Source organism: Aspergillus affinis (assembly GCF_023601865.1).
Source record: "Aspergillus affinis strain CMG 70 chromosome Unknown NODE_10_length_487445_cov_86_957759, whole genome shotgun sequence".
In the NCBI taxonomy this organism is placed as follows: Eukaryota; Fungi; Ascomycota; class Eurotiomycetes; order Eurotiales; family Aspergillaceae; genus Aspergillus; species Aspergillus affinis.
Window position 1 is genome coordinate 1 of NW_026515791.1, and position 487,445 is coordinate 487,445.

The following is a 487,445-nucleotide window of genomic DNA, read 5'->3' on the forward strand; positions in this document are numbered from 1 at the left end:
AGCTAGATTGAAAGAATCAGACCTTCATCATTCGATATTCCTAAGTGTACATTACTAGCAATTACGCCTAGAGAGACAGCCCACATTCTTATACTCTTAGGATACCGTTATAATGTCACAATGGGAGCGAGGTTTAGGCAAAAGTAAAAAACATACCTCGCCATCATGCTCTTGGTGGCTACTATACTTGATTGGTGCGGTCCCACACACCGGTTATAGTCGTTCAAAGTAGCGGAGAAAGAGGAGCTAGAGTCTAGGTTCCAGAAAAAGCGCGAAGACACATCCATCGGGACTTACGGCGAATTGTCTGACAGTCGGTCCATCAATGCACAACAATTTCGTTCTTCAGGGTGAACGCTTCAGTGTTTACATAATAATAAAAAAAAAACGTAATGATTTCGAGTCGCGGGTAGGAGATAGGTTTACCGACTTGGGTCCACAGGGTCTCTGATTCGATCTCTATTTTCCACAGCCAGCCATATTTCTTATTGAAGTGATCTGATACTTTATCTCGAAGGTATCGTATGCGTCCTCAATACAAAAATGGTGGTCTGTCTGTTAAGGATCTAAATATTCAGTCTTTCTCCGATTGGGCCTGCTATTCTTAGAGAGTAGTACTTTCAGGAATTTAGCGAATAACTAGTCCGATTTCGTAAGTATTCTCTAACCTTCTCAGGGCTTCAAGTTCAAATACGGAAGACAGAGTATGTGTTACTTTTGTTTTACTCTTTTTTCAAGGGCGACATCAGTAGCTGAAATGATATATGTACATATACACCTGAAGAATGAGGGATTGAATACATCTAGTAGCAGAGAGCCATGGGGTCACAATGAAGACTGTAGTACTGGGAAGCAAAGGGCCGTAGATTGGTTTTCGCCCAAGCGCCGATCAGGATAGAAGACTTCCATGATTAAAACTATCGCGCGCCGTCGTTGTCGATGGCCTCATCCAGGAGCGGGTGGGTGCTATTCCAAGTAATTGAGACGTTGGCGGCCTCGAGATTTCTCCGGTAGGTCCCTTATTCTCCCGAGCCTGTTTTTTCCCTGAAAGGAAAAGATATTCAGCAGCGCAGATAAGAAGTCCCAGATGCATGGGATTCGACCTATGAAGGTAGGATTTTCAATGACCTCGTCCCACTGGATTGGAACTAGACCTCACCAGGACCCGCAGGTGACCCAGTCATTGCAAAAGCCTGTTCTTGGCGGGTATTCAGGTCCACTACCCGAGGTCGTCTTTAGGGCTTACGTATAATGGAATTGAACTCACGTATGCTTTTTTATATATGTATTTGTATGTATATACATGTATGCTGAAGGTAAAATAATTTGAGGTATTGGTCTTTTTTTTTTTTTTTTTTTTTTTGGCTCTGAGTCAGCTATTATCATGATTTAGCTAATATAGTAGTCCAGATATTAGAGCTTTCAGGGTGACAAGTTGGTATGGGACCCGGAGATGGCCGCTACAGATATTGCCCCGAAAGGCTTTGGTTCCAAGGACTCCACATCCCGCATTCCGGAGCGAAACTCCCAACTTGCCGGCGTTAGTCACAGCCACTTGTACGCTAAAACCAGAACCCATGCCGAGACCTTGCAGTCCGCGTATCAATGCTCCATATGATAATGCCTTTGACTGTACATGTCTGGATTATGGTCTTCGCCAAGGCGATCTCAACGTCGCCGGATTTGTGTTAACATTCGAACATTTCCGACTCTGAAATTGTGAACTGATCACATTCGCAATCATTGGGCGCGTGAAGAAGACCGTATTAAACCCTATGGCCGAAAACACATGTCGCGGTGATAAAGCCTGGACGGACCTGGCTTGCGTAATATGCTGGCAAGGGAGAACATATAAATAAGTTGGAATGATCTGGATATGTCATGGAGGCTCATTATTATCAATCCATTTTTCTTCAGCACATCTCCTCTCGAGTGACTTGTGTCACAAATTAATATTCATCTTGGTCCGAATTACACCTATCGTACTTTCCGGTTTGGCTATCTTCGGCTCAGCTTTTGCCCACCCTGGACCTGGGCACGACGTGAAGGCCGAAGCTGCTGAGCGAGCCGCATTTATGAAGCGCACCCCAGTCGAAAAGCGAAGTCTCGGACACTGCGCCGACACTCTCAAAACCCGTGGCCATGTCACTCGCAGTGTTGAACGTCGTAACAAGACTGTCCAACACCTTCGCCGCAGCCTCGGACTTTCTACGGCTATGTTGTTGTACATTAAGATGCATTACTCGCTAACATTAATTACTCTCGTTAGCCACATCGCCTAAAGGGCGCTCGTTCGTGTCTGCGCTGAATGAGTCCCATTACTCTGATTTTGAGGGAATAACGCAATACTACAACCCTGATTACTTTTTCAAAACCGAGCCCACCTGTGTCTTAGCTGAAGACACAACGGAGGGTCCTTACTGTAGGTTTGATGCATATTTTCCTTCTTAAAAATAGCGTGTGCTTACGAAAAGAAGATGTCTCTGGCGAATACGTGCGTCAAAATATCGCCGAGGACCAACAAGGTGTTCCCTTGTGGTTAGATATCCAGATCATCGAATCCAATACGTGCGAGCCTGAACCTCAAGTCTTTATGGATATCTGGCATTGCAACGCCACGGTGAGTGGTTTACAGCCCTTGAAACCCCAAGGAGAGTGAAGATTCTAAATCAATAGGGTGTTTACTCTGGCGTTGAAGCCAGCACCAATGGTAATGGTGGTGACGAGAATCTGGACACCACATTCCTGCGAGGAATCCAGAAGTCGGATGAGAATGGGGTTGTGACATTCCAATCTATCTTCTCTGGACACTACACCGGCCGCGCAACCCATATCCACGGTACCTGCGGCCCTTAGCGTTTTTGTATTTCCAACGGCCAGTAATCGTGTTGTATTATAAGCATCCCGTTCACTCAAAGAACGGGGACCACTCCGATATCTAAACAGAATCTAGATAGAAAAAAGAGCCTTTCCCATATCCCCAGAAGACTGTAATCTGTAAATAACAATAACTAAAGAATCTCAGAAAGGTTGAAGAACTACGTTTAATTGAATTCATTGGTATAGGTCATTGTCTACGAACTGGATAAAGACGACTACCCTGTTTCATTGAGTTTGCGTACAAGCTCGATATTTTGTTTGGGGTGTTCAGGGGTTATGACATTTGCTCCTGTATTTCCGTGCAACAGATTTGCTGTTGCATCAATCGAAAGAGATTGTGTGATATATATCATCCTTTCCGAGTTGCAAAGAAGTCTCACACCCGCATTTGTCAAATAGGGCTCCGCAAGAAGTAGGCTAGCTCCCATACTTGGTAGACGCTCAGCAGTAGAGAATCGTAGATGAGAATCTGTAGGGTAGGATATGAGGCGGGAGTGAAGGGAAACAATGGAGCTGTGGTTCGGCTTTCCTGAGACCCAATGACAGATCGGCATCAACAGTGTACCTTCTTTCTCTGGACTCTGGCTACAAACTAACTGAGTTTATGCCATAATCCTGACTAATATGTTGTAAATGGAGACTGGGCTTATACGATCAACGTTCTACTAAAATCTGTAAATCGCGATCAGTAGATTGCCAACAACAATCTGGATTGGAATTTCATACTATATCCATGCGAGAGGAAGGAAGATGAAACTAGGAATTATAGAACGCCTTAGCATTGCCCCAAGTGTTGAGGCTCGTTGTCCAGACATTGAAAGAATACGGGTCATTTCGAGAAGCTCTTATGCCGAATGGCATGCTTATACTCTACCATTTATACCTCAGGCGGGCGCATTTCACAATTCTACCGTGAACGCCATTCCAGAAGACGCACAACGCAAGCAAAATTTAAAATATATTTAAAGGGTCGTGTTAGACCGACACCCCCACGTGAATTTCCTTTTTTGGCTGTATTATAGGGCTCTTATCATAGGGTAAGCTGTATATTCGCCACTAAGTGCGTATGCTGAATATTGTATGTTGCTATCGCCGTCACCGTCATTATTACTGCAGCACATTGCTGTATACAGTAATAATAGCTTCATGAAATGGCTATCTTCAAGGCTATGGGAGCGACGATCCTTCCAACGAGCAGTGGAATGAACAATTCGAAAAAGAGAAATTGAATGAGCAACTTCATGATCGTATCCCTCTTTCCTCCTGACTACAAATTCAACAATTCGATTCATATGATGAAGTCATTGAAATCCTCAACGCTCATGGACGTAATTCTAGCTATGCAGTCAATAAAAAGCGTGTTAAAAAGGTCAAATCTGGCTCCCATATAAAGAATGTATGGATTAAATGTGACTGAGGAAATCGATATGATGTCGTCTTGAAGAAGGCCAGCGAAAACGCAACTAACTGACCATTTAAGATCATTACAAGGCTTCATGATAATGATCTTTGACGTGTTAAATTAAAGAATATGTCAACCGTATGTGACCGCTAGTCATATAGGAGACCTTCCTATTCCGGACATCGGTATTGGTAACTACCGATCCCCAAGGATTATGCAGATTTTTCTGTTATTTCCATAATTCAAAAGTTATGTCTCTTCTAGCTGCCTTTTTAGGCTAGATTGCATATTATTCTTTATGTATTTAAACTACCATTTTGCAGCTAGATTGAAAGAATCAGACCTTCATCATTCGATATTCCCACGGGTACATTACTAGCAATTACGCCTAGAGAGACGGTCAACAGAATACCGTTATAATCATAATCTATCCCCTGCTACGATTCATGTCACTATTCGCCGCCAGGAAGTAGCTGAGAATTCTGTACAGATTAAAGCTTAACTTTAAATTAGTCTTCCAACACGTCATATTATTGCTTCTCTGCAGCAAATTGGTACTACTAGCATTATCGACAGAGATATCCATAATCTCTACCACCGGGTACGACAGGAATTTTTAGAAAGTAAGACGCCAATTCAGTGCTTACTACTTGCTCTTCCAGCAAGCAGGGATTGAATTTTCAACTACCAGAAAGATAAAGATGATATTGTTGAAATTGTATTTATTATTCATAAAAGCTGCATTGAACTGCTACGTATGAATTATAGAGTCCTTTTTATGAATTCAAACTACAAAACGAATCGATACTAGATGCCTTTGCTGGATATAGTTGGGATGACAGCAACAAGGGATACTTTCTACGCAGCATTTGGCTTTATGCATAACAAGACTGAGGATACGTATCTGATACGCTATTGCATTATGACTGTAACTATTCTCTAGTAATCGTTACTGACATAAAAAAAGGCCTATAAAACGCGATTGAGAAGGAATTCAACTTCACAGGTCATAATCTCTGTATTTAGCATATCCAGAAAGTCTTCATGACTAAATGTCACCCAATTCTTCGAAAGGGAGTTATCCAGATTGAATATAAAGGTGTAAGTTGCCGTGCCCTAAATAATAAAGAGTTCGGCAACAAGGTAGAGAACAAATAGAAGTCTTTTTTTTTTGGCTTTTTTATGCAGATTGTTAACTCCATTTCAGAGGAAGAGATCATTGTCACAACTGCTAATCTCAAAGCAGAGTATAGTGGCGATATTTGGCAGCTAATTTATACTTATTTAGATGAGAACTAGCTTGAAGAGAATACGACAAACGATTCATTAAATTTTACACAAATGAATTCTGTCATTTTGGACAGGAAGTAACTTCACGGAATGAAAACGCTCACTGGGTACTAAAGAAGGACATTTTAGGCACTGCACAATCTATCGCTCTTACTATTACTGATCGCTATCGCAAGGTGTAGAGTTCTATTCAAGATGGTTATCAGAAACGCCCCTATTATCTACGGATACCTATCTTCTTGCAGATGTTGAATAAGGTCTCTTCAAAAGCACTGAATAGAGTATACACGATAATGATTCGCTATCTTCCAGTAGGGGGCCGGGTAAGCAACCAATTGAGGAATGCACAGGTGTGACGTTGAAGACTATGGGTCTACCGTGTATCCATATCATCAAGCGTTACTACGATAGGAAAAAGCCTATAAGGATTGCTGAGTTTGACTGCCAGTGGCGTCTTTATACGGATGAGCATCTCCCACCTATTGACCTAAGATCGCTAGTTCTTGAGCCGCGAGTTGTAGAGCGTCGTCGTGGGCGTTCGGCCAGATTAGGAAACCGAGCAACAGAAACAGAGGCAGAGATAAAAATAATACAGAATACAGCTACTTAGGATTTATCTATACTGCGAGAACTATTTGCGTTTGAATACGAATTATCTCAAGAACAACCAGTCAGACGCCGAAAACGGAATAATCAGGGAAGACAAGGACGTAGAAGACGCGGAAGATAGGGCCTTAGAGGTAGAGGAAACTCTACTGAAACGATTAAAGTTAGTAAAGACGATAGAAACAGCGATAACGAGAATGAGGTACCAACCAGTGAAGAGAACGGGGAAACCAGCGAGGAAGAAGAAGTTAAGCTACCACGATACAGTCAGCGAGCTGGCCGTAGCAAGATAGCGCAGTGGTTAGAGGACAAGAACTGACAGAATTTGAATTCTGAATAGAGGCCTGTGATTGGTTAATAAATGCAGCGTTTTTTGTACGATTAAAAGAATGATAAATGTCCTGTTCAAACAATTATACTAATTGTGATGAGATATAATTAGCTCGGAGGTCGGGAACAACGTTACCGGTAATCCGTCCGAGGCTCATATTTTGCAGAGGCCACGATCCTCTTCAACACTTAAGCACTCAAGTATCTCTGTACTCTAGGCTACGTTTTAGATAGAGTATTACTCCATTCATTTGCATTTTCCTTATGGCTTAGGCCTCGTACAGCTCGGACCGATCGAACTCCTCCATCCCCCTGAGTTTTCCCACTTCAAAGTGCCAAATTTCCATATCACATGGCCACGCTAAACCGAATAGGAAATGGGGGTGTCGGTCTAACACGACCCTATAGATACTTCCCTACTATAACATCTCACATCGGCATGTCCAACACCTCATCCCTCGACCAATACTTCTGTATCTTCTCAGCACCAAGTTCCCGTACCTCGGCATCCAGATGCACCCACAAGATTGAATGGAATTTAACTAAAATACTCTTCATCTCATTCCACTGGAAGCCCCTACTTCCCTGCAAGATTGCGTCACAGTAAGCTGATAGACTCTCAAGACCATTATGAATGGCCTCATGTTGGGCTACCAGATGGGAAGCGCTAGAACGAATAAATCGAACTTCTTCAATTGTATGGTGTATTGTGAGTCGCTCACAGAATCCAAGGCAGAGCTGTAAATACGATCGAAGAGACATGTTTGTCGGCCGGGAGAAGTTGATGGCAGCCATTTGCATCAAGCCCCTTTGCATTCGAAAGTTCTCGTGCTTTTTTCACCAAGGTATTAGCGGGGTGGTGACGTGTAGAGAAAACCCTCTGTGTTGTTCTTACCAAACCATCCATCCTGTCTGCCATGCGATTATATATACGGAATTCTGCCGGATTCATTGGTGATACGATGGGCGCCATGTCGATTCTGCGCAATGATGACGAAGCTGCTAATGATAGAGAAATATATTTCATGGGAACGTGATAGCTGATCTCCTACCGCCACGGACCGTATTTCAAATCATCGAAAATCCCCGGCTCGTGTATGTTGTATTCAGTAAGCTGGACAGGAGCTCGGCTTTCCGATAAGCCGAGATTATGCAATGCGAGTACCGGATATTAGGTTCCTTTAACGATTTAACACCGGAGTAAAGTCACTACAGTGTCTATATAACCCAATACCAATCGTGAGACAACTGATATATAAAATTATTTTTTGATATCGGTGGTCTATCTATTAGTATCAATTCAATCACTTGGTAGGCGCTCTATGGCAAAGTCAGGGGGCGTCATGAAGTTAGAAAGCAAAAGCCCCAGTCGAACATACACACCATCCACACTAAAAATCATTCGGCGACAGCAAAAGGAGCCTACGTGGCGAGTATCTAGTCACAAAGGATCTGACCCCGACGTGCTCGAGGATTTAAGTCGAAGAGAAGCTGAAATGTCGAGCAAGATACGCTGGTTACAAAGGCAAGTGATTGCTCGTCGCTCAGAGTAAGCTTTCCCGCTAGTTTATCTTAGGACTTGTTAATTAACTTCTGTTTCTTCAGGCACTCAAAGTACATGGAAATTCTGAATATGTTCCCACCCGTTGGGTTTTCTTCAGATGTATGTTGGACAATAATGGGAGAAATGTTCGGGAGAATATGTCGTTGGCTTGATGAAATGCCCCCCTGATTGACATAGGCCCCAAAAATAACATCTAGTATGTGGTGAATCTATCTGTGCGCTTAGAGGTGGCGCTACGAACTAGAATCTGGGGATGCAAGACGTATGCCCTTTTAGGATTTGTGTTTTCTAGAGATACTGTTATGGAAGCAATTTGAGTACACAGGCCAATGTCACGCAACAAAAAGCGTCGACGGATACGCAGAGTGGAATAGGATTTATTGTTTGGCTCGTAGTGATGGAGATTTTGAGTTGCCCCCAGGGCTCGGTGTGCTGAAAGGGCGAGATAGAGTAATAGAGTAACTCCAGAATGGCGTGAACCCAGCTTTTGTCACTACAATGCTCATTCCCATCGATTCTCCTGATAGAGCCCCAATTTTGAACACTGAATCACTTAGCTGGCCTTGGGGGAGCAGTTAACGGTTATGTATGTGGTTCTACAAAATGTAGTCTAATTATGAAGGTGGGCGTCGTACAGCGTTCTATATAACAATGAAAACAAACTTCTATAGCATTGAATGTGATTAAAGTTTGATATTGGTATCAAATTAGCTATGTCATTTGACTGATGTAACATAATTACTCAGAGCCAGAGGTGCTTCACAGCCAGTATATACATCTGGGAAGTCGCCAGCTACTTCGATAATCTCCGCATTCTGTCTTCCCGGAGATAATCAGCAACCCTTGTCCACTGGAGACCTGGGTATCTATCGTTATCCAGCGGCTCTAGTTTGGCCACCCCCGAAAACATGTTCGCCATGTATTGCATCCTCTGCCAGGACGGAAAGATGTCGTTTTCGCCGCCAAACGCCCGGAGAACTCGGATCATGACCTCCAAGAACCCCACGGACCCCATCCACGACGGCTGATACTGCTTTCCCTCCAATGCCTCCAGGGCGGCGGCAATGTCCTGAACACTGACGACATCACCCGCGATGCGGAGGAAACGTGGAGTGGGATTGGGATCCGCTGCCACGGCAGCCGTGTAGGCCGCGGTATCTTGGATAGTGGTTAGATCTAGCGACTGCGTCGCCTTGCCGACGTAGACGACCTTCCCCTTCTTGTGATTGATCATCGGCGAGTCACCGCCCAGCAGATCCATGAATCCGCCATTTAGGATGCTGGTCCAGACAATGCCCGAGCGCTCGAGTTGGGCATGGAACTCCCGTCGCAGATCCAGATTGCGGTTTGAACCCGGAGTTGTTTTAGTGAAGTCGAGAGAGAAGTCTGATGGGATGAACCGAGGGACTTTGGCGGCGACGGCGGCGTCAAGCAGATTGGTCTGCACATTGTAGATTACATCACGTAGGCCTTGGAGTGTGGAAACAACGCAGGTTGCCCCGTTAAGCTCGCGAGTGAGAGCAGCGACGTCGGAGAAATTGACAGGCACGATGGATACTTTTCGATCATGAAGCGACTGGGTGCGTGCGTGGTCTGTCCGCGGACGGACAAGGGCTTTCACTGGGACCCCTCGGCGTGTCAAATTCTTTGCAACCTGCTGACCAAGAATACCTGTGGCGCCTGCAATGGCGACGAAGGATGACGCCATTAACTGCTGTTGTGTTGATACTAGCTTCAGCAATGATGGTTATTGTTTTTGGAGTCGAGGTGCTGCATGAGAGAATCCAGACCGCATAGATAACAGACAATGTTTCCAGAGAGCCATGACTTAAATACCGTTGCATTATGGCATTACTATTGTAGCGACTAATAAGTGAAAAGACAGTTTCTCTAAAGTAGATTACTAATTGTTCGGCCTATCGGGGTTGAAGTAAGCCCGAATGGCTAATCAATCCTGTACACAAACCAAGAATTTAGAATGATCAGCATTCATAATTTACTATTCATCTTGCTTTGCAGGATGAATACTTTGATTATTGTTAATGCACGAAACGCAATGAACCATTCACGAAGCTGCTCGTCCCGACCACTCCGGACTACCCCACTCCGTATTCCGACCATTCTTAATTCCTGACATCAGATCTCATTACCCCTTCTTCACACACCCTTCGCAATTTCCCATAAATACCCACTTATAGTTAGCCTATATCAATCTGTCCGTCAAAATTTTTTCGTGGCCTCTTTTCGGCCGCTGCGGCTGTCAAACCCACTTTACCCATCGTAGTGTGCGGCAAGAGCCCCGAAGTAAGCTCGGCCGTCGCTACGGCATTGCAGCCAGACTATAAGGGTAAGTTCTGAGCGTGGCTAACTCATATTATTATTGCACTCTATTCAGCCTGTTAAAAACCAATTATTGCTACAGTGGCCCACTCCATCTAATCTCCAGCAGCCGGGGTTTGCGACCTTCCCCGCCTCCTCCAGCGTGGCACCGGTCCGACAGAGCAAGAAAACCCCCCGGTAGCTGTTCTAATTGGCGGTGGATATACCGATGAGGATATGAAAGCATTGCAGACTGCCTGTCACGATACGCCACCTGTCGTTTGGCTCAAGGTACGACCAGCGGATATGTCGGGTCCACTACCTCCATTTGCGGAATACGGAGCGAAGGTTGGGCAAAAAGCTAAGAATTTTCTGAATCAGTTGCGGTCAACGGGGGAACTGGGGAAGGGGCAGACGTGTTATTTGTAGTTAATTGATTAATAAATTCATTGAAATCCTTTACATCTATTGGAATGACTAGCTATGTAGGCAGGCCCTTTGACTTTGGTGTCGAATGCTCAAATTCGGGATCTAAATGCGTAGTTTGCAGCTGATCACGGTGTTATTGCAAAAGACATATGCATCAATTAAAGTCATCCCGATTGGTAGGATATTATCAGACAAGTAGCATGTAAAATCGCAATAGTTAACTATAATCACGTAGTTCCCTCGATGTGTCTACGGTTTTAAATGGGGTCTGGACGCCCATGCGACGCGTGTGTTACTGACTGTCTACATGATTCAACATATTAAAGTCCGTTTTTCAATTTATGCTGATATCATATTTCATCAGATGTGCCTGTTTAGAACTTCTCCTTGTTCTGTATCACAAACTCCTCCCATAGCGTGGGTTTTTGGTCCAGCAATTTTAGTGACGGTTCCAAAGGCTCGCCCGCAAAGTATTCCGGGTCTTCCAGCAACTGGATATTTTCCAGCATGTCCTGCGCCACGGGTTCAGGAAGGAAAGACTTGAATGTCTCCGGCGGGATCTGCACCGCCTGCGCCTTGTAGCCGGTGACCTTTTGGAACTCGTCCACGATTCTCTTCGGCGTGTAATAGTCGGTGGCGGCGAGGATACGTTGTCCGGCGGTCGACGGCCAATTAGCTAAAGCAGCTTTCACGAACTTGCCTATATTGTTTAAATGATTAGTATAGTTTTAAAGCCGATGACACAGAAAAGAAGGACATACCAGTATCCTGTGCCGCATCAAAGAGCGGAGCGCGGGCTTTCTCCAAGTTGACCGGCCACGCAAGCGTATAAGTGTCACCCTGCTTGTTGAAAAAATCAAAGAAGTTGGACATGAACAGCCCGGGCAGGACAAAGGTGGACGAGATGCCACTGGCGCGGATATAATCCTCAATCTCGGCCTTGCCATCGAAGTGCGTCACGTTCGGCAGACGGCCGTTGCTGATCTCGGTCACATTCCGCAACGAGGAAAAGATGAGGTGCTTCACCCCTGCTTGCTTATATGCCTCCGTTACTGCCTTGCCCTGAGATAGCTCTACCTCCTTCTTCATGGATTCCCAGAAGTTTGTCACCAGGAAGACAGTGTGGGCGCCAGACACAGCGGGGAGAGCTCCCTCGACAGTTGATATATCGGCCTAAAATGACTATGTGTTAGTTCTCCTTCGGTTAATGGTTGGTGCTGGATTTGTTACCGAAAAACATCGACTCCAGCGGCCGCCAGCTTCTGCGAGGACGACTTGCTGGGATCGTGGGTAATACCTCGGATTTTGAACTCTTTGGAGAGAACCGAATCGGCCAGGATGGCCTTGATGACCGAGTCACCCTGATTTCCGGTGGCTCCGAAGACGGTAAGAATTTTAGACATGTTTCAAATGTTTGTGAAGACACTGTTGCACGAGGATTGCGAGTGTAGAAGTGACGAGTTCAATGGTAGTCGAGTGCAGTCCCCTGAAACTTCTTATATCTTGATGCGACCGGCGCCGTTTGCAAACAATCTCAGTAGTGGTTGATTCTAATCGAGATGACAAACTCGGTCTTAATATGCGCAAGCGCGAGCGCGAGTTAGTGATCTCATGACGTGTATTCTGGGGGTGGGTCAGTCGCGTTGTCATCGAGGATCCCCGCGAAGGTTTCCGATGGAAGATGGCTGTTCAGGGATGTTGCTGATTAGTTAACTAGATCTCGGGAGATTTACTCAGAAGTTTACCTAGTATTTCAAAGCCTCGGAGTTTCGTTGCGCGAATGAGCGACAGGGAATAACTTAATCTGATTGCACAATTGATGCATCAATGGCGGCTCCACAGCGGTATGTGCCTATCACCACCGAGGAATGTGGCTCAAGCCCCACAGCTGGTTGCAGTACCTAGGACTAGAGTGTACAGTTCATCCTTCTGGATCGCCACACGAGTGTCTGGGACATCTCACGCGCGTCGGTGAAAGCTTTCTAAAACCCCGAGTTCTGACAAAGCCGCTCGACGCTCTACTCCTCTACCCGCTCTCTCGGCCCTAATCTCAAACCCGAGGCATAAAATATTCATCATCATCACCTACAAGCTTTCTCCTTAATTATAGCCCTTCATTCCTCGAAAATGAGACCATCCAGCACCTTGTCTTTGTCGGATTTATCGATAACAAACCATCAGAATCTCCTGCATCATGAAGCCAATCAAAGTATACGGAGGCTCATTTGGCCCCAACCCATTCAAAGTCTGTGTCGTCCTCGGAGAACTCAACATTCCATATGATCCGGAGCGCATCGACTTCAGCAAGCTCAAAACCCCCCAATACGAAGCCATCAACCCTAACGGCCGGCTTCCCGCCATCTTCGACCCAAACACCGGTATCACACTTTGGGAGTCTGGCGCCATAATCGAATACCTGATCGAGAACTATGATCAGGACCACCGACTCGGCTTCCGTGTAGACTCCGAAGAAGCGCATCACGCTCGTCAATGGCTGTACTTTCAGACAACTGGCCAGGGGCCATACTACGGCCAGGCGGCCTAGTTCACGTGATACCACCCGGAGAAGGTTGACTCCGCGGTGCAGCGCTATGTCGAAGAGATGCGTCGCGTATCCGGGGTGCTCAACAAGTGGTTGGAGCACCGGGAGTGGCTTGTGGGTGAGAAAATTTCCTACGCGGACCTAGCGTTTATACCGTGGCAGAATGCCGTGAAGAATATGTTGGGCGATTATGGGTTCGACGAGATGGAGTTTCCGAACGTAAGTGCGTGGCTTGCTCGAATGAATGAAAGACCTGTCGTGAAGGAGCTCGTCGATATTCAGGAGCGCATGATTCGGGAGAGGCAGATGAAGTAAAGACCGCATTGTATACAAGCACCTTCAGCTGGGAGTCGGGTTCTTTGGGAAGGTTATAATTTTATATTATTGTTCTGTTCGAAATATGTTAGAAGAAACAGTTACAAGCTAATGAGCACCACCTCTCTTATTTGTTGTTGAGGTATGCAAGCATCTTACCTTCTCAATCCCCCTCAGAATAACAAACTCCGGACACTGTCAAGCCCGAAAGCTTTGAATAGTTATCCAATATCATAAAATTGTATAACAATACAACGAGAAATGTTCAGTAGAACAGCTATGAAATTTGATTTTATCTCCGCCCTGAGACCCCTTTTTCTTTGCTTATACTATATGGAACGCCTCATATAAAACCACATAAGGGAATATGTGTACTATAAGGTACTGTAATAATAAACAGTGAATTCATGCCGGAAACTTTGTTAATACTCTCAGTCTCTATCCTAAAGCCACCCCAAGTCGGCAGGTTCCATGTTCAGGTCTCATGTTCAGCGAATTAGAAAGAGATTTCGTTTTGGGGAGGGGTCTTAAATTCTTTTGTTGAAAGGTTGCTCAAGCACCTCCACGGGACTTCCCATTATCTTAGCGGAGGCCTCCGGTAGATAGGACCTACAGGGGTCAGACGTACAAGGATCCTCCTCTAGATGAATACCACCCATGTTGCATTTCATCAACATCTTTAGTCAAAATTATCTGCTACCTAGCTTTATTGTGGATAACTTGTCTACGAGATATCCAATGATACCAAAATTAAATACCCAAAAATAAAGCCCAGAATATAGCTTTGTCGCCGAAGAGTCAAAACAAATCCGGTCATTGGCTCAAATTCTCGAAACGCTAACCGCCAAATATCCATGACCATGGGCCCACGCTTTCCCTCGGTATGTAGACACTAGGAGATCTCCGAGAAAAGCCTTCCCAACTAGCACTAGAAATGGCAAGTAACCTGCAGCTCGATATATCTATCACACCGATAAGTCAAACCTACCCTGCCATCACGGAAATCCAGAACCCGATCCTACCTACCCTTCCACAAATAGCCATACCCCGGGGAATGGATCATCCAATAACCAAACCGTTTTTCATAGACGTCAGCACTAAAAGCGGATACGCTAGCAATGCAGGTCAACTCAGATGCTATTGGTGACCGACATTGCGTTACGGAATAGTTACTAGGTTCTCCAAGATCCCGAGAGAAAGTGCGAGTGGGTCAATCTCGGACAGAGTTGGAACCCTGCACAGTACATGCGCTCCGTACTGCAATGGGGTTAGAAGAGAGGGGTATGCTGCACATTAACTGTTGAATTTAGATGTAGATATTGCGCAAGAACGCCATTCTATGGAGGCGGCTGCTATTACTGGTCAAGGAGGAATCCACTTTCACCCGAGCTATCACCGAAATCAATGGCGTATCTCCGTAGCATCAGTCGATAGGTTCGGGGGTTGGTTGTGAATGATGGCATGAAAGAAGAGAGCCATGGGTAAAGTGGGAACAAAAAAATATTTAGGGCAGTTGACGGAGCGGAAACGTTTCATTTCATTGCTTTAACTGAATATCATTTTATACTAATTCGGCTGTCGCTCTGAGCGATCATGTAATCCCTACGCTAACATTATAAAGCAACCAACAGTATTACGAATCACCAATAGAAAACGAGATCGCAGGGGAAGAAAGGGGATTTTTCAAAGAATATATATTGCAGTTTAATCTTGATCCTGTCATATAAGTATGCCATTATGGCCGTGTCATACCTTGTCATAATTTATCCTTGTGCCCGAGCCCCAATTCACCTCAGCTTCAGTAAAATTTTGTGATATTGCACCCCAACAGTAGGACGATCGTTCCCCCAAAATCAAATCAACTTTACACCCACCCAGCTCCTTCAAAATGTCACCTCGAACTCGCACCGCCATGCAAATTGTCGGTCCCGGTGACGCCGAACTTCGCTCCGAGGTCACCTACCCCCGACTCCGCGATGAATACATCATCGCCAAGACGAGGGCCTTTGCTCTGAATGCCACTGATAACAACCATATAGATGGCGTCGGAGGCCCCGGGACGATCGTCGGCTGTGACTGGTCCGGGGTCGTCTTGGAGGTCGGAAAGTCCGTCACGCGGTTCAAACCCGGGGATGAGGTGTACGGCGTTTGTCATGGAGGTAGGGCCAATTGACCCTTTCAGGAGTCTCACTGCAGGGATATCTACCTACCCCGAATACGGTTGATTGATGAACAATGTAGGTAATAGAGTCGAGCCCGAAGACGGCGCCTTCTCCGACATAGTCACCTGCAAGGAACACACTACCTTCCACAAGCCAACCCATCTAAGCTTCGAGGAGGCGGCATCCTTGGCTGTTGGGCTCGTGACTGTTGGCCAGGCTCTCTATAAGAACATGGACTTGACCTGGCCGTCGATCAGCTCGACTGCAAACCCGAGCTCAGATCCTACTGAGGCGCCTAGCCCGGGCCCTTCGATATTGATCTACGGCGCTAGTTCGGCGACAGGGACGATTGCGATCCAGATAGCCAAGTTGTACGTTCTACGAGGACATAGCACCTTCTTTCCCCATTTCCCTTTCCATCCCCACTTATGTTTCCCCTCAATCTACAAACATATTGAGTTAGCCCCATCATTAGGTCTGGCTACACTGTGCACGCCACCTGCTCACCCGCCAACAACGCCGTCGTCGCCTCCCGCGGAGCAGACTACATCTACGACTACAACAACCCGGAAATTCTATCGAGCATTATCGCCAAATCCGCCACCACTCCCATTCGTTACATCCTCGATTGCATAGGCGACGACTTCACCGGCACGTACTGCAGCAAGGTTCTCCGTGCGACCGGCGGCCACTACCATTCCGTCAGATGGCCCCTATCGGCCCCCTTCAAGGAGCTGCGGCCCGAGGAAAGCGCAAAAGCCACCTCTGCGTTGGGGTATGCGATGCTGGGTGAGCGGTTCGAGTTCCCCGAGGGACTGGTTTTCGAGGCAGATGCGGAGGAAGAGGCGTTTGGGAAGCGGTGGGGGAAGGTTGCTGAGGAGTTGGTGAGTAGGGGTCTTGTGAGACCGCATGAGGTGGATGTTAGGGGTGGTGGGCTACGGGGTGCTTTGGAGGGGTTGCAGGAGTTGAGAAGGGGATGTGTAAGAGGGAAGAAGCTTATTTATTCTATCTGAAGGGCTGTCGAGAGGTTGTGGGGATTTTTAGGATGGGGAATTTGGGATAGGTAGGACTTTTGGAGAGTGCCTGACAGTCTGAGGGCATTCGGGTGGAGTATATACTGTCACCGCGGGAATATGCACTAGAATAGCTCTTCGCTAAAGGGGGTTAATCCTTTTTAGTGCAGTGGTAAAATGCAACAAGAACTCAGGGCACACATATCCTTCTTTTTTGTGAAGGAATGGAATGAGGATATCACCAAAATAGCCTATGAATCTAAATCAAAAGAGACTAAGTAGCTGCAATTAGAGTATCGACAAATATGCTAGAAATGGTAACTAGTTACATAACGGCATGAGAAACCACGATAAGATGGCAAAATAAACTGCAACCATCAAAATCTGCATCCGTACAACCAATCAACACCCCCAAAGTCCCCGTGCCAGCAGTAGAAACGGGGGAGAAAGCGGCGATCCGGCCAATATGCCGCCACCTCCAGCCCTTATCACGACATCCCCAGCAAATGAACGCGGGCCGAGCGTGCTAATCTGGAGAATCTCATCCCACCCGTTCTTGCGCCATCGTGAACGATGCGTGAAAACTAGAATGCCCTGCAACCGGGTATCCCAAAATTCTGTTCCTGTTCATTTCCTCTTTTTGGTCGCTCTTCCATTTTATACTTCCCCATGCAATGTCGACCCGACTCAAAAATGGACTCACATTCCAAAGTCGCTTCACGGCGGACGAGGAGAATACGACCCGGGGATCGGGGGTTTCGAATGATGGTTCGGAGGAGCCGCTGAAGAGGAAACTGCAGTCGCGACACCTGCAAATGATCGCAATTGGGGGTGAGCCACCTGAAAAAAAAATATCCCTTCCGATCGGTCGCTAACCGACGCAGGGATTATCGGACCGGGATTGCTGGTCGGTTCCGGAAATGCGCTCAACAAAGGTGGCCCGGCAGGATGCTTGATCAGCTTTGCCTTGGTCGGCATCATTGTGTTTTTTGTCATGTAAGCGGCCCGACCTGGGCGATGATACTCTCGGCTGACCGAACAGGCAATCGTTGGGAGAAATGGCCACCGCCATTCCCGTGTCGGGTTCCTTCACCGAATATGCGCAACGCTTTGTAGATGACTCGCTTGCTTTCGCCTTGGGATGGGCGTATTGGTATTTATGGGTGACGGTATGTTAGGGATACGACGCCCATTCTCGAGCTATACTGACTTTGCAGATCCTTGCAAATGAGTATAATGCCATCTCTCTGGTAATCGGGTTTTGGACCGATGCAGTTCCGCAATGGGGCTGGATTCTCATCTTCTGGTTCTTGTTTCTCGGTCTGTCAAACCTGGGTGTTCTGGCATACGGCGAAATGGAATTTTGGTTGTCACTGTGAGTGCCACTTTATCCGCCGTCATCATCAATACTGACCCCGACAGAATCAAAGTTTTGGCGCTTATTGCTTTCTTCATCCTTGCCATTTGCATCAGCACGGGAGGTGTGGGCCCTGGACCTATTGGATTCAAATACTGGCGTGATCCTGGGGCATTCGCAGATTCCATCAACGGCGTTGCGAAGACCTTTGTCGTTGCAGGAACACTGTATGCGGGGACGGAAATGTGAGCTTTTGTCCCACAATCGATTGGATTTTTCTGACCAGAACAGGGTCGGAGTCACTGCCGGAGAGTCGTCAAACCCACAGAAGGCTGTTCCCACCGCTATTAAACAGGTCTTTTGGCGGATTCTGATTTTCTATATCGGTGCGTAGCCAAGATACCACCAGGCGACCAGATACTGAAACGATATAGGCACTATGTTCTTTATCGGAATCCTCCTCCCATACAGCGACGAGCGATTGTTAGGCTCGAGCTCAGACGCAGCCAGCTCACCCTTAACCATTGCGCTCAAAGATGCCGGCATTCTCCCCGCGGCTCACCTGATCAATGCCCTGATCGTTGTCAGTGTCATTTCTGCCGGAATCGGCTCCTTATATGCCGCGTCGCGAACTATGGTCTTCATGGCGCGCAATGGCAAAGCTCCGCGATTCATCGGTCGCACTAATGCTGCTGGTGTACCCTGGGTAGCATTAATCTTCACCAACATCTTCACCTGCATCGTGTTTCTCACTCTATCGTCGGGCGCCAGCAAGGTCTTCACGGCCTTGATTACCCTATCGGGTGGTAAGTTCTTCTTTTGGGTCTATATTTCTCGCATGACTAATCGCATCAAGTATCAACCTTCATCGTCTGGTCTGTCATATGCCTGGCGCATATCCGATTCCGCAAGGCGATGGCGGTGCAAGGAGATGATCCCGCTCGGCTGCCCTTCCGCGCGGCGTTCTATCCTTATGGCACGTACCTTGCGCTGGCGGGCAACATCTTTTTGGTTTTCTTTCAGGGATATACGGCATTTTTGAACCCTTTCAGCGCGGATGATTTTGTCGTCAATTATATCTTGCTTCCCGTATTCGTTCTATTCGCCGTGGTCTACAAGTTCTGGAACAAGACAAAGATAGTCAAGTTGGAGGAGATGGACATTTGGACTGGAAGAAGGGAGCTGGTGGACGAAGGAGAGTTTGGAAAGGCCAGAACGTGGAGGTCAAGGTTCAAGGATGTCGTTGTGGGATAAGCTGTTGATAGATTGATAGATATAGAATCTCGCTGCGATGAATTTGATGAAGAGCCGTCTGATGGATACATAGGACGATAGGGAAGATGCTACAGACATAAACAAACTAAGCCTATGGAGTCAAGTGCTGTAGATTGTGGCCTTAAAGGCATTAAGGCTCGACCATTGATTAAGGCAGAAAAAGCCAGAAGCACCTGACCCGTCAAGCCCTGAAGAGGACTCGATGCCTATAACATAGTTCAAAGAAATGCACTACTATCTTACGCCATCCATAACCTCTACTATCATTACGACTACTTCTACAATCTCTATCGTTTATATAGCGTCATGCAGAGGTCCTCACCTTGTATAAAGGGTTTGTCTTCCAGGTGCGTTGTTCGGGTCAAGCGTTTGGGTATACTTCCATGATGACATTTTCGCTGCAGTTCTTGTCCTAAACTTTCTCGGAGGAATTCTCGTTTCTATGCGATCGCGATCGACAAAACGATCGTCGATCTCAACGGTACCTACAGCGATCTGTCCTTTCCCTCGAAAACATTCCTCAATGCAAAAGAATATCGTCAGCCAGGGAGAGTAACGACTTCACTTGCGTTATTGATCCTCCATCACGTAGAAAGAATTTTGCCTCTTTCATATTCCCTTTGCGGCTTCGAACTCGAGAAGATTCTTGACAACGACAAGCGGAAATACACACCACCCTTCCATGTGCATCATGTCTTTCCTAGGCAATGCGACTAACAAACCCATCCAGTAACGTCGCCTTCAGAATTTTAAACACCATTCAAACCAATATCATATATTAACTTGACATACCGCGCGTTCCCGAGTGGAGGGAAAGCGCGAGAAAGACGGCAGAGACGGTATCATAGCAGTGCGATGGCGTTCTCACGAGGCATTCAGGCTGTCTGGCTGGCTAAATATATGCACAGGAGGCCTTCGATGCATTATCACCTCGAGAAATAAATGAAAGAGGCGGAGCAGATGGCGACAATCCGACAGTTTTCATTGACTACGGAGCAATGTATGAGCTGTACGGTGGAGGGTGAGGACCGGGCCGCGTGCGGATTCCGACGGGGGAGAGGCCGAGGGTGGGGTGGATTCAGATAATCAGATTGCGCATATCATTGGCGGTCGGAGAACACCTACGGGATGCCCTGAATGCCAGTTGAAAAAGCGACTGCGAAAACATGTTCAATTACACTCACTCGGTTGGTTCTGCGTCTCGGATGGATTTCGAATCTATCCACTTTCTCTATGTCCTCGCCTCCTTACTTATTCTACTAAACATGTAAGGCAGGTCGGCAAAGACAGACAATAAAGTAGCGCTATGTCTGTCTCCCCGCAATTCCAAACCATCGAGATGCATCCGACAAGCACCGTGCCTGGCAGCCCGGTCGCTGATTGGAGGAGGTTGTTCCTGGCGGCCTGATAATCCGTCAACCCGCCGCCGCCGTTATCGAATAAGGGGCCCGTTGCGTCCAACGCGATCTGCATTCATTCTGCATCTGCCATCTTGGTCGCCCCCTCTCCACCAGCGATCGGCATTTCTGCTGGGACCTGCATGTCTTCTGATGGTTGACTCTGTCCAATCTGCTTATCGCTGGTCTTCACGGGGAGTTCCGATGTAACCTCAGCTATGGTAATCTTGCATGCTGTGTGACCCGGCCGGGTTGGAAATAGAGCGATGCTGTGTGAGACGTGGGCTGAGGCTGAGATGGCTATATAAAGGCCGGGTTGATGCCAGCTTCTAGATGCTTTTTCATCAGCAATTCAAGGAAAACAACCGTTAGAGTCTACGATAGCACAGCCCAGGAAGTCGTCTAAATTAGCCAAGATGATGTTCACTAAGGTATGCACCTCCCTCCCTTCCCTTCTTCCTATCTGAATCTTCAACACATAATTCAAGCCAACAATTCACCACCAAAATCCTTTAAATCCATACTAAGAGACCCATTTAGGTCCTCACCCTCACCACCCTCCTCCTCACCGGCGCCCTCGCTGCCCCTCACCCCGTGCCTGAGGTTGAGGCCCGCGCCAGCTACACCTGCGGTAGCAACTCGTACTCCTCCAGCGCCGTCAACGCCGCCAAGAACGCCGGCTACGAGCTGTACTCTGACGGCGAGACCGTCGGCAGCAACAGCTACCCCCACAAGTACAACAACTACGAGGGCTTCGACTTCCCTGTCTCTGGCACGTACCAGGAATGGCCGATCCTGAGCTCCGGTAGCATCTACAGTGGTGGCTCGCCCGGTGCTGACCGTGTCGTGTTCAACACCCAGAACCAGCTGGCTGGTGTCATCACGCATACTGGTGCTAGCGGAAACAACTTTGTTGAGTGTACTTAAGTGGGTGAATGAATATATTGGTGATTGGGATGATAAGGGAATTAGGAATAGAGATCGAAAATTCAATGATGAAAATTCTCGTTTCTTGACTTCTAGATTGTGTCATTCGGGTTTCTTCAGAGTTTTATCGACTTGTAGAACTCCGGGGACACTGTCGTAGGAGATACTCATGCGTAGGGCGATCAATACAAGGTCGTGAGCATAGCAGAGATGCCGATCTAGCAGCGACCTGCTCATCGTCGAACTTATTTATATTATGAACCGAGAAGACCAAAACAAAACACATTTCTGGTCAATGAAACATCTCTCGGCCGAGTAAGCTAAACCAGATATCCCAGGTGCTTCCATAACTCTTAAAGAAACGATTTGTATTTCTACTTCGTGCTCCATTACACAAATTTTCTAAGCATCTCAATCCAATACCCAACAAATATAAATTAAAGGAGCAATATCGTTTTCGTTAGAGAAGCTACAAGGCCTATCGTTCAACGCTACTTTAGCCTGAAAGCTTAAGATACTCACTCTATATATATCCAGAATCAGCTAGAGTCAGGTTAGCCCAGCAAGCCCAACAACCTCAGGATAATCAGATTTATGTCTCTTACTTTTATAACCTGACATTAAACATATATAATACCCAGAAGTCAATATTTCTGAGATATTCGGTCCCCATACAGCTGCGTGACGTGTCGCAAATCAGCATCCTACTCCGTACAGCTTACCCAGTACGTGTCCCCAATAAATCAAAATACTAAACCCAGCGACAGCGTTCGTAAATCTGACATATTCCAGCTCATATTCCTAATCGAAATGATTGCTCAGCCAAATAAGATGTCACGATTCCACAAAAAAGTGAACTTTGTTATCTCCGAGCGGACGGAGTCCGTTAAATCCATGTCAGCATCATCCGCCCGCCCCGGAATTACACTTATATCCGACACATAGTATTCGACATCAGAATAAAAGCTCTACGATGGTCACTTCATTCTCGATTCCATATCCAAGTTCAATCTCACTTGCTTACCGTTCATTGTTAGCTACTTGAACACCTACGCCCTCACTAAACACTACACCCCCGAAAACCAAAGAACCAAACATGCGGCTTATCCTAACAGGCGCCACCGGGCTCGTCGGGTCCGCGACTCTCAACCACATTCTGTCTCTTCCCCCAGGACAAATATCTCGATTATATATCCTCAGTCGGAGTCCCGTGCCAATGGCCGAAGGCAAGCCCAACGTGACCGTGATCGAGCACAAGGACTTCAACGAATATGGCCCCGAATTATTAGAGAAGCTGAAGGGCGCGGATGGATGTATCTGGGCACAGGGCATTTCGCAAACGCAGGTGTCGAAAGAGTAAGCTATTCATTTTGTGTCATTGTCTTCGATAAATAGTTTGGGTGAGTGGACAGGGATGCTAACGAGCCGATGCAAAAAGGGAATACGTGAAAATCACCCACGACTATCCCCTTGCGGCTGCGAAGGCCTTTTCGGGATTATCAGAGAAGTTCAACTTCGTTTATGTTTCCGGGGAAGGGGTATGTTTTCCTACCCTCGAATGGGATTGTTTAGCTTGTACGTTTGTCACCATCAGCTGATCTGACTTAACCAGGCCACCCAAACCCCAGGCTTCCTGACGCCTTTTTTCGGCGTCATCAAGGGAAAATGTGAATCGGAGCTCATAGAGCTCTCGAAAAGCTACCGCAGTTTAAAGCCCTATAGCGTGCGACCGGCATTCGTGGACCCTACCTATGACCCGCAAGTCCTGAAGCATGTATTGCAACGACCGGACCAGCAGACGCTAGCGAAGACACTGCTGCGGAATGTCGGTGGGCCACCGTTTCGGGCTTTCTTGTCCAATAGTGTCTCTCCGACGAAGGAGCTTGGGGGATATCTGACGAGGTTGGCGAGCGGGGATGGGAAGCCGTTGTCTGGAGAGGGGATTAGTGGCGGTGGGTGGATTATTTCAAATGTTGCTTTTCGGAAGGTGATGGGACTTTGAGATGTGTAAGAGGGAAGGGATCAGGAGGTATTGTTTCTTGTGTAGGTAGAGCGAAAGGCGTTGGGGTGAATTGGCTTGGATATTGCGGGAGAGTGGGTTTAGGGATCTCATATAGAGGTTGAAGACGGTAATCAATAATAATCTCAAGTATCACGTCCTTTGTGCAGAAATATAGAACCAGCAAAGAAGATGAGGTCGGTGATATGTTCACGCTAATCAAAGAATGACAAAGCTAGATACCTAGACTGAGATAAATTTCCTGGTGGATTTCTGTGGACCATTTCGATTTGCAGTGAATGGGAGGACTTCAGGTATCTTGGGGGATAAAAGAAATTAGTGAATCTTATCAGAACCTTTCAGTCATCATGAAACACACTCCCAGCAGGATTGCTCACCTTTGCATCATGGGGTATGTGTTCCTCATACCACATAAAAGAGCGAGAAGTGAAGCGTGAAAGGCGGATAAAGGCTGTGTGAGCTATTAATCTCAGCGCTCAATTAGTAGGCATAGCAATGTGGATTTGAGATGGTTGTTGGTTCATCATAGTAGGTATCAAGTGCTAGTTTACTAGATGACAAGCAGCTTGCTCCTGCCTCTGTTGTTATGCCTTCCCTGAACAAGACGTTGCCACCTGTAATGTATACTGAGAACGGAATAGATGCTTATAGGCTACACAGTGCACAGTATGAACAATCAAAAGTGCAACCCTTGAAAGCAGAGCTATTAAAAAGTTGTGAAAATGTGGCTATTGCCGCTCCCGGAGAAATAAACGAGGTTGCACAGGGTCTTGGTCTGCGACAATAGGAAACCGGGGATTATTTTCGAGCCGCCCAGGGAAGTAACCGACAAAAAGATTCTTCGAGGGCAAGTGGTCACTGAAGGTCTAATTGAAACAAAGTGTATGTTAGCAAAAAGAGCTATTCGGGTGGCCACCCGAGCATTCGATCGAAGCGACATCTCTAGACCGGAGACTTTCTTTTTCACTGCAGTCGTCAAGGCATAAGCTCGTTCGATAAGCCATATATTCGGCTCTATAATTAGAAAAGAAGAAGACAAAATTAAAGGAAATGAGTTATTGTTTGACGACTGAAGTCTGTAGGCCTCAAAAACGAGCGATTTAATTCGAACAGTCCAGCCTCATATTGACAGTTTCACTATTTGGTTTGCATTGGCGATCTTTCAGAAAGTGATACTCTTTTCTATCGCCAAGACCATGATCGAAATCGTTCCCTGAAGCGAGGAGAAATAATTCAAGGGAAAAAAGAATGTGGTCGAAGCAGTACTGTGCTGGGATTGGTGAAACAACCTGGAAAGTTTGTTGCCATAACCCAAAATTGCGACCAGCATCGAAACCACACCAAAGCAAAACACCGACCTTGGCGATAAAATATCACACCTGGTAGTGAAGAACGCACGTGAAAGCGAATATACTCTGAACACCGGAGAAAGGAACAAGGGAGGCGGGATGGCGACGTATTCAAGTCGGATGAGGACTCAATCGTCAAAGCGCTCAGCTGCATGTGTTCATTTCCCTTTCGGAGCACCTCATGCAAGTCTTACATACAGTCCGGGGCCAAGGCCGACTAGCGGAAGGTAGCCTATGCGACCATATGCATTTGAGCTAATGATTGTGTAACTGTAACCGTGGCCATGCTGATGGCCAGGGAAGCGACGCCCGTGGCGCCGAGTGCGCACGAACTAAGAGGCAGGAAAGCATAATTGCTTATTACGGACGTTGATAGCGTCCATTGACCGAATAGAGAAAGGATATGGCTGGTTGCCACCCGGTCCAGACTGATTAATCTTGCGAGAGACTGGACACAGATCATAGCTGCGCGAAATGACGAGAGCTATTCTTTAGCCTGGATAGCTGTGCTCCGTACGGCGTACACACCGGGAAGCTAGTCCGGGATGCAGGTGCATCTAGTCGCCCGGTCAGGGGTATTATCGCCACTCTTTTGCCAGGAAGATTCGGGGCACTTCTACTGGATATTGTTGAATTGCAATGGGAGGTGTTGGAGACTTAGAGAACAAAGGGCGGGCTGCCTTGCAGACTACCCACCCGGGCTCTTCCGTGGGTCCATCTGCCCTAAAACCTAAGGACAGGCACCCCACATACTTCCTTCGATGTGCTTCCTACCAGCACTCCGGAATACAATGCCTCCGGGAAAACAATGCACAGGCTTGAAAGAGTAAACAGCGGAAATTTGCTCCCGCGAGAAAAGTAGCAAAGATCACCTCACCGCGCTAACCTGTCAGGTACAGATCGGCCCACGTCACCTTCTAACCTCATTCAGCAAGACGGCCACGCCACTGAGCTCGAGCCCTCGAGTTTGCGGAAATTACTCGTGCAGGATGCGCGGAGAATAGACGGCGTCTTTTGCCACGAGCGAGGGTGGTATGTGCCAGTAGGGTGCCAGCCGAGGCAGGAAGCACCAAGGGTGTTGGAACTTGAAAGGGATGTGGCCAACAGTAAACTACGGGCCAGGAGTAACTGCTGTACTGGTAGGATTCTCGGGACCATCCTTAGTGGGGATCGAGCAAGCAAATCCAAGAAAGAACCCCGGTCAATCCGGGGAATCTTGTGAGTAAAAGCTGGTAGTCATAGAACGCATCCTGTCGTAATCCATTGGCGTGAGTGAAATGCCAAGCTAAGCGACCCTTCGGAACCATTACCGGATCGGGCTATCATCCCTTCTTCCCGGAGAGTCGCGATCGCCTCTACTCTGACCAGTGCTGAGTTCATAAAAGGGTCCCAGCTGCGCAGGCCGGATGCGCGGGATCCATGATTGGTGTCCCGTAAAATGAGCCCAGACGCAGCTACTGCGGGGTACTCGGCGTAATTTCTGGTTTTTCCTCTTTTCTCTCTCGTGTCTCAGCCGGACCCTGGGCCGGACGCTAAACTAAGAGCCTTTTGGACCAGCGTCGCTTAGGGCCTCAGCAACTCCCCCAGAGAAGGGACAAATGAGGATCCGGGGGCGGGCCGGGGTAGGGCGACAATGTTGCAGCGCTAAAATGTTGGCTCGTTGACCATCGAATTCAATTTGATTGACCCAAACAGCGATCGTTTGATTGATGGAGGGTGTTTTTCTTACTTGATCGGTTTTTTTGGGTGATGAGGGTTTTTGGGGCTTCCTCTGGTCAGGTGCCTCCCCTCGCGCATTCCAGTCAGAGACATCCCACCCTCACCGGGCCTGATGGGCCCTGGGGGATTCGCCATTACTGCGACAAATTACCGCAAAAGTCTGGGTTACTACCCAATTGTCAGACAGGATGAGTCCAGATCAAGCATCACAGCGACGATCTTGCCCCCTCAACTCCGACGTAAATTAATTCCATCCCAGTCAACGCCAATGTTACCCCCCGGTCCAATCTAGTGGTCAGAATAGCTCATCCCATCCTTTCCCTTCCTTCCTACCAAAATTCCGCTAGTTAATCCCTTTCATGCTAATTATAGTCCCAGTATTAGATTCTCCTGATGGTGGAAAACAGAAAAGAAAAAAAAAAAGGCCTGGCCTCGGTCCTACGAAGCCGCGGACATGTGAGCTTTCATCTTCTCCAGACGTGTATATAAAGGAGCTTTTGCCCATCCCAACAACTCTTTTTCTTTTAGTCGTTGAGAAGAGCAGAACCGATCCATTCTTTTGATTGTTTTCTCGTCGGATCTACCGGGCACTCGTTTTACCCTCCATCCTCCTCCCTTTGTGTATACATACTTAATTTTATAATCATTTCCTTTTGACACCATCGTTTGTCATCATGAAGTTCTCTGCCTTGTTCACTCTGGGTCTGGCCACCACCGCCCTGGCCACTCCCACCATCGTCCAGCGTGATGCCACCGCCGTCAAGGGCGTCATCTCCGACATCAGCGACAAGGTCGACTCGCTGTCCTCCGCCATCGACGGCTACAGCGGTGGTGACCCCTCCAAGGTCGAGTCCGCCTCCGCGGACCTGATCTCCACCATCAAGAAGGGTGTCTCGACCGTCGAGGGCGGTGACAAGCTCACCTCCACTGATGCCCTGGCCCTGACCTCCCCCGTTCAGGACCTGACCGACAAGGTCGACTCCACCGTCGACAAGATCATCGACAAGAAGTCCAAGTTCGAGTCCGCTGGCGCCGCCACCAAGGTCAAGGAGTCGCTCAACGCCCAGTATGACGCCGCCGACGGCCTGGCCAAGGCCATCTCCGACAAGGTCCCCGAGGCCCTGTCCGACGTTGCCAAGGAGCTCTCCGCTGGCATCACCAAGGCCATCCAGAAGGGTGTTGACGCCTACAAGGACGCCAAGGACTCCTCGTCCACCAAGAGCGCCTCTGCCACTGAAACTGCCACTGCCACCAAGACCGGCCAGGACACTGCCACCCAGTCTGGCACCGAGCCTGCCACCAACTCTGGGGCTTCCACCTCCGCCCCCGTCATCCCTCACCCCACCGACTCCGGCGCTGCCAGCTCCTCTGCCACCCCTACTCCTAGCGGTGGCTCTGGCTCCGGCGGCTCCGGCTCTACCGGATCCCAGTCCGGTCAGCCCCCTCTGGCTACCGGTGCTGCCAGCAACAACCGCTTCAGCTACACCCTCGGTGGCGCTATTGCTGCTGCTGCCATTGCTGTTGCCGTCTAAGCGGATTGGTAACCCGGGGGTCAGGGAGGATTGAATGAAACGCTAGCCACGTCGTGGCTACGGATGACGATGAGCGCCATGAACCGAACAACTACGCTTGAAACGAATCAGGGAGGATCTTGAACTCTCATTGTAGGCTTGCTCTCGCTGTATATTCTATTCTACTTCCGACTCTTCCTTTTGAAGTTGTATCAGACTGTGGTCTGTATATACTATGCTTGTTTGTTTATATATTCTTAGTATTAATAAAGTGATGCAATGCCTTGATCTTTGATTTGACACGGAGTCTCTACTTCCAATTTGAATTTCTTCTTGTTGATACCAGTATCCTTAATCATTACTTTGCAGAAACTTTACATCTGTCTAAAATGCCAAGCGAATCTTCATTTGTCCGGTTCCAAGATGTCCAGAGGATTCCTTAAACCTCCGTCCAGTCAATCGAATCGAACAACATTACACCTAGGGCGGTATTTAAGCTAGTTACTACGCATCAGTAAAGCTATTGTTCGTACGGTAAATCCTCCCCACCCCCCTTTCCCTTTTGCTCGACATGTAATAGCCACAAAAAAAGTACCGTGACTGGTTTTCAAGAACTATGACACGTCCAGAATCGATTTATCCTAGAGAAACTGTTTAACCAAGTCAATATCTACACAAGAACCCCGCTTATGTACGCGCCTACTCTGAAAATAGATACCTTAATAGGTAAGACACATCGTTCAAAACCCGGGAGTGCTCGCCTAATGTTAAGGTGGAGGACTGCAAGATGTCCTTTTCACATGGAGCCATTGTCATATTCTGGTGACCATCGGTAGGGCTTGTTCCATATCCTAAACAACGAGGTACTTGTGTTATTGGCCATTAAATGAGCATTTTCAAAATAGATTAGTATCGCCATCTTGGACAAGTCTCGAGTCGTATGTACATTATGATCGGGATATCGGATATTGATCTATTTATTTCGCATCTCGTCTTGAAGAACAGCTGGTCACAAATCTCACGTTGCAATGTTTGGCCTTTCGAAATATATTGTTACAAACAAAAGAGCAGAATAAAAGCGAGACAAGAAGGGAATTATATCGTTTAGATTAGAGTTACGGAGGATTTGAGACTGTCTATTTCCTCAAGTTGATTCTGATTCCACATATTACCTATGACTTCGTACATTGGTGTTCTCATAGCTCCCAATCAGACATATTAAAAAGATTGTGCGACGGTCCTTCTTGAGCAAGATGCCAGGAAATATAGTTACGATCCTCCCAAACTGTTCTCTCGTCCGGGAAGCACCAGTCCTCCCAATCAACTAGGTAACTAGGCACACAGAGTCATAACTTGGTGTAAACAATAAAGAGAGAAATCTCACCATTTATCACCTTCTTTGTCCCAGATAAGGTTATTTATTGCCGCATCTAAATGAATTACCCCACACCGAAGTGTCTCTCTAGAATGACATGTCAACTTAATTTCCCTAAATTGGTCGTTGGGCACGTTGAGGGGAAGCAAGAACTTACAGCCACGCGGCTTTGAAGGCTTTCCTTAGAGAATCTCGGTCATGACGGGGTATGTAATCATACAAATCCGACGGATCACAGCCTAGTACTTTCTCCATTGATATACTCAATTTGTAGCCGCCTAGAACCCATTCATCAAAGGTCTGCTCGTCTTGCTTCCATGAAAGCAAAGCAGGGGTACTCGAGCATTGGGCCTTCGTCAAATGGGACAGGGCTTCAAGAACGTCGGTCATGTCATGAGTTCGGTTTTTCATATTTTGAAAATTCCTGCCTGGTTTGGGGATTTCAGAACTTGTACGAAATACCTTGAGAAGGTACCTGATATTGCGCTGATAAATGAACAAGGCGAGTTACGGGCAGTAGGGGAAGTGAAGACCCCATGGAGACACAATCTCAGGAATTTTATGACGGGAAATCAGAAAGTGTTCAGACGTGCTTTAGGTATGACATCTCCGTTTTATATTGATACTATTGTTTTCATATTACTGCTTCAACTGGTAGTGCTTCAGGATTGTCTTTACTACTGCTAACAGACTTTGGCGGTGGTGATTATAGGACAGATATCACAATACATGTATATCTGTAAGATGTATGCGAGACATGCCTGGCATACCCCAATCGGAGGAAGACACAAGATAACACCCCCTCTCCGCCTGGCCCGGAAGGCCCAGGCCAGATGCCTACGAAGGATCACAGGGGCGTTTAGAGCTATACCGACGTCTACCCTAGAGATAATCACCTATACTCCCCCGATCGAACACTATCTTACAGGAAAAATGGCCGGGTACCATGCGAGAGCCGCAAGATGGGAAACCAGCGAGCTCACAAAACAGATATGCAAGAGGGTAGGAGATAGTGCCTTCCGGCCGACAGTCTATAGACAGGAAGTTGTAGGATACAATAGGCCTATGCCACAGGGCTGGGATCGAGCGTTGGACAAGAGGGCAATGCCACCGGCAGCGAAGAAATGGACTGAGAAACGCAAGATATGGGAGGCAGTCCTAGAGAGATGGAAAGAAGGAAGGGAGGGACTCCGCAGGAGCCCGTCCGAGACAGTCCGAGACAGACCAACCAAGGACCTGCTCAAGCTTCAGGTCGGTCTGCACAAGGCCAAGAGCTCTGTACTAATACAGCCCCGGACAGGAAAGAAAGGACTAGCAGCCTTCTTATATTACGCAAAGGTGCCAGGACGTGCCCTAAGTGCAACAAGGGGAAAGAAGACCCCAGGCGCGTTATTGCATTCTGTATGGCGTACCACGAGGCCAGACACGACCTGGAGATACAAGGACGGATAGACGTTGAGCAGCTGTTCACTACCCCTAAGGGGGTACAACGGGTAACAAGGTGGTGGATACGGAAAGGAGCGGTTGACTAATTCCGGCTGGCGAATAGGTTGATCGAGGGTTAATGAGGCTGGTGCTAGCAAAAAGGTTATAGGGACATCTACGAAGAGCGAGAGAGGCATCATCGAGGCGGAGTGGGTTTTACCCAGTAGGGCAGGAGGTCCTACATGGTTTTCCCCCCTAGATAGCGAGAATAGACCGGATGGCCACTGGCCCAACGGAGTAACAATATTATTATTAGTATTATTATCTGTAAGATGAAATATACATTTCTTACCACATATTCTTGAAACAAGCCCCGAAACCTGGAAAGCCCAAAGAACTAGCCCTGTAGCACTCCAACATCGTCGAATTTCATCAAGCCAATAAAGCGGTATCCCTGCGCGAGTGCTTCCTTTTTATCGGCTTACGTATCCAGTCTGGAGATTACAAGTGTGAGAATAAAACATGTCCTACGAAAGCTAGCCAGGTAAACCAAGGGGTCCATATACTGATGATAACTACATCTCTCCCGATGACTCGTCGAGCTCACCTGAAAGACACCTATAACCTGAGCCTTCGACTCGTGCAAGCGACAGGTTGCGTGAAAACAAGACATCCAGACAAGTGACGACGCGGTCTCAATCACGTGCCAGGCATATTCAGGAACTGCAAGATCCGCGTATGCAAGAACAGCTACGACAGGCTCGTGACAGAGACCGTCCCAGGCAAGAAGCAGTGGGAATGCGGGAAATCACTGAGAGAACACAAAATCTCGGCCTGGGACGCGAGAGTGGCCGCGGTAAATCTCCTATCCGCGCCTATCTGGATGCTTCAGGTCACCCTTTTGTGAGTATAGGGGGTCTATCAACTCATGTGACTCTCTTGCAAGACCAGGGGGGTCAATACTATTAAAAGACTAGCTCTGGGAAGCGTCAGTATGTTGTGATGAAGTAACGTCTGGAAAAGAAGGGTGTGTCTTGTCTTTCTTTCTTATTGTTTCAATTTTGTCATTTGTTTTGCCTTGTTGTTTTGAACTTGATTATTGTATCCGAATTCCTTTCATGCTAGTTGCTGTGTGTGCTTTGAGTTTGTAATGAAAACGATGTAAATATCAAACGCGCCATATCAAGGCAATTCCTTCTAAGTTCCATTCAGAGAATATATTTACGACATGATCGACGAGTCAGATGTGCAGGCAAAGGACATGAAGACATATTCTACATGTTACAATATCCAGTTATACTTAGTAAGATAGAGCTTTCAAGGTTTGTTGAGGTGACAGACAAGAATATAGATAAAATTGACACAGCGAAACGGGAGTGAAGAGCGGCGCGGGATAAACATGCTTCGGATGCTATTCCCAACAAAATCCCTTACTTATACCGGTCCTCATTATTCCAATACTCTGTATCATGCTGAACCTCCGGCCCCTTGGCGCCCAATTCCCAACCAAGCATGATCTTCGTCCACCGCATCAGGTGGCTTGAGATCTTGAGATGTCCCACGTCGGTCGGATGGTCCGGAGGCGCGAGATCATTATGTTGCAAGATCCCTGTCGTGTCGAAGTAATGAACATAATCGTCACCTTTTCCATGGAAGTGTTCATATACGGCTTTAATTTCCGAGACGTAGGTCGGGTGTTGGATGTAGGTGTATGCATAGTCGTATTCGGACTGGAGGTCGGATTTGTATTCATTTTCTCCGGGGGTAGTGGGTGTCGTGGTAGTGAAGTTTCCCCATAGAGACTTTGATCATTTGAGATTGTGTTATTAGCACGAAATGATCCGCTGGATTAATCGACCAGGGTGATATATCGTGATGGGGATTAAAGTAAAACAAGAGACAACATACCATCAACACGACCTGCGCCTTCGGCCACGTCTTATGCACCGCCTCGATCAGATCGATATAACTTGTCGCGAAAGTCTCGCCGGGCAGATTATTCGGGTCTCGGTGGTCGTTCGTGCCTAGGTTGATGACCACTAGATCGGCAGGTCTGTGCGCGTTGAAATTCCATTTCTCCGGGTGTGTACCATAGCTGGCGGTTGCGCGGTCGCCAACGTCTGAGGCGTATATCCATTGATGGGTCTGAATATTGTGTTATTTTTAAAGCTGGATTGAGATTGTAAGGGATAAGATGGAAACCGTATACCATTCCACGAGCAGATCCACCATAGCATCGTTGGTCGACGAGACAAATCCCCGGGTATGCCTGAATTTGGATGTCTTTAGTGATGCAATTGTGCAAGTGGATATTTACAGTCATGGAGGGAGAAGTACGGTGATGGTGTATTCAACATCCCCTAAGCCAGCAGCAAAGTTATATCCCCAAGATGAAAGACCCTCGTAGGTGGCGTATTGACCTGATGCAAGTCTTATTCATTTTACCATGTTAGATTTGGTCCGTAGGAAGTCAACAAAAAGGAAGACAGACGAGAAGAACTCACGAGTCACCAATAATCTCTACCTTCTTAGAAAACTCCTTCATCTTCCTAATTCTTGCGCCAGAAGACACGGACACATTTTCTATCTGGACCGTAAAAAGAATGAGTCCAAGTTGTGGTGGATGGAGAAGGGGTAACTTATCCATAGCCCCAGTTTGTCACTGCCGATAACATTGTCAGTTCTCTAGCTGAAGGTGAGTATATTGCAAATGGATTGGAATCAAATACCTCGCAACTCAAACGCCTTGGTACTGTTCGCATGAATGTGATTGAACTTCGTACCTGGGCCGACAAACTGGTACGTTGCGTTGGCAGTGACGTTGGAGAAAGACCAGTCGAGGCCACCAATGCTAGACAGATTCGATAGACAAGTTAGACCCAACATTAGTTTGCTGGCCAAACTATCAGGAAAGGGGGTAGCAAGAAGCAAGCATACCGATAAGCAACCAGAACTCCCGGGGACGTCTGAGCTCCGAAGCTCAAGGCCAACTATTCCTGACCTCAGCATATGATTCCGTTTCCCTAACTTTGAGGAATACATTAGAGGATAGCATACCTTGTCGCCTGTGAACCCAAACTTCAGGCCAGGTATACTAGATGCTCATCCAATTAGATTGATCGAACGATTAATCCGGAAAGTTAGAGAGAAACCATACGACCACCCTATAAGCCAGCGATCAGCAACACATTGATTGATATCCAGTTCATATCATCGGAAATGCACATACAGGAAACATATTTGCTATCCCACCGTCCCTTATATGCGATCTCCGACGCCTCGGGACCATAGCTTTTCCAGCTCTCGTCCAGAGAAATGTTTAGTGCTTGGCCAGGATAGGGATCTAGTCTGGGCTGACCATTCTCGAGAATGATAGATGAAACTTGAAAGGCATGGATAAGGAGGAATAGTAGCGTCGAGAAAAGATGCATTGAGCCTGTACTGCTCATTGCATGCGAGAATAGTATTGTGATGTGAAGTGATGGAAGATGAAGAAGTGGGGTTGGACGGAGATCAGGAAACAAAGAAAGATTAAGAAGATGATCTCTCTGCCACAGAAGATTCAACGAACGATCAGCGGTGGGGGTCGAATTGGATCGAAAATGTACGTGTATAGAAGGGATCCTCGCACTATTGGCTATTAAAAGCAATAATGTTTGCTCGGGCGGGAGCTATCGTATCGGTTGGAATAGATGGCTAAGATCCGAAATGGGGTCACCCATCCAGTAGGTATTTAATTCCAGCCGAGGAATAAAACTCATGCAGGGGGATGATCGGCGATCGGCGAGGCATCACAATTCACAACGCAGGTAGGAGTACCTGCCGTGAAGGGGTTGGTCTGTGATGACGTCAGAACGTGAAATCAGATGAAGTTCCCATCTACGGAGTACTAGAACCATTAAACCCCCTGATATTCTATTTAAATGTACGGAATAGATATCGGTGATTTATTCACGATGACTGAAATAAGAATATTCCATCAGGGGATATATTAAAGAAATGTGGAATATATTTAATATTAATGAATCTGCAAGATGTGCGGAATATGTTTATCTTTCTTCACAGGACCTACAATGCCTCCTGTGCCTCATTCATAGCAATCGCCATGGGTGTGGCAGGTGAATAGCGAAGAAGTAATCCTTAAAGCCTCGCTGCTGTATATGCACACTGCCCAAGCCTCACATAATAACCGGCAGGTTCCGAACCAAATATCCCCGCCACTCAGGCAATGAACGCTGCCACTTAGTCCCCGAACTCTTCTGCAAGTCCTCAATCGCACTAGCATACCGCACCAAGGTCGATTCAGAGAACGCGGTGTTCAAGATCGCCAAGCCGTACGGCATACCCGACTCCTTACCCACGCCCGCCGGGACTGTGATGGCCGGATACCCAGCCTGGGCCGCAATCTGGATACTCTGCGCCACATCGGGCGGAACGAGCAGCCCGTCAAGGGTCTGGTTCTTGTACTTCAGGGCCGTATCGATACCTTCCTCGCGGGTCGTGCGTTGGCAGAATTCCAGAGCCTGGAAGTACGTCTCGTTCATGATCCCCTTGCTCTCGAGCGACGCGATCAGGCCATCTTGTCCGGATCCAAACGCAGGGTGGATGTTAGGGTAGCCGCCCTCGGAGCCGTAGTTGTCGAGGTTGTACTGCACCAGGTCCTCGACGGTCTTGATGTTGGTGTTGTTGACTTCGGCCAGGTAGTCGCGGAGGTTGTTGTAGAAGTCCGCCTTGATGTAGGTGTACTCGGACTCGTTAGCGAAACCGCGCGTGCCGCCGTAATCCCAGTTCCAGCCGTCAGGGGACACGATAGTCTTGTAGTGAGGGAGCTCGGTGCCGTTAATCACGGTCGCGCCGGCCTCCTTGATCAATTCGACCAGTTCCAGGAGCTGGCTGATCTGGTCCGCATCGCCGAGGCTCCAGAACGATTCCCATGGAAGACCGAAAACGGCACCCTTGAGCGCAGTCTTGTTGGTCAGGAATTGTGCGTACCCGCCGTTCGGGGTCTTGCCCTTCTGCGCGAGAGTGTAGTTATCGCGGTGATCGATGCCGTAAATCGCGTCTAAAGCGTAGACCGCATCGCGGACGGTCTTTCCGAATGTGCCTACCGTGTCTTGGTGTAGGGACTCGGGAATGACACCCGCACGCGACGTCAACCCGACGGTGGGCTTGATGCCGACAATGGAGTTTCTCTGCGCAGGGTTGATAACTACACTCGTTAGCCGCCACGTCGTAACCAATTTTTTTCAATCAAAACATACCACTGCCATCCGTCTCCGTGCCCAAAGCGAAGGGGATCAGGTTAGCGCCGACGGCAACTCCGGGCCCGGAGCTACTTCCACCGGGGTTGACGGTCAAATTGTAAGCGCTGCGACACTGGCCTCCACGGCCCGTAAAGCCCTCGGAGTAGTTGTTCGAGCGCATGTCGGCCCACTCGCTCAGAGCTCCCTTGCCTAGAAGGAGAGCACCGGCGGAGCGCAAATTGTGAACAACATAGGAGTCACGGGGAACGACGGAGCCCAGAAGCGCCCAGCTACCGGCCGTGGTCTCCAGACGGTCCTTGCTGGCGATGTTGTCCTTCACGATGAAGGGGATTCCATGAAGGGGTCCCCGAACTTTCCCGTTGGCGCGCTCGGCGTCGAGGGCTCTGGCGATCTGGAAAGCATCCGGATTGATTTGCAAGATGGCCCTATGTGCAACATGTTAACTCAACGGATTCAACCAACCGAGGGTTCCACTAGACATACCTCAGATACGAGTCTGTTTGATAGATACGCTCCAGATAGCATTGCAGAAGCTCCACACTGGTCAGGTTGCCACCTTCCAGCTGCGCTTGGATATCATCGATGCTGGCCTCTTCAAGCTTGAACCCGTTGCACCGACGCATCGGGAACAGGGAGGCCCCGTCGGCACCCAGACGAGGAAAGTCATAGGCATAGGGGTCACTCAAAATCTGACCAGCCACCAAAGAATCCGTCTGATTCTGCTGGGCAGGGGTGGCCAGAGCCAAACCACTCGCCACAGCTAGGAACAATAGCTTGGATGCCATCATGCCCGGGAATGAGGTTAAAAAGGGTGGGGTGTAAGACCTATCCCTTGAAACAGAAACGATCGACCGACCACAATCAGGGGACGGGATTGGAAGAAAGACAGCAGTGGAAAAGCTGCGAGATTCATATATTTACCCTCGTGTTTTCTGCATCGAGTCTTCGTTCAGAGGATCCACTCTGCAATAAGGAGCTAATAAATTAAGGTGCGACCATGTGGAACGGTCATACCATGTCGACGTTCGCTTCGCTTAACGTGATCTCCACGTGATACGTATGCAGCCGTCCGCCTTGAGGGAGTACAGAAGACATCATCCTCTGTCATCCTGCCTTGTTGTTCATGCAAGGACAACGAGTTAAGGCTACGGTAAAGCCCGCCATGTCATGATCTGGGTGGAGGGATCTCTTCCAGCGGACGACAGTTGGGCGAGACCCGAAATTCTCCGACTCTGAGATTGCACCTCATATATTATGGGGCCTAAGCTTTGTCTGGAGCCCTGGACCATGGTTGTCGACTTGTCTGTTTCCCATTTCCGGATACCCCGGCTCTCGCACGGGACAGCAGCAATCACCCCGTCCATTTGTCCACTATATGACAAGCCCATTGTGGGCAATTTCACGACTGTATCAGAACTCGAGGCCTGAATCTGATATTCCTTCGAAGGAATAATATGCCCACAGGGGCTAAACTTTGGATTCAGACGATGGATGTCTAGTGCCATTCTCTGTAAAAAGCCATTGTGCGTTTCTAGTCCAGGGATTGTAACATCGGCAGAGCCTCCTTGAACTCTGATAGGCTGGCATCGCTGTTTAACTTTGCCTACTTACTCCACAAGGGCGTCGATGCAAACGCCGACGGAAAGCCGATGGCATCTGGAAAATGTCTCCTGAAGCTTATTAGATATGGAAATGCCCCCTATGCCCATCCAGCCCACGCCAAGGCTCGTACAGCTTTCGAGAAAAGTTCGGTTCCTAGGGGATTTACGGAGTGGATTTTATCGGCTTCCTAGGGTTCACGGGTCTGGACTCAATTCACGAGGGTGGTTTATTTATTAACACATCAAACAGAACCCTTGTTCTGTTCTTTTTTTTTTTGGGTAGCGACATTTCCCCTGTCGTTCATGTCGGACAGATGACTAGTGCATATCGTTGAATCCTCCTCCCAATGCGCTTGATCACTGTCCATGGCAATCCCTAAGGACATCCTGCTCGCCGATGCCGCGGGCACAATCCCTGAGGATGTATCGCTCGAGCATCTGGCAGAGTCGCGCGATCGCCCGGCCAAGGTAGCCATCATCTTCATGGTCTGCCTGGCTGGGGTACTGATGCTCGTCCGTCTGTATGCACGGACATGGCTGGTGAAAAAGATCGGGATGGACGATATCTTGGCCGTGCTGACGATGGTATGGACCCTGCGATCAAATCAGATCAGATCATCCACACTCCCAGACACCCCTGTAAAACAATACTAACTATCCTTTCATAGATCATCTACATCGCCTTCGTCATCCTCTCCATCATCCTCATCGACCTCGGCAGCGGCCGCCATATGGACTACATCCAATACGTGCTGTCGATATCCACCGTCCGACAGACCGAAGTACTCGACTTTGTCGCCCACGTTCTCTACACCACGGCGCTATTCTTCTGCCGTCTCTCCGGTCTAGCATTCTATCATCGACTAGCAGGCCGCTCGGGCAAACTACATGTCGCCATTCAGATCGCCGTCGTGTTTCTCTTCGCCGCCTATCTACCCCAGCTCTTCCTGCTGATCTTCCACTGTCGTCCGGTCACCGGCTTATGGCCGTACCCTTGGCAACAGGAACCTGTTCAATATACATGTCTGTCCTGGGGTCTTGTGTATTCCGTTAACTCGGGCTTATCGTTGACCTGCGACGTCCTGATGTTTATCATTCCGGCCATCCTGATCAAGAATCTGCACGTATCGATGAAACGCAAAGCTCAACTCTCGCTGGTTATGTTTCCCGGTGTGCTGTAAGCAACCCCAACCCTAGCCAACCAACCCCTGCCTCCTAATGGGAAAACCAACCCTCCCTGGCTCTAACGTCCTCCAGCGTAATCGTCATCTCCACCATCCGAGTCTACCTCGTCGCGCGCGGCCAATGGGCCGAAGACGGCAGCTGGGCATACAACCCCATGATGGGGATCGAGAACGCCGAGATCGCAGGCACATTGATCGCGCTGTCCGTGCCGGCTCTGAAACCGGTATTCGGGAACCTGTTCAGCCATCTAACCGAGTATACGACGTCGAGTCGCAACAACCGCTCCGGGTCGGCGCATTTGAGAACGCAGTCGACGCGCATGCGGTCTACCGCTGTGAGGGATAGTAAGCGGTTCATGGGGTGGTCGAAGCATGGGAATGACGAGTATGAGATGATGGCGTCAGATAATGCGTCGAGGGGGAGTCAGGGCTTGGTCGGTGGTGCGGATCAGGGTGTGGGTGGCAGGACAAGGGAGAAGAGGATAAAGGTGACGGAGGAAGTGTCGATTATGAGGGGGGTGGAGGATGTATAAAATATACTCCAAAGGGAGCCTAGAGAGGGCAGCATGACCGCGCATCGTGCGTCGGAACTCTCCGAGGGAAAAAAGCCTTTTCAAAAGTTTTCTAGACAGACAAAAGAGTGATAAAAATTTAATCAGATATAGTAATAATCGATAGCATTTACAATTCTATATAGTATATCAAGAATGTAGGACATCGTTTATCACATTAACACAGGCAACAAAGCCGGTAGGAAAAAGTGTCAACATGTGGTTGATGCCCGCTTCGATTTGGGTATTTAGAGGCAAACAGCAATCGACACTCGCTCGCGCTTGCGAGGGACTTGTCGTGACTGGGGTTAAATACCCTGATGAACGAATCATCAAGAGAAAGAGAATCGCGAAAGCAAAAACGCTATCTACGTCCATTCCATCATCCTGTAATCATTGTCGTCGAAATGTAGCTATTATCACGACTGAAAAGACTCTGCCTGCATAAAAGCAGATCTAGTCAGATCGGATGGTGCTGGAAAGCGCTCGTGGATGAGAAGATGAAGAAGAGGAAAAGAGAAGTCAGGAGTCGAGCAGGTTTTTAAAGGCCGGAGGCGGGGACTAACCGCTTCTGGCTAACGCTTGTCAACCGGGAGAGGCTAAAGCCTTGGCGTTTTTATTGAGGAGGCTGGGAGACGACACCTAAGGCAGCCAGAGTCAAGGCTAGCCAAATTGGGCTCTGGCTGCTGTTGCCTTATGGATCAGGCTGCAGGAACTTTTGCTGAAGACTCCGAATTCTTTATTCCCTTCAGGTAACAAACCCACATTTCCAAGCTGTATTCAACGTTTACTCAAACACAGACCTAAGGCTATGAAAATATAAGTTCTTCCACTATTCTGTATGCAGACCAAGAGTTACATCCTGTAGACTGCTACCGTACGATCCCTGCGATTTTCCGTACAAAGGTCCAGGAGACGCGAACCACCCAGCAGAGACGGCACATCACAAGGTAGCAGCAATCCGCAAATAATGTAGGATAACCATTCTTGCATATTGTGCACTGTCCAATGCCAATTGGTGTTAGAGCTTAAACTTCTGGGTGTGGAGATTGATCTCATAGTGGAGTACCGTGATGTTCGGAGTTCCGAATATCTCTCTCAACTCCGTCTTCTCAACTCCGGCATTCAATAAAAGCGACGCCAACGAGGAACCTGCCTCATCTCTATACAACATACGCCCGAGAACTTCCAAGAATAACATTGAATTTCAAGTAAATACCCATTGATCAAAACCACCTCAAACAAAATGACAACCTACACAACCAACCACGCCACCTCAGTCCTCCAAACCCACGGCTGGCGCACCGCCTCCAACTCCGCCGCCTACCTTCTTCCCTACATTCACCCGGGCATGAAAGTGCTCGACATCGGCTGCGGCCCGGGCAGCATCACCATCGATTTCGCGCGCCTCGTCACCGACGAAGGTCACGTCACGGGGATCGAATACGTCGAGGACCCGCTCCCGACGGCCCGAGCCCTCGCGACATCCCAAGGCGTCAACAACATCACCTTCCAAACAGGCGACATCCACAACCTCTCCGACTTCCCCGATGACACCTTCGACGTGGTCCACGTGCACCAGGTCCTACAGCACGTCGCGGACCCGGTCCGCGCTCTGCGCGAGATGCGCCGCGTCGCGAAATCAAACACAGGCGTCGTCGCGGCCCGCGAGTCGGCTGCTTTCTCGTGGTATCCGGACAATGAGGCCATTGCCGCCTGGGACGCCCTGACGCGCCGGGTTGCGAAGGCGAAAGGCGGGAATCCGCATCCGGGCCGCTATATCCATGTGTGGGCGGAGGAGGCCGGGTTTGAGACAGCGCGGATCAAAAAGAGCGCGGGGGCATGGTGCTTCAGTAGTCCCGAGGAGAGGGCGTATTGGGGGGGCTCGATGGCGGAGAGGGTGCGGGATTCCGGGTTCGCGGAGATGGTGGTTACGGAGGGGTATGCGGATAGAGAGGAACTGGGGGCGGTGGAGAGAGGGTGGAGGAGGTTTGTGGATTGCGAGGAGGCCTGGTTTGGCTTACTCCATGGGGAGATATTGTGTTTTCAATAAAATCATAACCATAATTTTGACTTCATCAAGACGGCATATGCTAAACTAGACTAACTAAGATAAAGGTATATGTAAAATAGATACATATGAATCATTGGAGTGTTCGGCGTTTGTTGTGGTTTCACCTAGGCTCCAGATACATGTAAACGACAACTCCCTCTGGAAATGGTACCTCCTTGAGATCCTGCTCTGTCACGTTATCAGGTACCATTAATCTTATGGTTGAGAATGTCAATATTAGTAATCCGCGTTAAAATCTTACAACCAGCCTTGTGCACCAAGAAAAGCTGAAAGGAGGGGAGGGGTAGACTGACGAAGTCGTGTGAACTGGCGGGTAACTCCTCGTCGAGAGGAACAATGTCTGATTGATGGCCCCTTTTGCTGCAAATCCCTCTGTCGTCCTGAGCACGGAGAGAGAGGTCTCGTTAGCATAGGCTCGGGTCTGAATTTCCCCAGGAAACTGTGGTACCGAGAGTGGAGGCCTGTGTAAAGATGGAGGGGACTAATGACTATAGACAATGGGACCTACATCTTCTCAATCTGCGGACCGTATAACTTGAAGGCTTCGAGAGTGTCATATCGAATGATGACTGACTAGGTAGGGAAGAATGTATCGTTAGCGGCGGAAGAGGGATTGATTGATTGCCATGAATGATCCTCCAAAGTTCCAAACAATCCTTAGCGTTTTGGGAGATCAGGAGGATCCAGCCAAACTCACATATTTGGGCATTGTGGGTGGCGACGGTCAGACAAGATGATGAGACTTCTCGTTCTAAGGTCGGTGTGTGTCGAGTGCCAAACGACGATCACAACGATAGAGGGGGTGGGGACAGGATATGAAACGGCAGTGCTTCTACGAAGCAAAAGTGTCTAAATAGCCCCGAGATATCTCAAATCTCCCAAGAAAACGAAGAAACAAAACTTCGAAGTGGGGGTTCAACAGTTCAACGAAGGGACACAATTTTCGGAAATTACATCATAGAGCTAACCCAATCAGATTGTTTTAATCCATGATTTGCCGCCCTGGTTCTGTTTGCACTTTACCCAAAGGACCTCGCCCGGAGTGGGTTGGATTCCGTGTCCGTGTCCGTCCGGAGTGCTTACGGCAGCATGGCAACGAACTGGCACAAAGTACGATGTGATGTACAGGGGAATATAAATAGAGATAGGATGCAAGTTACATATGCTATGTGGCTGTGTTGTATGTAGTGTATGAAAAAGTATGTCTCCCGAAAAAAAAAATTAACAAAACATGCTAAAATGATTCAATCCCAAGCCGGTGTCGGTGCCTGTAACTCTTCCCCTGAAGTTCTAACCACGTCAATAGGCAGCTGAACAAATGTCGACCTCTACCAGTCATCCGCGGGAGGCGAGTGAGCATCCTCATAGGCGTCCTGATATCCTTCACGGTAGGCGTCGCGCTCAGCTTCCTCCTCTCTCTCCTTCTCCTCCTCCTCGTCGGAACTCGAGTCTTTCGCTGTGGACAGTTAGCACCAGACCATAAACCATACGGAATCGTTTGAAAGCCACGAAAATAAAAAGAACAATAGCAGGGAAAACCGGGAAACGTACTCAGTTCATGACCCAACAGCGCACCAGCACCCAGACCGAGAGCCGCGCCCGCCAATCCACCCATCATCATCTTCTTCTTCTCGGCCTTCTTGCGCTCAGCCTCGGCCGCAGCAGGGTCCATGCCGCCGTAGTAGCCCTGGTCCTGAGGCGGGGGGCTACCGTAGTACCCCTCCTGCGGAGGCGGGCTGCCGTAGTATCCAGCGGGAGGGCCAGGAGGGGGAAGGTCACGCGAGCCACCGGCGGAGTCCTCAAGCGGCACTTCCCACTGCGAGCGACCGGTGGCAGTCTCGACGAAGAAGCCGCGGCGGACGTTGGGCTCCCACTCCTGGACCCAGCCGTAGGGGAGAGGGGGAGGAGCCACGGGGGGAGGGCGGGCGGATGGCGGGGCGGGGCTGTAGGGAGGGCGGGAGTCGAAGGAGCGCTGCCCTTCGTAGGGGGGACGGTCACCGCCCTCGTACGGGGGTCGGTCGTAAGGAGGACGCTCGGAGGGGGGACGATCGTACGGGGGACGCTCGTAGGAAGGACGGTCACCCTCGTAGGGAGGGCGCTCGTACGGAGGTCGCTCGTAAGGCGGGCGCTCACCGTATTGAGGCTGGCCGTAGGGGGCGGGAGGCGGCTGTCCGTAGCCACCACCGCCGTAGGGGGGTTGTTGTCCGCCGTAGTAGGCCATGGTTGTGGAAGGGTAAAGAGGATAGATGGAGTCGGTAGAGTAGAATAGAGATGGGGAAGGAGGAGAGAGAAAGAGGATAACTGAAGGGAAGAGAGAGAACGATCAAGGGGAATGGACCCTTAAATATTATTGATCTATCATCAAACGGAGGGGGGGCAGCAGAAGAGAGGGGAAGGGGAAGGGGAGAGAAAAGAGGGTCGTCAGGTAGATGGGAAACTTGAAAACTTCCACTAGAAATGTTTACTTCGTACGGAGTAGGTACACAGGCAGATACAATCATAATACATACGCACCCAAAACAAATGAAAATAATCAATTTCCTACAGCAGAAAGAGAGAAGAAAAGAAAAGACCCCGCCAAACGAACCCCGTTGCGCCTAGAAAACGATTCGTCGGCCCTAGAAGGCCAGGCGCTACGGGCCTGTTCCCCACCGCGTTATTAGTTGGGATGGAGAACTGTCAATAGTCTGGTTGTTTGGCGGACACTGCAGATCCAGCATCTCCAGATGCAAGAAATTAGGCAGATACATTATATATTAACCCACGCCCCCTCCCTGAACGATCATTTGCCGCTCAAGCCAGTGGGAGAGACAAAACAGGGGTAAGGTTAGTAGCCAGCGCTTAGTTGAACCCGATAGCAGTCAGTTTGAAACCCAGGGAAATCCTCGACCGGCCAGCATACGCCCTGTCAATTCACCTGACGTTGGTCATACCCAACAGAAGACGCGCTCCCTGGCAGGCATAACTGTCAATATGACTTGTCTGGTCCCAAATGCACCCCACCTCGTTAGGGATACTACGGAGAGTCCAGTCATAATTCATCAGACTTATAGGGATTAGGGGCAAGATGAGTCGTTCACCCCCCATTCTAGACCGAGTCCAGTAAGAGCTGCTGCTATAATAAGGCAGCATGTTCCGTAAGGTATCCATTTGTCTGCTTGGCGCCACAGAGCGGCAGCGGCCGGAGACTGTCGGGCCAATCGGAACGCCGCGAGGGAGCCACCCGCACCGGGCTGCGCCACACCGGTGCTCAACGATCCGGTTTGATTGGTGGTCGATGATCCATCAAGCCTCGCCTTGCTGCCTACCAGCCACAGCCAAGCGATGATTCTCCCTACGGCGTCTCCGGACACCGCAACAGGGGCGCTGCCAGTGAATCTGAACTGTCTCCTGTGCTACATACTTATAATTCTAAATTCAACGAAGGCAGGAATAAAATTGCGCCAAAGTTGCTAGTTTGGTCGCTGTATGTATCAGTACGTGAATAGAATTCATTTCAATACCACTATGCATCACACGATGTCCGGGTTATTCCAGGACATCCCGTAGCCGGACTAGCCACGTGTGTCGCGGCGAGTGGCTGTGGCGGTGGCCGCGGAGCCCATCCCTTTCGAACCTCCGGGGCGAGCCACACCTCGATGATTCCGGAAGCTTCCTGAGTACCTGACGGTAAGGAAATGGTATCATAATAATTAATAGTATCTACGGGGGGTAATCGCGGGTGTGGATCCTGGCCACACCAGGACAGTGGGAGAAAATGACCTCCGCTATTCCAGAACTGGTCCCCGCATGAGGAAATTGAGGAAGACGATGGGGGATAAACATGCCTCGATCAGGCAGGGTGATGTGAGACTATCTAAATCTGTAACGTAGCGTCTAGGCAACACCGTAAAGAAAAAAAATACATTCATCAATCTCAAATATATGCTCGATTTCAATCGCAACTAGGACCCATTCGCAAGTGACTTGGCCGAGCGACAAGAAAACAACTCCCCATCTCATCGCCCCACATGGTTCCGTCATGTCTTGACTGTACGGAGTACATCAAAGAGCAATATTACAAGACAAATGAAACGAAAAAAAAAGGGGGTAGATGAAGATCAGGACACTTGGCCTTCAACCGAAATCAGTAATTATTTCCAGCCCGGCCAATGTCACTGGACTGGTCATTGCCAGGGTAGAAGAAGGCGCCCACTCTGTTGGGAAAAAAGATATTAATGAATTGACTGCGCCAGGGGAACCAATGGAGATGTAATCAGACTTACGCGATAATCACATAGGCGGCAATTAGCAAGGATCCCTCGAGATAATTGCTGCGACCGTCCAGGACCAGGAAATTGACGACAAAGGCCGTGACGAAAAGACAGATGGTCTCGAAGAGCGTGAAGTATAAGGACATCTCCTTGCCCATGCACCAGCCCAGAATGACGACGAGAGGCGTGACAAAGATGGCTATCAGTCGTTAGTTATGCATCCACAGAGGTTAGAGGTCCAATTGAAGTCTCACCAATTTGAATACTACTACCCACGGACACACCTATGGACAAATCCATTTTGTTCTTCGTGGCCACACTCACGGCAGTCACGTGTTCTGCCGCATTGCCGACGATGGGCAGGATGATCAGACCGATGAAGGCTTCGCTGACGCTGGAGCTTTTAACCATCATCGGGATGGCGTCGACTAGAAATTCGGCACACACCGCCACAAGGCCCGTGGATACCAGCAGCATGACGACAGCTGACGTGCGTGACATATCCGGCTGATGTTGGGGAGGCGTCGTTTCGGTGGTCACCGGATTGACGGCCGTGGGCATGCGTGCCGCACCTCGAGCAAACTGGACCGCATTGCCGACGGGAGGCTGACGGTTCATGCAGCTGGGGAGAGAGTTGGTGCGGCGCAGACCAGTCACAGGACCGGAAGGACCTGCCTGCGGGACACCGCTAGGGCCTGTCGAGCTCGAAAAGACCGTGTTTGAAAGCAACGAAGGGAAGGGTGGACGGAACGGAGATCGTCTTTTCGGAAGCTCGTTCGAATCCTCCACAGTGGCATTGACAGGGTTAGATTCAAAGCGGGCGACGGGCGATGACATGTACGACTTCAGCTGCGGCCGCTTAAGGACAGGGTTGCTGTCAACGACGACCTCTTGCTTTTCTGGTCCCTGGAGTAGTTTCTTCTTCTTTTCCTTGCCGTGACGCTTCTTGCTTTTTGGTTGTCGTTTAGAAGACTTGCAACCGACGTCTTGACCGAAATCTCTCGATTGTGGTGCATTAAATCGGTGGCCATAATTGTCTGCTTCATAGCGGTCGGGTGCGTTGTTCGATGGCTGGGATGTTTTCTCATCCGTATGGCTAGACGTCGAGCCGACAATTGAGCCGTTGCGGTCGCTTGTTCCGGTGCTTGGCATTTCAACCAGCGAGTTGTTGCGCAAGGATTGGGGCAGATTGGTGTCCTTGGAGCTGGTACTCGACTTACGACGTCGTCGATATTTCATGGCCCTCTTGATCCGTTTGGCAGTCGACCATGATGTAGTCGTGTCGACAGATTCGTCAGACGAGCTGCTCGAGGAGTCGGATGAGTTCATGAACTCGGCCAACACGCCCGGATGGGACTCCTCATCGATGATCTGCTGTGGGATGCTAGCATAGAGATAGGCATGGGACTTGAGCTGGAAAATAATGTACAGAATGTACACGAGGAGCAAGACCTAAGGGGGTGAGAGCATATTCGAAATTAGATATCAGATGCACTTACAACACTTGTTCCACGGCTGACTTTAAGAGTGTATTTATCGGCATTAATATTGTCAGACCAAGAAGCGTGGAACGCGGTCTGTAGATCGTTAGGAAGAGCGGGGAAGGTGGGGTGTTGAGACTGACTGGTAGGAGCAAACTCATGACACTCAAACTTAGAAGACAGGCACTCATTTGAGTGACGGTACTGTTGTAAATCTGAGAAATGTTAGCGCGAGGCAGTCACATTTATTGGTTTATCTTACCTGTTCCTGGAAGCGTAGGCCTCCCAGGAGGAACGCCATGCCCAGAATGAGCAGTAGGTTTGCCAGGATGGAGCCCAGCAGGGACGCCTGAACGATTCGGATCTCATTCTTAACAAGAGCGATGCTAAGTTGGACCAGATCTATTAGCCTAGTAGTTGAATGCCGTCTAAGGTAACTCACATGCTACAAAAGAGGTTAGCTCACGATCTCCACATCTTCACCCCCAGGGCAGAACTTACAAGATAATCAACTCTACCGCATTTCCGAACGTCACGTTGATCAGTGCACCCACGGTATCTCCCAAGCGACTAGCCACGCACTCGGTAGCGTGACTCAACAACCCAGCCAAAGGGATGATAGCAACCGCATTCATGGCAAAGATAACGGCAGGGTTCAAACCCGCGGCTTCGACCGCAATACCGACCGGCACAAACACCAGGAGGACATTGACCCAGCTGTGACACAAAGCCGTCTTGGTATGTTTGCAGAACCGGACGCTGCCATTCTTCATCCGGACCCAAAGTCCTGGTTTGGAGATTTCTCCATCGTGTTCACTATTCGACTCCGGACTTGCCGGGCCCTGAGCACCCGAGTTCACTTGTCCATCTTGCTGCGAGGCCGGACTAGCTTCTTCGTCGGGGGGTTTGGCGTCGGGTTCGCCAGTAGGGGTGGGAGTTGTTGTACTGCCATTAGACGCGTGAGCTTTCGCCCACGAACGAATCCGGTCTAAAGAGGAGAGAAAACGGAGAAATTCCGAGTTAGCCAAAGAAGAACCATCTTCAATGCAGCAGCCACATAGGTTTCATGTTTCACCTGGTTGGGAGAGTGGGTAGGAGACAGGCATGGGGGGAGGATAGACGTGGCGTGGGGGATGGATACACGCAATCCAAGATAGGAAAGGAGTCGGAAGACAACCCAAAAGGAAAACTTACGCATGTATTTCAGAACAAACGTCTGAGGATATTTATTGGGAGCGCAGAGGTAACGAAACTCTGAATGGTTTCTGAACAACGAGGAAAAGGGGTAGGTTGTACTCCGTAGTCTGTAAGGAACGCGAGATAGATAGGAAGATAAATAGCTTGGACAGGTCACAGGAGAATAGTAAATATAAAAAGAAACAAGTTCAAGCTTCGGAGATAGACGCTGGGCGCGGAGATGGGGGGCAAGAGCGAGCTGGCCGATTTATAAAGGCGCTTGGCAGGAAGGATCCTTGGTTGAGGATGATGTTTGCCAAGAATCCGGTCGATCATTGCGCATCTCCAAACGGAGGGATCCATGGTCGATTCTGGACCCTCTTGCGACGGGCCAGTTACGACTCGCTCAGTCTGCGCCACGTCTAGCGTTATCAATCGCCTTGCCCGTTTTCTAGACGTCTTCTGAGGTCATCTTTGTTCGTCGATTTCTACGGAGTATTTCTATTTCTGTGCCTTTTCCAACTGATTATTCCCTATCAGTCTACTGAATAAATCCGCTTCTCAACACATCCCTTTCTCCCGTACTAAACAGTGATCACCACAATCCCCTCTATGAAATGTACATTGTAGATCCTGATCAAACTTTCGGGGAACCATGCATACCCAATCGCCCCAGAGCACGCAAAACCGACGCTCTCATCGTCACTAATGTAAGGAGGCGTCCATTATTATGGCCGACCAGACAGCCACCCATTCGCCCAATATTTTCGCCTTTGACCTTTAAAAATAAGGCCCCAGGGTGGGCCAATGACGCCTCACTGCGGTGTCTCCATCTCGGAGCGGACATTCTCATTTCCCGAGTCCCCGTGCACAGCCATCCGCTTCGGCCCTACCAGCAGGCCTGCTAGGCTGTCCTTACACTCTTACACCGTACGATAGTCGCTAGGCACCAGTGGATGGCGGGTTACACCGGTGCATGCAGTCAGCCAGGTCCTTTGTGTCTGTCCGCCAGTGCCCCATCACCGAATTTTCCAGTCGGTCGACGGCAGGGATGGATCGTAATGCCTGTGTCTCCATTGCGCTAGTGCCTAATTCAGTGTCAGATAAAATTAGTGAGCCAGCTAAAATGACCTTAGTCAGACTATCGACTGGCTCTAACCTGGTTAGGAGGGGCTTTCCCGATTTGTGAACAGGCCTCTTTCCCTTACTCAATAATGAGGTCATTTACCTTCGGCGCCCTGCTTGTCCCGTGATCCCTTTCCTAGACTGGATCCGGCTAACTGTCTAGACCGTGCCTCGATGCTTAGTCGGATGACTGCGTTGTCAATTGGAAAATGATTGACATGATTAATTCATCGTGCAGGCCGAATGCCGTTAACCGAAGAGGGCCGGGTACAAGTAATTGAACTAGAGTATGACGAGAGTATCCTTTACTTGGGTTGGGGCCTTGTATGAGTTGTCATTCTCGCACTTTCTAGAGATAACTCCAGAGTAAAATCAAACATATTGCATTGACATTCACTGTGGCTTCCTTGTAAACAATCATGTGACGAAAAGCGGGAAAGACATCATCCGGTTGATCCTGAAGAAAACAAGCAGAACGCCTGTCCTCCGCACACCGAGTGATTAAGTTAGAAATGGACAAGGCTAGGCAGATGCTGAGGATAAATGATTTTTAATAATTATTCTGCACCATGAGAGATTTGGACTTGCCCCTTGCATGAACTAGCCTTACCGCTTCTCGGATCGCAGCCTAAGGAACCATACGGAGGATTTGCTCTGGGTGTATAAAAGTTGAATTTATCCATGTGATTACAAAACTGCTGGTAATTCTAGCGATTTTTCCTGGGAAGGAGATCGGTATGTCTAGACGATAGGAGTCGCTCTAATTATTGAATTATGATATCTGCTCACCGTACGCGCCTAAATATATTTTGAGCTGAGCGTGCAAATCCAGCGGCTCTCAACCGCCGACACGTCAAACCATACTGCCAATGTCAGTTCTGCTCATCATCGTTTGATCTGCCCGTAGTAGCCGATGCCACGCTTATCGAATAATGGCTGCTAGCCAATGCAGGCTGTAGGCAACATTTGTCAAGTGCGTCGATTGATCGCCTAGATCCGTATTACATGTCTGATTTTATGTGGTCTCAACGTCGTCTTTAACCTCCTCCCTATAATCTCCTATATACGCATAAAGGAGAAAAACAGAGTATTTGTCAAAGATACCGCAATAAGCGGGTTATTTTTGGTCGTGAACTCATCATTTGCGTAGTCGTCGGGATGAAGGAGAGTGGGCCGGAACACGTCGTAGCGACAAGAGTAAGGGTAGATTCCAAGGCATTTAATAGGTCATTCTGCCCCATTATGGACGGAGATCAATTCAGGTCGTTTATAGATCTCGCAGATGCTTCTTGAGGTGCATGAATCGACACAGGCGGAATGCAGAATGACAAAACCATAACTGAGAATCGGCTACCTGGATCTTGATTGCTGTCAGATCTGGGGGGTTGCATGGAACCAGTTAGTAGGAGGACTTTGAGAGTTTTCGGTTGATATAAGTTAGACTTTGGAACTGAGTTGACTCGCTCTCCACTGGCAGGTGCCGTGATTCACGGGAGTCTGGTATGCTGTCATTGGTGAATACTGGATAAACAGCACGTCCAGGCCTTGGCTTTGATAGTCACTGATGAGGGCCTTCCATAATCGCTCTGGATTTTATGATGTTCGGTTATAGGATTTAAAGGTTGTCTTCTAACATTGTGAGATATTTGCGCTGGCTGGCATGAGACAAACAGTCCAGCCGGTGCGCTTTGATGCTTGACGCGCACCGTGCTTGTTCATGCTGGCCGCCACAGTGGACACCCGGGGGCGTCTCTTTGCACGACCACGCTAGGTGGCCAAACTGTTTTCCGTGGATGCACTGCTTTTCTTTGGTTTCGCATTTCTCCATCCCCAATACATCGTCGGTCAATCAGAAGGACGTTTTCAAGCACCCATTCCGCCACTTCTGGTGAATTGAAACATATCCCTATCGAGGCGAGCCTCCCCAGTGCTTTGTGCTTCTTTTTCGGGTTGTCTTCTGCGCTGGCAGTATCGATGAAAGACTACTGGGTACTGACTGTGACACAGTCCTTTTGTTTCTCAATTTATCAAAAGTTCTCTCGGGGTTCGGATTCGTTTGCGTCGCTTGCCACAGCGGCGCAGGACCGCGTTGGTGGTACCTTCGATAAGTCGATCTGCTTTTGCAGTGCTTGGATTTACTCCAAAGTTCTATTCTGGATCGGAAGCTTATTTTGATTAGCTTTCATTTCTTTCCTTCAATTTGGAGCTGGGGGATGATATGTGAGAGGTTGGAAAATATTGAATAGTTCCCACCTGACGAATAAGAAATCATTGATACCCAAGTGAGGCTTTTTGGTGGCCCGGTAGGGGTTCGTAACTGAGCCAATTTGACTCTGTTGTAGAAAATCTTCGTTCGGTTTGTGACCTGTTAATAGGCAGTAAAAGAGCCATTAAAAGGAGTAAATGATGGACCGACTCAACCTGGCCAGTATCAATTGGAGAGTTCGACAAAATAGACTGTTGGTGGCAAGTAGTGTTGAGGTTAATAGAAAGTGATGAGAGTATCTCAATATTCTTTATGGATTTTTCAACTTTGGAGGCTTTGCTTAGCCATCGAATTTGCTCGGGTTTTCTTTTTACGGAGATAAACTGCGCCTAAATAACCGTTTAATGTATTTTCCTACGGAAGCATCGGTTGTATACATCGACGGGGTTTGGAACTCATGTAAATATTCAGTTTGCTGTCTCATTCGGGCAGCCGTCTTAACAGCCCTGATTCTATTCTATAGTTATTGTATTCTATTAGCTAAATATTTGTAGAACTTGCATTATGATAGCATGATCCCTCCCATAAGCCTTTCTTGACTCACTAGTACCGATGCTAATAGCTATCAGCAACAGCGAGCTTCGACTTCTGTCGAAGAGCTGGGGCATATTTCATGAACAAGATTGGAACTGGGAGTACTAGGCAGGAAATTCCCCCAAGAAGACTTATCGCTGGACCAATGCCCATCGTATGGGCCATCGGTGCTGCCGCAGCAGGTAGAGCGCAAGCCAGCACAGACCGAAGGATAGTGTTTGCAGAGACAGCGCTTGCTGCGTAGGGACCGTATGTGTCGACGAGAAAGTTCAAGCATTGTTGGAATACCAGAGTAAAGCCAGCACCGATGAAGCCTAGTAATGGTATTTCATTATCAGAGGCTATTCAAATCCGAGATGAAAAACTTAGAGGAAGGTGATTTAGGGAAGGAGGAGACAAGCCTTACCTGCTGCAACCACTGGCAACGGCTATGAATACTTCGGCGCTGCCGTCCAGGCAAACCAAAATAAGCCAGTTGTGAGAAGGGCACCACCAAAGAGAAGCGGCGGTAAACGAGCTTCTGCGACAGCCTTCCCGTGATTTGATTTGACGGCCCTTTTATAATAAGGCTGAAAAAGTAGATTTAAAGGAGCGGCAATAATAACACCTATTAAAATTCCTAGGAACGTCAAGGAAGACGACATTAGAGACCATTGTCGTTGCTCCCGGAAAACTATCGGGAATATCTCAAGAGTTACATAGATCAGGCTATAAGTGAAAGAGGCATAGAATGTCATACATGTCACTAGAGGCTCCGTCACAAGCATTCTGTTATTGTTGGTGAAAGTTTAGCAGCGATAGGCAAAGGGATAGAGAATAGGTAAATATTAGACTTACCTCAACGGGCGGCCAAAATATTTGGTTATCACATTCCTTGCATTGATCTCCTCCTTTTCATGCGGATGCCAATATCGCTGATCCCCAGTGCTCTTGCGCAGCTCCTCAGCCTTGTGCTTTAAAATAATCGGTGCGAAGGTCTCGGGGAGGCAGAAGAAAGATAAGAGGTAAAGAAAAAACATAATGATGGCCTCGATGTATGCCGTCCCTATGACCGTTAGATTAAGCTGACACTATAGCCTCTGGGAAGGAAAGCAGAACGTGTCGTGGGGAACATACAGCGCCAGCCCATACCTGGGCGAATGACTACTGCCGCCCCAATGATGGGGCCTAGGGTTGGACCCCCTGAAATGCAAATGGAGACGAATGCCATTGCGATTCCTCGGGCTTCTGGCGACCACATGTCGCCCAATGCAGCGGGAACATTGCTTATCGGTGCCGATGCGAATATTCCCCCCAGAAATCGAGTTAATAGAATACTAGCAGCGTTCTTACTAACCGCAGTACCAATGCTGAAGCAGCCCATCAGCACAAATGGAGGAAGCATTCCTAATCGGCAACCGTAAACCTCACTGATTGGTGCCCAAAGCAAGGGGCCGAATGCCCAGCCTAGTTATTCGATCAGTGACGGATTTCATTGCGCCGGATCTTGAGAATCTGAAATAGGGAGATGCTCGCAATTTGGTGGTGAGGAACAAGGCGCAGGAACTGTTAGTGGAAGCATACCTAGGACAAATAGGGCAACAGTGAGCGAGGTGGCCTCTGAACTTACCCCTACATATTCAGCAATTTCCGTATTGGCTGAGGATATAATTGACGAGCCTAAGGCACCGGCCAAAGCTAAGAGGCTCATCTGGGTGGTGAGCCATATTTTGTATGCAGGGTGGAAGTTCTGCGGGTTTGATTTTTCCCCTGACTCAAAAGCCACAAGTATTTTCGTTTCTTCACGTATTGAGGCGGCATGAAACGCAGAAGGAGTGTTTGGAGGTAGAGATTGAGGCAAACTGTGAATAGGTGGCGGTCGGTCCATCATGGAATTCAATTATCCCTAGATTCAAGTTCAGGTCGCGGGCTGAACAATATTTGGAGTAGAATCCGCGCAAAGGATGCGCACGCGAGACTTGTGTTAATTGAGGGGTTCCACCTAGCTTGTTAAGCTTCTGCCTAGACCGCTTATGACAGGGTTCTTAAAGGATCAGGAGGTTGCAGAGTGCACTTTCAAGGCCCCCATACGTAGAAATTTCGGTTCCGGAGAATATGTCTCTCCAGTTTTCCCGTCAAAATCGAGTACAGTGGGATACACCTAAATCAGTGCATGGCTATTCAGTCCGAATTAAAGTGGCTAAATACTATCTGGGGACCGATGTAGACAAAAGTTCGTTGAAGTGCTCGAAAGAGCGCAGTGATCCCTTGACTCACAGTTACATCGTTCCATTTACCAGGCAGGGATCCGTAGCAGGATATTAGATTACCACCCCTGAATCAACCGCAACATTGGCTAGTATCACAGCACAAACCCACGTCTTCTTCCTAGACCACGGCTCAGTGGCTGCCATACATATCAAGGGTTTTCCGGCTAGCTGGGGTGGACGAGGGTAGGGCTTTTCGAGTTACACACAAGAAACCCTTTTTTCAACCCAAGCTTCTCACGTTGAAATTTTATTAGATCCAAGTGCGTAGGGTTCACGAGAGGAAGCACCAAAGGTACCAAAGGATTCATTAGGTGACTCTTTGCGTTCGAAAACACCGGTATTTCAGCTTTGACGAACTCCATCTCTAACTATAGTCAGCATAGGAACAGCCAGAATTAGTGAGGATGATTACACTCACCAAGTTCGTCCGCAATCTCGCTATTCAGCCCGGAAAAGACGAGGTCACAATCTTTAATCTCCGCTGGTCTGCATACCCGGAGAACAAGGTCTTCATAGTCACCCGGTATAGGTGAGCTTTGTTTCCATTGTACGCAGTCCTTGTATTTATTTCCTGCAGAGCGTTCAGATGCACCTATTGCAAAGGAGAAATGAAAACTGCGAACATGACAAGGGGAAAAGCAGAGATATAACACAATAACCTGACGGTTGCAGCAGTATAAGAATTTATTGTAATCTCTGAACCTTAATCAAGATTAGCTATTGCAAGTACAATCATCTAATTTATCCCAGCTTATCATAGGTTATATAATAATGCTAGATCGCTCGAGAGATAATGATTACAAAGAGACACTTTTATATACTCTTCCAGCAAGACTGAAATTTTTAATAAAAATTGAAATATCCAAATCCATACTTAACATGATAAGGCTTTTATTTTCTCTTACAACCTGGCAGTTTCTGAAAGTAGTTTGGGATATATATTGACTTGATTGACGTTGTTCTTTGTAAACATACGGTACAGAAAAATTTGAGAAAGAGATAAGAAACATTACGGCTTATCAGAAAGCAATAAAAAGCGGAAAGCCGACAAATTGAAAGCAAGAAAGACAATATCGTCGCAGAGAATCTAATACTCTCCATTTGTCGAGGAACATGTAGGCTTTGGGTGCCTGAGGCAAGATGCCAAGCATTTCACCGTCTTGGTCCATAGGTACCCCTTGGAGAACCTCGATTCGTTTTACATCAATTTATCAATCCAGTATTGATCAGGGCATCTATTAATTTATTCCGTCGTGTTTGACCCCTGCGGCGCACCGGTCCCTGCAAAACGCCTACAGAACAGCCTTAGATGAGCTGAAAGCGAAGTCTATTCTGGAGATCAGTGCCGCGAAAAGTCTCAGCCGGCAGTTGGCTCGGCACGCGTCATGATCGCAGGTACGGGAACCCGATCCGGATGCAGCCGTCGTCGATGCCGAACCCTTCGATCGACGAGCCTGCATGAACTAACCTGCACGGTTTTCGTCCTGGCGATTAATTTTTACTTTGAATTCAATGCAATTCATTATCATCTTTATTTGCGACGCAGTATTCTCTGTCGCTTCCTCTTTCCATCCGTGTGATAGATAATGGCTCCCCCGGGGAGCTCGGGGCAATCAAAGCTATCGAAACTACGGAGGTAGGGAGGACTCACCATTGGCTATGTCCAAGCTACATGAAAATGACTAACAAGAGCAGCATTCTCAATCCACTAGCATGGAGAGCGCGACTGGAGTTAGACTCATGGTCTTTTCTCCTTATGCTGAAAGGCGCATTACCGCCAACGATAGTCATCGCCATGTGAGTTTCCTTGCTTGCTCTACAGACCCAACCTTCAAACTAGAATCCAAATCTTACGTGAACCATGTAGCCACCAGAGTGATGCCATCGCCGACATCACACTCACAATCGGCTACCTATCCGCCCTGATCTCCGTGCTCTCTCAGGCATTAATGCCGCGCGCAAAGTTCATGAAGATCATGTTCTTCGACCTCCTATCGACCTGCGTTTCAGCCTCGCTATGCTGTCTAGCAGTCTACTGCGCCGTCGAGGCAAGGAAGCACAACACGCCCGCCGACGCCAGCGAGAGCGTCCGGAACGGCTTCAGTAGCGACGCTTGCGCTGTATCCGCCATCTGGTTGATTTTTATGATCTGGTATGTACCAGCCCATCGTCCTTGTGTCTAGAAAGGAAATCCAAGTACCAAAGTTAACAGAGACTGTCCAGGGCCGCGAATACTCTCCGCGCCCTCCGCCCAATGGAACTCCAGGACCCGATGGTTGCGTTCTCCATCTTCTGCTCTGTCACCATCACCCGCGCCGGAACCTTCGTGACTCTATCCGAAGGTCTAACTTTCATCGCGCGCCTGCTGAAAGGCTTCATGATTGGATTCGCCATCGCCACCGGGGTGTCGCTGTTCATCGTGCCAATCACCAGTCGCGGTGACGTTTTTCATGACGTTAGGGGATACGCGTCGCAGATTGATGCGCTGTTGAAAGCCCAGATTGACTTTGTGGTTGGGAGTGAGGATGTATGGATTGGTGGGAGGGGGTTGTTGGGTCGCACACGCACGGCGCGGAGTATGCGGGAGGCGGAGGTGCCGGTGGAGTCGGGGTTGGAGGGGAAGCGGAATCGGCTGGCAGCGGGGATGGGGAGGTTGAATGCGCTGCATGGGAAGTTGCAGTCGGACCTGTTCTATTCGACGAATGAGTTTGCGTGGGGGAAGCTCTCGGCGGAGGATTTGAAGCAGGTGGGTGCGTTGATCCGGAGTCTGTTGCTGCCTCTGTCGGGAATGGCCATGTTGCCAGAGATCTTGGAGATGGTCATCAATGATGAAGGGACGAGGGATAGTTCAGGGGATATCCCTGATGAGGAGGAGGATGCTGAGAAGCAGGCGTTGCAACGTTCGGAGATACAGAGAGTTGTGCAGACGTTGCATGACAGGCTCGTGGAGGCGTCGAATCTAACGACAACAGGCTTGCAGTATGTTCTTCTCGCGTTTGAGTTGATCAAGCCAAAACATCTGGAAGGGCATCTCAACGCTCGACCAGATGAGGAGTCTCGAGCAGGCGTGTTGAGTCCGCTCCAGCCAGATTTTACCGGGCGATTTGAAAATCAGCTCCAGAAATACTATGCCTCGCGCAAACACCTGCCGCGCGCTCTCGCTTCGCTAGAGGCCTTTTCAGTCCCCGAAAAAGTGTCAGATTATACCTCCGATGACCCGCGCACACTCGCTGCAGACTCCGACGTGCGACAGGAGTTCTTCCTCATCCTCTACATGGGTCATTTACAAGAGACCCTGCTCCAAGCCACGCTCGACCTGGTCAAGTTCGCGGACAGCAAAATCGCCGACGGGACCATGAAGCGCAACCGGGTCATCTTCCCCAAACAGAACTCGATTCTAGCATGGATCTCGCTCAACCCCGAGAAAAAAGAATCCGACAGCACGCCGGGTAGACAGTCCTCACAAGCTGATCAGTCGACGGTACACGATCTCCCGTCTGGCCACTTACCCGACCCCGAGCATCTGCCTCCGGCCAACCTGTTCGAAAAAGGCAGCACCATCCTCCGCGTGATCTCCCGTGTCATTCGCTCGGAGCAGAGTCTGTTCGGGTTCCGAGTCGCAGCGGCTTCCTTCAGCGTGGGCATCCTGGCCTTTCTGCACCAGACTCAGGACTTCTTTATCCATCAGCGGTGTATCTGGGCGATGATTGTCATCGTGATCGGGATGAACCCGACGAGCGGACAGACCATGTTCGGTTTCATGGCTCGGATCGCAGCGACTGCCATCTCGTTAGTTCTGAGCTTGGTTATCTGGTACATCGTGGATCAAAAGACTGCAGGAGTCATCGTATTCCTGTACCTCGCCAATGTCTTCGAGGTATGACCCCCAGTACCTTTCCTTTCTCGGATCCCTGTCCCCATCCTTACTATCCTACCCTGACCACCACCCACCACCCATTACTAAGAAAGCAAAAACAGTACTACTTCTACATCAAAACCCCCCAATACTTCGGCGCGGCCGTCATCTCCATCGTAACCCTAAACGTGATCATTGGGTACGAGCTGCAAGTCCGAAAGCTCGGGCTCGAAGCAGCCACCTCCAACGGCCAACCCTACTACCCGATCTACCTCTTCGGTCCATACAAACTGGCCGCCGTGGCCGCTGGCTGCGCGATCTCTTTCTTCTGGGTGATTTTCCCGTACCCGATCACGGCTAAATCGACGCTTCGGAAAGCGCTGGGAAGGGGGCTTTTCGTCCTCGCGAGGTTTTATAGTTGTATGCATACTACTGTTGAGATGTGGTTGGTTAGTGGGGAGGTGGTTCACCATAACTATGAGCAAAGCCATAGCAGGGACAACAGCGATGCCAACACTGCCACCCCCCAGGTTGATAATACCATGGACTCAACACGCTCCGCCCTCGAAACCGCCCTCCACAACATCTTCAAAGAAGAAATGATCCTGCTGAACCAACTCCGCATGCACAGTCACTTTAGTACCTTTGAGCCTGCCATTGGCGGAAAATTCCCGAAACCGGTCTACGACAACATCATTGGCGAGATTCAACGCATGTTGACTAGTATGGCCTTGATGGCGCAGACGACGCGGACGTTGGATGCATTGGCTCCAAGGAGTACTACCACCATCCACCCAGAGAGTAACGATAATGAGATCAGCAACGACAACGACAATGATAACGAAAATAAAAATCAAAATTCATGGATATCCCGCCTCGCTACCATCGCCCTGCACTCCCCCGATTTCACCTCCCACGCCACCACATCCCTGCTCTGCCATCTCTCCGCATCTTTAACAAACGCACAACCCCTACCACCATATCTCTCAACAGGCGACTCGTTTCCGCTAGCGCGCGAGCTGCAGAAAATCGACGGCGAGATGTTGAGTATTCGACATGTTGAGGATCCGGCGTTCTCGGCATTTGTGACCCTTGAGGTCCTCCGATCTGTGGTAGGGTTTGGGTTGAGGGGGTTGGTTAAGGATGTGAAAGGGTTAGTCGGTGAGCTAAGTTTCAATTTCCATGGTCGACGGGACTCTTTGGAATGGGCTGAGTCGAGACGGTTGATATCGGATCGTGATTAGGGAGCTGGTTTGCTTATATATACTTAATGGCTGTATTGCTGAAGGGATTGGGTTAGACAGTGTAAGATAATAATTAGACATCTGCATATATTTACAAGAAATTTCTATAGGAACTCAGTGGGATACAATATGAATATATGCCTTGCTGTGAAACTCATTGCAATACCGGTTTTGACAATGGGGATATCCATCGCATCTCCTCTGGACAACTTAGATCCATGGAGATGATGCTGTTGGCATTATTGTTAAGGCACCGAGAAGCATTGGGTAGTTGGTGCTTCGAATGAATGCGATAGGTAAGAATCAAATTATCTGAACATTGATAAAGTGTGATCATTAGACGGAGCATCTACTAGATCGAATGGTACTAAAGAACGTGTACATCATTTCAATGTTGGTGCCTTACTGCCTTGTCACCTTTCGGCCTTGGTGCCTCGGTGGCTCTATGCCTGGGTGCCTGGGTGCCCGGTTTCTTTGTTGCATTGCTGCCTTGTTGCCCTACTGCCTGAACATCTGGTATCTAGTAGATCGTAAACGACCGTTATCTCTACTTCAGATTACAAGTGAGAACCATATCGTGTCCATAAATCAGTCAATTTGACTATCTGCCATGAATGCATTATTCACATTAACATTAATTTAATCTGTCGTTCTAGATAGGTCTGTGCCAGCACAGTCAGTCCTGCTGCACGTATTTTCTTTTCTGTTTTACAACGGTTTCGGCGGTGGGGACGAGGCAGAAGAAACAACTCCTTCCGCATCTCTCAAGGTCGTGTATCCCACCATCTCGAGAAGATAGCGCTCTCGCGACAGCAGAACCTTCCGCCCCGCGCCTTCCAGGAACACGCGACAAAGATCCCGCAGAGTTGACTGCTCGGCAGTCGACACGAGCAGCAGATGACACGGCGCCAGGGAGATCTCGTTATGTTCGGGCGACGAGCGGAAGATGTTCTCGTGCAGAGAGGCCGGGACGCATTTATCGTGCGCAAGCCAGGCACACAGAGAGTCAAAGAGGTCGTTGTTGACGATGAATTGGATGAGGGTGTCGAGGGAGGTGCAGTCTAGTTCGGGCGACGGGAGGGGTTCCAGGGCGTTGTAGAGCGCGATGGTACTAGCCAGGCTCTCGAAGAGGAGGGTGTGTTCCTCGTCGTCGCCCGTGTCACTACTCTCCTTGCTGGACGCGGGCTGCAGCAGAGTGTGATTCGCCGGCGAGGCCAACGGTCGGTCGTAGCCTAGCTGGACTCGCCAAAACCGATTGCACCCCACTTGGAGCACCATGCAGGGGATCAACACCACGTATCCCCACCACATGCGAGCCGTGACCATGGACGCGGCGCCGGCAATGAGACCCGTCGTGCCGGAGATGACAGCGTGCCACTGGAACCGGCGGAAGCGGAGTTTTAACCGATCGCGAAACGTCGCCACGGCAGGGGAGCTCGTCACGGCGTCGACGTGACGTTGGAATCGCCAGACTAGATACGCGGACCAGATGGCGTTGATGAGGCCAAAGGCCGCGGCGAATGCGTTTCCTACAAACCCGGACAATAGATTACTGGCATGGAAGACGCGTGGGTTAGCGCCCCAAATGGCCATGAGGGCGCCCGTCCCAACCAGCAGGGCCCCGATGCCGAGAAAGATATCCATGGCGATCCGGTCGATGAATTCGGTGCCGAGCTCGCGGAACCCGACGCCAAGGCGGATATCAATGAGATTAACAAGATCGGTGTCGGCCGTCGAGGCCGACGACGCGGTGAGGCAGTGATGGCGTAGGGATTTCAGGTACTGGCGCTCGGAACGTAGGACCCGCACGTTCTGCCAGCTGAGAAAGCCGTCACGGACGGCTACTGCGGCCATCATCAGGGCCAGGGGGCCTCCGATAGCCATCAAGATCATCGCATGTCGGGGCACCGGGATCTGGTTCCAGACGTTGGCGGCGAAGTCTCCCGCATTGGCAAACTCTAAGTAACCGGTGCTGGCCAGCAGGCTGTTGCGGTACCATGGGGGGTGGACCAGGTGCAATCCTTTTCGCCGGGAGCGTTTGTGGCGGACAAAACTGACGATGGGGAAGTGGTCGGTCTCTTCAGTCTCCTCATGATGGGCGGCTTTAGAGGCGGTAGAGGAAGGAGGAAGCTGCGAGGGGGACATGAGGGAGTGGGGGAGAGACGCGGCTCATCCCGAGGAAGGTGAAGCCCGGGGGGGGGAGGGAGGAGAAGAAGAAAGAAAAGGAAGAAGGGTAGGAGGAAGATAAGAAAAGAAGAAGAAAAAATGAGGATGACGACGATGGTGAAGAAGGGAGAAAGAAAGTCAAAGCGGCATCTACCGGTGGGGTGGGCTAAACGGGAGAGAGGTGAAAGGAAGGGAGGAAGAAAGAGGGCGAGCGAGAGAAATTTATGCGAGGACGAAGAATGTCGGTCTGCCTCGGGGTGGGAGAGACTATCTTGAGTGGCCCCGGGGAGAGAAGCTTAGTCTTGCCCTGTAGGGCTGAAGTGGATTCGCTGCAGGCAATCGTGATTTTTTCTGATGTATAGCGGTTTTCCTTTATGGTATGCCTCCGGGGGATATTTCGGATTTAATAGAAATAGTAGGAAAAATCATTGACCGGCAAGCTGTACTTCTGCCTAACCCTTCCAAACCAAGCATCGGTGGGCCCCTCCTGAGAACGGGGATGCCCTTGGTTTCTCCAATCGAGGATCGTGAAGGCTCGCCGTGAATCAGGATTCTGGTGGATCACGGAGTCTCGGAATTTCTTGCTTCAACGAGGGCTCGAATTGTGATCGGTCGCTTCCCTCCTTCATTTGCTGATGTGTCCCTTGGTTGACGAATGCCACTAGTCTCGTTTACTCGCGTCACCCAATTTCCCATCATCCATTCATAGACTCTTTTCATTGTCCACTTAGCATACACATGTTTTCAAAAATAAACTAGAGAAAAAAACAACAACAATTGTCTACGCTCCCTTCGCATCTTTCACGGGCTTACTCTCCGAGCTCAATGCCTTGATCAGCCGAACGCCTGCGTCCGCTGTCTCCTGCTGAGGCCACGACCAGAATTTCTCTGATTTTCCGTTGCCATTTTGTTCTCCGTGCAGGGCTTCCTCGGAGCCCGTCTTCACGTCGGTAGAGGTGGTGTAGACGCTGACCCGGTCCTGGAAGCGCACCTTGGTCTTGCTGCGCGGAGACGCGCATTCCGAGAAGGTATCCAGGTACGCCTTGCGGACTGCATACCGTTTGGCCGATTCTCGTCGTTTGACCCCCTCCGTCAATTTCTGCAAGCCCGTGTGCACTGCGTACCGCACCATCAGGTAGGCCCATTCTGCCACAAGAATAGACAGGAGTAGCGAAGTAGTATTCACCTCTTGCATTCCGTCGCGGTACAAGTATACAATGGCGGCCGTGGACAAACATCCGAGCCAGGTGAGAAGTTCTAACCCTTGCAGTGACGGTCCTATCGAGTCGGCACGGATAGGCGGCGGTCGCTGACACTCCAGACTCAGTTTGAAGAAGTCGCCGCGCAACTCCAGCCAGTTATTGGCTAAGAATCCTAGAGGCACCAAAGGCCACGATATGCCGAAGAGAGCTAGATACCCGTATTGAACGGCCATCTCCAAGATATCTTCATGCACGTCGTACTCGTCTGCTTCGGTCTCGTTCCGAACGCGCGTGAGAAAGCCGGCCTCGTCGGGCAAATCGGCCAACAATCGATCGGTCTGTTTCGAAAGGTTCCTGGCGTGGCCTGCCGTTCCTCGCTTTTCGCGCCAATCACGCCATTTCTGCAATAGCACGCGTTTCGCGTAGGGAAACACCACCTCCTCGCCAAAGTTGAGAGCCTGTGCGGTGATAGACAGCGAGATAACCTCCTGCTGCAATCGAGAGGTGTCAATGTGCACTTGCGACGGGTTCAGGGTGTTGGACACCCCTCGCACGCTGAACACGTCGAGATACGGCAGGATGCGCTCGCCAAACGGGACGTACACAAAAGCGGTCAGAATGGTGGGCAGGAACGCCGTGATGAAGTGCATGACAAAAGTCTTTGACGTCTGAGCTAGGTCGTACTGGTCCTGGGTGCGGTAGTTCTCGTACTTGGTCAACCGGAGGGCGACCCGGGTGAGCACGTTGGTGATTGAAGGCAGCGAAAGGGAGAAAAGCACGGTCGGCAGGAACTCCAGGTAGCTCTTGAAGGGGCCGTTGTACACCTCAGAAATGAAAACCTCCAAAGCAAACGAGGCCACGATCAGCGTTCCGAGTGCCAAGCTTGCGACCGTAGCAAAAGGAATCAACAGGAGCTGGCGAAGAAGCTGCTTGTGGGCCGAGAAAACACGCACTGTCTCTCCGCTGATGGGATTCTTGATCTCTTTGTCCCAAACGTATTGCACACGATTCACCTTCAGGGCACCCACACCTTTCACGTTCCATCGCAAGCTAAGCTCGGTCTCGCGAATCTTCCAATATTCAACAAAAACGATGCACCACAGACAGTTGACCACGGCGCCGGCGACGGAATAAGGACCCAGATAAAGCCATGAAAAGACGCCCCATGCGGCGGGGAAGAACAGGAAAGTCGAATAGCAATGGATGAAGGCGTAGTAAAAAGCAACCTAAAATCACAATTACCATTAGCCCTCCAGACAAGACGTAAAGAAAAATGCAAAAAGAATCCAGGAAGATAATACCCACCTTCTCGCCATACAAAGCTCTAATAGCGTCCAGGTCATCCGGTGTCAAAAGTATCGACCGGCTCCATTTCCGCAACAGCTCAGCGTTTGCGGCCGGGTCGTGGAGCGGGATAGCCGCGGTGACATGCTTCCAGGGACCATGCTGCGCCGTGATGCCAGCACCTCCCAGCGACTTCTGCCACGTCACTGCGTGGTATACCGACCGGAGTTCTTCGGCAGGGCTTTCGGATTCGGCGATCGTTTGGTCGTCGCCAACGGGCAGCTCGTGAGCAATTCCATATAGCCAGTCTTTCACACTATGCGAATTTGTCAGCAAGATGAAGGTGTGGTGTTAATTGCAAAGGAATCGTGGATGGCGGACCGAGATTGATGGACCATTTTTCCTAGGTGATCGCGGGGTACCCGAATGAACACCAGCAGCGAGGAGCCATGACCATGGCGGACCTGGGTCTGTAGATGGGCTTCTTCGAGATCATGGATGAGGGTACGGAATTCTTCGACGGCCTGGGTAAATTCTACCGACGTCAGTACGGATTAAACATGAACGGGGTACGAATGGTTCACGCGGGGCGGCAACCTACCGAGATTCTCAAAATCATAGCGAACCACCCAGTCCACCCCCAGATTATCGGACTCCGAGTGATCGGGAGGGCCGTAGGCGGAAAAGAACGCCATGCCAAAGGTGTATACGATTGAGGAGAGTTGAAATGGGTCAGAAAGGAGGAAGGAGAGAGAGAACGGGCATCATCTCAGCGGATGATTTTTTTTAAAGTGGTACAAGAAAGTGATGCTGAGGTGGAGAGAGGAAGAGAGCCAGGAAGAGAAGATTGGCGAGCAAGGGATGGGATTCCCCCACAAATGAGCGTCTGACAAAGCGCTGGCGATCGATTGCCCAGGGTTATTTTTATTTTAGTTTGGAACTGGAAGGAAACCAACAGCAGCGATGATGAAATAGGGATATTTTTTACCTTCTTTTTCTTTTTTTTTTACGGGGGGAGTAAGGTACAGTAAACACTAAACAGTCTACCGTGGAAAGCGCCGAGGATCCGTGCCAAGCTTCAGCCCTACAAGGCATGGCGGTAATACCATATCTCCTTCACTGTACGGAGTACTTGAGGTTGTTCTTACGGATCTGAATGCCTAGGTAGGAAGTCAATTGATTAACAGTAGAACGCTGATGCTGTCACTCCCAATCTCCCGCTGGTTCATCTTAAAATAACTGATCCCTCAAATCTATTCCACCCAAACCCCATAGTTTGGCCACACTATCTCTACTAACCCCGTACCCTCTTTCCAGCATCGGTAAGCGCCAGCTCCTGGTAAATGGCTGCCTAGAGCCACCGTCGAATATTCCAGGACCACCGTTCCAAGCGAAGCCAATTCCTTTCTACGCCAGAAATGAGTCCTCATATCCCCCGCATCGTGTGGCCTCACCGGGCTGTTGAAAGTAAGGGGGATGTCTGCGATGCAATGCACCTCCCTGTCGTGCATCTGTCTATTCTGATTTCCACTCCAGAGGCAAACGATGAACTGGCAGTACCTACAGAGTAGATGCTCTGTAATCCTGTTTAAATACCTGAGTAAAAATACCTAACCAGCCGTGCGGTGTATTTGCAAAGCAGAATGTTGCTGCCTGCGCGGCCGTCCTTGCTTTCGGCCACAAATCCGGGATAGTGTCGGTGGGGCAGCGGGTCCAGGGCCCCCTTCCTCCACTCCCGGTCCAATAACGGGCACATCCTTGCGGCTTTCCTTTCAATCGTTACCTGCTAAGGCTACAGGGCTGCTCCACCCGTAGGGATGGGAAATGGGATTGCATAATTTCGATGCCTGCTGCTTCCTCTTCAGTCCGAGGATTCCGTTAAATTTCTATCCCACACAGGATTTCGTGATCGAGATAACTCATATCCGAGGCTGTTCTCGGCTTCCTCGGAATTGGGCGTCTGCATCCATGTTTATTATTAACTCAATCCCACCCCTTCGATCGATCCAGTTGTAAACCGAGTAAGGCACTCCGTAGACCTCGCGGATACCAGTTAATTGATCATAACTACAGTACTTAATGTCGGACCGACGGTCTGCTTCTCGAAGTTCATGAGACGCCTCTAATCAAACTGCTCGTACTCCGTACAGATCTGGTCTATCTATCTACATTCTCGACATTTCCCTTCTATTCTGAAACGGCTCCGTATTCGGGGTGATATATAAACACCCGTCACTTGACCTCTATCTACGTCATAAGTGGCTATCCTACTCAGTACAGGTGGCAATCAACGACTACTAGTTTCGACGCACCTCCCTGTCCATCCCGCCAATCCTCCTATTCTTGTTACCTTTGACTTAAATGGAGAGGAAATCAATGCTGTCATCTACCCTTGAAACAATGGCCCGTCGATTCTTTCCCGGACAGAACGCCGCCTTCGGGCTGAGCTTGTTTCTATTTACGTTCATGTTTCTGCCTACCCTGGTCATGCTATTGGCTGTCGTCGTCGTTGTCATCATGTATTACCCGCGCCTGAGGAAGACGAACCATGCAGAGTAGAAAATCGACGATCCAATTTCGGTGGGTTTGATCCGTGGCGAGTGTGGTGCTCTCAACAACACTAATAAACAGGCGCTTACGGATAGTTTGTTCCTTGTACACTACCTACGCGACGCATTCTACGAGTGACACGATCGGGTCGAATTAGGGGGATACATTTGTTGACCAGGGAAGAATATTCGTTTTTCTTTTTGTCTCTCTCTCATATATCTTGTATTATATGTTTCTCCTTTTTTTGTTTTGCTGTTTGTCTTGGTCGATTTGATATCTGTCCGTCCAACCACCAACCCCTTTTCCAGTATCCCCTAACTATTCCGTGCTCACTTCTTCTCCTTTTATTTTTAAACAACCCGGTCCTCACGAACGCTCCTTAATGATCAATAGAAATTCAAATACAAGCCTCTCCCAAACCGCGAATAAAACGCCAAATACCACTTTGTACTCCCTGGATGATACAGTGTAACCCACTATATCCCTGTCACTTAGTTTCTACCCGAAGACTCAAGACCTAGGCCGCGTTTCTTTTGGATTTCCTAGTCGGTTCTCTCCCATGAACCCACTGGACGGACAAGCCCGGCCAAGACAGTCGGGACTCGGTCGCCCAAGAGCCGAGATCGAGGCTTGGTGTAACGGCGATCGACATACCCAAGGGCCAAGACTGATGATCGGACCAAGTATCTAAGAAGCTATTGGATGTGTCTTGGCCAGTGACATAGACGGTTACGCCGGTAGTAGGAACCTGGCCATAGTAGTAGAGGTAGTTACTGATTTAGACAGCTGCAGTGTGTTCTCTGTATCGATGCCTTATCGCCTTAGCGGGTAGCTATAGGTCAGTAACTGAGTGATCGTTCGGGTGCCCGTGTCCAGTGAAATCTTTTCGCCGTTGTCGCGCCTCACTTCCGGGCGTGGGCGTTGCTATTGACGGGCTGACAGCCGAGGAATGCGGAGTTGGTGAGTCGTGCAGGTGCATGTGCCGATGGTTTGAGGTGGTGCTTGGCTTTGTTTTATGGTTGGTAGTTGAGATATCCATGGTTACTAGATAGGGGATTTTGCCGATCGCTTTTCCCTTCGTTTTCCCGGGGGCTTTTGGGTTGCTTTCTGGTACCTAGGTGAGGCTTGCCTATCTAGCTAGACTTGGAAGCGTAGGTATACCTTCTTGGACAGAAACAGGTAGCCTCTGCGGGTCATTTTTATGGTCTGGTTCCGCGCGGGATATAGTAGAACGAAATTCATATATCGAGAAAATATTCCAGCAAGAGCAGATCTTACCGCTTCCCCAACTTGGATACTGCATCCAATGTCGAAAGCGCTTTGAATCAGTCGTTTTCCAATATAAATTGCCAGGTGCATATATAGACACCAGACCCGATAATGCTTGCCGCAAAGTGATCAAGTAGATAGTGAACACTATCATCTTCTAAATCCACATATTAGATAAATAGATAAAATCAAATCCCAACTCCAACCCATCCTCCCACACAAAAGAAACCAAACATACGCACATAAAAATATCATGACCTACTCCCCTCCGTCAAGGGAATCTCATCAGCCACAACAGTCACCTCCACCTTCTTCACAATCCCCCCAGAAGTATGCCGATCCAAGAACTCGCGATCCCCCGCAAAGATATGCGTCATATTCGTCAAGACATGCCGTTCCACACCTTCCTCGCCCACCACATCCCGCTGCTGCATGTAGGGCGTAATCCATTTCGATTTCCAATCTTGCGTGAATCGACTAGCGCTGGCGCTGAATAATGTGTTGTTAAGTGTGTTAGAGCCGTTCGCGATTCGGGTATGTCGTTTATATAGGTTGAGGACACGCGAGGTGAATTTTCGGACGAACCAGACGACGAGAGGGCGGAGGCAGGGTATCGAGGCGGTGATTAGCACCGCGCCGGCTTCGATGAACATCCATCGGAGGAGAGTGACGCGGTTGGTGCGTGGGTTTCGTGAGAGCATGATGGTTGGGTATTCGATTGTTTTGACGAGGGAGGCGGCCATTGCGCTGTGGGGATCGCTTAGGGGTGGTGGGTTCGAATTTGAGGAGAGGAATGGGAATGAGGATGAGGGTGCAAATGGGGATGGGAAAGAGGAGAAGAGCGTACACGATTCCTAAGCTGAGGAGGGAGATCAAGACGAGTTTCACGCGGACGGTCCAGTTGAAGCGCCAGAATGTGTATACGGGGAAGACGGCGAGGAGGAGATCGCAGGCGGAGTTGAATGCTGTTCTCTCGTCTGTGAGCTGGGTATGTCAAGAGGGCGAGGGAGGGAAAAGACCAGCCTTATCTCCTTGGAAATAACCACATTTGATTTGAATATCCAACGACTGACAATAGGACTGCTTTCCTGGACTGAATAGCTCTCCCAGGTGGATTGAACACTGGAAGAACAGTAGGAACACGCTTACGGCGCTGATGACGATTTGGAAAGGGATAAGAAGCCATAGCAATATCCTGTGCAACGCGCGAGCGGCGAGCAACTCAATCAAGTAGAGAATGAAGTCAATGCGCCCGGCTGTCGCAGCCAGTACGACGATGGCCTGGCGGATGGCGGAGTATTTGAGTGCTTTGGCTTCATGATCATGCCCTTGAGAGCCGATAGCCAGCCCGTACCCGAAGTCAACAGCTACATTGGATATCGCAGCGGCGATAATTAGCAATACCTAGGGATATTAGTCCGAGTAAACGAAGGGCCGGACAGCGACAGAAAAACAGAGGGACTAACCAAGCCAAATAACGTCACCAAATCGCTGAGCTGGAAATTGCCGAATTTATAATTGTTCACAGACCGAAGAACGACAGCCACGATCGATAGCCCAGTCAGAGCTGATCGACGGTTAGTGAATCTGGAGTAATAGAGGAAGCGATGGATTTCATTTTCCGAGGAAAGAATATCCACTGCCAAGACATAAAATGCGAGTGCCAAATTTTGTAGTCATTTCCTGTGAAGAAGTGGTCGCCAATATTATGAACTGTCTCATTAGCTCCTCGTCAGTGGCAAGGCTGAACAGGCGGCATTGTTCAAACTAGACGAAGATTTCGAAGCGCCCTGGTTACCTGTTGGTTAGCAGCTTGATGAGGATAAAGAAAAGGATGTCTTGGGTTGATATGTGGTAACTTTGATTCCAACCTGAGAGTGGGCTATTATAAAACTCTTGAAGCAAAGCCTGTAATAGGCAACGGCGGAGATATCCGGTTGCTTACAACCAGCATACATATTCTGACCGCAGATCTGCAAGAAATAACTCCAGTTAAAAGTTCGTTTCGTTTGTAGATCGAATTGCATATTTTATTTCTTTCCCACAACAGGCATAAGTCACGTTAACGAATTCAGCCATCATATAGACGGCCTTCAACGGTTCAGAATCGCTCAATTCGAGTGATACAGTGAGGAGACTCGAGAGCCAGATAGCTTTCTTGCAGGTCTTGAGCTAGACAAAGAAGAAGATAGTTGGAATTCTCCAAACAGGGAACAACTATCAGGGTCGGTTTTAAGCAATGATAGGCACAAGTGTTAAATCGAGAGATAGAACGGGGCGGACGGAGGGTAAAGCGCTGGTGGGGGTGGAGTAAACACGCAGAATGTGTGTAGCAGCTACTCGTTACTTCATTGGATATTGATGTTTTTTGATGCGTCTGTTGCTTTGAAAGTGATTTGGGCGTTCGACACGAGAATCTTTTTCGTTCGGCGACGCTTGCGTAGTAGCCCAGTGTGCCAATGAGAAGGTTTCATCAGGCCAATAGATTTTGATCTAATCATTGAAGGTTGAATTAACAATTTCAGGTATTTCATCACGGCCATAGTTAATCTCAAGAACAAGTGCCAGTGACTACCTTGACAGGGAATTACAAGTAGAAGAGTGGCCGTTCATGCGATGATCAGCAAGTAAATGTATCCACCGAGAGGCCAGAAAAAAACCCTCGACCCACCTGTCATACACAGTGTATTCAGCCCTATCACTTTCTCGCCAAATCCTATTCACCTGTAAGTGATGCAATGTAGAGTCTAGGCCTTACCGGGAAGTCTAGAATCGAGATAAATCTCTCATTCCTGAGTTACTCGGGTCGGACTGGTCCGTCGCGCTCACGAATCGTTGGCTAGATGTCACTCGGGAATCATCATAATCGTTCTTGTGCAACATCAAAGATTCAATTGAGAGACACAATGAGATAATCAAAGTAATAGATCCGGCCGAAACGCGGACTGGGACACGCACTCACTGTTTACTAAGGGATTGTAGCGAGGAATGCAACGTCCGAAGGCAGCCAAATCATACATTCCAGATCCCCACACCACGACGTCATAGACTTTCTTCCGGGCTCTAGACAGTCACTCAGGCGGATTTAATTGGGATATAATCATGGCATTGAATTGTATTGTTTAAATTGTGGAAGACATTGCGAGCTTATGACGTTGATTGAAAATTATCGGTATTCCTTTTCCCACAGACAATGATGGGTGAATGAATGTGCCTAAAGTCATGACCTATTTATATCTCTCAAACTTTTTCAGATGAACTGACTTTTCTTGCATCAAATCTCTTCAAAACGAACCCCCTCCCGGAGGAATATCAAGTATCTACCATTCTTTTCCATACCATCTCTCAAAGAATCCAACCATACATGCCTAATCCCCCCCTTCTTTTCCGGACTCATCCATGTCCGAACTTCGTCGCGCCAGCCAAATCAGCCAAAACTCCCTCATCAGCTACCGCAGCGTAGCATCCAGCCCCAGTCCAGAAAATGTCGGGTCACCAGCAAGACAAAACTCACCTCAGACACCGCCGCAGGACCCATCGCATCCGCGATCGTCGCCCGTTCATCGCGTGCGTTTCGGCTCTGATATGAGGTTCGAGTATGGTGATACAGAGGACACAGAAAGTACAGAGTATACAGAGGAGGGGGAACAAGAAGAAGATGAGGATGAAGGAGAGCCTGGCCCGGCGGTGGAAGAGGATGTTGAAACCAGTCCTGGACCCCGGCTGGAGGGCCTCGGTCATGGTCATATTCGCGCCCGTCATAGATCATCGTCTACCCAAGGCTCTGGGTCGGTGGATATTACAGAAGCGGGTGGACAGCCAGGGATTACAAACCAGCGCTCACTGAGCTGGCATACGGAATTGCCTCGACGTGAGGGGTCTGGAGAGACGGGGAATGGGCGGAGAGCGTCGCTCCTGGCAAGAGTTAATGGTATCAGACACGCGGTGGTGGATCGCACGAGACAGATCGCGGCGAAATTGGGTCGACCACCGGGGGATGATGAGGATGGGAGGGTGAAGTCGACGACGGCGTTGGTCGGGTCTGAGACACCGCGATCGGAGACGACTTCCCACGATCTGATGAATGGCAGGCAGGAAGATGAGAAAAATGAAGGCTATGGGCCGGATGATAGAAATGGAGGTGAAACAAACGATCGCAATAATGGCAATGGGCGTTCTCGAGGCCATCGTCGAAACCAGAGCTCAACCAGCTCCGAGGCACACAGGCTGGTGCGCGAGATGACGAACGAACAGGCCAATCGACATAGTGCACATAATCGTGGTCACCCTCAAATTCAACCTGAGAGCCATGATCTGTTGGCAGTTACCGGTGGAGGGGGCATTCTATCTCATCTACTGCGGCTGAATGCAGCTGCGAATGTCCCAGACAATGGTCACAATCTTTCCTCGACCGAACCAAATACCCCTGGATTGTTACCGAGTAGCAATCTTGGAACAGGGGCGATGACTCCACGGAAAGAAAAGCGGAAGTGGTATCACAAGCAGCACCAAAACGTGTCCACTCCGACTCTCATAGCCATGGGCAGCACTATCCCGTCCATGAATGTCAGCGGCGCCAGCACACCTGTATCCAGTGAGGTCTTGACGGCCGCATCCAAACGGCGCAGTAAGCACTCCAGCGGTGCAATGCGTCTGGAAGATGAGATCCAGGTGACTTTGCAGATTGCGCAGATCATCGCGCGCCAGCGATACATCATGCAGCTTTGCAAGGCCTTGATGCGGTTCGGGGCGCCCACCCACCGACTTGAAGAGTACATGCATATGACGGCGAAGGCACTTGACGTTGAGAGTCAGTATCTTTATGTCCCTGGATGCATGATTATGTCGTTCGACGACGCAGCAACTAGGACCGCCGAAGTGAAACTTGTCCGGGTCGTGCAAGGGGTCGACCTCGGACGACTGGCCGACACGCACAACGTGTATAAGAACGTGGTGCATGATGTGTATGGCATCGAGGAGGCCATCCACGAGCTGGAGGAGATTATGAACAAGAGCCCTCGGTTCAATAAATGGGTCATCGTCTTGGTATATGGACTCGCAACCGCCATGGTCGGTCCATTCGCATTCAACGCCCGCCCTATCGACATGCCCGTCATCTTCTTCAACGGCTGCCTGTTAGGAGTCATGCAGCACGTTATCGCCCCGCGCTCCGCCCTATACTCCAACGTCTTCGAAGTCTCAGCCTCTGTCCTGACCTCGTTCATCGCCCGTGCCTTCGGCAGCATTGTCACTTCATGGCCTAAAGGCACGCCCGACCGACTGTTCTGCTTCTCCGCCATCGCCCAGTCCTCCATCGCCCTGATTCTCCCTGGGTACACCGTTCTCTGCAGCAGTCTGGAACTGCAAAGCCATCAAATTGTGGCCGGATCTATCCGCATGGTCTACGCCATCATCTACTCCCTCTTCCTCGGTTTCGGCATCACCGTTGGCACAACCATATATGGACTCATCGACCCCTCCGCAACGTCAAACACGACCTGCCCAAGCGCTGGTGCCTTCCCAGACCCCTACCTCCAACGCTTTCCCTTCGTCGCCGCCTTTGCCCTCTGTCTGATGATCGTGAATCAGGGCAAATGGAAGCAATCCCCGGTCATGGTCGTTATCGCTCTAGCGGGTTACATCACCAATTACTTCGTCACGAGGCGTCTGGGCACGACCTCCCAAGTCGCCAATACCGTCGGCGCATTCACCATCGGCGTCATTGGTAACTTGTACAGTAGACTCTGGCATGGCCATGCGGCGGCAGCCATCCTACCGGGGATCTTCGTCCTCGTGCCGAGTGGACTGGCGGCGACGGGGTCGCTGGTCACGGGCGTCGAGACGGCGGATGAAACAAGATCGAATGCCACGTCGCATGGCAGTGCGAATCAACAGGGTCAAGGTACTGGCCCGACTCATGATATTTCGGTGCAAATATTGGGATATGGCATGGTACAGGTGGCCATTGGGATTACGGTGGGACTGTTTGTGGCAGCATTGGTGGTTTATCCGCTGGGAAAGAGGAGGTCAGGATTATTTAGTTTTTAGTTATGCATTAGATGCTGATATCATAGAGATTGTGATAGAAAAAATAGTGCTTAGTTTCATAGCGTTGATTCAGATACAACACAGCTGTTGCATTTTACTCCATAGGAGAGGTTTCGATCCTCCACAAGGATTCTCTCATAATTAGAGCCACTGACAAACTCAACAGAATATAAATGTTCAACTACCTACAAAACCGCAAGAAACAAGCACCCGTAGAACGGTAGTGTACACCTGGCCGAGGGAGGCCGCAACAGCACCACATTTCGACGAAAACGGATGCGGGCGTTGAGTTTAGACTTTCATTACAAGAGGAATGACAGCTTCTGCACTGTCGGACTTTCCCCCTATCCACTTTAATAAACGGTTCATGAGAAACCCTAATCGCATTATCTCATCTTGACCTCAACGGCGTGAGTTCGAGGTGCTGCCACATTATCATCACCAAACACGGAACCCGAGGTCCGGCCTATCACCATGGATCTTGGCTTCATTGTCCGTTCTGGTCTCACCAATTTCAAAATGGTCTGGGGTCTAGACAGTCGTGACGTCAAGAGGCCCTCACAAGGCGGGCTTATATAGTCAATCGGTGGGTGAATGCTGAGCTATCTATCTACTCAGCTAAACTGAGCCCCCCTCGCTGTGCTAAACTCCCTGCCTAGTAACACCTACCCGTCTCTTTCTCTAGCTATCGACAATGGTCTCCTTTCCGCGACGATTCCTCCGCCGTCAGCGGCACGAGGATCGCCAGACCACTCCGCTGGTGGTTTTAAACCGCCAGCTTCCCATGCTGCATCTGCAGGACACGGCGCGGAACAATTGCATCGCCACGCTGGGCGAGTTCGTTGGCACGTTCCTCTTCCTGTTCTTTGCGTTTGCGGGCACCCAGGTCGCCAATACGCCGAAGCCCGTGGAAGGCGCATACCCGAATACCTCGAATCTGCTGTATTCGTCGTTGTCGTTTGGGTTTTCGTTGATGGTGAACGTGTGGGCTTTCTATCGCGTCACGGGGGGATTGTTTAACCCAGCTGTATGCATTTGAGCCTCCTTCCCTGTCTGCTTGCCTGTCTGTTCAGTTGGTGAGACTGGCGGATGGATGAAGAATCCTGACGAGCATACAGGTCACTCTCGCGCTGTGCCTGGTCGGAGGCATGTCGCCTCTCCGAGGCGGACTGGTCTTCGTAGCGCAGCTCGTGGCCGGGATCGCGTCTGCGGGCGTTGTCAGCGCCCTATTTCCGGGCGATTTGAACGTCGGGACGCGGTTAGGCGGCGGGGCTTCGATCTCGCAGGGCCTGTTCATCGAGATGTTTCTGACCGCGCAGCTAGTGCTGGTCGTGATCATGCTGGCCGTGGTGAAGCACAAAGCGACCTTCTTGGCGCCCGTGTGTATTGGGCTGGTCTTCTTCGTGACGGAGATGATTGGTAGGTTTCTCCCGGCTGAAGAACCTACACCATACATAAATACTAACCCCATCTTCTCCATCCAGGCGACTACTACACCGGCGGCTCCCTGAACCCTGCCCGCTCGCTCGGCCCGGACGTCATCAACCGCAGCTTCCCAGGCTATCACTGGATCTATTGGATCGGGCCGCTGCTGGGCTCGCTACTGGCCTGTGGGTTCTATACCATGATCTCGAAGTTCTCATATCATACCGTCAACCCGGGTCAGGATTTCAACGAGTGGGAGGCAAAGCTGGGTCCTGGGTCGTGGGACAACGCTATCCACCGTTTGTCATTGTCGGATACTACCACGCTAGACCATCCGCAGTCGCCGCGTGCTGGAGGCCATCGAGCCAGTCATCTCAGTCACGCGGATAATGTGAGTCCGGATGGGGAACAGAGAGTACCTGCCATGCCGGGGTCGGAGGAGGTGTAATCAGTCTACTGTCGTGGTGATGGTTGGTACGGGGAAACTGGGTATAGCTGTGGAAGGATTGTTTCGTTGTATTTAATTATGTGTCTCTTTGTTTTCCTCGCAAGCGAGGACGAGAGAAAGGCGCTGCTTGTGTGCATGTACACAGTACGGAGTCTCAAGTACGGATATTGAAGACTCCGTGCTGGGACGTGTGGAGGACCTGAAATTTGCGAAGACGGCCAAGTGGAGGGATCGGCGTGGTGGTGGAGATGAGCTGGACCAATCAGTGAATCTGGATAGCTGGATTGGGATCGAAATCTGGCCATTTTCCCAGGGAATTGGATCGAAGTCTGGATCGTGTGGAGGAGAGGAGTCCGGAGGGATCGTTCGGAGTGGTTTGTGTCGGGATCGAACGACTGGTGGGATAGCCAGATGCTGATTCGGGTGGGTTGCATAGGCCAAGTTGTCTCATTGCCAATTGCTGTTACTCCTAGTGACGGGTAGAATAAATTCAATCAATCCCACTAGTTCTGCTGCATGTGCTGCATACTGCAGGCTAAGTCGAGGTCTGAACACCCCCGCCTGGATCCACCTATCTGCGGTGGGCATGACGGGAGTCCAGATTAATAGGTTAATATCGGGTGAGCAGATTATGTAGAAGGGAATGTTAGGCGACGCGCCACCGGAAGAGTGGAGATAACCTCTGCCACGGAAGTATATTTCCAGTGCCTGTTTTCCAGACTGACACTGACAGTGTCGGTGACAGATAGATGAAAGCCCAAAAGAAGGACTGATAGACAGGGGGACAGCGACAGGGAAGACGGGAAGAAGGTGTCTGGAATGCGCGGATGACCAGCAAAGAAGTGTTCAGGTGGATAACATCATCGACAGGGGCTCGAGCATTCCTCCGTTAAACTTTGCGCCGGCGAGGATCCACATCGTTAGACTCCCCCTTGGCGTTTCTCTTAAGAGGCGAACCCCACGCGTCTCTCCTGCTCTCCGTCACTGTCCATTGCTGGCTTGCTGGCTGGCTTGCGCTGTTTCTCTCGTTCTTCCTTTCCTGTCTCTCGCTCTCTCTCTGTGTCTCCCACCGTCGTTGTTACGGCTTTCTTCACCGTCTTTCTTTCAATTCCCCCTTTTCAGCAGCCAAAAAATGACAAAATCGAGAGAACCGGTCGCGGAGGAATCCGGGCTGGCCGATGCGGGCGATTCCCACCTTCTAGGTGAGTCTGGCATAACATACCAGAGATATGTCGAGCGTCGAGATTGACCCCCTCAGCCAAACTCGGCTACAAGCAGGAACTCCGCCGCCAGTATTCCACCGTGCAGATATTTGCCGTCGCCTTTAGTATTATGGGACTGGTTCCTTCGATCGCATCGACTATTGCTTTCTCATTACCTGCTGGTCCGGCCGGGATGGTCTGGGTATGTTGACCCTCATCTGGTTTCAGGTCATCGCTAACTGTACCGCGCTAGGGTTGGTTCACTGCGAGTATTCTTATCTTCTTCGTAGGATTGGCATTGGTATCTTCCTATCTACCTGGAATTGGCGATCGCGGACTAATGATGTCAGGCCGATATGGCTTCTGCTATGCCCACGGCCGGCGGTCTCTACTGGTGGACGCACTATTTCGCCGGCGCCAAGTACAAGAATGCGCTCAGCTTTCTGGTCGGGTATAGCAATACCCTGGGTTTGATTGGGGGAATGTGCTCGGTAGACTGTATGTTCTCTCATTTCGCCACCTGCTTGCCTGTCTACTCCATACCGGGAATGCCTCATCATCGTATATACTAATAAGCTACCACCATCCAGACACCCTCGCGCTCATGCTCCTCGCCTGCATCTCCATCGCGCGCGACGGCACCTGGTCCGCCTCCAACGGCACCGTCTACGGCGTCTACGTCGGCTTCATCCTCATCCACGCGCTCTGCGCCATCTTCACGGGCCCCATCATGCCGCGCATTCAGACCTTCTGCATCTACGTGAACATCGGCCTGATCATCGCCACCGTGATCGCCCTGCCCGTCGGCAAGGTCACGCGCGGCGAGGCCCTGAACCCGGGCACCTACGTCTACGGCCACGTGGATAACATGACGACGTGGCCGACGGGGTGGAGCTTCGTGCTGGCGTTCCTGGCGCCGATCTGGTCGATCGGGTTCTTTGACTCGTGCGTCCATATGAGCGAGGAGGCCCTGCATGCTGCCAAGGCCGTGCCGTTGGGGATTATCTGGTCCGCAGGCTGTGCGTGCGTGCTGGGGTTCTTGGTGTTGTCGATTATCGCGGCGGTTATGAATCAGGATGTGAATGCGACGATTAACTCGGTGTATGGGCAGCCTATGGCTCAGGTATGTACTTCCGGGCGGTTTTATATCGTATAACGTTTAGCAGGGAAAGGCTAATCGGGTAAATTGGAATCATAGATCTACTACGACGCGCTCGGCAAGAAAGGTGCCCTCGGCTTCATGGGCGTTCTCATCGTCATTCAATTCCTCATTGGTCTCAGCCTGGTACATTTCCCCATTTCCATCTTTCGATGCCTCGCAAGCCTTCTTCGCCCTTTAGGTCCAGGACCATACCTAAATGATTACCTCTAATAAAAAAAAATTAGATCGTCGCCGCCTCCCGCCAAGCCTGGGCATTCTCGCGAGACGGCGCGCTCCCCTTCTCGCAATACTTCCGGCACGTCAGCAAACGCGTCCGCTACCAACCCGTGCGCGCCATCTGCGGCCTCGTCTTCGTCAGTATCATCTTCGGCCTGCTATGTCTGATTAACTCGGTCGCCGCCAACGCACTGTTCTCGCTCTTCGTCGCCAGCAACTACGTCGCCTGGGGCACGCCCATCCTATGTCGTCTCATCTGGAGGGAACGTTTCGTGCCGGGCGAGTTCTATACCGGGTGGGCGAGTCGGGGTATTGCGGTTATCGCGGTCGTCTGGTTGATGTTTGGTCTCGTGTTGTCGATGTTTCCGAGTACGGGGCCGAATCCGAGCGGTATGTGTCCCTTTTCCCTTTCTTCCTATGTTCTTGGTTTTGTGTCTGGGTTGGGCGGAAAACGAATGAATGAACGAATGATTTGCTAATGAATGACTGGGTTTAGCATCGGATATGAACTACACGATCGTGATCAACGGATTTGTTTGGATCGCGTGCATGTCGTATTACTTCCTCTTTGCGAGGAAATGGTATACCGGGCCGAAGATGACGGTTGATGAGTCTTCATCGTCGACGTATTCGGAACATTCGGGGCCAGAGAAAGAGAGAGATTAATTAATATTGTCGCTGGGCTACTATTATTATATTACGGTATGTAGATTTATAGATATGCTATAATCATATGTTCTGCTGTCTTCAATGATGGCATGGTTATGACCTACGTGGAATAGTATAGATAATTATGGAATAGGAGTGTTGAAGACAAATATACAAATATAAATGAAGGAAGGTAATGATTGAAATAAACATAGCAAAGGTATAGGTATCAGGTATCGATATGCATACATACAAAAGGAAATTGATAAGAAAACAACCCAACTCCGGTAATAGGGCCGGAGGTCTGAGACGTGAGTCTGAAACATAATAAGATGATGGTCCTTTTATTGTTGAAATTATTCACTTAATCAACCGAACACCCAGGCTCCCGATCTCGAACCGAAACGATCCGGTCCAGAGATTACCACGAATGACTGGCTTAGAGAGCAGCCATCACACCGAGCACACCGGCCATACCGGCGATACCGACGCCCAAACCGACAGGCGTGGCCTGAGCAGCAGCGCCCTCGCTGTTCGTCGAGGTAGCGGAAGCCGAGGAGTCCGAGCTGCTGGCCGACGGGGAAGAGCTGCTGCTCTCGGTAGTGGAGGCCGTAGCTGACGCACCCGAGGAGGTAGCGGAGGAGCCGGTCTCAGCGGCGGTGCCCGTGTTGCTGGATTCCGAGCCGGACGCGGTGGCTGTGGCGTCGCTGTTGGTGTGCGTGCCGTGCAGGGTGCGCAGCTCGTCGAGGTCCGAGGAGGCGCGGTCGCGTGCCTCAGAGGCCCGGCTGCGGGCGTCCGAGGCGTGGTCCGTGGCCCAAGTGCGGGCGTCCGAGGCGATGTCGCCCGCCTCGGAGGTGATGCGCGACGCGGCGGCGCCGCCGGCAGTCGAGGCCGCGTTGTAGAGAGAGGTGGCTTCCTCGACGACGTCGGAGGCGATGCTCTCGCCGCCGTTCACGGCCGTCGTGGCGATGCCCTCGGCGGCGGAGACGATGTTGTCGATGCCGTCCGGGTTGGGGTTAGGAGCGGCGAGGATGGAGGTGGAGAGGAGAGCAGTGAGGACGAGAGAGTACTTCATTTTGATGGTGTTGGATGAAGATGTGGTGGGTATGATAGGTAGTACAGTATGGATTAGATAGAGGATGTGATGTGATGTATGTACCCCGGAGTCAGGATCGATAGATGAATAGATGAATATAAATGAATAGCTAGACCCAACATAAGGAGGACCCCTGACCCCTTTTATATTTCCCTGCCCATCACCTCCATCTGATTCTCCATCGATCGGCAAAGCAATTACTCCATCGCAGGGGCGTTTCACAGTCCCACGATTGGAGTTTCCACCGGGGGGGAGGACAAGGCTACTGTGGCAATGCCGACAAACCATGGGACGATCGCAGCACGAATCCACCATGTGCAGCGGATTTGCCCATTACTTTCCCCGACAGGCTAAAGCCCATCCACCTTTTTTTTGCCCTTCTCGGTTTCCATCCAGCCTGCGTCGAGATTTGTGGCTTTGTGCATAAAATGTTTCCACTGTACCACAGGAACCGCGAACACCCGAACTCTGATGTGAAGATTTCTTCCACCCCGAATCCCATAAGGTTGTGTGGGTTTCTATGTATAGAATTGACACCTTACTCATGTCCAGGCTACAGAATTGGTTTTGAAGATCCTACGGGCCTCCGCCACGGCACTTCAATTAATATTATCATGGAGGATTATTCCTGTGCAGGGAATCTGACCGCCCCTAGTCAACGCCACATACGCACACAGGTACCACGTAGACCCTGACAGCAAACGTCACCCCAATCCCGCCTTAAAACCCTGGTTGATCCCTGTTTCGTCGAAGCCTTTTGTAGCACCATGAATCTCACCGCGACTGAATAACATCATCAGTGCTGCAGGATCCGAGAAGCAGCAGAAACCGCAATAATCGGAAGACGGCACAAAGACCCACCACGTCGCGGCAGCCGAAATTACTGCCGTCGAAGGAGTCGGTGATTTTGTTGATCGAGTGATGACGTTGGTCGGGTCTTGGCTGTGGCGATGTCCCTTTTTTTCTTTTTTTATGCTTGGTTGTGTTCGGTTTTCTTTCGGATTTGGCTGTGTTTGCCTTTCCGTATGGCTGTGCACAGGTTTGTGCATACCTCCGTGGGTATTCTTAGGTATTAAAGATGGCGATGCATGAATCTAAGCTGTTAGCTAATAGCTAGTCATGTAGGGTTGCTGCCTGTTGGGGTAAATCTTGTTCATTCTGTTGAATCGGATCGAGTTAAATTAATTTATATGGATCAGATCTGGGATCCGGCCTGTTGCCTAGACACTACTGCGTAGATGCAGTGTCTCGTGTGATGCTAATCCTGTCCACGTCCACTGTCCGCTGTCCACGGCATACATCGAAAAATCACGAATACATACGGAGTAGAGTACATTTCAATCCCTCTGCAGGGATATAAAAATAACCACCAACCAATCCCTTGGCTACTGCAGATCAATACATGACAGCAATCGTAGTCCTCTTTCCCTGGGTTTGCTGATTACTGCTTTTTCTCAAATTGCCGGTACGCCTGGATGATCGCCTCCCATCCGCCCGGATGATTCTCTTCCTTGGGATCATCCTGTCCGTCCAGTACCATCACGTCGGTCTTGCGCGTGTTGATCGAATACCAGACCAGGTTCTCCGGATCCCCGGTCACCCGCATCATATTGGTCTGGCACGCGCCGTCGCACTGCTCGCCGTAGCTGCCGTCCCACTCGCCGTTAAAGAACGCCCACGCCGCCGAGTTGTAGAGCAGGATGTCGGATCCGCCGTCGACGTTCGTGGCCAGCGCGCTGCGGCACGCGCCGTCCCCTTCGTCGCACCAGGAGAAATCCGGGTCGCCGAATGCGGCGTCTGCGGTCCACGGCGCCGGTGCGAGCTTGACGGCCCCGTTGCCTTGCATGTAGGGACTCTCGGTCTGCAGCAACCCTGCGTAGACGTTCTGCGCCTGGTGGAAGTTGTAGTTATAGAGCCAGTGGTGCTCCGATCCGGTGCCCGTCAACCAGGTACCTTTAGTCGCTTCGACCAGGATGCCACGTCCCGTAGAGATGATGGTCGTGGGTCCCCCGTCGAGGTTATGGTCTGCGGTCCAGCCCCAGAAGTTCTCGATGTAGGCGGACGAGCTGTTGGTCAGGTGCAGGACCATGAACGCGGCCATGCAGTTCGAGGTGTCTTGGTCGGTGCAGTCGTTCGAGACAGAGCTCTCGGCCGTGCCGCCGACGGTGACGATCGTGTTCCAGAGCCCGACGTCCCCGGGCTGGCTACCGGCGGCGTTGATCTCGAGGATCTTGGCTCCGGGGAGAATCTCGGCGACCGAGAATCGCATGTGTTGGATCTCAATGACGCCCACGTCGTCGGGTTGGCCGAGCTGCACGACAGTCTTCGGGTTCTGGGCGTCTTGGAAGGCCTTGCCGGCACCGGCAATCACCGCCCACGCTTCGCCCATGATGCGCGATCCCGTGGGGATGACGAGCGTATCCTTGACGATGTACACTCCGTACGGGAAGTACGTGATCTTGCAGTTGGCGGCGTTGTCGGCCAGGATGGCGTTCAGAGACTCGGTATCATCCGTGGACCCGTCGCCCTTGACGGTGTGCCCGTCGACGGACTTGACGTTGACGATCTGGTCGGCTGCGTACTCCGCGTAGGTGGGCTGCTTCTTGGTGAAGAACTTGCCGTTGTCCAACAACACATCAGGGCGGGAGGTGCCGAAGCTGGTGCCAGTTTCGTACTGGCCGGGGGTGACGTTGCCCCAGACCCAGGTGTCGACTTGCTTGGTGGCCTTAAGCTGGACTTTACCGTTGCTGTCGACGGCAATGTCGTTGTCGTTATCGTGCGAGAGGTTCTGAATCAGAAGCTGGCTGTTGCGCTTCCCGCCGTCGTTGGACGAGTCGTAGAACTTCACCACCGTGCCCGAGTTGATCGATTCCGAGTCCAGCAACACCAGACTGCCCAGTCCGTTGCCCGTCATGTCGACGCCTGTGCCGCAAGTGTCGAAGGTCACGCCCTGTAACAACGCCGTATGGCCGCCCGCCGCCTCGAACGCAGTCGTGCACCCCTTGAACGAGATATTCTTGAAGTTGACCTGCTGGTTGGAGTTTTTGATGCCGGTAGCGCCACCGGTGATTTCCTATTCGATTTCCCTCCATTAGCACACTTTATCTCTTCAACGAGGTGAGAGCACATACCACATCCGTCACCGCAATCGTCGACCCAGCTTTAATATCAATACCCTTATGTCCGCTCGAACTCTCCGGCATCTCAATCTTGACATTCGTCAACCCAGCACCCTGCGCAACACCCCACTGCAGCGCCGTGATATCAACATCCCCATCCAGCGCTGTCAAATCCAACTTGACATTGCGCATGAGCGTCATGAAACTCGTCTCCGGGTTGCCATTCCCCTCATCATACCCCTTCACCAGGACATCCCCACTAAATCCCTCCGCGGCCTTCAAGACCGGCAAATCCAGCGGATCACCAGTAATCACGGTCCCGACGCGCAGCTCCAACGTACTCCCGAGCCGGTACGTACCCCCGGGGAGATACACTTCTGCCGGGTAGCGCGTGACGCCGTTACTTTTCCGGCTGCCATCGCTGCCGTCATCGTTGATCGCTTTCTGAAGACTGGCTGTTTGATCGCCGGATCCGTCGCTTTTGGCGTTATAGTCTGTCTGTACGTTGCGCCAGACGGGGTAGTTCGCGTTGTCGACGTTAGGAGCAGAGCCGCTGGCTTCGCCTTTGTGGTCTTGCAATGCGAGCCAGTAGGTCGAGGGGCTGCTTTTGGTGGGGCCGGAGCAAGTGCCGCTCGCTGCGTTTGAGGGTCTTTGGATGGTTAGCGATTGCCAGTGTTTATATTGCCTATGGATGGAGTTAGACGTACGAGGTCTTCGATGCCCCTGCCGCGGAAGATGAAGGAATGGCAGCAGCAGAGGCCGTGGCCAGAACGGCGGCTAGGACCGTTAAGGAGAGAAAGTCACGCATCCTCTGCGTATAAATTTAGTGAAAGAGCGACTAGTTGCAATATCTTAAAAGAGTGAATGAATTAAAGAAGTGACTGAATCAAAAAGTTCGCATGGCTGCAAACTAAATCTTCGCAAAGGCCTACCGGCGCTTATGTAGGACCGCACTTCCCAGCCCTATTAGCTATTCCAGCGAGTACTAATTAATTAAGACTTAGATCTTGCCTCGAGATACGAACAAAAACCAAGCGATGTGGGCCGCAGCCTCCGGGGCGAACAATGAGATTCGACAGGTACACATGGTGAAGAAGTGAAGAACCCCAGAGCGTGGGACAGGAGTTACCCATTGCGGTAAGACGATTTCCCGATTGGGGAAGTGGTGATAGAGAAAGTCGGACAGACAGAAAGACAGGCTGGAAGGATCGTCTTGCAGCAGTTTGATTGCGATGATCACAGGGCGTTTTGGGGGCGATGATCCCAGTGTCTTGGGGTATATGTAATACAGAGTTACACACATCTCGGCAGGCAGCCCTTCTGTAAACAGATAATACACATACCCGGTCCTTAGAATTGAATGTTCGTCTCTGCCTCAGGCACTAAGGCCGCATTACCCCTGAGTCGTGCCGGTCGATCCCCTCGGAATCTCTCCAAACTTCTTTCAGTAGTCTGGCTCAATCGCACTCCTTTGCCGGTTTAGGGAATATGTCAATTTCGGGAACTATCTTGATATATGGGATTGGTTCTAATTTATACCGTTTGCACGAGAGTTCATAACTCCATAACTTCATCGCGGTTCGATCTTGGTACTACTGACTTCATCCGCTTGCCATTTTTATTAGTGGGTGACGTGAGAGATATGGTGGTTTCACATCCCTACTAGAATGAAACCGGACTGTCAGGCCCTATTCCAAGCTTGAAGCATGTGCCGTTTCAAATGTTGAATTATTGCTGTCAACGTGTTTCTGTCCTCGTGGTACATCAGTCTACGCGATATATTCTCCACATGGAAGCTAGATAAGCGACATCCTGACTCCAGTTCTATGTCAAATGGCAACAATGTAGGAGAGGCAGGTCTTTTGGATTGGCTCTATCATCCCGCCACCATGGATTCTAACCACTGGTTGAACCTGATGCCTGTTGTCACTGTGTGTATTGTCTATAGCAATCAAGTTACGTGTGCAGTATAGGTGACCTATACGTGAGAAGCTGAGCATAGAGCTCGTCCTTTGGGTGAATGATATGCCTTCATTATCCAAGTACCCCATTCTTATCGCCCTCCTTGATTGAAACGTTCTATCCAATCTCATCCAGCAACATTCGCCTCCACGTACGCCGTTACCAAGAGACTACTCAACTTAGATGAGCGATGGTGTCCGTCCACCCAAGATTTTATAGATACACTCAACATACTCCCCAGCCGGTCCCAGTGCCTGCATCTTATTCGGCGTATACGCGATAGTCATCCGCCGGTCCAAATCCATCACGCCAATCGATCCGCCTGCCCCAGCCCACCAACACACTCGACCGTTCGACGGCAGGTACGGGGGCCATATATCGGGTGCCGTCAGTGCGAAACCCATGCCAAAGCGGAATGGAAATGCAAGGACTAGGTCGGTGCCCATCGCCTGCTCTTGAAAGATCAAATCGATCGTTTCGGGCTTCAACAGACGTATGCCATCTACTTCGCCGCCTGTTGATATCGCAGAGAGAATGCGCGCAACAGATCGAGCGTTGCCGTGTCCATTACAGGAACCTAACTCGGCGTTCCGCCATTCGGGAGTGTTTGCCATCTCGAATGGGAACATGGGGTTGTTGAGGCATTTGTAGGCGACCGACTTGGTGTCTAGATCGGAGGGCGTTGTGAGGGTGTATCCGATCATGTTTGCGATGCGCGGCCAGTCGGAGGGTTTTGCTCCAATTTGAAAGTCGGCTTCTAATGGCGCTGCGATGTCTTTGTCGACGAACTCTGTCAGCGTCAGTGACGTTACCTGACGGACGAGCTTGCCCAGCAGGAACCCCTGAGTCAGGGATTGATAACCCGACGCTGTGCCGGGCGTCCATGCCGGAGGCTGAGCCGCCAGTTTAGCCGCAGCACTCTCAAAATCATACAAGTCCGATAACTCCATATGCTCGTCCCACGCTGCTAGCCCTGACGTATGAGACATGAGATGGCGCACTTTGACATCTTGTTTGCCGTTCTGAGCGAACTCGGGCCAGTATTTCGAAACTTTCGCATGCGGTTCAAGCAGGCCTCGATCGATCAATATTAACATAGCGAGATTGACTATGTTTTTGGTGGTCGAGAAGACGTTGACGATTGTGTTTTCTTCCCATGCCTCCGATCGCGCTTCGTCGCGATATCCGCCCCAGATGTCGACCACGTTTTTGCCGTCAACGTTAACTGTGATTGAGGCTCCGACTTCGGTTTCGTTGGCGATTTTTTTCTCTAGGATATCACACAGACCTTTGAACTCCGGCTCCCAAGTTCCTTTCACCTGGTCGGGATGATTGTTGCTGTGGCTCATGATTGCAGATAGAGGCTCGGGAAGAATGACGTCAGAGTGTACAATGTATGTATGTCGATGGAAACCCTCCAATTCGAGATAGAAAGCTCTTGTAGTACAGTACTTCTTCGAATATTCTGACTGCTTTTGTATCCTACAACGCCTCCCATGCCCCGCGCGCCGAGACTTCTCGGCTCCAGCATGAGTCGACAAACTTTGGAGATCCCCGGACGGGCTTGACTCAATGGGCCAAAATACGAGGTACCCGAGCCGCAGACGCACGTTTTAGCTCATCGCACTCGTTTCTCTTCATTTCTCACCCAAAGAAATGTGGCTGGAACAGGTAAGCCCTAACGTCTTCGCTGACGCCGATGTGTCACCCATGCCCAGCCATCCAACCCGGAACTCCGGCATATGAGTGCAGGGCCAGAGGCCTGATAGCCACAATTATCCTTAGACATACACTAAGCCAGGACAAGCTCATTGGCATGGTCTCGGATGATTAGTCTTCGGGCGGGCCATATGGGATGGCCTGAGCTTATATCCGGCTGGTGGTTGACCGGCTCGTCGTGTATAAAAGGGTGGGTTTGACTGTGTTTCTGCTCTCATTTCTTTCTCCCAGAATAGTGCCGAAAACAATTCAAACTCGGTCAGCAAATAAAGGTCCAATTACACAATGGCACTCTCATCGTGCAACGTGCTGGCCAACCCATCTTTCGAATCCGGTGTCCTCTCACCCTGGGTGCCAAGTGCAGTCGATGTAGCGCAAATCAGCACCGGCACTCCCGTCTTCGACGGCGAGTATTATCTGTACGTCTTCCACCCTCTCTGTCCCTCTCCGTCTTGTTGAAAACATACAAAATGCTAACCTGTTCGGTGAAAAAAAGAAACCTCGAAACCGCCGTCGGAAACCGCGGCAACGAGATCTCCCAATGCATCAACGGCCTCACCATTGGCGCCAACTACACCTTCAGCATGCAAGTCAGATCCCCCAACTATGCCGCCAACTACTGCAGCGTCCTCGCCTACCGAGGCTCGAACTCCACGTCTGGATTGCTTGCTTCCGAGTTGTTGTTCACCCAAGACGAATGGGTTGAAGTGAAGGGAAGCTATCGGCCGAGGCACTCGAGAGACACGCTTCACGTTGGGGCGAGCTGTACTTTCTCGGGCTCGTCGTATACCGGAAATGTTCTTTTTGATGATATCTTCTTGGGAAGGGAGGAGGAGTGTCAGGTTGTACTGGATTAGTTGGGGGTAGACTAACTGGTTTGGTTTTCTTGTTGGTGTGCTTGCCGAGTCTGGATGTGTGTCAGTCGTGTTAATCATAGATACTTGCTCATGAACACTTTTTCTATCCGTATCGCCGCTGTATGCCGCTATCAGTAGTCAATTACCCGTCTTGACACCTGAGGCCTGCGGGATGGGAAAGTTGGTATCAGCTGACAGCATCATGTGCCGCCGGCCGAGTATGAACCCCCTCTTTTCCCGATCTTCCTCACCTTCCATTGCTGGCCCCTCTCTTTCATCCCCTCTTCGCCCGCCCCCCGTCTCGTCATCATTATCAATCAATCAATCATTGCATCAACTTTGGAGGCACGATACCGCGATGCATTGCGCAGGCGGGGCCCAATTTCATCGGCACTTTTGATGTTGGTCTTTTCCTCCATCCATCAACGACCGCATCAGCAGTCGTTGATGCACGTCATTTCGCAGGGCACTGGAGCCGAACAGTCTCCGACTGCTAGATGCACATTCCTTGTAGGCATAATTCCACCCGTAGGTCAGCTTCGTGCTTCAGATCACTGACTCTGTCGCTTCCCGTGTGAAATAGCAGCATACACGTCCGGAAGACCATGATACCATCGTTGATGGTTGTTGATAGCAAGCTGCAATAATGGTTCAACAATTGGTCTCCTGTTATTCAACTAGTGGCCAATTTTCTTTTTATCATTCACATCTTTGCTTTCGTTTCTTCGGTTTCATCGTAAAGATGAAGGACCTGTTGGGATGGTACTGCGCTTGCGTGGCTTAGTGATGGCGATAGCATTTTGCCTGAGCGAAACGAGCTTCGGTTTTGAGTAAAGTATATCATTGCGATGACCTGTGGTTTTTGTAGCTGAGAACAATTTTCGGCTCTCCCACGGAAAAACTATAGGACGATTTGAATAGCACATAGCTATGCGCGTACTATGCGACCGGCTACACACGGATCGGGAGTGGTGACCGTCGCAATCGGACCAGGATGACGCCAGACAGAAATTCAGCAGGGATGACCTGCACACGTCACCAAAGTAACTGCGTCTGCGCCGAGAGTCGACGTCAACGTTGCAGGCTTTCTTGCATTGCGGCACACCCCCGGTATGATATAACCATGCCTGTAGCTTATGCCGGTAGGATCGTGGTTGCATTTCCGAGTCGAGACTCTCCCAAAAGCCATCAATGATCAGGTTACCCTTCCCAGGGTGGTTAACCGGGAAGGCTGCGCGACGCCCCGGAAATGTTAAAATTAAGTTGAGCGTTGTCATGGTCTGGCGGCATCGTGGCCTTCAATTTCATGGTACCCCGGACAAAGAAACCCAATGAGCTGGGAAATTCATCTATCAGATCGAGAGGGGCGAACCAATCAGAGGCAACCAGCATATCAAAGACGTGGCAGTCCAACATAGCATGGGAGGTTGTTGATCCCTCATTCCTGGTGAACTGTTCATGCTGGCCATGCAGATGTGCATGCAGCTTACTCAGTCTATGCTGGGACTTATGCAGGGATGAGGTCATCGTCCCGGTCGGTGTCGGTCGGGCCGTGGCCACCAGGGAAGATTTTGCATTCCGGCCGTCCAATGTCCGCCAGCGCAATATAATTAGAATCAGCGTTCGTAACAACGACCATTCTCACCCAGACAAGGCTTCTGACTCACTCTCCGAATGGTAAGCGGTGATTGATAATCTTCCCCCCTGATTGGACGCACAGGATGGGTCGTCTTCTGACTTTTCCCTTTTCTTCGTAAAGAACGCCTGCTGCGGCTTTATTTCGGAGCACGGAGTAGTCTCCTCTCCTATTCCTTCCGAGCGGCGTTTGGTGTGGGCTGATCTTTTGGCTTCCATGGCCTGCCTTCTCCACGGAAGTCATCAACTGTCTATCTGTAGTCTGTGTGTGTGGTTGTACATACATACCTCTGCATCTGCATAGTGACCTGTTCATTTTTGGTGTCAACACCACCCTACCAACTGCGTATTCGAATTCGATTTGGTCCTTGATTTTGTAACCCGGCTCTGACTGGTCTTTATATCTCCCCAGCTGTAGGACAGAGTTTGGTGTGTAACTCCGTAATGGCCAGGTGAAGCCATCCCGCAATACCCGCTCATCGTGGCGGCGTCTGCTCCCAGGAAAACAAAAATCAGCTCCGCGGAGATGAAGCCACATCCGCATTCCCGTCCTGTTTGGGGCACAATATAAATACACGCGCCGTTTCTCGTCTTCTGTAGTTTTCTGTTTCTTGTTCAGACTGTAATATTCTCCACGCATTAATCTCACTCAAGAAATCAACTCCACCTGTCGCCATGCCTTTGACACCCGAACAGGTCCAGACCATCAAGGCCACTGTGCCGGTCCTCCAGGTCCACGGCAAGGCCATCACCACTATTTTCTACAAGAACATGCTCGACGCACATCCCGAGCTGAACTCCGTCTTCAACACCCCCAACCAAGTCAATGGCCACCAGCCGCGAGCCCTCGCCGGCGCGCTGTTCGCCTACGCCTCCTACATCGACGACCTGGGCGTGCTCTCGCCCGCCGTGGAACTGATCTGCCACAAGCACGCCTCCCTCTACATCAAGCCCGAGCAGTACGAGATCGTCGGCAAGTACCTCCTCGAGGCCATGGGCGAGGTGCTCGGCGACGCCCTCACGCCCGCCATCCACGAAGCCTGGGCCGCCGCCTACTGGCAACTCGCCAACCTCATGATCGGCCGCGAGGCCCAACTCTACCAGGAAGCCAACGGCTGGACCGACTTCCGCGAATTCCGCATCGCCAAGAAGATCCCCGAGTCCTCGGAGATCACCTCCTTCCACCTCGCCCCCGTCGACGGCAAGCCCCTCCCCTCCTTCCGCCCCGGCCAGTACATCTCCATCCAGGTGTTCGTGCCCGAGCTCAAGTACCCACAAGCGCGCCAGTACTCGCTCTCCGATAAGCCGGAGCCCGACCACTACCGCATCAGCGTGAAGCGGGAATCCGGGCTCAATCCCGCGCAGCCCGGCGCCGCCAAGCACCCGGGGTACGTGTCCAACATCCTGCACGACCAGATCAAGGAGGGCGACATCGTCAAGCTGTCCCACCCCTTCGGCGACTTCTACCTGCAAGATGCCGAGGCCACCAACCCGATCGTTCTCCTCGCCGCCGGTGTCGGCCTCACCCCTCTCACCTCCATCCTGAACACCCTGACCGCCACGTCCTCGCAGCGGAAGATCCACTTCGTGCACGGCGCGCGCACCTCCGCCGCCCGACCCTTCCGTCCACACATCCAGTCGCTGGCCGAGAAGTTCCCCAACTTCCACGCTACGTTCTTCACGAGCCATCCCTCCGCCGAGGAGACGCAGGGCACGGACTTCGACCACGCCGGGCGGATCGATCTGACCACGCTAGACGCAGAGAAGGATCTGTTCCTGGACGACCAGAAGACCGAGTACTATATCTGCGGCCCGGAGGGTTTCATGGGCGCCATGAAGGCCGGGTTGGTCGCGAAGGGCGTCAGCGATGATCGCATCAAGATGGAGTTGTTTGGTACGGGCGGCGTTCCTTCTGCATAGATGTCATTCCTATGAGTATCGCGTTGTATTGCATTGGCTTCGATTGTGCGATAGGGTGGTTGGGGTAATTGTTGTGGCATAGATCTCTGCTCTTATATATTACGAATTATGATTCCATTTGCCGTTCATTGTTTTTATGTGCTATTAATCTGCTAGGAACATAGTGTGATGACGTAGGTGGGAAGCTTCTGGTTGGAAGTGCCTGAATGAGTGAATATAGCCTAAATGCATCCCGCGCTGAAGAATCGATCCCGAATTAGTCTAGTCAGGCACATCTATTTTTGCGTGGAAGAGGAGACGGATTTAGGCGATAAAGCCATCCCTTCTATATTCCAAACTGTTTGACTTCATGTCGACATACCCTGTTGGTGGAGCTATTGAAGGATGAACGTTGTCTGTCTGTGGGGAATGGGGATCAATCCCGGGGAAGGGGGAGGTCGTGTGGGTTGGGGATCGCATTTTCCAGTTACGTGAGTCTGGTTGGTCGCGATTGTAATACGTGGGGTGGTGCTTGTGTGTTAAGTTTGATCTAACGAGGATATGTCTGGGAACTGGGGTAGAGGGTTCTGTTGAAGTGGATGACCGTGAAAGCGGAGATCGAGATGTGCTTATGAGTGGCTGGGGATGACGATTCAGTTTTAATCCCAGAGGTAAAATTGTCTCTTGGGTCTGAATATAGGGAGGTAAGATCTAAATTTCGGTCCAAGATTCACGATAGGGGTGAAATACTGTTTTCGCTACTGGGTTGTGGATCACTGAGGATAGGTAGAATCTGAAATGATATCTTGACTCTGTACAGCCGATGTTTATTATTCAATAGTTCTTGTCTACCCTAGCGGCGTATGTATATATCTTTTAAAATGTACACATCGAAGGAAATCATGAGTATGTACACACATGTGATTCCAAAAAAAAAAAAAACCCCCTCTACTTAATCCCGTAGGTAAATTTAAGCAGAGCAGCCGGAGCCAGCACCGTCCTCGTTGAAGGAGGTGTCCTTGTTGATCTTGAGGGCCTTGGCGGTCCAGGTCTTGCCGCCATCGGAGGTGGTCAGACCGTCCGAGCTGCCATCAACGAAGGACAGGGTCTCGCCGAAGTTGGGGTCCTTGCCGTCAAGTTCGATGGTAACGTCGCTCCAGGTGTAGGCGTCCATGAGACCGCAGGTGTTCAGATAGCACTCGTTGCTGGAGTAGATGTACTTGGGGGTGACGGACTTGTCATCGGACTGCTTCGAGACGGTCTTGCCGTCGATGACAACTTCCTGGTTGATCTTGTCGCCCTCGACGGAGACTGCGGGAGTGATTTCATTAGTTTGGGCCGAGATAAGATGGAGGGGAACAAAAACGGTGTGTACGTACTAGTGAAGTCGATCTTCGAGCCGTTGGGAACGGTGACATAGGGTTGCTGGACCTGGCCGGCTGTTTTTGTATGTTAGTTAATTTACCCTGCTGTAATATTTCTTTCCCAGGTCTAGAGATGCTCACACAAGTGGTAGGTGCTAGTAGCAACACACCACTCCTTATCGGTGGCAGGGCAGCCCCTATAAAGTATTAGCATGCGCCCACAAAGTTAAATGGAAAGATTTCAAACATACTGGGCCTCCTGGTCGGGCGACCAGTTCAGCAAAGGCTGGAACAGATCCGCGGACTGATCCGACATGCTGGCGGAGACACCGACCCAGATGGACAACCAAGGGGCCTCGTCCTTGGTCTGCTTGACGCCGCAGGGCACAGACGGGGTCTCAAGGGAGTAGGTGGCCTTGGTGATGGAGACATCGTCGCTGGTAGGGCCCAGGACGAACATGTTTCCGAAGTGCCAGTCGTCGTACATGCCGGCGGCGGCGGGGGCGGCCAGAGCCAAAGCCGTGGGGATGAGGTCGAAGGAACGCATATTGGCTGGAATGTGGTGATTATGCAGGCCGGCTGCGAGAGAAAGTAAATCGAAAGAATGGAACTTTAGTTGAAGGAAAAGAGTGACAGATCCGTGGTTCTTCTCTCAACCTTCTCGAGGTGAAGAGTCGGAGTATTTAAGTCTGGCAATTCTCCGGGTGGGTCAGCCCTAACCAGGAGGTTAAAACGAAAGTGGAACACTGGGAAGGGTTTCCCTAGTGGAGCATGCGAGACAAGCTCTGATATTCGGGATTTAGTCCGGGTACTGATTGAGCGGATTGGTCCGTTGGTGAGACGCTGGGGACAGGGCCCAGCGGTTCTATTAAGATTAATGTGCCGATGTTGAGTTAGGGGTGCTGATCCGTTTGAGCTTGATGGGGACGGGTATTTTCCTGGTTTAGTGTGGGTGCTGGTCCAGAGCATCCTACGGCTTTATACCGCATTAGTTAAAAATTACGAGCAGTGTCCGACATTGGCGTGGGCGATTGGGTGATAGAATTAGCATTAAGCATGGCATCTCCTCCGTATATGTCTGTCCGAAATTGACACGGAGTATAATCGATCGATTATGCTGTTCTTGACCGTTGACGGAAGGTGGGTAGCTACCAGAAGTGGGGAGTATTCGGGTCTTTCGAGTCTCGTGGATGAAAAGGGGTTGATTCAACATAACTTCTGATTTCTCAAATCCCCATATGGGATTTCGGAGCTCGCTCCTTTAACCCGGAAAAGAATGAATCGTCTCCAGTCCCATTCCTTCACTTGCTGATTGGTGGACAAAGTAAACAAGTCCCGTGACGGGTTTTATCGGGCCCCCAATTGACCATTTCGAAAATCCCCTCTAGACAAAGTTGTCGACCCAGGTGTAGTATGACATCGCCAGCCTCATGGTGGAAAATTTCGCCAACGACGATGTTCTCGAAATGAATCATGGACATTTCCCCGGTATATTTGGAAGAGGCAGCATCAGCTTGATTAAGGGGAGTCACTTTCTCGGAGTACACCCTTTTTCGCTCATAGAGGGAATTCTTTTGGCCTGTCGACGTTGGTTTGGGCTACTCGTGCTATCGGCTTCATCGCCCATGGTAATCACTGCGTCCAGTTCCGGTACAGCCTCATATCGAGGTGAAATTGAGTCGAGATGTTTCTTATTCGCCGTCCAGAATGCCATCCAATTAGATTGAATGGTTTCCTGCTCTGTCCGTCTTAAGATAAACTCCCAAGGCGCGGAGAACTTCATGCAGATATCCGGAAATCATTGAAAAATTCGGGTAACCATGCCAGTAATAGTGTTCTTGAATCCGGTCTTATGGTTTACGCCGGCGGCATTAGAGGTGATTCTTTCTTGACCAGCAGCGCTGTTCAGATTCTCTACTGCGGATGTAATCCAATCGTTGTTGGCTTCGATGAACTTGAACCAACGGTCGATATTTACGTAGTTCTTGCGAAGATCGTACATCACTTGGTTTCCACGCAGGACACCCCACATCGCAATGTCGGCTAACGTTACAGAGTATCCGACAATGTATGAACGGAGCGTGAGATGCGATTCAAGTTCATTGATGGGCTGCTCCAGACATTTGAAATCCGATACAGACAGGTGCTTAGATCGGTGGAGCCATTCATTGATCTGCACTCATGAGCAGGATATCTGAGTAAGGATGGGGAGTCACCTACATGTAGCTCATCTGATGGTGATAAATCCAGAATGTTTAACAAATAATACATGATTGCTCCGTTGACTATTAGCTTCCCTTTGCAGGTCGTTAGATGTACACTCTCGCCATCGCTTAGTGATTCAACGTCCTCATATTCAATACGAAGAGTCGGAATGTGACACCTGTGTGAGACATATATTGAACCGAGAACAACTGGGAGAATAGAAGCTAGATTTGCCCTTGAAGCGACGGTAAGGGTCGCCATATCTGACGAGACACTGTCAAAGTTGAAGTTTGAACTTGCGCAGGGTCAGCCGTCAGATATCCGTTGGAGCGGGGAAGACGTGGAATCCTCTGGTAAACTCCACGCTAACCTTAATTGAGAACCACTCTCATTGTTTGTCCAGCATAGCCTCCGCCCATGCGTCAGCAGTCTCTGGGCATGTTTTAACAAGGAGAGTGCTATTACACATCACTTTCCTTGCACTCAGTGCGGACGCAATTCCTCACAGATGATCAAATTAATGGAGAGAACGATAGCATTGGACACTAGTGTTCCGAGATCGTTCGAAACGGTCCTAATTCTCGAAAATCGACGACCACTATGGAGGAGTATACCAACATTTTCAGCAGAATTCTTGCACGGAAGGTCATTCCCGCAAGCTCTGACTCCGCTGACAGGGAACATATGCTCAGAAATGCAGCCGTCTTAATTCTCAAACTGACCAACAGTCCCTTAATCAATACACAACACACGGTAGGGGGATGGGGCTGTGTGCTGGTGCCAAGGAATCCTATCCATTCGCGTTCACGGAGTAGGCTCGATCAGACTTGCTTCCCGCCTAGTCTCCACTTGAAGTTGCCAACTAATTCAGAAAGGCTCTGAGTGGGAAGCGACCAGGAAGGAAAGAAGCAAAACTGCCTAGGTTCGTATCCCGGCTGGTGTGGCTTGCAAGTCTGTTGAACCTACTTAGACCGTTATCGAGACAATCGAAGGCATCATTTCCATACATTCTCCGGCCTACGGAGTACAATCTCAAATATCCGCTGGGATAACTAATGATCGACTCCGAATTCAGATCGTCATAGGAGAACATATGGTGCCCTGATAGACCGACTGGCGCCTCAGCGAGGCACAAGTTTTTGCCACCCGGTGCAATCTAAGTAGCTCGCCTACTTTGTAAATTGATCCCACAAGTTCTTTGTCCCTTGTGTGAATTGCGATGAGATATCGTAGCTCGTCCCAGATTCCCGTGAAAGAGAGAAAATGTTCGGCCCACTCAGTACCTGCGTGTGGATACCTGCTCTTTCAAGCTCACGTCCTAGAGGTTGAGATGGATTGGTGTTTTTTTCAGCAAATGCAACTTTAGACCCACCTTTCTGGCAGCGAAGAACCCTGTGATAACCTTTCGATTTACCACATAATGTACCTAGATACCAGCACGTTCTTTGATACTTGCAGCAGCTCTTGAGAATAACCCACAGTCGTACTCGCGGGTATACTTCAGCTGGGCTTGCTTCTTCTGCCAAGGGACAATTTTGCCTTGCTGCCTACGACAGTATGAAGCCACTTGGGTCCTTTATCATGTCCTGTGTATTGGGCCGTAGGCGACGATAAAATGGATAGAGCCTTACCAGTGGCTGGGTGTGAATCTAACAGTATCAGACCACTCACATTTTCGCGGGGTGGCTGGGCTTCTACGGCAAGACTCGGCTCAGCCTCGAAGCATAGTGAAGCGCGTAAAATACGATCTCTCCAATTATCTTCGACATTCAGTATTTTCTGTGGCGTAGCAGTCTTCTATATCTTTCCAGATGAGCCAGGTACTAAACTCGCCGCAGAAAAAGCAATTGTGTCGCATCTAATAAAAGGATGCGGAATCACAAAGCTCAGTATGCGTAACTTCCCGAGGAGCTTCATTGGTTTTACCACTCCATCACAATTTCTGTAATTGAAGGTTACTATTATGTCCCATCATTCTTTCTCAGAATGTTTTGTTCCCACTTATTTTGCCGGTCCATGTAACCAGAGTGTGATTCGAAACACGGATGGCAGTGTGTTGTATAATGCTACTACACCCTACATTGGACCTCCTGCCGCTAGTTTTTATAGTATTCAAAATGCAAATGGGACAGTTTATATAATGCTACCAAGTTGTGCATGTGGGTGGTTCCTTTTGACGCGGACCCTGATATCGTGAGTATACCGACATATCTACATGTGGCAATAGTCTAATTCATTGAGACAGGCTGATTTGGGAGTAAGTGGTTTAATCTTGTTTCTCTTCCAGTCAATAGGCCATTGCTACAAGCTACATAAGTATACTATGGAAGACAGACGGATAGAGATAGAGCCAGCGTCATTGGAATAGCATCACTGATGATGGACTAGGTTATTTTAGCCTTTTTAATATTCTCCTGGTTCAGCTTCGTCACCACCATATTCACGATCTTCTTCGTGCAGAGAAGCGCAGTGGAGGACCTTTTAAATGAATTCGACCATATTCTCATCAAATATGCTTCTATCCTCCGAAGGTTACTTCTTCGCTGGAAAAATAGCCAATATCCAAGCCCCGGTATCTCGAAAGAAGCATGCTGCCGGGGACTCATGCTGAGCACCAAGTCATGTCATAATATCACTTTGAAATAACATGTACATTGGCCTGGTTGGCCTACGCCGCTCATGACACCATTATTGTCGCCGCCCTCAACTACATCCGCGCCTATCCCGAGATGAGATGGTGGCGATCCCTCTGGATATCTGCTCTTTTTCCTATGCTTTTCGTATCACAACTGGTGACCTTTCATGACAAGTTTCTTCTCATATGGGGTAACAGCATCCAGTGTATCTGGAATGACATGGACTCTGGATACCCGCGCGTCAGTCTTTTCCTTTTAGTGGTTCTGACCCTCATGACATATGGCTATATCAACACGATGTATTCGCTTTACCCTGAATATTTGTCATGGGTTGACGATTTGGAAGCTACGTCGGTTGGGCGTTCAGGTCACCGGGAATACTCTATTTGATCGTGAGGAGCAGATACGAGGCAAGCCCTCGGCCATGGAAATGGCTGTGGTTTCCAATCAAGATCTTCACATTTGTATTGTTCGTTCTTTTCTTTTCGATTTATCAGAATGTGGGCTCGACGCTCTTCTCCACCATTCGACTTTACATTGTTCTCGTCTGGGGTACTATGTACCTCGTCCATCTTAGGGGCCAAGTCTCTCAGGAAGGGCTACAAGGGAGCGAGAACGATTTGGGCTTCGGTCAGATACTCCCCGCTGTTCTTCTCGCATTAATTTTCTTTGGTATTGGAGAGGTTTATCATCGTTAGTCACTTTGACCCCGGTCGACTACATTGTCCCAACTAACTCGGAACTAGGCGATTTCTTGAACTCGAAGACCGAGATCGATAGCTCAACTGAAGAGACGCAATTGACGAGGAGTGATACTTTGAGTAAGGCAAATGTCAAAGCGACAGACTCACTGACCTCCCTTGAAGAATCGTTACTTGGTTTAACTCTCTATAAACTCTTTCTTGTGATTTCGGCTGCGATGATGCTTGCCTGGTTCACGAAGCTTGCTGTTGTTGATGGTTATGTATTCTAGTCAACATCTTGTATTGTCGTATCCTGTATATTTTCATTATCGTCTCATTTTTATCTTCATATTTTGATATCATCATCAATCCTACGTCTAAGGGACATCCGACCAAATATATAGATTGAATGACCGGGACATTCTGTAAAAAATGCAGGCGGCTTGATGAGTCCCTTTCGTTGAGTGTTCTTTAAGAGAGTACAGTATGATTGTGTACACTAATGAAGCCGAACAAAATCAATCGTAGATAAGTTGTGCTGTCGCTGCTGCAAGCCTGAAAAGACATTAAAGTGCATAAATTTATGTCACTTTCATACACCCTTGGCGCACTAACCGCATTTGTACACCCCAAAAGGGAAACGTCCCAAAGGAGCGACCGAAAGGGGCTCTCCGAGTTCGCCCAAAACGAATCTCCGTCACTCGAAACTCGCAAAAAGTTATTGAGGTAATTCCTAAAGAAGACTCGATGCTCGATTACCCAAAAGTCTCATTTGAAATCAACAATGATCAATAACAATTTCCATCTGGCAAGGCGGATTCAACATGATTTGTCATCTACGAAAATGATGTAAGGAGCCATTCGGAGTCAGTTCCACACAGCCAAAGAACCATCTTGACAACAAGTATATATAGAGGTTGGTATCCGGTCTTTGGGATTTGAAAATCGTCAACAATTGATACAATCCCAGATATATTCAACCAAAAGTCCAAAAAAAAATTCCAACCTTCGTCCAGACCACAGAAGTCCGAAGTCCAAAACGCACCAACCAACCACAATGTCGAAAATCGGTGTCTTCCCCGCCGCCGGTGGCTTGGGTACCAGCATCATCAACCACCTGGCCAAAATTGTCCCCGCGTCACAATTGATTCTCATCGCTCGCAAACCTGAGAATCTCGATACGTTCAAGCAGAAAGGAGCCACGATTCGGCGTGCGGATTATGAGGACCCGACTTCTCTGGAGGGCGTGTTCGAGGGGGTGGACGTGCTGATGCTCATCTCGTACGCGTCGTTTGAGATCGATTTTCGGGTCAACGTATGTATCATCATGTTTCCGTGATCGGTTTTTCCGTTTTCACAGCCTGCAAGTGAATTCTGGGTCGGATCAGCAAGCTAACGATGTATGTCCAGGTCCAACGCCATGCCATTGACCTCGCCCTCCGCGACGGCGTCAAGCACATCTTCTACTCGTCGCTGGGCTTCGGCGGCGATCTAGAAGACGTGAGTGTCGCGCACGTGATGGGCGCCCACCTCGCGACGGAGAAGTACCTCGCGGACCTGCAGGCGCGCACGGCCGACACCTTCACGTACACCTCCATCCGCGAGGGGCTCTACTCCGAGTCGTTCCCCATCTACACCTCGTGGTTCGACCCCGCCGATCCCGTCAGCGAGATTACCATCCCGCATGAGGGGTCCGGGCCCGGTGTCGCGTGGGTGAAGCGCGACGAACTCGGCGAGGCCACCGCGAAGCTGATCGCCTCGTACGTGACCGACCCCGCGGGGTTCGCGCACCTGAACCGAAAACTCCTCCTGTCGGGTCCGCGGGAGCTGTCGCTCAACGAGACCGCCGAGGTGCTGGGCAAGGCGGTGGGACGGCCCGTGCGGATCCGTGAGATCTCGGTCGACGAGTACGTGAGGTTGCCGCAGCACGGGGACAAGCACACCTATCACGGCGTGGACCTGGCGAGGGAGTGGGCGACCGCGTGGGAGGCCATTCGACGAGGGGAGACGGCCGTCGTGTCCCCGCTGCTGGGGGAGATTCTGGGTCGCGAGCCTGAGGGCTTCGAGAAGACGGTGAGCGACTTGACGCGGTAGTTGGGGGCGGTTGGATACATACACACCTGGTGGTGAGGGGCAACTTTTGAGGGTATTCACGATGTTCATTCTATCTTTTAATAAATTAATTTTCCCACCATGCACCGTGCCCACGCGGTCACTGTACATCGACGTCATCCCGTCAGCCCTCTCTTCCTGAGCCCATCCATCGTGGAATCCTGAAGATCTACCGAGCCCCGTCTTCTTCCTGGAGGCCCCTCCTCAGCTCCTCGCTCCCAAGGCCGATTATCCGCCGTCCGGCCGCAACGCAGCGGGAATAATCATACCCGGGCTGAGTCAAGCCAAAATCAGGGACCGTATCCACGCAACCCAGTAGCTTCCCGTACCCTTAAGCGTACCGTAGTGCATCCGTCCGTAGCCTGCCTTAGGTGCCGACCACGCTTGGATCTGGGGAACAGTGGTGGTCAGAGCTTTATCGTGGACCTGAATCTCCTTCCCTCCCAGTCGATTTGCCCAATCGGGGATTTTTGAAAATATTTTCCCATGATCATCCCTCCTTCATCCTGTCCCTGGCAGATCCTAGCTCGGGCAGACCACTCGGCGAATCTCCCCCCGCCAACGTTCCATGCAGACTTTTCCCTCTCTCATTCTGCATACTCGATCGGGGGGGATTTTTCCCGCAGTCTGCAGAGAGAAGGTTACCCCGCGGATGGGCAGGTGCTGTACTGCACCCTAGAACAAAAAGAATCAACAAGGAAAATACCCCTCCCCGGTGAGGTGGCAACGCGGCTTGCCGTCAACATGAGACGATCATCGGGAGAATGAGGATGCAGGTCATTGTGGTGACTATCCGGAAGCTGAAAAGCCGTGGACTGGGACTGGGCTGGGCTCGGCGGGGCGTTCCGATGCGACTTGTTTTTTGGCCTGCCTGCACCAGGCCCAGCAAGTCCGCACCGTGCTTATGTACGCACTACGCAGAATATGCAGGTCAGCATTGGTTAGTTTCCTAGTGGCTGCGATCGGATTGACGGAAGGCGTTAGTAGCAAACACGGAGTCGGGTTGTCTGAATGGGAAAAGCTAAGAGGTGGCTAACTTGGCCGCCCAATATTATGACGATTATTATTATTTACTTTTAGTTTTTACACGTTAGGGCTGAGCGTGCCTGTGGCCCTTTTACACTCTGGTGTTCCTCATACAGTTGAGAATAGTCGGTTAACGCGTTCCATATACTAATCGGGAAAACCACCCTGTCCTTGCCATTCGAACAATCTCCGAAACCTGACTCGAAGGAATCATTTCGCCCGCTCAGCTGGACATTTCATCTCGTACCTAGACACAGCCTCCTTGTTTTGCCTGTTTCTCGGTCGGATGGCGAATCTCAAGTGCTTCTCTCGGGCGATATGTCAGGTGTGTCGCACATCGAGAACAAGTGAAGCGGGGGGATATATTCTGTATCCTGGCCTTACCGGATCACACCACTGGGTGGCATCGTAGTCAACTCTGGGAGTCCGGCATCCGGACCGGCTTGCAGGACCGTTGGGACGACGGAACCTTAACCCCTAGAGGTTACTTGTCCATGGTCAGTGCTTGCGTCCCGAGCTGGGGGACCACTTAGCATAGGTGGATTAATAGTCTGGTCTCTAGTAAAGTATCGTCGGCTCCGTCTCTCCGTAGGAGGTGGGAAATGGATGGAGAAAATACTCCGTACCACTATCTTGTTCTTTCTAGACGGATCGGGTGTGCTAAACCGTACCTAGCCGCACCACTACGTCGTAGTAGATCGGGATCCGGGCAGGTGGACCTGAACTGACGAAGATGATATTAGCGATGGTTACGAGGCTACGAGGTTGCAGGGTCATTGATGATGTCGAATGTACCAAGGCATAACCAATTTTTGGGGGAAAGTAAGAAAGAAAAAAAAAAAAAAAAAAAAAAAGGGACCGAATCGTAAACACGAGTTGAAACCTGCGCTTCCTTCCGAATTCACTAGATAGGTCACGAGTCATGATGGGAGGCGTCGTGCCTTTCCGATGCGACAGTACTCCGTAGCTAGTTGAGACCAAATGGTGTACGAAGCCGCGTCGTACTGGCCCCTTTCTCTTTTCTCCTTGCTTTCCTGACTGAACTGCTTGAGATATTCTCCGAGTTGACCCTATTCTAATCCCCACAGGGAGATGCCCGATCCACTGCTGGTCTGTGTGTAAATAATAGCTCATCTGTGTCAGACAGCCAGACAGCCATAGTAAAACTGTCCAGTAGGCGATTTTACAAACAGGGAATGTCAGCGCCAATGGATTGTTAATAGGTCCGATGTGATTGGAAGATGTTCGTAATCTGCATTGTACTTTGTTTGATGAAGGGATTCTGCAGCAGTGTTTTGGTTTCCCCCGCTGGCTGGAACATGGAAGACGTGAGAGACTAGAAAGGGGCAAGTCAGAGTTTTCATTCTGTGACATTCGTCGTCTAGTTCTGACGCGGAGAGTCCAGGGTTGCTCAGGGGAGGCCAGATGTGTGCACCAGCATCTACGGAGGGCGGACAGGGACATGGAATAGTATGCCCAAAACGGTAACACAAGGCATGTTCTATTATTTGCGTGGCCATGACGGCAGTGCAGTCTAGCAATACCCACCGGTTGTGTTTACCTACTACGAAGGAGAGAGCGAGTCAGGCAGACGTCACATGGGTATAGAGTATAGAGAACTGAGAAGGTTCTGCATTATTGTGTACTCCGTAGTAGGCAGGCTATGATGCATCACATCTACAGAGTCTCAGGAGAAGGGGATAAAATCACATCCGCGCGTACCAGGCAGGCAGTCCATGGAAAGAATCGGAGCCGAGTCTCGGCCGGAGAGGCTTGGCGGGGCATCGGTTCCGTAAACTTCCCTGCCAACGGTTGTGCATCGATCCATCCCATGGCAGGATCCACCGATCCCGTCCCTCCACGCTGGGAACTTGCTGAACCTGCTGAACTTTTTCCTACTGCTGACTGGCCCGCTGCTTTTCATGACGCCTCTCGTCGGAGCCGGCCGAGTCTGGATGTCTTCCATCCGGCTGGGGTGATCTCGGTTGTGCTTCACCGGACTGGCCTGTCGATGCCTGGAACTGGGAGAGATTGCCTTGCTCACTGCCGTGACTGCTGGCGAAAGTCGAAACAGTCCGGCTGATGATGCTACTTTCGATCATGGAGCATAATCGCGATGGAGACTCCCGACTGATTTCGGATCGTTTGTGACTAACTGACTATTGTTTTTTTTTATTCCGTTTTCTCCTAGTATTCTTTTTTTCATTATAGTTGTTTTTTTTTTTTTGTTTTTTTTTTTTTCCATTATCCTAGTTCCATTACATCACGCGCCTCGGCTGGGGTTCGGCCCTTGACAGCTGCACGGTCTTTATAAGACCCCTCGAGCGTGCTCGATTAAGAATCTTCAGATCCATGGTTCTATTTCGAGAGCTTACCATTCCATTTACTATCACTTCCATAAATATATCCCGCCAACCCCTTGCCACTTGCAATTGTTCTTGCCTGGATATATCAAAACATCATTCCATCCAACCGCACTTCGCCTCCCGCGTCTACCAATCTAATCCAATCTGCTACCCCCTCATCATTCTATGATCATGAGCAGCATGGCATACCCTAGGGCTGATCCCACACCATTCACCCTCGATGACGAAGATCGCATGTATCCAATGCAGCGCACCAACGAGTCCTTCCCCGCTCCCAAGGGTCCCGATCCTTTGTCCAGCAACTGGAACTATGACAGCGCTATCGATCTCTTCTCTCTCAACACCATGTTGCCTGAGCCGTTCCCCATGGAGATGCCCAGTGATATGATGGGCATGAACCCCAAGGATTTCCCTACCGACTTCTTCGCTCCTCCCCCCGATATCAGCGGCTTCACCATCTCCAACCACTCCGGTGAGGATTGTGCTTCGATGTCTTCGGTATGTTCCAGTGCCCCTCTTTCTGTTTCCCCACTCGATCTCCTGATCAAGCTTGGACCTCAGCTAACCTATATGACAACAGGATCTTGAAAGTGATGACCAGTCCTGGTCCCCCACTTACGTTGCTCCCGCCGACCTGCCCAAGTCTATCACCACCTCGTCGAGACCTACCACTCGTCGCAGGACCAACGCTCAGCAAAAGCCCCAGATCACGAATCCTCGCTGGTCCTCCAGCCCCGAAATCACCCCCCAAGAGTACTCGGCTCCTCTCGTCACCTCTCCGCAACCTGCTCCTGCCTCTCCCCCCGCTTCCAACCGCAAGATGACTCGCAGCCTCTCCGGAGACTCGCAATCAAGCACGGGTCCGGCTACCACGACGGGCCGCAACGCTGCCAAGCGAGCCGCCCACAACATCATTGAGAAGCGGTACCGCACAAACATGAACGCCAAGTTCGTATCCCTCGAGAAGGCCATGTGCGGTGGAGTCCAGAAGTCCACAAAGGGCGGATCCGCCTCGTTAAAGAAGTCCGAGATCCTGACCAATGCAATCGCCTACATGCATGAGTTACAGGAAGAGAATAAAGCCATGCAGAAGGAATTGGCTCTGTATAAACAAGGCCTCGTCCCCAATGGGATTTGGAGGCCTACCAAGTAAAAGAGAGATAGAGTGTTGCTTCTTGCTTTCTTGCATCTTTTCTTCTTGGAATACCGTTCCCTTTCATTCTCTGTCATGACCGTTATGCTCTGTATAATATTTTATTCTACTATTCTCTACTAATTGCGTGAGTTTCAAAGACTATCCTATCGAGTTGCTTTGTTGGTGTTGATGGTGAAGGGTGGGGCGAACTCGGTGCATGGGACTTTTGTTATTTCTTTCCATATTACTGTGGATCATTTGATATACCCGGATAAAAAGTTTGGTCTCAGGAATAATCTCGAACTCATTTTCACAATCATTTTATTCAACCAATAATCCCTATACACCAAAAAAATCCCTCTTAATACATATTCTATTGAATGGATACTGCATAGCGGAGCCACCCTCCGAAGGTCCTACCAAGCCTGGAGTACTCCGTAGGTACTAACTAACACACGGACACCAGTTTCCTTGTTTTTTTCCTTCTCGGATAGGTAATTGAATGTACTCCGTAGGCAGGTAATTGCCTCTAGCGTGGTAGGTAGAGTTAGTGACGGAGCAAGTAGATTTCGATGTGGGCAGGTGGACCACTTGCCTTCCTTGGCATAGTCTCGGCCGGCCGGCCTCCTCTGAGGCCCTATTATTAGGTTGACACTTCACACGTGAATTTTCGAGGGGGGAAGGGGCTGGCCTAGACCCGAAGGGATGCGAGAAAAATTGGACCGGTCACGTGAGAGGTACCGGATGGGTTGGAAGGCTCAGTTTTGTTTGTTGCGCTGTTTGCATCTATCATTTGACGGGTTGGCTCTGATGTGATATGTCCCATTCACGGAGGGATGTGCCTAACTGACTAGGGGATATGAGTATACGAAATTGCGAAGATGGAGTTGGCTGGAAGAAGTACGTACGTGCCTAGCCCCTGACATATCCTTTCCCCCTTCATGTGTCTATGATTGACTCTTGTATGGGCTACACAGGTACAGACTAAACAGACTATTGGAAAAATACCTTGCTAGAGCAGAGAACAAAGAAAATACCATGTCCGGAGCATTTCCTACCTATTCCAAACTCAATACCCGTATACCACCTTCATAGTCCGTCCGAGTCCGATCGCGCACGTGCCTATAATTTCCTACATTCCGCCGTTATTGTTATCGTAACGGCGATGGCTGTGTATACCTATATCAAAGAGACATATACATCGGTTCAGGGGCTATCGGTGTTTCTAAAACCGGGGAATTGGATCGAGTTGAAGACAAAGACAAAAAAAGAGGAGAAAGTTTGTCTTGGCTAGGTATACCAGGGTCTGTGCTTGATTATCACTCAAGGACATCTCTCCTATTCTAGCCATACGCCAGAACTCTAGATTGGAATTAGGGAAGTCTCTAGAGACAGATATTCGCTCCTCGAGAATCCCAGAACTGCGGCCTGCCATAGCTTTCTTCCACGTATGAAAAAAACAGGGACCATTAGGAGACATCACGCATGGTCTTTGAGGCGAAGATAATTTAACTTCTGACCCAAGTCGGTATTTGACGTCTCTAACAGAAGATGATACTCGCCTTATCTTGCAGGATTATGTAGCCTTACACAAAGTTTTCAGGGCCGAGGCTTATTATTCCATATGGGGCAGTAGAAGCGCCCATTCGTATGATGTTAGGGGAGGCGGCCTGTTTTCCCACGGACTCACGCAAAGAGATCCAGGAGACGATACGCCCAGGCTCCCGTAGGACATTGCATAGCGGCTTCACGAAATCCAATGTATGCACCTGACTATAGAGCTTTTAACAGAGCTCAGTTGATCTAGAGCTAATTCAGGTCATGCCGATGTAGGGATCCGGGGTTGAGTGTTTACAGCAACAAGGGACTTACGGTGCTGGACGTAGGTTTACACCTGCCTGGTAGCCCACTTGGAATCCATAATTCGTTTACCAGCCCGAGGGTCAATAGCAGGACCAACCAAGTTAGCAAGGTTAAGTTTCATCATCGAACCAGTCACCCAAAGATAGTCAATCTACGAACCGCGTGTCTACTTCCGCTAACCAGGTTTCTGATTATCCTAACGCGTTGAATGACAAGAATTGAGTGCAACACCGAAGGTTAGCGTAATCGGACACCGAACCGCCGGTCCCTCACCGCCGCTTCTTATCAAAACGCTCAATTTTCAACCATTTGATCAAAAACGTGGCAATTCAACAGTATGGAAGGCCTACCTCGAGATAGGAGGCTAGCGCTCGCTACTGAGGCCTTTCAAAAAGCAGTTCTCCTCTAAAAAGGCCTGCGCGGCCGCTTTTGACGTCAAAATAAGCACTCTAAAAGGTCGCTTGAAAGGAATCAAATCGCGCAACGAAACAGAGGCGAATTGCAGAAAGCTCTCTAATAATGACGAATTAGTATTGAAGCGAAAAATTCTCGATATGGACTCTCGTGGATATCCTCTTACTATTGAAAAAGTCCGCTATCTCGCAGAGATCCTCCTTGCCGCGAAATTGAAGCCTTTCGCTCCGAATAACGCCTTTATAAGCTATCGCTGGGTCAACCGATTCATCAACCGCCATGAAGCTGAATTGCAGTCAAAATGCACGAGGAGATACGATTACCAACGAGCGAAATGCGAGGGCCCCAATCTTATAAAACGCTGGTTCGATTTGGTGCAGAATACCATACATAAATATGAAATTCTTGAACCGGATACTTATAATATGGATGAGACGGGCTTTCAAATGGGGGTTGCCTCTACTGCAAAGGTTGTATGCGGCGCAGAATCACGAGAAAGCAATGCAAGATCAGTGCAACCAGGCAATCGAGAATGGGTCACGGCGATCATCACAATCAGCGCCGCAGGCGTTGTTTTACCTCCACAAATCATCTTCGCAGGTAAAATGCAGCAACAGAAGTGGTATGAAGATATTTCCGATGGCTATCAGGTCAGCGTGAGCGAGAATGGATGGACGAATGATAAAGTCGGGTTTGAATGGCTTCAATTTTTCGATAATTTCACTTCTTCAAAAACGGCCGGTCAATATCGCCTTTTACTGCTTGACGGCCACGGGTCCCATTCAACGCTTGAATTCGATCAACTTGCAAAGAGAAAAACATCATTCCTTTATACATGCCGCCTCATTTTTCTCACATATTGCAACCGCTTGATGTGGGCTGTTTTTCGCCGCTAAAAGGCTACTACGGCCGGCGAATTAGCGACGCTATACAGAACATATCGATAAAAGCGATTTTATTAATCACTTCAAGCGTATATACAGTAAGGCCTTCTCTGCGAGCAATATAACAAGCAGTTTCGCCTCTACGGGCCTCATCCCGTACGATCCAGATAAAGTGCTTTCAAAACTGAAGCCTTTGCGATCTTCAACGCCTCCTCCACCTTCAACTTCATCGCCCAACCAGTCCATGTATCTCGGTAAAACGCCCGTGAATTTATATCAACTAAATCATCAAAAAGCGAAGATTCAATCGTTGCAAGAATCGGGATTATCATCGCTTATTGCGGACCAAGCGCTTGAGAAGGTGTATAAAGGCGCGGAGATGGCCATGCAGAACGCCGCCCTGCTTCAACAAGAAATACGCCAGCTTCGCGCGGTAGAACAGTATAAAAAAGGCAAGCAAGCTCTCTATTTCTCGCACTGGTCCTGGTCCCCATGCTGGCTCGAACAACAACTTAGTAGAACAACGTGATAGTTAGATACTACGGAGTACACTCATCCAACTAACCATTGATACAAATCACCGCCTCCTCCGCATGACCCATTTTAGTTATAGCGATAACTGCTATTAACAACTACAATGACGGCCCCCCTGATGGCTGGTGTAAAAATTAGTCCTGTCATGTTTCGTTATCCCTGTTGAAGCAGAGACTCGACTAGCATTTGATCAAAGAAAAATAGGTCATTCCCAGTCATTCCTGCATAATACTAGTCTATTGATACATGTCTATTTGCTCCATCTATAAATCCTTTTTGTGCATTTCTACTCCGTACTTTGTTCGACTTGCTCCCCTACTACGGAGTAATTGGTAGACAAATAAGTCACATCTCAATGCCATTATTAGAAAGGACTCGGTAAACCTTAAATTGAGAAAGTCAGTTAAAATTCGACGATTCCTGCATCATATCGACCGGTCTTACTCGGTGTATATTATTTTAATTGTATTTTCTTTTCCCCTGGATTATTTACTTGGCTATTAGACTGCTCGTTCTTTCTCGGTTCATCGATTTTATATTATTTGATTTAATCACCTACGACCAGAATGTAGCGCAACAAATCCCTAAGCGAATATCATATAGTTACCACCAGAGTTTCCCTTTCGTTCCTTTTTACGCATCGTCAAGACACATGCCATTTCAAACGAGGGTGTTTGACAGCTCGAGAACTCGATATGCAACAATCCTCACTAAACCTACAAAAACCCCTACTTAGCCCACAATCATCTACCATAGGAGTCCTTGATGACCTTGACCATAATAAAGACATCGCTTGTTTTGCATCAATCTGATCGATTCCTGAGCCTCTCCTGAGCCGCGTGTTGCCCTTGTTAACTCTGTGTATATATATATCACAGGAAATGAAAGGCGGTCAGATGGGTAAAAATCAGAACAAGGGTTATTATTATTATTTATTCTCTCTACCAAAAAGCATTGGCAAAAAATGCAAAAAAGAAGGAACTTCCGTGGATCGAACACGGGGCCTACAGATAAACTGCTTATTGCAATCTGCCGCTCTTCCGCTGAGCTAAAGCTCCAATCGGATGTCTTCTGAACTTCTTTTTTTGTTTTACAATGACCTTTAGACCGGTAGGTACCTATACGGAGTAGTCATTTCGTAAATCCCAGGAACTCTCTGTTACACCACATGTAAGTGTACTGATGTAGTAGGGGTAGGGGTGTTGTAGAAGATTTAAAAATGAATAAAACAAACATGTGATATAATTACGCAGATAGCTTTCCTTGGTATTGTAGACAATTAGAAGAGAGAGAAAAAGCAATAACAGACCAATAGTTAGATGTAATGTAATTTGGGCCACTTCTTCGAGGCAGTAAATTGCCGTGTGGAAGAGCCGTGATGGTCAGGACTCGACTTTCCGTTTTCTCGATTTGCCTCATTTAACGGCGGCCTGGACCCTCCTGATGATGCACGCAGGTAGACAGGAGTACCCCGTACTCCGTACATGTTGGGTGGAGGATAGATCATAATATGAGTGGTTTACGGACTGGCGGAAGGATTAAGATATTGTACTTTTGCAGTGGGGACAGTGGAGAAAGAGCAGTCTCGATTGATGTGATGCGATGTGATCACTTCGGACATTTTCCTTGAGGTTGCGACCAGGACAAGGTGTTTTGTGCAGGAAGTGCGGGATTATCACTTATGGGTCTTACTAGGTCTGGACCGTTTCTGCCAGGGAATTGACCTGTGTGCTGGTTTTGTTTGATGTCAGAGTGTAGTACGTTGGTGGGGGTCTGTACAGAGGCTACAGGATTTTTTTTTTTCTTTGGTGACACTTTGATGGGCTTTTTCTTGACCTTGGTCTAGAAGTCTCAAAAGCATTTATGATATCCTTGATAGATTTTGGTGTTATCAGAAAGTGGTCGGAATACATTGACTCTGCTGGTATTGAACTACCCACTTCGCGAATCACACTTTTCCTTGAGGCATGTAACGTTTCAAGTGCCTTCGTAATAAATATCCGGTCGAAGGTTTGAATGGTATCAAGTTCTGAATAGTAGAATCTTTTGTCTAGATGTGTGCGGTAAGCCCCCATCCTGGCATTCCCGACTGTTGGAAGGATAATGGATATGGGACTATACCACATTAGTAGGGAAATATTATCGTGATACATCAGCGTTGTGAGGTTGTTTTAACGTTCTTTCTTCTCATTAGCAAGAATTAGATTCAAGTGTTGTGGCCCCCAATTCTCTTGCCATCCCTCGACAGCAGACTAACTATGTATCTCCGATCATTTGTACAACAAGGACGCCGTCTTTGCTTAATGAGAACATCGTGAAATGAACGAATACATTTTCAAACTTGACTCTATAGCCCCAATAGCTGAACACCTAAGCAAGATGGTTAATAATGCCGCAAACCTACTTCCTAGACATAAAATCCATGAAACCGATCCTGGGTACACGCAAAGACCCCAAACGAGCAAAGTTTGTGGAGTCTTGTCGTGACAAAATGGTCCTCTATTACGATATGCCGCATATATCGGTCGTCTCTGGCTTCGTCTAGTAAGAAACCCTAGGAAATGAGAACATATCGAACAATTGATTTGAATAAACTTGTCCCCCCCCCCCCCCCCAACATGATCCATAAATTGCAACTAACACACTCCTCGTGATTTTTGTGTTTATTGTCGTTGGGTATAAGGGGCCTGACCGGATGAGACTGTTAGCTTTCTGTCACTTTGCGTATGGGGTCTGTGAATATACCGATTAATGTAGGGAAGCTACAAATTAGATATCCTCTCCCTGTCCACTGAGCAGTGTTCTTAGCGAAATGATGTGCTTAATGTCTCCGATAAAACCTTGTCATAACCTGCAGAGCCAAGCTTGTGTGTATATCTACATAAAGAGGCCGTTCGACCTCACAGCCTTGCGGTGATTTTGTCCAAGGTATCCGCCAAGGCATACTCGCTCGGGGCCTTCTTGCTCCTGACTGCTTGCGCCTGCTCACGAGTGACATACCTAGCCTCCACGGCAGGATTATACCCAAGGCCACTGACCTTCGCGATTTCCATGTCGTCAACTACAGCATCTATATTCTTCTTGCCGTCCGCACGTCTATAAACCGTTACCACAATCGCTCCACCAAGACCAAGATTATGCTGCAAAGCGACATCTGTCTCCGGGACCAGACGGCCGTTTTTTGCCCATCCGCGAAGCTGCCACGTCAGTTCCGCACACTGCGCAACTCCCGTTGCGCCGAGGGGATGACCCTTGGAAATCAGTCCGCCCGACGGATTGACAATCGGGCCTTTGCCGCCGTATGTGATATCGCCGTTGCGAACGAGATGGTGGGCTTTTCCAGCTTCAGAGAAGCCCATGGCATCAAGCGAGATCAGCTCGTTGGCGGAGAAACAGTCGTGGAGCTCACAGACTTTGATGTCGCTGGGTGTGGCGCCTGCTTCGGTCAGTGCGGCCTTGGTGGCTCTGCGGGTCATTTCGTAGCCGACTAGATCTAAGGCACTGCCGGAGTATAGGGAGGGACTGTCGGTTTTGAGAGACTGCCCTGCGATCAGGATAGCATGGCTCTTTAGCTCGGGCCGTGCGTCGAGGAATTTTTGCGACACGATGATCGCGGCCGCGGCGCCGTCGGATGTAGGCGAGCATTGGAGCTTGGTGAGCGGGTAGTAGATCATAGGCGATTTCTGAATTTCTTCTAACGAGTAGACGTTGCGAAACTGGGCGTATGGGTTGCGCGAAGAGTGTTCGTGTGAGATGCGGGCGATCTCTGCGAAGTCTTCGGGTGAAGCGCCGTACCTGGCGTCAATGTTAGAAACAAGGAACCCATTACTCGACAAGAATCCTAGTGAGGAAGTAGAACGGACTACCTACTTCTCAATATACTCCCTCCCAGCATTCCCAAACATCTGGGGATTCCTCGGAGCATCGTTCTTTCCCCAGGTCGATTGCATCAAATCAACACTCAAGTCCAGCGGCGTCGGTCGGTCGGTGACATTGCTGACCAACGGGCCGGCATTCATCTGTTCAAACCCGACAACCATTACACAGTCATGGGCGCCGGATTTGACAAATGTGCGAGCAAGATGGAGACCGGTTGAGCCGGTCGCGCAGGCATTATTGGTATTGTAGATCGGGATGTCGGTCATACCGAACTGATAGAACACTCGCTGGCCGCTACACGTCGACCCGGATGTGTAGCAGGCAACTCCGGCCTCGACATCGTCGTATGTGATGTGGCTGTCAAGCATGGCTTTGATGCCCGCTTCGAAGGCCAGTTCGGTGTACATTCGTGTGGCACGTGGCTTGAGGAAGGCCGCCATGCCCACACCCAAGACGTAGGCGTTACCCTGGTTGTCTGAAGTCATGATTTTTGATGAGATAAGGAGTTACTATCGGCAGTCAGTGTTCGGTGATATGCGACCGGGCTGTTTTTGAAGCAGATTGAGGATTGTCAGGATAACCAAGGCTCCGAGGTTCGGTCGGTAAGAAGGCTTCACCGAGGTTGAACAAGATGTAAGGAGCTAGTACGGGGGATTTCCCCGCATTTTCCTGGTGGAGCTTACGGCTATTTCGAGTCAACTCTATCTGGGGATCTCTATGATGAACACCATGTTCATGTTGTCTGATATTCATTAAGACACAGGGTCTCCGTGATTATCAATTCACCTTACCTATTTATGAAATTCCAGAATGACAGCCTTGTCGACGGCGAAAATTAGCCAAGCTAAGATCGTTCTTCCTAATTTCTCGAACATTCAGCACTCTTCATGATGATGTATGCATTGCAATTTTGTGAAAATTGCGATCATACAAATCTGCCTTGTTGCCTACCTTCACATCAGCAATCCATGCAGTTGGCGCCTGTTTGCCTAAGTCGCCAAGAGTCAGCCCTCGCCCTTTTTGCCAAAGTAACCAGGGCGTCACAGTGCACCGCCACAAGCAAACTAAAATGACCTTCAACATCATAGAAGCCACACTGCCCCGCTGAAGACGAACCATCCACCACTCATCTCTATCTTCACGAACCCCAAGAAAAGGCGTGGCATGAGCCAGTGTGGCATGTGATGATGTGACGAGCTCAGCGCCAGCTCGCCAGCCTTGCGGATTCTAGAACCGCCCAACCAAAAGGTCTAGAACGACGACCGAGGCTGTAAGGCTCGGGGAATAGAACAATCTAGGCCAGATATACTGGCTCCCCTACCAACAAACTTGATATTCATCTCGTCTCACTGGCCGGGAGACACTGACGAGTTCTGCTGGAAGCTGTAGCTGCGGCAATCTCCCTTCTAGATCTCGCTGCCCGATGATGTCTTCATGCCTTTGCTTTTTCCTCGGTGTCTGTTATGGTCAGGCTTCGGCAATGAGGGAAAGGGAGATATATGCCTCGCTGGTGGGTTATAAATGGCTGCAGACTCCAGAGGGGAGGGTGTCGATCCGGTCATATCGTGCCTTCAATCGATCCGATACGATGCCGGAAACCAATAACTCCACTTCGTATGTGTTTTCGAGGTTGTTTGGTCGCTAATGACTAACATGATTGATGCAATTAGATCGACCCAAACGGTTCATTCCAACCACGCAAGCCCCCCGAAGCCTAGGAACGCCGAGAACATCCGTCGATATTACGAGTCGCCGGCAGGATCAGATCCATATCATTTCGAGATGAGCAAGGAAAGCCAAGAGACTCGACAGCGACACATCAGTGAGGAACTTCGCAAACTTGATGAGGTCTTCCGAGCGTCATAGAAGCTAGAACACGCTGTTTGATATGGATAAATGGGCACTGGTAACGGGGCGAGGTGATTCGCTGCACTGTGGAATAATGCGCTGGATAATATAGGTTGGGATTTGATAAATCTTAGACTGTTCGTTTGATTTGTTTCGTTGATGATACATGTATAAAGGCTCGTTTCAATAGATGGAGACTTCGCAGATATATCCTCAAATAGACAAAAATGGTATATGTTTCAAGTCAGTCTTTAAAAACGCTGTTGGTATAGAGATAGGGCCGGCGTGAGTCCATTTCCTCAATCATGGGCGCAATTGTATGCCGAGAATAGTTATTTCCAAACTCCTATTGCCGTTATCCGCTTCGCTTTTAAGGCCATCTCAAATTTCTTGATGGGGGCCAGAGGTATTATGCAAGCATTGATCTTACCTTGACGTGGCTGATTTCCATCTACACCAACTTTACAAGGTCGTCAGTCGGAACAGACTCGATGAGACAGACCCGACCACGCCAGATGCACAGAAAAGACCTAGTCCTTGGTCTCTCGGATAAATAGATATTGGGTTTGAGAATGATCCTCGTTCTTCATTCTCGGATGTCAATATTAGCTAGGCCAAAAGTAGCACGTTTTTTTCGGTGCTGAACCATGAAGACTCAGGCCCGTCAACGACATGAACCCCGACGACCAAAATAGTGACGTAGGTGGAGTTGGAAGTACAGAATGCAAGGGGGGCGTCGTGGGCACGAGTAAGCCCCGCAAAGAAACACTGCACCATCTAAGGCGAGTTATTATGTGCTCTCTCCCCTAGTACTTCAAATTTCAAACGGAGTACATAGAGGTGTCCTGAAAGACAATGCCCCTGGTTTTCCCATGAATTTGGCGTAAGAATATTGAGACCTTGTTTAGTATGGCTTGGAAACAAAGTTCTTTATGGTGGTTCTGTTGAAAGCGACCAGCAATAAACAACAGAGATATAGAAGGACGGTGCAATTCCGGTCTCTGTCACAACAATGAATGTAAAACTGAGAGATACCTCAGGGTCGCAGAGTTTGTTCTCATGCGTGTTCCAAGGAAGTAGAGATGCGGACTGCTGGATAAGCAAAAGATGGAGCTAAGACAGGGCCAAACCAAGAATAGAAGGTGCCAAAGTGATAGTTCTTCGTTTGTTCACTAGCTCCAGTTGAGCCCGGAATACGGCAGCCTACGGCCCCACCGACACAGGCAAAAGAATAATAACGGAGCACTGGCTTTCTGCAAAGAGGCTATCGAACGTTATCAAGGATAAGTCTAACAGTGACAAAACTCCCCGAAAGGATGCGGGCGGAGATTCATCCTCCGAATCCTTCGAGCGGGTTGTAATCAAAATTAATTAATTCATCATTTGACGCAATTTGAGTCCAAGGTTGCATTGGTGCCTCATTTCGAATCGATCGCTTCCTTTGCGGCACGTTCCTTGAATTTATTCCATGCAGACTGTTGAATGATCTGGCAGAAGCGATGGAGGTCATACAAGTAAGGGTGTATAACCCCCGCATCGATCGCAACCCCTGCGTCGTCGTACAGGGGACCTGGTCGAGTCATCATGTTACAGTTGTGCAAGGGCTGTATCGGACCTCTTCCATAAGGATACGGATCAATAATTCGATAGCGAATGGACTCAGATAGTCTTACATAGATGAGGGGTACGATGTCCATTACCTAACAGGAACCGGAATCCGGGACGATAGAAACGCCACAACCATCCAACCATTGGCAATTGAAAGGGAAATAGATTGATGATAAGACCTTGGCGCACGGAGAAGCGTCGGTTAAGTCAAGCTTGTATAGAACAAGCTTAGTCTTGGAAGGGCCTTTGGCTTATCGGTGGCCGGGCGGACTGCGCGACCATCCGGGGTTGAGCGAATGAGCGCGGGACAGATGGGGACTAGGGCCGTAGTCGTTATGGGGAGGAGTTGGGTGAGGACTGAGCAGGGTTACATTGGGTTGTGCTCACTGTCTTGTCCCTCCAGTCGGATGCTGGAAGAGCACAGCGAGAGACCAAAAGTAAATAAACAAGCGGATGGACCCCTGGCATCAAGGCAGCCAATCAGCACGTAACGTGTCCCCGGAATGCTGGGGATCGGCCTTGGCGTCCGAATGAAGGGAAAAATAAACAAATGGCATTCTGACAGACAGTCTATCTGCCAGGGTTTTTACTCTCTACAAGGAGACCAGAGTATGCACACATGTAGACTACCAGTGCAAATGACACCACAGGCCCAAATGCTGAGCCAACTGCCCTAGTCCGACTAAATATGCCCGGATTGGGCCATTATTGCCAGTGGAGTCTCTCCTGACGATCCACCATGATAAGCCCCCTCAAATTCAATGTGACGTCGAATGGGATTCCCTAGAATAGATCCCATCATGCTCGCCGCGATCGGCAGGAACCCGTCGGTCCTCCGGTCTGTGAATGGATCGAGTAAAAGTATGCACATCACTGTCTGGCAGTTTCCGCTAAGCTAATTAATGTACAGTGAGTGAGTGCAGCGTCCCCATCCACATCACGCGATGGCTGGGGATCGTTACTATTAAAAACCCAACCCCCCTCTTCTCCCTGCACCTTTTGGTCGCTTCTCTCGCCCATCCCTCTCTCATCGTCCCCTCTCCTCTCCCCTGGGCGGACCATTCTTCATCATGCGGTCCTTCATCCGTCGTGGAGCTCTGTCGCTTGCGGCTCTCACTTTGCTTTCTTCCTCCGTCGCTGCCGAAGTGTTCGAGAAGCTTTCTTCTGTTCCCAATGGTATGAGCCACTGCCGCTTGAAATGTATCTCCTCCATTTGTCGGAGAATGCTGACATATCCTAAGGCTGGGTTTACTCTGGCACCCCAAGCGGTGACCAGGCAATCCGCCTGAAGATCGCATTGCAACAGGGCGACGCCGAGGCCTTCGAGAAAGCCGTCCTTGACATGTCGACCCCCGACCATGCCGACTACGGAAAGCATTTCGAGACCCATGAGGATATGAAGCGTATGCTTCTGCCCCGAGGCGAATCCGTCAGCTCCGTCCAGGGCTGGTTGGAATCCGTCGGCATCACCGACTACAAGCAGGACGCCGATTGGATCGACTTCCAGACCACCGTGGAAAAGGCCAATGCCCTGCTGGAGACCAAGTTCCACTGGTACAACAACAAGGAGAAGAACGTTCGTCGTCTGCGAACCCTCCAGTACTCGATTCCCGACTCGGTCGCGGGCCACGTCAACGTCATTCAGCCGACGACCCGCTTCGGCCAGATCAAGCCCGACCGCGCGACGCTGCGCTCCAAGCCCAAGCACATCGATGAGAACTGGCTCTCCAAGGTGTCGCAGAACTCCTCTCACTGCGATTCCGTCATCACTCCCGAATGCTTGCAGGATCTATACAACATCGACTACGAGGCCGATGAGAATTCCGGCAGTAAGGTCGCTTTCGCTAGTTACCTAGAGGAATATGCGCGTTACGCCGATCTGGAAAAGTTCGAGGAGCGTCTCGCTCCCTGGGCCAGTGGCGAGAACTTCAGCGTCACCCTTTTCAATGGCGGCCTGAATGACCAGAACGCCGCTAGCGACAGTGGCGAGGCCAACTTGGACTTGCAGTACATCGTGGGTCTGGGTGCCCCGCTGCCAGTCACCGAGTACAGCACCGGTGGTCGTGGACCGCTCATCCCCGACCTGAGCTCTCCTGATCCCAGCGACAACAGCAACGAGCCGTACCTGGAGTTCTTGCAGGGCGTTCTGAAGCTAGACAAGGCCGAGCTGCCTCAGGTTATCTCCACCTCTTACGGCGAAGACGAGCAGGTGAGTTGCCCAGGTCCTTCCCGCATTCCTGCGTGACGCAGAACTAATCGTTTTAATCCAGACCATCCCCGAGAAGTATGCTCGCACCGTGTGCAACCTGTATGCGCAGCTCGGCAGCCGTGGCGTGTCCGTGCTGTTCTCGTCCGGCGACTCGGGAGTCGGCGCTTCCTGCCAGACCAACGACGGCAAGAACTCGACCCACTTCCCGCCTCAGTTCCCCGCCTCCTGCCCTTGGGTCACGGCCGTTGGTGCCACCACCAAGACCAACCCCGAGCGTGCCGTCTTCTTCTCGTCGGGCGGTTTCTCCGACTACTGGCCTCGCCCCGAGTGGCAGGCTGAGACCGTCGACAGCTACCTGGAGACCATCGGTGACAAGTTCAAGGGCCTGTACAACAAGAAGGGTCGTGCTTTCCCCGACGTCGCCTTCCAGGGCCAGAACTTTGCGATCTATGACAAGGGCGCTCTGGGCACTGTCAGCGGTACCTCCTGTTCCTCTCCCGCCTTCGGTGCTGTCATCGGTCTTCTGAATGATGCCCGTCTGCGCAACGACAAGCCCGTTCTCGGCTTCCTCAACCCCTGGCTGTACAGCAAGGCCAAGGACAGTCTCAACGATATTGTCAACGGTGGTAGCACCGGCTGTGACGGCCGCAACCGCTTCGGTGGTACCCCCAACGGCAGCCCAGTTGTGCCCTATGCCAGCTGGAATGCCACCGAGGGCTGGGATCCCGTCACCGGACTGGGAACCCCCGACTTCACCAAGCTGCTGCACGTCGCTCTGTCCCACTAATGAAGTTCAATTTTAGTTGAAAATTCATAATATTTGCGAATACATAGTTAACTAGATGAACAGCATGAATACATAACGAATGTTCAAATCCCCTTTCCTGTCCTACATCCCACCATGGCGCCGGTCAACTTATCAGTAGTAGGCAGGATCATAGATCCTCGCCTTGTAGAACTCCGCATCCCCCCATCCCCTCTTATCCTCTTCCACCTCCGGCTCCCCCTCCCTGCTGAACGACACATACTGTCCCATCTCGTTCCTCGCACCTCGCACCCACACATACTCACCAGACTCATCCTGCACCAACGACTTCAACTTCGTCGTATTCATCAACATCTCAAACTCCCCACTCGTCTTGTTAAAACTGTACGCCGCACTCGTATGCGTCAACAACAAGAGATCCTGATGGGCATAGCTCGCCGACAAATCATGGCCATTCCGCGCCCCCGTCCCAGGTAACTCAATCTTCCCCTTCTTCCCAGGTAGCCTCTTCAACCGCAGATCCTTCCCCTTTCCCTGCACCCGATACTTATACAGGTACTTCTTCCCAATGGCCCATAAAAACCCATCCTCCGGATCCTCACTCCCATTCGGATCCCATAACACCCCATGCGCAAAGTCCACCTCATACGTAGCCAGCTTCCTCACATTCACGTAGTCGCTCACATCCCCCGCATCACTAGGCCCATACAACTCGAGTTCATTACTCGCCGAACTCGCCACCACGATTCCCCCGACGTACGGAATCCGCTCGATCGCATGCGGATTACCCTCGGTGTACGCCGACCAAAGCACGTCCGGCACGCCTGTCCGTGGCCGGCCCTTCTGGATGTCCACGATGCCGACCATCCCGCGGGATGCAGCGACGAGTGCGACCCATCCGTGTTTTGCGGTTTTGCGGATCCGGACGTCGGACACGTCGTGCCAGCGGTTGCTGGTGAAGAGACCGTTGGCTCCGGATGGGTCGAATTCCCAGTGGATGTTGGATTGGGTCCAGCTGGGTGCCGAGCGTGGGAAGACTCGCACGGTTTGGGATTTTTGGTCGGCGATGGCAAGGTGGTAGGCGTTTGCTAGGGGGAGGAGAATGGATGTGAAGGGGATGATTAGGTGGGTAAGTATTGAGAGATGCATTTTGGTGGGACGGGAGTTGAGGCGCGCGTTATCCTCCTTTAGGACGATGGGTTGGTTAGAGAGGGATAGATAAAATGGTGTCAGGGGGTTTATATAGATTTAACATACCGTTCGCTGTTGATGAAGTAGTATAATTTGATCAAGTTGAGGGGGGTGTACATACAAATGCCAAGCTCGTACTATTTATTTCGCCCTCACACCTCCATTTCTGTCTTTTTCTGTGAACGAATCTGTGATTTCAGATCTGCATGGCACGCGAGATGCTTCCTATATGGGATGCTATTTTTGGGGCCGGTTCGTATACGGGCCGCTGACTAGCCACGATGGGTAGAGCCGATGACTGATCCATCTGGGGATTAGACTTTTGCTTCTGGGAGATTGGCTCGTGTCTGTCAGGTACGAGGTTCATTGTGGGGGCGGGGCCGATTGCTATTCATAGTTTCATACTTGGGTTGAAAACTTGAAATATAGGGAGGATCTTCAATTGATTTTAGCGGTGGGAATCAAGGACGATCTGTTGTGATTTGTGCATATGCTGTGAGAAGGGTGTGCGTTTTGGTCTTCGTTGTCCCAGATCCTAATATATTTTCTCTGGTCAGTGGCGTGGCGTAAATGTGTGCCCAGAAGATGATCCAGGAGTATAGTCCAACAGGACTAGAAATTATCCATAGTAAATAGACCCGAGAATGTCAAATAATTCCACTCAACAGTATCCGCTTCGTTTGATCAAGGTCTTATTCAGATGCCATAGAGCTTTTATCCTAGCCCAAATATAGAGTGGGAATTTAACAAGACAGCGAAAACCAATTATAATGGCCACTCAAGCGCTAGTTATCCACAGAGTGGGTATTCTATAGCAGCTACCATAGAATATCAGTTCTCATTGGTAGAACACACCTCTAACATATGCTATAACAACAAGGGTGTTCAAGCCTAGCCTTCCACTGTTCGTTAGACTGTCAAAACTCATGCGGAGTAATCGAGAGTACTAGTTTATCTCTTCCAAGACCCTTCTTTCTCAGACCATCATCTAACTCTAAACATCCATTTCTCATTCCATCACGTTTAAACTACCATCTCAATCCCCAGCATAATCCCACAAAATGACCACCATCGCCAACCCTCTCAAATTCCGCCTCATCTTCAACGCCCCTCCCTCCGCCGTCGCGGCCTGCAAAGCAGCCATCTTCGCTGCCGGCGCAGGCAAATACCCAGGTCCAGGTGACTATACCGAGTGCTGCTGGACAGCGATGGGGACTGGTCAGTTTCGCCCCGGGGACGCCGCAAACCCTCACCTTGGCAAAGTCGGGCAACTAGAAGAGACGCCCGAGGTGCGGGTGGAAACGATCTGTGTGGGTGAGGATATTGCTAGGAAGGCGGTTGATGCTTTGAAAAAGTAGGTTTTCCTTCTTGGTCTGACTGTTCTGGTGATTGTTGGGCTGGTTGATGGCTAATACTGTTTGTTATTTTCTCTAAAGGGCTCATCCGTATGAAGAGCCATCATATAGTGTGCTTAGGATGGAGGACTTCTAATTAAACTCTGGGTATGGTTGAGGAGAATGAGGACAGTGTATGTTTTGTGTGATATATTGACAATATGAGGGACTAAACCAACTTGGAAAGATTCCAACATATGGGCCATGTGTGTAGGTAGAGGGATGCGCTTTGACTGGGACCCTTTCTAGTCGACAAACAGTATTCGAATTGTTCCCAGGCTTATAATGTGCTTAGCTAGAAACTTTTCTTGACTGATGTAATAAGACTATCAAAGTCAAGTTTGCGTGACGATCAAGAGCTGTGCAACGCCGCTGGAAAAGCTCCTATTGGGCCATTTATGAAGGTTATGTGGGTGTCAATGCCTCTGGCAGATACGACAACTCCGTCTCTGGACTCGGTATTATTGATGTAATAGATGCTGACTTACTAGCAGGTGTTTACAGCGGTTAGGTACGAAGATATTTTCTCTTTATTACACATACTTTATCAGAGGCATTATTATCTGATCTTTTGATTAGCTCATGAAATTCTCGTTTTGCTTCGTAGCATCGTTGATTGAGACTTATGGCCATCCTTCATATTTGCCGAAGCATAGCAATGACGGTCATCGGATCTGGCATGGGAGATTACAATTCCCCAATGAAAATTTTTAGGTACTCCAGTATATATGCTTCTCAGGGCTCTCTTTTCTTCTTTTTATAACGTTTTCGCATCAATGTGTCCAAGTATCATCAGATACCTTGAAATACTTTCGTATCGCTCGACAATGTGACTCTTTATATATCCGTACGATAATGTTGAAAGTTTATAGCCGCTTTTAGCTTTCGAAATTACCTGTAACAACTAGACATATTCATGGAAAATCATGAGTAGGACATAGTATGCCGTAGACCAATTCAGTCAGCAAGTGTTTCTCTTGACGCTGCCCTATGATAGTGGCATAGTTGATAGTTTCTGCCTAAGGCAGAAATTATACTGCCAGGTACCGAGTCACCGCCCACCAGAGGGCGCTATCTGAGTCACTATTCATGCCTAACGGAGCGGACAAACATATCCCCGGCGTGCCTTTCCGCGGCGGGGTGGTTTTTCAATTGATCGCGGGGTGGCTTTTCCATGCGTCTTTTCTCCGATTGTGACTCACCACACGACCCATTGCGGAAGGCCGAGGGATCTCGTTTATCGCTCACGTCCTCTCTCTTCAATCGGCAAAATGTCCACCATGAACGCCGACGAGCGGTTTGCGCTCATCTCGGAAAACCTTCAAGAGGTCCTCAATCCGGATGTCATCAAGACGATCCTTGCGGAGGGTGGAAATCCTAGAGTCTACTGGGTGGGTATTCCATGATGGTGTCTTCCTTTGCAATTGGTGTGGGACTTTTCAGCTAATTATTTCTGGTTTTCGCGCACAGGGAACTAGCCCGACTGGCAAGCCTCACTGCGGATATTTCGGTACGATTGGATCTCATTGTTTACAAAGGCGATTAATGGTGGATTTTGGCTGATCGGGATGTATGACTATAGTGCCGGCGGTGAAAATTGCACAACTTCTGGCAGCAGGCTGCGAGGTTACCGTCCTGGTGGCCGACATCCACGGATTCTTGGACAACTTGGTTCGTTCACGGTTGAATGGAATTGCAGGCGCATTGGGGGCTGACGACTTGACAGAAAGCGCCCATTGAACTCGTCGAGTACCGGTCGAAATACTATGAATACACTATCACCGCTATGCTGCAGGCTGTCGGTGTGTCGACGGAGAAACTTCGCTTCGTCCTGGGCAGCTCCTACCAGAAAACCCCCGAGTATATCATGGATGTCTACAAGCTGTGTTCGATGGTTTCGGAGCATGATGCGAAGAAGGCCGGCGCTGAGGTGGTCAAGCAGTCGGACAACAGCCCCCTGTCGGGTCTCTTGTACCCGATTCTCCAGGTGCTCGACGAGGAGTACTTGAAGGTTGATGTGCAGTTCGGAGGTACTATTCTCTTCCTTCGATCTTGGATAAAGGTCTAGAATACTAACGGCAGACAGGACTCGACCAGCGCAAGCTGTTTGCGGTGATTCCTCTTGTGATTCCTCTTTAAGCACCATCGGACGCTGATGACCAAGATTAGGCTTCTACGGAATGGCAACCTAAGATGGGCTACAAGAAGGTAGGCAAACATTTACCCTTCGCGTTGATTTCCTCATTGCTAATATTATCTTTAGCGTGGCCATCTGATCAACCCTCTCGTGCCCGGCTTGACTGGTGGTAAAATGAGCTCCAGTGAAGAAGGTACGCTGCCAGCCTTTTATCGTCTATAAATGAGCCGAACCACTAAAATCCCCTCCAGATAGCAAGATCGACCTCCTCGAGTCGGTAGACAGCATCCGCAAGAAGATCCGCAAGGCCCAGGCCGCGCCTCAGCAGACCGAGAACAACGGAGTTCTGTCCTTCGCCCAGTACGTCCTCTTCCCGGCCCTGGCCCTGAAATCCGGAACCCCCGAATTCCGTGTCAGCCGTGAGCGCGATGGCCTGGAGCCCCTGGTCTACAACAACATCGACCAGATGGTGTCCGATTACAAGAACGACGTCGTAAGTGGTTTTCATTCAAACCTGAGAAAGCTCTGTTCTAACTGACTTTTCCAGGTGACCCCTCAATTGTTGAAACCTGCCGTGGCCGACGCTCTCGTTGAGCTTACGGCGCCGATCCGCGCCGCGTTCGACGCATCCCCGGAATGGCAGGACGTCATAACGAAAGCGTACCCGCCTCCTCCTCAGAAGGAGAAGAAGAAGAAGCAGAAGGACAAGGGATCGCGCTACCCCGGGGCTGGACAGGCTGCCGATCAGGCGAAGCCCGCCGAACAAGCGGAGACGGCAAACTAACTCACTGCTAAACATACATCCGACTGGAAGATAGATGCAGGTTGTCTACATTATGAATCTAAGAATTACAAGAGTTTGGACGGCATTTTCATACATCACTTGACGCCATGACTGGTTCTCGTTGACACGAGTAAAGTATTATACGTTCACGGCTGTAGAATGGACTCAACAGATAGCGTGACATTTGCTTTTATTGTGTCATTGCAAGCACTGATAGATACGGAATGATATGCACATATGTGAGGCATTCAATTCATTGTATCTTTGGGCCCGGGACGAATCCTTTGACCGGCATACCAACGACAATTTACCCACATTGTCGATTACTGTTGTCTGACAAACCATCTAGATATAATACCACGTCATGATTTGGTGCGATCTCCAAAAAGTGAATATAAACTCATACCCCATACCAGTGACTATTGTCCATCAGCCCACCAAGAAAGTCCAGCATCCAGATCACCAAGACTCTGCCACAGATCGATCCCTTCTAGAGTATCTATAGGCGGCAAGCCATCGTCGTCGAGCATCGTCATGGCCTCCGACCCAAGACCCTGTGCACTTTCATCTGACCCACTCAGCCCGATTGGCTCCGGGGGATCCGCCTTCTTACCCTCCAGTCCAAGTACATAGCGGGCAATCAGCTGGATTTCATGCACGTTTCTCCGCGTTCGGGGCCAAATCTCCGCTAGTGCTTTGAGGCATCCGATGATCATGCGGATTTGGTCCCTTGCGATGGCCAGCTCTTTTCCCTTGAAGAGGAAGTTGCACGCGGATAGGAGCGCAAGGGTGCCCTCGCTGATCATGCAGGTAAGAAATGGGGAGTGGTTGAAGGGCCGGATTGGCAGGGCCAAGAGGCGGATTTGTGATTCCACCGAGCGCAGTACTCGTGCTGTATGCACGTTGACAAGTTCGGGCGTCGGTGTCTCGGCAGGAAGGTCCCTTGCGCAGCTAGAGACGTGCTCTATGGGGTTGAAGCGAAGATCAGATAATGGTCGGTGCATTCCAACGATTGATCTAGGGAAGCCAGTCAGGTTTGTCGAGACTGAGAACAGGGAATGATTTGGTTCTTACACGTGAACTACCAGATGAGCTTGGAATATGAGCTCGTCGATCTCCCCGGTTTTCGTCAGGACCTGCTTATGTTCCTTTGGTAGCAGAAGCAGCCACCCGTCAACAATGGCATCTGCAGCTTGGATAATGTCCAAGGAAGCCGTCTTTCCGGAACATCTAGGCACGGCAGATATTGCGGCTGCCGCAGATCTAACCGCCCCGATTAGATACGCGAATGATGAAAACGGCGTGTCGCTGAAGTCGAACTCGCGTGAGTCAAATTCTTCAAGTGTCCGTGGTTGCGGAATTTGCTATAGAATGAATAGTGGTTACAGAAGCACATGTTAATGGTAGGGTGAAAAATTGATTAACGATTATGGGCCGGAAATAGCGACGGCGTAGGAAGAACTTACTCCTGATTCATACTCTCTTTCCTGGCAAGGTAGGTCAACATTGGCATCGACATTGATAACTTTGAAATCCATCGTTCCCAGCGTGCCGGCGTAGTAGCCATCCACAACGTAGAGCGACCACCAAGTCCGCCTCCACGACTCGATCAACACCGGGTCTCCGTATCCATGCTTCGTTGCAAACTCGCGACAGAACATTCTAATTTCCAGAGCGATCCTGACGGCATGGTCCATTTCCTGCTTCGACTCATTCTTATAGTCGTACCAAAACAGAGCAGTGGAGTATAGAAGTCGACACTGAACCATGACGGGATCTGTTGGGGGAGTTTCGGAGAAAGAAATCTCGACCAAGTCCTTTAGCGAAGTAGACCATTCTCTGGAGCGATAGAGTTGGCCAATGCAGCGCATCACGGCAAGTAGAGGTCTTAGATTGATCGGCTTCCCTGGCTCATGGTAGAATCTGGCTAGATGCTTCCGAGGTATAACTAAAGGGTGAAATCTGTGGAAGTTTTCATAGTATGCGTCGATGAGAGAGTCATCATCTACGTTGAATATTTCCGTGGTTGATAATACTGGAGCCGCCGAGCTCGATGGCGTGTCAGCAACGTCAACGCCACCAAGAAAGTCGAGGTGATGGGATTGTTGAGGGGCATTTAGGATTCCTGGGCTTTTTGGGAGGGAATTATCCCGATAATCCGCTGACGATGTTGCAGCAAGACGTCGGCGTCTTTCGGCGAGAGCCTCTCGCGTTTGACCACCTCGGCGCGACTGAGTGTAATCGCATTGCTGTTTAGCTTGGATGCACCGCCTACACCTTGGCTGTTCACCGTCACATTTGACATGACGAGAGCGACAGGGCAAACAGGCTAATGAAGAGCGGGTGGCTTTGCGTCTTTCGGATATCGTTTGATCAGCTGGAGCCATCGAGACGACTGTGAGGGTCTATCGGATGCAGGGCGAGGTAAGATGATGACAAAAGAGCGGATATTGTTACCCGTGGATTCCCTAAGCCCACGCATTCCACGCACTTGTGTCGTGCCCCACCTGACCGTAAAAGTGCCCCTCTGCGAGCTCCCACAAGGTCCCCATTGGTTGTGGCAATGAGAAACAGGCGTGGAAAAGCCACTCGGCGACTCATGAAATCCCGAGATGGCAAAGGGATCTAGAAACAGGAGCGAGTATAAAAATGAATCGAACATCCACGAGTCGAAATTCATGTTGACCATCTCCATTCAGTATCTCCATCTTCATTTTATAATCCACAATTTCAAGCTCCATTCAATCTTTTTCACCTCAACATGCAAAGCAGAATCGTTATCGCAGGGGCAGGCTTCGCCGGCGTGTGGAGTGCTCTCTCCGCCAAACGTCTCATTGGATTTCACGGCAAAGACGACGATATCGAAGTCATTGTCGTTGCTCCAGAGCCATCACTGGTTCTTCGTCCACGGCTCTATGAGGCCAATGCTTCCGGCATGACGCATCCTCTTGGTGCTCTTTTCAAAGATGCCGGTATCAACTTTATCCGGGGCATTGTCGAGACGATCCAAACTGAGGAGCAAACTGTCAATGTACGACATGTCTCTGGTCCAACGTCGACGATAAAGTACGATCGATTGATATTAGCTGTTGGAAGTACTGTTTCACGCCCCAGTAAAGTCGCTGGTGTGCAGGAACATACCTTCGACATTGATGCTCTCGATTCGGCAACCAAACTCGAATCCCATCTCCAGAGCTTAGCTTCTCTTGCCGCAGGTCCAGGCCGTGACACGATCGTGGTATGTGGAGGAGGATTTACTGGCATTGAGCTGGCGACCGAGCTACCTAAACGCTTCCCTGACGCTCATATTGTTCTTGTTGAAAATGGAACCGAAATTGCCTCGGGATTTGCACCCAGCTCTCGAGCTATCATCAAAAAGGCCCTTCACGATCTGAACGTGGAGGTCAAACTGGGAGCGGCAGTAACATCCATTGATAGTGAGAGAATAATGCTTGCTTCGGGCGAGAGCATCGAGACAAAGACCCCTATATGGACCGCCGGAGTGAGGGCAAGTCCGTTAACGCAGCAAATCTCGGGAGAAAAAGACGGACTTTCTCGCCTACGCGTGGATCACAACCTGCGTGTTCCGACCGATCCCCACGTCTTCGCAACCGGAGACACGGCGTGTGCCCTCGCAGACACCAACAGTCACCATACATTGATGTCCTGCCAACACGCCCTCGTCCTGGGCCGGTTTTCTGGTCACAACGCGGCTGCAGACCTGCTTGGTGAACGCCTGATGCCGTACTCACAAGCGGCATATATTTGCTGTCTCGACTTGGGTGGGTACGGTGCGGTGATCGCTCAGGGTTGGGAAAAAGAATTGAAGCTCCAGGGTGACATGGCGAAGGGAGTGAAGAACCTTATCAACCAGCAGCTAATTTACCCTCCGCAGAACGTTGAAGAGGCTATGACTGCGGCGGACCCTATTGGACCCGATTCTGACCAGCTGCTTGAGCAGTTGATTAAAGTTGTGGGATAAGTTCAAAGCAAGCTTGGGCCTGGGGAGTCTCCATCAAGGATATAATGAGAATATTGTTTTTGTTTCTTTATTCATCAGTAAAAATGTGTTTTTATTTCAATAATTTATATAACTATTATCCGTGATTATACTCAGTCGAAGACAAAGATCATACATGTTCAGGGCTTGAGAAATGACATCTAATGATCTGTCCTTACGTTGACATAGAAAGCCGCATCATCGAGTTCAAGAGTGATGGAACGTTGAAGAAATGGTTAAAGGATGATCATCCCTACCCTAGATCACGCAGGGGCCGTGGTGGGCCCGATGTTAGTGTGGGCCTAAACAGGCAGGTACCACTTGGCTGCCTGAGTGCCTGGGCTGCCTGGTGACAGTTCCATCCAGCGTCAAGTCACCTTGTCACCTTGTCACCTTGTCAAGCATCTAAGCATCATCGGCTCCAACAGCTACGATGACCTGGACTTGGGACCTGCATCTAGACATCGACTCCCACGGGAGAAAAGTTGTTCCCTTCTATTACTTTGTTTCACCCCAACCTGACCTGGTGCCGTCGCACCTGCCATTCGATGGCTTCCTCTCTTTGCCAGCAGAAATCCAACTGATGATCTTCCAATACTGCGACCCGCCGACACTTTTTCATCTCATGCATACTTCATCTCACATGCGTCGGGAGTGCTCGAAATTGTTCTGGGACTCCATGCCCAATGTCTGGTATCAAATTGAGCCGATGAACTCTGTGTGGGACGGTACAATGAACCCGCTCTTCTATTGCCCTCAGTTCGCTTCTCACGTTAGGCAAGTGGAGATCGAGGTGGACATCTTGCAGGCGTGGTCAACGGGAGATTATGGAGAAGCATTCTGGAGGAAATCAAAGAGCTCTTTCCTTCTGTGAAGAGCGTGGTCTTGACCTGCAACGATCCCAGTGACCTTCCGTTCGATAAAGACGGGGGCCCCTTCGACCACTACGCGGCAATGGCAATGGTTGTAGAACCCGCCCCGGCTAATATTACCGCCCTGATAGCGCTCGGCTTTACGAATTGGTGTGCTCTTTACCGACCGCGAGGCGTATGCGAAGAAGGACTCTGGGATGTCGTCCAAGACCCCTGGATTCGTCCAAGACCCCTGGATCCGTACGCGAGTTATGCTGTCTTCTAGGAAGTTGGACACGGGAATTCTAGCGGACTTGATATCCTCATGGCAGATCTCATGGCTTATCAGCAAGGAACAGATAGGACTACACTGGTTGATGTGGGAAACGGAAAGATACTACGAAAACGGAACACTGGTATGTCCGCGCCTGGAATGTGAGCGCTGGTTTCGAGATCGCGAGTCGTAGTTGGCTCATGTCTCTAAACCCTGCTTTGATCGTGTCAACCTACGCGAAGGGCAAGACTATCTCCCTTTTTCTCGTTTTCGCTTTTTCTCGATTTAATTATAAAAGGAATATTTAATATTACAGACAAAAAATACATAATTTATATATTTACGAATCTTAGCATATATATAACGTTTAGAATCTAAGTTGAAGCTTCAAATCCAGACTAAATTATCCAACTTTAATCCGGACTTAACGCTGGGTCGCAGTCTTTGATTCAAAACCCAATTCAGCCCGGGTTGGATTCGGGTTGGATCCGGATTATATTGGGTCGTGCGGAAGCCTATCAAAAATGTACCCACAGGTACTTTACTATCCGGTCTAATCAGCGAGATTATTTCTTTAAACAGAAAGCAAGTCATGATTGTTCAAAGAATTCTTTTCGAAGCGCTCAGCTGGGTCTGTCATCCATATAATCGTCTTAGCGGCAACAAACACTCCTTTATGTAGGGGGGAAGGAGATGTCGGTAAAAGTCAGATTATCAAGACAATCGTCGCAAAGATGGACTTGCTTCGCCGCAAACATAAACTCATTCTTATGACGCCAACAGGAGCTGCAGCCGATCTTATTGATGGCAACATCTATTAGGAATTTCCCTGAGCCGTTCTCGAGCTGCAGCAAAGGGCCTGAGAGTTCGCCGACTGTAGTCGCGCAAAACCATTATAATTATTAATGAAGTGAGCATAATCGATCTTTCCATACTTAGTACTATCAACAGCCACTGTAAATCAGCCCGATTTCTAGACAGAACGTCCCCGAACCTGTTCGGTAGCTTACCGATCGTCATCCTTATAGGAGACTTTTATCAGTTTCCCGTTCGGGGTCAACCGTTATGGAAGCTATCACAGAATGACGCAGACACCGACGGCAGACACATCTGGCACCGGTTCAGTCAAGTCATCATCCTAGACGAGCAGATGCGTCAGACGGAGGATGAGCCATACCAACTGTCTCCATCTACTATTTACGCAAAGTCATCCATTAATACAACAACGTTCCAATACCACTGCTTCCAATGCCGCCAAATAGGACCTGTCCAGCTACTATCCATATTCGAGACTTTATCGATGGCGTTGAACCCAACCCGACACGCTCCGGTAAAAGCCTGGCGCTGCAGTTACGCCTTTCCCTGAACATCCCGGATAAGGACGAACAATCAGACGATGTTACCCAAGAAAATATACCGACTCTGATTCAATTCTTCCGTCAAACAACCAGATCTGAAATCTACCAGCCCAATGTGTTCGTCTACGCTTAGAGTTCCTTCCTAATGGCTACTACCCAAGAGGACGGCTTTTATATTTTTTTGCATACTCATACTATAGCCTGATAAAAATCGCCACCCCTCCTCAACATAACTCTTTTAAACGTCTCTAGTCATCCGGGCAACTATAAAAATGCAGATTCATACTTTATGTACTGCCCGAAGGCCGCATAACCGACCGCTACATTCTTCGGCACTGTCTACGAGCGTAAAGGCCAGCTAAATCACGAGTCAATACTATTGCATTATCGTCTTCAATCAACAGTTTACTATACCTCCAATCGAACCCATCATATCTTCTCACTAACCGCCTACTTTAAGAACGGCTAGCGCTGGATCAACCTCCCGTCCCTGTCTATTAACGCCCAGATATTTATCACCGGCCGCATTTTCGGACTAACCAAAGAAAATCAACAATTGGCGATTATAACGGAGGATATACACTTTCTACCAGCGCTACCTTAACCTCTGCCTGCGACTCTTTCGTCTACACTCGATAAGCGACAACGATCAGACCGGTGGACTCAACGAGCTACTTCTGCACTTCATTCAAGTCCGCTCAGGGTCTGGATCTAGATTCGTCCCTCTTCATTACAGCTATCAGAGCGTTCAGTCTCAAAAGGTACCCGGGCAAAGAGAGAGGACTGCACAAGATGACGATACAGAAACCCAGTTCACGTGGACAGAGACAGCCGATGAAGCTAAGTATTTACATCAACTCATCTCCTCTACACCCGAGCGACGTTCCCACAGGATGCGGAAAATCTCGTATGCAGATGTTTTACTCAATCAAAATAGGGCTTCCGGCCTCGGCTGCTTTATCAATATCCGCAATGTTCTTTCCTGCATGCTTTAGCCTTTCTTACTCCATGAAGTCATCTCAATCTATCTCGATAACCTCACGTATCTTATATTTCCTCCCCTTCTTGTCGTTTCAGGGCCGCAGCGTGCGCAGCGCGCGCCTTCCAGTGTAGTATTTGCCAAGAGCGTCACGATTTCCTATTATGAGTTAGAGTACGTGACGATTTCCTGTTCTGGATTAGTGTTAGGATAGAACTGGCACTTTCAGGGTGCAACACCGTGACAGATTCTCCCACATACAACAGACCACAGCGCAAAAATGGACATCTTACCACAATTTCGATTTGTAAATGACAAGCAGATTGATTCCAATCTTCTTCACTGCCGTGCAGCTAGAGGAAGACGCCGAATATAGGCACTGATCTTGTGAGGCCTACCAATCTCAGTCTCTCTACTGGAGCAGCCCTACCCGGATTTTCAGATACGTTACTTGATTCATGTTCTTCTTGTGATTCCACAGCAGAAGATATTTATCTCGACTGTGACTACCCTGGATCACTGGATGAAACAAATATAGAATCGACCTGTCAGTATCAAGTTTCAGATGAGCCGTATCCTCTGGATAGCGAAGAAAATGGGACTATGTCTCAAATGCCAGAGTCCAATATAGAAGAAGAGAGTAATGTCACTTCTTATCTCGAATCCGATTTGGAGTATACCACAGAGAAGCTAGCTCTGCAATTTCTGACTGGAATCTATGGATGCGGCCCCGAGAAGCATGACGACTCCCTAAGGACGCATATTCAGGATGTGGGGCCGGCGGGCCATCATACTCCTAACGAACTGCGCCTGAAAAACGTGTCTCATACACTTGATAAGCCGGACTTTATGCCTCAGCAGTCCTGCGAAGACAGGTATCATCTAGCTCTGAAGAATGGCAGGAGTTAAGTATGTTCCCGGTTGGAGATTAGCGAGCCGATCATAGCAGTCAGGACGATAGATATATGTATATGTATGTTCCTCTGCGTACTGATGGTGAGTAGTAAGTTTGACATTAGCATGAAGCAGACCAACACCCCTAAGAGGGATGGGGCTGCTGACCTGGGAGACGGCTAGGCGAACAGATCTACAGCAACGCGGCAACCTTGGCTGAGCAGTCTCGTGCTGCAAGAGATAGGTGTCTTAACTCAGAGTCCCGTGCAAATTAATCCAGCCTTGCTCGTCGTACATCCCCCATATCGAAGGCTGGGCAGCACCATGCAACATGCACAACCTACCAAATGAGCCTCCGTCCCTATATATCGATATTGAGGGTATAAATTTGTCTCGCCATGGATCTATCTTGATTATACGAATGTTTCTTCTTCCTCAAAATCAAAACCTAATTGACACATACTCCCCGACGGGTACTCGATTATGTCCTTATCGTCTGTGCTACATCCACAGACCCTTTCAAGAATCGAACCCTCGTACCGGGGTCCCGCGAAGGCCTATTGTTGCGGTGTCGACGGTAGTAAAGGACGAATCGGAGGATCTATTACGGCCAGCCTATGGATGGAGGTACAATGGGCGGTCTTGGTACCTTGAACTCTTGGCGATCGAGGGCCAACAAATGCTGCATGTTCACCTACCGACGATTGTCTAGACCGTGTTAGCTCAGCTCAGCTCAGCGTTCTACGGGAGACAGGATGCGTTGCTGCGATACGCGGTACCTAGGCCCTCCATTTGCCAGACAACGATGAGCTTCCGTCCTATGGCGCGGTGTTGTTCACTTGCTTAGATCAAGTTCTGGATGGGCAGGTCGCGCAGTCCCGATTTCCTCGACGATTAGTAGCACAATTACGAAGGGGGCCAGATCCGGCGGTCACCCGTACGGCCCCAGCACGAGCGCGCTGTGTCGAACGTTGTGGAGATGCTCGGCATAGAGCGCTGCCGCCAGCACACGTAGCGCTCGGTAGCCCCTCACAGAATTCTACAAGGTCCTTCCTCTCGATACACGCCGTTGACTGGTAACGTGTACGGCTGCATACACCGGAGTTTTCAAGCGAATCCGATACGGCCCTCGGTCGAATCACGTCTTCTCCGGTTCTTGTGCAGAGGAGAAAACGACAACGAACGTTGAATCCTCAAAGTGATCCTAAGTATTCCGGTCAGAGACGCCCTCCAAACAAAGAGTGTTGTACGCAAGCATGTCTTCCAAGGTCTCACTTATAAACGTGAATTTGATCCTGAGTGTCCGAATCTGTCCTTTCACCAGAAACGTCCGTCGAACGGTCGACATCCACTTTCGCGATCCGACTTGGTCAAGCTTGTAAGCGAACAACTGAACCGTGATCCTGATCACAGTTGCCGTCCTATGGGAAAAGGAGGACTAGATAGCTCTCTGTTTACCATTACCCTAGATGCTTATGGCTACACATTTGTTGGCAAAGGAACTAAGTATATTTCTAATTATGAAGCCAGAATTTATCAAGCTCTCGAACCTCTGCAAGGGTACGCTGTCCCTGTTTATCTCCGAGATATCTACCTACTACAGAAAATATATTATCTGCCGACCCGTGCTATCGTGCATATTTCCTTAATGTCATGGAGAGGATGGCTATGCGTGATGAGGTCGTTGTCTAGGTTGCTTGAATCGCGTCACGTGCGTCAGATGGCTACAGTAGAGAAGTAAGGATCTCCAGCGGTGCGGACCATACATTGCCCAAGAGGCTCGCTTTTCTGATTATCCCATAGCAGTACTGGTCGCTAAGAAAAAGTGCTCACGTTAGAACTTCACAGATTCACTGCTAGACCCATTCGACAAAAAAAAAATAAAGTCAGAGAACGTCCACAGGTATGTAAGATCAGCGGACTTCAGCATCAAAGTCAGGGCCCAAAACGATAGATTCATGAGTATATGAAAGCGATTGAGTCGTGCGTGCTCTCGCAGATGTCGTTTAGAAGTTTTGTCAACGCGCCATAACATAAAGAAAAAGCAAGCAAGCAAGCTCTTGCATGTCCACTTAATTTGCCTGCGCCAATTTACTGGGCATCTAGCCAATGCGCCTACAAATGGTCCGTCGTAGCGCCGCCATACTACTGCCAATGACAGCAGTGTGTCCCCATTATACTGGCCGGGGATTGTATACGGTTGATCCACGCTATGTTGGATCCATCCATGCCGACCATGGGTTGATCGGGCCACATCCCCCTGAGTTGGATAAGGAGAAGCGCCTGCTGAGCTCAATGACAATCGTTACATTTCATCTCATTAATAGAAATCTGGTTTATTGATCAAGGTGTAAACGAATTGGAATGACGAACGTCAGTTTAGTAAAGCTGCCCAGTCCAACCTTTCTGATAGTCCAAAATCGTAATATTGCTATAATTTGTTGGCTTGTCATCCTTCATGAACGCCTCTTGAGCCCCCACACTCTTGTCTCGTGGTGCTTTCATGAAATACGCTACTGAGTAACGCTGGGGAAGCGTATCACCATACTCATGCGGCAAACCCACACGATGCAAGCCACCCTTAATCACGTCATTTGTCCACCGCTGGAGTATATTGCCTGAGTTGACCAACAGTTCACTTTTCGACCCCGGCAGTAACGGGGCGAACGTCTCTGATGTACTGTCCCATGCTTCTAAGCCACCAGTCTGATCTTGAAAGAGAAGCGTGATAATGCTAAAGTCAACATGCGGCCAGATCCGGTTCGTCGATCCGTTCGTGATGCTCGAAGCTGGAATGCTGGGGTAGTGGTTCACCCGTAGCTCACCGTTGTGTCCCTCGCAGAGGCGAGTGAAAGCACCAGGGGAAAGCCCGAATCCAACCTCTAGTGCTTCCATCAGGTGCATGCTGATTGCCTCAGCTTGAACAAAGAATGCCTCGATAGAGGTACGAAAGCCAGGCACCAGATTCTCATCTGGCCATAGGTTTGGGAACATGGTGTCCTGTGGTGGGCCACAGTCATAGTGCTCCTAGAGACATACTTCTCAGCTCAAGCTATTAGATATCCATACTGTCCTGAGGTGCAACCAACCTTTGCATCCTCATAGCCTGATGGTTCCGTGATATTGGGGTTATATAGATGAGCAGTTTTCTCCACCCCCAGGCCACTCCATCCTCTCTGTGGTTTTGGACCAGGCAGGTTCACTATTTTCGTCTTCTCTGATGTAGGCAAAGAGAAGAATTTGGTTTTCTAGATAACAAGTCAGACGGTATCGCCAGGACAGCACTATGGTCGGAGGAAAGCCTTACACACTCCTCCAAACCGTCGATGATATCGTCGGTTATTCCGTGGTTAACTAATCTGACAAACCCACAGTCCTTCAGGCCCTCACAAAGCGTACGTGCGAAGCATTGTTTTTCATCGGGCCGATTGCCGAGCCAGTTAGCAAGGTTTAGCGTGACAACCTGAAGCATTCTCAGTTTGCTTGTGATGATGTTTCCGTGCTCTCTTTCTCTATAAGCCGAGCCGTCAGGAACAAAACGGGACTGAATGTAGCGAAAATTCCAGATCGAAATTTTCTACTTTTTATACGGATAGTTGTCCAAAGAAAAGGATTCCGCCACGAGTGGGCTTGGGCTTGGGGAGAAGTTGCATTACCATGATCTAATCCATGGTCCTGCTTTTCATGCCAATCCGACATACTCTCAGCTTGATTCTGTTCTCGGTGTAGATTATGCCCCCTTACATGCAGCTGAGGTTACATTGCAATTTCGTCACACCGCAAGAACTTTGCATCGCTTCCTAATAATTGCCACGACGAATGACGGTGGTAAACGTGTATTCAGCTAATTGTACCTTTCATTGCCACGAGTGGGCTTGGGCTTGGGGAAAAGTTGCATTACCATGATCTAATCCATGGTCCTGCTTTTCATGCCAATCCGACATACTCTCAGCTTGATTCTGTTCTCGGTGTAGATTATGCCCCCTTACATGCAGCTGAGGTTACATTGCAATTCTGTCACACCGCAAGAACTTTGCATCGCTTCCTAATAATTGCCACGACGAATGACGGTGGTAAACGTGTATTCAGCTAATTGTACCTTTCATTTTTGAAACTACAGTATTACTGTTGGATCTTTGCATATTCATCCTTCATGGTCCTGTACAGGTGGTAACACAAGGTAAATTGGGTAGATCAACAGAGGAGGTACAGCAGAGAGACTCGTCCAACAGATTTCAGTTCGATACGGTATAATTGTTTCCAACTTCCAATTTCACTGTATCATTTCATATCTATCTAAGTCTCTACACGGCTTGCCACTAGAGCAACCATTTCATGGCCAACCCAGTGAGTGCGGCCTTGGAAGTGCAGCTGTAGGTTCGAAGCCAGAGCCTCCTTGATAACATTATACTGAGGATGCGCTTTGTGCCATATCCCAGCTAGCACATCTGCCGCCACAGAGCAACGACCAGTAAGGTCCTGCTCAGGGAAGTAATACTGGGCATCAATCCGTCTCAAAGAAATATCGCCAAAACCAGCCATCTCCAAATGTTGTACCGCACAACGTAGAAGATATCCTTGATGCTCAATTGGAAGCGAACGCGCAACGGTATTCAAATGCTTAACAACTTCGTTTCCTGGTGCACCCTGGATGAGGATTATCTGAGATTGAGATTTGTTCGCCACCCGAATTAACTCTGCTAATGTCCTCTCGAGATCAATGGCGTAGTCAAGCTTCCACGGTGCGAAGACTACATCGAAGCTTCCATCAGTGAATGGAAGCTTTTCCAAAGGCTCATCGAAATATTTGGCGTCACAGATGGTAAATCGCGTATCTGGTCATAGTTTAGCGGTAGCTGCAGGAAATCATGCCAATGCGTACTCACTTTCATGTTTCTGCCCCAGGCAAAGTACATTGCGGCTGCTTTGGTGCGTCCTAAGTAGCCCTTCCAGATCGCTGCTCTCAAAGCGGCTGTTAAAGATGTCGCCTCTCGCTGTCCTGGGCAGCGCTTTTCGGGTGGTCGGTAAAGGGAACGGCCCCAAAAGCGGTTGCTCATCTACCTTGCGAGCAAGAATAAGATAGTGAGCCTCTGGGTGATTACAACCAGTAGGAGAAAACAAGTAGTCGACCGGTTCAGTCTCAATGACAAACCCTGCGTTGCGAAGAAGCCGGCGCCAGTTTTCTTCGGAAAAGAATGACTCGTTCGTGTAGTTTCCCATCCAGAACTTCCCAATCATCCAGACGCAATCCCACGTCGGGTCGTAGGTGCATTTCTGCGGAGGGAGAGCCGTGCTGGGAGTGACACCAAGAGCAACATATCCGCCCACTCTTAGCCACTCCGAGAATTTGGTGACCATGCAGCATATATCACCCGGCGTCAACTGGAACAGCGACAAAATGGCGAATATGCCGTCGAACTGGACTTTGGGGCTATATTGTCTCATATCCGCCTGTTCAAAAAACCCAGCCACCTGAGAACTGGCGAGGCGGACCATTTCATCGGATGCGTCGATGCCATGGACGATAAGATCGGCGGAAGAAAGCTCCTCAGCGACTGGCTTACCAGTCCCGCATCCGACATCAAGCACTCTGCTTCTTTTGGGGAGCTTAGAAGCTGCAAATGCGATGAATTGGCGGAGCTGGGGGTCATTGCCAAAAGCTTCCTCGTAAGATAGCCCCAAGTCGTTGAACAGGTTCTCGGCGTTTTCGGCGTGTGCTTCCATGACGTGAAAAGGTGAGATTAAGGTATAGATTTTTCAAATATTTGGAATCAATAACTTATCCAGAGTGACCCAGAGTCAAATCATTCACAAGCTACATATATTTGGGATCTAGAACCGTTTCTCATTAGTTAGCTTGATCAGACCCGTCCTGGCTTACAACCCTGTCTTATGTTCATGCAGTCGGAACCCACTCAATAGCAATGGACATTACCCAGCGACTCAGTGACCTACGTGGCACATTCGCAATACTCTAGGGATAAGGGTCCAGTAACCGATGACGGGAGCTCGCAGTTGAACAAAGTGAATCGAGAGAACGTGTAAACAAAGGTAGATACAGGTAATTTCGTAGCAGCTGACGGCGGTGTCTACGTGGTGCCAGATTTAAGCCTTGGAAGCTCAATATCAGGGGTATGTTGGCATTGAAACGCAACACAAGTTGCGCGTATGTGTACTTGGTTCGCTTTATGCGTGCATAGCTGCACCTCCATCCTCATTCAATGCAAGGAAACATTGCTAGTTGTCTCCCCTCGACGTCCCCGGCTCTTCTCCTTCCGCCTTAGGAGCCGGTTTCGAAGGCGACGAACACGCAATATGCGTTAGTTGAATGTTGCTTAACCCCAGAAACCAATAGAAGGGAAAATGGTGCAGAAACTGGTAATATTTGAGGTTTTCAACGCATACTCCTGGGGCCGCACCAGGAATTCGTAGCTGCGTAGTCGATGCTACATGATCGACTGAAACTTTGCAGAAATTGGGTAGGAATGCAGCTGTTGTGGACTGGGTGAGACTGCCTGCCGTATTACATTGGACGTCCACTCTATGCTCTGGACTACATTATTCAACCCAAAGCTATGCTTGTGGCTCGGCTTGCGTTGTACGGCAGATTGGTCATAACGCGTGTATTGGTAGGAATAGCTGGAAACATCACACCGCTGGTTACAAGTCAGCCAGCCGTTGGTGATGGAACACACCGACAAAAGGTTCTTGATGTTGATCAATATGCGTAGTATTCCTAATGAAGGTTGATCGAATGATCAGCTATCTGAGGCCACTGTGCGTAGCGCTAGTCTACATTGGGAAGCGTAGGCGAGCAGTATCGCTCAACACTTGAAAGCGGAGATTACGCATCAATTGCTCTCATATTGTTCGGTGTGGTTATAATGAGACTATCAAATTAATAAATACCAAAAGGAGAACGGAAAAGGAAAAGAGGAGTCGCCATCAGGAGGGAATTATAGACATAGATAGACATAGCCTGACTTTAGACCCATAGCAATTTATCATCCGGACTTGTCTGGGTGCAGCAGGCTCCTGCAACAGCGAGATGAAGGTAGGAGTAAGCAGCTTTTGTTAGATCGTACTAGCTATCTCGAAACTAGAACAGTAACTGAAACTTTCTGCTGATCCGCTTCCCTACACGCGACGAGCAAGTGGATTGGTATAAACTGTGACGTACGGACCTGAACGTGTAGAGTATGCAAGAGCAAGCCACATGTAGATATCAGTTCGTCCCTCCAGATCGTGGGCAGAGCTAGGACTATTAGCTGCCATCCGCTCATGCTGCTAGGATGGTTCGACTTACTATGCCTCCTTCTCCAAGGCTTTGTGTCGGTGGATATGGTCCTTCCAACCAAGTTCTTGAAAGAGATCAATCACGGCCAGAGAGATATGCTTGTCATAATCATCGCTGACGAGGAAGTATGCTTTTGGCGCAACGTTGCCATCCTTGGGCGACAACTCCCAATTAAAGTTGACGGTCAAAAACTCCTTTGACTTCGCACTGGGCATTTGGCAACGGTAAATGCTGTTCCACATCTTCTCGACGATCCGAAATCCATTATCAATGTCCAAGCCCTGAAGCCGGCCCCCCAATGTCCAGAAGTCATGAACTTGGTCAAGTGAGGTCACGTCCACGGCGGAATAGATCTTGATGCGGGACTGGGTAGGGCTCTTGCAGTCGAAAGAAAGATAGGTTTTTTCCCCTTGAATTTTATGGGTCGTCGAGCTCAGGTACTCTTCCACCTTTGACAGACCAAGCTTGAGGTTGCTGGTGCTGCAGAGATCCCTCAGATTGTCAAACATGACTCGGAGAAAATTGTCGCCTGTAGCGGCTGCATTTAATAGAGGGCTGAGGTAAGGCTTGACTGTGAATGAATCCTCATGAAGGTCGAGTCCAATCACCGTCTGAGATTTGCAGGGAAGGTGTTCCATCAAGCTCCAGTACTGGCGCGCCTGTTGAGTATTCAGAATAAGCGTACGGTCAAGGTGGTCGAACCAGGTAAAGTCGATATCTGGCTGGATATGGTTCAGACTCTGGAGCAGGGACTTCGGAGCCAACTCATTAATGATGTCTGACTGACCTCCAGCGTGAAGGCCAACAGGTTCAACTGTAATACGAAAGGCACACTTCGATCCTTGTTGATAGTTCACGCTGACATCTAACGGCCCAGCATTGTTCGCCATACAATTGATCCAGGTGGATTTTGCCCCGTTCTTGTTTGGAAACGGACCGAGAGATGGTATAACAATGGAATAAATTAATAGGAGATTCCGATACTGAGCACCGAGACCATAATCCGTCAAACCCAAGGAGGATCCGATAACTGGTGCCAGCCTTTCCCACCAGAGCTGGTGATCGCAGCTCTGGGACGGTAAATGGCGGAATAAGACCTTCCACGGCTCTTCGTGCCGGTCACTATGCATCGACTCGAACATGGTCTTGAACGGTTGGCTGGGATCTGGGAGTACTAAGGGACTTTAGTATTCGACCTTGATGTTGGGTTGTTGGATAATTTTTATAAGAAGAAAAGTATCGTTATTTGGAAAATACACGAAGTATTGCAAACGGAGACATTCAGTCAGCCTTCATATCGGTCAGCCCATGGCCACGATGAATGTGCATTGATGGAGGGGCGCAGGGGGTGGCAAAAAGTGCATGAACCACCGCTACAACAGGTCCAATATTTTAGGCAGACATGCAGCAGGCTGACTGAATGGCCACTTGGCAATGTATTAGGTGCAGTGTCTCACTTATTTACTTCCGGCGATGCTATTATCTCGTACATTATTTCAAGGCTCTTATTATATTGGCACTCACGGATGCCTGGAGCATGTCAGCTGGCCGTGGCCTTTGCTCGTCGGACTCTGGTGAAATTCTTGTCTCAACCGTTCCTGGATCGAACATTTGCTGCTTGTATCGTTCCTTGTATGTCCACCCATTGCTCATCGCGGGCTCCACACTCTTTTTCGCGCGCCAGCTATGGTCGTTCATTTAAGCTGTCCACGAATTTTCTGGCTGTCGAATCTTCTGTCAGCATCAGCTGCGCAGGGACAATATGTAAGCCACCAATAATTGGGAAGCTATCGATTGCTCGAAACAGAGCGTATCTAATGGACTCTGACAACGGCTGATTTTTGAGCATGCGTTTACCAGGAGCGTTACCCACAGCGGCAATTCTCTCAACTCGTCTGTGGCGTATATCATGATATGTCTGACAAAGTTCGCTCAACGGTAGTGACAATGAATTGCTATTCGCTTCATCAGCAGGAAACTCCCGAATCATCCCTTAGAAGCAAGGCGAGGGTTTGCACGTCTTCCTGACTCCGCGACGCCCCTTGTCCCGTCATAGGTGACATGGCATGGGCTGAGTCTCAAACCAAAACAATTCTATTTGGCCCCACGTCGGTAGTTTTGGGAGAGTTTTGATGCCATATACATGACTTGGCTCCGCTTCAGCGATGATTCGCTGGCAAGCAAGCTGGGCTTTAGGATTACTCTGGAAGGGTTGCCTTCTGGGGAAAGTAGAAGACCAAGGCATCCGTTAGCTGTCTGTAGGGTAACAAAAAAGGTCGCCCTTGCCGATTGTGAAAATCATGGCTTCCTTCCGTCTCGCCCTGGAAATGATTCAAGATCTATGCACCCATGCTTGGCCGCTCTAGGAGATACCTCTGCTTCCTTTTATGCCATGCTCACCTGTACCGCGGACAGAAATTTTCGATCCCGAGCGGGTGCCCCCTTACAACACTGTTTATGCCATCCGCTCCGATAACTAGGTCCGCCTCGTCTTCGCCGAACTCACATGATTTACAACGGCGTTCCCAGTCTCGGGATTATGTTTGATACTTAAATCACGCGGTATTAGCCACCTCGTTTCCAGAGGAACTACTGCTGCCTCCCATATAAAACGAATCTATGTGCTATCTTTTTAGTTGTCGCTCCAAGTTCGTGCATGTCAGTGATCACTCCGGTGGTGGCCTGCGCGGTGGCCTGCTTGATGGCCTGCTTCCCGTCGCCGGATTCCAATATCTCTTAGAATGAGGAAAGAAATGAAAGCCGTAATCAATTGATGAAATTTTAGGAAGTTGATGATAGATCCAAACGCATTGAGGACTTAGACTCTTATCTCAAGGAGGTGTCGGAACGCTTGTAGAATCATGGCCCCTACTTCTGCCGGACTGATAGAGGCCATGGGACGCCTTTCGTGCTGTCTGGTAAGGAGTTAGAATTCAAATAGCAGCCCTTATAGATCAAGAAGCGGTTTGCGTGAACTATCGAAGGACTGAGTTGAATAGCATACAATGCCACTACCGCGAGTCTGTATGCCTGATGGGCACAAGATTGCCACGAAACGTTCTCCTGCCTTTCGACGTGGGCTCATTGCATAATGCACACAGTGAGGAGTTTGATAGCAGCAATGCAGCAATGATACATGTAACACAGAATGTATGACTGGTAACCCTGGATATGCGAACAGCAAGGGGAGTCGTCAGACCCTAATCTTCGGACCATATCATCCGGTTGTACAGTATACCCCAAAACAACGCATCCCTGCCTGGTGCTACATTGTACAACACCGAGTCGATTGACTATTCGTGCTCTTCGGGATCTGTATTAGACATAGCACGCTCTATTGAACAGAGCATAATCCAAATCATCCACCCGAATATTATGGACAATTCTAACGATTATGAAAGGCGGTTTTTTGTTCTCCCCTTCAGTTGTCCACTGGCTTAACAACCAGTCACATCCTGTGATGAGTAAGCGGATGCTGGTCGCAAGCACGCTGCTCGATGCGACGACCTGCATGGGCCATGGCCGTCGGAGGCCTTTCAACAGCACATCCGATCGCCTTTTTGATGGATTCGAAGCGGAAGCGTGCTGGGCTGAATTATGCAAGCACTTCCGGTACAACTATATCCTCACGACCATAGTTAATGGGAACCGGGTTTCCGGCTGAGTAATATGTAAAGATAACTAACTAACTAACTTAGTTAACTAGTTAGTTATGTGTGGCCGCGGGAGATGACTAAACCGCTTATATCATCGCCTTTCTTGGCCGATTGATTCATTGCATAAATATTGCATTGTCATTGTGTTTTATTGCAGTTTTATTGCATTTATACGGCATTTTTCGGGACAGTATTATCGTGATATATCGTTTGTTTTGTCGATCAGGAAGCCTCCCAAATTGCATAAATATCGGCTTCTTTATCGTATAGTTAGTTGAATCAAGACCTTCATTCAGTTGAAAACGATCATATTCCTTGGTTGAATAATCGCTTCTAGGAAGACCCACATATTTCTGCCACAATATGACAGAGCTCACGTGACTACTCACTGAGCGGTCAGCCGTGATGTGAATTACTCACTGAGCAAGCCCCTGAGCGCCCTCAGTAAAGCGGTGAATGTCTACAACAGGAAATTTACGATATTGTAGAAAAACTGGTACGTATAGGGACATTTATCTCTATAGTCTCGGTGTTAGCGGCACTCAGGCGGACAGCTCAGCGAACAATGTCACAAGCGGAGATAACGAAATCTGTATGGAGAACAAAACCTTATAAACCTAGGCACCCGAGACATGTGGATCAGTTTTCTTTATCTTTTTTTGTATATTTTCTAATATTGTATTATTATTAGGCATATATCTAGTATATCCCAAGAGGGGACAAGGAGGTAGTAACGAGAGCTAGAGAGGTTGAAGATTGTACGTCAGCCAACATTGCTTAGCCAGATCAAGTCATCTAACTTCAGTCGTTTCCTCTGTTAAAAATTGATTCATTTTGCCGAACTTCTGGTGGTACTTGTGCTATGTTTGATAAGGCATCGCTCTACTTTCGGTCTGTATGACACTACGTGACAGCTTTTGAATGAAAACGGAGAGGACAAGGTACCTAAATATTTTCCAAGTCAAACTCCGAGCCCTGTATCGGATTACACAGCATCTTCATACACCCAGTCCGAAAATAACCAATTAGCGATGTCACCTAGTTCCAGGTCTATCTTATCAGGACCTGGCATTGAGAAAGGACTGATATTTCCCAAGTTCACAAGACCCTGGTCAGTACTAACTGACCCGAGTAAGCGACTGCTATCTGCGTTTGTCATATTACGCTTCTGTAGTATTTCTAGAGCATACTGTGAAGCGGCGGTCGAGGCTTTCGTTACATATTCCGTGATATCAAGGCCATTTTCCATGGCCTCAATCTGCGCAACTGCCATATGAAGGAAGACGTGAGCTTTCACGTTGGTCTCACCAGCATGAAGACGGTCTATGGCGAGGCGCTGAACCTTTTCGACAAAGGCTAACCGGCAGGCTCGATCTTTCCGATGGAGCTCAAACAGCCTTTTGTCCATTTGATCCTCCTTGAGCTGCCAAATGGTCTCTAAACAAACCACAATGGCAGCATGGTGCATGATGTGCTGAAAGTATGTAACAGATTCCAACAAGATCTGATCATAGTCGGAGTCAGGGTCGCATGAAAGCAAAATCAGGGCGTTGTCCAGACAAACTTTGCGGGAATAGTAAAACTGTCGGTCTCCCAATGACTTCTGCGCGAATGGTCGGTGCGTGGCCAACAAGAAACGGCGTGTAAGAAAGATCGCAAGGTTACGATGAACAGCTTTCATTCCGAGTTCCTCAGGAAAAGATCCTATATATGCCTCATTGGTGGCCAAAAGCTTTCCCAGTGAGCTGGCTTCTTGAAGAATATCATCATATGACGGTTCGTTGAAAGAGTCATTCATCAGTCGACATATCTTCATCCGAGTGGCCAGGGAGTTTTGAAGAGTGATTTGAAGAGAGGCTTGGGTGGGTTTTGACTGGGGCATTTCTGTAATAGATCTCTGAGTTGTTTTGTCGAAAGCGTCATCGTTCAAATTGGAAGGTGGTAGACAATCGAAGCTTCGCTCATTCATCGTGGGTACATGACCGAGATCCATTGCAGCCTGAAGATCGAGCTCGAGAATGGTACTCCAAAGCCTCCGTCTCATTTCAGCTTGATAAAACGACATCCCAGGAAAGTGGCTTCCGTCGCGATGCAAGCCCATGCATGTTGCGGTACGAAGAAGCTTTCCCTGCAGAAGCCAAATCTCTTCAGGCTTATTTCGACCAAGTCGAAGCAATACAGACAGCAAACACTGAGCTTGAAGACCTGAAATAGTGGCTATTTCCTTGTACTTTGCTCGCGAGAGGCAGACCTCAGCTGTTTGAACCCATTCATGAATATGAGGGCGTATGAGAGTCTCTATGGTTTCGTCATCACAAAATTTGATACCAATTGACATCATCAGACAGATAATAACCGTAAATAGAGTCCCTCGTTTGGTATGGTCTCCCCAAAAAGCCGCATATTCTTGCTGAAAGGTTCCAGTATGAATGATGCGAAAGGGGCCCTCAATGACCCTCATATAATGACGAATCAGAGTATCACTGATTTCCTGAGGCGGTAGATAGCATGCGGCCCCATCAACAGATAGGCTCAGGGGGGTTTGTTGCCTTTTCACAACTCGGGCTGTCGCCTTAGCAGAAGCGATCAAGCTGTGAGCCTCACTCAGCAACTCCGATCTGTTGGTCTCTTTACGTCCCACGACATGTGGAGTATGATTAACTGTCCGTCTCATCTCATCGCACTACATCCTTATTAGCGATATGACCGCTAGACCGCCTAGCAGGGGAAAGGGTAGGGCAAACGGAGCGAACCTGAAGGTATGTCGTAATGGGATGGGTATTGCCGAGAAACCGGCCTTTCGACAAGGTGCCACGGACGTATTGCCGATTTGTTGAAGTCCCCTCATCGTTGTATCTCTTATAGTTTCGTTCTAGATCATGTGGAGAGTCCTGTGGTGGCGCAGATGGAGCGACGTTGTCTTGCTCGGAGGGGCACGGAAATATCACGCTCTCTGTAGGAGTAGCTGGCAGGTGGTTATCCGTCCTTTCTATGAAATGACGGCTACTTCTAGTAGCTGCTGGACCGACTCCATTATGGGCATCGTAGATACAGCGAATCCTAGCCGCCACGCACCTTCGACATGGATCATGGCGGTCGCAACGTACTTTTCGCCGATGGCATTCCATGCATGAAAGCCTACCCCTTTTGCGCCTGCGACAGTCAGGTGCCTCCATTTTTGATGGGCCTTGTATATGAACGTCCGAAGGGTAAAGGTTGATGGCAATGGTCGATGCGTAACTATGCTCGGGGACGAAGGCGGACTTTACTTAAGGCGGACTTGAGTCTCGGCGATGGCGGCACTCGGTTCGGCGATGGCGGCGATAAAACTCTGGGTGGAGCCATCAGAGGACGGACTTTCCATAATCCCGATCCCTTGGAGTGATTTAAAAAGCAGAGTGGAAAGACTAACTTAACTCAAACGAGGCGTTAACAGCCCATTTCTTCCCAAGATAGCAATTATTACTGTCAACATACTGAGTAACTGTCTACCTATGCGGTCCCCAGGAACCACGCCCCAAATGCTAACAACGCTCCCATTCCCATTGCGCTGAATGTTCTTCCAGCTCCTCCGCTTGATGCGGTATTGTCTTCATCGGAGACATTATTGTCGTTCACAGTTGCTTCCGGCTTGGCAGACGAGCTTGACTGCGAACCAAAGTCATTTGAGGCCGTGATGGCATCTCTTGAAGTAGTCTCGGAGGTCGATAGGTGGAGCTCACTAGATGTAGCCGTCAAAGACTCAACCACAGGGGTGGTCGAAATGTCCTCTGCCGATGAGGTCGATATCGACGTGGTTCTAGTTGAAGTGACAGTGGCCGTGCTCAAACCCGAATCTACATCTGTAGATACCCTAGACTCGCTCGTCACATCGGCCGTGGGAATGGCCGGGGCGTAGGTAATTGGGTATTCATCATCAGTCCGAAGCGTGACAGTGCTGTAGGGCGTGTGGATCGTAATCATAGTGGGTGTTCCAGTGCATCCTCTACAAAATCAGTGACAGATCAACACAGCGTTAGAGCAAAGGTAGGAAACGAACCCGATAAGATTGGCACAACATCCGATGAATACGTTGCCGTCAAATTGACATCGCTGGGCAATGCCACATCCAACTGCATTAACACGTTAGCTTTTATGTGACTCGTGGGTCGTCTCGTGCGGGATATTCATACCGCCGCCATCGTCATGTCCGCAACAATTCTGGGCGCATCCGTCACCACAACATCTCCCTATAATGCATCGTCCACCCCCAGGACATGTGTCTCTCTTCTCGAGGGCGCCGTACTCAACGGTGCCAAACTCTTCCTTCATGAGAATGGGAAGTTCGTTGGCGCCAGCTTCCTCGTCTGCGGCGCATTGGTGGATGGTGGCACTGGCGACAAGCAGAGATAGGGCTCGATTGAACAGCATCTTCACCAGGATAAATACAGGGTGGATTGACTCTCGAAATGTTGCTCTTGTTTCAATATTTCAAAAAGGGACGGAATCTGGCATCCCATCCACGTAAATACTTCCCAGAGATCAATCGTACAAATGGGTCAACACTCGTATTTCTTCTCTTGGCAAGGTCAGATTCCCATTGCCATCCCACGCTATCACACGACTAGATAAAGTAGAACGAACTCCTATAGTACTTCTGGGGCGCCGGTTGACTTGGCGCGCAGCAGTGCCTCGTGTTCGGGGCTTGAGCATCCACTCATCTTCGGGTTGTGTGATTGTGGTCGCGTGGACGGGAAGTCTATTGAGCCTGAACGAGTGACTTTAATGCTCGCTTGGAACGGTATGAGCTCAGTCTTGGTGCGTTGTCTTGGTGAATCAAAGTGCAAGAGCCTCACGAGGTGGAGTGATTTGGGTTCTTTGCCGCTTTATCATTTTTATGACGGACCTTTATCACATGTAGTGGCCCCAATTGTTGGTTCCATGAGGTTGCATGTTTACCTTTGGTTTCAGGACTTAGTAGATGTTTCTCCAACCGAGGGCATGATCAAAATCGCCTAGGGTTCGCGTTTTGATACCTAAAGAAGCGCTTCTGTGATGCTAAAAATAAGTACCATCCCGGGAAAATATATAGCGTTGACTCACTGACTAGACCGCAGTTTCCCTACCCTCAATCAAATCGAATGTCGGAACAGTCTCAATATCAAACGACCCTTTCCCATCAAATCGATGCTCATCTCTTTTCGCCTGACAGTATCTCATCGCTGCATCCCGAATGATCGCCCAATCCAAAACACATCTCCCTAACACCTTGCCATCCGCGTGTACCCTATCTAACGCCTCCCTCACCCATTTCACGCAATTCCAGCCCGGTGTGTTCTGTTTGACAGGCGTCTCCCTCAGCAGTCTCATCAATCGTTCTTTATCAGTTATTTTCGCTACCATGATCCGCACCAACAGCATACTCGTCGGACCGACAGAGCGCGTCGACTCTTCAAAGAACCACTCCCCGGTGCCATCTGCTTTCAGGCGCTCTTTGGCTTCGTAATGGAGGCATACGCTGGATTTTATTTCGTTCTTCGGTGCAATGAGTAGCGCCCAGTGGTATCTATGTCGTATAGAATTATCAGAGAGAAATGCAAATGAAGCGCTTGGGTTGTAGGTATCGTGTACCGTGGCTCAGACAGCCATGGATACTTACGTATCTTCCTTCCCGGGCATGGTGGGCCCTCCTGCACGGGCGTGTAAGGCGACGTAGAGTCGATCTTTGTTGGAGGGCATTGTGACAGAAAAGATGTGACGGTCGAGAGAGAAGTGACCGGGGAGGTAGCACCTGGGCAACCCGCCACGTCAAAGCGCTGTTTTTCTCCTGTGGAAAAAATATTAAAAGGGTCAACCCTTAGTAGTAAGGGCTTATTTCTAGTCCATATCCGCGGCGACATCTCCACGGGGGAAGACGTTCCCTCCCATAATCTTAATGGAATTTCATTGCTTCAATAATCCCTCATCAACCTTGGTCATCGGGATTGATTACATGCATTGTTGGCTTTTATGTGCTCGAGCGACATTCTAGTAGGATCTTGGATGAAACAATTGATGATATGGTCGGAGAAAATTTCCCGAAGGAATCAGGTGAGCAATTACCTGGTAACTAGAAACTCTGAAGAGAGAGTTCTTCTCTTCCTTATACCGAGTATATACAGTGTCCTTATAACATCCCGGCCATTTCAGGTTAAGTTTTCTTGGTATCGACTCCTCCTTCCGCCTCTGCCTCATTCTCCAGCCTCTGCGCCAGAATCATTTGCGCGATCGCATCTTCCGTCTTTAGATACGTTCGACTTCCCTGCAGAAACCAGAACCCGATCGAGATAACCAGCATCACCCCGAATACGGCGATCGCGTAATTCATGTCGCTGGGCGGTGGGTTTGGCGACCCCGGAAAAAAGAAAAATACAGTTGTGATGGCGCAGTATATCAAGCTCACCCAGTTCACGGGTTTACCCCATCGTCCCAGCTGAAATGGGCCCGGGGGGAGCTTTTCGCGCCCGACGACGAGCAACGCCGCGATGGGAAGGCCGTACGAGATAGTGAGCGCGATGGTGCTGACGCTCAGAATGGCGTCAAGGACGGTGTTGGCGAAAAGATAAAGAATCCCGACTAGAGCGATCAGAACGCCTTGGAACCAAAGGGCCCGCGCGGGAACCTTCCAAGTGGGATCGACATGCATGAGATAGGAGCTCCAGGGTAGACCACCGTCGCGTGAGAAGCCCCACGTCAACCGGGAGGCTGTGGTTAAGATGCTGATCCCCTGACCAAGGCCGTTGAAGATGAAGAGCGCGATCAACGTGGCGCCACCTTTCAGACCAATGGTCTCCAGCATCAATTCGATGAATGGGAGTCCACTGGGCGAATCAACGACTCGGTCGACGTTTTGGATGCAGAAAAGACAGACGATCATGAAGATGAATCCGGTGACGGCGCCCAGCAGCACGGCCAGCCAGATAACCTTAGGGGCATTTTTACGCGGCGCAGGAATCTCTTCGACCATGTGGATGACAGCGTCGAACGCTGTCAGGCCGTAAGCGGCTTGGACTAGTCCGGTGAACCAGACGACGCCGTCACTCCAGCCGGTCTGATTCATCCACTTGCCAAAGACGAACGAGGCGGGCTGAAAGGAAAGATCGCTTTTGACGCCAACGGAAATGAGCAGAACAAGCGAGAGAACAACGAACAGCCCGGTGAACCACACCCCGACGAAATTGTTCAGCCACGGCAGAACTCTTTCACTGCGACATCCGACCACGTTGATGACCGTCAAGACGAGCACGCAGCCAATGTACACCACGAACTCCAACCATCCGGTGCCCGCACCTTCCCAATTGGGGTTGAACATGACTTTCATGCCCAAGAGGAACTCGGTCATGAAGGCGACTTGGGATGCGGTGAGAGTCCACCATCCGAAAGTGTTGATCCAGGCGCACATGTATGATGCGAACCGCCCTGTCGGCGAGTCCCATAGTCGAAAGACCCAGTAGGCTTGGCCGAGCGCGGTCGGCATGCTACTGGCCAGCTCACCCAGCGATACAGCCACGCAGAGGTTACACACCGTCACAAGACACAGGCCCCAGAGGATGGTAATGGGACCTCCATTGGTCAAACCGCTGTTGAGATCCTGCGCGAACGTCGAATAGGTGCCTTGTCTCGGTCAATAAAAAAAATATGATCGTATCGGTCAGGCTGTAGGCGGGCACCTACCGAGAACACAAAATGCGAGCGCCAACATGCTCCAGAGGTCAAATTTACGCGTCAGGGCCTGATCATGGCCCATGGCCGCGAGATCGCGAGCATCTTGCACACTCTGATCGACCGATTGCACCGGTTTGATAGATTGGGGGTTTGTTTCCAGGTCCATCCGGAGAGAAACGGGAATTAAGCAATTCAGCCGAGAGGGGGAAAAATCAAATCGATGGACAAGAAGCGAACCCAACTGTCCATTTTCTGCTGTCAATTGACTCGACTGTACCCGGTCTGATCGCGCAGGAGGGGGCGCGAGTTCTTATGGGTGCCGGTGTCCTACCAAGCCAGCACAGCGTCGCAGCAATGGGGTATTTCGGTTCCCCTCACGAGAAGCGCATGGATGGATTGGTTGTTTATCAATGGGGGAAGTTAATCACCGACATTGGTCATGAATGATAGACCGTGATAGGCGTGAGATACTCGATCAGGGCTAGCAGATAATTTGTTCGGATTTTTCCGCGCGGAACACAGTCGGAGGAAATTGTTTTGCGGGGAGGAAATTGGCCGTTTGTGTTGGCTCGGTAGGACTTCCTAAGTGGGGATGGTTGATGTCACCGTCTGGTCGCCCTCCATCCTCCCTCCCTTTCTAGTTTCTGCACATACCTTTGTTGACGCGGGAATAGGGATGAGCCACACAGCCCGCCTGTCTCCTCCACTAGGCGACAGTATTTTCTGCATCGTCAAACCCTCGTCCTCCCTAGTATCCCCCAGGCCCTTCCCTGATACCAACTCGCCACTCCCGATCGGGCAGGTCTATGCGGCCCTGATAATCCCCGTGTTGATGATTGTCGATCCAATGCATGACTGCATCCTTTAGATAACAACCTGCCTATCATCTGCAGGATTTCAAAGCGATACGGCGGGATAACAGAACCCAGCTGGACCCAAAGGTCCAGAAACAAAAGATAGACGCGGTAAATAATCGGTGACCACCTGTCGAAGCTGACGTTCCGTTCATCTAGATGCCCCGTATCCAGCGCGATAGGACAGGTCCAGATCTGACTCTTACGAAACTAACTCGAACTCTGCTGCTAGCCGAGCTGTTACCGGGAAACAAGGTGGGAAAACGCGGGGAAGCTGCTGGTGGCAGTGTCGATCTCTGAGTCAGCCTTTGTCGGCTCTGTTCTTGACTTCACAGATGGCCGATGATAGACTGTCACAGGGAATTCCATGGCTTCTCGATGCTTAATAATGAATCGCCGGTCTTGTCACCCTATCGGATCTACCTATCCTCTTCAATCGAGACTCTGTAATCGGATAATTGTAGTATGAACCTTCCGGTCCAAGTCAGGTACCAGCGGGCTATGAATCCCGATATGTAGAATATCATTACCTATGTGGGTACATCGCAAATTAATTTTGCCGATTGGGCTGCAGATACATTATAGCTTGTTTGTTCGAGTTATCTCCTGGACTTTCCCAATCAAGAGAATGGCAGATCACGAGGATGGTAGACAGTATCAGACTGATGTCGTTTGACGCTTTCTAGGGGGTAAAGGGTATTTCTACAATGAAATTGGTATCATTTATTGTTTTCCCATCTCAAAACCAGTTGTTATGCTAAATACTAGATACTTTTCTACAACATTCTGAGACTCAAGAATTCTTTTGACCCCCCTCCCCAACCAAAAAAAAAAGCAGGGAAAACGAGGTGGAGATTGGGGAAATAGGTATTGCAAAGCCACTAGAAAAGACGATGAGACATTTCTTGTGCCTGAAGAATTAATCCGAATAACCCCGATCATAATCCTGATAATAGTCATAATCATCTTCTTCCCATAAAGTGTAGCGGTTTTCCATCAGCTTTCTATTTCTCTCATCAATTATGTCAAAACACTGCGCGAACTCAAATAGCCTCCCTCTGTGGCATGCGTCATGAATCTCAAGTGGATCTGCCTTCAAAAGCAGTTTCTTGTAAATCTCCATCAGTATACGCGTCTCTGCGATGCTCTGACAATTTTTAAAACCATAGTCATCTTCAACCTCCCTGCAAGGGGGGGATTCTGCGGGTTTATCGATAGCAATAAATTGCTTAAGCAGCCAAATTGACTGGGAATACCGACGCGGTACGGAGAGAAAGGCTTCAAGACAAGGAAGCATCTTCCTCTCGGATGCCAGTCCCTTTGAGTCCATGAGTTGTATCAATTTGCAAGACTGATATGCCTGCCAAAACTCCGAAAAAGTAGCCGTGTCTGGTTTAGGTCCAGATCTCATGTCATTCGAGACAAGAGTATTGAAAAATTTGTTGCTAACGAGCAAGCGGCTGTAAAGGTTCGCCAGCATAGTCTCTTCCAGCTCATTGCGACACACAAAAAATCCAAAGTCGTACCAGACATCTTCCGTCGGATGAAGGCGGTCCATGTGGCAAATTGAGGCTAGCAGATCGAAACATTCTAACTTTTCGCTTGGCAGAAGGTCTTCTGCCTGTTTTTGCATGTTTGCTTGATCAGGCGAAGACAACTATGCATTCACGTAGCGGTTCCTCGTGGTGCACATCTTCCAATGCCAGATTCTCACTTTGACTCTGAGCCAATGTAGCTCCCTATTCCAGCGAGATTCTAATTCATCATTAGATTGAAAGCCTCTCAAAATTACCTATAACTCACCTCTCAAATGCTTCCATAACTTTCGCCTCTTCGGTCGGCAGTTCAGTGTTCCTCAGGTCAGACAATCCCAGGAGGCCATGGCAACTTTCATCCATGCTGGTGGTTTGATTCCTAACTTGAGCGTCAAAAGGCGTTGAGACTTTATTGAGCATGCCCTTCAAAATTTCCATGAGATAGTCCTCCAAGCACCGCAAGGCCCGGGGAATACTGTGTGCACCCATGGACGTTACTCCAGTCACCTCCGGTACTGACCAGGGCTGCAAAAGTGCCCCATCACACCCCCTAGTTGGGATCTGGCTGTATTTGTAATGCTTGAGAAAGCTCGTGCAAATGAAGTAACTGAGCTGATTGCATCTAAGATAGGGAAACAAATCACTAAGCGACCGTCCATGCGTACTGAAATATAAAACCATTTGCATCTCCGCATGAACCCAAGGAACCTGTCTCTGCAGCGATTTAAGTTTCTCCTGGGTCTTGGAGACGAGGCAATTCTCTCCAGTGACTTTTGCGATGGTTGAGGGGTCTAGTCGCTTTCCCAGCAACTCAAGAGTCTGCTCCAAATTGAGGGGTCTCTCAATAGGTCTCTCTGATGCTTTGTCGTAAGGTATCGGATATATGGTGACAGACTTGGAGCCCTGGGCGGCCTGACAGATTCGCTTAAAAACATCAACGGTTTCTTGTAGCTTATTTTGACGAATTTCCGAAGATGAGTTATCCAGGCTGACACAAAAGGTATCTTTGCCCTCTTCCAGACTGAAATTCAAACAGATGAATGGATTTGCTTTCGAACTGGTCCTCGTAATAACTCAGCATAGCTGTCCAAAGATACTCTGCGTTCTTCTCGTCTAGGCTGGTTTAGTATCTGTCTCTCAGCTTCAGTGGCGGAGAATGCATGCACACACCTTCATTTGCGGATGCAAAATAGGTTAGCAAATTGGCTAGTCCGTCCAAAAAGACGCGATCTCGTTCCTTGAACCCTCCGGTCTTTGTGACCCAGATACTCACGTCTCCCTCTCTCTCGATCATACTAGTGTAAGTTGTTGGTCTAGAATGTTCCACATTGCCTACCAGCTCGGCCAAACAATTCAAGAACTGGATCTTGAGTTTACCATGATCGTGTGATAGAGCTTTACGACATTCAGAGGCGTCCGAATAGCTCGCGATACTTTAATCTCCAGAATTGTAGCCATTGCTTTGCTATGCAGAGAGTTGTCTTCAACAATATAGCAGGTTCGAAGGGCGAGCAGATTGACAAAGGCATTGGATTTTCCTTTGTCCAGACCGGACAAATCCCAGTCGAATTTCTCAGTCAGAGAACATTGATTCCGATGAGCTGAAGAGAAAAGAAAAATCAAGGGAAGTCTGACTGCTCGATAGAGGAAATAGAACCCTGATAGCCCGGTCCTGTGGACGGGTCTTTGTTTACAAGTCTATTCTCACTTGACAGAATGACTCCTAAATACAAAGTAGAAGCAAAGGGGGAACGAGGGGGAAAGAGGACCAGGAATAGGAAGAGAGGAGGGCGCAGAGATAATTGAAATGTTAAAGGAAGAAGTGAGAGAGAGATGAGATAAGAAATTCCATGAAAGTAGGAGGAAAGGGAGGGGCACTGGGGTGTAAACAGAGTTTTCTTCTGGGAGTGAATGCCTAAGTCAGATCGGGGACTATCATTCACTTAAAACGTATCTTCCAGTATAAGCAACATTTCTCGGATGCCTGATTTTCTTGTTCTCTTCCATGTCCCCCGGCTTCCATGCAGTTTCCTTGTTTTTCCAGGCCATTATTTTGCTCGGTGAACCCAGTCAGGTGATGATGACGAATGACACATATCTTCACAGTCGCCTCAAAGTTGCTTGAAGTCCATACACTTTGACATATAATCATTGTAGATCTTGTGCATAGTGAGCTAAGTATAGTGAAGCTACTAGTTAGAACAGTCTAGAAAGTTCCTTTACAAGAGGAGATCGTGCTAGATCTCATCCAGGGTGCTTAAGCAAACGACAAGATGCTTGACTATTTCTGTCGTACGCATCCACACCATCTGAACCTTCTATCCAAATCTATGAAGACATACAATCTCGTAGCTAACATGACTAACAGTGTGGTGCGATACTAATTATGCTTATGCAGATCTTCAATCCCAAAGAGGAAATTTTCCGATATTTCGAGCAAACTGTACCCCTCGCTGCACCGGATAATTGGCTAAAGTCTTCTTGGCGGCACGAATGACGTTAAACCAGGGGTATAACTCTACTTATTCCTTCGAATCAAGATGTTCCTCCGAGACAGTACTCCGACATTTTCTCCGGGGAGTGTTGCAATACCCCAGAAAATCAGGCGACGATGCGGGGAATCTCCGATGGAGTCTCGGCCATGCCCTATTTATTTCGAATCCCCCCCTGCAGGTGCGACTATCATGGATCAAGTGAGCTCAACACTACTCCCATCATGACATTCTTATTTATTTGGTCTTTGATATTACCTGCTGCTGTGGGTACTCTCCACCCTCGAGTGCAGGATGGCCTGGCGCGGACTCCGCCTATGGGGTATGTTTCCTAGCTGCCTAACAGTGTCAAACTAACTGGGTAAGATGGAACACCTATAACACCTATAATTGCAAACCAAACGAGACAATCGTACGGTCCAATGCCAAGGCCTTGGTCGACCTAGGGCTTGCGTCCGCTGGATATCATTACGTTACGGTGGATTGCGGCTGGACTGTCTCGGAACGACCTGAGGATGGCTTCCTTACCTGGAATGAGACTCTGTTCCCTCGAGGATTTCCATCTCTGGGCCAGTATATACATGACCTAGGACTATTGTTCGGTGCTTACGGAGATTCGGGCATCAAGTTGTGCGGCAGTCCGCCCGATAATATTGGGAATTTGTGTGCGTTCGATTGTTTTGTCGGCCGGCGTGTTCTAACTTTACAATATAGATCACGAAGAGGAGGATGCGAAGACGTACGCTTCTTGGGGAATTGACGCGCTGAAGTGTACGATCGATCATCACGAGCTCTGCCAAGCGAACAAAGATATTAATGGACTCTACAGATGACAATTGCTTCTCGGACAAGGAAACCGGATACCCAACCGTAAACTATTCGCCCGGTACATCACCTCATCCTCGATTTGTGAAGATGGCAAACGCTCTCGCCCAAACGAATCGTTCAATATTGTTTCAAGTCTGTGAATGGGGAGTCGACTTTCCTGCACTCTGGGCTCCGTCTATTGGTCACACTTGGAGAATCGGCAACGACATCCTTCCCGCCTGGCGAAGCATCTTCCGCACGTTGAACCAGGCGGTCCCGCAAACGAGCTTTGCCGGGCCAGGTCAATGGCCAGATCTGGACATGCTGGAAGTGGGTAACGGAGTCTTGACAGTCCCGGAAGAACAGACGCATTTCTCGCTGTGGGCGATTCTGAAAAGCCCTCTGACAATCGGTGCGGCGTTGAAGGATGAAAAGCGAAGTATTGACGATGAGTCTCTAGCTATTTTGAAGAACACTGATGTGATCGGATATAACCAGGATAAGCTAGGGGTCAGCGCTAGCCTTCGTCGGAGATGGGCAGACGACGGCTATGAGGTGTGGAGTGGGCCGTTGTCGGGTGGTCGGACCGTGGCAGCGTTGATCAACTGGAAAGACGAGGCCAGTGATTTGACCTTGAACCTGCCTGACATTGGTCTTCAATCTGCCGGGATCTTGAAGAATATCTGGGAAAGTTCAACTGCTCGCGATGTTAAAACTTCGTACACTGCTAGAGTCGAGGCCCACGGCACAATTCTGGTTGAATTGCAGGACACAGTTGTGTCTGGTCGGTACCCGACAAAGAAGTTTGCATCCTCAAATAGGTAAGCCGGTCTCTTACTGAACTTTTTCAAAGCTAATTTTCTAAAGATCATCTACGACTTTCAAATCGGTATATGCCAACACTACGAGCAGCAAACATACCCTGACGATCCATTTCTCTGAGCCAGTCTCGACTCACTCTAACGTAACCATTGAAACGAGTGTGAGCAGTCGCAAAATATTCAAAGCCGTCACTGCATCCAGCGAAGAGGTGTCTCTTAACATTCCTCTTGTTGCCGGGTCAAACAACTCCATCACCATTAGGAATGCCCCATCAATCGATTCCATCGTGATTGGCTCACCTCGTGGAACCTACCACCCCAGCACAGATTTCACTCTCAGCGGAAGCACTCGAAAGGAGCCCTGTGGCTCGGGTTTCTGTGAGCCTGTTGGCTCCCGAATCAGATACATTAGCCCGAACGGTACTGCTCGTGCTGTTGTCCCCGCCACGGCTGGCTCCAAATACATCGAGATCGACTATACCAACAACGACGTCGCCTTCGATTCCGCCTGGGACTGGGGTAGGAACACCCGGAATTTAACCGTGGCCATCAACGGCGGAAAGCCAGTTCGTGTAGAAACGCCGCTGAGCGGTAAGCACAGTGAGCTTTTCGGGCCAGGCTTAGGATGGTGGGATACTGCAACAATGGGAGTCCTAACAGATGGATGGAAGGACGGGGACAATGATGTCGTTATCGGAAACGTTGGGGGAGAACAGGGAGTTGAGTCTTTCGGGGCCGATTTTGTGGGGTTGACTGTCTTTAGTTGAGCCTCGTATAGGTAGGGCTGTGGGGATCAGGCAGAACATGATGCTCAGCACACTCCGAGTTATGTTCAAGTTGGATCTGCTGGTCAACTCAATACTGAGATAAAAAAAAAAAGCATATTTTTATACGGATATTTCGCTGCCTCGGCACAGTTCCACAACCCTCATACTATCTCAAAGTCATGTTGTTGTGATGTGCCCAACGAAAGTTCCAAGCCAAGTTTCGTATTCAACCAAATTGTATTACCTTGGCATTAAATCCACTCCCACTAATCCTCGAGACACTGTTGGCGTTGAGACCTCAGCAAATGCTTTTTAGTTGTCTGAGGCTAACATTCACGACACGACGTTGCCCGCAATTTACACCTAGCCTGCTTGAACTTTGCCCCTGCAAAAAAATCTTGAGGACCTTCAACAATGTCCGAAAGCTCCAGCCGAAAGACTTACCGTGGGAGTTGCCATTGTGGGCAAGTGAGATACTCAGCTTCCCTTTCTCCTCTCGAGGAGCAAGATGTTGTTCAGTGTAACTGTCCGTTATTCATCCTCATGAATCAGTTCTCATGGTTACTAAGCTCTTTTTAAGGCTCAATCTGTCAGATTAATGGTTATTTGTTTGTATATTCCACCAGATCCGAAATCCAGCTCGAACATAGCGATGATGCTGTGACGGTCAGTTCGATTTATATCAAATACTTGCGCTCTATCAATCTATCTCAGTCGGTCTAACACCGATTAGGAATACGCATTCGCATCCAAGAACTACCCTCATTACTTCTGCAACAAATGTGGGACGAGCATGTATGCAAAGTGTATTGTTCCGGGAAGTTGCCACGTTATGGCTTTGAATGTCAGTCGCTTGAAAGCCCAAAAGAACGATATCTAACAATTCTAGGCCCGTACTATTCAGGATGTCGACATCAAAGGGTTAAAGTTGAAACACATTGATGGTCGGAGTGTTTAAACATCGGGGTATTTTGGGGCTTCTTGGCTTTTCTGGAGGCAGTTCTTGGAACCTCAATTGGAAGAAGGAACTCTAACAGACTAACGAACTTTGTGCTACAGCACTCTTGGTGATTGGGATGTGATCCGGGCATTGTAGCACGGAACAAGCTATTTGAGTCTGTGCTATTGCGTGGAGTATCCAAAGGTCACAATAGGGTTTATTAGGGAGAATTGGCATATAATCCTCTTGGGGGTTTCCTTTTTTTTTTTTTTTTTTTTTTTTTTTTTTTAAAAAGGCTCATGGCTCCGCAAGAAGATTACAGGTTGTCAAGTAATCAGCGCAAATAACTTTGTTTGGCATTTCTCTCATTTAAACCTTGTCACTTCTGGATATTAACCCACTCAATTCGTGATTGAAAATTCTGCTTCTCTGCTGATTGCCACGGAATCATGTTCTATGCTGCCTAGGACACAATGCCCTTGCTTCTCTATGCAAGGGCAATTGAGCTTCCGTACATCCGTACTGAACTCCGACAAGTGATGAAAATAATGACGCTCGTTTCTAATCTGTGTTTGATCAGAATTCCATTTACTCCAGGATAGACTGTGTGGTTGTGAATTCGCCCTGTGGTGTCGTTTCCATTAGAATCGACCATACTCAACAGCGTCAATCACGCACCCAGCCAACCTCGACATCCGCAGCAAACCTGGACCAACCCTAACGCACATTCCTTGTCCTTGCTTTGTCTCAGTGTAACAACCTTCGCCGGTTCGTCATCAGCATGTGACATGTTGAATAAATAATATGCGTGGAAATTTATATTTGTCCCGGGGCATTTTAAGAATCTCGCCAGTTCATGAAATCCGGTGCTCGCTAAACAATGTCGCTTGATATCAAACCTACTGAACGGTCCACGGAGGTGGAAAAGATCCCTGATGTGCCCTTATCCTCGGATGACGCTGTCCTTCAAGCCCAGGGCCATCGGGCCGAGTTGAATCGGTCTTTTTCCTGGGTAGGAGCGATTGGGTTTGCTTTCAGGTATCTTTCTTTATCATTATATTCCGGGCGATACTGACTATTATAGCATTTCCAACGCATGGCTGGGTTATGCCGCAACTATTGGATCTACCTTGCTATATGGCGGAGGCCAAACAGCTCTATTCGGCCCTGTTCTTGCGGCAGTTGCGACTACGGTTGTCTTCCAAGGTCTTGCGGAGTTATCCTCCGCATTTCCGTCTTCTGGAGTGAGTGACCGTTTTACCGTTATCTGAGGCTCTACTAAGGCATTAAAGGGCCAATATCACTACACCTATATCATGGCTCCCAGCTCTATCCGGAATTTTCTTGCCTATCTGGTAGGAATTTGTAATATTCTCGGGTGGTGGATGTCCCTTGCCTCAGGAACCATCATTGTGGCAACCTCGACATTTGGTGTCGTGGCGTTCTGGTATCCGGATTTTGAAACTCAACAATGGCAAGTTTACCTCTGCTATGTACTGACCATTGTCTTGAGCTGTAAGAATTTCTATTGTCCTCTCTGCGAACATAACTGACATCAATAAGTAATCCCCGTATTCGTTATTCCCCAGAAACGCGTGGACCATATGGTCAACTCGGCTATGGCTTTGTCTATATTTGGCTTCTTCGCTGTCATCATCACTTGCTTGTCTATGGGCAAGGGCAATTACCATCCAGAGATGATGACCCAGTATGACGGTGCCAGCGGATGGTCAAGAGTCCCTGCCTGGCTGTTGAGTATTAATCTTGGCCAGTATGCCTTCATGGGCAATGGTGCTGTCACTCATATTGCTGAGGAGATGCCACGACCAGGGCGAAATCTTCCTTTAGTATTGTACGCTCTTGAAGGTATTATCTGAAAGCTAAAGCTGACATTTTCACTCTAGAAACATGGCCCAGCTTATAGGAGTCATCACCGCCATTCCGTGGACAATGGTCGTGCTCTGTGGAGTCCAGGATATGCATGCTGTGCAGAACTCGTTCCATGCCTCGATGGAGATGTTTTACCAGTCAACTGGAAGCAAAACGGCAGCTACTGTGCTGCAATCTTATCTCATTCTTCTTTATTACTGTTTGTTTTCCATTTCCCCCCATTTCATGCAATATCGTGCTCATTGATCCAGCCTGTCTTCCCAGTCAATGGATAACATGTAGTCGAATCGCCTGGGCGTTCTCACGCGACGTAAGTAGATCTCATTATTAACTCACCCCCGATTTACAAGTGAAGAAGAGATACTTACCAGAACCAAAAGGCCGGCCTCCCCGTCTCTTCATACTGGAACCATATTTCTCCTAAATACAAGATCCCGGTGCGGACCACTTTCCTCACTGCCGTCTTCTGTCTTATCTACGGCCTTCTCTACATCGCCAGCACCGACGCTTTTAACTCCATCATCAACATGTCCTTCATGTTCCTGACATTCACGTATGTCGCCCCGCAGACAATTCTGCTCTTCGGGCGGAGGGAAAGTCTGCCCAAGAGGCCATTTAACCTGGGGAGGTGGGGGTATGCGGTTAATGCATTTTCTACCGCATGGTTTGGCTTCACATTGGTGTTGGTGTGTTTTCCGACGCAGATTCCTGCTACGAAAGGGTCAATGAACTAGTAAGTGTTCTTTTCTGCTTTTTTCATGTCTATTCTTTCTCTTTTCGACTTGAAAGGGTGGGAGCAAAAGGACAGGCTAACTGAACTGAATAGTGGGGCAGCTGTCGCAGTCGGTGTGTTCGTGTTAGTAATGATCTTGTGGTTAGAAAGGAGGAAGAAGTTCGCTGGGCCGAACATCGATTGGGATATGTTGAAAAGGGCGCTGGAGTAAACTAGGATATAGCGGATGGATGTCTTGGTTGGGATTATAGGTCCGCTTTAATTTGATTTGGGCCCGTCTTAGAAGGAGCTTATACCGGCTAAAAATGGCTAGATTAGTTCAAACTCAGACCCTTCTGCGTGTCCTTTGTGATGTCAACTTTTCTCTGCTTGACAAGCCCAGGGTGTAAGATGCAATATGCTTTGCCACTCATGGGCGTATGGATACTTGAAGAGGGCTTGTCGTAGGCCGGCCTTGGCGAGGTCGTCGTCTTCGGTGGTCCCGCTAAGGAATTCAGCTGCAGTAGAGTCCCAAAAGAAAAAGACGCAAGTACCGTTCGATTGCTGCGCAAGCGATCTAAATTTTTTATTAATCACATCACTGCCGGGCGAGTGATTGGGGCTTACCATGACATAGTAGAAATAATAACATCCAAGCTCAGCCTTTGTGATTTCCGACGTGGCGATCAGCGGGCTCAATACCGCTCCTACGCCGTATAATCCATGGAGCAGGCCCAGTAACTGGTTCGCGTTCTCCATATTCCCAATCTATGCGTTCCATACTGAGTCGGCAAGACCATTGCCGAAACCTGCGAATATAAACGAAACCACGAGCACCGGGTAGGGTGGGTGCAGGCAATTCACGATGTAGGCGATTAGATGACAGCCCGGTGAGATCCAGGCCACACCCCGACGACCGAAAGTAATATGTATTTTGTGATTTAGGACCGCAGCTAGTGTATACCCCCTAGCGGGGATAGAAATATCAGGGAGACAATAGTGTAGGAAAGGTCATAGTATGTCTCTAGCTGGAAGTATACTGGTTTAGTCGAGGTTGTAGGCAAGGGATGGCCAACTTACGTATGGAATCAGGGGCTGTTCATGTTAGCTTTCATTTAAGGCTTAAATTTGAAGCTGGGACATACACCGTAGGCTGCATCATTCGCACCCTTCACCACTCCAGAAGGTAGCGAACACTTTCCACACATTGGACCGCGGATAGTTCCATTTCTCTGCTCCGAAGGTGGCATTGGGTGCTTCTGAAGGACATCTCTGCTCAAGATCGATTGTATCACTTTTCGAATTAGATGTTGACAATCTGTAACTTTGTTGTTAGAAAACTGCTAGGGACAACAGATTTTGATCCTCATCATCAGAGGACGGCCAGCTCTTAGGGTTGCTGCTAGGTGAACTCCCTATTTTAGCCTAGCCTGTTAGACCCTTACGCCCAGGCTAAGGAATGAAGACCAAAGCGTTGGACAGCTTGCGTAATTATTATGCCAGTATGGTTGTTATATTTTCTTAGTTCTTCAGATCTGCCAGGATACAATCATACAAATACTCCACTGTTGGCCGACACAAAATTCTTCTCAAAAACTTACCCAAAGTCCTCACTGAAAGCACAGAAAGGCTCCGCTGTGGGCAGACATAAAAGCTTCATCCAAGGCAGACAAAGTCCTTATGGATACGCAAGGCAGACACAAAACCTGATTGGAGGCAGACACTGTCCTTGCACAAGGCAAATAAACACCTAATAGATATTCCAGGCAGATACAAAGCCCTGATGGAAATGCCAGGCAGAAATAAAGTCCTGGTTGAAAGCAGACATAGTGTCAGTATGAAAAGGCGGACACAGTCCTCACACAGGGAGACATGAAAGCCTCATCAAATGTAGACACAGCATGCTGATTGAAGGCATACAAGGCCCCGATGTTGGACGCAAACAAACTTTTTTTCCCAATCGATAGCTTTGGGGCGGCAGTTGTTGGACCTCCAGTCCTGTATTGAAAGTCTGGATGCTTAGTATACTAGCCCTACCTGCTACCCACAAATGGCTACGGCATATATAGCTTCGCCCTCGCTCGACCAAAAAGGGTCCAGGCGTTCCTATCCCTTTTGAGTAACAACGGGCCTTTGGTCCAACGTGACACCTTTCAGCTTTCGTTCCTTAATGGGTGGGCATATGACTGATCAATTGCACATCTTCTATCGATTAGTATTCATCGCCACAGGGTCGTGCAAGCGAAGAGCCTAATATACCCCCAAACGTAACACATTGAAGGGCAAAGTTTAAGAAACACGGGAGTTTTTCTTGAGCCCCGAAGACAATCAAATCTCGTAGATTTTTAGATGCCTCAGGTGCAACCCGCCTTGTCAGTTTTCCGCCTACTTGTCATTTTATGGCGGCGTGGTCATTTAATGTATGCAAAACCCATGCAGAAATGTTTCTTGATCAACATATATCGTTGAATTTCGCGGTTCTTTTCATTAATGCGCGTCCCTGCACCGGGATCGCTTATGATTTATAATGCATTTTAACCCAATTCGGCTAGTTCTGACCGAGAGGTTCAATCGTCTGTACCATACCGATTGTAGCTAGGCATAGACGAGAACCAGGCCCCCTTCATCTAAATGATAAATTCTTCACATGTTTTGGTCCAAAGGGCAGAGCAATTGGAAGGTAAATTTAGTTTTAAATATCGCAGGCTACCACCCTATGTTAGGGCCCTTGTTAGTATGCTCCTGGATCAATCCGAACATATAATCAACTACAGATTTTTTCTCTTCCTGGTTAGAGCCATACGATACTTATGAGCAGTTCTTAATTGAGCTTGATGATTGAGTGACTGCGTCGCTCAGTATGGAGCATACTTTTAGGTCAATGTATTTCTAATTGTGTTCTAGTTCCACATGGTCTTCAAGATATATAACGTGCTACGTCCTCCCTCGGAAATTTTACTAAACCCAACACTCATTCTATCAAAGCAAGATGCCGACCCTAATTTCGCTCGTTTTATTTCTCTTTTGTTCCTTGTCGCTCGCTGAATATTTTCCTGCCACCCCGAAAGACCTCAAACGTATCACTTCACATGTGCCCGGAGCCTCGCTGTCCTACAAACAGGTACTAATCCCAAATGCTTTTCTTCTAAGTTCACAAGTATCTCACGAACATCTCAGACCAACATCTGTAACTCAACTACCTCATACAGCGGCTACATCCACTTACCCCCAAACCCTACCGATGCATCCCCCCACCCCAGCAACATCTACTTCTTCTACACCGAGTCTCTCCATGACCCTTCATCCGCCCCATTAACCGTCTACCTCGGTGGCGGCCCCGGCGCCAGCTCCATCGGCTCCATGTTCACCGAAGTCGGGGCCTGTATGGTCAACGAGGACTCGAACAGCACAGTTCCGAACCCCTGGGCGTGGAATAATGTCTCCAACATGCTGTTTCTGGATCAGCCGGTGCAGACGGGCTTTTCGTATGACTATCTGACTAATTCAACCATTGATTATACCACGTCGACTGTTTCTCCGGCAGAGATGGGAGCGCAAGTACCCGCTGTCAATGCTACGTTTAGCGTCGGGGTGTTCGGAAGTGGCGAGTTGAATGGAACGGTTAATTCGACGACGACGGGAGCAAGAATGTTCTGGGATGCGTTGCAGGCCTGGATAGTTGAGTATGTTTCTTTCTGTTTTCTTTGCTTCTCTTTTTCTTCCCACTTGTTTGGTTGCTTAAAGGCCGGCTGTATCTGGGATGCTAAGTCGTTGCGCGCGCAGGTTCCCCGAATATAACTCCACCGATAACCATAACCATATCAACATTTGGACTGAATCAGTACGTTTCTTCTCTACCTGGCTTTCCCCCATCCCCCCTGCACATCTACATACTCACCCACCAAAGTTCGGGGGCCGCTACGGCCCAACCTACACGTCCTACATCCTCGAGCAGAACAAGCGCATCCAAGCCGGCGAGCTCTCCGCCCAGAAAATCCACGTCGACACGCTCGGCATCCACAATGGCTGCAGCGACGTCGTGACAGAAGGCTCTTTCTATCCTGAATTCGCATACCGGAACACCTACGGCGTAGAGGTAGTCACTAAGGAAATCTACGAGGCCTCAAAGCACAATTTCACGAAACCAGGCGGATGTCTGGATCTGGCGATGCAGTGCAAAGAGCTCGGTGATAAGCTGGACCCATTGAATTTGGGGGATAATACACAGGTCAATGAGTTGTGTGTTGCAGCGAATGAGTACTGTTATGTGAATGTGTTGGGAGGGTATGTGGCTTCTGGGGTAGGTTTTCTTTTCCATTTGGGTTGCGTGCAATGGTGCTGACGATTTGATTCAGCGCGATATTCACGATATGGCCGCCGTGTCTACGGTCACTGTTCCGGCTCCGTATAGCGATGGATTCTTGAACCGGGCTTGGGTGCAAAAGGAGTTGGCCGTGCCGGTCAACTACACTGCTAATTCGAATACCGTGTACTCTGGTATGTTTGCATCTGACTTCGAGAGGCATCCTACTTCCACACTTTCTGCTACCGTTCAAGGGCCTCTACAGTAGCTAACGCCATATTTTAGCCTTCGGTAGCACCGGCAACGCCCTCATTCTCCGCGGAAACGCGATGGACGAGTTCGCCTCTATCCTGGCCCACGGCGTCAAGGTGAATTTGGTCTACGGAGATCGGGATTATCTCTGCAATTGTATGCCCTTGACCCTCTATTCCACCCTTGCAATTGAAAAAAGAAACTTGAGGAGCTCTAACACACACTAGGGATGGGCGGTGAAAACATCAGTCTCTCAATCAAGCACGAACAATCTCACGCTTTCAAAAACAGTGGGTATCAAGCTCTCATCACCAATGCCTCCTACACAGGTGGTGTTGTTCGTCAGCATGGAAATCTTTCGTTCACGAGGGTCTTTGATGCGGGTCATGCTGGTAAGTTCACGTATATCCTTCCACCTGGAATTACTTCCTAGTTCGTGACTTGGAATAAAATGGCATGACTGATTGAATGGATTATGTAGCTGCTGCATACCAGCCTGAAACTTTCTATCGCATCTTCTCCCGCATCATGGCCTCCAAGGACATCGCTACAGGCGAGGAATGGCTCATCGATGACTATCCGGGTAGGTATCGGACCCGGGGCCCGCATTCGAGCTTCGGGATTAAGAATGTCATGCCGGAGCCTGCGGAGCCGGTGTGCTATACGCTGGATATGTCGACTACTTGTACAGAGGGGCAGAAGGAGGCCTTGGTGAATGGGACAGCTGTGGTGAAGGATTTCGTGGTTGTCGAGCCGAGAAAGTAGCCGGATTGGGGGGTGTAGATAAATTTTCATTTCTTGGATTGTTTTATTAATGTCATTCGGTTTTTGTATTCTAATCGGTGTGTTTGTATTATAGACCCCATTCTTAAGTCGTCAATACTATTGTAACAAAATCTTTGCGCCGTCTTCATCGTCCAGAACGGCCGTTAAATTTCTCACCCTCATATCAACCGGTTGCTGAGTTTCTGTATCAAATGTTGCAGACTCTTCGATCTCTATTATGCGCTGCGCAGCCTCTGCGGCTAGTGCAGAGTCCCAAAATATTTCTCTCCGCTCACAAGTGGAAAGTAAATGGATTGCGCGACGGCGGATGCACGCATTCCGACATCGCTGCGCGGTGATAAACAGAGGCGGGACGACACCGAGTGAAAAGGCGAACGTGTGGTTTCTGGGTGCGCGCTTCCTACTCGTGGTTAGACTGTTTCGTGTTTTGTAGAGTTCCAAGTGAGACATACTTCCTAGATTCAGAGATGTAGATCTCACAGAGAGAGAGTATCGTTTCAAATTCACCGGAGAATCGGTCCCAGGCGGTTTCGGGATCGGATGGCCGAATAGTCAGATACATCTTGCCAATGAGATACCAGATGCGAAGTATGACATCGTCGTCATTCGTTTCTAATGACCATTTCTTCAAGTCTGAGTCCGAGTGATCAAATCGCGAATGCCACGTATTCAACGCAGACAGTAGCATGGTCGACGTAGACGCGGCACCTAACCCCTGCATCTCTACCAGACTATCCAGTTTCTCCCTCAAGATTGCATTCAGCAGCTCATCCAGCAATCCATGCATGTCCACTCGTTCAGATTCTGCATCAGCATGCAAAGCGGATACCATGGCCTTCGGCGCTCGAATCCCATTCTTTTTAAGCGTTTCACCGACCCCAATCCCCAAGATTTCAACAAGCTGACTATCCAGCCTCGTAAACAACCCCCGGATCGTGCCCCGAGACATAATCCCCCAAGTATCCGTCCCTGCCGTCTCCTCTACCTGTCGCAGCAGATTCAACCCCGAAGCGATATGAATCATCGCCGCGCGCCGACACCCCCGGAGACACTCAAAGCAGGCAAACAGCACGCTGCAAATCAGCGTCACGTCGTGCGTTTGGTTTCTCGCGCGGGACTGCAACATCCGAAGAGCCTTGCCGTAGTGCTGCGTCGCGAATCGCATTCGCTCAGTCCATTTATCCGTCGCTCTTCTCTTAACTTTGTCAAATTCAAACACCCGCTGCAACGCCCCAAACGACATGATCGCGGACGCTAGCACCGGCTCCTCGCCCGCCGCGCGCAACACCGCATGCGAGAAATCCAACGGAAACCGATCGCACGACTCCCGGACGAAAAATTCCAGCGCTTCTCGCTCTTGCGGGTTCGTCGCGAGCGAGAGATTCGGCGACGGTGATGGCCGGGGCGCCGTGTAGACGACCACGCGGAACCGCGGGCGGGGCGGTTTCCCGTTAGGAGGTGTGTAGGTGCAGGTCCGCTGGCTGGATGTGCAGCGTAAGCAGGACGGTTTATTTTCGTCGCATTTGATGCGGCGGGCCCTGTTGGTGTGGGTGTTAGGTATTTACTACTCGGGATGTTTGTTGTTTCTTGAGGGGGGGGATGACTTACTTGCATGTTGTGCAGCCTGTTCGTGATCTGCTGCCGCAAACTCGCATGCTGTTACACATCTTCCCGACAGTATTGGGAATGGTGGTGAGATTAAGGACTTAGTTTGAAGCTGACATCGCGTTTAGATGAAGGATTACCTAGCTAGCTGACTAGCTTGGGTTAGTCTGCAGAGAATAGTTGATTGGCTGCGCTAAGGGGTCTGGATCAGAAACTGATTCCGCTTGATGCCTGGTTCTATTTCTGATGACTTGACTATATTTCGTTTCATCTTGTGTTATCTTTTATCTTGTTGGATAGGTATTCCAATATTCCCGCCAACTAACATTGGTCAACGCCGAGATTCTGCGGAGAGAAATGTCTCTTGCCAGGGCTTAACATTTCAATGACCGGTGCTGTTTTGACAGGAAAGAAGAAAATATGAAAGAAAAAAAACTTAGATTCATGCCTCGAAGAACAAATGCAATGTCTCACCCTGATTGACAAAATTCAAGTACTCACACTTTGTTTCGTGGCCTGTGAATAGAACCACGCTAGTCCATATTTAGTTACTTAAAACATATCATGGCATAGAACCTGATTGGATTCCCTGGTCTCGGGCGCTATTGTAGATTTCTATATGGATATCTAGAATGTTTTAGTAAAGAGTCTAGAACGGGTTGAGGAGATGGTTGAATCTTCCCTGTTGTTGCGTGGTTATGAACTCGAGTATATCCTACAACTATTCGTCGTGACTAGGTTGAAAACGCGAAGAGAGCGATACCGCAAGGTCGACAGTTCTTTTTTGTATTGCATGATAAATATCGAAGTTTGAATCAGATCTTGATCCCGCAATAGAATTACCGCTCTTTCAAAACTGCCTCCATGAAATCCTGAATATCCTGTAGGAATTCCGCAGGCCACTCAAGAGCCGCGAAGTGTCCACCCTACTCAGAATTCAGTGAGGCGCCATTGACAAGAGGACTTTTAGGTGACCTACCTTCTCATGTTGCCGATAGAACACTAGCCGGCCCTTCTTTTCCATAACCTTCTTAGGCCTAGGCGCTAGTTTATGTATGAACCATGAATATCTAAACGCTTTGTCAATAAACGGCAAGCAAAAGGAAGGCTTGACGAGAAAAGTGTTTTCATGGAATTAACAGCTCTTTTATCAAAGAAAAAAGCATTTGATTGTAAACAGATGCACTAGTGGTCGAATAGAGCCCCATTCTTGGGCTTAGTACTGTTTTTTCGTACTCCGTAGTCTATCTGTACTACAGAGGAATCCATCCTTCTTCACTAAGTAAACTGAGCCAAGGAAAAATAGTCCTGTCTGTGTAAGAAGAGAACAAATTTAATTTTCAAACAACGCGAGATTAAAAATCAATTTCAAGATGTGATGGATTCTACTGTACCACTCCGTAACCACAATTTCACTCCAACCTGTTTTCCTCTATCCATTGTGAGTTTTCTCTCTTTTCATATGATAGTCTATCCTCGTGTTCAACATGAGATCCACATCCGCAACCCAGACCGCGAAAAGTAAACCACAAGGCTGTCAGATTCGACCACCAGGCTGACAGTCAGCCTCGTCTCAGGGGCTCTTGCTAATATCACCCACCACGAATACTACCTACCACGCACACCCACAGAATCCCCATTACCTCTATTTATTTTCCAAACAAACCATCCACCTGGATAAAAATCCCGGGAACAAAAACAAACCCAAATCAAAAACCATGCCCACCGACACCACGAACACGAACCCACCACAACCACCAGCACGTCGCACGCCCCGCCGCATCACCAAAAAAGGCCGCGAACTGCAGCGCAAACACCTGCGCGAGGACCAGACCGTCGTGCGATGGGAGCCGAACGGTTTAGTAGTATCCAAGGCCGTTCGGGTGGGGTTTCTAGGAGATAGGACGGTGACGGTGACAGTGCCGGTATCGTGGAAGGGGTTCTTGGGAGTTGTGGGTGCGGTGGCGGTTGGTGGTTTAGGGTGGGTTTTGAGAGGGTTGGGGAACTGATTTTGCTTGATGTTGATGTTGAGCTTCCAGGGTAGATGGGTTGAGTGCGAGGGTTTGTACATTCATGGAGTTTTGTATATCTACAAACTACGGAGGACTGGGGAGAGGGGATCCCTTCAGGATGTTCAAGGGTCTGGCCAGTGTAAATATGAATAAATCAATTCGGAAATTTCATTCCCATATTAAATAGACTAGCGTGACCCATTGACCGTGAAACCGGAACGATAAGAAAATATAATACATTCAATTCCAAACGCAGGCCATTCTCATGAGGGTATTAACGTATTAGATAGATAAAAGTAAGCCACTGTACAGCCATCTCCCCTTTTTGTCGTCGTTCTCTCCGTTGTCCGTGCTGTTCTTCCGATCTAACCGATCTAAGCAACAACACCCATCAGGGCGGAGCAGACCAGCATGGCCAACAAGCCCAGGCCGCTCTTAGAGACGGGCTGGCTCAGGGCGATGGCGGCGGAGTCGCTGGAGGTGGAGCTGGCGGAGCTACCGGTGGAGGTGCCGGTCTTGGAATCGGAGTCGGAGTCGGTCTTCGAGGGCACGGCGGCGGTGGCCGTCAGGGACGAGTTGCCGCCGCTGCAGAAGAACTGACCGTCCTTGGCACCCTCGTCGCGGAAGCAGTCGCTCAGGTCCTTGGCCGACTGCTCCTGGGCCAGACAGTAGAGGCCGCAGCCGTCGTTGTAGTGGCTGACCTTGGCGTGCTTGCAGCACTTGTCGAGGATGTCGGTGGCGTTGCCGGACTTGGGGAGGGCACAGGCAATGTCCTTGGTGGGGAGCTCCCACATGGAACCGGTGCAGGTGGCCGACGCGGAGGTCGCGGAGGAGGTGGTGGTAGAGACGGAGGTGGTGGTGGCAGACATTGTGATGTTTGGATTCGAAATCGATCGATTAGAGGATGATTGATTATTGTATGGAGGTATGATAACCCTGAACGAAGGACTGAGAATGGATGAAGAGTCGAAAGAAGAGGAAGAAAGGAGGCAAGGAAGAGACTTAATATACGGGGATGGGCTGATACGAGAGGAAGAAAAGAAATCCTGCGGGCTCCACTCTATAATTATCTCTCACTTGGCGGGGATTCTCCATTGGCCCTGCCCTCCCCGCCGATCGGCACTTCTTGTCTCACCTTCCACCGGTCGTTGACTTGTTGGCCACCTGATCTGACTGACGCTGCTTTCTGGGTGCTGCTGAACTGGCCTGGCTGACTACTCTACTCTGTACCCGACACAGTACAGAGAGCCTATTAATAGCATTGTTCGTGAGTTGTGAGTTGTTCCTGTCCGGTTCGGTCCCTGTTGGGTGTTTTGGTGCCTTGTGGATTGGGCCACCAGACCCGTCCGATTAGCCGATCGGGACCCTCCAACCGGGTGGAAACTGGGAAGGTTCAATAAATATTAAAATGAAAGGAATGGATTGAATGATACCCTGTTTGTTTCATTGTCGATTCCCCACTAGTGCTGTACTCCATATATCCATCCACTTCCCACGCCACCGGCTTCCCGCTGCACAATGCTGCATTAGCTGGTCGCGCTGCCAACCTCGGCACGTATCAAATTCAGAGCTCAGATCCCTCTGGCGATTCTCGTCGACGTGCGTAGTTAGACAAAAAAGAAAAGAAACACAGAGAATTCGAAAGCAAGGAGAACAGACTAGCTACCGCCTGGCCTTGATAATCGTTTCCAACAACTTCCTCGCCTTGTCGTCTCCCTTGGCAAACGCCGACTTGGCCACCCCCTGCGCCGCATTTGCATGCTTCTGCGAAAAGATCGGCTCTCCCCATCCCTGTGCCTGACAGGCCATCACCGCCCGCTCCAACAGCTCCCGTCCGACGCCTTCCCCGCGATATCGTCGCTGCACCGTCCACGCGCGGATCACGCCCACGGGGAAGTACATGTCCTGGCCGCGCACGAAGTGTCTCGCCCCGCGGATATGGGGCTCAATCCCCGCCGACGTGAACACGGGTCGCAGCACCAGCGCCCCAATCACTTCGGGGCCAAGCTTCGTGACGAGAATGTGGTCGCGGGCGCCGACGCGGGACCCCGCAGCGTGTCCCGAGCCTTCGTAGAGCCATTTCCACGTCCCTGTTTGCTCGGCCTGCGAGAGGTATGAGGCGGTTAGGTATCGCACTACCGCGAGACCCGTCATGACGCATCCGGTCCAGGTCATGATGATGGCGGGCCAGTCGTTATGATGGAGGCGGAGGACGTAGTAGCTGGCGGCGAGGCAGAGGACGACCGTCGCCAGCCAGAGAGGATGCAGGATCAGCGCTTTGGCGGCGGTCTGTCGTTGCTGGGCGATGCTGTCGGCGATCAGGCGCAGAGAGGCGACCTTCTCCTTCTCGGTCCCGGCAAAGCCGATTGTGAGAGGACGAGGGTTGTTTTGGACGGACACCATTTTGCGAGCGGCTTCAAACAAATGTGGAGAGTGATGATGGTTGTGGTTGTGGGCAGGTACAGTAGATAGACAGGTAGGTGTTTTGGGGGGACGAGCTGAGGTCGGCCTGAGGAAGTAGGCATCGACATGTGTTGACGTCCCTGGTGACTACCCTCACTTGCCTCACTTGCCTCCCTTGCTCACGGCCATGATCCCCAGAACTTGTAGGGCTGAGAGGGGTAGAACCTGGTTACTCAGGCTGGTAATGTTCTGCACCTCAGCGGGTATGCTTATCTTAGTGGCTGCCAATCCTGTCAATCGTGACAATCTTGACGATCGGTGCTCGATTCGACATTGGACGTTCGCCAACCGTCTCGAACATGTTCCCTGTGGACGATCCGATGCTTCGTCCATGGTTCATTGGAATGGACCTCCGCCCAATGGAGCATTCACCCCGCTTGGAACCAGCCAGGTTGATGGAAGTGGATGTCCAACAGCCTCTACGATGATGATTTTTGATTGCTTATCACTGCGCTCAACAGCTCAACATGTAGCAGACGATGAGTATAGTGGATGCTCAGATGGCCCTGAGGAGCAAAGTACAGCATGTGATTTGGCATCCAGACCTCCACTGCCAGCATCCGACGTTCTCCAGGTTGATGTCACTACTATCCTGCCGCTCTCGTACATCCCCAGGAAGGTGAACCCACTCCACAAACTGCAAAGCGCTGGTACACGTGGGGGAATCGACGGATGTATCTCGCTCTTCGGAGGAAACCCCTTCCTCTCCCTCGATAAAGCTGTATGTCCATTGAGCCTTCTGTGGAGGGGCATGTGACTCGACCAAATCCACCGATTGGTCTCTTCCCTGTCGGAGTGTCGGTGGCTGCTCAACCGCCCGTGAAAAACTGGATTCACTAATGAGAAGCTTGGTAAAGCTTACCTACCTAGGGAGCTCCCGAAGAGCATTCTCCGCATGACCATGACATGTCCAGCCCATCATCTGCCCTTTGTCAGGTTCCTATTTCAACATTTTCCACCCTTCAGTTTCCTGATATCGCCTCCACATCAAAGCTGTCCCACTGATCACAATCTCATCATAATCTTAAAAAAAAATAAAAAATAAAAAAAGCCCCTTTTTATGGCCGTAACTCTCACCTCGGGCGGCAACGCCGTCTTTCCCAATTACAACAATGAGTTCGGTCACATCGAGGACCCGAATGAGCGCCGTCGTCTTGCCCTCGCGGAGATCGACAACGCATCCTTCGGATGGCGTCATGCTCGCACAGTGGTCGTCGCCGGCGTCGGCTTCTTCACTGACTCGTACGATATCTTTGCTATCAATCTCTGCTCCGCCATGCTGGGTGTTGTCTACTGGCAAGATGCGGCCTCGCGTCCCGGCAAGATCCCATACAGCTCCGACACCGCCATCAAGGTCTCTACTTCGGGCGGCACCGTCTTTGGTCAGCTGTTCTTCGGATGGTTGGCTGATATGATCGGACGGAAGCGCATGTACGGCTTCGAGCTGATCATCATCATTCTGGCTACCTTGGCACAGTCCCTGGCCTCCGACTCCCCTGCTTTGTCTATCACCGGCATCTTGGTCTTCTGGCGTGTGCTGATGGGAATCGGTATCGGTGGTGATTATCCGCTTTCGTCGATCATTACGTCTGAGTAAGTCGTCCCTTATATACTGCGAGGATCCGTTGTCGAATGCTGCGTGTAGATTCGCAACCACCAAACACAGAGGATCGATGATGGCTGCGGTGTTTGCCATGCAGGGCTTCGGCCAATTCGGTGCTGCGATCGTCGCTCTGATCGTGACCGCTGGATTCAAAGGTTCCCTTGAACCTGCCGCTTCTGTGGGCAAGTGCTCCGGGGTGTGTCAATTGGCGGTCGATAAGATGTGGCGCGTCGTCATTGGATTCGGTGCCGTGCCCGCTTGTATCGCGCTCTACTATCGCTTAACGATTCCCGAAACCCCTCGATATACCTTCGATGTTGCCCGCGACACCATCAAAGGCAATGCGGACGTGCGAGCGTACATGGAGGGCCGACATGAAGGACACCCAGACGAGGTGAAGCGCATTGCGGTGTTGCAGGACGAAACCATCGAACTGGTCACTCCGAAAGCAAGCTGGTCGGACTTCTGGGCTCACTACTCCCAATGGAAGAATGGGAAGGTTCTTCTGGGTACGGCGGGTTCTTGGTTCTTTCTTGACGTGGGTGAGTTGGCACTTAACACTCTTGGGCACTTAACGAGGTGAGGGTAGTCCACTAAAATGAGCCAGCGTTCTACGGCCTCGGACTCAACAACTCCATCATTCTCAACGCAATCGGCTGGACCGGAGGCAGCAACGTCTACGAGTACTTCTACCGCAACGCCGTTGGCAATCTGATTTTGATCTGCGCGGGCGCGATCCCAGGATACTGGATGACCGTAGCAACGGTGGACCTGATCGGGCGGAAACCGATCCAAATCGGCGGATTCGCCATTCTAACCATCGTGTTCATCGTGATCGGATTCGCCTACGAGCCTCTGAAACACTCCAACAACGGCCTTCTGGGCCTCTACATCGTCGCGCAATTCTTCTTCAACTTCGGCCCTAATGCAACCACCTTCATCGTTCCGGGCGAGTGTTTCCCGACGCGTTATCGCTCCACCTCCCACGGCATCAGCGCCGCCGCTGGAAAGGTGGGCGCTATCATCGCGCAGTGCGTGTTTGGCCCGCTGGCCCATCGCGGTGCCTCGCAGGGCAAGTCCTCCACCGATACGCCGTGGTTGAACCATGTGATGCAGATCTTTGCGTTGTTTATGCTCTGCGGTGGGGTCACTTCGCTGCTTATTCCGGAGACGAAGCGCAAGACGTTGGAGTTTATGGCTGGTGAGAGTACTAGTTCTGGGTCGGATTCCCATCGTAGTGATTGAGTGCTGTAGGCGGTAATTCTCGTGTCTTCAATGGGGTCTACATAATACACAATTTGTTTGTTCGGGTGGTTACATAGCGTGTTTGCGTTGCTTGCATATTGTCGCTTGCATATCTTGTTGCGGTCTTCTGGTCGCGGTTGATTTCTTTAATGTTCCACAAGCTTCATATAGCTTTAGTTCATGCATCCTGGTCTTCCAAGGGTCACTTTCTACTTGTTATTCAATAATATAAGTTTTCTGATGTCGAAGGATAGATAGAGTCTCTCCTAACAGGACTGAACCCAATTCATGAGCAATGGGCTGGCCGGGAATCACCGCAGAATCGGCTGGATTAGTGACTGGTGGTTGATTAGGCACTACATATTGAATAAATAAGACATGTTTGATATCCTTTAGGTAGTACTCTAGCACCTGTGACTCTAAGAAGCCTCAAATTGGACTGCATGCTTCTCTCGATGAAACCAAATGGCCATGCTCCGCAACAGGTAATATGAAATAGGTAGGTCTTGTCAATGATAAGAACAAACTCCCCCCTTTAGATAACCTTCATCCACACCATTCCTGTCCATCCGCATGCCCACATTGGAAAGGGAAAACAGAAAGGAAAAACAGAAAACACCAACAACACCCATGACCTATTCCACCCCATAGCTAAAACCAACACTCCACCCACCAATTACCTAAGCAACCCTCCCCCCACCCTGCATCGGCGCCATCTCCTCATCCTCCGGCGCCAACGGATCCAACCCCATCTTCATTCTCTTTAACTGCACCAACCGAAACACATTGTGATTCAACGACCTCAACAACCGATTCGCCTCCCTCTCGTCCGAAATCGAATGTATCTCATACGAATCCGCTTCCACAGTCAACTGCTGACAGGCCTTGATGCGCTCGTCTCGGTCCTCTATCTCGCGGAGCTTGTCTACTTGGCCCTGTAAGAACACGGGTACCGGTTTGCATGATTCCTCGCTGGCCTCACAGGGGTCGCAGGCCTTGTGGGCGTGGGCTCGTTTGCAGTCAATTTCCGGGTTCTTGCCGAGTTGAGTGGCGCAGCGGACGCAGCAGGATGCGGTGGGGGAGGACTCGGGGAGTTGGAGATCTGAGGGATAGTATTTCCAGGTCATTTTGTCTGAATGATCGCACAGTAGAGATTCCTAAATCAGCAGGTTAGAATTGGAGGTATGAAGGGGGAGTTGGTGTAGCTGGTAAGGGGTTCTGTACTAGGTACAATTGGTTTGCTTGCAATAGATGGAAGGACTTCGCTGTCGGAACTCCTGCGGTGCGGTTGTAGAAAGCTGATTTCAGGAAGGATAGGTACGAGGAAAGGAGGGACTATTTAAATTAATTGATCACAGACCCCTCCCCCTCCGAGTGATTGGCGAGGTGGGTGAAATGAATGTGATCGCCTAGGTAAACGCGCCGCACGGTGGGTGAGTGCTATACATAGCCTCTACGCGCCACACAACGGAGACAGCCATGCAATCAAAACTGGTCTTCTGCTCTGCCAAGTGTTGCCCGGCGCTACGTTGGAGAATCCCTGCTTGTGAGCCTTCTCAATGCTATTTTGGATCATCAATACATGACTTCAACTGGTTGATATGATATTATGTTGGGCGCGTAAGTGAAGTCTCATCAGCCGCTGGAAGTCTTGGCAGCATGCATCGGAGGCATGTAGAGCGGCTATGTAAGTGACATAGATGTACGGACGTTCGTCCGTCTAGATTCAGATAGAGGTAGAGTAGTATGTCACAGGATCAAGAAAACAAAAAACATTATATGTATGCCACACGTTGATGAGCAGAAAAACATTATATATAGATCTAGTTTATTTAGCCTTTATCGCCAGCAATGCACTGCTCAAAAGAAAATAAAGCATCATAACCAGACACAGACAATAAATTCGTAGTATCAGGCTGATTCTATCGTGTATGCGTATATGCAGGTCTAAATTTTGTTGTATATCCGTAACCAAAAAGCAATATGTGTATCGTCGAATATATGGCAAAAGATGGGTATATATAAGTTGAAAGAGAAGGTAGCGAATTTACCACCCGCGCTTCTGTTTCCAGCGCATGATGAATGCGGCGACCGGGTAAAAACAGATGGACACGGCAATCCAGATGAAAAGAATGCCGAAGTCGAGGCCGATGCGGGAGTGTTTGCCGAAGAGGATGGTGCGGAGAGCTTCCACGACTGTGAGGTAATTTGTTAGTATTCTCTGGAATGAAGAGCAGGGGATGCGCAATAACATACTCCGATGCAGGGGCCAAGCATAACCCCATCTAAAGAACCCAGGGGCCAGATCTAACGGGTAAAATCCCGTCGCCACGTTGGTAATGACCCAAAAGATCAGGAACAGCGAGCTCCAGGGGAATCCCAGCACCATGGCCATGTTCTCACAGGGGAAGCCAAGCGCCGTCATGCCGACCCAGTTCAGCATCCAGAAGACGACGAAGGAGCCGCGGCCGTAGGCGTTCGGGTTAGCCGCCGAGACGGTATCCGGGGCGGGGTCGTTCGAGAAAGGGATCTGGAAGGCCAACGAGACGAGGGAGTAGAAGAGCGACAGGAAGAAGTAGGCGACGATGTTGGAGATGATGCGCCATGCGAGCCACTGGCCGACTTTCAGCGGCGGGTGGTTGCCTTTCATGAATTGCATGTGGAACGGCATAAGGAACGGGAAGTTGAAGAAGGCGATGATGATCAGATAGATCAGGCCGATCGTCACGGCGGGGGTCGCCACGGCGGGCGCGAACGGGCGGAGATCGAGCGTGCTGAATCCGATGGCCGGGTTCACGGCTTGCGGCACTCGCGAGATGTTGCGCGACTCCTGCGCGACCGTCTGCACCCAGCGAGGACCAAAGTCGGCCAAGACAGCGCGTTCCAGCGAGTCCAGAGCCGGGGTGATGTAGGCCATGTAGGTGTTCTCATCGCGGGCGCTGATGATGACGAATTCCACTGCCTCGGTGGGGTCGTATGAGGAGTTTCCGTTGGAGACGGCGGAGCGTAGAAGAGCGGATGCGCCAGCCTTCACGATCACGGCGGCGTAGGCGTGCTCATCGTACACTCCCTGTCGGACGGCCACGGGGTCGTAATCAAACTCGGCGGGCGATTTAATTGCGAATCCCACGGTCTGAGGGTTGGAATTGACTATGGAGGACACCATGTCGGTCACGGCAGGTCCCACGATGGGATCCTGGTCCTGGTTCTGATAGGGATCCAATTGGCCATCGAAGTCGACGACCCAGACGGGCAAATTGGACAGGTGTTCCTGGACCTTGAATTGGGACGACCAGAAGAGCGACAGGACGCAGAGGACGAAGACACATAGGATCAGGACTATACAGATTTGTTAGTTCTCAATCAACCCCCTGGATCGTATGGCGGGCGGGTTGCATCATACCCATTCGAGCCCATCCGAATGCCACTGACCGGCGAACATCTTTCAGGGCCGGATCAAAGAACGAGACGGGCGCAGGAGGAGCATCGATCTGCTTGCCTTCCTCGGCGGCACCGATTTGGGTTTTCTCGCTCGTGTCGCTCATGGTGTTCGGATTTAAGCTTTGGGGATCGGCAGTGAACCAGGTGGACGGAGTGACACAGCAATGCCAGGCACGGGGGACAGGTGTACTGTTTAATATTCTTCGATTGGGGAACCTTCAAGGAGTGGACATGTCGCAATTAGTCATATAAATGAGGGAGCGGAAAGGACTGGCCAGAAAATGCAACGAGAGGAAACCAAAGCGGAATCCTTGAGATGAGATCAGACAAATAAGAATCAAAAAGTCTGCGATCGGATGCGACCCTCGGCCTATTCCGACTCTTAACTCCGCCCCGTCGGCCTTCGCGCGGCCTTCGCGGCCTTGCGGCCTTACCAAGCAGCGCCCTACCGAGCGCCCTGGAAGGCCCTGCGAGTGGGTGCCGCTCTCCGACACGGCGGCCGACACTCCCCGGCACGCTGATTCGTGGCTATCTCGCAGGTTTCCCGGGGTTCCACCGCCCCTCGTCATTCTCTTATTAATTTATCATAAGTGGACAGTGGTTCTTCTCGAAGATGATCCGAAACTCGGGTCACGTGTCTACTGCTTCCGATTTACCCGTCTCTCCCGGATTGGGTGTTGGATCTTATCAGATCTCTCAATGGTTACTCTGTCAACTGACAACTTACAAGTAAATCAACAACGCCTCGGACGCTCCCACTTCAACGTCCGCCTGACCGGTCTCCACCCCGATCACTTCGTAATCCTCCGCACCAGCGAGCTCGCAGGTTCCGCCGCGGAAGCTCTGGCCCCCAACACTGATTCCTTCATGTCCCACTACCGTCGCAGCAGCCGCCGTCAATCGCTTGGCCGATACGTTGGAGTCCGACGATAGTCCAGTCAAGGTGACTTTGACGTGACTACGTGTTCCCGACGTATAGTAGTCCGAGTTATACAGCAGGATGCGGGTGGGGGTGCCATCCGTGTCGTAGATCACGTATCCGGCGTACCGACTATCTCCGTTGTCAAGCTGGGCGATTTGCGATGCGCCGGACAGCGCTAAGGCCGCAGTATAAGCCCCGTAGAACGGGGCGTTTACCGACTCTTGCCACCAACAGTATTGACCTGTGCCCTAATTCAATGGCATGATTCGTTAGTTCAAGGTGCTGATGACTTACAGTTTCCGATCGTCCCTTGGTGGAAATAGAGTTGCTATGCGGGGTTAATATAACCGAAAACTTGAAGGTTATAGTGTTGGAAAAACCAACCTGGATTCCCTTCATCGTGGACTGCATGATGTAGTCTAGGATCCAAAGCCCTGCGCCGTATGTGGGACTGATGCCACCGCCTCCTTGCGTGGCTAAAGACACGAGTCGTCAGCGTTGTTGGAAAATCTCAACGAAACATAGCTCACCCGAGTTGGTTTCTCCCATAATTAAATCGAGATTCAACTCCTGCGCTGCCGCAACCTGGGAATCAAAGATGGCGACCCCTTCCACTATTTCCGCGTGATCGATCAATCGGCTCAGATTGGCATTAGAAGAGGACTGTGGATAGAAATGATGGCAGAACGACCGCACGTATCCCGTTGAGCCAGTTTCTTCTTCTTTAGCTGCGAGGTTCTTCGCAGTGAATGACTCGGTATCGAAGAAGACACCAGCCTGAACGAAGGATTTCTCGTCGCCCAACCCTTCACTTACGGATGCCTGCCAGGAGACCTGCGATGCGGCGTCCGCTGCGGCAGTCCAAGATTTCCCGTGGGCGATAGGGTCACTTGATTTGAAGACTGAAACCTTAGCATTTGTGCAAAATCGGTGTAGCTGGTCTTACAGTTTGGCTCATTTCCCAACTCAATTGCATACAAGTTGGTCACTTGGGACTTGACTACCTTAGCCGCTGCTATGGTATTGTCGACGTCGTCTAGGCGTCGGTTCAGCCCTACAGTGACTTGTCAGTGTTCGATCCTTCCTGTTCAATAGCTTCTCTGGACGATAAATACCGATGGTGACTTTGCCCTCATACGAGCCTGCCAGCTCCATAAATCGGTCCCCGAAAGTGAGCGACTCGGGTGCATCGTCGGGCGAAGCAACCGTGTACTTCACTGCTGTTTGTAGAGAAGCATCATATAAGGCACGATCCCTTGCATGGTCAGCATATGGCGCGAATGCATGAATGATGATTATTCTTACTGCGTTGTCCCACCAATCCGGATCGGAGGTCTGGCTCCCAGTACGTCTTCGAGAGTGGCGAGACATGATTTCGTCAGTGGAAGTTTTTCGATATAATCCGGGAACGCGAAAAATTCAATCCTTATCAGTTAGTACTTATACAGGAGTATTATTATTTTCCGCTTTACGTACGAAACTCCCACTGGGGTCTGATCGATCTTATTTGCCCCCGCAGGAGGGGATGAGGGTATTTCGTAGGTGAGACCGTTGGCCCATTTGGCAGCTGTGAAAAGCCAGAGAAGCCTGAAGGAACGCATATTAGATTTGGTTGGTTTTTACGATTCAACCCGTAGAGTTCTCACTGAAGTACACTGAAGTAGGCCTACTCTTTATAGAGCTTATGCCGCCTCGAACCCCGCATAGTTCACAGTCATGAGAATATGGGGAGAAACCATGCGTCGCTCGGTTCGTAAAAAGACCGAGATATCTCGTTTGATTTTGCGGCATTCGTTTCGAGAGATATCGACGTCATCAGAGACCATAATAGGGCTATTCCAATGGAAGGGCAGGAACCCTATCTGCAGAGGGTGTTTGTCTACGGGTGAAATCAGTCGAGGTGGACAGTCTAGTGCCGGCGATCAGGCAGGGATCGGCGGGGATTGCGGAGAGTCCGATGCAACGAAGCAAAGTTATTCCACCAAACATTATTTGGGGATTGCAGAGAAGAATGATGTCCTTGAACTAATATGTCGCGAGGTTTTAGGTCAATAGTGGGAAACAGATGAATTGCCAGAGTTCGCGACACTTCATCTTGGGGCCACCACATGGGATGAGGATACTTAACAAAACACATTCAACATGGCGTCCCCAACAGTTCACATCTTAGGAGACGACCCAAATACCACCCATTGTCTGAATGCATGCGCCTACCAGCAGTCCGCCATCACCACATTCAGCGGATGGCAGTACGCAGCCTTCTACACATCTCGACCACAATCTGCCGCACGGCGTGTTACCCTTGCTCGACGGCCCATCCTCAGTCCCTCCTGGCAATATCTCATATTCGAAGACTACGAACAAACCACGGACGATGGGCATAATACGATCTCTATCGGAATCTGCGCTGGAGACGCGACAATCCACGTATCATTCGACCACCACTGCGATCTACTCAAATATCGAATTTCTCGACCCGGTCTCGCCACCGACACAGATGAATCGAGCTGGATAGCAAGCAGTTTCAGTTCCATCCAGAACCACCTCCCAGGTCAAGGGCCCAGCTCTTTGAAAGATGTCACGTATCCCCGTTTCCTTCCAGCCGAGAAGGATTTGTATTTTGAATGTCGGATTGGAAAGTAGGTTTGCAACCACCAAACTGCAGAATGCGCATTAACAGAAGCGAAACTAGAGCCGGGGCTGGTTCGGACATACTACACCGTTACAGCCACCAGACTGCAAAATTCACCCCCCTCGGTGCCTACTTGATAGGCCGTAGGTGCAATCCATACCCGAATGGGGTGTCATTTCACCCAGAAAGCAAAACTCTCCATGTCACCTGGACGAACCGCCATTTCATCGATTATGAAGGTGCAGAGGATCAAGAATCTACAGCACATAAAGCACAAGCTGGACCAAACGGGCCAGAGAACAATGAGGGTCTCTATCACTCGTATAGTCCTGATCACGGAATTACCTGGGTCAATTCAAGTGGGGAGTTGGTGACATCGCTGTCCACCGACGATGCAACCGGTTTGGATTCTCAGGATACTAGACTCCGAGTAAAGGACATTCCGCGAGATAGCGGGATCATGAATCAAGAAGCTCAGTATGTGGATGTCTGTGGCGGTGTTCACGTCCTAAACCGCGAGAACACCAGTGGCCAGGAGAAGTGGGTCCATTATTATCGTCAGCCAGGGATGGGCGGATGGTCATTCTATGACATCCCGGGTGTCTTTCCGACTTGTACAGGACATAGAGGGAAGATGGTTCATTGTGGACGGACGAATGCGGTTTATCTTGTCCTTCCGTCGAATACGGCGCATGAGTTGATTATCGCTCGAGTCAAAGGAGACATGCAGTCCTCGGAGCGAGATTTTGAGATTCTGTGGAGAGAAGAAGGGTACGTGGGAGAGCCCTTACTAGATGAGGAAGCTTTTCTGCAGGTTGGGATATTGTCTATATTCATCTTGCTGGAGAAAGTCCCCGAGGAGAGAAAACTTGCCGTTTTGCAGTTTAACGTGGATGATCTAGCTAGATTGTAATTCATTCAATGTCAAATAAATCATGTCTGTGCCTTGAAAAGCTCTTTAAATCACATCGCACATGCCCCACTAAATACAGTTCTCATCCAAGAAAGCCAAATTATCCAATCCGTGCTTATTTTACCGCCGAATAGCCACAGCCAGCCCTAGCTATGATTTTCCACCAACAGGGGGCGAGGTCAATCATTGTCCCAAACATTCCATGTCTGGTCGATCATTAGCTTCGGATTATACTGGCCCGAATGGCTTTGGGCGTAAGGATACCTCTATACCCCACATTTCCCCGGCTTTGGGAGTGGTGGTACTTCGGTCTGCCCTTGAGGAGTGATCGTCGCTCTCGTCGGCGTTCTGGCCATAATAAAGGGACTTGGTCCCAGCTGGAGGTGCACCTCTTTCTTCATTTCACTCAACTAAGCCCGCCCAAAACGGTTCATGATGCCAGTCATGGCAGAGAAAAAGGTCGATCGGAGAGCGCTGGAGAACACCACGCTGACAACTAACAAGGAAGGGCCCTGGTGGAAAGATGCCGGTCTCCGCAAATTGAATTTCTTACTCTTCTTTCTCATGTTCAGCGAGTTCACGCAAGGTTATGATGCGTCGTTGATTAATAATGTTCAGCAGTTGAAGGTCTGGCAGAATGGTATGCTCTCGTGACTCTTGGTATCGGGCCAGGTCAGCCTCTAATCGACTCAGATTTTAACCACCCTCACGGGAGTCTCCTCGGCGCTATGAGTGCTATGTACTGGATCGGTAGGCTATCTACAATAAATATTCTCCGTCTAGCCTAGTTCTAAAAGAAGCAGGAAACATCGTCGGCGTGGTATTCATCTCCAGTGTCTCAGACAGACTCGGTCGACGGTGGTGTCTGCTCTTCGGCTCCATTCTCTGTCTCGCTGGAACGGGTCTTGCCACGGGAGCTTCAAACGCTGGTTTGTTCATCGCCGGTCGATTGCTGCTCGGTCTTGGTGGCGTCGTTGTCGCTGCCATTGGGCCCGTGTGGATGGGAGAGCTGGCCTACCCCGACCATCGAGCGACGGCCACGGCTATGTCGAATACGACCTATAGTGCGGGCGCTATTCTTTCGGCCTGGGTGACGTTTGGGTCTTTTCACATGCCAAATGCCTGGTGGGTTTCATATGATGGATGATGTATTGTTTATGGTATATTGACCGAAATGCACAGGGCATGGCGAATTCCAACCGTCTTCCAGGCTCTTCCGTCGGTGGTCCAGGTCATCGGATCTTTCATCCTCCCTGAGTAAGATAGTCGTCTTTTAAATTAACAGTTCAAAAGTCTCTGACGAAACAGATCTCCCCGTTGGCTCATCAGCAAAGGCCGCGAAGATGCAGCCCTCCAGATCTTAGTGAAGTACCACGGCAACGGCGACCCCGACGATTCTGTCGTCCAGTTCGAGTTCCAAGAGATGAAAGAAACCATCGAGCTCGAGATCGCGGCCAACAAGACCTCATGGAGCACGTTGGTCAACACGCGCGGTAATCGCTGGCGATCATTCATTCTTGTCTGGTGCGGTAGGTGACAATCTATCCATTCCCTTCCACATCAACACCGCATCAGCAGTATCTAACCCAACATCCCAACCATTCATAGGAGTCTGCAAACAATGGTCCGGCAACGGCCTCGTCAGCTACTACCTCGGCAGCATGTTAAAATCCGCCGGCATCACCAAAGAAATCGAAACGACGCTCATCACCGCCACCAGCCAGATGTTCAGCTTCGCCTGTTCTCTCGCTTTCGCGTTTCTCCCCGGCCGGGTCGGTCGTCGTCCCCTTCTGCTCTGGTCCATGGCGTTGATGTGGGTTGTCTTTGCGCTGATCACGGCCTGCACGGGCGTCTTTGTCGAGACGGGGAGTCAGCCTGCCTCGTACGCCACCGTCGCGTTTATTTATTTGTATAGCGGCGTGCATAATTTGGGTTGGACGGGAGCGATGATGTTATATGGTATGTTTGTCTTGGGTCTCCCCAAATGTTCCCTTGTCTGCTTTCCTGGTTATATAGGAGATGCTGACCCTTGAAGTGGTTGAGATCCTCCCCTACTCAATGCGATCCAAGGGCATTGCGCTCTTCTGGCTCGTGACGGGCGCGACAGGTGCATTCAACACGTATGTGAATCCCATCGGGATCGATGCGTTTGCGTGGAAGTATTATTTCTTCTATGTGGGGTGGATTATCGTGCAGTTTGTTGTGGTGTATTTGTTTTTCATTGAGGTAACGATCCTTTTTCCGTGCTTGGTTTTTCCCGGGCTCTCACTCAAAGTGGGATTTTGAGGCTAATTTATGTAGACCAAAGGGCCGAGTCTGGAGCAGATTGCACTGCTCTTTGATGGGAGGGATGCTGTCGTGGGTCATGTTAATCCTGTGGCGGAGGAGTTTTTGGATGAAAAGAGGGGGGGAGAGGAAAAGGTGGAGACGAGGGAAATTGAGGTTGCGAGGGGGTGAAGGGATGGAAAGGCTCTTGGTTAGTCGTTAGGTGGAAATCTCAGGATGGTTTAAGTTTGGATAGTGTCTTGAACACTATTATCTGTATGGTGTATATCATAACGTGATATGTTATCTCATGCGGTACTCTCTGCAACACTCACAACAAGACCAATCAGTTCGTCTGCCTGACTGAGAAAGGGACAATGCCCTGGATGCATATCCTTCGTTACCAGCCGTCCTCCACCCTCCAACGCATCTTTAACCATACTCTTCTGCAACCCCATCATGATCGCCAGATCCTTCAAGCAATGCACATACATACAGGGAATATCCTTCCACGGAGCATGCGTCATTGCTCCCGTCGCAGCACCGTAGTTATGCGTCACTTTGTCTTTTGCTAAGCTCCTTGCTTTCTCCGCATCAATGTCATTGTAGAACGAGTCCGGTGCGTTCTTCGCGAGAACGGTTCCGTCATCGTTGATGCCTAGGTTGACCTTGCACTGAAACCCGTACTTTTCGATCACGGACGGCACCGTGGACCCGGGTGGGACGAGCCAGGCGGAGAGATAGATTATGGACGAAATGCCCGCGGAATTGTTTTTGCTGGAGTTGATGTAAAGATCTGGCGTGATGGTTTCCGAGGCCACAATGCCGCCATAGGAGTGAGCTATGACGAGAACTGTGTGGTTGGCTGCGATCAGCTCCTTTGCTGCTGCTCGTACGGCAGCGACGTCACCGGCTAACAGTGCCCGTGGGGGCCGATGATCGCCGCAGGTGGGAAGGCGGGGACATCGCACTATAAACCCACGCTAGGATAGCTAGTCATTGAAAGCGTTCCAAGCCGGAGGAAGGAAGTAGGCTCCGTGAACAATGAGAATAGCGGTAGTTTTAGGGGACGACAGGTTGAAAGAGGGGCTTAGCTGTCTGGTTGATCCCGGGGGGTGAGTCTGAGTTATATGGAGCTAAGTGGAGCTTAAGCAATGTGCCGCGCGGGGCTGGGGGTTCAAAGTTTCCGAACGCAAAGCTTCGTAGTCCGTGGTCTAAATGGGTATAATTAGCTATGGCCGCCTGGGACACATAGCAGACAAGTCTTGTATCAGGTGCCCCAACCAGTCACTACTGTCCGTAAGTTCCACCAAACGCTGGTCCCAATACATCTCATTTTTCCTCAGGGCGATTTCCTTAGCATCAAGGCTGTACCATTTCATATTGACTCCAAGACTTTCCAGAAGGCGGATCACAGGTACGTCCTGTTTCTGTATTGCTTCCCTTGCAACAAGGGTTAGGTGAGCGCACTTCCCACCTTCTAGGAGACTCCGGACCATGCCGCGTTGGCCCTTTTGGCACGCTAGTCTAAGAGGACACTGACCGAATCTGCATTTGGCCCCTCCTACAAGTAGGATATCCACAAGTTCCTCGCGGTCATTCGCAACTGCGAGATATAAGGGAGTAAACCTCGCGTAGCAAAAGTTCACATCCGCATGTGATTCAATGAGCAGCTGAACAACCTCCATTTGGCCATGGGTCACTGCATCGTTGAGAGCATCCTGAATTAAGAGAATGTCGTCCGCTTCGTACCCAAGCCGCCACAGGATATTACCCCTGCGCATCATGGCATACTCGCTAATAATTATCAGTTCTTCTTCAGTGAACGTAGTCGTGGGGTCCATAGGCCTATAATAGGGTTGTCCTGAGAGCGAGAGACCCTTAGTACGCGCCGCTAGCATGTCTTCCATAATTTTCGACACCATTGATGCCTTTCCGCCGCTTGCCGCGCAGGAAAGAATTGAGGCATGACGCTCCTCGGGGATATCGTATAATTGCAACAAGTCCCTCAACAGATCGTACAAATGTCGAGTTGTCAGCATGAAAGACGTGATGTCCTGGCGACAGCGTAGCTGTTTGGCGATTGAGATGATTATTTCACTAGGTAACTGAATGAGAGACATCTTGATGGATTGCGCGCTATGGCCTTCAGCTTCCTGGAGGGGAGGTGAATAGAGAAGATGGCTGCTCCGCGCGGGAGGCAGCGACAGGTTTCGCCGACGCCCAGTCCCACTTATCCTCTTCGGTCGAAGCCACCTCACACCACACGGTCCGTGGTTGCACGTGATTTCGCTCTCCCGGGCAGGTTGGGGGATGCAACTGAGTTCATTGATCTTACCTTGGGAGCTATGCTCGGAGTTGACGGTAAACAATCTAAAATTTGAACCCTAGAACTGTCCGAGCAATTTGATTTCAAAAAACAGGGTTCAGGTCAAGTAAATACATCAAACATCATTCCCAGGTTAGGGGGGGGGGGCAGCAATAGAGTAGGAAAAAGTATAGAAAAGGGAAAGAAGAGTGCAGAAGAAAAGAAAAAAACATCAGAAATTACTGATGTCAACTTAGATCGCATATCCTACATGTTGGGCCGATGAGCGGACGCGTTCGAGAGCCATACCAAATATATCGCCTCCTCTCCAGACCAACAACGCCGATCCACAAACAGCTGCAGCGGCAATCCCCATCCATTTCAGAAGCTCGACACGCAGCCCTTGGTGAAATGATTTCTTCAGCGACTCGCGATCGTTAATTCGTGGAAATGGCTCGTCTGGAACTGGCTTTCCCAGGAATTCGCATAGGGGCTCCCACCCACTGCCCAATTCGTATTCCAGCAGTTGCTCGGGCGGCGTAATTCTCCTGACAAGTTCATAATGTTCCAGATATACTTTTATCGCAGTTTCACTGATGTGCTCCGTTGAGGTGCCACCAAAGAGTCCTCTTACTGAAGACATTACAATTTCTCTGAATGGGCCGAATCGCCAGCGGTCAATCCTAGGTGTCGTACATTAGGAACTCTGATACAAACTTCCAGCATGAGGGGCGAGTCTAATGCTGAGGTGCAGTCTGTCTCACTTACCATGATAGCCATACGATTTTTCTATCATTCATTACAGTCCCCACAACACTCGTGAAGCTCTCCCTCCAGGTCTCCAAGTCGCGCGAAACTAAGATCACCTTGGCGTCTGGATAAGTTCCGCGCAGCTCCTCTGCGAACATGATGCAGGGAATATCAGACGCGGCGTTATAGCTGCCAAGAATGCGATCCCAATTCTGTCGCTGATAATGTGGCTTGTCATTTTCCTTGTCGAAGAACTTGGCTCCGATTAAATGGATCCATAGCTTGAATTCACCAGGCGTGGAAAAGTACATGTTCGCTCCATGGTAGCAGTTGATCCCGAGGACCCCAAGTGCTTTTTGCATTGCTATGTTAGGAGGCTTCTGTTAGCTATTCCAGGGCTCTTATGCATAGCGATCGTGGCCTCGCTGTTTTGATTCTCGCTGTTTTGATTTTACTATGGCTTGAGCTGAGAAGTACTCACACAATGTACCAGTACGGGACATGGAGAGGTTGAGAACTTCCATCGGCACAGTCCTTTTACTCTTCTCTCGGATCCTATGAATTCAGGTGAGCAAAGTGGCTCTGATGTTGATGGGGACGACGTACATTGTCAGCAGTCTTCTCCGCCCTAGTGCGCCCCCAGACGATCACGCTGCTCGATTTGTGGTAGTTTCACTAGGGACTATGATTGATCAGAAAAAGCAGGATCGCTATATCCAGATCAGAGGGAGCTGCACATTCAGATCAAGGGAGGTGCAGGAGTACATTCCAATGCATATTCACCGCCACATTGGGTCCCACATAATGATGCAAGGGGCGTAAGCCATGTCTCCCTATTAGTTGTAGTACGGAGTACAGGTATCTCTTTGCTTTTTCGATGTTTACATCGTATCTTTGGAGTGGTCTCGTAGCGGGTGATTCCGCTTCTTTGTATAACCTCTTTTGGTCATCTGATAGTTCCTGTTCCGGCTCATCTCTTTACCGTGTTACATACACTTCTATCATGCCATTCTAGTCAACCTGCAACTTGGCGACACCCTTGTTACTCTGTGACTCGTGAAAGCCTTCAAGGCCTGGTACCATGTCTCTCATATCTGAGCCCTCTGGCTATTTGCCAACAATCCTTTTGATACTCTGTCTCATCTTTCCATTCTTGGGTGCCTATCTTTCTGCTCGACTTTACTATTATCGCTTCGAACAGCATGCGTCCTGGCCACAGCCACAGCCTTCCCTCCTCTGGGGCCACTTGAAAGTAATGCATCAGGCAATTCAAGAGTGTCCTCCAGGTGCACATAGTGGTATGTCAGATAATACTCCCATTGGCTCGGACGGAAAACTAAGTCAAGCAATACAGACACCGCACTCACAAAGATCTGGGAGAAATTGGGAAAGCCATCCGCATTCATCTTGGATCTTCGGCCGGCTGAGCGCGTTTTGTGCGTTGTAGCCAATCATGAAGTTGCCGAACACTGCGTTCAACCGTCAAAGCAATTTCCGTACGGGGTTGGCAAATCGCCGACCATGCAGCGCTTTACAGAGATCCTTGGTAAAGGTGCAATCATTACGCGCGAAGAGGTGGAGTGGAAGATGCTTCGTAAAAGATTCAATCCTGGATTTGCATTTCCCCATCTGATAGACTTGCTGCCGGTTATTCTGGACAGAGTCTGGATATTTATGGACCGTCTCGACCGCCACGCTCAGGCGGGCGACGAGTTTAGATTCGGGGACCTGTGCAATTCTGTCACATACGAAATCATATGTATGTCTTCGCTTACTGTTCATCGAGTATAAGCTAATCTAGTGCCGTTCAGGTGCGGTGACTTTAGGAATCGATCGGAACAATAAGTCAGATATGGCAACACTCAGGTGGATAGGACATATTTACTGGAAGCTCCTGTCAAGTTACAATCAGGAAGATGACTCCATTTTTTGGACCAGTCCACGGGTCAAACGGCATCGGCAAGCCCTTTCTGCAGAACTGAATCATGTGATCATAACATATATAAGAGATAAATTCTTCGACTCCCATGGCAAACCTCTGACTAGTGAGACGGACAGAATTTCAAAAACCATCGTCGGGCTCAGTCTGCGAGGAACTGAGAAATTAACGCGTGAAATCCTAGAGTCGACATGTGATCAAGTCAAAGTTTTTCTCTTCGCTGGACAGGACACTACGAGCACCCTACTACAATGGGCGACATATGAACTGAGCCGTACCCCACATGCCCTCCAAGCTCTGAACACAGAACTCGACAAGATCTTCGGCTCCGACGCGGGTCCTGATATAATCCGCCAGAAGCTCATATCGCAAGGTGCCAGTGTCATTGGACAAATGTCCTATCTTTCTGCGATCATCAAAGAGACGCTCCGGCTGCATCCACCAGGGGCAACAGCACGGATGGCTGCTCCCGGTTCCGCGGAATTTGTTCGACTAGCCGATGGTAAAGAAAGGTGCATTGACGGCATCATCATGTATAACTGTCTTTCTCTGATTCAGCGCGATCCTCTGGTCTATGGTGAATCCAATAATGATTTCTCACCAGAACGCTGGTTGAACAAGGGAGAAACGGGCTCCTTTCCACCCACTGCTTGGCGTCCGTTTGAGCGTGGCCCAAGGAACTGCATTGGTCAAGAGTTGGCCAAAATTGAAGCGCGAGTCATCTTAGCCTGCATCGCGCGGCGGTATGATTTCTCCAAAGTAGGTCTTGGGGAGACTAATTATGCGGGAAATGGTGAGCCGGTTCTGGACAGCAATGGGCAGTATACGGTGCTTTCTAAGCTTTATGATGTAAGTTTTCGATGGTTCGCCTGGAATTCGAATTCTCTACAATGGATGCTAACATATTACGCAACAGACCAGAGAGATAACTCTCAAACCGGTAGACGGAATGAGGATGCGAGTCAAATTCACTCCAAAAGTATGGGCAGCATCCGCTTAGTGCTGGGTGAGTGATCGATATGCAAGTTCAGCTAGAAACAAACTACATTGAGATACAATCTGGTAGGGCATTTTTCTACACGCCTGATCATCCATGTATGTAAATCCTAGTTGATCTAAAGTAATAGCAGGGTTCAATGATATTGACGATCAAGAGTCTCTGCGTCCATTCTATCCGGACGAGTAACGGGTTAGGGCGTCTCTCAAGGTTGTGAGAAGAACAAATTTGTAGACATAGGCGAATGAAGCTAAGCAAAGGAAAAAGGAAACAATATTGGGGTAATTTCCCGATTAGGAAAGCGTGAGGATGGGCTGCACCGATGACTCAGCCACGCTAACTAACTGATCACGTGCAGATTGGGCGTGCTAAAGTTTGCACTGTCTGTCCATTCTTCAAACGACGCAAACAGCGTCATATCAAACTATTGGGTTGATCGACTTATCGCGACTTGCGCGACTCGACCTCGACAGGCTTTCGGAGGCACTTAGCTTCCCTCTTCGTGTCGGCTCCTTTGCGCCACGAGTTTGAGTGTCGCTTTTCTTGTTCGAACTATTCGGCCATCTGAGAAGCTCCGTCTATCTACGGCCTAGCAAGGGGACAAGGGCTCCGAGAAACGCGCGACTCCGGTAAAAGCTATCTATGACCATTTCTTTTTAAAACTTGACGCGCCGTTGCGCTTTAAACGCCGGAAATCCTTCTGTCCCTATTAGAAATCGCGTTGCTTAAACCATCTATCGCAATTGTGACTGGTTCAATCTTTTGATCCGCCTACTCCATACTAAGCATCCTCCGCGACCCCATTGGGAGATCTACTTCTCGAACAGGCACGCGATCCTCTCTAGTTCGTCGCCTTCAAACGATCAAGACTCTGCCACAGTCACAACAATTCATACACCCGGTCGTCGAGCTACTGACGACGCCATCGCGTCTCCTAGATCGCCACCATGACGTCCACGTCCGCTCAGAATCACCCTCCGTCAACGTCGGCCTCCGAATTCCCACAAAGTCAAACGGCCCCAACTACCGGCATTGATCCCAATTCAAACCTCCCGACAAGTGGATATGCGCCGAATGAGAACCAACTGGCTGGGCTGGTTGAAGCGGCCACCGCAGCAGCCGGCCAGGACGTGTCAGAGTGGGCGGCCGCAGCTGCAGTGGCCGCGGCGGCTGGTGCAACAGGGCATCAGCACCATTTGGATGGGTATGGGCCTGAAATTCATATCGACGACGAGGGGTTTGGAGACACGAGTTTCGGAACTGGTATGGGAAGTGGAAGGCATTTGCGAGTGCCGGGGTCAGGTGCCTCCAATGACCAGGGCCAGTCTTCTGGACTGTCCAGAACTGTGTCGAAGAAGAGGAAAAGAGGCGATGAGACCTTAGACCCGGCATTAGCAGCATCTGGGGCTGGCATTGGCACATCTGGTGGCCATGGTCAGCAGTCGCATCACCATCATCCGCATAGTTACGGCGGAGATAGTCTGGATATTCGAGCTGCGCCGCCACAATCGCTGTCAGATGCTCGCGCCGTCGGTCTTCATTCCGCTGCGGCTCTTTTCCGCCAACCATCGAGCAACAAAAAATATACCCGCCCACCGATGTCCAAACTTTTCACCTCCTTAGAGCTCTCGCCTGAGAACTTCCTTCACCTACAAGCCGCAGCTAAGGGATATATGCTTGATGACGCACATCCAGAGCGACGGGAATGCGTCGGTCAGCGTGGAAGGGGTGACACGGAGATGGTCAAACTGAGACTATGGAACTGTGTGCGCCATTTTCTAGAGTCCGAGGGCCATGGCGAGCGATTTTTTGGTGAAAATGCCGTTAACGAGGACATGGGTCCGAGAACTTACATATGGCCTCGCGATCAACAGAAGATTATCTCTTTGGTCATCCCTTTGCTGAGGCGAATGGTCACCAATGAACGTCAACGCCAATATGCTGTCGAGACGCGAAAAGGTGGAACAGAAGAGCGCAGGCGACGGAAGACAGAGGATAGCATTCAGAATTTTAATAGCGCCAGCCCTCCCCGATTCCCGGTGGAAGAGCAACTGCAGATGCATACGCAATCTCATCTGCCCGAAGGTTACACGTCCACACAGACCCAATTGTCAGCAACACAACCGGTGGGATCACAGCAAGTAGACTTGGGATTAACAGATCTATTCCTCGATGGATACACGACAGACTGGCATGAGATCTCCAAAGCATACGATTTGTACAATCAAAATTATGAACTCGACAATCTGTGGTACCTTTCCGGCCTTCAGCAGCCAGATTGGCGCGGACTAGTCGCGGCTGTTGATAGCCACTATCAAGTCATCCACAACGGTGATTGTGACTGTCCGACCTCATGTGAGGATGAGAATGTCATTCGTATACTGGATGCGAACACTACGTCTGACTTGCGATGGCGAATTGGCGGCAGTCAGAATCAGCCTGCCAGAAATGAATTGTACGTTTCCTCTCCCATATATACTACCCCTGCTTTTGCATACGCACGAGATGAGGTATACTGACATGACTTTTTCTACAGTGCAAGCAGCATCACTCGTGATGTTTCACGCGTTATTCGTGACAGCTTAGGTGGCAAGCAACCGGAACATCCGTCTAGTAACAATCAAGCACCAGTCCCTCAACCTCAACCCTTACCGCCACCCAACTTCCCACCCATGGCTGGAGTCGTAAACAACGAACACCTTGGAACGGCCGGTCCCCAGGCTCCTCTTTCTATTCGGGTCAATATCCTACAAGAAGGAAAGCGTGCCCTTCCTCGGCTTGACTTGGCCGCGGGACAAATTCCAGACCTCGAGACTCTCAAGCAACTCATTACCCGTCGCTTCCCTGGACAATTACCAGGTATTCCTTCGGAAGCCGCCTTGGACCCCACTGCAGGTAATTACAACTCCTCTGTCCAGTGGAAGTTCAAGGTCTTGCTTCCTGATGGACTCACGCCCGTGCAAAACGATGGTGAATGGACGATTGCCCTCTTATCCGCTGGCAACGTTGACTGGATGGACGGGGATTTGAAGGTTCTTGTTGAACTTGAAAGCTCCTGATTTTAGCCCTTTTCTTTTCTTCTCTTCTTCATATGTATGTGTGTGTACGTGTGCGTGTGTTTTCCAATTCTCACCTTGGCGTTTCTATAAAAGATCTCTTCTTCTCTGCCGTTGTGTCGGTTTTTTTCAAATGTCAAGTCTCTTGGGGCTTGACTGCTCCTGCATATACTAGGTTTTATTTCTTCTTCTACTTTTTTGTATTGCATCCCCTCACCCCTTTTTTATTTTCTCTCCACCTCTTCTTCCAATTTTGTTTCTTTATTTCCACTGTTGCCATTTTCAATGATTGCTTTTCCGATCATACCCCTCTGTACCAATTCCAGAAACGAAATCACTTACCCCACGAGATTCAATGCATGTGTATGTTAATTCAGGTGAAAGACTCATGGAGTCCTTAATCAAATACTTAGTTTAATTGGGACGATTTATGAGATGAACTAATAGATTAATTTGATCTCGCGGTTTCAAATCACGGACCTCGATTTAATTTTTTCCCAAACCGAAGCTTGCAGGTGATAAGTGGGGTGGAAGTTCAGGGTTAGAGTATTTATCCGCCTGACAACATATTTTTCGAGTCACCCGGGGTTTAGACTGACACATGACCCAGTTTCTCTGATGAATATGATATAAAGTATGGTATATGTTCTTCAGAGATAAATGGATTGTTCCTATTATATTATCTTCATTATTGTGAGTTTTACTCAATTTTATTTGACTTTGTTACTATTCGTGGATGTACAGGGTAAAGAGTTGATTAAGTAGGGCTGAGCAGGGCTTAATGAGACCGCGTGATCATTGGTAAAGCTTAGAGATAAAAACTTCCCGCTCTCCCGTATGCCACCTTAATTCTTTATTCTTATGTCTCAGTATTGAAGCTAAAAGTAAAGTTTCCACTTGCTCAGCCCTATCGGATCATGGTGATCCTGAGAACCTCGGTTGCCTAGTGGCTGTCAGATGGCCCCTCGTTTGTATGAATGTAACCTTCGTCGATCAAGGTTCCATTTCAACTCCATGCCTGTCTCAAATGATACCCCGAGAAAATTTCTCAATGTTTAAGCATCTGGATGGCATGATTGTTCTGTCGGAGGATCATTTGCCTCATTCCAGCTCTTGGTTTGACTTCCGAATGACATCTTCGACACGGCTTGTGCTGGATGCATGACTCTTGCTAACACGGTGACTCTAGCCAGACTATTCAGTCAAGTCTCCGCTCAGAAGGCAAGTCTCAATCAGACTCATCGGGCCGGGAGAGTCGCTTCACGACCCATCGCATAATAGACGAGTCTCGTGTAGCGCATCCCAGATTCAGCGTGTTCGATCCCTGAGTATTTGTGGAGACCCCCAAGCGTGCTCAAAGCTCTGTAAATTGATATACCGAAAAGATATCGTTTCCCGATTAACTGTTGGTGGCTGCCCCCGTGTCACTACCATCTCCATCGACCACATTCAATTTCGCTTTCTTGGCCCTGCGTTTTATCTCACGCTTGGAAAGGGGCTTCTCCGCCTCAACCGTCTCGGACCCAACGGATGCCTTCCTTTTCAAACTGTCCGCGTTACCCTGTCCCTCGCTGTTGTTTTTCGGTTTGGAGGCGGCACTCTTCTGACCGGTTACCGGGGTGTCAGATTTGGGCTTGGGCTTTTGCCCTCCGTCAACAACGTCGACAATTCCGCGCCAGCTGGTCCGCTTCAGCTTGGCTAACGCGGTCACTTTCCTGGCCTCCTCGCAGATGGCTTCTTTCCCGCGCTCCTGTGACAGCCCCCAAACACAGGCGAGATTGATCACATCCCACGGTGCCCGCACGCCCAAAGCTCTTCTCGCCTCGCTGGAGATGATAATGCCCCTCCCGCGTGTCGCCCGGATCAATGACATGGAATTGCCGATAAGGTTGCGTCGAGCGTCCGTGCCGCTTCCCGTGACTCCAGGGCCGTAGCAAATCTCAATCCGTATTCCACGTGCGATGGCGGCAGAGAGCATTTTGAACTTAAAATGGTACGGTTGTCGAACCGAGAAATCCACAGATATCACATCGCACTCTAGGTTGGTACATGCGTTCAGCAGCGCCTTCTCATTGGTGGGTCGCAGCGCAACGAGATCATACACTTGGGAGAGACTAGCGACGCGTTGGTTCTGCGCGGGGTCGGAGAGGGTCAGGTTCAGGCGGTTGAGCAGCGTCAGGCCCTGGGGAACGTTCTTGGGAGCAGGTGGGGGAGCAGGATTCGAAGGAAGTTTTCCGGTAATAGTCTGCGAGAGAGCGACGGTTGTGTAACCGACTGAATAGTAGGTCAGGTTAGTTCTTCATGTGGCCAGCATAGCGCATGCAAATCACTCCCGCGGCAGTCAGGTCGTGTGCCGGAATTAGAGGCATGACGTACGTTCTGCAAGAAAGCTTAAAGTAGGCGAGATCTCGGGATCATCGAGGCTATAGGGGACATTAAGGTCATAAAACATCTTGGCAATTGTTAAAAGCCGCCAGGGACGCGCTTCCAGAGTCCTTGCAAGCCGAGTCGATCTGCTTTTCCTTTCCAGCACTCTGAAGCTCCGAGAAAGGTAAGTAGAAAATCATCCCGGCGCATCAATGGGTTTATCCGCGCCGAGTTAAGTCTAACCGCATCGGGACAGTACCTCATCCGCCCGGGTCCCGTGACCGCAAAGGCGGAGCGAAACGCTCTTAGCCATTCTGATCATCACCTAATAGACATCTCTCGTTCCCATCGTTACCCCAGGGCGATAGCACGGCTGCATTGTTTGGACGAGCTCACCTGCTCCTGGTCTTGCAGCTGCTGTTGTCTGTCCTCTTGACTCAATTCTACTGTCGCGACTGTTTTTCTCCTTGCCAGCCTTCCCTGCCCCCTCTCTACCCCGCCGCATTTTATCGTTGATATCCGATTGTGGGCTGACTCCAAGCCTGCTTTCCGGCCGCCATCATCATGGCGCGCGTCTACGCTGATGTCAACGAGCATATGCCTCGGTCGTACTGGGACTATGATAGCGTCAACATCTCCTGGGGCGTTTTGGAAAACTACGAGGTCGTTCGCAAGATCGGTAAGGCGGAAGAACCATCCCTACCTGTTGTGTTTGCAACGGCCTTCTTGTCATGCGACCGATGAAGGCAGCTTTTAGTTCCGAACACTGACAATATTCACCTTAGGCCGGGGAAAGTATTCCGAAGTCTTCGAGGGCATTAATGTCGTCAATTACCAGAAGTGTGTTATCAAGGTCCTCAAACCGGTCAAGAAGAAGAAGATTAAGCGTGAAATCAAGATTCTTCAGAACTTAGCTGGAGGTCCCAATGTGGTCGCGCTGCTGGATGTGGTCCGCGACAGTCAGAGCAAGACCCCGAGCTTGGTCTTTGAATACGTGAACAACACCGACTTCCGCACGCTGTACCCGCGATTCTCCGACTATGATGTTCGTTTCTATGTTTATGAACTGTTGAAGGCTCTCGACTTTTGTCACAGCAAGGGTATTATGCATCGCGATGTGAAGCCCCATAATGTTATGATTGATCACGAAAAGCGGAAGGTGGGTCGTGCATGTCTTTTTCATTTGGTAGAACCTTTGCTGATCCGTGATTTAGCTGCGTCTTATCGACTGGGGTCTTGCCGAGTTCTACCACAAGGGCACGGAATACAACGTTCGAGTTGCCTCCCGATACTTCAAGGGCCCTGAGTTGCTCGTCGACTTCCAGGAATACGATTACTCTCTAGACATGTGGTCGCTGGGAGCGATGTTCGCCTCCATGATCTTCCGCAAGGAGCCTTTCTTCCACGGAAACAGCAATTCGGACCAGCTTGTCAAGATTGCCAAGGTGCTCGGAACTGAGGAGCTCTTTGAGTACCTTGACAAATACGAAATTGAGCTTGATCCCCAGTACGACGAGATCCTCTCCCGATTCCCGCGCAAGGCCTGGCACTCGTTTGTCAATGCCGACAACCAGCGCTTTGTCAGTGACGAGGCTATCGATTTCCTGGACAAGCTTTTGCGATATGACCACGCTGTATGTCTTTTTACCCCATGTAACTGCCGAAACCCCGTATCTTGCATACTGATCCTTGAATATAGGAACGACTTACCGCCCAGGAGGCTATGGCTCATCCTTACTTCGCTCCCATCCGTGCAGCCGAGTCGCAGGCTAGAAACAACGTCGCCTGATGATATGGAGGAGTTTCTACGAGCGCTGCCCTCGGGTCTTAACAATCCTCTTTCTGCTCAGCGTGACCTTACTGCAAATTTGATATCCCCCAATTTGGTCCGAATTTTGAGTTGATTCTGGGTTTGAAACAGAAAATCGGATATAAGACCAAATAAATTCACGAAAAATGAAAACAACAAAAAAAGAAGGACCTGCCATATTTCCATCATCCCACGTTGGCATGGCCCGCAGCATACTCCGTGAGAGCGATGAGTTATGGCGTATGGATGGGGAGACGACCATGATGACCAGATGACAGACAATACACCTAATATGTTTGGGCACCGAGCCCTTTTGGCGTATCCAGCGAGTGAAATTGGCCAAATGAGGTTGAAGCGATTCCACTCCGTTTTCTTTTTCTTTCCTCTTCATCCCTCTACCAACCCGTCCATGTTCCTGCACCATTTCTTCCTAAGCTGTTGGATTGATATTCATGGGGTTTCTTTTCTCACGCTCTCCTCTTTCTCCTCTCTAAACCACATTTCTATCTGCACGTCATCGGTATTTGATGCGTCATTGACAGGCGTGAGGGGCTACATAGTTTGGTGCTTATATGATTCTCTCTGGGCTTTCTTTCAATTAATGCATTGTGAAATTTACCCCCTTCCCTTCCCCCAACGGTTATGCAGATCATATAGATGAAGTTTTCCCGCTACCAACATAGATGAGTATTATCTGCCAGCCACATTCGCGTAGATTTTGGAGTGTCTTTAAATGTGTCATGAGAGGTGGTGCAGTGTTGGTGGTGTCAGTTACTCGATTCAGTATATGGGACGATCGATCACGTGACATGACTCATTTGGCCTCAAATTTTTTTGTTGCGGAGACACCAGATTCCCGGTCAATGCAGCGAACAGAACCTGGTCAGCCTTGCTTATGATTGAGGCCTGACACGAAGAGTCATACCTGCTTATACTTAAACATCGCACGAAGCCATACGGATCGGACTAGAGAATCGACCTCCACCGCGATTCTCCACTGGCGGCCTCTCTTTGGGCCCCGCACTACCAATTCTCTGATTCGTTCCATTCTTTGCTCTGCGCGCCAGGAAATTTAATTGCCCGCCGCACAACGACCCCTCCCCCTCCTTGCTCTCTATCGCTGTTGGAGTCACCGGTGGTCAAGATACTTATCCGGCAGTTCGTGGCGCGATCGGCGCCCTGGAGACTCACTCCTCCATTATCTCGATCATTTTCCAGGATGTCTGCCCCCCAGAATCCCGGTGAGTTGCTTTCTTGAATCCCCTTCCTCCCCTTTCTACTACTATGACTCAGTAGTTTGGGTGTGGGAAAAAGGCGCAAATGGCTAACAATGCTTTCGGTGCTTCGTTATAGCTGGCGAGCCTGCGGCTCCCAAGATTGATACCCCCGCTCAAGCCGATGAGCAAACGAGAAACCAAGACCCCTCCGTTGCCGCGCCTCCCAAGGTGAAGTCCGAGAAAGAGTGTATGGTTCCTCCCGTTCCCCGTCCCTCCGTGCCCCGCCGGGTCTGGATACGCCGTGGTTGGGTCTGGGTATAATGTGATCTGACAAGTGCATGATATTCAATAGTGGAACGCGAGCGCAAGAAGGCCGAGAAAGCGAAGAAGTTCGCCGAAAAGCAGGCGAAGGCTGCTGCGTCCAAGCCCGCCGCTCCCAAGGCTGACAAGAAGGCCGGCAAGATTGAGAAGGAGAAAACCACCGATGCCTACGATCCCAAGGTTATCGAGCCCGGTCGCCTCGACTGGTGGGAGGAGAAGGGTCTCTTCAAGCCCGAGTTTGGCCCCGACAACAAGGTCAAACCTGAGGGTTACTTCGTCATCCCCATCCCTCCTCCCAACGTCACTGGTTCTCTTCACATGGGCCATGCCCTCACCAATGCTCTCCAGGATACTATGATTCGTTGGCAGCGCATGAAGGGCAAGACCACGCTGTGGCTTCCTGGTATGGATCACGCCGGTATCTCCACCCAGAGTGTGGTCGAGAAGATGCTCTGGAAGAAGGAGAAGAAGACTCGCCATGACCTCGGCCGTGAGGTGTTCACGGACAGAGTGTGGGAATGGAAGCACGAGTACCACGCCAACATCAAGAATGCTCTGCGCAGAGTCGGTGGTTCGTTCGACTGGTCCCGTGAGGCTTTCACCATGGACCCCAACCTCTCCGCGGCCGTCACGGAGACCTTCGTTCGTCTGCACGAGGAGGGCATCATCTACCGTGCGAACCGTCTGGTCAACTGGTGTGTGGCTCTGAATACCTCTCTGTCCAACCTGGAGGTTGAGAACAAGGAAGTTGAGGGTCGTACCCTGCTCGACGTCCCTGGCTACGAGAAGAAGGTCGAGTTCGGTGTCCTGACTCACTTCTGCTATGAGATGGACGGCACCAAGGAGAGAATCGAGATTGCCACCACTCGTCCGGAAACCATGATCGGTGATACCGGTATTGCCGTCCACCCCGACGACAAGCGCTATCAGCATTTGATTGGCAAGTTCGCCAAGCACCCCTTCGTGGACCGCCTGCTTCCCATCGTGGCCGATCCAGAGGTCGACCCCGAGTTCGGTACTGGTGCTGTCAAGATTACCCCCGCCCACGACTTCAACGATTTCAACCGCGGAAAGGCCCACAACCTTGAGTTCATCTCTGTCATGAATGACGACGGTACCTTCAACAAGAAAGGAGGTCCTTTCGCCGGCATGAAGCGCTTCGATGCCCGTTACAAGGTTATCGAGCTCCTGAAGGAGCAGGGATTGTACGTGAAGTGGGAGCACAACCCCATGAAGATCCCGCGCTGCGCCAAGTCGAACGATGTTATCGAGCCCGTCCTGAAACCTCAGTGGTGGATGAAGATGGAGAGCCTTGCGGAGCCGGCCATTAAGGCCGTTGAGGATGGCGACATTCTCATCCGCCCCGAATCCGCCTCGAAGAGCTACTTCCGCTGGATGCGGAACATCAACGACTGGTGTCTGTCTCGACAGCTCTGGTGGGGTCACCAGGCTCCTGCTTACTTCGTCAAGATTGAGGGTGACGAAGGTGACAACAGTGACGGTGAACTGTGGGTGACCGGCCGAACCCAGGAGGAAGCCCAGAAGAAGGCTGAGGCCAAGTTCCCCGGCAAGAAGTTTGTCCTGGAGAGAGATCCTGATGTGCTTGACACGTGGTTCTCGTCTGGCCTGTGGCCCTTCTCTACCCTGGGCTGGCCTAACAAGACCCACGACCTGGAGAACTTGTACCCCACGTCTGTCCTGGAGACCGGCTGGGATATCCTCTTCTTCTGGGTGGCTAGAATGATCATGCTCGGTATTAAGATGACCGGCAAGGTCCCCTTCAAGGAGGTGTACTGCCACTCTTTGATCCGAGACTCCGACGGTCGCAAGATGTCCAAGTCGCTGGGTAACGTCATTGATCCCATCGACGTTATGGAGGGTATTGAGCTTAATGACCTCCATGCTAAGCTGCTCCTTGGTAACTTGGCCGACAAGGAGGTCGCCAATGCTACCAAGTACCAGAAGAAGGCGTTTCCCAAGGGTATCCCCGAGTGCGGTGCCGACGCCCTGCGTTTTGCCCTCGTTTCCTACACTACCGGCGGTAAGTGATCCCTGCATATTCTATGTACAATTTGACGGTTGACTCTAACTCTCCCAGGTGGTGATATCGCCTTCGACATCCAGGTCATCCATGCCTACCGTCGTTTCTGCAACAAGATCTACCAGGCTACCAAGTTCGTCCTTGGCAAGCTGGGTGAGGACTTCAAGCCTCAGGCTACTCCTTCCAAGACTGGCCGCGAGTCCCTATCTGAACGCTGGATCTTGCACAAATTCAACGTTGCCGCCAAGGAGATGAACGACACCCTGGAGCAGCGTGAGTTTTCTGTTGCCGCCATTGCCATCTACCAGTACTGGTACAGCCAGCTTTGCGACGTGTTCATCGAGAACTCCAAGTCTCTGTTGAACCCTGACGCTCCTGCCGAAGTGCAGCAGTCCGCCAAGGAGACCCTCTACACCACTCTTGAGGGTGCGCTGACCATGATCCACCCCATCATGCCCTTCGTTACGGAACACCTCTGGCAACGTCTGCCTCGCCGTGCCGGTGACAAGAACATCTCCATCATGACGGCGCGGTACCCCGAGTACCAGGCTGAGTTCGACGACACTGTCGCCGAGACCGCCTACGAGCTCATCCTGAACACCTCCAAGGCCGTCCGGTCGATTATCGCCCAGTACGAGCTTAAGGTCAAGGGCGATGTCGTCATCCAGACCTACGACGCTACGAGCCACCAGACCATCTCGGACGAGATCGCCAGCATTAAGTCCCTGGGTGGTAAGTTCTTGGGCGAGCTCAGCGTGCAGGGCCCCGAGAACACCGCTCGCCCGGCCGGCTGCGTCGTGACTCCTGTCGGCTCCTCGGCCGCTGTCTACCTCCGTGTCTCCAAGGAGGTGGCTCTTGAGCAGGAAGAGAAGGCCAAGGCCAGCCACCAAAAATCTCAGGAAGTCGTGCGCCGTCAGCAGCAGCTCGTGAGCTCGCCCGCTTGGCAGGAGAAGGCCAAGCCCGAGGTGCGTGAATCGGAAGAGAAGAAGCTTCGGGATGCCGAGAGCGAGTTGGATCGTTTGGAGGAGCAGATCCGCGAGTTTGAAAAGCTGCGGCTAGAGTAGATGAAACAGCGGCTACATACATTTTCTTTTCTTAGTTAAAATACAAAGATTTGTTCTTTTTTTGAGCCCATATCTCCAGTATGCTTGTGATGTTCGTTTATACCCCTCTGTGGAGCATTCTATCCAGAAGGGTAACCCATTGAAGATATGTGCTGAGCCCCTGCAAGCGGCGCAACGAGTCTCGTCGCTGGTCAGCCCTGTACAGGACGGCGTGGTACATATGGAAGACCTATCTATCCTGGTCCTCCGTGGTGGTCTTGTATGATTTTACGCTACAGGTTTAGCTTAGGGCCCTACCGAAATCAGAAACAATTTTCTTTGTAAACAATTGAAAATATGTTTTAAAAATATAGCTCAGTTCTAGCGTGTGTGCTATTCCATTATCCTCTATTTCAGCATCCATTTACTACAGGGCCATGCTAGGTAGAGTCACCAGACAGGCGGTACGTCCTCATAGAATTTCCAAAGAGATTATAATTTTATATTTGATACTACTTTTATTATAACAACTAGAGTTTAGATAGATAACTCCTTCCTGGCACTACGCGTAGACCAAGTCAGAACCCCTCCTCCGATGTGATCCTCAACATAGTTTATAGATAAATCATCAATCATATTTTCTCGTTGCCGTTCATTGTCCGGAGTACCTAGTCGGAGTACGGAATACTCGAGGCGGTTGTCGAGACGATCCCAATAAGCTTATCGATAAGCGGCGCCAAGACAAAATTTCCGCCAAAACTTTTCGCTCCGCTTTTTTCTTTTGGATTTTGCCAGTCCAGCAACCTCATCAACCTCTTTTTCTCTAGAGAGCAGACTGCCTTCGTCATGATGCTCAGAGAAGTGTAAGTGCGATTCATTTCCTTGAGCTCTACTATATTACGCAGTATGACCAAGGTTCATCTCGCTGACCGACGAATTTTTTCCGCGATAGAAAACCCAAGAACCCGCGCACGGCGCGCCTTCTGAAGGCCAAAGAGCCTCAACTCATCGAACCTCCCAAGAAGACTCTTTTGATGCACGGCTCGAAATGTCCGATGCCCCTGCACACCGTCCTCAAGACCTTCCACTCCCTGACCCGGCCGCACTCCGTCCTGTTCCACAAGAAGAATGAGAACATCCACCCGTTCGAGGGCACCGAGAACCTCGAGTTTCTGGCCAACAAGAACGAGTGCGGTATGGTCGTGTTCGGCAGCAGCAACAAGAAGCGTCCCAACTGCGTGACCCTGGCCCGCATGTTCGATTCCAAGCTCCTCGACATGTGCGAGCTGATGCTCCTCCCTAACCCCGACGGCGAGGATATCCCCGCCATGAACAACCTTACGATGCATGTCGGCGTCGGGCTACGACCCCTGATGCTGTTCTCCGGCAGTGCCTGGGATGATTCTACGTCGACGGCGCACGTCCTGCTCAAGAGTATGTTTGTGGATATGTTCAAGGGCGAGACCTCGGATAAGATCGACGTTGAGGGACTGCAGTATGCCCTGATGCTGGGTGCCGATGAGCCTACCGACGGCCTGGCTCCCGTCATTCACCTGCGCTGGTACAAAATCCGGACGAAGCGCAGCGGACACAAGCTGCCCCGCGTGGAGCTGGACGAGATAGGCCCCAAGTTCGATTTCAAGGTGGGCCGCGTCCAGGAGGCGCCGCGGGACGCCATGAAGGAGGCCCTGAAGCAGGGCAAGCGACCCAACGAGGAGATCAAGTTGAAGAAGAACATCGGTCTGGACTCCATCGGTGACAAGATCGGTCGGGTGCACTTGGCCAAGCAGGATCTGGGTGACTTGCAGACGAGGAAGATGAAGGGTCTGAAGCGACGGGCTGGTATGGAATCTGACGAGGAGCAAGGGGACGATGATATGATGGATGTGGATGAGATCTCGGAGGATGAGGGCCACAAGAGGGCCAAGGTAGCATAAAAGGATTGACGTTGCGACGCATAATTTTTGTTTTATCTTTTCTTTCCGTTTCGCACCCCGGCGTTTTCGGTGGATTTGGTCGACTGACACACCTCGTTGAGAGATATGAACCTGCTTGTTCAGTTGATGTTGATGTGTATAGACGCTACTACCATATAAAAAGTTGATATTTCACAATATACCAAGTCCATCTCAATACCATAAGTAAGTAATGCACTGCTCAGCATGGGCCCTGGCAGTCCACGTGACCATGACGTTGGCGGTTCTCACATGCCGAGGAACTTTTGGCGGATGCTGCGATGCTCTTAAATGCCGACCTCCCCACCCTCTCTCCTTCAGGCCGATCGCCCTTTTCCTCGCTTGTTGCCGTTTTCTTCGTCCTGTTTTGTATTCCTCCAGCTCATGATTCTCACCACGTCGGGCGTTCACCTGTCGGCGAAGTAATCTTCGACTCCTGCTGCTCCGACCGACCTACCGAGGTCCCGTGCGCGCAAAGACACCATGGATGCACTACTGGTAGGTCATGTTGGCTGTCTCGAGTACCTCGACTCACAATATGGTTCTGATCTTTATATAGAGCCGTCTAGATGCTCTCGCCACAAACCCCGATCTTGCGCCGCTTTTGTCGTTAGCAAAGGGTGTGCGGAATGGCGCAGTTTACGGCGCAAAAGTGCGGTTTCCGCATGCTTTGGTGTATGTCTTGTATTGTTCCAGCTGGCTCAAAGGAGCTGTAGTAGAGAAATGGGACAAATCTTGCTAACTTATGACTCTTTTTTGCTTAGGATGATCTTTCTCTTTCGGTCCGGAACGTAAGAAGGTCCTTATAACCGATAAAGTGCGACCTCGGCATACTGATGTAAATGTGCAGCATCCGCGAAAAAACCAAGCTTGTCCTGAAAGCCACACGCCAACACGCTCGCAACCTAGCAACCTTCGCATTCATATACAAGAGCGCGATGATTTTGCTGCGCAATGTGAATCCGTCCGCGGTTGGGAAGGAGGGTCGGTATGACAGTTTCTTTGCCGGAGCGCTGGGAGGGTATGCTGTGTTTGGTCGGCGCAAGACAAGTGTTACCCAACAGGTAGGGGAGATATTGCTAGAAAGCATTGTTTCTTGGTGGATCTGACTCGCTAATTGCATGGACTCCTAGATTGTCATCTATGTCTTTGCCCGCGTGCTACTCGCCATGGCGAAGCTCTCCGTGGAGCCAGGCATGCACCCTCTCTCTTCCCTCATTACCCCCGAATCGCGATCCGAAATTCAGAAGAACGCATGGCCGGTCTTTGCCAGTCTCAGCTGGGCTTTCGTCATGTATATCTTCCGCTGGTATCCCGAGACCCTGATGTCGAGTCTGCGGAGCAGTATGGTGTACATGTAAGTGCTGCTGTCCGTTTACTTTGATATCTCTGGCTAATTTGGTCATAGTTACGCCGATTCGGACCACTGGGACTCGTTCCGCAATCTCCTGATACATAACAAATAGATTTCTTCCGGTTCGGTGTTTCGCTTCTGGTGTCTCTTTCAACGGCGGGGTGTTCATATTTTGTGACAATGGCGTATAGAGTTGGATGCATACCTATCTATTTTTCTCACTTTCCCTTCATTTCTTGTCAATGCTTGTCCTGTATCATGATTAATTGATTTAGTTGAATCCTGATCCCACCTTATCATTATGGCGTTTTTGGCCAATTTGGACCATGGAATACCAATTTTCACAGGGCGAATAGGAGGCCCTTCCGGGAGCAATTTGAGGCGTCAAAATGCCTCTTAAGCAAAAGGTTTCTCGTCCCCATCTCACTCTCTATCCAACACATCCAGACTCTGCACTGTAGGTGTATTCCCAGCAAAAATCTATTTTTATCTTCATTTTTACTCTCTAACCATAACAATCTTGCGAACAAAAATTTCCCTTTCTTTGTATCCTTGCACACTATATCAATTACAACGTATTGCCCAAATCCTAATGCTGTCGATCGGTCAAACTATGAATAAGATCGATGTACGAGTGGATCGAATGCACGAGTAGCTGGGCGGAGAAACTAGCCAATAGACCCGATGAGCAGAAGCTCTGTTCTTTTATTTGTTCTATGAGAGAAGTGGTAGTTGATCCCAAGATCATTGTGAACGTTGTTGTTGTTACTGCGGCTTGGCCGACGTGGTTTGAATCGAAGGTATTATTAGTAAATATTTCCAAAAAATTCAGTATAGCATTCATAGAGGCCATATAGAAGCAGGTTACCACTATATGTAACCAGTGTTAACAGAGCATCGAATGCTGGAGTTCCGAAGTTAATAATTAACGTGTCAGTCCTAGAAAATGCTGGCGATGCCAATGGCGACGCGGTATAACCGGTGTGTATCTGCCGGTTTTTAGATGACGGGCAGCAGGGCTTGTCTCAAGTGGCTGAACCGAAGGTATTGGCAGTGAGTAGATGATTCTCAAAAGGTAGTATGGCATTCTTACTGCCTGGTGGCTCGGCTCTATCTCTACGGATTCAAGAGGGATGTGGTTCGACAAAATGGCTTCCCTATCAATTCCTTCCCACTGTGGTTGTGTATGCGATTCACCAACTTAGCATTCTCGATCCCTTCATCTCTAGTCTATCTATAATTCACCATGAGCTTAGTATATCTCTGATAATCCTACATCACTTATCTTAAATTCTTTTTTTCCATTTCGTAGGTTTTGCGTAATGCCTGGAGTTTGCCTTTACAAGTTGTGAATGTATACTGCAAAATCGAGGAAGAAATTCACATCGTGATTTTGGTGGTAAGTAATATAAATTTAGAGAAGATATTCAATTAACTATCCAGAGTAATGGAAAGAGATCGCTCTTTTCTACATTTTACTCCTGGAATACACTGGCTTTTCGACTCCGCAGTGCACTCCCCTTGCTACGCCCACAATATGTGATGGCGATATCGAGATGCGTTAGTTTTACCTGATCTATAACCAAGAGATGCAGCTAACAATGAATCTAGAGAGTTGCAGAAAGATACGGCACTCGTATCTGGAAGAAGCGAGGATCCCAGAAGGACTTTTGCACCACATAGAACATGCAACGCCAAAGTCCCCCGCCTTAGGATCCCAGTTTACAGCTTCCTATTCAACGTCAAAAGATTGTCGGAATGATGACCACTTTGTCGGCATGGCTGATCTACCCTGCCGAATGAGAAGCTTATAGGTACGAGTGATGTTTGGAGATACCGACTTGTAGAAATTCTCATTGATTTAAAAGCATGGACACCAAATCTGTTTTTTTTGGACTTCAAGACTCTTTAAAAATGTCCAAGCCTGCTCAGCCTAGCCTTTCGTGACTATGCCGAATACATCTACTCCTACATCGTCAGCATTTTCGAGGACTGACATGTTATTTCTAAACTCCACGACTCCGGCATTATACGCCTTTCCGATGGTAGTGATATATGGCGTTGGACTTGTTTGTTGGGGCTTGTATGAATGCTACATTATCTTTTTTTAGAGATATGCTCTAAATATTCATATCGTCGATTTAACTACGTCGGACATGGACGTTACAAGCCGGTTTTTGGATGTTTTTTTGGGGGTGTTTTGTTGGTTTTTTTGTTGGCTTTTTGTATAAAATTTTAGAAAAAATGAAGACTTCCCCGCACTGCGGATGGCGGCTATGGCTTGCCGTATGCGCGGGATAACCGAGGTCCTCTCATCTTATATCTAGATTCTCTTCTTTCGTGTCTCGAGATTCTAGACTATCACTCAAGCAATCAACACAATTCCTTCCAATCATGACCTCTCCATCAACAATCCCCCGGAAACTATGGGAGCACTCTAATCCCCGGTCCACGCAGATGTGGGCATTCAAGAAATCCTTGGAAGAACAAAAGGGCCTAAATCTCTCAGTACGTCTCTTCAACGTTCAAGTAGAAGTGTACTAAACTCCCCTAGACCTATGATGATCTCTACAAGTGGTCCGTCAGCAATCGAGCGGCCTTCTGGGACTTTGCCTGGAACTACTTCAATATAATTCACGAGGGCACATATACGTCCGTCGTCGACGAGTCGGCCCGAATTGACAGTATTCCCGACTGGTTCAATGGCATTCGTACTAACTTCGCCGGGAACATGCTGTTCACCGCGGAGAAATCAGCCAACGGCCACTCGAAAATCACGACGCTCCACAAGGAAGACGGCAAGATTGCCCTAACGCAGATTCGCGAGGGAGGGTCAGAGCCATCCGTCAATTTCACCTGGGGTCAACTCCGGGCAAAGACAGGAAAGCTGATTCAGGCGCTGAAGGCAGCCGGGGTCGTTAAAGGAGATCGAGTCGCCGTGGTAGCTAGCAACAGCATCGACACGCTCGTCGTTCTCCTGGCGGCCACGGCACTCGGCGCGCTCTTCTCATCTGCATCGACGGATACGGGCATCAAAGGGATCCTCGACCGACTGCTTCAGCTAAAGCCAAAATGGGTATTCGTGGACGACGCCGCGATCTACAACGGAAAACGAATCGACCTCCGCTCCAAGATCAAAGATATCGTCGACGGTCTTAGGGGTGTCCAGGAGTTCGAAGGCGTCGTCTCTATCCCTCGCTTCACAGAACAGCCAGAAGACGTGAGCGGATTGCTCAAGACCCAGCCAATGTCTCAATTCCTGGCCAAAGCAGCCTCCGACAAACTGGAGTTCGTGCGTATCGGATTCCGCGAGCCCTTCCTGGTCGTCTACTCGTCCGGGACTACAGGAAAACCCAAACCCATCGTGCACGGCGTCGGCGGATATCTTCTCAACGCGAGCAAAGAAGCACGACTGAACCGGGACCACGGGCCCAATTCCACCGTCCTCCAATACACCACCACCGGCTGGATCATGTACCTCTCTGCCATCGCGGGATTGACATACGGCGGGAAGTCAATCCTATACGACGGCAGCCCGTTCCTTCCTGACGTCAAATTCCTCATTCAGCTCCTGGGCGAACACAAAGTGACCCATTTCGGCACTTCCCCACGGTACCTCCACGAGCTGCGCAAGAATAACATCCGACCCCGGGAAATCGCCGACCTTAGTCACTTGTCAATCGTGACCAGCACCGGCATGGTGCTATCTGACTCGCTATTCGAATGGTTCTACGACGAGGGATTCCCCGCGCAGGCCCAACTGGCCAATATCTCCGGCGGCACGGATCTGGCTGCGTGCTTCGGGATCGAGAACCCACTCACACCTCTGTATGTCGGCGGCTGCCAGGGTCCCAGTCTCGGCATCCCCATCGCAGTCTTTGACCAGGCCGAGGAGGGAGCTTCAGGGGTAAAAGGCACTGAAGTCCCCGACGGAACCCCAGGGGAGATTGTAGCCACCGCGGCGTTTCCTACCATGCCAGTGAAGTTTCTAGGCGATGACGGGGCCCAGAAATATTTTGATTCATACTTTGCGCGATTTGACAGTACGCCACTCCCTCACCCCTCTCTCACTCTTGCCTCACTCTTGCCTCACCCACACCAACCCATTCGAACCATGAGTAAGCACTAACCAACCACCCCCAACCACAGACGTCTGGACCCACGGCGACTTCATCAGCATCCACCCCATCACTAAGCAGATCTTCTTCCTCGGCCGCTCCGACGGGGTCCTGAACCCATCCGGCATCCGGTTCGGATCCAGCGAGATCTACAACGTAATCGACACGCAGTTTTCAAACGAAGTAGCGGATTCGATCTGTGTCGGACAGCGGCGACCCCAGGACAGCGATGAGTCCGTAATGCTGTTTTTGCTCATGAGACCGGAGCTCAAATGCACAGGGGAGTTGGTGGGACGGGTCAAAGAAGCGATCCGGAAGGCGTTGAGCGCGAGACATGTGCCGAAGTTTGTGTTTGAGACGCCTGAGATTCCGGTACGTTGCTTCCCTTTCCATTATTACACTGCTAGGCCTTACTACGTGGACAGGAAGGGCATGGGCTTGATTATTGGACTGACTTTATGATACAGACCACGGTCAATTTGAAAAAGGTCGAGTTACCGGTGAAGCAGATTGTATCTGGGAGGAAGATCAAGGCGTCAGGAACGCTGCTGAACCCTCAGAGCTTGGACTTTTATTACAAATTCGTAGAGGTGGAAAGATTAACGGGACTAAAGAGCAAATTATAAGATCCATGCAAAGTTAGCTCCCCCGCCTCACAAGACATTACATAAATTCAAGCCAGAAAAACTCTCGGAGCGACTGCATTTAACCATTTTACACTCAACGCAAACAATAGTGGGAAAACAAGAAAGGAACCTGCCACGTATAAAATTCACGATGTGGACGGAAGTCAAATGGGCACTCGCGCGCTCCATACTACCTCTGCTCAAGAAGAGAGAAGATAAACTGGAGGCTTTAGGACGATGGGAAGATGCGTAGAAGCTACGGAAGCGTCAGCATAGAATCTTGGGAATGTCTGAGGACAAGTGGCAGGCGTTTCACGAATATCTTCAGAGCACCTATCGAATGCGTTTTGTGGCCCAGCGAAAGGTGGCCCTGAAGGAACGGCGGCGACAATATATCCACGACAAAGCAAAGACGCCGAAAAGCATCCCGCTAAATTGGAGGAAATCGAGAACGAATTGGTAGCGCTGAATATGGAGTATCATAGTGCATGGCGATGGAGTTGGGACAGTCATCTGCGCCAATGGGATGGTCCGTTTCTGCGGGCGTTGCGCGCTACTCAGCAATGTGCTGCGCCGTGCAGGATACGGTACCCTTCTTGGAGTGGGAGTATAAAATGAAACACGGATGTTGTCTCAGAGATTGCGGTTGCTGCAAGAAGCCGCGCTTCCTTCGGGGAGGCAATGTGGGCCACTGCACACCGGCCTGTGCCTGCTGCGATAAGGCTAGAGGGTTTCCGATACCAATTACAAACATGAACGAGCCTTACATCCTTCATTTCGACATGAAAACCCGAAGTGAGACCTCGTACCACTAGTGGTCTGATGATGATTGCTCGTGTTTGGGGAGTAGGCCCGTTGAGAGGTCCCTGGTCAAATGAGCGAGGCCCGGTGCAAATCAAAAATTGACGGTCTACCTGTGTGTCTGGGACGCCCGACATCGACACTTCATTCTTTTGATTTAAAAAGGATGAAGTAAAGGAGCAGTCGATATGTTATCACCGCTAGCTTAATCTAAAACCGAGGCATTCATACAAGGCAATTTGACAAAGATTAGTCCTTTCTTGGAGGTGAGTCGCATACACAACCACAGTAGGAAGGAATTGTAGGAAAGTCACTTTGTACCGCAACTCTCTGAAATCCGTAGAGAAACAGCCGAACCACCAAGATAATGACTACCGAGCACTGTTAGATCCGTCGAGCATCCAGGGTATTTCTTCTATATAGATCGAGGGCATCCGTAGACCAATCAGAAGAGTCAAGAATGGGCTGCGGCCTTAGGCCGCGAGGCCGCAGATCGCGTCAAACGGTACAAACATGAGGAGTCACAGAGGGGAATCGGAGACAGCAGATTTATTCGTCTTGGTCGATTGAGACTTATCTTAGACTGATCCCGGGTGACTTGCTTTATTCCCCCTATTTTTCTCTCTGACTGGGAAAGTGACTGCCCGGCAAGATGGCACCTTCAGAGCATCACGACAGCGTCACTCGCTGCGAGACGCACGACTCGAGGCCTCAGGTGTCCCAACCGGCAATCTCTGATCCGTTCGGAGAAAATACGCGCGCAGAGGAAAATATGAGCTCCAGTGAGCCCGAAAGAGGAGACGGCGCGCAGGGAAATCGCTTAATAATGGGTTCGGAGAAAACTCGCAGTCATTGGAAAATTTTCCTTACGATGGTTGCCCTTTCGGTACGTTCATTGCATAGCATCCCAATAAAAGCCCTAAAGAGGATGCAGATGGAATTCTGTTCGAACAAGAAAGGGGCAACGGATAAGAAAACTCCGGGGAAAAAATTACTGACCTCGATTCTAGCTCAGTTTGTTCATCTCTGCTCTGGATCAAACCATCGTGGCCACCGCGACGCCCACAATCTCTGCCGAGCTGCACTCGGGCACGGGCTACGTATGGATCGGAGGTGCCTATCTCATCGCCAATGCTGCCAGTACAAACATCTGGGCCAACTTGTCGGACATCTGGGGTCGCAAGCCGATTCTCCTATCGGCGGTGGCCCTATTCTTCGGCGCCTCGATCATTTGCGCCAAGGCAGTTGACATGCCGATGCTGATCGCAGGTCGCAGTGTACAGGGCATAGCAGGTGGCGGATTGATTCAATTGATTACAATCACCATCTCCGATCTCTTCAGTGTCAGGTACGACCAACTTCACAATTTCACCGATGTAGAACTCGCCCCGGAACCGATTGGCTAACAATGTCTCTAGACTTCGCAGTCTGTTCCTCGGACTCATCGAGTTTATCTGGGCAATCGCTGGTGCTCTAGGACCTCTTGTCGGTGGTTCATTTACCGAGTCAATCTCATGGAGATGGATATTCTGGATTAACTTGCCCATCTGCGGTACCGCCTTTGTTCTCTTGTTCTTGTTCTTGGATATTCACAACCCGAGGACTGGGGTTCTAGATGGCCTCAAGGCAGTTGACTGGTTTGGCAGCTTCTCCATCTTAGGGCTAACGGTCCTAGTGCTCCTCGGTTTGGACTTTGGTGGAAACATCTTTCCCTGGGACTCGCCCAAGGTTATTTGCCTGATCGTCTTCGGATGCCTGATGACCCTGGTCTTTATCTACTGTGAGAAGCGCCTGGCAAAGTATCCACTTATGCCACTGGGTATATTTGGGAAGCGATCAAACGTTGCCTGTTTTCTCGTGGCCTTCACACATGGCTTTGTGAGTGTCGATCAATCTGGTTCAAATGTACATCTGCTTCTAACAACGCGCGCAGGCATTCCTCGGGGCTGAATACTACCTTCCGCTCTACTTCCAGTCTGCCAAAGAGGCAAATCCCTTCCGCTCGGGTCTCTTGATCTTGCCCTTCGTTCTGACGGAGGCTGCCCTAAGTCTGGCAGCCGGTCTCATCATCCATAGCACTGGCCGATATCTCGAAGTCGTCTGGGCTGGCACGACCCTGGTCCTACTCGGAACCGGCCTATTCATCGATTACGACGCCACCTCGTCCCTTGGCAAGATTGTGGGCTACCAGATCGCGACCGGTATGGGATGCGGACTTCTCTTCTTCCCGCCCCTCCTGGCTCTCCAGAGTAACGTGCGTCAAGACGAAACCGCCTCGGCGACCGCGACCTTCGGCTTCATCCGAAACATGGCCATGGCGATGTCGGTGGTGATCGGGGGTGTGGTCTTCCAGAACAGCATGGACCAGCGCAAGTCTGCGCTCCTGGCCTCGGGGCTCTCATCAACGATGATGGAGGAGCTGACGGGGTCTGAGGCTGCGGCCAACGTGATGCTCATTCGCTCCCTGGACGACCCGCAGCAGCGACGGGCGGTCAAAGATGCATATGCATGGAGTATGCACAACATCTGGATCCTTTATGCGTGCTTGGCGGCCGTGGGGTTCCTGGCCAGCGCGTTCATCACCAAGCAGCATCTCAGCCAGGAACACGTCGAGACGAAGACGGGGCTCAAGGAGAAACAGGCGCCGGCTGAGCGTCAATCGGAAACTCCGTTGACCGAACTCTGAGGGGGGACAAAGTGGAACATGATTGATCTACGGACCATATGGACATAGAGACATCTGGACATATGTACGACGTACATAATCGAAATGGTGGGATATATGAGAGAGACGAAGTGTCTGTTTATTACTCGATCGAAACGGTGGACGTTAGTCATTATCGGCCTCTTCCGGATCGGACTGCACCGATCATGTGACGGAGCTCCTAGGGAGCTTTCGAGGTGGAGAATCTCTTCGTCTTATCTTTCTTGCACAATATCTTAGTCTCTCTACTTAATCCTAGTTCATCGTACAGTTCTATTCGGTGCTGGCGCGTAATCTTGGCACTATGACCCCGGCTCCACGGCGACTGCCGATGGATGTGCTATTCTTCAGCGATTGCTCTCTCGCTATTTAAACCCCAACTACCTACTTTACAAGGCTGGTCCTTGTCTTGTTTTTCTACAATCTCCTCACATTTCCATATTACCCATACTCCCACAGGCTAATCGCCACCAAAACAATGGCACCAACTCTCCCTTCCAACCCAACCCTCCATCTGACCCCCGAACCTCTCACCCCAGAGTCCTTCGCCCCATTCGGCACCGCCATCGTCTCGCCTCTTCCCCGCCATCTCTCCGCAGCACCAGCAGACCTCTCCTCTCTCCCGCCTCACCACCCTGCCCCAGAACTTGCCAACCAGTCCTCCGCCCTAAAATACAGCCCCGTGTCTCCGCTCCTCGACCAATATGCCGGTGCTTGCCCCAGCGGCCGCGCCGCCTCCGCCCGCATGAGCATGTTCTGCTGCTTTCCGAGACAGCTTCGGACGATTGATTCTGCCCCGCATGGGGCGAGGTTGCAATCGCAATCGCAAAAAACGCCCGTGTTCGACGTCCGCATCCTTGAACGTCACCCCTTCACGACGCAGACCTTCATTCCTATCGATCTGTCCAGCCAGGCCAGCACCAGATCTAGTGCTGAAGGACCCCTGTGGCGGGCAGATGACAACAAAGAAGAAGAAGAACCGTACTACCTCGTCATCGTAGCCCCTACGCTCAAGGGCCAGACCATCACGGCGACGACAGACTCCGGCTCCACGACGATCCGCGACCCGCCGGATCTGCAGAACTTGAGGGCGTTTGTGGCGCGTGGCGGACAGGCCGTTACGTATGGGGCTGGGACGTGGCATGCGCCGATGGTGGTGGTGGGGAAGCGGAGGGTGGATTTTTTGGTGGCGCAGTTTGTGAACGGCGTTGGGGATGAGGATTGTCAGGAAGCGGCGTTTGGGGAGGGCGTGGTGGTGGAGTTAAAATGGGATGCGGTGTTAGGGTCTTTGAGGGGTGGGGTGGTTAAGGCGAAGCTCTAAGAAAGTGGGAATGCGGTGATGGGAAGTGGAAGAAGAAGCAAGGGTATCTGTCAATCAGAATGTTGGAGGATTGAAATGAGAACCGAGATTAAATTGAGTGGTATCTTGAACAGAACAAGTGGAAACAGATGCTATTGTACATACAGGTATATATACATGCACGGACACGAGCAATGGAATAAACCCAGCATGTCTGGTCTCATGACGCAACCTCCCCATTGATATTCACCTCTCTTTGTATGCTCTGTCGAACAGCATGGGCCATATCGATGGTCTCCGAGGGCAGGCCGGCCAGCTGAGCCACCTTCAACGCATGAGACTCGCGGTTGACTCCCTTGCGGAGTCGGTGGACGAAGGAGAACGACCCCGAGGCCGTTTCCTTAACGTCCGTGCAGTATCGACCGAGCGCTTCAAAGTCCTGCGTCATATCTGCAAGGGAGTGGAAATGGGTCGCGAACAGCGTCCGGCATTGGTTGCGATAATGCAGGTGATGCAGGCACGCAAAGCTGACCGCCGTTCCGTCCTCCGGCGTCGTCCCGCGCCCAACCTCGTCCATGATCACGAAAGAGCGAGGGGTAGCCTGCTTCAGGATAGTCGCGGTCTCCAGCATCTCGACCATGAATGTCGACTGGTCCCGGAAAAGGTCGTCGGCGGCCCCGATCCGACTAAAGATTTGGTCGACCATTCCGATCTCCGCGTACTCGGCGGGCACGAAGGACCCAACCTGCGCGAGAATCGTGATCAACGCGTTCTGGCGGAGAAAAGTGCTTTTGCCGGCCATGTTGGGCCCAGTGACGAGCCAGATGCGTTCAGACCCCCCTAGAAAGCAATCGTTGCTGACGAAGCGTCGGCCCTGCTCTTCAAGTCCGAGCTTGACCGTCGGGTGTCGTCCGCCCACAATCTTGTGGTTTGTTCCATGTGTGAGAATCGGACGGGTGAGATGCTGCTCCTCTGCCAGCGTCGCAAAGGAGCACCCAACGTCCAACTCGTCCATAACCGCCGCGTTGCGCCGAATTTTCACAAGGTTCATAATTACCTCCCGACGTAGACTTTCGAAGATTGCCTGCTCCTCTTGTCGGATCTGGAGCTTAACCTGATCGATTCGTCCGCCGAGCTCCGTCCAGGCAGGGAGGTAGAAAGATCGTGTGGACTTGGTTGAGGAAACATTTCGCGTGACTCCCAATTCCTCCAATGCCTCCTGTGAAATCTTAGCTGCCCTGACATGGCAAATGTGTCCTAGGCCAGGTGTCCATTTGAGCGACAACGCGGCCGACCCGACCGCGTCACGGAGTGTCTGGGTCAGAGTAATTTTCTCATCCTGCAAGCTCGCCAACGATTGATGAAGCCTGCGGAGCGCTGGGCTTGCATCGCGCCTCATGATCCAGGATTCGACATCGGAAGGCTCGTCGGTCGCGGTATTCGATCGATCGCTGCTCTTCGCTCTAACTTTCTTCGGCAGCGCCTCCAGATCCGACGGCACACCCTCAGTCGTGGCCACCTGTTGTGCCAGGGTGGCCGCCTCTGCAGCCGTGTCATCGTCGATTCGCTGCTTCTGCTGCAGACCCTCTTCGTCAATGGCCGCCAAAATCCTGTCTGCCAGCGCTGATGGTCCGTCGAGATGCAGTCGGTTAATCATCGTCACTAGGCTAGAGGCATTAGGGGTAGTGTGTTCTTGGTAAGTAGAAACGGACATAACCCTTCTGATCTCTTTCGATGCCTCTATAGCCCGAGACAGACATATCAGATCATCGGGATCCCCTCGCCCCAGGGTGAACTTCTGAACTAAGCGTTGAGAATCGTAGCTCCGTTTGAGTAGCTGTATTACGTTGTCACGTAGCTCATAATCGGTGATAAAGAGTGAAACAAGATCCAATCGCTCATTGACTACCTCTAAAGAAGTGGACGGAGACGTAAGACGATCTCTCAAGAGACGTGCTCCACTCTTGGTCGACGTGCGGCGAACTGCATGCAGCAGACTGCCTTTACCAAACCCATCACGAGCAGATTCAAGGATTTCTAAGCCTCGTAGACTGTTACGGTCAATGTTCATTGATTCGTCCAAGTGCCGACGGCGCGGGGGCTGAAGTTTCATGTTTGAACCTTGAAGTTGCGCTTTGATGTACTCCAAGAGGCTAGAACCGGCAGCCACTTCTTCTTGAGTGAATGAGTCCATTGCCTTTGCGTCGATGGGGGCTTCTAACATGGAACCCCACTGAGACATTGGCAAGATCCCCTCGCGAAACTGGAAAAGGGTCATCAGGCGCTGGTCGTGTCCGATCAGCGATTGCAACTCCTGCCCAACTAGATCCTGGAGGTCTTGATCAACAACTATCTCACGCGCGCCGATTCTCGCAATAGCGGAGGGGAGCATTTGCGCCGTGGTAAGCTGGGTAAAGAAGTCACCCGTTGAGAGATCTAGCCAGGATAGGCCTACATGCTGCGATGCAGACGACAGGATATGTTGGCATGAGGATTCGTCCTGTTGTTGTCCCAATTGTGCTTGCAACGACGAGATATCGATGTATATAGCCAGCAAGAAGTTGTTCTCTGAAGGATCCATGAACTTCTCATCAATTAACGTACCAGGGGTGATGATTCTGGTCACTTTCCGATCAAACAAAAGGCCGCTCGAGCGTGTCCTGTCATCCGTGCTAGGGGCAAATTCCTCGCTTATCGCTACGTACTTGTTGAGATCATGCACCAGTGTCTTTAAGAAGCGATCTAATTGGAAAAACGGAAACCCCGCCATGGGAACGGGGCCTGCACTGGTCTTTTTCGAAGCAACCTTCAAGTTTAGTAAAGGGCCCAGCTCTTCGGCTTGCTCAAAGTAAAGCTGGAATCTGGTCAGGCATTTACTTCATTTCACCTTGCTGGAAATTCCTGGGCCGTATTGGCAGTGTCATCCGTACCTCGTAGAAGCCTCCTACTCTGGTCAAGATGACACAATTCTTGAATTTCTGCATGTTGTTCCTGTGCCCTTGCACGACTGTTGGATATCGTGGTGCATCGTCGACGGTATCGGTATATGGCTCCAATTTGAGCGCTCCCTGTGGAAGGTCCTTCAGCTTCACGGTTGATTTCGTCTTTGCACCTCTCCTGAATGCTAAGGGTGATGTCGGGATAGGCGTCGCGACGCGCAGCGATGGACGGGCGGCACCGTGACTGATCGTGGGACGCGCATGGCAGCAATATGCATGAGAGACATTGATCTCAGCGGTCGAGTAAAAGTGTCGCGAGGTCAGCCGAGCGATAGAAGGGCCATTGAGGCGCATGGTCCCCAAACGAGAGTTGTCGCGGAGGAGTCTGGAGAGAGTCTGGATTGTTCCGTGTTCCTGGCAGGACCAAAGCCGCGGGAGTAATGTATACCTCAGGCTGCCACTCGCCAAACCTTCCCGCTTCGCCACCGAAATCTGCTAGACAGAACTTCCCGACACTCGACGCAACTCCTTCACTTCCACGCAACAATCTCAGGCAGCTTGCGACCCTACACCACCAAGTGAGCTTGCCTGCTGCAGGAGGATGCTTCAGGTTTGTGAAGCCTATCAGAAGATATTTACTCATCCCAGAATTCATTTCTTGTCGCAGGAGTCTCGACGCGCCGGTTGATCCCAGAGCTCCCCCGAGCCTTCCCCGGCCGACTCGCAGAAGTCGTGACACGATTTTCTCTTTCTTTTTTCTTCATTTGTGGAATTTTTAATCGCATTACATCTTAATCAAAATGGCGGACCAAAATATCTCACAGTACAAATATTCGGCGATGTCCAACCTGGTTCTCCAGGCGGACCGTCGTTTTATTTCTCGCGTCAACGATGAACCGACCGGAGACCCGGAATCCCTCGCAGGTCGCATCAGCATTCGGGAGATGGGTGGTAATGTCGCACGCGACAATGCGCCGAAATCGAAAAAGAAGGCTGTTGGGCCGACAGATATCGAACGGGGCGCCATTCGAGAGGGAGAAGATGTGCTCGCCCGAGAACAGAAGAAACGCCAACGAGGCCAACCGGCTCAACTACGGGGTCAGGGCATCCTGTCCGCTGCTGACGCCGTGGTTGAAGGCCTGAAATATCGCCCTCGCACACCTGCCACTCGCGTTACCTACGATCTCATCCTCACCACAACCGCCGGCCATCTTGGCGATGTTCCGCACGAAGTCGTTCGAAGTGCCGCCGACGCCGTTCTGGAACTTCTTAAAGACGAAGAAATGAAGGAGTTTGATAAGAAGAAGGAGGTGGATGATTTGCTTGGAAGCTCCATGGACCCTAAGGAATTTAATGAGCTCATGAACCTGAGCAAGAAGATCACCGACTACGATGCACAGGACGACGACGAAGACATGGACGGTGGCCTAGAAGGTGAGGGTGGTGAAGAGCTTGATGAGCGACAAGGTGTCGCCGTTGTCTTTGACGAAGAGGACGAAGACGACGAGCGCATTGGTACCGTCGATGAAGTCCGTGATGAAGACTCGGATGAAGAAGAAGCGGACCAACAAGACGCACCTGGTGTTGATGAGACAACAACCGAGAAGGCGGACCTTGAGAACCTAGATGGCACCGAGGAAATGGTCATTGATGGTGGTTTGTCTCGCGGTGAGGATCGCCGAGACAAAGGTCTTCATGTCCCCGCCCGGGAGATTGACGCCTACTGGCTCCAGCGCCAGATCGGAAACGCCTACTCGGATGCCCATATTCAGCAAGAGAAGGCCACTGGGGCCCTTGAGATACTGGGTGGCAAGGGAGAAGACGGCGCAGAGAAGCCGCTACGAGACGTCGAAAACGACCTCATGGACTTGTTCAATTACGACCATCCCGACCTCGTCGCCAAACTAGTCACCAACCGCGATAAGATTGTTTGGGCGACTCGCTGGCGACGGGTGGCCGAAGATGCGGATGCGCGGAATCTCGTCGAAATCGAAATGGTGGAGGCCGGTCACCGGGCTATTTTGGATGAAATCCGTGGAAAGGCAGCCCGCGAAGAAGAGACAGGCCGGCCTGAGAAAAAGATCAAACTTGATCTGATGGACGTCGATGTACCAAGCGCGCCTGCGCCCGAGCAGAAGCCGGCAGATGGTGGCATTGTTGGTGGTCTCCAACCCAAGAGACTGATCAACCTGGAAAACCTTGTGTTCCACCAGGGCAATCATCTTATGACAAACCCCAATGTCAAACTGCCCCAAGGCTCCACCAAGCGTACGTTCAAGGGTTATGAAGAAATTCATGTACCGCCCCCGAAGGCCAAGAGAGATCCTGGCGAGAAAAACATCCCGACCACGGAGCTGCCCGAATGGGCTCGTGTTGGTTTCGGGAACTCCAAGGAACTCAATCGCATTCAAACCAAATGTTACCCCACGGCTTTCCACGATGATGGAAACATGCTCGTTTGCGCACCCACGGGATCCGGAAAGACCAACGTCGCCATGCTCACGATTCTGCGAGAGATCGGGAAGAATCGTAACCCGGAAACCGGACAAATCATGCTCGACGACTTCAAAATTGTCTACATCTCTCCTCTAAAAGCCCTGGTTCAAGAGCAAGTCGGCAACCTTGGCAAGCGTCTTGAGCCTTACGGCATTAGGGTTGCTGAGCTTACTGGAGATCGCCAGCTTACGAAGCAGCAAATCGCCGAGACCCAGATTATTGTCACGACCCCCGAAAAGTTCGATGTCATCACGAGAAAGGCGTCTGAAACCAGCTACACGAAGCTTGTGCGTCTGATTATTATCGACGAAATCCATCTGCTTCATGATGAACGTGGTCCCGTGATTGAGAGCATCGTCAGCCGATCTATTCGCAAGGGCGAACAGACTGGCGATCCAGCGCGTATCGTTGGTCTTAGTGCCACTCTTCCCAACTACCGGGATGTTGGAAACTTCTTGCGAGTCGACCCTGTTAAGGGCATGTTCCACTTCGATGGGTCCTACAGACCGTGCCCGCTGAAGCAGGAATTCATCGGCGTTACTGACAAGAAGGCCATCAAGCAACTGAAAACCATGAACGATATCTGCTACAACAAAGTTCTCGAGCAGGTCGGCCAACGCCGGAACCAGATGTTGATTTTCGTTCACTCCCGAAAGGAAACAGCCAAGACAGCCAAGTACATCAGAGACAAGGCTCTTGAGATGGAGACGATAGGTCAAATTCTGCGAAGTGATGCCGCTAGCAGGGCCATTCTATCCGAAGAAGCTGAATCGGTTGATGACGCCTCGCTCAAGGATCTGATGCCATATGGCTTAGGTATTCATCATGCTGGTCTGAGTCTTGCTGATCGTGATTCGGTTCAGGCCCTCTTTGCCGATGGCAGCATTCAGGTCTTGGTTTGCACGGCCACTCTTGCTTGGGGTGTCAATCTTCCCGCCCATACCGTCATCATCAAGGGTACTCAAATCTACTCGCCAGAGAAGGGTAGCTGGGTCGAGCTCAGTCCCCAGGATGTGCTGCAGATGCTAGGCCGAGCGGGTCGTCCTCAATATGATACGTTTGGTGAAGGTATCATCATCACGTCCCAGACCGAGATACAATACTACCTTTCACTCATGAACCAGCAACTACCCATTGAGAGTCAGCTCATGAGCAAACTTGCCGACAACATGAATGCTGAGATTGTTCTTGGAAACATCCGAACGCGGGATGAGGCCGTTGATTGGTTAGGTTACACTTACCTCTATGTACGGATGCTTCGCTCTCCTGGGCTGTACAGTGTTGGAGCGGATTACGAGAACGACGATGCATTGGAACAGAAGCGTGTTGATCTTGTTCACTCTGCGGCGACCATCTTGGAACGGGCCGGTCTCGTCAAGTATGAGAAGAAGGCTGGCCGTTTGCAATCCACCGAGCTGGGTCGAATTGCCTCGCATTATTACATCGGTCACAACTCCATGTTGACCTACTCGCAACACATCCAGCCATCGATCACCACCATTGAGCTTTTCCGCATCTTCGCTCTGAGTGATGAATTCAAGTACATTCCCGTTCGCCAGGATGAGAAACTCGAATTAGCGAAACTTCTAGGCCGTGTGCCTGTTCCCGTCAAAGAAGGCATCGATGAACCCCATTCCAAGATCAATGTCCTTTTGCAGGCGTACATTTCAAGACTCAAACTCGACGGTCTCGCTCTGATGGCAGACATGGTCTATGTCACCCAGTCTGCCGGGCGTATCCTACGAGCATTGTTCGAAGTCACCCTGAAGAAGGGCTGGTCTTCTGTGGCGAAGACTGCTCTTGATCTTTGCAAGATGGCGGAGAAGCGGATGTGGCCGACCATGACGCCACTGCGCCAGTTCCCTACTTGTCCCCGAGATATCATGCAGAAGGCTGAGCGGATCGATGTGCCCTGGTCCAGCTACTTTGATCTTGACCCTCCACGCATGGGTGAACTCTTGGGCATGCCCAAGGCCGGTCGAGTTGTCTGTGACCTTGTTGCGAAGTTCCCCCGCTTGGAGGTGCAGGCCCAGGTTCAACCCATCACTCGCTCCATGCTCCGTGTTGAGCTATCTATAACGCCTAACTTCGTGTGGGACGAGAGCGTGCACGGTACTGCTCAGGACTTCTGGATTTTGGTTGAAGACTGCGACGGTGAGGACATTCTTTTCCATGATCAGTTCGTCCTGCGAAAAGACTACGCCGAGGCGGAGATGAACGAACACCTTGTGGAGTTCACCGTGGCTATTACCGAACCCATGCCCCCTAACTACTTCATTTCGCTTGTGTCGGACCGTTGGATGCATTCGGAAACGAAGATTGCTGTGTCTTTCCAAAAGCTGATTCTCCCCGAGCGCTTCCCGCCGCATACGCCTCTGTTGGATATGCAGCGGGCTCCCGTCAAGGCGCTAAAACGCGATGATTACCAGCAACTGTACCCCGATTGGCAGTACTTCAACAAGGTTCAGACGCAGACCTTCAAGTCCCTTTTCGACACGGATGACAATGTCTTCGTCGGTGCCCCGACCGGTAGCGGAAAAACGGTCTGTGCCGAGCTTGCTTTGCTTCGGCACTGGTCTACGGAGGATGCCGGCCGGGCTGTTTACATCAGTCCGTTCCAAGAACTTGTCGATCAGCGACTTGCTGACTGGGAAAAGCGATTGGAAAATGTCGCTGGTGGCAAGAACATTGTGAAGCTCACTGGTGAAACAACGGCCGATCTGAAGCTCTTGGAGCAGGCGGACTTGGTCCTCGCTACACCCAATCAGTGGGACGTTCTGTCCAGGCAGTGGCAAAGACGTAAGAACTTACAGACCGTTCAACTGTTCATTGCGGACGAGCTTCACATGCTGGGAGGCTACGGCGGCTATGTGTACGAGGTGGTGGTCTCTCGAATGCATTCCATTGCTCTGCAGCTCGAGAACGGTCTGCGCCTTGTTGGATTGAGTGTGCCCTTGGCCAATGCCCGCGACATTGGTGAGTGGATTGGCGCCAACAAGCACACCATTTATAACTTCAGCCCTCACGCCCGCCCGGTCCCTCTTGAACTCCACCTTCAGTCTTTTACCATCCCTCACTTCCCCTCCCTCATGCTTGCGATGGCGCGACCCGCGTATCTCTCCATCCTGCAGCTGTCTCCGGACAAGCCCGCGCTGGTTTTCGTGCCGAACCGGAAGCAAACACGTTCGACGGCAATGGATATGCTGGCTGCTTGTGCTATTGATGACAATGAAGATCGATTCCTGAATGCCGATGTCAACGAACTGGCCCCTCTTTTGAACCGTGTTCAAGAGCGAACTCTCGCCGAGTCGCTGTCTCACGGTATCGGGTATTACCACGAGGCGTTGAGTCCCACGGACAAGCGAATTGTCTCTCACCTGTTCACGATCGGTGCCATCCAGGTGCTTCTTGCCTCGCGCGATGTTTGCTGGGAGCTCAATCTCACTGCACACCTAGTGATTGTCATGGGAACGCAGTTCTTCGAGGGTCGGGAGCATCGATACATTGATTATCCTATCAGTGAGATTCTGCAAATGTTCGGCAAGGCTTCCCGCCCGGGAGAGGATAAAATCGGTCGTGGTGTCCTGATGGTTCCGGCCGTGAAGCGTGAGTATTACAAGAAGTTCCTCAACGAGGCTCTGCCCGTGGAGAGTCACCTGCAGGCCTACCTCCACGATGCTTTCGTGACCGAGACCAGTACCCGGACCATCACATCAACGCAGGATGCCGTTGACTGGATGACGCATACCTACTTCTACCGTCGTTTATTTGCCAACCCTAGTTTCTACGGACTTAGCGATGTCAGCCACGAGGGTCTCAGTACTTTCCTATCCGAGCTCGTGGAGAACACGCTGAAGGAGCTTACCGAAGCCAAGATCATCGATCTGGATGAAGAGGATGACAGCGTTTCTCCCTTGAACGCGGCAATGATCGGCGCGTACTACAACATTTCGTTCATTACCATGCAGACCTTCCTCCTCTCGCTGTCTGCTCGCACGAAGCTCAAGGGCATTCTCGAGATCGTCACCTCTGCCACGGAATTCGAGTCTATCCAAATGCGCCGTCATGAAGATCACATTCTGCGCCGTGTTTATGATCGTGTGCCCGTGAAGATGTCCGAGACCGCCTACGACTCTCCTCACTTCAAGGCCTTCGTGCTGCTGCAAGCTCACTTCTCGCGCATGCAGCTGCCCATTGATCTTGCCAAGGACCAGGAAGTCATTGTTAGCAAGATCCTCAATTTACTCAGCGCATGTGTGGACGTTCTCTCGTCGGAGGGACACCTGAATGCTATGAATGCCATGGAGATGTCACAGATGGTGGTCCAGGCCATGTGGGATCGGGATAGCCCCTTGAAGCAGATCCCCCACTTTGGTCCGGAGGTCATCAAGGTCGCCAACGAATACAAGTATGTCCCTCCTTCGTCTCCCTCAGCCAAACTCCGCAGCGATACTAACCCGACCCCTTCGCGCAGCATCAATGACATCTTCGAATTCATGGAGTCCATGGACCCCTCCGAGAACAAGGACTACGCTACCCTCATCAAACGTCTCGGACTGGACAACAAGCAGCTGGCCCAGGCCGCCGCCTTCACCAACGAGAAGTACCCCAACATCGACCTGGACTTCCAAGTGGAGGATCCGGAGAACGTCACCTCGGGCGAACCGGCCTATCTCAAGGTCAAGATCGAGCGAGAGATCGAAGAGGACGAGGAGCCGGACACGACGGTGCACGCACCCTTCTACCCCAACAAGAAGATGGAGAACTGGTGGCTGGTCGTGGGAGACGAGAAGACCAAGAACCTGCTCGCTATCAAGCGTGTCACTATTGGTCACAAACTGGAGCTGCGTTTGGAGTACATCGTGCCTACGCCAGGTGAGCATGAACTGACGCTGTATTTGATGAGCGACAGCTACGTTGGTGTGGATCAAGCTCCTACATTCACTGTGACGGCTGCGGAGGGTATGGAGGAGGATGAGAGTGAAGAGGAAGAAGAGTAAATGATGTGTACTGTTATCTATTTTCTTTGATCTCGTTTATACTCCAAAATTATTTTTATGAATTTGTGGTTTATGGAGTGGGTTTGTTGGTTGATTGTAATTATATGAAATGATGTCAGACAAAAGATGAGTTGGAGTTTACAGAATTCGTCCGTTCCAGTCCCTTAGAACTAAGCAGTAGTCGTCAGAAAGTGAGATCAATTAAAGCTATCATCTTGAACCTCGTTATTAATGTACAGTTGCATGAAAGAGCGATCAAACAACTAATTTAAGAGCTGAAATACAAAAGAGAAGAAAAAAAAACATCTTGAGTTAGTTTCAAGCGGGTATCACAATCATCCTCGTTTAAGCGCGCTTAGTAGCCATCACGCTGGGCGCCCATGGTACGAGAGCCATCCAGATCGGAGTCCACCCTGGGGTCCATCTTGTTAGCGACATCGCTGTCATGGGGACCAGCAGTGTGCGAGGCACGACCGCTACCGGGGGTATTGTAGCTGCTGCCCGCCGCGGAGGACGAGTGGATCTGAGGGGCACCGCCGCTAGGGAGAGAGGCATGGGGATCAAAGGTCTTGGTAGTGGTCGGTCCATTGCTTCCCGAGGCATGGATGATGCCAGCACCGCCGATGCTTCCCTGTCGCACCTCGTTGTAGAACCGGCTGGTGTCTTCCTTTGCCTTAGCACTTGACAGGTCGCTGTCCACGCGCGGGTCCGCCTTGTTGGCTACGTTGCTGGAGTGAGGACCCGCGGTGGATGGAGCGGGGCCGGTGCTGGGGTCGTCGGTGCGCGGCGCGTCGTAGGCGTTGGCGTTGGTGTTGACGGTGCTAGTTCGCGGGGAGATGCCGTCGGAGTCGCCTGTCCAGGCCCTGTTGTAGGTGGGCTTGTCATTGGGGCTGACTGCGCCGTGAAGGTAAGGACCAGAAGAGATGGTGGTAGTAGGGTTGACACCGCGTCCGTCGAGGTCGCTGTCTACACGAGGGTCGGCTTTGTTGGCGGCGTTGCTGGAATGAGGGCCTTGGGTCTGAGTGGTAGTGGGGTTTTGGGCATGGGCCTTGTCACTCTTGTGCGAGGTATCATGGTGGTGGTGATGGGTCACAGCCTCCTTGACCTTGTGTAGAATGCCAGACATGTTGGGTGGTAGTCACTAGAGAGACAATAGTCCGAACTAGGGTGGAGAAGTAAGCTGCGTGCTTGAATGGTAGATTTAGTGCAGTAGCAAAGTGGAGTGTGGAGTGTGGAGGTGGAGAGGAAGGGACGGATCTACTATGAATATATAGACCGTACACTGCAAAGCCCCTCCTCCTCGGAAATGCGGCGTGACGCCATCGTGGGCTGTGAATGCCCAATGAATACAGTATCAATACCCCACGGAGTCTTCCGTTCAGAGGGATGGACGGTGGCACAAAGAAAGCAGTCGATGACGTTGGCTGATCGGATGTGGAGGCTTGAGCACGTGGAAAATCCCTCCGACGTCATCGCTTTCTCGTCCTGCTCCCTCCTCTCCGCTCGCCAAGCCGTCGAGAGATATTCCCTTCCGTTACTATTTGAGGGTGTGCCGCTGTCAGGCTCATTCATTACATCATCATCGGAGCCAAGAGGCGAATTGTACACCGTAGTTACGAAATATGGTTGGACCAGTATAGGACCGTGTTCAACTCGGCGATATACAACTTCTCCGATTTCATCTCAACGCAACTAGAGCTGGTTGGTATTCGGATCACTCGGATATATATGTGTTGTACTCTGTAAGTTTTCTGAAAGGCAAAGGGCTGCCAAGGATGATCAAATGAATGAATTTAACTATTTCAATTTGAGGGAATGATCAAGAAGATGATTGACGAGGAAGATGATGCCCTTCTCCAGGTCTGCCTACAGGGAATAGTCATTGCAACCTCAGGCATCAAGGACCCTCGGAGTCTGGGGTATCCACAGACTTCCCAATCGGGCATCCGGTGTCACGGGGCCACCGACTAGCGGTTGATCGCGCTAAACCCGACTGGGCGCTGTGGTGTGATAAGGAAGGAAGGGACGGTCTGCTGCTTCTCCGCATCGGCTGGAGCTCACCTCCTTCCTCTCTCCTTCTCCTCATTCTTCATTCACTCTCTCACTTCCCTGAAAGTCACTTGGACTAGTCTTTCATCGGCATTGTCAATCCCCTTTTGTAAGAGCGTTGACATGACCATTCGATCAATGAAGTTCAATCCAGAGTAAGTTGCCACTAGCTGCGGGGAAACCGGCGGTTCCTGGAACTCTGTGTACCCTTTCTCCCCAGTTACACGCTGACTGATCTCCTCTAGGGTCCTTCTTGGAGCTCCTCGCCGCTCAGGCGCCGTCCCCAATTCTTCTGGCACCCTCGCCGTCTATACTCAGACCTCCTACTCGTTTGAATCCCATTCGAAGACTAGCGAAATCCGAGTGTTGGACATTGCCACGGGCCGCTCTGCCCTAGTCACCAATGATCCCGGTGCGAGCTCCCCGCAGTGGCTGGACAATTCCGATCAGATCGTCTGGTTGAAATCAAAGGCCAATGGCAACACGAGCTTCATCATCGGCGATGCACGCGAAACAAACAAAACTTACACCGCAGGCACGGTCCCAGGACCCGTGTCCGATCTAAAGGTCACGGTCGTCGAGCCTGGCAAGATCGGCTTTGCGGTGACCGGCAAAGCAAATCCCGACGGGTCGCTGTTCAATCCCCATGATGCCAAGAAGCCTCTCAGCACAGGCAAGCTCTATACTTCTCTGTTTGTCAGGCATTGGGACTCGTACATCGGGCCTCAGAGGAATGCCATTTGGTATGGCTTGCTTCAACGCGCCCCGCTGTCCCCTGCCACCAGACATGCCGGCAAGTATTCCGTTTCGGGGCTGACCAACCTGATCTCGGTGTCCGGCTTGGCTGGCGTTGAATCGCCCATCCCACCATTTGGGGGATCCAGTGACTTTGACATTAGCTCCAGTGCGATTGTCTTCGTGGCTAAGGACCCGAGTTTGAATCCGGCCACTCATACGTCGTGCTCGTGTTACTACTGCCCAATGTTTTCCTGGACTAGCATGGAAGCGTCCCAGTCTAAAATATGTGCCGTGAAAGGTCTGGAAGGCGCCATGTCATCTCCGGTCCTCTCGTCGGACGGTGGTTCGATTGCTCTTTTAGCGATGCGCAAGGATGGCTACGAGTCGGACAAGAATCGCATACTATACGTACCGAACCCGTGGAATGGTGAGATGATCGAAGCGTTTGGGTCGTCGGGTGGTGGCGAAGGGCTTTGGAAGCTGAGCCCATCCGCGCTGACTTTCGCGAACGACGACAAGTCGCTGTTCGTTCAAGTTGAGGAGGACGGACGCGGAGTGCTTTACCAGTTTCCCCTCGCCAATATCCGCAACTCAACTCCTGATGTGCTCAAGAAGATTACTTCCTCGGGCTACGTGACAGAGGTTTACCCGGCATCGTCTCAATCGTCTAGCCTTCTTGTTTCCAGCAACAGCCTCGTCGATAATAGCGTCTGGAGCATTGTTGATCCCGCTTCTCCCGATAACACGCGCGTAATATCATCTATCGGTCGGGGTGGCGCAAGCTTCGGACTTTCTGCCGCTCAGGTTGACGAAATTTGGTTTAAGGGAGCCGAAGACCACCCAGTCCATGCCTGGGTAGTGAAGCCGTCTCACTTCAAACCGGGAAATAAATACCCACTCGCCTACCTGGTTCATGGTGGACCGCAAGGGGCATGGAATGATCAATGGAGCACGCGCTGGAACCCCGCTGTCTTTGCCGAGCAGGGGTATGTTGTCGTCACCCCCAACCCCACCGGAAGCACGGGATACGGACAGGCATTCACCGATGCGATCCGCGGAAATTGGGGCGGACGACCCTACGTTGATCTGGAGAAAGGCCTCGACTACATTGAAAAGAACTTAGACTATGTGGACACCGACCGAGCGGTGGCTCTTGGAGCGTCGTATGGCGGGTACATGATGAATTGGATCCAAGGCCATCCTTTGGGGCGTCGATTTAAGGCCCTTGTAACCCACGATGGAGTCTTCTCCGTGCGCTCACTGCTCAGTACCGAGGAGATGTACTTCCCCGTGCACGATCTCGAGGGCCCCATCTGGAAAGTGCCCGAGAACTGGGACAGGTGGGATCCATCTCGACACACCGATAAGTGGCAGACGCCGCACTTGATCATCCACAATGAGCTGGATTATCGGCTGACCATTGCCGAGGGACTGGCGGCCTTCAACATTCTGCAAATCCGCGGCGTGGCCAGTCAGTTCCTGACGTTCCCAGACGAGAACCATTGGGTGCTGAACCCCGAGAATTCTCTGCTGTGGCACAACACCGTTTTCAACTGGATCAACAAGTATGTCGGGCTTCCTCCGGCTAGCAGTCCGCCCACGGAGGATACGTCGAACAAAAGAAATTCGCTGGAAAAGGGGTTGAGTAGAATGGCGCTTTCATAATCACGTTTTACTTAGCCTGGGGTTCGCCCTTCATGGGGCGGGAATATCGATATAATGATCTTTATGTTTGCTGCAATTTGACTATTTCATTATGCGAGAACAATGGTGATTTAATCCACCATCACTTTGCTCTAAAACCCTTAGACAAGGCGGCACAACGTGTGTAGTTTCAATGGGAATTGACACAAAGACCCAGCTTGGGAGTCACTATATCCTGACAAAGACAAACTCATTTGTTGTCGCGTCTTTGATTTTCTTTCTCCACCAGCAACATTTAAATCACCATCATCCATCTGGTCTGCTCACCACGTTCAATCCGTTGCAACTCGTATACGTCCAATCTTTACCTTTGCAGAAATCCTCTTTGCTGACGGATATAGTCCCACCATATAAAGTGTCTATCGCCCTGCCCAGGTATGAAGATTGTTGCATTGTTCATTGTTTCTTGTTGTATCATATAACCCTGTCGAAGATGAAGGGCAATCGTTCGACTCCTCCTCGCCGTCTCTCAGTCGATCCCCCGACTCCCAAGCCCACCGGCGTTCAGTATGTCTGCTCACCCGCGACCAGTACGTCGAACTGCACGACGGCGTGGCCGGTTGACAGTGGCTTTCCCTCTCAGATAAACCCAGTATTTTACTCCGTCGTGAATCACCTCCAAACCCCCCTCTGTCCGCTCGTCTCCAGCACTACGGGCCTTCAACACCCCGGATTCCCCTGCACCATCCTTGCCTATCACCTGTTGACCTCCCCCCAGCTGGATGACCTAGCACGCCACTACCATCAGGTGTACCCCCCGGTGGCCGCTACATCCTACTACCCCGTCACCATCCCTCCTTGGGTGGGCACCTCCGACGAGAGTGGCGTAGACCTTGACACGAAGCGACGCCGCTTCGGTCGCTTTATTGGACTCCACGGCTGCGAGTCGCCCGTTGAGGACAGCTTCGACGAAGACTACATCTATGATGACGATGAGATGGATACCTCCCCGGACTACATCATCCCTTCCGGCCCGCCGCCTCCACAACCGCCAGCCCAGCCAGCAGCACCGCCGGAAGAAACCGAGGCGGAGATGCTGGCCCGTATGGATCGCGAGTGGCAGGAGTGTCTGCTGTATGCACGAGAGGACTCGGACGCCGCGATGCGGTTGAAGATGAATGGATACTGATAGAGGTTTTGAGATAAGTGGAATTCAGCCCATTATACAGAACTCATTCTCAATGCATTTCTTAGCCTTTAAGCAAGCAATTTTTTTTTTTTTTTTTTTTTTTTTTTTTTTCTATGATCCCTTGTTGATTTTTTGATTTGTTACCGGTTTCTCTGGTCTATTTCAACCAAGATTCATGAGCCAACCAGCCCATTAGCCCTATAGATGCATACTAACTCCTTAGTGAGAATTTTCCTGACGACAATTCCTCCGTTTAGCCGTAATTGACTGTCCTGCCGCGGGGTAAATTCTTGGTCTTCAACTACGACGGCGTCTTTAGCCGGCGCGGCGGATAAAACAGCGCCACGCATGAATATATAACTTCCTACTACTCCATAGTCCTGCATCCCAACTCACTCCATTCACTTTAATCCTCACTATAATCAAAGAAAGAACGAGTTCAATCCAACCAAAATGTCGTCCTCTTCACCACCCCCCCTCATCTCCCACATTTACACTGCCGACCCCTCCGCCCACGTCTTCAACGATAAAATCTACATCTACCCCTCGCACGACATCGAATCCAACGTCCCCTTCAACGACAACGGTGACCAATACGCCATGGCCGACTACCACGTCTTCTCCCTCGACGACCCAGACAACCGCAACCTCGTGACCGACCACGGCGTTGTCCTCTCCACCGCCGACGTCCCCTGGGCCTCGAAGCAGCTGTGGGCTCCTGACGCGGCCTTCCGCAATGGCAAATACTATCTGTATTTCCCCGCGAGGGACCACGACGGCCTGTTTCGGATTGGGGTCGCGAGCGGCGAGAAGCCTGAGGGGCCTTTCAAGGCCGAGAAGGACTTCATTAAGGGGAGTTATAGTATTGATCCGGCAGCGTTTGTGGACGAGAGCGGTGATGGAAGAGGGTATTTGTATTTCGGGGGCATTTGGGGCGGGCAGTTACAGTGTTGGTCCAAGTCCAAGGGAGAAGGAGAAGAAGGGGAATGGGTCTTCGACGCCTCGAAAACCGGACCACAGGAACCGTCCGGAGCGGGCGAACGAGCCTTATTCCCTCGGGTAGCGCGACTCAGCGAAGACATGCTATCATTCGACACGCCCGTGCAGGAACTACAGATTCTTGACGGCGAGACCGGCAACCCCATTGCGGCGGATGATCACGAGAGACGGTTCTTCGAGGCTGCCTGGATGCACAAGTATAAGGGGACTTACTACTTTAGTTACTCGACGGGCGATACGCATTACCTTGCGTATGCGACGGGCGAGAGTCCCTGGGGTCCGTTTACGTATCGGGGCCGGATCTTGGAGCCTGTGGTTGGGTGGACGACGCATCATTCTATCGTGGAGTTTCGGGGGCGGTGGTATTTGTTTTATCATGATTGCGAGCTGTCCAAGGGGGTGAGTCATCTGAGGAATGTGAAGATGAGGGAGATTGGGTATGATGAGAAGGGGGACATTTATCTGAAGTGAGGGATTGCGTTTGAAGGAAGGAATAAATAAACGGATGATGAGGTTTGGGGGTGTATGTTATGCTCGTTCCTTCTATGGACTACCTAGTGGATACATAAAGACGTTCAATATTTTCAATGGCTCATCCCCTTCTCCCAGTTCTCTTCCACCAGCTTCCAGTACTTCTCGCGACTGCGGGTTCGAAACGTCTTCCCCCATCGGATCATCACCAGGAAGACGGCGGAACAGGCCATGCCAATGAAAGCGGCTGATATAAAACAGTTCTGGTACCCAAGGTTGTTGATCCACGGGGTGATCCTGTCCATCGATGGTCTCAACGTTAGCATATGTCCACATTCCTACAATAGAGGTTCTGAAACGCACCCATATCCAATGGCAAATGACATCGTGTTCCGCACCAAAATAATACTGGCCATGGCGTCACCACTCAATTCCCGGTAGCTGTCGACTAGGTAGTTGACGCTGAGCGTGATACCGCACGCATTAGCCATGGCAAGAACGCACATGGCAACTAACAGTCCGAACCAGTGGACATGGTGCGCTGCGCCCACGCCCCAGAGGATTAAGGATCCTGGGACTGTGATCAGACAGATTGCGAAGGGCCAGAGACGCTGCTCTGCCTCCATGATTCCGTTGTTGCGCCGCGCAAGCCGAATGGTCAGCCAGTCGCTGAAGCGGCCGGTGAATAGGGACCTGCCATACTTGTCATTATGTTGCTCATATATGCAGTAAGAACGAGGTGAGAACGAGGTGAGAAGGGAAGCATACCCAAGAACGACCCCGATGCAGCACGCAACGTAACTAAGACCAACCATAGAAGAGCTTCACTGGGTCAGTCATGCTCTCAGAATCTTGAAGGAAGGAAATATACCTGAAGTTATATGGCGCTGAACCCAAGATTATCGATGCGGTACCATTCAACACGTTGAACCACACCAGATACGACCCGTACGAGAAACCCGCGTAGAAGATCACCGGCCACGAGAGATAGTACAGTGTGTGGTAGAGTCGCCGCAGCATGTTGTTCCTGGGCTGCCGTGGTCCCCACAGGGATAGTTTCTGGATGTACGTCTTTTTCGGGTAGATCGTGCCGTATGCCGTATCCCCTCGCGAGGCAACCGGCGCCACCTTCTCTTGATCTCCTTGTTCCGAAGTCGTGGTGGAGGGCTCGACAGTATCCCCCATTGCCGTGGAATGGCCCGTGTCGCGCGAATAATTTGTCTCTTCCATGAAGAAGAACAGAAATATAATGGCGCCGGCGCAGAAGATAGCCGGCCAGTAGAACACCCATTGCCAGCCATGGTACTCGGCGATGAACCCGCAGATAACCGGCGCAAAGTAATTGCTTCCTGCGAGAAAGAAGGCGTACAGAGCCATATATGTTCCTCGCTCATGGGTGAAGTACTGATACCGTCAGCGAGTAGATCTTTGGAGGGTGAGAGAGGGGAAGTGTCTCACCACGTCCGTGACAGACACCTCTGGAAGAGCTTCAATCGGGGCCGTGAAGAATCCAGCAAGAATGCTTCGGCCAATCCATTGTCCGTTGTTGCTTATGAATGGGCTTTTTTTTTTTTGTCAGCGTCGTGGCTATTATGTGCATTTGCATAATTCTTACCCCCAAATTAAAGCGCCCTATTCGAACGATTCGTGGTCAGCTACTCTGTCTCTTCTATATTGGTTGAAGTACATCTCACCGCTGCTCCAACCAGAGAGATGATATAAGTCAACCGTTTGCCGTACTGCAGCGCAAACGGCTGCCAGAACAAGAGTCCCCAACCGGCCAGTAGAAACAGAAACCCTGTTCCCTCGTTCAACGTACTGACGCTGACACCCGTCGCCTCGGAAAGGGGAACCAAGACCGAATAGACGACAGAGCATGCGATTCCATTAAACAAGGTGTATCTTGACAGATCTTAGCGAACGGCATTACCGAAATCTCGATGAGATCGGCCTGACTTACACGCTCACGCAGACCGTAGACATCAGCTTCCGTCTCGGAGACCAATTCAGCGGATCATCTAGATCATTAGACGGCTGAGGCACCAGGACGATATCGCTATCCCCTCGATCCAAATGCTGACTCGTCATGACATGTTCGAGGTCCACTAGAGTAAACGTGCCCGGAATTGCGTCCCGGTCCACAGACGGTGCCATGTTGTGTGTGGGTGGGTGGGTGGTTAACGGGCAGAAGAGCGAGAACTGGTTCAGCTGGCAGGATGACGTTGAAGGAACAAAAAGGAATTCAGGAAGAATTGTCGAAGAAAGCCGGAATATAAACTCTGTCCGACATCGAATCAGCAGACAGCGAGTCCAATCCCTTGCATTTCATCAGCCACTATTGGATTCTTGTGTCATCTCCACCTTTTGACAGTCCCAATAGCTGATAAGCAGGTCGGAGAAGAGTCCGCTATGCCGAAGGATCCAATCATGATGATGATGAGGACGATCTCCGAGGTGACATCGGCCTGTTATCGAGAAGAGAGAAAGCGAGGGTTGATAAGTTGGAGAAGAAGCGGGGATGCGCGGTGCCGCCTGTCAATGGAGCCACTCGCCCTCGTGCGGAGTCGCCCTTTAGTGCCTTGGGAGGAGCAGATCGAGGAGCTTAGCTGGACGCTATCGGGCAGTCTACAGGAAAAACCAATTCAAATTCTTGTCCACGTCCGCAGAAAACCCGCTGCGGTCGATGCAAATGCAATTGTAGGATAACAAAATGTAATCTGAAACTAGTCCGCCGCCAGGAGACCAGAGAGAGAAGATATGTTCAGGGTTAGGCACATATGATACAATCCGGTCGGTCCCGGATAACGCCAGACGCGTGAGAAAAATAATACAAGACCAGCAATTTCAACGTTGAACGTAAACTCAGGCAGAATTTTGAGTGATCCTTCTCTTAGCTCGAGCTACCGGCCAAATTTTCATCGTCCCCGAGTTCCGTGATAACATCCTTCAGGATCTGAATCAGTTCGTCGATATCCGGGCGCTCCGCCGGTTCCACCAGCAGACATTTGCGGACAACCTCCTTGACGGCCGGACTGATCGACGTGGCGCCGTCCTTGGGCGCTTCCTCGCCAGCCTTGCCTTTGCCCTTGCCCGTGCTCGGTTTTTCGTCGGGGAACCTCCAGTCTCCACCCAGCACGCACATGCTCAGACTACCACCGGTCTCTTCGCTGCGAGCCTCGAAGGGACTTTTACCCACCAAGCATGCGTACAGCGTGCATCCCAGCGACCAGATATCCACCTTGGTGTCGATGACGGACCCGGTCTTGACGTCGAAAAGTTCGGGTGCTCGGTATGGCATCGTGCTGTGCTCCGCGGCGGTGTCTTGCACCGCCAGCGCCAACGAACGCGAGGTAATGGCGATGGGGCTGGGGGCCAGCGAGCCGAGATCCATCAAAATCGGGGTTTGTCCGTCGTCGTCGATCATGATGTTGCCTGCAAGCATCCGTTAGTCTTGCCATCTACCTTGGGTGGTCATTCAGGACCAGGGTAAGCCGTACCGGGTTTGATATCGCGGTGCGCATACGGGCGCAGATCGCCGTCCTGGATACCTTCCTGGCTTCGTGTGACCTCGTCATCCATCAACGGTTCATTTTCCTCGTCGTCCTCATCCACCTTCTGGCTGGCGCGTCGTTTCGGTTTCGGCATGCGCATGCCGACCTCCGCATCCGCCTCCTCACCCTCGCGTCTCACAGCCTTCGCTTTACGAGTGGTTCCGGCGCCGCTCTTCACACGGTACTGGTGCATCGATCGCAGGGCCGTAGCGACACCCAGCATCAACACCATGAGTCGCTTTTCGGGGAATCGGGTGTGATTGACCAGGTTGGCATTGATCGAGTCCTGAAGGTTTCCGCGCTGGTAGTACGGCAGCAGGATGTAAACGGTCTTGGAACCGGGGTCGCCCCCGTCCGATCGGAATTTCGAGCCCGGCTCAGTCGAGACGCAATGGTCTATCGAGTGGATGATGTTGGTCTGGTTGGTGAATAGGTTGTAGGCCTCCACCTCTTTCAGCGCCTGGGAGACGGATTCCTGGCCGAACGGACATCGGATTTTCTTGAGCGCAAACAGCTCTGACGTCGACTTGTCTTGCACGAGGTAGACGTACGAAAAACCACCCTAGTCGAGTGCGCGGAGTGTTAGCTAGCAATCTTCTGAGATGACACACAGCAGATAAAAAAAAAAAAAAGCAAGATGATTGAAGTTGAAGGTATCACTGACTTCACCGAGAAGGCGTAACAATTTGAAGCTGCGGTTGTTGATTTTTAGTTGCGGCGTGCTGGGGAAACAGCACATGCAATCCGTGAAGTTATAAAGGAGGTCGAAAAAGTATTGAGCCATGTTGAGGGCGATTCAAGTGTTCTAATGGATCATAGGAATTTCCAGCAAGCGACCGAGCAAAGCCGGGGGAGGGCAAGGGAAGGAAAGGGAAGGGAAGGGAGAGAGACAGCCCGTGGGCAAAGCGCCAGACCAGCAGATCGTGGTGACGGATGAGCTCCACCGTTAAGGCGTGGATGCGAACGGGGAAATTATTGGGTCTGGTCGGAATTGGACTTTGGAGTACGGAGTAAGGGAGAAAGAGAGGGAGAGGGAGGGAAGAGAGACAGACAAGTGGCCGGAAGAAGGTCTGGAAGGTAAGGGGAGACAGACCCAAGCCAAGAAAGACGAGTCAGCGATGGATTGAGGGATTGGGAATTGATTTGGGGACACTTGTACTCGGGTTTATTGTTTGATATTTCGATCATTGATTCCCGTGCCTTTCTGGTCCTCTCTATTTTACATCAATCGTAGATAAATTAAATTGCACACCAGAAAGAATACCTCAGGCCATACTATCGGAGACTGAGGCAGCGATACCGCCGTATGGTCCGTGTGACAATACCCTTATGCAGATGACATAATCTGTCATGTACAGTGGTAAGTTAACTATAACTAGTTATGCACCTCTCTCCTAGACTCCTGTGATGCTCCTTGAAGAAACAAGAAAAAAAAAATTAAACATAACAAAAGGACGCCCAACGGCCAAATGAATTTCTGAGACAAGGGCATTACAGCCGTTAAAATTGCAGGGCCAGGCTGCTGCTCTGGGTACACCTTTCGACTGCCGACGGAAAAGTGGATTTGCCCTTCGCTGCCCAACTGAGGCCGTTCATCCAGAAAACAATCCTCCGAGCAGGACGAACTAGTAGCTCGATTTCTCGACACTATGAGCCCGCGTCTATGATCGGTCACTCCTCTGCCCCCTCTCGTTCCCTTCTTGCGTTCCTATTTCCTCCTCGCTTGATTCCCTCTCTTTCTTCTTTTTTTTCTTTCCTTTCTTGTTTTTTTATTCTGACCTGTCTGCCTTTCTGCGGTCCTCCCTTTTCTGTTGCCTATATTAAATCCCACTGACGTCCTCTTGCTCTCTTCTTTCCCCCCGTTGTGGGCCTCTCTTTTTCTTAGTCGGTGTCGCCGCCCAACACATCCCCTCGCAAAATGGCGCCGCTCGACGAAGTCCAGGTCGGGGATCTGGTGAACGTCCCCGGGGGTATGCACGGCACCGTGAAATACCTGGGTGGCGTGGCTGGGAAACCGGGCAAGTTTGCGGGCATTGAACTGGCCTCGGAACATGCCAGGAGAGGAAAGAACAGTGGCGATGTTGAAGGCAAGAAATACTTCAATACCTCCGTGCCAGGTTCCGGCATCTTCGTGCCCATGAACAACAACAAATACGTCACGAAGCGACCCTCCGGTCCGGCCTCCGTCACCGTTAACCCCCCGACTCCGTCTCGGCCCGTGAACTTCAGCAAATCCGTCGGTCCCAGCTCGTCGGTGCGGCCTCCACGCATGAGACGGCCCTCGCTGCCACGTCCCGAATCTCCTCGCGGCCCTCCGCCCTCCAAGCTCACCCTGGCCGGTCTCCGTACCCCCTCCGCCGCCTCGAGAACCGGGCCCAGTCCCAACGGCTACCCGCGCAGTCCCGTCAAGCCCCCGTCCCGCGCGTCCGACCGACCGCCCTCTCGTGTGAGTGCCGACGATGACGTGTCGTCAACGCGGACTTCCGACTTCCACCGCAACAATGTGATGGTGGCGGAGATGCAGGAGTTGCGGGACCAGGTGAAGAGCTTGGAGAAGCAACTGCTTGACCGCGATAAGCAGCTGGACGAACAAACCCACACGCTTGCTGATTTCCAGCGGACGTTGGAGGAGCTGGAGGGATCCGATGCCCTATCCATCCGGGCTCAACTGCGCGAGAAGAACGAGAGAATTGCCCAGTTGACGGCGGAGTTCGACTTGCACCGGGCCGATTTCCGAAGTACCTTGGATACGCTGGAGGTGGCTGCGTCGGAGACCGAACGTGTTTACGAACAGCGCCTGGATGAACTACTGCAAGCGAACAAAGAGCTACAAGACCGGGGGGAGGACGTGGAGGAGGTTGCCCGCCAACTCAAGCAGCTGGAGGAGTTAGTGTCGGAATTGGAGGAGGGTCTGGAGGATGCTCGGCGCGGCGAGGCTGAAGCCCGCGCGGAAGTTGAATTCCTGCGAGGAGAGGTGGAGAGGACGAAACTGGAGTTGAAGAAGGAGCGCGACAACTCCGCGACGCTGCAAGAGGCCCACGGCACCGCGGACGGCCAGCAGCACTCCCGGGAACTAGACCAGAAGGACGATGAAATCCGCGGGCTCAAAGCGATCATCCATTCCCTAAGCCGAGGCGACCATAGCTTGCCTACACTCCAGAATGGCTACGCAACGAACGGCGGCCCGGAGCATGATCCAGACCACGTCTCTGACCTGGAACAACGCGTGCAGGAATTTGAGCGGATCACGGAACGTAAGACCTTCCGTATTGAAGAGCTTGAGCGTGAGCTTCAGCAGTTGCAGCTCAACGGTGCCGGTCGGACTCGCAGTTCCACCGTCACGGCCGCGCCTGCCCAGCACAAACCGTCGAGCTCGACGGGGAAAATCGGAGGTGCCAATACAATCAACCATGCGCACCGGCTGTCGGATCGCACCGTGGTACCTAGCGACTGGCATGATCAGCCTCAGCACGAGGAGCAGCAATACCAGGCCTACCCCGGCCCTCTTCGCCGTCCGTCGGACTCGTCCCACCATCGCCTAGAGACCATGCATGAATCCGATGGCCGCTCTGATGACGGCGGCTCATTGTGGTGCGAGATCTGTGAAACCGGCGGTCACGACATCCTGAGCTGCACGAACATGTTCGGTGCCGACAACAAAAGCAAAGCCCCTTCCTCCAAGGAGGAATCCCACGAGGTGTCTGCTGATGAGAAGACCACTCCTAGCGCCTCTACGGATATAGACACTGCCTCGTCGAGCAACGAAGAGAGTACCGCACCTCAGAAAACCGGGCGGGACGTGGTCATGGAAGGACTAAAAGGAGTGGGAGGCCTGCCCTCTTCCTCCTCCATGGATGCAGTCGCCGGCAAGTCCAGCGGAGTCGTGGATGATTCGAAATGGTGCGCTCTATGCGAGAAGGATGGGCACGAAAGCATCGACTGCCCATTTGATGATTGATCGAAACTCATTGTTTTGAATGTCTATTGATGAAACACGGTCATTGATGACCCTAGTGGCTTCTTTTCCCCTACCTTTCTTTTTCTTTTTCCTTTTCCCTTTTATCTTTCTCTCTTTTATCCTTTTTCCCCTTACAACCTTTTTTGAGATATTCGCCTAGTTGATGCAAGACGCAGTCTTTGAGCGGGCCCGTTTCTTCGCCGACTCGGCGATAGTGAATTGCTTATTACCTTTAATCGTGCGTTATGTCTTCTCTTCTTTGATTGCGCTTCCGGAGATCATTGATTCTCTTCGAGCCTTCCAGAATCTTGTTTTATTTTTCGGCTGTTGGCTGTTGTCCTGGTTCATGTTTTGATATCCAATCTCTCTTTCAGTTGGGCGAAACTTCATAGAATGCCTGCCCGGGTCAGCATATTGGCCGGTCCACCTGTATTGCATATCCATGTCTATGGCCTTTTTGTTTCCGTGTCTTTCGTTCCGAATTGTTGATCTACTCCGCGTCACCTCCCACTATCCTATCTCTCTCCAGCGTACCTTAACATCTGAACCCTCATTTTTCTCTCTCCTTATACATACACTAGACTTGGTCTAGACTAATCCAGATAATCTCAAGACTACCCTACTGTATACTCCCCTCTTGTTTGATAATTACATATGAATTTGATAATATCGAATGGAGCGTGATGTGACATGCACTCGGCATCATCATAACCTCATACCATCGGGCCTGCCGCACCAGGCCTTTCGTTTTCGCTTCGTCACAACATCACCTCGTAGATTAAATACCCAGATAGATAACATCCCTCAACCCCACTCAACCCACTCTGACCCCCTATTCCGGAAACCTGGGCGGCTGCACAACCTCCCCTTCCCTGTATTTGCTCTCCGCAAGGGTGCCGCACGCCTTGCAGGTCCGCTTTTGTTCGTCGCCCGCAAATTCCTCCACCACCTCCTTGACCTGCGTGCCCAGATCCGTGCATACGAACTGCTTCTCCCACACCACCTGCTCACAACCCCGACAGTACCACCGCATCACGTCCACCGCGCCCTTCTCCCTCGGCTGCTCCATCACGACCCCCACGGTGTCGCGGAACCGCACTGGGCTGTGCGGCGTGTTGGCTGGCAGCAGGAACAGGGATCCTTCGTGAATGGGAATGTCCTGGAAGACGGCGGGCGAGACGGAGGTGTCGACAGTCTTGAGGAGCATCGAGCCGCGGTGTTGGTAGAAGAACTCCGGCGTCGAGTTGATGTGGTAGTCGGTTCGCGCGTTCGGGCCCCCGACGATCATCACGGTGTAGCCGGAGGTGGCAGGCGCGGACGGATGATACACGCAGTAGTTGTTAACAGGGGGTTGGAGGAGATGCGAGTTGGACTCGAGCCTGTCGTTTTGGAATCAGTGGGGTTCTCATGCGGTTGTGGAATGTGGATTGTGGAATGTCTCTGGCGCAAAAAGTACTGCGGGGGAGGGGCAGAGTCGAAATTGCGGACTGAAGAGCTTGTGTTACCATTTTGGGATGTTGAGAGCTGGTTGAAGCATTGTGGCACTTATACAAAAGTGTGAGGTATTCGTCCAAAGGTGAGCCTCACGCGTTGTCGCGATAGATAATAGAATCGAGGGAAGAGGTCTGATTCATAATCATCAGATAACGACGAGTAGATGATGCGCATCTTCCGCCCGGAGATAACCGCGGGATAAACTCCGGCTCCGGAACGGAAGAATGCACCCCCGATCATTTTTCCTGCGGCCGCATTTTTTTCTTTCTCGGAGATCCAATAGCGGTCCAAAGCATCAACACCGTCTAATTCTTCCACCACGGGGATCCGGAGAGTATCCCATTTCGTCAATATGTCGTCGACCTCGCAGCCTCCCCTCCGGTTCACCTCCCATAAAAATTTCGTATATCGCCTAGTTTTCGCGACCTTAACTGGCCGAACCATTCATATCTCTCAGATCCGCCCTTCATCTGATAACCCCGGTCTGGCGCCGTACGAAATTTCCTTCCTCCGCTTGCTGGAGGCCGTCACCAATGGATCGCAAATGGAAATCTCCTACACCGGAACAATTCTCGTTTATAAGCCTGGTCTAATCACGGGCAGCGCGACTGGTAACGGTGCCAACAGCAGTGGTGTCATCAAGCATGAGCTCCCGGCTGGGTGTAATCGCGGTGTCAGCTACTATCTTTTGCCTCTCTGCCTTCTCGCACCCTTCTCCAAGGCTCCTATGAGAGTGCTTTTTACGGGTCCCGGTGTGATTACGTCGTCTACGCCAACTGGCGACATGTCGGTGGACAGCGTGCGCACGGCCATCCTACCTCTCTACAACCAATTTGGGATCTTCAACAACATCGAGCTTCGGGTCCTTCGACGATCCAATCCGGGTCTACATGGCCGCGGTGGTGGGGGAGAAGTTCAGCTGGTCTTTGGTCATCAAGTCCGCCTGCCGAAGACCCTGCACCTGATGAATGCCGGCAAGATCAAGAGGGTTCGCGGAGTGGCTTATTCTGTCGGCGTTTCAGGCTCCAACAACGCACGAATGATCGAAACCGCCCGTGGGATCCTGAACCCCTTGTCGCCGGACACCTACATCTTCTCTGATATGTCTCCCGCGCCACTTGTGCCCGCTCCCGAGAAGACCAATGCGTCGGCGAAAAAGAAGGTTGGGCTTGGATTTGGGTTGTCGCTAGTGGCTGAATCGTCGACAGGCTGTCTATTTTCCGCGGATGTCGCGTCTCCGCCTTCGGGTGGCCAGCCGCCTGAGGACATCGGGAAACAGTGCGCCTATCAGTTGCTAGAGGTCGTCTCAAAAGGCGGCTGCGTTGCCCCGGCTGCCGTGCCCACCATGCTCGGCCTGATGACGATGGGATCGGAGGACGTTGGTCGCCTTCAAGTCGGTCGCGACGTGATCGCCGACGAGAGCACCATTCAGTTGGCCCGCGATCTCTCCAAATTCGGTGCGCCCGGTTGGGGACTTCGCGATGCTGCCGGAGAGAATGAGAATGGCGACGTCATTATCAGCGTGGTTGGACGAGGCATTGGTAACGTCGGACGTAAAGTCGCCTGATGGCCGACGATCCGAAGAGGGCTTCACCACCATTGGCTGCCCCCTGTTTGTCTTCTCGAGAAATTTATATCTTGGTTACAGCGGTGTTTCAGAATGCCGCCAGCTTGCAAGGGATCCGTCGATGCATCCGACTTCTCAGAGAGGGTCCGTGTGGAACCCGTTGGCGGAGGGGGGTGGAGAGAAGCGGTTTCAGATTTGCACGAACGACGAACGACCCGAACACCACGTAAGTGAGGTGAGATTATATATATCTGCCTAACTTGGGACGGTCGGGCTTCATTCGAAAGCGAGGGACACCACGTATGCAGCCAGACATTTCACCGCTCCGATCATTGGCTCCGAGCCACGTGGCGGCGTTCACGCCAAGCGGACAACAACTTCGCTTTGTCTGCAAGGGAGCGCAATTGAGGTGAAACACTGTCACCGCTGGGGGAGAGAAATGGTAAATGGGTCGTGGCATTGGAATGGGAATGGACAGTTCGGGGTTTTTTTTGTTGGCAGTTGGGCCTCATGACCAGGGGGGAGATCGGTGTGCACTCGCTCCTGGCCCCTTGGCTCTTTTTGTATATAATAACCACCACGCGCAATCCACCGAGGCAATCTGATTCTTTTTACTGCTTTCCATCTCTCTGATTCTCCTGAAGTCCCCCGAAATCTCCCTGGTTCTTCTCTGATGCCAGGTAAACGGAACCTCCTGGCCGCCGTCCATCACGACTTCCCAATCCGACAGGTACGACGTCACGCTTTCGCGCTCCTTCCTTCACCAGCAGATTGCACCATCGTTGCCTGCTTCTTCGCCTCGGCTGCTGCCTGCTGGCCTCTTTCCCTCTCTCCCTCCTTCCCTCCTCCACACTTCTCTTCTCTCTCCATCTCACCTTCCCCCACTGCTTCAGAGTCCCACACACGGCACGATCAGCCACGCCTGCCATTTACAACATCTGCATCATACCAGCCAGTCCCGATTCTCGTTCTAGATGCTCGCTCATGCCAGTAAGTCCTTCCTCCAGGCTGTTGCTGATCTGTGGGCTCTCTTAGGCACCCACGCCCGATGTCAGACATGACTTCGCGGTGGTTCTACCACGCGAAATGATACTAACACATGGCTCTCGAGCTTCTCAGGGTCACTTGAGATGGGCTTCGGTTCCTTTGCAGCTTTGAATTTACCATCCTCCTGGCAGAGCATCTAGCCTAGCATCGTGGCAGGCCCAGTAAGTGACAGAGCTTGTGAGTCACGTCTGCTCCTTCCAACTTGGATCCTCCTACTGACAAACTCGATAGGCTGGCTAAAAAAAATTCTCACACCGCAGGCCAGCTCCCTCAAGGGACATGCTCAGGTGAGGAGACGGCATCCTCCCTTGCTCTTGCTGCATGCATGGTTCTAACCCGGCGTAGGCCTCCACTTCCGCACGGCATATGCCGACCCCATGCTCGTCTTCATGCCTCCATGGACACCTTGGCCCTCTCTTTCTCCAATTGGCTTGGCACCGTGGGCAAGCCCAGTAAGTGACAGAGCTTGTAAGTCACCCAAGATCCCACCTCCTGGTCGAGCGACTGCTGATGACCACCAGGCTGGCTAAAAACAATCGTTCACACTGCGGGCCCAGCGGCGTCTTGCCCGAGAAAGCGTGAGTAGTTACTGTCTTACGCCTGTGACTCCCGTTCGTTCATTAACTTTAATTGCAGATACCATCTGCTGCCAAAAGCCAAGGCATTCGGTGAAGAACTGATCGAGCTCCTCTCCAGTAGCTGCCCCGTGGGCCCGCCCAGTAAGTGACAGAGCTTGTAAGTGCATCGCTCCTTTGTATCTGCTCCTTTGTGTCTGCGGATCCCGACTGACATTCTCCAGGCTGGCTAAAAAAAAAAAACTCCGCCCGCATCGCAGCGAAGCGAATGGTTTTTCCTGGCAGCGTAAGTCGACCCTGCAATCCAAGCAAGGTTTGTCTAACGAGCGATTTAGCATTTCATCATCCGGGCAGCAATTTCTCGTTGGAGAGCATTCTGAGGAGTTGGGGTTGGTTGAAGTGGCGGAAATTCGGATTCCTGTGCTCACAAATCATGTACTTATCATCCATGTCCTGGTCAGGGTTTTTACCTGAGGGGTTTTCCCTTGACCTAGCGGCCAACTCTCGCGACCGGAATGGGGGGACAGATCTTTGTTACTCACAAATAAAAATAGTAACAAGTCCAACAGATGATCCAATAGGCATCGTTAGTATCTCGTAGAGGATCTATTCAATACATGAGTATCCTCAAAAGATCACGGTAGACGAAGGGATCTGGTGCAGTGGAGCAGAAAACAGTTGGTTTATGCTTAAATATAGTCCTATAGCTGAAAATCGATCAATCTACACCCGTTCCCGTGCAACTCTAGACCCCTGCAGTAGTTTTCTGCAAAGCCATGCAAGCCTCACTGGCTCGAAGAAGACGCAGGTGGCAAACAAGCTTACAGATACTTTGAGCCGAACCACTGTCACAGCATGGCAGATTAGTGAACTCATCGGAGATTCTTGAGCTCGGGGCTAAGATTAGTCGTGGACTTTCAGGTTTTAGCTGTTTACTTCGAGCGACAGTATGGAGTATTTAGCGTTGCATATCATCGACCGGTCGTGCGCTGGCGAAGAACAATGAGATCTGAAAAGCATGAAGTAGAAAAGATGAAAGGGGGGAAAGACCACAGACCATGTTGTGTGACGGTTCATGACTCACAGTGGTATATCTGACGTCAGTGTCATGGTGAGTCGCCCGTCTCACGTTGAGCCCTCCCACCGATACAGAATGAATATATCAACCGCTCGTCTCGATAACATGCTGTGAAGGACAACAAACGCAAGCCTCATGTCCCATTCATTTCATTCTTGTTCCGTAACATCGCAACTCATGGGATTCCCGAGATACCTACACCGGACAATGCTCTGACATGGCGTGCTTAAACATGAGAAGATATGAACAGGTAACAGCAGAGGAGCCATGGGACCAAGAAATGAGTCTATTCATTATCAATGGACATAATCCCCCTTCGAGAACTCCGTACCACCGCCGCCGTCTATAGCCATACCATCTGGCAAGGAGTGATCCGATCCCCATGGCCTTGATCACCCATAGAGTACTTTCTCAATAGCTCAAATTTAAAGGCCCACACCGCTCGCGAGGCCACCATCGCCTCCAAGATTGGAAGCATCACCAGATAGTAAATCATCAAGATTATCTGTCAAGCCTCCGTTACCACCACTTCCACCAACTCCACCATTATCAACCTGCTCCTAGGGGTTGCGTTTCACACCAGCAATGGCCTCTCCAGGTTGATGGTTCTCGCGATGCATGTTGGCACTGACAGACTCGGCTTGGTTGTTGGTGTGGGGCATCTGATCGCAGATTTATATTAGATGAAACATATCACACTCGTGAGATATAGAAACCAAACTTACCTCAGGCTGTGCGAGGACCAGTGAGATCAAAGAAGAGATCAAAAGAGTAGGCAACTTCATAGTGAGGTCAGATTTAGTCTTGGGTAGTTGACTTAGGCACGTATATCCGAAGAACTGGAGATTGGAATTGGAAAACAGAACGAGTGATAGAGATGGTCAATCAGTTGTTTGAGGGAACTCTGTGAGATAGCTACGGGCGCTAGATATTTGTATGTCATCAGCATCCTGTAATGCAAGGGGTATTGAAATCAAGAAAATGCCCATACTTATCAGATTGTGAGTCTAGTAAATGTCGAAGCACGTCATTGGAATGGTCTACATAAGGTCCCGGGTCTGACTGAAGTGTAGGTATGTGATAATAAGCAATCTGCAGATCACAATCGAAAGCAATAAACAATTATCTCAGACTGATTAGAGTATTCAAATGAGCCCCTTACTACGAGGTAAATTAGGTGAAGACAACTAGGCGTGGGAGAGATTTACCTCACCGGTTGCGAGAGCAGTACGCAGATGATTTAGATAGGAACGAACGTGCATATGCGACGATCAATGTTTCACGTCTAACTCAAGGAATGTATAAGAGATCTTGATTCTATCTTGTCAGGTGACAACGTCATCATTCAAGGGATAAGTCGCTACTCCGTCGCTATCTGATGTGTAGGAAGGTTAATGCTTGTCCAGACCATGTTAAACGTAAACGGTGCAATTAGGATTATCAAATACATCCAACCTATATTCTAAGCTGTATTCAATATTCTTTGTCGCGATAGATTTTCATTTTACTGTGAAAAATCCGAAATTGTAAGAAGACAACTAGTAACTGCACTAGGCTTGCACACCCTCAGCAAGCAAGCATACTTCCAATATATGAAGTAGATGCATCTTGATGTCAGGATCAACTCATGTAACGCTCTAGCACCAGTCTCAAGCCAGCGGACCCGGAGTAAAGAAGATATGGAGGGTCAAGCCATGGAGGTGGTCTCGAAGTGACGTGTCGCCTTTTTGGAGTGACGAATGTAAGGCATTTGTGGAGGATGACGACGAAGAAAGCAAGAAATGGGTCAAGGAATCAGACCCGGATGACAGCGAATTCGACAACATGTGTACCTGGAGAAAGATGAACATTCTATCACAGCAAATCTACGAGTAGTCCGAAAATGCTGGGGACGAAGATATAGATGATTCATACTAGTTAGTTATGTCATAATGCTGAATAAGTGCCGAGACTCTTAACGCAACAGATGATCCGGACGCGCAAAAAGAAATCCGCCAGACCATCGTTGATATCACTAAGGACCTGCTCGAGAGTATTGCTCCCGTGAAACTTCATATTACGAAAATTGAGGAAGCTTTAGATGCCTTCGACAACAAAAGTGAAGAACTGGCCGCACGTCTCACTGCTCTAGATGAGAACACGGGAGCCATTCTGGACGAAGACCTTGGCTCAATTAAGGAATTGCAAGCCGATATTAACCAGAACATCAAAGCTATAGATAAGGACCAGAACGCTATCGACAGTGATGAGTTTGCCATGTCTTCTTCTTCCGCCTTTCAATCCATGGCTAACTGTAGATCACAGATCGTTTGAACGAGCTGACAGCAGCGTATATCTAGGTGTAAGTAATTGAAATCCCATTGGCACTGCGCAGATGCTGACCTGAGGCGAAAGCCTCGTGGTGGGTACTATTGTTGGGCCTGTGATGTATAGTCAAAATCAACGCGATATCAAAAATATACGGCGGATATTCAGGATTTAAACAAAAAGTTAAAAGACTACAAAGAGGAAATTCAGCTACACAAGACCTTGCAGTCCAGTTTGACCGCAATGAAGGTACAGTGAACTTATCAGCCCGGCCCTAAAAACCATCGAAATGCTCGAAGGTGGCTGGGATAGCATGGGCACTATGGTCGAGGACTTTTACAACAAGGCTTCCAAATTCAAAAACAAAATCCCTGACATGATATTAGCACAGGTCCAACTCGACAAAATCTCCAAAGAGTGGGTGAAACTCAATCAATAGGTATGAAGCCTTTCTTATTCCTTCTATATTCGCAAAACTCGGTGGGCTCACACGACGATTTCTCAGTCTTCACCTACATCCAGAACGCCGAAGTCAGGCCCGAAATTAAAACCATGAGCCTCGATGAATATCTGAAAGAGCTGAAAAACCGGCAAGTTCGTAGAAATGGATTGCAGGTATCTAGCACCTGCAGATTTCTGCACTATCCAGGAACACGAACCTTTGTCCATCCAAAAGTGATGCACTGAGTTTACGCTGCATAGTTGACTTCATTTTATTTCTCATGCTTATTGTGCTTCTTCCTGCTTTTTTGGTTTATATCGATGGATGAATAGAATGGACCTTCGCAAATATCATTCCATCATGTCATGAATCTCCAGGTATTCTTCCACTTCGTAAATCAGAAAATTCCCCGGGTCTCGCATCCTGGAAGAGCATAGATCAACCATCTTATAGCGGTATCATCTGCACACCTATTAACATGAACGGCATCCCAACAGCTAAGAAATGGGGATCGTCTCTTGACATCTCATGGGACTGGGTGTCTTGAATAAGTTCGGACCAAGGTCTACAATGACCCAGATATTTACATAATCTGAAGCTTCTCTGGGCCCCTTGGTATCATTTATATTATAATGCTGTAGTTAGATTTCTGGGAACATATCCATAGAATGATTCGACGGAAATTAGATGTAAGGTGGGAGAATATGCTTGGGTATATTCCTCCCACAACCCGTACGTGCTGTGAACTTTACACTTTCAATATTTATACACACGGAAACCACAACCACTCAATCAACATTTGACATGATATTCGTAGTTTAATGGTTTCAATCCATTTCATTCATTATTCCTTGACAGTTGGTGCGATGTATTCTTTTATTTACCAGCATCCGCCAAGAAGGAGTACAAGGATATTGGACCTTCAAAGGTAATTCATAATATTTAAGAAGATTGTAATAGATACTAATTGAATACTTTCATTTACATCGTAGAGCCTTCTTTCGCCTAATATTCTTTTCGTTTATTTCTAATTTCTTCCCATCATCTAGTTATTGGCTACCCGGGGAATGAGAACCATAACAAAATGTCAAATGTATATATAGAGAGAATTTGAATAGATGACAGAAACGTGACAGTGACTGCGGGGGGCTCATGCGAATGCGAAAAGGTTATATGGGAGGTATATGAAGAAGAAAGAAGCTAAAGCAAAATCCCTGAACGCCATGCCAATACCAAGCCAGCCCTTTTTTAATCTGTCTGAGGAGCAAGACCATACAGATAAATTCAAATGGAAGGAGGAAATAGAAATATGAGAGGCAGAGATGCCGGTTGTTGAGTCAATTTCAACGGGGTATAGAGTCAACAAGAAGATGGGACAGTAAAATAAGAAAGTAGGACATGTGCGTCGGGAAGGGAACCAAATAAACATCAAAACCAGCAACACACAATGGAGAGGACAGAAAGTAACAAAATGTCAGAGTTACTAGTGAGATGACAACGTTTATTCCGATACATCCTCGTCTTTGCCGGGGAACACGATGTCCTTTCGAATAACAGCTCGAACATTGCTGACGAGGACGAAGAGGAACATGCACACGATGCAAATCGACATGGCCGTGCCGAACCACCTGATGCCGGGACTGTTCAGCGCGTTTCCAAGAGTGATGGTCGCCAGGGTGAAGCCGGTGTTAGGGAAGACCATGGCCCACCAGTTGAGATGGAAGGCCTTGGGCGGGGTGCGGAGGACAGCCACGATGGCAATGCAGAAGAACCACAGGCTGAGGGCCCAGAGAAATACTCCGCAGATGATGGCTAGCAGTTCGATAACGCGGGCCTCTTCGATGGGAAATTCTTCATCCAACACTCGGAACTCCTCCGGTAGACCCTTGGCCATGCCGACGAGAGCCAGAGCCGTGAAAGCCGGGGGGCCAACACAAATGAACATGCCGGGCCGGTGCTCACTGCTGGGCAGTCCACTTTCCATCAATCGACCAATATAGTGCGCATACATCATAAAACTGATGGAAAAGCCCAGCCCCTGGAAGGTAATTCCGGCGAGGATCATGGGGATAGCGGAGCGGGGAGGTTGTTGTTCGGCGATGACGGAGGCGATAGTGCCGCTGAGCATGATAGGGAAAGCTGGAAGGATCCAGGAAGGCATCATATTTTGGAGGCCATACTTGTGTGAGGAGAAAACGAAGGAGTATTGAATCACTGCTGTTGCGAGAGTACAGACACAGTAGATCCAAAACAGTACTTCCAGGGCAGTTATGAATGACTGTTCAGCTCCTTCGCCGAAGTAGCGGTATAGACCGGTGATCATGGTCGCAATAGACAGCCAAAAGGTCGGGAAGAAGAGACCTTCGCGGTCATGGCGTAGAGAATCGAGGAATCCACCGTGGATGAAAAACCTCGCGGCCATCGTAGAACAAACCCCAGCAAAGAATAGAAGATTGATAATATAGACCGCCAGGCCAATCTCTTTTAGGCCAGGGAAAGAGTTGGGTTGACTGACGATGAGAAGTGCCAGCCCACCCGCGCTCATTGTCAAAGTGTACCAGGCCCAGGTGAAATGACGAAGTCGATCCCGAATGCTCACCGGACCCGGTTTTTCAATCTCGGGCTCAATAATGGCAGCATCGGACCGGGATGATGAGGGAGGGATGTAACTGTCCAACATGATGTGGTCACGTTGTACTTGTTTCAAACTTCAAAGACCGGATAAGACGAAATGGAAGAAGGAAAATGTCCTATAGGATATGGGTCGGAGATATCCGAGGGAAGACAGGTGTCAAGAAAAAAAAAAAAGGAAAGAGAAAGGCAACAGTAAGGGTTAGAGAGAGAAGGATATTGTTGGTATAGGATTGAGTGAAGGAGATCTGCTCGTCTCCCTCCAGAAGAGGAATTGCCCGTCAACTTATATCCCGATGTAGGCTGTTGTTTCTCCAAGGCGAGGGAGAGATAAGAGAATGACCAAAAAAAGAAACAACAAGGTGCTCTACTGAAGCCAAAACACTGTATGCTACCAAGTGGACACACAAAAAAAGAAAAGAAAAATGTGAATGAGAGCGGGACTGTGAGTGAAAAAAGGAAGGAAAATCAAGGCAAGAGAGAGGATGGAAAGAGATTGCAATTGGTCAAAAGAAAGATCTATCACAAACGACGTGCATTGGCGCGAAGGCCTATACATATAAGGGCGTTGCAACAGCCACCCCTATGATGCACATGTGCCAAAGAATAGGGCATCATAGCCTTCAGGCTGCTATCAATCGGCCGCGCATAGTCAAGGATCAGAGTACACGCCAAGACGTGGACAAGCCCAGCAAGAACGGACACATCAACATTGGTTGGCTCGGTCTGACCATGAAACCTGTGGATTCAACCTTCATGGGTCCCAAAAAGGGTCATCCGAATCCACCACGGGGCGGGAGGCGTAGGCAACGTTCATGTCTGTGCATATCAGGGGGTGGAAAGGCTCCAGTGGACCATGGCAAAGGGGGTAACAGAGGAATTAGTCCTGGCATGGAAGAGCGGGTATCGATGCCTAGGAAGACGGAATTGGTTCATGATCTTCAGTGGGATGGTACATCCAGCACTTCAATCTGCCAAGAGCACATAGTTCTGGCGCCAGTGGGTCACGGTGCAGGTAAAACGTCAACAAGTATGTACCATGCATACGTTTGACCCGACAGCAGGAATGAAGGCGTCTTCCCAGGAGTCTACGCGGTATTTGACAAGCGCATGGCTGCTCCAACGACGTCAGTGGCAGGCGCGTATGAGTGGCGCGGCAACAGTGAAAATATAATCGGAGTTTTAAAGAAAGAGGCTAGGTTTGACAAAAAAAAAAATTTATTATGGAATCTGGATGGAAACAAGATGCCGAATTTTTTCGACCGCCGCGTTCCCTGGGTCGAAGCCGAATCGAGCGGCGAAGAATGGACGATCACCCGTGGGCTCCAATGGCCACCCAAGTTAATCTGGAACTTGGTCCCTTGCTTTGATTTGTTTTTCCGTCTCCTGTCCTTCCTGACAAAGAAAGAGTCGGGCTGAAAAGGCCGTGCCAACTCGTCAGCAAGAGAGAGAAAAAAGACGGGACCTAAACCAGGGAGTCGGCAATCAAGCGGAAACCCGAGAGCGGTGCAAAGATAGTAAAAAAAGTTAAAATATAAGCGCCAAGGGACAGGATCCCGGCCGTGAATCCGATAGAGAGAGCTCCGAGTGTCGAATCAGAGGGTCAGAAACGTCGCCGGCTGGAGCTAGGGGGAACAGGAGTATCAACGTGCGCGGATGTAACCAACCCGTTTCGCCCACGGAGAGGCGGCCAAGCCAGAGATCGACAGCGCATCATCGACGGGGAGGTCCGCTGCCAAGCTTTGTCAGTGGCTGTGGTTGCTGGGAGAGACTTGAGCCACAAAGCCAAATCAGCGTTCAGAGATAAGGAAAGGGGGGAAGGGCAGGATGCGATTAGCGGTGGAAATTAGTGATGGAATGGTCCATGGCTTAATCAAAAAGATCGATCTACAAGAACCAAAGGCTTGGGGCGGTCTTTGATCTGATGAAACCACAGCAAGAGAATAATAGTTATAGATAGTTCAGAATCCTCATCATCTGAGTTGATAACAATTGCGCGACAATTCGATAGGTCATCCTTGATGCCGTTGACGAGCATTCCGACCCGGATGACGAAGATTCTGCTGATGATGCTGATGATGCTAGCGATGACGAGGATGGGAGGAGCAGGTGAAGCGAGGGAGAAGCGCGAAAGTCTTGGCAGGAGGCGAAAAAGTCACGGGCTTGGCAGGTGACCGCATTTCGTCGCGGCTGCGGTTGCTGCTTCTCCTTCTGCTTCTGCTTCTTCAACAGGTCAACTTAACTATGCTGCCTTTTTGCTATACATAGTACATGGAATATTCGATTTTCCCGACGTGCAGCTTATCGTCAGGGTCATCCTGGCTCCTCATCCAACCATCGTCTCTCGATCTACGTCGAGCCAAGAAAGGCTGTGTTTCTACTAACTAATGCTATCCTGAGCCGACGTGATGATGAACCTCTCTAGGACACACCATTGAAAACTAAACAATCTAGGGGGTACCGAGGGGGTAAATGTTTCATGGAATTGGTTCTCCTCTTTTTCTGTGGAAATAGTCTCTCCTCCAGTTCCCCAGTTCTCCATACATTCCTGGAGCGCAGGGGGAATCTTCCATGAGCCGTTACGCAGCCTGGCATCTGCCAAGACAAGAGGAACCTTGGATGATCACTTCTCCACCGCGGGCCCTCTTTTCTTCCTCCTCTCGTACCCTCCTAGTGTGTGTGCAGAGGTTGGGTACTGACTTGTTCAAGACGACAATGACAATTACTGTGGCCCTCAACTTGTGACATTCTTGGCGTTATCAAATTCCAGCCAACTCAATCTGGGTCTCGACGGTCTAGGGGCTCTCGGCGTCGCTTTCTCGTCATCTGTCACCATCGATCACACACAGTGCCTGTGAGCCTGCAGCAGGAACAACAGACTCATGATCCCTTCATCTAGCTTCTTCTCCTGGCGCCGAAAATCAGAAACATTCAAAGGAGGGAGCGGGTAAATTGGCTTACTTTCACATCCCCCCTCTCGCCTCCGTATACGCCTCCTCCGCCCCCTTGCAAATGGCAATTTCCTTTCCCCCACCCCACGCTCTTTTTTCTTCGCGACATGGATAATCCGCCTTTTGTGCAGTGCTTCAATGTAAACTAATATAGCCTGCATCCACTACCTGCTTTACGGCCTTGAGACCTACGCGAGAACCCCCCACGGTCCTCCGTAGTACCCTGTCCAAGTGCTATGGATGTGACGTCTGAGCTACCCGGTCATTGCCGGTCTGATGCACCCACTTCAAGGATCTACGTTGAAGAAACATCCGGCATAGCGTTCACCCTGAGACAAGACCGTCTATACTTCTTTCTTACTTGGTTACCCCTGCTCTTGCAGACGGGCCCCTCCCCTTGTCGGACGGGATAAGCAATTAACCAGATATTAAACCGGGCCGAATCGGGGAAGTAGGACGAATCATGTGCAGATGATGCCTGCTGCCTGGCTTGAAACGCAATTCTCCTACGCGAGATCAGCATCCTGCAGCCACAAAAGCTAATTCATGCAGACAGTTGCGACAGAGATGAAGAATAGCCATATATGGTAGGGTTCCGGTAGCGGCTTCGTCGCAATGTTTAGAAATCCATGAATGAAAATCTTAATAAAAAAAAAAGGTGTTTCTGAAACAGATGCTAGCTCTCGTATCAAATTCATAAGGAAATTCATTATTCTCCTAGACCGATGTATTCATTCGAAAAGTCAATAGGGTCCTTGTCTGCAGGCGGACTCCGCAGCTTCAAAACGGATTCCGCGGTATTCCGCTTCAACTGTGTGCTCCGTGTGTCCATCCATGCATCTACACGCATCGTGCCGGGGGGTTGCTTTATACCACTAGCTGCATATAAACTCAAATATATATAGAAGGTTTGCAGAGACGGGAGCACATTGAATTAGATTAGGAAAATGTGAAGGAAGAGTGGGTAAAGTGAGAGAAAAATGAGGCGGAGAGAACGCAAATGTGAAAACTGAATGAAAGAAACAGGCAAACGAAGGAAGGAAGGAAGGAAGGAAGGAAAAGAAAGTCGTTTCACATCATCCGATAGACCAAATCGGAAGCCAGTTCGGGGGTTGTGTCCATCAATGCTCGCAATCCGCGTGCCGACGGCTTCTCCGGGTAGCTCGAAGAAAAACCCACCGTCGGCTCGGTTGGCGGACAATATCTGGCCAGGTCGCGCACTTTGCATGCCGCATAATGGACTACTAGCTTGCGTAGTTCGTTGTCTCGAAGCTGAGTGGCCGAGGTGGGCGAGATGGGCTCGAGACGGGTGGTCTTGGTAAAGGTATAGTGGAGCAGGTCGAGGACTATTCGGGCTTTCAGGGTTATTTGTCCGTCATCCTGACTATCAGGCTGGGCATCGTCAGGGAATGCCAAAAGTAGAAGGTCCCTATGTAGCTTACGCAGGCATAACTGGGCCAGCGCCGGAATCAAATAGCGCGTTGCAAAGACGTACAGCTTGGCGTGAAAGATGAGATACGGCAACTCTGATCGGCTTGATTGAGTGGAGAGGGCACTGGGAGGTCTGGTGCCTTCCAATGCGCGAGGGTCAACATAGTCCATGGCGGCAAACTTATCCCACAGGCTGATGCCTGCCTCGTGATGGCTATTGAAGTGCTGTTTGGCGAAGGAGTTGTCGATCATGAGCCCCGTATCGGCCCCCTGTTCGTATTCCTGGGTCGTCTCCTCTTTCTCATCTGTCTTGTTCTGCTCCTCTTCCGGTGGAGTCGGGGCAGTATACTCCCAACTCTCAGCCATTCCGGACGGAGCATTGTTGGCGGGATCCGCGGGCTCCAGATCCCACTCATCTTGCTCTTCAGTCGCCTCAGCTGCAGGATGGTCCTGTCGCATACCTAGATGCTCGGGAGGAGGGGTATTCGGCGGGGTGGTCAGGCATGTGGTTGCCTCCTCAGGTGAGGAGACCTTCTGCTTTTTCTTGTCCTTTTTGTTTTTTCTACCCTTTTTGCCTTTGGCCGCGGATGCGCCTGCATTGGAGTCCCACGGATCCCCTTCCTCTGCAGCCGGGGGGGTAGGCTGTTGCTCTGCCTCCTCTTCGGGGGAGGCTGCTTGGTCTGGATTCGGAGGTGCTAACGAGTCGTCTTCAGGGGACGTTGCACTTTCACCATAACTGTCAATGGGATGTGCCGCGTGAGGCACTTTCTCATAGCCACCCGGCCCATCATATCCCTGACCTTGGGGTGCTTCATTGTGTCTCTGAGTTGATGGAACGTATGGCGAAATAGAGGGCGAAACGGGCTCTTCGGAGAACACGCCCTTGAAGGGATTGTTGACCGGCCATTGCTCCTGCTCCTCCTCGCGAGATCCCGGGGGAGGTATACGGTAGTCCCCAGTGTACGCATACTCGCAGAAGGCCACAAAGGTCTCGACGCTCTCTTCCTCCAGAACAGCGATATGGTGTTTGGACTCACGAGTCTCGCCACTGCTCATGAGATGATCTAACGGTTTGGAGACATGGCGGGCAAGGCCGGACTGAACGGTCAGCTGCGTGTGATTGGCACCGACAAGAAAGGTAAACGGCGGTGAATGTATGATGCTATATTCCGATAAATTGGAAGCGTCAGTGGTAACGCTGTCCTAGTCGGTATAAGGAAAGTATTTGCATACAAGTCTGGTGGTCCATGAAGTGGGTAGAGGAGAGAAAAGGGAATGGAAAGAGAGACCAGAGACGAAGAGAAGTCGCTTGACTCACCTGCTGAAATCCCGTCCTGCCTCCATTGATAACGCTTCCTTACGAACTTCTGATGGAAGAAGGAAGGACGAAAAGAAAAGCAAACTGAGTGTAAGTCATTCGTGAATTTTTCGGGCCTATACCTATTAAATAATATCTAGTAGACAGGGTTCCTCCACCGAAATTCCTCTCTTGCGCCCTCCAAGTTCCTCCCAGACTAAACAAAGAAAGCCCCACGGTCAAAGCCGTTTCAAGCGCGAAAGCCGACCTAACTAGGGCAGGATGGTATAGTTGGCTACGTGTGCAGCCCTGAGGGGGTTTCTCAAGGGGGGCGAATTGACCGCCAGCTTTTCATTTCAATACGGTGCCAACTAGAGGGGCCCCTCTTATCGCGACGTTCAGAAGTCGCCAGCCACTGGTATTTCAGGGCGAATGAATCAAATCCAGAGGGGATCGTCCAGTTGCATTTGTTTGTGTTTGAAGAATGACCGGGCTGCAGCTCTCGAGGAGAGCGAAGGGGAATAAACGTGAGCACGTTGGTTTCTCGCAGCTCGGCGTGGTTGAATTTGTTCCTCACGACGCACGATTGATTTAAATCCCGACACACTGGCAGGATATCACGACAGCCCAAAAGTCCGACGAGGCACGCTACTGCGTCGTACTGCGGGGGAGTCCCAGTCGGTCTAAAATGGATTCCGTGTGGATCGTTGGGTGATGTTTGTTGCCCGATGAATCCTATCGTGCGGACCCAACGGGGGGGGCCATCTCGCGTGATGGAGCCCGGCTGACTATAGTTCCTCAGAGTGGTGCGCTCGTGTGATATTCTCCTGTAATTCAAGAGACACGAGAGCGTTAGGTTCGGAGGAGATTTCTCCCGCTGGTCGGTGCGAATCTGATCTGGCGGTCAGCCCGTTGAGTTCACGATGGATCCTTCGTCACATTTCCAGGAACAGGAACTCGGATTATGCATAGAAAAGGAAGGCGGGGAATGAGAGAGCATGGACTGGAAATCGTTCAGTCAATTTCCGCCCTGCATTTTCAAAGTCTATCTCAACCATCGACCGGCGAGTCTTTATGCCTATCCTCTGACCGAACGGAGCGGTCTACTACTTGAACAATGCGGTCAATCCTCACGCTATCTATCATCTTTACCTACATGAGCATTTAAGATCTGCAAAGAAAGTACTCTTGCCCTTATCATACATTGCTCAATCCGTCCACTCCAGATTGGCCTGCTACACAAATTAGGATATCCTAGATAGTTGATCAGTCATTATTCAACAAAAACTCTCATGATATGACATGGGTGGTCAAACCTGCCACAATTATGTTTCAATATCTCCTGCTCAACATGGGAAACGGGATCATAACCACTCGGATAACCCGAACCGCATCCCCAGGTTCTCCAACGCACGAAGAACCGATGAATGAATGTCCACATGCCGAGCGATCCATTTATTAATAGACATCCCTCCACAGCATGAACACTCCACCAAGTATTGCGTACTATCCCACAGTACCCACCGAGTCTAACCCACCATGCATATCCTCGGCATCGCCAATGGCTCCCTCAACGGCAATTCAGAAATCCTCCTCAAGGCGGCACTGACAAGCGCCTCGCAGTACGATTCCTCTATCACGTCATCCTGGCTGCATTCCCCATCCGTACAAGTTCCTCGCAACCCTGCTCCGCTGCAAGGAGCCCAAGACGTCTCGGCCGGCACGAATGCTGTGATGCGCAGCGCAGAGCCAGGCACCCGGGCGGACATCGACGACCGGGCCGCCGTCTTGAACGCCATCCTCGACGCCGATGCGCTGATTATATCCACCCCGATATATAGCCACCAGCCCGCAGGGATGCTCAAGGCGCTGGTAGATCGCATCTTAGGACCCTTTGTGGATGTCGCGTTGGCGAGGAAGACGATAGAGGGTCAAAGATCAGGGGATCCACGATTCAAGGGCAAACAAGTGGATCCGAGGTTGCTGAAACCTAGGGTGGTGGGCTTCATGGCAGTCGGGGGATCTACCATGTCGGATCAGATTGCCATGGCGCTGCCGACGCTGCATAATCTAGTGTACTCGCTTCATGCGAAGGTCGTCGATCAGGTGGTGTTTCAGGGCTATGGTGCCCCAGGCTCGGTGTTGGTGACGGGGACAGAGGATGCGCCGGCACGAGCACAGCAGCTGGGCAGGAACGTCGCAAGCCAGTTAGGGAAGATTTTTGACGAGGCCGAGTATCTGGGACCGCTGCCAGGAGGGGCTTGTCCTTTCTGCCATCTAGCCAAGATCGATTTATTTTGCACAAGAGACAACGCCGTCGGGTGCGTGACCTGCGGTGCAGAGGGAAAGCTGGAGGTGGGCGATGACGGAGTGATTCGCCCAAGGTGGAACGAGAATAGCTCGATCTCCAGTATCACCATGGCAGGCAAGGAGAGGCATATCGAGGACGTCATGAGAACGGGGAAGCAGGAGATGCAGAGACTGCGGTCCGATCCTGCTCTCCTGCGCAAGCAAGAGTACTGGCGTGGATTCCGAATCCCTGGCGCGGCTCTTCCGAGTAATCGCAGGTTCTCTCAACGGCTGTAGACACAGAATGAAGGAAATTATTTTCTTGGTGCAGTAGTAGTAATCAATTATAGTCACTTCAACGGCTCGAATACCACGAGCACGCTATACCTACCGGACTCAAACTAGATACACAACACAATATCATCCTTATATACGAAGCCATATAGGCTCATATTTCAACCCTACCCCATAGCATATAAACCGAACGTATCAAGTGTGTTTCTGTGGAGCGCAGGTTAGAAAGGGCGGTCAACTCTTTTCCAAAACCCTATATTATACTCGATATATAGAAAAGCGAGGGGAGGTGTATACTCTAGAACTATGTCTTATTCCACCTCCAAGTTCGCCCGAGCATTAGGGAACGCGTACCATAAGCCCCTTCCTCCGGTAGTATACCTGGGGGGCGCGGGAATCATTGTAAGAAATTATTATGTTGGTACACATATATACAGCCCTTCCCGGCAAGCCCAGCAGTTGACTCCTTAACTAGTAGCTACCCGCCTGATCTAGGGAGTTATGTGGTTGCAATCGGCGGTGCACATGACGTCTCTCGCTCTGACAACACAGCACTAGATTCGGCATTTGGGTTCTTTTACGGCAAGAATAATCCCAGGAATCGTGGCGACAAGCGAGGCACCCGTGAACGCCATGATCATGCGGCTGAAATAGACGCTTTTAAATTCTCTTTGAAGGACGCCATCGAATTGCAAAAGTCCCTAGCTGGTGGTCAAGTGCTTGCTCGGCTGGTAATCAAATTTAGTTCGGAGATGATGAAACGAGCATTGACCGTTTAGATGCCGGGATGGATAGAGAAAAACTGGGATAAAACAAAAATCCACGCAAAAAAATGCCACATTTCAAGACAATCCATGAGCACTTAGAAACACTTCGAGGGAACAATACCGTCGTCAAGTTCTAGTTTGTGCCGGAAATACAAGCCCAGGAGGCCAAGAAATTGGCTGAATCTGCCCTGAAACCCCAGTCAGACTCGCAATAGTGATGGATGTTTTCTTTCTCAAGGCAAAGGATGATCGGATAAGCATAACTATTTGTATACTACTGTCCAAGCATCACTATTAGATTTAACAATTGTACAGGCCCGGCTGGCTGGTCTGTCAGAGCCTGGCCGGGATAAACAAGAGAAACGGATGCAGTGTCTGAATGGAGACATTGGTTCTATAAGGTTTGTCACATCATGCATGACTTCTAAAATAGTCTATATCAATCCCTCATGCAAACAACGATTAAACGCTCCATTCCTCAAAAATTAAACCCCAAACAATTATCCTCCTCTCACAAATCAATGCACCAGTCTCAACTCCGTCATCCCAGGCTCCCACTCCTTCAGCGCCTCTCCCACATTATACCAAAACCGCAAGCGCACGCACTCCGACCTCGCCGTCTCGATATCCCCGCGATCAAACGCCCCCGCCAACATCTTCACCCCGGTCTCCACCCGCGCCGCATTCTCCTTCTTCAGCTCCGCGATCTTGGCCTCCGCATCTGGGTCCTCGCTTACCTCCTCGATCGTCTCCTGCACCTCCATCACCTCCGTCAGCGTCTGCGGGTCAAGTGCATGCTTCGCCGCCCCGTCCTCTGCTGTGACGTCAATGCCGTGCATCTCACGGAGGAGGTACTGTGCGCGCAGCAGCGGGTCCGCCAGCGTGCGGTACGCCTCGTTGATCAGCGTCGAGAAGGCCTCTGCGCGTCGCTTCGCCGCCCCCGGCGCGTACTTGTCCGGATGGCTGACATTCTGGAGTTGTAGGAACTCGCGCCGCAGGTCGCCCAGTGAGATGTCGAAGGGTGAGCCCGGTGGAGGTCCCCCGGGCAAAGTTTGCCGGAAGATCGTGTAGTGGTTTGTGATGTCCGGCGCGACGCCGCGGCTTTCTGGGCCCGCGTCGCTGTCGTTGTATGTGGGTGATGTCGTGGTGAATTGGCGCCGGAGAGGAAACTTGGTGTGCTGGGTGTTAGGGCGAGGCGTAAGTCTGTTGGTGCTCTGCGTTTGGAATCGCAGTTGACAGGCGATGCATGCTCCGCGGACAGTGCCGGATGCGATGCGCGATCTCGTCGTGGGACCGGAGAGGGAGAGCTGCTGGAGCAGTCTCTGCGATCGAATTGATGTGGTCATATTCGCTTATATGGTAGATTATTGCAAGCGATGCCTCGAAATAGGGAAAGAGTATTGTCTATTTTCCCGGGTCAAAAGTCGCCTTCTTTGATGGAGAGTAGGGTGATTAGTCATCCACTCGGGGTCGGGAAACACGCGGAGCTCCGAGCAGCTACGTCATTAGTCCGCGGGAAGTCCGAGGTGCAGTCCGAACCGGTTCGTTTCTTCATGTTTCATTTTAGGGTATTCAGAGTCTTCTATCGAAACTATAACTGGCCAGATAATACATATTCTGTGGTCGAGGAGCCATCGGCCCCTGTGTCCTATCTTCGCAAGCTGCCAGGTCTGCTAGGTCACCACCCTTGGAGGGCTGGGGCATGTCATATCTCATTGCCGTCGCTGGGTAATGGCACCAGGTGAACATTCATTCATCCAGGCTTGTCCAAGGCGGTGTCCTAAGTGTTCCATTTCCAACAGTCAAGGGCTGAAGTTGTTCACAGCGGACAACCTGAGTCAGTGAGCAAGATACTCTAGATTGGTCCCGTAGTGTCAATGCTTCACTCAATTCCCCAAAGCTTGACTGTGCGGTCATGTCCGCAGCTAGCAATCCATTTCGCATCGTCGCTGATATCCGTGCTGAGAACATTGCCCGCATGTCCACTCAGCGATTTCACTAGCGACCAGTCATCTGCGCTGAAGATATTGACGTTCTTATCGAATCCACTGGTCACGAAGAACGTGCCCGACTTCCGCGGTTGCACGGGTGCTGTCGGCACATCACTCGTAGTCATTGTGGCACCGTCGACCTCCATGCGGCCGTTCTGGCCGTCCAGCGACGGCAGGTAGGATGCCGCCGATTCCGTTCCCTTGTACCATCGCACATCGGAAACGACGCTCTTGTGCGCTCCAATACCGCCCGTGTTTCGTACTTGACGCAGATCCCAGCATTTAACCCATCCGTCGCCGGAGCCCGACAGCACTCGGTATCCGTCAACACCCCAGTCCAGGCCGTAGATTTCACGAATATGGCCCTCGAGAATCATCACCGTCCGACCCGTCCGCAGATCCCAGATTCGTCCAATGCTGTCCAGTCCACCACTGGCCATTAGAGAGCCATCGTTGTTGAAGGCGCAAGTGTAAACCTCTCGGGAGTGACCTTCCTGGAGTAGCAATTCGGCGGTCGTTTCCACGTCCCACAAGCGCCATGTTGTATCGTAAGAAGCGGAGGCGACGTACCGACCCGAGGGGTGAAACTCCGTCCGACACACACGGCCAGAGTGACCGGAGAGAGTCGCCAGCGGTTCATTCTTATCGAGAGACCACAGGCACACGTTTCCTTCTCCGCCACCGGAGACTAGGTTGACGGTCGATGGGGATACATCCGAGGTGGGTAACGTAGCCCCGGGGAACCACGACAGACCTCCCACCCGATCTGAATGCGCCTTGAATGACCGTTTCTCCTCCAAGTTCGGCACCGTCAGCAAGCTAACCCCACCGCCCCAGTTTCCAGTCGCAATAGTCCGTCCATCCGGCGAGAATCGGCAAATACTGACGGGACGGTCACCGGCGATCTGAGATCCGTAGAGGTCGAATCCTTGCAACTTTTCCTTGATTGCTTTGCGATGTTTGATATGCGTTCTCAATGGAATCGTCGACTCTTCTCGCAAACGGTCGACGCGCGTTTTCGCGCGGGGCAGAGAGAAACGCGCGATTGCTTTGCGGGCGTTCAAGAGATCCTCCGACCCTTCCGTGTAGAACTCCTCCTGTTGCTCTGCTTCTTCCTCTTCCTCGTCCTCCATAGCATCCATGTCCACATCGCCATCGGCCCCCTGCCTCTCCGCCAAATCCGTCAGGAGCTCTCGCAATCGATCTCGCCGGTCCGCGGGTCCTTCGCCGAACAGTGTGATGGGCTCTCCGATCTCTCGCAGTCGCGCGCGCACTCGCGTATCGTCGGTCGGCACGGCCATGGCGGCGGCCTTGCGCTTTCGTTCGAACTGGGACAGGATGGCAGAGGCTCTTTCAGCGGGGATGCCCGCCGCCGCAGAGGGAAGTTCATAATCGCGGTCGACAGCTAGGAAAGTGAAATCGTTAGACGGTGGGGATATAACGGAATATAGGTGTGGAATGCGACCACTTACGCAGATTAGCCAAGTCAATGCCCATGTCAGTATCCTGCAATTCCACGGCAAATTAGAGTTTTGAGAATACATGTAAGCCACGGAAAGAAGATATCCTTACCTCGGCCTCCTCCACGTACGCCTGTCTCGAAGGGTGCATCATGGTGGGCAAGAAGGTCGACTTAAGTCGCGACAATTCCTGAAGCTCGAAATCAAAGGTGGTATTGATTCGGAACGAAGATTAATGGTCGAAATAAGGAGTAGCAGGTCACAAAAGAGGGGATCGACAAAACGGTTGCGACGAGCAGAAGGCGGGACAAAGAATTGGAAAGGAAATGGATTATTTAAGTAGAAATTTAGCGTCAGAGAAGGACAGGAAAGATCATGCAAATGCAGGTCCCCAACAAACGCCAGGCCGAGTCTAGAATACTCGTTCTTCGCAGAGAGAAGAGAGGAAGAAGATGGAGACGAGATAAGAAAGAATGATGAATTTAATCCCGTGGGCGGTCAACCGCCTTGCTTTCTCGCGGCGGCCGTCAAAATAATTTTTCTACTTCTTGAAACCTTCCCATCGTTTCCCTATTCCCTCCAAGCGGTGGGTTGGATATCTACAATCATCTCTTTTGTTTTATATACATAAGTTTTTGCCATGTTGCTCTCCCCCGGAAGAGCCTGCAGCTCGGTCTGCAGGACCCCAGCGGTCGCCGATCGATTGTCCTTCTTTTTCTTATCGTCCACCTCTTCCGCTCACCTCCCTTTCCACTCGACCTCTCAGTCCAGGTCCTTCCACTCGACTCGTCGCCGCTTGGACGCCCCTCGAATTTCCTACCGTGTTGCCGCCTCCGCGTCCGGTAAAGGCCGTCGATTCCACCCGACCAAGAATTCCTACAATTTCACCCCCGACCTGTCCGCCGTGGGCGTAGCCACGGACACGACCGATCCCGCGATCCGGCGCAAGCGGAGACCCGACAGCGGTGAGGACGCCTTTTTAGTCAGTCGCATCGGCCATGAGGATCGCCGATCTGTCGCGTTCGCTGTCGCGGACGGCGTCGGCGGCTGGGCCGAGTCCAAGGTCGACCCGGCCGACTTCTCGCACGCCCTCTGTGGCTACATGGCCCAATCGGCCCTGGACTGGGAGCAGCCGGCGGAGCAACTGCGCGCGAAGAACCTTCTCCAGGCGGGCTACGACAAAGTCGTCGCAGACGATTCGATTCGCGCCGGCGGTTGCACGGCATCCGTGGGCGTCGGGTTACCGGACGGACGCGTTGAACTGGCCAATCTAGGAGACTCGGGGTCCGTCCTCTTGCGACTCGCCGCCGTGCACCACTACTCCATCCCACAGACCCACGGCTTCAACACCCCCTACCAGCTCAGCATCATCCCGCCTCGCATGCGCAAGCAGGCCTCCATCTTCGGCGGCGCCTACCTCGAGGATTTCCCGCGCGACGCGGCCGTCACGAACCTTCACATGCAGCACGGCGACGTGCTACTACTTGCAACGGACGGCGTCTTCGACAACCTGAACAACCAGGATATTCTGAAGCTTGTCACCAGCCGCATGGTACTGACCGGAGCATGGACGGCCACGAGCAGCACCGGTATCAAACCCTCCGATGAGCTCGGCCTCCTCACTGGTCCAGACGGACTGGCGTCGTTGGTTTCTCCGCCCTCTTCCTCCTCTTCGGAGAAACCCGTTAAGAAACAAGAGGACCAACCCTACACCCTTCAATCCCTTATTGCGTCCACCATCGCGGGAGAAGCCAAGCTCGCTAGCCAGGATTTCCGACGTGACGGTCCCTTCGCCAAAGAAGCTCAACGGTATTATCCCGGAGACTGGTACCGCGGCGGCAAGGTTGATGACATCGCGGTCGTGGCCGTGGTGGCCGTGGATGAGGGAATCCAGGCATCGTCCTCATCTTAAACGCACGTCACAATTCTTTCCTTGTTTCAACACCTTTTTTCTTATATATACATACCTCTTCTTCCTTGATCTTTCTCTTTACGAGATCAATATATAAACCAACGATACGATACGCGGCAGAGATCCTGAACGGCGCACATACAACCAACACACAGCACGGCGCACTGTACTCTGCATTTCTGGACGGTTCATATTAAATAATAGGCTTTTTTTTTTCTGGATTTTCTTCTTTCTGTCGTCTTTCTGGGTCGGTCTTGCAGGGTTTTTTTTTTTTTTTTTTTCCTACTGTGTTTCTTTATTTAAATCGGGCGGGTCTGACTGTTCTTTTTGTTTCTTTTGTTTCACTTGGCTTGGCTGGTTGTCTATGGACAGGCATGGAGAAGAAAAACTCGGGTATTATTTTATTATAGACGATAGACAGTCGTTCCCTTTGCATAAGAGAACATGGCATCTGAATTACCTTCACCACACCTACTGGCATCTACAGCTACGGTGTCAAAATCAATGGGAATAAAAATTCAACATTTGAATAGAACAGACTGTGAATGCTTCCTACTCGATCGTGTACTGTGCATATGTAATCAGAATGCCTGGGGAGTGGATTCAACCCCCAAAAAGGGAAAATGAAGTGAAGAAATCACAGACACTATTCAAGAGTTGATAAAAATGAACATTCTTGATGAAAGAACGACGCAAAAAAAAAAAAACCAAGGTAAAAAAAAAAAAGAAAGGCAGGGAAAGCGACCCAGGGAACCCCGGTTCGGCAAGCACGCTTACAGAAACTTCCAACAAAACGATAATAAGGATAGGGCGGGGGCTTGTCTTGATCGAAATCACTGGACTTCCATCTTATATTGTGCAGGGCCTAGGCAGTGGAAAGAAGGTGTACATCTGACAAGTGAGATAGGGCTTGTCGGGCAGGGATTTAAAGATCGCAAAACAAAGATTTTAAAAGACTTTTTCTTGAATTGGTGAGATTCTCGGCTTCATTTGCTCAATCCCAAAAAAAGAAAGGGGGAAAATAAATTAGGAAACAGGAAGAGAGATACAAACACTAGCGACACAAAGCCAAGATAAGCGAAACAAGAGAAGGGGAAAGACGCAAATTAGACTGCATGCCAGTACGGGGAGATAAATGGAAAACAAACAACCATGAACAAGAAAAGAGAGACAACCGAAAGCAGGCAAGCCACTCATATCTATGCAGCAGCTTCCGCGGTCTTTTCCTCGGACTTCTCCTCGGTAGGTTTCTCCTCCGTGGATTTCTCTTCATTTGTCTTGTCTGCCGTGGCTGCATCATCCTTGGTGACCGGCTTGTCAGATTCTTCCTTAGCTGGTTCAGGAGCTTCCGACTTCTCCGCAGCATCGGCATCGGTCATCGGCTCATCCTGAGGCTCAGCAGTATCTTGCTTGCTCTTGGGCTCGTCTTCCTTCTCTCCCTCAGTGTCGGCCTTGGTGGGGGTGTCTACACTGTCTTCCTTGTTCACGCCGTTGGCCTTCAGTCTGTCGTCCTTGTCCTTCTCATCGGTGACGCCAGCCGGGGTGTCCGCATCAAGCACGGTCTTCCACTTGGACAAAAGATCCATGGCACGGCGTCTGAATTGGAATTCCTCGTCGCGAGGGATGGAGCTGAGCTTCACAATCATTTTCAACACCTTGTTGATCTTGGTGGCACGGATGATGGCAACCTCTAGATCGCCGTAGTTCTCCAACTTGGTGAAGTAGCCCGACATTGTGGTCATTTCTTCCTCCTTCGGGGGTTGGTCGCGTGAAATGAAGCCCTTTTGGAGCTTGTGGCGGACGAAAAGGACTAGACTAAATTAGCAAACTAAGTACGGGTGGCTCAACGCTATCAGGGGTACACCGTACTCTCTTTCTCCTTCTTGTCCTTGGCTTCCTCCGGGTTCACCTTCTTCTCGGGCTCCTTAGATGCGGCAGGGGTACCCTCTTCAGCCTCCTCACTGGCCTTGCTAGCTTTCTTACTGCTGGCGGTCTGCCTGGCCTTGCTCGAAGCGGGGGCCTTCTTCTCGCTGGCCGGAGTCTTGGGAGTGGTAAGCTTCAGCTTGGTACCGGTCTTGGGTGTTTTAGCAGGCTGGACGAGAGGGACGCAACGTCAGTTCATCAATGCAAAAGTTTGACAGGTCTTATCGGGCAAACTCACCTTCTCCTCGCCTTCGGTTTCAGCATCCTTCTTGCGCTTCTTTGAGCTTTTCGACTTCTTCGCTCCCTCGCCTGCGTCTTCCATATCCACATCCTCATCGTCGATGATCTCCATACTCTTGCGCTTGTTCTTCTTGGCCTCTCGCTCGGCCTTAGCGTTTGCCTTTGCGGCCGCCTGAGCTTCGCGCTCTTCCTCCTCCTGCTCCATGGCACGCTGGTGGTCCGCCAAAAGGTTCTTGAAATACGCAAGGTCGTTACCCTCGCTGGCAACGGCATAGGCGGCGAGAAGCAACTTCGACTTGCCCTTCTCCGATACTTGCTTGCAGGCTTCGGAGTCGATGGGGCTCAAATCGGTGTTGGGAATCCAGGCGCTGGCGTAATCATTAGCTAATCTGCCCGACATACGTTAAATGAGGGGTAGGTAAGGTCTACTCACAACTCATTGGTCTCAAAGAACATGATGGGGAAAGTCCTCTCGTGGGCACGCTTGCCGCCGTCGGCGTAGTCCTCCCTGTAGCTACCGTCGGGTCGGCGAGCGGTCACGGGTCGCGAGCTCAGGAGAGTCTGGGGGAGGATCTCTTCGTCGCAAATGATAGACGGCCAGGGGGGGAAGCTTCGAAGACGCGCGAGATAGTACTCGCCCGGTTTCGCGTCCAGGTGGGTGACGCGAACTTGCGACTTCCTCCTGTTGAGCTTGGATTTGTGTTCCGGGACGGTACCCGTGGATTTACGCTTTGAGCCGCCGGACTTCTTGGCCGATGCCGGAGTTCCGTTGGCTTCTGAAGCCGCAGGAGCTTCAGGCTCGGCCGCGGCGGCAGCGCCCTCTTCCGATTTCTTCGCGTCAGTTGACTCGGCGGGCGCGCTGGGCTGCTCAGCCGAAGCTTCGGGTGATTGCTTCTTCTCTTCAGAGGCGGTAGCATCGTCTAGTAGGAAAATCCGAAGAACTTGAAGTCAGCGCCCCATGTCCAATAATAACACGCACGCGCACTTCAACACACACGGTGGGTACCAAACGGAAACAAGGTTCTCCGGGGAGGTGCTTACCAGACGGCTTCTCCTCCGACCCATTAGCGTTCTCTGCCTTGTCCTCCTTCGAAGGCTCGGATGCCGATTCCGTGGCACCAGCTTTGGGCTCCGGAGCGCGCTCAACCGGCGACTCAGCAGCGGGTGCTGCGGCAGGAGTGTCCTCAGCCATGATGCGCAGCGGAGCTCGATTGAAAAAGTAAGATCAGGAGATAATGGAGATCGGAGCTTTTTCAATGGGGTGGAGGAAGGATGGTGGGGAGGATGATGTGGGAATGGGGGAGGGGAAAAGAAGGAGAAGAAGGGAAGAAGGGAAGAGGAGCGAAAGAGAAGTGGTGGAGAAGGTCGCGACGGGAGGCGGGAAGTCGAACAACGCGTGCGCTGCTTCTTCCGGCGGCCAAAGGGGGAACCGTCACCGCAAATGACGCAACGTCTGGTTCCAACACAACGGAATAGAAATAGAAAAAAATTCCAGGAAGACGTCAACCACGATGTCTAATAGCCCGGTCACGTCTTCACTCGTCTTTTCACCCGGTAGTCCGTCGTCCGGGATGAATCCTGTCCCTCACGCGACGTGCAGCAGTCCCCAGACGCCAAGGACTCTAGTAGACAATCACAACCACCAAAGAAAGGGGTCGATGTATCGGGACAAGAGAGGAGGACGTCAGATCACACCCCGTGCGGTGATGTCCGCGATGATTGCGCCGGACAGAAACAATGGAGATGGAAGACTGGTGAACAGCCGTTGACAATCTCGCAGTGATCGACGTAGCGTAGCTACTGCAAAGAGTAGAGTCGCGGTTTTTGCGTCCTCAGACAAAGCGACGGAGCAACGAAGAAGATTCCTAGGGATCACGTTCAGCAAAATCATTGGAAATGTTTCGAGGGAAGCAAAAGCAACTCACCTGGTGGCACAAGCAATGGTTGATGTTAACAGTGACACCCGAACGGAGAGCGACAAGGAAAGCCCCACGATCGCAAAGGTCGGTCGACGCACGAAGACAGAGGGGGCGATTGGGGGGAGCGTCTTCAATTTAAGTCGGAACTGGAGAGGAACGAAGAGGGAAGAGGGAGGGAGGAGGGGAGAGAAGTTTGGAATCGAGTTAATTACTGGGGATCTCCATATTATTATTCATTCTCGCCCATCCCCTTCTGCTTTCCCGCCTCGCATTCACTCTCCGTCCGGGACATTCATTCCCTCAACCCTCGACAGAGCAGAAAAGATGCTGAAATCTTTCTTATTTACGCAGTCGCCCCTCTATAGGGTTCGACAAATTTATAGAATATTAAACAAATCTGTCAGACCCTGAATATTTACACTCTATACAATACTCAACTCTGATCAGATACGCCTAACATGAGAGAAAAAAGAAACTCTTCATCTACATGAGGTGCGATACCCCAGAATTTATTGACCAACAAACAAACGTGAGTCTCCTGAAAGCCAAGCACCCAAAAAAAAACTGAGAGAAAAAGGTCACTTCGACCGTCACAAAAGTGTCAGTTGGGAATAGTGAATCATTAAACTGGGCCTCCCCTCGAAGGAGGTTTATATATACATGCGTTCCTGGTAAGAATAAAAAAAAATCGGAGGCCGTCAAGGATAATTAGGATGCGGAAGAATAGTATAAAAACAAGAATTCTCAGGGATCGAATCAAGATAGGGCACCCTATTCCAGAGTCTCGTCATCGGACCAAACATCGGCGCTCCCAAAGCCCTCCGTCGGTTCTGGTTTGTGTATACGGACCACCCACAAGAAATAGTCCTCTAACGGTAGCAGATACAGTAGGATTCCGTTGAACCTCCATCCCAGAGCGCAGACCACTGCCCCGGCAATAGCGTCCAGAATGAAGTGGTTCGCCGTGGCCACAATTGCCGCCAAAATGATGAATGGGTAGGAGAAACCCACAAGCAGACAGGCCAGTCGACGCCATGACGGGATTCGCAGTCCAAAACACCGAGTCAGTCCGATTGACCGGCGATGATGAGCAGGTAAGGGGATGGTCATAATTGTCAGCCCGATCATCAGAGAGTATCCAAAATGCAACGAAGGCATAGCGGCTTCATTACGATCTTAATTAGCCGAGAAGACGATATAGAGCGGAGAATCGGCGAAGAAGGGGCCTCTTACCGTATTGGTTACAAAATCGATTCTCCGTCCACACGCTGCCTGCGCCGTTCACCCCGTGCACTGTGTCCACGAAACCGTAACTGCGTCCCAGCTCTCCATCGGGGCCCTCCGTGGTTTCATCGCTCAACAGGCGAGGTGGCATACAGGGCCACAAGGTAAACACCACGAAGGCAAGAAGATTGCACACGGCCAGCGTCCGTCTCCGAGCTTGATAAAGAAGCGGGCCCGCCGGGGACCCGCTCTTCACGCCTCGAGGCTTTCCGAATTGCGACTCGTCGGACCTGTTGCGGGTGGTGGTGTAATAGTAAAGCCAGACCAGGAATGCTATGGTGCCGGGTATGTGGATGAAGGAGTATATCCAATTGGTCCATGTCATAAGCTTAGCGTGCCGGAGAAAGAACTGCTGGATCGGAACCTCCCAGTATACCCCGAGGGCTTCCTCGATACGAATCAACTCCAGCGCATGTTTTCTCGCCACGTCCACAGTTCCCTCCCGAAGCGTGACGGCCGTGAATGCTCGACCCAGCTGGTATGTCTGCGTTGTTATTTCTGGTCAGTTTTTCATCTTGCTTCAGGGCCTCTCTCCGAGGACACTGGTGGTCTGGAGATCGATCAAATGACGGCAGAAAATGAGAATCAGGAAGATGGAGGCGATACGCACCCAGTATACCAAGGCCCAATACCAGCATTCGGCGAGGAACGGAAGTTTTCGAAGCAGACGACTCAAGAAACGGTCCTGAAAGACGACGGTGTTTGGCGAAGTCACCTCGAACGAGTACGAAAACAGACTGATTCGCCTCCGGTGCCACGAGCTCTGTTCGGGCTGCAGGAGGGACGGCGAGGCAGAGCGACGGTCCAATAGGCCATCCTTTGCGGTTGGCGTGGAAATGCCCGATTCCACCACATCCGGAGATTCATCACGAGGCCAGGCGCCTGACCGGCGTCGAGTCCGGCGCGCCGTGGAAAAGGAACCAGCGCTGCGATTTATCCAAGTGCCGCCAAAAAGAAGCACGATAACCACCAAGGGTTCCAAAACTGCACCGGCGCCCATGTCGAGGCCCTGACGATGGGTGGGAGACGAGAAGGGGGGGGGGGGGATAAGATAACCAGCTTAGGGCGAAGTCGCGGGGAGAGGAAGAATAGCGAAGGGTATCAAATACTATCGGGATGCCAATTGCCTATCTATACAAGGATAGGACCAACAGGAGGGTTACAGAAAGCGAAAGAGAAAGGAAATGCTCGTCATCCTAGCCATGCACTAGAATGACGAAGAGGAAACCAGTTGGAGCAAGGAAAAGGGAAAGTGAAAGGGAAAGAGAAGAGAAAGAGAGACGGTAAACGAAGGTCAGGCAGTACTAAGTACAATGGTCGGTCCGTTGCCACACTTTCTTGACGACCCGATCAATTTTATTATTATTGTTGTTGCTTGGAATTATGCACATTCATTCGGGGGTGGGGGGGAAGTACATACATTTACAACCCATAAGGTAACAGTTACGGAGTTCGAGCGCTTGCCAACTTCTTCGTGCTTGACCAGGGGAGAAGAGCATTATTCGCTGGCACCGATGGAGCCAGCCAAGAAGAGCACGAGATTTTCTTTTTTTGGTCACTCTCTTCCTTGCTTATCAATGCAGCTGGATTCCCCCAGACGGAATACTACGGTGTATGAGATTCACCACCGGCTGGAAGGAGCGACGAGTCCGCCCTACGTAGGATTACGGCCCTACTAGCGGCTTGGTAAAACCCTGGCAGACTGCTCTCTGTGGCCCGTGAAACCAATAATAAGAAGCAGGCGAGCAATCTAATAGCTCGAAGGTGGGACGGGTCGGATTCCATCTTGGCCGGCTCTGATTAATATTTAGCGTTGCCAGTGCCAGCTCACCAAACAAAACACGGTAAGCTGCCACTCGAGCATTTGCCTCTTCTGTGATTGGGATCTGTTCAGGGAGGATCAAATAAGAGGTAGTACTCAGCAGAACCGTACTCCGCTCTGTAATTCCACGAACTGTTGGTTGTTGGTATTGGTTAATGTGTAACCACAGACTGGATCAGCCCTGTCGGAGTGGAACTGCTTACCCAGTCCTAGAGTTGGTACTAGTTAGTGGAACACCTGCAAGGCCAAGCCATGCACGAAGTAAGAATTATGAATCTCCTTCATAAAAATCGGCCCAGAACTCCGAATACAAGTGCGAATGCCAAGATTCTCAGACTTACAGTCCGCTGTTCCGACGATATATAACCCCTCTCTCGCCCTGGAGATATTCTTCGTTGGCGGGACCTGATAGCTCGAGCCCGTTCAGATATTGTCCTTTTTTTTGCCCCTATCGCGTTATTCTGACAGCCTGCTAATCACCAATCACTAGGACCGAGTCAATCCGGTCAGATCAGTCTTGAATCTACGGAATTGCTTCCTTCCATTGCCGTGACCGTCGGAGGCGGAACCCCTTCGGTGCCGACCATCTCCGTCAGCTCCGATGATTAACGTATTTCACTCCCGAGCGCCGCACCTCCCGCCAATTCCTGCCCATGAGCTAAATACTAGAACCTCTATCATTTAAGCAATTGCATTTCTGCCTAAAAATTAATTAGGAACTCGATTAGGACATTGCAATCGCCTATGTCCTAGATTATGACAATCACTGCAGCGCGGTAGCGCTCGCACGCGCGGCCCAACTGCAGAAAGCGCTGGGTCTATAGGAAGCGCATCTTGAGCTTCATAGATCTCATTCTCGCGCTGAAATCGTTCTAGACCCTCTTGAATAGCTGACCCCTCTGTAATAGCTATCTGCCTAGTAGAACGCTTTCTTTTTTGAAGCTGCTTTTCATGACAAGTGCGTAATTCACGTATTTCTTCGCGTGCAAGAGTAAGCTCATTAAGATGTAATTCAAGACCTTTAATAAGCTTATCAAATCGAGTTTCTAGCGAAGATGAAAGGCTCTGCGTACGCGTTTTAAGTAGCTGCTTCACGGTAGATGCCTGCTTTTCAAGCTGCCTCGTAGAGTACGGTGTCTTAGGCGCTGAATTGGTTGATCGACTGCCTGATAGTGTAAGGGTTTTTAGTTGAATATTCAACTGACTGAGCACCCTATCTGGATTCAATGGAACCAGGCCAGTGCCTGCGAAGCTATTCCGAATAGTCTCTGCTTGAAAAGCGCGTTCACGAGCTTGTGGAAAGGCCTTTAGGAAATTAAGCTTATCAATATGATTGATTCCTAAGCGTGCTTATTTTTCCACTAAATTCCCGTACGCTTTTTCTAAAGGCGCAAAGCAGCCCACGTCCAGAGGCTGAAGCTTGTAAGAAGAATGAGCCGGCATACAGATAGGAATAATATTATTCTCGCTGCATATCTGGTCGAATTGAGGCGTAAGGTGGCTGCCATGGCCGTCGAGAATAAGAAGACGATATCTTCCAGTTGTACGACCAGTAGTAGTAGGAATAAAGAGATTTTGAAGCCAGCGCAGGCCTATCTCATCAGTAGTCCATCCATGAGGACTAACTTCAATCCTACTATCGCGTGGGAGCTTAATATCTTGATACCAACCCTCTATATGGACCTTCCCTTTGAAGATCACACATGGAAGGGCCCAACCAGTAGAGTTGATACATTCAATCGAAGTAACCCATTCTCGAATGCCTGGCTGTACGAGAGATGCCTTTCCATAATAATCAGCTCTAGTAACTACTTGAGCAGTAGTTACTAGACCCATAGCGAAGCTAGTCTCGTCAAAATTGTAGATATCTTCCTGTGCGATCTCATGCTGCATTATAGTGATTTGTACGCGATCAAATCACTCCCTAATAACCTTAGGGTCTTCGCATTTCGCTCGTTAAAAATCGTAGCGTCGAGTATAGCGTATTTTTAGCTCATTACGTCGTTTAATAAACTTAGAGATCCAGTTCTCTCTGACTGTCTGAATAGGCGTTGTACCGCGCGCAGCAAGAAAAATATCGGCCATTTCTCGTATATGCAAAGGTCGGGGAGGCGCTCCACGTCGATCTAGCGATAAAATCCATTGTACAAGCGATTCCTCTTCATTTTGAGTTATTTTATGACTGTTGACGTGTATTTCTGAGCGTGTAGGTATACCGCGTAGTCGTCTGCGGAGGGTTGTTTCGGAGATATTGTACACGCGAGCTGCTTCACGAATACTAGAGATTTCTGCTTTTTTTTAAAGCAGAAACTGCTAGTATGGTCCTACCCTCTTTCTCTTTCGAGACTTTTGAAATTTGACGCGCTTTTGGAGGCATTGTAGGTAGTTGAATGAAGGAAGGCAAGACGACGCGTAGATTTTTGATGAGGTGCGGCGCTCGGTGGTGGTGCGGCGTTCGGTAGTGAAATACGTTAATGCTGAGGTTATGCAGGGTATACGTGCCGACGCATAAAGAAGCCGTAGAGGAAGGCTGTAACTCCGTCGGCGATGACCGATCAGAGGAATCTGACTAATTGCGATGATCCTGAAGGTGGTTGTAGAGAAGGACTCTTGGGGTTCTTCCCCGGGGTGGCAGACGTGGAAATGCTTGGCATGTTGGAACCTCAGGCATCCCAGCTTATACCCACTGCCCAGCGATCCCCCTGACTACACCAGAGTGACTATGACCAGGCATGCAAGACTGATCCGGATCCCGATGATCAGGTTTGGCTCTGTCTCGGGCTCTGAACTCTTTGGCTCTTCGCTCTTCGCTCTTAGTACGGCACGAACTACGATGACGTCATTGGGATGCACTGTCGCCATGTTGACTTCATCGTCTTCGATTCAGAGTAGAACATTACTGTATGGGGTAGCCATGGGGTATGCTTGTTGTGCTTCTGCTCACCATTAATGGTGTCTTGTTCCACAAGTGAGATAACCTTTACGTCAGTCAAGCTCACACCACAGCCGGCGACTGATACCCGAAGCTCTCCAATCTGGCTCAATTGATAGTATATATCTATAGCTACGATCTGAAAACCAGATGCAGTTGATCATACCAATCAATGAAAACCACTCACTACCGACCAATTGAATTATCCATTGTAACAATACAGCTCTCATATCCCAGTTAATAAAAGGGGTTTCCATTGCCACGATGTTGTCAGTGCCTCAAACCGCCGCCGCCGCCCGAAACATGCTTGGTCTCGCCTCACGGCAGATCCCCAAGGTCGCCGCATCAACAGTGCCTTCTGTGCGAAGCTTGTCGACTAAGAATAATGCAGACAACGATGTGACTTTGCTCCAAGACAAGAATGGGTTTGGGTTCGCCCGGTCGAACCCCAGACCCCCAAAGCCAAGGAGCAAGGGTGTCACTGAAATCAGAGGCCCATACTACTCGGTATGTCTCACCCAAACGACTCGTGCATAGACCTGGGAGAAGACGTGCCAAACTAAATGATGGGACTCAGGTGATGGGTAAGAGATATCTTGCCGATGTGCTGGAAACGTAAGTTAGCATTGACCGCAGGTACAAACAAGTGTTAACAATACATGCAGCATGGGAACGCACGTGGATGGATTGAAGTTCGCAGGTGGCTCATTCTCTCTATTCCAAGAGAAGCCTCTGAGGGAACTGATCGAATTGACTCATGAGCATGGTGTTTATGTATCGACGGTGAGCATTTCACATCGGCCTGAGCAACGATCGATGGGTTCTAATCGCTATACGGCACCAAAAAGGGCGGCTGGGCCGAGCATCTTCTCACGCACCCAGACCCGAACGCCGTGTTCGACAAGTATCTTACCAAATGCAAAGATCTTGGGTACGTTGATTCCCCTTGGAACCCTCGTTTCCCCCCCATGACATTTCTAACTCGTGACATTTCTAATGTGGTCTCCTAGATTCGATGTCATTGAACTATCGTCCGGCTTCTTGTCCTTCCCAGAAGATGACTGGCTCCGTCTGGTCGACAAGGTCCATTCTTACAAGTTGAAAGCGAAACCTGAGTTAGGGATTCAGTTCGGCGCTGGAGGCGACACACCGGCTTCTGGTCTCGAGGCAATTGGTACTTCCGACCCCGGCAAGCTGGTTAACCTGGGCCAGAAGTTCTTGAAAGCCGGCGTTGAGCGCCTGATGATCGAGTCTGAGGGCATCACGGAGAACGTGGAGTCGTGGCGGACCGACGTGGTGTCTAAAATTATGAAGGAGCTCCCATCTGAGCGTGTCATGTTTGAAGCAGCGGATCCCAAGGTATACAACTGGTATATCCGTGAGTTTGGCATTGATGTCAACCTGTTTGTCGACCACAGCCAGATTGTGCAATTGTCATGTCTCCGACACGGGATCTGGGGCACTGCCGATACCTGGGGAAAGATCGTGTCATTCCGGCCTTAAGCTTAGATACTAGTTTGATATACTGTAGATCGCGTATTCTGCAGGATAATATAATAATTGATGTATAAGTATTCTATCCACTGTAGTGATGCGGAATGGAGCTCGAGGACGCCTTAGTCAGCCGCGGAAGCCGCTCCGCGGCGAGTCCGGGGAAAGCAGCGCAAACCTTCGTAACTTCTCAACTTCCAACGTCCAACCGTCCGTCGCATCTCGTTTCTTTGATTCATTTGACCCCCCCGAAAGAGATGTTAAACTCAGGCCTCGGCTAGTCTGGCTGGGGTTCTGTTTCGATTTTCCGGTCGCCCGCAACGGCACGGCCCCGCGATTCGATAACCTCGATCTCCTCCGAATCCGATCTGCCTTTTGAACGACATTCAATCCTTCGTGTACCATCATGCCAAAAGCTATTACCACCCCCGGGGCCAGACTGCGGTGCAGGAGAGCATGCGACAGCTGCAAGCGGAGAAAGCAGAAATGTAACGGAGAACAGCCATGTACAATCTGCGTCCAGCGCCACAAGGAACCGGAATGCCATTTCTCGGACAAACCAGCCCGCCTCCTCAGGCCTAGTAGCCAGTCTAAGGAGACGATGCTGCTCAGCGAACATATGGTGTCGACACCGCAGAGGGAGACGGCCATGGACCGCTTATTGAATTCGTTAGAAGACCACAGTGCCAACCTCGAACAACAGGCTGCAGATGATAAGGAAGGTGCAGCACCGGTACCGAAGGTGGCCAGACTGCTTCGCGATGGTCAAGGAAAATTCATGTACATCGGAGACTCTGCGAGTTTATCCTTCCTTCAGAGCGTCCGTCGCATTGTCTCTTCCTCAATTGGCAATTGCGAGTTTACGGAGGATACGTCGCGCCATTCGATGCTCGAAGCCTTCCAGAGTAGCTCCACCACCCAGACTGGGCCGTTAGTTCCGCCTCCCAGCAACGAAGAGGCCCAGCGCCTGGCTCGTCAGTATGTTCTAGCTACTAGTCCCCTGCTGGATCTGTTTGACCTAGATGAATTCCATCCGCGGCTTGCCAGCTGGGTCGAAAATCCCACGGGAGACGAAGACACCGTGAGCTCCATCTTCTACCTCGTTCTTGCGATCGGCGCACAAGTATCGGACACCAATCAGACTCTGGCCGAGCAATATTTTGTTAGCGGCCGCCAGCTAGCGTTCTCGGCTTTCACCGAAACCCCTAGCAGCTATACCATTCAATCATATGTATTGATCTCGATGTACATGCTAGGTGCTTGTCGGCGCAACGGCGCTTTTATGAACCTCGGAATTGCATTGAGGGCCGCCTATGCTGTTGGGGTTCATAGGCGAGATGCAAATGCGTTGTTCTGCACGCGAGAGCGACGAGCTAGGGAACGCGTTTGGAAAAGTCTACGCATGATGGACCTCTTCCTCAGTGCCTCTCTGGGCCGCCCTCCTGCCACATCCGATTTTGACTACGAGTCCCGCGAGGAAAATCTGCTCATCAGCGAGCAACAGCGTCTCCAGCCTGAAGAACAACTCTCGTTGACGGTGGTCTCACTAAGCCGCATTTTCGAGCGAATCTTGACCGAGGTCTACATGAAGCAAGTTGTTTCCCTCAATGTGGCTGACGCGATATCAAATCAGCATCGCGCTTGGGTCCGAAATCTCCCTGCTTTTCTGCAGATGCAAACGGAACGACTCGAAACAAATTCCCTCGAGACCACATTAGCTGCGGCCCATGTTTTCGGCTCCTACTACTGGTCCATCATTCTTCTGACTCGGCCGTTCCTTATTTTCCGGGTATCGCAGTATGTGAGAAATAAAAGCGACCAGGGTTCTTTCACCGAGCCCAGAACAAGCAGCTCCCGCATTGCTCTTTTTGCCGATGCGTGTGTCTACTCGGCATTGAGAGGACTGAACATTGTTGACGGACTCTCTCGATACAAATCTCTGCCGCGACGATTGCCCTTTCTAATCAATTCGGTGTTCAACTCTGCCATCGTTCTGGGGGCAGCCTTCTTCGCTGACTACGACAATTTGCTCCCTCTTGAAGAAGGCATGGGCAAGGCGGAACATTTCCTCGGTCTTTTCGTCCCCCATGATCCGCATGCGTGTCGCTTCTACCAGATCATCAAATACCTCCGTGCTGCGGTGGCCGAATACGTGCGACGACGCAATCGCCAATGGATGAAGCGTCGCAGCAGACAGGTCGACCAACTCTTCGGCCAAGTTGGGCCAGCACATGAGACTGGCCCCACAGATAATAACGACGACAGCAACGTCCCACTCACCCGCCCAAACGAACCCACCGTCCCCTCTCCCTTGTCACCCGATAAATTCACCGGCTCTCTCCCTCAACCACCCGACCCGACGGCTGCCGCGACAGCACACCCGGACAACGACATCTGGGACGCCCTCTGCGGCGGGACCGAAGGCGCCGCCGCTGCCGCTGCTGCCGCCTCCCTTCCCTACGACACGGCTATTTCAACTCTCACGACCACCGGCATCCCAATCGGTTGTTCGCCAGGTGGTACCATCCCCTCCGGTCCGCAAATAACCGATCGGTCCGGCATGACCGATGCCCGCGGCCAGACCCCGCTGTCGGACGTCATGCTCCCGGATAACGGGCTCCTTTATATGGCCGAGGACCTCCCTGTGTTTGGTATCTGGGAGGATACTTGACCTTATCCTCCCCCTTTTTTTTCCCCCTCTGCCCCATCTACATAACCCGTGCATATATACCCTATCTTCTTTTCAACTATTCATACATATACCTACCTCTCTTTCTCTATCCAACGGATATTGGTCTTAGGCGCACATATCGCCTTGACAAACCACATACGCGAAACTTACTATCTAACCTCTATTTTTATCCAATGATACCTTGATGACTACCTACTATATGACAACTTCATGCCTGGGCTCCTCTGATCTTGGGTCATTTAGGAGTTGAATGACGATGAAAGATTCGGCAAGGCGCTGAGGGCGTTTTAGCAGTTTGAATCAAAGACGAGATGTACATACATACATGACATGACACACCACCAACTACTATTGGAAACCCTTGAACATATATCAAATGTGACTTGACTTTTGCGTACATTTTTGTCTGAAAAGTGGAATAAAAAATAAAACACAACCTATATGTACCGTACATACATACCAAAAGATAGCAAAGAAACAACAGAACGGAAAACGAACGATGCGAAAAGAAAGGGAGAGAGAAACGAGAGAGAAGGCCCATAATTAGAAATATCAGAGAAAATAAAACTGGAATAGAAGACATGCAGACGCAGGGGAAGGCGCAGAAAACAAGTCCTCCAACCAGCACAACATGATAAAAGTATAGAACAGGAAGAGGGTGCAACAAAAAAGTAATGAAAGAAACCGATGACATGGTAGATGAGTAGAACAAAGGAAAAATGACAAGATGGGCATGTCGGAAAGCTGCCGCAGTCTTCCAAAATTACGTATTGCCTCAAAACTGGCAAAGGGGGAGGGGGAAGGGGACAAGAACATGTCTAGGTCGCTGAGGCCGCGTAAAACAACAGAAATGGGAGAGTGTATAGACGAAAAAGAAAAGAATTATCCTCAGGGCATTTGGTTCAGAAAGCGACGATGAAGTAGGTGGGCCATGACTAGAGTTGAATACGCATTACAGCGTGAGAGAGGCAGATCAAAAGAAACACAACAGTTCATATCCATGTTGCGCGTGCAATTCCGCCAGCGAAATCCGAGAACGAGGTATAGTAGAAGTCATGTGCCGCAAAGGAAAAAGAGATATATACAGCAGAGTTGAAATCAGAAGCCAAACGGATTCGTGGGCGCTAGTAGAGTGAAACATGTTAGTAAATATGACTCTGGAAAAGGACAGAGGGAGTGAAGTGGAAGCTTACTGGCTTGAGAAAGATTGGCCTTGAGACCGGTTGGCTGTGGAGCAAGCTTCTTGGGAGCCTCGGGCTTGACACCAAACCTGATCGATGGGGGTGGGCCGGTCTTCTGCGGTTGCAGCGGCGTCGCCGTAGGCTGTTGAGGAATTGGCGGGATCGGGGGCGGCGACGCATTGTAGGGCATACCACCAATACCATTTAGACCGGTAGGTTGAGGCTGCAAGGCTGGAGGAAGGACGGAATTGACACCGGTTTGCATCGGCTGCTGCGGCTGCGGCTGAAAGCCTCCAAAACCGGTGGGCTGGGGCATAAGTCCCTGGAACCCAGTCTGTTGCTGCTGAATTCCGAACTGCGACTGTGGCTGGAACCCGGTTGGCTGCGGCATCAGTCCATTCTGGAATTGGTTCTGGGGCATAAAACCGGTCGGTTGAGGCTGAAGCGTTGACTGGAAGCGCTGTTGATTGAGCTCGGCGAGACTCTGTCCGGGAGGCGCAATTTGCGGGCCCGCTTGAGGGATGCCTGTAAGTTGAGGCTGCAGCGGAGTGGCTCCAAAAGAGTTCTGCTGCTGAGGGAAATTCTGAGGAGCCGAAAGGGGTCGCGGGGGCGGAGGTGGCAGCAGCGTGTTCTGACCCAAAGCCTGCGGGGCCTGGGGACGTTGTCTCGCGGCCTGCTGAAAGCCGGTCGCTTGAGGGCTGAGCCCTTGCATGTTGTTCTGGCCGAGTTGCGAGAAGAACCCCGGGGTGGCTCCGGTCTGCTGTGGTTGCTGTGGCGGAGGTTGAGACACGGGCACAGCGGTGGGCTGGGCTTGAATCACGGGTGGGGCCGGCGGGGATTGGGGAGCAGGAGCAGGCTGGGCAGTAGGAGTGGGCTGGAGCGGAGGATGAAGGATCGATAGATCAGCCAATGCTCCGGTCAACTGCTGCTGGGACGGGGCCTGGGTCGTGGCAGGCGAGGCCGCAGCAGGGGGCGAGTTTGAAGTAGCAGCAGCCGGCGCAGTTGTGGCAGGCTGCTTCGGTTGCTTGACCTCCCATGCATCATCATCGAAGCCTTGTTTGACCGGCTTCTCGGTCGCAGCAGAAGCCGGGGGCGTTGCGTCCGGGTCGGACGGTGTAGATGTGTCCTTCTGCTCGAAAGCCTTAGGATCAACGACGTCGTTGGTTTGAACGGCGGGAGCCGGTCTGCCCTTGCGAGTGTTGTTACGCAACGTGCCCCCCGGTCCAGAAAAGAGGCCACCAGGAGATCCATCCTCGCCGTTGGCGATAACTTCTTCGCCACCGAAGCTCACATTGCGCAGCTTCGACTTGCCGCCAGTGCGATTGAAAATCGTGTCCAGATGGCGCATCACTCGTAGGATATCACCCTCCTTCAAACCAAGCGTGCGAAGAACCTCGGGGGTGATTTCCGGAAGAATAGTCTCGTCCATCGAATCTTTGATGAAGTTCTGGGAGTATCGCTCGCACTGATGAGGACCAACGCCAGCCTTCAGGAAGAAATCGAACCAGTCGTAGTCCGACTGCTGGAAGGAAGCTCCAGCTCCAGCGCCAGCTCTTTTGGCCTCGCCCGAGGAACGAGCGGGCTCGGGTTCAATCTTCTGAGACCGACGGCGAATGTCGGATAGAGGCTTGTCCTCATCCAAAGACACGCCAGTGGCCTTCTCCACGAATTCCAGATCCTCGACTGACATCTTGGTGATTGGGACTGCGATTTTGACGCCGTTCATTTTATGCAGATGGATTTTGCCGTCTTGAAGGCCGATGAACTGAGCCTCCACGGTAAAGGTCTTGGTCCGGTCGGTCCAATGTCTCGTTTTGTTGGGATCCGGTTCTATCAATGGCATTAGCATGATCGACAGCAACGACAGATGAAAATAGCAAAAGACTTACTCGCTTTATGGCTGCTTCGACTGTCGCGTTTCTGTCGTCGCAAAGCAAGCGATCGTCAGCATATCTAGCTCTCCAACATGGGGTAATTGTTAAAGAAACTCACCTCAGGGCTGCGCGTGTCCTTCGGTTCAATGGTTGACTTGCGCAACGCTTCCTTGGCTAACCTAGACTCCTCGATCCGATTCCGTTCGACATTCGACAAGCCGGAGTCCAATGCGGGGGACTGACTGGCCGTGACGCCGGTGATCTCTACATAGCTGCTTGGAACCACGCCCTCTTTGCCGTTCTTCAAGCGCCGCACCATCCACCACTCCTCGGATTTGGTGTCGTCGAGGATGATGACATCGTCACCCTGCGCCACGGTCACCTCGTCATCACCCTGAGCCATAAATTCGTACACCATTTGTCCCTTCTTCTGGCCGCCGCCACCTGATCCGGCCGCGATCACCTCCCTCAAACCCTCTGCACGGTAAGCCCCCGAGATTTCGCCCAAAGCGGAGACAATTTCGCGTGCGGTGTCCTTTGCTCCGGCATGGAAATCGATACTTCTACTGGGGCGAACCATATCGACGAAGACATGCTTGCCCTCAATCGAGTAGTGCGACAGCTTATCGGCGGTCCATTCCTGGTCCTCGCCGTCATCTTCGGGCGAAATGAAGATGGTGCCGGTGGCCGCATTGATTCCCAGAGTTGTAGGTTTCTTCTTTCTCTTGCCCATCACCTCGACCATCTCATTGATATTGTAGATGTGATATCCAGAGGGCGAGCGCGGGGCAGGCTGCCCAACTCTGTTGTAGGGAGGAGATTCCTGTACATGACCTTTGCGATCGCTTGCCTGAATGGAAGCAACCCGAGGTCGTGGTGGCGGAGAGGGCTCCGGCGGGAGATCGAAACGCACCGGGGAGGAAATCTGTTCCGACGGGGGACGCCGGGGCAAGGCCGGGGGCGGCGGAGAAGGCTCCCTTCGGTAGCTTTCTTCGGGCTCATAGGTTGGCTGAGGCGGAGGCGGAGGGGGCACAGTTCGGGGGGTCTCCGGCTGCGTGGGGGATGCATGTTGCTGGTGGATGATGTTCGCAATTGCAGCGGCAGCCCCATCTTGGGGGGGCCTGTCAACGGCAGGGCTGGCAATGGGCTCCGGGGTTTCCTCCTCTGCGGGCACCGCGGCTGGTCGTTGTGGAAGACTGGGAGGGGGGGTCTCGACTGGGGGAGACGAGATGGCAGGTGGCGTTGGAGCATGGGCGGACTGCGCTTCTATTTCGATGTAATTTGCAGGGGCAAAGCCGAAGTCCGAACCAACACCAACTAAGGTCCAGTCCGGATCCGACGTGTCGTACACCATCAGCTCCGCATCTTCCGAAAAGGATACCTCCTCGTCCGTTTGGCGCGTGTAGTCGTAAAGCGCTTTGGCCGCGTGGATTGGTTGAGTCTATAGATGAGAATGGACATTGTCCCCGGTCAGCAAATGCAACTTTCACCATTACCTCGGTGGGTTCTGTCCCTCCAATCAACTACCCCTGAGTGAGAACAACCATCAACAGATTCAGCCACTCTCCCAGAGAACTCCAGCCACTAGGACCATTCTCCGCGCAAACCGACCAGCAGAAGGGAATCTTCAAACGTGGGTTCTTACCTCCTCGACATAGTTGTTCGGCACCAGACCTTCAGGCTCGTCCTCGTCGTCTCGTTCCGCCTTCTTCTTGGCTTTCCACCAAGCATCCTCGTCGCTTTTCTCCAGAATATACAGTAGGTCTCCTTCGCGAAGCTCTAATTCCCCCTGCGCCTGGGGATGGTAGTCGTAAATGGCCGAATATACACCTAGGAAACCCATCTTGGGCAGCAATCGCTAGCAAAGCGACGACCAGATTTCAGCAGCTGCGGGAGGGGTGGGCTGCTGCAGGCAGCGTTCCGAAACGAACAGGTGTCACACAGAACGGGGTGTTGGATTCCAGTCTGTTAGGAGGTCGAGTGCGCGGTAAAGCCGGAGGTTGGGAGGAAGTGGATGGGCCGGTCGGGGGGGGGGGAGAGGAGGATAGTCGAGGGTGGGTGGAGGACACCGACAGGCTTGGCAGTTCCCAGGTACTTAAATGAGTTAATTAAAGACTAGTCCTCGATCTAGTCCCGGGGGGGGGGGGGGGGAGGGCGATGGATGTAGGAACGACCAGGAACCCGCGTAGATCGGAGAGGGGAGGGAAGTGAGGAAAGAGAAGGAAAGGGAAAGGGACAGCGTCAGTCAAGGCGAGAGTAAAGAGTGGGGAGAGAAGAACGAGAGCGTGCGTAATAAGGAGTAAAATGGGGTGTTCGTCGATGATCCCAGAAGGCGGTCACGTCACCTTTTCTGCACCTTCCAGCCTTCGATTCTGGGGAAGAATTGTCCGAGTAGCTGGTGCCTGCCAGAGAAGTCTCTACTTTAGGCGACTATTTATTGACTTGGGTGGTGTGTTTGGTGTTCGTGAACCTGTCGCTGTGTTGAACCGCCGATCGACGGGAACGCGGGCCTGAGAGTGAGCAGGTGGTCGCTGTGACGCTGATATCATCGTATACATTATACAATATGAAATATAATCAATTCCCAATCACAGTATTTATTTACGTGAATCATGCATCTACTCCGTACTCGGCTCCAGCTTCTAAACACCAAAGAGACACAACAGGATGCACATGCATTATGAACAGACACGGTGGATATCAAAAAAAAAAAAGTGCAAAAGAAATACATAAGAGCTTCATCTCTACATCCTCAATCAAATCACCATGTAAAATTGCTCCATCTCGAGTTCAACATCTTCGCCCTCGCCAGCCTCTCCCTGGGGATTCTGCTCGGCACTAGCTTGGTCGCCCTCTGACGCGGGCTTTTGCCTCTCACCGGTTGCATCCTGCTGTCCGGCCTGCTCGGAAGATTGTGCCTGTCCCTGGGGCTTGCCCGTCGTATCGACCGTCTCGGTCTGCTCGCTGTCGGTGTCCACGATCCCACGCAGCCCCCGTTCTCCGTTGGCTAAGACGACCTCCAACGTCCAGTCCTTGCCCTTGGCCCACTCCTCCATTTGCCGCTTGAGCTCCTCGACCTTCTCGGGGTCAAGATCGTATTTCTTCAGCTCCTCGCGCGACAATCGTTGGATTTCTCCGTTCTCGCGCTTGGCCAGAGTGTCGACCTTCTCCTCTCCGGCAGAAGCCACGCGGCCCTTTTCAATGACCTTGCCCTCCGACCCGACCAGTTTCTGGGCTCCCACCTGGATGTCTCCGACAATGGGAAACTCCAAGGTCTCTGCGGCCTCGACCAGTCGCTGGGAATGATGGTACTCCTGCATCGCCTCCCATTCGGGCACCTCGTCCGGAGTGAGGATCTCTCGGCATTCGATCGAATGCACCTGTTCCTGCTGCGGGGGCAGGAAAGCAACGTCATTGCACAGGCGCGGAGTGTAGATCACCATCAGGTAAGAGCAGGTGGTGAGCTCCTTGATCCAGCCGATGCGGTCCGTGGATTGGGGATGGCAGTGGAACTGAACCTCGATTTTCCGGTTCCTTCCCGTCAGATCGCAGCGCGTCCCCCCATCGAGACGCTGCACGAGATAGCGCGAGCCCCCCTTCGTTTGCAGCTCGGCGAGAGCCGTGGTGGTCTTCTTGGTATCCGTGTCTTCCGTCTCGTCATCGCCGCCCACCGACCGCAGAAACCGGCCGAGGATGAAGGAATGCGTGGTGGGATCCTCCATGGGAGGGTAGTTGGGGATGCCGCTCCCTGACGGCAACGCGTGAAACTGCTTCACCTGGTTTTTGTAGCAGAAGGAATAGGACCACCACCCTGACACGTAGTACATGCATTTGCCTTCCATCTCGCGCAAGAGCTCCATCCCCCGATCCGTTGCCCGGGCCAATTCGCGTTTCTCTTCCGCTTCGTTCGATTCCTGGGTGCCGTTGGATTTACTCTGGTCCTCCCTCTCGACGTGGGGAATGCGACACAGGTATCGCTGACCTTCTAGAGCCATTTCTTCGTAGGTGACCAGATCCCCTTCCTCTCGTCGCAGTCTTCCGCTTCCGCCTTTGTTACCGTGGGTAACATCGTGCAAGGCGACTTGTGCCTGGTTCTGGCCTACGTATGTTGGCTCGTTATCGAAAGCATTGTATTCGACATGTTCGTCTTGTTGGGAGTAGAGGAGTTCTTGAGCATGTGATTCGAGGAGATAGCCGTCCGGAAATAGCACTTGGTACTAGAGTCAGGTTTCGCATTAGTGAGCCGTCCATCCAGGGGGATTGCTATGGATTGTATTACTTGAGGGTAGGCGAGGAGATCGTCGTGGATATTAAAGACCTTCTTGCTGGCCCAGGCAGTGGAAGTGGCACATGCCAGCATCAGTAGCGGCGTCACTATCCGCGAGCGTCGTGCCATCCTGATGTCACGCAACGAGCAGACGATGGACCGTAATGAGACCGAGAGCAAGAGTGGGGCCCTACGCAGAGACTCGAGAGCAAACGAGAGGGATTCTAGCAGGACATGATCATCGTAATCCGGGGTAAAGAGGAGACGCCGCGAGGAGAAAAGGCAACGCTGGCCGCAGTCATGCCTTATCGCTTATCACCACGTGATCTGGGTTGGTCACCTTCATGGTTTTTAGGCGTCTCTGAGCAGTTCCTCGACCATACCGAAACTTTTGAAAATTTCCACAGATCGGACTTGAATGCCATCTGCTTGCCCAACATTCAGTGGCCCAGATCGAGACTCTACGATCTTGCAGCGAACTCCATATCGTACCAGCCATATCGCCGCTGCGAAACCAGCGGTGCCGCTGCCACGGATGATAAAGTCAAATTTCGAACTCATTGTGTCGTGGTTTAAATGCTATTAAGGAGAGAATACTGCGATACTTTCTTATAGACTTACGGGAATATTTGAGAAGAAGGGCTCGTGCTAATGATTACGTTCACCTCGTTGCAGAGACAACTTCATACTTGGCTGACGACTGATCTTTGCATTGTTTGCCCTATCCAAAACCAAATCTAAATACCGGGCACATATATCAGTGAACAAACAGGTCTATGCCTACCGACCGTTCCGTCGGGTACCATGTTTTCCGAACTTAGCCGGTAGATACGGTGTTATAAGAGAGATCGCCAAAGAGCCTTTGGATGCAGAGATAGTTTCAGGGTGCCTGGAGGAAGCGGCTCCTCGGTACAGTACTCCATCGCTCTGACATCATTCATGTGGGAGTAACGCCGAAGATTCTTGTTGAACCGGTGGATTCGCCGCGAACTAGCCGGCAGAAGCAACCCGTTATCCATACTGGATGTCGATGAGTTCTCTATATGCCGGCTGGGAGATGAGGCCGACAAAGACTCCTGCATGGTTGATTCTGACGTATCGGATATCAGTTTTGATATTGGTGCCCCTGCGTAGCCGGGAATTAAAATTTCTGCATGCCCGACATATTTCTGATTTTCCGAATTTCCGAGACGCAATGAGGGCGACCCCCAACAGAGGAAATAGCCCACGTCGCAGATACTTTGACCACCCATCAATGAAGTTGAGACTTCTGTGTGGACAGTTCCGACAGGCCTGAGAGATGACATCAGTCGACGGTCGTATCGAGTTTGCGTTCCTCGGCAAGGGTTCAATGCTCGGTCGGTCTTATGCTCCGTCCAAAACCGATCGCGGTAAGATAGGGCCATCGATGCAACCTCGAAAGCCTGGAGTACTCTTGGCAGGCCTAGTGGTTGCGGATCCAATTGACAACTCATGTACTCCCCTCCTCACGGAGACAAACCGTAGTTAAGAATGCAAGAGAGTATTACCGTACATTGACCTTCTTTAACCACTCTCTCTGAGTTCCATCCCTCCTGGTAGAATACTTGAAGCCGAAACAAGACGACAACTTCAACGCGAAGGCCTTTCTGCATCAGATACTCTATCATCCATCCGTGACAACGACAAACTTTCCCGACTCCCTGGAAATACTGAAGCCTATGATAATCACGACCCCTTTTATGTCTCTACGATAAGCGATACAGAACCACGACAACTACCCTTGGAAGATACTATGTCATCACAAGCCCCAATTTACACTTCTTTTACCGACGCTTGAGCACAAGCAGCATACTTAGCTTCACTTTACTGAGGACGAGCCCTGACCTGGCTCGAAGACCATATTACGGATGCTGTTAGGGCAGTGAGTGACCAGGTACGATATATGGTAAGGTTGAGCGGAGATGCCTCTGAGTCAATTGGATTAGTCGGTAGTATGTATATACAGTCAAAGACTAATCCTTAGAGAAAAGGGAATGCAAGGGAACAGCCACCATATCTTTATAAACTCCACTCGAAAACCCCTTCCGGGGATCCATTGTCGATCAGTGACAAAGGTGCCGTAACAGATAAGAACACAGCAATCATCGACGATTACGAGCAACTGGTCGCATGCACCTGTGAAGACCTAGAACCAAACGAAGACTTCCAGAAGATTTACGCCCACCAAAAAGCAGTGAGGCCACGCCAACGTGCATCAGTCCAAGACTACGCCATTACATTGAAAAACCCTTCAACCATTCAAGCCTCCGTTGAATCAGCATTTTCCTCTTCCTTTTGATTCTTGGCCAACTTTCGTCTTCGATGGTCTTTGAGTAGAAAGACAAGGGCGAGGACAGTGCCGAATGCTGTCAACCCGACAGAAAACCAGAGAGTACCCCGGTAACCATGAAGCAAGTCTGCCTCGGTGTGTCCGCCATTGTTGATCTGAAGTTCAATGGTACCAGCGAAACCAAGACCTAGCGATATACTGTAGACAACAATCGTCATGATCACACTGGATCCCATACCCTGGTACTGTCGAGGCACTGCGTTCGAGAAGATGATCGTTGCAGCAGGCAACGATGAATCCATTGCAAAGGTGGCGATGATGGTGGCGAAAAAGAAGTAGGTCCAGTACGTCGAGTGTACGGGTCGCAAGGCCATGAGAAGGGAAGTGATGAAGTAGCAAAGCATTGCAAACAACATGATGGACGAAGCTGGAACCTTGTTGATTATCTTGCCAACGACCAAGGCTGTTGATATGCCGGTGACGAGGATAGGAGAAAGCCATGCAGCCAGTTGAATGGGAGTTTGGCCACCGATATTGAGGCATATTCGGATGACGTAGAAAAGCTAGACACATCGTTGGTTTGACATAATTTCGGGGCAAAGATCAGTACTTACCCAGATGCCAAATGTGGACCAGCCTGCTGCTGTACAACCAAAGACGAAGGCGATGTCGGAAGTGAGAACGTGGACAGGTAGAATTGGATAGCGAGCTAGGCGAAGTTCGATGTAAAAGAACGCTGCTAGGAACAAGAAACTTAGGATCAGGCATACGTAGACGTAAGGTTCGTCCCACGTAGTGACCAGGCTCTGATTCCAGGCGAAGTTGAACAGAACCAGAGCTGTCACACCGCTTGCACCTCCCAGGAGATCAAGGCGGTCCAAAGTTTCGCAAATCGTTCGTCGCTGCTTTTGCTCACCCTCGACAGGCATGTTTGGAATTGCAACGATAGCGAGGACGAAGAGAAAGGCAACCCCCAAAGCCTGACTCCAATAGATCCATGGCCACCAAGCCATGGCGAAGAGGGGCCCAAAGAGGAGACCTGCCATCGCACCGACTGGGGCTGATGCAGCAAACCATGCGAACCCCATGTTTCGAGGGCCCTGGGAGAAGCATTTGCCCATGATGGCGAGTGCATTAGGCACAGTGAAGGCGGGACCAAGGCCCTGCAAGACACGAGCAAGGACGTAGACGGGGTAGCTGGAGTAGACAGAGACTCCTGCCATCATGCTGGTCAAAGCAAGCCAGCCCATACCGATGATGAAGATTGCCTTGTTGCCAAACTCGTCACCCAAACGTCCTCCGATCAAGACGAATGTGCCTAGAGTCAAGCCGTAGCCAGAGATTGTCCACGAGAGTTTACCAGGGTCGGTGACACCAAAGGACTCTCCGATTATTTCCAGTGTCGTGAGACTGTTGCATAGGCCCAACTGATTGGTGAACATGGATGAACACACCGTCATGATGAAGATGATCCGCCGAATCAAGTGGTAGCCATCGGCAATGTAGACGTATTCATCTCTCGCAGTCTGTGCAGAACCTATACCTGAATCTGTATGAGTTAGTCAACGCGTTCAAAAGGTCTCCAGCTTTTGCAGGATATCTTTGAGAGCTACTTACCATCACCATGCCTCGATGGTGGAATTTTGGAAGGATGCGATGCAGTTTCCTGCCCTTCTAGAGATGAGGCGGTCATTGTAAATAGGATTGAATGTTACTTGACTGCAATAATAGGCGAAGAGGTTTGCGGAAAAAGAAAAAGAATTAAATCTATAAAAGATAAAGAGAGGGAACTAAAGAGAAAGGCGCAACTAAACCCACCTATCTGAAAGCGCAATGCTGTCTCTTTTGATGCTATCTAGATGCCGATTTGTCAGAATCCATTTCCGGAGTAATAACTGTTTATAGTACTAAATCAAAAGTCTCCGTTGTCCCGCTCCCGACGTCCTTACATAAACCGCCCACCCATAACTACTTAACTAGTAGTAGCACCAAAACACAAGATAGCTGATCAAGGAGGTTTCATGAGCCGTTATCCGCATTGCCAGCAATAACCACTACAACGTTGACGTTTCTAAGACCAAGTACAATGTTTTAGAAGCGTGAAACACAACCCAATTTCCAAGTAGACCTGCACTAGGCATACCTCACACCCCAAATGTATTCATGTTTTTAGATATCAAGGACTTTCCAATACCTTCAAGACGCTGTTCCCAAAGCTTGTCCAACCATCCTTCCCAAATTGCCTTAGTATATCCAATTCCGTTTCACCATTAACTCGTCTTGTATCCAGCGCTTGGGTAGGATCATCCTCAGGCCAAGGCTTGCCGGGGTCTTGTTTGCGGAAAACATCGAGCCAACTATTGAAATTGAAACGGCCCGCAAATGCCAACAAGCGCTTGTTCTTTACCTCCTCTTGAGTCAGCGCACCAATGTGCAAGAGCGCCACATCTCCGACATAACCATAATACGAGGCTCCGAAACCTCTCATGAAGCCATCCTTTGATGGATCTTTGTAGAAGTCTAGCAACCATTTCGCCGTGCTACCAGCCTGTTGCTCGTCGAAGATGGCCCCTATTGTGTAAGTTGGCAAAACAGAGTTCACCACGAAGCTCGGGTTCTCCTCCTGGCTGAACTTCCACATTTCCTTCTCGACTTGCGCTTTGAGAGCAGAATAAACGTCCCACCCACGTTCCGCCTCGTAAGGGGGTGGTTTCCACGCAGCTTCGATGGCCTCTTCGTTCCAAGTGTCCCCATTGATCGGGATCTCTCGAGTAGTCGAACGATTGCTTGCTGCTTGATCACTGCTGGTGAATACGAAACGCTTGATTGAAGGTTCTTTCCTGGCAGCCTCAAGAAGTCTTCGAAGAGCTTCTACACTTGGCGTAATGACTTTGGTCGGGTCGGGTCCGAAGCTCACGTCTCCTGCGACATGGGCGATGCCATCAACACCCTTGAGAGCTGCGTCCCAGACGCCGGGGGCATTCTGATCTGATATAATGACAGCCTCGAAATCTGCAGAAGGGTTGCGTTTGGTCAGGGCTTGCGTCACCCAGGCTGCCTTTTCACTCGAGCGGACGGTTCCGCGCACTCTGTAGCCAAGCTCAAGCAGCCCGTTCGCAATATACGAGCCAATGAAACCTGTGACGCCAGTAACGAGTACCAGGCCTCCAGGAGGCACTATGCTGGAAGATGCAATCATGTTTCTGACGAAAGGATTCGAAATAGAGCTGTGAGGTCGCGAGATGGTAGTGTCGTGTCTGCAAGATATGGCAGTAAGCCCCCCTTTTTATAATCTATAATCCGAATTTATAATCCGGTCTGCGGCTAAGTACATCTGGCCAGCGAATAGGATCCATCGATTCAGTCTCCTGTTGATCTGTGACTCACGCAGCTCATGTTCAACGTATTCCGGGGCTGCCTTCCAAAAGTGGGTATCTCGTTGTGTAAGTGGTAGCATTTCTGGATGCAAAAACACAATGAGATGGACCAAAACGGTAAGAGGCCAAGCCTCAGCCAGCCGTCGCTGAAATCAGGCAGCTTGCATAAATCCTCAAAGCTGTATTTTCTTCCATCTTACCCATCTTTCCCGAGAGAATGGTGAGATCGTTCGATCGCCTTGCCATTGGGGATGCCGGACCGGTGAGCCAAAGAGACCCTACCTATTGAAATCAGCTAGTGGGTTGGGATGTAGGGCTTCGGATCTGATAACAAGCCTCGGAATACCGAATTACAAAGCAGGCTAGGTCACGTGGAGGTGTGGCGGTGTTACTCCGGGATGACTGAACCAGTGCGGACCCGCTGATTGCCAATGACGGCCGCAAGGGGTTTAGCGCCTGCTGACGGGAGTCTTGGTCAGCTTCAATAATCTCCGACTAAGGTTTAGCAGTCCACCTTCCATAGTTCACACTTCATGATTATTCGAGTCCTTATAAGACGTGACAAACTTCGTCCAATGGCTCTAGTCTTTTCTACCAAGTTCCCACTCTACTCCCGCTCCTGTATAAAAAGCCGCTCGTCGCGTCCATGAGGCCCTTTCTGTCTTTTTTCATCGGCATCACAGCTATCCTCCTTCCACTGTTCTATACCTATAGATCAACCTTTACTACATCGCTAGTCTCCAGTCTGCTGCAGCGTTTCCAACACCCCACGACTACTCCTATCACCACCGGAAACATTCAGTCGCACGATCTCTATCCACTTCCTGTCGTGTTTCCAGTCACCGAAATGGCCATTCCTCGAGCAATCCGCCAGGTCTTCCTGGCCATCGAGCAAGCCGAGGGCGCCGGTGCGCGGGTCCGCCGCTCCGTCGGCACCGCCAAGCTGCGCAACTTCAGCCCCTTCCTGATGCTGGACCATTTCACGATCGGGCGCGGGGCCGGGTTCCCCGACCACCCGCACCGCGGCCAGGAGACCATCACCTACCTGCTCTCCGGCGGGGTTGACCACGAGGACTTCGCCGGCAACAAGGGCACCATCGGACCGGGTGACCTGCAGTTCATGACCGCCGGCCGCGGCATCATGCACGCCGAGATGCCGCACGAGAACCCCGACGGCTCCCCCAACGTCGGCATGCAGCTGTGGGTCGACCTGCCCAAGCACCTGAAGATGTGCGAGCCGCGGTACCGCGACCTCCGCGCTACTGAGATCCCCGCCGCGTCTGTCGACGATGGCCGCGTCACCGTCAAGGTCATCTCGGGTCAGTCGCACGGCGTCGACTCCGTGCGCGACCTCGCCTACACCCCCGTCTGGTTGCTGGACGTCACCATTCGTCCCGGTGGCCGCATCGCCCAGCCTCTGCCGCAGGGCTGGAACGCCTTTGCCTACACCCTGGCCGGCACCACCGTGTTCGGCTCCAACGATTCCACCCAGCTGGTCAAGGAATTCCACAACGTCGTCTTCGACCAGCCCGGCGACTACGTCGAGGCGTCCGTGCCCGATAACGCCGAGTCTGAGGCTCGCTTCTTGCTAGTCGCCGGCCAGCCGCTGGACCAGAAGGTCGTACAGTACGGCCCCTTCGTCCTGACTAGCCAGGAGGAGGTCTACCAAGCCATGATGGATTACCAGACCGCGTCGAACGGGTTTGAGAGGACCCGCGGGTGGGAGAGTGAGATCGGCAAGAGGATGGCATTCTAGGGAGGTTGCGAAATGGTGAACAAATGTTGAATGGGCTCTTGTTATGATATGCTATGATACTCTTGTTAGGCGTTACTTCAGTTTGTTTTTTTTCCCAGTCAATTAGCTCTGTACACTATATTCTTATTTGACTTGGTTCGCAAAATTGATATATAAGTGCTGCACTTACTTACTCTCTTCTACTCCCGTAGTTGGTCGTTCTACTCCGAAAGGACTATTCTATAAGACCAAGTGTGTCACGGAAGCACCCGTAAGATCTGCTACGGACACCTCAGTAAGCTGCACGCCTCGATTGTCATCCAGATGCGCATTATGAGGATAGGATTTAGGCACTTCCTCTACAAGATAAAACAGGTGGACTCGGGTAGATACAAGTGTAATCTAAAGTTGCAAGCTCCTAGGTAAATCTTACCAGAGTGCTCGCTGCACACTACCTACCGCAGGAGTTAATAGAACACCTTGATTCGATCGAGGGGCTGCGTGGGCGTACACTGAAATATGATATGGTTGTTAAATATCCGCAGGTGACTCGCCGCGTCGTTAAATCCATGTATCAAGCAGGCCTACTTCAGCAATATTAAGCTGAGAGAAGAGGATAAGGATAAGGCTCCGGGAACCAAGCTCGATCTAGGGGAGGAAGATGATGGCGACCACCACCGTGACGCGCGCAGAGGCAACACATGCATAGTGGGAGGGGTGTACGGCGCTTGGGAGAGCGTGGTAGACATGCGGCAGGCGTGTGGCGAGCTGTTTTGTGTTTTGTATTACTTTTTGTCTACGGCATTGGGGTTTGTATAGCGTACGGACACGTTCTGCTTTGATCAGCGAGACGCCGACATAGCTTAGCGTTTTCATAGATAGTCTTCATCAGGTTAATAGAATTTGGATCGATCCATCGATCGACTGTAGATCTGCAAATGAAAACGCTATTTCGAGTCTTTTAGATTAGAGAGAAACCTTTGATATCAAAACAAAACAAGATGCAACAGAGAGAAAAAAGAAAAAGAAAAGGAAAGGGGGAAAAAAAAGGGTGCTAGCAGAAAAACGGATCGTCGCTCTAGTTCACTTGAATAATCCAATCACCCCCCAAAACTCCACTTGGGATAACAGCCAGGGCCAGGGATTTTTATTAAGACATAACCCCTTTCACTTCGTGATTGATATACCAATTCAGTCTCAGTGCATTATCGACGAGACCCTCCGAATTCCCACCAAGAAACATCATAACTATAGGCCAAACAAAGGAAGACCTGCTCATAAGCACGAATATAATCTACAGGGCGGGTGAGCGCCTACGCCCGAGGGGAGACAAAAAAAGCCAATCCTGGGTGCATTTGTTTTGTGAATTGTCGCTGTCAACAACGGACGGCGACGCTGGCCGTTGCGGTGTGTGGTTTTTATTTAGCGAAATGCAGATCGTAGCCCAGCCATCTGCGTGCGTTCACACCGTCGGCATCCAGCCCGGGGGTGCCGTACGTCAAGGGAGCGTAGAAGCAGAATCCCCAGAAAGTGAATGCCAAGATGACCAGGGTCGCAATCCACCCAGCGACGAAGGACTTGGTGCCCATGCGCTCCTTGGCGGTAACGAAGTGGCGGACAGAAGTGGAGGCCTTAGCCTTGCCTGAAGGGTCGTCTTCGCCGTCGGTCGAGCCCTGTCCAACGGAAATTGGCTGGAGGTTGAAGATAAATTCAACCAGCGCACCCGTCACGAGCGCCGAGGCGAGGTGGGCGGGCAGGTAGTGGTGCAGAAAACGTTGACGACCCATCAGCCAGAAGGGGAAGTAGTGAGCTGCCCAGCAGAGGAACAGGAAACCGGTGCTGTTGTACAGACGAGATCGTGCTCCAGGGCCCCAAACTGAAGAAAAAGTTAGTTTCATGGACTAGAGAGGGGATTCGGTACCAAGGCCGGTACTCACTTTCTTCAACGGCGTCCACTCCACGACGAAGGGACAATTGGTCAGCTCCAATGACACCGGCAAACACCGCCAACAGGCTGCTAGCAATCCACCATCCGATGGGGTTACCCAAGAAATAAATTTGCTCCCGGGTATCGTTCTTGGTCCAGAAGCTGACACCGCGCAAGAGGAAGGGCCACTGGAAGGGCTCGCTGGCGTACGGGTGGCTACTAGTCAGAGCGTTGTTATGGAAGAACATCGCTCGCTGGAGCTCCAGGTACTTCCGCAGGAAGGGCAGCTGCTTGACTTTGCGCTCTTCCTTGTGCTTGCGGGGGCTGTCTTCTTCCAGCGACTCGATAGAGTCCACGAACCACAAGTTGCTGCTCTGGAGAACGTTCTTGTTTCCGTTGATCTCGGCCTGCTTGAATCCCCACTCCGGCAAGGGAGTGGTGTGAGTCCACATCGCCACCCGAGTAGGAACATGGACCAACTTGAAGTGACTTGAAAGGGTTCGGAACTCCTGCTTAGACTTGCCGTTTTCGATCTTGATTTCGAACAGGGTGTCGTTGCGTCGGTCGCCATTGGCCACTTCCTGGGAGACGGTGGTGAATTCCTGGTTCGTCGGGTAGTAGGGAGAGGCAACGTCGTGCGTCAGGAGGAAGGTGTCGGTGCCTAGGTGACGGAGCTGAACAACATCACCGTTGTGCACATTGTGGCCTTCGCCTTCATTAAGTTCCAAAGGAACGGTCGGAATGATCTCCCACTGGTTGTTGGTGTCGTTGTACGGATATCCGGTCACCTGTTGGCCCTGACTAGAGATACGGCCATCGTCATAGCGGAGAGGATACGTCTCCCAGTGACTGTGCAGGAGTACCTTGGTATCCTTGTGTCGGATGGTGATGGCATCATGGTATTGAATGTTGACTGACTGCGCGGACAGGGCATTGTCGCTGAGGGTTTCCTGGAAAGCAGGGGTCATGAAGTCGTCGCCAGGGCCGGAACGGGTGAGAATGGCGAAATGGACCTGGAACCAGAACAAATAGAAGAAGAAAGGGACAACGATGAGAGCAAAACCACGGGCCACGAAGTGCTTGGTCCACTCGACCATGCTCAACGCACCGTTGGCACGGCGGATGTCCAGCAAGTTCCACAAGTCGACCAACACGGCGGCTCCAATGGTGACGAAAGTGAACACTCCGACGTACTTGGTGGAGATAACGCAGCTGAGAGAAACACCGGTCATCAAGAGCCACTTCCACCACTTTCGGCCGAAAGCCTCGTGGCGCAGCTTGTAGAAGCGGACGTAGCAGAGAATGCTCAGTGCCATGGTAAGGACCAAGCTGGCATCCAAGAGAATGAGCCGATCTTCACCAATGTGCGCATTGTCGAACAGAACAAGGCCAGCAGACAGAACACAGGCAGGCAACGAATATCCAGACTCCCACATGATCAAGAACACCACCGGGACGGTCAAGGCGCCGAGAGTTGCGGGCATGGCACGGAGAGCCACGTAAGGGACATTGTGCTCGACGTACGAGTCGCCGATGTTATCGAACAGAAAGTGGCCGTCATAACCGACCAACCAGCCCATGAAAGCGAAGAGAAGCTTGCCGAACGGGGGGTGCACATCGAAGAAGTAGGTGCGTTGTAGGTAATAGGATGCGAACTAAACGGACCACGTCAGAGGTTGTGTCCCGGGGAGCACGAGCTGGCTCAGAATATCCCAGGTCTTACCTTGCCGAAGTGTACTTCATCGAACACTACTTCCGCGGGGTATGAGATCTTATAGAATCGAGTGACGAATGCCAGCACGGTCAGAACGGTTATGGCCAGCCGATAATCCCATTCTGACTTAGGCTTGGGGGTTGCGGATTGAGAAAAAGGAGAGGCACCGCCATCCAACGGCGCAGGAGAAGCTTCCTTCTTTCCGCCTCTCTTACGGAGAGAGGGCGAAGGAGACGAAGACATGGTAGCGGGTAAAGATTGGATAACGATTGGAGAGACCAGTTAGAAGTACTGGAGGTCGCGGTAAGGGGTCAGCATAGGCAATTCCAAACAGACACAGGTGAGCAGGGCGGAGGTAAACCACTCACATCGATTACGAAGAGGACATTATAGAAAAGGAGAGGCGTGTCTTTTTTTTTTTTTTTCTCTCTCTCTTCGGAGAAGGGGAGAGATGATGGTGATGGGGCCAGATTGCGTGTCTCCGTCAGTCCAGCGCGGAACGGAACAAGGCGTGGGTCCGAGCATCGGAACATGTGAACAGGAGATGCCTTTGTTAAGCAAGGAACTGCAAGGTATTCTTCAATTTCTATATGACGGTGGACTATTCAAAATGAAGCTAAAACCCGGTCAAAAGCAAATGATCCAGTAAATCAAACTCCTGACGCTCCCAAACTGCCCCAAATGCCAGTATGTATGTACAGAGAAAGAGCCATCAACTTGACCGATGCACCTGGGGGTCGAAAGAAGAAAAATGAAAAGAGAAAAAATGAAAAACAAATAGCAAACTGAACCAGATGAAATTTCAACAATCAGTCACGATCGGTAACCTCTAAAAGGTCCAGTTCGGTTTTCACCAGTGATTGAAATTCGGCTCGAGAGATCCCCGTAGCTTTCGCCAACCGGAACAAGCTCTTGATATTCGAGCCAATATGCTGCTTCACTCCAACCTCGCATGCGGACTGGCTTTCGGCCTCCCGTTCCAACTTGGCGACGGCATCGGAGCTCCCAGACGAGATGGACGACGGTCGAGGGTGGTTCAAAGGCATGGCACTGTGCCCATTCAAACCATCGCCATTGGGAGGTGCCGGTTCCTCCGTCGTCGAGTCATTGATCTGGCGCTGAAGAAGACTAGCGAGCATATCACCATTCAAGGACGAATCTCCCGGCGGTTGTTGCTCCTCCTCCGGGTCATGGTTATCCATCGCGGGCTGCACTTCGGCATATCGAGAAAAATATGTCGCCTCGGAGGTCTCTCGCTGCGAGTTGGGAGCCGGCGTCTTGACCTTGGGAGTTCTGCCCGGCGTAGCGTCGTACTGGGCCCAGTAATCATCATCGTCGTCGTCTTCCTCTTCTACCGTTTGGGCAGCGGTTTGTTGTTCATGCTTCTCGGCGGATTTGAGAGCATCCTCCATCAACTGCTCTTTTGCGTGCGCATTTGCCTCCCCGATGGAAATCGACCACTCTTTGTCGTCCTCGGCCTCGCCTTCCCGGGGAAGCAGTTCTGCGACTCGCCATCCAGGTCCTCCACCTTCTTGATCGGTCGGACACCACAGGTAGACAACTGTTAGACTGTAGTCGACCAGTAGCACCCGGGACTGGAGAGTTTCCTCGTCGATCCGTTTGTACGTCACCGGGATTTCCCCGGGTAACTCAATTTCCCCCGAAACGGGATGGGGCTCAAAGTTTGTGCCGTCCACCAGTGCCTGCAGACGCTCGGCCTTCCCAACGTTCCAACACAGGAGCTGGAGCCATGAATCGGTCGGAGAAGCGGAAACGGAGCTGAAGACTTGTACTCGTTGACGGAGGATGGGCGATAGCAGCGACAGAAGAGCCGGGGGAGGATGAGGCGAGACGAACGCCGTGGGGAGACAGGCCAAGAGCGGAGGGAGAAGGTCTCGAGGATTGGGGGGAGGAATAAGTTCGACCATCGTGAAACGTGGGGATCGTAAGCAGGTGGCAGTGGCAGTGGCAGGGGCAGGGGCAGGGGCAGGATGCGCTGCAACTGATGGGCGCTGAAAAGATCTGGCAAGCGACGTTGGCGGTGAAAATGAATGGAACGTCAGGGACACGGTAACGACACCGTAGCAAGATCAGAACCGGAGATTCACGATTTACTAGAGTTGCAAAGTGCCATCGCCCCCTTAATTAAAGGGAGCATCCGCCGACATGCAACGCTGCTTTGCTCCCTTCGCCCGAGTTGACGGGCGGAGAAGTTGCGGGGTTGCTTTGTTCCCCTCCCATCATCAGTTCTTGCTTATCCTCCAACAGGTCACTTTCAGGTTTCTTCAAGTTTTGCATTTCAACTACTTTCACTTAGTTTACGGGGCACGCGCCGTCGCCAGCAACAGGCGACTATGGCCAGGATCACCGCCAGCACCAATGCGCCCCCAATTCCGGCACTCAGCCCGATAACCAACGGCCGATGCGCGTCCACCCACGATCGGGCGCTGTCATCCTCACTTCCGTTTCCTCCTCCGGCCCGAGACCGCGCGCATTCCTCCCCTCCTCGCCACTGACACGTCATGCTATCGCAGCACCGGGCGTCGCGCTCGTTGCATGCATTACCTCCGCAGTCGCATGCCTCTCCCGCTTCAACGATCCCATTTCCGCATTTGCCGTCGGGGACGGTGGAATTGCCGCCGCCATCGGCGTCGCTGACGCTCACAAGACACTGGGTGCTGGTACGGCGGGAGCCGAACCGGGAGCAGATGTTTCCGATGGTGCACGGGGAGAATCGCGTCATGCCCCTGTTCGACGACGGGTTCATAATGTATTCGCCATCGGCGTCGCAGGTGGAGGAGGACCGAGGACAGCACTGCGAGTCTTCGTCCGCGCCCGCCTGGCAGGTGCTGGAGTCGCAGTCATGAATGGCGCCAAAGGTATGCGCCGACTCGTGCGCAAAGACCTGCCATTCACTTTGAGACCGGGCGATCACGTTGGCTCCAGGTGTAGAGCTGTGGTATCCCGACGCGCCCGAATTGCATAACTCTCCAACCCAGGAGATCCCCACAGCGCCGGTATTGGGGCAGCCCGTCAGCAGCGACCAGTAAGCATTATCATCGTCGATAGAGCTTCGCCACGAGGAGAACCGGTCGAGGCGCCAGTTCAAGTTCCCGCTAGAACAAGGCGCATTCCACTGTGAGTGTGAGGTGCCAGAGGCGCTGTCGGGACAGTCGGCATCGCTGATCGTAAGGTTCCGGAGCCCAAGCGAAACGTTGAAGCTGTTCTCGAAAACCACCGATGCGGTGTTGACCACGTTTATGATGTTCCGACGCACAGCATCGGTGGAGTTGAATCCCCCCGAATAAGTACAGTCCGTCACAACGCCAATATACGCGATCCGCCTAGATGTTGGACAGCCGGAGGTGCTCCCGACCGTGTCTGTCAGGTTCTCGTTCGCCGAATCAGCATCCCATCCCAACTGTCGTCGATCCAAGAAAGCCATTGAAGGGGACGCGCAGGATTGCTGAAGTGATGAATCGTCATGCCCTGATATCGAGGGCGCCGACGCTGGATAGACCAGCATGTAGCCTGTCTGGAGGTCCGACAAGCCATCATTGCGCTCCTGCTCCAGTTGAATTCTGTATTGTTCCGAGGAGATAGCGAACGTTCCTTCGAACAATGGCTTGGCCGTATCTTCTAACACTGTGACTCTTGCCCAACCGACTTTCACCCACGGTCTGCCTGCAGACCGCATCCATACTGACCCTTTCGTAACATGATATGTTGGCTGCGTAGATGGTTCAACACTCCTGACATTTCCATGTACATTTATATACTGAATGTATGCATCTCGCGCAGTAAATTCTCGGTTTGTTTCCAGCACGAAGGCTAGCGAGTTCCCGCTCCCTTCGACATCGGCAGTGATATTAAATTGGGGCGATGAGTGACTGTCATGAGAGGTGGGATTGGAGGTCGAGTTCACCAGGAGAAACGGAGTCTCGGCAAAGCGCGCTATGATATCAGAACACCGGTTAGCCCGGAGCTATCCACAGCTGGCCTCTTCCGGGCAGACTACAGTGTATTCATTGCTCTTGACTCGATAAATTGTAGACACTCACCTGTCACATTGGAAGCCCATGATAAAAGTGCAGCTGAAGCAGCCAGAAAATTGCGTATCTTCATACCAGACGATTGTTTGTTTGATGTTCTGGGGCCGACCCGTCTTAAGTACTCCGTAGGGCCCCGTCTTGGTACTAGATTAGGGGTTTTATTAGTTCATGGGGCCGGAGAGGGCTGATCGTCAAGGCATATTTATAACCGCCGTTCGTCGCACGGGCAGGGCTGATGAATCCCTCCGTTCGAGCAGGTATTGAATAATCGGGACCAGCTATCAATCCAGGCAAAAAAAAAAAAAAAAAAAGAAGAAGAAGAAAAAAGAGTTTCGGTAGGTACGGAGTACATAGTCGGTGCATGCATGCGTTGAATCGTCGTCGTCATCGGTGCTGGGCACGACCTGGAGTTCTCCACGCTAAAGTTTCGAGTGAACATGACAACGACACACATCTACCGATGTGATCATCTCCTCCGCAGGAAAAACCGATCGCACAGCCACCTGGTCCGATGGATTGGGGGTGAGCTGAGCCGCTGAGTCCCGAACAGACTGTGGACTTTCTCGGAGATAGGAAGAGCAAACGCGTGCCAAGTGCAATTTCCAGGGCTCCACGATGTCAGCAACGGCCAGTACGAGGCTTGGCGGATGCGATTTGAAGACAGAACCTCATTGACATCGGTTCTCCAGACACTTGGCATCGTGGAAACGCGTCTCCATGTCATCAATCGCCATGGATGAGCATGCTATCGCCAGCAACAGTAGAGCTTGGGGGCTGTGACGACATGGAACCATATGGTTGTTCCCCAGGGATTGGCGACCTTCTTTCTGGAAATCTCCACTGTGCCCGCTATTGCCTTGCCAGACGGTCAGCAAGTTGCATGAGTAGAGACCGGGGAATCTGGTTGCCTTCTTCAACCAACACCCCGGAGCCATCGGCTTACACAGGGCTGTTGGGAAATTATTCCTGGAATCAACTGGTACGACTCGATGGTGAAATGTGAGGTCATAAACCAACCAGCCCTGTGTCAAGTGGTTGACGGGATTGGTTAGTCCTGTCATCAAGCCCACTCTTGCACCGCCATGCAAGCGATCGACATCGGACCGGAGTAAGGGGTTCGTAGTCCACGGAATGAGAGAATCAACAATGACAGCATTGCGCTGACAGTGTTGTCATTATATATTTCGGAGATCGCCCCATTGTCCGGATTGGATGCTAAATAGAAGCCGGAAGACTCGCTTCTGTGCTCATCTTCATGGAAGACCATCAGTTTCTATTGGAGTTGGAAGGCTATGAGACCTGAACTGACACTAGCCAACCTCCAAGCAATATTTCATGTCATATATTCACCAATATCCCAGGGACTTTCTGACCGGTAGTACGAATGGCACTGCAGAACTCACAGACGCAGCAACGGTGCTGAGCTGTCGTGGGCACGCGGATGGAGGGGGTACAAATGAACCATCACTGATCAGAAAGGGCCGAGCTTATTATTCTTAATCGCCAGAAGACCGAGGAAAAGCATGGATCAGGGTCGATCTGCCGGGCCGAATCGAGCCAATGTGATCTTGAAGAAATCTCAGCCGGGCGGGGGAGGTGTGAACTGGCTGAACTAGACTGCTCGCTAGTCGTTATCGCGACTTCGGCGACTTTCCATTTCTTGCCAAACAGCCGTGACTCCGAATCTTCGTCATTCCCTCCACTCGCGCCATGGATTGATCTCACTCAACCGGGGAGAGAGACAGTGTCAACAAGAAGAACCCGATTCAAGGAGAAATATACATCTACTAGTTTTCACCATGTCGGAAAAGACCCCTCACCTTGCTGCCACCATGGCCGACGAGCCTGGTTTGCGGCCCGGTCTGGCGGATACAGATCTGCAGGAGGAATTTCACCCGGAAGAGCTGAAGGAGCTGGAGAAGAGGATTCGATGGAAAGTTGATCTGCGACTCTGTACAATTGCTGGAATTCTGTGCAGTCTCAACCTGCTCGACTCGGGGATTCTCTCGTCAGCTTCGGTGACGAGCATGCTGACGGATCTCAGCCTGCAGGGGACGCGCTACTCCGTCTCCATCTTTATCTTCACCATTGCCAGTGTTGTATTTCAACTACCCTGCACGGTCGCAGTGCGCTGGATCGGTCCCCGGATTTGGTTCTCGGTCATCACCATCTGCTTCGGCCTGATCACCCTGTGCACCGCGTTCATTCACACCTGGAAGCAGATGATCGCCCTGCGCGTCCTCCTCGGCATAGCCATGTCCGGCATCTATCCGGGCTTGACCTACCTAGTCAGTACCTGGTACACCCGGCGTGAGCAGCAGCTTCGTTTTGCATTCCTTCAGTCAGGCGAGGTCACCGTGTTGGCCACCGGCAATATTGTCAACTACGCGCTGAATCTACTTAATGGGCGAGCCGGATTGGCGGGATGGCGCTGGATGTACCTTGTGCAGGGGCTTACTACCTGTGTTCTGGGTGCCCTAACATACTGGTGGATTGTGGACTTTCCCGAGAAGGCTGGCAACAGCTTTCACTTCCTATCTGAGACGGAGGCTCGGGTTGCGGTGCGGCGTATACAGCTTGACCGTGACGACGTCATACCAGAGCCCTTCAGCTGGCGCAAGATCGGTGTGAACTTCCTTGACCCTAAACTATACGGGTTCGCCTGCATGTTCTTTCTGTTGAACCTGGTGTCGACAGCGCTGAGCTACTTTCTTCCAATAATATTGCAATCCGGCATGGGATTCTCCAGTAACGAATCAATTCTACTTTCCACGCCGGTAGGTCATCTTCTGTATTCTTTCTTGCTTTTTCTGCCTCTTCCATTGCTATCTTTCTTTTTTTCACTTTTCCTTCATTTTTCCTTCACTTTTTTTTTTCAACGAAAATATTCCTGATCGCTTGCAATTAGCCGTACTACTGGTCCGTCGTGCCCGTTCTATTCACTTCCTTCATTGGCGACACATATCGCAGGCGCGGTCCCTTGATCGTCTTCAATGCGCTTTGCCTGGTGGCTGGGTTTTTGATGTTTGGTCTTCCGGCATCGACCCAAGTCACGGTGCGGTACATTGGCACCTTCCTGGCCACCGGCGCATATGTTTCCAACTGGGCCGCATTGAATGCGTTCATGGCCAACAACGTGGTCGGGCAATGGGAACGAGCAACCACGGCGGCGGCCGTCGCGGCCTGCAACGGCCTGGGCGGCGTGGCGGGTAGTTATATCGTGCGACAGCAAGAGGCGCCACAGTATGCAACGGCCGTGTGGGTGTCTGTTGGGTAAGTATGACGACTTCTAGGCTCGAAGTTCGAGCCTCGAATACATGATTTATGGGTGAATAGTTGTGGTCTAACGATTCGATGCAGATCACACGTTCTTATGATCGCCATCGTCGGGGTATTCACAATATGTTTTTATATCTGTAATAGACGGTATGACCGGAACGAGTGGACGCCTCAGAACAGGGTACGTTACGTGAAGACCCAGAATCCAGGACAGATTGACATTCGGTACTGACTAGTTTCCCTTCGTTCTGCAGGTCGGCTTCCGGTATACATATTGAGTGAGCTCGGGGTGAACATGCAGTATGACGAATTGAGGCGAACTGAAAATTATAGCGCTCCTTTAGCCTACTCTATAATTAATATGAACGCTTTCTTCTTGCGGGCCATCCGGCATCCATCTACTTCACCTTTCATTAGTATACTTACTGAGATTAAGATAGTGACTGGTTCTCTCTGAACTATGGCAATATCGAATGATATGTTACGGCTCTCTTGAATCTGAAGACAGAACATCGGCGATCGATTTTGTCGTGAACACTTCCCGCTTTCATCGCAACATGAGTTCTTTAGCCTACTCCGTAATTAATATGAACTCTTTGTTCTTGCGGGCCATCCAGCATCCAGCGTTCTCCGGTGGCGTGGCTGGATCCACTTGATCTTGATCGAAGTGGGTCTGCAATCTATAATTCTGGATCGAAGTCAAAGGCAACTGAAAGTCTGAAACAGGAAGTCTGGCGTAGAACGCGCGCGGAACCTGAAAGCTGAAGAACTTGGGCCCTGATTCGCAAGTACACAGTAGCTCAGTAGAAAGTCAGGAAGATTCAGGCTGTGGAAGCGGCCTACACAGACACAGTAGCAAGCAGTCCACGTCGAACCTTGGCAGGTCCGAATCCAATCCGATAGCGTGAGACATTTAGATCTCGCGATTCGTGTCGTTTCGATCTAATCTAGGATTGGTCCAATTGTTTCTTGGTCCCCATCGTTCCTTGGTTTTATTCCCATCGCTTAAATCGAATGTGAACGTTGGGGTGATACCGCTGTCCTAGTCTCGTACGCCATGCATTGACAGAAAACGTGTGGGCTATAGGACATTAAATTCATGGATCATTATATAGTATAGGTCTAGATAAGTCACTGATTTATACTTGTCGGTGTGCATCCACGCTCCGCATAGAGATGCTCTCTGGATGATCGTCCGGAGACACGCTTTGAGTTTCTTGTGATGATGGATTCACGTCTAGAGGCCATTTATCGGTCTCGGCACTGTCGCCCCATCGTGCAAATCCGACGACTCCTTTGGGCTTCGGTTGACTGGTCGTGTATCGATGCCGTTGCCGGTTTTTAGATGAATGCTTGCTCATCAGCTGATTGGGCAGGATTCGTACGATCAACGGCCAGATCGAAGGCAGGCATGCGGCGATGATGATGATGGCCCCTTCCAAAACGGTCCAGATGCCTAGGTTGACTGATGCCCCTGTTGAGACGGTTAACTGTCGTCCATGACTGGTCAATTCGATTGTCCGGGAGAACATACAGGTTGGGTCGGTGAGCGCATTCTCCTGGAAAAAGACGGTCATGCGCAAAACACTCGCCACGGTGCCCCTGCGGTACTGGTCAGCCTGAGAGCATACACTGATAGGATTCTATTTCGCAGGGCACACTCACAATCCTCCGAGCAAGAAGACTCCTGTCAACGCCAGTTTCTGTCCCGTCCGAGTATGGAGTTTCCAGACAAACGGCATAGGCATCACAAGGATCAAAACGTCGGTCAGAATGTTTGGGGGTGAGACGTATCGGTAAAACGCTTGTTGGTCAAAACATGTTCCCCCTTGAATGGTTTTATCCCAGGTATATGCGATCGGGGAACATTGAAAGATGGCGGCAAAGAAGACACCGATGCCGTGACCAAGGACGATAAGACCAACCGCGTATGCAAACATTCGGAACTTGAAGGTGTTGAAGATGCGGACATAAAACAGGAGGATTGAAATCTTTGCTGGCGTTACGGCAAACGGAAAATCAAGTATCTGGTTTGCATACAGTCCCTGCGCAATGTCAGCAGTGCGACTGCTTTAAGGGATCAGGTAGAGACAACCTTTTGCAGGGAAACCAATTTTTGTGGTGTCTGCAAGACATACTCCAAGTGATATCCCAGACCCCCAACCTTGAGCACTGAACACAAGACACACCTATTAGTCTGGTATACGCGATAAGGCCGGTATGGTACTTACAAACAATATATAAGGCCGATTGCCCAAGACTCACCACCTGCATGCAAGATTAGATTGAGCACAGTCGAATATGGCGGGAAATCCGTACCAGGGCTGGCACGATTAGATAGTCATCCAGAGCGCATGCCACTCTCTGCATGTATCGGGTGTAGAATCGAGCAACCACGATCACTATCTGGACAACAGCCATGGCGATAGCCACGCCCATGAGCGATTCACCGCAGTAGGAATCATCGACATTGTCCATCTTCCCCGGAGAGCGAGGGACCTGATGCGCAAAGACCTCAGAAACAGGAAATCGACATCTTTATGAATTTTTTGGTTCTCTCCAGCTGTTTGCCATGAGCATTACATAATTCCACGGTCGAAAGATTAGAATCAGCACCACGGCTCAGGATGGAATGGATGGAGTTGCGATCTTTGGTTCGCAACGAGAGGGCCCTCTAAGGGCCCTCTAATCTCCGCTCCTCTCCACATGCTGGATCGTCCTTCAGCCAACCACGGCCCGTGCTCTTCAGCTCAATTTTGCAATCTTCTTGATTCTTGTAGGAGTGAAAGCATCGGACAGCCCGGATTGCGTAAGGCTTGTAAGTCGAGGGCTGACGGCGCTTGCGATTCATGTGGTTGAGTGCTCCACCTCGGCGTATGTGCCTGTCCTGGCTGTCTAGTGCTTCTGTGCTTGTCACTGTTGGCATCCGATCAATCCCTAGATTCCGCTTTAAATAATAGCCAATAATAGCCCATCTGGTTTCGGTTCGCTTTTGACTGAAGCCATTCCAAGCGATCCTTAACACCAACCCTTTCCCTCTGCCTCTCTGTCTCTGCCTTCGCTGTTTTCCGTCCCTTGTTGAGCAATTCCCGGTATCCTACATTCGCGATTTGTCTTCAAATATGGGTGAAGACAAAAGCACCGCTAGTGCATCATCGTTGGAGGCGCAGATCAACGCTCTGACAGAAACTGTACAATCAAACAAGGAAAGCATCGACGATACTACTCGTTCCAAAGCCATCAAGGCGGCCCGGGGACTATTGGGTGCTTTGGTACCTCCGCCGGAAACGGTGATCCACGATGTCGCTCTGGTACGTTGAGAAGACAAGTTTTCTTGGTTTACATCCCGTTAGAATGTGCTAATGATATCCAATGCCATAAGAATTGCGCATTACCCATGGCAATCCGCATGGGAGTCCAGCTGGGGGCATTTAAAATGATTGCTGGTAGCCACAGTCAAGGAACAACATCCCAGCAGATCGCGAGGGAGTCCGGTGCCAGCGTGATTCTTGTCGGTATGTCAAGGCCCCAATTCGGCAGTTGAGATCGGTGTCTACTCCGGGTTTAAAAAAAAGAAAGTCGTGGGGATGGATAGACTTTTCCATATCCTTGAGGCACCATGGTCCCACCCAGATCTTGTCGATTCTCGAAGATCTTCCTTGTCCCATACTGAGCCTTTATATGTTACGGAGCTTATTTTGTGCTGATCAATCCGGTGTGGCAAAGACCAGATTATGCGAGTTATCACCGCTGCTGGGTATGCGCTTGAGAAAGATGTACAAACATACATGCCTTCTCCCCTTACAACGATCATGGCAGACTCAGCTATGGAGGCCACAACCAGAGTCTGGTAGGTTTGTCAATGTCCCTCACAAACTGGTTGTGTGTTAACCTCGCGGTTTTCAGTTTTGATGTCGGCCATTTCTGTACCACCAGTGCCCCGGGGTTTTTCCGTAGAAACAATAACCAATATCCTGGCTCTGCTGTGGATACGCCCTTTCAAGCGGGCTTGAACACTGATCTCAGCTATTTCGATTGGCTTTGCCAGAATCCGGAAGTGGCCAAGGATTTCCAACAATGGATGACTCTGAAGCAGCAGGCGACTCCTAATTGGATTGACTGGTATGACCTGCAAGGCAGTATTTTGAAAGATTTCCGAAGTGAACCCGCAGATAACATCTTGCTGGTGGATATTGGCGGTGGTGAAGGCCACTATTTACATGCACTGAATGATAAATATCCAGATCTCCCAGGGCGTCTGGTTCTGCAGGATCTGCCTCAGGTCATCTCGAGCATTCGGGGTCCGCCCAAGCGGACCGAGCTGATGCCTCACGACTTCTTTACTGCGCAGCCCGTGAAAGGTATGTTATCTATTGACCGTTTCTTAATTGTTCAAGTTTTCTGGCTACTGACCATTTATCTTATGGTACAGGCGCTCGAACATACTACATGCACTGGATCTTGCATGACTGGCCCGAGGAGCAGGCCCGTGTCATTCTGAGCAACATTGTCGAATCCATGGAGCCCGGTTATTCCCGCCTTATCATTAACGAGCAGATAATCCCGGATAGAGACTGCGATCTGCCAACGGCATGCATAAGTGTCATGATGATGGTTCAGGTGGCCGCCTTCGAGCGGACGGAGAAGCAATGGCGCGAGCTTCTAACGTCAGTGGGATTGAAGGATATTTCCTTCCATCAAGCCCCTGGAGGAGGTGAGGGCATTATTGAGGCCGTCAAGTAGCGAATAACAAGAAGATAAATTGCTATTCGGCGATTAGCATAGAGAGCTAGTATACGCCTAAAATATACCTACAAATCTTAGTATTCAATGAGGTAGCCGTAGCACCTAGACCGGCATATATGAATATAATGCCTGCTGCTAGAAAGGGGACTTGAACAAGGAAAGAGAGAAATGACCCATTATCCCCGCTGTTCGGCTCCGTTTCTCTATTGTACCATTGCAAGTGGGGGATAGAATCTCTAAACCTGTCTACTAGGTCTTTCTTGCACTACATAAATGTATACATACATCAACCAAGGTGCCCACGGGGTATATGATAAGCTAAATAGAGGCGCCACTCAAAGAATTGTTGATACATATTGGAGCAGAATTGAATCGAGCAAGAAGATTCTGCTGGAAATGTGATCCAACGGATGGATTTGCCGAAAAAGTGAATGAAGGGGCCAATTTCTGTCCCATCAGTGTTGTATGACCAAGGCTGCTAGATTGCCGTGTTCGTTCCACGATAGCATCTCGGCCCTATTCAGTTCATCCGATCATTTTGCTCCAACTTTCCAACCAATCGTTTCATTCCTGCCCATTCCTCGTTGGGCACGTCTTCAGGAGTACCACTAAGACCCTTTCCAACCTCGAAGACAGTTACGACACCGTCAAGACCACCAGTAGCGATACGCTTGCCTTCACGTTCTTCCCATGCAACCTTGTTGAGACTCTGCGTCAAAATGCCACCGCGGCCCGGAGTGGGTGTCGTTTTCGCCACTGGTACCTCGCTGTCCGTGTAGAGATCCCAGACCTCGAGGTTCCCAGCACCATCGACGAGAGAGAACACACCAGGGCGGTGAGGAGACCACCGCGCGTCGTACACGACATCTTCCCGGTTGATATCAAGAATAGGGGTGACAACCTGCGCTGTCGCCGAAGTTGCGGGCGCAGTTGTTGCTGGTGCGCGGATACGCCATAGCTTAACACTCCAGTCTAAGCTCGAACTCAACATTAAGTCGCCTAGATCGACGGGCCCGCGGGCCGGATGGAAAGCAGTTGACATTATGGGGGCCGCATGGCCGCGGTAGGCAAGACGGTGGTCTGTACCCGCCTTTGCGCCTGCTCGATCATACCGATGGCATGGATATATGCCTCCTTCTTCGGTGCCGACAATGAAGAACGTGGGGTCTGATTGCGGGAATGACATGGTAGTGGGTGCGAGATCTTCAGTTTTCGAGGGTGGAGGTGTGGACAGCTCGAGGTACTCCTGTGGCTGGGAAAGCATGTCGACCGTCCAGCCGCAAACAACACCGTCTGTGGAAGCTGTCAAGATATTGTGCGCGTTCTGTGTGCCTATAATAGAGATGCTGTAGACTGGATGGGTGTGTCCAGACCCAGTCAACGGTGTTTTCTGTACTGGCGCACCCCCGCCAGTGCGAGACGAACGGGTATCCCAAAGTAAGACTTGACCGGAGTAAGAGCCACCCACAATGAGATTAGGATGGAATGGGGAGAACTTGGCGGTTAAGATATCGGAAGTTGAATGAAAAACGTACTCCGGGCGAGAGTGGAGATGTTGGTTCCAAACCTGGACCAGACCGTCTGGCTCATGGGGCGCAGAAGGGTTCTTGGTGTACGCAGCTAGAACAAGCTCCGGGAACTAAAGGCAGGGGATTAGACGTCCACGAATAGATAGGTGGGCTGTATTGTAGCTGTGGCTTACCTTTGGAGAGAAGCTCACGTCGCTGATCATACGCTTCTTACTCCATCGCTCATCCCAGAACTGGCAAACTTCCTTGATAGTCTTCTTTTTCTTTCCATGTTCATCATCATCCTCCAGCTCGCCATCGAAGCCCCCAAGCTCGTAGTCTGCCAGTACATCATACTCTTCGTCCAGCGCACGCTCGATCACTTTTGCGGACCGCTCAACAAAGTCCAAGAAATCGTCGGAAGAAGTGACAGCCTTGAGTTCGTCATCCTCAAGCGTGCGCAATGGATACCGCAAATGCGAAGCTTCGGCCGTAGCATTTTCTTGGCTTTGCTGCTGAGTGGCTTGGATTTCATCCTCGATCTCCTTGCGAAGCTTCTTGCGAATCTCCTCGTCCCGTTCGCGCTCTTTTTTGCTCAGACGCTTACCGGAGCCCGCAGGGTCCTGGAGATCCTCTCCTTCTGAGTCAACCGACGAGGAATCTTGCTGAAGCTGCTTCAAATCATCTGTCTGCACGGCTTTGCTGTAGGTGACGATCTCCGGTTTCGGTTCAGGGGGCGGGGGTGCTTCAGGACCGGAGGGATACGGCTCTGCTCCAACCGTCTGGACGGCAATTGATTGAGAAACGGGTCGCGTAGGGGGGCTAAAGGCTTCGGTGTTATCGCCGCTGAGTTGACTGGCACTCAACACAGAATTGGGTCTGCTTCCTTTTCGCGAGGGGCCATCGGCGTGGCTCACGGAGGCCGACCCCGGGCGGTCAACGAGACGAGAAATCAGGTCATCGAGCTCTGCTCTGCTATCAGACCGGCTGGGAACAGGCGAGACAATCTACAAAGAGTCACGAGTTAGCAACGGTGAACTCCAAGCAAAGGACGATTGACCGGTTCTGTACCTCAGACGCATCCCCGGTGTTAGCGCGTGTTTGGGAGAACTCCTTCTGGCGCAACTCCCTTTGTCGCTTGAGTTCGGCGAGCTTGGCCCTTTTGGCCAAGATCTCCGCCTTTCGTTGCTGCATGGAAGCCATGGTGACGTGGAGTGCTCTGGAAGGGGATGGCAGAGTCCCATCTAAGAGAAGTGTATGACTTGGTATTCTTTATTTACCCCGTCGGCACTAGTTCAACTGGCCCTTCCCTTCCCCGTCCCGCGCCGCAGACTCCGGGTCGGCGGATGACATAAGCACAGGAGAGCCGGCCGGAAAAACTCGCGACAGGAACTTCGTCTCGACAAGCTTCTGAGCATCCCCGATTGCCAGCCATTGACATCCGATCCCCCTGCAAACCGTCGCTCGGAATCCGGCTCTTCTATCCCCTCAATTCTTCGTCCGTTTCGATTGCCGCTCCGGAGTCCAGGGTTTTCTCAAAATGGCTTCCACACAAGGTGTCAATGTGAGTGTCCGCATAGGGCCTCCCCCCGGTTTGATAATGGTCCCTTGATAGGTGACTGACATGCTCCCTACCCACCACGTAGGTTCTGCGCTATTCGGCTCTTGTAGCCGGTCTCGTCTACGGTGTCTACCACCAGTCCTCAATCACATCCACTGCTAAGCGTGCGGACGCCGACCGTGAATACGCTCGCCAGGAGCGCCTGATCGAACAGGCCAAGGCGGAGTGGAAGAAGAAGACGGCACCCCAGGACTCCAAGGCCAGCGGAGGTAAGTCACGACTATCTTTCGATCGCATGTTATTCAATGCCGCCTGTGTACCCGGATAAGGTGGCGTCATTCGCGATCCGACGCTAATTGGTACTTTCCTATAGTCATCACGGATCCCGAGGACAGCCGATTCGACTTGGAAGCCTACCTGAAGTTGAAGGCCGGGGAGAACTAGAGTATACGACTGGATATGCAGCATGAGCAGAAAGATGGTTCGGCATTGTTTTTGGTACGAAGATCGTGCCTCCTAGGGTACAAGAAAGAAAGGTGGTTCGGGGTTACCCCGATTATGTATTATTGTTTGGTCTAATTTCCCAGAATCGTGTCCTTGCGAGCGAAAGGAATTATGTTTTTTCTTTTTATTCTTCTCTTTTTACTACGTTTAGAGATTCTCCGAGTCTTGTACATACCCTGGGCTGTTGTGCATCTGTACTCTACAGTTGGACCAGAAGAGCAAGTGATTCTGTTGTATGCTTCGGTGTCTTTGCTGAACCCATTGTACCGTGCACGCCCTTGAAACATAACACCCTTTGCCCCACTTGTAGCATTGTAACTCTCAAAGTCATTGGGGCTCTTGTCGGGTGACTGGAGCTATCCCTTCAGAGGTACCGGGTCTTTGGCCAGCATGTTGGCCCCGGTTCCATGATTCACCATTAGATTATCGGTTAACATTGTCTGGGTTTTGAGCGTATATAACAGCGTCATCACATGTTATGCGCTTTAACTCGCATGCTTGGCGATTAACGCCATGATTTGGCCCAGTCCATTTTGAAGATCGCGGTCTGTTTCGGGGGCGGTAGAATGAGGTTTGGGGTGCAGGAGCATAGTGCTTTCATCCCATGTCCACCCACGGGCTGTGAACTTCTGTATTATTGACGTATCTCCCTTCTCCGCCGAGTCCGGGTCAAGGCCGAGGTAACTAGCAGCCGCAGCCGGTCGAATCGCCTCGTAGGCCCCGCTGACCTCTTTGAGTGTTTTTTCTTGGAAATGCGCTGGAACAATTGTCAGAAAGGCGCTACTTGCAGGTAGCAAGGTTTACTGACTCTCGAAGCTGTTTACCACGGGTTTCAGTGGCTCTGGCCAGGGTAGCTTTCGGAGAATCTTGTAGACCTGCTCATATTCGCGCTGCCAGACGGCACGTAGTAGGACTAAGCAGTTCTGTAGGGAAGGATCGTTCTGGGATAGGGTCGGGGGCATCCGTTGTGTCATAGCGCGCGCTTCGTATCTATGTTCAAGAGAATAACGAGGGTATGTCAGTCAGACGGCCGCGGTGTATGTTTTTGGACGTATATGAGAATGTACAGTTGGTCCGTGAGAAGATGCGCAAAAAAGAAGGTCGAGTAGAAGAAAGGTAGAAGCTCTGAGTTATTACCCTCTTTCGAGGAGGCGAGTAATAGAGCATCGCCTTCATACTCAGCGAGGGTCTCGTAAAGATCGGAGGGGGTGCGAGCCGAGGCGGAGATGGTGGAGATGCGTTCGGTGGACAAGGTGGTATCCATGGTGTGAGACATCAGATGGTCAGACTCGTCGGAAAGGCCAGTCGAAGATGAAGTTGAAGCTGAACGAAAGTCGAAGATGATGATGAAAGATGTGCGGGGGAGTCGGAGGTTTCCCCAACACAATACCGTCATAGTGGTAATTACGGTACCTGGCGCCAAGCCGAAAGAGACCACCTTGCGCAGCTCCTCCATCGACCTCATCGATCTCAGTTTCACCTCCCTCCTCGCTGGCCTAACGACTCGACGGGAGCCATCTTCTACCGTCACCCTCCCCAATTGGATCTTTTGTTCTTTTGGACCCCTGGCCATTATGGCCGAAGCGCCCGTCGATGTCCTCCTGAAGGGCAACTCCGGCAGGAACACCCGCGGCCTGCTGCGGATTATCATCCTCGCTACTATCGCCGCTGCCGCCGTGTCCAGTCGATTGTTCAGTGTTATTCGTATGTGCTCATGCGCCATGCCTTGATAATGGCTGTGATCAGTGTTATTTCAACGCGTGCCACTAGTGACTCCATCCATTGACCTCAATGCTAACTCCTGCCTACTAGGTTTTGAAAGTATCATCCACGAATGTATGTTCCATGTCCACCAATCGACCCGTCCCTGACATGCGTGCTGGATTCTCGCCTGAATATGCCCGGAATACCATCATTGCGTTTCAATTTCCCGCGTTAACTTATCTCAACCTCCGCAGTCGACCCTTGGTTCAACTTCCGAGCCACGAAGTACCTGGTTCAACATGGCTTCCATAGCTTCTGGGATTGGTTTGATGACCGTACGTGGCCCTTAGGTGTACACTTGAATTCCCGACTCGGACAACAAGCCGTCGCGGCCTGGCTGCTAGATTTAGGAATTCTTGCTAATCGAGGACATCTGCATAGGAACATGGCATCCTCTGGGACGTGTCACTGGTGGCACTCTATACCCCGGTCTCATGGTGACCAGTGGAGTCATTTACCATGTCCTACGATTCCTGACCATTCCCGTCGACATTCGCAATATTTGTGTCCTACTTGCTCCGGCCTTCTCCGGCCTCACGGCGTACGCAATGTATTTACTGACTTGTGAGATGTCAACATCTCCGTCTGCGGGACTTCTCGCCGCTGCTTTCATGGGCATTGTCCCCGGATACATCTCCCGATCAGTAGCAGGCAGCTACGATAACGAAGCCATTGCGATCTTCCTTCTTGTCTTTACCTTCTTCCTGTGGATCAAGGCTGTCAAGAATGGCTCGATCATGTGGGGCGCATTGGCTGCGCTCTTCTACGGCTACATGGTTTCCGCTTGGGGTGGATATGTATTCATCACCAACCTGATCCCGTTGCACGTCTTTGTCCTCCTCTGCATGGGAAGATACAGCTCTCGGATATATATCAGTTACACCACCTGGTACGCTCTGGGTACTCTGGCCAGCATGCAGATTCCGTTCGTCGGATTCCTGCCAATTCGGAACAGTGACCACATGGCGGCTTTGGGTAAGTCAGTGCTCAATGAAGGATTGGGATTCATGCTGATTTTGGACCAGGTGTCTTTGGTTTGCTTCAACTTGTGGCATTCGCCGACTTTGTCCGGGGCTTTATTCCTGGCAAGCAGTTCCAGCGACTTCTTACCGCCATGATCATCATCGTCTTTGGCCTTGCTTTCGCGGGACTTGTCGTGCTCACCGTGTCTGGGGTCATCGCCCCATGGAGTGGTCGGTTCTACTCTTTGTGGGATACCGGTTATGCAAAGATTCACATCCCCATCATTGCGTCGGTGTCGGAGCACCAGCCTACCGCCTGGCCGGCATTCTTCTTTGATCTCAACTTCTTAATCTGGCTGTTCCCTGCCGGCGTCTACATGTGTTTCCGCGAACTCCGGGACGAGCATGTTTTCGTTATTATCTACTCGGTGCTTGCCAGTTACTTTGCCGGTGTCATGGTCCGACTCATGCTGACCCTGACTCCCATCGTGTGTGTTGCTGCTGCGTTGGTGCTCTCCTCTATCCTGGACACTTACGTGTTTGCACCCGCCGGACCCAACCCTCGGGCGAAGGCCAGTGAGGAAGCGGCTTCGGATGGTCTCCGCTCTGCGAGAACCCCAACCGTTGGCATTGCCTCGTACCTCTCCAAGGGAATTGTTACCTCCTCGGTCGTCGTCTACCTGCTTCTGTTTGTGGCCCACTGTACCTGGGTTACCTCCAACGCCTACTCCTCGCCCTCTGTCGTTCTGGCGAGCCGGATGCCTGATGGCAGCCAGTTTATCATCGATGATTACCGTGAGGCGTACTATTGGCTTCGCCAGAACACTCCCCAGGACGCCAAGATCATGTCCTGGTGGGATTACGGATACCAGATTGGTGGCATGGCCGACCGTCCGACCCTCGTGGACAACAACACATGGAATAATACCCACATTGCCACCGTCGGCAAGGCCATGAGCTCGCGTGAAGAGGTCAGCTATCCCATTCTCCGCCAGCACGACGTTGATTACGTCCTGGTGGTCTTTGGTGGACTGCTCGGCTACTCCGGCGACGACATCAACAAGTTCCTCTGGATGGTCCGTATCGCCGAGGGTATCTGGCCCGACGAGGTCAAGGAACGAGACTTCTTCACCGCGCGAGGTGAATACCGGGTGGACGACGAGGCGACCCCCGCCATGCGCAACAGCTTGATGTAAGGATTCCCTATTACTAACTGACCAACGATATTGGTACGCGTGCTTACGATGAACTGTAGGTACAAAATGTCTTACCACAACTTCAATTCTCTGTTCCAGCAAGGCCAGGCCGTGGACCGTGTCCGCGGCTCCCGTCTCCCCGCCGAGGGGCCCCAACTGTCGACGCTCGAAGAAGCCTTCACTAGCGAAAACTGGATCATCCGTATCTACAAGGTCAAGGATCTGGATAACCTGGGTCGTGATCACGGTAACGCCATGGCTTTTGACCGTGGCCAGAAGCGCAAGCGGGCGACCAAGAAGAGAGGTCCCCGCGTCTTGCGAACTGAATGAAGGGCGGAATCTGTGATTCTCTTCCGGCTTGATGGGTGTCCCCAAAAATAAAGAAGGTCCTTCAGCTCATTTAGCACGCTGTATCTTAGTCTACCATCAATTCCATTTCTCTTGTGTTTGTGACCATCGATTTAGACGGCAATGTAGCTTTTGATCCCCACCCAATTTATGGGAACATAGCCCATCGAACAGATCCAAAGGTGGCTACGTAGACACTTGCCAATGCTTCGCACGATTAGAGCAGGGTGGTGGTATCTTCGCTTATTCAAAAGGAGTTAATATACAAACGGTGCCAGGGCAAACAACATAGGCGGATATGAGTCCCATGAACAAGGAGCACGGCGGCAACTGGCCGTATGCGCACCCAACTAAGCACTTCCTTGAAGCAGTCGCGCTCCGGGAATTGCGTACCGGGTTTCCTGACTGCCATAACCTGGAGTGAACCTCGTTTTACCCCCTCCATGCCGCGCGGAAGCGCGAACCGAAAGATGAATTCAAGGTCCTCCATTATATTCCATATTCATACAGCGTAGCAGACAGCATTTTGACAAGATCTCCGTTGCAATTGTCTAGAGTGGATAACCGGGTAATGGCGGCATATTTATTGCTTCTTCGAGACGGGGGTTTCGGGGACTTTCACGTCGGAGAACTCATCCTGGCCGACGGCGCGAATCGTGTAGGCATCTTTCAGGCCCGATCATTAGCAGCGGTTCAGGTATAGATTTGGTTAAGGATGTCCTCCATTGAAGGTGAAGGGTAGAAAGCCGGGTTGTAAACGTACAGACTCCAATGGTGAAAGCGACGAGCGCAACTCCGGTGGCGGCGTTCTTGAAGAGGTAAGGACGACGAGCCCGCAGAAGAGCGGCACCGGGGTTAGAGTCCCGATTGTAGTAGGTAGAGTTGAAGCTGAAGAAGTCCAAATGGCATGTTAATTGATGCTGATCAGGCCATACATGCGGGATGGAAAGAGAGAGCAAGAGGGGCTTCAGAGGGTCGAGCAACTCAATCAGTCACCCATTAATATGCACGTACATTCCGCTGGCCATTGTGAAGTCGAGGTAGGTGGTCTACCTGGTTCGAGGGTGAGGAGGGAGCGAGGACGAGGACGAGGACGAAGGCGAAGGCGAAAGGAATAATGAATCCACCCGGCAAAATGGATACCGTACGATACGGACGATACCGTAATTCACCGGGACTCGGGCAAACCGCGGCTCCGGGGGGTCTCGTCTTCCGGCGTCCATCATCGCCCGTTCATTCATTCATACTTTCATTCATTCATCCTTCCTTTCCATAAACACCGTAGTCTTGTCTCTTCATCATTCTCTCTTTGTTGCTCGCTTATCTCCTGGGACCTTTTTAGGTCCCCCATCTAACCCCCCTCCTTTCTCTTGCTTTTATTCCCTTTCGCTTTCTCGAACCTCTCTTGACCTGGGTATATGACCGGTGCTTTGTCGCACCCTCTTAGACGCCGGCCTCGTTTGCCTTGCCTGTGAACACTAAATCTTTTTTCAGCCGTAGTCGACCTTTGGCCAGATCCTTTCCGCCTTTACTTGATTCTTGCGCCTCCCCAATCTTGCGATCTCCGAGTACCTTCCACCTTTCCGCGTCGACGAACAGGGTCTTGCCATGGCCCAGCCTGAAAATCATCTGGTCGACCAGATTGCCCAGCTCAATGCCGCCCGCAATTTGGTCCTCGGGGATGCCGCCTTCTATCCTCAGATCGTGAACGGTATTCTTCCGATCATCGGTCCGCGTGCGCGATTGGAGTTGCGACGATGGGGGGCCGAGTTCTTAGCGGAAACGTTCGCCAGTCCGGCGCTGGCTACGGACCAGAAGGAACTAATGGCCGCGGATGTGCTACAATCGTTGCGGGAAACATTGCTGCTGCCGGAAGAGGATCAATTGGCGTTGACACATATAGTGCAGACCGCTGCCAGCTTGTATCCGCTGGTGTTTAGGCATATGTAGGTCAAACCAGCGCTTGTGCTTCTGTGCGCTCCGGGGAGTTTTCGTAGATGTCTGCCATCAGCCGCAGGCGATGGCTTCTGGGCGATGTACCAGTTGGAATGGACCCTGCAGCTGCTAACGCATGATCTATCACAGCATTAATCATCCGGATGACCGAGAAGCCTGGGAGAACATGACTGCGATCAAGCAGGATATCCTGCGCAGATGGGACACATTCCCTTACCCGGTCAAACTTTGCTGTATAAAGTTCGTGCAGCGTGTCGTTCAAGTGCAGACCCATGGCTTAATATCGGACCCAAGGGTACGTACAAGGAAGCTCTGGACCCGTGTAGAACAGGTATTGACATAAACGCTCCCTAGCGACCGGACCAAAATGAAACATCCCTAGCTATCGTCCCTAGGAATCATGCGATCCTGTCTCTGCCCAATTTGGAGGCCGAGGCTTCTGGTTTGCTGGACCGTCTTTTGGCTGTGTTTCAGGAAGAGTCGAGGTAACACTGGCGCTTCTGTTGGATAAAATGGGAATGCGGTGCTAACAGTTTTGGTCCAGTGACCCCCTCCTGGTGAATGCGACCTTGAACAGTCTGTCGGTCCTCGTTCGAACGCGACAGTCTGTGGGTAATAAGATCATCAACGCCGTCCTCAATTTTTTCCCCTCGAAGCAAGCGCGCTCTCCGATAACTCCCACGGTCCGAGTCGGCGTGAAATCGATGGAACGAACCGCCAGAGCATTGATGATCAATATATTGAAAAGGTGAGGCAGCATGACGACTCCGGAGTGACATGCGATATTAATATCCTATCCAGAAACCCCAGTCACCCGTTTGCAGGGAAGATGCAGCACTACATGGATCGATTGATGCAGTCGCGTCTAGAGCCCGTAGATGATACCTCTCGAAAGCGCACATCGCCGTCTGAGCCTACGGATGGCCTGGACAATGCCAAACGTGCGAGACTCGATGCCGAAACACCACCCTTGTTGAAAATCCCCCCAATGCCTCCCGGGCCGAATAGTTATGCGCAACTTTTTACCCTCACCGAAGATGCCGGACTTTCATCTTTCGATGTCAGGCAGCTGCCCGCCGACCTGCTCGTCAAGATCGTCATTCCCCTTCTTGGTCGGGTCGACCAATCTTTGTTAAACCAAGCTATCGATGTAGGTTAAACTTGCAATAAACGCCACCGCCTATTTCATTCTAACACACTCGCAGGCTGTACGGACGCGATACCAGACGCTTCAGAAACAGCAGTCAACGCAGCCTGCTGCGGAAGAAGACGACGACTACGAGCCCGAATACCAACCGATGGATGTCCCCGAAACGGCACCTGCGCAGCCCGACGCCTTAGCGGAAGAAGTGGACTATGAACCTGATCTCGTTTCCCTGGGCCCATTTGTCTTGCCTCAACCTCCTCCGTTAAGTGAAGACGAAGCGGCCGATGTGGGACGCAGCGCAGTAGGGAGGGTATTTGGTATGCTGGCCTCCAGCGATACAGCACTGAACACGACGAAAGGAAAGACCCAGCAACAATTAGGGTTCGCAAGACTAGCGGGCAGTACCTTTGACCGAGACGCCTGGGTGACATTGCTCACGCGACTCGCGACAAGATCGCCTGCCGGTCTGGAGGTGCAAGGCAAGAAGGAGGATGCTTCGAAGAAGAAGCCCACGATATCGGGTTCCATTCGGGAAACGTTATACCGGTACATCCTAGAAGATTTCCGGGCCCGGGTCAACGTCGGCATCATGTGGTTGAACGAGGAATGGTACAATGATCGTGTTCAGATGAAGTTCGCCGCATCTCAGCGGACCGAAGACGACGAGGAGACGTCGGTCCCATTGCACTACGATCACTGGGTCCTACGGCTTCTGGATGGTATATTGCCCTATCTAGATTCGCGAGATCTCAAGATCTTCATTCGCTTTTTGAGTGAGATCCCCGAAGTGACCATCCCCATCACACAACGCGTGGCCAGTCTGGCCAAGGATCCCGAGAGAGTCAATCTCTGCGTCCACTCCCTGCAGTTTGTCCCCCCTCTCTGGCCCTTCTCTTTGACATTCTGTCTACCGGCGTCGGTGACCTAGTAACTAACTTCTGAACCAGATACCTGATTCTCTTCCGACCCCCCGCCCGAGAAATGTGTCTTTCGACCTTAGAGGAAGTTTACCAAACCTGTACGTCTCCTAGTCTCTACCTTTATTTAGAACCATCCATACTAATCCCTCAACTCCAGACGAGGAATCGCGACCAGCAGCCGGCAAAGTCCTAGCCAAATGGCGCCCGCAGAAGACCGAGCAACAATCAAGTCAACAAACCACCCTCACGAGCCGTCCAGTCCCACCGGAAAGCAACACCAACACCACCGCCACAGAGAACACCGCGCAGCAATAATCCGACCCGCCCCCCCCCCACCGCCGTAACACGCAGCCGCGAAAGATAATACCTTTCCATAAAATGTTTCTCTTCTAATTCACCTCTCTGTCTGGTCGTCCTCTTATCACGATAAACCAATTGAACCGTGTACTTTATCTTCAGCAGACTTGGTTGATGATACCACCTATCTATCCATCATCCATTATTTTCTTTTACTTTATCCTACAATGCTGATTTGCTCGCTCATCTATTTACAAGGGATTGATTACCTGAATGGAAGGAACTACAGGCCTAGAGTTAGTTACCTATGTGAACGTGAATGCTTGTATGTATGTATGCATGTATGTGTATTTGGAATAGGACCGGTTCTCCTATTATTATAGCGTCATTTCCAGAATTCGAATTTTCAGATCAAAGGACTGACTGATATACGATGCAAGATGTAAGCAATGAATGAAGCCCCTTAGACTTCGGTCCTATATAAAATGAAACCCCAAATTCTATTCTAAACCCTTCCTATGCAAACCCATCGAAGAAGAGACAATGAAAACTGATTAGAGAGGACAAGAACATCATGTCAGGTAGATATGTATCATGGTTTGAAGAGACGAAAACAAAAAATGATAAACACCATAAGCAATGGGTAGTTGGTTATTGAATCAAAAACAAAAGAGAAAAGAGAAAAAAACGTAGACTCCAAGGCATCCCATTCGCCCATATTCACAATATATCTCAAAAGACACACAAAAAGACTAGCTTTATTCATCTGTTTCCAGTCATACATGCCAAGCCGTACATACATTAGAAAAAGAAAAGAGCAAAAGGCTTCTACAACACCTGTTTGGATCCTATACAGGGAGAAAATGAAAATGACCCATCTTTAAAATAAAAAAAAAGGAGCAAGTAAGAAGTGGTAAAAGAAGTTCTGTGTATGGGAATTGTTATCGTGCTGCCATCGAATTTGAGCCTGACCCGCCTAGTAATCCTGCTGATTGATGCATGGAATTGACCGGCTTTGATGACAAAGGAGGCGACGAGTTCGGACCGGCTGAATGGAAGAGACCAAGTCGTGCAGGGGGTGGTGAATAGGCATTTCGCGAAGCACCTTGAGGCGACCGATGATCGAGCGTACCACCGTATGCAGATGGGTGCGGTTTTCGTACGTCAAGCGGCGAGGAGCTGAGCGATCGGAATCCAGTCCGTCGGTCCGGATCATACTCGGGATTTCCAAATGGCCCGAGTTTTTGGTGCGGCGGTTCCTGCTCCGTGCCGTAGGGGGTATTGTTTGTTGAGGAATTGGCGGCCGACAGGTTCTCTGCAATTGTAGACGCCGATCCATTGGGCGCATTGATGTCCACGACTCGCTTCTGAGCAGCTGGGGTTGTGTACGCTGGGGCCCGGGAGTCCTCAAATACTCGACTCTGTGGCCGTTGGGATATCTGCTGGTGTTGGTGCTGTTGGTGATGATGATGGTGGTGGTGGATAGGGTGCTGCGGGTTCGCCCAAGGAGTTTGTTCCAAAAACGCTTCCTCGGCGGTACGAAATGCATTCGAGGACATTGCCGACATCGTTCCGCGTGGAGGGGCATTTGTTTGAGGGTGGGTAATAGGGATCCTCGATTCAATAGAAATCTGCGCACATAGTCAGGACCAGTTCTAGCGGGCGAGGCAGGGAATACAGTCAACTTACGCCCATCTTCTCCAAATCATCGTCGAGCTCGGTGGGTCGCGCGGCTGGTAACGAAGGCGCCGCCGGAAAGCCAACATATTTTGCGACACCGGCCATGACTGAGACCTCTTGGTTGTATGCGGTCTGCTGCGCGATTTGCTGCGAGCGTCGAGTAGGAAAGGGAATGTAATGCTGCGGGCTGACCTCGTCGGTCTTGAATCGATCATGTTGGATGGAGTAGAACTGTTTGCTGATGGAGCTCGAATGTCTTTCACGGATATCGCGAGCTCGTTGGAAGTAGCTGCTGTGCGATTGGGCCCGCTCGGCTAAGCTCTTATTCAGGAGAGCCTTTATTCGGTACTGGAACAGCGTGTGTTCGTACTTAATCTTAGAATCCCTATATCGCTGAACACACTCAAGCTGCCGCAAGAATTCCGGGTGTGTTGGATTGGGTCCGGTAAGCATATCCAATTCGCGATTTAGTTTAGAAATTCTTTCGTCATAGATCCTAAATGGATTGTTAGTGATCCTGGGATTCATTCAACGAAACCAAGGACCGATGACTTACTTGTCACGTAGCGTTGCAAATTCACGTTCCAGAACCGCCAGCGATTCCATAGCAGACATTTTCTTCGCCGCTGTGTAACAACGTCAGCAGACGTGCTTTAGGCAAGGGACAAGTGCCACGACTTACATTCTTCTTCGAGCTTGGCGGCTGCCTCGCCATCGTCTGCTTCTTCACCACGCTCCACATCATCATCTCCAAGGTTATCGTCGCCACCACCTTCCGCGCCGGTTTCAGCGGCACCGTCAACATCTTCATCGGCATCCCTGGTCTTCCGTGTTTTTCGTTTGCCCTTCTTAGCCTTTTTGCCCTTGGCGAGAGGTGCGGGCAAGTCTGATTCAGGTACGTCATCAGCAGGTGGATCATCCTCGTGGGGTTTTGAAGCTTCTTCCACGGGTTCGGGGGACAGGACAATGTCCTCCGCCGGTGGATCGCTTAATTCGCTCTTCAAAGAGCCGCGACGCTTCTGAGGGGGTTCATCTTCTTCGTCAATCTCGGCGCTCACGTCGTCCCCAGATTCGAGTCGTTTCCGTTTCTTATTAAAGCTTTCCGATAGAGCGGATTCTTCCATGCTTGGAATTTCGTCAGCGGGTTCAGTGACCCGATTGTTTTTCGAGCGAGGCTTGCTGGGAGAATCATCGGCCACCTGGTCGTCGTCGTCTTCGACGTCATCGTACGTGGTTGATTGAGCCAACTTGCTGGGGCTGGGCCCGTAATTGCTTGCGCTTGCGCTCACGACAATGTTTGTTCTGGAGCGAAGGTTGTTGGGAGAATCCTCAATTCGCTCGGTCTCCGCCTCGGAGTCGTTGTCCGGGGCTACTTTCTCAGGCTTGGGAGACTCATAATCTGACGGAATGTTCTCGGAGAGGTCATCAATTTCACTGAGACTACTCGATCTTCCGTCATCATCAATAAGCGAATCATCGAGGTAAGGATTGTGTTCGCCATTGGTGGCGGCAGAGTCGGCCCCAGTTGGCGGACCAACGGAAATGGCTTCTCTGCTCTCGGCCACCTCCATGAGGAATGGAGAGTGATGCGCAGGAACTTGGGAGGGTTATAAGGAGAAAGGGTAGAAGAGGGGAGGAAGAGGATGGAGGAATAGGCGGGGGAATGATCGACTGGGAAGGGAAGATCAACGGTTAAGGTGAGGGTATGATCGGATCAAAACCTAAGTTAATCAAAGAGAGAGTTAATGACGATGTACCAAACATGATCAAGGACGTTCGAAAGGGGTTGGGGTGGAATGGAGGGAGTGAAGGAGAGCCATATGGGAAAGTTCGAAGAGGGAGAAAAAAAAAATCAACATTCAATGCAGGGGAAAAAACGACGACCGGCGTTGAGCATGGCGAGGCGCGAGAAGTAGCAGAAGGCGGTGCGGAGATTTGATCACACCCCAGACTCATCAATCGTTCACGGGTTATCGCTCCCGGCTTGGGCGCTGCGAACTGCGCCAGCCCAACTCTCGCTCGCTCGCCGATGTCTTCATGACCCAGATGGCACGAAATAATCGCGTATAGATCGGATAGAACCATACTATGTTTTGAAGACCAGAAAAAGACGTACCATGCAACAATGCGCCAACCACAAAAAAACTAGCGATGAATACAACGACGAAGACTGGTTTTTGTAGCCACCGCGGTCGCAGAGACAACGCTCAAAATCGATCGAACGAATATAATTAAGCCCGACAGTCCTCGTAGTATCACAGTTCTAGCGAACCTTCTCTGGTATACCTATACCCACAGGCCCTATGGTGGGAGGATCGAAGGAGGAGCGACGAGGGAGGTGGAGGAGGTGGACTTCACGAAGCGGGTAATACGACGAATGCACTGCGGGAGACGGGCGGCATGGGCGAGAAAGGTGTTGACGTCAGGGGGGATAGGAAATTCACAAGCGACGTCGAGCAGGTCGTGATCAGAGAGGATCTCGACGATAGGAAAGACGAGGAACAAGCATGCGGAATTCAGCGCAGCCAGTTGCAGAGGGGAAGGAGAGGGAGAAAGAGCCAAAGCCGAGAGCGAGCGAGCGAGCGAGCGAGAGAGAAGAGAGAGAGACTGCCCGAGCGTCACGCGGTATTCCGCCCGTATCAGTTCTGCCGGTTCTATTCCCACCGCCTCGCCGCTTGGGGACTCGGTCCTGCTGCTCGGTTCGCTCTCTCCTGGGCCTTTTAAGGGGCGCATTCACGTCGCGATAATTAGGGATGATAAATATCATAATCCATAGGGCATGCGACTGCAAATCCTGGTGAATTTGGGCTTTTCTGGCGGATACACAATGTGAGGGCCCCGTGACATGCCAAATGGCCTCCGTCGCATTTTCCACGTGACCGCCCTCAACTCCCGTCGCCAAGATCCAGAAAAAGAAAAAGAAGAAAAAAAAAGTACAACCAGGACGAAGAGAGAAGAGAAAAGGTAACATCTCCACCCATTTGCATTCACCCTTCGATTGGCTTTATCCCGGAGATCAAGTCCTGACGGCGCAACAGGGATTTTTCCATATCATCATACAAGATGGGCAAGAAATCCAAATCCCAGTCGGAGAAAACTCCGCAAACCAGCAAGCCGGAGGCCTCTTTTCCTCTTCTGGGCGGAAATTCCTCCGTTGATCCAACTTTGGCCTCGCTGTTTGAACAGAGTGTACGTTCATATCTGCTCTTTATCTGTCGCTCTGATTGACTAACTTTGCGATTGTTTTAGGCGGGCCCAGTGAAAGTCCCCGAGGTTGTTGCAACCGCTGTCGACGATGAAAGCGCAGAAAACGAGGAAGCGTCGGGCTTGGAGCCAGACTCGGCCGACGATGATGAAGTCATGCAGGAAGCCTCCGAGCCCGCCGATGAAGCCGCGGGGGAAGCGTCCGAAGCTCCCAACCGGAAGCGCAAGAGGACAAACGGAGAAGATCTCGAAGAGACATACATGCGTCGCATAGCGAAGGAGGAAGAAAAGGAAGAGAAAAAGCGTCGCTCGGAGAAGGCAAAGCGACAGAAGGTTGCCGCTAAGGAGGCAGAGGAAGAAAGTGGCGAGGACGACTCGTCTTCAGAGCAATCCGAGGAAGAAGCAGAGAGCTCCGACGAGGACGGAGGCAAAATTGCACTCCCGAAGCACGAGAGCCAATCTGAGGATGCTGGTTCCCAGGAGATTGAGAAGTCAAATCGAACGGTCTTCTTGGGCAACGTCTCGAACGAGGCCATCAAGTCTAAGACCGCCAAGAAGACCCTTTTGAAACATGTCGGATCGTTCCTCTCGTCGCTTCCAGAATCTACGAGTCCCCATAAGGTCGAATCGATCCGTTTCCGCTCCACGGCCTTTGCCAGTGGCGGGCATATCCCCAAGCGGGCCTCATACACCAGACAGGAACTTCTGGATGACACCACGCCCAGCACCAACGCCTACGTTGTCTACAGCACCCTACAGGCTGCAAGGAAGGCACCCGCAGCCCTGAACGGCACCGTGGTTCTCGACCGACATCTGCGTGTCGATAGCGTTGCTCATCCCTCGCAAATCGATCATAAACGGTGCGTTTTCGTCGGTAACCTCGATTTCGTCGACCACGAAAACAACCCGGATGACGAGGAAAAGAAGAAGAAGAGAAAGACTCCAGCAGATGTCGAGGAAGGCCTGTGGCGGTCGTTCAACGCCCATACGACCGCATCCAAGGAGAAGGATACCAGCCGAGGCAGCGTCGAATCCGTTCGGGTGATTCGTGACCGTGCCACCCGTGTTGGCAAAGGCTTCGCCTATGTTCAATTTTACAACCCAAACTGCGTGGAGGAGGCTCTTCTCCTTAACGGAAAGCAATTCCCGCCCATGCTCCCTCGGAAACTCCGGGTCACGCGAGCCAAGAAGATGGGGAAGAAGCGCGATGACAACAATGCCCCGTCCGGTAAACTTCGGGATTCCGATAAGACGCTCCAGGGCCGTGCCGGCCGTCTGTTCGGCAAGGCCGGCGCTGCCAAGGTGAAGGAAAATGCCACGAAATCGATTTCGCAGAACTCGCTAGTGTTTGAAGGTCACCGCGCGACTGACGATGGCTCGTCACGTATTCGGGTCAAGACCAAGAGCCGTGGTTCTAAAGGCAAGCCGAAGAACCGGAGCAACCAGCGGGCAGCGGCCTACAAAGCGGCCGGAGGGAGGAAGAGCAAAATCGAGAGCAAGCGAGATTAATATGGCTAATTTCATTTTCTGTGTGTATTTTTCAGTCAAAATTATTGAGCGCCTAGGATATCAGCAATACCTACGGACTCTAGAACATTCAGCATGTAAATGATCAATCGTATCTGCACTCGCGAAAGTGACTCCTGCGTACTTTGGAAGGACGATCTAGAGAATGACGTCATTAGTGTAACGCGCAGAGGGGCCCAACAATGAATGAATAGAAATGGTGACATTTGAACGTAACCATTATCGCCTCCTTGCCTAGGGTACATCATCTAGACCAACTTGTCGTGTCATGACCCGTCCGCACTTCTAAGCCGATAGGCAGCCATTTCAGCACAGCAAGCGTCCTTCAGCCACCGTTGATTCCCACCCGCGCGGCGGGCGGAAAACCTTCAAATAGCCTCGATCTCTCAACCCCACTCATCCTTACTCGGAGTACTCCGTACATTCTATGTCTCTACTGTGTACACAATTACCCCCACCTTATTATCCCCATCCAGCGAAACTGCCACGCAACTAGCAGGTTCACGGGGTCGTTGCTCTCGAGTCAGCATAATTCCATCGCCCCGGTAGGGCCTTGGTAACGCTCCATAACTTAACCGTGGTCCACAGCTCTAGAAGTGGCATTATCTGAACGTCGCCCGTCGCAGTAGATGATGCTCCCTATGGTATCGTCGGCTATGAATCGATTTCGCGCCCCAAGGAGGGCCCCTTCTGCCGAAGATTCTCCGTCCGATGCTGAGGAGCCACATACCACCGAACTGGAGACTGAAGAGCCGTATTTTCCTGACCTCTACGATGTACTCAAAACTCGACATATCCTGCGATGGAAGATTGTTCCCGAAGGATTGCCCATGGAGATCGTGGATCTGATTGTGGATGCGGCCGAGTATTGGGCGTCGATGGAATCAAAGATGCAGGGGCAACGAATTATCCGGCAAGACGGGGATCAGGTTCTTGTGCGAACGAGTCCGTTGTGCTATGATGAGAAGGTAAACGACCCTCGCGCCAGACCCAGGCCAGTTGCGCTCTTTCCCGCCGTTTCACAAAATGTTCATTCGGGGTGACATCTATCTTCCTCTCCGCTTGTGCTATATCTAACACCATTTCAGACGCTCGGTAGCCCGTCACCAAAACTGCTGCCGCATCGAACGATTCACCCATGTCGAAAGATTGTCTTCTCCATCGCCTCCCACGATCAGGGCTGGGGTGGTGGTCGTCGACGAGATCACAGTCCGTTTGAGGGGTCCAATACCTGGTTTGACATTGAAGTGATTCATTCTGCGCATCAGGGCACCCCAACAGAAATCTCGAGCCTTCCAGAAGTAGGGCAGAATGGGATCCGACTGACAGCCGGTCATCCCCTCCTCAACCCCAGTAGACAGAAGTTGCAATCGAATCGGACATACGTGAGGGAAACTCATCACTATACAATCACCTGGCACCATCTCGACCGTGTCCCAGCAGACTCAGAGGAGGCCGAAGAGATCGAACGTGATCAGGGTCGGGGCCGTGCCACGCTGGATGGCAGCCTGATACGCGCGCTGGGACTAGGCGATGCTATCTCCGTCTGGGGACGCGCTCGATATGGCGGATGGTCGAACCATGTGGAAGAAGTGGCGGTGCGAGTGTTCTGGGCGGTATGAAGGGTGGGGTGAATGAGTGACCTAGTACATAGTACGAATACCTAGTACAAAGGACAGAAGATATTTATCTGCGGAGTAACTACGGAGTACACAGTAGTATTAGGGCAGCGACAGGATTACCGAATCGGGAAGGGTCGTCGCGGCCTGGTCGTTCAGGCTGCCAGGCATAACCTCATCTCCGCACGAAATCACGCAATTTCGCCAAGACCGCCCGATCGCCGAATATAAGGATTAACCAGCCCGTCGTCCTTTCATGCCACCAGCTTCTCTGCTTTTTGCTCGCAGACAAAGCCAATATGATGTGATCCTCGACGGCTGCCGGAGTACAACAGTCGTTTGCTCCAGCATCTACTCTATCCGTCCCCGTCCCCCTCGAACCCCCTCAGCATGTCGGCGTTCGTTCCTCGTCCTGCCCCCAAGAGCGGCCAAACGCAGCCCAAATGATCTCCGACGGAAAGCGCACCAGGGATTTTCCCAGGCCTCTGCGAGTGGGGCAGCATGCGTCGGTTGCGCAACAGTCGGTCTGGCAACGATGGACGAGGCCTGGATGGCTATCGCCTGACCTGGAAGAAAGGGCGGTTTATCCTGCCCTCTCGCCCTTTCTCTCGCCCGAGTGCGCGCACGGCTTGCCCGCACGACGGTCATTCGCTCCGTTCCATCCGCCTGGTCGACTTCTCGTTCTGCCCCTCCCGTCCAGGCCAGCACAATGACGCTCATTAGCCTGTTTCGCCGAGAATTACGCCGTGCTTTTGCTGCAACGCCCCTGGATACTTCTCTTGGCTACCATTCAAATCCCCAGCGATGTCCGCCCTCGTCAGCGGTGTTTTCACCGCTTCAGCCCAGCGCCCTAGATTCTTGTGGCCATCTTCATCTCTCGCCCTTTCGTTTCTCCATCATCCAGCTCGTTCTACGCGCCAGATCGCCTCGAAAACCATGAATTCACCTCAAAATTGTGCGGCAGTTGTTGTGGGAGCCGGCCCCGCGGGCTTGGCTGTTATAGGAAATCTGCTGGAGAAGCAAATCGGGAAAATCGCCTGGATTGACCCGATTTTCCAAGGGGGGCGAGTCAACCGCAAATATCGAGAAGTTCCTAGGTGAGTGTTTCCTCGGTCCGGCCCCCTGTGATATCGCAGGGCGTCGGAAGAGGAGCGCTCTCAGCTGACGTGGGTTGAACCAATCTAGCAACACCAAGGTGTCGCTCTTTCAAGCATATGCCACCGCCGTTCAACCCTTCCGTTCCGTCATCAACTCCCGCGTTCCCAGTCCAATCTCAACGATGGCCAAACTCGACCAGGAGAAAACCTGTCATCTACACCACGCTGCGGATATGGTCAAGGGCCTGTCGGACGGCATCGTCAAGATGGACGAGGTGTTGGCGTGCCGTGGGGTTGTCACTGCCGCCACCTTGGCTGAAAATGTCAGTTCAAATGTTCCGAATCCCGGGATTCGGTGACTATTCGTAATTTCTGTGGCTAATCGTTGCGCTGTTTGTCTCTTTTTAGACGTCAATGTGGACGGTACGGATCATGCGTCGAGACTCTCTCGACGAGTTCGAGGTAGTGACCCCGAGACTCGTTCTATGTACAGGATCGTCGCCGTCGCAAGTCTCGATCCCCGTCTCTGGACTCGACATCCAGAGACTGGACCTAGATGTAGTTCTGAAGCCCAGTGACCTTGTCACGTACCTGCCCCGCAATGTACCCCAGACCGTGGCGGTGGTGGGGGCTTCCCATAGTGCCATCCTAGCTCTCCTCAACCTGGTAGAATTGGGTCGCAGCTCCCACCCCCAGCTACGAGTGAAGTGGTTCACGCGGCATCCTCTTCGGTATGCCGAGTATATGGATGGCTGGATCCTCCGAGACAACACGGGTCTCAAGGGTCTAGCGGCGGACTTTGCTCGCCAGCAATTGGAGGACGAGCAGCTACCCCAGTCGGAGGCGGGTCAGTTCATCACGAAGGTGGACTGCGGGGGAGGCCAAGAGATGGCGCAATATCAGCAGCATCTACCATCCTGCTCGCACCTCGTCCAGGCCGTCGGGTTCACACGGGATCCGCTGCCCGAGTTGTCCGTTGATGGGGAGCCTTTGGAGCTGGAGTTCGACTCGGAATCGGGCGGCTTCCAGGACCAGAAGGGACGACAGGTGCCGGGCCTCCACGGCGCGGGCATCGCCTTTCCTGAGCGGGTGGTCGATCCGCACGGCAATGTTGAGCATGCCGTCGGGTTTTGGAAATTTATGAAGTATCTCAAGCGCGTGAGTCCCCAGTGGGCCGCCTCACAATGAGGCGGTTCATATGTTTAGGTGTGATGTTCCTGCCCGTGGCCTGACTCTGCTGGAAGGGAGGGCTGCCGGAATGTCTATATACCATATAATCATTCAACTTATTGAAGTTCATTACCATCAAACACCTCTATCCGTAGTACCTTATCCCGTAGGCATACAGCTGTCAGTCGCAACACCCCCTCCTCCTCCCCACCTCCCTACGGGCAGACGCCCTTGAATGCTGCCCTGTCACCGTGCAAGCAGGTGGCCGACAGAAGGTCGGGTTACTCGAGATCCTCCGCCGGGCAACCTGTCTGGCGTCTGCATGCACGCATCCACTAGGCCGTCCCGCGTTACTCAAGAATCAATAATCTTTCAGGACTCGGTCGACGTTCCGTTGGATATCTAACCCGCCCCCTTTGAAGATGGGCATTTTCGATTTTCCCCTCCTAGGGCAGATAAGCGCTACTCCGTACCTAAGCAGTTAGCAGGACGTGAAAGGTTCGACCTCCGAGCCTAGTCCGCATGTGATGGATACAAAGGGAGCGAGATGGGCCCAAGCCCTGTGAGTGATAGATAGGTACAATGCAGAATGTCCACGGACTTTTTACCTACCCCTTTTTAGCCTGCGATGGGGATGCTACGGTGTAGCTACACCGTAGATACTACCTGGGATAGTAGGGAGAATGTAGATACACACACTCCGACAGTATCCACAAGAAACTAGCGATACCCCCAGATGATAAGGGCATCAGGCACTCATCATGATTGCATCAAGTCATCAACCGGTCGTGCCGATCATCACCCTTCACCCATTGCCCCAGTTCTTGGAAGTTTATCATAATCTTACGGGGTACATAGTTAGTCTTAGTCTCTTAGTCTCTTAGTTCTTACCTACTTGCGTTGTTTTTTGTCTTCCCCTCCCCTCCCCCCTTTCAGCTGGACTTAGTTAGGTTACTACCTACGCAGTACGAAGTAGGTAAAAGGTAAAGAGACAAAGACCAACGATTCATCGAACGGGATGTAGGGATAACAAGGTAAGGATGGTAAGGTCGGCTCATGCTCACCTACTGGATTCTCTCGTCCCAGAAATGAGTGGTCATGAGATTCCTCCGTATGAAAGGCTGAAAGCCCGTTATCATTCCTCTCCCACTAGCCCAGTCCAATGAAGAGTGGTCCCCCTTTTTTTTTTTTTGGCTCCTCTTCCCCTCAGGATCATCGCGTCGCTCTCACAAACGCACCAATGGAATGGAACAACACCCCTACCTCAGGTATGCAGTGTGTACGGTGTATTTTATTTTAATTTACTTTATCTTAATCCACTGAATTGATTTTGATTAAATTCGATTTAATTTAATTTAATCTCCCCTCCCATCTGGTCCGGTGTATTCCACCGTCCACGGCCAATTCCCATTCCCACAATGGAGAACGTCAAATTACCCAGGATCCTCGCCCTTACTTTACCCCCGACCGACGTTGGGGCCAGACCTTCCAGGCCTCCCAGGCCTCCCAGACCTCCCAGAATTCTCCACTTCCCACCCAGAACTTTGCAGCCGTTTAATTTCCCCTCGGGAGCCTTGTTGATTGGGCCCTGGGGGTGGATCGGGGCTAACGGCGCCCCAGAGGGATCCACGTAAATAAACAACTTACTCTGAGTTACGGAGCACTGGAAAACTGGAAGTCGAAAACTGGAAAAGTGAAAAGTGGAAGAGGGAAAACTAGAGAGTGGTATCTCCACTCTCCATCAGACCTACCTCATATGCCTGTTACCCGAACTCACGGCCCTCCGTTGGGCTGATCGCTCCCACTGTCATCTCCGATATCGTCGTCGCTACTCGCTACCCTGTCTTTACGCCGATCCAGCCTGGATGATCGTTGGTCATGAAAAGTTTTCAGTATTAGTCGTGCATGCTCGACACTAATCGTTCATTACAGAGTCCACATATCTACATAGTAGTAGTACATAACCGTACAAAGCCAGCGGATCCATCCCCTCCACTCCGTCCGCGGCGATTCAGAAATAATAATGAGGTAAATACCTGATAATAACAGGGAATGCAATCCAAACCGACGAATGCAATGCCCAAAACGAAGGATTCAAAAGAGGAATAAAATGCGTTGCTTTCCGAAGCAAACAAAAGGTTCAAAGCCCGAGGAACGACAAGACTCGTTCTCTCAGGTAACGGGGGAATATGAAGCGAAAGGCTGTGAAAAGAAAAAAGAAGAGGGGGCATAAGAAGTAAAAACGTAGAAGCGGTATATAAGAAACAACCGGGTCATAACCATGCGATTCAGACAAACCAAACCCAAAGAGCAAGTAACGTTAAATGGGAAGAGTTTAGAAGACGGCAACGCCGGCCAACACAAGAGCCATCATGGCGCCGGAAACCCGAGTGGTCGTGCCGGCATTCGAGTTGGGCACCGCCGTTTCGGAAGCACTGGCACTAGCAGAAGCGCTGTTGGTGCTCGAAGCCTGTCCGCTGGAGGTGGAAGCTGCGACGCTGGAGGAGCCGGTGGAGGAACCAGTCGAAGTGGCCGATCCGTCGCCGCCGCCAGAAGCGGTTCCGGTAGCAGAGCTCGAGCCGGTGCTGGTCGCCATCGACAACGTGGTGGGGGTCTCGGTCTTGGTCTTGGAAGCGCTGGAGGTGCTGGTGGTCTTCTCCTCGGACGAAGTAGTGGTGGAAGCCTCGGAGGTGGTGGTGGCGGAAGCAGTCGACGTCGTGGAGGACTTGGTCGTGTGGACGGTGGCACCGGCAACGACGAAACGGGGGAGATAGTTGACCTCGCTGGTGTCATCGTCCGAGATGATCTCAACGGTGTAATCCGGCTGAGCGGCAAGGTCGGACGGAGGAGTCCAGGTGAAGCTGCCCGAGTTGTCAATGCTCTCTGGACAATATGTCAGTATATGTTTACAAGCACCTGGCACAGACGCAAAACATCGGAGAACTCACTGGCAATGGCGGTACCCGAGTTCGGGGTCAGGACACCACCCCATTGCAGGCGCAGGGTCACGGTTCCGCTGGTGGTGGGATCCCACGTCAGAGTAGTGGGCTGGCCAGTCTTGAAAGAATATCCATCCTTGGGGATGTTGAAGGGATTGGCCTTCTCGGAAGCGGCGGCCGCGAGGGTCGCGATGGCGCTGAGGGTCAAGAAGAAGACGGAACGCATTGTTGTAAAGTGACGAAGTAAGCGATTCGATTGATGATGGCGGAATGAAAATATCGGACAGGCCCAGGCAAAGTATTGACAAGCGGGGATTATGATATGGTTGATATACAGTCAGGTGGTGAGGATAACTGTGGGTGAAGGAAGGACTTTGAATTCGATGGATTCAATGAGATCGAGCAATGATTAAAAGGAATGTAAGGGTGGGAGAATAATGTACTCGAAGGACAGACGTCGGGTGGGGAGGGAAAGAAGTGACAGGGAAGGAAGGAAAATACGAGGGGAGGTTTTGAATTTGGGGGGAAGGCGAGTCTATGTATACCACAGGGTTGGGCAAGTGCTAGTAGTCGGCACTACTACCTACCTCGGAGGGTCTACACTGTACAGCTGCTACTACTGCAGGTACTAGGCAGGACCGGAAAGGCAAAGATACTCCGTTAGGGGGGTCCCCGACCCTGCAAACTGCAACGACGGGAGTGGACAATCCACGAGGGCTCCAATGGAAGTAATCCCAACCCATACCGTTCCCATACAGCACTAGGGCAACTCCGGACCTCCCAGGGAACTAGGCAACCGGCCAATGAGCACCGTCAGAGCGGGGGCAAATTAAACTAATCGACCTAGCCGGTACTAGTGCCCTGCAAGCGGACCCCCCAATTTCGAGAGAATCCCGGCAAAAGCCCGGTCCGGCCGCTCAATCTGGAGGGCTAACAAATCTTAGCGCCGGCTAGTCGGATTTACCAGAAAGTCTGGCCTACGGAGTCCACGAGGCGGAGGCCCGTGACTGGGCAGAGAAAACTCGGTCGACGGCAATAGTTCCTTCTTGTCAAGTCTGGTGGCGCTCCCTCTGAGTACTTAGCGAGCGAGAGAAGCGACACTCTAATAATAACCGTCCCAAGATAGTATGAGTGGTGTGATCCCATGGTTTGATTTGGTTTTTCTTTCTTTGTTTTCTTTAAACTTTTTTGGAATAAAGTCTGCATTCCTCGGGTATTTTGACGGGGGACATGCATCAAGGGGATTCAGTAAGAACTTTCAACGCAACCCTTGCGTTATGGGACAAGGGATCGTACAGAACACAGGTGGTACCTGAATGACCATGCTATCATGCTGCCTACTACTCCGTACCCATCCACTAAGTTCTGGGTTAGTGTCTAAGCCCCTCTACCCTCCCCAGAATAACACGAGAACTGATAACATTATCAGGGACTACTACTCGGAGTAGATCCCTTCTCGGCGCATCCTGGTCAATACTACGGGGTACACCCAGTACCGCCACCGTCATCGTGACTTCCATCGAAATCCCTCGTGATCCTTGCGCTCCTTCCGGAATGGTCCCCTATAGTAGCTCCGTGCTAAGGGTGTTTGTTTGCCTGATCGGATTTCCACCACTGTGGGTTGTTCATTTCGGCCCCCGATCTCCCTTCCAGTGTGAGCCCCCCTATGAAGGACTCCTTGCGACACATCACATTGGAAGACTCACAATGTCTCCGATCAAGCATGCGTCAGAACGGTCCCTTCAATGATGTCTTGGACTCGGATATTTGACGGGTTTTGCCCCATAAAACGTTGTTTGCAAATCTTACTCCGCCAACCGAGGGATTCGACGATCTGTTCCATTTTCTCACTTAGTCGCAGATCCACGACCCAAGCTTCAACATGACCGAGTAAAACCACCTTAATTCTCGACATGTTGACTTGGGAAGAAAACCCCAACTTGCCACAGTTTCCACCGTGTCAAACTTTTCTCAACTCTGTTTTCCCGGCTGGCTGCTCCAAAGTCATGACGGCAGCGTGGTCCATCCCTGCGTAGACCTGTCAGTCCAATACGACTCGACTCGTCCGACGGTTTGTTTCACTCAGAATGTTTGCCCTTTTCCAGTCAGATTATAGCCCTAAGACCTCCGCGATCATACGCGTATAATCGACATAGGCACTTGAACATACAGTACGTTCTACAGGCTATATATAACTCTTCCTATCGAAAGCATCAATCACAACTCAAACTAGGGTATCCGCAGCATGAGGGGGGTGCATGTTACTCAACCGTTACCCTTGACAAAAAGCAGGGCACGCCACTAACTCGACATTCCACATGTCGAGCTCAGGTCCTCGTGCAAGTGGTGTCGCTTTACATGATAATTATAATTTTCGCCTTAGCTACAGTTTCAAACACAACCGGCATGTTGCAACTTAAATCTCAACTTCTCCGCTTCCCGGGCCGATAGGTGTCTATGCATCTTGACGCTGTCTCAGTCTTTAACAAGATCAATTTTAGCCTCTTAGATAAACAGACATTGCATACCCCGGAGTTTCCAGACTATCTTTAAGATGTTTAACTTTTAACTACTCCGTAGAACAGTTATGTATATATTCGAAATGGCAGCCATTGGGATTTAGTCCAAATTTTGGCTGTCAGATTTTTGGGTTGGATCGGCATTCGCCTCGAGTGACTGTCACAGGTGTGTGAACATGACAGTGAAGTAGTAGCGACACGGAAAGCATCCTCGTCTGTGGGATCTAAGTAACCCTTCCTAATTTTGATTTTGTTTGTTCCCAGTACCTTTTGACAATATATGTTAGTCTATCTGTTGCAGTAATTTACAGTCTGCATACATGTGCGTCAGCAAGGGGTGATGTTTCCGGGAGGCCGTGGTGCTTCGGATAAATATATAGTTAGCACATCGGAGTATCGCGACAATTCGAATACTATATTTTCAGGATTAATTGAGCAATTGCTTGATGATATTTAGCTACCCCAGTATACAACACAAAAGAAATTTTTTTTTGAATATTTACTTGATATCGCAATATCGCGGAATCGACCTTGATCCTCGTATAATGATGTTAGTATTCATTAGGGCAAGCGTCTAAATACAGCCCGTCGCATCATGTACATGAAAGGCGGCCAAGCGATAGCGATATACAAATGTAGTATAAACCCATTTCTGCGGAGAGTCTCGGTGTCCACCGCGCTGAAAGGAGGTTGAAGTTGTCTGGAGACACCGCAGCCATTTAGGCAGTGGACGCACTGCCATCTACCGCTGGCTCTGGTACTGGTGCGCCCGATACTCCTTGATTCTGTGTGGCATCTTCAGCAGCATTCATGTCGTCCGTCTTCTGTACAGGCGGTTCTGAAGCTGGTGGAGCTTCTAGATGGCCGTTCTCTCCCAACCACATGATTGCCTCCATGACTTTTCGATCATCCTCCTCTTTTTGACGGCCGAGAAGCTTAATGTCATTTACGTCAGTTGAAGATACTTGTGTGTGGAATGAGGGGGAAAAGCAGTCGGTACTCACAGCCTGCAGCAATCCTTTGCGTCCTTTTTTCTCCACGGGCTTCGCCTTGGCTGGGCGTTGGGGCGCCTCGTGTAGGAATTTACACTGATCCCCGCGTAGGCATCGTCCGTTGCGAGCAAAGTGCCGACATAGCCTCTTCTTCACTTCGCGAGGGGGCGGGGGCACTCGCTCAGGCCCTTCGCGCCGCGAAGATATTTCCTCGGGGGCCGAGTCATCGTCATCGTCACTGGAGTCGGAGTCGGAGTCGGAAGATTCTGATCCACTCGATGACGTCCAGTCGCCGCTGTCAGAGGCGTCGGAAACTGATATGATAGATTCTGATAACCCCTGGCTTTGATTCGTGCTCAAAACACCAAGAGTGCTAGCACCCTCGGTCGTTTCGGCATCTTTATCAAGGACCTCACTATGCTCAGAAGGATTGCCTGGAAGACCCGGTGCCGTGTCTTGAGCCTTGTCGGTACTGCCTTGAGTCTGGGCTTGCTGGGGGAGTGACTTTGCTTCACCGCCAGCACCTGTCGTCCCCTTCTGTAATTGCTCAACTTTCATCCGAGCCCGCTCGGCGTCGGCCTCTGCCTTTTCCACCCGTTTCTGTTCTTTCATGAGCTTGCGCCGTAGTTTGTCGGCCTTCTGTTTCGCCTTTGCCGCGGCATCCACCGGATCGGCGGAGCTTGAAGGCTGTTCCTTCTGACTGCGAACGTCTTTCTGGGGCCGCTTGGATTCTTGTTTCTGCATATCCTTCTGCCGCAGGGCCTCCTGCCGAGCTTTCTTTGCCTCCTCCATGGCCTTCTTCTTCTCTTCGATTCTCGATTGAGTTGGGAACCGCTTCTTTCGTTCCGCAATCCAAGCCGCGATTTCTGCGGGCGTTTGTAACGTAGCTGTATGCCCCTTGTAGGTAAACTGCAATGGTGCCACGGCTCCAGCTCCGGCGGGCGCTAACCTCGCCTCCTCGTCCACATCATCTTCCTCCTCACTAGACTCGTGTTCGTCGGTCTTCGGCGTCAGGCCTAATTGGTTGTGTTTTCTCTTTTTCTTCTTCGGCTTTTTGTTGGTATCCACGGGCGGAGGTGGTTTCGAGGGCAAAGGGTTACCAAAACTTGGCACAGGAGGCGGCGCAGGCACACGCGGGCCCGTTGCCCGAGGTTTCCCAAAAGCCGAGGTATGATCACGCTTGTTGGGATGGTGGGATGGTCCAGCGCCCTGGGGGGCCTGGTTATTATTATGATTATTGTTATAGGTGTTGAACGAGCGCCCTCCGCGCTGGTTGCCGTGATGAGGCGCTGGGTACCCCCCGGCGGCAGAACCGGCATTCTCGAAACCCCAGCGCATGGGGGGACCCATCATTGGCGGCGGTGCCGAGGCTGCGGTATGTTGGGGGGTAGGCATCACCGGGGGATACATAGGCGCCGATTGAGTGGTCGAGGGAGCGTAGGCTGCATCGTAGCTCGGGCGACGTTGGTAGGATGAGCCGTGAGCCGCATGAGGCTGGGAATACGGCTGCTGAGAGGGAAAACCAGCGGCATTGTGATGATTCTGGAAGTTTTGGGACTGTGCCGGGGTAAACTGCGGCGTTGGCATAGGCTGCTGGGTAGCGGCCACCGGTTGGGAAGCGAAACCCGCATAATTCATCGGAGCGTAGCCAACAGAGGGCACGTTCGTCGAGACAGGCATATAATGTCCTCCGCGGCCCCCTCCTCCTCCTCCTCCTCCTCCTCCTCCTCTGTTTCCATATCCTCTTCCGCGACCTCTGTGGTTACCTCCACCGCCCCGGCCACCTCGCTGACCATACTGGTTCTGTCCGTATTGTGAAGGATAAGCAGCATGTTGCTGATTATATGATTGCTGCTGCGTTTGCTGCCGGGAGGGAGGCGGCGGCGGCGGCGGCGGCGGAAAAGAGAATCCCTGGGGATTCATTGCGCGAAGATCTCTGTCGATCTTCAAAGGTAGAGGGCATAAACGCCATTCTCACAGCATGCTGGCAGACTAGATGAGATTCCTCGTCGGTCTTTTTTCCGCGGCAGGAAACTAATGCTCTACTGCTCCCAAGCGGAAAGTTTCACCGTCCCCGAGACAGGGCGGAAGATGGGTGTTATCACGTGGCAGTTTATTTGTCCGGCAGAAAAATAAAATATCAGGCGGATCGGCGGTCTGCGACTGGCCGGACGCATTTCATGAAATCGCTTCTTGCAACCTGCCTTCATCAAATATTCAGTCGCGATTCTTGTCATGCACCCGAGATCGTCGAGGACTTGAACCGGGTGGCCTGGGTGACTTCTTTGGCAGCAGACTGTGTCCTGAACATGGAATTCATTCTTCGTACTCTCTCCTACCGTGTGACCGTATTGCGATAGTGCGATAGAAGACCCTTCATCTACCTTGGCGTGGTACTCGAGCCCACCATGTTTATTCTTGTCAGTGACGGAAATCTCCTAGTTCTGATGTCATAGCCTGACCGATCCCCGTGCAGACAACGATCTCAGATCTGATTCAGATCTCGCCCGAGGACTTCTCTAAATATAGTTCCGTGGCCATTGAAGATAACATCAACGAGAAATACGCCAATAAAGTATGTAGTCTACCAGATTGATTGACAGGAGTGCCGGCTAACAACTCTATGTGAAGGTCATCCAAAAGATTGGCCTCTGCGTTGGTTTCTATGATTTGTTAGAATCGTCCGATGGACTGATTGGCCACGGCACTGGCCTAGTGAATGTCAATGGTAAGTTGTGTCTTTCCCACTCATTCACCAGGAATCGCGCTGGCTGGAATTCCCGTTCTAGAGCGTTGTGCGGAAAGAACCTGATACTAATGATGGCGCAGTTAAATTTCGCCTGATTGTTTTCCGGCCGTTTAAAGGCGAGATCATGCTGGGAAAGATCGCCAGTGCTACGGAATTTGGAATTAAAAGTATGTATCTGGGTACCGAAGGCATTAATCATATGGTCACTAACTTTGCGCAGTTGGTGTCGAGTTTTTCAATGATATACTTGTGCCCCCGAATCTTCTACTAGACGGGGCAAGATTGTAAGCGCGGGAGTCAGAACGGTCGGCCAGCATCGCTAACATGCCCCAGTGACTACGCGGATCAAGTCTGGATCTGGGAGAATGAAGACGGCTCGACCTTTTACTTTGACGTGGGAGAAGTCGTTCGATTCCGCGTTGAGACGGAAGAATGGCATGACCAGATTCCCAATGCTCCAGATCTCGGCGATAGTACCGCGAACGAGCGAAAACCACCGTACTCCATAATCGTAAGTCAATGCGCCCTCTCTTACCCGCCAGGAGACCAACGGAGAAGAGATCGAACTATTGCTAATTTGACTACAGGGCTCGATGCAAATGGCTGGTCTGGGGCCCATTTCCTGGTGGTAAAATCAGAGCGTCTTTTCAGGCTTCGGGCTTCAGATTTCAGGCGTGGATCGAGAGTGCGAGAGGGGTTCCTTGGCAGGCATATGCACTCCGCTTTTGTGTTTCTTGGTGATCATCCGGGGCAGTGAGTAATGGCGCCGAAGGACCACTGAGTTGTACTCCGACTCTCCGATTCTCCGAATAGGTACTCCGTAGGGCGTAGATATGGATAGTGTCGGCATGCAGTCCGGGCGAGTCGTGACAGGTATATAGCATGATTATAGATTGCTATGGCGACAATGAATAACGAAAAGATTGGTCAGAACGCCGGCGGATGACGACATCCCACGCCATTTCCCCCGGACTGCAAGGACGCTCTTCCTCCAGTTCCTCCACTGCCGATTCTAGAAGCATCTTGACTCCTAGTCCTGTCCGGTTGCAAGTCGGTTAGGGCCGGAGACGCGATTGACACCGGTGGGGACCCGCCTGGACGCTATTCTGGAACTGCTCCACGATGGCCCTCGGGTTCTTCGCAAATGCGCTGAGGCAAAACGTAACAAAAATCAGAAGAAAAGAAAATTTTTTCTCTGTTCGCGATTCAGATTGATAATTCTGCATTAAATCTTTTTTTTTTTTTTAATTCTACAGCGACATTTGTCTCACCGGACGTCCGTCGCTTCTGGGAGAAAAAAAAGCCCCCCACTTACAAATCAGTTCCTCCCTTGGGTGAGGTCGATATAAATATACATCTTTGTACTTCAACTCCGGATCCTTTGTTAATTTCTTGATTATCATAATTTATCTTTTTGCGACTTCACCGCTGGTGTTCCGACGGAGAACGGAAACGGCTACCCATTAGACCTTGGATTTTATTTTCCTGCCCTCCTCTTTTATTTCTTCCTTGATTCCCTCTTCCAATTTCACCGAACTCCTCCCTTTCTTTAAACAATCCCCGACACAATGACCGCCGGAACGAATTTCTCCAACGGCGAATCCGCGCAGGATCGCCGCTTCGGTACTCTCGCCGTTCACGCCGGTGCCCCTCACGATCCCATCACCGGCGCTGTTATCGCTCCCGTTAGTCGATCTCTTTGCGACTGATCCTTATCCCTAACTTTCTTTTTGGACGGTCGCAATGCTGACTAGAACCTCCAGATTTCTCTTTCCACTACCTACGCGCAGACGAGCGTTGGCAACCCTGTCGGCGTCTACGAGTACACTCGGAGCTCTAACCCCAACCGGTGAGTAGTGCAGATCGCGGGGAGGAGAAAGATTGAGAGTCGGCGCTGTGTTCTGGGTACTAACTCCCGATCAGTGACAACTTTGAGCAGGCTGTTGCGGCCCTCGAGCATGCGAAATACGCCCTTGCCTTTTCCTCCGGTTCTGCCGCTACGGCGAATATCCTTCAGTCCCTCGCCGCGGGCTCGCACGTCGTCTCGGTCTCCGATGTGTACGGTGGCACACACAGATATTTCACAAAGGTCGCGTCCGCCCACGGCGTACATGTGACGTTCTCGCCGACGATTGAATTGGACGTGGAGGAGCTGATCCGACCCAACGAGACCAAGTTAGTGTGGATCGAGACCCCGTCAAACCCGACCCTGGGTTTGGTTGATATCCGCAAGGTCGCGGATATTGCGCATCGCCATGGCATCTTGGTGGTGGTGGACAACACTTTTATGAGCCCTTATATCCAGAACCCCTTGGACCACGGTGCCGATATCGTGGTGCACTCGGTCACCAAGTATATCAACGGACACTCTGTATGTGATCTCTCTCCCCCTTCATTCTCCCCGTGAATCGATATGCTGACTGTTATCTAGGATGTCCTGATGGGTGTCGCCGCTTTCAACTCGGAGAGCTTGAAGGAGCGCCTCACTTTCCTCCAGAACGCCATTGGAGCCGTCCCCTCTGCGTTCGACTGCTGGCTGGCTCACCGTGGTCTGAAGACTCTCCACCTTCGTGCGCGGGAGGCCACCACCAACGCTACCGCTGTGGCCAAGGCGCTCGAGGCCTCCCATCACGTCTTGTCCGTCAACTACCCTGGCATCGACTCTCACCCCCACCGTGCCATCGCTATCAAGCAGCACCGCCAGGGAATGGGCGGTGGTATGCTGAGCTTCCGTCTCAAGGGCGGCCAGAAGGCTGCCCACCTCTTCTGCCAGTACACCAAGGTTTTCACGCTGGCCGAAAGTCTGGGAGGTGTCGAGAGTCTTTGCGAGGTTCCCTCCAGCATGACTCACGCCGGTATCCCCAAGGACCAGCGGGAGGCCGCCGGCGTGTTCGACGACCTTGTCCGCATGAGCTGCGGTGTTGAGGATGCGGAGGATCTCAAGGCCGACGTGCTGCAGGCCCTTGAAAAGGCTGTGGCAGCCGGCCTGCAGGAGAACGGTACCAAATAAACGATGAAACCTGAAGCAACGTTTTGTCAGGACTATGCATGAAATTTTAGAGCAATAGAACTATCTAAATATGTCTAATAGACTAAATTAATGACGATATGGAGTTACTGTTTGGCACCCAACCTCTACCTCGACCTGCGTAGTTGTAGCCCTGCTAATTCACTGTATAAACCATCTATCAATCAAAGGTGTAATAATAATGATACAAATTCGAGCAGGGTTATCAGGCGACGAGGGTCAGAAATGAAGCATCACGGCCCGATGGGTGATTAGTCATCAGCACGATGATGCAAAAAATCTCCAGAAAAAAAGCTGGGACAATCTTCCCTCCGGATTGAGAACGTGGAACGGCCTGCACCAGGTATTCGGTAATCTTCACCGGTATAAACCCTCTGACAAAACTTGAGACTTGAAGGACGGCGGATTCAAGAGACTCATTCTCCGTCGTTTGGCCCTTTGTTCACCCTACAATCTATCTATAGAAACCCCGCGTTGATAGATACATTGGCTGGTACGTGCCGTGTCGACTCGATCGATTTTCGCAAAGTTTGTGCACACTTTCTGACCGTTTATTCGCAGATATTTGAGACCTGAGGCGCTTCTAAGGCCTCCCTAGTTTGATTTACTTTTATTTTCGACAGAAAAGAAGTACAGAAGACAGGCGCGGGACAATGTCCGGCTTTAGTTTCGGGTTTTCCGGCGACGACATCGATATCGATGACTCGGAGCTCAATGCCATTGACGAGGGCGACGCCTCTCTTCCTCAAGACAACCAGAATGAGCTTCCCCCTCTCGTGGAAGCTAGAAAGCACGACATGAAAGAATGGGTGAGTCCATTCCGTGTTTCTTCAGCCAGTTTAGAGAGTTTGTAATTTCAGAGTGCTTTCTTATCGGTCTGTCACGCAACTGGGCGAAGAAAAGAAGGAAATATTCTATTCTTTAGCTATACTATTTCAACCTGCTAGAGCCAGCATGTAACCATCATATAGGTCTCGACTCTTCCATCCCAAATATCATACAACCGGTTGGAATTGAACGGCTTGCCAAATCAGCCCCAAGGGAAAGCCCTCACGATTGCTCGCCGTGAGGTATTCGATATCCGCACGCAACTCATGGCAGAGGACACCGCCGACCATGAGAATGAGCAACTGATTGCTGGCCTTGAGAAAGGTGACATCAAGCCGCAGTTCTATGAAGGTGGTTTCAAGACGTGGGAATGTGCCCTGGATCTAGCGAAGTTAGTTATCAGTGACGATCGTCTATCCGCTACCGCTGGGGACTCATCAGAAGACCGCCATATCATAGAGGTGAGTATCTCTGTCCTGACGATCATGGATTCTCTGTAAGCTGATGAATGAATTCTAGCTGGGTGCTGGAACTGCTGTGCCGTCCTTGGCCCTGTTTGCGCAGCTGCTTTGCGATTCCAAACCCTCGGACTCCCAACGACAATGGCATTTTACATTCGCAGATTACAACTCTGCGGTTCTTCGTCTGGTCACATTGCCGAACCTGCTCTTGACATGGAATCACATCGTCAGATCTCAGGGTCCCTCGTTGGTCGAGACCTCCGAAGACAACCAACCAGAGGAAGAGGAAGAACTGGACATCACGCCAGAGCTCATCGAAAGCTTCCAAAATTACCTGGCTGGCCGAGGCATTACGATTGAGTTTATCTCTGGCGCATGGTCCCCTGCCTTTGTTGACCTTGTTCTGTCTTCCCCCGGGAAGGCGAACAGTAGAGCCTTGATACTTGCCAGCGAGACAATTTACTCGCCGGCGTCGTTGGGCGCTTTCTCGGAGACCCTACTGGCGTTGCTGCGTGCTGTCGAAAGCAACAAACAAAGTAGAGCATTGATAGCGGCCAAGAAGGTCTATTTTGGGGTCGGCGGTGGTGTGGACGAGTTTTTGGAAGTGCTGAAGAGTGTTGGCGGAGGCGAAATGGAAGTGACGGAGCAGCTGAACATTAAATCCGAGGGAGTTGGGCGGGTGGTCTTGGAAATCGCAACTGGAAGCTCCCAATAGCACGAGGAATGGGAACAGCCTTGTTTCAGCGATGACAAATGAGGGAGTCTGGAAGCTCCTCTTTTCCCTCAAGCCTGGCATGCATGGAGGGGAGATACAAGTGACATAGTCAACGAAAAAATAAACCTTTAAGACTGCCCTGATATATGTACAAGTCACTGCTTCACGCGCAAACCAAAAAAAAAAAAAAAAAAAAAAAAAAAAAAAAACCGAATAGATTTTATCTAGTCATATAGAGACACAACCTTTCCGTCCTGCATCCGGGCAACGCGAGAGTCCTCCTTCTCCTTGTTTTCACGCTCGTAATGAGCGACCACATGGCTCAGGTCCACCACCGAGCCAGCAGAGACGTTGTAAGGGGGGGCGGAGTTGAAGCAAACCCTGTTATGAGAGAAGATTGGTGGTTAGTCCGTATGCTTTTGACCATAGAAGACAATCGAGCAAAGGCGACGTACTCAGGCTGTTTCAATTCGTACGCGGCTCTAGGGCCCTGACTATGGAACAAATGGCGGTCATGGGCGGCCTTCTCCATAGCTGCAGTGTGGACGGCATTTCTCTGCTCAAAGAGCTTCTCCGAAGGGGTCCACTTCTCAATGAAGCTGGAGATCGACGACTGCGAGCCAGACTCCTGGGTAGACTTGCTCAGGCGGTAGAGGACGTAGCTAGAGGCGAAGGCGCCTAGGGTGACATAGAAACTGCGCTGTGCAGTGCATCCACGTCAAGATTAGCACCCGATAAGTTGGGAGATCAGGAGATTGGCATCATGGATTGGTGAGGTTGAGGTCCAATTGGAAGGGGGAAGGGGATCGAAGACGTACGCCGAAGCTTTCATTCACAGGTTCGGCATGGTGAGCAGGGTGAGCGGCGTGGGAGCCAAATCGTCGAGGGGGCTGATTCCGCAACAGCAGCCGCGCCGAAGCGACCGATCGCCTGGAGAGAAACATAGTGTGGAGGGAGACAATTGGGCGGCACCGAACAGATTCGAGATCCCGTCGGGTTTGGCGAGGTTGAATGGAGGCTCGCGGGCGGTTCGAGGCGGAGAGCACGTGACTGGACCGAAGGGGCTTAGGGCAGCGACGTGGTCTTGGCACCCGTTCTTCCTACGGAGTAACTCTTGCTCTTGTTCTCTCCCCGTACCCTTGGATCGTTCATGACAGCCCAATCGCTGCCGGTGTCTCCCCATCTGAAACGACCCCCCCGGGGCAAGGATTGCGGAAAAGATTCCTCTTCGATCGGAGGTTGGGATGGAACGCCGTGCATGGACCGACGCTGTTGCCTCGGCGGGTCGCTGCGTTGTCTCCTCAATCATGGCCCTCCTACACCGCACTTGAATTGGTGCTGATGCATGACCAACTGCCTCATTTTAAGCTGGCGCTCTCCACCGTCCCCCATTCGCTCACTGCCAATTGGGCTCCCTCGTCTGCCCATTCATGCAGGCTGTTGAACGTCTGGATATCGAGGGCGACATGTCAGCGATCTGTATTTAGCGTCAACTGACCCCACATCTCCTGTCTCCTCGCCTTTTTGGCTAGGACGCCGTCTAGTGAACATGCGGTACGCAGCGCATAACAGGGCTATCAATTGTTTCCCTCCCTTCCCCCCCCCCCCCCTGATTTGCCCCTCCTGTATGTTCGCGTGTCATGATTTACCCGTTATCCTGCTACCTTCAAACAAAGTCGTTGATGCCCAATGCTTACTAGATCGGAACCTCATTGGGCCTTGCCTGGTTGGGGATCCAAACATTTTGATCCACACTAATTTTCCCTTGACGCGCCAAACTGGGAGTATTCTTGCTTCCGGCCTAGTTGTGAGTCCATTCGCAATGGGTATCAATTCTTTCTCTCCTACGGATCGGACCGCTCTCCGCCTCACCAGCCCCGAGGGGGCTGGATGTAGTGCTTTCCTGACGCGCCGGCTTCTTTTTTTGGGCGTTTATGTGACATAGGCTGCTAGCTGGGCATCTCTTCGCCTCCGCCTTCAGTTCCTTATTTAATCTTATTCTTCAAAATTCAAGTATTTGAATGTCTACCAGTTGATATCAATCCTATCTTTCCGAACTTGTCTGCTTGCTTAAAAACAAGTATTTGACAGCGGGTGTGGTGTCTTCGTGTATTCTTGCTATTTGCGCCCACTCGCGGACTTCCCTGCTCCCTCTTTCTTCTGATCTTGTATTCTCCTGTGTGGCACACCACCTCTCCTTTTCTTTTCTTTTCTTTTTTTAATTCCTGCCCAGTCGTGTGATTGAAGGCCTTACTCGCTTCTAGATCCGTCATAGTCGGGCCTTTACTGTCTGTGTCCATATCAGTTCGGAATATATCTTCTGAATCCGCTGAGGGCGCTTGCAAATGTACCGCCGTGAATCAATTATCTTGATCCAATCGAGTTGCTGCTGACGGAATATCTAGCCCACTGGAAACACGTCTTCTGCCATTCATTTAACTTGGGCACGCATCACCTTTCCTCATCATGGCCCCATCAGGCAAGAAGGGTAAGGGCAAGGCCGGTGGTAACAAGAAGAATAAGAAGGGAAAGAACCAAGAGACGTCAGAAACCCCTGCGTCTCAACCTGAGCTTCCTGTTGAACAAGAGGAACGGCAAGAGCAACAAGAAGAGCAACAAGAAGACCAACTAGGTCAACAACAATCAGAGGTTGAAACGGAGGCCACCTCTCCACTAGCAGAAGCAGAACACATCTCTGACACTCTTCCGGAATCTGCACCGGAGCCAGAGCCTGTGTCAGAGTCGGTGTCCACGCAAGACCCAGAACTGGAGCAACCACAACCTACGGTCGAGGAAAACTCGACCTCACTTGAAACTGAGAAACCCTCCGAGTCTCCAATCAGCCCCAACGATGGTGATGGTTTCGCCCAACCCGCAACAAGCCCCGATCCGTTCAGTCAAGAGCCAAGCGTAAACGATGTGCAGAAAGATTCCCTTGAAGCTCCCGCGGATTCGAACTGGGAGGAATTAGAACCATCCGAGCCATCTGCTGATAAGGTCGAAGCGAATCAGGAGCACAACGACAACTTTGATGGACAAAGTGGCACTGCAGAACCCACCGAGACACCAGTCACTGCTCCGCAGAGTCCGGTGTGGCCCTCGGCACCGAAGTCACCGTCGTTGACAGAAGCTCAAAACATTGCGGTCTCCCCTCACACGAACGTTGAACCTCTGGAAACCGATTCACACGGTTTCGCTCCGTCTAACCCGTTCTTCGAACCTCCTGCCACCTCACCCGTACACCAATCCACCCCACTTGCTTCTAAACCCGCCTCACCCGAACCACCGTTTGCTACACCTACATCTCCAACATTCAAGTCTACTGAGCCCGAGCCCGAGCCCGAACCTCAAGTTGCATCATCTCCCCCAGAGACCGCTTCACCGACCTTCAAGGCCGCCTCTCCTGAACCACGAACCGCCTCTACACCGCGCGCTATTTCGCCCGTGCAGCAAATAGGTTCGCCAGTTTTGAAACCCGCTGAGCCCGAGTCTCAAGTTGCTTCACTTCCACAGGAGGCTACATCGCCGGCCTTGAAGCCTGTCCAGTCTGTCGATTCAGAGCCTCAGCTTGCTTCGCCTCCGCTGGAAATTGATACGAAGCAGTATAAGCCTGCCTCGCCCGAGCTTCAGACCGTGCCAACAGCTCAGACAGGATTGCCCGCATCTCGACCTGCATCCAGACCTGCGTCTCGCACTACCTCTCGTGCTGCATCCCGGCCTTACTCGCGATCCGTCTCACCGCTGCAACAGGCTGTCTCGTACCCCCCACCGGAAGCTTTACCCATGGAGCAGCCTGCCCCAATGATGGCAGACGTTGCCTACCCGATGGAGCAAGAACCCTCCCCGCCGCAGGAATACTCCTCCCCCTATCATCCAGCCGCTATGTCGCAAGCGGCTTCACCCTTCCAAAAGACCATCTCCCCGACAATGAAGCACAGCTCCCCAGTGCAGAACATCTCTTCTCCCAAAATCAGCAGTCCGCTTGCGCGTGCCGCCTACATGTCTCCGGTGATGTCTCCCCATGGCACACCGCCCGCTCCGCCTCCCCCGGTCCCCAGTGCACCTCCTTCGGTTGCACCTAGCTTTGCCTCGGCGTACCACTCTCCGATCATGACCTCTGCTGGGTACATGCCACAGTATGCCTATTACCCGCCTCATACCCAGCCCACTCCTCGAGGATCTATGGATCCCAACTCGGCCACGTCTTTCCAGGCCTTGCGCGATTTGGGATTCTCCAACGGAAATGGAGTCAATCCCAAGGGAGCCATGTCGCCTCCCGAGCACCACGACGAGCCAATTGAACTACTGCAAAGGATCCAGGACGCCATTCCAGACATCAACCGACTTCTCGGCAGCTACAAGAACACTAAGGGCAAACTGCAAGCCCGCGAGGTGGAGTTCAAGCAAATGGCAACTCAGCACGAGCAAGCATTGATGCACAAGGATTTCTACATCGAGGCGCTGCAAAACCAGATGAGAAAGACGGCGAATGAGAGCGCGGAAGAATCCAGTCGCCTGAAGAACACTATCAATGAGCTCCGCATGGAATTAGGAAACCTCGAGGAGAAGCGCAAGGATCTTGAGGAAAGATTTGAAGATTCCGAGAAGGCCAATGAAGAGCTGTCGCAGTCGAATACCGATCTGGAAGGGCAGGTCAAGATGTTGAATGCCGACATGCAGGAAGCGCAAGAAACCCACGAAAAGGAACTGGAGAAGCGCAAAGAAGAGCAGGCCGAAGCGTTGGCGACGCAGAAACAAGAGCTCACGGAACTGTTCGAGGAAATCAAGGCCGAAGACGAGAGAACTGCGGCGGAGGCCTTGGCGATCCGCGAAAAGGAATTGCTTGACCAACAGGACGCAATGAAGGCGGAGTATGAGCAGGAGAAGCAGCAAATGCAGGAATCCTACGACACTCTGCAATCGGAATATGACACCAAGGTGACCGAGTTGGAGTCGACCAGGACCGACTTGGAGAACAAGCAACAGGAACTGGAAAGGACTCGAGAGCAACACGCCAAAGAAATCGAGGACCTCCAAGCCACTCATGCCGACGAATTGAAATCTCTTACGAACAGCCACAACGAGAAGGTCGCTGAGATGGAGAGCCAGTTCAGTGAAAAAGAGCAACAATGGGCCGACGAGAAGGCCGATATGGAAAAACAGTACTCAGACAAGTGTGAGGAACTTGCCAACTGTGAGCACGAGAACAAGAAATTGGAGGAGGCCGGCGTCGTCAAGGAGAAGCAGCTCCAGCTTGCCGTGGAAGGCATGCGCACCACTATTGACAACCTGGACAATGACTGTGACCGGTTGAGGAAAACCTTGACCAGCCTTGGGGAAGCTACCGACCTCAAGAGCGCGAAGGCCGATTCATTCTTGTAAGTGATCAAATGCATTCAAAATGTGTTTTAGTACCCAAATTTCTTTGCATGTTTCTTTTCTTATCTCTCTTGTGATGTCTCGTCTCTTTCCTCTTCTCTTCGCTTTTGACCATGATGTGAACGAGAGCTATGACTCTCAAAAAATCCCACTCCTTAATTCCTTTCCTTTGTCTTGAATTTCATCGCTACATTCATTCATTTTGGGTTTCTCTTCTTTTGGTCTCAGTTTTTTTTCTCTCTCTTTCTCTTGTTTATCCTTTTCCTTTCCTTTTCTTCGTTCTATATTGTCTCTTGCATGCCCTTGCGCTGTCATTTCTAATAGAATTTATGATGATCATGATGTCAATGACGATATGTCGGTAACGTTATAAATGTACCTGCTCTGATACGTATTCAAAATCTAGTTTGGACTGCTTCGGCCAGCTTTCTCGTCTTATCGTCTCCTTGTCCAAGGAGCACTTTGCGTACCTTCCAATTGATCCTCCCAAGGACATTCTCTCTAAGATTCCATCAGAACTGCCATCGTTCCTTGATAATACTCCGGCATCGCGCGAGTTGCGAGCTGCGTACGTGCAGCACGTCGTCTCGAAGACTTTGACCTACCGCATCTTCCACCCGTTCCTGTTCACGTTGGGTCGAAGATACGACAAAGCAGACACCTTCTTCCAGCTTCTCTCTATGGATATTCGCCGCAAGTCCGTGAGGCGCGAGGCATTCTGGCGGCAGCAGACCCTGAAGGCTGCGTATACGACCTCAGATGCCAAGCAATCGATCAACGTCGTGGCCGCTGTGATTGTCGACGAGATCACTAACCACTTGAAGCATTTCGCTGATCCGCGTCACTTGGATACGCTCGTTCTTGACGTACGGAAGATCGTGAAGCTGGCCGCGGAGACGTGGCGACTTGCTCGAGTCGAGCGGGAGCTCATCCTCGCATCGCTCCCGGCCCCCGATGCGGACGGAGTTTCTAACGACGACTGGGAGGAGTACGGAACGGCTAAGGAAGGGACCTTGAGCTCCAAGAACGACCCCACTCGCCATGTCATTCTCCGTACTTTCCCGCGACTTATGCGAGAGGCAGCCCACGAAGACTTCGCCGAAGACCAAGAACGAGCCAGCCCGTGCACCTACTCCCGAGGCGGCATTCTCTACTCTGACTCTCCCGTCGTGATGGCCCGACTGCAAGAACTGGCAAAGAAGTCCGCAGATGCAAATGGGGACAGTGATTACGTTCGAGTTTGAGACCGTGCCTCTCAGTAGAACTCTTGCGACCCACAAGCAAGAGCTTTGATGTACCAAGCACTTATATGTGTATCTGTTTACATACGTACGAGGCTGTTTACACTTAATCGCCTTGTCATCCACTCATTTGGGTTTTCTTTGTTGAAAGCGTCTTGACGTGTATTTTCTTCGGCCCCCTCGCACCTGTTATTTTCCCTGTTATACTGTTTCTCTTCATTTCTTCCTTTCTTTTGTTCTCTCTTCCCCTTTTTTCTCTTCCTCCTGTATTTTCTAGAACCCTGTCTTTTAGGGTCCATGTATGCTCTGATCTTGCACTTTCAGCGACATGATTGACGAACATGTATAATTTGCGATGGGGTTTTTCCTTTCCTTTTCTTTTTTTCCAGCGAGGGGTTGCGTTACGAATTTCTGTGTTAATCTTCCCTACCCCAGCCCCATCATACAATAACGGATAATTTTTTTTTAATAACATGTCAGCGAAGTTTATGATTCCTGTCCCTAGACATCTAAAATGACGAGAGCATATGAAGAGATCATTGATGCATTGGTGGGTTCTTGGCGACGATCGTTCTGGTTGACACAGCCACGGCTCATGATGTAAGGCCTCCCGAAGGCGAGTACCGTAGGCGCTCAAAGCTTGTTCCGACAGCTACGAGACAACGATCAACCTGGGAAGAAAAGGCCAAGTTCCACCGGGGAAGCACAGCCCCAGACAGGGCTGACCGGACCCAGCTTGGACTTTGGAGATGGAAGGTGGCTGTGGCCGCCCAAGCCCGCAACCCCGGCAAATGAAGGACCATGCAACGTGCATACAAAGGGATGACATTCTCATGTCGGTAAATAGCTTTACCCGGATCAATCAGAATGCATGCATGGGTGCATGGATGTAGAGGCCTATGTTGTGCCTAATTATAGAGCGGGAATGAGAGGCAGAGGGAGAGGGAGAGAGGAGGGAGGAAGAGAAAGATTCTCGGACACCGCCTCAGAAGGTATCTTCTTCGTGGGGAGAGGTTAGGGATCGACAACGTCGCATCGCACCAGGGTTTTTGTTTGACAGTGGGTGTATTCTCCGAATCGTCAGGCCTTAAGGCTATTTACTAGACCGAATTGCGTTAATCCGTCGTCTTTGAAAGTAAGTAATACCAGAGAATAATCGAATCTTACGCCCTCTTGGGGTCCCGAGATGAGGACTCCAGAGAATTAACGTGTCTTTACCTGTTCCTGAACATCTACTCCGTACTCCGTAGTAGGCACAGCTCGAGGAATTGGTCCACGGGAGATTTAGTCACGGTTCCTCCGTGGAGGGAGTGGTACACCGTATGGCCAACCGTGGTCCCTGAAAGCGAACTGCAGCTTATTCGAGCAGCAAAGATGAAACTCGTGACGGGAAACAGAAACGCGACGAGCCAAAAATAAACCGGATGAAAAGGCGACTAAAGAGCGACTAAGTTGGCAACCGGCCCAATGCGACGCGCCCAACGTGCGACGGTGGATTCACCCGGCCCCCATCGATGCGCCCACTGAGAATAATCCTTCATCATAATAATGTAAGGGATTCATTCATTCCGAATTGTCTAGGATTCTCTGGCGACTGCTGAGGAGAGTAACGAACAACGTTGTAGATTGGGGGAGATTCTTGGGGTATCGGATTAGTTACCGGATGTTGACATTGACGAGATCGAGGAGGATGCAGCGATTGAAGAGATAGGGAGACCGATAGGTATCAAGGGAAAGAAGAGACAAGAAAGCCAATATTAATTATCTATAGAATTAATTGGAAAGACGGTTGACGGTGGAATGATGCGATCCGGAGGTTTGGCCCTTTCCAGTTTTCCCACGTCTCTCCTCGACCCTCGATCCTCGTCCCTTTCTCTCTCTCTCTCCTCTCCGAGTCTCCGTCGCGCTTTCCTTCTCCGTCATCTTCAGCCGCAAGGCGTCTTCGCCCTCAAACCGCATCATTTCGCCCTTCCCTCTTATTTCTTCCCCTCCTTCCTTTCCCGCTTCCTGTCAGCTTCCTCTCTCCCCTCTATTCCTCCCTCTTGTGCTGTCCTCTTCGCCTCTCTCTTCCCCTATAGCTCTTCTTTCTTTCTGTTAGAACAAGAGAGAAGAGAAACTCCGCACTCAAGACTTATTCGTCCGGGCGGAGCCTCATCTCTCCCCCTCCCCCCTTTCCACTTTTTTGGCATTCGGCCCTACCAGGCACTTTTGGACTTGAGATCGCATTTCCTCTCTTTTACCCTTTGCTCCACTTGAATTCTTCTTATTAACCAACCGAGCATTTGACCACTGTGTCTACCATTTCACTCGTCTCCCTGATCGTTCTTATTCTTCCTTCCATCTCCCCCCACGTTCCTCCCCTTCAACTTAATCTCCGCCGTCCCCATATCGCTGGCGCCTACATACGTCATGTCGGAGAATTGACGCCTAGGAAAGTGTCACTATCAATGTCGTTTCTTAGATGACCGGTTGGCTCTCTTTGATTCTGCGACTCTGTATTATCTCTCATTCCATGCGCCCCGGTTTCCCTAGACATGTGTGCACGGTGTCTTCTACCATAATTTGAATGTGTTTGACTGTCCATCTCCTCGTCCACAATTTCTCCGCTCCGGTCTTGCTCTTGGATTTGGATCTTCCTTCCGCCCTGGTGGGAGCAACATTCAAAGAAAAACGCCGCCGACCTAGATTTCCATCCAGCCGGAAAAGACCCCGCCGCCTGGCTTCTCGCAACCATGTCGACCTTATCTCCTCAATTTATCCGAGATGATTCCCCCGCTAATATGATGTTACATGACGCGAATCTATCCGATCCTTATCTGTCCGCCACTTTGGACCCGGAGGAAGCCTCCTTCAAGTCCTCGGCCATTAGATTTACTCCGACGAACGGTGATGAACACGCCTCGTCCCCAATGGAGCTCCATGGGAATGGTGACTACGACCAGGAGGCCCACCACCCCGCCTCTTATTCTGATTTCCTGAGCCCCGTGGATGATTTCTCTAGTGATTTGAGTGCGCACACTTCTCCAAGCGCGGCCTATCTCCCCGTTGGCTTCAATGCGGATCTGCCACCCGACTCCCATCGCTGGCAGCAAGAAATGCACTCGGCCGTCCCGGACACCAGCGAGTTGACCTCCCCACAAAGGACCAAGCATCCATCCCAGCTACTGACTCCCAATCTCACGAACAACCCCACTCCCTCTCCGGACATGTCGATTACGAAAAAGTCAAATCACTTTGACACCGGACCCAACCCTCCCCAGACGCTCTGGCTGAATACCAGTTCGGCAATGGACAGCCTGAGTGTCCATGACGCCCCCGATTCGGCTCGAGCGCGGAGCCCCATAGTAAAGGTAGAAAGCTATTCCCGAGGGGACTCGCCCGTTCGGGATTCTTTCTTTGCGCGGCGACGACCTAGCCAGTCGTCCACGCATCTGTCCCCGAACAACGGATGCAGCGATTCGGAGGATGAAGACTTGGAGGTCAATCACAGCTACAACTTTGCCCCTTCCGTTTCGCGGACATACGATGGATCGTGGGTACCTAATACAACTACCGGCCAAGCCGGTGTCGATCCCATTTCGAGAGACGACACGTACGTCCCGAGTCCCAATCAGATGGACATGAAGCGCCAGCTGGACGAAAAAAATGCCGATATTCGGTCCTGGTCAGCGTCTGTAAGCGTTGCTAATAGTGAGGCGGGAGACGACGCTCCCACACATCGCGGCCGTCGAGTCCTCACAGGCACCAGGCGCCGAGCCAAAAGTGCCGGTGACCCGTCGTCCCAACAAGACTACTTCAATATGAAATCGGTAACTCTTCCAGGACCGGGGATTCTCATCCATGAGATCAGCGATGACGAGTATAGCGAATACGAGTCAATGATCGAGGGAAGCGGCTCTGACTCACCCGCAGTACCTGTGGACGAGTCGAGATGGGTTGAAGAGGATCTAGAGAGCCCGTCAATTCTCGAGCAGCAGCTGTCACAGGATGAAGAGCCGTCTGCTTATCAGTTCTTAGGAGCCCCTCCATGGCGGGACGCCTCGCACGATTCCACACCTCGAAAGATTCGCTTACAACCCCAGAGCTCCACTGCAGCGATCGTGGAGTTTCAACGGCGGGCTCGGGATATTGACACAGCCTCGCGCTCGGCAACCTGGGGCACGCGGCCCTTGAGCGAGGCTGAGGTTAATAGTATCGTAGGCGCCGGGGGCTCGTTTGAAAACTTGTCGATCGATGGTGAGAACAAGAAACATCAGCGACGAAGTAGCCTTCGCAAGCTTTTGCAACGCAAGCCGTCCAATACTCTCAAACGGCATCTGTCGGACCTCTCACTGGCGCTCCCCAGCCCCGACCGCGCCAGTAAAGGTGACGAACATAAAAGCCCTCAAAGAAAGGATAGTTTCCCACATCGGAAACTGAGCCTTGGGCGTTCTCGGTCGCCCAGCCTCAGCACTGGAGGTGCCGTTATCGCTATAGCGGGCCAGATGGCTGCTATCGGGGGCAAGGACTCCATGCGGGTGGCATCGCCCAGCTCGACACATAACCCCTGGTCCTCTCTGAAAGCTCGGGGAAGAAGCAGGAGTGAAATTCCTAGAGCATCGGTCCCGGGGTTGATTGATTTGATGACCAGCCATGGCGGTCCGCCGGTCGCTAATATTGCATACTCGCCCCATCCCGGCAGCCGTGGTGTATCGCAGTCCCGACCGGCGCAGGAACCGGCGGATGATGACGATGATGACGATGACGCAGTGGATGAGAAGGCACTAGTGATGGAATTCCCTGTGCAAGCGCGTCTACCGGTGCCCACGCTGGATGGGTTTAGAACCCAAATCACGCAATTGAATCCTCGGCTTCCGCCGGCATTGATCGAGCGTTTTGCTAACGAGCAGCTTCGTCGATACAAGAAGCTGGTAGACAGCAAACTCAGTCACAGCCGTGCCATTCAACAGAACAGGTGCGCTGCAGGTAAATACTGCTTCGCCCAGGGTGGCGAGGCTACCCTCTTGGCCCCACGCACAAGTCCCCACGATCCAGACGCGGCGCACACTCAATTCCAAATTCCCGGGCATGCTGAGACCGACGAGGACCCCCAGTCCCTCGTGGAAGGGGCCGTCACTGCAGCTCAGTTCCCGTCCGGCGTGCCATTGCCCCCGGTTAAACGCCTGCCGGCTGAGTTCGAGTGTCCGGTGTGCTTCCAGGTGAAGAAGTTTCAGAAACCCTCGGATTGGACGAAACACGTCCATGAGGATGTGCAGCCGTTTACATGCACATTTCCCCATTGTACGGACCCTAAATCTTTCAAGAGGAAGGCTGACTGGGTCCGACACGAGAGCGAACGGCATCGAAAACTGGAGTGGTGGACCTGCACCGTCCCTGATTGTCACCACACATGTTATCGAAAAGACAATTTTGTGCAGCATCTGGTGCGGGAGCATAAGATGCCCGAGCCCAAGATCAAGAAGACCAAGACCAAGGGGAAAGGGGGCGCCGACGCCCAGGAAGAACAGAACCGCGAGCGGGAAATTGAACAGCTCTGGGACCTGGTGGAGAGATGCCGCCATGACACCCCAAAGTCGCCCAAGGAGGAGCCGTGTCGGTTCTGCGGCAACATTTGCAGCAGCTGGAAAAAGCTAACGGTGCATCTGGCCAAGCACATGGAGCAGATTGCGATGCCCGTCTTGGGGCTCGTCAACGAACGCGATCTCTCGCCTAACCCGGGCCTGATCCTAGCGGGCAAGACCGATCTGCCTAGCACCAACTTTGCTCCCAATCTCAGCGGGACCGGTGCCGACGCTTCGATGAATTTCACTCAGCCACAATTCTCTTCCGGGACAGAAAACGGAGGGCTGGCGGTTCCATTCCACCCTACCTACGTCCCCAACTTGACAAATGGATTCCTCTCCGCTGAACCGGAACCGATGGACGCGTACGAGGATGTGCCAACATACGGGGCGCCGTCGGTGGAACTGGCGCCAGGGGGGCCCATGGACCAGTCGCGATTCGTGTCCGCGCATCTGAATTCAGTGACATATCCTCCCCCGTTCAACGCGGGCCCGCGACCGCGAGCCCATTCTAACTTGAGTGTCTTGCCCGAATCATACCAGGTCTCCACATCTCCTACGGAGATGCACCCGACCTATAACCTCCAACAGGGACCGCCGTACATGTCATCTGCAGCGGCAAATGGCTATCCTAGTCAGGGCCCCTTGGTTCAGAACATGGTCTATGAACCTTGTGGGGGATATCCCACCCAGCTCTGACCTCCCCGCGGTTAATCTAGGGTTCTTTCTTGTACATGATACCCGAAGCACGGACTACGATCAACTTCTCAACGGCCCGTTTGAGTTTTCTTCATGTATCAGCCACATTAGGTGGCAGGCATGTTTCAGATTTTCCCTCTCTATTTTATTCTTAGTAACCTTTCCTTCTTTTGCGGGGATCCTGTCCCTTGGCCCCTTTTCTATATCAATTGATGTCATGTCTGATCTGTGCACCTCTACCATATACCCATGAATCATATCTCGCTATTATTTGGCCCGCAATGTCGCATCCTTTCAATATTTCGCACATCTTTTAGGATTTTCGTCCGTAGGAATATTTCTTGGTGTCCATGAGAGTGGGTCCCATCCCTTGATGTGTATGCAAATTCCTGCTGTGCGCTTCTCTATCCCAAATCCGCAAGACCGCGAGAGATTTCCAGCATCCAGCCCTCCCGCAATGAATAGACTGGGATGTGATTGGCAGATGGGGAAGATGCAGGCGACTAGTCGTAGACGGCGCACCTGTCAGGTTGGGACCAGGGGGGGAAACGCAGAAGAAATGAGACATCACATCGGCCGGATGTGCGAGTGCTGCCTTCCGGTTCCAGACTGGGTGGGACGTTCCGTAACGATTAATTCATTGATTGATGGAATGAAGGATGAATGGATGTATGGATGGATCCTATTTTCATTCCTAGGAGGCTGACAGGAGGGCCGGTGGACTCGGTGTCGACCATGGCTCGACGATCGACGCCCGGGATTAAGCCAAGATGACTGATTTCCCATCATATTGGCATGCAGGCGGCAATAATAATAATCACTCTCTGAGCCGGGCACTCGTACCCTTACAGGCACAGCCACGGGTCGTACGTAAGTTGATTCGAGGAGAGAGGCATGAATTCGCTCGGCCTGCAGGTCGCCAATCACATGGTCTTGCGCGCGGCCTCGACACCTTACGCCTTACGTCCGCCTGCGCCTGCGTCTCTCTCGCTCCCCTCGACTCTTCCCTCTCGTCGGTTTCTTCCGCCTTTTAGCGCTGACGAATGATTCCCTTGGCAGCTCTCTCCTAATCCGGTGGACTCCTCCATTCCTCTTGCGCTTTTTCTCCCTCCCTCTCTTTTAAACTATCGCATGGAATCCCGAAAGGGGGGAAAGGGAAGAGAGGAGCAGGGCTGCGGTTCTGCAGCCAACCCACATCGTCGGCCTGCGGGTGCCAGCGGGCGAGCAAATGACGCTGCTCGGTGGCTGCTGGGGAGAGGGACTAAGTGAGAGAGTGTGTGAGTGTGTGCCAGTGTGCGAGTGTGAGAGAAACGGATGACCGACTGACAGCATGCTCTCTCGCACACATTCTCTCTTTCTCTCTCTCTCTCTCTCTCTCTCTCTCTCTCACACACACACACACACACACACACACACACACACAAACACACACGCACACAACTCTGACGTGGGACATACGGAGTGCGCCGTACTGGGTCAATGATTTTCAATTTACATAATTATCGATGGATGGATCGCTTCCTGACCCCGAGCGAGCTCGACCCGGAGACTATCCATTTATCATACCGGAACACGTTATCCCGTGGGGTTGAGCAACAATCAAGCTACAAAGGAGGGTGAACACCGGTCGATCATTATTTATCTTTCTGTACTCCGTGTCCGTTCGCTGTCTCTTTGTCTCGCCCTCTTGACTTCCCCATTCTATCGATCTATGTATACCCCTTTTACCGGTTCTCGTCTTTCTTGGCCCATCCATGAAACTATCCCCGGAGCTGCGGATCTGACGATCATGAGCTAAAATACAATATTGTTTCTTTTTTCCCTCTTCTACTTTTTTTTTCCCCTTCCCCCCCACTCTTCGACGGTCGGTGGCTTGATCTGACCTTGTTTTCTCGTGTCTTGACCCTTCATTGCCGGCTGACGTACGGAGTGCCGAAGAGTCAAATCTAAAAGAGATTGGAAGATAAAAAGGGAGAAAGAACACGCGAAGGGGAAAGGAGCAAAAAATAAGAAGAAGAAAATAAGTCAGGGACACAAGCAAACAGGCTGGGGGGCTAATGGCTTGTCGTAACATCTAATCCCTGCGACGTTCAGCCGCGTACAAGTCCAGCTCTCCCCCAAGCCGAGTATATCAACAGCCTTACGTCCTCTATCACGCTACACTCCACTCCACTCTGTCCATCTACTACGGATACCCTCCGATTGATTGCACTGCATCGTCTACTGTTCGTAGGCTGTTGCTAATTCCTTATTTCCTTCCTCCTTTCTTTTCTCTTCTCTTCCTCTATTACCAATCCCTCCCATTTGTTTCGTCTTCTTTGTCCCTCTTGTACTTTTGCTCTCTTCATCTCCACAACGATACCTAGTAATGAGTGTATGTCCTCTAATGTCTTGGCGATATCTCATCTCGAGAGCATTGAGAATGCTAACTACCCCGGCTCCTCCATTCAGAACTCGGCTTCCAATCATTATTGGGACAGCTCCGGTGACGTCCTGCAGGGGATCATGGACACTCGCGTTACCTCAACGTCCTCCCATCCAGACCCCTCATCGGACGGGCTGGAAGCGTCGTCCGACCTTGCTCTGGGTGACCCAGCTACTTTACTTGGGATGCAGTTCAGCCCGAATCCAGACATCCTTCCTCACGACCATGCGTCCGTCCTGAATACGTGGCCTTCCTATCATAATCTGCCATCGTCGCCTACGTCTCATCGGTTCGATTATCTCCAGTATCGTCATGCACGACTGATGGATAACCAAGACGCCTGGAGCCCGCTCCAAATGACAGGGATGCCCGTCAACCCGTTCCAGTTTGGCATTCGGCATCATGGGGAGACGCCGCAGATGGGCGGGTTTGATCGCAGGTACTCCACCGGTCAACAAAGTGCGCATTCTGAAAATGACAGTCAATGCACGGGCATCCGCCAATCAGACCCTGGGTACGGTACGCATAGCTGTGCCTCGCGCTCGGTTACAACGTCATCCCAAGCCTTCGAAGCAGCGTACAGTCCGTCTCTTGCGCCCCATGAGCTTGAATCGGAGGACAAGTTACCCAGTTGGGACATCAGCGTCCAACAGTACGGCGAACAAGGATGTGAGGTCGCGGAGAGAATGGAAACGTCGTCTTTGGTCTGCACCGATGTCATCGGATGTGATTATCCAGGTTGTCCGTGGACTGGTAAATGCCCTTCCGACAAAAGGTGCGCTACTTCCACTTCTTTACCCACTCGTTTGCCGCGAGACGCAGAGCGATTAGGCTAATCACTCGCTGCAGGAAACACGAAGCCAGACATCGGAAACTGTTCAAGTGCGATGAGCCATATTGCCCCCGAAAAGAGGGCTTCGGGACGATCAATGACCTGGCCCGTCACAAGAAATGCGTTCACAAACAGGATCCGGAACGCGGTCCGAAAATGCTGTTCATGTGCTTTGGGCACAACTGTCCGCGCAAAGACAAGAGATGGCCCCGGCTAGATAATTTTCGTCAGCACCTGACTAGGATGCATCATGATGAGGACATCGACGATTTGCTGAAAAGGTGCGTTGCTTTCTAGCCTCGTTTCTGTCTGAATTCGGGGCGGGCCAGGGGCTAACTGTGCGCTATGCAGGTCGCATGATTGGTATGAGACGTGCGTCAAGCCACAGGAAATGACATCTTCCATCGCCGAACATCTATCAGAGGTCAAATACGCCATGGAGACGAACCAAGGCCCCAAGCTGGAGTATCCGACAGCGGAGTCTCCTCTAGACAGTGTCAGCATGGTTTCGAGCGAGCAGGTCTCTTGTTCATTCGGAAACTTGGTCCTGGATTCTACCTATGACACCTTTGCTGCACCCAACTCCGATCGCATTCATGCCTCGCGGCCGTCTATGTCAGACGCTTCCGAGTCCGTCGATTTATCCGCTCCAACACCAACCAAGATGGAACCCCCTTCTCAAGATAGAAAACCATCATTGTCTGCCAGTCGAGGAAATACCCGAAACGATAAGATGGACGACATGATAACTGAGGCGGCTGTAAACATGATCAATGCCATGACCAAGATCATGAATAGTAATCAACGAAGGCGAAGCCAACAAGCGGACGATGCAAGTGAAACTGATGATCAGCACGAGCTGTCCGACCGAAAGCGCGAGGTATTACAGAAGATCCTATCGACCGCTTTGGATCAACTGTCTGGTCACGGCAATCAGACCCATGCCCATACGGCGCCAGCCGACAACACAAACGAAAAGGGATGGATTCAATGTGAATTCTGCTCAAAATGCACGCGCTTGCGATGCGAGATGAAGTAAGGAACTTCGTTCCCCACTGGCAAAGGAGATTTCTGACCTGCCACCCTCAAGAAAACACAAGAAGCGCCATGAACGGCCGTATGGTTGTACTTTTCACAAGTGCAACAAGACATTTGGCAGCAAAGCTGACTGGAAGCGTCACGAGAACTCGCAACATTATCATCAGCAGAGTTGGCGCTGCACCTTGCATGATGCCACGCAAGGGGGTTTGCAATGCGCTCGCTTGTATTATCGGCAGGAGATATTCGCTCAACACTTGAAAAGGCACCATCACGCGGGCGATGATGACGTGCGAGCAGCACTCTACAAGAACTGCATTGGTCAGAACGGCCAGTCGCAGCTCAACGGCCAATCGCAATTCTGGTGTGGTTTCTGCCGGGATATTGTTTCCCTCAAGGACCAAGGTCTTGCGGCTTGGAACGAACGTTTCAACCACATCGACATCGAGCATTTCAAGAAGGGGCAACGAATTGGGGATTGGCTACTCCCATCCGGACATGAGACCAAAGACGGGATGCGCGAGGAAGGGAGGAGGAAAACCGTAGCGGACGCAATCGAAGATGACAGCGAGCTCGTCGTAGATGACAATAGCGACGGCAGTTCCGGAAGCGATAACTATTATTCCGACAGCGATGGCTTGCAGGACGAAATTGAAGTGACCGGCCTCGACAATGGTCGGGGACTACCTTTTCAGCCATTCGAGGATTGTCTTCAGGACAGGTCTTCCGCCGCGCTGTATCTACCAACAGGGTCGACAAACTTGCGAAAGCGAAAGCTTCCTAGTCTCCAGCCCACACCGGGCTTCTGTCACGGTCGCAAAGATCGAAGTTTGAGTATAGAAAAAAGGTCCAAAACCTAGGCCTCGCCATATAATCTGGACACTACGATGAAGACACGAAGTCGGATATTCCTCTATCCATTGCGTTCATTATGTGCGCCCCCCTTGACGGTAGACCGAGGCCCAATAGGCATTAATTGCACCGACCATGTAGTCCTCCTTTCCTCGGAGCTCATAGCGGATGTTTGCATAAATCTGGAAATCCTCGGGTTAAAATCATAGTACATATTGCTTCATAACAGGTAGGTTACAGTGGCAACCAAACGAACACAGGTTAGGATAACTCCAAGAGAGCGCAGAGGAAACATTTTTTAGATAAACAACAACAGAGTTGGGTATATATGTATATAATACAACCAAGGAGAACTTGCTAGAGATTCTGCCGAGTGCATGAAAACCACCTATTTTACTTTTTCGAGCTGGTCACTTCCCTGGCCTTCTTTTCCAATTCGGCAACCTCTTCTATCACCAGTTAATTCGGCTTAGTCGATCAGTTGAGTCGTCCCCGGGGGGGGGGGGGCGAGTGAGCTACATACGATTCTTTTCGACTTTGGATGCGTCCATTTCGAGCTTTAGCCACGACCAGTAGATGACCTGGTACGTGAAGATGGCTCCCAGGAAGACCTTGGAGAAGGGGCCCACGAAGAGCTTGTATCGTGACAACTGAATTGGATTCGTCAGCGGTTATTTGAGAATGCAATATTAAATCGGTTTAGAAGCATGTATATATATAGATGTACATATACGATGTGAATTCCAATGTTCACCCGTGGCGGGTTTCCAAAGCCGATACTTGCATCTTCGGATCTAGACAGTGCAAAGAGAAGATCATACGCACCCCTTCTTTAAATGAGCTGGATTCATTGGAAGCATTCAATCGGGTGCGAGACGTGGTAAAGGACCTGTGAGTGGCAGGGGATGATGCAACGGTGAAGAACCGAGAAGTGGCAGCCCGCGATAACATGATTGGGGATTGGGGAAGAGGAGGGCAGAGAAGAAGCAATATCAGCTAGCGTAAGGGCTTTAGAAACAAGGGAAGACGACGAGATCTAGAATCTGGCAGCAAGGGAAGTGGTCTGTCCGAGTGTTGGTTCAACTCAGGATTTCGGACCGGATGGGCGCCGCTTTAACGGCGACTGCCCGACCGGGATTAGCGGAGGCGGCCTCAGGACTCCCAGGGCGCGCTGAGTCAGCCGGCACATGATATCAAGGCCAGAGGTCGAACCGGCGGGGAGGAGCCAAAAGGCGATAAGCTTCGAGAAGCTGGGGCAGAGCTCCATGTTCCTGTCCATCTTTCTTTCCTCCTTCTCGTCGCTCACGGACACCTCTGGCTTGTGGGCCGAACGACGTCGAAATTCCGTCAAGTTGAGGTCAAAAGACGCGCCGGGGTCTATCTCGGCCGTGGATCTTACAAATGAGGGATTTACACCGGAGTTTACGGGATGTCGCGGGGGAGGGTTTGAGGGCCTTAAGACGTCGTTAAACAGCCAGCAAAGAGGAGTTTTGTCTGGCCCGTCCAGAAGGGCAGAATTGGCAGAATTGGCGCGGGATGGGGGCACGTGCACCGGGGCTGAGGCCGCCCGCCCTGGTCGCGCTAGGCCCCGTCAAGCACTAGCGGTGGCTTGTGGGCCGCGCGAGCCTGAGGTTTGCTGTGGCTGACTGGCGACCCGGCAAAAGGCGCGAGTCTTTCCGCCCTTCGATCTCGTCCCATCGTCCAGCATCGTCGCTGCGAGCTTCTCTCTGTGTCCCCCGACTCGCTGCCTCTGCCGTTGTCTTTCGTGTGATTTGTCAATCCTTCCTGAACCGCTGCCTGCGACGCGTTTCTGAGTCTCGGTTGTGAGATTTATCGCTTGTTGTTCTGCCCCCGGGGCCCTGCGCTTTTGCGCTTCGCCGTTGCCCCCCATCCACTCACTCCCACCTCACGGTCACCGGCCGATCGGAACTTTCCTCCAAATTGATGTTGCGCACCTTCTAAGTGCTTTTGGAACTTCACTGTCATTCTTTTCTTATGAAACCCGTCTGTCATTGTTGGGATTGTTTGTTGATTGGGAGGTGCCTGTTTGGATCTCCGTCCGTGAATCAAGCTATTGTCAGCGGTCTGATTCACTGATCTCATTGTACTACCCACGCTACTGTCAGTAAACTCTTGCTTAACCGCTCTCAGTATCCATTCCTGATGATTTATGATTCATCATCACCCCATTACTGTGGTATCATTGAAAGTGACGTCCCGCCTGCTGATATCACAGAAAGCAGGAAGAATCATCCAACCCGACTCATCTTTCCCTGACACCATGGCCCGTTTCAAACGCTCCATCGAGGAGCTGGCCAACAAATCCGATTCGGACGACGATGACTATAGCGATCACCCCGTCCGCTCATCTCGACGCTCGGCATCGAAATCGAAATCGAAAAAGAAGTCGAAGCCCGCGAAGAAAAGGGCTCGTCGCGGCTCAGATGACGATATCATTTCGGACGAGGATATGCTGAGCGATGCAGATGAGCTCTCTTTCCAGGAGTCCGACGAGGAGGAGGAGGACCTGAACGCCCAAAGGAATGCACGCGGTTTAGTCGCGCGAAGGGCCGCCACGAATCGACCAGTCTACAATGAGGAAGAAGAGTCCAGCAACGTGGAAAATGAAGACGAAGATGACATAGAGCCCGCCTCTCCGCTCAAGAAACGCAGGAGCACAGTAGTGAGGCTGAAAGTCGGCGACGCTCTTAAAAAACAGCCACCCGTGGACAATGGAACTCGGCGGATGACGCGGCGCACTCGTGGCGCGTCAGAAGACATCTACGCTCTTACAAACTCTGGACGGCATATGGAAATGGTTGAGCGAGCTACTCGCAGCCCGGAAACCGAGGCAGTACGGCGGCCTCGTCGTGGCTCCCACCCCAACAAACAACCCCCGGTGATGGAGGAGGAAGAGGAAGAGAGCCAAACGAAGCAAGAGGAGTATATTGAGGAGACGACGATGGAAGTGCGAGGCTCCCAGCTTGAGATCATGGAGAGCGACGTCCAAGTTAGTTTCGAGGATAGTGTTCCTGCAGACCAGGGTGCGTCTGGCGCAGACGACGGATTTGTACCCGAATCCGAAAACGGGGATGCCAAAGCAGGCGAGAATGACGATGAGGACGACGAAGAAGACGAAGGACCAGTGACACGGCGAAGGAACAGGCCCACCCGAAGCCAAAATTTCGAGGAGGCCGAACAACCGGAGGAAGACGACGCTGACAGCCAGCAACCTCGTCGCTCGAGTCGCAAGAAACCGAAAAGCTCTCAGAGCAAGCGACAGAACGACGAGGAGAGTGATTTTGAACCCGAAGAGGAAGAATCCAACGACGAAGATGAGATATCCCAATCGGGCAAATCGCAGCCTTCCCCACGCAAAGCTAGTCAGGCTCGCGATGAAGAAGAGGAAGAGGACAGCGTTGTTAGCCGACGGCCGGGCCTGCGCAAAAGGCCGTCTCGATCCCGAGGACAATCCGAGGCAGGGGCCGATATCGCGGAGGAACTCGCCGAGGAGCTTGAGGATCTCAAAGGCGGCCGGCCGCGGAGGAGACTGCAGACAGACATCGTCTATGAAAAACCCCGTCGGAGCCGAAAAGATGTCGACTATCGCATTATTCGTCCCGACCTGGTCTTGCCAATCGAGGATGCCGAGAATGAAGTCAACGAATCTCCTTCGCGCCGTGGCCGCGGAGGCGGCGGCGGCGGCGGGGTTTGGCAACGCACCCTGTTCCCTACCTATGGACCTTTCGGCGGCGGCGGCCCGTCTGCCATCCTTGCTCCGCCTGGCGCCCCCGCCGCCACGGGAGGCGTCGACAGCGACAGTAGCGATGACGAAGTCGTGCAGCATCCGAAGAGTGCCGGTGGACTAGCTTCTGGTCCGTCTGGTGCTGGCCTGGTCAATACTCAAACTCACTCCGCCGACGCCGCGCAAGGTCCTTCAGGAACGCCTGCGAACCTCGGCAAGGTTAAGGATAAGCAGACTCTTGCCGATGCGGATCCATTGGGGGTCGACGTGACTGTTAACTTTGATAGCGTTGGAGGTCTTCAGGGTCACATTGATCAACTCAAGGAGATGGTTTCTCTGCCGTTGTTGTATCCCGAGATCTTCCAGCGTTTCCACATCGTGCCCCCACGAGGTGTCCTCTTCCATGGGCCTCCTGGAACGGGTAAAACCCTACTAGCAAGGGCTTTGGCGAATAGCGTCAGCTCTGAGGGTCGGAAAGTCACCTTTTATATGAGAAAGGGTGCAGATGCCCTGAGTAAGTGGGTGGGTGAGGCCGAGAGGCAGCTCCGGTTGCTGTTCGACGAGGCGCGCAAAACGCAGCCTAGTATCATTTTCTTTGATGAAATCGATGGTAAGTAGCCTGAGTCTTCCACGAAGGGCAGTGAAACCGAACATTACTGACACTCAAATCAGGTCTGGCACCCGTGAGATCGAGCAAACAGGAGCAGATTCATGCCTCTATCGTTTCGACTCTTCTTGCCCTTATGGATGGTATGGATGGTCGCGGTCAAGTGATTGTCATTGGAGCCACGAACCGACCTGATTCCATTGACCCTGCCCTCCGGCGTCCTGGTCGATTTGATCGAGAGTTCTACTTCCCCTTGCCAAATGCTGAAGGCCGCCGTGCCATTTTAGACATCCACACGAAAGGCTGGGATCCTCCTCTTCCTGGTGACATTAAGAATGAGCTGGCGGAGATCACCAAGGGATACGGTGGTGCCGATCTTCGTGCTCTGTGCACAGAGGCTGCCCTGAACGCAGTCCAAAGGCGGTACCCCCAGATCTACAAATCCGATAAGAAGCTTGTCATTGACCCAAAGAACATTGATGTTACTCCGAAGGACTTCATGATAGCCATCAAGAAGATGGTTCCGTCATCGGAACGGTCCACTTCATCTGGTGCCTCGCCGCTACCTAAGGAAGTTGAGCCCTTGCTTCGTGATCCTCTCAGTAATCTCAGGAACCAAGTGTCCGAAATTCTTCCCCAGCGAAAGAGACTTACTGCCTTGGAAGAGGCACAATTTGAGCAACCCGAGGACTCTGGAAGCTTCCGACACGAGCAGATGCAGCAAGATTTCGACCGTTCGCGAGTCTTCCGGCCTAGAATGCTGCTCCGCGGGCCCATAGGCATGGGACAGCAGTACTTGGCCGCCGCTCTTTTGCATTACTTCGAGGGACTACACGTCCAATCGTTCGACCTCCCCACCCTCCTCAGCGACTCAACCCGAAGCCCCGAAGCAGCCGTCATACAGCTCTTTGCAGAAGTGAAACGGCACAGACCGAGTGTGATCTACATCCCGAATCTTCAGAGTTGGTCAGACACCGTCGGACCGGCGGTTACTTCTACGTTCCTTGGATTGCTGCGATCGATTCCCCCTACCGATCCCGTTCTGCTGTTGGGAGTTCAAGAGTCGAGCGGCGAAGATATAGACACTGGTTTAGTGAGGAACCTGTTTGGGTTCTCAAAGCGAAACTTCTTCGAACTCAGAGCGCCTGGCCACGCCGCACGACTAGAATTTTTCAGCAAAGTAATAGAATACATCAAGACCTCGCCAGCGCATTTCCCAGACCCAGAAAATCGCAAGCCGAGGGAGCTCGAAACATTGGAGGTTGCGCCGCCACCGCCGCCAAATGCTGACCCCGCACCCTCTAAAGAACAGCTCAAATCGCAGAAGAAGAAGGACCATCAGACTCTTAACCTCTTGAAGATTCGCATCCAGCCCATCATGGACCAAATCAAGAAATACAAGCGGTTTAGGACTGGCGTGATCGATGAATCCCAAATCAGATACCTGTGGGAGGAAGATGACCCGAATATTGTCACGAGTGACTTGCCAATTGAACAGCGAAAGGCTACATTCCGACCGTTTGAAAAGGCTCACGACAAGCATGGCGTCCTAGGTCTCCGGGAGACGGTTTCGGGCAAATTCTTTTACAACATGGATATTGTCACCATCGAGAAACGTCTCTCCAACGGCTATTACAAGCGACCCAAGGACTTCTTGGCAGATATCAAACGAATGACCAAAGATGCTCGACAACTAGCCGACCAGGAGAGGCTTCTCAGAGCGAATGAACTCCTGTCTAACGTTGAAGTCGATGTCGCCACCATTGAGCAAGCGGAGCCCCAGTTGGTGACGGAATGTGAAAATGTCTATCTCCGAGAATTAGAGCGCGAGAAAGTGGCGTTGCAAAAGGCCAAGCAGGCCGAAGAAGAAGAGGATGCCTTCACCGGCCGCCAGGCCGCCAATCACAACGTTCCGCATGGCAATACCGAGTCTGGTCCTTCGACTGGGCCCGTGGTGCTAGGTGAATCTTTCCCAGTCATGGCGCCTAGCGGGCAAGCTAGGCCGGTCACCCCGACACGTCGCTCTAACTTGAGTTTCATGACCAACGGGTATCATGGGGGCGGAGGGTCGGACTTGAATGACCTAAGTACCCATGCCCTGACGAGCAATGGGTCTCACGAATCTCGACCAGACGGAGACGGGGACGTTTACATGACCAATTCCGAAGATCACTCGGGCGAGAGAGAAACACAGACCAGCTCGTTTGGTCCATCCGCACAGCCAAAGCCGCCGTATTCACACACGGCACCCTCGCAGCAAGTACGACGGGAATCAGGCCTGTCGAGCCTGTCGCAAAAAGGCCCAATGACACCGATGGCTCCCGGATCGCAGCCGCACGACTATACCAACGAAGCTTCCACCACCCAGACCACGTCCGACAAGAAATCGTCGGAGCAGTCATCCATCCCCCAAAACTACACGCAAAGTCCTGTGGCGGGCCACGGGATGCGACATGAATTCCCCGATCTGACCCAGTACCCAGACCGTGTATCGCAAGAAGAGCATCTCCCAGACACACAACAGGGTGACAATAGCAGCCAGCCATCGCCTCATGGAAACGCGGACGCTGATCACCATGGGTCCAATGTGAATTCGCCCCCGCCGAAGTCGCAACCTCCCGTGCCTCTTTTCGACGCCTCCGCAACGCATCAGACCCATGTGTCCACCGATCTTCAAAATATCCTGAACAACGAAGATCTCTCCCCGAAGTTGATTTTGGATCAACATTATATCCAAGAGCTGCATGGTCAACTCACTCAACGGAGTAGTGGCTGCTCAGTGGAACAGTTGGAGCAGATCAACACCAGCCTAATGGACTATCTATGGGGCATGCGTGGGGAGTGGAACCGTAGTAGGGTCGCTGCCGGCATTCAGGAAACGTTCAACGAGGTACTGGAAGACATGCAGGCAATGCAAGATATCGGGCCCATCAGTCAAAAGACGAAGGACCAATTCGATCAGTTCGGGCTCTAGACATACGATGTTGAGGAAATATGCTCGCACCCTCCACTTTACACTCCCTTTTCTTATTATATTTTTCTTCTGTCTCTTTGATTGGATTTCGAGATGCGACAACGGTTTAAAGCGGCCAATACAACACATATGAGATAGATGACGGGGGCGACATCGGAAGTTTTATATTTCTTCTTCTTCTTCTTCTTCTTCTTCTTCTTCTTCTTTTCTTTCCCCTTTTCTGTTTACACTTCTTATCATTTCCCCTTCATAGCTATCACTTTCTACCGTTATACCTGTTTGAATAGTTCGTTCATCAACCCGCCGAGGGCCCCTTTGTCTTTTGTTTTGTCGATTGGCAGTTATTGTGCGGAAATTTAGGGATGGCAGGCGGTGTTCTTTTTTCTTGAATTCATCTGATTGTATTATCATTTCCATGATCATTCCCGACTCCGTAGTCATTACTCCGTATAAGTAGTTATACTCGTGACTTGGAGGGACCGCCTGACCGCCCATGTGATGAGGCCAAGACACCAGGCTGGCCTTTCCCGAAGGAGCTTTTGTCCAGCGGCGACTTGGCCCCGACTTCTTTCAGCGACCCTCTCTCCCTCTCCCTTCAGGCACCCGACACTTTTCCTTCGCTTTTGCCTGCTACCGTGCCTGTGTATAAGTCCGTCGGTGTCGGGATCCGTTCGCTCTACTCTCGCGCTTTACTCCGGTCCGCCGCGAACTCTCGACCCCCAAAAAAAAACACATGACCCTCTAGGTCCCCGCTCAACCAATACTCCAACTCTCGTGTCCACTCCAACTACTTCTCGATCTTACCTTCTAGACCAGTTGTACATCGCTTGAAAACGAAATGGTCAACTGGATAAATCTCGCCGTGCCATTCGCCTACCTCGGCGTCTTAATTGGCTCTTTGGCGACCTTCTCCTCGTTATACCGCAAGCGCAAAGCCCGTATGTGAAGCGCGCCCGTGTGCTTTCTCATCGTCCTGCTGGGAATACAAATTTATGTTACAGGTGCTAACGTCTCGTCATTTTCTAGAGAAGGCTTTCTCCCTAGAACCATGGTTCCCGCCCCACCTTCAACGAGACATCTACTTCTCCCTGCTTCATCTTGATCCACCCGCGACGGGTTCCAAGGAGAAGAAAGCTCCTGCTGTGCCGGAGACTGTTCTCAAGGCCGCTCTCCTGAGACGTGCGACTGAAGATATTAAGCGGGTGCTGGCCCTGCGGAGTCAGAAGCAGGCATTGGCTATGTTGCTTCAACGCGGCAGTGTGGGCGATGATCTGTGGCAGCGATTCCAACGAGCTGAGAAGGAAATGGAGGACGAGGTTCGCGACGTTGTCTCTGAGGTAGGCCCTCTTCATCCCCCGGCGCGAATTCCGCGCCACCTGCGCAAGACCACAATACTGACTGGATTCGTGATGTCTTTTAGGCCAACGCTTACCAGCCTGGTTGGGGCCAAGTGATCTTCCAATCCGCCAACGAGATGATGAACAACGACATTTACCGCCAGCGAGTTGAGGCCCAGCAATCCAAATTCGAGGAGGAACGCCAGTGGTGGGACCGTAAGAAGGCCACTATCCAGGAAGGATTTATGAAGGAATTGGATGCCGAAGACACCTCACGACCCTCTGAACCGGCACCCGTAACTCCGACTACCACCAGCAGCTCGACTCCCGCGACAAAGACGCCCGAGTCCTCTGCGGCGCCTTCGTCCGTGACCGGCAGTGATGATGATGCGGTGTTAGTGGAGGCAGATGAGCAAAACGGGACTCCCGGGACTCCTGGCATGAAGAAGAAGAAGAAGAAGGGCAAGAAATAACTGCGTTCGTTGATTCTTTGATGGGGTTTTCTTTTCTTTTTATTCGCCTCATGCATGATAAGGGAGCTTTCTGTCGATGTCTTATTAGTTTTTTTCTTCTTTCAATATAACCCTGGAAGGTTGGATTTTTTGTCTTCTGTTCCCTTTGATCTTTCTCCGATCCTCAAATAAATTGTAGCATTGGGTGTGGACACCCCAGTATGGTGGATATCATCTCGTTCACGGTCCCCGATACGCAACCGGAGCCCGTATCCCGGACGAATGCTCCGAATTTCGAGGCGCCACTGCTTGAGAACAAATCAGCTCCTCCAGCTCAGCAATCGCAGCCACAACAGCCAACGAATTCGCAGCTTCTGAATCAGCTCACGGCCCAGCCTACGGGATTCCCCATCCAGCGTGTATTATACTTGACAAAATGGTTGGAGCTACGATCCGTTGGAATCTAGAATTAAAAGAATCGTTATGATCCTCGCCCACTCTATTGTAGGAATGTAATGATGGAAATTCAATTAATTATAGGCCAAGTTGCTGTGAGCGGAAGCATTCAAAAAACCTGCACCAAGAGTGGAAAAAACCCCCTTCACTATATAGTACACAGTAAGCCCTTCTTTTGCCCGATTTATGTACATAAAAGCAGCAGCGCCGCCCTGATATAAACGCCTTTCTATATATGCTCTATGGCTTCAAAACCATTTTGTAGTGAGAATCTTGATCAGATGGAAGAAAAAAACGCCGTGCTGTATGTATTTGCCCTTCCCACGTAAACTTTCGCCTCCCCGAGGGCTTTTAGGATAAGAGGTCATCGTCTGCCAGCGACGTATTGAATTCGAGGCCCGCGACACCCATTTCCGTCGCGGCCGTGGCGATGTCGCGTTCGACTCGGCTGGGATCGCCGGTCGACCGTCCCATGACGACGCGGAGCAGCTCGACCATGATTTCGAGTTGGTACTGTTCCCGTTCCGGCGGTTCAAGGGTGTCGAGACTCAGGCCTCGGGCCTGGAGAGCAGCGAGTTTGCGTTCGCTCAGGATCTCCACGAGCCGGTTGACGTGGGCGATGTTCTCTTTGCTCTTCGGGGTCGAGGAGAGACGGCGGAGGCGTCGCTTAGGCGTATCGACCGGGACGCCGGCCATCCGGGCAACCTGCAGGACGATCAGGCGGGCGGTGGTGTCGTCGGGCGCGATGCCGAAGATGGCGCGCAACGAGGAGAGCGCCACCAAGGTGCCTGCGGGGTCCTTGGAGAGACAGAGGCAGCGCACGATTTGGTCGTAGAGTTCCTTGGAGAATTCGTCGTGCGCGATGGCCCGGCCGCGGGTGGACAGCTGTGAATACCATTGCATCATCTCGGCGTAGAGACTGCGAGCGGACGGGAACCCCGAAACAAACGCGGTGCGGCCTCGATCGTATTGCAGTTTCCCGCAGTCCCAGAGACAGGCGTACGTCTCGAGATCTGGCTGAATTGAAGCGGACATGGACTTGAATTTGACCCACAGAGCTCGGATGTCCTGCTTCCGTAGCTCGGCGTACAGGAGGTGGTTCATAAAATAAGAGTTTGGCCGAATCTGAGCGTCGGTGAGGCACTTGACCAAATGTTCGGTCATGTCTTCGTCGCTTCGTCGGGTGTAGTGGAGGAGAAGGATCGAGAAGGTCTCGATATTTGCGGAGGGCATCGGTCGCTGCATGAATTTGGGAATCCGTGCAACGTCTGCCTCTTCGTTTACCTCGACCTGAGGAGAATTGTCGGACGGTTTCGCACGCGTCCAAACCGTGTCGATTCGTCGTTGGACCATGGCCCAGCCGAGTCGTTCGGCTTTCTCGCGAGAGTCAGGGTTTGGTTCACGAAGCCAGGCAGCGATCAAGCCGTTGAGATGCTTCGGGTCGGGGTTGACCCCCCGCTCGTACATCAGTTCAATTACCATGGCCGCTGAATCGACCTCGCCCATGCCAATCAGCTTCTTCATCCAGCTGGCATAGAAGAACCGATTCTGGAAGCGGCGAGGCAAAACTGTCAGCGTAGCAAGTGACACTTGGTTCACATCCCCCTCTGAGATGCTGGATGCTTGAAGGTTGCCCACAAGGCCGAGGGCTTTCTTGTAGAGAGAAGTCGAGTCATTTGCTGGATCTTGACCGGTAACCATCATGTCTTTGAACACGGCAATGGCGAGGTTGAGCTGGTTTGTTTTTAGTAGACCGATGCTGATGCGATCGTAGTCCTCCATTGTCATGGGCTGGTGCTCCAGGAAAGCCTTAAATTGCAGATATAGCGACCATGCCTTGACTGCCGGTTCCTTACCGGTTTGCCTGGCCCAGGCCAGAATCACCGGGATTAGGATTCGAGCATCACGCGATTTATCATTGGCAAGGAATGCCAGTGAAATGTCCTGGGCACGTTGAGGGTCGCCCTCTGCCGAGAAGATCTGTACTCCGAGTTTCCAATAGGCTTCCAGATCCTCTTTCTTCTGGGAAAGACTGCTCTGGTGTGCCTCCCACTGGTCTAGTGCCAAGTTTGTCTTGCCCGTTTCCTGTAAAGACTCGATGTAGGCAAGGGTATACGGGGTTGAGAGAGATTTCCCGACAGACATGACATCCTCTGCAAGTGTTTGGATATGGGCTGCTCGAGAGGGCCCTGCCGAGGTTGTAGTAGTTGTGGAGGTCCACAGTATATCCAAACCTTCTTCAGGGATAGATTGCAAAAAGTTGGGGACGACCTGTTTGCAACGGCGATACCAATTCCACAGTTCTTGTGCAAGTCGTTCGTTAGGTTTGCTTTCCGCGGACCGTCTTAAGCACTGGTTGAATTTGTCGATATAAGCTCCCTGGTCGGAGTCCTCCAAAACGACCTCATACGGCTGTCTCACGATTATCTTCTGCGCATCATCGTCATCCTCCTGCGCCTGCCAATTCTCTTCTTCTTTGGCCATGCCTTCGAATTCTTTCCGCAACACTTCGTCTAGCTTCTCATCAAAGACCTGATCCAGGTTGAAGGCTTCTTCCTTGCCGTGCTCCTCTTCATATTTTCGCAGAGCCTCGAGTGCAATCTGCCGGTCCTTCTCAGGCAGCCCCTGGATGAACGGACTATTGGGACCGTAAGGGCCTTCCTTCAATATTTCTAGTTCGGCATCCAATTTCGATAATTCCTCCTGCATGTCTCTTCGCTCGGCGCGGTCATCGGCCTCCGGATCGACCCTTTTTCTCGTTTTGCTCCCGCGCGTCAACTGTTCGTAAAAGCGAATCTTGTCATCGGGGCCGCCATAATTGGAAGGGCGTGGCGCTGCGGCGGAGAACGCACGCGGCCGCAAAGATGGAATCGACGGGCTTCTGCGGGCCACATGCTGATACCACCGAGCCCCCTGAACAGCCTGGCGGAGCATGAAGAGTGGTCGTTTAGTTCATCGGACGAAACGAAGTCAGGGGAAAGGGAGGAGGCGCGTTGTGGTTGAGTGGCGGGAACGAGAGAAAAGGAAGTGATGGAAGATGAACGCTGCAGAAGCTCCGCGGCGGAAATTCCCCATTTCGACCCGATCCGGTTTAGCGTCGACACGAGCTGCGGGTTTCCCTTCAATTCGATCATCCATGCGCTCAATTGCTCCCTCTCCCCTTAGTTGTCCTTCCCTTCGCTTCCTCTCGTCCAATGGATCCGCTAGAGGATACGATAGCTGCGTCAAAAGATGGCGCCAACTCCCAGGTGGGTTATTTCTTGAACCTAATCGCAGTCCGGTTGGCCCGTCTCTAACATCGTCCAGGGCGTGTATATCTATCGCCCTGCAGACTCGTCCAAGGCGTACAGAGAACGACCCACGAAGCGACGTAAGGTGTTATCGTCAGAGCATGAACCTGAGCAGAACGCGCGCATCTTCGCCCCGCTGCTGAACGGAGACGAGAAGCCGGAATCGATCGACTTGAGATATAAAGCTTTCCAGCAGTTATGGGGGGCCCAGGAAGCCAAAATCCAGGTCAGCACGCACGGTCCCTATTTGACGTCAACCGCAATTGAGATAGGGCCTGGCTAATTGGGGTATAGAGGGTTTTGGACGAGGTCGACTCGGAGGTCCTGGAGAATGTTGCATCTTTCGTCAGGTCGACATCGCCCGAGACGTAAGTAATATACAAATATAACAGCTCTTATGTTGCTCGGTCTGACGCTAGATAGGTATGATGGCTGCATTCCCTCCGCACTGGTGACCGTCGGATCCAACGTTTCTTCCCTTGGTCGACTTTTGGCGCGACTCAATGATCAACTGATTTCGACAAACGAGGGAGGAGTAGTCATGCTCGATTCTGGGGATGCGCCCAACCTCAAGGCAACGCTGAAAAATACCATTCGAGCCGCAATCGCGAACACCGAGGGGAATGCCGGTTACCAATCGTTCTTGAATGATCGAGATGTATGCCTTTCGCTCTAGACCGGTAGAAATACGACAAGGAACTAACGACAAGGCAGGGACCCCGATTACTTGGATATGATCTCGACCTACTTGGGGACTATGTACAAAAAAAGGGCGTCAAGAAATTAGTACTCGCTTTTCGAGATAGCGAAGCCTTTGATCCGAATATTCTAACGGATCTGTTATCTCTGCTAAGGTGAGTTGGTTGCACCAGACCATGTTCAGAACAGAGACTGATTTCTCAGCTCCTGGCTTGACCGAATCCCTTTCACCCTGTTGTTCGGAATCTCAACCTCCGTTGAGCTCTTCGAGGGACGACTCCCGCGATCGAGTGTCGCCTTATTGAGAGGGAAATATTTTGAAATCCACGAGGCAAGCAACTGTGTTGATCGCATCTATGAGCGAATACAGGCGGAGGAGGATGGTCAACTATGGATAGGCCGCAGCATCACAAACATTCTGTTAGAAAAGTCAAGCGACTTCTTTCAGACGCCGGAAGCTTTTAGTCGAACCGTCAAAGTACTTTTTCTCTTTCCTTGGTATCCCTAATTCTCAATGCTAACAGCGAAAAGTATGCCTACATGTCGCATTTCTTCGCGAATCCCCTGGCGGTCCTTCTTGCGGACGATCGAGACGAAGGCAAATTGCAGCAGCGCCAACTGTGTGAGGCAATCAGAAACACTTCGTCTTTCCGAACGTGAGGATCTTCCCATAGATGGATGACAACCATTCCGCTAACCCCCTTTTAGATATTGCGAAGATCTCACCGATCAGGGCCACCTGAAACAGGTGCGCAACCTGCTAGAGGACGATCAGATTCTCTTTCATGAAAGTCTACGACAACTTGGAGCTGGACAGCAAAAATTGCGCGATATGTTCCAAGCCGTCAAGGTTGTTCACTCTTGTCTAAAGGAATTCAACCTTGTCAAGCGGACAGGCATATCCGACCTATCGATCCTGGCACTCTCAGGGGAGTTGCTGGATTCGCAATTGGTAGGAGACATCCTCCGGACCGTCAAGACTCTAGACTCCACCCGACTTAAGGCGCTTTTCACGGTCCTTTCCCGTCATCTCATGCAGCATCCAGGGTTCGTAAAAATCGAAAAAGATCTGGATGACTTGCTCGAGAAGTACCAAAGCCCCGAGCCACTTCGGAGTGAGTACGACAGCCGCCACTCCACCATGGCAACAACGGTTGTTCAACAGCGGGTAAAAGTCAGTAAGGGCAAATCAAAGCTGTCTGAACAGGACATTGAATATACGAATATTGTCAACCGCTTTCTCAATCTTTCGGAGGCGTATTTCCAGGCGAGTCTTTTCCGGCCACAGGACCTGTTCCTGCATGAGGTCTTCCTGATTGATATGAAAAATCCACTGAAGGAAACCTTTGCCCCGCGACCGCGCTTTGCCATTGAGCGTGCATTATCAAACCCCTTCGATTACTTGATATCGACTTCGGAGGCGGCGGAGACGAAAGTCTCGGCCAAACAGCCTGCTACGGCGATCTTATATCAGCTGTACCTCGAGTCTGGGTCCCTTGTGAACATGCACGACCTTTGGCATGCATTCCATGCAGTATTTGAGAGCGATCAAGGAGACCGCTGCGACGAGCGCATGACCATGACCCTGTTCTATCGGGCTCTATCGGAGCTAAAGGCGATGGGCACGATCAAATCCAGCCGTAAGAAGGTCGATCATGCCGCGAAGACCTCATGGATCGGTCTTTGATTGGCCACATCCTACGTAACACAGAGAATAATTATGTTGTATCTTAATTTTAAAGAAGGGTATCATATATGCATAATGAACACATCGTCACACAGACGCCACGACTTCTGTCATTATCTCTCCCCCAAACTTCCAAAGACCATGGCGATCAAGTTCCACGCGGGAAAGTAGCAATTAACAAAGATCACATCAACTTATCAATCATTCCGACATGGGTAATTGGATGATGTCGTCATTACCAAGCGGTCGCTCACCGTCGCTCAGCACCATGGCTTCCCTCCGGCGCCGCCTGACAGCCTGCTCTTCGGCGCTGCGTTCGCGCAGCCGCCGCCCCGGAATGTGTCTTGAACCAGCCGTGTCCTCCCCATCGACCATCCACACGTCACTGTCTTCGTCGTCCGGATCGTTCTCTTCTATCAAGCTGCCCATCAATCCGTATTTCCGTAGCTGCTTAATTGCCTCCGGGTGAGAGGACAGGGTGCTGAATATGGAGCTCATTATCGAATCGTCCGACCACCATGTCTTCATCAGGATCACGACGTCCTGCCGCCGTGATGGTTCCGCAAGTGCGCAGGGGAACGGGTACTTGTCGAGCCAGCGACTAATTACACCGGCCTCCAATGCGGCTGGAATATTTTCCTGGAGGACATGATTGAGCGTGCTGAGGGCCTTCTTTTCCCCTAGCGGTCTCGTTTTCGGGAAGATGGGGGACACGGTAGTCGATGTCTCTTCGACATGCTCCTCTAAGAAATTGCAGAGACAATCGACGAGTGCGGTATAGGTTGTGAGGTCCTGTAGTCGTGTACATACGGAGGTTCGTGCCACTAAAAGCCCGGTCAGTTAGAATTTGGCGATTCTTCAGGATGTGCAGGACCAAGATAGGAAACCTTACGTGCTCGATTCGAGACTAGAAAGTGTATGGCGCTGAGCGCCTTGTTCCGTCGATCCTTATGCTTGCTTGCCAGGTCCTCTAGAAACAGATCCCGAGTTTCGCCCTTAGTAGAGCGTTCGGCGATTATGCGCAGAGCCCTAGAGAGAATGTTAATGAAGTTCGTTTGAGGAGGAGGTTTGATGTCGTCATACGCCGCGCGGAGATCATGATTGGTGCTCTCAGAGAGCTTTAACAAGGTGTCTAATTTGAGAGCTGGAACTAGGTCAGCCTTAGAATCCAGTAATAACTAAGGGAAGTCAACTGACCATCTTCTGTGCCCTCGCTGATCATCCTATCCTCCTTCTCGACATGCTTGATCTCCGTCAAATCACGGACCCGGCGGAGGTCCGTGGCGATTCCGCGCACGGCGAAGAAGAGAGTGACACCTGTTGGGTCAGTGTCACGCCAAAGTAATTCAAATTACGATAAAGGAGAAGGCTAGGCATACCTAAACACAACCATAGTAGCCGATCGCTCAGATGCGAGGCCATGGCGAAGACGGCGTGGGAATACTTGAACGTCGGCTGGAAAGCGGAGAGGCGCAACGAGAGGAAAAGAGACGGCAGAACAGCGGCGTCGAAGGCGGTGAGGCTACTTTTTTTTTTTTTTTTTTTCGGCGGGCCCAGCGAAAATAATCCCAAAAATTTCGGCGGAGAAGCCGATCGCTTTTGCCTCAACTTCCCCACGCAGCCATGCCGCCGTCACAGTTGAAACAGCTGAAGGCCTCTCTCCGGGACACTGGAGTGCTTGGGCCGCAGCAGTCCAAGAAGAAGAAGCGCCAGGATGCGAAATCCGGCGTCGGCGCGCAGAACCGGGCGCAGCGCAATGCCGCTCTGCAAGCCGTTCGGGACCGGTTCAATCCCTTCGAAATCAAGACGACGAATACGCGGTCCAAATTCGATGTCACCACCCGTGATAGTGGCTCCAAATCTGCGGGTGCGCAGGCGAGACCTGGTGTGACCAAGTCGCTCGGTGAAGAAAAGGTGAGATGGATCGCAATCCTTGACCCATGCATGGTGGATCATCATGACTGATATGTGAAACCTTTTCAGAGACGCCAAACCCTTCTCCGGGATATGGAACGCAGAAAGAAAGTCGGTGGCGTTTTGGATCGTCGATTCGGTGAAAACGACCCGACCATGACTCCCGAAGAGAGGGCCGCCGAACGTTTTGCCAAGGAGAGTCAACGAAAACTGCGCAAGGAATCGATGTTCAATCTCGAAGATGACGAAGAGGAATTCACACTCACACACAAGGGCGAGTCCCTGGCCTTTGGCGAAGGCGGACCCCTAGATGATTTCCAGGAGGGTGACCTGGACGAGCAGGAGAATGACATGTCGGATTCCGAGATACCCCGAAAGAGAAAACGGTTCCTCAATGAAGACGGCGAGATGGAAGAGGTTGTGGATAACCAGGAGGGAGAAGACCAGCCTGAGCGGAAGAAATCGAAGCATGAAGTTATGAAGGAGGTGATCGCCAAGTCCAAATTCCATAAACTCGAGCGACAACAAGCCAAGGAGGATGACGACGACCTTCGTGAAGAACTCGACAAGGGTCTCCCGGACCTTTTCGATATTTTGAGGGGGATTAAGCCTCCACCGAAGCCCGAGCCACCCAAGGATGACCTTGCAGCGATGAATCCAGACCGCGCTGCCTTGTTGAATGCATCCGACGACAAGGATACCGAAAAGGAGTATGATCAGCGTCTTAAGCAATTGACCTTCGACAAGCGTTCTATGCCAACAGACCGCACCAAAACGGCAGAAGAAAAGGCTGAGGAGGAAGCACAGCGACTCAAGGCACTTGAGGAGGAGCGTGTTCGAAGAATGCGTGGCGAAGAGTTGAGTGAGGAGGAGGAAGATGACGACGAGGAAGAAGATCAAAACAGCGATGAAGGAAATGCAATGTTTGAAGAGGAGTCTCTCCCGGACGATGCTATGGCTTTCGGGCTGCAGCAGACTGCCGACGAAGATGGTTTTCGTCCCGACCTTGGAGTCGAAGATGAGGACGATTTCATTATCGACAATGACCTCGTGGAAACGAGGTCTGATGTCAGTTTATCTGTTGGTGACAGTGACGAGGAGGGCTTTCCTGCGGACGATTCCGAAGAGGAGGATGAGCCCGAAGACGGTGATGATTCAGCCCCAGAAGCAGCCACGCTGGAAGAAAAGGACGGACTGGCTTATACCTATCCCTGCCCGGGAGATCATGACGAATTCCTTCGGATAATCAAAGATGTGCCTGTAGAAGATCTGCCCACTGTCATCCAGCGAATCCGAGCCCTGCACCACTCGCGTCTCCAGAATGGCAACAAGACGAAGCTTGGGCAGTTCGCGGCTATTCTGGTTGAACATGTTGCGTACATGGCCGAACAACCGGAACATCCTCCCTTCACTATCCTCGAGAACATTCTCCGACACGTCCATTCGATGGCAAAGACTCATGCTGAGAGCGTCTCCTTGGCATTCAGGGCGCGACTCCGCGAGATGGCAGCTGATCGCCCACTCAATCTTCGTCCTAGCGACCTTATCGTTCTGACCGGCATCGGCACCGTCTTTCCTACCTCAGACCATTTCCACGCCGTCGCCACCCCGGCGCACCTCTGTCTTGCTCGGTATCTAGGACAGGGCGCCGTCAACACCCTCGGCGACCTCGCCACGGGTACGTACGCCGCCAGCGTTGTGCTCCAGTACCAGGCCCGATCGAAGCGATACATGCCTGAGTTCATCAACTACGTCCTAAACGCCCTGTTGAATCTTGCGCCCAAGAAGCCATCGGGCGACCTCGCACCCTTTCCCCTGCGGTCCCCTCAGCAATCTCTGCGACTCACCACATCCAAGTCCATCTCTCCTCGCAAACTTCAATTCTGGGACGTCGCCGGTCCCGAGTCCACCTCGAAGGCCCAAGAAGAGCTCAAGCTCGCCCTGATAACGGCCCTCGTCCAGCTCCTCGACACCGCCTCCGACCTGTGGGCCGACAACTCGTCCTTCATCGAGGTCTTCGAACCCGTGCAGGCTGTGCTCCGCCATGTGAGCAAAACCGGCCTAGCAAAGGTGTCGTCCGCCGCGCGCGATGCCCTGCAACTCACCCTGGACAAGATCGATCGCCACCTATCGCAGTCCCGGCTTGCTCGTCGCCCCCTTGTTCTCCACTACCACCGCCCGCTGGCTATCAAAACCGCCATCCCCAAGTTCGAGGAGACCTTCAACCCGGACAAGCACTACGACCCGAACCGCGAGCGTGCCGAGCTCAGCCGTCTCAAGGCGGAGCACAAGCGCGAGCGCAAGGGCGCTATCCGCGAGCTGCGCAAAGACGCCAACTTCATTGCGCGCGAGCAGTTGCGCGAGAAGAGAGAGCGCGATGCCGAGTACGAACGCAAGTACAAGCGGCTTATCGCGGATGTGCAGAACGAAGAAGGTCGCGAGGCCAACGCTTACGACAAAGAGAGGAAAATGCGCCGGGGCAAATGGTGATAATACTCGACGTGCTGCTCGGAATGACGAGCCTGTGTTATCTGTTTGGACGGCGCATGCTGCCTTTATTCTATTTCTTTATCGGTGTACATATACACATTCGGGTCATAGGGGTTATGATGGTACAAAAATCAAGAGAATTCTTTCGTTTACACGTCATATGTTGAGGTTTTTCTTTTGCAAAGTCATCTAACCCTACCTACGTAAGCACCTATAATAACTAATAGTAATTTGTTTGTTCATTGTATGTTCACGTATGCCGCGAAGGTGTCTACTTATGTACACCGAAAAAAAAGAACGCATCTGTTAGTCCCACACGGCGCGTATGTTTCACTGCGCAAGATCCAGTCCGATGCTGATCAGGTAGTCGCATCGTCTCACCTGATCGGGAGGAGCGACTTCCATTCCCGTCTCGCCCGTCCTGATAAAAAGTCGGCGGTGTTCGTTATCTCTGCCCCACTGTTTCCACTCCGGGGTCCCTGGCCGACGATACAGGTTTGGATCAAATGATCGAATGAAGCTTGTCCAGTAGCCTTGCACAACCGGAATAATGGGCGCGTTCGTGGTGAAGTAGGAGGCCGGGGGATCATCGTCCGTCACATGCTGCGGACCGAAGATGGCGTTGACTTCCTGCGTATGGGCCGTCCCCTCGCCAGCGGCTTCCGAGTCTGGGTCCAGAACTGCGTAATGATAGTTCCAGCTTTTAACTCCGGCCCGGGCATACACGGAAGACATGTCCATTCCGGGACAGGTATACCGCATTTCTCCGTACGCGTTGCTGGCCGGTATCCAGTAGGGCCCGGCCTCGGGGTACTGGCGCGTCTCGTTTTCTTGGAGATACATGGCGTTGATGCGAGCGAGGTGACGTAGTTGGATCTCCGGGAACTGGCTCTGCAAGAAGATATCTGCCTCGCCAACAGTGGATATCTCCTTAGGGGCAAAAACAGTGCCTTCATTAGTGACATCGCCGAAGATGACCGGGACCTTGATGAAATTTCCCTTGTGGAAAAGGCGATACGTATAGTCGGGAACGAGCGTCCCATCAACAACCGGTCCGTACATATAGAGCGGCGCCTCTTGCGCTTTGGGTAGAGGAGTGTTTATGTTGACACTTTGAAGAGTTCCAACATCCAGGTTGCGCAAGCATGCAAGGGTATCCTCCTCGCTCGCGCAGCCGGTACGAATCACGAGGTTATTGTACGCGAATTGGCTTTCTTTCACGGTCAGCATGCCAGCAAAACTCTGAGATTCTGCGGCAGCCGCATGGAAAAGACCGTCGTCTCTCCCGCCATGCGCCGAGAGGAGAAGCGTGATCGACGCAGCGCCGGCACTGACGCCGCCAAGAACCACATGGTTCGGATCGCCGCCGAACTTGTACAAGGCAGATAGATGATTAGCCATGCCCTTCTTCTCATGGAGTAGACGACATACCTTGCGGATGTGTTTCTGGACCCATTGCAGGGCTTTGATCTGATCCTTTAGGCCGTTGTTCATACTTCCTCCTTTTTCAACCTCCTCTCCGGCCAAGAAACCATAAGGCCCAACACGATAGTTGAAGGTAACCACAACGATGCCCATGTGAGAGGCACGGATCAAGCCCGATGCGTCGTAGTCAGCCTGTGAATTTTCATTAAAGCCACCACCCTCGATCCAGAAGTACACGGGTAACGGTTTGGATATATTCCGAGGAGCATGGACATTGATAAAGAGGCAATCTTCCGCCGTTCCATCGGGGAAGACTTCTTCCTCAGTCACAGTAGGAATACACAGTGGACCGTGCTATGGCCGAGCTCTCAGTCAATGATCAATGAATGGCAGGTGCCAGGGAGGGGTGGTGACCGAAAGACGTACCTGAAATGCATCCTGAACCCCATCCACTTCCTCCGGATCCTGGGGCGCGGAAAAGCGCAACAGGCCTACGGGAGGAGCAGCATAGCGCATCCCAAGCCATTGGACGATGCCGTTGGGAAGTGGCTGGCCTTTGTACCGGGCGTAACCAAGGTCGACGGCGGTTCTCTGGGCGAAGACGCCGGACAGAAAGAGAACGCCCTGTGTCAACAGACCCACCCGGACCATTTCTGCTTTGAAATGAGGTTATTGGCAGATGAAAAATGGGCGCGACGATACTGGAAGGAGCAGAGGTGCATTTTCTCGCCGCGCTGCCAGCGGTCCCTGTCCCCCCTTTATACTCATTGAGACATCGCGTCGCGGGGATAGCGTTCTTGCACGCATTCCTACGGAGGGAGAGACAAAATCATATTGCCGGAATCCTGCGCCACTTCCTGCATTGAGTGAGGGGGTGGGTGGATGGAAAACAGATCGGCACGCGACTATTGCAAGCCTCATCACCTAAATCAAGCCATGTCGACCAGGATGTTTGTTTACTCCTTCCACCCAACCGTCATAGGTCATAATAGCATTCGGGCTTCGATGGAAGGAGGGGCGAAAGAAGAATGACAGCCGATGTGACAGCTCTCATTGTCAATCACGGAGCAGCATTTCTGAGATCGAGCCTTTCGAATTAGTCGAGTGAGTGTAGACAAGTGTAGGAGTCAAGTCGATCGGAGACTCGTCCGAAGCAAGGAAGGCGGGTGGAGTCGCCTGGGCGCCTCAGGCCAACCAGCAGGATCCAAAATCTCCGCATTTCCACTCTTCGAATCAACTTTCAACTGTCCTCCAACATCCCGTCTCTCTAGTCTCTCTCCGTTCCCCCAGCGGCCTATTTCTTTGTCCAGACTCCCAACCCCTAGAAATGGGTCCTCCTAAAGACCCCGCATCTGGGAAAGAGGAGGATGACTACATGTCTATGGTCATTGAGGAGCCCCAACAGAAGGAAACCTTTGCTCAGAAGAAACGTCGACAACAGCGTGAGGTACGTTGGTCGCCCAATTGCCCCCCAACCCGCCCCGCATAATATAGTCCGCATTGGACTAACTAGTTCCCTCTTATTGCGATACAGGCGGAGGCCCGCGCGAAGGTCCCCTCGAAAGCCGAACGAGCCACCCAGGAAGCTGAGCGCCGCGATGCCGCCCTGACCACCAGCACTCTGGACCCGTCCAACAAAGGATTCCAGATGATGGCAAAGCTGGGATTCAAGCCGGGACAGGCGCTAGGAAAAGACACGACGGATAAGGATAAGGAAGGGGAAGGCGCTAGCGGCTCTGGCGCGGGTCAGTCGCGGTCCGAGCCTCTCAATCTGGTCCTCAAGGAAGGCCGTGGAGGCATTGGCTTGGATAGCGAAAAGAAGCGCAAGTTCCGCGAGGAAGCCGAGGAGGCTGTCAAAAAAATCAAGCATGACGAAGGCGACTATCGCGATCGCGTGCGCCAGGAGCGGGAGACGCGACGCACCGAAGCCCAAGTGCACGCAGCCCAGAAAGTGGCCGAGCGACTGGATACCGAGGCTGAGGCAGATGAGGAAAGCTCCGCCCCTACGATGCATGAACACTCGTGCGGCCAGGACGATGACGTAACGGACGAGAATCCACCAGAGGAATCGAAGGAGAAAAAGGGCGCCGGCCGCCCCAAAACGACAGTGAAGCCAACCTCTCAGATCAATATTCTATACCGTGGCTTGATACGGGAGCGAGAGGAACGAGAGCGATCGCTGCAAGCGCGTCATCTACTACACTCCTCTCTCCCGTCCTCATTCTTCCCGAATCCTCGATTACCGACTTACGACGACCCCACACTTGAGCGAGAGGACAAACAGGCTCTTGCGGGGAATCCGGAACTGTCGTCTATCCTGGAACAAGAGTTGGAAGAGGAAGACCCTGAATTGGACGAGTTCAATGCACTCGATCCCGGCGAGCGGCTGGCCCGTTTATTGCAGCATCTTCGACAGAAGCACCGCTACTGTTTCTGGTGCAAATGCCGTTACGAAACCGACGAGATGGAGGGATGTCCCGGAATCACCGAGGAGGATCACGATTAATGAACTACCACCATGTATATTACAGCACTAGGGAAAAAGGAAAGGAAAAGAAAACCTTGAAATGTTGTACATCATGCATTGAATCATGGGCAAGAGGAGCATATTAGGGCTGTATAGTTGTATATACAATTGATGGCATAAGGTATGTAGAAAAACATCATTCCCCAGAAGGTAAAAGAGGCAATAAAATGAAAGAGAGAAGGGAAAGCAAATGAGTCCATTCGAACAGTATGTATGGGGGAAATAAAACATGGCAAAGAAGAAAAAGTATGAGAAAACCATCAACGCCCAAGAGAGAAATCATAAGGTGCAAATGCAAAGCCAAGGGTCATCCTTACTTGTGCAGGGAGCGGTGGAAGATTACTCTGGAGAATTGATGGTTTCCATCAATTGACTGAGCGAACGATTGGGAAGTTTCTGAATAGTCTGCGAGCAGTTGGCGCAGATGCGCAGGCAGCAGAAAACGCATCGGTATCGCACTTCCCGGTCGAACCGCTGGCAGGTCATACACGGCACCGGGTACCAGGCGTTGTTAGCCGCCGGCATGGACCGGTGGCCCTGGTAGCACGCATAGTGCAGCTTGTTCAACGGTGCCGCAATGGGCTCGTAATCCGGCGGCGTCCAGGGTCCGTTGTTCTCCTCGCTGGATACCGGCTCGATGGGTGCGTCAACCGCATCAACTTCCGGCTCGGGCTCAGGTTCCGGGATGAAGTCTTCCAACGGATCATCCGTATCATCCGATTGCCCTGGGCTCGGACCTGGAGCGTGATATGGGATATAATTATGCTGGGCCGGAGCATCCTGAGGACGATCTAACCCGGAAGCAACGGGAAACTTCAGCTCTTCGAGAGGAGGCGACGCTTCTTGCGGGACAGTTGGCGCGATCGGTTCCTCGGGTTTAGGGACGGGAACTTGAGGAAAGCGAGGAAGAGGTCGGTCGTTGTAACCATTGGTGTTGACGGTAGGGGACGAGCTGGCCGGGGGGGAAGGAAACGACGGCGGTCCCGTCGGGTTGGGCGGCAACTCTTTCTCCTGCGGTTTGGTGGAAGGTAGCACAGGCACGGTGTCTGTCGGATACAAGGAAGCAGCAGGCAGCTGGACCGGCTCAAAATCCTTTGACGGCGAGGGTTCCGAGGACTGTTGCTTCCTGAGTCCTCCTTTGATGGCGGAAAGCGACGGCATCCGCAGGCCGCGGGGGCGGTTCTCCTTATCGAGGATCGGCATCTCGATTTCTCTGGTCGTTATCGTTGTTGTCGTTGCGACAGCCTAGTCTTCTGGTTCCGGCTTATAAATGAAAGGATAATATACGTCCAGCGCAGTACTCGAAGGATGATTCAAATCGAATTAATGAGACAGAGAGAGACAGGCGGGGGAAAAGGATGTCAACATTCAGGCGGAGGATTATGAGCCTGGAGAAATAAATGGGCCGACTGGATGGTTCGTTAGCCGACAACTCTGGGTCAACGCCAATCGAGTATCAAAAAGAGTGTCTGTAAATGAGTGCGGGAAGGCAAGAATGAGGGCGAGGATGAAAACGATAAAAGAGTGGTTGAGAGAGAGAAAAGAAGAGAAGAAAAAAAGTTCCAGGGCCACCGGGGGCGCGCTAGAATGCTTAGGAGTGACCTAGTCCAGTAGATACAGGGGAAACCAAACAAAAAAAAAAAAAAAAAGAGAAAAAAAAAAGAGAAAAAAAAGAGAGAGAGAGAGAGAAAGAGAAAAGTTAAGGCGATCCACAATTGGGACCAAGAAAACTTGGAACGGGGTCGATCCGGATCCCGGACACAATCAAGATTCAATTCATTTTATCCAGTGGGGACCAGGAAGAAATGAGGAAGGTGAAATATCAGGACCAGGATCTATCCGAGGAATGACCGACTGACATTTCTCTCTCTACCAGACAGGGAGGAAGTCCTGAGTAAGTGTACTCTGTACATGTACTTCGGGCGAGGACCGGTTGCATCATGCATGGCGATCGCTATCAGAGATCGATATTTCCAATTCTCCGATCCCACCAAATCAAATTGACCCTGGCGGTGGATCTCTGAAACCCGATCTGAAACATGCCAGCCAGGGAAAGTTGACAGGATCATCGTGAAATGACAGTCCACAGTACACAGGAGGAAGTAATATTTCCAAAGATCTATCATCCTGGATCCCTTATCTCGTAGCCAACGCCAATTTGATCTCCAACAGACAGAGGAACTCATTCTGGCCGCTCATCCTTGCCGACAAACATGCACATGAGAGCAAGAGGGCAAAACAAAGGAAAAATCTATGACAATGTATGTATATAGAAAAAGAAAATTCCGGTCCCGCCATGCGAATACGAATGAAAATGAACATGAAAATGCAGTAACAGAACGAATTTGTCAAAAGTGAGTGAACGCATCCATCGTCGCCGTTCCCATCCAGATGCACGCAATTCCAGACCGCAAGAAAAAAAGAAAGAAAGAAAAAAAAACAAAACAAACAAACAAACAAAAGGTAGAAAGATCAACAAAAACATAAAACCGAGACGTCCGCCCTGCTACGTCGCCTTACTCTGCATTCCCTGGGCGTTATCGCATCACGACTTCGCCTCGGTGTTGCCTGCGGTGCCCGTAACCTCGACCGAGCGGGTCTCAAGCTCCTTGGAAACCAAATGCTCGTCGTTCTCCTCCACAGTCGCCTCCGGTTCCACCTTCTCTGATGCCGACACTGGACGGTCCTCCTTCGGCTGCGATGGGGTCAGTGCGGAGACGTGCGAGGTCGATCCTTCCGCGGTCGGTTTTGAAGAAGTGTCTTCCACATGTTCGGCGGATTCGGATTTCTCCTTCTTTTCCTCATCCCCGATCACCGCGGCCAGACTTCGAAAATTGAACATTGGCTCGGATGTCGAGTTGTTTGCATCGCTGGCCCCTGCGTGGTCCTCCGACATAGACTCGACGAGCGAAGAGAACGAGGAGGCGCTAGAAACGTGTCGTAAATGAGACGGCCTCGTCGGCTCCCGGGGCGAGGGCTGCACGGCCGGAGGCTGACCTTCCGCATTAACCGATGAAGCATGCGTATGATTTGAGCCGTCGGTAACAGTGACAGGCCAGGTGGAGGTAGCACCCGTCGGTTCATTGGACATGCGCTCCACTTCCTTACCCTTGCCTCCGGAGGTGGCTTCTTCGCCGACAATGGACGAAGAACTGCTGATCACCCTTCCCAGCCCTGTAGGCACGTCCAGAGCGGAGCTGCTCGCATTGTTACTGTAGATTCCAGTTTTTCGCGCCACCTTCTCTGCTTTTTTAGCTTCCTTCTCCCGTCTCTTACTCTCCTTCCTGATTTCCTTCTCCTCTCTCTTGCGGCGTTCGTCCTCGCTAGCTAGACTCAGCCGAATCGCCTCCATCATCATCATTTCCTCCAAATCATCGATGCGATTCCGTCGTGAGCTGTTTCGCGGCGGTGCAACAGGACCAGATGCCTCCTCATTCGAGTCAGTGTCGTTCCCGGTACCGCGGCGGTCAGTTAGAAAGGTAAAGGCCTGTAGGGCTGGAGAGCCCGTGCGACCCGAGCCGCTGGGCGCGTCCGGTGCTCGTCGCCCCCGTCGCCCGAGACTGAAGTTTCGCGACTCGCTCCCATTTGGGTTTGTATTCACCAGGTACGCTGCAGTGTGCAGAGCAGTGGCCGCCGCCGACCTGCGTGCGGCGTGTGCTCGAGCGTTTGCCAGCTTCTGGGCCCAGTCAGGTCGAACCTTGTCGGTCGTGATCACGGTGGGATCACTGGCAGACAGCGAGGTAGCGCGTCGACGGCCCACGACAGCCGCAGCATTTCCGGAGGAAAGAGAAGACGTCGATGATAGAGGGGATGCGAAGTTAGGGCGCGAAATCGGGTCAGAAGCATATGACAACCCCCTGCGGAAGGATGGAGGTGCATATGTCACCCCGAATTCCGGCTGCACGCAGAAGGGACAGGCTGCAGGTTCCGAGACGAGCTGACAGTCTTGGCTCTCGGCACGGTCGCCCTCGGAAGTTTCGGCCGGGGCAGCATTCGGGTCGGCATCCCCATGCTCCGGCGGATGGGGGTCGGGGCGCTTGATTTGAACGAAACATTCGGAACAGATAGGCTGGTCGCAACACCTCGTGCGATTGAGATAGGGTGGATAGTACAAGAAGCAAATGGGGCATTCTGCCGCATCTTTGTAAAGGTACGCCTCGATGGGCTGTCCGTTGACAAATGGGTCTCGAGGAAGCTGAAGTTCCCGGGGACCAGGGTCAGCCTGGGAACTGTGTTTTGACGTGGTAAGAGATGCGAGAGTTTTTGCCCTTGTCCGAAACAGCGGTGAACTCGACGTGCCGGAGGCAAGTGGTGACGAAGACGGTAAAGACTGGGCTGGGTTGGACGACTGGGATGCATCAGACCCATAAGACTGTGATCTCGATGTTATTGGTACAGTTAGATGCTGGATAGCTTGAGAATCCGTTGACTCTTTGGTATCCTCGGTAGACTTAGGAGGGTTCTTATATTCCAATTCGGGAGGGATCTCGTCGGGCGGAGGAATGGGAAGATCGCGCGCCGCCGCCATCAACTGATGTTCGGTCCATGAATCGGAGAAGTCGTTGAGTCCTCGCCAGAAAGGGGCAAGCCGTCGTTCGATCTGCGTTCAACGGTCAGCATTGGTCGTACGGGCTTTAAGTGATGGGGCTCAAGTTACCATGAGTTGCCGGACAACGGCTTTGTTGAAATCCTCCGTGCCCGTGTAGACACCTTGCGTCACCAAATAACCCCCATCCACGTGCTCTTCTCTCATACTACGTTCCCGTTCCTTGACTCTAGCGACCCGCTCTCGCTCTAGCCGGCGAGCCTCCCGTTCCTGTCTGGTCTCTCGTCGATGTTCGAGTGTCGCCACGTCGCGCTCCGAGCTTCCGCCGATTCCGAGGATGGAGAGATCAGGCCTGCTGCCTCGCGTTGATCTTGAACCCTCGGCATGATACCTCTCACCGTAAGGCGATCTCCCATGGCCACTTGTCGAGCCCCATTGATGACTTCGGCGATTCGCGGCGAGAGACGGTCGGCTCTCTTTCGTTTGCGAGTTACCCATCTCGCCCGAGAATGGGAAAGGGGAGGTTGAAGGTTACAATAAGGGAAAGTGGGGGGGGGGGGAACTAGATAGGCAAAAACAATTGACAAACGAGAGGACGGCCGCTGAGAAGGCCGAATGTCCGTTGTGTAGAAATAAAAAAAGGCGGACAGGAGAGTGAGGTAGAGGAGTGGAGTGGAAAGTTGACCAGGAAGAAGGGCACCCAAGATCGGGAGTTAGCCCGGCGGAGAATATCAGCCAAGCAACCAGGGTCGGAGTGGAGAGTAAGCTAAAAAGGACCCTCAGTTGCTAAAGCGGGGAGCGAAAATGGGACGGTGAATAGGTGACAATAATAAATTCAATGTGGCCATGTGAGCGACACGACGCTGGTTGGTCTGCAGGGAGCGGCGATGAGATCAGAATGCGGGCTTTAGTTAACCGCGGGTGGAGGCCATAGGCAGGAAATGGGCCGGCGATAGGGATACTGGATAGATAGCCCAGTCGACGGATCGAATGAGATGGGATATGGGAGGGAGTTGTCGTATGTACGTTGGGTAATCTGAAGGAGATAGAATTGTTTACAAAGGTAATGACAAAAAGTTGACAAGAGGAGGGTCCAAAAGGGAATGGGAGATTAGGAAGATAGGGAGGAGGGAAGAGAAGGGAAGAAGGGAGAGAGAGAGAGAGAGGGGGAAGAAGGCAGAAGAGAGGAGAGACGGAGCGACGGAGAGAGAGGTATGACACTTGGAGAGGACGGGATACCCAGGTAACTTGGTAAGGTAACTGGGGAGTCCCAGGAAATGCTTGGAATGTACTGTACCGGTACTGTATATACCCGGAGAACGGAATAACTACAGATGCTTACCTATTATCTCGGTAGAATACCTGGTGAGACGGTATGGCCCGGTACCATCATACGCAGGCCTCTCTGCGCCTGCAGCATCCTGAATGCTCAAGCACCCCAGTTCCACCGAGACCAGGTGTGGCTGGTCAACCCGGCTGAGCCACACCTCTCCATTCGGGTTTGGTGCCAAAAAAAAAAAAAAAAAAACCCCCCATCTATTACTTTAACCCGGTTGATGCATTTTGCATATCGATTTTTGACTGATTCGAGCCTGATCCGAACGATAGACTTGCAGAGCTAGGATGTACTGATTTGATTCTTCTGTCTTTCCTCTTCTCTTCCACTTCCTCCCTTTGTGTGGTGTCTTTCGAGCTTATCGGTAGTTCACCTCTCCGTTTGACTGCCTCTCATTGCCGCAAATGACGACCGAAGCTCAGACTACTAAACGCCTTCACATTACCCCTTTCACACCGGATCTCCTACCCTCCGTGCTAGGTGCCTCGGTTCAACCCTTAGCCACTGAAGTCTCCTTTCATTGCATCCCAACTTACCCGGAGAATAATTACGGCTACGTGACCCTACCCGCAATGGAGGCGGATAAGGTTAAAAAGAAGTTGAACGGATCGATTCTCAAAGGCCGAAAATTCAACGTGGAGGAAGCCCGGTCACATAAGAGATCTCGAGACGAGACTGAGGCCCACGGCCCGGCGTCCGATCGCAAATCTACCTCCGACAAAAAGCAGAAAAAGCGAAAGTCCGAAGACAATGTGTTAGATGGGTATGAGATTCCGTCGGACCGCAAGGTTAAGAGAGGCTGGACCGAGTCGACACAGCATAAGGGGGAAAGACGCAAGGATGAAAAAAAGAAGGGGAAGGATCGGAAATCGTCCAAGTCCCAGGCCAAATCCAAATATACTGAGAAACCCGAATGTCTTTTCCGGACAAACATCCCTCCCAACCGACACTCCCCCGCCGAAGAAAAGCCAGAAAAGCAGTCTAAGAAAAAAAAGAAGTCTACCCAGGAGTCCGTGGTCCATGAATTCGCCAATACGGTTACTCACCCAAGTTTCCTTCGGTCGGCCGGTGATGAGGCAGCACCCACATCTTCCTTCGTAGAGGGTAAGGGATGGGTGGACGAGTCCGGGAATATCAAAGAACAGGCCAGCGACCACATCAGAAAAGCCGAATACAAGCCTGGGCAAATAGACGGCGCTAAACAGAAGGGCCGATCAAACACGTCTCTGGCAAGCAGGGAGTCCAAGTCCAAGAAGGCTCCCCCCAAAAATGATGCATCTGATGAATCGGATGATTGGACCTCCTCCAGCGGCGCTTCGTCGTCTGATGATGAGAGCATGTCATCCAGCTCATCGGATTCAGAATCGTCTTCCAGTGGTGATGAGATTGATGTGCAGACAAAACCTGAAACATCCGCCGAAACCCAGAATGGCGGCCCCGCGGACTCTGATGCATGGGTAGATGGCAGCCAGACTTTGGCCAAGGCGACTGAGAAGTCTCTCCCTCAAGAAGTCCACCCACTAGAAGCGCTGTTTAAACGGCCTGCCCCAGGCTCGGCTGAACCCGAACCTCAACCCGAGCCGAATGCGCAATTCAGTTTCTTTGGTCAGGATGATATAGAATCCGAAGAGGAGATGGAGGAACCAGCTGCGCCGCAAACGCCGTTCACGAAGAACGACTTGCAAAGTCGAGGATTAAGGAGCGCCGCTCCAACACCTGATACTGCCTTGTTTAATCGGGCCGTGAACTGGAATCGGGATCAGGACGAGCCCGTGGACACGGATGATGAACCGTACACCACCACCACTCCGGTTCCGAAGACCGGAGCCGCATCGAAGGAAGAGTCTGATTTCACGAAATGGTTCTGGGAGAACCGTGGAGACAACAACCGTGCCTGGAAGAAACGACGGCGAGACGTCGCCAAGGAGCAGAGACAGCGAGAGAACAGGAAAAAGGGGATGAGGGGCAAATCTTAAATCTATGCCATGCCAGCATTCAAAAGATATCTGCCATAATAATGTATTTCCAGCACGACTTTGCCTCTCGTAATCTCAGTATTACACGCTTGGTCCTGCGTATTGCTCGACGGGTATATATAGATAGGGGCCTCTAAACGAAGAAGATATGAAACTCCACAGACAATGGAGGAAAAGAACGCAAAACTGCTCCCAACTTTGTAGGTAGTGGTCGGAGTATGAGGTACGTTTGTATTGTGTCACGTGATGCTGAAACTCCGGGGAAAAGGCCGCCGCTTTGTGCTCCGTCGGCACTGATCAATCGACCACTGCGAACAAGAACCATCCCAAGCCATTCAGAACCAGCAGGAGGGGTACACATCTGCCCCTTCATTCTGGGCCGCCCCAGCAGTCATGTTTAGAAATGCCTACCTACGTGTTATCCTTCTTTGGGTCGCATTTTCCTCCTGCGCATCGCTCGCATTAGCCTCCTGTGAGTGACCGGTTTGCGACCGGGTATCATCATCCAGATATTGCAACTATATGCACATCGCGCTAACATGTGTCCTGTTGAAAATAGCTCCCGCATCCTTCTGCAAATGTACCTGTTTCTCCAACAGCACCATCATTCCACTTGACCCCGTCAAGCCAGAGTCCACATCGATCGATGGCATGTTCCATTCTCTCGGTCGCAGAACTCCCTCCGACGATCTTGTCAACGTTTTGGATACCCGAGCCAGCTCCCTAAGTTGCAATGACTGCAATCGAAAGTTTTGCTTGGGATATAACTTGCCCACCTGCAAAGGCGCGAGAGAGGAGGATGTATTCACCACGTGTTTCCGTACGCTCGACCGTTTCTACCGTTGTCCTTGCAATCTTGAGTGCCGATTTCCGGCTCCGGGACTGGTCCAATAATAGCTAATATCTGTTTCGATGCACAGAGCGAGACTCGCGAAAAGACGAAGCGATAGTTTTCATCTTCATCATCGCCACCAGCGGGCTCCTTGCCTGGGCCGTTTTCAAGCCGTGGGTGGAGAAATACCTCGAGGCACGTATCTATGATTTTCCCGACTCTTTGATTCGTCATCCCCGGCTGACTTGCTGGAATATTTGCAGAAAGCGAGAGAGCGGCGGTCTTACATACCGGTTTCCGAGAACGTTGGCCAGTAGCACAGAATGCTACGGGAGGGTCGAGCCCGACGGGATTCTTTCACGTATGTATAGATCTTCCGAAGCTGTTTATATTACATGCATTTTGCATTCAAGATAGCGTCAGAAACGGGTGTACTCCGTAGGTTTCAAACGGATTGGCCAGTGGGGGGCGGGGATGTTGGTAGGGAGCATAAAAGGACCAGCCGATCACACCGAGGCTCGGTAGTTCAACGTGACAAGAAGCCAATTCACGCCGGTACGGTAGAGAGGGTATGAGTATGAATCCACGATGGGGTTGGAAGTGTTCAGAACTTCAAATTAGCTCGATGGCCTCCACAGTCGTCGAGGGCTGATCGGGATCCTGGCCATTAACTATTGGCGGATCGCCCTGTCAAGTGCAGGGCCCACCGCCCAATCTGACGCACTAAGCCTCTTCTACGTTAGCCTCGAGGGTCCGGTCGATCATTCCGGGTCCTCAGTAAGGCATCTATCTACAGCACCTACAGTGCACTACTTGAATGAATCAGTCCCCGTCGCATCCTTGTCCTGCCATGCCGCACGGGACCATGGTACTTGAGCCGACTACCCTGCACCGTATGTAGTACGTACTGTAGTAATAGCAACTCTGGGCAGGGGAGTAACCCAATCCCTCGCCGCCGTTGCTTTCTTTTCTTTTCTTTTCTTTTTTTTTTTTTCTTTGCCCAAAAAATAGGTAGGGTGGCTTGGAAGGTATGGACGGGAAATCAAATTCGCCGAGTCAATTTTTTTCCTTTCCCTTTACTGTAAAAGCATAAGGAGAGAGGGGTGGGAAATGAAGAGATTTCCATGGATTCGTTGCCACCTTGGCCGTGGAACTAATGCAACCATCTGTCAGGTGCCCTTTTTTTTTTCCTTACCTCCGCTCCCGTTCAACTCTCCAGCTTCAACTTATCTCTTAACTTCACCCCTGCCACTCTCTACTATCATTATCCCTCGAATGAAATCGCCTCTTTTTCGAAATATTCTTAGTTCACAAAACAACTTCACTCTCTTTGCTGTTCGCTAAATATCGCACTCACTCCGCCGATCTTATTGCCTTTCAACCCGGTGAAGTTTAGTTGCTTGAAGAAAAGGGGCCAAAAGTCAGAAAAGTGTGGTGTTCGGTACAGGGAGCCGAGCTCAAGACAAAAAAAAGTGGAAACTTGGGAAACAAGAAGTTGGAAAAAAACATCAAGGGGGTCTAAGAAAAGCAAGACACTTAGACAAGGAGAAAAAGAAGGAGGGGATTTGCCGGCGATCTGTTGCATTGAGGAGGACTTGCCGTAAGAATCTTGGATGATTCTGAAGAAGATGGTATTGACACCGCAGGAAAGACCAACCGCCTCGAACGATCAATTTCCCACTACCCAGCTCTTTCTTCTAGGTACGCTGAGCCTCACAACTCATCTTTCGGGTGGAAATGCTGATCCTCTTCCTCTTCAGCAATATGTCGCGTTGCGGAGCCAATCGCTTTAACTTCGATCTTCCCATACTCCTGGGTGATGGTCAAGGACTTCCACGTGGCTGATGGTGAAAATGCATCCTTTTACGCCGGTATCCTTATCTCCGCCTTTTCGCTTGCCGAAGCTCTCACTGGTATGATCTGGGGAGGCCTATCCGATCGCATCGGCCGCAAGCCCGTGCTTCTGTCCGGATGCTTTGGCACCGTGCTCTCCCTTCTCATCGTTGGGCTCGCGCCGAACTTTTGGGTTGCTCTATTCGGAAGGGCGCTAGGAGGCATCCTAAACGGAAACATCGGTGTTATCCAGACCATGGTTGGTGAATTGGTCAAACGACCTGAGCATGAACGTAAGAACACTTCTCCTTCCTTCTTTTCTCGTTTGGTGGATTGGACCCGGCTAAATCAGAGACTTGGTGGGTATAGCTCGCGCCTACGCCGTGATGCCGTTTGTTTGGTCAATTGGGACAATCATGGGACCAGGTACGTTCTTAAACCCTCTGCGGGTATTAGTGGCAGCATGAGAAGATATGTTAATGGCGTATTCTGGCGGCAGCTATTGGAGGCTTACTAGCGAGACCCGCCGAAGGTTATCCCTCCTTGTTCTCTCCCGACGGCCTCTTTGGCATTTATCCTTACCTATTGCCGAATGTCGTTTGTTCTATCTTACTTCTCTGCAGTATGCTATTCAGCTGGCTATTCTTACAAGAAACGCACCCCGACATGCAACCGTGGGATCTCGGCAGGGACATGAATGATGACTTGGCTGCTGAACATCCTCTTCTGGTAACTGCCGGTGCCACGGCCAATGCCGGTGCCGACCTGCGGGTTGAATCTTATGGGACTTTTAATCAAGTCCGACTTCATCAGAACGAGGATTTGATGGTGCATGCGGATGGTTCGAAGTCGGAAGAAGCGCCCACAAAACAAAGCATCTTCACATGGCGGGTTACTATGCTCATAGTTGCGTTGGCCATTTTCACATACCATTCAATGACTTTCGATCATTTGTTGCCCATTTTTCTTCAGGACAAAAGAGTTACCGAAGTCTCCACTCTGGGCACTTCGGCTCTCAGCTTCCCCGGCGGAGTTGGCCTATCTACATCAACTGTTGGCCTGATCATGTCCACGGACGGTATTATCGCACTCTTCATTCAGAGTGTGGTTTTCCCGACTCTGGCTCACTATTTGGGGGTGTGGAGACTATTCGTGGTCGTGACCATCCTCCATCCCTTGACTTATTTCATTGTCCCATTTTTAATATACCTTCCCCACAAGATCTTGTTCGTCGGCATCTATACGTGCTTAGCCCTTCGCAACGTCCTTTCGATCATTGACTACCCCGTCTTGCTGATCCTCATCAAGCAAGCTAGCCCTTCCGATTCTGTTTTGGGAAGGCTCAATGGTCTTTCTGCATCCGCCGGCGCTGCCTCGCGCACCATCGCCCCTCCCGTCGCTGGCTACCTGTATAGTACCGGATCCAAAGTCGGCTGCACTGCACTGGCGTGGTGGGCGAGCACTCTCGTTGCCATAATTGGCGCCGTGCAGGTATGGTTTATCGAACAAAAGAAGTATGCCATTGCGACTGTACAACCGGCTGGTCGTTGTCACTACATTCCCAATGAGACGCAGCCATGGAAGGAGACCGTTCATATCATTGTGACGGAAAATGATCCCACCACGAGGGATATTTGAAAAGAAAAAATACGGAATAACCCATCACTGGTTGTAAATTTTGAAGCAAGAAGTCATCGCGATGACCCTGACCAGCCTATACCGGAAAGTTTTGTAGCGCAACCAAACAGGTTGGGAGCATTTAAACTTTTGCTGTTCCTTTTTGTCAAGCTTATTTGAACATTTGCATGGAGTTCTAGGCGCTTTATATGATCATTGCACTGTATTTATGAAAATTTCGGATTTTCTTTTTAATTTCTTTCCAAAGGCCTAGAAAACAATCGGGATGTACACCGTAAAGTGGCTCTCGCCTACTCAGTAAGCGGTGAAGGGCCGAACATATTGCCATAGTGCACCGCCCTTACATGCATCAACGCTAGGCCCAGATAGGGCTAGCTTTGTTTACTCCCCCCATCCCGGCAACGGCAACAGATGAAAATAATCAACTCGGCGGGTACTTGTTGCCTTCCATCCTCCATCATCTTGACCTTCACCCAATTCTGGCCTGTTCCAATCCTGCACTTATCTGGGTTGGCTGGTCTGTGATTTTCTACGATATAAAAACCTCTTGTTTCCTCTTGTTCTTTTCCACTACCGTCGTCTTCTACGTCGCTCCTTATCATGCCCACACCCCTCTCCCCCTTAACACCGGCGCATCAAAACTCGCGATCCTTTTCACCAAGCGCCGGTGATCAGATTACGGGAACGGCCGCTGACCACAAGGATATCGTTCAAGCCGGTGGCTTTGAGAATGCGCCTTCGAGCCCTATGAAAATGGCGGATGACGCGAACGTCGGCAACCAGGACAACCTGAGCTTTACACCCTCGCGCGAGTCGCAGGGACTGAACAGGGAAGAAGATGATTTGGATGATGACTTTCCGGAGCTAGCGTCTAGCTCGCCTTTCATAGAACATGGTAGAGACTGCACGGTGGATTTCCCCATCAAACGACAATCGGCCCTCGGCGTGAACGAACGCTCGAATACTCCGCGCAAACGTTCCTTTGAGTACGGACCGGAAGACCAGGCCGAAGAGGAGGATTTGGAAGGGAGGTTCAGGAAGAGTGCCAGTCGGTGGGAGGAGGTACCAGACATCAATGTCTACGCCGACGAGGACTCCAGTTTCAGCCCTGAACAGACAAGTCCTCGAGGTGCGGAGCCCAATAGCATGATGGAAGAGAAGAATAATGAGGGAATGAGCACTTTCCTTCGTGAGAGCAACAACGACAGCATTTCAAACGAAAAAGAAAATGAATCCTTGCCCCGCGCAGATGACTCGATGGTTGAAGATTCTCATGATTTCATGGATGATACCTGCCTCAGCACCTTCTCCGCAGTCCCCAATGCCGACATGACATCGTTTGCAAATCTGCGTGGGGACTCCCCACTCAAAGCTACACGGCCTCTTCCAGGTAGCCCAAGCAAAGCCGACGAGACCGAGACTCGGGATCCTAATCCAAGCACCCCATCCGTGGCTCGGAAATCTCCCAGGAAAGGCGCACTCCTTGACATGAGCTCCCCAATCGGATCGCCAGCACCAAATAGGAGAGAACATCGGGCGGAGGGTGGTGTCCATGAAACCCCGAATTTACTCGACTTGACAGATCAGCAAACCTTTTTCCCAAGGAAGCGCTACAGCATGCAAAATGAGAGATACTCTCCATCGCGGCACTCACCCTTGAGAGTCGTCCAGGAGCCGATCAGAGGCTCACCTAAAGTATCGCTGCTAGACTTCGACATTCCCGCCGCTCCGACCCCTCGATCCATTCCCACCGTCACTCCTCGAGAGCTGGAGTCCTTGAAATCTAGTTTCCTCTCAGAGATTTCCTCCCTCAGGGCGACGCTGAGCGGGAGAGAAGCAGAAGTATCCAGCCTTAAGCAGGCCGTTGCGGATGCCGAACGACGAGTTGGCGAGGCATTGGAAGAAGTGCGCAACGAGGCCGCCGGCAAGGAAGCACTTGAGATCGAGCAGGTCGAATGGCAGCGAAGGGGTCAAGAAATGAACAACGTTTTGCAGTCGGTCAAGGCCGAAATCGTGGAAGGGGAACAAGAAAGGGAGCAGTTGATCAAGAGGGTGGAGGAAGCGGAGAAGGATAAAGAACAGCTGGAGAGCCGAATGGTTGAATTGGAGACTCAATTGAGTGCGACCCACAGCTCGATGTCCAGCGATGCCCCTCAAGGTGCTTCCCACACCAAGACGGCGGAGGAGACTGCAAGGGAAGTTCAAGATGCCGTTGAGAAGATGGCAGCAGAGCTCCACGTCGTCTACAAGAAGAAGCACGAGGCGAAGGTCGGCGCGCTGAAGAAGAGTTACGAGGCGCGGTGGGACAAGCGAGTGCGTGCAGCCGAGGACAAGTTGAAGACTGTCAACGAAGAGAACGAGCGCTTGAGGAAGGAACGAGATGCAGCACTATCGGATACGTCACGTCCCAGTGCCACCCCCAACACTCTGGCCCACGAGAACGAGGAGCACGAAGCGGAAAAGCGAATCCTCCAGGCTCAAATCCAGGGGTTGCAACAAGAAATGGCAGCCCTCAAGGATGACGGCGCACGGCTGCACAGCGAACTTGAGCTGGAAAGGGCCGAGAAGGGCGAGCTCGTGGCAGCCGTCGATGAGTGGCTCGCAATCCAGCAAAACCAGCCTTCGTCCAAATCCCCGGCGCCGCAAGAAGATGATCAGCCGGGGCTGGCCTCAACGGAGGCTACCGGCTCGGAGGACTTCAAGCGAAGCCTGGGCCGTAGCGGCTCCAGCGTCTTGGGCGGCATCCGGCCTCCAAGCACCGGGTCCGGCTCCGGCGAGAAGAAGATCCCCAAGGTCGCAGCACCAGGCAGCCGTCACGGTCGAGTTAATAGCGGAGGAAAATCGGGAATTGCCGTCTTCACGCCGGGTCGCAGCGGCATCATGGGCTCCATCGAGCGCATGGGTCGTGGTGGCATCTAACCCGCTCTGTCTCATCACGATGTGCATCCTAGGCAATCCATGCATATGCCCCTCACGAACAAACTGACGCCTGGTCTCTGAGGTCTACGAGTTCATTTGGTTGTTTTTATGTGATTATGTATTTATTTCTGCTTGCTTTTGGTCTTTGATATCCCGACGGAGGCGGCGTTTGATGTAAATTGATTTGAGGGAACCCACGGTTTATCGGGTGGGATCTGAAAATAATGAATGCGATTCGATATAGGTTATAGTAGTATATCCTGCCGACTTGTAACAGATTGCGGAAGATTGTGGAGTACTTGACCATAGCATCCTTCGTAGCTACTCACAGGGCACTTGTCTGGAAATCATCCATGCGGGGGAGGGGGAGGGGGAGGGGTCAAGCACAGACCCCTATCTTTCCCTCTCGTGTCGTGAAATTTGGCGGAGGGTGAGCGATCTACTCTGTAGCTAAGGTAGTCGGGTTCCCGCAGAGGAACGTGGGGGTGACCGGTCCCCGAGCACGGCAACAAGTCCGATTCAGGGATTATTCTGTTAACGCAGAAATCGGTGGGTGTCGGACTCTCAGACCAGGCAGGTCGTGGACTCGTGGTTCATACGGAGCGCCCTGGTCCGTTGGTCTGGGTGACCGGTGAATACTCCTGACTCCGCGATTCCCCATACCCCAGGTTCTATCGACGGAGTCCAGTATGGAGTCGATATCTTGGCGATGACTCCGTTGGGCCGCCAAGGTTGTTCCAGGATTTTCGGCTTACAAAATACGGGGGAACTGGGAGCTACTGAGCAAGAACTAAAAGCTCAAAACGAAAGAGGCAGAAGAGGGGGAGGATTCTTGCGATTTTCGGCACTGCGGCGGATCCGGTTTCTCTCTTTCTCAGTCGAAACCCGATTTTTTGAATGGACGAGACTAGTCCCACATGGGTATCCGCAGGCCCCCCGGTTTATTGGCTGCCAGCTGAAATTCCCTCGTGGTGATCGGAGAGGTTTGGCTCGTGACTCTGCAATAATGCAATTGCCAATCCATGATGCACCAAAGGTTTTCCACCAGGATCCGGTTGCTCGGGGATGGATGGCTCAATTGTTGGTTGAGTTAACTGCATGCCATCCGGAGAGCTGACAGCTTGGAGAGGATCCTTGATGACGACACCCTGCATCGCCCGTTCCTCCCCCTCCTGGGTCCGTTCCAGACCAACTCTTCCTTGCAACCTCCGATCTTCGCTACTTTTCCCTCTGCCGCCAGTCTAGATGCATTCAGCATTCAAGCCCTGTCAAGGGTTAATCATTTCTCCCGCCTTTCCATCTGTCAGCTGCACCTGACTATTTTCTCGAGCCCGGCTCATTGCATACCACAATGTCTCTCTGCTGATTGGATCCCTCTGCCTTGTGGGATGCCCTACGGAGTTCATTCCCTGCATCGCCTCGAAGTGGCTGATAAAATAAAATCAGGGCAGGTTCCGTATATCGGCACTCACTCGCAGTCGCATACCAAAGGAGTCAAGTATCACGTGGGGGAAAGACCTGCCCGATGTGCAAGGGAGAAGAGAGTCAACATTGAACATACACTGTACAGTGAAATATATACACCGTAGTGGACTCAATACTCTCAAGAATGTGCTTGCCTTGCTTTCCTGTCGCAAATCTACGTCTCGACGGAATACTACATCTCCGCCAGAGGTGGCCCGACGGAGTAAAACTCCGTCCACGGGCACTCCACAGTCCACAGAAGTTAGAAACTTGAAAAGTCACGTTCATGGCTTATGAATGATGAGCTTCTGACAGCTCCACCCGGCCCTTTTTACTTTTTCAACATTTTGCTCTTCCCTTGTTTTATTTAAAAAAAAAAAAAAAAAAAAAAAATTTTCTCCCTAGCCGGTCCCCCATAAGGATTCACAACAGGGTCTAAAAATGCAGCCCTTTTTTGTTTAGCGTTGCTCGGGAGATTTTTTTCGTGTTTTTCTGACATACTAGTCGGCGGCCCCGGGCGAATCAATCGATTCTGTGGATGCTCCGGGAGTTCTGATTTATAAAATCTACTACTCAGTACGGTCTTCCGGTTAACAGGTGCTATTTTTACATGAGACTGAGTGTCTAGTAGTAGTGTCTCCAGATTAGTATTACAATATGATAATAATGTGCTGCGTGCAACTGGCATCGAGTAAGGGCTTTAGTCTTTGCACGGTGCAGCTGCCTGCGATTCCCAAATAGGCAGCTCACGGAGAGTCGTGCCCCATTGGGTACGTACGACGTGCCGGTTAGGCGGCTACTATACACAATACGCCAGACTGTCGAAGACTTCGAGACCCTGGGCAGAAGCGAACAGAGACAAAATAGAACGGCACCGATGATCTTCAGGAGCCACTATTGATTATTATGAGTTCACCCATGTTATCACTGATTACTCAATTCTATAATCCAGACAGCTCCGCTTTTTACTCGCTAGTATCAAAGTCTCAAATGTCAGAACAGTAAACCAACCGGTTTTGGGCTCGGCGTCTGTGCATGTGAGCGGTGTACGGTGTCCATGTCAAGCTCCCTACCGCAAAACTCGGTGTATAATTTATACATACAGGTTCATAGATTCATAACTGCCGGCATTCAGATGTGATCAACCTTGGGACTTGGAGTCGATATCCAATCCCTGGATCGGATTCGCTCAACCGAGTAATCGGTGCGAGCCTCGGTTCATGGCAGTCGGCATTCTTGTATAATCATAGTCAGGTACCTTACCTGTGCGGCCCCAGCCTCGGTATCATCGACTGTATCGTTCTTCTACGCCACAGCTGCTACATGAAGGACTTCATCTATCTGAGATCCAAGGACATAAGGTGGCTGTTCTCAGCGTCGCAATCATGTGTCACGGGATGCAAGCTAACGGGTCAGAGTCGACGGTATACCGGGGTACCCTTTGATGGTTTGTGTTTGTTTCAATTTGATTTCAATTTGATTTTAATTCGATTTAATTCTTCTTATTTTTATTTTTATTTTTACATCTATTTTCAGGTAAGTTTAATGACGCATCTTCGAAACAAGAAATGGAATGGGGAATGTCGCCTGCAGAAACCGGGCTAAACCAGAGCTGGCGGCCAACTGACCAAATGACCGGGGCGGTGATTGGTTCCCGGGGTCCTCCGGTGGTGGCCAGGCGCAGTAACGTGACCGGGCCGAAACAAATCATGGCGGTGACACTGGACGCTGCTCGTGCCGGTGGGTTTCCTTAGTCAGGATGTCCATCCCGGGTCGGGCATAGCGTCGGTCAGAAGGCACTAGAGGGACTCCACCGAAACTTACCGCAGGAGGCCGCCTTAGTCACTGACTTTTTCCAGGGCTTGGTCGGCTTCTTGAAGAACGGGAGTGAAAATGAAAAAGTATGCACAAGACACAGCTGAGGATACAAAGAGATAATAATTAGAGTAATAGTAATTGTCATAAATCAATTCATTCGACAGTGGATACCGACCGGTACCTTGTGCCGGTGGGGAGGGATCCAGCAAGCATCGACGTGCGACTGGCCTAATCTGATAGTCTGTCCGTCCCCCCGCCGAACTTGGCCCGCTCCCTAGACCTTTTTGAGGGAAATAATACTTGTCCAGTGTCCACTGCTGGCGCTCCCCTCTTTCGCCATGGTTATTTGCTGGATGGTCTGGGGGAGGCAACCTTGACGAGTGGATCCGGGGCTCATCATCATCCCCAACACCCACACGCCTCCTGACTGAGGATTCACGGAGGGGTCGCGCGTTTATTTAACCATTGCTTCTCCCCGGCCCCGGCCCTCGCTTGGCTTTTCGTCCTTGGGACGAAATTCATTGGTAGTGGGCGTGATCTTGTTAAAGAAAAAAAAAAAAGAAAAGAAAAGAAACTGAAGATTCACATCTATACTCTTTCCTTCGCCCTCTAATACCCTATCTTATCCTTTTGGCGGAAGGGTTAAAAAAAAAAAAAGACTCAAAAAAAGACACTCTCCACTCTTGCCTCCATCTTTAATCCATTTTTTTTCCCCCCTTCTCTTCTTTCCCACTCCATCTTTTCTTCAATATACCCCGAACTCTTCATAGGATAGTACCTATATACCCCCAATTTCTTCAACGACGAATGACCCAATTCAAACTCACCGTTCTCAACTCGTCACAATGACTGATCTTACTACTTCGTCAACCCCGGCATCGGCCTCAATTAATACGGTGGAAACGGAATCCAAGGGGAAACGCAAATCGTCAACGGCCGGCCTCGCTGCTAATTCCCGTCCGGTAAAACGACGGGCGTCCAAGGCATGTTGTTGCTGTCGGGCCCGCAAAGTCCGCTGCGACGTCGTCGAGAATGGTTCACCATGCACGAATTGCCGCCTGGATCAAGTGGAATGTGTCGTGACCGAGAGCAAACGGAGAAAGTTCGTCGCCCTCGACAGCCCCTTGCAGCCTGGAGCTGCGCGCTAATCTTCTCGGTGTTTCAGGAAATCGCGCGTTGAGATGGACAGTACCACCCAACAACTCGGTCAATCACCCGCCGAGGTGTCGGAAGATGGTGGCAGTTTTCTCAGGAGACTCAGCGAGAGCCATGGACTCTCGGACGTTGCTCCCGCCTCGCCGTCGCAACGGTCCGTTGACCTGGACCATGGACAGCACATGCCGCATTTGTTGTGTGCGTATTTCCCCTAGTGCTTGGTTCTCCATGTCGGTGTTTATTAACCCGGGTACCGCGCAGATCAAAACCAGGCCAGCAGAATTGGCTCGGGCGAGCGCTATCGAAGAAGAATGGCGCCAAACCCGGCCGTGCCGGCCACTATGCCGCTCCACCATGTGACCTCGCAGATCCAGCAGCTGTTGGATCCCTCCTTTGTCAGTGATCGCTCCGGAGGCATTGTGCTCCCGGACTACATCAGGGGACTGCCACCTCGCCTACAGAGAGAGGACATCGACTATCTGGCAATGAAGGGCGCCTTGACGGTGCCCGACGTGGCACTGCGAAACGAGTTGCTGAAAGCTTACATCCACTACGTCCACACGTACATGCCTCTCCTAGACCTGGAGGACTTCCTCCAGACAATCGTGCAGAACGACGGAATTCGTCGCATGAGTCTGTTGCTTTTCCAGGCGGTGATGTTCGCAGGAACGGCGTTCATTGATCTCAAACATCTACACGCCGCGGGCTACCCGACTCGCAAGGCTGCACGCAAACAATTCTTCCAGCGCGCCAGGTTATTGTACGACTTCGATTATGAGGTGGATCGGATTTCGCTGGTTCAATCCTTGCTTTTGATGACCTACTGGTACGAAACACCCGATGATCAAAAGGACACGTGGCATTGGATGGGTGTCAGCCTCTCTCTCGCACATACGATCGGTTTGCACCGTGATCCCGGAAATTCTCGCATGGGACTTCGGCGCCAGCGGATGTGGAAGCGTATCTGGTGGAGCACGTACACGCGCGACCGGTTGATAGCTCTAGGAATGAGGCGCCCGATGCGTGTCAAGGATGATGACTGCGATGTGCCTATGTTGACCCTCGACGACTTTGAATTCCACCCTTTCTCTCCCGAAATTATCAACATGGTTGGCGACTCCGAAATCCTCCAAAGCGTCAATCACCAGAAACAGCTCGCCCTTATGTTTATCGAGAAAGCCAAGCTTTGTCTGTGCGTCAGCCACGTGCTTTCCGCCCAATATTCGGTTCTAAGTCATAAATTTGGTGGAACGATGGAGACGACCATGATGCTGGTTCCCAAAAAGTCGGCGGCCGAAACGTTCGAGGTGCGACGGTGCGATCAGGAGTTGGAAGATTGGCGGGCCCATCTTCCTGCGGAGATCCAATACTCGCCTGCCGCCCCCTCCAAGTTAACCGAAGCCCAGGAGGTTCTGCATTCGCATCGCGCTTTGCTCAAGATGGTCTATCTAACCACCTCGAGCGCCCTACATCGTCCCCAGGTGCTTCCGGCCATTCCGTTCCCCTCCACGGATGCTGAGCTACAGGAGATTTCGAGAAGCAAGGTCCGATTTGCCGCCGTGGAGATCACCAATATCGCCCAGGATCTACACAGCCTGGATCTCACACGATATTTCCCCACGACCGGCGTTACGGTCTTGCTGCCCGCCGTCATCATTCATCTTCTCGACATCAAGTCCAGCGACCCGAACATCCGAACGACCAGTCTTCGGCGGTTCTACCAGTGCATGCGCATCTTGCAACGTTTGCGGGAGATCTATGCCTCTGCCGACTTTGCCACGTCATTCTTGGAAGCTGCCATCCGCAAGGCTGGCATTCAGCTGACCGTCTCGCCTCAGGACGTGCAAACGCGTGGAGGAAGTACGCTCGATACGGCGGCGCGTCTCAACACCCTGACCCCGCCTCCCGATTCGCTCGCCCAGAAGATCCCCGACCTGACATACCCCAAGTCGGACGCGTCCGGAATTGCGGCGCTGGCCGGCGAACACGACGCCGCATTCGCATCGACCCCTCCTCCTTCGGACGGCAGTGAGAACGGCAGTACCAACAACCTCAATTCGAGCTACGCTCAAGACGCGTTTGGCATTCCCAACTTCAACCCCGAGCTCAGTCTCAGTGAGCTTATGGACTTGGCAAACGATGCGGAGGTGACGCAAAATGATTTCGACGCGCTGATCAACTTTGACGATGCCGGCGCGGAACTCTTCTCGGCGGAGGAGGGTCTTCACCCTAGCAGTGGTTCTGGCGGAAAGAGCTTTGGGTTCGGATTGGACTCTATGAATATGGATAATATGCATGATGGGTTGGGGTTTGATCCCGAGAGTAAAGGCTTGGATCTGACCGGGCAAGCGCATAGCGATCGTGGCCCAGCAGGCCTCAGCACCGACCTCGACGCCGAGCTGGGACTGAATCTTTGAGTGCCAGGAGGAGGTTATTAACGTCAAGCGAATGAATGTGTACAAACCTAAAAAGGTGTTAATGGACTTGGGATGGGATGGGCTGGCTTTTTTCTTTTTGTACTATTCTTGTCTATAATAACTATATACTGTATATTTTCTTAAAATTTATGTCATGACTATCTATCTTTCCCTCTATCCGGGCAACCGAAGGGACGGGATGAGAAAGGATGGCGCCATCTGCGCGATGAAATGCTTAGTGTTGGTCGCTAGACCCCATCTGGTGCCGAAACGGCCTTCCTGGCCGCGTTGACAACTTTCAAGCCGGACTTCGAGTAGCATTCGCCTTGCTTTCCCCTCACGCTATGTGGGCCGTCGGTCAATCAGAGAACCCAATCCCAATTCCCCGGTGCTCTCACTGTACACCGTATAAAATGGGCGCAATGATCCCCTCTTTCTCCGCCTGTCGACTGGGACGTGGAATGGTCTTTGGTTAGATTCTACCTTTCCAGCACCGTGCCTCTAGTATATATATTCATACGTACCCGACCCATCTTCCGTCGCTGGGAATATGCGTGTATATACGGCGCTGTCATTGCTTTCGCTGGCCGTGCCAGGCTGGACCAGGTCCTTCAATGTACCACCAGGGGCTGGGAAACGACAACTTCCCAAGGACCCTACTGGCGTGAAGACCATCACAACTCCCAACAATGTCACCATTCGGTACAAGGAGCCCGGCAGCGAGGGTGTCTGTGAGACTACTCCTGGAGTCAAGTCATACTCCGGATACGTGGATCTGTCGCCTACATCGCACACCTTCTTTTGGTTTTTCGAGGCCCGCCACGATCCCGAAAATGCCCCCATTACTCTCTGGTTGAACGGTGGCCCGGGAAGTGATTCCTTGATTGGTCTTTTTGAAGGTTGGTTCTGGCCACTATTTGGCTTCTAGGTGATAGTCGTTGTGGACAGGGAAGCTGATACCGTATGCTTTAACCAGAATTGGGCCCTTGCCATGTGAACTCCAGCTTCGAATCCTACCTCAACCCGCACTCGTGGAACGAGGTCTCCAATCTTCTGTTCCTGTCGCAGCCATTGGGCGTCGGTGAGCTCCATTCCCTCGATTCTACACATCGTTTCTTTCACGACTCATTGGTTTCCTGCAGGGTTTTCGTATAGCGATACTGTAAATGGCTCCATTAATCCCGTGACCGGCGTGGTCGAAAATGCAACTTTCGACGGCGTCAAGGGTCGCTATCCCAAGATCGATGCTACTTTACTTGGTTCGTTTTCCCCTTTATCTTCACTAAAAAGCTTGGAGGGTGAGGTTTTTCTGATCAGCTGTGGAAGCTATCTAGATACTACCGAGCTGGCTGCGCATGCCTCCTGGGAAGTACTCCAGGGATTCCTTGGGGGTCTTCCGCAGTTAGATTCCAGGATCAAATCCAAGGATTTCAGCTTATGGACGGAAAGCTATGGAGGGTGAGTTCTTGAACAACCTCACGAGGTGCACACGTATACTGACTGCATGTCCGTCTGTCATAGGCATTATGGGCCGGCTGTAAGTGTTCAACCCAGATCGAATCGGATCGTATCCATAAATGGTAGCTCATGACATTAGTTCTTCAACTACTTCCATGAGCAAAACGAACGCATCTCCAACGGCACGGTCGATGGAATTCATCTTGATTTCAACTCTCTCGGTATAATCAACGGTATAATCGATGAGGCTATTCAGGTATGTTGAAGATGCGTCCAGATTACCTAGAGGGATCCCCATTTCTATATATCACACTGCTAACAATCGGAATTTAGGCCGGCTATTACCCCGAGTTTGCTGTCAATAACACCTACGGTATCAAAGCCGTGAGTCTTCCCTTTCCCCATAATCAAACACACACATTCACAGCTATATATGTCATGGCCTTCAAAATCCCCAGACATTGCTCACCACCCCGGATGGAATGAATAGGTCAACGACACGGTCTACAACTACATGAAATTCGCCAATACGATGCCCAACGGATGCCAAGATCAGGTTGCTCTGTGCAAGCAGACGAACCGAACCTCGTTGGGCGATTACGCCCTCTGCACCGAAGCCACCAACATGTGTAGAGATAATGTCGGTATGTTTGCAACCAACCTGTCCCTTCGAGCCCTCTTCCAATGGCAAGCGACTAATCCCGGGCACTTGACAGAGAGTCCCTACTACAATATCGGAAAGCGCGGTGTATATGACATTCGACACCCAATTGATGTAAGCACGGACTACTCTACCCACCCCTCCCTACATATATACATCCATCCATCCATCCCTTTATACACATGAAGTCCATCCCAAACCATTGAGAAATAGAGCCCACCTCTAACCAATACAATCCTCTCGAATAGGACCCCACCCCACCCAGCTGGTACAACCAATACCTGGAAAAAGACGCCGTGATGAACGCCATCGGCGTAAACATCAACTACACGCAATCGAACGACGACGTATACTACGCATTCCAACAGACAGGCGACCACGTCTGGCCGAACTTCATCGAGGACCTGGAAGAGATCTTGCAGCTGCCGGTCCGCGTGTCACTCATCTACGGCGACGCCGATTACATCTGTAACTGGTTCGGCGGCGAGGCCGTCTCCCTGGCCGTGAACTACACGCACACCCGCCAGTTCCGGGCCGCGGGCTACACCCCCCTAACGGTGGATGGCGTGGAGTATGGCGAGACTCGCGAGTTCGGCAATTTCTCCTTCACGAGGGTGTATCAGGCCGGTCATGAGGTGCCGTACTATCAGCCCACCGCTTCCCTGCAGCTGTTCAATCGGACTTTGTTCGGTTGGGATATTGCCGAGGGTACTACCCAGATTTGGCCCGGGTATAGCTCCAATGGAACCGCGAGGACGACTCATACTGAGTCCTATGTGCCGCTGCCCTCGGCTACTCCCAGCCCTAGCGCTCACTGATTCGGCTCACAGAGTCCGAACTGTGTGACTGGTGAGGTTGTGCACATGATATATATGAATATAAATCGAGGAACATAAGCTTGGGAGAAAGAAGGCCAATTGGCTATGCCCAAAGATAAGAATTAAGAACTTCATTTATTATAAATTGGTGCTGCTAGTGTAGACAGGCCAGCCTTTGTTTGTAACCTAACTTATTCAAAAATCCCAAAGAAAAGTCCGACCGTAAATGTTCCGAGTAAAGTATTATACAACACCCGAAAACAGTAAGTAAACTGCCAACAGAAACGACCATCTCGTCATGCCGTCGTTGCAAAAGACTCCCACCGCGGCGGAAGTGCATTAAAAGAAAATACATGTATATATAAGGGGAAGAGAGGTATAGATAGGTATCTATAGCCCAGAGAGGAATCAAGCGACGGGGACATGCTTCTCGTCCTTCTTTTCGGTTGACTGTTGATCCTCCAAAGGAACGCCCACTACATCCTGAGCGGTCTCGTCGGAGAATTTTAGATCTTCTTCCACGTCTGTGCTCTCCTTGATCTTGAACAGAATAACCGGGGACGCGATCAGGAGACTTCCGACGAGCAAACCCCAACACGAGGCGAATTCTGTCATATAGGGCGTTCCAATTGCGTCCAGACTATCAAACACAGGAAAGTTAGTCGAGGTAGCCTTCAAGACAAGAGATCAGGAGACTTACCGCCACATGCCTGCCGCACCTGCGGATTGAATTCCCTTGTAGAAGCCCGCAAAATTGGCCAATTTGCGACCGTTGTTGGTGAGAGATCCCATGAACCTGTGCATCAAGTCAGTCGAGCGATTCAAAGTAAAAAGGCGAGGAAGAAATGACTGACCAATAAGCGCAGGTCTGAAAGGCGGCGTCATAGAATCCGTAGAACATATAAAGGAACATGGGTCCGATGTACCCGCTGCTGGACCAATCCTTCAGATCCGCTGCCGTAAGGGAATCGCGATTGTAGTGCTTCTGGAAGGCATAACCGCCACCCCAGATACCCATGGTGAGGGCGAAGAGAATGAATAGATTGAGTCTGGCGCGCATGGGACGGGATAAGAACTTCAGATCAAGGGTGAAACCGAAGACAAAGGCGCCAACCATTTGCATCAGCCAATAAAGAAGACTGTTCAGCGAACGGGTGCGAACGTTGAAATAGGCGCCATTCACGCTGTTGAAGTGATACCCGTAGAACCAATTGCTGGCCAGAAACATGGGGAAAAAGAGGACGATATAATAATCGCTACGCAGTGTTTCGTAAAGACCGAGGAACTCGGACTTCCACGTAGGGTTCTTCATCACGATGACATGCGAGCCATCATTGCGCTTGACGTACTTGGAGTCGCAGAGTGTCCATGCGAGAGCGAAACCGATTGCCATGAGGACCATGAAGGCGATATAAGTACCGTCATTGACCCGCCCTGCATCCGAGTGCATGTTTTGTCCCAGGGGAATCTATGCGTGCATCCAGCGTTAGAGCTACCGGATGTTTGACAATAAGAAGAGACCTTCCGGACTTACCAAGCTGCCGATGACACCACCCAGGTTGAAGATGACCCAAAAGATAGAGATGAATTTTCCCTTTTCTTCTTCCTTCGGATAGCTCATCATAACTGCACCCTGCGCGCACCACAGCAAGCCACCACATACACCGAGAAGAGCACCGGCAAAGATCAGGAAGCCAGCATTCGCATTGTGATTGTATGACAAGAGCGAGGCCACATAGAGGAAATAACCGAATCCGCCCAAGGACAGGGTCAGACGGAGACCAATGCGGTTGGCGATGGAGCCCGCAAAGAACCCAACCACGGCGAACGTGCTGTACAGGGCTGTGTTGGCATTGCTGACATCGGTCGGGTCAACTTGACCACCACCACCAAGACCGCTGACGGCATTGAACATTCCCGGGCAGAGGAAGCAAACAAAGGAGACCAAGACCAATTGGGTCTCTGGGGACGCGAACCAGGGCATCTTCAGGGACCCAATTCTGAGCGGCCTATACATCCACGACTTCCCCTTGATGGAGGAGCCACCAGACTCGGTATCCATTGTGGTCGTAGGAACCTCCTTCTCGGGTTGGCGCTCTTCGCCGGAGGTCGAAGACGCCATTATCTCGAAACGCAGACGAAAGCGACAAACTTCAGGAAAGGAAATGAGTCGTCAGATCTTAAGTTGCAGCCGACAGTTCGTAAAAGTGCTGTAGAGAAAGTCAGAGATCAAGTTCGTATACAGCCCGCAATTTGGGAAGCTTCAATGCAGGACGAACCGATTGGGGTCAATGGATATGCGTACAAGTATGTATGAAGATATGTATATATATACAGATCACACAAAAAGAAGAACTCCCAGAGCGATTAGGACTTCTCGAGGGACGAGAAATGTGTGATGGAGGTAAGGCAAGTCAGGGAGGAGGAACGAGAGAAAGTAATCAAATAGTGGAGTGGACTGGAGCAAGAGAGGAAGAATGGACGACAACAAACAAGCTGCCAGGAATGTTTGTGATGATTCCGGGGGAACAGTGAACAATGGGGGGAGAGAAGAAACAAATAAGTTTCTCGAACATGCGAAAATTGGCTGATTATTTTATCTCAACAAACCCCATGTTAGAGGAAATTTTTTTTCTTTCGTTTCGTTTTTTTTTAGTAGCACTTAGTTAGCTCGAGAGTTAGCTGATGGGACCACCCAAGATAGGGACGGCGAGTGTCTTACTCGTACCAGAAACTACTACCAGCGGGAGAGATAACGGTTGACAGCTAACATTTAAATACCACGCTGCAACAGTCAACCGGGTGATGACGGAGTCTCGAGAGAAACTGGAGAGATAATCGAGGGGACTCAACCGGGGACACGATGTGCTGGGTCGATCCCCCTCGAGGAACATCGTGATCCAGATCCACTCTCTCCTCTCAATCCCCCGTGGCACCCGCGACGATTCTTTCGCATTTCAGATTACTCCGTAAATTTCACGGGCTCCACTCATGGAGATGATGCGGAGAAGAAGAAAAAAAAAAAAAAAAAAAAAAAAGTTGGCGAGGCAGCGAGGCTGCAACGAGGGCTTTGCCGATCCAGCGGAGCGCAACCACAAAAAAAAAGAAAGAAAGAAAAAAGTGGGAGGCGAAGAAAGTGGGTCCACTGTCCAGAGAGAAGACAAGAAGCGCGATAGAAAATGGAAAGGGAAGTCGATTTCCGCGCGCGAACGACGACTCGTTGAGCTGGTCGTGATCCATCGCACTTGCCCGTTCGGGATAGTCTTATCTCCACGAGGGACGGGCTAAGCGACGGCTATCTCCTCGTGACCCGACAGAATTGCAACGCGGGCCGGCCTCGTCGCCTGACCGAAGGCGACGGTAACATCGGCTGCTTGCAACCATGCCGAATGCGGGGGTGGGATTCGGCTGGTTTTTATTATTCATCGTCCATCGGAAAGGAGCACCTTCTTGCCCGACCTGCCAAGGACTTACTATCCACCATCTACCATCTACCATCTGCCGTGTAGTTACTGGAAGCACGAAAGAGCCATTGTTGTATGTAGTCAGATGAAGATCATCTCCTGAAGGAAGGAATCCATGTCGTGACCTGCAGGGTGGCGTGCCTCGGCAGGATTACCTAGTAATTTACATAACTACAACCTACGGTACTTATATACACTGCGTGGCCGTGTGGTAGGTAATGTTACCATTACATATCGTACCTCTCCGGGATACGGTCATCGACGGTATGATACCATACGTATCATACCTATGACTGTATATGGAGTTATGGACACCACCCCGGATCTGGTTATGTCACCTCGAACAGCCTCATACCTGTCGACGTCACATCCTCGCCCGCTTTGGGCATTGCGTTCCTTCTTTCTGCCCTTTCGAATGTCACCATGTAGCTACCGGCATCCTTTCCAGCCCTTTCCTTTACCTTCCCCATTCCTGGTGTCCGTCATCGTCCCTTTTCATACTCCCCTTTCTCCTCATATGAGGCCCACCCCCACCCTCTCTACTTCTTTTGTCTGGTTTTCTCGTTAATCTCTAACCGCTTTGATAATCCACACCATCATGCCGGGCAAGACCTCGTCACCTCCACGCATCACCAAATTTACCAACTGCCGCATCATCAAGGACAATGATCTCATAGAGCAAGACGTCTGGATCGATTCCCTATCCGGAAAGATCCTTCGGGCTCAGGAGGCATTCTACGGCTTGCATCTTTCTCCCGATGAGGTCGTCGACTTGGGCGGACGCATCTTGGCCCCCGGCCTCATCGACGTGCAGCTGAATGGCGCCCAAGGCTTCGATTTCTCCGTCCCTCATGCCTCCAGAGAAGAATACGATGAAGGTTTACGTATGGTCAACAAGGGCCTTGCCCGCACGGGTGTGACTTCATATCTGCCAACCGTTGTTAGCTCCACCCCAGAAGTATACTGGAAGGTAGGCAGTCCCCTCCCCCATTAGTCCCTTATCCCGCCTCAAGATGGCTAACAGAACGGTCTAGGTACTTCCTTCCTTAGGGCCATCGGGAGACACACATTGCGCGGAAGATGGGGCAGAATCGCTGGGTGCACATGTAGAGGGCCCGTTCATTAGTCCGGGTCGCAATGGCGTCCACAAAACCGAAGTCTTGCAGGCCGCCAAAGGCTTCCCAGACCTATTCGAGTGCTACGGCAAGGAGAACTTGATTGGGGACACGCAAACGGTGAAAATGATCACCGCGGCCCCCGAGGTCGGGAACATGATCGCGAATATCTCGTCCCTGACCTCCAACGGTATCATCTACTCCATAGGGCATTCTGACGCTACGTACGAACAAGCGATGTCGGCCACTGAGCAAGGAGCCACCATGATCACCCACTTATTCAATGCTATGCGGCCTTTCTATCACCGAAACCCCGGCATTTTTGGTCTGTTGGGCCAAAACGAGCGCCGTCGACCTTGCTACGGCGTGATCGCCGACGGTATTCACCTTCACCCTACCTCCGTCCGCATCGCGTACAATGCCCACCCAGACGGGCTCATCCTCGTTACCGATGCCATGAAGCTCTGCGGTCTCCCAGACGGCATCTACGAGTGGACCAACGGCGAGCGCATCATTAAAACCGGAGCCCGTTTAACTCTCGAAGGGTCGGACAAGATTGCCGGCAGTTCCGCCACCCTCATCGAGTGTGTCAACAATTTCCGTCGATGGTCAGGCGCCTCGACCGCAGAGGCTCTCAACTCCGTGACAGCCACCCCGGCACGCCTCTTGGGGCTACAGGGCGTCAAGGGTTCTATGGATAGCGGTGCTGACGCGGATCTGGTGGTGCTCAGCGACGAGACAGATCCCTACTCCGGACCCACTTTGACGGTTGATCAGGTGTGGAAGCGTGGAGTCAAGATCTTCGATACCGAGAAAGGGGCAGCCGTTGGCCGAGCGTGAGAATGCAAGTAGATTTAGACGAGTGTCGTTTTCGCCAAGAAGGGAAGCTCTCAGTGAGATAGGCTTTGCTTCTGTCAGGCAGGCCCCTGTGTCTCTCCCATCATGCCACAGGCGACTGGCTCTACTGCCCTTTTTTTTTTTGGCTTTTTCTTGTTTTCTCTGCAACGAAGTGATTTCCCTTCCCGTTCAATGGCAGGACCTGGCTTTTCTTTCTTTGATTTGTTTTCCTGGCTTCCGTGAAGTTAGTCTTGTCTTTTTTGTTTCGAAGCCTATTGCAGCATAGACAGACGTTATACCATTAGATTTAAAACCATCCAACTGAATGAGATAAATACCTGTGATTTTAGACAGATCTATTTCATGGACATTGAAGAGTTTTTTTTTTTTTTTTTTTTTTTTTTTTTTTTTTTGTTATTGTAGACCTCATATTGACGACTGCTTACTTCCATGCCATTTCGTTTGCTCAAGTCTATCTGTTCTATATGTATACGTCAATGTTTTACAATAGCAAAGCCATCTGCACAGCCAACAAACTCGTTTTCGTGATTGTATGGAAACTGTACAAAACCATGCGCTGGGCAACAAGCAATCACTAACAACCACCCAAAGAGAGACAACCGCCACAGAGAAAAAAAGGGTACATGAGAGAATATCTTCTTTTTCTTTGTCTTTTGTCAAACGCATGGGTTGGTTGTTCATTTGGTGTCATGAATCATGTACGGTCGTAAGGCTGATATTGTTGCACACGCCATGCAGGCGCGCATGAAGTTACACGCCGACATTTCCGCCCCCTCTTGTTTTTTCAATATATAATTTGGTTTCTGGGCTCCAGATTGAAGCCGCTCATGCCCCAACTCTTGTCGAGTATTCAAATTCCATCCATAATGGGATCTTCGAAAGACAAGAAAGTAAGGTATCAAGTAAACGATCCAAAGTGAAAGAGGCATTTACAGACGGGGCTGCTCGCGCTTCCAGCCGGCCTCCTCGGCGATCAGCTCGGCAGCACGCTCGCCAATGGCCAGGACAGTCAACATGGGGTTGATACTGGGCATTTCGGGGAAGACACCGGCATCGGCGACACGGACACCCTTCAAGCCACGGACCTTGAGCTGGGAGTTCACCACGGCCAAGGGGTCGCTGGTCACATCACCCATCTTGGTGGTACCGGCGGGGTGGTAGACGGTGTGGGCCACCCGACGACCGTACTCAGACAGCTCCTCGTCGGTTTGAACCTTGGGGCCCGGAGCCACTTCACGCTTGATCCAGTCCTTGAAGGGCGCCTTCTGAGCGATCTCACGGGCAGCCTTGAAACCAGCGACAATGGTGGCGGCATCGTAGCCCTCAGGGTCGGTGAAGTAACGGAAGTCCAAGGCGGGCTTGATCTGGGGATCGGCGGAGGTCAAGTACAGGCGACCACGGGAGCGGGGGCGGGGGATGTTGGGGGTCATGCAGAAAGCATTGGTGGGAGAGTCATATCCGAGACGTTCCGTGTTGAGGCAGAAGGGGATCTGGTAGCAGTGCATCATGACATCGGCGGCGCGACCATCGGTTCCAGCGGCATTGGGAAGCTCTCGGCGCAAGAAGATGCCGGCGTCCGAGTCCATGGTCGTCTGGTTGGGAGGAACGGGCTGGTTGAGCTCCCAAAGAATGATACTTTCAGGGTGGTCGAGAAGGTTCTCGCCGACACCGGGAATGTCCTTAACGACGGGAATACCCAGCGAGCGGAGTTGCTCCTGGGGACCCAATCCGGACAGCAGCATCAGTCGGGGGGTGTCGACGGCACCGGCGCACAGAATCGTTTCCTTCTTGGGGCGCAAGGTGTGCTTGGCTCCGGACTGCAGAGTCACGTCAACTCCGGTGACGGTGTCGTCCTGAACGTTCACGCGAGACACCCAAGCGTTGGTAAGGATGGTCAGGTTGGGGCGTTTCTCTTCTCCACGCAGGATAGGGTGAATGTACGCGACACTGGCGCTGCTGCGACGGCCATCGTCGGGATTGTAGGAGACGTTGAAGAATCCGACACCCTCGGTCAACTCGCCATTGAGACGGATCTCCCGGTTGAAATCGGGGATGATGGGAATCTTCATGGCAGTCGAGCAAGACTCGATCCAGTCCTTGCACAGCTGGTTGCGGTGACGCTCGTGGACAGGCTGGACGGTGTTGCGCAGGTTGTCAAGCACGCGAGTGAAAGTTCCGAAAGACCAGCCCTTGCAGCCTTGCTGTTCCCATCTCTTGCAGTCATACTCGAAAGGACGGAAGGAGATGAGGGTGTTGTGGCTAGAGCAACCACCCAGCACCTTGGCACGAGAGTGGCGGATATGGCTGTTACCTGTAACACAAGAAACGTGAGAAACACAGAGAGATGAAGAGGAAGAAAGGGATTTGTCCTGCGATTCCGATCATCCGGGCAAAGCATGACACCCGGATCACTTGTGGGACCGGAGAAGCATGGAGGGTATGCGGTGCAACGTACCATTAGGCTGTTCGGTGGTAGGATAATCGTAGTCCAACTCGCCTCCCAACAAGTTCAACCATTCTCTCAGGTTGAGGACACGATCGTCGTTGAAATCACTGGGGCCACCTTCAATGACCAAGATGCGCTTGTTAGGCAGGTACTCGGCCAATCGACTGGCGATAACACAACCCGCCGTGCCACCTCCCACGATGACATAGTCATAGCTGTTCAAGTCGCTGGCGGGGAACTCGTTCGTGGTGATCATGATGACAAAAAGTTTGAGGTCGGAATGAAGGGAGAATGGAGAAGGGCGGGAAATGTAGAAATAAAAGGAGGGAGAGAGGACAAAGGGTGGGGGTGGAAAGGAAAGTCGAGGAAAAAGAAAAGGAAGGGGAAAATAAAAGGCCTCTTTAAATCGAGCCAAAAAGTCTGCCGACAGGGAAAAAAAGTTGCGGTGATACCTTTGCCGGTTCGGCCGTTCGGCCAACCATCAGCCCTTTTTTTTTTTTTTCCCTCGTCCACGGTTGTTCCTCAACACAACATCTCCATCTCTTTTTCTTCTACTTTTTTTTTTCTGCCGTGCTCCCAGGGTTCCCCACCTCGAGAAAAGGCACCAAAAAAGTACGCTCTCTGACTGGTCGAGACATGGAAACATTCTCCATCTAGTGGAACTAAGTCGGCGTATTAGATAATAGATAATCCTGCATGAGTTCCATGTGGACTATGGACATACTCCGTACGGAGTTATGGTCTGATACGGTCTTCTCTATTTGTCTTTCTTTTCAAGACCTTGGGATCTCTGCTCCGGGGCTCACTGGGCTGTCAGGTTTACGGTGAAGAGTGGATAGAGCTCCCGGTTTACCCAGGACTCGCGGATTCTGGGCCCAACAGATGGCTGGTTCTCATCAACCTCGCGTGTCTCATTCGAAAGGTAGAAAGACGACGTCACACCCAGGCGCTAACCGGCGCCACGATCCCACTAAAGCACTGGTTAAACGGAGATACACCGCGGAGGGAGTCTTTGACCTTCTTTGAGTCGACGGGAGTTTGAGGATTTGTATACCTGACTGGGTAAGCGGATGAGCAGACAGGCTGATTGGAGGGGATTGAGAATCAATCAGGTCAGCATTATCGTCCATCATCGTCCCCGAGGCAAGAAGAAGAGGTAGATTGTAGGCTATTCTATTGTGAAGACTTGACAGACTTGTAGTAGGAGATCGGCGGAGGATGGAAAGATTCTCCAAATGGGATGGCGGTGAGGGAGAGAAGCCTGAGGATCTTGTTTCTTGTTTCTTGTTTCCGCGCCGTTTTTTTTTTTTTTTTTTTTTTTTTTTTCTTCCGAGGCACGGCCTCACTCACTCTCTCTCTCACTCTCTCTTTCTCTCTTGTCCCCGCCACCTGCGTTTCCTCATCTTCCTCCCTCCCTCCATCGGGTCGACATAATCTACTGAATACCGTGACCATCACCTTTCTTCTCTAAACACATCTTAGATCCCGCTTTTCTTGGATCCGCCTTCGAACTCCTCTCCTCCTTCCTCCTTCCACTTTCTTCTTTCATCATATCATGTCCGTTACCCCGCGCCAGCTCTATTACGACGGTCAGGTCCAGTCGGCCTCCTCCGGCAAGACTTTCCACACCGTTAATCCCTCCAATGCCACTCCGCTAGCCGAAATTCATGTCGCCTCGCACGCCGATGTAGATGCTGCCATTGCCGCCGCGGACCGCGCTTTCCCTTCCTGGTCTCAGACTCCCCCCATCGCGCGCACGCGCATCCTCCAAAAGGCCGCCGCCCTGTTGCGCGAGCGTAACGACGAAATCGCCCGCGTGGAAACCTTGGATTCCGGGAAGGCCTATACCGAGACGAGCACGGTCGACGTCGTTACGGGTGCCGACGTGTTGGAATACTATGCGAACCTAGTGGGCGGCGGCGGTTTGAACGGGGAAACCACGCAGTTGAGAGACGACGCTTGGGTGTACACCAAAAAGGCTCCGTTGGGTGTCTGTGCCGGCATCGGCGCCTGGAACTACCCCATTCAAATGTATGTTTTTCCCTTGCTGTAGGTTGACGAGTCGAATTCTGGTGTGCTAACAAAGAGGAAACTAGTGCGCTATGGAAATCGGCACCGTGCCTGGCTGCGGGTAACACCATGGTGTACAAGCCTAGTGAATTCACCCCCCTGCATGCGCAGACCCTCGCCGAGATCTACCGGGAAGCTGGACTTCCCGCCGGCGTCTTCAATGTTGTCTACGGTGCCGGCGACGTTGGCGCCTACTTGACAACCCACCCGACCATTGCCAAGGTCTCCTTCACTGGCCAGGTGTCGACGGGCATGAAGGTTGCTGGCTCGGCCTCAGGCAACATGAAATACGTGACCATGGAGCTAGGCGGCAAGAGTCCGCTGATCGTCTGCCCGGATGCCGAGGTGGAAAAGGCCGTCGATGGGGCTATGATGGCCAACTTCTACAGCACGGGTCAGGTTTGTACGAATGGGACCCGTGTCTTCGTGCCGGCGGCCATGAAATCCGAATTCGAGAAGCTGCTTCTGGAGAAGATGCGGTACATCCGCGCCGGCCCTCTCTTTGACGAGGCCACGAACTTTGGTCCTCTGAGCTCCGCTGCCCATCTTGAGAAGGTTGTCTCCTACATTCGTCACGGCATCGAAACTGACAAGGCCACCCTTCTGTACGGCGGACTCGGCAAGCCCCAAGTGCCCAAGGAGCTGGAGGCTGGGTTCTGGGTTCGGCCCACGATCTTCACCGACTGCAGAGATGACATGAAGATTGTAAAGGAGGAGATATTCGGTCCGGTGATGTCCATCCTGTACTACGAAACCGTCGAGGAAGCGGTCAAGCGGGCCAATGCCACTGAGCTCGGCCTAGCGGCTGGTGTATTCACTAAGGACCTTAATACCGCTCATCGTATCATTGACCAACTCCAGGCAGGCATCACCTGGGTGAACACCTGGGGCGAAAGCCCGGCTGAGATGGCCGTCGGCGGCTGGAAGAACAGCGGCGTTGGCGTCGAGAATGGTCGCAAGGGTATTGAGGCGTGGGTGAAGAACAAGAGCACTCTCGTTGAGATGAGCGGCGAGGTTGCCACGGTGTTTGCCAAACTATAAGCGTTATACTGGACGAGGATTGCCCCAGTCTAATACGCAACATTAGTCAGTAGTTGGTGGAAAAGAAATTCAAATCCAACCTCTGTATATATACAAACACATACTTTTCTTGTTTTCCTCTCTTTATTCTCCCCGCAACAACTACATGGTATGTTCGAGACTGCAAGACCCCAACTATCAGGGCGTAGGATAGAACTCATTGAGAAACACGCCGCAGCGATTTTTTCAGTTTGTGTCGCCTTGAATGCCATATATAGGTGTTTGAGATGTCTGAGGTGAAACTACCAAGCCAGGGCGGGCCATTATATATACTTCCATCTTTTACCGACATCAGTGGGTACACAACGCTCATTCAGAGAGTACTTGATTGTTCTCAAACACCATTGTGACGGCTCCTCACCCAGACCATTCATGTATGTCATAATGTTACAAGATAAAGAAATCCCAAAAGCGTATGAGAAGAGACTCCTTGTTTATTTGATATTCATTTAGCAAAGCCAACTGGTTTTAATCTAGGCAACAACACTAAAAGATCAAGATTCTATGAACATTGAGACAAAGCAGAAAGCAAATTGCACGAGGTCATCACAATAATAAAAGCAAGGAAAGAAAATAAAACTCCTTGATGTGCGTAGAAAATAAGCGGCACAGCCACAAAAAGAATAACAAAACAAGACACGAAAGAAGTCTGAAGACAAACAACAAGCTAGAAACAGCAAGAAAACGAATCAAACCAAAGAAAGAACAGAAGATGTGTTTTCTTGCTAGATATGCTGGGACTTAAATGCCAGAATCCCCCGATCTGCAGAATACCCCTGGTGAGGCTTTCTTAAGTACTTGGTATCAGGAACAATTTCAATTGTGACGAGCGCTCAGTTCTCGGATGAACCCTTTTATGACACAACTCTAGTGCCCATCCGATCAAACATGAGTTCATCTTTCAACGTCGAATCCAACCCACTGATGGCAGAATCGACCATTCGAGAGGACATGCTATCCGGCGTAAGCTCATCATCCTCAATCGTCTGACTGAGCTCTGTGTTAATCCTCAGATCCTTGGGCACCTTGGTTGGTGTGGACAATGGGGTAGGCTGCTGGTGGGACTTGATCACCCCGATAGGAGCGGGCACGTAAGTTCTCGGACGATAGACCAGAGGAGGACCCTGAGTCCGTGCGTCCGTCCCAGAGTTCTCGATGGACTCGAAGTACCGTACAGTCTTGACTTTGAGTTCCAGCGTTGCATCGCGATCACATACGACCAGTGGGTGTTGGTGTAGCTGTAGGGCAGATAACGTCCACATGTGGTTTACGCCACCTTCAAGACCCTTTTCCACTGCCAACGCTTTGTGTGCCCCAGTTGCGACAATCACGACCTCTCTCGCTTCCATGATAGTCTGAATTCCCACCGTCAATGCCATCCGGGGGACCTTATCGATGTCATTGCCAAAGAATCGAGAGTTGGCTAAGATGGTGTCATATGCGAGGGTTTTCACACGAGTGCGACTGCTCAATGAGGATCCCGGTTCGTTAAACGCAATATGGCCGTCGGGTCCGACGCCACCCAGGAAGAGTTCAATGCCACCATAACGTGCGATTCGCGCCTCAAAAGAGGCACATTCTGCGGCAAGTTCTGGGGCGTTCCCATCAAGGATGTTGATGTTTTGCGGCGGAATATCAACGTGCGAGAAAAAATGCTTATACATAAAGCTGTGGTACGATTCGGGATGATCACGGGGCAATCCGACATATTCGTCCTGTCTTGGTCAGCATCCCGTCCAGAATTCAACGGTGCAGTAGCGGGAGAAAGGGGAGGAATACCATATTGAAGGTTACGACATGCTTGAAAGAGATGTCGCCCGCTCTATGACGACGGACTAGGGTCTTGTAGATGATTTCGGGACTGCTGCCGGTTGGGAGGCCAAGAACAAAAGGTTGGCTTTCCGTTGGCTTGAAGGATTTGATTCGACCTAGTGGTCGCATTAGAAACGGAGCCCTTTTGATGCAAACTGGATATAGAAGGAGTGAGAGACAGGACTTACTGATGATATAATCAGCGATATACTCCGAAGCCTCCGGGGCATTCTCTCGGATGATAACTCTCCTAAAAGGCGTGTTAGCCCAAAGCTCGCAAGGAATCCCCACAAGCTGGCAAGGAGAAGAGGTGAGTCTTACATGGTGAGATGTCGACCAAGTTACGTCACAGATAATGTGGGGCGACAAACGAAGAAGAGCCCAAGGGCTGAGGCAGCGATGGGAAGGAATGGATGAGTTAGACCGTCTTCACGGTGGATAGATCCAAGATATCTTTCAGTCGTCAAGATAGACAATAGGGAGGAGGATAGATGGTATGAGTGAAGGGTGGGCCGGCGAGGTGTAGATGGACGAACAAAGGGCTTGTGGGATGAACTATTGATTTGAGGTTGATGAAGAGTAAGAGAGCGCGAAGAGAAAGAGGTGAGGAAAGAAAGCAGGAGGAGAGAAGAAAAGAGAGAAGGTAAAGAGGAAAGAGGAAAGAGATGACACACCTGCTCCCCATCCACGGGTCTCCCGTTGCAATCGACCCTGCCGGCCAGTGGATTCCGGATATTGCTGCGGAGGGTGACAGCATGATACAGCCTACCCGCTACGTCAAGCTGCAACTTACTTAGGTACTGCTACGGAGTAAGGCACTAAGTTCGGGATTCACTGACATGCAGGTGCATCTCCATTGTGCCGAAGCTGGATGGAGGGGTGGGAGTGGCGACGGATGACGCAAGCGCAACTTGCATTATGGCATTGTCAATGTCGACGGTGGCATTTCATCATCAAGAATGAGAAGGTGATGTTGCAGAAGGAGGTGGCATGGGCAAGCCTGTCCCAGCCAGCGAGATAAGGTACTGCCGCTATGCCCAATGCGGTATGGGTCTTCGTTGCATTCGGTGGAGTCGGGAACCCGGGGAAAACTCAGTGCAACCCTGCCGGTCACGTTGCCCCCGCCGGGATGCCCGTCCTGGCGTATCTCGTATGGTATCGCCTCCCGTCGTACCGTAAGATACCGCCGTCCTGTACCGCGATGACCATACGGAGACGCCCTCGGGTTATCTCACGTGATTACTGGGTCGCGAGGAAGGTGAGAACTTGCTGTGTTCCTTCTTTGGGAATTTGGGACTAGATTGGATCTCTCTCTGGATTTTTATTTTTTAAATTTTTCGTCTCTTCTCCCTTCTTCTCCCTCTACATACGCTGTCGATATTCCATGTCGCTATCCATCGGGTGGTACCGGAGCATATGGGTCGTGGGCAATTTTGAATTTTCCCAAGATCGACGTACAGGTAGTTATCATGTTGCGCAGTGACCACCTGCTGTTCCGACCGATTCGTCTGCGGGTAAGCAGCAGCTGGTCAGCACTCACAGTCTCACCCTGACTTACTCCGTACTTCGGCACTGGAACTAACTAAAAATCCGACCTGGCGACTCAGAGCTGACGGTAGAATGCTGATCCCTGCCTGGCAGTTGGTCGTTTCCTAGCTCGCCTGGAGGTAGTTTGTATCAACCGCTACGATCTATCCGTTTCTGGCACCTGTCAGCTCCGACATCGTTTGCGGCTTTGTTTCTCGTTCAATCCTTTCCCCCATCCTCCCCCATCCTCCCCCCACCAACACGTTCCTTTTGAGGCTTTGACTCAACCCGACCACCACATCTGTGTGGGCCATACTTCTCCCTTGGCCGTCTTGCTGGAATTTGCTGAGGCTCCCCTCACCCTAGGGCCCTCATGGCCCCGAAAGAGGACATGCTGCCCCCTGGCTGGGAGGATCTAGACAGGTAGGACCTTTGTCTTGGCATGGCCCTTTCCCTCTCCCCGTGTTCCTGTAAGCTTCGTCATCGTCGGCGGTGGCATTCTTTCTCAACATGCACATTCCTCTTGCGGCGTTCCCACTTCCGGTCCTCTCTGCACTTAGCTATCCTTTGATACGATGATTGTACGCGCTAACCGCTTGAGCGTTGTGTTTGCTCGACAGGCAGATGGGGCAACTGTTCATGATGGGCTTTGACGGTACTTCCGTCAGTCCTCAAATTCGCTCCCTTATTGAGAATTATCATCTGGGCTCTGTTCTGCTAACAGCCAAGAATTTAAAATGTATTCGTATTCCCTTCTAACCCTTTACTCCGAGTATTGCCACGTGAGGTCTGGCTTAGGACCTACAAGCCATGTCCGCCATTCATATCTTGCGTACTAACCCAGATACAGCTGCAGAAGAGGCCACGCAGTTAGTTCTCGAGCTGCAAACGATCGCCCGAGATGCTGGTCATCCTGTGCCGTTGCTTATTGCCTTGGACCAAGAAAATGGGGGTGTGAATAGCCTGTACGATGAAATCTACATCCGACAATTCCCAAGTGCCATGGGCATTGCTGCGACGGGTTCGAAGACCTTGGCCCATGATGTAGCCGTGGCTACTGCCCAGGAACTCAAGGCTGTCGGTGTGAATTGGATCCTAGGCCCCGTTCTCGACGTCTTGACCAACGTGCGAAGTCAGCCTCTGGGCGTTCGTACCTCGGGCGATGATCCTCAAGAGGTGTCGCAATACGGCGTGGAGTTCATGAAAGGCTTCAAGGAGGCTGGTTTGGTGACTTGTGGGAAGCATTTTCCGTCATACGGTAATCTAGAGTTCCTTGGTTCGCAGACCGACGTGCCTATCATTACCGAATCGCTGGAACAGCTCAGCTTGACTGCACTGGTTCCGTTCCGGAATGCCATCGTTCATGGCATAGATTCGATGATGGTCGGGGGCGTGTCTATGTCATCCGCCGGGGTGAACGTGATGCACGCTTGTTTGAGTGAGCAGGTGGTTGATGATCTGCTCCGGAAAGACCTGAAGTTTAACGGTGTAGTCGTCTCGGAATGCCTGGAAATGGAGGCCCTTACCCATAACATTGGTGTAGGCGGGGGGACTGTAATGGCCAAAAATGCGGGCTGCGACATTGTTCTTCTATGCCGGTCTTTCCCGGTGCAGCAGGAGGCCATTAACGGCCTGAAACTTGGTGTGGAAAACGGTATTATTGGTCGTCAGCGCATCGAACAGTCGTTGCGCAGGGTGCTAAACCTGAAGTCAAAATGCACCTCCTGGGAGCAGGCCCTCAACCCTCCGGGTCTCCCGTCCCTCACGCAGATGCAGCCGTCGCATACCAGTCTGTCCAAGAAAGCCTACAACAGCTCGATCTCGGTGGTTCGCGACAAGCAGAATTTGCTCCCCCTGTCCAGCATCCTCGAGCCAAGCGAGGAACTATTGCTATTGACTCCCTTAGTGAAGCCATTACCCGCCTCTGCGGTGTCCCGATCAGTCCTCGAGCACCTTGATTTGCCTCTCGACACGGTAGCGGGGGATCGAACAGCTTCTGTTCTCAGCGGCGAAAGTGTTTTCAAAGAACTGGGGAGGTCTCTTTCCCGGCAAAGAAGTGGTCGGGTATTACACACCTCCTATACAGCCAACGGTGTGCGCCCTATCCACGAGAGCTTAATAGATCGCGCCGGTGCAGTGATTGTTGTCACCGCGGATGCTAATAGGAATCTCTACCAACACGGGTTCACCAAGCACGTGGCCATGATCTGCCGGTCCCAGTTTACGCCAGCTGGGGAGGCTTGCGAGAAGCCCATGGTGGTCGTTGCAGCCAGCTCCCCTTATGACTTCGCGACGGATCCTTCCATTGGAACTTATTTATGCACATACGACTTCACCGAGACGGCGCTGGAGGCGCTTGTCAAGGTGCTTTATGGGGAGTTGGCCCCAATGGGCTCCCTGCCGGGATCAATCAATCGGAGTCAGAAGCTGCATCAAGCGCGCCAGCACTGGCTCGTAGAAAATTGGAACGAGGAACGAGACTCCCACGCTTTGGATTCTCTATTAGATGCGGTCAGAGAGGACTGTACTCATGGGCAGCGCTCGGAGCTATTGGGTGTGACATCCAGCAGTTTCCTTCTGCGAACAGAGGACATTGACGAGGGGCACTTCGTTGTACGCAACAGCAGCACGCGAGCCCTCTATGGATTTTGCTCAACATACTTTTTTAGGTCCACGGGCACTGGCGTGATAGGGTCGCTAATTGTTGACCCGACAAGACGAAAACTTTCCATCGGCAATTCCCTCCACAACCGAGCTATCCGGACCCTCCTTCAGCGAAAGGGAGTACGGAGATTCCAGCTTGGTTCTCGCCTTCCCGGGATCTATCTTGGCATTCCATCCGCCAACCAGGTCGAGCGCAAGAGGCTACGGCAATGGTTCGCGAACCTGGGCTGGAACACTTCCCTTTCGCGACCCGTTTGCAGCGTGTTCCTGCGCAATCTGTCCGCTTGGATCCCTCCGGAGGGGCTGGTCCAAGGCCTGCACAACGCAGACGTGGCCTTCGATCTCGTTTACGGATGGGATTCTGCAGATCTGATTCTCGACCATATCAAGACGAATTCTAGACAGGGCGTGGTAGATATCTATAAATTGGCGCTTGGAGGCGCACCCAATTCGGGGATCATCAGAGCTACAAGGCCTCAGGATGGAGTGATTTTGGGCAGCGTTGTCATTTATAACGAACGAGCGACTTTGGCGGAGCATATGCCGGCTCTCAAATCTACCCCTGGCTCAGCTGGCGGTATTTCCTCGCCGGTGATTTCGCCGTCGGTTGGGGAATATGCTACAGTCATGCAGGGCCTCGTCTTGTTGGGGATCAAACAGATCCGCAAGCAAGGAGCCGAAGCTGTTATAATGGATTGTGTGAGTAATGGGCACCAGTCTATCTCTCCCTCCCCCCACCCCCTTTGTGGTCAAGCCTTTTCATTAATCACTATGGTGCAGGTTGACGGAGACGGCAATTTTGATTGCCTGGCAGGTATGGGCTTCAGCACACTGCACAGCTTTGAGGAAGTAAATTGCGATGCCTCGACATGGACCATGATCACTGCTACATAGTTTAGCTTCTTCTCTTTTTGCGTCTTTATTGTGTCGGTTTTCTTTGGTCATCCTGAGCAGCAGCAGCACATGGGTTTACAGTAGCAGTTCTGGCTTGGTACATATGATATCCATTCTGTATTGGTTCTACGGCACTTCAATACCCTTTTAGTCTTTCTCATGTTGTGGTTTGTTATGGGAAGTTTACAGCGCAATGATAAAGCCACCACGGTACCTCTTTTCTTTTTGAATCCAGCGTCCTCCCATGTCGACGGGAGCTAGATCGACCATAGCCGAGAGGCCGAGACAACGCCCGAGCGGGACGGTCGGCTGGTGCATCATCCCTAGATCGAAATTGAGGTCCCCCACGAGCCAGGGACCAGACTCAGAGCCACTGCATTCGGGACATCGGGGCCAAAGTTGGGCCCGTTCAAAGGTTCCAACAGGCTGGCCGCAACCAATCAAGGCGGGCAGCAGGGACGTTTGCGGGTATGGATGTGATGGACCGGGCCAAAAGTGGGCCTAAACACCCACATCCAATCCTCCGACTGAAAGTGAAGATTGACGAGGGGAAGGGAAACACATCACATTTATGATGAGGGATAATAGGGAATAATTTCCGTGAGTTTGGAACTGCTGCTGCTTGTCCACAATAATATCCACCCTTCGTATGTACATTCTCCACCGCGAGCCAAAGAGAAGGTCGGAAAGGGGAAAGGGTCTACAGGGGTCAGGATGACGCCACAGCACGTGATCCTCCGCAACTCTGTCAGTGCGAGGAAAGTTCGGTCCCTGTACTCCGTACAGTGTACTCAGTACGATGTACGCTGGAGAGCCTCGTTCTCTTATTTTTTATTTTGTTGGTTTTGTTTTTTTTTTGGGGGGGGGGGGGGGGATACATTATCTTTCTAAAGGACCTAAAGGGAGCGGCAAAAGGGTGGGGGAGGCATCTCCCGCCACCCAAAAATGCAAGAGGGTTTCACGAGTTCACCTCGTGATGTTGGTGGGCAGAGGATCACGTGCTAACTGACCAGCCTGTCCTGTCCTCAGACACCTCACTCAGGACCGACCTTATCTTACCTCCCTTGGGCTTGCTCTAGAAACCTGCTAGAAGAGGCAGGTTCCTGAAAGGCATCAAATAACAGACTCGTCCGTGTCTTGCGTCGAAGAGTGCGTCTGACTGTGACAATGGACTTATCTCCCTCGGAATCCTTTCTTTTACCTATTTAGTAAAGAAAAAAATAAAAAACTTAAAACGGGCAGCCGGCAGGCAGACACCAAGAAATAGAGTTACTGCCAATGGGCGAGGGGTCTCGACCACTGCCTGCGAGCGGTCCTGGCCGAAATAAGGCGCGGCTGATCCGGCCTCACCTGGCCTCACCTGGCCTGAGACATGCAACTGCCTCCTCTCGTCCAATCCCGTCGCCGAATGCCGCCCCCACCTCTTGGGCGACCGGCACTAGACCCAGTCCGGAAGGGGTGCAGTTCGCAGGATTTACTGCAGCAAATCCGCAATGCAGTCATCTTGTGTATAATAGTCATTATTATCTGTAGTATTGTTAGTATTATTAGGCCACCTGGGGCCAAGCGTCCATCTTCCGCTGGTGGCACTGCCCGCCTCGCAACCGCAGACGCTGAGTATCTGCAGATCTGCTGATAGGATCGGTAGGTGTACTGTACACAGTACCAGACTACCTCACTTCAACCTGAGTACGGTGTATGGAGTAGTACCTACAGAGTGCTGTGAATCTGAATCTGGTGCGACGGAGCTCCGAACGCCGTTTTGGGTAAGCTTGGACCCTGGGCCAATCAGTGGCTGCATTCGGATCTCGCCTCTTTTCCTCTAAGGCACCCCCAGCTTATCCCAGTTGGGAATCGCCCTGCGACGGAGTATATCCTAGTCCTCAGCACTAGCCACCGTTCTTGGAATGAAAGAGCACCTCGAGGCATCACTTCCCTACTTACAGTTACGAGTCTTGAGCAACGAGGGTCTCGCCCTTATCTTTCGGGTTACCATTCTCTCACCGCGCGGGAGCCTGGTATATAGCTCACTCCGTACGGTACCTACTCCGTAATACCTACTCCGTAAGTACTAAGAAAAAGATGAAAATCCTTCCAACCCGGGCAATGCATGAAGCGAGTGGCTGAAAGAGCTTATTGTCCCCACTCGAATCCCTGCTGGTGTTAGATTGCAGCCCACTTCTTCTGGCCCTCTGCCACGGATACCAGCATTCAGGAATCGCTACTAATGAGTATTCCGACGCAGTCGAGTTGACCTTGCTATCATCGGGATTAATGGTTATTATTCCCCGGGTCGAAGTGGAGCCCCCCCTCCTCTCTAAATCGGGACTAGCGAGGCATATCCATCCAGAGCAGAGCGTCCCAATCCGGCAGGTCCGTAGCCTGCGAAACTGGGGTAGTTTTCGGCTAAGGAAGTTTAGCAAATTGAGCGGATGCAGACTCCGTCCATCTGACAACACTGAACAGTCTGAACATACCGTCCATGTCCTTCAGATGAGGCAGGGTCTCTGTACTCCGTAACAGCCAACTTGGATGCACCACCAACGGCATCCGCATCTGCGGTCCAGCCAATCCACAACGGATATATTGCGGACACTAAAGCACGTCCGTCGGCGTTCATCGTCCAATTTGTTGGCTGGTTCCCCTGTTCTAGAATGTCCTTTCCTTTCCCTCCGAAGATCAAGGGAAATCATAACGAGCCACACCATACCGCCCCTATCGGCGCAGAGCAGCACTCAATGATGGCTCATGATATAAGAAGAAAAAAAAGCACGTAGTCAATCTATGATTTCCAGGATACAACTGGCAGTATACTTCGTGTAGTATATGACCCTACTCTCTTTACTTCTACCGGACCTTGATTTGATTTCTTTTTTTAGTTTGTGATGGTGTTTCGTCGAATTGATTGAATGAAATACCAAATATTATTTTTCTTTTTTCTTTTCTTTTTTAATTACTTTTTCCCTTGAAGGAGGGGGGAAGGGGGGGAGGGGAAGGAAAATAAAAAATCGAAATCCAAGGGAAAAGGGAAAAGTGGGGCGAATGAAAAGCAGAAGATTCCGCCTGCGGTCGGGGATTCTTTTGGTCGCCTCTTTTCCCTCTTTCCTCTCTCCCCTCTCCCTTCTGCTGGTACGATCGATGGTCTGATGAAGCGATACAAGGCCTAGACGGTCCAGGGGGAATACATTCAGTACAAGCCCTGAGAAGAAGAGTAAGTGTGTACGAGTCAGAGTGAGAGAGATATTGTAGGGCCCAAAACAATGGGTAATAACCTTTCATCTCACACATCCTTCTCCACTTCCCAAAGGGCTGTCGCCTGTCAGCCTGTCTTCGGTCTTCGTGATCAAATCCCCACCAAATCCATTCGTGCCTCCCTCATTCGTTGCGTGCCTTTAAACTAAAGTCACCAACTAACCTCGAACCAGGGCAAGAGAGAGAGAGAGAGAGAGAGAGAGAGAGAGCAAGAAAGCCCTGTGGATTGTTATTTGTTAGTGAGCCAGTCGTTTCCCAAACCCTCGTTCGTTCTTTCTTTTCTTTTTCTTTTTCTTTTTTTTTTTTTTTTTTTTCTCTCTCCCTTCGCTCATCTCTGGTGCGAGCGACCCATCCCATCCAGATTATCCACACCCTTCCTGCTGGCTCACTGGCTCCTGCGGCCCCCCCCGGTCGCCGGGTCCGTCTCTTGCCCTCTTGTTATCTCCATTCATTCAATCAGACTAGACTGACTCCGGATCGTTATTCTGGTCCTTTAGCTGCTGCATTGAAAACCTACTGCGATCCCCACCAGCCAGTACCTCTCCTCCATAGTCTATGCTGAACCTCGGGGGATTCCGATCCACTCACAACTACTATTACAAGTTACAACGCCTACTGCTACAGCTCGCTCACTTAACTAACTATTCTCTCTTTTGTCCCTGTCTTTTCTTTTCTTTTTTTTTCTTCTTTTCCTTCGTCCTTTTACCCCTCCTCAATTGTTCCCTCATTCCGCTGCCTCTTCGCCTCTTCTTCACCTAGTTCCATTCCCTCGGTGCTCCCTCAAATTACCTTTGCCACTATCATTCTTTCCCCCCCACCACTCCGCCCTGTCTGTCCCAGCCCAGGTCCCTCCATGTCCTCCCCTCTTTAACTTTGTCTTTCCACGCTTGTGATTTCATCCTTCACTTCTCCTGTCCATCACCGGGTCCTTTTCACCTTCAACTCTCCCACCTCCGTCTTTCGGGGTCGTGTCTGCCGTCTCTAGAGTCACTTTTTGGCGTTTCTTGCCCCCATCATCACCTCTACCGCCTTCTCGTGTCAGAAAAAAAGAGGCCTTTATAATTCTTATAGTCTTGTCGGCCGCAGTCGAACCTAGCCCTCATGGAGGGCTTTGATACCATGGCCATGCCATACCTAGCCAGCCCATTGTCGCTTGGCAATATCCAGAGCGCAGATTATCTCAATTCTATGCCGGGGATGGAAATCCCGGACCAGCGCTCGAACTTCGACTCGGATACATTTGTTAGGTATGCTCCCAGGCACACCCGGCTCCGGCATGCTCACTAGGTCATAGGCGGACTGCTAACGTTTTCTTTGGCTCAGCGGAGATGACATACCTTTTCCTCCAAATGGTTTGCCGGCGACATTGAAGAGGTTCCCTTCGGGCTACGAAGATCCTTTCACAGACATGGTGACTCCGTTTGAACCTGCACCGCCCGAGCAGTCTGCAGATTCGTCCATCGACCACAACAACAAACTACTAAGCTTTTCCGTACCAGTGTATAGTTTCACACTTCTCGACTATTCATTACGGCGAACCTCCTTGTCACTTTCGGCCCAGTTGCACGGCATGTTCTTCCTTGCAGAGTCACCTTGGACTACATCACCTGCCGAGAATGTTCCACCCCAACAGGGTGCTGAATTAACTTGCTACCGCCGCAATCTATTTCAGATTACGGGGTCGGTCACGCTTCCGCGGAGTTTGCGCTACATTATGACCGAGCAAGGCGATCGGATACCTATTCTGGCCCAAGAGCTGACTGTTTCCGCCACTGAATCAGTGGAAGGCAATTCTGTCAAAATTATATCGGTTCCGTGGAAAACCCCTGCGGCCAACGGAAACCCCCTCGGCGAAGAGGGGAACAATTCTACGGGTAATACCCCCAAAATCGAAAAAGAGCCCCCTCCAATCCCGTTGGATATAATGGCCGGTCAAGATCTCGACACCGACTACGCTACATTTCCCATCGCATGGAAACGGCTTCAATTCCGAGTCGCAACGGCCAACAACGGGCGCAGAAAGGAACTTCAACAGCACTTCGTCGTTCGACTCAAGGTCGTCGCCACTTTGTCAACCGGTGCAAAGATCCCCATATGTGAGGTGCAATCAGGGCCTGTAATCGTTCGAGGCCGAAGTCCGCGCAATTTTCAGTCCCGCAAAGACCTGCCCTTAAGCGGGAGCGCCGCTGCATCCAGGAAGAATGCCCAGGCCTCTCACTCTGCATCGGTCAACCGAGCTTCTGCTAGTGAAGCTGCCCTGCGCTCTAGTCAGACAGCGGCAAAGGTCAAAGTCACGGCAAAAAGTAGCTCTCCCGATACCACAATATCCCAGGCTGGTATTATTCCCCAGCAAGCATCTCCGGATTGGAACCAAACTTCTCGGCCTGCAAGTGGCGCGGTTGCTTCTTCAGCCCTGCCTCACTCATCCCTATATTCCCAGTCCAGCCCGGAATACTCGAGGCCAACGGAAAATCAGCGACGAACGAATTCCGTCGCCGCTCCTATAAACCTGTCTTTATTGGATGAAGAAGACAGCGGCGAGGCCGTCAACGTAAATGATTCAGTTGGTTCGACTTCCTCTTATATCAATGACGTGCTAAATAAGAACCCGGGTGCTCCTGGGTCTGCACCGCCGGCGAAACTGCGCAAACTGTCCCATGGTCTTTCCCAAACGCCAACACGAGCCTCGTCATCACTACCGCTGTTGAACGCCACAAACCTACAGCAGCCCTTTGCGTCTACTTTACCGTTTCCAAACGAAAATTCCGACCTTCTATATGAGTATTTCCCTCTTGGATTGGATGATTGGCAGGCGCCTGTCGACGCAGTTTACCGACCGCATGTCGTGCATCACACCAACATGCCGGAGATGAAATTTGTTGCTGCTCGAGGCCGAAGTAAACGATATTTCGCCGCGGAGGATGTGTTTTAAGGTTAGGTTTGAATCAAGCCGCCGAAGCACCAACCATGATCACGTCGCGCCTGGACTTGGATATCCGGCCAGTTCATCTTACAAAGATGCGCATTTGTGTGGGCAGGGAATCACTTTTTTCTCTTCTGTTCTTTTCTTTGCCTTGTCCATCTGGATGGATATGTTCTGGGTTGTAGGGCCTCTTTTCCCTCGCCCTTTGGCACAGATGCATGTGCCTTTTCTTCTTGTGGTTCCCATTTTGCGATTTATGTTTCTCGTTTGGACTGAGTCTCATTTTGCAATGGGTAGGGACGTGCCGGGCATAGGACCATCCAGGAATGTATTGTTAATGGAATAGTGTTGTCACGGAGTGAGGGATGAATCCGGCGCGAAGGAGTTTAGGTTACCGGGGGAATCGTTTTACATGCTCTTAACCCCCATTTCTATTCGGCTCTGTTTACATATATTTGATTCTGTTATGAGGTCATGTTCGATTTGGGTCAAAGATTTCCAATCCGCGGTCTTATGAGGAGCATTGATAATCGGCTGGTCATTTGGAAACACTCTCCCCTGGGAGTTAATATATTTCTTCTTTTTTTTTTAACCGTCCCTCTTCCCTCTTTCAATTATCTGCGGGTGGGGACACGTGCCCCCAAAAAGAACAATCGGAATCTATAATTTCCGGTGTATTGTGTCTATACACGCCGCATAGCCCCGAAAAAGGGGGGGTTGCTATATTATGGTCATTGAAGTGCCTATCCTTTGCCAAGACTTGAATACTAGCTACTACAGAAATCCAAGCCCTGCGCCGCCAATGGCCTCAAGATCTGCCTTGATTTCCCATTGGTTCGCTCCTACACGACTGGCCAATTCACTTCTGCGGGTTACGCTCAAATCCAGCCATCGAGTGAGGAGGGCACCATCGAGCATACCTCTCCCCACGCTTCCGTCGCTTTCAACGGCCCGGAACGCGCGAGGATTCAGCCCGCAGGGATGCTCCAAGGCGTTTGTCAACTGAGACTGGAGGGCGGAGAGACGACGGTATGATTCTTCGGAAACGCAGGTCACCAGACCGACGGAGCCGTTTTCCGTGGTCACCAGCACCTGATGTTGTGAAACCTGCGTGTCGACGTCCATTTCATCCGCGTCGGGGTCGACTCGCTCGGAGGAGACCATGGTCCGCGGGAGTAGAGTTAATGTCGATACGAAGCTGCCCACGTGAAACTTGCTCCGATTGAGAAGTTTGTCCCCGTTGGATGATTTGGGATCTGGTTGGGCCTATCAGCACAAATGTCTCGCATATCGCTCCATCGCACAAGTTTCTCGAACATACCTTCGGGATCGTATTGCAACACGTGCAGGTTGCAGTCACCGTCGGCGAAGAGAATGAACAATCGGTTGCCGTCGGGGAGGAAATCCGCCGCTATGACTTCACGATAATCCAAGTCCTTCGCGAAAAGACTCATTTTATACGGCTCTTCCTAAAAGTAGGCAAGCAATTACGATATTAGCGACCCTTTCGGTCCCATCGATGACATGAAGCGAGCGAGCACTTACCGAGTATCCTGCAAACCAAAGTCCTTTCACGGCATCGCCGATGATACACATTCCGGTGCCTTTGAGTTCTTTCACGACGCTGACGTAGCATTGCACATCCATGAAAGCTACGGGCAGGAGGCTGCCATCCTCCTTGAGACCCCGGACCATGCACTTCTGTCCTTGAGCGACGACCAAAAACCCCTGACCACCGATCTCCGATAGCGCAGTTACTGCGCCTTTGACCAACTCCTTGCCGATGAGTTTCAGTTTCCGGTCGTTCTCTGGTTTTTCTGGATCGGGAACCACTTTGATCACCTCAAAGACATAGATGCAGCCACGGGATGCGATGTCCTCGCCCCGCGCAAATGCGGTTCCAACCACAACCATATCCTTCCGCTCGTGCGTATTTTCGGATACCTCCAGACTCAAGTTTTTGATCGCGGTAACATGCTCGGCCGGGCCTAAAGTGTAGCTTTTGGAAATCCATGTTAGTGGTTGGTTGGAAACACTAAGTCATAATCCCACGTCTTACCTGTCGATGATGGACCACGTCTTAGGGCATAGGAGCCTTAGCGAGCTCTGATGCACTTCGGGAAGCAAAGATATTACTATAGCTTGATCAATACTGACGTCTCACAAAGCCGGGGACCTAGGTACAGACCTTCGTTGCGCCATTCAGGGTGCAGCTCGTCGTCTTCGGGCAGCTTGAAATTCGTCTTATGGCAGCTCCCTAAAACGTACGTCCCAGACGAGACAGAGTACGTTAAATGATCAACCTGCTCGCCGATGGATATTTTCCGTAAAGTCCAAGGGTGATCGAAGATTGTATCGCTGGGCAGCTGGCACAATTGCGCAATGTTCTGTGAATTATTCAATATGCATATTCATGGCTTTATAGGGAATGGAGTGCGTGTAGAAGATACCTTCGAGTCTAATGTGATAAAGCCTGTACTGGCGCCTCCATGATTATTGAAGCTACTTAAAGACCATGTTAAGTCCCCTCCTAGAGGTGTGAAATGCGGTCGACTTTTCGATGTTTTGAGTACCAGGCCGGCCGAGGATCCAGGCACGAATACAGCGCTGAACCCCGAGACGTTGGGGAGTATTCGTAGCGGCGTCATCTGGGGCGAATCGTCTGATTCAGCCGGGTCAACAGTAGAAGAAGGTTTCGGTGGCACATGGTTTGTTTCTTTCAGAAATCTTAAAGCAGAGGGCTTTTCCCCGGTGTCAATCGCAGTTGAGAAAGGTTTGTACACAGAAATCTCGTTATTCACGGTTCGAATCTGTATTCAGCGTCAATATTTCCCGAAAAGGGGCGGGAGGTCACGGGTCATACAAGTAAGTAAGGACTAGTGCACCGATCATCTCCAAGATCTGCAACAACAATTTCAGACAGGAGCTCCCGCGTAGTCGACCGCTTCGGTGGTTCAGTCGACAGAATTGGGCCTAAACAATCGACGCCTTCTATGATCGACACTAATGTCTGGTCGGAAAGTCGGTATACCTGAATTTCCTGTAAGCTTCATGCCCATACACATAGCTCCTTATCATATTTCCAAATGAAAGCTAGGGTTTGTTCTGGAAGGGATCCTGTCACTCACAAATAATCGACAATCCAAACTGAGCAGAAACAAGAAAATCCCATCTTGAGCTAGCCCGTCTGCGGTTGGGCGAGCCACCTCGAAAACACCATTTTTATCACAATACAGACAGCAGGACAGCCATTGCGAGCCCAATCGTGCCAGGTCTCCATCCAGCGATACTTCGTCAAGGTCTCCACTATCATCTGCCTGGAGAAGTAATAACGTAGAATCGTCTCGAAGAATCGCAAGATAGGTACCCACGAGACTAGCGCTCACAGCTATACGCTCTTCACTGGTGTCCTCATCCCACACAGGATAAATCTGAGCCAGTCCCAGTTCTATTCGGTTAGAACAAGCAGTGAATTTTACTGATGGGCAAATGCTTACCAACGTCATAGCTCCGGACTTCGTTTTGGAGGACTTGAACCACGCGGTTACTGCTCCTTAGAGTCTCGATCTTCACGGTAGAATCACCATTGGGGTTGAATTCAGGTGCTTTGAAAGGCCTAAGTTCCTGTCCCTCCACCTGGAAAATAATTGACTCCTCTTTCTCAGCCACGGTCCGTTTCGGAAAGATAGCATAGTGTCGCCAGTTCCGCTCTTGCGCTTGTCCGCTTGTATCCGATTCAGTCTCTTTGTTGATGACAGAGGCAGTCCAGACACCAACGGCGGAATCAATCGTTTGGGATACGAAAGCCAGAGGTTCGATCTCACGCTTCATCACTACCACTCCACCGCTCCTGTCTGACCCCTGCGACGATACGAGCTGCAGTGGGGAGGGAGGGCCCCCTGCACCTTGTTCATTTTCCTCCTTACTATATAAATGAGATTGACCCAAGGTAATATCACGGAGGGGGCCAATATTCAAAAGCTTGTCGTGGATTTGGAAATTGCAGTGACCAAACATAGACGCTTCAGTAGAAGAGAGACGCCCGTCCGTCGTCGCATCCTGTGCGGTCGAATAAAGATCATCTTCCAGTGCATCATCGTCAAGTTGGTCTTCCTCTGACAAGTCCCCGGAATTCTCATCGAGATACCTAGCTTCGGATCGCGTCCTCTTCACACCTGAAGACGAATAGTTCCAGCTAAGTAGCACCGAATCCGTATCCTCACTGCCCAAAAAGATTCTCCTGTTGCCAAGAAAAGATGCCGACGAAGCAGCAGATTTCATGATGTCGCCACCGGCATGTGCAGGTACGAGGTGAACCGAGATGCCAGACACCGACCTTCCATCAAGCTTGAATTTGACAAGTGCCATCGTTCCGACAGAAAGAGCCAGTACCAGGTCACCATTGCTTTCGTCAAGGCGTTCGACGACGCAGCCTTCAAGCCTAATCGCCAAATCTGATTGATCGGTCATGGCAAAAGCTGAACTCTGCTTTGAAAATTCGTTCACCCCAACTGCATTGGTTTTTCCTGCCTGGTCGACATGGACGAGTTCGTTGGAGCCGATGAGCAGAGCCCCTCCAACGGGGGGTGGAAGGGCCACCACTTTGAACAAGTCGCTGGGCAGTTTGGATACCGAGAGAAGTGTAGTGGAAGCACGTTGTTCCAGGTCTAGCGTAAACACAGTGTAAAAGACAACATCTTTTCTCTCAGAAAGAAGTGCATTTGATGTTGAAACCTGTGAATACAAAATACCAAAGGTTGGTTCCCTATACTCATATAGAAATGCAAGGCTTATCGGGTGCAGTATCGACGGATCTAACGCAGTTAAAGGGAGGACGAAGGAAGACGCGTACGGGGTCTGGTGAGCCGCCTCGTTTTGGGCTGTGCCGTGGGAAACTTCCACCCCGGAGCCAGTGCCATCTTGTTTCTCCTCAAAATCAGAATTGTAATCGTCCATCACCAGATCGTCTCCTGCTTGGTGAAAGGGAAGAATGGCGACATTCCTAACGCCAAAGTTGAAGATTGCGCATCTGCTGCTCGGATCCACACTAAGGATGCTGCCACAACTGCTTAAATCTGGTATCCAAGGACTACGGGTCAAATCATCTCGCTCATAATAGTGAATGGAAATAGTCGAAATGCCATGGCGCTCTGGGTCCCATTCGATCAAGCTAAGTTTGGCGTTTCGGAACGCAACTAAGATAGCTTCCCCCCCACTCTTTGTATTTAGAACCTTGACCCGGCAAAGATCGGTTATTATCCCAGGAAGAGCGAATTCTCCTTCCAGCACCAGCTTGGATGCTGTCTGGTCTTGAGCGGTTTCCGACCGTGGTGTGGCTTTGACGCAGGAAAATATTTGGAGCTGGCAGGTCCTCGCAATGACCAGGTTATTGGCTGTCGCACGAATGAAGGGGACTGCCAATGAATGCGTGACCCCGGTGGGAGGCAGAATTTCGGTATAGCACTGCATTTGTAGATCGCAAGCCGTTGAGAATGAGGATGTTTGGTGCCCGTCGTAGACCCTTCCCCATCAACCTAAATATTTGACTGCTCTGGCGCCGGGGGAGAGCTACCTGCGAGAAAGGCGGAGGAGAACAACGGAAGTTGAAGGGTGGGGATCAATTGAAAGTCAGCCATCCGACTCGAATAAGTAGGTCTCGGGGGTTTTGACAAACCCGTCCGTTCCTTTCACTGTTTCCTTTATCACCGTCCGCCCGGCGCCAGAGCTCCCACGTGACCCTATTCCGCGGCGTCGGCCCGATGACGTAAGGCACAAGTTCAGTCTGCGCTCTGCACCTCATGAGCATCCCTCGAACTCCTCGACACGCATGATCGCAACATACTGTGGATGGGCTTCGGAAATTCTCGCATATCCGTTGAGTGGCTTGGGTCCCATATGAATCGTCGGTCTTTACAAGATGGTGCTTCTGCAAACATCCCTGATCTGGGTTGTGTATGCAATTGTGATCGCCATTCTGATCATAGCAGCCTCTTTTCTCATATATACCTACCAGACTCCTCGAGATCGGTCTAATCTAGTGACTCTGACATGTATTGCTGCCATCTCCACCCTTCTCGCCACTGTTCTCTTGCTTCCAGTTGATATCGCCCTCGTCTCCTCCACAACCTCCTCAGCACTTGGTCGGAGGAAGGAATGGGCTACCCAGAGTGAAGTAGATAGGATTCTCTTCTCCTTGAAAGTCTTATACTACCTCCTATATTCTATTGATGCCCTTCTATGTCTCATTGTGATTCCTTTCACGTATTTTTGGTATGAAGAGTACGATGAAGTGGCTACCGAAGCGGGCGAGCAAACAACTGCACAACAGTTTTGGGCAGCTTCCAAGTACACCATGTGTTTTATTGCAATATCAGCAGTCCTATTTCTCGTCGGGTTCTTTGTGCCCGTTTCAAAAGAAAAGGCGGGTGGATTGGACTTTTTCCAACATTTGCTATCTGAGAATCGTAAGCTTGGTCTTTTTTTCTTTCGAACCCGGCCCCAAACCCCCCTCCCCTCTATTTTCCTAAACGTTCTTGTACAAGGATGCTAAGGTATTCTGCAGGTGGTGAACGTACTCTCACTTTTGCACTTGGCCTGTTGATGACCCTCGGAATGAGCTTGTACATCTTCTACACCTCCTTTGGACTCGCTTTTCTTCCAGTTAGTCTGATCAAAACAACGCCCTCATTTTCAACCTCAAATTCTGGGGCAGACGCAGCCGTGCAGCTTGTATCCAATCGAGAACGACAGCGCCAACTGGAAGGCCGTTGCGGAGGAAACCCGGAACTCTTGTCTTCAAAGGATAGACGAGAGCTGGATTCTCTTGCTCGAGAAGAAAGAACCCTGATTAGACGACAGCGACTAGCTGATGAATCTTCAGCAAATAATCAGGGCTGGCTTGCGAACTCATGTCTGAAAATAAAGGCATGCCTTCGCCCCTTTCAGCTTCTAGGTAGCATCGCATTACTATTAACCTCCTTGATAATATGGGCCTCCATGCTTCTGACGGCAATTGATAAGGCTAAAAATTCATTCTGCAAATACCATTGCGGTTATATTCTCGCCAACACCAAGATCTTCAACCCTATCAACTGGATATTGGTCCGAGCTGCCAATGTGTTTCCAGTTGACTATGCTCTCTTTACCACCCTTGTTTTGTTTTTGTTCATCAGCTCAGTTGTTGGTATATCTGCTGTTGGAATTCGGTTCCTTTGGATCAGGATTTTCCAAATCCGCAAGGGCCATACTTCCCCACAGGCCCTTCTTTTGACAACGGCCATGCTGATGTTGATCATTTTGGCGCTAAATTACTCTGTACCCATGACTATTGCGCCTCAATACGCCACTTTTGGGCCGCAAACATTCTGTGATCGAAGTCAAGATGCGTCCGAGAAGCAGCCGGATTGTACAAATGCCGAACACCTTATCAGACCTTGTTCTGAGTTGTCACAAAACAAAGCTGCAAAGCAAGTCTGCACACCAAGTGTTGCCAGCACAATACTCAATCGTGTGACAATGAACTTTCCCTTCTTTGGTGCAATCTTGTTCTGGGCCCAGTATTTTTTTCTCGGTAATACACCCTGTTAATTCAAGGACTCTCGCTTCAGACCATACTGACGTTACCTCATTACCTAGGTATTTACCTGATAGTTCTAACCACCTGTCTCTTACGGTCACGAAAATTGGACGAGCAACAGCTGGACGAAGATGCCGAAGAAGCCGAGGAAGAAAGCTTACTGGCAAGCACTGGTCGACAATTTGGTACAACTGGATGATATATTATCACTCCCTACTTGCCCATTCCATTGGAACAAGCTAGTGGTTCAGCTTAATGCACAACTGAATAGCGTTGGGTAATGTTACGTCTTCTCAAACCCTCCTTTATCCATGTCACGAACATGACTGAGCATCAGGATGCTGTTCAGAATGCAAGTAGGAAAGGAAATGAACTTCGTGGAATCTGTCGCTTTTTTGAAATAAATTGGGGCCGGGGAGTTGGTTGTACTTTAGTTACTCGCAATCAGGGTTTAAGCCTTAATTCGATCATTTAACAATGCAAGGGCGCTTTCAAATGCCTTCACAACATCAACATCTGCCAGGAAAGTGTTAATCATACCTTCGCTTTTCGAAAGCAGAAGTTCTTAACTTATCACCTACAATGTTGTCTTCTCTTCTCTAGACTCTCTTCTGAATTCTGCACGTGCTGCATTTGTGTCTTGAATCTGTAAAGATTGAGTCCACAAATGCCAAATGAGTACTTCACCGATGGGTCCGAACCTCTTTAGTGCTCTTGCCTCGTCCCGGACAACAGTTACCTGAGACCAAGCCATGAAAACCTAGGCGAGATCAGTAGTGAACAACCCAGCAACAAAGAGAGTATTTAGATTACCTCGAGCAGCTTCGAAATTCGGGCTCGCAGCTCATCCTCAGTTTGTCCATGCTCCTCCATGGCGTGAGCAAAATTCTTATGAAGTTGCTCCCAGTCGAGGCTCTCAAGTTCCTTGGTCGACATGCTTATGTGTTGTGACTTTGACTGGGATATTATAGGGGGTATCGATCAGAGTAGGATGGACCTGATCGTCTTTTTTTTTTTGCGTACAACCACTGATTATGGTTCACTTCCAACGACAATTCATCAGATGGGAAGAAACAATGTTCAAAAGAGAAATAACAGGGAAAGATGGCCAGAAGTAGGAGATCTACTCTGTTAGAAGAATGCTCAGGTTGCCTTGCTCTGCTGTCGGTACGGACAGGTGAACTGTACAGATGGAATGCTTCTTACGGCGGTGGAGTGATCCGTCCCCATGTAAGGTATTGTAAGGTACTCGTGTTGAAATAAACGAGTATCTACATAATTACAGCACAATACCTACCCGATTGGGATACATCCGGGTATTTGATAGGTACTGACACGAGGGTTCTGCTCGCCAGGTCGCTAGGTCAGTTTCGCCAGTTATTTTAAAAAAAAAGGAATCAATAGTATGAAAATTAATAATATGAGTGAACTAGTCACGCCCGGGATCGAACCGGGAACCTTCTCGGAGCTTTGATACTGTGAGCGAGACGCCATAACCATTAGGCCACGCGACTGGATGATTAATAAGCCATGAATTGTTCTGCACTATAGAGAAGAGATTTTTTTCATATGAAAAATGACTTCAAAACTGTTTACGAGGGATTTTGCAACCCCAGAACTGATCTAAATCGGGTCAAAAGGCAGATGTAGAGTTGAACTATAGGCATATATGGAAGGTTCTCTAAACTTTATATAGTATGTGTAAGGGACCTACCTACCCACTCCAGAATACCTAATATGACACAGGTAGACCGGTCCGCCACTGATAATTGCTACTGCTATAAAATATTGTTCTACTATGTATCTCTGCTTCTTTTTGTGTGGTATTAAAAAAGAGTCGACTATTTTTAGTATGTCTCATAATATTTGGCATTCAAATTTCTCGACGGGAATTGCCTATAAAAAGTACTTATTGGACCGCTACAGTAGGTGGTCTACAGTCGCAGTCGCGGGTAGGACTCCACCGGCTACGCAAACTGAGCAAGCTATCCAATCAAGAAGCAAACGATCACGGAGTGTCTATCTAGAGGAGAAGACTTCAGAGGAAATTAGTATAGACAGTGAATCATGTAATGATGATAATACTGAGCATGATGAGCTGCCACGTCTTCCAGGGAGAGCACGAAAGAGACCTAGACAACCAGATGGGTTTGAGATTGAGAACTAGTTTTAAAAATAAATATAAATACATTCACAAATACAAATTATTCGTAAACAGTTTCTTGCATAAGATCATTTAAAGCATCCAGCCGAGTACATCTTGTATAGGAAATACCCAAAATTTCAGCTGAAATATTCATGACTTATGCAACAGAGTATCTTTGTATGTTTGTCTTGTTTGTGCGCCTTACCCTCCTTGGCACCCTCCACCCTCTGAGGTTCACCCGTGGGTCGGTTTTTGACCCTCCACCCGCGGGTGAGGGCGAGGCCTAGGTAGGAGTGCTTAGATAATAGATTTTTTACGAATGTATTTTCGTACGCCCTTGCCAAACATCAGAACGACGGTATTAGAGTGATACTTAACGTAGGTATTCGATGTCAAAAAAGGCCTGGAATATTTTATTCTAAGTCGTGTGGCCTAATGGTTATGGCGTCTCGCTCACAGCAGTTGAAATCCGAGAAGGTTCCCGGTTCGATCCCGGGCATGACTATTTTGTTTAACCTTTTTACTATTTACTCTATGTCACCGGCTGATGTTAGTTGTTGAATTTTATTTTAGAGCAATTTTGGGCTCATAATCTTCAATGATATAATAATTGACTGTCACCGTCCGTAGAGGCGCACTGGAAGGTTCTTACTTGGCACTAGTTACGGAATACGCCACATAAGAACCACAATTCTGATCGGTGAAATAGTTGGTCCGTCATCCGGCTTGATTCACTTGAACTGGAACCGCGTCACGTCACTCCGCTTACCTTCAGATTGTCAGGTGATGATGATAGGCTAGGCATGGTGTTGCCTGCCTCCGTATTAGCAAAGATCCCTTGCATTGCAGATTTCTCTCAAACTCCCATATCTTGTCCTGGATATTTCCCCCATACCTGATGCATTCCAAGCCATGAAGGATCCCAAATCCCATTATCATAGCTTTGATGTGTTTCCTACCAAGACCATCGTACATCCGTTGAAGGGCCTGGAACTGAGCTAGATCAGTAACACAACGACAAAGACTGCTGCTGAAATGAGTTGCCACGTCTGCAAGCGTACTCTGGCACAACACCGACAACTCTTTTGCCCCACCTGCGCCCGCAATCGCCTCTATCATCTGCACCATGAAAATGTTCGGATCCTTCTTGAAAGGGAGTCAATATCGCGCCAAATCGAGAATGCAGTCGCACTTGACGGCGCTCGAAGCCTATCCTCTGCTCAACCCGACAAGCAAGAAACCAAGTTTGAAGATAGGCAGTACAGATCATGGACCATTCAGACTATCATTGACGAAAAGTCCAAGTCATCTGCCAGGATTAAGGGCCTTACAAATCGGATCGAAAGACTGAGGTTAGAAATCAAGGACAGACGACTTGACATTTCCCATCGCAGACTGGAGTTAGCCCAACAAAAGTCGGATGCCGAGTCTGCTAACTATCAACTTGCGGAACGGGAGGCTACGATGTTGGCTGGGATTCAAAATAGCACCAAAAGAACGGACCATCTATGGCACTCGCAACATAGCAAGACCGCAGAAGCCCGAATTTTTTTGTGCCGGGAAGCCGCCAACCTGTACGGTTTACGCCAAAAAGTCAAGAAGAGAGATGGTGAACTTAAAGAGACTTATTATATCGGCGGGGTACCGATTATAAACCTAAAGGATATGAATGGAAAGTTATCTCGACCTTGCAACTGAATCTGCAAATAATAATATCTAAGCAGGCGCAACACCAGCTCAAATTTCGACCTCATTCGGCTACATTGCCCACCTCCTTGTATTAATTTCCAATTATTTGTCCCTCAGGCTCCCTGCTGAAATATCTCTTCCCCATAGAAATCAACCCACCACTACTATACTGTCACCTTCTGGGTCGTATATTTCACACGAAGCAGGGTTTGCGACGTCTGCCCCGCACATGACAACTAGCTCTGTGCCACGATCAGAAGATTTTGGGTCTCGTGTCCCTCGTCCTCGTCCTCTCCGCACGGACAAAACACTACCAAAGCTGGCCAGCGAAGACCCGGGAGCATATGCACTCATCCTCGAGGGAGCGACATTACTGGCTTGGAATGTATCGTGGCTATGCCGAACACAGGGGCTTAATATAGCATCGGACTCTTGGGAGGAAATATGTGATTTGGGAAGGAACATGTGGCAGCTACTTTTCGCCTCGCCTGCACAACCCTTGACTTTGGTGACGGCAGTCCCTGGTCGCGAAATGCAACCCAAAACGAAATTTTCCAAAGACACACCGAAAACAACAATTCAGAGAACTAAGTCGTTCCCTATGCTTGGACATTATTCACACGGTACTGTGCACTCCTTTTTATGTGCCTCAGATGGCGCCGAATTTATGCGAACTTGGAGATTGCCATCTCCAACTAAAATCGCCGACAAGCTGAAGTCGGTGCTCTTGGGAGAAATGGCAAGCGCAGAATGGGAACTACTGGAAAGGAGAGAATGGGATGATGCGTCCCAGGAAATCATGTATCCACCCTCGATCAATGAAGGCGATCCGCCCCATGACCAGGACGGCTATTCAAACACCGCGCATCCCGAAAGCAGCGCTGTTAATGCGGTTACCTCTGGCGAACCCCACAAATCTAACGGGTTGAGGGGGACAAGCGGTTGGACCAAATTAAGAAATAGACCATGAATATAAGTAGATTTAATGATATATATAGAAAGAACACAACGAAAGCAAGTCTTTCCCCTCCCAATTATGCAGGCGGTAACGACATACGGAGTAGCTACCCAAATTATCGATTATCGTCCAATTCATTAACCATTGAAATCAAGAGGTGTTTGTTTGGCTGAACAAACTAACTAATCACTTTTCCCTTCTATCCCATAGTTAGTTATAGTTAGTTAACTAGTTGATTGATAACGTAATCAACCACCGAGCCGCCACCTCATCGCATTTTGTCCTAGTCAAAATACTCACTCAAGTCAACCATCCACCTTGCCTCCAAAAGCGCGTCAAAATTCAAGAAATTCAACTGAGCAGGAGGGAAGGATTCTATTAGCAATCTCTGCTATAGAAAAGAAACAAACTACACAGGTTGCTAAAGCTGCGCGCGTATACAATGTACCTCGTTCAACTTTACGCGACAGACTACGCGGCAGCAATTATCGCAAAGAGTTACGCGCAAATAGCCATAAAATGACTTAAAATGAAGAAGAATCGCTTGTACAATGGATCTTATCATTGTATCGACGTGGAGCAGTTCTTTGACCGTCTCATATACGAGAAATGGCCAATATTCTACTTGCTCAGCGCGATGCTATATTTATTCAATCAGTTGGAGAGAACCGGGTTTATAAGTTTATCAAACGACGTGATGAACTTAAAACACGCTTTTTTCGACGATATAATCATCAGCGTGCTAAATGCGAAGACCTTAAGATTATTAGGGAGTGGTTTGATCGCATACAAATCACTATAATGCAGCATGGTATCGCACTGGAAGATATCTACAACTTCGATGAAACCTGCTTCGCTATAGGGCCAGTAGCTACTGCTAAAGTAGTTACTAGAGCTGAGATGTCTGGGAAGCCCTTTCATGTACAGCCAGGCAATCGGGAATGGGTTATCTCTATTGAATGTATCAACTCTACTGGATGGGCGCTTCCTCCATGTATTACTTCCAAAGGAAAGGTCCATATAGAGGGCTGGTATCAAGATAAGGCCTTACCACGCGACTGGAGAATTGAAGTCAGTAGTAATGGATGAACTACTGATGAGATTGGGCTTCGCTGGCTTCAAAATCTCTTTATTCCTGCTACTACTGGCCGTACGACTGGGAGATATCGCTTGCTTATTCTTGATGGCCATGGTAGCCATCTTACGCCTCAATTCGACCAGATATGCAGTGAGAATGATTTCCTATCTGCATGCCTGCCCATTCATCACATCTCTTACAGCCTTTGGATGTTGGCTGCTTTTCGCCCCTAAAGCGCGCGTACGGACGTTTAGTGGAAAACAAAATGCGCTTAGGATTCAACCATATTGATAAGCTTGACTTTCTCGAAGCTTATCCTCAAGCGCGTGCAGAGATAGATCTATACTACTAGTAATATTAGTAGTGGATTCTCTGCAACTGGTCTAATTCCTTTCAATCCGGAGAGGGTGCTCAGTCAGTTAAATATTCAACTTAAGATCCCTACACCACCCGGCAGTCGATCAACTAATTCAGCACCTAGAACACCCTATACTACTAGGCAGCTAGAGAGGCAGGCATCCACAGTGAAAAAGCTGCTTAAGGCGCGTGCGCAGAGCCCCTTCATCTTCGCTAGAAACGCGATTAGACAAGCTTATTAAAGGTCATGAATTGCATCTTAATGAGCTTATTCTAGCACGGAACGAAATAGGCGATCTACGCGCTTCTAATGAGAAGCAGCGTCGAAAGCGGAAGCGCTCTACTAGACAGCTAGCTACTACAGAGGGTATGACTATTCAGGAAGGCTCAGAGCGATTCCAGCGTGAGAATGAGGTTCATGAAGCTCTGGATACTATCTCTATAGATCCAGCGCTTTCTGCAGTTGGGCCACGCGTACGAGCTCCACCACGATGTTCTGATTGCAATACTTTGGGATATAAAAGGACTAGTTGTTCTAATAGCAATAGTAATTAGTTTTCATGAAATACAATTGTTTTGTTGATAAAGGCCATAATCTATCTCCAGGTGTGGAAAATCAAGCAAAAGTGGCGGCTCGGTAGTTAGTGGCGGCTCGGTGGTGGATTACGTTAGTTGATTGGAGCGACCTACTCGTGTTACTAAGCGAAAGGTAAGCTGATTGATTGATAAGATCGTTATCGTAAATTGTTGCGTGTTCGAACTTCGAACTCCATCGTGCTATTGCTCCGCAACATACATGCTTTCAACTACTAACTTTGAAACTCCGTCTACCGCACAGGCACTTAGCCAGACAGGTTAACAAACCCCGCACTCTCCATCCCTGGATTCCATCTTCGATCAATTATTGGGGTTGGCTTCATCTATCCTACAACGGCTCTGCCAACCAGAGCCGATCGGACCTTCGAAACTTGTTGCGAGACACCTCGCCCACCTGTTGACTTCTGGGTCATGTACATACAATAAAGTCCAGACAAGGAATGTTACACTTGGACACTTGGAATCAGAATGGCCGAATACATGAAATTGTACCAGCGTAGGATGGCAGAATCTAGTGAGTACTGAGAGCAACTCGACTTGCTCTTATTGAGGAGTCCCACCTCCCTTGACCCCGGTATTACATGAACAAAACATAGATCGCCCTTTGCTGACATGGATATGCAACTATTGTAGGCCTTCAATGGACCGCTACTTCCATATCTGATCTATCCGGCGCTGCTTTACAGGCAGAACTTGCGCGGCGGAGCAAGGCACGAGGCTTGCGCGATGAAAAGCCCGTATGCGGTTCATCGGAACCGGGTGTTTATAATACACCAATCCATGTTATGGCGCTTTTTCTCATCCTGGCATTGAGCACGTTAGGTACCACACATTAGTCCATCCTTTGTGTCAATGACTGTTTTTAACCTATTGTTGTCACTCAAGCGTGTTCATTTCCTGTGCTGGCCCGCCGATTTCCGCGCCTACCTATACCACGTCGTTTTCTGTTCCTGTCTCGTCATTTTGGAACGGGGGTTTTGATTGCCACGGCTTTCGTCCACTTGCTTCCGACGGCATTTGTTTCTTTGACGGACCCATGTCTTCCACATTTCTGGAGTGAAGGCTATCGTGCCATGGCTGGATTCATTGCCATGGTGTCGGTCTTTGTGGTAGTGGTGGTTGAGATGTTCTTCGCCATGAAAGGGGCAGGACATGTGCATGGAAGTGAGTATGATCAGCTGATTAGCGACGTTGGCCTAGAGGTTCCACATGACGATCATAACCTGGATTCCCACTACTCGATGCTTGAAGGACAGGATTCAGTGGCCAACCACATTCCGCTGGGCAGAATTCAGGAAGCCGAACCAATGCCTAGCACGGCACAGCAGTCCAGCTCTGCGTCAAGGCATCCTTCAGGTGAGAATGGGCAAGTGCATTCGAAGAACACGACAGAGCCAAAGGAAGAAGACGACTTGGACTTTGACGGTTCCAACTCTCGTGATGTCTCTTATACCAGTGGGCAGCAGGACTGCCATTCTCAAGGTCGTCATTCGCATGAACCTGAATTCCGCCCACCGGCGGACACAACCCTACATTTGCAGAACCCGCAGCGCCAGTTGCTCCAGTGTCTCCTTCTCGAGGCAGGGATTCTTTTCCATAGTGTGTTTATTGGTATGGCGGTCAGCGTTGCAACGGGAACATCGTTCCTTGTTCTCCTCGTGGCCATTTGTTTCCACCAAACCTTTGAAGGGTTTGCCCTTGGGTCACGCATCGCATCTCTTATTCCTGACCTTTTCTCCCCATCTTCTATGAAACCATGGCTTATGTGTCTTGCGTACGGGATGACCACACCTATTGGGCAAGCTATTGGCTTAATGTTACACAATCTATACGACCCTGCCAGCACGACGGGTCTGCTTATGGTGGGCATCACCAATGCTATTAGCAGCGGGCTTCTCCTTTTTGCCGGGCTTGTAGAGCTTCTGGCAGAGGATTTTCTCAGCGATGCAAGCTATGCAACGCTGAGGGGTCGGCGACGTGTCGAGGCCTGTATCGCAGTTGCTAGTGGAGCTGTACTGATGGCTCTAGTCGGTGCGTTTGCTTAATTGATTAGACGGCCTCACTTGTGCCAAATTCATCATCAGCAGTCGGAAATGGGGACATTTGAATATATATATATGTATAGTCCAAACTAGACTACGGCCGCTTTCATGATTCTACTGCCATCGTTAATCTGTGGGCTATTCACTCGAACCCCACTTCGTAAGCTCGCGGGGACTACTCCTGCAGAGGTCAATGTAGTATGTTATAATATTTACCTTGACCGGTGCTCAGAGCCTAGCAGCTGCTGCAAAACTATCAGACTCCTGACAAATTGAATCCATCATGTCTAACCAACAGAACTGCCGGTGAATGGCCTCGGGAAAGGGGGCCCTTCGGCTTAGCTGGAGAAGACACTATTTTCTGCAGTATTTAGATTAGGCCCACCGGGCCCGGAATGACGTTTGAGCACGAGAGGCTTCCCATCTATGCAGTGACTCTTGTTAAGAGCATTTTCTGTGTGTGGTATGAAAGGAAGAAAGAAGAAAAAAAAGTCATCTCAAAGTTCCTAAAGAAGTACCCACTTTTACATGTTGCCAGTGAGCGCCTTGGACACATGCTGCAGAGTTTGACCTGCTATTATAGAGCCCTTAAAATAGGTTATATCCTCTTAATTATGCCAGCGACTCAACAACCATGGCGCTAGCACCTCCTCCACCATTGCAAATTCCGACGCAGCCAACCTTGCCGTTCTTTGCCTTGAGAACACCAAGCAGCGTAGTCAAGATGCGAGCACCACTAGCTCCGATAGGGTGGCCGATAGCAACGGCTCCACCGTGAACGTTCACCTTTTCTTCCGGAATGTTGAGTAGCTTCATGTTGGCAAGAGCAACGACACTAAATGCCTCATTGATCTCGAATGCATCCACGGCATCTTGGCTGATACCAGCGTGCTTAAGAGCCTTGGGGATAGCAAGTGCTGGGGCAGTCGTGAATTTGCTGGGCTGGTGAGCAGCTTCTCCCCATCCAAGAATCTTTGCGACGGGCTTCAGATTGAGCTCCTTCAGCTTAGCTTCCGAGACCAACACCACAGCCGCAGCACCATCGTTGAGTGGAGACGAGTTGGGCGCCGTGACCGTTCCAGAACCAGGAATGAACGCGGGTTTGATGCCCCGGAGCTTGTCAGGGTTAAGCTAAGACAGGGATATATACATGTTAGTATTAATTAGTGGATCGAAGAGAGTGTAAAGGGGAGATCATCGCACGTTTTTGGGCTCCTCGTCTTGCGCGACGGTCACACCGGGCTTGCCCCTGAAACCAGGAAGGTCGACTGGCGCAATTTCATCATTGAAAAGTCCGGCCTTCTGGGCAGCTTGGGCTTTCTCATAGGTTCGAATGGCATAGTTATCCTGGTCTTCCCTGGTGAAACTATGGTCCTGGGCACATTCCTCGGCTTGTAGGCCCATGAGTTCCTGTTTGCCTGCATCCGTCAAGCCATCTTTCATAATTCCGTCCACCAAGCTTTGGTGACCATATTTCGCACCCGAACGAAGGTTTGGGAGGTAGTGAGGAGCATTAGACATGGATTCAGCACCACCGGCCACGACAACATCAGCATTTCCAGTCATGATGGTCTGTGCTCCAAGGATGACAGCCTTCAGGCCAGATGCGCACACCTTGTTGACGGTGGTACACACAGTGGAGTCCTCCAGGCCGGCACCGAGAGCACATTGTCTGGCAGGATTCTGGCCAACACTAAAATTGAAACAAAAGGTAAGGACAGGCTATTTGGACTAGCTATAAAAAAAAAGCCAAGACTTACTTTGCGGAAAGAACATTGCCAAAGAAGACTTCCTGAACATCTGAGGTGCTGACTCCTTCAGCTCTGCTGAGAGCGGCTAATTCAGAGCGGAGTTAGCATATCGAAAAGGGCAGGGTGCTAAGCCAGCTTGCCATACACTTGATCGCATGGGAACCAAGCTGCGGGGCAGTCAAACTCGAGAGAGAGCTGCGAAAAGACATTAGCATATGTTTTTTAGTTTATCGGAGAGGGATTCGGGGGCACTGACCCCAGGAAGGATCCCACAGGGGTCCGAGCAGTCGAAACGATGTAGACAGGAGGAAGAGAAGACATGGTGGGATGTGAGCTAGTCGGAAGGCTTGAACAAAGCTAGAGAAGAGGTGGGATGAGATGAGATGGGAAGGCCCCTCCCTACTTTTTAAGCGGCATAATTAACTAGCAGTTGACTAGGAGCGGCGGGGCCGTGACAAACAACGCATGCCAAGCTCGGACCACTCGGGGCGCCGCCGACTTCAGCTCCGGCAGGAAAAAAGCGACGCGCCGCTTTCACTACGGGCGACAATTTCTGGCTGGTTAACCATCTTCCCCACACCACCATGGATGATCTTTACGACGAGTATGCTTCTGCCGAATTGGATTCCTGACCCGTTAAATACCATTGGCTGATAGATATCCTCCCACAGGTTTGGCAATTACATTGGCGAGGCCGCTGACTCGGATGAGGAGGTCGACCATGAGGAAGCTCGACCTTCAACTTTCGCCTTCGACGAGGCATTTGGGGAGGACGAAGACGATATCGACAATCAAGAGCAATTGATGGAGGTTGATGGTGAGCTCCCATCTCCAGGCTTTTCGACCTCCGGGTAATCTTAGCTGACTACGAGTAGAGGGCCCTTCAAATGCCGTGATTCTACATGAAGACAAGCAGTACTACCCTAGCGCCCAGCAGGTATACGATCAAGGTGTCGAAACCTTAGTTCAAGAAGAGGATACGCAACCTCTTTCGGAGCCCATCATTGCTCCCGTTCAACAACGGAAATTTGCGGTCGAAGAGGCCGAGCTACCGCCTGTCCATTTCTCTCGGGAGTTCATGACAGATCTACTCAACTTCCCCGACCAAGTCAGGAATATTGCTCTAGTGGGACATTTACACCATGGGAAAACGGCTCTCATGGATATGTTTGTCATGCAAACACACGACCTATCTGAGCGCCTACAGGCGCGAACAGGCACGCAAAGCGAGGAACAACTCCGGTATACCGATGTTCACTTTTTGGAACGGTCTCGGGGGCTTTCAATCAAGTCATCTCCCATGAGCCTTGTTCTCCAAAGCACAAAGGGGAAATCTCATTTATTTAACATGATTGATACCCCTGGGCATGTGAATTTTGTGGATGAAGTGGCTGCTTCCTCGAGACTGGTCGACGGTATAGTTCTAGTTGTTGACATCGTGGAAGGTGTGCAGGCAAACACCGAGCAAATGATCAAACACGCGGTGCTGGAAGATCTTCCCTTGACGCTGGTGGTGAACAAGATGGACAGATTGATTCTAGAACTGAAGATACCGCCCAATGACGCTTATTTCAAATTGAAGCATGTTATTGAGGAGGTCAACACGGTCATTGAAAACATTCTGCCAGGGCAAGGTGAAAGCAGACGGTTGAGTCCCGAGAAAGGAAACGTTGCTTTTGCCTGTGCTTCAATGGGATGGTGCTTCACACTGCAATCCTTTGCGAAAATGTACGCAGAGACTTATCCCCAGATTGAGACTGCCGATCTTGCCCTTCGTCTTTGGGGTGACGTTTTCTTTAACCCCCGGAGTCGGAAATTTACGCGCAAGGGTGTAGAGGAGAGCTCCAAACGAACATTTGTACATTTTGTTTTGGAGCCAATCTACAAACTCTACTCTCATACTATCAGTGAAAGCGCGGAGGATCTGAGAGAGACACTTGCAGGTGTGGGTATCAACTTGAAACCATCCCAATTGAAGTCAGATGCGAAGGTGCTGCTGAATCTTGTTTGTGGACAATTTTTCGGTCCTGCGACCGGATTTGTGGACATGATCATTCAGCATGTGCCTTCTCCATTAGAAGGTGCTCGGAACAAGTTAGAGAAACACTACACTGGGCCACTCAACACTAAAATAGCCGCCGCGATGACCGCCTGCGATGCGGACGGACCACTGGTCATTCATGTCACCAAACTGTTTAACAGCTCCGATGCTTCAAGCTTCAATGCTTTCGGGAGGATCATGAGTGGAACCGCTCGACCTGGCCAGCAGGTTCGGGTCTTGGGCGAGGGCTATACCCCGGAAGATGAGGAAGATATGGTTACTGCGACCATATCTGACACGTGGATTGCTGAGACCCGCTACAACATTCCTACCAGTGGAGTGCCAGCAGGAAATCTTGTCCTCCTGGGCGGCGTGGACAATTCTATTGTCAAAACAGCCACGCTGGTGCCCTTAGCACTTGCCGATGAGGAGGACGCATACATTTTCAAACCCATTCGGAACCTGACCGAGTCTATCTTCAAAGTTGCTGTTGAGCCGGTTAACCCGTCTGAATTACCGAAGATGCTCGATGGTCTCCGTAAAATCAACAAAAGCTACCCTCTAATCACAACCAAGGTAGAGGAGTCTGGGGAACACGTTGTCTTGGGCACTGGTGAACTTTATATGGATTGCGTCCTTCATGATCTTCGAAAATTATATTCGGAGATGGAAATCAAGGTTTCGGATCCTGTCACACGCTTTTGCGAGACTGTTGCGGAAACGTCAGCCATTATGTGCTATTCAATCACCCCGAATAAGAAAAATAAGATCACAATGATCGCAGAACCGCTGGACGACGGAATCGCCGAGGACATTGAGAGCGGCAAAGTTCGTATCAAGGATCCAATTCGGAAAGTGGCGAAGTTCTTCGAAGAGAACTATGACTGGGATAAATTGGCAGCCAGAAGCATCTGGGCCTTTGGACCTGACGAAATGGGCCCTAATATATTACAAGATGACACATTACCATCCCAAGTGGATAAGAAGCTAATCGGGAGTGTCAGAGACTCCATTACGCAGGGTTTCAACTGGGGAACGAGAGAAGGTCCTCTATGTGAAGAGCGTAAGTTTCCATCCTTCATTGTCTGAGACCTTGTAGGTTCAAGGCTTTGAACTCATTGTCGATAAATTCTAACGTTAAACATAACAGCAATCCGGAACACCAAATTCAGACTCACGGATGTTTCACTAGCCGACCAAGCTATCTACAGAGGCGGGGGCCAAATCATTCCCACGGCTCGTCGCGCCGTTTACTCCTCGTTCCTCATGGCATCGCCACGCTTGATGGAGCCGATCTACTCTTGTGCGATGACAGGGCCTGCAGATGCCGTGGCATCAATGTATACAGTCCTTTCGCGTAGAAGAGGACACGTCCTTTCCGACGGGCCTATTGCGGGCACGCCACTCTATTCAGTCCGCGGCCTGATTCCCGTTATAGACTCCTTTGGTTTCGAGACAGATCTTCGAATCCATACGCAGGGTCAAGCTTCCATAAGTCTCGTGTTCGATAAGTGGAGCGTGGTGCCAGGGGATCCATTAGATCGAGAGGTCAAGACCAAGCCCTTGGAGATGGCACCTGCAATGGCCACTGCTCGAGATTTCGTGCTGAAAACAAGGAGACGAAAGGGGCTTGCGGAGGATGTCACCGTGAGCAAATTCCTGGAGCCAGATCTTTGGAAAGGTCTGAAGGAAAGTGGTGTGCTAGACTCGTGACCCAAAATCAAGACGAGAGCAAAGGAGGCGCCGTATGCTGTAAGGTTTTAATAATTTTCGCGATGTAGTATGAAAGGATTGTTCAATGAAAAAGAATAGTTCAACAAGATCATCATCGTTTCGTAAGGATGTCAACCAACGCCATGATGGCAATTTCATAGAGCATCATGCCGAACGACTTTTACTGGCATGTTTCCAGCATCTTAGCAATGACACCCATGAGGGTCCCATTTTCTAAAGCAGCAGCCACTCTTTCTTTATCAGCTAGCTGTTTGTTGACCTCGTCGCCAGTGCTATGTGTCCCTTCTTTGATTCTTGTATCGACGCGGAAGCGGGGTGGAAGAGACTGCTCGAGTCGAACACGGACGCCGAGTCCTATAACGGTAGCCAAACTACAGTGTGTAATCGTCGGAGTTATGAGGACGGTGACCGTCCGCAGGGGTGAATTCGGGACATCTGGAAGCGTTGGTACAATTGAGATGTCCGGAAGCGAGACCACGGCAAGCGCTCCCAGAGATATCGGGTGCTCCGGGTCGGATATAGTCGAGATAAGATCTAGGTGCTATCTGTTAGACATTTAATGGGACAGAGGGGACACATCGGACCTTGCTCAATACCCGCACAGCTGCGTACTTACCATAAATCTCCTGCTCGTCAATAGGCTCTTCCATCAAATCACCATCGTTGTCAGATTCCACAGACGACGGAGGGCTAGTGGACAGGAGATCGATTGGATATGGAGGAAGCGCAGTTGCAAAGACACTACTGGTCTTAAAGGCACCGGACTTAGACACTACGGGACGCAACCGCGTAGGCAAGTCGGCGGAATTTAGGATCGTAGGGTTCGAATTTTGCATCTCAGACGCCATGATGAACAGAACAAGGTCGAAGTTCTGTCCTTAGAAGGGAGGGTGAGAGTGACCGGCGCGCTGCCCGCGGCGATGCTGCCGTTGATTGAGGGGCAAATAACGAATCGTTGGAGTAACAACTATTTTCCGGATAAGATAAGATAGACGAGCGAGGCCGTGGGTAGCAAACTACTGCGTGTCACTATTGCACGGGATCGATATAGAAATGCGGTGCACTGCCGACTTGTTTCAGAGACAGGAAGACCAGGAAATATATTGAGTAAACTCTCTAAGGTACTTAGTCTCTAGTGACTGTACTCCGTACTCCGTACAGATCTACTCGCTAGTTAGTCATAGTCGAAGGGACTGCCTGAGCGATGGAGAAGGTGGGAAAGTCCGGCGCTAAACCTAGTTGGTCCGGGACTTTTCCTTTCGCCCGCTGTATCGTTACCGTATTGGTATGGTACCATGTTACACCTCGCTCGGGGTACCCTGGAGGTACCTGCACCGTACTCCGACTACAGTACATACTCCGTAGGTATCCATGTATGTACAAGGTTAAGTATCAAGTCACTGATTGACTGGATTGGATATCTTACGAAATGTAATATTATTACCCAATAATTGGAGGAAGAATATGGACGGCTGGGATCGTCACTCGGAGAAGTTCGTGGGCCTTGCTTGACGCCATATTGCGGACGCTACTGGGGGCAGCGCGAGTCTGCGGCAATCCTGCGGCCCCTCAACTTCCGAGGCGATCCCTCTCTACTTAGTGCATTCCGCCCTTTCACACACGCGCTTCACTTCAACCTCTCGACATGCTCTAGCACCTCACACCCTCTCGCCCTTGTCATCCACACCTCCCTCGATATTATTGACCGCTCGCCAGCTCCGCTCACCGTTCAAATTTTACCGTTTCCGTTTTTCAGAGCAATGAGGCGCCAGGCGGCCTCCTAAACCGTAGCCAAGGAGGTGGTTATCGCATGTCTGTCACGGCCTTTCATGCTATCTATTTCCACATGCGAAATTCATTGCGTCAGTGCGCCTCTGATTCTCCAGACCCCAAATTCCCTTGCTCCTTAATTCCTCGCCTGTTGACCTACCCGGCTTCCCTTGTCCCAATGGCTCTCGTGATTTTCTGCCGCTGAACCCCACCGCAAACCAATATGTACTCAAATGCTGATTGCTAGTTGTGATTGAAGTACCAGCCAATTTGCATGTTAACCTCAAACCTCAACTGAACTCGCCCGAAATACCGATGGTATTGAACCACAATGCAGGCTGGATAGGCTTTTAGCGCCCTTTCAACTGTAAGGTACAGTTCAATCTGCTGATGCCACTGGTGGCAAGCATCATTGTCTACCTCGTTTTGATTCGACCTAATGCTATATGCAGAAATTATTCGCACGATACCTGCTACTTCTTGAATTTGGGATATCTTTTGGCGTTGCGCCAATCCTCAGAGGGCGCTTTCCATCCCGGTGTCCCGGTGCGGACACAGACATTCGGCCAAATCGCCTAGTACCATACAGCAGGATTAACGCCTCAAGGCTGAAGTTCAACCCTTCCCGTGCACATATAGACACATCCGTGGCACTTTCGTCTTCCAGCTGTCTGCCCCAACTACACGGATTTTGTAAACGCGCGTCGACTGATCAAGAAAAGCCGGACCACTAGTCTGCATTCAGCTCCAAGTCGAATAGACCTAATACCGTTCGGTCTTGCCTTTGCTACACACTACCGCCATTGCAATTTCTAGTCCCATATTCTTCCAAGACTGGTTTTATCTGGACAAGGCTGGCCTTGCGGGTAGATCTGATTGGAATATATACCTAGGGCATATCATATCATTGGTTTGCGCTTCGCGCCATCTATAAATCCCGACCACCTCGACTTTTCGACGTCAAAAATGCAGAGTTATTCGTTCACAACCCCAACGGGACCTCCAAGGGAAGGCCATAAAAGTAAGCGCGACCATGTAACTCGTCTGAGTCGACCTGGTCAATCGGCCAAACCAAAAGCTAACGTCACCGGCAGATTACGTATTCGTGGATGAGCACAACAGACACAAAAGACTCAAGGGTATGTTATGTCATTGATCTATGGGTGCTGGATATCGAATACTAAACCCTCTAAAATTCAGTGATGCGAGCCTGTAATGGCTGCAGAAAACGAAAGATCAAGTGTGATGCTGCGACAACAAATACATGGCCCTGCTCGGCATGCACTCGCCTTAAATTAGTATGCGTACCCCCTACGATTGGACAGGACGGTGACTTCTCCGCGGAACCAAATGTCGAGGCCGGTTCGGCAGGTTCTCTGGGAGCGCATGATGCACCCGAGCCGTCGCTATCATCGTTTTCTATGCCCCAACCTTTAAGAGGCAACAGCCAGCCTTCCGTGGGAGCCATTCAGCCGTACGCAGATGCGGTGGGGGTGTTCCCACAGTTTCCTCATTCGACTCCCCAGCACCCTGGAGTGTATGAGGTACAGTCACCGCACGTTACTCTACCAGCCCACTCCTATCAGCAACCGCAAATGTTTTCTTCTTCTCAGGCGGTAGATGGTAGCATTTTTGGGGAGCCTGAATCAACTGCTGAAGGTCTCAGCGAGGTCCTCGGGGAGCTTAGAATAGACGAGACCGGCATTGGTAAGGTCAACAACTGCAAGAACTTTATTGGCGGTGGCCAAAATAAAGAATACCACTGACCACTCAGCAGCTCCTTATATCCGGCAACAGAGGAGAGAGGGGACTGAACCGGAAGTTCCAATACAAGATGAAGCTGAAGGGACACTTCCTCCCCTTAACACTGGGGCGGGCTCGACAATCCGAATCCCTCCAGAACTAATGCCAGCTGATGACGAGATTATGAAATTTTTTAAAATCTATTTTGATGATATACACCCTTATGTGCCCGTGGTTCATCGCTCTCATCTCTACTATCAGTGGCAACACGAACGTCACCTGATTTCTCCTCTCCTTCTGGAGGCACTACTGGCATGCTCAGGGAGATTATCGGATGATCCTGCCCAGGGGGCTCAGTGGCTTGCATTGGCGAACAGTGAGAAAGACCCCCTTCCCGCCTTGTTTTCCAGCCCCTAGGCTAGTCCGTTGGTCCGGTACACTTACCATAAAACACGATCATTTCTAGGACACGAATCAAGCTTTATGGATGTGCCTCGCTTGAGTACGATACAGGCGCTGCTCCTTCTTCTGAAGGCAAGGGAGTCGCTACCGAAGAAAGGTTATTACTATCGCTCCTGGCAAACCGTGAAAACGATCGTCTCGATGTCCAAAGATTTGGATATCCATGAGCACTATTCCACGCATGCTGAGAATCGGTCGTGTGATTTAAGTCCAATGGAATGTTTGGTGCAGACGAGGGTGTGGCAAGCACTTTTAGTTGTCGAGGTCATGATCGGTGCGCCGCAAGGTATGAACCTTTTCTTTCATCTCTTGAAGTTCCCCGACTCTAATGTTCACAGGTCGGTCTGATTATGGCGTGGATCCCGATACCGTCAATATGAATCCGGAGCTGAGTAGCAAAGACCTTGATCCGTTTGAGAACGACAGATCAAGGCAGTATGCCTATTTCGTTCAAAATGCCCGTCATATTCGTATCATTACCGACATATATCACAAAATCAAGAGACAAAAGGACTGGGGGGCAAACCCAAAATTTGTCGAGAAAAATCCGCTGTTTACTGATTGGCTCCAAAGTCTACCTCCTGATCTACAAGTGAACTATCCTCCTGACGGGTCACCTCCTTGGGTACCTTCTCACTTCGTGGGCAATATGCATTCGCACTGTCATCTAGGGATTATCTTATTGCACCGTCCCCAGCTGCTCGCTTCCAAGTCTTTTGCAGCCGGTGGAGGCGGAAAACTCCATATGGCTCTATGTTATGCCTCGGCAAAATATATCTGTAGACTTCAGGAAGCGATTCTGGACCGCTGTGGTCTTTCTGGTCTCCTTTTCATGCAAAGGGGTATAAATTTTGCAATATACTGTATACTGACCTGCACAATGTTACATTTGGTGAGTTTCCATTTGGTTGATGGGTATCTTGATTGCATCGCGTGTCGGACTGGGACTCATAACTTCTAGGTTGCCATAACGTCCCCTGATCCCAGCTTCCACACAGACGCGCGAGATTACTTCACACGACACATGCGTATACTTGAACGTTGCTCTTCGGCTTGGCCAATGCCAGAAATCCAGGCTCAGATCGATTCTTTGCGTCTTGCTTTTTCCGCTGACATACATCGCCCCTTCGATCTCCGATCTACATTTCCTTATGGGAGTCCCTCGGAGCCATACCATCCAAGCCCGCCGCCGCTTGATGCGCATTATACACCCCAGTTGAATAATGTCTCTGGTGGTGTTTCAAACAGAGTGGGTTATACGACTTATCCGATCTCACCTCCCATTTCAGCCAGTACTGAAGATTCAAAGTCCGACTCCTCTCAGCTCCAATCATTAGGGATGATACCCTCTCATACGATTCCTGGCCACTCAATGGACGTTCCACTAGTCGACGAAAACAGCTGGGACCCTACGCGCATCATAAAGTAAGGAGCTCGCTACTAATCCTGGCTCACTCGAGATTGCTGACAATTGAGTATAGCCAATGGGACATGGCGTTTTCTATGGGATCATCCTCAGTAAATACGAATTCGCCGCCAATGCCTTCGCAGCGCGTACCAAATACGTTAGCGGGCCAGTATCCTGTTCAATATGGGCAACCAGCCAAGATACCTTCAGTTCCACAGGCGCAAGCCTTATCGCAGCCTCAATTCACTGGACAGCCAATCGTATTCACCGCGCGCGATTGGCAGCAGAGTGTTGCCAGCGTGTTCGACCCTAATGGGCTAAAGCGGCGGTGGAACTACTCGGTCGACCTTGGAGCAGAACATAGTTCGAAACGTCAGCGTTGACTGTGGGGTTAAAAGGCCCCAACCCCGGAGAAGTGAGAGAGGAGCTAGTCTATTCGGTCGGGGCCAGCTTCCTTGGGTGCCCTACCCCAATGAGCACGTGTTTGGTCACCCGTCTTCAATGTTGAATTAAACGTGTCATGCGGAGGGGCGTTTTTTCTTTGTTTTGTTTTTGTATTTCCAGGACGTTGGAGAGACTCTTGGTGTCTTTGCTATTTATATAGGTATACCCTTTGTCCAGAACCAATGGCTTTCGCATTTTAAATCGATAAAATCTGAAGTGTCCATCCTTGCTCCGTTAGAGTTCGATTTGAGCTGCGTAACGAAGAAATAGAAGATGCAACACCCGAATTCTTCCGAGCTATTTGTCGCCTGGAATTAAAAGACAAAATGTACTACTTCGCGCGAACGTCATTCCATTCAGAGCTTATGGTTTCCCACGGTGTGAAGGACACAAAAATGGAGTGCAAACACCCGAGGCAATGGGATAAAGTTGATTGACTTCGTGAATAAATACATAATCATAAATCATGGGACATGTTGAGGGAAAACCAAAAGCCGTTTAATGCAAATTCTCTGGCTGCTGCGGATGGTTCCGTGCTTTATCGTCCACGCCCTCCCAATACCTGTCTGTCAAAGTGCCAACTAATTGCGTCGATTTAGGCCTATTCGCTCTTCACGTGAGCGAACAATCCTCGCCTTATCGCCTGGCAGAGGTTTCAATTCATCACTTGGGTCGAAATTGACACGGGACGTGGATTTGGATTTAGCATGGTCCTGAGGATCATTTTGTTCAGCCTGCTTGTGTAGTCGAGCTTCTTCGAAGGCTACAAGGTCTTCGGAAGTAATAGCGATAGCCGTGGGTTTTCGGCGTATCATGTTTCGGGGTATCGCGGTTCCAAACGTGAAGCAGGTTAAACTGTGGTTGTTTTTGCTTTCTTTGTAGGAAGGGAGACAGCTGCGACAGCGAGAAAAGCACCCGTCGCCTCGACGCAGGTGACGTGAGCGCGGTCCACGTGACCAGGACCGCGTTCCGCCGGTTCAGTTTTACTGCACCCGCCCAGCCCCAGGTTTTCACCAGCACCTCAGTGTTAGCAACGATGCTCCAACATCGTGTGACAGTTTGGCGACCTCGGTCTGCTAGACTGCTTGACCGGACATTGCCGCTTGTCCGCCGGTTCTCTGTCTTCCAGCAACGAGCGACGGACGAACCGCCGCTGCGTAAGTTTTTTTAACCTCTCGATTCTCCTTCAAATCCCACCTCAGTGGTCGGGGCTCTTACTTGCATCGCTAATTGTGCCGGAAAATATAAACAGGATTTGATAACACGAATTGGAGCCGTTCTCTAAATGGCGATTCTCGCCCCCCAAGAACTGGTTCGAAGCCTGCGAACTCCGAACGCCCCGGCCCTCGACGGGCCTTTGACGCACGATCTCTCGCAGCTCCCAGGGCCGGTGGTCCGCCTACAAATGTTATAAGAAATCCCCGTTTCCGGAACCCTCGTAGTGGTTCCCCAGCATACGGACGTGGGCCCCGGTCTCCTACTAAATCCGCCGCCCCGAAAAACAAGAAAGAACCTCGCAAACGAATCGCCCGAGCACAGGACCTGGAGGAAGGGGGAGACATGCAAAAGTCCGACATCGAACAGGCCTATCGCAAACTCGCAGAGCGAACAAAACTTTCCCCGAGCTATTACAATCCCCAGCCCCCCATGCTTTCCAATCTGGAAAGGACACTGCCTTCTTTCCCCTCAAATTCTGGCGATCATCGTTCCGCAGTTCTCGAGAAGCTGCTATCTCTAAGCGATCGCACGCCAAATGGATATATCCCACCTCAGGAGCTTGGCCAGCGGCTTGTGAATGGACAATATGTTCATTTTTTGAACGAGGAGGAGAAATCGCAAGCCCTGGTGGAAGCCCAGAGGCTTTCGCAAGAGCGTGCGGATGCTTATTCACAGCGCACAGGCGATCTTGTGGAACCGGAAAAAATAGATCTTGCACCTCTAAACACGGACGACCGAGGATTTCTGTTACAGTCTTTGGTTCAAGGGAAATACACCAAAGATGAACATGTCGGCAAGTCTGCCGTTGTTGGCGAAGTCATCAGGAATCTTGCCAACAATGAGACATATCAAACAGCCGGTAAGAGCGCACAGTTTGTGTCCAAGCTCGAATCTCTTATGGCATCAAGTCGTCCTATGAAGCGTGCGTGAGGATATACTAGGGGTTACAGAAGCAAGAATGCCTGAATGTAAATGTGGTGTTTTGTACTAGAAGATTTAATGTACAATAGAATCTAGCTTCTCCTTTCTCTTTTCCCTCTTCGTTTATCAGATCCATGCTATTGACCGGCTTCCTCTGCCTACCCTATTAAACGTAGTTTTCTGCCACTTGGAAATCACCAGAAAAAGCTGGTGGGAATCCTTCAATGCTGGGTCGGTCATGTTAAGTCTAGAGAGTGAATTCAGGGTCTTGCTAAAGATAACAGGCCGAAGAACATATCAAATCGGACTTGCACTGCGAGTCAGTTCGAATCATAAACGTTCCATGCCCTTCTTCGCTGCCTCAAAAAGATCCTTCAACTCTTTTTGTCCCTTTTCTGTTAGTTTTTCCATCTGATCCTGGGCTTTGCGGGTATCGTCCGGGCGAGCGATTTTCTTTTTTTGCATATCCTGCAGGCGTTTATGTACAACACCTCGCGATTCACGGATTGCAGCAATGGCTTTTTCCATCGCGGACTTCGCCGCTATGACGGTTTTGTCACGAGACTCCTTGGTAGGGGGTGGAATGGGCACGTTAAGCTGAAGAGTATTATGGGGATCGGGCTGTGGGGTCAAAGACAAGTCGGAGGAAACAATAGCGGAGGTGATTGGTTTTATATGCTACTCAATCAAATGAACATCAGATTTAGAATAGCCAAGGTTTATGCGCCTTCCCAAAGATCGGATATGGCAATGGACTCACCTTTTCTTCGGAGACCAGGATGGCTACCAACCGACCACTTTTAGGAAAAACTTGCGCCAGATCCCCTAGTTTCACCATTTCCTTGCTTCCTTTGCTGATTTGAACCCGTAGGCTCTCAATGGCATCAGTGCCGAGCCTGCCACCTATGCGAAGCTTGGAGAGTTCATCCTTGAGTCGGGACACGGCGGCTACAATTCCCTCCTGCAAATGGGAGAGGTCGGATGGATCCTCAGGTGTCCCTGCTGACTTTGACGGATTCCCTTCGGATTCTGCAGCTGAGTTGCTTTTGCCCCGGTCCTTCTTCTTGAGCAGCAACGAGGTACTCGAGAAGCTTTGAAACGGGCTCGACACAACTCCCTTGTGTTGAATCGGTTCATGTCGCAGATGTGGTACCAGCAGACTATTATAAGGTGAACATTGCTTTGAAATTCGGCGAAAAACAGACGACGTAGCGACGCGCAACATTCTTTCTGGCAATCAAGAAGAAGAAACAGGAAAGGCAGGAGTTGAGATCAAAAGCAAGCGGGCAGGTGGTATCAAATAATGTGTTGTTGACGAGAGCGCCCGCGGAATGCGGACGTGGTGATGATTAATCCTCTACAAGGATGCTTTAACTACTCCATCGTTATCACCTCGCTTTGACAGTCTTGAGCACATACAGCTGGGCCATGCTCTACAGCACATGGTCTAGTCACGGCTGATTGGATGGTCCAGGAAATCCGGCGGAGTCTACTTGAGGTCACTAAGCTCGCAAAGATGGAAACCGAGAAGAGGAAAAAAAGATTTGACGTGATTCTCATAGGTAAAAATATTTTGACCTCTATTCGTTAAAAAAAGAAACTGCAAAATGACATGTGCGTAATTTTCCCCATTCTCCGTGCAGTATTAGATTCTGCCCATCTTTTTTTTTTCTTTTTGCTACCTCCATATTGTTTTCCTTATTTACCGGGTAGCCATAGCCTTGGTGATGAGTCTCTTAAGAGCAAGTTCCTTCTTCTTGAGATCCTCGGGCGTGGAGTCCTCGATCTCGAGTTGGGCCATGGCGTCACTGAGGGCAGACTCGATCTTCTCCTTGTTACCCCGCTTCAGCTTGAGAGACATGGTGGGGTCGGAGACGATCTCCTCCACGCGCGAGATGTAGGACTCGAGCTGCTGGCGGGACTCGAATTTCTTGGTGAAGGCCTCGTCGCTGGACTTGAACTTGGCGGCATCTAAAATATAGTAAGTGATCCATTTCAAAGCCGGGTTATAGATGGGGGATACGGAAGGACTTACCATCGATCATCTGGTCAATCTCAGTGGTGGAAAGCTTGCCGACAGCGTTGGAGATGGTGATGTTGGCGGTACGACCGGAGGACTTCTCCGTGGCGGTAACCTTCAAGATTCCGTTGACATCGACTTCGAACACAACCTCCAGAGCAGCCTCTCCGGCCTTCATGGGGGGGATGGGAGCCAGAGTGAACTCTCCGAGCGAAGTGTTGTCGGCACAGTTGGTACGCTCACCCTGGAACACGGGGAACTGAACAGTGGTTTGGTTATCCACGACAGTGGTGAAAGTACGCTTCTTGATAGTAGGGACAGTCTGGCCACGAGCCACGACAGGGGCAAAAATGTTGCCTTCCATAGCGACACCCAGGGACAGCGGGACAACATCCAGCAGCAGCAGGTCCTGAGTTTCGGCGGAAGAGGCCTTTCCGGAGAGGATACCAGCCTGGACGGCAGCACCGTAGGCAACGGCCTCGTCAGGGTTGATGCTCTAGATACTTAATTTAGTGGTCGGTCGATTTCGAAAAAGGTCAATAGGGGGCATACCTTCTCCAGCTTCTTGCCGTCGAAGAAATCACTGAGCAACTTCTGGATACGGGGAATACGAGTGGAACCACCAACGAGGACAATCTCGTCGACAGCGCTCTTCTCGAGGCCAGAGTCCTTAAGGACCTGCTGCACGGGCTCCAAGGTACCAGAGAAAGACTTGGCATTCAGATCCTCGAAACGAGCACGGGTGACAGAAGAGTTGAAATCTTCTCCGTCGAACAGAGAGTCAATCTCAACAGTCGTCTGCGTAGCGTTAGAGAGGGTACGCTTGGCACGCTCGCAAGCGGTTCTCAGGCGGCGCAGAGCCCGGGCATCACCCGAGAGGTCCTTGCCGGTCTTCCGCTGGAACTCCTTCTTAAAGAATTCAAGAAGGTTGGTGTCAAAATCTTGTCCACCAAGGTGGGTGTCACCAGCAGTAGCCTTGACGGTGAAAACACCACCCTGGATGTTCAGAAGAGACACATCGAAAGTACCACCACCCAGATCGTAGATCAGGACATTACGCTCCTTGTCAGACTTTCCAGAGCCGAGACCATAGGCGATAGCGGCGGCAGTGGGCTCGTTGATGATACGGAGGACGTTGAGGCCAGAGATGGCACCGGCATCCTTCGTCGCCTGACGCTGGTTGTCGTTGAAGTAGGCAGGGACGGTAATGACAGCCTTCTCGACCTTCTTTCCGAGCTTGGTCTCGGCAACCTCTTTCATCTATTCCGAATGTTAACAAACAGCCCTTCGGTGCGGGAGGCAATAGGGAAAACATTACCTTCATCAGAACCATGGAGGAGATTTCCTGGGGGGAGAATCTCTTGGTCTCTCCCAAGTATTCGACCTCCACGACGGGGTTTCCACCCTGGTCGACGACCTTGAACGGCCAGGATTCAACATCTTTCTTGACAATGGGGTCTTCGTACCGCCGACCGATCAGACGCCTAAGACTCGTCAGAATCTGATGAAAAGAACGGGCGAAATGAAAAGCCTTACTTGATATCGAAGATGGTGTTCTGGGGGTTCATAGCAGCCTGGTTTTTGGCGGCCTCACCGATCAAACGCTCCTTGTCGGTGAAAGACACGAAAGACGGCGTCGTGTAGCTACCCTGCTCGTTGGCAACTGAACAAAGCAGACGAACATTAGCATCGAGCCATGGCTACCAGGCTCTGGTCATGTCGACTTACTGATCTCAACGTTGGTGCCCTCATAGTTGGCAACGCAGGAGTAGGTCGTGCCTGGGGGTTCACGTCAGCAAGATAGTGCTAATCTGATGGAGAAGGCATTTATGTACCAAGGTCAATGCCAATGGCGCCTTCGTAAACCTCGTCCGACATTGTCACAAAAGAAAAGGTAGAAGTGAGATGGAAATTAAGTGAGGGTTAGGAATAGGAGAAGGATAATGAACGGAGATGTAAGGTTTATAAAATGCACCCCGAGTGATTTAGGTGGTAGCGCTTAAAAAATTTGTAAAGTTTTTTTTTTTTCCCGTTCTCTCTTTTTTTTTTAGAGTGAGGGCAAGAAAAAAAAATTCGAACCCACTTCGCCTTTTTCCTTTTTTCTTTTTCCGTTCCCTGGACCGCCCTTGTTCTCGCCCTAAGCCGGTAACCCAACTGTAAATTTCCTCGGCTGGAGGGGCAACACCTCGATAATCTTAAACTTACGGTAATACAGAGTATCTGTACTGTAACGTGATAGTCACCTACTCCGTAGACATTCCGAAGTGTTCCTTAGTCATCCCAAGGCACTCCACTCCATACCTGACTACCTTGCCCACTCATTGTGTATTACTATTCCGTATGTAGCTAACCAGCCAGGCATTCAACTGCCTACGGAGGCCAGTGGGTATGTAGGTAACCGACCAGACCTATACACAAGGTATGTACATTTCTGTATGGGTAACGCCAATTCATAGGTAGGTAGGTACTGTAGGTGCTACTCCGGACATACTACCTAGGTATCGTGGTTTTTGCCTGCAGATAGGGTAGGTACGTAGGTACTGTGTAACTGTGTACGGGTATCTCTTGCTTATGATTCCTGAAGCATAGGTGAGTAGCATCTCTCATCTCTTTGAGGATTTACCGACTGGTCAATGATAATCAGCATGATCATTAATACTATATGATCACAATTATTGCCCATGGCTTGATGCTCTGTATATCTAAGGTACGGAGTAGAGACTGGGGGAGGGCGGCGGGGTTCGGGACTGGTCCGTAGACACCCTTTCCATTACTTCGAAATTGACTTACTCCGGAGTACACCTTGCATTGGATACTACCTAGGTAGGTATCAGATAGTGCGTGAGTTAGTTAACTACCAGTTTTGTGCTGGACTAGACACGAGGAAAGACCCAGCCCGAAGAAACTGAGGCAAAAAGTGGGAGACAACCTACGGAGTAAACCTTCGTGAATTAATTCCACCCCTCCCGTAGCAAAGTAATTGGAGGGGGGAAACAAACACAAGGATATAAAGCAAACAGCATCTCATGGCACTTAGTCACCGGGGAGGCACAAGAGAGAAAGGAGGTTTCAGTCAGAAGATGGAAAGAAAGCCGTCTCTCAAGTCTAGGCTGCCAGGCCTACAGGAATGTATTTGCAGCCTGAGGCAGAAAAGTGGATAGACCCTCCACCGTTGTTCCAAACAACAAAGATTGAAGCAGTCCGCATCCTGGCAGCCACCTTACCACCCGTGTGCACTCATTACTCCTTCTTGCTGTCCCATTTACCTACCTACCTTCCTATTAATGGTACTATAGAAGCCATTTGAGAGAGAAGAAAGTGGAGGGTCGCCAACCCCTCGCCTGTTCCATAATTTTAACTCTGGTATGGTGCATTTGCACTAATAAGTCAAGTTTCGTTTCCTTCGCCCAAATCATCCGTCAGCTGCTTTGCCGGTCTCTAAAACCCCTTGTAAGTCGTTATAATCGCTCTTCTGTCCCCTTCTGTCGTCAGTTGGCTTCCTTGCTTCTAACTCACTCATGAGCGTGAATAAGTGAAGTTCTGCTTATCGTTACGAACGACGAAGATAATTCCCCGATGGATATCGACACAACCAGAAGGAACAAAAAGCCCCGACTTTTGCTAGAGTCTGAACGGGAGAGGCTTGAGGAGTTTATTGATTCCATTCACTATTCCGCCAGGTATATACACTTCATGCGCACCTCATGGATGGTAGCTCAATGTGTGCAGATATTCAGATGATCAATACGAATACCGCCACGTCCAGCTGCCTAAAAACATGCTCAAAAAGATTCCAGCGGACTACTTTGACAGTGCAAAAGGCACGTTGAAATTGCTTTGGGAGGAGGAATGGCGGGCTCTCGGTATTACACAGGTATGCAGAAGTGGACAGCATTCCGGTTTGTAAATCGAGAAAAGCCAGAGACAATCTAACCCGAGACCAGAGTTTGGGCTGGGAACACTACGAGGTGCACGAGCCAGAACCGCATATTCTTCTTTTCAAGTGAGTTGAAAGCACATTGTGTATCCCGCCAGCCCCCTACTTACAACTGATCTCTCTAGGCGCCCTCTGAATTACCAACCGCCAGTCTCCCAGTAAATGGGAAGGCCGTCCACCCCATCACTCGCGCCCCGAAATCTCGCCTTCCCGGTCAAAAGAGGAAGGTGATACCACCCATCAAAAAAAAGATGCGGCTCGAAAATGAGATTGATTAGGGAATCAGTTGCTTCATCAAACTGAGGTTCTGAATTGAGATACGGTTCGACTGTTTAATTAGACCCTATCTGCTCCCTATGTCATGGCTACCTTGGTCATACGCTTTTTGTTCACTGTTCGTATCCTGTGAGATGGGACATTCAGATTATGTTTTTGGCCAGCCACTGCTCCCACTGGGCAGTAGTGAAACTGCTGCTGATCTCTGGCTCCTCAATGCCCTAGACAATGGCGTCAGTGTTCCAATCTCAGAAGTCTCTCCCTCGCATGACAAGAGGTGCCATACATTGAAATAGACGGTTGGGGAAACATGGACCCCTACTACCCGATCTGACTGTATTACGTGTTAACATTGTACCATTGCATCTGAAGTCCTAAGACTCACTTTTATCATCAATTTGATATCATTGGTCACGCCGTTCCCGACATTCAACTGCCCTTGAGTCGCGGGCGTTTCCCTAATAGTCAATAATCCAAGTACTTCATTTTCGTCCACACCAACACTACCGGCAATCGTGGACAACTTTTTGTAGGTTACATTGCGTGTTTCCCTGAGGACACTAACGTCAAAGAATTCCTCTTGGCGTTGGTATAGAGCAGCACTGAAATCCCAAAACTTATCCGGTGCGATTCGCAAGACAGCAGCAGCAGCTTCATGCGTGAGAGTGGACGACGGGTGCCAAGGTTGAATATGCTGTCGGAAAATAACTTGCAACTTAGACTGATGTCGCTCAATAATCATTGGTCTCACTGAGGTGTAAAAGGTGTTGAACAACTTGGCAGAAAACTGGACACCACATTAGTAGACCACTTACCATGTAATATAGGACAATCGATTCATTTTATACTGACCGGACACACATAATCAAGGTCTTTCGATCACCTCGGGGTCAGTTGTTTCTCGTGTGCACTGATTCGCCTGGGATTCCCGGCAAACATACATAGCTCTAGAGTGTACTGTGGAGGTTGGGCTGATGGCACCAACAATCTCTGGCCTGCGAATTTCGGAGGTAGGGCCATTGCTGGCTGGAAGACTTGTATGGTTTTTCTGGCTAGATAGGTAGCTAGGTAGTAGATAGGTAGGAGGGGAGGGCGGGATCTATCTCGCAAGTCGCAAGTCAACAGTATAATGATGTAATGCTTAGTTAGGTAGTTACTGAAGGTTTACCTTACTTATCAAATACTGTACTGTACGGAGTATTGATGTATTGGCCGGTGGCGCTATTCCGGTCTTGTCCAGCCAGCATGTTGTTCTAGTTCGGTCTCAAGCTGCATACCTACCTAGCTTGACATACTCCGTAGAATCGAGGTCCCAAAGCGGAGTAGGGGAGGGATTTTGCAAGGTAGTAAGTCTCAAATTTGATTTGTTGAAGAGAGTGAGGTCCAGAAAATAATACTGCGCGCGGTCTGATATACATACATGCATCTATTAGATTTTGAGCCCTGGAAAAAAAAAAAAGCTATATGAAAAGCAACGCAACATGGAAATTCCATCCCTGGGCCCCCGGCCTGGGATTGCTTTATTCATTTCTGTGTTCTGACAGTGCCGACGCCAGCGCTTATGACGCCTGGTAATTGTTCCTGCCCGATGTGATATAGCATTCCAACAGCAGCGCCTGTCGCCATCAGGACCAAGATGGTGATTCCAGCAATAAGAAAGAATGGAGAGCTGATATCCCTCTTGTGGCATGCTGATCCCCCCCATCTTATTTTCTGGATGGTACCATCGTCTTTCCGAAGTACGGTTTCTTGACATTTGCAGGCATAGCAGTCGCGGGCAGCGGTTTGGTCAGATGACCCGGATTTTCTATAGCAATAGCCATGGCCTGAGCAATTCTGTGTCAGCTCACTGCACGAGGAGTTTGACGCATAACAAACTGGTGCCACGGGTAGCAGGTTAGATTGAGGTATAGCATCAGATGTTGAAAGAGTTGTTCTCGGCAGGGTGCCCTTTTTCCCCGCTGCCCGGGGTTCCAAGGCTCTCGCTTCCCTGTGCGCGCTCCGCTGAGGCAGAAACACAGCTGTAATCAGCCTATTTCCCCAAGAGGCGTCCAAAGCACGCAGGACCGATTGTAGGAGTTCGATGGTGGGGTTTGAACTGTCATGTTCCTTAAGAGAATGAGAATGATGTTAAAAGCTATGCAGCCGGAAGATCAAGAGTATTCGATTACCTGTAGTGAGATTTTGAGGGTTGTGGCCGAAGTTCGCTCATCAATCCATGACTCCATCATACTAGCTCGGCCAAGCAACGCTGATTCAAGGATATGAGGTGACTCCTCGAATACAGAGCCCTCGGGAATGCAAAGCTTTCCGGCCTGCGTTATAGAGGAGTTAGCTTTGAAAGGCCTCTGGTATTGTGGTCGCAAGGAGTCTTGGATCCAAAGAAAGGGCAAATATACCTTTTGTAAATCCGATGGAACACCATTGCCAATGTGGAGCTCGCAGTGTCTCGTTTGAGTCGTGTACAAGCTGCCCGGTTCATTTGCGGGCGACGTAGATGCAGATAAATGGGACAGCAGGTCGTCAGAGGAGACTCTCGCGAGTAAGTTTTGTTGAAATTCATTTTCAATAATTGAAGCTTGCCATTATGAGTATGTTTTTGGCAATAGCTATATAACGATGGTTAAGGCATACCAAATTTGGAGTCTACCCCTTCAAGGATAAAGAGATCTCGAGTTGGATTATCCAGTTCGGACTCAAGACCGAACAAAGGGGCCGGCGTTCCCCCAAGATCGTTCAACATTTCGATTGTATCTTGATCCGCTCCTCCCAAGGTTAGGGATACCTCCGATCCCATCCGAAGATCTATAATTCGCTGCACCACATTATCTGAAATGGCGGAAGCTTTGAAATTGTGCGGCAGGTAGGTATCACCGAATGTAAGAACTAAAGCCTCCGGTGTTCGGGTTCCAGACACGATTGCCACCGACAAAGCTAAGACATTGAAGAGCTGCTGCATGTTGGAACAAATGGAAAGTATGACGTTCGTTTTCTTCGATATCGAGAAGCAGCCGTCTGAGGCTTGCTAGTCCGGAAGCCGATGACCTTTAGGTTCCAAGTTGTTGAGTGGTAACATCCAAGGCGCGGCGGCACGTAGGCGGATATCGTATCACGTGCGGCGCTACTAGGTTGATAGATTAGTCCCCTGGCAACATTTTAACCTTGCACCTCCGGACGGTACGGTCGTTACTACCACTGTTAAATGTCTTATCCAAGCTGATCGGATATGTTTTGTACCCGAATAACCCCTTCAAATGACATTTCTCAATGTTTCGTCTAAGACGAGTCTTTCCAACTGGCCGAGTGGTATCCCGGCTTAGCCCACCATCGCCTGAGCGCAGTCCCTTTAAGATCCGCCATGTACAGCTTCAGAGACCGTGGGTCCGGTTAGTACTATGATATCATTTGCCCCTGTTCCAATATTAATACAGAAGGCAGAACATTCGTTAAGAAAGGCTTTCTTTTCGGAGTGGCATTTTATCTATGGAGTTCGCTCGTACTCCTCCAATTCGACGAGGACGACGACGAGACACAAGAGACTCTTGTTGAGAGGACAAGCAGAGATGAAGAAGCGAGAGACACAAAGTCTAATGTCGACACCCAAGGATCAGTTGATTCGGATGAAATATTTGTCCCACTGGGCTGGCCCCAGATTCACGAAGGAGAGCTCTACTCAGCATCGGATCCGGAATGGCAGGAATTTGTTAAGATATCTCGAGATCGCGCAAAGCTCCAGTCTCTAAGAGGTATGATCTATCATGTGGCTGTTTATATAGCATGTACTCACTCGCTCAGATGAACTGGCATCGATTGCGTTAACAAGTGCAAATCGGTCCCACCTACTCTCGCGCATTCTAGGAGGTCCTTTGACCGTCACAAGACTCTGGCTTGTACATTGGTTTCCATCCCGGGCCCCTCCAACCTACAGTCGTTCCGGGTAAGTGGTATTGAAAAACCGCATTATAAATACCATCTGCTTACACTATTTAGGCTTGAAATAACTGACTACGGTGTATCCTGGACCTCGAAACAGATCTCCGCAGAGGTTGGGGACCGAATAGTGAGATGCGCCCGGCCAGGCTATGTGACAATTGCTATGAAAGATGCTTTGATGGTTTTGTTGAAGAGGCAGGCCGCCCGGCTTGGCATGACACGCTTCGGCCAGGAACAACAGCAGGAAGCAACGGTTTCGCCTTCTCAAAAGAAAGAAACCCCGCGTGATATTAATTCTTTGGAGGCGCTGGATCGTATAACTCAAGCTCGGGGCTCACCTCCACCGGAAGTTTCTCGTGAAGGAACACCGCAAGACAATACGGAGACTCGTCTGCACTCGTCTTTCCTTATTGCCGCACTACAAATGCTGCCGCTGCCAACTTTTGGGCCCGGCTCCGATCTTTTCGCTGCTAGGGCAGCTTTCAAGCTGCGATTACAAAATTGCTTGGCTCGAGAACGGCGCACCCCTCCTCGTGGGGTCTTCTACTTTTCTGGGCCTGTTGGTCTTAAGGGTTCGAAGGGATTTTGCAGGGTTGAAGTAAAGGGCGAGTATAATCCGGCGTCAGCAAGCTGGAGTCGAGTTACAATGCAGCTCAAAGACCTAAGCCTTTTCAAGCAGAAACCCCGGGGCGGCTCATAACCTACTGCCACTGTTCGGATCAATACTCCTTGATAATCTGTAAGTGACACGATACACAGTCAAAAGACAGCTTTTTGCGATGGTAGTATAAAATGGCTGGACATAACCAGACAATTGTATTCCTTCAGTTACCTGTTTCGTGCATACGGAAAGGACGAGGGCAGACAGAGAGAGGTCGTTTAATCTAGATTCCAGCTCCGATTCATTACGTACTACGTATGTTAAAAGTATTGCATTAAACTTTGCGCCGCCCGCCGTTCATAGTGGGGCCAACAGCTCCCCTCCGGCCTCTGTGAACTGCGAAGCTTCAACAGCTACATGCAAGCAATCGATCGGTATTTCAAATTAGGCATATCTCGGCCTAACAGAAATCATGGACCAGTCGCCTCTCACTCCGCCGCGGAACCCCAATCCTATCGTTTTTTTCGACATCACGCTGGGTGGTAAGCTTTAACACAACACTGTTGCCATCTTCCCAAGATAAATAACGCTTCACTAGGGGAACCTCTTGGTCGCATTAAGATAGAATTATTTGCAGATACCACCCCCCGGACGGCGGAAAATTTTCGCCAGTTCTGCACGGGCGAAAGCAAGAACTCTCACGGAAGGCCGCAGGGCTACAAAAACAGCAAATTCCACCGAGTTGTAAGCTTGAAGAGAACTCTCAACTCGTGGCCCAATTGTCGCTCAGGAAGCTAATCCAGCGTTCAAAAGATCAAAGACTTCATGGTACAGGGTGGCGATTTTATTAATGGTGATGGCACAGGATGCTGTTCTATCTACAACATGCCCCGGTTTCCTGATGAGAACTTTGCCCTGAAGCATGACCGTCCGGGATTACTGAGCATGGCAGTAAGTCGCTGGCCAAAAAGATCATTTCCCCAACTCTCTACTAAAATGAAATAAAAATCTAGAACTCAGGCCCTGATACAAACGGCTGTCAATTTTTTATAACAACGACGGCTACTCCTTTCTTGAATAACAAACATGTGGTTTTTGGGCAAGTCATTGATGGAATGGACATTGTGCGAATGATCGAACATACGCGCACGATAAGAGATAAACCAAATCAGGACGTGGTTATTTCACAATGTGGGGAAATGTGAATTCCAGATTCCATCTTGTCTTTCTCTTGGCAGCTATTTAAAAAGGAAAAGCAGTGTAATTCTGTCCCATCTGGCATGACATCAAGATTTTGGCTCGTCTTGTTGCTTTGGTGTGCCCTAAGCCTACAGCTTAAACTTTCGAAGGTAGTCGGAGGCCAGGTTTATGGCCTCGTCAACCTTGTCGGGGTGAAGGCCGTTGCCGATTGAAGTAGAGCCTTTTCCTCCGGCCTTACCACCCACCACACCGGCAACAATACTGGCCCACTCACTGGCAGAAGCACCCTGGTCATCCATTGGCTGTCGGTAATGTCAGCCTTCGTTAATTCCTTGCCTTTGAAAACCTTCCAAGAGGGTTCACACTAGGAGAGGTACACACCTTCGAGACATAGCAGCCATGAGCGACACGACCCTGACTTCCATCCGCGGCCAGCACATACACAGTCTTGTCCTTCAATTTCGACTTAACATGGTTCAGAGATTCACTGACGGCCTTGGCATTAGCAGAAATGGGAAGTCCGGTGACAAGCCATGACTTATCCTGATTCTCTGGGGCTTGGAAAAAGGCGGTGATCGTCTCAACGGCCTTCTTCGACTCCAACTTCTGTTGTGCCTTCTGTGAATCAATAATCTGTTTATTAATACTCGTAAACCGCTCCCGGAACTTCGTCTTCTGCACAGCAGAAATAAGTAGCTGGTTTAGGTCCACTTGTATCTGCTTAGCCTCCTGCTCTTTCGCTGGGCTTAGAGCCATCGATTGCAGATGGTCCAGACGCTTTTCGAAATCGCTGGCAACACGCTGGACGTGATGAGCATCTTCGCCCGTCACCGCAATGATCCTGCGGATGCCTTTCGCGATGCCACTTTCCTCCAAGATGATAAGGTCTTTTATGTCCCCTGTTTTGAGTACATGTGTGCCGCCACAAAACTCAATGCTGACCTTTTCCCAGCGAGGGTCGTCCACTTGCTTTAGTATCTCGTCTAATTCAACCCCAACTGAAACAACACGAACCGGATCAGGGTAGGTTTCACCAAAAACAGCCCTGACTCCCGAGATTTGGCGTGCGGTGGCAAGAGGAATTTCTTGTGAATAAACTGCACAGTTTTGCCTGATGTATTCCGTAGAAAGTTCCTCAATCTTCTCCAGCTCCTTTTCTGTAACAGCAGACTTGTAGGAGAAGTCAAATCGAAGTTTTTCGGCAGCAACAAGAGAACCTCTCTGTTCGATGCCATCACCGAGGACTTCCTTTAGTGCAAAGTTCAAAATATGCGTTCCGGTATGGTTGTTTCTGATTGGCCACCGGCGAAGTTCATCATACTCACAAAGAACGGAATCGCCAACAGCGAAAGAGCCATATTTGATAAAACCAGTATGAAGAACATATCCGCCATAAAGTTGAACATCACCAACCTCTAATTCAGCTTGTCCGTCAATGACGATTCTGCCGGTGTCGTTTTCCTGACCACCTTGCTCAGCATAGAAATTTGTGCGATCAAGGATAATCCCAAGTTGGTCCCCATCGGGGACGCTCTCGGTGGATGAATGAAACGATTTGGCATGGTAAATTGCCTTGATCTGGGCATTAATATTGCCCTTATCGAATTTCGCGGCATCGTTGGTCTTCAGAACATCCTGCATGCTTTCCAGCTTCCCAAGGTCGTGGACATCAAGTTTCACGGTGTCTGCAGCGGTCTTCTTCTGGCCTTTGCTAGCCTCTTTAGCTCTCGAGCGAGCCTCCTCGAATTCCCCATCATCAATGTCTAATCCACGTTCTTCTGCCATGAGGCGAGTCAAATCAACTGGGAATCCAAAAGTGTCATACAGCCTCCAAACATCAGCACCGTGGAGTTTGCGAACCCCTTTGGTCTTGGCTTGATTGGCATAATTCTCGAATTGTCGCTCCCCACGATCCAAGGTTTTAGAAAAGGATATCTCTTCCTCGTCAAGAATTTCCATGACATCGTGTTGCTTTGTTCTCAACTCCGGGAACATATCACCGAGCTGGTCAACAACAGTGGGGACGATTTTGGAAAAAAAGTTACCAATCTCAACTCCGAAGTACTTTCGAGCAAAACGGGCGCCTCTGCGAAGAACTCGACGAATGACATAACCACGACCTTCATTGTTTGGGGTTACGCCATCAGATATAGCGAATGTCAAGGTACGGACATGGTCCGCCACAACGCGATATGCGGTATCGATTCCATCAGAATCTTCGGCACCAAACCGCCCTCGGTATTCCGGGGCTCCCGTTATTTCCTTGATGACCTGGAACAGGGGCGTAAACACATCGGTGTCGTAGTTTGATGATTTGTTTTGCAAGATTGAGACGAGCCGTTCATATCCCAGTCCGGTATCAACGTGCTTGTTCGGGAGAGGCTTCAAAGAGCGGTCACTTTCGCGGTTGTACTGAATGAAGACATTGTTCCAAATTTCAATGACGTTGGGGTCATCTTCGTTAACAAGATGGGCAGCGTTACGACCACCAATCCTGTCAAAGTGTACTTCACTGCAAGGTCCGCAGGGGCCTTGGTCACCCATTTCCCAAAAGTTATCCTTCATGTTTCCAGGGAGAATGTGATCTTCGGGAACGCCGACAGATCTCCAGAGGGCTTTAGCTTCCAAGTCTGGTTCAAGTCCGCCATCCTTGCACCCTTCGAAATAGGTCACATAAAGACGTTCAGGATCCAGGTGGTAGACTTTAGTCAAAAGCTCCCAGGAATACTGGATTGCTTCTTGTTTGAAATAGTCACCAAAGCTCCAGTTGCCGAGCATTTCGAAGAAAGTCTGTGCAGTGTAAGCTTGATTCTACTCTATTATACCTCCCCACATCAATTCATTCTCGGTAATCAACCTACATGGTGATAACTATCTTTCCCGACATCGTCTAGGTCCTGTCGGGGAATTAGTTGCGTTCCCCGAACCTGTTTCTCAACCTTGAAGATGTCGTGTACTCACGTTATGCTTTCCGCCGGCCCGGATACACTTTCAGACCTAGTTAGTGAAGGATTGGCGATGGATGGGATGGAGACAACCTTTTGGGAATTGACTGCACTCTTTAAGGTCGCAAAGTCCGAGTTCGGGTCCACGGTGCCTAGAAAGATTGATTTGAATTGGTTCATTCCTGCATTGGTAAACAGCAGAGTGGGATCGGACAGCGGAACAACTGGCGACGAGGCAACTGGCGCGTAAGAGCGTTAGTGGCGACAATCAGCAAGACAATCGCATGAGGGGTCACAAACCAAAGGTGTGGCCATTTTCCTTGAAATATTTGATGAACGCATCCCGTACACTCCGCGCAGTCCATTCTGCTTCTCCCGGAATTTGGGAGCTCATTTTGGCGAAGAGGGGGCGTTTTTGGGCGGGCAAAATGGCTGGAAGTGGGGGAGTGTGAAGATGGTAGAATGTTCTGGGGTTTGACCTAAAGGGCGATACCAGATGAGTCAAACCCAGTTCCCCATTTCTCAGGATTCTAGGGGCTCGCATCAAGCAACCCCCCTCGGCAATGCCTTCGTTTGCATGCAACTGTATTCTGTTCCTGGGAACCGATATTTAAGTCTAATTGTTCATGTGCAAGGCTTGCTGGATATTTCTGCCCATTGGTCGGTCCAGCTGAATGTGGTAGATGGCGGCGCAGCATGATGGTACGGGAATTCTGAACGGCAGAAAGCGCCCCGCCGAGAGTGACCCTGACGGAGATCGACCTCTGGCAAAAAGGTTCAACGACCTTCACATAGGTAAAATATCTCTCGTTATCTACATCTGGCTGCAGTGGCCCATACACTAACGTTGCGACCTTTTTTCAGATCCTGTAGCACTTTATAACCACCACCACCATCATCATCATCATACATTGACGCCGAGTACAAGCCAGGAACTTTCGGTGTCACCTGACTTGATGCTGCTGGATGATCAAAAACACAAGATCTACGTCCAAGACCTCGACCGAGAACTTGCAGAGGTGGACTTGCCGGGGGATTCGGTTGTTTTTCTCCCCGGGATTGAGGAGACATGGGCAACTGTACCCAGGATGATGCTTGCGGATAGCAAGAATAATTGCAACGAGCTGGTCCTTTATCGGGAGCCCGTGTCTCTGCTAGAGCCGAACAAAAATAGCAATGTTAGAAGAGCACTGGTTGAGACTAGAGAACGGGCTAGGGCCAGGCAAAAAGAGCAGATGTCTCCTTGTTCTGGTGTGTCCCGTTACATGTCGTCAACGCCTTCAGACGGCGTATGTGCCAACGCAGGCAGCTTGGATGAGACAGAGGGCGGGGACATGATGGAAATTGACTCGGCGAATATTTCATAATTACAACATTTTATTTACTCCGCACATTAAATATTTATAATCTAACAGAAGTCGACATCAACATCAAGATGATAACTGCTGTAGTCATCTTGATCAAGAACCCCTTGTAGGTATATCTCCATTTCTTATAAAGATACCGGGATTTTCTACATCTTGAGATCCGAAGTTAGCACAGCCACATAAATTAAGGATTATTAATGAACTAGAAAAGCTTTAAAAGTGAACTACAAGAAAGGGTGTGTAGTTGACGCAGTGTCAGGAATTAGTATAGCGGTATCAGGGACTAAAAATCTTGTATCAGATATTGTGTTAGGTTTTTACCTTAGGGGCCGTCGTGAGAGTGAAAAATGGTGATTTAATAATAATACTGTTGAAAGCATTCTGCCTCCTGTCACCGCCTGCTTATCCAGGTAAAAGTATCGCGTGTAATTCCTCTAACTGTAGTAGGTACCCTTCTATAATCTAGTTCCTTATTTGGGTTTAGCAGTAACCGTTTATTTCCTTTTTATTATAATTATTTATTTATGTCACGGGCTTGGCAGTGGGTAGGTGCGTTTCTACCCGCCAAGACCGTTCAGTAGGTCTGTAGGACGGTTACCGACTGAGCTACTAAAAAGACCAGAATACCAAGT

General features: G+C 50.8%; 159 protein-coding genes across 159 annotated transcripts; 82 read left to right on the forward strand and 77 right to left on the reverse strand.

Annotated features, from left to right (window-relative positions):
• Positions 1 to 2,142: 2,142 nt before the first annotated feature.
• KD926_000395 (uncharacterized protein) lies at positions 2,143 to 2,856 on the forward strand (the record flags this gene model as incomplete). Its single annotated transcript, XM_053096293.1, has 4 exons — positions 2,143 to 2,218; positions 2,270 to 2,422; positions 2,478 to 2,620; positions 2,677 to 2,856. The coding sequence occupies 4 exons, from the start codon at positions 2,143 to 2,145 to the stop codon at positions 2,854 to 2,856; spliced, it is 552 nt and encodes a 183-aa protein (XP_052959465.1).
• Positions 2,857 to 8,865: 6,009 nt separating this feature from the next.
• On the reverse strand, positions 8,866 to 9,780 carry KD926_000396 (NAD(P)-binding protein; the record flags this gene model as incomplete). Its single annotated transcript, XM_053096294.1, has 1 exon — positions 8,866 to 9,780. One exon carries the CDS (start codon positions 9,778 to 9,780, stop codon positions 8,866 to 8,868), a length of 915 nt encoding a protein of 304 aa, XP_052959466.1.
• Positions 9,781 to 11,194: 1,414 nt separating this feature from the next.
• KD926_000397 (NmrA/HSCARG family protein) lies at positions 11,195 to 12,223 on the reverse strand (the record flags this gene model as incomplete). The annotated part of the gene is made up of 3 exons (XM_053096295.1): positions 11,195 to 11,520; positions 11,582 to 11,993; positions 12,059 to 12,223. 3 exons carry the CDS (start codon positions 12,221 to 12,223, stop codon positions 11,195 to 11,197), a joined length of 903 nt encoding a protein of 300 aa, XP_052959467.1.
• Positions 12,224 to 13,014: 791 nt separating this feature from the next.
• Positions 13,015 to 13,365, forward strand: KD926_000398 (glutathione S-transferase family protein; the record flags this gene model as incomplete). The annotated part of the gene is made up of 1 exon (XM_053096297.1): positions 13,015 to 13,365. One exon carries the CDS (start codon positions 13,015 to 13,017, stop codon positions 13,363 to 13,365), a length of 351 nt encoding a protein of 116 aa, XP_052959468.1.
• A 2,200-nt stretch (positions 13,366 to 15,565) lies between these two features.
• Positions 15,566 to 19,463, forward strand: KD926_000399 (amino acid permease; the record flags this gene model as incomplete). Its single annotated transcript, XM_053096298.1, has 12 exons — positions 15,566 to 15,836; positions 15,919 to 16,210; positions 16,315 to 16,723; positions 17,018 to 17,130; positions 17,565 to 17,683; positions 17,737 to 17,848; positions 17,895 to 18,021; positions 18,070 to 18,227; positions 18,275 to 18,454; positions 18,501 to 18,595; positions 18,644 to 19,015; positions 19,066 to 19,463. The coding sequence occupies 12 exons, from the start codon at positions 15,566 to 15,568 to the stop codon at positions 19,461 to 19,463; spliced, it is 2,646 nt and encodes an 881-aa protein (XP_052959469.1).
• A 1,834-nt stretch (positions 19,464 to 21,297) lies between these two features.
• KD926_000400 (extracellular guanyl-specific ribonuclease RntA) lies at positions 21,298 to 21,808 on the forward strand (the record flags this gene model as incomplete). Its single annotated transcript, XM_053096299.1, has 2 exons — positions 21,298 to 21,312; positions 21,422 to 21,808. 2 exons carry the CDS (start codon positions 21,298 to 21,300, stop codon positions 21,806 to 21,808), a joined length of 402 nt encoding a protein of 133 aa, XP_052959470.1.
• Positions 21,809 to 22,904: 1,096 nt separating this feature from the next.
• Positions 22,905 to 23,810, forward strand: KD926_000401 (putative nucleoside-diphosphate-sugar epimerases; the record flags this gene model as incomplete). Its single annotated transcript, XM_053096300.1, has 3 exons — positions 22,905 to 23,164; positions 23,247 to 23,346; positions 23,421 to 23,810. The coding sequence occupies 3 exons, from the start codon at positions 22,905 to 22,907 to the stop codon at positions 23,808 to 23,810; spliced, it is 750 nt and encodes a 249-aa protein (XP_052959471.1).
• Positions 23,811 to 27,570: 3,760 nt separating this feature from the next.
• KD926_000402 (cell wall mannoprotein 1 family protein) lies at positions 27,571 to 28,428 on the forward strand (the record flags this gene model as incomplete). The annotated part of the gene is made up of 1 exon (XM_053096301.1): positions 27,571 to 28,428. The coding sequence occupies one exon, from the start codon at positions 27,571 to 27,573 to the stop codon at positions 28,426 to 28,428; it is 858 nt and encodes a 285-aa protein (XP_052959472.1).
• A 4,209-nt stretch (positions 28,429 to 32,637) lies between these two features.
• KD926_000403 (SGNH/GDSL hydrolase family protein) lies at positions 32,638 to 34,656 on the reverse strand (the record flags this gene model as incomplete). Its single annotated transcript, XM_053096302.1, has 7 exons — positions 32,638 to 33,009; positions 33,116 to 33,327; positions 33,937 to 34,058; positions 34,145 to 34,197; positions 34,265 to 34,301; positions 34,365 to 34,371; positions 34,437 to 34,656. The coding sequence occupies 7 exons, from the start codon at positions 34,654 to 34,656 to the stop codon at positions 32,638 to 32,640; spliced, it is 1,023 nt and encodes a 340-aa protein (XP_052959473.1).
• A 729-nt stretch (positions 34,657 to 35,385) lies between these two features.
• On the reverse strand, positions 35,386 to 37,259 carry KD926_000404 (amidase family protein; the record flags this gene model as incomplete). The annotated part of the gene is made up of 3 exons (XM_053096303.1): positions 35,386 to 36,416; positions 36,469 to 36,896; positions 36,955 to 37,259. 3 exons carry the CDS (start codon positions 37,257 to 37,259, stop codon positions 35,386 to 35,388), a joined length of 1,764 nt encoding a protein of 587 aa, XP_052959474.1.
• A 1,179-nt stretch (positions 37,260 to 38,438) lies between these two features.
• KD926_000405 (uncharacterized protein) lies at positions 38,439 to 39,789 on the forward strand (the record flags this gene model as incomplete). The annotated part of the gene is made up of 3 exons (XM_053096304.1): positions 38,439 to 38,657; positions 38,741 to 39,249; positions 39,330 to 39,789. The coding sequence occupies 3 exons, from the start codon at positions 38,439 to 38,441 to the stop codon at positions 39,787 to 39,789; spliced, it is 1,188 nt and encodes a 395-aa protein (XP_052959475.1).
• A 1,264-nt stretch (positions 39,790 to 41,053) lies between these two features.
• Positions 41,054 to 41,860, forward strand: KD926_000406 (class I SAM-dependent methyltransferase; the record flags this gene model as incomplete). The annotated part of the gene is made up of 1 exon (XM_053096305.1): positions 41,054 to 41,860. One exon carries the CDS (start codon positions 41,054 to 41,056, stop codon positions 41,858 to 41,860), a length of 807 nt encoding a protein of 268 aa, XP_052959476.1.
• Positions 41,861 to 43,209: 1,349 nt separating this feature from the next.
• On the reverse strand, positions 43,210 to 44,102 carry KD926_000407 (WW domain protein; the record flags this gene model as incomplete). The annotated part of the gene is made up of 2 exons (XM_053096306.1): positions 43,210 to 43,337; positions 43,433 to 44,102. The coding sequence occupies 2 exons, from the start codon at positions 44,100 to 44,102 to the stop codon at positions 43,210 to 43,212; spliced, it is 798 nt and encodes a 265-aa protein (XP_052959477.1).
• Positions 44,103 to 44,937: 835 nt separating this feature from the next.
• KD926_000408 (putative membrane bound cation transporter) lies at positions 44,938 to 48,813 on the reverse strand (the record flags this gene model as incomplete). Its single annotated transcript, XM_053096308.1, has 7 exons — positions 44,938 to 45,271; positions 46,147 to 46,333; positions 46,389 to 47,586; positions 47,634 to 47,819; positions 47,878 to 48,001; positions 48,117 to 48,603; positions 48,810 to 48,813. 7 exons carry the CDS (start codon positions 48,811 to 48,813, stop codon positions 44,938 to 44,940), a joined length of 2,520 nt encoding a protein of 839 aa, XP_052959478.1.
• A 3,924-nt stretch (positions 48,814 to 52,737) lies between these two features.
• On the reverse strand, positions 52,738 to 54,100 carry KD926_000409 (Major facilitator superfamily domain; the record flags this gene model as incomplete). Its single annotated transcript, XM_053096309.1, has 4 exons — positions 52,738 to 53,030; positions 53,456 to 53,484; positions 53,554 to 53,761; positions 53,833 to 54,100. The coding sequence occupies 4 exons, from the start codon at positions 54,098 to 54,100 to the stop codon at positions 52,738 to 52,740; spliced, it is 798 nt and encodes a 265-aa protein (XP_052959479.1).
• A 2,543-nt stretch (positions 54,101 to 56,643) lies between these two features.
• KD926_000410 (uncharacterized protein) lies at positions 56,644 to 60,065 on the forward strand (the record flags this gene model as incomplete). The annotated part of the gene is made up of 4 exons (XM_053096310.1): positions 56,644 to 56,762; positions 56,833 to 57,117; positions 57,189 to 58,842; positions 58,944 to 60,065. 4 exons carry the CDS (start codon positions 56,644 to 56,646, stop codon positions 60,063 to 60,065), a joined length of 3,180 nt encoding a protein of 1,059 aa, XP_052959480.1.
• Positions 60,066 to 60,773: 708 nt separating this feature from the next.
• On the reverse strand, positions 60,774 to 62,210 carry KD926_000411 (uncharacterized protein; the record flags this gene model as incomplete). Its single annotated transcript, XM_053096311.1, has 1 exon — positions 60,774 to 62,210. The coding sequence occupies one exon, from the start codon at positions 62,208 to 62,210 to the stop codon at positions 60,774 to 60,776; it is 1,437 nt and encodes a 478-aa protein (XP_052959481.1).
• An 802-nt stretch (positions 62,211 to 63,012) lies between these two features.
• KD926_000412 (anoctamin family protein) lies at positions 63,013 to 65,412 on the reverse strand (the record flags this gene model as incomplete). The annotated part of the gene is made up of 4 exons (XM_053096312.1): positions 63,013 to 64,659; positions 64,739 to 65,033; positions 65,099 to 65,252; positions 65,319 to 65,412. The coding sequence occupies 4 exons, from the start codon at positions 65,410 to 65,412 to the stop codon at positions 63,013 to 63,015; spliced, it is 2,190 nt and encodes a 729-aa protein (XP_052959482.1).
• Positions 65,413 to 68,787: 3,375 nt separating this feature from the next.
• On the reverse strand, positions 68,788 to 70,216 carry KD926_000413 (uncharacterized protein; the record flags this gene model as incomplete). The annotated part of the gene is made up of 5 exons (XM_053096313.1): positions 68,788 to 69,283; positions 69,384 to 69,513; positions 69,610 to 69,940; positions 70,003 to 70,103; positions 70,177 to 70,216. 5 exons carry the CDS (start codon positions 70,214 to 70,216, stop codon positions 68,788 to 68,790), a joined length of 1,098 nt encoding a protein of 365 aa, XP_052959483.1.
• Positions 70,217 to 71,935: 1,719 nt separating this feature from the next.
• KD926_000414 (DUF1212-domain-containing protein) lies at positions 71,936 to 74,584 on the forward strand (the record flags this gene model as incomplete). The annotated part of the gene is made up of 1 exon (XM_053096314.1): positions 71,936 to 74,584. The coding sequence occupies one exon, from the start codon at positions 71,936 to 71,938 to the stop codon at positions 74,582 to 74,584; it is 2,649 nt and encodes an 882-aa protein (XP_052959484.1).
• A 694-nt stretch (positions 74,585 to 75,278) lies between these two features.
• KD926_000415 (aquaporin) lies at positions 75,279 to 76,875 on the forward strand (the record flags this gene model as incomplete). Its single annotated transcript, XM_053096315.1, has 4 exons — positions 75,279 to 75,611; positions 75,703 to 76,003; positions 76,069 to 76,400; positions 76,603 to 76,875. The coding sequence occupies 4 exons, from the start codon at positions 75,279 to 75,281 to the stop codon at positions 76,873 to 76,875; spliced, it is 1,239 nt and encodes a 412-aa protein (XP_052959485.1).
• Positions 76,876 to 77,589: 714 nt separating this feature from the next.
• KD926_000416 (putative GABA permease (Uga4)) lies at positions 77,590 to 79,703 on the forward strand (the record flags this gene model as incomplete). The annotated part of the gene is made up of 8 exons (XM_053096316.1): positions 77,590 to 77,659; positions 77,716 to 77,861; positions 77,913 to 77,945; positions 78,010 to 78,157; positions 78,250 to 78,782; positions 78,858 to 78,944; positions 79,046 to 79,427; positions 79,534 to 79,703. The coding sequence occupies 8 exons, from the start codon at positions 77,590 to 77,592 to the stop codon at positions 79,701 to 79,703; spliced, it is 1,569 nt and encodes a 522-aa protein (XP_052959486.1).
• A 421-nt stretch (positions 79,704 to 80,124) lies between these two features.
• On the reverse strand, positions 80,125 to 80,760 carry KD926_000417 (putative GPI anchored protein; the record flags this gene model as incomplete). The annotated part of the gene is made up of 1 exon (XM_053096317.1): positions 80,125 to 80,760. One exon carries the CDS (start codon positions 80,758 to 80,760, stop codon positions 80,125 to 80,127), a length of 636 nt encoding a protein of 211 aa, XP_052959487.1.
• Positions 80,761 to 82,222: 1,462 nt separating this feature from the next.
• KD926_000418 (glycoside hydrolase family 55 protein) lies at positions 82,223 to 84,708 on the reverse strand (the record flags this gene model as incomplete). Its single annotated transcript, XM_053096319.1, has 3 exons — positions 82,223 to 83,854; positions 83,913 to 84,549; positions 84,608 to 84,708. The coding sequence occupies 3 exons, from the start codon at positions 84,706 to 84,708 to the stop codon at positions 82,223 to 82,225; spliced, it is 2,370 nt and encodes a 789-aa protein (XP_052959488.1).
• Positions 84,709 to 86,041: 1,333 nt separating this feature from the next.
• KD926_000419 (serine hydrolase domain-containing protein) lies at positions 86,042 to 87,211 on the reverse strand (the record flags this gene model as incomplete). The annotated part of the gene is made up of 1 exon (XM_053096320.1): positions 86,042 to 87,211. One exon carries the CDS (start codon positions 87,209 to 87,211, stop codon positions 86,042 to 86,044), a length of 1,170 nt encoding a protein of 389 aa, XP_052959489.1.
• Positions 87,212 to 87,866: 655 nt separating this feature from the next.
• Positions 87,867 to 88,438, forward strand: KD926_000420 (carbohydrate binding domain protein; the record flags this gene model as incomplete). The annotated part of the gene is made up of 2 exons (XM_053096321.1): positions 87,867 to 88,000; positions 88,078 to 88,438. 2 exons carry the CDS (start codon positions 87,867 to 87,869, stop codon positions 88,436 to 88,438), a joined length of 495 nt encoding a protein of 164 aa, XP_052959490.1.
• A 2,310-nt stretch (positions 88,439 to 90,748) lies between these two features.
• Positions 90,749 to 91,993, forward strand: fhpA (flavohemoprotein; the record flags this gene model as incomplete). Its single annotated transcript, XM_053096322.1, has 1 exon — positions 90,749 to 91,993. One exon carries the CDS (start codon positions 90,749 to 90,751, stop codon positions 91,991 to 91,993), a length of 1,245 nt encoding a protein of 414 aa, XP_052959491.1.
• Positions 91,994 to 92,942: 949 nt separating this feature from the next.
• Positions 92,943 to 93,883, reverse strand: KD926_000422 (uncharacterized protein; the record flags this gene model as incomplete). Its single annotated transcript, XM_053096323.1, has 4 exons — positions 92,943 to 93,283; positions 93,352 to 93,411; positions 93,478 to 93,533; positions 93,588 to 93,883. 4 exons carry the CDS (start codon positions 93,881 to 93,883, stop codon positions 92,943 to 92,945), a joined length of 753 nt encoding a protein of 250 aa, XP_052959492.1.
• A 1,251-nt stretch (positions 93,884 to 95,134) lies between these two features.
• Positions 95,135 to 95,607, reverse strand: KD926_000423 (uncharacterized protein; the record flags this gene model as incomplete). Its single annotated transcript, XM_053096324.1, has 2 exons — positions 95,135 to 95,509; positions 95,557 to 95,607. The coding sequence occupies 2 exons, from the start codon at positions 95,605 to 95,607 to the stop codon at positions 95,135 to 95,137; spliced, it is 426 nt and encodes a 141-aa protein (XP_052959493.1).
• Positions 95,608 to 99,917: 4,310 nt separating this feature from the next.
• Positions 99,918 to 100,954, forward strand: KD926_000424 (NAD(P)-binding protein; the record flags this gene model as incomplete). Its single annotated transcript, XM_053096325.1, has 2 exons — positions 99,918 to 100,175; positions 100,271 to 100,954. The coding sequence occupies 2 exons, from the start codon at positions 99,918 to 99,920 to the stop codon at positions 100,952 to 100,954; spliced, it is 942 nt and encodes a 313-aa protein (XP_052959494.1).
• Positions 100,955 to 104,529: 3,575 nt separating this feature from the next.
• KD926_000425 (uncharacterized protein) lies at positions 104,530 to 105,517 on the forward strand (the record flags this gene model as incomplete). Its single annotated transcript, XM_053096326.1, has 2 exons — positions 104,530 to 104,862; positions 104,945 to 105,517. The coding sequence occupies 2 exons, from the start codon at positions 104,530 to 104,532 to the stop codon at positions 105,515 to 105,517; spliced, it is 906 nt and encodes a 301-aa protein (XP_052959495.1).
• Positions 105,518 to 107,916: 2,399 nt separating this feature from the next.
• KD926_000426 (uncharacterized protein) lies at positions 107,917 to 108,672 on the forward strand (the record flags this gene model as incomplete). Its single annotated transcript, XM_053096327.1, has 1 exon — positions 107,917 to 108,672. The coding sequence occupies one exon, from the start codon at positions 107,917 to 107,919 to the stop codon at positions 108,670 to 108,672; it is 756 nt and encodes a 251-aa protein (XP_052959496.1).
• A 3,422-nt stretch (positions 108,673 to 112,094) lies between these two features.
• Positions 112,095 to 113,558, reverse strand: KD926_000427 (acetyl-CoA acetyltransferase; the record flags this gene model as incomplete). The annotated part of the gene is made up of 2 exons (XM_053096328.1): positions 112,095 to 112,989; positions 113,065 to 113,558. 2 exons carry the CDS (start codon positions 113,556 to 113,558, stop codon positions 112,095 to 112,097), a joined length of 1,389 nt encoding a protein of 462 aa, XP_052959497.1.
• Positions 113,559 to 114,661: 1,103 nt separating this feature from the next.
• KD926_000428 (uncharacterized protein) lies at positions 114,662 to 114,939 on the forward strand (the record flags this gene model as incomplete). Its single annotated transcript, XM_053096330.1, has 2 exons — positions 114,662 to 114,687; positions 114,744 to 114,939. The coding sequence occupies 2 exons, from the start codon at positions 114,662 to 114,664 to the stop codon at positions 114,937 to 114,939; spliced, it is 222 nt and encodes a 73-aa protein (XP_052959498.1).
• A 2,660-nt stretch (positions 114,940 to 117,599) lies between these two features.
• Positions 117,600 to 119,525, forward strand: KD926_000429 (S53 family peptidase; the record flags this gene model as incomplete). The annotated part of the gene is made up of 3 exons (XM_053096331.1): positions 117,600 to 117,705; positions 117,771 to 118,738; positions 118,800 to 119,525. The coding sequence occupies 3 exons, from the start codon at positions 117,600 to 117,602 to the stop codon at positions 119,523 to 119,525; spliced, it is 1,800 nt and encodes a 599-aa protein (XP_052959499.1).
• Positions 119,526 to 119,657: 132 nt separating this feature from the next.
• KD926_000430 (uncharacterized protein) lies at positions 119,658 to 120,653 on the reverse strand (the record flags this gene model as incomplete). Its single annotated transcript, XM_053096332.1, has 1 exon — positions 119,658 to 120,653. One exon carries the CDS (start codon positions 120,651 to 120,653, stop codon positions 119,658 to 119,660), a length of 996 nt encoding a protein of 331 aa, XP_052959500.1.
• Positions 120,654 to 121,756: 1,103 nt separating this feature from the next.
• KD926_000431 (uncharacterized protein) lies at positions 121,757 to 122,186 on the forward strand (the record flags this gene model as incomplete). Its single annotated transcript, XM_053096333.1, has 2 exons — positions 121,757 to 122,049; positions 122,132 to 122,186. 2 exons carry the CDS (start codon positions 121,757 to 121,759, stop codon positions 122,184 to 122,186), a joined length of 348 nt encoding a protein of 115 aa, XP_052959501.1.
• A 1,174-nt stretch (positions 122,187 to 123,360) lies between these two features.
• On the forward strand, positions 123,361 to 125,010 carry KD926_000432 (tyrosine--tRNA ligase TYS1; the record flags this gene model as incomplete). Its single annotated transcript, XM_053096334.1, has 9 exons — positions 123,361 to 123,480; positions 123,560 to 123,599; positions 123,672 to 123,760; positions 123,816 to 124,119; positions 124,176 to 124,201; positions 124,259 to 124,297; positions 124,353 to 124,419; positions 124,478 to 124,719; positions 124,774 to 125,010. The coding sequence occupies 9 exons, from the start codon at positions 123,361 to 123,363 to the stop codon at positions 125,008 to 125,010; spliced, it is 1,164 nt and encodes a 387-aa protein (XP_052959502.1).
• A 419-nt stretch (positions 125,011 to 125,429) lies between these two features.
• Positions 125,430 to 127,397, reverse strand: KD926_000433 (uncharacterized protein; the record flags this gene model as incomplete). The annotated part of the gene is made up of 3 exons (XM_053096335.1): positions 125,430 to 126,027; positions 126,085 to 126,374; positions 126,477 to 127,397. 3 exons carry the CDS (start codon positions 127,395 to 127,397, stop codon positions 125,430 to 125,432), a joined length of 1,809 nt encoding a protein of 602 aa, XP_052959503.1.
• A 374-nt stretch (positions 127,398 to 127,771) lies between these two features.
• Positions 127,772 to 128,992, forward strand: KD926_000434 (NAD(P)/FAD-dependent oxidoreductase; the record flags this gene model as incomplete). Its single annotated transcript, XM_053096336.1, has 1 exon — positions 127,772 to 128,992. The coding sequence occupies one exon, from the start codon at positions 127,772 to 127,774 to the stop codon at positions 128,990 to 128,992; it is 1,221 nt and encodes a 406-aa protein (XP_052959504.1).
• A 6,753-nt stretch (positions 128,993 to 135,745) lies between these two features.
• Positions 135,746 to 136,838, reverse strand: KD926_000435 (isopenicillin N synthase family dioxygenase; the record flags this gene model as incomplete). The annotated part of the gene is made up of 3 exons (XM_053096337.1): positions 135,746 to 136,393; positions 136,456 to 136,614; positions 136,674 to 136,838. 3 exons carry the CDS (start codon positions 136,836 to 136,838, stop codon positions 135,746 to 135,748), a joined length of 972 nt encoding a protein of 323 aa, XP_052959505.1.
• Positions 136,839 to 137,662: 824 nt separating this feature from the next.
• On the reverse strand, positions 137,663 to 139,090 carry KD926_000436 (class I SAM-dependent methyltransferase; the record flags this gene model as incomplete). Its single annotated transcript, XM_053096338.1, has 2 exons — positions 137,663 to 138,201; positions 138,253 to 139,090. 2 exons carry the CDS (start codon positions 139,088 to 139,090, stop codon positions 137,663 to 137,665), a joined length of 1,377 nt encoding a protein of 458 aa, XP_052959506.1.
• A 1,413-nt stretch (positions 139,091 to 140,503) lies between these two features.
• On the reverse strand, positions 140,504 to 141,805 carry fgaPT1 (fumigaclavine A dimethylallyltransferase easL; the record flags this gene model as incomplete). Its single annotated transcript, XM_053096339.1, has 2 exons — positions 140,504 to 140,621; positions 140,673 to 141,805. The coding sequence occupies 2 exons, from the start codon at positions 141,803 to 141,805 to the stop codon at positions 140,504 to 140,506; spliced, it is 1,251 nt and encodes a 416-aa protein (XP_052959507.1).
• Positions 141,806 to 145,304: 3,499 nt separating this feature from the next.
• KD926_000438 (fungal specific transcription factor domain-containing protein) lies at positions 145,305 to 147,683 on the reverse strand (the record flags this gene model as incomplete). The annotated part of the gene is made up of 4 exons (XM_053096341.1): positions 145,305 to 147,002; positions 147,073 to 147,338; positions 147,395 to 147,506; positions 147,600 to 147,683. 4 exons carry the CDS (start codon positions 147,681 to 147,683, stop codon positions 145,305 to 145,307), a joined length of 2,160 nt encoding a protein of 719 aa, XP_052959508.1.
• Positions 147,684 to 147,811: 128 nt separating this feature from the next.
• KD926_000439 (uncharacterized protein) lies at positions 147,812 to 148,729 on the reverse strand (the record flags this gene model as incomplete). The annotated part of the gene is made up of 4 exons (XM_053096342.1): positions 147,812 to 148,302; positions 148,359 to 148,431; positions 148,492 to 148,548; positions 148,610 to 148,729. The coding sequence occupies 4 exons, from the start codon at positions 148,727 to 148,729 to the stop codon at positions 147,812 to 147,814; spliced, it is 741 nt and encodes a 246-aa protein (XP_052959509.1).
• Positions 148,730 to 149,404: 675 nt separating this feature from the next.
• KD926_000440 (uncharacterized protein) lies at positions 149,405 to 150,037 on the reverse strand (the record flags this gene model as incomplete). Its single annotated transcript, XM_053096343.1, has 2 exons — positions 149,405 to 149,864; positions 149,958 to 150,037. The coding sequence occupies 2 exons, from the start codon at positions 150,035 to 150,037 to the stop codon at positions 149,405 to 149,407; spliced, it is 540 nt and encodes a 179-aa protein (XP_052959510.1).
• Positions 150,038 to 150,488: 451 nt separating this feature from the next.
• On the reverse strand, positions 150,489 to 152,168 carry KD926_000441 (putative amino acid permease family protein; the record flags this gene model as incomplete). The annotated part of the gene is made up of 2 exons (XM_053096344.1): positions 150,489 to 151,951; positions 152,012 to 152,168. The coding sequence occupies 2 exons, from the start codon at positions 152,166 to 152,168 to the stop codon at positions 150,489 to 150,491; spliced, it is 1,620 nt and encodes a 539-aa protein (XP_052959511.1).
• Positions 152,169 to 153,775: 1,607 nt separating this feature from the next.
• KD926_000442 (nucleic acid/nucleotide deaminase domain-containing protein) lies at positions 153,776 to 155,849 on the reverse strand (the record flags this gene model as incomplete). The annotated part of the gene is made up of 5 exons (XM_053096345.1): positions 153,776 to 154,513; positions 154,571 to 154,595; positions 154,660 to 155,448; positions 155,688 to 155,704; positions 155,769 to 155,849. 5 exons carry the CDS (start codon positions 155,847 to 155,849, stop codon positions 153,776 to 153,778), a joined length of 1,650 nt encoding a protein of 549 aa, XP_052959512.1.
• Positions 155,850 to 157,107: 1,258 nt separating this feature from the next.
• KD926_000443 (alpha-galactosidase D) lies at positions 157,108 to 159,278 on the forward strand (the record flags this gene model as incomplete). The annotated part of the gene is made up of 5 exons (XM_053096346.1): positions 157,108 to 157,205; positions 157,250 to 157,548; positions 157,598 to 157,654; positions 157,713 to 158,511; positions 158,558 to 159,278. 5 exons carry the CDS (start codon positions 157,108 to 157,110, stop codon positions 159,276 to 159,278), a joined length of 1,974 nt encoding a protein of 657 aa, XP_052959513.1.
• Positions 159,279 to 161,098: 1,820 nt separating this feature from the next.
• Positions 161,099 to 163,052, forward strand: KD926_000444 (putative choline transport protein; the record flags this gene model as incomplete). The annotated part of the gene is made up of 8 exons (XM_053096347.1): positions 161,099 to 161,256; positions 161,303 to 161,462; positions 161,511 to 161,733; positions 161,782 to 162,070; positions 162,123 to 162,307; positions 162,360 to 162,418; positions 162,489 to 162,841; positions 162,935 to 163,052. The coding sequence occupies 8 exons, from the start codon at positions 161,099 to 161,101 to the stop codon at positions 163,050 to 163,052; spliced, it is 1,545 nt and encodes a 514-aa protein (XP_052959514.1).
• A 2,757-nt stretch (positions 163,053 to 165,809) lies between these two features.
• On the forward strand, positions 165,810 to 168,140 carry KD926_000445 (carboxypeptidase S1; the record flags this gene model as incomplete). Its single annotated transcript, XM_053096348.1, has 7 exons — positions 165,810 to 165,941; positions 165,998 to 166,503; positions 166,604 to 167,120; positions 167,176 to 167,317; positions 167,409 to 167,531; positions 167,603 to 167,767; positions 167,857 to 168,140. The coding sequence occupies 7 exons, from the start codon at positions 165,810 to 165,812 to the stop codon at positions 168,138 to 168,140; spliced, it is 1,869 nt and encodes a 622-aa protein (XP_052959515.1).
• A 117-nt stretch (positions 168,141 to 168,257) lies between these two features.
• KD926_000446 (uncharacterized protein) lies at positions 168,258 to 171,837 on the reverse strand (the record flags this gene model as incomplete). The annotated part of the gene is made up of 5 exons (XM_053096349.1): positions 168,258 to 168,561; positions 168,614 to 169,699; positions 170,610 to 170,692; positions 170,746 to 170,836; positions 171,623 to 171,837. 5 exons carry the CDS (start codon positions 171,835 to 171,837, stop codon positions 168,258 to 168,260), a joined length of 1,779 nt encoding a protein of 592 aa, XP_052959516.1.
• Positions 171,838 to 172,152: 315 nt separating this feature from the next.
• KD926_000447 (uncharacterized protein) lies at positions 172,153 to 172,647 on the reverse strand (the record flags this gene model as incomplete). The annotated part of the gene is made up of 1 exon (XM_053096350.1): positions 172,153 to 172,647. The coding sequence occupies one exon, from the start codon at positions 172,645 to 172,647 to the stop codon at positions 172,153 to 172,155; it is 495 nt and encodes a 164-aa protein (XP_052959517.1).
• A 793-nt stretch (positions 172,648 to 173,440) lies between these two features.
• KD926_000448 (uncharacterized protein) lies at positions 173,441 to 174,181 on the reverse strand (the record flags this gene model as incomplete). Its single annotated transcript, XM_053096353.1, has 1 exon — positions 173,441 to 174,181. The coding sequence occupies one exon, from the start codon at positions 174,179 to 174,181 to the stop codon at positions 173,441 to 173,443; it is 741 nt and encodes a 246-aa protein (XP_052959518.1).
• A 1,120-nt stretch (positions 174,182 to 175,301) lies between these two features.
• On the forward strand, positions 175,302 to 177,089 carry KD926_000449 (phosphate permease; the record flags this gene model as incomplete). Its single annotated transcript, XM_053096354.1, has 3 exons — positions 175,302 to 175,834; positions 175,887 to 176,386; positions 176,452 to 177,089. The coding sequence occupies 3 exons, from the start codon at positions 175,302 to 175,304 to the stop codon at positions 177,087 to 177,089; spliced, it is 1,671 nt and encodes a 556-aa protein (XP_052959519.1).
• Positions 177,090 to 177,769: 680 nt separating this feature from the next.
• KD926_000450 (uncharacterized protein) lies at positions 177,770 to 178,216 on the reverse strand (the record flags this gene model as incomplete). Its single annotated transcript, XM_053096355.1, has 1 exon — positions 177,770 to 178,216. One exon carries the CDS (start codon positions 178,214 to 178,216, stop codon positions 177,770 to 177,772), a length of 447 nt encoding a protein of 148 aa, XP_052959520.1.
• A 920-nt stretch (positions 178,217 to 179,136) lies between these two features.
• Positions 179,137 to 183,053, reverse strand: KD926_000451 (steroid monooxygenase; the record flags this gene model as incomplete). The annotated part of the gene is made up of 10 exons (XM_053096356.1): positions 179,137 to 179,285; positions 179,346 to 180,428; positions 180,493 to 180,719; positions 181,258 to 181,700; positions 181,747 to 181,928; positions 181,983 to 182,354; positions 182,399 to 182,506; positions 182,568 to 182,707; positions 182,758 to 182,877; positions 182,929 to 183,053. The coding sequence occupies 10 exons, from the start codon at positions 183,051 to 183,053 to the stop codon at positions 179,137 to 179,139; spliced, it is 2,949 nt and encodes a 982-aa protein (XP_052959521.1).
• A 541-nt stretch (positions 183,054 to 183,594) lies between these two features.
• Positions 183,595 to 184,997, forward strand: KD926_000452 (BNR repeat-containing protein; the record flags this gene model as incomplete). Its single annotated transcript, XM_053096357.1, has 2 exons — positions 183,595 to 184,091; positions 184,145 to 184,997. 2 exons carry the CDS (start codon positions 183,595 to 183,597, stop codon positions 184,995 to 184,997), a joined length of 1,350 nt encoding a protein of 449 aa, XP_052959522.1.
• A 435-nt stretch (positions 184,998 to 185,432) lies between these two features.
• KD926_000453 (MFS hexose transporter) lies at positions 185,433 to 187,454 on the forward strand (the record flags this gene model as incomplete). Its single annotated transcript, XM_053096358.1, has 8 exons — positions 185,433 to 185,637; positions 185,691 to 185,747; positions 185,801 to 186,122; positions 186,180 to 186,254; positions 186,306 to 186,526; positions 186,606 to 186,956; positions 187,033 to 187,223; positions 187,299 to 187,454. 8 exons carry the CDS (start codon positions 185,433 to 185,435, stop codon positions 187,452 to 187,454), a joined length of 1,578 nt encoding a protein of 525 aa, XP_052959523.1.
• A 116-nt stretch (positions 187,455 to 187,570) lies between these two features.
• KD926_000454 (uncharacterized protein) lies at positions 187,571 to 190,682 on the reverse strand (the record flags this gene model as incomplete). The annotated part of the gene is made up of 4 exons (XM_053096359.1): positions 187,571 to 188,232; positions 188,806 to 189,649; positions 189,842 to 190,253; positions 190,339 to 190,682. The coding sequence occupies 4 exons, from the start codon at positions 190,680 to 190,682 to the stop codon at positions 187,571 to 187,573; spliced, it is 2,262 nt and encodes a 753-aa protein (XP_052959524.1).
• A 719-nt stretch (positions 190,683 to 191,401) lies between these two features.
• On the forward strand, positions 191,402 to 196,315 carry KD926_000455 (uncharacterized protein; the record flags this gene model as incomplete). The annotated part of the gene is made up of 7 exons (XM_053096360.1): positions 191,402 to 191,618; positions 191,675 to 192,079; positions 192,132 to 193,108; positions 193,176 to 193,238; positions 193,615 to 193,638; positions 194,195 to 195,711; positions 195,793 to 196,315. The coding sequence occupies 7 exons, from the start codon at positions 191,402 to 191,404 to the stop codon at positions 196,313 to 196,315; spliced, it is 3,726 nt and encodes a 1,241-aa protein (XP_052959525.1).
• A 1,396-nt stretch (positions 196,316 to 197,711) lies between these two features.
• On the reverse strand, positions 197,712 to 198,764 carry KD926_000456 (ribonuclease P subunit p30 family protein; the record flags this gene model as incomplete). Its single annotated transcript, XM_053096361.1, has 2 exons — positions 197,712 to 198,586; positions 198,689 to 198,764. The coding sequence occupies 2 exons, from the start codon at positions 198,762 to 198,764 to the stop codon at positions 197,712 to 197,714; spliced, it is 951 nt and encodes a 316-aa protein (XP_052959526.1).
• Positions 198,765 to 199,243: 479 nt separating this feature from the next.
• Positions 199,244 to 200,468, forward strand: KD926_000457 (casein kinase II subunit alpha/alpha'; the record flags this gene model as incomplete). The annotated part of the gene is made up of 4 exons (XM_053096362.1): positions 199,244 to 199,358; positions 199,465 to 199,838; positions 199,894 to 200,313; positions 200,379 to 200,468. 4 exons carry the CDS (start codon positions 199,244 to 199,246, stop codon positions 200,466 to 200,468), a joined length of 999 nt encoding a protein of 332 aa, XP_052959527.1.
• A 1,240-nt stretch (positions 200,469 to 201,708) lies between these two features.
• On the forward strand, positions 201,709 to 205,132 carry KD926_000458 (valine--tRNA ligase; the record flags this gene model as incomplete). Its single annotated transcript, XM_053096364.1, has 4 exons — positions 201,709 to 201,730; positions 201,843 to 201,953; positions 202,059 to 204,068; positions 204,126 to 205,132. 4 exons carry the CDS (start codon positions 201,709 to 201,711, stop codon positions 205,130 to 205,132), a joined length of 3,150 nt encoding a protein of 1,049 aa, XP_052959528.1.
• Positions 205,133 to 205,957: 825 nt separating this feature from the next.
• On the forward strand, positions 205,958 to 207,048 carry KD926_000459 (rRNA-binding ribosome biosynthesis protein RPF2; the record flags this gene model as incomplete). Its single annotated transcript, XM_053096365.1, has 2 exons — positions 205,958 to 205,974; positions 206,064 to 207,048. 2 exons carry the CDS (start codon positions 205,958 to 205,960, stop codon positions 207,046 to 207,048), a joined length of 1,002 nt encoding a protein of 333 aa, XP_052959529.1.
• Positions 207,049 to 207,549: 501 nt separating this feature from the next.
• On the forward strand, positions 207,550 to 208,532 carry KD926_000460 (Tim17/Tim22/Tim23/Pmp24 family protein; the record flags this gene model as incomplete). The annotated part of the gene is made up of 6 exons (XM_053096366.1): positions 207,550 to 207,564; positions 207,626 to 207,741; positions 207,831 to 207,857; positions 207,917 to 208,130; positions 208,200 to 208,423; positions 208,475 to 208,532. 6 exons carry the CDS (start codon positions 207,550 to 207,552, stop codon positions 208,530 to 208,532), a joined length of 654 nt encoding a protein of 217 aa, XP_052959530.1.
• A 2,282-nt stretch (positions 208,533 to 210,814) lies between these two features.
• Positions 210,815 to 213,164, forward strand: KD926_000461 (acetoacetyl-CoA synthase; the record flags this gene model as incomplete). Its single annotated transcript, XM_053096367.1, has 4 exons — positions 210,815 to 210,928; positions 210,975 to 212,463; positions 212,570 to 212,910; positions 213,006 to 213,164. 4 exons carry the CDS (start codon positions 210,815 to 210,817, stop codon positions 213,162 to 213,164), a joined length of 2,103 nt encoding a protein of 700 aa, XP_052959531.1.
• A 1,453-nt stretch (positions 213,165 to 214,617) lies between these two features.
• KD926_000462 (MDR family MFS transporter) lies at positions 214,618 to 216,651 on the forward strand (the record flags this gene model as incomplete). The annotated part of the gene is made up of 4 exons (XM_053096368.1): positions 214,618 to 214,851; positions 214,976 to 215,313; positions 215,384 to 215,843; positions 215,899 to 216,651. The coding sequence occupies 4 exons, from the start codon at positions 214,618 to 214,620 to the stop codon at positions 216,649 to 216,651; spliced, it is 1,785 nt and encodes a 594-aa protein (XP_052959532.1).
• Positions 216,652 to 217,147: 496 nt separating this feature from the next.
• Positions 217,148 to 217,990, forward strand: KD926_000463 (ureidoglycolate hydrolase; the record flags this gene model as incomplete). The annotated part of the gene is made up of 1 exon (XM_053096369.1): positions 217,148 to 217,990. One exon carries the CDS (start codon positions 217,148 to 217,150, stop codon positions 217,988 to 217,990), a length of 843 nt encoding a protein of 280 aa, XP_052959533.1.
• Positions 217,991 to 218,189: 199 nt separating this feature from the next.
• Positions 218,190 to 221,563, reverse strand: KD926_000464 (mismatch repair ATPase MSH1; the record flags this gene model as incomplete). Its single annotated transcript, XM_053096370.1, has 3 exons — positions 218,190 to 220,823; positions 220,900 to 221,304; positions 221,357 to 221,563. The coding sequence occupies 3 exons, from the start codon at positions 221,561 to 221,563 to the stop codon at positions 218,190 to 218,192; spliced, it is 3,246 nt and encodes a 1,081-aa protein (XP_052959534.1).
• A 145-nt stretch (positions 221,564 to 221,708) lies between these two features.
• Positions 221,709 to 228,404, forward strand: KD926_000465 (ATP-dependent RNA helicase BRR2; the record flags this gene model as incomplete). The annotated part of the gene is made up of 1 exon (XM_053096371.1): positions 221,709 to 228,404. One exon carries the CDS (start codon positions 221,709 to 221,711, stop codon positions 228,402 to 228,404), a length of 6,696 nt encoding a protein of 2,231 aa, XP_052959535.1.
• A 355-nt stretch (positions 228,405 to 228,759) lies between these two features.
• KD926_000466 (uncharacterized protein) lies at positions 228,760 to 229,530 on the reverse strand (the record flags this gene model as incomplete). Its single annotated transcript, XM_053096372.1, has 1 exon — positions 228,760 to 229,530. One exon carries the CDS (start codon positions 229,528 to 229,530, stop codon positions 228,760 to 228,762), a length of 771 nt encoding a protein of 256 aa, XP_052959536.1.
• A 1,061-nt stretch (positions 229,531 to 230,591) lies between these two features.
• KD926_000467 (oligopeptidase family protein) lies at positions 230,592 to 232,856 on the forward strand (the record flags this gene model as incomplete). The annotated part of the gene is made up of 2 exons (XM_053096373.1): positions 230,592 to 230,608; positions 230,699 to 232,856. 2 exons carry the CDS (start codon positions 230,592 to 230,594, stop codon positions 232,854 to 232,856), a joined length of 2,175 nt encoding a protein of 724 aa, XP_052959537.1.
• A 472-nt stretch (positions 232,857 to 233,328) lies between these two features.
• KD926_000468 (uncharacterized protein) lies at positions 233,329 to 234,024 on the forward strand (the record flags this gene model as incomplete). The annotated part of the gene is made up of 1 exon (XM_053096375.1): positions 233,329 to 234,024. The coding sequence occupies one exon, from the start codon at positions 233,329 to 233,331 to the stop codon at positions 234,022 to 234,024; it is 696 nt and encodes a 231-aa protein (XP_052959538.1).
• Positions 234,025 to 234,477: 453 nt separating this feature from the next.
• Positions 234,478 to 235,494, forward strand: KD926_000469 (glycoside hydrolase family 43 protein; the record flags this gene model as incomplete). Its single annotated transcript, XM_053096376.1, has 1 exon — positions 234,478 to 235,494. The coding sequence occupies one exon, from the start codon at positions 234,478 to 234,480 to the stop codon at positions 235,492 to 235,494; it is 1,017 nt and encodes a 338-aa protein (XP_052959539.1).
• Positions 235,495 to 235,607: 113 nt separating this feature from the next.
• On the reverse strand, positions 235,608 to 237,648 carry KD926_000470 (putative MFS transporter; the record flags this gene model as incomplete). Its single annotated transcript, XM_053096377.1, has 7 exons — positions 235,608 to 235,791; positions 235,858 to 236,316; positions 236,366 to 236,898; positions 236,953 to 237,055; positions 237,110 to 237,126; positions 237,189 to 237,396; positions 237,455 to 237,648. The coding sequence occupies 7 exons, from the start codon at positions 237,646 to 237,648 to the stop codon at positions 235,608 to 235,610; spliced, it is 1,698 nt and encodes a 565-aa protein (XP_052959540.1).
• Positions 237,649 to 238,384: 736 nt separating this feature from the next.
• KD926_000471 (putative serine/threonine protein kinase ENV7) lies at positions 238,385 to 239,829 on the reverse strand (the record flags this gene model as incomplete). The annotated part of the gene is made up of 3 exons (XM_053096378.1): positions 238,385 to 238,926; positions 238,992 to 239,607; positions 239,710 to 239,829. 3 exons carry the CDS (start codon positions 239,827 to 239,829, stop codon positions 238,385 to 238,387), a joined length of 1,278 nt encoding a protein of 425 aa, XP_052959541.1.
• A 1,134-nt stretch (positions 239,830 to 240,963) lies between these two features.
• Positions 240,964 to 243,003, forward strand: KD926_000472 (CAP-Gly domain containing linker protein BIK1; the record flags this gene model as incomplete). The annotated part of the gene is made up of 1 exon (XM_053096379.1): positions 240,964 to 243,003. One exon carries the CDS (start codon positions 240,964 to 240,966, stop codon positions 243,001 to 243,003), a length of 2,040 nt encoding a protein of 679 aa, XP_052959542.1.
• Positions 243,004 to 243,835: 832 nt separating this feature from the next.
• Positions 243,836 to 244,540, reverse strand: KD926_000473 (3-hydroxyanthranilate 3,4-dioxygenase; the record flags this gene model as incomplete). Its single annotated transcript, XM_053096380.1, has 2 exons — positions 243,836 to 244,382; positions 244,509 to 244,540. 2 exons carry the CDS (start codon positions 244,538 to 244,540, stop codon positions 243,836 to 243,838), a joined length of 579 nt encoding a protein of 192 aa, XP_052959543.1.
• A 309-nt stretch (positions 244,541 to 244,849) lies between these two features.
• On the forward strand, positions 244,850 to 246,064 carry KD926_000474 (RNA 3'-terminal phosphate cyclase-like protein; the record flags this gene model as incomplete). Its single annotated transcript, XM_053096381.1, has 1 exon — positions 244,850 to 246,064. The coding sequence occupies one exon, from the start codon at positions 244,850 to 244,852 to the stop codon at positions 246,062 to 246,064; it is 1,215 nt and encodes a 404-aa protein (XP_052959544.1).
• Positions 246,065 to 246,737: 673 nt separating this feature from the next.
• KD926_000475 (uncharacterized protein) lies at positions 246,738 to 251,077 on the forward strand (the record flags this gene model as incomplete). The annotated part of the gene is made up of 6 exons (XM_053096382.1): positions 246,738 to 247,054; positions 247,633 to 247,689; positions 247,748 to 247,830; positions 247,911 to 247,972; positions 250,406 to 250,592; positions 250,731 to 251,077. The coding sequence occupies 6 exons, from the start codon at positions 246,738 to 246,740 to the stop codon at positions 251,075 to 251,077; spliced, it is 1,053 nt and encodes a 350-aa protein (XP_052959545.1).
• A 1,937-nt stretch (positions 251,078 to 253,014) lies between these two features.
• On the reverse strand, positions 253,015 to 254,193 carry KD926_000476 (tellurite-resistance/dicarboxylate transporter family protein; the record flags this gene model as incomplete). The annotated part of the gene is made up of 1 exon (XM_053096383.1): positions 253,015 to 254,193. The coding sequence occupies one exon, from the start codon at positions 254,191 to 254,193 to the stop codon at positions 253,015 to 253,017; it is 1,179 nt and encodes a 392-aa protein (XP_052959546.1).
• Positions 254,194 to 258,166: 3,973 nt separating this feature from the next.
• Positions 258,167 to 259,582, reverse strand: KD926_000477 (uncharacterized protein; the record flags this gene model as incomplete). Its single annotated transcript, XM_053096384.1, has 1 exon — positions 258,167 to 259,582. The coding sequence occupies one exon, from the start codon at positions 259,580 to 259,582 to the stop codon at positions 258,167 to 258,169; it is 1,416 nt and encodes a 471-aa protein (XP_052959547.1).
• Positions 259,583 to 261,362: 1,780 nt separating this feature from the next.
• On the forward strand, positions 261,363 to 262,409 carry KD926_000478 (flavodoxin family protein; the record flags this gene model as incomplete). Its single annotated transcript, XM_053096386.1, has 1 exon — positions 261,363 to 262,409. One exon carries the CDS (start codon positions 261,363 to 261,365, stop codon positions 262,407 to 262,409), a length of 1,047 nt encoding a protein of 348 aa, XP_052959548.1.
• Positions 262,410 to 263,691: 1,282 nt separating this feature from the next.
• On the reverse strand, positions 263,692 to 264,519 carry KD926_000479 (J-type chaperone JAC1; the record flags this gene model as incomplete). The annotated part of the gene is made up of 1 exon (XM_053096387.1): positions 263,692 to 264,519. The coding sequence occupies one exon, from the start codon at positions 264,517 to 264,519 to the stop codon at positions 263,692 to 263,694; it is 828 nt and encodes a 275-aa protein (XP_052959549.1).
• Positions 264,520 to 265,055: 536 nt separating this feature from the next.
• Positions 265,056 to 266,778, reverse strand: KD926_000480 (putative pre-mRNA splicing factor; the record flags this gene model as incomplete). Its single annotated transcript, XM_053096388.1, has 3 exons — positions 265,056 to 266,569; positions 266,637 to 266,670; positions 266,737 to 266,778. 3 exons carry the CDS (start codon positions 266,776 to 266,778, stop codon positions 265,056 to 265,058), a joined length of 1,590 nt encoding a protein of 529 aa, XP_052959550.1.
• Positions 266,779 to 267,264: 486 nt separating this feature from the next.
• ppmA (type 2C protein phosphatase PTC7) lies at positions 267,265 to 268,536 on the forward strand (the record flags this gene model as incomplete). The annotated part of the gene is made up of 1 exon (XM_053096389.1): positions 267,265 to 268,536. One exon carries the CDS (start codon positions 267,265 to 267,267, stop codon positions 268,534 to 268,536), a length of 1,272 nt encoding a protein of 423 aa, XP_052959551.1.
• Positions 268,537 to 269,735: 1,199 nt separating this feature from the next.
• On the reverse strand, positions 269,736 to 271,891 carry KD926_000482 (PWWP domain protein; the record flags this gene model as incomplete). The annotated part of the gene is made up of 5 exons (XM_053096390.1): positions 269,736 to 270,346; positions 270,406 to 270,628; positions 270,698 to 271,067; positions 271,133 to 271,640; positions 271,741 to 271,891. The coding sequence occupies 5 exons, from the start codon at positions 271,889 to 271,891 to the stop codon at positions 269,736 to 269,738; spliced, it is 1,863 nt and encodes a 620-aa protein (XP_052959552.1).
• Positions 271,892 to 273,389: 1,498 nt separating this feature from the next.
• KD926_000483 (phosphatase PAP2 family protein) lies at positions 273,390 to 274,902 on the reverse strand (the record flags this gene model as incomplete). Its single annotated transcript, XM_053096391.1, has 3 exons — positions 273,390 to 273,781; positions 273,852 to 274,386; positions 274,513 to 274,902. 3 exons carry the CDS (start codon positions 274,900 to 274,902, stop codon positions 273,390 to 273,392), a joined length of 1,317 nt encoding a protein of 438 aa, XP_052959553.1.
• Positions 274,903 to 278,920: 4,018 nt separating this feature from the next.
• KD926_000484 (phosphosulfolactate synthase) lies at positions 278,921 to 280,159 on the forward strand (the record flags this gene model as incomplete). The annotated part of the gene is made up of 5 exons (XM_053096392.1): positions 278,921 to 279,163; positions 279,234 to 279,271; positions 279,322 to 279,439; positions 279,505 to 279,587; positions 279,667 to 280,159. The coding sequence occupies 5 exons, from the start codon at positions 278,921 to 278,923 to the stop codon at positions 280,157 to 280,159; spliced, it is 975 nt and encodes a 324-aa protein (XP_052959554.1).
• Positions 280,160 to 280,553: 394 nt separating this feature from the next.
• Positions 280,554 to 282,818, forward strand: KD926_000485 (putative C6 transcription factor; the record flags this gene model as incomplete). The annotated part of the gene is made up of 1 exon (XM_053096393.1): positions 280,554 to 282,818. One exon carries the CDS (start codon positions 280,554 to 280,556, stop codon positions 282,816 to 282,818), a length of 2,265 nt encoding a protein of 754 aa, XP_052959555.1.
• A 1,119-nt stretch (positions 282,819 to 283,937) lies between these two features.
• Positions 283,938 to 287,737, reverse strand: KD926_000486 (cytoskeletal protein-binding protein SLA1; the record flags this gene model as incomplete). The annotated part of the gene is made up of 5 exons (XM_053096394.1): positions 283,938 to 283,963; positions 284,033 to 285,850; positions 285,910 to 285,940; positions 286,013 to 287,335; positions 287,540 to 287,737. The coding sequence occupies 5 exons, from the start codon at positions 287,735 to 287,737 to the stop codon at positions 283,938 to 283,940; spliced, it is 3,396 nt and encodes a 1,131-aa protein (XP_052959556.1).
• Positions 287,738 to 288,650: 913 nt separating this feature from the next.
• KD926_000487 (PRKCSH domain-containing protein) lies at positions 288,651 to 290,722 on the reverse strand (the record flags this gene model as incomplete). Its single annotated transcript, XM_053096395.1, has 3 exons — positions 288,651 to 290,111; positions 290,174 to 290,449; positions 290,654 to 290,722. 3 exons carry the CDS (start codon positions 290,720 to 290,722, stop codon positions 288,651 to 288,653), a joined length of 1,806 nt encoding a protein of 601 aa, XP_052959557.1.
• A 1,719-nt stretch (positions 290,723 to 292,441) lies between these two features.
• Positions 292,442 to 294,165, reverse strand: KD926_000488 (MFS transporter; the record flags this gene model as incomplete). Its single annotated transcript, XM_053096397.1, has 3 exons — positions 292,442 to 293,035; positions 293,087 to 294,015; positions 294,090 to 294,165. The coding sequence occupies 3 exons, from the start codon at positions 294,163 to 294,165 to the stop codon at positions 292,442 to 292,444; spliced, it is 1,599 nt and encodes a 532-aa protein (XP_052959558.1).
• Positions 294,166 to 294,648: 483 nt separating this feature from the next.
• KD926_000489 (uncharacterized protein) lies at positions 294,649 to 295,671 on the reverse strand (the record flags this gene model as incomplete). Its single annotated transcript, XM_053096398.1, has 1 exon — positions 294,649 to 295,671. The coding sequence occupies one exon, from the start codon at positions 295,669 to 295,671 to the stop codon at positions 294,649 to 294,651; it is 1,023 nt and encodes a 340-aa protein (XP_052959559.1).
• An 824-nt stretch (positions 295,672 to 296,495) lies between these two features.
• On the forward strand, positions 296,496 to 297,605 carry KD926_000490 (pirin family protein; the record flags this gene model as incomplete). The annotated part of the gene is made up of 1 exon (XM_053096399.1): positions 296,496 to 297,605. One exon carries the CDS (start codon positions 296,496 to 296,498, stop codon positions 297,603 to 297,605), a length of 1,110 nt encoding a protein of 369 aa, XP_052959560.1.
• Positions 297,606 to 299,002: 1,397 nt separating this feature from the next.
• On the reverse strand, positions 299,003 to 301,468 carry pmt4 (dolichyl-phosphate-mannose-protein mannosyltransferase; the record flags this gene model as incomplete). Its single annotated transcript, XM_053096400.1, has 3 exons — positions 299,003 to 299,460; positions 299,522 to 301,166; positions 301,235 to 301,468. 3 exons carry the CDS (start codon positions 301,466 to 301,468, stop codon positions 299,003 to 299,005), a joined length of 2,337 nt encoding a protein of 778 aa, XP_052959561.1.
• A 566-nt stretch (positions 301,469 to 302,034) lies between these two features.
• On the reverse strand, positions 302,035 to 303,153 carry KD926_000492 (uncharacterized protein; the record flags this gene model as incomplete). The annotated part of the gene is made up of 1 exon (XM_053096401.1): positions 302,035 to 303,153. One exon carries the CDS (start codon positions 303,151 to 303,153, stop codon positions 302,035 to 302,037), a length of 1,119 nt encoding a protein of 372 aa, XP_052959562.1.
• A 371-nt stretch (positions 303,154 to 303,524) lies between these two features.
• On the reverse strand, positions 303,525 to 305,350 carry KD926_000493 (zincin; the record flags this gene model as incomplete). The annotated part of the gene is made up of 2 exons (XM_053096402.1): positions 303,525 to 305,179; positions 305,287 to 305,350. The coding sequence occupies 2 exons, from the start codon at positions 305,348 to 305,350 to the stop codon at positions 303,525 to 303,527; spliced, it is 1,719 nt and encodes a 572-aa protein (XP_052959563.1).
• Positions 305,351 to 307,076: 1,726 nt separating this feature from the next.
• Positions 307,077 to 308,834, forward strand: KD926_000494 (putative MFS transporter; the record flags this gene model as incomplete). The annotated part of the gene is made up of 4 exons (XM_053096403.1): positions 307,077 to 308,054; positions 308,186 to 308,550; positions 308,638 to 308,737; positions 308,793 to 308,834. 4 exons carry the CDS (start codon positions 307,077 to 307,079, stop codon positions 308,832 to 308,834), a joined length of 1,485 nt encoding a protein of 494 aa, XP_052959564.1.
• Positions 308,835 to 309,695: 861 nt separating this feature from the next.
• Positions 309,696 to 311,034, reverse strand: KD926_000495 (uncharacterized protein; the record flags this gene model as incomplete). Its single annotated transcript, XM_053096404.1, has 6 exons — positions 309,696 to 310,030; positions 310,091 to 310,158; positions 310,222 to 310,601; positions 310,667 to 310,728; positions 310,788 to 310,824; positions 310,876 to 311,034. The coding sequence occupies 6 exons, from the start codon at positions 311,032 to 311,034 to the stop codon at positions 309,696 to 309,698; spliced, it is 1,041 nt and encodes a 346-aa protein (XP_052959565.1).
• A 644-nt stretch (positions 311,035 to 311,678) lies between these two features.
• On the forward strand, positions 311,679 to 313,299 carry KD926_000496 (sterigmatocystin 8-O-methyltransferase precursor; the record flags this gene model as incomplete). The annotated part of the gene is made up of 5 exons (XM_053096405.1): positions 311,679 to 311,867; positions 311,939 to 312,071; positions 312,283 to 312,406; positions 312,463 to 312,917; positions 312,989 to 313,299. The coding sequence occupies 5 exons, from the start codon at positions 311,679 to 311,681 to the stop codon at positions 313,297 to 313,299; spliced, it is 1,212 nt and encodes a 403-aa protein (XP_052959566.1).
• A 523-nt stretch (positions 313,300 to 313,822) lies between these two features.
• KD926_000497 (putative dynein intermediate chain) lies at positions 313,823 to 316,013 on the reverse strand (the record flags this gene model as incomplete). Its single annotated transcript, XM_053096406.1, has 3 exons — positions 313,823 to 314,941; positions 315,005 to 315,817; positions 315,882 to 316,013. The coding sequence occupies 3 exons, from the start codon at positions 316,011 to 316,013 to the stop codon at positions 313,823 to 313,825; spliced, it is 2,064 nt and encodes a 687-aa protein (XP_052959567.1).
• Positions 316,014 to 316,350: 337 nt separating this feature from the next.
• Positions 316,351 to 316,815, forward strand: KD926_000498 (ATP synthase subunit e; the record flags this gene model as incomplete). Its single annotated transcript, XM_053096408.1, has 3 exons — positions 316,351 to 316,374; positions 316,457 to 316,640; positions 316,745 to 316,815. 3 exons carry the CDS (start codon positions 316,351 to 316,353, stop codon positions 316,813 to 316,815), a joined length of 279 nt encoding a protein of 92 aa, XP_052959568.1.
• A 545-nt stretch (positions 316,816 to 317,360) lies between these two features.
• Positions 317,361 to 318,139, reverse strand: KD926_000499 (CSN8/PSMD8/EIF3K family protein; the record flags this gene model as incomplete). The annotated part of the gene is made up of 3 exons (XM_053096409.1): positions 317,361 to 317,632; positions 317,684 to 317,865; positions 317,943 to 318,139. The coding sequence occupies 3 exons, from the start codon at positions 318,137 to 318,139 to the stop codon at positions 317,361 to 317,363; spliced, it is 651 nt and encodes a 216-aa protein (XP_052959569.1).
• A 76-nt stretch (positions 318,140 to 318,215) lies between these two features.
• On the forward strand, positions 318,216 to 321,127 carry KD926_000500 (dolichyl-diphosphooligosaccharide--protein glycosyltransferase subunit STT3; the record flags this gene model as incomplete). The annotated part of the gene is made up of 6 exons (XM_053096410.1): positions 318,216 to 318,579; positions 318,688 to 318,711; positions 318,834 to 318,914; positions 319,021 to 319,614; positions 319,665 to 320,793; positions 320,857 to 321,127. 6 exons carry the CDS (start codon positions 318,216 to 318,218, stop codon positions 321,125 to 321,127), a joined length of 2,463 nt encoding a protein of 820 aa, XP_052959570.1.
• Positions 321,128 to 321,728: 601 nt separating this feature from the next.
• On the reverse strand, positions 321,729 to 322,173 carry KD926_000501 (uncharacterized protein; the record flags this gene model as incomplete). Its single annotated transcript, XM_053096411.1, has 3 exons — positions 321,729 to 321,811; positions 321,909 to 322,033; positions 322,160 to 322,173. The coding sequence occupies 3 exons, from the start codon at positions 322,171 to 322,173 to the stop codon at positions 321,729 to 321,731; spliced, it is 222 nt and encodes a 73-aa protein (XP_052959571.1).
• Positions 322,174 to 322,753: 580 nt separating this feature from the next.
• Positions 322,754 to 325,483, forward strand: KD926_000502 (RNA-processing protein PTA1; the record flags this gene model as incomplete). Its single annotated transcript, XM_053096412.1, has 8 exons — positions 322,754 to 323,091; positions 323,231 to 323,396; positions 323,456 to 323,586; positions 323,646 to 323,849; positions 323,903 to 324,251; positions 324,307 to 325,115; positions 325,196 to 325,266; positions 325,326 to 325,483. 8 exons carry the CDS (start codon positions 322,754 to 322,756, stop codon positions 325,481 to 325,483), a joined length of 2,226 nt encoding a protein of 741 aa, XP_052959572.1.
• Positions 325,484 to 326,406: 923 nt separating this feature from the next.
• KD926_000503 (uncharacterized protein) lies at positions 326,407 to 328,716 on the reverse strand (the record flags this gene model as incomplete). The annotated part of the gene is made up of 4 exons (XM_053096413.1): positions 326,407 to 327,096; positions 327,155 to 327,641; positions 327,702 to 327,771; positions 327,828 to 328,716. The coding sequence occupies 4 exons, from the start codon at positions 328,714 to 328,716 to the stop codon at positions 326,407 to 326,409; spliced, it is 2,136 nt and encodes a 711-aa protein (XP_052959573.1).
• Positions 328,717 to 329,446: 730 nt separating this feature from the next.
• Positions 329,447 to 329,878, reverse strand: KD926_000504 (uncharacterized protein; the record flags this gene model as incomplete). Its single annotated transcript, XM_053096414.1, has 1 exon — positions 329,447 to 329,878. The coding sequence occupies one exon, from the start codon at positions 329,876 to 329,878 to the stop codon at positions 329,447 to 329,449; it is 432 nt and encodes a 143-aa protein (XP_052959574.1).
• Positions 329,879 to 330,208: 330 nt separating this feature from the next.
• On the forward strand, positions 330,209 to 331,858 carry nop12 (rRNA-processing protein NOP12; the record flags this gene model as incomplete). The annotated part of the gene is made up of 2 exons (XM_053096415.1): positions 330,209 to 330,334; positions 330,395 to 331,858. 2 exons carry the CDS (start codon positions 330,209 to 330,211, stop codon positions 331,856 to 331,858), a joined length of 1,590 nt encoding a protein of 529 aa, XP_052959575.1.
• Positions 331,859 to 332,505: 647 nt separating this feature from the next.
• On the forward strand, positions 332,506 to 334,208 carry KD926_000506 (uncharacterized protein; the record flags this gene model as incomplete). Its single annotated transcript, XM_053096416.1, has 3 exons — positions 332,506 to 332,904; positions 332,965 to 333,492; positions 333,831 to 334,208. 3 exons carry the CDS (start codon positions 332,506 to 332,508, stop codon positions 334,206 to 334,208), a joined length of 1,305 nt encoding a protein of 434 aa, XP_052959576.1.
• Positions 334,209 to 334,299: 91 nt separating this feature from the next.
• Positions 334,300 to 335,780, forward strand: KD926_000507 (uncharacterized protein; the record flags this gene model as incomplete). The annotated part of the gene is made up of 3 exons (XM_053096417.1): positions 334,300 to 334,592; positions 334,681 to 334,915; positions 335,001 to 335,780. 3 exons carry the CDS (start codon positions 334,300 to 334,302, stop codon positions 335,778 to 335,780), a joined length of 1,308 nt encoding a protein of 435 aa, XP_052959577.1.
• Positions 335,781 to 338,097: 2,317 nt separating this feature from the next.
• On the reverse strand, positions 338,098 to 338,927 carry KD926_000508 (GPI anchored serine-threonine rich family protein; the record flags this gene model as incomplete). The annotated part of the gene is made up of 2 exons (XM_053096419.1): positions 338,098 to 338,645; positions 338,711 to 338,927. The coding sequence occupies 2 exons, from the start codon at positions 338,925 to 338,927 to the stop codon at positions 338,098 to 338,100; spliced, it is 765 nt and encodes a 254-aa protein (XP_052959578.1).
• Positions 338,928 to 341,939: 3,012 nt separating this feature from the next.
• KD926_000509 (CCCH zinc finger protein) lies at positions 341,940 to 344,135 on the reverse strand (the record flags this gene model as incomplete). The annotated part of the gene is made up of 1 exon (XM_053096420.1): positions 341,940 to 344,135. The coding sequence occupies one exon, from the start codon at positions 344,133 to 344,135 to the stop codon at positions 341,940 to 341,942; it is 2,196 nt and encodes a 731-aa protein (XP_052959579.1).
• Positions 344,136 to 344,620: 485 nt separating this feature from the next.
• On the forward strand, positions 344,621 to 345,593 carry KD926_000510 (DNA-directed RNA polymerase III subunit RPC25; the record flags this gene model as incomplete). The annotated part of the gene is made up of 7 exons (XM_053096421.1): positions 344,621 to 344,632; positions 344,689 to 344,787; positions 344,844 to 344,940; positions 345,042 to 345,128; positions 345,182 to 345,245; positions 345,295 to 345,472; positions 345,549 to 345,593. The coding sequence occupies 7 exons, from the start codon at positions 344,621 to 344,623 to the stop codon at positions 345,591 to 345,593; spliced, it is 582 nt and encodes a 193-aa protein (XP_052959580.1).
• Positions 345,594 to 346,529: 936 nt separating this feature from the next.
• Positions 346,530 to 347,971, forward strand: KD926_000511 (cystathionine gamma-lyase CYS3; the record flags this gene model as incomplete). Its single annotated transcript, XM_053096422.1, has 4 exons — positions 346,530 to 346,646; positions 346,725 to 346,810; positions 346,885 to 347,332; positions 347,393 to 347,971. The coding sequence occupies 4 exons, from the start codon at positions 346,530 to 346,532 to the stop codon at positions 347,969 to 347,971; spliced, it is 1,230 nt and encodes a 409-aa protein (XP_052959581.1).
• A 671-nt stretch (positions 347,972 to 348,642) lies between these two features.
• Positions 348,643 to 349,993, forward strand: KD926_000512 (protein-histidine N-methyltransferase; the record flags this gene model as incomplete). Its single annotated transcript, XM_053096423.1, has 3 exons — positions 348,643 to 348,798; positions 348,961 to 349,278; positions 349,337 to 349,993. 3 exons carry the CDS (start codon positions 348,643 to 348,645, stop codon positions 349,991 to 349,993), a joined length of 1,131 nt encoding a protein of 376 aa, XP_052959582.1.
• Positions 349,994 to 350,217: 224 nt separating this feature from the next.
• KD926_000513 (putative NADH-ubiquinone oxidoreductase 178 kDa subunit) lies at positions 350,218 to 350,937 on the reverse strand (the record flags this gene model as incomplete). Its single annotated transcript, XM_053096424.1, has 3 exons — positions 350,218 to 350,374; positions 350,449 to 350,693; positions 350,812 to 350,937. The coding sequence occupies 3 exons, from the start codon at positions 350,935 to 350,937 to the stop codon at positions 350,218 to 350,220; spliced, it is 528 nt and encodes a 175-aa protein (XP_052959583.1).
• Positions 350,938 to 352,459: 1,522 nt separating this feature from the next.
• Positions 352,460 to 356,616, forward strand: KD926_000514 (uncharacterized protein; the record flags this gene model as incomplete). Its single annotated transcript, XM_053096425.1, has 2 exons — positions 352,460 to 355,371; positions 355,779 to 356,616. The coding sequence occupies 2 exons, from the start codon at positions 352,460 to 352,462 to the stop codon at positions 356,614 to 356,616; spliced, it is 3,750 nt and encodes a 1,249-aa protein (XP_052959584.1).
• Positions 356,617 to 359,345: 2,729 nt separating this feature from the next.
• Positions 359,346 to 362,873, forward strand: KD926_000515 (putative C2H2 finger domain protein; the record flags this gene model as incomplete). Its single annotated transcript, XM_053096426.1, has 1 exon — positions 359,346 to 362,873. The coding sequence occupies one exon, from the start codon at positions 359,346 to 359,348 to the stop codon at positions 362,871 to 362,873; it is 3,528 nt and encodes a 1,175-aa protein (XP_052959585.1).
• Positions 362,874 to 365,249: 2,376 nt separating this feature from the next.
• Positions 365,250 to 368,028, forward strand: KD926_000516 (putative C2H2 finger domain protein; the record flags this gene model as incomplete). Its single annotated transcript, XM_053096427.1, has 4 exons — positions 365,250 to 366,073; positions 366,148 to 366,411; positions 366,482 to 367,165; positions 367,221 to 368,028. The coding sequence occupies 4 exons, from the start codon at positions 365,250 to 365,252 to the stop codon at positions 368,026 to 368,028; spliced, it is 2,580 nt and encodes an 859-aa protein (XP_052959586.1).
• A 385-nt stretch (positions 368,029 to 368,413) lies between these two features.
• Positions 368,414 to 368,971, reverse strand: KD926_000517 (uncharacterized protein; the record flags this gene model as incomplete). Its single annotated transcript, XM_053096428.1, has 3 exons — positions 368,414 to 368,469; positions 368,544 to 368,670; positions 368,846 to 368,971. The coding sequence occupies 3 exons, from the start codon at positions 368,969 to 368,971 to the stop codon at positions 368,414 to 368,416; spliced, it is 309 nt and encodes a 102-aa protein (XP_052959587.1).
• A 133-nt stretch (positions 368,972 to 369,104) lies between these two features.
• KD926_000518 (uncharacterized protein) lies at positions 369,105 to 370,033 on the reverse strand (the record flags this gene model as incomplete). The annotated part of the gene is made up of 2 exons (XM_053096430.1): positions 369,105 to 369,601; positions 369,976 to 370,033. 2 exons carry the CDS (start codon positions 370,031 to 370,033, stop codon positions 369,105 to 369,107), a joined length of 555 nt encoding a protein of 184 aa, XP_052959588.1.
• Positions 370,034 to 370,301: 268 nt separating this feature from the next.
• KD926_000519 (chromatin segregase YTA7) lies at positions 370,302 to 377,156 on the forward strand (the record flags this gene model as incomplete). Its single annotated transcript, XM_053096431.1, has 6 exons — positions 370,302 to 372,375; positions 372,438 to 375,333; positions 375,804 to 376,043; positions 376,163 to 376,284; positions 376,373 to 376,683; positions 376,767 to 377,156. 6 exons carry the CDS (start codon positions 370,302 to 370,304, stop codon positions 377,154 to 377,156), a joined length of 6,033 nt encoding a protein of 2,010 aa, XP_052959589.1.
• Positions 377,157 to 377,942: 786 nt separating this feature from the next.
• KD926_000520 (pentatricopeptide repeat protein) lies at positions 377,943 to 380,525 on the reverse strand (the record flags this gene model as incomplete). The annotated part of the gene is made up of 1 exon (XM_053096432.1): positions 377,943 to 380,525. One exon carries the CDS (start codon positions 380,523 to 380,525, stop codon positions 377,943 to 377,945), a length of 2,583 nt encoding a protein of 860 aa, XP_052959590.1.
• Positions 380,526 to 380,785: 260 nt separating this feature from the next.
• On the forward strand, positions 380,786 to 383,267 carry KD926_000521 (putative origin recognition complex subunit 3; the record flags this gene model as incomplete). The annotated part of the gene is made up of 8 exons (XM_053096433.1): positions 380,786 to 380,839; positions 380,898 to 381,107; positions 381,176 to 381,249; positions 381,305 to 381,539; positions 381,596 to 381,735; positions 381,785 to 382,058; positions 382,112 to 382,236; positions 382,289 to 383,267. The coding sequence occupies 8 exons, from the start codon at positions 380,786 to 380,788 to the stop codon at positions 383,265 to 383,267; spliced, it is 2,091 nt and encodes a 696-aa protein (XP_052959591.1).
• Positions 383,268 to 383,468: 201 nt separating this feature from the next.
• Positions 383,469 to 384,689, reverse strand: KD926_000522 (uncharacterized protein; the record flags this gene model as incomplete). The annotated part of the gene is made up of 4 exons (XM_053096434.1): positions 383,469 to 384,091; positions 384,160 to 384,411; positions 384,465 to 384,584; positions 384,647 to 384,689. The coding sequence occupies 4 exons, from the start codon at positions 384,687 to 384,689 to the stop codon at positions 383,469 to 383,471; spliced, it is 1,038 nt and encodes a 345-aa protein (XP_052959592.1).
• A 201-nt stretch (positions 384,690 to 384,890) lies between these two features.
• Positions 384,891 to 387,671, forward strand: KD926_000523 (snoRNA-binding rRNA-processing protein NOP14; the record flags this gene model as incomplete). Its single annotated transcript, XM_053096435.1, has 2 exons — positions 384,891 to 385,181; positions 385,251 to 387,671. The coding sequence occupies 2 exons, from the start codon at positions 384,891 to 384,893 to the stop codon at positions 387,669 to 387,671; spliced, it is 2,712 nt and encodes a 903-aa protein (XP_052959593.1).
• A 330-nt stretch (positions 387,672 to 388,001) lies between these two features.
• Positions 388,002 to 389,747, reverse strand: KD926_000524 (putative triacylglycerol lipase; the record flags this gene model as incomplete). Its single annotated transcript, XM_053096436.1, has 2 exons — positions 388,002 to 389,450; positions 389,523 to 389,747. The coding sequence occupies 2 exons, from the start codon at positions 389,745 to 389,747 to the stop codon at positions 388,002 to 388,004; spliced, it is 1,674 nt and encodes a 557-aa protein (XP_052959594.1).
• A 676-nt stretch (positions 389,748 to 390,423) lies between these two features.
• KD926_000525 (putative G-patch domain protein) lies at positions 390,424 to 391,602 on the forward strand (the record flags this gene model as incomplete). The annotated part of the gene is made up of 2 exons (XM_053096437.1): positions 390,424 to 390,543; positions 390,631 to 391,602. The coding sequence occupies 2 exons, from the start codon at positions 390,424 to 390,426 to the stop codon at positions 391,600 to 391,602; spliced, it is 1,092 nt and encodes a 363-aa protein (XP_052959595.1).
• Positions 391,603 to 391,962: 360 nt separating this feature from the next.
• KD926_000526 (uncharacterized protein) lies at positions 391,963 to 392,826 on the reverse strand (the record flags this gene model as incomplete). The annotated part of the gene is made up of 1 exon (XM_053096438.1): positions 391,963 to 392,826. One exon carries the CDS (start codon positions 392,824 to 392,826, stop codon positions 391,963 to 391,965), a length of 864 nt encoding a protein of 287 aa, XP_052959596.1.
• Positions 392,827 to 394,168: 1,342 nt separating this feature from the next.
• On the reverse strand, positions 394,169 to 396,667 carry sip5 (Sip5p; the record flags this gene model as incomplete). The annotated part of the gene is made up of 2 exons (XM_053096439.1): positions 394,169 to 396,223; positions 396,281 to 396,667. The coding sequence occupies 2 exons, from the start codon at positions 396,665 to 396,667 to the stop codon at positions 394,169 to 394,171; spliced, it is 2,442 nt and encodes an 813-aa protein (XP_052959597.1).
• A 1,242-nt stretch (positions 396,668 to 397,909) lies between these two features.
• On the forward strand, positions 397,910 to 399,481 carry KD926_000528 (uncharacterized protein; the record flags this gene model as incomplete). The annotated part of the gene is made up of 1 exon (XM_053096441.1): positions 397,910 to 399,481. The coding sequence occupies one exon, from the start codon at positions 397,910 to 397,912 to the stop codon at positions 399,479 to 399,481; it is 1,572 nt and encodes a 523-aa protein (XP_052959598.1).
• Positions 399,482 to 402,132: 2,651 nt separating this feature from the next.
• KD926_000529 (permease of the major facilitator superfamily) lies at positions 402,133 to 403,784 on the forward strand (the record flags this gene model as incomplete). The annotated part of the gene is made up of 3 exons (XM_053096442.1): positions 402,133 to 402,439; positions 402,516 to 402,572; positions 402,799 to 403,784. 3 exons carry the CDS (start codon positions 402,133 to 402,135, stop codon positions 403,782 to 403,784), a joined length of 1,350 nt encoding a protein of 449 aa, XP_052959599.1.
• A 600-nt stretch (positions 403,785 to 404,384) lies between these two features.
• KD926_000530 (uncharacterized protein) lies at positions 404,385 to 406,703 on the forward strand (the record flags this gene model as incomplete). Its single annotated transcript, XM_053096443.1, has 1 exon — positions 404,385 to 406,703. The coding sequence occupies one exon, from the start codon at positions 404,385 to 404,387 to the stop codon at positions 406,701 to 406,703; it is 2,319 nt and encodes a 772-aa protein (XP_052959600.1).
• Positions 406,704 to 410,830: 4,127 nt separating this feature from the next.
• farB1 (putative C6 transcription factor (Ctf1B)) lies at positions 410,831 to 413,557 on the forward strand (the record flags this gene model as incomplete). Its single annotated transcript, XM_053096444.1, has 3 exons — positions 410,831 to 411,087; positions 411,151 to 411,338; positions 411,402 to 413,557. 3 exons carry the CDS (start codon positions 410,831 to 410,833, stop codon positions 413,555 to 413,557), a joined length of 2,601 nt encoding a protein of 866 aa, XP_052959601.1.
• Positions 413,558 to 414,107: 550 nt separating this feature from the next.
• On the forward strand, positions 414,108 to 416,494 carry KD926_000532 (S10 family peptidase; the record flags this gene model as incomplete). Its single annotated transcript, XM_053096445.1, has 9 exons — positions 414,108 to 414,456; positions 414,534 to 414,638; positions 414,700 to 414,816; positions 414,892 to 415,015; positions 415,079 to 415,094; positions 415,155 to 415,271; positions 415,349 to 415,399; positions 415,506 to 415,790; positions 415,925 to 416,494. 9 exons carry the CDS (start codon positions 414,108 to 414,110, stop codon positions 416,492 to 416,494), a joined length of 1,734 nt encoding a protein of 577 aa, XP_052959602.1.
• A 408-nt stretch (positions 416,495 to 416,902) lies between these two features.
• KD926_000533 (unc-93 family MFS transporter) lies at positions 416,903 to 418,616 on the reverse strand (the record flags this gene model as incomplete). The annotated part of the gene is made up of 4 exons (XM_053096446.1): positions 416,903 to 417,134; positions 417,195 to 417,290; positions 417,349 to 417,962; positions 418,029 to 418,616. 4 exons carry the CDS (start codon positions 418,614 to 418,616, stop codon positions 416,903 to 416,905), a joined length of 1,530 nt encoding a protein of 509 aa, XP_052959603.1.
• Positions 418,617 to 420,556: 1,940 nt separating this feature from the next.
• KD926_000534 (N-acetylglucosamine-6-phosphate deacetylase) lies at positions 420,557 to 421,913 on the forward strand (the record flags this gene model as incomplete). Its single annotated transcript, XM_053096447.1, has 2 exons — positions 420,557 to 420,928; positions 420,993 to 421,913. The coding sequence occupies 2 exons, from the start codon at positions 420,557 to 420,559 to the stop codon at positions 421,911 to 421,913; spliced, it is 1,293 nt and encodes a 430-aa protein (XP_052959604.1).
• A 947-nt stretch (positions 421,914 to 422,860) lies between these two features.
• KD926_000535 (GMC family oxidoreductase) lies at positions 422,861 to 424,633 on the reverse strand (the record flags this gene model as incomplete). The annotated part of the gene is made up of 2 exons (XM_053096448.1): positions 422,861 to 424,242; positions 424,387 to 424,633. 2 exons carry the CDS (start codon positions 424,631 to 424,633, stop codon positions 422,861 to 422,863), a joined length of 1,629 nt encoding a protein of 542 aa, XP_052959605.1.
• Positions 424,634 to 425,932: 1,299 nt separating this feature from the next.
• KD926_000536 (aldehyde dehydrogenase) lies at positions 425,933 to 427,488 on the forward strand (the record flags this gene model as incomplete). The annotated part of the gene is made up of 2 exons (XM_053096449.1): positions 425,933 to 426,408; positions 426,474 to 427,488. 2 exons carry the CDS (start codon positions 425,933 to 425,935, stop codon positions 427,486 to 427,488), a joined length of 1,491 nt encoding a protein of 496 aa, XP_052959606.1.
• Positions 427,489 to 428,381: 893 nt separating this feature from the next.
• KD926_000537 (putative glucosamine-6-phosphate deaminase) lies at positions 428,382 to 430,256 on the reverse strand (the record flags this gene model as incomplete). The annotated part of the gene is made up of 5 exons (XM_053096450.1): positions 428,382 to 429,242; positions 429,307 to 429,455; positions 429,528 to 429,589; positions 430,014 to 430,111; positions 430,179 to 430,256. The coding sequence occupies 5 exons, from the start codon at positions 430,254 to 430,256 to the stop codon at positions 428,382 to 428,384; spliced, it is 1,248 nt and encodes a 415-aa protein (XP_052959607.1).
• A 1,420-nt stretch (positions 430,257 to 431,676) lies between these two features.
• Positions 431,677 to 434,424, forward strand: KD926_000538 (putative beta-N-acetylglucosaminidase; the record flags this gene model as incomplete). The annotated part of the gene is made up of 1 exon (XM_053096452.1): positions 431,677 to 434,424. The coding sequence occupies one exon, from the start codon at positions 431,677 to 431,679 to the stop codon at positions 434,422 to 434,424; it is 2,748 nt and encodes a 915-aa protein (XP_052959608.1).
• Positions 434,425 to 438,777: 4,353 nt separating this feature from the next.
• Positions 438,778 to 440,608, forward strand: KD926_000539 (PhoG like DNA-binding family protein; the record flags this gene model as incomplete). The annotated part of the gene is made up of 2 exons (XM_053096453.1): positions 438,778 to 438,923; positions 439,000 to 440,608. 2 exons carry the CDS (start codon positions 438,778 to 438,780, stop codon positions 440,606 to 440,608), a joined length of 1,755 nt encoding a protein of 584 aa, XP_052959609.1.
• Positions 440,609 to 441,373: 765 nt separating this feature from the next.
• On the reverse strand, positions 441,374 to 446,068 carry KD926_000540 (cleavage/polyadenylation factor CFT1; the record flags this gene model as incomplete). Its single annotated transcript, XM_053096454.1, has 9 exons — positions 441,374 to 441,855; positions 441,921 to 442,068; positions 442,145 to 442,598; positions 442,659 to 442,734; positions 442,788 to 442,986; positions 443,050 to 443,409; positions 443,463 to 443,630; positions 443,728 to 444,047; positions 444,097 to 446,068. 9 exons carry the CDS (start codon positions 446,066 to 446,068, stop codon positions 441,374 to 441,376), a joined length of 4,179 nt encoding a protein of 1,392 aa, XP_052959610.1.
• A 448-nt stretch (positions 446,069 to 446,516) lies between these two features.
• KD926_000541 (putative LMBR1 domain protein) lies at positions 446,517 to 448,374 on the forward strand (the record flags this gene model as incomplete). Its single annotated transcript, XM_053096455.1, has 3 exons — positions 446,517 to 447,063; positions 447,162 to 448,169; positions 448,235 to 448,374. The coding sequence occupies 3 exons, from the start codon at positions 446,517 to 446,519 to the stop codon at positions 448,372 to 448,374; spliced, it is 1,695 nt and encodes a 564-aa protein (XP_052959611.1).
• A 252-nt stretch (positions 448,375 to 448,626) lies between these two features.
• Positions 448,627 to 449,111, reverse strand: KD926_000542 (uncharacterized protein; the record flags this gene model as incomplete). The annotated part of the gene is made up of 4 exons (XM_053096456.1): positions 448,627 to 448,691; positions 448,757 to 448,821; positions 448,877 to 448,935; positions 448,989 to 449,111. 4 exons carry the CDS (start codon positions 449,109 to 449,111, stop codon positions 448,627 to 448,629), a joined length of 312 nt encoding a protein of 103 aa, XP_052959612.1.
• Positions 449,112 to 452,239: 3,128 nt separating this feature from the next.
• KD926_000543 (uncharacterized protein) lies at positions 452,240 to 452,980 on the forward strand (the record flags this gene model as incomplete). The annotated part of the gene is made up of 1 exon (XM_053096457.1): positions 452,240 to 452,980. The coding sequence occupies one exon, from the start codon at positions 452,240 to 452,242 to the stop codon at positions 452,978 to 452,980; it is 741 nt and encodes a 246-aa protein (XP_052959613.1).
• A 3,093-nt stretch (positions 452,981 to 456,073) lies between these two features.
• On the forward strand, positions 456,074 to 457,045 carry KD926_000544 (putative ZIP family zinc transporter; the record flags this gene model as incomplete). The annotated part of the gene is made up of 1 exon (XM_053096458.1): positions 456,074 to 457,045. One exon carries the CDS (start codon positions 456,074 to 456,076, stop codon positions 457,043 to 457,045), a length of 972 nt encoding a protein of 323 aa, XP_052959614.1.
• A 609-nt stretch (positions 457,046 to 457,654) lies between these two features.
• Positions 457,655 to 459,114, reverse strand: erg10B (acetyl-CoA C-acetyltransferase; the record flags this gene model as incomplete). Its single annotated transcript, XM_053096459.1, has 5 exons — positions 457,655 to 458,173; positions 458,246 to 458,735; positions 458,803 to 458,878; positions 458,939 to 458,988; positions 459,050 to 459,114. 5 exons carry the CDS (start codon positions 459,112 to 459,114, stop codon positions 457,655 to 457,657), a joined length of 1,200 nt encoding a protein of 399 aa, XP_052959615.1.
• Positions 459,115 to 459,377: 263 nt separating this feature from the next.
• On the forward strand, positions 459,378 to 462,547 carry KD926_000546 (116 kDa U5 small nuclear ribonucleoprotein component; the record flags this gene model as incomplete). Its single annotated transcript, XM_053096460.1, has 4 exons — positions 459,378 to 459,397; positions 459,465 to 459,610; positions 459,669 to 461,897; positions 461,985 to 462,547. The coding sequence occupies 4 exons, from the start codon at positions 459,378 to 459,380 to the stop codon at positions 462,545 to 462,547; spliced, it is 2,958 nt and encodes a 985-aa protein (XP_052959616.1).
• A 181-nt stretch (positions 462,548 to 462,728) lies between these two features.
• On the reverse strand, positions 462,729 to 463,416 carry KD926_000547 (iron-sulfur cluster assembly protein CIA2; the record flags this gene model as incomplete). The annotated part of the gene is made up of 2 exons (XM_053096461.1): positions 462,729 to 463,102; positions 463,185 to 463,416. The coding sequence occupies 2 exons, from the start codon at positions 463,414 to 463,416 to the stop codon at positions 462,729 to 462,731; spliced, it is 606 nt and encodes a 201-aa protein (XP_052959617.1).
• A 1,888-nt stretch (positions 463,417 to 465,304) lies between these two features.
• On the forward strand, positions 465,305 to 470,543 carry KD926_000548 (putative C6 finger domain protein; the record flags this gene model as incomplete). Its single annotated transcript, XM_053096464.1, has 11 exons — positions 465,305 to 465,359; positions 465,433 to 465,477; positions 465,539 to 466,045; positions 466,116 to 466,457; positions 466,548 to 466,829; positions 466,882 to 467,435; positions 467,505 to 467,968; positions 468,025 to 468,292; positions 468,995 to 469,011; positions 469,278 to 469,552; positions 469,648 to 470,543. The coding sequence occupies 11 exons, from the start codon at positions 465,305 to 465,307 to the stop codon at positions 470,541 to 470,543; spliced, it is 3,705 nt and encodes a 1,234-aa protein (XP_052959618.1).
• A 321-nt stretch (positions 470,544 to 470,864) lies between these two features.
• On the reverse strand, positions 470,865 to 474,432 carry KD926_000549 (Hsp70 protein-domain-containing protein; the record flags this gene model as incomplete). Its single annotated transcript, XM_053096465.1, has 9 exons — positions 470,865 to 471,212; positions 471,295 to 471,694; positions 472,241 to 472,505; positions 472,570 to 473,050; positions 473,107 to 473,814; positions 473,873 to 474,038; positions 474,091 to 474,217; positions 474,283 to 474,333; positions 474,390 to 474,432. The coding sequence occupies 9 exons, from the start codon at positions 474,430 to 474,432 to the stop codon at positions 470,865 to 470,867; spliced, it is 2,589 nt and encodes an 862-aa protein (XP_052959619.1).
• A 1,698-nt stretch (positions 474,433 to 476,130) lies between these two features.
• On the forward strand, positions 476,131 to 476,653 carry KD926_000550 (cyclin-dependent protein kinase regulatory subunit CKS1; the record flags this gene model as incomplete). Its single annotated transcript, XM_053096466.1, has 4 exons — positions 476,131 to 476,234; positions 476,284 to 476,428; positions 476,499 to 476,557; positions 476,617 to 476,653. The coding sequence occupies 4 exons, from the start codon at positions 476,131 to 476,133 to the stop codon at positions 476,651 to 476,653; spliced, it is 345 nt and encodes a 114-aa protein (XP_052959620.1).
• A 257-nt stretch (positions 476,654 to 476,910) lies between these two features.
• On the reverse strand, positions 476,911 to 479,726 carry KD926_000551 (DsbA family protein; the record flags this gene model as incomplete). Its single annotated transcript, XM_053096467.1, has 8 exons — positions 476,911 to 476,988; positions 477,054 to 477,101; positions 477,153 to 477,554; positions 478,492 to 478,593; positions 478,646 to 478,876; positions 478,939 to 479,082; positions 479,167 to 479,345; positions 479,402 to 479,726. The coding sequence occupies 8 exons, from the start codon at positions 479,724 to 479,726 to the stop codon at positions 476,911 to 476,913; spliced, it is 1,509 nt and encodes a 502-aa protein (XP_052959621.1).
• A 308-nt stretch (positions 479,727 to 480,034) lies between these two features.
• On the forward strand, positions 480,035 to 481,400 carry KD926_000552 (uncharacterized protein; the record flags this gene model as incomplete). Its single annotated transcript, XM_053096468.1, has 4 exons — positions 480,035 to 480,153; positions 480,206 to 480,513; positions 480,563 to 480,704; positions 480,758 to 481,400. The coding sequence occupies 4 exons, from the start codon at positions 480,035 to 480,037 to the stop codon at positions 481,398 to 481,400; spliced, it is 1,212 nt and encodes a 403-aa protein (XP_052959622.1).
• Positions 481,401 to 482,629: 1,229 nt separating this feature from the next.
• On the reverse strand, positions 482,630 to 485,840 carry KD926_000553 (alanine--tRNA ligase; the record flags this gene model as incomplete). The annotated part of the gene is made up of 6 exons (XM_053096469.1): positions 482,630 to 482,803; positions 482,883 to 485,291; positions 485,363 to 485,398; positions 485,463 to 485,489; positions 485,555 to 485,685; positions 485,747 to 485,840. 6 exons carry the CDS (start codon positions 485,838 to 485,840, stop codon positions 482,630 to 482,632), a joined length of 2,871 nt encoding a protein of 956 aa, XP_052959623.1.
• Between the last annotated feature and the right edge of the window lie 1,605 nt (positions 485,841 to 487,445).